At 42.1% G+C, this 533,856-nt stretch overlaps 2 protein-coding genes, 2 long non-coding RNA genes, 1 other non-coding gene and 2 gene segments (V, D, J or C); 2 read left to right on the top strand and 5 right to left on the bottom strand.

The window, feature by feature from the left end:
* The window catches only part of ABHD4 (abhydrolase domain containing 4, N-acyl phospholipase B), an 11,470-nt gene extending 5,574 nt beyond the window's left edge, over positions 1 to 5,896 (bottom strand). The window contains 3 exon segments of the mRNA XM_078053450.1: positions 23 to 505; positions 1,765 to 1,853; positions 5,764 to 5,896. Of these exon segments, the coding sequence (XP_077909576.1) occupies positions 23 to 505; positions 1,765 to 1,853; positions 5,764 to 5,825 (634 nt within the window). The 5' untranslated portion in view covers positions 5,826 to 5,896.
* Positions 5,897 to 8,915: 3,019 nt separating this feature from the next.
* On the bottom strand, positions 8,916 to 16,159 carry LOC144378837 (uncharacterized). The gene is made up of 3 exons (XR_013440622.1): positions 16,081 to 16,159; positions 15,368 to 15,448; positions 8,916 to 9,423 (listed from the first exon to the last, which is right to left on the bottom strand). It is a non-coding gene; the product is annotated as an uncharacterized LOC144378837 (long non-coding RNA).
* Positions 16,160 to 16,277: 118 nt separating this feature from the next.
* On the top strand, positions 16,278 to 36,449 carry DAD1 (defender against cell death 1). The gene is made up of 3 exons (XM_036114885.2): positions 16,278 to 16,583; positions 25,321 to 25,495; positions 36,217 to 36,449. Exons 1-2 carry the CDS (start codon positions 16,373 to 16,375, stop codon positions 25,449 to 25,451), a joined length of 342 nt encoding a protein of 113 aa, XP_035970778.1. The 5' UTR covers positions 16,278 to 16,372; the 3' UTR covers positions 25,452 to 25,495; positions 36,217 to 36,449.
* A 10,912-nt stretch (positions 36,450 to 47,361) lies between these two features.
* Positions 47,362 to 329,065, bottom strand: LOC118550108 (T-cell receptor alpha chain constant-like). The segment is given in 6 exon segments: positions 47,362 to 47,901; positions 48,556 to 48,663; positions 49,466 to 49,510; positions 51,047 to 51,301; positions 328,550 to 328,714; positions 328,920 to 329,065. Coding segments are annotated over 5 exon segments (624 nt in total).
* LOC118550113 (T cell receptor delta constant-like) lies at positions 131,101 to 139,029 on the bottom strand. The segment is given in 5 exon segments: positions 131,101 to 132,058; positions 133,217 to 133,348; positions 133,713 to 133,778; positions 134,372 to 134,650; positions 138,900 to 139,029. Coding segments are annotated over 4 exon segments (540 nt in total).
* Positions 201,475 to 211,675, bottom strand: LOC118550130 (uncharacterized). The gene is made up of 3 exons (XR_004924407.2): positions 211,563 to 211,675; positions 210,999 to 211,082; positions 201,475 to 202,171 (listed from the first exon to the last, which is right to left on the bottom strand). It is a non-coding gene; the product is annotated as an uncharacterized LOC118550130 (long non-coding RNA).
* Positions 329,066 to 516,390: 187,325 nt separating the features above from the next.
* On the top strand, positions 516,391 to 516,497 carry LOC118550140 (U6 spliceosomal RNA). The gene has a single exon (XR_004924411.1). It is a non-coding gene; the product is annotated as a U6 spliceosomal RNA (small nuclear RNA).
* Positions 516,498 to 533,856: the final 17,359 nt, after the last annotated feature.

Raw genomic sequence — 533,856 nt, 5'->3', positions numbered from 1 at the left:
AGTTGTATGTGCTTGGAAGAACCATAGCCCTTAACTTGCCCAGGAAGAAGAGAACCATCGGGAACTAATATTGCAAGGTTCCCGGTGGGACAAGGAATTAGGTCATGAGCAAGAGGGGTGACTCCTCCTTACCTTTCAGGGTACTTGATAGAGTAAGAGGTGGCCAGGAATCCTCCCAAACTATGCCCCAGGAGGATCATACTGGGGATCCCCATGGTCTCCCGCCATGTCTCTATGGATGTCACAAACTCGTCCTCGGCCCCCTCAGGGTCCCTGGGGAACGTTGGCCTCGAGCTTCGCCCAAAGCCAAGCAGATCAAAGGTGTGCAGAGTGCGACGGGCACTCAGTGAATCCATGTTGAGGATCCAGAGGCCCACGCCACCCCCGAAGCCGTGCACCATCACCAGGGGGGTACGATCCCTCAGCTCCGGGCTCACGGTGACCGTCCAGATCTTGTTCTGGTTTGGGAGGGACACATATCGGGCCAGGAACTTGTTCTGGAGGCCTGCGGAGAGGGGAACGCAGGGCAGAGCAAGAAGACTGTTTTCTGACAGCACTGTCATGTGTCCTTCAGCTTCCTCTCTCCATTGCCAAACCCGTCCCGATTGTCCTCACCTCCTTCCTTTCACAACCCTCTGACCACATGCCCTAAGAGATCAACTCCAAGCACGATCTGTAGGCCATCTAGTCTCTAGTCTCTAGGTCATTAGAGGGGCCACCTCACTCCTCCAGATTGTGTGTCCGGCTCCCTTTGGGCCCAGCGTGGCAGTGACCCCATTGGCCTCACAGAGTTCCTGCATCCATTGCTCTTGTACCGTGTGTGCTTGGGGCTCGGCAGAGGGACAGACGCATCCTCCCTGGGGGTGTCTGGGGGGGTAGCTTCTGACTGGAGGCTGACCCAGGTGGAGGGGGTGATGGCTAGGGGCTGAGCCACAGGCTTATTCCTCTTGGAGACAGACAGTAGGCAGTGCTTGCTCTGCTGGCCTAACAGTCACGTGACAGAGCGGCTGGGGGGGAAGTTGCCTGGATCCCGGGAGGAGGCTTGGAAGCTATGGCTGTTCTGCAGCTGCGCGTACACAGGCCCATAGGAAGACAGGGGGTCCAAGGCTGGGGCAGTGGGTGCAGGACGGGGAGGACTGTAAGGGAGATGGGGGCAGACCCGGCCCAAGGGTCTGGTTTGAGCCTGCGGCTGCTGCCAATCATAGGATGCCCTGCCCCAACATAATACTACCCAAGAAAGCTGGTCGTGGGAATCCCAAACTACTGTAGTAACCGGGTAAGTGGTGGGCCTAACTGGATGGAATATATGCATAGCCATATTAGAGAATATAGGACAGCTGCTGGGCCTAGGGTAGGAAGGTGGTAAATCTGAGAAGTGCTTATGTGTTTGGAAGAAGAGAGAGGGAGAGAAGGAAGAAAGGAGGAATGATGGAGAAGGAAGGAGGGAGAGAGAATGTGTAGATATGTGTGTGTGTGTGTGTGTGTGTGTTGTGTGTTGATAGTTGGTACCGGGTTTGAAGTGAAATTGTGGGGATGTGTCAGGAACTAGCATGATGGATAGGGCGGGAGCTGTCAAGAAACCACTATCGTACAATATGGTGCCCCCCGTGCAAATCTCTTCTCCCAAATCACTGACATCCTTTCTTTCCACCCCAAGCACTGCTGATCAGGAATTGGTGGGCTCAGTGTAGCAGGCTCTGGGGAGATCCTATATCCTCTTTGGGCCTCCTGATGGAGGTGGGATCAGCTATCCCTTCTACTTACACTGAAGGATCCTGGCTTCCACATTCTTCAGCTGAGACATGGAAGTGGGGCGCCAAGCAGGCAGCCAGCTGCTCAGCCAGCCTTGTGGCCTGGGACAAAGAAACACAGTGACACCCATTAGCAACATTGATGCTCCCAGCTTTGCTGACAGTTACAGGAGTTATCAGGGTGTTTCCCAGGCTCAGGAGACCTGCCACTATGGCAGTCAGCAATTCCCTGCTGCCTGATAGACTGTTACTCTTCCCCAGCAAATGGCTATTAACAACATGCCCTTTGTTTCAACAGATATTCAGGGCACCAAGTGAATCCCACTTTACAGTTTGCAAAGCTCTTTCACATGTATTATCTCATTTGGGCTTTATAACTCCCCTTTGTTACTGGTTATCATAATGTTCCAAGATCACAAGGGGAAAAAAAGCCAACTATTAACTAATGTTTCAGTTATCTTTCTCTTTTGCCATGCCCAGGCCTGTATGTTCCTTTAGGGTAGGACAAATTCCCATGCCACCTGCCCTCCTGGCAGGGCCTTTGGATTTGTGTGTGCCCTCTTCAAAGCCCCTGGAAGTACAGAGCGGGGTCAGTGCCCAGCTGGGCTCTCAGGCAATCAATCAGTCCAGCCTGGAACAATGAGATGGGACAGCAAGGGAGCAGGAGACAGGAGACCTGGGTTCGAGTCCTGTTGGGATTGCCTTGCCAGGCTGCCTCTGGCCTTGTTTTCCAGATTACAAAATCTGTACAGGGCGCCTGGGTGGCTCAGTTGGTTAAGGGTCTGCCTTCGGCTCAGGTCATGATCCCGGAGTCCTGGGATCGAGCCCCACATCGAGCCCCGCATCGGGCTGCCAGCTCAGCGGGAAGCCTGCTTCTCCCTCTGACCCTCTCCCCTCATGCTGTTTCTCTCTCTCTCTCTCTCTCTCTCGCTCTCTAATAAATAAATAAATAAATAAAATCTTTAAAAAAAAAATGTGTACAAAGCTCACATATGTCCTCACCTCCAATGGCACGCAGTAAAATGAGGATAACCCATCCTGCTGTCTCCTTTATTACCAAGAAAATCTAAGGTTACAGGGTAGAGGTTGAAAGCACCAGTTCTGGGGGGGTGGGGGGAGAGACCCTCTGGTTCTGCATCACACTATCATCATTTACAGGCAGAATGGCTGTGGCTTGATAAGTAACCGGGCTTCGAGCATCTAGATATGTAAGGCACCCCAAAAGGTGCCCGGGACAAATTAGATGCTGAAATGAGTTTATTATTCTTTTTCCATCGTATATGATATTTCTCTCTCTCTTTTTTTTTGATATTTCTCTTTTCTTGAACTCTGCCTGAATGAAGGGGATTACAGGATGGATACCACCAGCTACATGAAGGGTCTGTGAACATCAGCATAGTCAGGCAGAGGCATTCTGTGGGGGGAATGAGGAGAACCACTACTGATCCCTCCTGCCACACACTGGACATCCCGATACATCATTTGAAGCACAGGATTTTATAGATTAGGATGGTTCCTTAGGAATCATCTAGTCCAGCCTCTTTATTTCACAGATGAGAAAACTGATGCCCAAGGAGGTCATGTGGCTAGCTAGAAAAAGAAGCAGAGCTAGAGCCCACATCTCAAATCCAGGTTTCTCTGTACCCTTCCTCTGGAAGTTCCAGCCTCAGCTTTTTCTTTTTTTCTTTTTCGAAGGAGAATTATTTCAAAAGTTTATTTATTGATTTACTTATTTTTAGGTAATATCTACACCCAGCATGGGGCTCCAACTCACAACCCTGTGATCAAAAGTCACATGCCCAGGCGCCTGGGTAGCTCAGTTGGTTAAGCATCTGCCATGGGCTCAGGTCATGATCCCAGGGTCCTGGGATTGAGTCCCAGTCGGGCTCCCTGCTCATCAGGGAGTCTGCTTCTCCCTCTCTCTCTGCCTCTCCCTCCTGCTCATGCTCTCTCTCTCAAACAAATAAATAAAATCTTAAAAAAAAAAAGAATCACATGCTCTACCGACTGAGCTAGCCAGGTGCCCCCAGCCTCAGCTTTTCAAACTCCCCAGGTATAACCGCACTTTCACGCTGTTTTCTGAAAGGAAGTGCGAAATAAATCAGAAGGCCAGAGTTCTAATCCTGACACTGCCACTTACCAGCAATGTGACTCTGGGCACATTATTTAGCCTCTCTGTGTCAATTTCCTCAACTTTAAGAAAAAGATAATAACAGTATCTACTTCATAGGGTTTGTATAAAGATTAAATGAGTTTATGTCCCTAACTCACATAGAAAAATGCCTAGCATAAGATAAACTCCCAACAAATGTTCTTTTCCCCAGCTAAGGCATAAGCTGCCTACATTCATTCAACTCTTCAATGACTGCAAGAAATCCTGAGGTTGCAGCTGAGAGTGGTATATCAGTGACTTCAGCCAGATGAGAGTTGTGTCATAATCCAATTCTATGGAGACTCTCAAGCCTTTTAATACTCTACTGGAATTCCTAACTGTAGGCTTGAAGCATGGGCACCAAGACTGTAGAATTTTGCCAGTCTTAAGAGACAAACTTTCTCTCTACATCAGAGACTGTGACAAGTCAGACCACGACATGTGGACCCCACCTTGCCTTGTACTTGCCCAAAGCAGCACTTAGGAGAAATGTCCGATGCCAATAGCACCATGGGCTGCTCAGCAGATATTCTTCAGGGAGGAGTTTTACTTTGCCTCTCTTCACCGAAAACGTTACAGCTAAAGCACTGGAAATAGTCGCTGGCACACTGTATCTACTCAATACTGCTGGGGAGGTGAGGGCTAGGGTGGCAAATTGAGGCAAGAGGCAGAGAAGCCACTCAGCCATGAACTTAGGCTGGCCAAAGTGGTCTCTTCCCTCTAGAGGGCTTTTATCCTGGTGGAGGGTGAGGCAGAAGGGGTTCTGCGTTGGGTCAGAAGCCTGTTGTGGACTTCTGTGATTTGGGCAATCTCCTCTAACTTTTATGGGCGCTGGCTTCTTCATCTGTAAAAAGGAGCTGAAGTACCTGCATCTCTACCAGCTCTAATCTGTGTTTCCCTAAGTCATTGTAGCCATTGAAAATTTCCTTTTGGGAAGGTCATCTTTAGAAAGCAAAACTCTTCCTGAGCAGTTCCTTCAACCCCAGGAAGCGATTACGGTCATAAAGTTAGTGTTGCAAGCTGCCAGTTCTGCAGCTCTGAAGGGCAGGAACACAGGATCCAGGAAAGGCCCTGTTCTGGTGAAACCAAGGCTTGGCTGGTAGCTGAGTCATTCTTCTGGAAGCAACTTTTCCTTGCTTCTATCAGACTGCGAACTGCTAGTCACACCACCTACAGGTGGCATCCCAAACCTGATGCCCCTGAGACAGTGATAACAAATCCCAAAAACTGTAATTCTGAAACCACAGCATTAAGGATCTTGTGCTGATTAAAAACGTGAGCAACTAGGATTCCAAGCGGCTGGCTAAGTGTCTAGAGCTAAAGAAACTTGCGAGCCCATTACTCCAGACAATTCCAGTGCCGGAGCCCTCTCTCTTTTCTTCCCATGCCCTCTCCCTGCCTGGCTAGGAGAGGCCGTTCCCACTCCCCCCGCCCCGCCCCCCCCCCCCCCCCCCCGCCGTCCTGGGGAAATCTCGACGAGCAGACCTGACTGCTGACTGCTACCCCCGCGCCCGCATTCCACGAACTTCCTCGGGGGATCTGGGCCATCACCACTAAGTCTAACCTCTCTGTACGGCGACCAGAGGAGCGAGGAGCGATCGCGAGGACCACGGTGACAAGTCAAGAGTCACTCGGCAGAAGGCAAGCTTATCTACCATCGCTCCCCGAGCTCTGCTGCCTCCTCTTCTGGGCAAAAGCAAAGCAAGCAAAGCTAGCAAACGCAACCCCCGGCTCTCCCACGAAGCCGACCTGAAAAAGGAAAGGCGGGAAGGTGTCTACAACTGTCCCTCGGTCACCGACAGTCCCGGGATCATGGCCCAGAAAAAGAGAGAGAAAGAGAAAGACACAGGATTAACTCACTGTTGCTCCAGATCATCAGCCATAGTAAACAAGCCCTGCCGGGTCGAGCTGAACCAGCCCATCCCTCCGCCTGACGCCAGCACCAGCTGACCCAGAGAAGGGTCGGATAACAAAGTGGGGCGTGGCCAGGGCTTCGGGGCGGAGGCGGGCTCTGAACCCCGCTGGTGGTCCAGCCCGGATCTGCCTGCCGACCCAGGGAACTCTGGGGGCTCACCGAATAGGATGGTAATCCTGCTCACACGTTTGGGGGACAGTGAGGGAGACGGGCAGTTCTGAAAGAACCGGGTCTCTCACAGAACCTCCTTCAGCCCTCCATTCTGTCATAGTTAAAAAGTGACAGAACTACCCCTGCACGGTCACACACACTCTTTGGGCTTCCCCGTATAGCTCCCTCCCCTCTGATAGCCTCCTCCTGGTGTTTCTTGTAATGTGATGCTTATGATGCTTGTGGAAGACGATACTACTGGTTCAATGTTTCTTTCAAGGGGCTGGGGCCTGTACCCCAAGTAGATTGTCAGGTTTTGCAAATAAAAAACAAGATGCCTAAACTTCAGATAAACAACAAACTTTTTTATTTTTATTTTTATTATTATTATTTTTTTAAAGATTTTATTTATTTATTTGACAGAGAGATAGAGAGAGAGCACAAGTAGGCAGAGAGGCAGGCAGAGGGAGAGGGAGAAGCAGACTCTCCACTGAGCAGGGAGCCCGACGTGGGGCTCGATCCCAGCACCCTGGGATCATGACCTGAGCCGAAAGCAGCCGCTTAACCGACTGAGCCACCCAGGTGCCCCAACAACAAACTTTTTAGAATAAGCATATCCCGTGCAATATTTGGGACATAAGTGGGCATCCAATATTTTATCTGGCAACCCTAAACCTTAGCGACATCTCTCAAGATGCAGTTCCTCTGCTCTGGAAATTTCCCAACCTAGTTCCCAGGAAATATGTACTCAATCCCAGGTATCCCTGTTTGGAGGATCCCTGCCTCCACTGTCCTCAGGAGGGGCAACTGAAGGACTAACCTATAAGGCAGGGTCTCCTTTAGGTTGCTGGAGTGGGGTGTGGGGTGGCTGGCTTATCTCTTAGGTCCTGAGCATACTTCAGGCTTGCTCAGCAGAGGAGCCAAATCTTGAGGCTGGCACCAGAACTTACCTGAACTGGTAAACAAGTCATGACGTCCCTGGAGTTGTCGGGGTTCTGGTCATCCCCTTGGTTAGGTTAAAACCAAACTGTGGTAGAGGGTGGGTGGGAAAATCCTGGTAGGGAGGGGTTTGTCAAAGTGTTTTTCGTCAGCCCTCTTGCGGGTCTTAGATTCTGAATTTCTTCTGTTTTGTAACACAGTGTTAAATTGATCTCATTATCATTTTAAGGGCTCAAAGTTTAAGAGAATGGGCATTTATAGAGTTTAGGGGCCTACAAATTTGCAGGATGTGGGGTAGTGGAGTATAAATAGAGGATATGTCTCATTTCGTTCTTTCAACAGAGTACAGTGATTCTAAACTTCAGTGTGCATAAAAATCATCTGGACGGCTTGTTAAAAATTCAGGTTTCTAATCCCCAACCTCTGAGATTCTAATTTAGTTGGTTTGGCTTGATGCTAAAAACTGTATTTTTAAGAAGCTGGAGCTCAGTGAGACTCATTGGTTAATCAGAAGCATAGTTTCTGGGGTCAGAAGTCTGGCTTAAGGGTAATCGTGGTTTTGCCACATACCCACTACATGGCCCTGGGTCAGTTATTTAGTGTCTCTTAATTTTCTTCCCTTGACTTGTTTGTGTCTTGTTGTGAGGATTAACCAAGATAATTCCAATAAACAGTACATTTATGCTAAAATGTATTATTATTACTATATACCTATTCAAAGCCAAGCATTATGTTAGGCTCTAAGAATACCATTATCAAAAGGAAAGGGATTAGCCTGCTCTAATGGTAAACATAGACTTTCTATCTGCTGCTACTCTAGGCTATTTGTCCTTTTGCTGAGCTGGCAACTTTAGATTCCGAGCCCAGCTCAAACCTCCCCTCTTCTGAGGCCTCTCCTGACCACAGGGTCTAAAAGAGACCTCCAGTCACCCTATCATACGACTCTATTCTATTTTCTTCATAACACTTATCACCATCTGAAATTATTGTGCCTTTTTGTTTACTCATTTATGATCAGTTTCCCTCCACTAGATCTTAAGGTTCACAGGGGCCTTGTCTCTTTTGTTCTCTGCTCTGATGCCAGCATCTACAACAGGGTGTGGCTCAGAGTAGATACATGGGTCTACTTACTGTATGAATGCATGGATACAAGGTCTAGCTAGGGGGCAGATGTGTAAACAATGACCTATAAACTCATATGCTAAGTGTCAAGGGCTTTGGAGCTGTATTCTGAATTGTACCATATAGAAAATTCTGGGCTACATCATTCCAAGATAGCGCAATAAAATCTCTCCCTTTACTGAAAACCTGTAAGATGTAGAATTTTTTGAGGCCTGGCTGGAACTGGTTCTATCTGTCTAGACCTCATCTCAGGAGGTGGTGTATTTTGTTTCTATGTGCTAAACCATCTTTGCAAGAGAGGTTGCTTGGAAGTAGGAAATGTGTACGTATGGAAAGTCCTTTTACAACCAAAGTTAATAGATCCCTTAAGGTGTCCCCAGAGCTGGGATAATTTAGGATTGGGCTAGATCTGCTAGAATTAGAGTGGAGAAAACTCTCAGTGCCTGCTCTAGGCAGGCCTCTGTGGAGAAATTTAAGGTACTTTTTTCTCCTTATCTTTAAGACAAGACACACTATGTGTAAGTACAAAAGTATATTTTCCTTCTACTGCCATTATGTGTGATTTTATGGGTAATTAAAGTATTAATATGGCTTTTATTGATGGAAACTAATCTTGTCAAACCCTCTTTCCTGTACCTGTAAGTCACTTTAAATATTCTATAAGTAGGTGGAGCTGATAACCTGATACGTTAGGCCTGGCAGGAATAGATCATTCTTCAGTTTCAAATGAGTGTCACTGCCTTTTGAATGAACTTTGAATAAGATGTGACCTTTAAACATAGGAACTGAATGGAATAGTTCTAAAGTAGTTCTGTCCAACATGATAGCCACTAATTACACGTGGCTACTTAGGTTTGTTAGAAAACAAAATTTAACCAAGTAAACGTTGAAGATCTAATTGCCTTTATTAAACAATTCATGAATCAGGCAGCATCTCATCTAGAGGGCAACCCCTTCGGGTCCCCTCCCTCCTCCAGAGCTTTGTACTGTCACTCTGCTATCACGCAATAAACTTTGCTTTGCTGCCCACCACTCTGTCTGGTCTACCACTTTATTCTTCGAAGCGGTGTGACCCAGAACCGCAGGCACCCACCGAGGGAGAAAAAAATCCTGCAACAAGACCAAGGAGGAGGGATGCCTGAATCATCCTGAAGAGGGAGGAGTTAGGAGAGGAGCAAGCTGGATTTTCATATCTGCCTCAACATCCCACCTGTTGAAACACTACATGTCTGGGGTGCCTGGGTGGCTCAGTCGTTCAGCGTCTGCCTTCGGCTCAGGTCATGATCCCAGGGTCCTGGGATTGAGCCCCGCATCAGGCTCCCTGCTTGGCGGGAAGCCTGCTTCTCCCTCTTCCACTCCCCCTGCTTGTGTTCCCTCTCTTGCTGTGTCTCTCTCTGTCAAATAAATAAATAAAATCTTAAAAAAAAAACAACACTACATGTCTAGTAGCAGCTGGGAAACTCCACTCATGAAAGGAGAACAGTGATGAAGTAATCTCTACACCCAATGTGGGGCTCAAACTCACAACTCCGAGATCAAGAGTCATATGCTCTTTCCAGCTGAGCTGGCGAGGCGCCCCTATTGCATGAATTTAACTGGAATAAAGAACATAGAATTTGACTCCCTATTAAAAAATAATGAGACCAGAAAGAAGACAATCTCCTAAAAGTGGTAGAATTGCTTTAAGTGGTTAAAGTTTCTCAAGTTCTTGACTTCCATGGAACACTTGGTGAAATGTGTTACATAGATCATTCTTTAGGGCAGTTTGCAACAGTTTTATTTAACACAGTAAAAACCTCAGTCAATATCTGTTAAGAAAAATACAGGAAGGACTTGAGCTATGGAGGGAAGAAAAAAAGACTTCACTTTAAAAAAGAAAAAAACAAAACAAAACAAAATTTAACCAAGTAAATGTTGAAGATCTAATTGCCTTTATTAAACAAGTCATGAATCAGGCAGTATTTCATCTAGCAAAAAGAGGGGAATGCCAGGAGATTTATGAAATGGAAGGTTTTATAGAAAGAGGGTGAACAAGAAAGCTATTAGCAAAAGAACTGTTCAGGCCACTTTGCCTTAGTGGGGAAAGCAAGGGAGTCTTATCTTCTTTTGGGGGAAGGAGAGGGCCCATGTGGCAGACTCACTGGCACTGATGGAAAAATTCTTGCTTAACCCATTAAGACTACATTTTTGGGAGAAGTTGAAATTGCAATTAGAATAGGTATTAAGGCTTGAGTTTGGGAATTTGGTCTAAGTGAAGCCATTTTGGGCCTTTTTTTTTCTTAAACTGATTTAAATTAGTAAAAATCAAGTTTCTTAGTTACAACTGGCTATATTTGAAGTGCTCAATAGCCACATGTGTCTAGTGGCTGCCATACTGGACAGCACAGAGACATTTACATCATCACAGAAAATTCTATTGGATGATGTTGCTCAAGCGGTGATGAGTTCAGTCCCGTGTCGTGGAGGGTGTTCTGCCCTTGCAAAGGACAATATGGTAGATTTTTGGGTGCTAGGGAGGAAGACTGAAAGGTTCTCTTTATGGGACTCCCAAAGATTATGTCAGGGAGGAAGAATTTCCTTTGGCCTTCTAGGTGGACAAAGAATCAAATTAACAGGAGAAATTAACAGGAGAAAATCAAGTCCAGGTTTTCACCTGTGCTTCTACCAACTGGCTACAAATTGGAGGTTCCCATGACCCCCTCCTCAGGTTCAGTAATTTGCTAGAATGGCTCACAGAACCTAGAAAAATAGTTTACTATATTACTGGTGTTACAAAGAAACACAAGATCTAAAATGGAGTCACTTTTGCTAAAACCCCACCAAGACTTAATACCTAACCTAATTGCACTTGCTGCCTTTGTAACTTCCTGGTTAGCACTAGTGAGGTAATCTGCTTGAGACCCTGGGACTTCACCTATGGGAAGGTAAGCTTACCTGAAATAATCCTCTTTTAGTTTCCTGTCCCACTCTCCTCCTGCCTAAAAAACCTTCCATTTTTGTACAACTCCTTAGAGCTCACTTCTATTTGCTAGACGGGATGCTCCCTGATTCAAAAATTATTGTATAAAGTCAACTAGATCTTTAAATTTACTCAGTTGAGGGGTGCCTGACTGGCTCAGTCAGTGGAGTGCGACTCTTGATCTCAGAGTCATGAATTTAAGCCCCACGTCGGGCGTAGAGTTTACTTAATAAAAAAAAAAAAATATATATATATATATATATTTTAAATTCTCAGTTGAATTTTTTTTAACACTGATTTGTTATAAAAGGATACAGCTTAAGCATAGCGATATGGAAGAGATGCACAGGGCAAGGTATGGGGGGGAAGGGGCACAGAGCATCCATGTCCTCCCCAGTTGCACCACCCTCCCAGCACCTGGATGTGCTCAGCAACCCATAAATTCCCCAAACTCCTCTGGTTAGGTTTTCTTTCTTTCTTTTTTTTTTTAATGGAAGCTTCATTACATAGGTATGATTGATTAAATAATTGCCCATTAGTGATTGAACTTAATCTCCAGCACCTCTCTCCTCTTGCGGTGGGGCTTACAGTTCCTAGCCTGGAATCAGAGTTGGTTCCCCAGGCAACCAGTCCCTACCCTTAAGGGCTTTCCAAAAGTCACTTTAATAACTTAAATTCAAATGTGGTTGAAGGGGCTCGTTACGAATAACAAAAGACACTCCTTTCACCTTTATTGCTCTGGAGCTATTTCAGGAGCTGGGAACAAAACCAAATATTATAATAAAAAATGCTCCTAGTAATGAAGGATGGTTGGAAGAAAGGCAGGCAGTGACAAGTGGCACCCTCCCCCCACCAAGAGGAGACCACCCTTAAAAGGATTTTACACCACCCTGGAGGGAGCCCTCCACCCTTTCCCACCTGGTAGATAGATGACAAAAACCTTATTGGGTGACAGGTGCATGGATGGTTAATCAGATTAAAATAACCTGTCAACAAGCCCATAAAACCCTTCAGACTTAGAAACCTGGGGCAACCCTCTCAGGTCCCCTTCCTCTTCGGGAGCTTTGCACTATTGCCCAATAAACTTTACTATGGTTCAGTGAACTTTGCTCTGTTGCCCACCACTCTTTGTTGGTCTACCTCTTCATTCTTTGAAGCAGCCTGACTGAGAACTGCGGGCACTGAAGGAAAAGAAATCCTGTAACACCAGTGCTCTTATCATCACTTAGGAAATTCCTAGGGTTTTAGGGGCCCTGTGCCAGGAAAAGGGATGAAGACTAAATACACATTTCTTACATTAAAAGATACAAGGAAAGGGGGTTTCATTTCTTACTGTAGAGACACTGTAAAGTTGTGGCCTTTGCTTGTAAGGGGACCCTCTTGCCCCTCTACTTTCTTACTGTTTTATGATGTTGAGTGTTGAATAGCAGAACATGCCACCCCAAAATATGCCACTGTAGCATAAGCATTATTTTGAGCTGAAGGCAACTGAGAAGAAGCAGATACAAGAAAAGCTCTCTGCCCTCCTCCTATTTGCCTAAAAGTGGGACATAACTTTGTAAATGTGCCCCCCCCCCCTTATAAGGGAAGAACAGAAGAACTCTAGATTCTTATCAACCCAGAGAGGGCACCAGAAGAATCTACCTAACAAACTTTATTAACTAAACCTTATTTTTATTAATTCCCTCATACATTTTTACCTTCCCACAATTTGCTGCCCTAGAAACTCAAAGTCCTTTTTCTTTGTCTTGTCACTTCTCTAAAAGTGTATTCCTTTTTTGTAAAATGCTGTTGTTACAAACAAGGTAACAGGCCCCAAATGGAGTCACTTATATTAGGCCCCACATCACCAAACGTTACAGTTTTGGCTTTCCTAGAAATGGAATCAAACAGGAATTGCCTAATTAGCATTAGTCAGGTAATGTACCTGATAGATCCCTGTCATCCTCTAAAGGAAAATGACCTTGACATCACCAATCAGCTTTTTGTCTAGTATAACTTCCTAGTTCCTGCTCCCATCTGCCTATAAATGTCTTTCATTTTGTATAGCTTCTTGGAGCTCCTTTCTGTTAGACTGAATATACTTGATTCATGAATTATTAAATAAAACCAGTAAGATCTTTAAAATGTACTCAGTTGAATTTTGTTTCTTACCATGATATAAGCCCAAGTTCTAACCACCCCTTTGAGTTACTCATAACTGAGTACTCCCATGTGTCTATGTGAAGCATATGTTAATAAAGTTGTTTTCTCTTGTTAATCTGTCTTTTTTCAGTCTAATTTACAGGGTCAATAAAACTAAGATGGTTAGAAGGAAATTTTTCCTCTCCAACAGTATTTTTGTAATAAAAATCCTAAGGTCTATTCTGACTTCACCTTTAATTTCTAAATTTGTTTTGCCCCTTGAGAGCTATCTGAGTTGCAGTCTTTTAGTGCTATCTCTTCCATGTCCAAAATATTGGGGCTCTGTGGTTTGCCCAACTTTTAGTCAGAGATATAGAGGAAGCATAGTTAATTACCAGTATTAATGATTGTTAAGAGCAAATGTTTACAGAACATTTACTGTGTGTCAAATACTATGTTAAGTGCTTAATGTTGAAGTCTCATTTAATCCTCAAAACTGTTACAAAAATTCAACCAAATAAAATTTGAAGACCTAGTTTTTTTTTTTTTTAAAGATTTATTTATTGACAGAGAGAGCACAAGCAGAGGGAGCAGCAGGCAGAGGGAGAGGGAGAAGCAGGCTCCCCACTGAGCAAGGAGCCCGATGCGGCACTCAGTCCCAGGACCTTGGGATCATGACCTGAGCTGAAGGCAGCCGCTTAACTGACTGAGCCACCCAGGCGTCCCTAGTATTTTTTTTTTTTTTTTAAATGATTCATGAATTGGGCAGCATTTCATATCGCAAATAGAGAACTCTGAGGAGTTTTACAAAATGGAGGGTTTTTATAGAAAGAGGGTAGGGCAAGAAAGTTATTAGCCAAAGGAAAGGATTGTTTAGACCACTTTTCCTTAGTGGGGAAAGCAAGAGGTCTTATCTTCCTTAGGGGCATGGAGAGGGCCCATGTGGAAGACTCACTGGTGCTGACTGAAAAATTCTTAACTGATTGGTTAAGACTACATTTCCGGGAGAAGTTGAAACTGCAATTAGATTATGTATTAAGCCCTTTTTTGGGGACTCAGCCTAAGGCACCATTTTGGGCCTGTGCTTTTCTTTTTAACACAACATTCCAGCAATCCTGGTATTGTTATTTCTATTTCATAGAAAAGTAAAATGAGGCTGCATGACTAACCCTAGAACCTGCACTCTTATCCATTATTCTGGATGTGAATTTTTACATATATTCTGATTTAAACTATTGAAATAAATTAGGATTAGCAATTTCCTATTGACAGATCCGTCAAAAATATTTCAGTGATTATAGAATCATAAACAACCCAAAACAAGACCTTTTCTTGCTGTTTTAAGTAGTCCAGAAAAGCTTTAGTTTATTATATTGGTGTTTGACTTTGCAGGTCTCAGAAAAGGATGCACTCAGTAAGTGAATTTGATATTTTTCATCTCTTCTGCTTTCCCCCTTTGGGAGTTCCTGTGGAGATGCTAATGATGATAGTTGACATGGATCAAAGGCAGACAAAACATAAGGGAGAAACTGCTGGAAGGAGCCTGGCTGATGGAACAGAAACCCCCTGAGGAATCCACTCCTGAATGATTAAAAAGCATCAGCCTAGACTTTAAAGTTTGAAGTTGAATACTGGTGAGGAAGCTACCCTCCTACTTGCTGATGAAACAGGGGGAAAGGTTCAACTTGTGAGAAAAACTAAATCTTCCTGCCTTATTATATTGAAATAGGAACCAGCCTGGTTATTCACTTTTTCTCCCCTTTTCTTCTCAGCAACGTAAGAGAGTTTAGGCTGAACTTAAGTTCACATAGCAGCGCAAATCTCTATGGGTGTGAAAATGAATCTCTTTTTAAATAGATTGTAAAGCTTTCTGAAGACGTGAATTATTTCTCTTCTTTCTAGAACCTAAGCAAGGTTTTAATCACCACTGCTAATCAGTACGTTTGTTGACACTGATGTAGTTTCCAGTTTAACAAATAAAAAGTGAAAATGAAGGACCCTTGTCTTCACATGCGGCTTTCGGAATTTTGATTGCGCACCTAGGATAGCTCAAAGTTGTTAATAAGCTTAAAAAGCACCTGGTTACGTGGGACCTGCAACTGAGAGATGACAGAAGTAAGGCTGGAAGGTCAGATTAATGTGAAACTAAAAGGGCAGCGAAAGCCAGAAATTAAAGTGGATCTTATTTTTTTAAAAAAGTTAAAACGCTAAATATAAGCAGGTAATTCCATTTGTTGAAACACAAAACCACAAACCTTCAGTTTCCTCTGCAAAATGAGTTGGAGGGGTAGGGTTTGAACCAGGCAATGCTCTTATGGGCCTTCCAGCGCTGATACCTGGAATATTACACCGGGTTCAAGATGCCAGCTTGTTGAGTAGAAGGTTGCTAAACTTGATCATTTACTATATGCATGTTAATCGACTGTTTTCTCTCAGTCCCCGCCCCAACACTTGCCCTTTTAAGACCGTATGATTTCCCAGACGGTACCTACAATTTAGCACAACGTCCTGAGGAGGCGCCCAATAAATGTTTGCTGAATTAATACCTGTGGACTTACGTTCTACCGCGCTTATTCGGTAGCGCTCCCGGGGTCAGATCCCGAGTCCAATTCAGGGCCAGGTAGAGGTCAAGCTCCCTCCCTCCGTCCGTTCCGCACTTCCCTCCCCCCATAACCAAGTCTAAACTGGTGCCTGCATAGTGATTAGCAGCGGTGGTTTCCCTGCGGGAGAAGCTGCTCTAACGATCTGGGACAGGCATCTGCCCTTAACAGAGCTAGGGCTGCGTCTGTACTGAACCCCGAGAGCGCCGGGCATTGCCTCACAGCAGATCCAAACAGTTAATCTTTGAAGACGCGGGTGGGCCAAAGAAAGCCGGAACCCTCGGGTAGCTACGCTGTCCTTTGTAAAACCTGTCCCCCTCTTCCTCCCACAGTATCTCGTTGCTAGAGCAACTGTGGACGTCACCAACCTGACCGCGGAAGTAGGACAAAAAGAGTACACGTCTTCAACCCAAGGACAGATCCATTGCGCAGGCGCTTTAGTCTTCTCTGGCCGTAGCGCTCTTCTGTAGATGTACTCTGCGTCTGCGCATTAGTTGTTTCGCGCCCTGGCCTGCGTATACGCCTGCGCAAAGGACAAATCGGGGGCGGGGTGGGGGGAGCTGGGCTACAGCGGTGCGCAGGCGCCAAGGCTACATCCGGTGTGGTCGTTATTTCGCCAGGAGTTTGGGGATCGCAGGCCGGAGAACCGATTGTGTAGTCATGTCGGCGTCGGTAGTGTCGGTCATCTCGCGGTTCTTGGAAGAGTACTTGAGCTCCACTCCCCAGCGTCTGAAGTTGCTTGACGCGTACCTCCTGTACATACTGCTGACCGGGGCGCTGCAATTCGGTTATTGTCTCCTCGTGGGGACCTTCCCCTTCAACTCTTTTCTCTCGGGCTTCATCTCTTGTGTGGGGAGCTTCATCCTAGCGGGTAATGATTCTATACGTAATCGCAGTATATAACAATGTGTTTCCTTTGGTGCGCTGCTTTTATTCCCACAGCACTCTCTTTTATATCAGATCACCGCCTCGTGAAGTTATGAGAGGAGCCTGCATTGCCCTCTTTTGTGAGTGGGGAAATTGAGGCTCAGAAAGGTTGCAACAAGTCTAATACCAAACAGCCGCCTGGGAGATGGAATTCTGGAGAAACCCCCTTCATGCTGCTCAACTTGATGATCCACTTCACTTCATATTGGTCCAGGAAAACTCCATTTCAACTTTCACTTAGCTTTAACATACCTTTAAAGTTGGTAGACCTTTAAAATGGAAAACCCAACTCTGAAGCATCTCTGTCACCTCGGCCTAATCACTGCTAACCGCTAGTGAAACGGTTCAGTGAACAGTGTAAGAAATATATAGGTGGTTTGCTTGTTGAATCAGCCTTTACTTGACTTTGGCTTTTAGCTGCTCTTACTTCTTTCTTTCTTTCTTTTCTTTTTTTTTTTTTTAAGATTTTGTTTATTTATTTGACACAGAGAGAGAGCCAAGCGGGAGTGGCAGGCAGAGGGAGAGGGAAAAGCAGGCTCCCTGCTGAGCCGGATGTGGGGTTCGATCCCAGGACCCTAGGATCATGAGTTGAGCTGAAGGCAGATGCTGAACTGACTGAGCCACCCAGGCAACCCTCCTACTCATTTCTTGTGGATGAAGCTGTTACTTCATTGTCCTGAACTCAAGTTTTATTCACATAGCTCAATTTTAGCAGTATTATTCCGAATCCCAGCATTTGATACCTTGTAGACTGCCATATTTAACAAGAGCTTACTGTCCCATAAATTTTTGCCAAAATCTGACCTTTCTGGTCCAGTAGGAACTCAAGTGAATGCTAAGTTCAGGCCTGGCCCATGAGAGTTAGCCAGTCCACTTTATAGGTGGCCACCAGATGGCCCTGTCCAGTCAGTGGTATTGCCTTCTCTCTGACCTTGAGAACATGGCAGAACTCTTTTTTTTTTTTTCCAGTGTGATTATTATCAGTCAGACCATCAATTGTATTTTGAGTCTAATACAAGATACTCGCTTTGAGGGTGCATCACGTTTATGTTTCTTGTCCTCAGTGAGTTTACAGTCTAGTTGGGGCATAGACAAAATACAGCATTAGAATCATTTATAGTGCTTCTCTGCTTATAGATGTATGGGATGCTTTTTACACAAACGCTAGTTCAGACTCATACCAGGGTTACTCTACCTTCTCTTTCAGAACTTAAAATAAGCCTAAGGACTTAATGACATGTGCACTAGCCTGGTCTGGAGTTGTAGAGTTAATAGCCCGTTAACTGGATATTTCATATGATCTTTGAGTTTTGTCCTAGATGACCAAGACCCGGTTCTCTGTGGCAGCATCCTGGCTATCAGGAGTTCAAATGTTACCACCGCCATATACATGAGATAAGCTACCCTTTTTGTTCCAGATTCCTGACTTCCTACCCCGCACCCCCACGTCTCCACTGCTCCCTCCACCCCACCCCCACCCCCCCAATCTGGACTGTTCGTGACTAAGAATTTTATTATCCAGACTGGAGAAGGAATTTTGAGAACCTCTAGTGACTTTTGTTTGATAATTTTGTCTTCCAGGTCTGCGAGAGTAGGAATGGGGTGGGGTCTAAGTTGATTGAAAAGAAAGTTTCTTGCTGAAGTCACCCTGGCTTCATAAGCCTCTTAAGGTTAAGAATGCCTCCTCAGGGCTACATGGAAGAGTGTGATTTACTGAAGAGTGGGTGTGGACTACAGTTGTAGATTATTAGTGTGATAAAACCAGAAGATTTTTTTGAACAGATAATTTTTTCTTATGCCAAGTCCTGCTTTTGAGGCTGTTGTAGCTAAAAATGAGTTGGCAGACTCCCCTCCTCTCCAGTCTTTGAAGAGAATGTCTAGTGAAAGGGCACAATAATAGTGGAGTCAGTATGGGGGACTGGGATTTCCAGAGCTGTTAGATAACAGGTAATTGGGCCAGAGAAATGAAAGTCGCTTCAGGAAAAGGAAGGATTCATGACGATCCATAGTTACCATCAAAAGGTATCATTTGCATTTCTTTCGACAGCATTGCCCTTACTAGATCCTAACTTTTGGGCCATTTGTTAGCCCAGATCCTCAACAGGAGATGTTTTAATGGGAAATTTGAAATTTGGAATTTATCCTTTGTTGTGATTATTGGGAAGGGAAGCCTTGTACCTTATTTACTGTGCTGGGTTTCTCATTTTCCGGTGGTTGGTTTCCTGTTGGAAGAGAAGGGAGGAGGCCTGTTTAGCTGGAGAGTGGGAATTGTAGGAGATAACGATGAAGGTTTAGGTAGTGCTGGATGCTAGAGCTTTGACAGGGCCAGGCCAAGGATTTTATTCTGTAGGTAATAGGAAAGCATCTAAGGATTTTATTTTATTTTTAAATTCAATTTTATTTATTTTTAAAAGTTTATTTATTTATTTAGTTAAGCAATCTACACCAACGTGGGGCTCGAACTTACAACCCTGAGACCAAAAGTTGCATGCTCTTCCGACTGAGCCAGCCATGTGCTTACCCTGCCCACTTTTTTTTTTTTTTTAATTTGAGTAAGGGAGAGACTTAGAATCGTGTTAGCCTACACTAGATGAATTGGAGGGAAAAGTTGTTTAGTTTGGTTTCCTGATTTCTTTTTGGCAGTCTATTTTCTTCCATTCCTTCTGCATGTGTTAATTAAGCATATGCTCTTTGAAAATTGATCAGTATATTTTTAACCAATATAGAATGCTATCACACTTTTAAAAAAGCCTGGTGTTATTTGGTCTCAGTGGAAATGATCTGTTTACTTCTATTCCCTTATGGCTGGGAGACTTACCCATGGTTTTAAGAAGGAGCCAGAGATAGAAAATTGCCATTGAGAAATTTTTTTTTTTTTTTGGATCAACAGTGTAAAGTATAGTAAGCTTTAAAAGACAAATTTCAGATTTCCTTAGCAGCTGACTGTTTATCTTATGGTTAGATATCTCTAGCTGAGGACATCTGTCCCTTTGTTAGAGTATCATTCCCGTGTTGGCAGCCCTTCTAGTTTCCTTTTTTGCCTAAGTGAAATCCCTCTTTCTGCTCATTCAGAGTGCTATTTAGGAGCGATAAGTAGAAAACATGAAGACTGTTTTTTAAATAAGTCTTTGATCTTGAAATCAGTTAAGTCATTTTTACAACTTTTGTCTATTTTATTCTCTATATGAAACAATTTTGGATTTTTTAAAAAGATTTATTTGAGAGAGAGCGTGTGTGCTTGAGAGGAGGGGAGGGGCAGAGGGAGAGAGAGAGAATCTCGAGCAGACTCCCTGTTGAGCAGGGAGCCAGATGTGGGGCTGGATCTTACCACCCTGAAATCATGACCTGAGCTGAAATAAAGAGTTGGATGCTTAATCGACTGAGCCACCCAGCCTTTTTGGATTTAAAAAAAAAATAGTTTTGTTTCTTCCAGTTTACAAATCCAAAAGCAGTGTGAATTTGAAAGGCAAGGACACCTAATCCAGAGTATTTTCTATCTCATGGGAGCTATTGGGCCATGTGGACTGGGGTCCAGCATTTCTTTGGGCATTATCTGTCAGATTTATGGGCCCTAGTATTATCTACCATAATTGCTCTCCAAGAGATTGGAGGTTTGCTAACCTTGTGCCTGAGAGTCCTGTTTCTAAATCTTTCATTTCTAAATCTTTCATAGCTGTTGCTAGCTCTCCATCCTCGGTGACTCAGGCTCTCAGTACCTTTTATCTAGACCACTGTAATCTTCCTCACTAGTCTCCCAGGCTTGATGTGACTTGCAAATGTGATCATGCCACTCCCCGTGGAAATACCAGTCTTGTGGTTCCCAGTGAAAAGTTAAAAATCTTTTTTGTGGCACCAGGCTCTTTCATGATCTGGTCCCATCCATATCTCCAGCTTCATCTCTTACCTCTGCTTCCTCTGTACTTTATACCCCCGCATTACTGAGTTACTTGGTATTCTCTGAAGATGCTGTGATGTCTCAAGCTATTTTACCTTTGCTTGACTGCCTGGGAAATTCCTTCACTTCTTAGACAGCTTAGCTCAAGTACTGCTTCCCTTTGGAGCCCTTCCCTGACTCTTCCAGCAGATTTGGGCCTTTTTTTCTGTATTTCTGTTTCACCTGTCTGTGGGGGAGAAGGGGGTAGGGAGGAAGGGTGGAAGAGAGGGAAGTGATATTGTGCTGTATTTGTTTGCGTGTCTTTCTTCTGGAAGGTGAGCCCCTTGAGGATAGGGGCTGTCTTTTCATCTCTGCATTGTTACTGCTTAACACTGTATATGTTAAATTGTGAGTGCACCTATAATAAGTAAATGAATACTAAGCAATTATGTGCCAGATTCTCTGCCAAGGTACTGAGGATGAGCTGTGAGACACACAGACATGGTCTCTGCTGTCCCTGAGTTTATAACCTAGTGGGAGATACAGACAGATAATTGGATATAGTGCTGTGATGGAGAAGTCTTGGTGAAAATAAGAATACACATGGGCACTCAGCTTTGCTCAGTGGTCCTATAATACTTCCCTCATATGTTTGCTTTTCCAAAATATGCATCGTAACTTCTCTCTTAACTCTTCCGTATTTCCTGTTTTCCTTTGTTCTCAGTTGATGATCTTGTTTTATTTATTTTTTTTTACTAAAAAGGTAGACTGGAATCCTTTCGTCTTCCCAGCGAGGGATCATAGCAGCTCATCTGCACTGGTACCCCTTACTCTTTGACTTACTTCCCATGATAATGGTTGATGTGTTCCTTTCCTGTCCAATGCCAACTCCTTCACTTGGGCAGAAGAGCCGATGTTCTCTTGCTCCCTCAGGGACTCTCAACCTCTGCGATCATCTTTCCGTTCTGCATTATTAATATCTCTCTGCTGGATCATTCCCATCATAGGAGCATGCTCTAATATTGTCCAAATAAAAAAATGTTTATTTGGCCTGAGATACCCCTCCAGCTGCCATTCTATTTCTTCCCAATCATCAGAGAATGCCATGAAAGAATAGTCTAGTTGCTCGTTTTGCTTTCTCACTTTTCATTCATTCCTCACCCCACTCTTGTGGTCTATCTTCACCACTCCGGCTAAACTACTCTTGCCATCTTGCCAAATCTAATGGCCATTTCCCTCACCTTGCCTGAATGCACAGTGGCATTTAGCATTTAATATAGTTGGTTGCTGTCTCTTTGTGAAGGACTTTCTTCTTGAAGCTTTTATAGCACTACACTCTCCTGGTTGTTCCTTCTCACCTCATTGGTTTTTCCTTCCTACTCTTTGTGCTAGGTGCTTCTCAGTCTGAGGACATGGTGCTAGACCCCTTGTGTTCTCTAATTCTTTTCCATAGATGAATTTAAATAATGTCTATATAACTACAGTTTACCACATTTATGTTTTTAGTTCTTACCCATTTCCTGAATTCCAAATTAGTAAATCCAGTTGCCCACTTGACAACTTCACTTGATGTCTGATATGAAACTCCAGATTGAGGGGCGCCTGGGTGGCTCAGTCGTTGAATGTCTGCCTTCGGCTCGGGTCATGATCCCAGTGTCCTGGGATTGAGCCCCCCATTGGGCTCCCTGCTTGGCGGGGAGCCTGCTTCTCCCTCTCCCACTCCCCCTGCTTGTGTTGCCTCTCTAGCTGTGTCTCTCTCTCTCAAATAAATAAATAAAAAACCTTTAAAAAATAAAAGAAACTCCAAGTTGAACCTTTCCACCCAGCCATCTGCCTCTTCACCAGTCAGTCCGTTGGTTGAAGCCAAAACTTTAGGAGGTTGCCTTGATCCCTTATTTCTGTTATTTCCCACATCCATTTCATCAGCAAGCCCTGTCTTCTCCAAAATATAGCCTGTATCTCTTCAGTTCATTTTTACTACTATTACCTGACTCTTCAGCTCCTATGCAGTTCCTCTTTCTCTTTAACTCCATAAACCACTCTCTGCTGCAGTTCTAGCAACCTTAACAATTATAAATCAGATTATTTTACTCATCTGCTCAAAACTCTGAAATGCTCTGTTGCACTTAGAACTACATCCAGACTCTTTCCTGAAGCTTAACAGGATTTGGCCCTTGTCTCCCTCTTGCCCTTAATCACTGTAGTCTAGTTAGTCTGATCTGTTAAACCTAGAACATGCCAAGATTGTTCTTGCTACCTGGAATGCTCTGCCCCCAGATCTTTGCATGGTTGGCTCCTATCTTTCAAATTTTGGTCTTAAGTAGCACCTCTTAGAGAAATCTCCTGCGACTACCAAATAAAAATAGCTTCCCAGTCACTCTCTTATTACCTTTTATTTTCTTCATAGCACGTATCACTACGTGATATTTCCTTGTTTATTTGCTTACTTATATGTTTCTCTCTACTAAAGTGTAAGTTTCTTGGGAGCCAGACTCTTGTTCTGTGCCATGTTCCCAGCACCTGGGACAATGCATGGCACATAATAGATGTTCAGTAAATATTTTGCTGGATGAATGAACATTTAAGGAGATAGATTAGAACTACTTAAATGAAGCAAGCTCCCTTAGGAGGTAGTAAATTTCTTTCCATCTTTGGAAGTGTTTAGGGAGAGAATGAAGGATCATTAAGTGGAGGAGCTTTTTCAACAGACTTTGCCATTTTTGTATCCCATTGCATCTGAGGGATAGGACACCCCTGTCAGTAACACAGGCTCTGGAAGGTTTGTAATTCTCCACCTGGGGAAGGCTTGTCAGATTCTGGACATGGTGAGTATACTTTGGAAAACTTCCCAGGTGATCATGCAGCCTCCCCCAGTATGCCCACCCCCACCTCCTCCTGGGCATTATGAATCAAAATGGGTGTTGGTCTTTATAACTTGAAGGTCTTTTCCATCTCCATAGGACTCTTTTATTCTTATGTTGTCATTAAAATAAGCTGGGTGACTGTGACCACGGTAACCATACACATCAGTTCATTACCTTATTCACCCTCATGGGGAGCTTCTCTTGTCCCTCATACTTCCTGAAACACTACTCTATCTCTACCCTCCATCTCAATAGCCACTGTTAATAGTTTGGTGTCTCTTTCTCCAAATTTTTCCTAGGTTTCAACTAAAAGAAATGAGAAAATAATGATACCTATTTTTTTCTTAAGAGAAATATGGAATGGAATAATTTTTTGGCTTTTTTTCCACTAATATATCTTGGATATTTTTACTGTCAGCATGTAGAGAATTATCTCTTTTTTTTTGAATAATTGCATGGGATTTCATTGCATGTCTGTAGTGTAATTTATTGAAATAATCCCCTTGATGACATTTGGACTGTTTTCACTTTTTTTTCAACTTTATGAACATGCTGTTAGAAATTCTTTGTTCTGTAAGATGAATTCCTTATTCAAAAAGTAAAAACATTTTAAATATTAATGGATATTGCCAGCTCTCCCAAATGGATGAACCAGTCTGTACTCTCCACAGCAGGATTTTAATTGGTTGTCCTTGCTTCAATCAATGTCCTTCATGTTTTGAAGGGTCCAGGTGCTTGAAAAGATCAGTGGTGTTTCCACAGTGTTTACATGCTTAGACATAATGAAAACTGTTGCCGTGGTGATGGCCTCTGGAGAGCTAGTCTGGTAGTTTTCTGATCTTTGGGTTAGATGTCAGTTCAATTTTCTTTCTTGATTGTGATGGAATGGATGCTAGCCTGAAGCGAATTTGGGTTTTCTTAAGTAGCGTAATTATTTAACACAGGCATAAAGATATTTTGGGAAAGTGTACTCTTGGAGCTTCCTTTTCATGTCAGGTGGTGACCGTGGCTAATGTATCAGGTTGGCATCTTCAAGGATGTAGAATGTGGCAGGAGAAAGTTCTTTGTCAAGGTTATATAGTTTAGGTCTCTTGCATTTTTTGAGAGGAGCAGCTGCTAGAACTTTAAGATCACAGCTTATAATTATGAGGTCCTCATAGATTAGCATCTTGTATTTATACTGTGTGCTATCCAATATTATACACATTTTATTAGAAAATAATTCACAGTTTTACAACATTGTGTCATTCAGCCCAGCTTTGTTACTTTGTTACTGCCTCACCTGCATCCCAGTTGAGGTATAATTATAAACTTAAATCGGGAGATGAGAGAGTTCTGAAGATATTTTGGTTATATGTATCTTTTTCTGAGTAAGCTTTTGGTTTTTAGCCTGAGAAGTCATATTTTTTTCTTTTAACTTTAACAAGAGCGTAAAACATAAGTGTATAATCATGAATTCCTAAATTTGCCCATCTAGCCAGCACGCAGAGCAAGCTACAGAACATTCCCAGCACCCTAGAGGCCTCCTCCTTGTACTTTCCTAGTCATTCCTCCTCCTGTGAAAGATAAAAACCACTATCCTGGCCTGTATTACCATAGATTGGTAGGCCTCGTGTTAAGCTTTATATAAATGGAATCATACAGCATGTCTTTTTTGTGTCTGAGTTGTGTTGCTTAACATTGTATTTGTGGAATGCATCCATATTGTGAAGTTCGTTTTTACTGTTAAATAGTATTTTATTGTGTGCATATGGCATAATTTACTGTTGAGAGACATTTAGAGTGTTTCTAGTTTGGGGCTATCATGGGTATCATTCCTTTGGATACACTTATGTATCATTTCTGTTAGAATTATTGGGACATAGGGTATGGGTGTGTTCATTAGCGGTCATATTTGTTTTATATTTCTAGATAATCGTTTTCATGTTTTGCTTCTTGTGCAGTTTGCCTCAGGATACAGATCAACCCACAGAACAAAGCGGATTTCCAAGGCATCTCCCCAGAGCGAGCCTTTGCTGATTTTCTCTTTGCCAGCACCATCCTGCACCTTGTTGTAATGAACTTCGTTGGCTGAATTATTCCCATTTATTTAATTGGGGAGTAGGAGACTAGAAGAATGTAAGTACTGATCATATCCCTTGTCCCGTAATGTTGATTTTGGGAATAGAAATTGAGTGTGGCTGGTTTTGATTATGGATACCAAGGTTCCCATATTGCTGATAAGACACTTGAAGAATTTTCTATAAGAATGCGAAGTATGCATTAATATCATCATGATTCATCAGTGCTGCCTCTCTTGGTCATTGCCTTCCCTTTTCACTGTTTTGCAGATCATTAAGATAACAGAAAATAAGTTTGCCTGTAGCTAATACATTAATATCTACATCAATAACTCCATGAAAACAACTAAGATCTTGGGAGAGACGTAAATTGTAGCTTCTGCCTGTAGATTTGCTCTGTAATTTTTTTTTCTGATTTTGATCTCAGATAACTTTAAATGCGGGGCCATTGTCCCCCCTAGTGCCTAGTCTAGTGCTTATACCTGGTAGGCATCCAGTATATGCTGAATGAATGACTATGGCCATTTACTAATAATTTGTGTGCTGAAGTGGAAATAAATGAAGATATTGGATTAGCTTGGGAGAAGACTTTAAAATCTAGGATGAGATGTCATTTGGTTCATTTGCCATTTTCCCTTTATTCACAGTAGAGCTCCTTATTTTCTAAATAAACTTACGTAGAATCTCAGTGTATAAAACGGCAATGGTGCCAGAATTGTTCTGATTGACAGAGTTGAGAAGCCCTCTCTGCTTGGTCTCTCTTTCAGGGGTGATATGCCCTTCCCTGTATCCCCCCCTTCCAGGCAGAATCCTAAATCTCTAAGAAGTACATGAGTGTTTTCCAAACTGTATGTCGATGCTGTTATTTTGTATATGAGAAAACGGGGGCCTTCCGTGGCCACACAGCTAAGTGGTTTCAAAGTAGTACCTGAGCCAGTGGTGCTCTTGGCCTAGTGCTCTTCCAGTAGCCCACCTAGCTTCCTGATGAATGAATGTGCTCTTTTCTGTGCCTTTCCACTACAAAATTTAGTGTTGTTGCTGTTGGGTGGCAGACAAAAAAAGAACTTAGGAAATGTTATCTTTTTTGGGGGAAGAATTTCCCAGAATGGACCTCTTTCTGTCACTACTTAGAAATCTATCATTTTTATACTAATCAGCAATATAATGCATGAATTAGCAACCATGTACAAAGTATATGCAATAATGTGACAAGGGCTGTACATCAGTTTTGGCATAAATGAATCTGTTAACTGACAATGTTCTGTGAATTCTTTCCATTATTGATAATAGCCTCAAAAACAGTTCTGTTAATTCAGGTAAGGTTTCATTTTTGGTAGTGGTAAGTTCTGTGGTTTATTTCAGTGAAAAAGTTTGAGAAGTACTTCTTTCTACTATTCTTTAATTTTTTTAAATTTATTTATTTGACAGGGAGAGCACAAGCAGGGGGAGCAGCAGAGGGAGAGGGAGAAGCAGGCTGCCCACTGTTCAGGGAACCCAATATGGGGCTTGATCCCAGGGCACTGGGATCATGACCTGAGCTGAAAGCAGACGCTTAACCGACTGAGCCACCCAGGTGTCCCTCTTTCTACCTTCTGAGTTTGTATAAATATTGAGAACTCACTTGGAAACTATTTTAAGTGTTTTGGCACACTATACATAGAGCTGAGTTATATACAATTTAGCTCTTTGGACACCTGGTCAGGACTTGAGTTGTCCCCTGTCCCTCCCCTTACCACACCTTCTTTGTGCCAGTCAGTGCCTTGTTACCGGGATAGTAGGAGAGAAGGCGTATAAACACAGCAGTTAAAATTCACAGTTATGGGGCGCCTGAGTGGCTCAGTCGTTAAGCGTCTGCCTTTGGCTCAGGTCATGAGCCCAGGGTCCTGTGATCGAGTCCCACATCAGGCTCCCTGCTCGGTGGGAAGCCTGCTTCTCCCTCTCCCACTCCCTCTGCTTGTGTTCCTACTCTCACTATCTCTGTCTCTGTCAAATAAATAAATAATTAAAAAAAAAAATTCAGCACAGTTAAAGCCACACCAAAGATCCAAACACAGTGCTGTGGGAGTCCAGAGAAGGGAGCTATTTGCCATTTGGGAGTGGAGGCAGCAGACAAAGTGTCTGAGAATGATAACTCCTTGACCAAAGCTAGAAAACCAAACCACTAACATTGTCCTTCACTTGGCAAACCTCATGAGTCACTCATGGGCTCTCTGATAGTAACCTTGCTGGAAAGGTCCTAAGTCTTCTGACTGCCTTACTTTAGATTACTAAAATTATTTTTTCTAGATGAGTCATGTGTATGCTTAGGAAGGGAACAGAGCAAACAATTCAAGGATGTTCTGTAGGCTCAGGGAGATACCAAATCATGGAAAATGATTTCCTAGGGCTGTCGTGATTGGAGGAGGACTCTGCAGCTTAGTATTTCAAAATTATGACAAAAACAGAGACAAAAAAGCAGGCTCAGCAGGAACTGCATACTGCAGACCATATTAACAACTTATGGCCACCTGTTCAGCTGGGAATTACGGGCCCAAGGTACGGCAAAATCCTCCAGTGACCGATTACAGTGTTAAATCATTCTATAGACCGTGTGCTCATTGAAAAATCCTCTCTGGGACACTGCCCAAAAGGTTTTTCACAGAGATCTTTCATTTGACATAAGTTATACTGTCCTGCTTTTAATAATTTTTAAACATACATCTATTTGCCCTTCTTATGTGCTTCTAACTCAGCTCTATGTATAGTATGCCAAAACGCTTTTAAAATAGTTTCCAAGTGAGTTCTCAATATTTATACCAACTCAGAAGGTAGAACAAAACAGATTGAACATTCTCCATATCTGCCAAGTACATTGAGGGCTGGGTGTAAAAAGAATAAACATCTATAATGTACTGCTCTTGCATGAATTGGGGGATGACATTTAAAACCAGCAGCTCCTCTGAAAAAGGCAGATCAAAAGAAAATGGCATTGAGTTAAAAAGATAAATTTATTCAAGGAGAAGTAAATAAATTAACATAGAGCTCACCATGGGTCAGGCTTTAAATGCTTCTTGTTCTGTGTCTTTATTTTCAAAATAACCTCATGAGGATAGGTTTGCTAATTCCATTTATAGGTAAGAAATCCAGTCTGACTTCAGAAAAATTTTTTTATACCCTATTTTTCTTAAGTTTGTTTACTATAAAGTAGTTGACAGTTGCAGTGTTAAAGAAATGTGTTTAAAAAGTTAGTTATTACTGTTCTCCCCTTATCATTTTCCTTCTTTGCTCTTACTATGATAGTTTAAAAAATACGGAAAAGTACAGAGAATAATGTAACCAACCGCTAGGAGGAATTAAGATTTTGAACAGATTAGGGGCTCCTGGGTGGCTCAGTTGGTTAAGCTCAGGGTCCTGGGATCAAGCCCTGCCTCAGGCTCCCTGCTCAGCGGGAAGTCTGCTTCTCCCTTTCCCTTTGCCCCTCCTCCTTGCTCCTGCTTGCACTTTCTCTCTCTCTCCCCCAAATAAATAAATCTTAAAAAAAAAAAAAAAGATTTTGAACAGATTAGACATTGTTGATTGAGCTAAAGCTCCCTTTGAATCCCTGTCTAGTCCCTTTCCTTCCTTCTGCTATAAGACCTGAGCTTCATGACAGTTTCTTTCAGCCAGGACTAATGTAAAACCTAGGTCTATTAACATAGCTTTTTCCAACCTTCAGCCTTTGTGGTCTCTTGAAAACACATCCTATGGTTGCAAGCACTCAGTTGGCAGCACTGGTTTATATAGGTGGCTGTCCCAGGGGCCAAGAATCAACTCATATTTATTTTTTTATTTCTGTTTTTATTTTTTAAATGATACTTACTTTGAGATTGCTTTATTTTTAAGCCCCCAACATGGGGCTCGGACTCATGACCCTGGGATCAGGAGTTGTATGTTCTACCGACTGAGCCAGCCAGGTGCCCCACTCGTGGTATTTTTTTAGATTATCATAAAAATGAAAATGCAAAAGTAAAAAATGCTCCTCGTGAGCTTCGGAGTTGTTGATCAGTGTCTGTCACTTAGGTGGCTGTAAATCTGTTTTGAATGAATGTCTGACACGGAAGTTCAGTAGATTTGAATATATTAAAATTTACATAGTATCTAAATATTTCCTGTGTTGTTTCTTCATGTCTCTTTGTGAAAGTTTTTTCAAAAATTGTCAGCTTATCTAAGGGGTTTTGAAGGGAAGTGAAGAGAAGAGGGACATAGCTACATTGGGTCACAGTTTGGGAAGGAAAATTCCTGATGACATACATGGTCGCTGGATCTGAGGGAAAGTGAACCAGGCAGAAAGGGACAAGCCTGAGCTTGGAAATAAGCTCAGCCTAGAGGGAGGTTGTTTGCCAAATGCTCAAATGCTTGTGTTAAAATTTTGTTAGTGTTGCTTTGTTTTTATAATGGAGGCCACAGATCTTTAAAAATTCATAGTGTTTAGGGCGCCTGGGTGGCTCAGTCGTTAAGCGTCTGCCTTCGGCTCAGGTCATGATCCTGGGGTCCCAGGATCGAGTCCCACATCGGGCTCCCTGCTCGGCGGGAAGTCTGCTTCTCCCTCTCCCACTCCCCCTGCTTGTGTTCCTGCTCTCGCTATCTTTCTCTTTGTCAAATAAATAAAATCTTAAAAAAAAAAAAAAAAAAAAATTCATAGTGTTTAATCCTGGCTGGAACAAGGGGACTGACAGGGCTGGGCCGAACAGAACTCTGACAGGCAGTGCTATTTACAAACAATTGCTGTTGACTTTTCGAATTTATCAGTAAAGTACAATAGTCCCCTCTTATCTGTGGAGGAAACATTCCAAGACCCCCAGTGGATGTAGTACTGAACCCTACATATACTAGTGTTTTTCCTATATATATATTTATATATATATATATATATATATATATACCTGTGATAAAGTTCAGTTTGTCAGGCACAGGAAGAGATTAACAACAGTAACTACTAACAAAATAGAACAATTGTAATAATATACTGGAATTAAAGTTTTGTGAATGTGTGATCAGAATCTCTTACTGTCCTGTGTTCACCCGTCTTGTGATGATGTGAGATGAGAAAATGCCTACATGATGAGATAAAGCGAGGGGAATGATGTAGGCGCTGTGACCTAGCGTTTGGCTACGTTTACCTGACAGTATGTCAGAAGGTGGGTCATCTGCTTCTCCTGTGATTGACTGCAGTAACTTTAACTGTGAATACGGGGGTACTAGTGTGTAGTGTCCTAGAAAATTACCTCTGGAAGGGAATCTAAATATTATTCTTTAGGCTCTACTGCCACCTAGTGGGGTTGTACATTTCAAATGCTGAGAATGTACTACGAAGCAAAAGAAAAGTTGAGTTGTGGGGGGAAACCACTGATAGCTTTGTGATAAAATCTAGTTTCTTTCTAGTCACATGAGGGCAGCAGAGGTCCAAGTGGGCTTAGATGCTGGGTGGGGGTTGCTTTACATTCTGACCAGAGGTGGGCAGTGTGGAGTTAAGGCACAAAAGGTCATGCAATCCTAAAGTGGCTTAGGGATTTTGTTACCCAGGGAATACCTCAAGTACATGGAGACCCACAGATTTTCCCTTTGTTTCTTTTTCTTAACTTGTCAGTTCGAGAGCTCCTTTTTTTAGTTCATTCTAGGCCCGTTTTTCTCCCAGCATGACTTCCACTGGTAATAATCTTTAATTTTTTGTTTGGGGGGAGCTGTTTAGTTCTTATTCCACTTTCTCTTTGACATTTCATCTTATATTGAATTAGATCTAGCCACCAAGTAAGTTCCCAGAAAGGGAACTATTTTAAATTTGAGGAACGTATTTTGAGCTAAGCACATAGTATGATCTTTTTTTCCCCAACCCCCTTTTTCTCCAGTTGGAGAAGGAGATGAATTCTTTAACCATTATTCTTAAAACCCTGAATCTGCTTATTTTATTTACTAAAAAGCCACTAATTAATGACTAATTAGTGATTGAGCTCTATTTTGTATTTGGTCTGTTTAAAGCTACCCATAAAAAAAATAATCAAGTATTGTTATGTTTATGAAGTTCATTGCTGCCCTAATTCCTTGCGTTATTTCTCTGTCCTTGCAGCTCGGATGATTCCTTCTCCGTGTCATCCCTGCCCCCCCCAAGTCGTATAGGATTCTCTTCTGGGGCCCACTGTGTACACCGCTAATGCTGTACTTAACCAAGAGTTATGAAACTGTTCATTCGCTTTCCTGTCTCTCCCACTGAACTCTTGAATTCCCTGAAGGCTTAGCACAGGGCTAACAGTCACTGTGCATGTTTGTTGAATGAGTGTATGAATAAATAATTTCAACTCTAAGAAAATGCTATAAAAATAGCTAAATCATTAGTTATATGGTTGCTAAGACATGGGAAATGCTGTGGAAGAAAGAAGCCAAGGAAAAAATTCGTATGAAGGGCTGTAGGGTGGGGCGTAAGCATGAGACTAGAAGTTGGAAGACCTGCATTGTAGATTTTGCTCTGTTAACTAGTTGATTGGACACATAAGCTTGTTTCTGAGGCCCAGTTTCCCTGTCTGCACAATGAGGGAATTGGCCTGGATATTCATCAGTCTCTTAGAGCTGCTACAGCCTGTGATTATTAGAATTCATGATAGTTCTCATTGTATTTCAGGTGATTCGTGCCATTTGTGTGGATCATCAGTTGAACTTTGCTTTTTTTTTTCATCAGTTGTTGCTTTTTATCCATATTACCAGATTTCCGTCATCCATTCATAGGAGGTGGAAAGTTAGTGTGGCTGTATATAACAAAATGCACAATGTGTAAGACCTTTTACAAAATTAGATAACATTTATAAAATGTTTTATAGTTATCACACTATTAGGCTTGTGAGACTCACATACACTCCTAGAAACATTAACCCATGTGATCCTCATGGTCCACTCTATGATGGAGGTAGTTGAATAGTAGTATTTCCATTTTACACATGAGGTGATTAACCCTTGGTGAAGGGGTGCCTGGGTGGTGCAGTCGGTTAAGTGTCAAGTCTTGGTTTTGGTTCAGGTCCTGATCTCAGGGTTGTGGGATTGAGCCCCGCATTGGGTTCCATGCTCAGTGTGGAGTAGGTTAAAGCTTCTCTCTCCCTCTCCTCCTGCCCTTCCCTGCCTTGCTTGCATGCTCTCTCTCTCTCTCAAATAAATAAATCTTAAAAAAAAACCCCACAAAACCTTGGTGAAATTTACATTTATTTGTTTAAAGATTTTATTTGTTTATTTGACAGAGAGAGAGTGTACAAGCAGGGGGAGCGGGAGTGGGAGAGGGAGAAGCAGGCTCCCTGCTGAGCAGGGAGCCCAATGTGGGGCTTGATCCCAGGACCCTGGGATCATGACCTGAGCTGAAGGCAGATGCTTAACCCACTGAGCCACCTAGGCGCCCCTGAAATTTACATTTTTAAAAAGTAAAAGTAAAATCTATATCCAATGTGAGGCTCGAACTCATGACCCCAGGGTCAAGAGTCCCATGCTTCACCGACTGAGCCAGCCAGGCTTCCCAACCCTAGTGAAATTTAGATTAACTTGTCCAGGCTTTAGAGCTAATAAGTGACCGAGTGGGAACTTGATAACAGACATTTTGACTCTAAACTTTTATATTTCTTCTCCTTTATTAAATTCAGAGACTTTTGGATGATGAATATCTACATCTTCTTGTTAAAAGGTTTACATTAAAAATATTAAACTTATCTTTTCTCAATGGGAAAAACTTAGGAGAGATGATAAGAAAAGATGAAGGTAGGCTATCTAAAATGTTTCTGTGGGGCGCCTGGCTGGCTCAGTTGGAAGAGTGTGCAGCTCTTGATCTCAGGGTCATGAGTTCGAGCCCCATATTGGGTATAGAGATTATATACATACATACATACATTCATAAATTAAAAAAAAAAGATGTGTCTGCAAAGTCGGTCATCTTGGGTTCAGAAGACATGCAAGAGAATGCAGATCAGGAGACCTGACTTTATCCAGAGAGGATGATGTTAGGCTCAGTGCTCTCCAGTAGAACTCTGCAATGTGGAAGTGTTCTAAGTCTGCGCCATCCAGTATGGTAGCTACTAGTCATGTGGTTTTGTTTGTTTTGTTTATAAAAAGATTTTATTTTTAAGTAATCTCTACATTCAGCGTGGGGCTCGAATTGACAACCCTGAGATCAAGAGTTGCGTGCTCAAAAAAAAAAAGTCAAATACTCTACCAACTGAGGCACTGAATTTTTAATTTTATTTAATTTTAACTAAGTTTAAATAGCCACGTATGGCTGGTGGCTTCAGTGTTAGAAAGCACAGCCCTGGACAGATCTGTTAAACTATCAGGTTATCGCTTCCTCATCTATAAAAAGAGAGGATCAGACCAGTTGATCTGCAAAGCTCCTGCCATCTTTAGAAACACATGATTTGTGCCTTCTGAAATTGTGATTCAGATTGAGCTCGGAACCTAGAATTTCTGCAGAATGGTCTTGATTCACATTTTCTCTAATTTCATCATTAATTGGGTGACCAGGATATCCAGGATGAAATGGGTTTGAAGGAAAATCAGTATTTGAGTGTATCTGCCCAGTGCTGGTGTCTGAATAGAGACATTGCTGGAGAATACAGATCCCAAAGAGAAGTGACCCTGTCTGGCATTATCTTTTGTATCTATACAGAGAATAATTATTTTTAACTTTGTGTTGTGCCTGGCTTTCTTTTAAGATGATTAGAACAGACAGATCAGATGGCACGGTCTTTTCTGCATGGGTGAAATAGACTGACGAAGTCATGTGAACTTTTCTCAGTAGGTTCTTCCATTTTGCATGTCTCGATCTCATGGGAAGCAGTTTTGTTAGTTTCCTGAAACCTTTATTCCCCGGTTAGCAGTTGAAGCATTCTTCTGAGCTGTTGCATAGTCCAATTTTGTTGAGCTAACATTTCAAAGAATCCTAGATCCTCTGCTTTTAGAATAGTATCTGGTAAATGTACTTTTGTCTTAAAAGAAGGGAGCACATCTTTGTTAAGTAGAATTTTCTGAAAACCATTATCAAAGAGATTTAATCTCATGAGTCATTTTTGCCTTCTAAATGGACCAGCCACAGTATCTTGGATTTGTTTAACTGTTTTAATACCAGAGAAGCTCAGAACTTGACTTTTGTACTAGACTCGGATTTCTTTTATAATTCTGTGTCAAGGCTCCTCACTGAAATGGCCCTATGCTCTAGTCTGCTCTCACCTTGGCCATTAGAACTGATGCATTCATAGTTCATAGTCTGTAGCCAGAGAGTTTGCTTTAAGAAATTTGATGGAGTAGGGCGCCTGGCTGGCTCAGTCCATGGAGTATGCAACTCTTGATCTCTGGGTTGTGAGTTTGAGCCCCATGTTGGGTGTAGAGATTACTTATTTTAAAAAAAAACCACAATCTTAAAAAAAAAATTTGATGGAGTGAATAGGTGAGTTTTAATAGGTCTGTTTGTTCTTGGTTGGCCTGTGAATGCTTTTTGTTCCCTGTTTTTTGCCCTTTCTTTTTCTCACAATTCTGATGTAGGAATGTTCCTACAGTTTTATATCATTTCTCTAAGTACCATTGTTAGTGAAATAAAAGCACTCTGGCTAGAAGTCTAATAAGATCTTTCCTTTAAGCTCTGATGCTAGAATCTCCAGGTCACCAGAACCAGTACACAGATAAGGTGTGGTGCCTTATAACCTGCCAGGGTAGCCCAGCTCTTCTGAAAGGTAGTGTTTTCCAATCTTTTTCAAGTCATGACACCCAGAGAAGATTGCAGTATTTTAATGGCACAGTGCAGGAAAAATGGCTGCTGATAGCCAGAAATATTGGAGCCCCTAAGGCTAAGGGTCACTTTCTGGCCACACCCACCTTGCAGGGCATTAGGCGGGCCGCTCTCGCGGAGGGACCAGAAAGGAAGTCTGAGTTTGCTGGGGAGGGCTCTGTCCCACAGTGCACAGATCGCAGTCTTGGGCAGCCTGCAGCAACGGGGCTGCTTCTCCTAGAGTTCTCCTCCACCTTCTGGCCACAAAGAACCTGTCGTGCAATTAAAATGAAATTATTTCTTCTATTTTGGTCCTTGGTTAAATCTGAGATGGGGAATTTTTCTCTACTTTTTCTCTCTTGAATTCTTCCTTTTACCCCCTATTCTCCAACTGAAATTTAGTGCTTTGTATGCTTTCTCCATCCAGAAAAGCCCTTTAGGCTAAGTTGCAGCCCCCTCACCTCCCAAGAGTTTGTGAGCTAGAGAGGTCAGAGTGACTTGTATAAAGTCGTGCACCTTATTATTTTTTTTTTTTTTTGAAGATTTTATTTATTTATTTGACACAGAGAGACACAGCGAGAGAGGGAACACAAGCAGGGGGAGTGGGAGAGGGAGAAGCAGGCTTCCCGCCGAGCAGGGAGCCCGATCCCAGGACCCTGGGATCATGAACTGAGCCGAAGGCAGACGCTTAACGACTGAGCCACCCAGGCGCCCCAGTCGTGCACCTTATTAACTGCAGAGCTGGAGTTAGAACCCACGCCTGCAACTCCTAGTAAGTTTTGTCTTGGTGTGCTTGGGATTCAGATTGGAACATTCATTTTTATGGATACCTTTATAAAATGTTCTGTGAAAAATATTTGCTTTAATCTGGTTGTTCTAGCTGGCTTAAATACTGTTTGGAATTTGGAAACCCCATAATTATCTTTGTGGGTTCAGAATTTAGATTGAAGGATTTGGGGCCCTGTCTTGTAGTATCGTTTAAGACATTTTTAAAAAACCTTGAATGTCTCTCTTACCTTTCTGCTTCTTTCTTTTAGGTTCGCTTTTTGATTTCCTCTGCTTGAGAGCTTTTGAGATGGCAACTTGGACACGTGGATTTTCTTCAGATTTATAGTTACCGATTCTGATTTGGAATGTAGGTGGAGAACCCAGAGAAGCTCCCTTGCTTCTGTGTTAGAGCAGCTTTGTAATGAGCATTTATTACCATGACCTCTGCTTCCCATTAAGTGTAACCTTTTTGCCTTCCAAATTAAAATACTCCATGCCACTCCTTCCTGTGCCTCTGGCTCTTTTTTTTTTTTTTTAATTTCTTTATTGGTATTAAAATCCTTCTTTCCCTTCAGTCCCTCTGCAAAGCTCTTTAGGAGCTGATAACTTGCAACTGTGAATCTACTTCCCTGTTTTCATTAAGTGTATCTGAAGTTAATGACAAAAGGCAGTGCTGACAACCCCGGGAAATGACAGTCCTTTGTCTTTTCCTTGAGGCTGGTAATCCTTTACTAATCCTTCACTCGTTACAGGTGGTTCTGTGCTTACGACACAATGCATTCCTGGAACTGCATCATTAAGCACTTTGTTAGAAATTGAACTGAGCGGGTGCTTGCACATTTACATCTGTTTCAACTTGCTTTCGTGGTGAAAAGTGAAATATGTAATATGCAGTGTCAGCTGAGTGCAAAAGTGAGGGTTGTATATATGTTTGTTGATAGGAAATGGTACTCTCCAAACCACTTGCACAAATATTCTCTCCTTTTGTTCTTGCAACTGTCTCGGGGGTTCTAATCCTCATTAGATGTGGGAAGAAACTGAAGATCAGAAGTCCCGACACAGCTTGTGTAGGGCAGTGGATCTGCTGGCTGAAGTCTAGGCATGTTTATATGTATCGTGCTAGCAACGCTGTTTCCATCTTGGGTGCTATATATAGGACCTAAGTTATGCTGAGAATTCCACTATTTAAATTTAGCTGACTGCTGAGATGATGAGTTGTGCTCTAGAGGTTCTCCCAACTTGGCTGCACATTAAAATCGCTTGGGGAACTTAAAAGTGAGCTCTCAATGCCCAGGTCACATCCCAGACCCATTATCTCTGAGGGTGGCATCCGTACTTTGTACAGCTACCCAGCTGATTCTCGTGTGCAGCCAGACTGGAGGAGCCCTGCTCTGGATTCTGGCTACTCAAAGTGGAGTTCACCGATGAGCAGGATCACCTAGGGACTTCGTTGAGAAGGAGGCCCTCAAGCCCCACCCCAGACCCTATGGAAGCAGAATCTTTAACATGGTCCCGTGTGATTCATGTGCATATTAAAGTTTGAGAAGCACTGAGCTAGAGCAATGGTTCTCAAATTTTGGTGTATCTCATAATTCTTAGGAATTCTAGTTCACGAAAATTATGATTGAGCAATGTAATTTGCTTTAAATCATATACAGATAATAGCTTTATCAGGAGGTGTCTAGATTATTTTTGGTCTAGATTGATAAATGTATTTTGAATAAAAAAGTGAACTTCGAGGCAAATGGATTGTAAACTGGGAACAAGAATTTTATCAAGGAAGGGGCGCCTGGGTGGCTCTCAGTTGAGCATCTGACTCTGGGTTTCCCCTGAGGCCGTGATCTCAGGGTTGTGGGATCAATACCTGCATTCAGGCTCCGTGCTCAGTGGGGGTGGGGGGTCTCCTTGGCATTCTCCCTATCCCTCTCCCTCTGCCCCTCCCCCGCTCTCTCACTCAAATAAATCTTAAAAAAAGAATCTTATCAAGGAAGACATTACAATTTTCAGAGCCTTTAGTGTACAGGTTTTGTTAATGTCTTTTGATGATCTTGAGATATGTGGGGCAGATAGCAAGTTCCCATTTATCGGATTATCTATTGCCTCAGAGATAATTTACTCAAGCCAATGACCATCGACGGGAAACATTCATCTTTGATGTGTGTTTTCACTATTTGTGTAGGGCAAAAAGCCTATAGAATGCTTTTGGAGTTTTGAGTTTAAATTTAGTTAAAAGCTCATTACAAGTGACTCATTAGTTTTTAGGCTGCTGTTGACTTGCTCAGTGGTTCTCAACTCTGTGTATCCAGAAGAAATAGCTGTGGAACTGTTCCTTCAAGCTTAAAAGAATGTTATTACCCCCTACACCACTTCCCCTAATTGAGTTTCTGATTCTTTAGTGTTTTTTTTCTTTTTTTTTTTTTAGCTGAAGCAGCTAAAGACATGGTAGATGAGAGGCACTGAACCAGAATAGGTAATCTGTTCATTAGATGCCTCTTCCTATTTCTGGACCTTTCTTAATACCCACCAGCTGTGTTGTGACGATGCCTCTCCATGGACCTTCCACATGGGTGCTCAGTAGAGCATGTCCAACGAGTGGATTTTGAGTACTGCGGTATACAAAGTCGCAGCATTTCCTGCTGCCTCTAGCTCAACACCTTTTATGAGGTGGGTTTATTTTTATTTTCTGTGCTCTTTTGTGGGGCCGGAAGCCATTTGCCACAACCACTGTACACAGTCTGTTCCCCGCCATTCTCTGCAGTGGTGGGAAGCCCAGCCTGGAGCACCTCCTGCCCACACATTTCCTGGCCCCTATCACGTGGAAACCATCTCTGGTGTTTTCTTCTCTTTGCAGCCTATACCTTTGGCCTCTTTGATCATACCCTTTCATCTCGGGCTTCAAAATACTTTTGTTATGATGGTTGGAAAATACTCGACGAGGTCACAGAGGCCTGTTGCCTGGTTGTGGAGGCTCAGAGAGCTAGCACTGGCCAGTTACCAGAGGCTCAGAGTGTCTAGACTAAAGTTTGAGTGCTATATGACTTTGTAACTACACTTAATTTTTAAAAAAATTACCGAATATCAAAAATGGATCTCTCCTGTGAGGTTAGGCAGCACTTCCCAGAACAAGGCTTCTTAGATGAGGAAATGAGAAAAGAGTAGGAGGAAGCTTCTGAAGAGCAAAATAAAACATTTTATTTGCTTACATTGAATTAATAAGAGGGTCCAAGTTTATTGCAAAACTTCTGTCAATGGGATGAAAAAGAGGTATATTTCCCAGCCCCCCCCCCGCCGCCCCCCCCCCCCCCCGGCCCCAGGCAGCCTGGTGTTGTAGAAAGCATTTTGCAAAGCAGTTTGCTTGATTGGAAAGTGTTGATTTAAGAATCCGTTCTGCCATTTATTGTCTGTATTGACCTTTTGTGCTGTCTCTAAAATTTAGCAAATGGGGCACCTGGGTGGCTCAGTTGGATTAGCGTCTGCCTCTGAGCCTGGGGTCCTGGGATCGAACCCTGCCTGGGGCTCCCTGCTCAGACGGGGAGTCTGCTTCATCCTCTCCCTTCGCCCCTCCCCACCGCTAATGCTCTCTCTCTCAAATAAATCTTAAAAAAGAATTTAGCAAATAATTAGGCACCTAGGTACTGCATGGGGTTATAAAAGATAAGACAGAGCCCTCGCTGTCCAGGAGTGAGTGAGCTAGCATTCAGTGTCTACCATGTGTCTGGAATGGCATAAACAGCCCTCCTGCTATTTATGTTTCCCTATAAATCCCATGAGATGGGGAGGTGGTGTTCCTTTCCAGAGGAGGAAATGGAAATTCAGTTTGCAAGTGTTAGGGTCTGAATCTTATTGCTGTCTTATTCCAAAGCATTTGGATTAGGCTTTCACTGCGATAAATAATAAAATAATAAGCATGGGGATAATAATACTTCACACGTTGTCCCAACAAAATGTAAGTGAGAGTACCTTGTTAATGTAATTGCTCCACAGTACTCTCATGGCAGTAATCAGAAATGCTGAGAATCATTTCGCTCATACTGATTTTCTCCCTCAGAGGCACGTCCAGTTTTACCGGCTTTGGGACAGGACTATGGCGGCCATGGCGGGCCTTCCTCTTTCCCCAGAGGAACGAGACTTAGCTAGGAGTCCTCATTTAGGTCGGCTGTTCAGGCTTGCTCTGCTTTTTTAAATAACAGGGATGAACCACTTTGAACTTTTTATTATTGAAATGTTCTCTCTCTCACACACATGCACACGCGTGTGCACACACCAGACTAGTAAAATAAACTCCCAGATGCCCAACACTCAGCTTCAACAATTAGCAACATTTCCCCCCAATCTAGTTTCAGGCTGTTATTTAGTAAGACACATCTGGAGGGAGAGCACCGTCATTCTATGACTCCATTATTTAGTTAAAAAAGACCTGAATGCCTCCTCAGGGCCAGGTACGAGAGATACAGAGATGATGAGAACAGACCAGGCGCCTCCCCCTCTGCACCCTAAATCCTAGCTGGGAAGAGAGCCAGAGTAGCACATAAATAGAATCATGTTTTTCTGTGGGGAGTGGAGGAAACAAACAGTCTGAGGTGCTTGTAAATGGAGCTGGGGAGGGAGCTCCTCAGAAGCAGTGGTCAGGAAAGCCCTCTCCGAGATGGTGACCTTTAGGCTGAGATCTGACCGCTGGGAGAGCCGAGGGCCCGGCCAGCCTCGTTATCACTTTGCTAACTTATGTTGCCATATGAGTGAGTAGCGGAGTTTGTGTGTGCAGAAAAGTGTTACCTCAGGGGACTAACAACTAAAAGTGCAGGCCTCTGCTTTGCCTTCTAGTCTGATCCTGAAGGGGGGATCAAGTAGGTGCAAACAGTCACAGAAGAGGGAAGGGACATCCAGGCAGAATACAAGACAGTGGTCTTGGGTGAGCCCAGAGACCCCAGGCCTTTCTGGCTCTTTCATCTCTGATGGCAGCATCTGGAACCAGGTGGTACTGGGTGTCCACGGGGCTTTGTGCAAAACCAGGGGTTTTGAGTTTAGTGCTGCTGCGGGCCTCGTGCTCTGTGATCCCCAAGCAAAAGCCACTTCACCTGCTTCCTCATTTGTGAACGGGGAGATCCGGACTCTGCCTCCTGCTTAGGTTTACGGTGAAGATCAGAGGAGATAATGTTTGCTTTGGTGTCGAACAAGCCATTGGGCGGAAAAGATTCTAGATAAGGATGCTGCCCCACCATGTTGCTTGGTAAATCACTGGAATAACGGGTGAGCAAGGAGCAGTGAGGACACCCTAGAGTTTGCTAAAAATAGTGTCTTGAGGTCTCTGCTGGAGAGACGTCCTTTTTAAGGGTAACCCAGTTCTCCCTGATCAAGGCTAGAAGCATGAAATGGAGACCAGTTGCTCACCACTCTCTAAACCACATTCCTTCATCTGCTTAAACTCTCTTAAGTCCTGCCAGCCTTGTCTTATATTTGTAGGCTCCTCCCTTAATATTTTCTTTCCTCCTCCTTGGCTGAATTGTGTTTGGGTGGTTCCGGGAAAGGTGGACAGACACTCTCCGCTCCCTCAGTGGGATTTTTGAAAGGGGGGATCTCTCCCGTGGACTCTATCGCCTCTGGAATGGAAACATGCTCCCCTTTCCAGAGCAAACAGGAAGACTGGGCTCTTCCCAAAGGTGGTGAAAACCCCCTGGAGCCACTTAGGGTGTTCTGGCCTTCGAGAAGATGGGCGCCCAGAGAAGCTGGCCCACGGGAGGGTGCTGCCGAGGTCTGCCTTATGCTTTCAGACCTTGTGTCCTGCGGGGCCTCCTGGGGACCTTTCTGAGGGCAGAGAGGCCCCAGCGGGTGAGAGGGGAGATAAGAACCAGAAGTGTCCGGGGTTGGGGATCCGGGAGCCCTAGAGTGCTCTGGGGCCAGAAGTGGTGGCTGTTGTCAGAAACTGGGCCTGAGCCTTGCCATTGTCTCTGGCAGGCTCTCCATCAAGCTCTCCTGGAAGGGAGCAAAAAAACGTGGCTGCTGGTGTGGCGAGAAGCCCCCAGGGCCATGGTGAAGGGAGAGGGGTCACCTGCTGTGGGAAACAGCACACACTAGTGGGGCCTGGGAGCCTGGAGCTGGCCAGAGGCTGGCCTCGGTCAGTGTGGTGGGCCAGCCTGACAGCCTGTGGGCTCACCATCCCTCTTCCCATGTATTTCCCTGAACATGTGCGTTTCCTAAGCTTGGACACCTTTATCCCTTCGATGGCATCAAGAGGCAGGCAGACTACATTATATTTTATCCACAGGATTGATGAAAAATTGGGATTCAAATGTTGAAGACTAGTGAGGGGCGGTTCTCCTGACTCCTGCCGAGGACTCGTCCCCAAAATCTGATCATGGAAAATCTCCATCATGCTAGCACAGTAATTGACGCGTCTCTTTCATGCCCACGTACTCACTGGACTGAGGACCAAAACTGTATTTAATAGCAACAGTACTTTATTGAGATCAAATTGACATACACCAAAATGCACAAGTCTTAGGTGTCCATTTTGACACATTTTGAGAGGAGTCTACACCCACGTTAACCATCACCCACATCAAGATACAGATAATTTCCACCACCCTGAAACTCTCCTCATGCCCTTTTCCAGTCAATCCTTTTACCCCAGAGGCATCTACTGTTCTCATTTCTATCACTGGTGATTAGTTTTGTCTGTTCTTGAACTTCATCTGTGTGGAGTCCTACATTTGTACAGAGACCATCCCCAGAGTCTGACACAGGGTCTGGCAGGTGGCAGGAATGCAACGTGGAAGAAAGTCCTGGTTCTTAAACTACCCTACCAGAGAGCATTGCTCTCATTGGGAAACTGAGGCTGTGGGGCAGTTAGTGACCTGCCCAGGGCACAAGGCCAGGGCAGCGATGGACTCTAGATGCCAGTCCAGGCTCCCCATTCTGAATGCCCACCTCTCTCCTAAGGCTCCCATTAGCCCCCGCCCCCCCCCCCCCCCCCCCCCGCCTCCTTTAGCGCTTCATGTGAGCGAGCCTGATGATGCTGGGCAGGTAGTGTCCCCTGCCGCTTCCCTCTATGGGAGGTGCTAGGATCACCCAAGCTCTGGAGCCCCATGCAGCTCCTGGCAAAGGGCAGGGGCTCCGTTCGCGGAAGGAAAGTCATCCGCCCTTTTATTTTCATCTAAAGGAGATTTCCCCAAGTTTTGGGGGCTTTCCTTCCCCAGAATAAAACGGACTAAGGGAAAGAGGCCTTTTTGGTGGAGCGCTGCTGCCCCCAGCTGGGCGGCGGGGGACACTACCACCGAGCGGGACGTGCAAACCCGGCGCGTTTTCCGCGTCTCGGGTTCTGGTCTCAATTCTGCGGTTCCTTCTTCGCCTCTTGGTCTCCCGCGCCCTGGGCTACTGGTCTCCGAGAGGCAGATGTCTGTCAGGGCCATCACCCGGCACTTCAGCCTCGGCCTGGAGTAAGGGTCTTCCTCGGAGAACCAGCCAGCCCCAGCTGTGTGTGTGTGTGTGGGGGGCAGATGTGGCCCCCACACCTCGGGGGAGGGTGGGCTGGACGGAAGCTTTGAGGGCCTGCCCGGTATTAAGCAAGTGTTTAATCAGGTGTGGTCAAGGTTTGCTCTTAGGGCTCGGTTCAGAGGAGGGGCGGGGGCGGGGGCGGGGCGTGCAGCCCCTCCCAGCTCCCCATCTCCGTGTCGCACCTGCGGTCGGTGGCGGTGTAACGGCCCAGCCAGCCTGGCCCAGGCACGTGGCCTGGGGCGATGCTATCTCTAACTCGGTATTTTTAACTCCTCTTTGCAGAGGATGTGGCTTCTGCGGGAGAGCTTCAAAGGGTGCCCCCTTTGCCCCGCGGGGCCACCATGACGTCATGGAAATGGGGAGGGGAGGCCCTAAGCCCCCAAACACCTGGTGGGAAGTGGGAGACTTTTTCCACTTCCTGTCCTACTTCTGGCTACTGACTCAGTGTCTGACCTGTTTATTAATTTCAAAATATAGCTCTCCGGGTGATACTCAGAGGAAACCTTATGCATGTGTGTGTGTGTCTGGGTGAAATGAAGTCTGGAAACCAGGTGGCCTTCCACAAAGTCCTCCAGGGTCAGTGCAGGTCAGTGCGCTTCTTAACAGAGTGACCACCCCGGGCCCCACCTGGCTGCTCCCCAGGTCCGCCCTCAGTCAGGAGCTCTCTGTCCCACACACCACTCCAGGAAGTAGGCTGCAGAAGCGCTTTTAAGATAGGACATGTGGGGAATGTGATGTGACCTTTGGCCCCTGACCTTGGAATGGTTGTGCAGTGACCCGACGTCCGACTTCCTGGCGCCCTGGGTACCATCCTCCAGACTCTATTGGATGATTGCCCGCCTGGGGGCTTCATTGGCCAATGGGCCATCACTCAGGTTTTGCTTTCCCTGATAGTTCTTGACAGGTTACTCTTAGCTCTTGGCAAAACGGTGAAACAGTGTCTCGCCCAGCTGACTCCTCTATTCATCTCCATTTTCCTTTCTCTTATGCTCCCCCCACAGCCCCCACCAACTTGGCTTCCTTCCCAGTGCCTAATGGCGCTAAGTATTTATTTGTTCATTTGCTAGTTAAGTGTCTGTTAAGCATCAGTGGTGTGCCAGCCATGGGCTAGGTGTTCCAGACCCACGGATGAACCAGATACATTGCCCATCCTGAGGAGTGCAGAGTTGAGTGGACTTTCTTGCCAAGATATTACCTGATAACTAAGGTGGTATCTGTTAAGGCTTTCCATGTGACCCACGGGAGTGGGATTTTAATGGGCAAACCAAGAAGATAAATAACCCTTCAAGACTCAGATAACTGCCTCTCCAATGGTGGGTCATGGCAGAGGGGGTCACTCGGTTGGAGCTGAAGACCCCACCCCACTTCAGGGTGTTCCTGAAGCACAACTTGCTTAGCCCCCTTCTCTTGAGAGGACAGTGATTCCAATTACACTGAGGGGGCAGGTCTCTGGGTGAAGTGTCAGAGAATCTTCTAGAATCTTAGAACTGGGGTGTTGAGAAGTCATTTGGTTCATTCTTTTGCCCCCAGGGCTGGCCTGTGCTTAATTAAGCTCTTCAGGGCAGGAGGGTATCTATCCAGACAAATCCATTCTACAGCTGGCCTTGGTGACACATTCCCTAGTGGGACTTGTTTCCTTGAGGCTGGTCTCTGTTCATGAGGCCTGGGCCTCTCCAGGGCTGGGCCTTTGAATGGATGTGATGACTGTGTCTCAGGGTTTCCTCAGCAGCCTCTTCCTTCTGGGCTGAGCAGTGCTTGGTGCCTTACTGCCCTGAGGGGCTCTGCTGCTGTGACCCCAGGCCCAGGGCTGACCTCCTAGGGTGCACAGGAACCCTTTGTCTGGGCCTCCTCGTAAGGGTATTTTAATTCCCTCTGACACCCTGGGTGGTGGTGGGGGCAGAGGTGAGAACAGAGTGGATGAAGAGGAGGGGAGTCTCTGTATCACCCCCTCAGCACACCCACTTGCTCCCTGTCTGCCCTCTGACTCAACTCTGCCTTTAGGCTTAACCGCCTTAGCCTTGAGGGAAGGTTCTTGCTGGGATCGAGGAGCCCTGGTTTGAGATGGAAATGTCTCAGGGGGTGTGCTGACCCTGCTTTCCAGATGGCCTCCTATGTGCCTGAGGCCTTGTCACCCTTGGCTTGGGCTGGGCCCGGAAGGAGGAACCCTTGCCCCCTCTGTGGGTCTGGGTGGATCCCCAGCCACTGCCCATCACCTCATAGGTCCTTGGGTGGCGGCCTTTGAGGTCCATGACTTCAGGGCCCTGACCACTGAGGGCCCTGGGATGGCATGACTCCATAAGTTCCCCTGGCCTCCTCCCAGGTTCTTGGAGGGCTCTGTCTTTAGCCCCTTCACTGCCTCCCAGGGTCCTTGCTCCTGTCCCCTGCCCTCAGCCCCCATGTCCCCTTCAGCCTCAGCATCTTTGCCGCAAACTCTGAGGAGTAGAGCTGCCTCCCTGGCCACCCACACATCCCTTGCCTGGATCTTTTGTATACAGACCAAAGTGAATTACTACTTCAGGAGGAAAGAAAGATAAACTAATTTGCCTTAGGTTTTTGAGGGTTAATAAAGGCTTGCTCTATTAACCCTCCCAGGGGCATTTCCATTTAATAGGGGGAGGAGAATGCTTTAATTAAAAGAAATTCCCAATGGCAGGATCTCTGGCATCGTGTCATTGATGAGGAGGCAGTTTTTGGTTTTCCGCAGGGGGCAGAACCTCACCTTTGGGAAGGTGGTACCTGTCCTCCTGTGTGTGAGAGGGACCCGCAATGACGGGGTGTCCTCTGTGGCTGTCCCCTTTAGTGATTTTTAAAGGGACGTGCATATAGGCTACAGATGAGGGGGCTCAGTGAGAACTGAGGATTCCGTGACCGTCCCCCTCCACAGAGGCCACAGAACCCGAGGTGCATGCAGCCTCCCAGTCTTAGATGACATTTTATAGGCGGTGACCCTGGAGCTCATGGAAGGGAGGGACATGCCAGACCCCTATCGAGCTGGTGGCTCTATCCCTGTGAAAAGATGCAGGCCTGAATTGTAGCTGGGAGGATTTGCAGATTTCTGGCTGATTCGGTCGGAGACAGACACACGCGTGAACCATAGAGGTGTTTGGGGACAGGACCCTCCCTTCCCTCTGCAAATCGGTAAGCCCTGGGCTTGATGGCAGTAATTGTGAGGAGGGTGGCTGCCTCTCTGAGGGGTGTTCCCATCAGTGGCCATGACCTCAGGAAAGGCACTCAGGCTCAGAAGAATACCAGGGGCCCCAGGAGGCCCTACGTCCTGTCCGCTAGGTGAGAGCTTAAGACTCTCCTTGGCAGAGTCCCTGAGCTTGAGGGGAGAGGATTCATTTCTTATATCCAGGCTGGGGGGTGGGGAGTAGGAAGTCTGGCTAATCTTCAACCCCTTCCCCTGCTTAGACTGGGCACCCCGAAGTTGGGGCATTGGGTTGGGACCCAGGCAGAGGAGTGGTGGGTGGTCCCCAGCCATGAATCTGTGGGGGCAATGCACAGTTTCAGCGGGAATCTGGTCTGAGAGAAAAGGCAAAGGAAATGGTCCTGGAGGGCAGGAGACAGTGGGTGGCATTTTGGGGATACTTGCTGTGTGGTCCCTGTCTGCCAAATTTCCACCGCCAGTCCTGATCAGTCATGGGCATGGGCCTCCTGCTACGGGTGGCCCAGTGGTGTGGCAGGAAAACGGAAGAGCAGGGACCTTAACTTTTAAGTGGATTTGCCTGGCCCCCAGCAGAGCCTTCTAAGTGGAATTTTTTTAGAGGTCGTTCCAGGAAGAGGTTGACTTCAGCAGCTTGTTGAGTTAGCTTCCTGAGCGACATCAGGACAAAAGCCTTGGTTTCTTTCCGCCCAGCCAGGGATCAATAGCAAGGCGAACGTGACCCTGACCAAACCCAGTCAAACAGGAGCACTGTCCCGGCTCATTCATATTGCCTTTAATGAAGCCATGGGTAGCAGAATATACAACGTGGCTCAGACACACAGCACAGCAGGGACTCCATAATAATTTCCCCCACATCTTGGGGAAAAAGGGTGATACATATTTCCTGATGAACACTATTTAAAAAATATAAACTCCTCACAACGTTCTCCGGGAGCTAGAGGCCAAGAGGACCCACCGGGGATCTCTCACCCCGGGCACATAAGAGTTGATCTCGGGGGGGCGGGGGGCAGCGCGTCTCTCCATAGCAGCCCCCTGCCTTTGCTGGAGTGTCTGGCCTGTGACAAGCAGCAGTGTGGGAACGGAGGGGGTGGAGGCAGTGTTCGCAGCTCTTCAGCATCTTGATCATGACTATCTGGTGGGATCCGGTTGATGGCCGTTGCCAGTGGGGCCAGAGAGTCAGAGGGAGCCTTCTTGTCCACGGGGGCAGAGAGTCTGCCTCTCTGCTTGAAGAGGGGGGAGAGGTAGGGTGGGGAGTCGGGAGTGAGGGGGTGCCGGGCTCTCTCACGGTCTTGGTGACCTGGGATGAGGAAGAACAGTGGTTAGGCTGAATACCGAGGAGACAGTCAGGACAGTTGGGGACGTGGATGGAGATGCCTCTATTTATAGAGTTCTAGGAGCAAAGGGACACTGGAGTTCTTGTGGATGGTGGTGGGGCAGGATGCACCTGTCAGTAGGATGACCAGGGACACGGGGAGAGAAGGGTATGGAGATGCTAGCTGGGATTAGGGCATAATAGGAGCATAGTATCTTCGCGTCGTACTGGGGGCAGAGGACATGACGAAGGAAGCAGGGGTCCCTCTGGGTTTTGCAGTGAACAGGGCACGATAGAAGGCATGGGCCTAAATGAGTCTGGGTCCTGCGTTTCTCTTATGTTTCCACTCCTGTGTGGGTGACCCTTGCTGTGACTTGGCCTCAGCGTCTTTCTTTCCAAAACGAGGAGAAAAACAGCTGTTCTTCCTAATTCGTAGGGGAGACATGGCTCAACTGAGGTGCCTCTTGTCCCCTGAGGAGTCCTACCAATGTTCTAGGCCACTGTTATTAGCAATACAAACCCCTAACCAGAAAAAGTGGAGGAGTTTGGTGGGCCCCGCTTTAGGACATAAAAGCAAGAGCTTGGGGACCCACCTTGAGACCCTCGCAGCCCGCACTCCCACCTGAGACGCCTGCTCACCTCAGCGGGACCATAGCCGCAGTGTCATGAACAGGTTAAACCCGACCACTTTCAGGAGGAGGATGCGCAGCCCGATCACTAGCAGGTTGTGGAAGTTTAGGTTCATATCTGCAAAACCAAGAGGTTATTGCATGTACACCGGAGGTCTGCACAGCCCCTGTGACCCACCCATGGTTTTCCCCAAAAGGTGGCTGGAGGGTGGGCTTTAGCTCCTGGCCCACCTCTCCCTTTGAGCTTGGGTGCATAGCCATTCCTAAGCAGATTTGTATATTCCTCCAGGGTCAACAGTATTCCATTTCAAAGGAAAACACCAGCTGCACTCAGTCCTTATTTTATGCTGCATCCCTCAGGAGTGGGGATGGGGCAGGGCTCAGAACTCATTGTAATCCCTTGGGTCTGGGTCTCTGAGTGAGAAGCTGGTGCCTGGACCCCAAGAGGCACAATTCAGTGAAAACAGCTCAGATGGAAATGGACGGGCCCAGGGCAGGGGGCCGGGAGTGGTGGGGATCCTGAGAGACGAGACCCCCACCTACATGGATTCTGCTGCTTTTCTTGAAAGAAGGCAGGACCCCAGCTACTGCTACAGAGGGGACATGCCCTTGGGAGGAGCTGGTGAGTTCAGGGCTCTGCATAAGCCAGTCGGAAATATCACAGCTGGGTTATGGAGAAACTCTCTTTGGTTCTCCAGAGCCCTAGGAGTGATTCATGGGGTTGAGGGAAACTAGAGACTCATCCTGAAAGTCCTTAGAGGGGGAAAGAACATTAGAGATGGTGAGAGGAGCCTGGTTGATTCAAGAATGTTCTCGTTCTTCCTAACTTCATTCCAGATCCACATATCCCTTCCCCCCTCTCCTATCTAGTCAGGGTGATTGTGGGTACATCTTGAAGCTGGGATAGACCCCTCTCTTACCTGTTTCAAAGCTTTTCTCTATCAAAGTGGCATCACAGGAAAAATCTAAAAGGAGAAACAAAGACATTTTCTTAGAATTGAGTGTGCTGACTCTCTCACGTCAGACCTCCTAGGATTTGGGCAGATGAGCCTCTGTCTACAGGCTTTCCATGCTCTCTCCTTGAGAGGTCTGGAGGGGACTTGTCACCTGTGGACCCCTGCTGGGAGAGCCACTGGCTCTGGCTTCCAGGGACCACTCCATTCACTTCACGAACACTGGTTGTGCAAAGTACCTGTCACCCGACACAAGGCCACAAGGAACCATCAGACACACAGCCTGCCCTTGGGTAGGTTCCAGTCTGGAGTCTGAAAGAGGCAGTAAGACACCACACAGTGACAGGTGCCATGAGGGGTGTGGATGCTTTCTTGTGTCCCACAGAGTCTCCACCCCTGCACTCCAAATTTGTTCCTTTGTTGTCATCAGCTCAGTCAATGGCGCTGTCATTGACTCAGCGGCTGGGGCAGAAAATCCAGCCACCTTCCTTGATCTCCTCTTTCCTTCGCACCCCTGCACGGTTCTCCCTTTGAATCTGAAATCGTGTTGGCCACTCAACTGCCCTGCTCCCCGCTGTGCGGGCCGCCATCATCTGTCTGCCGCAACAGCTGGCCTTTCTGCTTGCACTCTTGGCCCCTACAATCCATTTTCCACTCAGCAGTCGGAGTGCTCTCTGAAAAAAGTAAAGTGGATGTCATTCTCCTACTTAAAAACCAATCGGTAGCTTCTCATTGGACTTAGGAGAGTGGCTGCCCTCTCACACCCTAGGAGGCCCTGTGATGTGGCCCTTCCCCACTTCGTCCATCTCCTGTCCTGCTACTCTTCCCCTTCTCGCCGTGCCCCTGAGTCAGGCCTCCACAGGCTCCCCCCCTACCCTCGGCCCGGCCGCTCCCTGCTTATCCTTTAACTCTCATCTCACCTAGCATTTCCCCAGAGAGCCCTTCCCAGACTCTCTGTCCCTAAGTTGGCTGTTTCCTCCACCCCCAAGTTAAAGCACATGTTACAGTCTGAAGTTCTCTAGATTTCTGCTTGCTGATGGACGGCCTCCCCCAGCTACACTGGAGCTTGCTCAGGGCAGACCCCTCATCTGATTTATTTACTCCTCCACTCCAGCACCTGGCACGTGGTATATGCACAATCAGTGTTTGTTGAATGAATGAACGACTGGGTAAGGCTGGATCTTTGGCAGAGAGGCAGAACCAAGGGGAGGTATCTCGGAGAAGGGCATTAGATGGGGGCCCGGCAGAGAAGCGAGGGGCAAACAGCCTGAGCAGAGGTAGGGAGGCAGGAACTCAGGGCGGGTGAGAAGCCAGTGCCCTTCCCGCCACCTTCTCCCCCTCTGCTCTTTGCCTAAGACATTCTGCGACCTGCCAGGATGGAGCGCACTGGTGCTCAGTAACGAGAGCAGAGGGACTTTGCTGACAGTGGAGGAGGCCGAGACCACCCATCAGAGCAGCTTTTAGATGCCATCCACCTGAGCTCCGGGAAGAACCGGGTGTCTCCGAGTGGGGAGACTCGGCTTGCACAGGCACCGAGGCCGCACTCACCGGAGCTGGAGTAGAATTCCTCGTTGAAGGTACCGTTACATTTAAAATCGGTGCTGCTGCCCCAGGCCAGGGCCCCATTGCTCTTGGAATTCATCACCTTCATGTCCAGCACCGTACTGTTCAAGCCGATCACCGTGGGCCCCTGCGGTTTTTGCACTTCGGTTTTAGAACCAAAATCGGTGAACAGGCAGACTGAGATATTACTGGACTTAGGGCCTCTCAGCTGGTACACAGCAGGGTCAGGGACCTTGACATCTGTGGGCCAAAAGAACCCAGGTTAGGAGATGCTCATTTCCCTCCTTGCCCCAACCCAGGCCTGAGTCCAGATGCCAGTGATGGGCAAGAGCAGGGCTCTGTGGGGCTGGCAAGTCACATTCTCAGGCTTTAGGTGGGAAAGAACATTCTGGAAACCAGTTGCTCTAAGTGGACTGGGAGTCAGGGCCAAGCATAAGCCACGAGTCCTGGCCAAGAGGCCAGGCTCTCAGGGAAGGCTCTCTGCCTGGCCCTGCCTGCCATTCAAGGAAACCAGAAATGCAGGGCTACTTAATGATACTGTTCATTCTTTTACTTAATAGGAACTTCTTCAAAAGCACAGCGGGACTAGTAAGCAACAACATTGGTCTGGCAGGACAATGCAAGCTTAGAATAGAGGCCCAGCAAAGCAAACCAGATGTCTTGGAATCAGGTGTGGCCTCCCCCAAATTAGGGTGGGTATGGACAGAAATTGGAGGTTTATTATTGGCTGGTATTAAGATGGAAGATCGGTCACATCACCAGGAGATTTCTCATTGATAAAAGTTTTAGACAATAAATCAGAACACCCGCATCCCAGTCCTGGCTTTACCATTCACTAGATACAAGGCCTTGAACAAGTCACATCAGCTCCCTAAGGGTCACGAATTTCATCTGTAAAATGGAGACATTGCCTCCTCCACCTTCCTAACCAAGTTATTCTGAAAATCAAAGGAGAAGTTTCTCTCTACAAAATTATGTTTAACAGTACTGAACAAATGAAAGTAATTGCAGCTCTTGATCATACCAGGATATTGCCATGATCATGTGCTACTGAGTTATATACAGTCCATTTCTACTCTTCACCCCCAGGAAGCAGGGGCTGCTGGAGGCTTTTCCTTTTGCTGAGAATCATTCTTCAGTATTTCTGTAGGATTTTGTGTTTTTAATGTAACTCTCATTGTTTATTCTTTCAGACCTCCTGCCTTTAGAAGAGGAAACAGAGGGTTGCTGGGAGGGTTAACACATTGGGGCCACCCAGAGAGTTTACAGCAGGGTTGGGACTAGAGTTTCCTGCCCCTGTGGTTCTCTGCTCCCACAGCTCCCCACCCTGCATGCAAAGTTTCTCAGACCAGGGGTGTACCTCACTTGTGAGGCCAGCCAGGGTGGCCTTGGCAAGGCAGACTTCCAGCTGGACCTGAAACCAGGGACATCAGCCTTTGGCATGGCCTTGAGTTGCTGAGTCAAGGCATCCCAAGGGTGTCAAGTCAAGGGTGTGGGGCTGTCTCTGGAGCAGAGTAGGGGTGGGTCCATGGTCCCATGTGAGGGACATCCAAAGCTCTGGCCCCGAGGGATTCTGCCTGTTCCTTTCCAATGTCCCCATATCTGGGGCTGGGGGTGGGGGTCTGATATCACTGTGGGTTAAGGCTCTAGGGCATAAATCTTTTACAGGGAAAGGAGAGACAGGAAGCCATTATGTGCCACCAGCATACCCCAATGGGTTTGTTAGTCCTCAGTGGGAGTCACAGGTGGGACTGGGAAGGGGGATGTGGAAGGGTATGAAAGTGGTGAGGGAATGTGGCCTTGAGGAGAAGGCAGAGGATAAGGTGCCACCAGTGCAGTTTGGGCTTACAGGGGAAAGGGGTTGTGGTGGGGGCCCGATGTCCAACTCTGAGTCCTGGTTAAACACTCACTCAAGTCCTAGAGCCAATAAGTGTCAGGCTGAAGAAGGTCTAGACCACGCTGTCCAATATGATAGTCTTTAGCTACATGTGGCTATTTAAATTAAAACTAACCAAAATGAAATCAAATTAAAATTCAATTAAAAATTAAAACTTCATATTAAGAGCATCGTAGCCGCCATATTGGACAGTGCAGGTTGATAGAACACTTCCATTGTCCCAGAAAGTTCTATTGGACAGCATTGGTCTGGAGAGAGCTATGCCACAGAACATGAGATTTTTGAGGAAAGGGCTGATTGTGGGCCTTAAAAGCCATCTTTAAGTCTGTGGGGTGGGGGGTGACTCCATCAGGGAAAGGCCAATTTTTGCTCAACTTCGCTAGTGAGAGATCAACATGAAATAACAATCAACGAAGTCAGAAGACTTGAGGTGATTTTCGCTGCTCTCAAGTTTTGTTTTTACCAAGACTTCATTCATTTTGGGCTTCCCTATCTGCATTTTTGCTGTTGTTTCTCCTGTCCAGCTTCCTTACCTCTGATTTCCTCTCTTGCTCCCCTCCCCTCCCCCTCGTCCCCCCATTCTCTTTTTCAAGCTCATCCGCCAAAGTACTTGTCTAAAACCTAGAGCTGATTGCACCGCTTTTTGTTCAGAATAATTCAGAGACTCCCTAGTGCCCATAGAATAATGCCCAAATTTCCTGGCATGAAATTCAGGGGCTGCCATGATCTGGAGAGCTTGAATTTTTTCTCTCAAGTCCTTTATGTGCCCTAGATGAATAGAGCTTCACCTGCTTGCCAACATGAAGAGTCTTCAGATGAAGGTCTCCTCATCTAGGGCACATAAAGGACTTGAGAGAAAAAATTCTAGCTCACCTAGTGTCTGCCGTATAGCAGGTGCTCAAGAAACGATTGTTGGATAAATAAATGGCCTAGTAACCATCAGATTTGCAAAATTCTTGCTTATCAGAACTTTTTGGTAAGAAAAGCTGGGTACTTATTCTTAAACTTGATTTTTTTTAACCGCTTTTACTTCCGCTCCCATGTACCTCTAGCACAACCATCTCTTTTTGTCTGAAGACAAGAAATGAGTCACTTTTAATTTGGAGGTCTTTAGGGGTCCATCTGTCAGAGCCCTGGCAGGAGAGGCATCCTGTCCCATCTTAGCAACACACATCCTACCACTGATGACATCTCAGAAGTTGGCCTTAGCAAGACGGGATCAAGTTTTCAATGCAGAAGTTCAGCTATGCTAGATCCTAACCTTTCATTTTAATTCAAAACTGACTACAGAAGCACATGTCCGAATGTTCTAGCGCTTTGGATGCATAGGGGCACAACAGTGATTGAAAGCTTCCTTCCCACAAAATCTGTGCTTTGTAAGTTAGGTACTAGGAACCCAGAAGTGTTCCTAGTTAGCAACACTGACTCTGGGTCCCACTGAGCCTCTGGTGAGCATCAGGAAGCAGTGAGCCTGGGCGGACTTACCAGGAGTTATGGAAACTCTGGTTCCTTTGCCAAATTGCAACTGAGAGGCAACACCTTCATACCACTGCTGAAGTCTTCATTACAGAAACCCTTAGGTTTCTCCTCCTCTGAGGGATAGGGTAACCTACCTTGTAGAGCCCATTGAAGAAGGAGAAGGGTGGTCCCTAGGACATGAGGTGTCCACAGAAGGAGCTGGCCCCCTTTCACATTCACATCTGGTCTACATTTCTAAATTGGATCCCCAGTTTCCTAGTGGCTGGCCTTGGCCCTAATTGTCTGTATTCTATTGAAGGCTTTAGGATTCCTTTTCTCTATTGTCTAAAAAGACATTTTGTTTGCTTTTCCCTGCATCCAATTTATTATCAGATGTGTTTACTTAGGCCAAAATGCACATACCTTGTTCACGTCCAAGATCATGCCTTCTTTCTTGTTGTTCCTTATGCCTGAAAGTCCCCTTCTCTCCAATCTTTGCCCATACAGATCTTACTCATCCTTCAGGCCCAACGAATCCTTTCTACTGCATAAAACCTTATCTGTCTAGGCCAACTTCCAGCCGTAAACCTATTCCTCTGAATCTCTATTGTACCTATTGATGTCATCAATTTGTTAATACTAAAATAGTTTTCAGCTTGCTAAATTTATAATAGTTATGTCCCTTTAGCTAGTTTTTATCCAATTTAGGAATAGGTCAGTCATCTTTCTTAGACTTCTTTGCAGTCAGTCTCTTTTAGAGTGATGGCCACATAGAAGGCATTAGAAAATATCCATTGAGCGATTAAAGTAAAATTTTAATGTGTTTGACCTAGAGAAACACAGATTTTCAAAACTGATAGTGATGCGTTTTCCTTTCACGGAGGCCTCTGTAAGACAATTCATTTTAACACCCACAGTTAGCCTCACCATAGTAAGACTGATATCCCCAAGGAAAGGAATAGAGACACTCACTGGCCCATGGGATTGCAAATGGTGCCACCTGGGATGACTCACCAGCTATTACAGACACTTGGGTTCCTTTTCCAAATATGAGTTTGCCCACAATTCCTCCAGTATTCACACTGCAGGTGACACCATTACAGAAACTCACTAAATCTACCTCCTGCTTCAATAGAAGTATTGATCTCCTCCAGGGGACAAGAGAATCACACTTTCTAGAGTTAGACCTTCTGCTCTTTTGTGTTGAGAATTTGGTTGTTCATCCCTTTTCCTTTTGCCCTATCCTGCTGTAGTATCCTGGGTTAGAGGTTGTGATTTCAATAAACCAAGAATTCAGTAGCACACAACTCTGTTCAGGGCAGCAGTGTCTTGGATCTTCTCATGGAGGGTCCAGGACTACAGGCTTATCACTGCCTCATGATTCCTCAAGTCTCAGTCTCAAGATGTTTCCCAAGCATTGAGTGCTGGATGGGAGAATTTTCTGGGGATGGGTGGAAAGACCCACTTGGGATCTTACAGAAGAAAATACTTGGGCTCAACTTAGCATCCTGGACGAAGAAGAATCAATCGTTAATGTTGACTGTTGCCCCACTTTACTTACTTGGCTGGACACTCAGTCTGGTCCCTGCTCCAAAGATTAGCCCAGTACCCTGCTGTATCCCCACTGCAGCTAAGACCTTTGTAATATCCTTCCTGACGTTAATCTACTAGAACCCACCAGGCGCTGAAAGCACCATCCTAAAAGTCTCCCTGAGTCTTCGTTTCTTAGATTTTCTATTTCCCAGGGAAGCTGTTCCCTCTCCCCGTTACAACAATGTAAACCTTTTATAGCAAGGCCTTGATGAAGACAAGGAGAATAATAATAATGATGAAATTATTATTAGAAAGGCTACCATTTATTAATTACTTGCTATCTGCTGGGCGTTGTCTTATATTATTATGATGTGGTTCTTGGCATTTTGCTATTGAGGAAGTAGAGACTTTATTAGTTAAGAGAGGGTAGAGCCAGAATTTTGCCCAGATCTGTCAGCCTCTCAAGTTTGCTATGAACCCCACACCATCCTGCCTCCGTGCCTTGATAGGTCACATCATATAATTGCCATTCAGATAGGGGTTGGGCTCATTTTTACCCTGGGAGAGGTTCAAAACTCTACTAAACTCCAGAGAGGAAGATTCTGGGAGCAGGTGTCCCCATACCACATCATTAGCCGAGACAAGGAATGCTGCCGTTACCTGCAGCAATAGGCAATAAGAGAGAATTTGGGTTCGCCATTAAGTCATTCCTTCCCCCCAAGGGCACGTCGCTAATTTCCTGAATGTTCAGATTATCTGGGGCTGATATTATTGGCTTTGCTTGAGAGCACCGAGTATCTGGAACTCTTTTAATGTTTCCGTATATTATTCTGCTCAGGCTTTCATTTACTCAGTTGGCTCTTGGCACTTCTGTCTTTAATATGAGAAATGGGAACATTTGAAGTCACCAAGAGAGCTTGTAGGAAATGGAAAACGTGTTCAATATTCCCCCGAGTTTGCCATAAATCATCGCCTGTTTTCTCATAGACAAGCCAACAGTTACCTTTGCCCTGGACACGTGCGTGGTCAATACTCACATGGGTGCACAGCCAGCCTAGTCCCAGCTCCAAAGGTCAGCTGACCGTAGCTACCAGACAACACACAATAGCGGGGTGCTTTACAAGAACTCTAACCTGAGCAGGGTCTGCCTTCCTGGGGCAGCAACATCTCCTATCCCTACTCCAAATCACTCCTTCTCTGACACAAGAGAAAAATCCGGCTCACCCAGTCCCAGGTCCTCAGCTTTCGGTGTAATTAGCCCACAGACCTTTCCCTCACAGCCAGCCTTGAGCTGGTCTGGCCTTCCTGGAAGGTGGACACTCTTTTGGGTTCCACACTGAAAGTGAAGGAGGAAAATTGGAAGAGTCTGAAGAAGAGCCAGGAATTAACTGAGAAATGAATCTGGAGGGGGACTTCAGAGCACTGGCAATAGATGGCAGACCTAGGGGAGGGCTAAATCCTGGAATGGCAGCCCGTGCGAGGCTCTTCTTTTCGAAAGTGGTTCTGTGATTCCTTGAGAAAGAGAGAGGCTAAAATTGCCATCAGAATATTCACATAAAAGGCACAGAGAGGATTGCTTAACTCTGATGGTTGTGAGAATTAGGAGTGAGTTATATACGGGGCCCCAGAATTTTTTTCTCCAGAAGTTTCTAAGATTAAGGTTGACATCCATATGGGGAAAAAAAATCTCCGAAGTTTGAGAGGGGTTTAGACAAGTACTTCTTGATAAGAGTTTCACAGAACTCTAGTCCTTCTAAATTTTTCTACAAAAAAGAATCTAAGCTCAAATTAGTTTGGAAAGTGCTGTTATACTGTATACTTGACAAGGCATATTAGCTAATTTTAAAGACTCTGAGAAGTCCTGCAGTAAAGAAATCCAGAGCTTCTCAAACTTATTTGATCTAGTAATCTTTTTTTCTTAAAATACTCATTAAGATCTGTGGAACATATGCAGGTTTATATATAAATATAAATCTATTCCTTGGAAGTCCGTTTTCTAGTTCCAAGAATTTAAAATTCCATCCAAATTTTAGCCTAATGTTAATCCTTAAGTTTTCTGTGTTCTGAATCTGTTCTCTTGCCTACTTCTGTGGACACGATTAGGGGTCTCATTGATTCTGATTATTTCTTTCTAATTATCACAAAACAGTTTCATTCTATTCGGGGAATTGCTCAACATGTAGTCAGCTGTAGAGTGAATTCTCCTGCCGCCATCCGGAACAGCTCGAGGGCAGGTACGGATGCAATCAACATACAGGAATCACAACGCTTCAATACTTTGCAAGGTTTACCTTCTAGAAACACTGGCAACTTTAAAACCTTTCCCAAACGTGAATTTATCAGCCTTCCTTCCACCCACCTTCCTACACACCTTGGAGCTGTGTACTTCAAAGAAGATTCTGATCCTAGAACAAATGGAGGGAAGTTTCCTGGGTGGTCTCTCAAGTGGAGACATAGACTTCCTATATTTATCAACAGACGTTTTTTCTTTTTCCTGTTAAAACCCATTTGTGCTGCTTTCCTATCACAGGCATTATAGTTCTTACATGCATCTGAACTTTGGTTCTTGAAAAATATGATGGGTTTCAGGCTTTCCAAATGCAGCCTGGACAGACGCATGGGAGGGAAGAGGCTTTGCTAAAGTGCCCAAATGAACAGGTAAATACAGAGGAAGTTTTCCCCAGAGAGATGGGCTTTCTCTCCCCCATGTGCCTTTGGATGGATTCTGTAATCTCCTGTTTTGAAGTCTTTGACAACTCTCTCTGTTGGGGAATACTTGCTACTGTCTAAAGCAACATGCTCTGAACAGTTACTAACCCTCCACTTAGGCCTTCCTTGACTCCCCTAGCCAGAAGGCATTTTTTCAACAATTGTATTTGGTGACACCTCTGTGCCAGGCATTGGGCTGGGCTGTGGAGGTGTAAGGATGAAGGAGAGAGGGTCCTGGTCTCACCGAGCTTATGGTGCGGTGCAGGATGCATGGAAGTACCAGGCAACTAAGCTAGGAGGTTGGGCATGCCTTCCTCTTTGTTCCCATCGCAACTTGTATGGATCTCCTCTACAACATGGTGACGCTGTGCTGAATTGTATGTTTATACGCATGTTTACCTGCTGGGAGATGCTGGATGGCAGAGAGTCTGCCATCTTTCCTTTTTTCCTTCCTTCCTTCCTTCCTTCCTTCCTTCCTTCCTTCCTTCCTTCCTTCCTTCCTCCTTTCCTCCTTCCCTCCCATCTAGCATAGTGCTTAGAATGTAATAGTTGCTTAGTAAATATTTGCTGAATAGAAAAGACTTCTAAATATTTTAATTCATTTTTGATGTAGTCCTGCTCTCTTTTACTAGGACTATCTCATTTTTCTTTTGAATTCTGTATGGTTCTATTTTCTAAAGTTTTTATTGCATTATTTAGGCTTTAAGCTCTTCCTATAGCTCTCAATTAGATACGGAGTTTTGTGAGAGTGTGTCCAATGGCCAGTGTCTTTGGGAAGTTTAATTTCCCACCTTTCATGAAAACTCGATAATAACAAAAATATATTTTTTGGCATAATCAGTCATAATTTCTTTTCTGATAAAGACCTTTCATCTCAAAAGAATCTAGAAACAGCAAAAGAGTCTGTCTCAGTAATGATGAAAAGGCCAATCCCCATGGGCAATTTCTAGCATTAGAAAATGAACCGCTATTGAGCCAGCGGCTGGAAATTAAAATTTCAAAACATTCAAGCCTCATGAAGAAACATGAGAAATTGGCTCAGGAAGTGCAGATTCATCATCTAAGAAAGCAGAGTAGGGACTTTCCACGTCTTTGGCTAGAGTCTCAGGTCAGGCACTTACTTGGATGCACCTGGAGTCTTGTTCCATGCCCAAAAGTGAGTGCTCTGCCACCCGTGTTCGCACCGTGGCATCATCCAGTACAAATACCTGCCCTCTGCCACCCAGGGTGGCTGCCCAGTCCCCTTACACGTTTACAGCATTCCCTCTTGGGAACAGAGCTTTTAAACAGCCTGTTCCTAGGGCACCTGGGTGGCTCAGTCAGCTGAACGTCTGACTCTTGATTTCGGCTCAGGTCAGGATCTCAGGTTTGTGGGATCGAGCCCCGCTGTGCATGGAATCTGCTTGGGATTCTCCCTTTCCCTCTGCCCCTCCCCTCGCTCCCCCTTGCTCTCTCTCGTTCTCTCTCTTTCCCTAAACAAATAAATACATAAAATCTTAAAACAAATTAAACAGTCTGTTCCATGGTTTTGATGATAAATTTCTCTTTCCAGTCACTTCGTGCCCAATAAACAGTCCTTCTAGGTTTCTACTTCCCTCCCTGCCATCCCTGCATCCTGCCAACCCAATTCAATGACTTTACTGATCTCTTCATTAATGCCAAGCCCTGCCTCAGGGCTGCCATGATCACCATGGCAAGAAGGCTCAGGATGGCCACAGCAAAGACCAAATAGTGGCCTCCGAGGTCTGGGGTCTTCCTTCTCAGAGTACGGGAGGGTGGCGCTAGCAGTGAGTGGCATGGATAACAAGAAGACAATAGTCAGATAGAAGTCAAATAGATTCGAGTTCCACTCTAACTCTCTCATTCCTAGCTGTGCGATTTTGGGCACATTACTTACGGGAAGCCTCTGTTTCCTTATCTGTAAAGTGGGCATGATGCCAGCTACCTAACAATAGGATGGAATTGAACATTGAGTGAGAACTTAGTGAAAGACAGAGAGTAGTCACTGGTACATGGCAGGCATTCAGTCAATAGTAGCTAATAATGAAATGATTCAGCAATGCTCTACACTAAGGGCAAGACAGGAGGCTTCTTACAGCTCAAGGAGACCCCTCCCTGCCCCATACCCCCCTCCAGCACCCCTGGGTGTCCCACCCTGGCTGGGGTGCTCTCACATAGGATAGGTATTTCATGGATTCGGGAGAAGGTGTGAGAGAGAGTCTCAGCCATAGGGTTGAGGGGCGGGGTAGACCCCTTAGTTGCCAAGGAGAAAGTTCTGCTTCCGAAACTGAACCAAGAGTGAATTGTTTTTTTCTCAAAACTTGAGGATTTGTCTTCTGAAAGCACTGTGCAAAACCCTTGTTCAGCAGAGTCTCGACCATTTCATTAGACCCAACACCCTGATAAGTTACTCCCAGACAACCAAGGATTCTTAACGACGGAGCAGACCACATCACAGACTCTCATTATTACCATATCCTTCCATAATCTATTCCTGTCTACAAAATTTCCCTTATCGAAATGATAATTTCTATAATACTCACAGGGATGAACAACAAGCCTGGTCCCTCTTCCAAATATAAGTCTGTAGTTCCCTCCTGATACACACAGTGAGGAAAGCCTTTGATAAAACCTGTCTTATGTGACCACCCTCTACCGACTGCCCCAGTGGTGTTGGAGGAAAAAGCCAGGGAAAAACCACTGGTGGAAGCTCTGAGAGTTGCAGGAAATCTCCCGTAGCCCCTGAGCCTTGGAGTTGAGGTGGGGGGCTGATGGGAGCCGGTGGTGGGGGCTGGAGAGTGCCTCACCCTCCTTTACCCAGAACACCCGCACTCCTGTCAGCAGAGCAGTGGGGAGCAACTTCCCAATACGACCACCACCCTGCCTGCCTCGCCAGCACTACGGGTCTGACCCTGTTACTCTCTTGTCAGATACAAAGGGCTTCGGACAGGCTCTGAGGCTGGAGGGCCCAGGAGGTTTGATGCTTTTTCTTGCTGAATGGAGCCTGTCTACCTCCTTTTCCTGAAATACTGCTGTTCTGTCTTCCCCCTTCCTTAGCTCTTTAGAACCACCCACTCCTAGGCTTCTTCCTGCGTGAGGCCCAGGGGTTTGGTCCCTGCATTTCCCTGGTTCCAGGACAGACTCCGAGCAGGATCCAGGCCCTTCCAGTGATTGGTGCTAGGCCAAAGCATCCAAAGCTCTTTGATTCCTTTTTTTTTTTTTTTTTTAAGTAATCTCTATGCCCAACGTGGGGCTTGAACTCATGACTCTCAGATCCAGAGTTGCATGCCCTACTGACTGAGTCAGCCAGGTGCCCCTGATTCCTTTATTTCTAATGACCTTCATTCAGACAGGGCCTGGCTTTTATGAAAACATAGGACAGGAAAAAAAATCACAAGAATTTCCATACAATTTTTGAAAGATGGGAGAACCAGAGACCATGCTCCCTACTTCAGAGATGCGAAAACTAAGCTCCTGGAAGGCATGGCCTGGGCCGAGGTCCTGAACTGAAGCGGGAGCTTGGCCCTCAGCTTCTGGCTGGCACGTGCTGCTGGCCTTCAGCTTACCGCACTCTGGGCTTGAGGGCCACGTTAGCAAAGAGCTGTGCGGCTCTGCTGAGCTCAGGGGTGGGAGTGAGGGGCTGGGCCTTGCCCCTGCCCTGCACTGCCTACCCCGTGTGGCCCGGGACAGATGCTTGGACCCTGGGCCTCTAGATTCCCCTCCAACAAGGGCAAGATGTCCTCAAGGGCCCTTCCAGCTCTCCCGGTCTGTGGGTCTTTGTTCAGTTTGAAACCCAGCCTCAGGGAAAAGCAGGGCAGGCTTTCACAGAGGATGGGAGCGGGGTCAGTGGAGATGCCGAGAGAAGCAGAGGGCAAAAGAAACAAGGGACAGGCAAAGGTTTGGGACAGTGACTGTCTAAGAACCTTAGGTGTGGCACTGATGAATGACATTGTGTCCACTCCCCGCCCCCCCATGGACAGAAGTTGTCTAGCACTCGGGGTAGGCCCAGTGGTGGGGGGGGCTGGAAGGGAGTCACTCGTACAGGAGGGCCCCAGCTCACTTACTTGGTATGACCATCACTTGGGTCCCCTTCCCAAAAGTGAGTCTGTCGTTCCCATAGCCACACTCTGGGTAAGTGCATTACAAAAAGGTCCTGGTGTTGTGCACCCTCTCATGGAGGACACACAGCCTTCTCTGGAGGTCTACAGGCTGGGGGCCTGGAAAGGCTGATCCTCACGTTTTCCCTGTAATGCCCACTCTGAGCCTACCTAACGGGTTTGGCAGCAACCCCCCCCCCCCACTTTTCCTAATCACAGCCATCAGCAAACACAGCCTCCAGCTATTTCTTCTCTGGGAAAAACAAAGCCTTTACAAAAGTTTGTGAAAACCTGCCTCCTACAGTGGCTGGTGGGTATATTTCTAAGGATACCAGGCCGGGGCTGGGGGGTGGGGGGAGCATTTTCTCACCTCAGCTACCACGCCTGAGAAGAAGGTACCAGTTTTTTGGGGGACATATGCAAAAATGTATTTTTCTCTTTGCCAGAAAGAGTATGAGCAAGAGCATTTCCTGCATGCCGTGCTGGGGCACATGCTAAACCACACCTCAGCGGGACTCAGTCACCTCTTCCTCTCCTGGGCTGAGCAAGAGTCCTGGTGACTCACGCCTCGCTCACTGCCATTTCTGTCCTCACCTCACTCGAGGATTCTGCCAAGGGGGCTTTTTGTCCTCAAGAAAGTCAAACATCTCAGCAGATAACAGACATAAATCCTTTTCCAGAAACACACGGGTGGAATCATGCTTGGTCTCTGTCAGGGCATGTGGACTGACCCTTGTCACCGCTGTCCTGTCCCCAGCCAGCGGGGTCCCTGCCAGGCCCCAGGGCGTGCGCGGGACCACGTACAGTAGCCATCTTAGCACACTCACATCTGCATTGTTATTGGACTTTTAATATGTAAGTGTTGTTTCTCTGATGAGACCAGAAGTTCTTGAGAGCAGGGGCCATAACTTATGCTTCTTTTTTTTAAAACCAACTATGGTCCCTGGCTTATTGATGATACCCAGTAATCATTTAATGAGTTGAACTGATTTTTACTGGGCATAATTATTGGGACAAGGAGGCCAATTTTGGGAGAGGCTAAAAGCAAAGTATACTCTGGGTAAACGTAAGCTTCAAAATCAAAGTGCTTAGGCAGGAAAAAAAAAATCAAGCAAGCATTTCTAAGACAGATAATAAGAAGGCAGTATAAAACCCCAAACATTGTGACGTTTGTATTGACCCTCAGCAGAGAGGGGGCAACTGAATGAACAAGCAAGTTACTTGATTCCAAAGGAAACACATTTTTCTCTTGGTATCTTGACACTGATTCTCCTTAAAGGTTAAAAAAAATAACATGGCAGAAAATATATATTCTGAGCTAGCAGCATTGTTATGATCAATAATAACAAAACAGTAGTAGTAATAATGATATTCTGTTATAGACCATGCTAAATGCTACATATAAAAATGTAAATCCAGTACTGGAGGTGGGTTTATACATTTCTGGAGATCTGACTTACTTGGGCTGATCAAAAGTTGGGTGCCAGTTCCAAATATGAGGTTCTTATAGCCTGTGCTCACGCTGACATAACTCTATACAAAATGGTACCCTGTAACTGAACCCTAGTCTGGGATTCCTATGCCACACAGAGATCAGGTACCAAGCATGTTCCTGCATCTGTGTGCATGCACCAGAGTGGGAGGAGGCATATAATTTTACTGTTTAACCTTCATTTTCCTAAGACCAGTGGAAGATGACAAGAAATAAGGCAGAACCCAATAGGAGATCCTACAGTAAAAATGTTATATATTATATATATTATTATATATATTATATAAAAAATGTTGTGAAAAAAATGTCATGAAATTTCAGGTTGAACAAAGTCATTCATATAATTACAGACTTTCAGTTCTAGCCAGGACCTAGGGTAGTTTTATCCATCCACACTTACTAAGTGTTCAGGACATGCTTCTTGCATTAATGATGCTCATGGATAATAATGCAACACTATCATTGCTAACTTATCTTCTTATTTAAATAGCAAACAAAACCATGCCCAACCCCTCAAATAAACAATGAAAACACATGTCCCTCAACTGTAATCCAAATCAAGATATTTCATAGAACTTACTTGCTTTAACAAATAGTCTTGTTCCTGTCCCAATTTTGAAGCCTGCAGTATTTCCCCACAGTGATTTGTGCTATGACAAAATGGGCCATTTCCTTCTCCTTCCATTTTTATACCACAGCTTAGGAAGCAGGCCCAGGGCGCCTATGGGAAGGTGCTAATAATAAGGAACACTTTTTTTAATACTTCCGTAGTAAAACCCATTTGTTTTTTTTTCTCCTTTGTTGAACATATCTCACACCTCCTACCAGGTTCACCAAACACTAGTCACTATTCTATGAAATCCGGGGACCGGAATCCCCAGGTTTTAGTCCCAGCCCTATTTTTCACTGACTTTATGATGTTGGACAATTCAACTAACCTCTCTGAGTCTTAATGTCCTTATTAGAAAAACAAAGAGCTCTGAATTAGATGATATCTAAGCTCCCTTTCAGAGCCGAAGTTCTGTGATCCAGCAATGTCCCAAAGTGCCCTTAATGTTGCATTTTCTATAACTCACACCTGTGTCAGGCACTTGTGGATCAGCTACACTGGTGACTGGTCTACCTGGGGAAAACACAAGATATGGCGAGACAAAGGGAGAGTCAGGACAAGGGAGTGGTTGCTGCCAGCTCCTCTGTCTTCATGGGGGTAAATACTGCCAGTAGCCCTTGTACTTTTTGTCTCTTCATGAAAAGGGGAAGAGAATCCTTTGGACATTTGGGGCATTCAAATCAAGATCTCCCAAAGCTCCATCTCTAAGTCATGGCAATATTTAAGAATAGAAAAGATAAATTCCATGTTTTTCCTTACTCACTGTGATTGGCATTGTCTCTCATTTCTAAGTGAGCCCTGGCGCAGGGTTTATGACAGAGTGTAGTACAAAGAGCAAGGCTTTGAGATCAGGCAGACAGACCCTGGTTTGAATCTAGATTTTTCTACTCACTAACACTGGGATCTTAGGCAATTACTTTTCTGGGCCTCAGTTTCCTCTTCTTTAAAATAGGGATACTGCCCCCTGCCCCACAGAATTGTTTGAGGATAAACAATACCACATGTCACATACCTAGCATGGCATCCACACATCCTGAGAAGGTAGTCACTCTTTCTATGTTAAGTTAGATTACTGATTTTTTTTTTTTTTTTTTAAGATTTTATTTTATTTATTTGACAGAGAGAGAGAGACAGCTAGAGAAGGAACACAAGCAGGGGGAGTGGGAGAGGGAGAAGCAGGCCCCTGGCCGAGCAGGGAGCCCGATGCGGGGCTCGATCCCAGGACCCCGGGATCATGACCCGAGCCGAAGGCAGACGCTTAACGACTGAGCCACCCAGGCGCCCCTAGATTACTGATTAACAAGATTATTTTCTTCAGGGTTATAGAATTTGTTTATGAAATAACCATAAGAGTCTGCACCCTTGAGTCATATAAACTCTCGGGTGGTATGGGAGTGAGGTCCCAGAACCACAGATTTTGAATGCTTTGTCCTACTCAACTCACACTGGAGGAGTCTAAGGCACACAGAGGGGCAATAACTCGCTCAATGTCACACCACCAGCTGGGGCCAAGTTAAGAACTCTAGACTGAAACCAGAAGCCCTGGGCTCCTTCCTCTGTACTCCATGGACTCTTCTCGAACAACGTGGGGTGTAAAGGGATACAATCTCTGGAGTGAATTTGGTATAGCTTATTTGGGGCATGGATAAAATGACCTTGAATATTCTCCCACTCCAGTTTGTCTCTGAATCAATGGCAGTGGAAGTAGAAAGGGTCCATTAGATCATGGCCATGCAATTTTCTGCTCTTCTAGCTTTTCCCCTCCATCAGGCTCCATTTAGCTCACTTCTAGTGCTAAAAATTCTGATGTTAGATGGAGCTTCTGCCAGCCTCCTATCTCGGGAAAAGTCTTAATGGTTGGCTAAATTCCACCCCAGAGAAAATATGCTTGTATAGTCTTGGAATACTTTCACTAATTTCTCTGGGTGCCACCATTCTTAATACATCAGCAGTAGATATAGCTCATTATAAATAAGACATAAATGATGCAAATGACATCTCCTTTTCACCCGATCACTGTCACCAGAAAACATTTTGTAGTTACTACTTACTCAGCTCTACCTTCAGCTAGGAGCCTGTCCCAAAGGCCAGTTTGTTGTTTCTCCCAGTCAGTACCGCAGTGTCTGATGCCTCACAATAAATTCTGTCCTGTCACCTCTTTTCCTGATTTACCCTAATGAGTTAGAAAGCACTCAAGATTTCATATAGCTATTTGACTTATTCGTAGGAGAGAAAAACACCCCCATCCCCCCCGCCCCCCCGTGAAATAAATTCATAGGCTGCTGGTGCTAGGGGGTTAGAGAGGTCATGCAGACCTGCTTCCCCATTTACAGGAGAGAAAACTGAGGCCCAGAGGCCAGAGATCTGTCTAAGTTCCTCTGTTAGTTGGTAGCAGAGACCAAACACGGGTCTATTTGATTCCCAATCTAGAGTTTTCCCCCTCTTCACCACGTCCTGAATGTAGTATGGTATTTACTTCATTTCTTCTTCCCTTGGCCTGGAAACTTGATTTCCTTAGGTGCTTGATTTCTATTAAACAAGAGTTTTGAAGCACCTACTTTGTAAAAGGACCGTATTAGATGCTTCCTGGGATAGAACGAGAGTCTCTGCTCTCAAGGATCTTTCAGTTTTAATGGGAAGATTTTCTCAGTAATGAAAGATTCCCATAGATGTGTGTGTACAAGATTCCACAGCTCAGTTTGGGGTATGGAGGCTAAGAGGCATGGGAGGGATGCCTGGGAAGAAACTACAGCCAGGCTTCAAACAGGAATCTGGGCTATTTCCGAAGATACCAGATTTGTCCTAATCATCTACGGTGTTCATCTCTGCTCCATTCTGATCTAGTGAATTGGTTCTACTGTTATTTCCAAGTTTGCTGTTGCCTATTTCATTTTTTTTGGCCTATTTTCATTTTTTAAAAAAGATTTTATTTATCTATTTGACAGAGAGAGAGACAGCGAGAGAGGGAACACAAGCAGGGGGAGTGGGAGAGGGAGAAGCAGGCTCCCCGTGGAGCAGGGAGCCCGATGCAGGGCTCGATCCCAGGACCCTGGGATCATGACCTGAGCCGAAGGCAGACACCTAACGACTGAGCCACCCAGGTGCCCCAGGGTTTTTTCATTTTTAAATATCCCCCACGAAGGCTCTGTCTTAAATTCATAGGTTGACTGATAAAACAAGGATGATGCATCCCTAAGGTAAAACACATGTAAATACCCGTAGAAGACTTAAACCAGAGAAGGGGAAAATAACGGCAGGATGGGGTCAACGTTTACCTGGAGAGACTAGAAGTGTGGTCCCCTTCCCAAAGGTGAATCTGCTGTATCCTGCATCCGCACCATAGCAAACACCCATACAAAAATGGCCTATCGTGTTGGGCTTTGCAACCTCTGATCTACTTAGGGAAGGGGAAAGAAAACCATCATTTATGGAGAACCTATTACATGCCAAGCAGGTTAACAACCTACATATATCACATTACCTCATTCAGGCCACAACTGTGCCATGGGCTCAGATATTATTTCTCTTATTTTAAAATTAAAGAACAGGTGATCTGAGGCTGAGCAGGTTGAACCAGCACTGCTATGAAAGACAGAAATAGCCCAGATGCACGAGACGTTTTAGCACAGGACAGGTAAATCTTAGAGGAGCTACAAGAGAAGAATCCTCCTCTTTGTCTCTTTTAGAGTGAAATTACAGCTGCATTGGGGTTAATTCTCCTGCTAGAACCAGATGTCAGGACTTTAGTAGCAGTGATCCCAAAAAACTCCAGCTCAACCTCCACGACACAATCATTTCTTGAGACATGAAGACATTTTGTCCTCAATCTTTCCCTTATCCTTCTGATACGCTACTCACCAGGCCTGACCAGCAGTCAAGTCGCATTCCCAAAGATCCATCTATAGCCTCCGTCCTTCCCACACTGTTTCTTAGTCAGCCAAAAACACCCACAAGTCCACATATTCTTCTCATACCCCAGACCCAGAGGTAGGGCCCTTTCATCTACAAAGAGGGCTCTATCTTCACTTTCTTTTTATATTCTACATAACACATAGGCCATTTGACTGAAATTTAGGCATTTATTGTGCAACACTTAAAATGAAGTCTCTCTCTACCACATCTCTGGGTCTATCACCGTCAAAGTCATGATTTTCAACTCTATTTATCTAACAGATAAATCTAGTCCTTCTATTGTCTCCATTACAGTTACCAATTTTTAGATTCCTGCCGTAGTGTCTCTCCTCATTTTAACTTCAATCAATCTGAAACTTCATGGACTAGCATCCAGATCATTATGAGTGACAAGCTTCCTGTTCCCTCTAGTCAACTTGTTTTGTGGGTTCAATGGCAGCCTTGTTACTTACTCAAGTCCTATTCTGCCTGCAAAGGCTGGTGTCCCTCTGATTAAAGGACACCCTGTCTGCTTCAGCTCTGGTAAAAAACACTTGTCTTCTCTTTAGTTCTTATCCTTTGCATACCTACTGTTTTCCACTGGCCTCACAAATAATATCTTGGCTTTCTCTTCTATTGAGAAAGAACCCAACTCAGATGGAGCAATACTATCAGAATGTTAGAGGACAGCTGTGGTTATCCTTCTCCCATCTCTGTATTTAAATATTCTGAAAACAGCCAGAAAAGGCCTATTCTAGCCCATCATGTGCTTTGAACGTTATGATCAGAAAGGAGGTGACATAAGGAAAGAGAAATGCTTGGTAATGTAGACTTACTTGGGGTGACTTGGAGCTTTGTTCCAGTTCCAAAGGTAAGCTTTTGGCTACCCACAGAATTCACTGTAATTCAGGCCTTTACAAAATCACTTCCTTTCTCCTGCCATTTACATTTGGGTAACATTCGAGTCACTGTACTTCAGGAGAAGAGAGAGTTGTTCTTACCAATGCCTGTGGCTATAGATCACACGAAAATGGCTTGAAAGAATTATACTAGCTGACCTAGCCTTTTCTTTTTGTTCTGAAAACAAGTATTATTTTACACGTGCATAGCATTTAATAATTTATAGAATACTTTCAAATACATTATCTTATTTTAGTTTTAAAGTTACTTATGAGGTGATACTAAATATTTTCATTGTACAGATGAAGACATTGTGGCCCAGAGGCTCTAATCAAACCAGATTTAGAAGAACTGGCTTGGCCAAACTTTCTGCCTTTTTCTTTAGGATCAACTCTCTGACTGGGCTGTTTCAGTCTGTTATTTTTGGTTCATCTACATAACTATTTTTCTCCACAGCTAGATCTTCCTATCCTCTGTGCCATTACTTTAACATTTCTTTCTACATCAGAATGCACTTAAGTCTGCATAAACCATTAATTTCTTGACACTTGGGCCCTACAAATACTGCAATAAGTTCAATGGGCCTCAGTAGCCACATTAAGCTTCCGACTTTAGTGACATATTGTCTACTTATTGGGTTTTACTGATAATCGTGTCCCACTCCCAAAGATGAATGTGTTCTAAACCACAGCACGTGCTGCCTGGCAATGCCTGAGCTACCTTGATAATAGATTAATGTGATTAGCATGCATCTACCCTCCCTCATGAGCGCTCTGGCTGGGATTCCCCCTCTTTTATCCCTGGAATAAAGACTAAGCTTTGGAATTAAGTCCGTGAAAGCCTCTTTTCGGGGCACAATAAGAGTGACGTAGGGAAAAGCCTGAGTAGAGTCCAAGTGATAGTCTCTAGACAATTCGGACACTCATTTCCTTCAAAAAGATCTGCAAAATTTCACCAAGTAATCTTGTTTTTTACCAGCCAAAGTTTATCAGCTCTGATCCCCATTTTTACTTTGGAACCAACACCTGCACACAATCTCATTTTACCAGTGGTTAGCAAATTGGTTCTATCCCTGCAGGTAATCTTTCTTTCTTTTATCATTTTAATTTATTTAAAAAGTTTTGTGAGCATGGAGTGGAACAGGGGATACGGCTGGAGTATTGGGGATGGGGACAGCATCCCTTTTTTCCTTTTGTTTTAATGGCTTTCATCACTAAACACCAATACTCATTGAGTTAAAGAATAAGGAGACATTTAGTCCCCTGTGTGATAGAAGACTGTAGGGTAAGCACAGGCATTGTAATCAGTAAAAACCAGGTACTTACTGGGGCTCACTGATATCGTGGTTCCCTTTCCAAAAGTCAACCCACGTCCTACCTGGTAGGTGTGGTAAAATGAGGCCCTGCAAATACCTCGGGTACCCACTCACCCTACCTTATCACCATAAACAACAGAATCTTGTATTCTGTCCTTACTCTCTGCAAGGAACTCAGTGGGCTTTCAGTGTTTGGATATGCAATAACAAAGCTCCCTTACTTTTCGAGAAGGAGGCTAGATGGTGGTAGGTTCTCCACTCGCTCAGTACCTAGTCACTGAATACCTTTGTGTGTCAGGCACGGGGGACACAGTGGAGGGCCACTTGGACACCATTCCCGTCCACCACCAGTAGGTGCTCACAGTCCATGGGGTGACACACATAAACAAATCCATAGATAATATCATGTCAAGTGATGGAAGTGCATGAATAAAATCAGGCTGGGCAATGGGATAGAGAACAACCAAGCGGCAGCTGTGTTAGGTGGCTTGTTAGACTGGCCGGGCAGGAAAGGTCTCTCTGAGGAGGTGATGTCTGAAGTGAGATCTAGGCATGGAGGAATTAATTCTCACCTCTCTTGACAGATAAGCAAACTGAGGGCTTGAAAGGTCAAAGCCTGGATCCAAATCACACAGCGTCAACCATGGGCACGAACGCTTAGATCACGCCTGCTCTCCGCTGAAATACTAGATCTAGTTCTGCCATGTGAATTCCGGGTTAGAAAAGATAAAGCAAGACAGGGCTTCTTCCAAAGTGGCTCTGGGATGTTATCTGGGTAACTGGATGCCAGCACGGGCCATCGAGGGCATCAAGGCTGTGAGAGGGTGCCAACCGGAAGAGAAGGCATTGGCATTTCACAGCAGGTTTTTCTGATGGAGCTGGCCACTGACATGATGAGACTTCCTTCATTTTAATTAAAGAGAGAGAGAGAGAGAGAGGGAGGCTCTCTCCATTCTGCATTCCTAGTAAGTTGGCAAAGAATGAAAACTATTACCTAGCAGAATGAGCTCTTATAGTTAGGATGGGAAAGGCTCAGAGAGTGCTCTGCTCACCAGTAAATCTGAATAAATTGAGGACATGTGGAAGTCCACTGAGATTTCCTAAAAAGCTCATGACATGTCTCATTAACTAATCAAATTCAGAATACATGGCGATACTCACTAAGATCCACCTTTACCGTGGTCCCCCTTCCGAACACCAACTTCTGGGCGCTTGAAACACCACAGTGATCTATGTCACCACAAAAACCAAAGGGTGCTTCACTTTCAAGCACAGCAATCTTCTCAGGGTTCTCTCACTTGGTTGAAACCCAACTCAACAAAAGCACATATTTAGGTAAACTCAAGAAAGGTCTTAAACTCACATACTTTTTGGAATGCTAGGAAACCTCAGAAACCATTGACTACAAGCTCCCAAACTCTCAAATTTGTCTCTTCAGTGATCTCAGGTTTTTGATGATCTCCAGGGACAATCCTGCTCACTAATTCCCATGTTCTATTTTCTCATAATTGGAAGGTTTGCCTAATAGGCCAGTTCAACCCTTTCTTTGCCATAGCTGAAGTCTGTTAAACTTGTTTACCCTCAGACTTACCCTCCAATGGAATTTTTCATAAAATCTGACTTTTTAAAAACTATGAAGCATCCAACCTCCCACACTTTTCAAAGGATTTCACATATATTATCTCATTTGAATCTCACAAAATCCTTTGAGCGAGGCAGAGCTGGAATTATGATCTCCGTGTTACAGATTAACTAGGCTTAGAGAGTTTGAATGGTCTTCCCATGGCCACAGAGTTGGTGAGTGGCTGGGTACACATTGTTTTTTGGCTCCTAGTTGAATGCCTTCATGATTTGTTTTGTACATATTCATGTATTGATCACATCACCTTGCCTTTCAAATATCCTTTCCTTTCTTATTCCCTTCCCCATTGAAAAAGACAGTATCATCAGCAACAAAAATACTTCTCTCCCTACCACCCCTTGTCTCCTGCAAAAACCCCAAGCAAAGCTCCAGCTCAACTCTTTCCCAGAGCAATGTTTTTTCAATCCTCATACGCTTTCTGTGAGCTGGGAGATAAGAGCTACCAATATTTCAGTTGCATTAATTGGGAAAAATGAGGGTCCGAAGAGATAAAACAGAATGCTGGTTATAGAGGTTGCAGCCTGTGCAGACAGCAATATATTGAACCTTAGAAAACATGGGTTCTTGCCCTGCTATTGTGTCCATGTTCAAATCACTTAACCACTCTGAAAAGAGAGAATCACACCTTTCCACCGTCCTCTGCCCCTTGAGACAATCAGATAAGAGATGGGAGGAAATAAGAAAAGTACCTTAATTGTTTTCCTTCTCTTAAGAAAATGGACTCTAGAAAATATCAGGGTAGCAATATCTTTTATCCACATTGAATTTTTGCATCCATATGTGCTTATGCATAAGAGCAAGACTAAACATTTTTTTTTTTTTTAAAGATTTATTTATTTGACAGAGAGAGATAGCGAGAGAAGGAACACAAGCAGGGGGAGTGGGAGAGGGAGAAGCAGGCTTCCCGCAGCGCAGGGAGCCCAATGTGGGGCTCGATCCAGGACCCTGGGATCATGACCTGAGCCGAAGGCAGACGCTTAACGACTGAGCCACCCAGGTGCCCCAAGACTAAACATTTTTAAGGCAAGTTTGAGACACATTAATTTGGGCCAACACAGCACATTAATGGCTAGGCTCTTGCTTCAATGTTAGAAGCAGAATTGTGGCTCAAGCCCCAGTATTCACTGGGTTTGACTAACACCCTGGTTTCTCCTCCAGAAATTAGCTTCTTTCCTGTGGTGTGGGTCACATGGTGATTTGAGGCCCATCAAAACCCACAGGGACCAAGGAAATCACACTCTTGACACACTTGACACATACACATACTTGACAAAGGATACTTCTTACAGCCTTGACAAAGTGTGTGTGTGGGGGTTGTGGTGTTTAGGGTAATCTTGCTAGTGCTGTACCTGCTTTATAGAGCTGGAATGCCCATAAGTGGGCACATATTTGAGTCTAACCCACTCATATATTTACTTACTTCTCTGCTTTGGCTGTTTGGACCTAGATCTATGAGTGAAGATAATAACTCTCAACCATAGCCTCGTTTGGGGGCCATTTGACCATTTTTAACCTACAAAGGAACCTGAGAACAGGAAGCCCTATAAGCCATGGAAACCTTTTGGATCAGGCTGTTCATGTTTCCAGAGTGGAAATGCTGATAAACACAATCACACACAGGCATGCACAGTAGGGTCTCTATATTCAATTTAGTGCCCAAAGAAGATGCCAAAGAGAGGAAGGGTACATTAGTGGGTCCATCTAGGCTCTGTGAGCTGCTCTGCACAGTAGATAAGCTCTACCTTCCTTGGTCCAAGTTTCAAACCCAGACTCCCTCTAGCTATTCTAGAGCCTCCACTGGTGAGGCTAGTGTTAAGGAAGAGGGTGAGGAGGCTTCTTGGGGAAAGTTCACAGAGTGTGATATAGAAGTCATTCTTGATAAGAAAGGAGTATAGTAGTCTACGGAACTTCTAACAGGGAGATGACCAAGAATCACAGGATGCAACGAAAATAAATCTTGCAAATCTATCTTCCAATATGACATGCCTGTTCTAGGCCAAGGGTCAAATCCTTCCCCAGTCATTGGGTATGAACCAGAGTGTGTGTTTTGAGAGGCATCACACTGTAGTGGGATTGCCCTCTTTTGCCTTTGGTGGTGATGAACACAGTCTGCTTTTAGATTCTCAAGTTCCTAAAAAGGACCCTAGGTCATCTTGACCTTCCTTCCGCCTCCCCATCCTAGTCTACCCAGGAAGGAGGGTCCTCCAGGAGGGGCAATACACGTGTTCCCTTAGTTTTAAGACTAAGGGAATTCATTCATCTTCTTTTCAATTTCTTCGCAGGAATGTTTCCCTGGAGTAGAAAACAATCCACTTACCAGGCCATACAGTTAGCTGAGTTCCTTTTCCAAAGTACAGCTTCCTCAAGGCTGAGCCTCTATCGACACAATGCTGGCCCCCTTTACATGAACCTGGTCCTAATGTGCCCCAACTATTCTCTCCTCTGCCCTGGGGATAGGGTTGAAAGTCCACCTCTATCCTCTTTAAGTGGCTATAAGTCTTTTCCTTGTGCAGCCAGCAGTCTTAGCTGGACAGTCAGTCATCAGAGGCTCTCTCTCAGGGGACAAATGCTCTGTGGTAACAATAGCCTTCTCACCTGCAGAGGCCCCTCCCATCAGAAAGCAATTACCTGTCCTTTTGAGAGTGTTTAAATTGGAAGGAACTTTGCTTCCTTGGCCCTATTTCCCAGTATAAAAGATGCTCACTTACTTAGATTGACATAATGTTTGGATCCCTTTCCAAAGCTGAACTCGCGAAAACTTTGATAGACTAGATCTGCCCTCTGCAAAATCACCTCATTTCCCTCATTCAACCTCTGGTCCTCCCTCCAGGCACTTCTTTTTTCTCCTCTTTCTTTTTTCCTTCCTGATATCCCCCTTTTACTTTCCCATTTACTGCACTGGGAAATCATACCCCACCATCTTCTAGGCTTAAAGAATCCCAAATAGCCTTTAGCTCATGAATAATTTGATGACTTTTTCTTCAGCTATCAAAATAATAAAAATAGAAGGAATGGGCCTGGCTCACCTTTTCATCCTCTAGGCTTCAATTCTGGGATCTTAGCACTTAAGAGTTGAAAGGGAGCACAGATGATTTGTTCCAATAGCTAAAATGGTATAGAAATCCCTTCTCTAACATCCAATGCTTAACCATTAGGATCCAGCATGAAGACCTCCAAGGAGAGGAGCTCTGCACTTCACAAAGCAGCCTTTCCACTGCAGGGAGGTTCTACTTGTTCAAAAAGATTCCATAAGAGGTTGAGACGCATCTCCTTTCAACCACTGGTTTTGATTTTGCCTTCTGTACTAACCCCTTCCTCGTCTATGTGGCAGTTCTTCAAATATTTGGAAAGAGTTCTATCTTGTCTTAATATAGTCCAGTGACATCCTCTCTCACTTTTTCTTTAGGGACCTGAGATAGTTTCAGAGAGTTAGCTTGATTTTTATCTGACTGTGAAGCCTGTGCCCTCAACAAATTTATCATCGTGAAGGTGTACCTGATGGGGAGAGCCATTCTGGGGTAGAAGAGGAGGTGAGGAAGACAAGTGAAGTGGAGAGCTTATGATCCTAATGCAAACCAGGGAAGCTTTTTGGAATTTAGTTACTGACTATTGAGTTTCCCAGGTAAAATTGCCCATGATCATAGCCACCATTTTATTTTAAAATTATTCTGATTTTTTCCTTCTTACTTACTTGCTCTTACAGTTACTGTGGTTCCTGCTCCAAAAATGTAGTTATCACGGCCACAGTGATAGGTGTTCTTATACAAACCTCATCAAGGCTGCCTCATGGTCTAGCTTTACCTCCATACGCCCTTGGTAACTATCTTAACCTCTTGCTTTGGCTTTCACTTTCACACAATTTCCTCATCTGTGAAAAGGGGGATGCTAGTATCTATCCTAGGGGATTGTTAGGAAGGTGAAATGGGTTCAAGTATGAGAGGCATTTACACAGCACTTTGCATATAGCAAGCATTCAATAAGAGTTTTTTAATGATCAAGATTATCTAATTCTTTTTATCTTAAAAAATACATATAATTTTAGTTTGTCACATCTCTCTGAGACCCGGGACATTCATAGATACTTTAAATTATATCCAAATGCTCTTTGTCAACTAGTAAAAGTAGCAATAGTTAAAATTTGGGAATGTTCTTTATATAGGATACCATCCCAAGAGTAGGGTCGGCAGCTTCAGAATGTTTACTGAATCACAGGATCTGTTTACTATGTTTTATATCTGTTTAAGAGATGTATGAACAAAGAATGATAAATTGTTATGGGTGGGAACCCAAAAAATAAAATAAAAGAACTCAAAACAAATACAAACTGGTAAGAGGAATTTAGGATAATATATTGGTGACTTTTACTTATAGACAATTGTAACTTACTTGGCTTTACACTGAGTTTGGTCCCAGATCCAAAGTAAAATCTGTTAGAGTTGTACACCCTGTTTGCTGTCATTACAAAAAGTCTGGGGCTTCCTAAAAGGGAGGCGTGCTGAATAGAGATAACTAACCAAGGTAGGTCAAGACTAACCCAACCCCACCAGCTTCTTGCTATTTTCCTAGAAAATTCAAGAACCAAAGTGAGGAATGAGCCAAGAAGACACATTCATTATCAGAGACAGGAAAGATAAGGGCAACTGATTTTCTTCAGTGGTTTTATCGATTTCTTTTCTTTAGTTTTCTGCTTAGGTTCATTCTTAAGTCTTCTGTGCTCCATACACACAATATTTGAAACAAGGACACTGCCAGTAAGTGCTTTTTACCTTTTTCTTTTCCTAATTACAACTGAAAATTCTCCTCAGGTGGACTGGATTGTGAGAAAAATCCTTACTCTGCCTTTAGTCCCAGGGTATCTGGAGGCTTTTCTCCTTGAGTCTGTACCGGGATCTGCATTGTGCTTGACAACTTGACCTGAGCTGCTTTTAATGATATCCTGAACCACACCAGCTAGTTAGCTGTCGTCTGTCTGCATGTATCATCTACCAAGATCCTTGTATCCTATTTGTCAAAGTACTTACATCATATAACCAAATGTACTTTACCATCCACACTGACACTCTCCTTCCAGCCCCCACAATGAAACTGTACATTTTGGCTCTTTTTTTTTTTTTCTTTCTGCCTGCATGTTCCCTTTCACAAGGGGGAAAGAAAAGAGGCCACAGTGCTGGCTGTCATTTGCAAGTCTAGAGGAAACATTATTTATGAGCAAAATATTTTGCTGACAATAAGAACAGAAAGGAAACCTCAGTGCCAACAGTTAGACAGCCACACAGTTTGGATTTAAACAAATTTCAACAAATGAACACAGTTAGGAGAAATAAAATAGAGGGGACTTCAGTCTAAGCCAAGTAATTATAATACTTATGCAGTTTTGGAGGGCAAGGGGCTTACTTGTTCTTACTTGTAGAAATGATAAGCAGTGTGTTACGGGAACACTTTGCTGGAAGGGCACCAGAGAGCTATAGAAATAGAGCTGCATTTAAATATCTTAAATGGGCACCTTTGTGATTAGCAACTTATGTAAAAATAAGCTAGGATAAGCTAGAAATAGAGCTGGCCAACTAGACTTGGTTTAAGATAGTTCCTAGTCAAACCGTCTTGCAGCATTTCCTCTGGTCCAAATGAAAATATTATGAGAAACAGAGACTCCCTTTATGGAATCTGTTTCTATTATTCAGCAATTCTTCTAGGTTAGGATAGCTTCTTCTCTATTCTCTTTCATCAACTCCCCTTCCAAACTTAGCAAAAAGGCTTCTTTTTCTCTTTGGCCTTTGATGAATAAATACCTCTCTTCTCACGTTACCCCTTTGAGCATGTGCTCTTGGTGTCTCTCCCGTACCCTCAGCCCCAGGCCCATCAGGTTCCATGTATGTACAGTATACATTTATAGATTAATAAATCAGCGCAAAGAGTATTTGATTGTGGTAGCCTACCAGGTACAACAGTCAGCTGGGTCCCAGATCCAAAGATCAGTTGCCAGCCTGAACCAGAAGAAACACTGTGATATGCCCAGCAACAAAAACCAGATCAAATGGACCAGGTTGGCAGAGCACAGAGTAAAGAGTTGGCAATTACTCTATGGGGTAGGCCTTACATCATTGTCAGCCTAGGTTTGTTGGAGTAACCATGCTGCCTATCTACAAATCATGAATAAATCCTTGTCTTTACAGTCCCACTGTCTCCTAGGGAATCTTTGTTTTCCACTTTCTACTACAGAGTTCTAAGCATAAAACATATGCTTGCAATATATATGTAGAGTAAGTGCTCTCTGATTTTAGATGTTAAATCAGGGTTCACATCTTTTATCTAAGAAGACTCACAAAGCTCGGGACAGAGACTCTTTCTCCTCCACTCTGGGCATTACTGAGTTGTGCAACCAGGGATAAATCCTTGAGTCCTCCTCAGACTGAGTCTATAGGATGGAAATGAGGTATAGAGCATTATCTAGTTACTTTGGCTGCTAGTTTGATACTGATAAAATAATTTTATAATGATTAAATTATTGGGGAAATTTCTAGTTTTCCACTTTACTTTTGGGTCATTTCTTTTTTCCTAAGGTGGTCCCTATGTTGATTTAGCTGCTAAAAGAGATAAAAAATGCAAGAAAAATGAACTTTAATATTCCCTAAAGTAGTGAGGATGGCACCAAAGGGTCATGCCCAGGAGGGATCAGAATATGGATTGTCATATTCGAGGGAACAAATGAGATCCACCTCCAGAAGGTCAGGGGATATTGTCCCCTGAGGGCAGTATCACGTTGAGTTTGTTCCCTGATGGGTCCCTGGTCTGAACACCAAGCCTGGCGTAGAGTAGGTGAACAAAAATATTTGTCAGATGAGTCCTGTGGGCTCCTCAAACTTCAGGCCAGGAGAATTAATTGTTGAGACAAGCTCAGCAAACTGGAGATTCAAGTTCTAGTTCCAGCTCAGGCACAGACAGCCTGTAGGACCATGATCGGTTTCCTCCACAGGCCTTAGTTCCATCATAAATGGAGGAGGTCAATAGGGATGATTTTAAGGGTTCTCTCTGCTCCACGAGGCTATGTTATACAAATTTTTGGCCCAAAGCTTTAGAAACAGGAGGTGTCCCACAGTACTTAGGAATAAACATTTAAAAAAAAAGTGATTTTCAGACTCTGGGAAAGGCTAATCACAGTTATTTGGGTCAATGATCATTATTTACAAGGTTCCTTCTATAAGTTGACATAATCTTAGCCAAAAAGAATAGTGCCTTAGGGGCTTATTGAGGAATTAGAAGTCTCGTCCACCAATGACTGTACAAATCTGGGGCAACAGGACCTAGCCAGTACCCCAAGTACACAGTCACACCTTGTTAGTCCCACCACATATATTCTGGGAGCAATTCCCAGGACTCCCCCACATGCCCATTTTGCACCAGGATGGCAGATCCTAGCCAGGGAGACTTTTGTCCTCCTTCTATTTGATGCTCATTCACCCTTTCTAAACATTCTTCACATAGTGTATAATTGGGTCTAAATCAGCCCCTAATCCACAGACATTGCTTAATCCAGGGATACACTTCTATACTTACTGGGCTTCACAGATAACTCAGTTCCTTGTCCGAAGATAAGCTTCTCTCCCTGGTTATAATTCACACTGTGTTACATATCCTGTCAAAAACACATCCAATCTTCTTGAACACATTTCTAATCCTCTTCCCAAAAATCCACAGCAGATCTCTCTCACACCATAGCATGAATTGTGGCTATACTTATTGTAACTATTTTTCTTATAAGGGGAATAAACTACTTACACAGGGGGCTGATAGAGAATAATGAGAATTCCTATTTATCCAAAAATGTTTCTATCCAAACCGATTCCTCGTTTTTGCTTAATGGCTCTGGGTATTGCTGCTCAGGGAAATGGCTTCCTTTCAAATCTGTTTCTCATGGTCTTGGCTAGAAATACGTGGCACCCGGGAGTTAAAATTAAGGGCAGGTGAGACTCCAGGGAATCAAGCCTGTCTGCAGTGACCACAACTTGGGTCCCGGCTCCAAAATTCAATTTCCACCAGCCATCAGTTGTCACACTAGTGACAAACACTGCTACAAAATGGCTTCCCCAGAGAAGACAGCTGCTAAATGAAGACAAACTGCTCGTGGGGAAACAATCTTGCTACAAAATGAGGTAACTGCATGATATGAGGTATAAGCTGTTCCCTCCCTTCTCCTCTAATTTCTCTTCTTTCAAGATGCTCAGGATGATGCTTGCCAAGAGCTGTACTTCCTGGGCAGTAGGGCCAGAGTGCAGTGCCTCTGTGGTTAAGGAAGCCCGCCGGGCCCTGGCTCTAGACTCTTTCGTGACAAAAACCCACCACATCTAGGAGTTCACCTCATGCCAGGCCCAGTCCTCAGCACTGCCGGAGTTCACATTACAGCTGATCACCACGGCTGCCCTCGCCTTTAAGTCACCTGGTGCTTTGAATTCATGAGTCTCCTGGAAAAACTGTTCTAGGATCTCTGAGCTCTGAGCCTCTTGGAACTGTATCCATCACTGGCCTCTACTTGCCTCAGTTTTTAAGTCCATGAAATAGGGAGAACTCTATTGGAATCTCCTTCTGAGGAAGACTTGCCATCAGATGGTTTTATTTACTGGAAGATTGGGAGAGTGGACAGACCCCAGGACTGGGTTATTGGTGGGGTCCTGGCGAGTTCCTTCCCCTCTACCCCTTCCAGAGCTCCTTCAAGGGTGAAGAAGATGACCAGGCACTGGGCCTTGGTCTGCTCAACCCTTTCAATGTTCTTCTGACCCAAGGAGGCCCCCACAGAAAAGAGAGCAGGTCTTCCTTTTGGAGATAATAGTGTTCAGCGCACAATTCAAATTATATGCCACTTACTTGGCTTGACAAGCAGCCTTGTCCCCTTCCCAAAGATAAAAGAGTAGCCTTGTCCTTGTGCACAGTGATTATCTCAGCATCAAAAACCTGCCAACTCAGCTTTCCTCCACACCAAGCCCTCCTGAGAAGGGAAACCTCCAATGCATTTCCTCCAGTGTTATCCACACAGACCTGTGATTTTCCTCCCGGAGTGAGTGATCCCTCCCCCTCCTTATTGTCCCTTTCTACTTCCCTCTCCATCCCTCCTCCTGAAGTCACTATGGGACCCCGGCCTCAAGACCCTCTGGCTCACTCCCACACTGAGCCCGGGCTCATCTCCTCTCCCACGTAACTGTACTTACAGGGCAGTACGGACAAGCTGGTTCCCTGACCGAAGCTCAAACCCTGGCCGTAGTTATTCCCACAGTGCCTCTGGGCTCTGCAAAAACCCCCTAGAGCTCCCCTGACTTCATCTCAACACCACAAACGGCCCAGAACTCGGGACCCTGGACCCAGGACCCAGAACCTGTGTTCTCAGCTTGAGGATGAAAAAGCCAGCCTGTTTGTCCTGTCCAGTCCTGAGAACAAAGGGAGTTTGGGACACATCAAGCAAAGGTTCCAAAACTTAACCCAGCGACCCTGGTGTCCTGAAGGATGCAGCTCTGCATTAATGAGCCAGAGTTTTGTTTTTTTTTTTTCCCCCCGGAGAGAGACTCCAGGGTCTAGAAAGAGGCTTAAAGAGGGTCTCTCATTTCTTCTTCTGCCTTGAGGCAGAGCTGCATGTCAATCACCCCTGATAGGAGGGTGTCTATCTCCTTTCCAAACCCTCTAGAGAAAGTGTTCTGGCAACTACTCCTGACAGCTCACTTTCACTGTTCAAAAACCTATTAGGAAGGTTTTACCACTAACCTCACTCCCTTCTTCTTGCGGTATTAGCTGCGTCCTGTGGCCTGAGTCCTGGTGGAGCTGGAGAACACGGCCCCTCTAGCTTCTGTCTGATGCCTCCTATCCCAGACTGCTTTCTGTGACTTGATTCCACTTTCCCCTCCACCTCTTATTTCCATATTCACTGCCCCGATTTGCCTCTATGGACTTTACTGATCCCCCATCTCCGGCTATTTGCAGGTGCCATATTTCATCATGAGCTTCATTACCCAGAGGAGCAGAAGGATAATTTGGGGACAGGTTGCTCTTTCCTGTGGGGCTTCCATTCTCTCTCTATCCCTGTCCCTCCACATGGGAAGCCTGTGTCTTGGGGCACTCTGGAGGAAGTCATACTGGGGTCCACATGGTGGGAGGTGTAAGGTTTCGGCTACTGTGAGTGCACCCCTGCTCCAAGGGCCTGTGAGCAGCCTCAGGAGCTCCGGCCATGCAGCTCCCAGCAGAAACCTCTCCCCTGCCTCTGACACTTGGATGATTTTGTATTTAAATGATCCAGGATTCTTTCTATTTCCACTTAGATACTTTCAAATCCCAGGTGAAGAATTTCATAGAACAGGCTGACACTTTCCACCCTCCCCCCATGGCAGCTCTTCTCCTGATGTATGACAGAGTCTTGACAGAAGAGCCCGAGGGGCAAAACAGAAGTTCTACTGTGCTTGGAGATGATGTTTATCATTATTATTAATAGCTAGGGTTTAATGAGCTCTTCTTATGTTTTGGGCACTATGCTAAATACTTTAGCTGTATTATTTTATCTGATCCTTACAATAACTCAGCATGGTAGATATTTTTTTTAATCCTTATTTTATGGTTGGGGCAATTGAGGCTCAGAGAGGTTAAGTAATTTGCCCAGGGTCACACAGCTAAACAAAGTAGTGGAGCCAGGACTTGAATTTTGGTTTTTCTATCTCTAAAGCTCATGCTGTATTGCCTAATCCATAAACACCCAGGTTCCAGATGTGCCCAGGGAACACATGGCCTCTCAGAGATGCTGCAGAAGTAGACTCAGTGCTGGGTGTCATGTTCTACAGAAGAAATTTTGCTCCCAAACGAGATGCCCAAAGCTCTAATGGTTCTTTTGAGAGATTTAAATTGCAGTGGTGGGTGGTGGTGGTCAAAGTTAGATGTAAAAAATACTTTCTGGCAGCAAGGCTTGCTAAATTTCAGAATTGATTACAGAGAGGCACTGAGGAATTCCTGCCCTAGAGCATCAGAAGGAGCCAGAGCATATCCCAAATGGCCAGGGTGCATGCAGGGAAGCCTAGTTAGGGGTGGTGTAGCGCTGGGTCCCCTCCGGAGATCCTTCCTGACATTCTCATTGGCTCAGTGATTGTTTATACCTCTATTTCTTTGAAAATGTTGTATATGCTCCTGAGAGTCCCTCATCATGAGCCACAGTACGAGATTGTGTGTGTGTGCATATGTGTGTGTGTGCATGCATGCGCATCTCATTTTAAAGCAGAGAAGGGAACCGACTCTCTTTGGCCTGGGGAAAGAACATTAATAAAGAGCCCAAGCAGATGCACAGGATTAAAGTATTTTTCAAACTAATGATTTGATTGATTGCCCCTAAAGGCCCCGCCAAAGAAGAACACAACTTACTTGGCTTCACAGTGAGCGTGGTCCCGTCCCCAAAGGTTAATTTGCCTGCATTGGTGTTACACAGTGCTCAGTGCTATTGCAATAACCTTGACTGGGGCCTCTAGGAAGACAGGTGGAGGTGGAGGAGGCAAGCAGGAAAACAGAACCTGAAATGACTGCCCATGGCCAAAACAATCTCTTTGTAATTAGGTTAGAACGTGGGATGAATACTAATAACTAGCAACTTCTGAGCCCGGTTGTACTTGCCGTAATTTTCCTTGAAAGAATGGGCCTTGGCAGGAGCACCTCCTGGGAAATTCATTCAACGCGGCTACTGCAGGTCTCCTGGGATCCCATCTTGTTTGTTATTCCTGCAGGCCTTTTGTCTATTTTCATCCAATTCCTGCCTTTTTCCTGCTTACTTTTCCTGGACCTTCCTCCTCGTGGAGGCTCACACATTTTCTCAGGGAGAGACTCCATGGATAGTAAAAGCCAAGCACAAGGCCCTAGGGAACTATGCATTAATAACCTTGTTTTCCAACTGGTATCACGAACCACCCAACACAAACCAAGCAAAGAAAACACCACCTGTGTTTTGACAGCTTCTGCATGATGGAGGACAGGCTTGTTGGGAAGAATAATTAGCCAGAAAGAAGAACTTACTTGGTGTGACCATGAGTTTGGTGCCCTTCCCGAACGTGAGTCTGTAACTCCCACCCGCAGAGTATGCACAGAGTTCCCTTTCTTTGCAAAAACCCCGTAGATGCTGAGAAAAATCAAAGCACTCACAGCACAGGAGCAGTGCTGACAAAAGACTGTAATGATAATCAGATGACAGACAGAAGAGCCTGTGACAGAGGCTGTCCACGGGGTGGACCATCCCTAGAGATCTGGCTGGATTTCACAGGCCATCTTGTCCATTCTCCTGTCTCCAGCCAAGGTGTTCTCTGACCAAAGACCCATCCAGTCTTTGAGAGCTCCTGGGAAGGTGGCTCTCCTTTGCCAACAGCCTTTGCATTCAAGCAACTGTGCCTTATCTAATTGAAATCTGCAAGTGGCAGTCAGAGTACTTTGTGTCTCCAGCCTCCTTCCTTGAAGACCCAAGACTTCATGTCAACAAACTCCAAATAGAAACTCATCATAACATACTACACCAGTCCCAGTGGTCGTTTCTCGGAGGGAGGGGGAGCGGGGAGAAAACTCATATCGAAGGAAGTGGGTCAAAGTGAATATTAGTTTTATCTGTAATTTGAATTGTTTTTACAATGAGAAATGTTCATGCATTTCTTAGACAAATTAAAAGTAATCACAACATTAAATATTTTAAATGGCTCCTGGATCTCAGACGAGCCTCCCTGTGCGCCTCAGGCCAAGGAGTCTCTAGTTTTCTGTCCCAAGGTTTTAGTCTCCTGGGACCAGAGGAGGGAACTGGACCAAACTGTGTGGTCAGAGTGAGCTGGAGGCGCCGAGGCCGGACTGAGGTACTTGTGTTTGCTTCTGATTATCTGGCGGGCTTCTGAATCATGCCAGTGTAACCTCTTTATCTTCCTGCTCAGAACTCACTTCCCAGCTCTTAACAGACCTTTTTTTTGGGGGGGAGGGGCGGCAAAAGCATTCCTAGGAACATTGAAAAATCATTAAGGGAAGAAGCCACGCTGATCAAAATTAGGGATGGCCGGGGACACTTACTTGGAATCACAGAAAGTCTTGTGCCCTTTCCAAAGACAGGCGGGCTGTTTCCTGAATTCCCACAGCGATTGCCTCCATAACAAAAACTCTGAATGCCTGGCCCTGGTTGTTCTGGATGTTTCCTCTTGTTAATCTTTTTCCTAGATCAAAATCTTCCCACTTAACGATAGTTTTTGTTTTCCCTTAGCATGTCTTTGGCTCCTTCTCCCTGATCCTCTACAAAATGTGGTATCGTGAAGATGGCTCTGGCTTTGACCGGCTACAAGAGCTTCCATACATGGAGCTGTGGCCCAAGAATGCATTTCTAAAACCTGCAAACTTCCAGTTTATTGTTAGCCTGTGAAAAATGTTCCAAAGGAAACCCCTGTCTCTGGCCTCATGATGAACTCTTCGCTGTGCTAGAAATAAAAAGGATTTGGAAAATGGCACAGCGCGAGAAGCCTCAACACAAGCTGTTGCTCTTGGCCGACACACCATCTTTGTTGCCTCTGGCATTTAAGTAGGTCTTTAAAAAGCTATCTCCCACCCCTCCCTGGAACAGGGGAAATGAGAAGGCACGGAGCATCAGAGCCAGGAATCTTAGCAGAGGCCAAACAGGAAAAAGTGGGTCTTTTATGAAGAGTGGAAGGAGAGGGTGATAGGTAGGCTGCGGTTATTTCCAAAACCACTTTGGTCGGAGCCAGAAATCACACTGGGTTTAACAATGTGTTCAAACAAAGTCCACTGGGGACAAGCCCTGGGGCAGGGGAGAGACTTGAAGATAGACTCTGGGCAAAGGGTCATGATTTTGTACTCTTGATAATATATAAACAATGAGAAAGATAATTGGTATGTAAGCAGCAGAACCCTGGCAGCAACTTTCCTAGTTCTGGGGGGGGGGAAGAATTGGTATTTGGCTAAGCTGCGGAAAGGCCAAGGACCTGGCCTCTGTGAGAGCGGAAGGGCCCAGGATCTAGAAGCTGCCCACACGTCTTTGAGCCTAAGAAACTGTTCACACCTGACACCAAAGCCACTTTGAACTCAGTGGGAGTTAATATCAGAAAATCACAAGAACAGTACTTACTGGGGAGAACATTAAGTTGAGTCCCCTTTCCAAAGCTGATTTTTTCAGTTTGTTCACACTGTGATTGGGTCCCCAACAAAAACTCTTGGTGATTCTTTTCAGGAAAGTTACACATCCCTTAATGGATATTTCATCTTCCTGGGACTTAACAGATCCCCATGCTGTCTCCTTCTACTATAATAAACAGGCCTCATTATCTCTTCAGCCATCTTTCTCTGTGTCTCCTGGTTATTTTGCTTGAATTTTATGTTGCTTATTGCAAATGTGCAGAGAGGAAATTGGATGACCTCATTTAACACAGAGGGCAAATTGTAAAAGCAACAATTCAGCTAACTCCTTTCCGATATCAAACACAATTCTATTACGGAAGTCAAAAACTGGCTGGCCAACCACCATTGGGCTAGAAATTCACCCTTCAGAGCCCAAAGAAAGATGGGGGCGGGTAAGGGCCACGTCAGCCACACATCTGAGATAGAGCTGCATTACAGAGCCCTCACCTCACCCTTGGCTCTGTTAGAGTGGCCTTTTATCACCAGACCCTGAAGATGCCTCATCCTAGGACAAGCACACGGTTTGCTGCACTCATGATAGACCTGAGCCAGCCAAGGACAGTAGGAATCATTCATTTTGGCCCAGAGGGATCCTAGTCTTTCGGGAAATGTTCTCCTTTCACAGTATGTGGACACAGTCTCTTACCACTAAGAGATGGACACCTGATGCCATCACCACCAGCCCTGATGGGTTCCTTGTTTGACTCATAAAGAACCAAGCCCTACTGTCTCCTTCTCATTGTCTTCCTGACCCTCAGATGCTGTTTACTGCAGTCATTTAAAAAGATTAATGTGGGTTGGTCATGTTCACTGGATTTAAGCAAACTTATGGAGTGATCTAGCTTGTCTCCTGGTCTTTTGGTGTTTCCCACAGCTAAACCATTCAGAAATAGGCTATCCTACTTTAAAGCTCCTTGGGTTGGTCATTTCATAGTCTCAGTTGTAACCTGTTGTAGGGTTTAATAACTCAGTCAGCCAACTTGACAACACATGACTCTTAAAAGTCACTTTTTCACTGACATTTGGATGGGCCGCATTGTCCCCAAAATGGCACTGTGGAGGAACCAACACCTCAGGTGCACCCCCAGGAATGCCGGCCTCCTGAATTCCTTATTTCCCTCCTTCCCAGTGAGGCATGTTTAAAAGTTTTTACTCCCTACGGAGGAACCGATCATTAAACAAAAACCTTGTCATCACACCTGCCATTTTATTTTACTCTGAATTTCCTCTCAGGTGTTTATAAAGCCATCTGGGATCGTCAATTCATCTCTGAATGGTTTTTATCCCCCATTGCATTTGAATAGGAAAGCTATGTTTTTAGCAAAATCTGACATGTATGGGACTAGATGTGGACATTTGTCTAAGCGGGGAAAATGTGTGGGTTTCAGATTGGATCTATTAGAATAAATACATATGCAGGCATGAGAGACAAAGAAGGTACCTTGTACATATTAGTGGCATTTAAAATGAGATACATTCTCATTTTTAATAGAACGAAAGACAAGTTTGGTGGGCAAAATCACAGTAAACACACAAATCATTGCTGAATGTAGTTTAAGAGATACTGTGGCTGTAAATAACTGGTGGCCCCAATATCTCTTCGGAAGAAGGAGAGCTAAGCTACCACATTAAAGGCAATTTGTGTGGTCTCGTTTTGCATCTCTTTATCATTATTGCTCTATTCCCAACAATCATGAATGTTTCATGCATTTGCCAAAGTCATTTTTCAAACAGTACATTTGTCTACATATTAAATTAAATCTTCACTAACTTCACAGGATTTATTGGTTTGGTCAAATATAAATAGAACATGGCCACTTACTGGGCTTTACCACCAGCTGGGTTCCTGTTCCAAAGAAGATTCTGGCATTGTTATTGCCACAGCATTTCCTGCCTTTACTGAAACCCCTAGTAAAACCTCGCCAAACATGGCATGGTGGTGAGAGGGCAGTTGGACTCCCTGTGCTTTCTTTTTTTCCCTATGTCTCTGGAAATTAGTCTTTGAGGATTGGAAGAAAAAAAAATTGGTTCTGCTACATAAAGCAATATATTTTTATTTTAAAAGACCAAACTTAACGAGATTTTTCAGATCTTTTTGCATTTCTAGGCTTAAATCTGCCAGAGCTGAATCAAATAATTTGTTAATTCTTGCTCTCACATGGGTGAGCTCAGCCTTAGACACACAGGTCTGAGGGGATGATGCAATCTTATTCCACAGGGATGGTTCCCAGCAACAGAGCCATCTGAACTCACAACCAGACTCCCCCCAAACTTCACGGTCCTGTCCCCTACTCACTGGCCAAGTTATTTTAAAGCTTTCTTACTGTGCAATAGTGTCTATGTGGTAGCCAAAGAAAATATTTCACCAGGGAAGAGTGATAAAAGGTAAACAGTCTTATCGTTTCCCAAAGAAGTTCCACCATGGACTCATGATATTTGAGACAGACAAGGGCAGGGTGTTATGACACACCATCTCCTATATTTTTAGAAAGCCCAGTCCTGAAATCAATGGAAGTGAACCTATCTTGTTATAAGGAAGTTCATATCCTAGAGGCAAGGATAAGAGCACATGGGAGCCCCTTTATCACAATGCTGAGCATTGGCTGGATGGTAATATATGTCAGGTATTGAAGAAAAGAGAGAAGGTGAGCATCTAAGACAGTTGTATCAGGTCTTGGTGAAAAGTAGAGCTTGAGTGACAGAATTGTAAACTTGGGGAGAGAAGGAGACCTGATCTTATCTCCAACATGACTGTGACTTGCTTATTCTTCAGATTTTTTTTTTTAAGATTTTTATTTATTTATTTGACAGAGAGAGAGATAGTGAGAGCAGGAACACAAACAGGGGGAGTGGGAGAGGGAGAAGCAGGCTTCCCACCGAGCGGGGAGCCCGATGCGGGGCTCGATTCCAGGACCCTGAGATCATGACCTGAGCCGAAGGCAGTCGCTTAACCAACTGAGCCACCCAGGCGCCCCTATTCTTCAGATCTGAAGAGAAAGAATTCAAAACTGATGTTTTGACCTCTCAGCCTGGAAGCAGTGGGTGTCCAGCACAAACCCAAGGGACTTATTCTAGAGAAAATGAAAGGGGAGGCAAATGTGGGAAATATGGGGAAGGTGTTACAAGGGTCCCTGTTTTAAAATCGAACTAACCTACCCTAAGCCTCCTCCTTGGGTCAGTTCTGCCTGACTTCTCAGCAATCTCCCCAACTGTAGCTCTGGAGTCTCTTTTAGAAGAAAAAGCAAAAAGAAGATGTGGCCGGTAGAAGAGTTGACACACAATTGTACACACAGGTTAGCAGAGGCTGTATCTACCCAGGTACAGGTATGACCCAAGCTGACATGCGGCCTGGAAATGGGGTTCACAGAGCAGAGAGCCTGCAGCTTCCACATGGGACCAACATTACCACAGTAGTTTTCCCTCCCGGGATTTATCTCAGCATTCGTACCATTTCCCTCTCTCTGCTGTATCATGGTAGGAAAGGGGTGACCGTGGGGGTACTAGGTCAACCCTCAGCCCTCCTTTTCATCAGAGTGGCTGTTACTTTGCTTGCCCTGGACACAGAACCCCATTACTCACGTACTTGGCTTCACGGAAAGCATGGTTCCGGTCCCAAAGATGAGCTTGTTTGTAGCACCCCCATAGTTCACACAGCCTTTCAGAGCCTTACAAGAACCCGCAGGAAGGGGCATGGTAGGATGGGGTGAGGATGGGCTTAGTCTCTCAGGCTCAGCACACCTCAGACCCACCACAGCAAAGGCTGACTTGCCAGCCATCCCTTGGGCCTCCATATTCCCTTGACCTGCCCTGATACTGCCTTTTAAGTTATATCCTTGTGGGACTTGCACTAAGGCTGGACCCCGAGGTGATGCACCAGCAAGTGACTGGAAGCTTTGTGGGCATCTGCTTCCCACACGAAACAGCGGCCAGAGGCCAGGACTGGGGACGGCCACAGGGACACTACTTTTCACCCGCTGGTCTTTGACTGTGGACCACTCTCTTTTCTCTGAATTTACTCTTCCAGCGGAATCAGGCTGGTTCTATCCTTGGGAAAGCATTCTAACCGTATCAGATACTCCCTAACAACCCAGCTCTCCTCTCTTGGAGGGCTAGTTAAATATTATTCATTCTGGAAGCAATTAGACCAAACAAGAGAGCTGGTGGCTGACGTTGCCTCTCACTGGGAGTGAAAACCCCATTTGGGTTGAGTGCATTGTCTCCAGCAAGCCGGATTGTTCTTAAAAATATAATTTGCATGCGATGCTTCGTGTATTATTCAACTCATGTCTCCCCTCCCTTACAGGCGCATCTCTGAGACTTACCTGGCTTTATAATTAGCTTGGTCCCAGAGCCCCAGATCAACTGATAGTTGCTATCCACACAGACACAAAAACCTTAACAAAAACCTTCACTGTCCTTCCGGGGAGCCTATTAGAGATAAATCCCAGATAAAAAGTCCAGAGCAAAGCACATAGAACAATGCAGGAATATTGACTACTGAAGATTATTTGCTCATTCAATTATATTTGATTCCCTTGCCCATTACAGATTCCACACACAGATGATGAAATTGAATGACTAAACATCCAAAGTCAATCTAGGTCTCTCTGCATATAAGAGGAGCATAATTCATAAAGTTTTCAGATTGGCAAAGTTGAACTTGCTTCACCTTCCCTGATGTTTTAAATAAAAACGCTAAAGAGAGAAACAGATCATTTGTTTGGAGTCGTAATGCATCTGATTCTCTAGTGTCTTGTTTTCACTGCTGGTAAGATTCTAGTCAGAACCATGGTATTCACATATAGATTAAGCTGATTTGGTTTACAGAGAGTTCTACCTGTGAGACAAGGAGTCCTGAGACCAGGGGCCCAGGCAGGCAGAGGCGTGGACGGCCCCACCGAGCGCCCTGTCCAGTGTGGCCTGCAGTACCGTGAGGATGTACCAAAGCAAGTTGGCTGTTGACAGAAAAACACCTTTTCAAAATCGCTGCTTGGTTTCCGGCACTTACTTGGAAACACTTGTAATCTGGTTCCAGCCCCAAAGAAGATCTGTCGTTGTTGGTAGACACTGTGATACCGAGGTCTACAAAAACCCCCCTGGGGCCCAGTAAGCACCGAATGACCGGCTCCAAATAACTACCAACTGCAAACATTTGGAGATACATTTAAGACACCAATGTGGTGACACTGTCCATTTTCGTTTTGGTTAAATTTCATCCCCTGCACATTCCTATGGCCTGTGCTTATTGTTTTCAATTCACAAAGATGACAGCTCAAAATAATTCACCCTAAGAAAACAGGGAATCTCAAGCTCTAATCTCAGTTCTGATTTTTTTTGGTTTGATTTAAATTATTTAACTTGTCTGTGCTTCGACTTTTGTGTCTGTGAAATATGTCTGATGACGTGTGACCCTGCGTATCTTATTAGAGAGCACTGGGGAGATAGAAGGGTGAGTGGGAGTGCAGTGGGTTACACCAGAGAAAGGCATTTGGAATAATCTGGGGGAAATGAGCTTGTTCAAGCCAAGATATTTACCAACACGAACAAGAAGGACTATGTTAGCTGAAGTTTATTGTCAAAATCACTAACAAAAAGATTTCTCAGTGAAAACTGAAGGAGAATCTATCTGTCTCATGTGTTCTTCCACAGGGAAGTTAGCAAACACGACCACTTAATCCGCCAGAAGGGAGAGGCTTGGAAAAGGTCAACTGAATGCTGAGGCCTCACCGCCCGGGGTGGGGGTGGGGGGATAGGAAAGAAATGCCAGTCCCTCCCCCACGGCCGTGAACGCACATCGATTAGCTTTCCAGGACACGCTCATTTCCCTTTGCTGTCCGCGGCCGCATTAAATGAAATCGGCCAAAGTTATTTTTTAAAACTGAATTTGACCATCTTAATGGTCAATGGTGGTGTAGCTAGATCCAGAAACTACGCTCAGTAACTCCCTGAGAAATGGGGGAATGAAACAGAACTCCTCGATGGGATTCGCAGACATCCTAGTGCACAGAGATGAAAAAAGACACTTACGTGGTATGACAATCACTTGAGTGCCGGACCCAAAATGCAGCACATTCCCCGAGCCTGTCCACAGTGGCTGACTTGACTACAAAAAGCCTGCCACCTCTTCAGAGACACGGGTCTCGGAGCCCAAGGTGGAAGCTACCGCTTCCAGATAGGAGAGGATTCAGACCCACGTCTCCTGAAAACCATGCTGTTCCTTGCTCCACGCAGACCTTCCTCCAGAGGCTCTTCCTCCTCCGGGGCCCCCAGCTCCCGCCTTCGTGTAGCCCAGGGCGGCCGCCTCCACCTCCGCGGGGACTCTGCTGGGGCCCTCCCTCAGGGAGGATGCCATCAGGTGCCCGAGCCATCGGAGGATCACTCGAGGCGCTAAGAAACTCCTCGGAAATACAACGGACAGGCTCAAGAGGCAGGCGGCGGCAGCATGTGGTGGGGTTGGTGCCGGGGTGGGCATGGCGGCCAGGAATCCAAGGAGAGGGAAAGGAGTTAGAGGTGGAAGGAACAGACCTGGAGTGATAGGGTCTGAAGAGACAAGTAGGAAGGGGTAGATACCCACCAACAGCTGATGTCAAAATCTGTCATGCTCTGCTTTGTGGGAACACGCGAGTTCTAGGGGAAAGAAATGTTCCTGGCTCTGTCGGTTGCCCTGACCTATTTAGTAGTGTTCTTACCTCCTGTAACATCTCTCACGTACAGCTGAGAAGGCCCGCACTACAAACAAGATCAGCCCCTTTCTTAGTCCTGTACCACAGAGCAATCTGACCAAATGTTCTACACCAGGGGGCAGGAATAGCAGCCACAAAAAGATACTTGGGATCTGCTTCTTGGAATGCCTGGGTGGCTCAGTGGGTTAAGCATCTGCCTTCGGCTCAGGTCATGATCCCGGGGTCCTGGGATCGAGTCCCGCATGGGGGGGGGGGTCCCGGCTCAGCAGGGAGCCTGCTTCTCCCCCTGCTTGTGTTCTCTCTCTCTCTGACAAATAAATGAATAAAATCTTTAAAGAAAAAAAAAAGAATCTGCTTCTCTCTAATTAGGCTGTCAATCTGTTTAGCTAATAAGTCCTATGAAGTGTCTTAATCTCTTCCAAGGAAAGGAGTCATATAAATGCAAAATAGCAGCGGCAATAAGTCAAATGGCTTGCTGGGTATCTCTTCTTTGTGTGAATAGAAGGAAACTTTCTGTGTGGAGAGGAGACAGACTGGGGGGAAAAACACAACAGCATTTGTTTTTATTAGGCTGAGTCTATACAGCACAAAGTAAAACAGATCTGGCAATTATTTAGGTAATGTGACAGTCAATTCAGGCAATTTTGAGCACAAAGAAGGTTTCTCAAGGAAGTGCCTAAATCTCTGGATCAGCTACTGACATTAATCAAATTAACTGGACAATTGTGCTGTTTAGACGCAAACTAATAAATGTGCCTTGGAAATGGTTCTTCTGAAAGGGTTGCATTTTATAAACTGAACCTTAAAACTGGTCCGGTGTTTATACCTCGCCATCGTTTTGGCACCACAATTGACATTTCCCATTTTTTTTCTTACAAAACATGCCTTACAGTGAGAGCCAGGAAAGTAAGGGTGACCTTCTCCCTGGAGAGTCTTATCAGGTTAACACACGGAAGCTCATTTAGAAATTCATTAGGTGTCTGGGATGTGAGAGCTGGTCATTCTAGATTAAGGGCTTTCTCTCAAGTGGTAAAGGACTTACGGGGAATAACGGTGAGTCTTGTTCCAGTCCCAAAGACAAGCCTGTTTACCCCAGAAATTGGCACAGTGTTTCTGCCCAGTACAAAAACACTGTACTCTGCTAAATTTCCTTCCTCTTCTTCCTCTATAAAGCTCACCAGGGGTATGCTATACACATTGCGACTTCTCCTTGGTGAAGTCTTTTTAAAACTTTTAAAAACCATCCTAATGGAAAATGCAGTCTTCCATGTTTCTTGACCAAAAAAATCCAAGTCACCAATGGTTTCTCTTCTGTCCTCCCCCATTTATTTTTATTTTTTTCAAACAAGAGCTTGCCATTTCTATGCTTGAAAGACAGTTTTCTCCCTGAACGACAGTTCTTAGAGAATTCTAGTGGCCACAGGGGTGGTTTCTTCTCTAGTAAACTATTAGGAAAATCACTTTTAGTTTTTGAATCTCTCACATTGGATGTTTTTATTTCTCCAAGGTCAGCCAGACTTATATTCTCTCAGTCTTAGCCTAGAATTTCCAGACCCAGTTCACCTCCAGTGTTGCCTTCTTTTCTGCCTCTAGCTGAAACCGAATGGGTTAGGGAAGGCCCTATTAGCCAGGCTTTACACACATCCTACTAAGTCGTACAAAAGGAAAACAGAACTAAACAGTAAGAGTCCTCGGTTAGAAGTTGAGAAAGCAGAGAAGATTTGCCAAAACATGAATGTAGTGGGCAGTTGTGCCTCAATAGGGAACATTCAGACCCACCTGGGTTTACTCGTAGAGTTGTCCCCTGCCCAAAGATGAGTTTTCCTGTGTTGCCAGAGCCACACTCAAGTGCTGCCCTTTACAAAAACTTTCAAAGGATATAATTTTTCCCTTTTCCTTCCCCCCAGCAACCTGGTGATAATAACTGATATTTGTAACACTTACTATGTACCAGCCACTAGGCAAAGCCCTTTATAGGTGTTAACTCTTTTAATCTCATAACAATTCAGCGAGTTAAGTAGTATTATTATCCCCATTTTACAGATGAGAAAAACGAGGCATAAAGAGATTAGGTAACCTGCCCCAGGTCACACATCCAGTAAACGGCAGAGTTTGGTTTGCCCAGGCAGTTAGATTCTAAAATTTATGTTCTTAAGCTCTATGCTATTAGCCATTTTTTTTCTATTTGGGGTTCTCCTTTGAAGTGTGTATGCCAGTAACATTGACAAAACAGTTAGCTCGCTGACCCTAATAAATGTACCCCGAGTGGGTTCTCCTGAAAGGCTTACATTTCATAAACTGAACATTAAAACTGATTCAGTATTTACACCCAGTCTCTTCATTTTGGCACCACAATTGACATTTCCCATTTTTTCTTGCAACGCAGGTCGTACATTTAGAGCTGCAAAGGTAAGGTGACCTTCTCCCTGGAGAGTCTTATCAGGTTAACACACAGAAGCTCATTTAGAAATTCATTAACACCTATATCAAAGATGCCTTTCCCGAAGCCCCTTGGCTCCACTGTAAACTCCTCTTCTCCCTGAGCTTTGCCAAGCCTAGAACCGCCCTGGGAGCTAGCCCCAGCCAAAGCCACAGCAAGCGCTGCTGGGAACATAGCCTAGTTGTGTGAAGCACAATTCCAAACAGGGTAGGTAGTCTCTAAGATGCTCCTGAAGATTCTCAGAGAGAAGAACTTCTCAGGGGAGGCCAGAATTAGGATGAAACCAACTCCTGTCCTGTTACTTCTAGCAAATCCACTACAAGCCTATAAGCCAAAGAGGACTGAGAGATGTAGTCATTCTACGGCAAGTCTGAGTCATTCTGGATTGCCCCTGGTGGGGAGGTGCTCTCCAGGGTGGCCACAGGGATGGCCCTGAGTCCTGGGAGTTCCCAGCAGCGCTTGACTTATCTTTGGCTGGGGGGCGGGGGGCAGGGCGGGGGAGACAGTATTTACAATGGCCCATGTGAGGTTGGCACCGTGTGGACAGAGGAGGCCAGGACATACGATGCATATTCCCACCTTCTCCAACTTTCAATGCTCCCTAGTGGCCCTTTTTTGGGAATGGGCCCTCCTGTTTGCTCTATGAGGAAACAATCAAATACTCCAACTGCCTTCCTACCATGCATTTCTGGCTCCCTCTATCTAGTTATTTTGATTGAAGGGTAAGCAAGGGCTCAGCTTGGGTGGACAGGAGAAAAACACTACCCGCGAGTGCACATTTTAAACATTAGGGCAAAACAGGGAGACAGTTTCTGAGATATTTCAAACTGCATAGACAGGTTTGAGAGAGTTAATTTGAAGACTCACTTGGATTTACTGCCAGACTCGTTCCCAATCCCCAAATCAGCTTACGGTTGTTGCCAATATTACACAGTCATAGGAAGCTTTGCAGAAACCGACCAGGCCAACGTGTATCAGGAAATCCCTTTCAATCCCCAAATCCAGCTAGCGTGCTCCTCCAGCTGGGACCCTGGCCAAAGAGGCAGTGGAGGAGACTGTTTATTATTGTGGTCAATTCGTAGCATGGTCGGGGTGGAAAGGCTCTTCTCAGATGAAATAGTTCATCCCTCCACCTTCAGCCCGAGCTGCCCCCTGACCAGCAAGGAGTCGTGCAATCCTGGCAAAGCCACTGGAGAAGGATTCTCCCACTCCAGTGCTCACCCATCCCTGCATTCAATACAGTCAGAACTTTCTGACCCAATGGTTAAGACAGAAAGGCAAGGAATCTGCTATTCTCCAGCCCGTTTATTCCTGTGCCAGGCGACCACACACGTGCCCATGTTCACATGTGCGTACGGCATGTGTATACCCTGGATCACCATTAGGATTCAGACTCAGAATTAACATAAAAAATAAAATTGGGTGGAGAAAACAGCCCCCAAATGAAGCTCAGTGCTACAGCTTCCTTTAGAAATTAGAGCATTCATTACGGATTCAGCAGAGATACTCACGGGGTTTGACCATTAACCTTGTTCCCCCTCCAAATGTGAGCTTGTTGCCTGCATTATTATTCACACAGTGATCTTCAGCTCAGCAAAAACCTCCTAGAAACTGTACTAAGTTTTCCCTAAAGATCTTCTGGAAGGAGCGATACCATGAGCACAGAGAATATTAAGTAATTGTCACAGTAATAACCTGGCACAGACTCCTAGTACCAGCTTGGATTTCAGGACTGTTTCCACATTGGATAAATGAAGGGTATTCTTTCTAAATATTCTAAAGAGGGAGTTTTCCTGCCCAAGCCCAGAATGCTGGCTGCCAGAATCCTAGCAGATCCTCTGGTGTTTTAGATAATAATTCTTCAGGGATTCTGAAGATCGTATTCCTCATTTGGACAAAGTAGGAATGGTTCATGTCCATGGCGCCAAGACCAAGCAGTCAAAGACACTGTCATCACTGTGGGAGAGACAGGGCCGCTGCCAGAGCCCACCTGGCAGGAGGGGTCAGCATGTTGGTCCACCCCTCAGGGTGCTGGAGCCAGACACCTCTGACTGAAGTCCAGCTTGTGGAACATCAAAGGAGATTCCCACCTTCATTCCAAAGAGCTAGAGACAGTCACAGGCACTGGCCAGCCCTGAATTCACCGACTCCAACTCCAGACCTTTTCACTCCCTGCTTAGATGGTCACTAGGAAAAGGACATTTTTCCTTTTTGTCTTGGGGTAGACTTTTCCATTCTTTCTGTCCCTTTCCCCAGGTAACACATCTCCACCACTAACCTGAAATCCTTCTCTTACGGGTAGCTTCTCATATTCTGTCTAGATCATCCTTTGGGGTCTCTCTTAATTTTGAGGGTAACTTGAAGGAGAATCTGAGAAGGGAGCTCCATGGGCACCACTGCTGAGGCTACAGCATGGTGTCCTCTCTTTCCTCCCGTTGGGCTGCCTGGAGGACCAGGGGCTTACCAAGCAACAATCAGGAATGGGCCATTCCTGAGGGAAAGCAAGAAATACGGAGGTAATATGGCAGTCCATAAATTTCCTACTTGGATTTAGTCAGTGTTGTTCCTCCTCCAGAGAATAAATTCCCGTGGATGGATCCCTCCCTCCCACATCCATTACAAAAGGATCTCCTTTCTTTCTACTTTGTTATTTGCTTGCTGGATCTCTTACCCAAGTCTGTTTAATTTTAAGAAAGGGATATAATTTCTCAAACTGTCCCTATGAAATTAAGTCTGGTGTCACCTATGCTGGGTGTCCTGGCTAAGACATTGTGAAACTCAATTTGTTTCATGTGTGCAAGTCTGTTTATCGTGGTGGGTCCATGATGACTGGCTTATGGACACGAAGTATAGGTGTGGGCTTGTGTAAACATTCAGGGGAAGTAGGTGTCCCGTTTGTCTAGAGCAGAGCATTTGTGGAAGGGAACAGCTGGGAATAAATTTAGAGAATGGAAATGGCCCAGTTTTAGAGAGTCTTAAGTGACAGGCTAAGAAGTGGACATAATGGTTTCTCACAATATGAATGCCCACATGAAATGTTAAGTTGGACAAGGGGAGAGGCCAAAAGAAGGGTAGGAAAAGCAAGTGAAAAGTGTGGAATGCGATTATACGCAAACAGTGAATCATGGAACACTACATCAAAAACTAATGATGTAATGTATGGTGATTAACATAACATAATAATAAAAAAAAATTAAAAAAAAAAGAAGAGAATGAGGAACAAAGAATTCCTACTGTGTTTAGAGGGGTCTCTCAGGCTCTTTAGCTAATAAACATTTTCCTAATGATTAATACAATTCTAATGAAAATGGTGGTAAGTCCATCATAGTGAGCCTCGGAACTCTCCTTTACCCCTCCTGTCTGGGGTAGAGAGACCCAGAATTTCCACTTCGGGTAGCAGTAATGCTTGCTTCTATAGTTTATAATGACTATTTCCCTTATTTTACGTTTTCTTGACCCTCCGATACCAACAACTTTAAAAATAAAGTCTTGTCTGTAATACTCACTCGGTAAAACCTTCAGCCTAGTGCCTTCTCCAAAGATGTATTTGTAGCCTCCTGAGGTAATCACAGTGTTATGTGGTTCTACATAAACCAACATAAGGTTACCATTTCTTGGAATAGCTTTGCTGTCAGTTAGTAGGACATCGTATGCACGTCTCCATTGGAAGGTACTGTCCTCATTTTTTTCTAAAAGGAATTTACTTGGGATAATATCCCCGTTTATACACAAAGTCTTCACTGCTTTAATGAGGTCTGAGTTTGCAAAACTTCCTCAATTTCATGTTATGTTTATCTTAAGTGTATTTATTAAGAGGCTGTTTTAACAAACATGTTAGGATTTAAACATCTAAATGATTGTTGACCCCTTTGAAGTAGTCCCTTTAAGACTCTTCAATGAGTATCAGTTTAAGAGCCAAACATACTCACCAATGACATGATTTTATATTCATACCTCATTTTGGAACCAAAATAGTACCAGTAACGAGTGTGAGTCCCTCCTTTCTTTATAAATCATAGCTCTGAAAGGCTTTTGATTATTCACAGAAATGAAATCCACCTTCAAAAGATAAAGCCATCTGGATGCTACAAAAAGAATGTGCCTTAAAAAAAAAAAAAAAAAGGATGTGCCTTGACCTTTAAGGGCAGAATCAAAAGCGGAAGGGAGCCACTAACCTGCGTGCCACTTTCAGCTGAGTGGCTTGCCTGGGCCACTCATTGAAATGTATCAACTCCCTTTGTTAACAAATCAGCCCCGTCACCTCAGTGTCACACCTGGTTCAGGCACAGAGGGTTGTTGATGAGAAATATTACGAATGTAAAGTGGCAGGTGTTGCTGCAAATAATTCTAACAGGAAAGAGAAAAATAACAACAACAAAAAACAAAACCACACAACACTGAACTCTGCAAGTGTGGGGACCGCCCATACCTCTTCGATACTGCTTTCTAGAATCCATCTTTATTATTCCCTCCATGACGGCTTCACAACTTGCTTTATCACAGAGAATCCCGAGGAGATGGGGAGCTTTCTAAGGTCCTGGGATTCTCTGCTTCTCCCACGGGGTCAACTCAGCTAGCCTTTGTCCTCGGGGTGAACAGGGGCTGTCCTGTCTCCAGAGGTTTTCTTCTGCTATTCTCCCAGAAAAGGAAAGCCACGAGAAGCTTGTAATCCTGCTGCCCAGCCTTCACCCAGTCCACTTGCCAGATTTTTTAGTTCTACCCGGGGACACGGGCATAAACTCAACTGGGTCCCCAGCACTTATCTGTTAAGGACACGCTTCCTTGGCTCCACACTCCCGATTGGGTCACCTCCCTTGCCATTGGTTTGTTTCTGTCTCTATCACAAAGCTTTTCTTCCTCTTATCTCTGCCTCTTTCCCAAAGCCTCAACGTGCTATGTGGACCTTCGAGAAACCGCTTGCGGTATTAATACAATTTATCAAACTGCCCATAGACCCGATAACCAAATCCAGCCTCTGGGGAAACGTGTCTTCATATCTGGCTCACACATCCGACATAGTTAACAACCACACGCTAAACGAAGCAATTAAATTCAGCTGTGTTTCAACAGGTCCCACTGGATATCTTTCCAGAAAGGATAATTAGTTAACCACAAGAACTCACCGGGTGTGACCAGCAGTGAGGTGCCTTTGCCAAAGTAGAGGTTATACCCGCTGCTGAGATCCACAATGTGTTTTCCCTAAACAAAAAGCCCCTTGCAGTAACCACTCTGCTGTCCCCCTCACGTGGCTCTCCATGGACTCTCATGTCTGAAAACCAACCACGCAGCAGTCACACAGACCGTGGCTCATCCACGAGACAGTTGCAGAGAAGGTCACCCACTCACCACAGTGAGGAGGGCGATCACTCCCGAGAACTGCCCTCCCGGAGCCGAGAACCTTGTTTCATGTCATGAAGCCCAGAGTTTTCCAGCAGAGGGAAGTGCCCATCTGGACTGAGGACAGCGGGGGCTCGGACCAGGAGCTGCTCTGAGGGCTCATGGGGGAAGGGTGGAAAGACACCACAGGGAAAGGGGTTGGTGAATTTCGCCTCCTTCACTCTGGGTTGTACTGGAGTCGCACTCACTGATTTAGTTTCTGAGACACCCCCCCAACTCCAACAACACTTACTTGGTTTAACAGCGAGTTGAGTGCCTTTTCCAAAGATGAGCCTTCCTTGGCTGTCTCCATAACTGACACAGTCATATGGGGCCTTACAATAACCAGTGGGAGGGAAGGACTGAGGAGGACTCTGAGCAAGGGAGGCCACTTTCCCCTTTGGTGGGAGCAGCCTCACCACCCCACGGCCTCAGCTCCCAGCTCCTTGGCAGGGTTAGGACATTCCTCTAAAAGTAACAGCCAGCTGTGCAGAGAGATCTGAGCTGGATCTTAAAGCACCCGTTTTGTTCCCAGAACACTGGGTTTTGGTATCCTGCTCATGCCTGAGGCACACAGGACAATCGCAAGGTCAGGCAGAGACATGCCACCTAGCATAGGTGGCCAACACTGGGGGCAGAGAGTGATTATTTTAGGGACCAGGAGCACCATTCCACTCTCAGAGCCATAGTTCTTATAAAGAATATTAATGAAAACAACAACGAAACCAACAAAACCCAAAAGGTACATTAAGAGAGCTGTTTGCACTCCTTTTGGATTGGAGGGATTCTTACTGAGGAAAACCCGATTTCTGAGTTGTTAGGTCTTTTTCTTTGTCTTATCACAGAATATGGGTGTTGCCTATTATCCTTAGCATTTCTATATATCCAGAGACAATGAACAAGCCCGTGAAAACTTCTATTTCTTCATGACCTGTCCTTAGGATTGCCTGAATTCACTAACTGGCAGACTTCCCATCAGCTCAGGCCCAAAGAAACGAGGTGCCTCGATCCAGGGGGGCAGTGGCAGTGTCTTAATCCCACTAAAACTGCACTGAAGAAGACCACCACTCACCCCAGCTTTTGAGATTGACCCGCTCCCCTCACTCACTTGGCTTTACTGTCAGTCTGGTCCCTGCTCCAAAGCGAAGGTCATTGTTATTATTGCCACAGCGATACACCCTTTAACAAAAACCTCCCGGAGCAGCCTGGCAGCCAGGCTCCCAGCGTCGTAGGCACAACGGGGAGAGGCACCGACCAATACCACACAACATGTCCTATTCTCCTTTTCCGAGAGGAACCCGGCCACTTTGTCATGCTTCGAGGCTGTAAAAGTGGGCACATCTCAGCTCACTGAGCACAGCTAATCTGGACCCTAAATTGGCACTCTGAGACATCTAATCAGCTTTCAAACAAGTTTCTGAGCTGTGTATAAACCCATGCCACAAACAAACCATGCCCAAACACACTGTTTGTCTTCAGGGACCGCTATGTATGAGGTACCGCCTGGTGGCACGCTCCAGAACTTCTATAATTTGCATCTTAATTATGGGTTCAAAATACTCAAACTACTCATCTATATAATTTCATGTTAATTATCATGTAGTCATCTCGTAATTGGCAAATAATGAAACACAGCAGAGCTTGGAGGGAGAGGGTTGGCATTTGACGACGTGTTCAGAGGGTCAAGGTTTTGCTTTTACTGCACCGAGGGTCCAACCAAATGACTCCTCTCAGAAGTGGAGTGTGTAGGACGTTCAGCAAGTTTCCTTAGAGTCTCTCCAAAACAGTCATTAGAAGGTCATCTAACCCACTTCCTCTCATTTACAATGTATCAGCCCTGAGGAGTTATCGGAACAAGCAGAACTCTCTATTCTCCATCTGAGAGCCCTTCTCATTCTGCTGCCCAGAGTGACAAAGTCCTGATGATGAATTAATTCCCAAACCCACTGTTCCAAAGGAAACACACAGAGTGTGAAGACCAAAGAAGCTTGGAGCAGGGAGAAGTCTGTTTTCACAGGTGGAAGGAAAGATTCAGTAATGGAAATGAAAAGAACACAAATTCTGATCGAATGCAGGTATCCCCAGTGAAATCAGCTCTACTGGAAGGGAGGAAGGACTACGTCCAGCCAGGACAGCCCCTCTGCAGCCCCCCTTGTTTTAAAGCAACACACAGTTAGGTTACCTCATGGCTCCCATCACCTACCCAGGGTGACCCGAAGCCTTGTTCCAGTCCCAAAGATGAATTTCCTGGCACTGCCGGTGGTCACACTGCGAGATGCTCCATAACAAAAACCTGCTGCTAGAGTTTCCATCTGGTCTCCGCCCTCCACTGGCTTACGCAGAGCTCTCTCCATGACCTCCTCCCAGATGCGCAGCCGGGTGGGCCCTCAGGGACCCGTTTCCATTTTCCAGACACTGCGGTTGTAGCCGCTATGAGGGCCGCAGAGCTCTGGTCAGACACCTGCTGGGCTAACCCTATCTGCCTGTGGCCCTCTTTGGCCTCAACTGATCATGGGGTGCTGGCTAGGTGATTAAGGCCAAAGAGTTGTCAAGTTAAACTCTGCAGACTCTGGGAATTAAACTCTTTGTCCTTTTCCTCTCTGGGTTTTACGTTAATGGATCCCTCTTGTCAGACTTGATGAGTGATGGGGCTCAGAAATCAAATGATGAATCACTGTTCTAATATAAGGTCGCGAAGTCAGGCAGAGAAGAGGGCATGAAGACAGAGAAAGAGAAACAATCAAACCTCTACATGCATAGCCATTTCCACAATTCCTGTGAAAGTCATTCTCATTGCAAAGGTGCTGCTAAGAAAGTGGCCCACAGATGTTCTGCCCCAGTCCTAAGTGGTACCCTTTGTCTGCCGGAGCCCGGAATTTCCAATGGCCTCTTAGTCAAATACAATCACAGAAGCACACAGGGGTCCCCAGAGCACAGACCGTACACCTCTCCCACTACACAGCTCACACCCCCGTGGGTGTGTCGGATGGTGCCAGTGAGGGCAGTGGTGCCAGAGACTCAGCAGCAGGGGTTGGAAATGTCCCCGTGCGGATTCTATTTAGATCCCTACGTCCTGGGCAGAAGCACTTACAGGGCTGGATGATGAGCTGGGTCCCTTTCCCAAAGGTAAGTCTGTTAGCACCTCCTCCTGTATTGGCACCCCGGGTCAACCCTTTACATAAATCTCTCTGCCAGAGACCCATGCCCCGAAGCTCTCAGAACCTCCACAGCAGCTCTGGAGCCCACGGACACCGAGGAGAGCTTGTAGTCCTGGCTGGTGCTGTTGGTCATTTCTTCCCCTCCCTCATTGCTGTCATAAAAGCTCAAAAGACACATGATCAAGGGAAGGGGCCCACGGGTGAGGACTGGGAGTGCCATCCCCCAGCTACCAATTATATTATGTGAATGGTCGTGGCCACAAAACTCTCCTCTGTCACGTAGGAGAAGGTGTCCACGATGGAGACCCTTTCTCACAGATATTTAAAGGGGCATGAAAAGACGTCATGGTTTGTCTATCTGGACTCTAAAACAGGACAACTCAAAGGTCAGGCTAGAACACATAATAGGAAAAGACATAAATACCTCACATCTGTTCAGACTTACTGGGCCTGACTGTTAAATGAGTCCCGGTCCCAAAAGTGAGCTTGTCCCTGCTGCTAGTCTTCTCACTATGGTTAGCAGCTTTACAGAAACAGGGCAGACACCTGTCATGAGGGTCGCCTGCCTGCCCACCTGCCCGGCTTTCCCCCGACACGACTCAGAAATGCCCTCCGAGCTCTCACACCGCCCTCAGTCACAGGCTTGGGAGAAGTCACTAGGCTGGACACTACACACTAAGCTTTCCATTTTGGGGTCTAGACAACAAACAGCGGGCAGTGTGGTCCATAGAGACACTGACATTAAAAAAAAAAAATTTTTTTTTTTTTTAATTCTATTTTAAAGCTGTGGGTCACACCAGTTAATTGGTGTGATTGACTCTCTCAGAGGCGATGCTCGACAATTCTTAAACAAATCACACTCGGGAGGTGCTTACGGTGCACCTGAAATCTCACTTTGTCTTGCTCTAGAATCGAATATTTCTAAACAAGAAAGTTGACTCAGTTTGGCATGAAATTCTGGTTGGGGATGGGGGGGCCAGAATGTGTTTTATACTCACAAGGCTTGACTCTCAAAATGGTTCCCGAGCCAAAGATGAGCCTGTTCTGCACAGCATGAGACGCCTCTACGAAAACCACGTGGGCGTGGGTGCACGTGGGCTGGGGTGGGGCCGGTGGCTTGGCCCTGGAAACAGAGGACTGTTCCACTTTGCTTTTAGGAACTGCTGGTATTTGGCCAAGAAACCAAGGACGTTGGGATAATGGCAGAAACTTTTAAATGTGGAAAGGTCGATTGTGTATGGAATTTGGCTTGTGTTTGCTCTCTGCTTCTTGGCCTAGATAAATGTTGCAACTCTTCGCTTGAAGGAACACTCCGAAGCGTTAGTGTATCTTTTCTTCCAGGGCCTTTCTAGCCCTCTAGCCAGAATTTTCTTTCATCTCATTAATCCTAATCATACTCCCCTGTTCCAAACCATTCTACTCTGCTGTGATGTCCTCTAATTTCAAAACCCATAGCAACTACCAACCACTAACAATTCCTGGAAGCATGGCTTGGAAACAAACTCGTTAGAGCTGGCTTCCACATCCAGTTTTCAACTAAATGGGGCTCTGAGTTGGTTTAGAGCCACTCTGACTGTCCCCTGCTGGGTAGAGCATTCTTACACTGAGTTGCTCTCCGTGGTGCAGGGGAGGGTGGTGTTCCCCCCCCCCCCCCCCCCCGGTGTGTTATGTTTTTGACCCAGGACGATACCCTGAAGGCTACTGTGGCTGGGAGCCGACTGACCGTCACTGGGTCCCCAGATCCCACTGCTCAGGTCTCGCTTTGTAACTCCGGGACACTCTCCGAGCTCCCTGTCCCTGGATACAGAATGAGGAGAATACCACTTTCCTATCTTATCTGGACAGGGGAGAAGAAAAATCTTGGATGTCTAAAGGTGCTCTATCCGACCTAGCTGGGAGGCGCTTTATCACGTAACTTGCACTGGAAGGGTCTGAAATAGCCAAATCCTCAATACTTGTGCCCGTAAGCTCTGATGTAGTAAAAAGAAAAAAAAAAAAAAAAAAAAAAAAAAAGAAGAGATTCCTCTAGGTAACTGAGTAGTTAAGACAGTTGGAAAACGCAGACTTGGAAAGGTTCTATACCTTCAGTTTTTGCTTTATGCAGTATGCTTTTCTTTCCTTTTTGTGAAGTTATCTTTGGTTACAAAGTGAACATATTCGAATTTTCCACAGCTTTTAATTTCAGGTGCAAGAAATGTATGTGCCCTGTGTTTTTCCCATTACACTGTGTATGTATATCCACTATCCCTCTCTCTCTTTCTCTCTCATCTATCAAGACATAGTTGTTTTTAACAGTTAATTCTGTGCCTTGCCCAAACTGTAATTTACTAAATGCAGGTGTACTGCCATACTGACAAACTACTAGAAAACAAAACAAACAACCCCAAACCCTTGAGTTTTCCAAGTTTAAACTCTCCCCTTGGAATCAGTGCTTACTTAGTCTTGCCATTGAGTAAGCCTGCCCCACCTAGAACATCAGCTCTTAGCACATTTCCAAATACCTTTGCCATCTGCAAAAGAGAGCCACACACTGGACTAATTTTGTAAAATTACACTGCCTGGCAGTCTGTCTGCCGGCCTCGCTGGCTCTCCTGGTTGCTTGTCTCTTTGACAGCCTATGTTTCTACCATTTCTTCCAAACATGATGCAGTACTCAAAGTGAAAATTATCATGCCAGATAAAAGGGAAGATGAAGTCATTCTCTCTGAATTCTCTTCACATGTCACATTAGCACATGATGGTAGCAGCAAAAACAGAATTGTGAATCATATTTTCTAGTTTGGAATTAAAGATTCAAGACTGAAGTTCCCCCAGAAAGCTCAGATATTTCGTTGACACCTAACTCTATCAGTTATGAGAAAGAACAGATAGAAATTCTCATGCCTGAGCCTGCATGGTCTAGTATGACCCCCCCCTACCCGTCTCCAGAGTCTTACACAGGTGACCTGGAAATTCAAGAATAACTGATTTCCTGACCAAGGACGACGTACTTACTGGGCGTAATAGTGATCCTAGTTCCTGTCCCGAAGATTAAGTTGTTGCTTCCATAATTAGACACACAGCGTTCTAAGTCATTACAAAAACCATTGCCCCCAACTCTTCACACTGTACTGTAACCCTCCACCCATTTCTTGTGCACCCCCTCCTTGCAATGCTTCTACAGCTCAAAGCCACCAGGGACTCTTTCGTACCATTTCCTGCTGCAGCAACTGAGAGAAACTGAGATAAAAAGCTGTAATTAGGAGAGGCTTGACATGTGAAATCTGGCTTGATTTTTCTGCCAAATTTTCCTTTGGAAGGAACAGAAATCCTCTTTCTCTCTATGGGTGCTGTCAGTGATCCCTTGAGTCCAAAGCCAGCGACGAGTCTGGACACCCCTGCTGTCTTGCTCATCCTTTTACACCACCCCATATTTCAGTTTTCTCCCAAATCATCTCATTTTCCTTCTCTAGCCTTCTGACCCATTTCCTCTCAGTTGACAGCTGTCCCCCCATTTGCTCCTCCTGTGGCCTGTGCCACAAAGGGCCAAACATCTCTGGTCAGTGCAGAAGTGAGGGGTGAGTGAGGGGACATCTTCCCGCCCCCTCCCCCCCAGGGATTTCAGGCTGGGGAAATAAAGACCCCTCAAGCCATAAATCATTCTTGGGGTGGAGGGGAGGGGCTCTTTGCTATGTTCTAGAGAAAGTTATCCCCAGAAGCACAGAAAGAGAGATTCTTTTGACATTCTTGCTGGAGTTTCAAGGCCTTGCTCAACACAATGGTGATGGAAAATTTTCTTTGACTTACTTGGAATGACAGTCAAACTTGTCCCTCTCCCAAAATAGAACTTCTGGTTACCGGTGTTCCACTGTGATAGGAAGCTCAACAAAAACCAGGCAGATGAGAGAGCCAGCACTCCCACCAGGGGCGCTCACACCGGGGAGGCCCCCCCCGCCCCCCCCTCCCCCCCACCCCCTCCCCTAACCGGGCTGGCCGGCCCTGGGAGCAGGCAGGCGGCAGGCAGGCGGGCGTCTGGGCGTTGGGCAGGCAGACCATCTCTCTCCCTGGGCAGGCGCGGGGAGCAAAGTGTTCCTGGAAAAGGAGCTTCAGGGCTTAGAACAGCTGTGACCATGTACCGCTGGAGGGACTGAGCCCTCCTGAGAGGGGATTAGAGGAAAGGCTAATGTGAATCTTGTGCTGCTTGCTGCCTAATTAAAGGCGTAGGCCCATTTGTTTTATGCCTGGGCATTTAAAAAATTCTTTTTCTTTTAAGATTTAATTTCTCTCCCGATGATCATATGATTTTGAAGTGCATTTTAATTAGGTCTCTTTATTACATCTTTTGAGTCTGGGAAGGATTTTATTTCTTGGTGAGATATCGGGAACAATCCATTGTCTCCAGATTAGCTCAGCCTGCGGCTCTGATCACCTTGCTCCCTTCCAACCCTGCCTGTTTCCCTGAACACCCCTGTTATGCACTGTCCATTGTCCATCCCTCCACCCCACCTTGTCCCCCATGAGCAGTGAGGTTGTGTGGGGAGGACACAGCTTGGTGACTTGTTTTTCAAATTGCCATTTGCAAGTCCCGAGCTCTGTATTGCTGACTTTTAAGGACTAAAGCTACATCTGCCACTCTTTGACCTTTTTTTGTCTGCCTAGAGTTAATATACCTCAATTGTCTCCGTGTGGTCCTCAACCACCATGCCACCTGCACAGCCCTTTGAGGCATGTGATGATTAGCCCCACCAAACTCCACAGGCAAAGTTGCAGGGAGACTTACTTGGAATGACCGATAAGCTTGTCCCCTGCCCAAATGTCAACTTGTTGGAAGAGCTTGTCACACAGCCACCCAACCCTTTGCAATAACTGGCAGGTGACTCTAACAGATCTCTGACCCCAATCTCGCTATGCCACTTCAAAAGGCATCTTGGGTGCCTATGGGATCTGTGAATGTGGGGCCGCAATTAGGCCATATTCTATAGGGAATGATAGGAAACTTGCTACAAATGTGTGCTTCTCCACCTCGGATTCCAATGTCTGACATGCTGCAGGTCTGAAAAAGCATCGGTGAGCTCTGGTCTCCTCCTCCCTTCTCTGTCATGCCCTCATCCACAAAACATCCCAGTCTGTATCTCATTTCCATCTCCAAGCTCTAGCGTGGTGACACCAGGTCCTCGGGCACCATTGATCCGCCTTCTCTGAGACAGCATATGTTCCCAGAGCGCTGTGATTAAAAGACTGGAAATGCCAGGCTCTCAGAGGCTGAGATGTGGGCTCCTTGCTCCTTATCTCTGGTCAATATGTTGTCCTCATTTGTCTGGCTAATGAAGAGCTGACCTTTCTAAGTGGATGCGTTTTGCTGAAATGATAAGGGCCCCGGGGGCTCACAACCATAGCAGAGCTCGGAAGGCAATTTGGGCCTTTCAGACCCTGTTGGCATAGTTCAGTCAAAAGGACCCCAGGCTCAAATGTCAACCTCTCAGCTTTGGCTCCCATATGCCTGGACTTGGAGAAACTCAACAAACCCTGGGCAACTGGTCCAACATGCTCCCTACTCATTGGAACCAGGCTTCCCTTGGAGGCATCTTGCACATTCAAGATGATCATAACAGCCCGACCTTCTGCCTTAGAGCAGCACCGGCACATCCTAGCTCCACACGACCTGGCATGAACGGATGCTGCCACTCAGTGGAGCAGACAGCCTCGGAGATGTCAGACGACCTCCCCTACACACACAAAGCAGGGGCAGTCCGCCTCATAGACTACGCCTGCACAGAAAAACATGGCCTCCACTCTCATCCCTTTGGCATGGGGGACCCTGCCCTGGATGGAGAGCCTGAGAAAACAGAACGCCCTGAACTAGCAATGGGAGTGCTGACATCCCGCTCTTGGACCCACGTCGCCATCCTCATCTTATCGGGCCACCGTGAAAGATACATTCCTACCTGGTTACCTTTCCCCCTTCCTGTCTCTCATGGCTTTCATTTCTCATTTCTGAGCACCCACGGGGCTCCAGACTCTCCTCGCTCCATTTCTATTTGACTCCATTAGAATCCCTGCAAGGAAGACCCAAAAGGCCTAAAGTGCAAAAATGCGCGAGGGACACGGAGTGTGTGTCTTTCTGGCTTGCTTGGCTTCCTGATTAGTCTCATCTCCCTCCTAAGTATTGGCTTCTCAGAGCTGTCACGCTTCTCCCTGCAGCAGGCAGTTTTACAACAACTGACAGAAGGAACTTTATGCATCTCAAAAAAAAACAAAAACAAAAACCACCACCAACCAAAAAAGCCCAACCAGTCAGAGTTTTTCCTCTCTTCCCAGCGGGGTGCGGCAGCAAATACACCAAAGCCAAATCTTTCTATCTGCTCTAATTATCAGCAAGGATACAAGTCACTATGAGGAAAAAGGTATTAAGCCTTGTATCTGAAACTCTTTGGAATTAATTGTAATCCTTTGCCTGGTGGTTTCAGCGATAGGAATGGACACAGTGGCTGTGCAATCCTTTCCATTCTGTGTTTCTCTCTCTCTCTCTTTTTGTAGTTTTGCATCTACAGAAGCAGTGGGAGACATTAAAAGAACATAGAGGGATTTGAAATAAGACCTCCGATTCCCAGTTTTCATTTTTTCCCTCTCTGCTTTCATTTAAAACCCATTCTAAACTGAATGCCACATACCTATTCACACTCTGCTCTCAATTATCCCTCTCCACTGTGGAAGATGCCGGTGGGAATGGCTTCAGCTGCACTAAGAAAAATTTAAGCTTGATACAAGGAAGAACTTCCTGACAGGAAATGGTACTAAATGTTAGAATGGGTTTCCCCGGGGGGAGTTGACTGGAAAGGGTGATCCCCCCATGCCCCCCAAACTAGACATCAATCTCCAGAGGAGGCTCTGAAAGCAGCGAAGATTCTTTTCTACCTTTTCTGGGTCAAGGTCAACTTCACTCAACAGCAGGGATCAGATAGACCTGAGAGCTCAGGGTCCAAAAGGGAATCTGTTAATATTGAGATTAAAGAAGGGACAGAAACTTGGAGGCCGCTAGCTGACTTCAAGCAAGATCTGGTTCCCAGGCAACATACATTTCTCTCAAACCTGATACCGGGGGTGAAGTTCCAGAATTTCCAGTATGCTGTTGTGTCCTGTTACACTTACTTGGATGGACAGTCAAGATGGTCCCTTTCCCAAAGGTTAGCTTTCCCGAGCCAGTGTTACCAGTACTAACACTGCAGGGGAGGCCTTTACAAAAACCCCAGGCAGGAGATCTGAGGCTCATAGACATCTTCCCCTTTAGCTCTGGGGAGAAGAGACTCACCTCCAGGGGCCTGGATCTGTGGGGCCCTTCCTTCTCTCCGAGGACCAGAGGAACATTTCCATGTCTGGTCCTGGGACACTGACCTACTGTATCCCCCGAGGGCCTGACTCCCTCTCTCTCTCCATTTTCTCTGGTTCCCATCCTGAGGCTTACTGATTTCTCATGTTCAGCATCTCTCTTTCTAAAGGTCTCATTTCCATTTTACAGCATCATTTTCAGGACAGTTTCTCTGATCAGTTTTCAAGACATGTCCTCCCTTCCCCTCAAAGTGTCACACATTTCTGATGACAATGAATTGATTATAAGGAGACAGGAGAGTGTACAGCGTTTTGGAGGCTGACTAGAATTAGATGAGATTTAGGCTCTGGCTCCGTGGAACGCTATCTCCCGAGCTCCTCTTCATGCCCCAGTGTAAGAAATGAAAATGACGGGCATATCTGAGCCTTTTTTCACACGTGCGGCTTCTCTTGAACCCGGTGAGATGTTAGTGGTGTCTCATAGAAAGTTTACACTGAGCTTTGTTATGGTGACTGACTCTCCTGGGGGCTGTTCTGGGGTTAGCAAAGAAGACCTTTGTCCCTGGAAGACCCTCAATCCCAGTCAAACTGGGATAGCTGGTCACCCTACTGTCTTACCTTAGGTGTCCCGACTTCACACAGAGCCCAGGGGCTGCAGTAGGGCCTCTGTCAGAGGCAGGCTCTTGCATATTGGAGTTGCTATAAATTTCATCCTTTGACCAAACACAGCTTCCACTGCTGACGGTCACAAGCACAGGAAGACTGGGGTCCCTGTGGCAGCGTCTGGTGGATGCCACAAAAGATGTAAGGAACCAAGTTGGGGCAGAGTCATTATTTGGTACGATGGTGACCAAACCCTATCCCCAAAGAAGATGGAAAACGAATGTTTTAGCTCTGTATCTGCTTTCTCCTCTTAAGCTCTTCGACTTTTGACTGAATTTGTGCGTCTGTCTAGTCATCTCTTGAGCGACTACTTATTAAAGCAAGGGGGCAAAGCTTTAGCTTGCTTAGCAACATGGAAAGGGGGAGAGAAAAAGCTACTCTTTAGCTAAAAAGTGTCCATCTGCTTTAAGGACAGCAGGCAGGAGTTCAAATGACCCTTGCTGTCTCTCCCCTACTTCACAGCCTCACAGAGCTCCCCGCACCCTACTTCAGCCGCCATGACGGCAGGACATAAGCCAAACAGATGCCTGCCCTCAGCTGAGTCCTTAGACGGCGCCTACGTGTTGCTGTGGCAGTAATCTCTGCCCTGCTGGTGGAAGGAAAACAGAACTTAATCCTGCGTCTTTGGGTGCAGCTTTGTTGCGTTGTAGCCCCAGCATATAAAGAGGGAGACACAAAAGATAAACCCTCCTGTCTGGTCTCCAGGCTCGACTGCCCACCCTCTGAAAAGGGACGTCCTTGAGTCTCCCGGGATGTTCATATGAATCCCCTCGAAGCCTTAATTAGATGGGACCTCAGAGACTCCTGAAGGCTTGGGATTTAACAATATCATGTATTATTCATCGTTTCTGTTGTTGCAGGCATGCGCTGGGTTTGTCCCGCTGAGCGAGGCACTTCTGCGCCTGACAACTTCGTGGCTAACCACACTGCGTGGGCTTTAGGCAGGGCCTATCCCAGAACATTCCATGCTGTCTGCGACCAGGGCTGCATTAACCCCTTCAGTGCTGTGCACACTGGATCACTTAATTATTTACACCTCCCTGAACCAGTCTTTTCGAGAGCTTTGACCAGGCTGGGTTTGGCAACATGTCTTTCCCAGCGCTGCATCCTCTCCTAACCCCAGAAAGCAGATCTGAATAAATGACACTCAGCAACCAGGACATTCAGCCTATGTCAAAAGGAGACTGGGGCCCTTCAACAGGTTTTCCCCATTTTCCCGTTGCCCCGATTTTATAATGAGTCAACCTCCCAGCGTTAGCACCACTGTCAGCCGCCCACCAGAAACGCAGATTTTCAAGAAGTGCCAGTAGCAACCATAGTTCCTTACCTTTATAGATAGCATTTGAAACTTTTCCAACTACTTACACACGCATTACTACCATTATGGAAGGGTGGGTGTATATTTGAAGGAGAGAATGTACTGCTCTATTCTCATGACTCAGAAGACAAATGAATTTTTCCCCTCTCCTCTGCTGAACTAAGCGAAGTGGCAGCTCCATCGGTGATTTTGGTAATGGAGGGAAAAGTGGGGTTAAATGCTCTGAGTTAACCAAATAGTTCCACCCACCGAGACCTCACTGACTGGACTGGGGATTGAGAACAGCTCCTTTATCGGAGGTAAAGAAGAGGTAAAAGAAGAAAAGAAATCTGTCTGTAGAATTTCCTGCATTTGTTAATGAAATCACAGGGTCCCATTATTTCAGGAGATAAATTTAAGGGTTTTAGTATCTACGTCAGGAAGATTTATATTTGGTCTACTGAATTTGCATTGTCTCAATATGCCAATTTCCTCTCTATTTTTTTGGCAAACATTTCCTGGCTTTAGCTGAATCCCTCAGGATCCTCTATTCAATTTTTCTCCCTGTACCAATAATCTCCTTTAGGATGGATGATAGGAATGCTTTTGGCTGAAGGTAATTTAGTCTTTGTACAATGGAGCGCTAATCTCTCTGATTGGAACCATATCCTCCCAACACAATGTGAGATGTAGAAGCTAATCTGGGATGTTTTTTTCTGGTGGGAGGGAGGTGGACAAGTAATTTAAATCCAAAGAAAGAAGTGTTTTGACCTCCCCACCACACCCCTCGCTCTACCAGTTCCTTCAAACTTACTTGGATTCACAGTTAAGAGAGTTCCTTTTCCAAAAGTGAGTTTGTAGGCGTTACTTCCTCACAGTCAGGGAAGGCTTTACAAAAACAGGAATAGGAGCAGCTCTTTGCAGAAGGGCCCTAGGGTACTCAATATGGTCTTGATCCCTCAACCCTGCACTAAAACTACAGGTTATTTGACAATAAGCCCAGAAGCAGGCTGCTGTAGGCAGAGCCGGCCTCCACGGGACAGTGAGCCCCGATAAATGTATGCATTGCTTATTTTTAAATTTTTTATTGCTTTTCTTTTTCTGACAAAGCTGCTGCCTTAGTTTGGGTAATCCATTTCCTTTCCTTCTTCCTTCATGGTCTCCCCCCTGGCTGGCACTCACATAGTTTCTACTTTATTGCACTCTGGGGCTATTTCTCTGCTTTTTATTGAAATTGCTCACATCAACTTATTAGATTCTGGTTTACTAGAAACTAATTGCAAAAGGGAAGGAGAGTCAGGGAGTTTTTACGGGGATATGTTTGAAGGAAGAAGTCTGAGGGTTTTCTGGTCCTTCCTGGCCTGCTTCCTGGGGATGGGCGAGGCAAAACGAGTAGATATGAGCTTCACCAGCCAGGAGCGCCACAGGCCTGGCCTGGAAAGGAGAGGGCCCCGCGTAGCTTCACCTTTCATACTCACGGGGATTGACAGTCAGCCTGGTTCCCTGCCCCAACACCAAGTTCCGGCCTCTGCTCCCAGTCACAGCACAGCAAATGGCTTTACATAAACTGTGCACGGGGCCCCTCTCTCCCCGTTGAGGAGGACGCCTGATCTGCTTTCCCTAGCACCCCAGCTGCTGCGGACAGTGGCCCGAATCTAACTAACAAACCACACAAGTTCAGGGCAGTGTCTCCTTGAGTCTGCCTATTTTTTCCTTGACAAAGTCTCCTTTAGGCTCCTTTGTAGACATGTACCAGATATTTAATCTCTTTGCCAGTCAAATATTGAACGTCTTTATTTCTACTTCATAGAATTTTAACATTTTTTTTTTTAACCTTTCCTTTTGCCTTTACAGAGCTCCCCCTAAAAACAGCTGGATTAAAAGAATCTTTGAAGACAGAATACGCTAGGTCTCCTGAGTGAAGTCAAGCTGGCTTCCTCCTTAAAATTTCTGGTTTGCATCCTAGGGCCCTCTCGCCTGGGACCTAATCCATCGGGCTAAAACAAGAAAGGTTAGGAGGTGAGGCAGGAAATCCAGGGGGAAATCCTGCCCTGTGAGTCCTTCTTGTCCCTGCACAATTATTTGGACTTCTTTCTGTGCTCATTCCCTTCCTCCCGAGCAGGACATGGCTAGCACTTTGTCACTGACAGGGAGCCTCCCTCAAGATGGGTTTTAGCAGAAACCCACCCACGTGCCCTTTAGTCGGAAGACAGACGGGGTTTCTTTCCTCTGCTCAGGGAAATTTGATTGAAAAACAAATTCCAATTTTGCAAAGCGAACAGGATTACCTCTTGTTTGCCTCTGTTCTCCTCCTCCTCCCCACTCTTCTTCAATAGTTTTAAACTATTTATAGAAACATCCCCTTTGGGGTTAGAGAAATGTGGCAAGTTTCTAATCTCTTCATCTTTTTTTCTTGCTATCTATTTACTGCAGTCATATATTTACAATCTAAATTTACATTTCATTTCCATTTGCAGGAGCATCTAATGCACTTGCCTATTACTTCCAGAACACTGTGTGTAATGATAAACTCTGTTGAAATAAACCAATTCACAAGGAGCTTTTAGGGCTGGAGGTTGACATTTCTCTCTTCCCAAGACAGTTATTATTACTTTTCCAGGAGAGCCTAAGATCGGGGCAGTCCAGCCAAGTGAGCAACTGGCCTTGCGGGGTTGATGTTCTTATGTCTAAATAACTGTCTACTGAGCATTGCTCCTTGGGATTAATTTGGATTTTCTTTTTAATCTAGTTCCAAAATGTCAGCTTCCAATCTTTTTAGCTCTGAGAATCTCTCTGACAGGCAAAGCTTAAGGTAAATCTCATGGATGTTTTTTGAATCTCAAACAATATTTCATCTCTGTACACATCACAAATAAAGGAACCAAAAGAAGGATGAGTGTAACACCTTCGGGAGAAAATTTATAACAGTTCTCTGGGAGAGATGAGAATTATAAATAAAAATGGAATTGCATATGCTTTTTCTGATTATCATTTCTAATATCTGGGGGTTCTAAATATCCAAACGAGTTTGGAAATATAGCTGCTATGCACCTGCTCTTTGAACTCTCATTAGTGACTGGACACATGGGTCAGCATGGAAACGCTTTCTTTTTTTTTTTTTAATCTTACGTTTGTTTGGGCATAAGGGACTTAAGGCAGGTCATCTGGAGCTAACGTAATACTCACTAGGACATCCTGATTCTAGCTTTTCTGTGGTGGATAGTAATTAGGCCACAAAAGTAGAGGTTTTGTTTTGTAGTATTCATTGGGCAGTTGGTTCCTCTTGGGAATTGTAAGTAAAAGTTAACCTCAAACAATTGTCTGGAATGAGCTTCTATTGTAGTAAATGGAGACTCTCTCATGAAAAAACATTTCAGCTACATTCAAGTTAATTGAAATGAGGTTTGTTTTGAGAATGGTGGGCAGCACTTAAAATATCCCAGTGGGTATTGCAAGCTGGAGAGAAGGGCCATTATGACATTTAGATTAGGGAGAGCTTCTCTCATACTTCCAAGCTCAGCTGCCACTTTTTCGCTAAGGGGCACAGAGATGAATGGGTATCAAAAGGGGCTCAACAAAGGCAGGGATGAAAATGTCCCAATTGGAAACACAGTGCCTAACAGCGCCTCGAGGCACGTTTCCAGAAGTTTATGATCTTTCTGACTAATTTGAATATTTGCTTTCAATCTTACCCTTTCCCTAAATATCAGCTTGTCATCAATGTCGACACCAGAAAATCTGACATGGCTTTACCCAAATAGCTGGGCTCCAACATTTTGAGAGTTACAGGGATTAGAAGATTCTTTTCCTCGTTGCATGGACAAAGAAGCCTTGCTTGGGAAGACGGGGCAGATAACTGGAGAGAGGTCGTTGCATTGGTTCTATCAGTAGGTCTATATCTCACTATCTCCTTTTGGATCAAGTTGCATTGCACAGCCTCCGCCATTGCTAGGTTCTTTAATCTGTTCTTTCTTTCTAGAGAATCTCCTCCCTTTCTTTCTAGACTCTTTCTTCCCCTTACACACTAAAACTTTAAGTCCAATTCCATTCATCAGACACGCACTTCCAACAAATAACGAAAGCAAGCTCAACATTTCCAAATGCTTAAAGGTGTGGAAGAAGAAAGGTCCTAAAGGGTCTTCATCTGAGGCTGTCCTCATCATCTCTTTCACCAGAAAGACACATGGCACCAAGCTCCTGAAGATGTTAAGAACTGGGTGAGTAATTCAGTGATCTTTCCCTGAATTTCTAAGGATGGTGGCTTATGTTTAAATACAAGTCATCTTTAAAACATACCTGGTCGAACACTCACAGTTGTTCCTTTTCCAAATATCAGCTTATTATTGCCTCCCATATCACACAATGACATGCAACTCTACAAAAACTCAGTTGTCCATCCAACCCTCACCATCTGCTTAAATGTTTACTTGTCACCCAAGACTCCCCCGATAAAGCCAGCTCTTTAGAAAGAAGGTCTGACGGTAGAGGCCAGGGACTACTGGGGCATTCTCGTCCCTTGCACTGCCCTCATTTTCCTGGAAGTGTGTGGACATCCCCGCAAGGCATGCCTGCTTTGGTAAAACAAGGGTAGAGATGGCCTCCCCCTATTTTACAGAGGAAGAAAATAGAAGCTCAGAGAGTTCACCGATTTTCTCTCAGTTCCTGGAAAATCCCACCCTTTCTAATAAGCAATGAAGCTTCTCACAGAATGACTCCACTGGCACCACTATGGCTAGCCATGAGCTGCAGCAGCACGGGCGGCAGGTGGCCCAGTCCCGCACCAGGGAGGTACACGTCGGCGGTAGTTTGAACTGGAATCCATCAACGGACTGCTGTGGTTTGGACTTAGGTTATAAAACAGAATGGAAAATTTAGGAAGCCGGGTTCCAGAGAGCAGTTTGGAAGCATTTGTTATTTGGACTTACATGGCTTTACTGTCAGTTTTATTTCTTTTCCAAAGAAGAGTTTTTCAGATCCACCCCCAGGAACACCCCCACAGATTGCCAAGGCCCTTCTACCAGGCGCTGGGAACCGGGGCTCCTCCTGCGCTCCCTGGGGAGGCACAAAGGCTGAAACCCAGTGTGGAGCGATTATACAATGGCATGGTTATGCCTGAAAAGGGAGAGGAACCATGGAAAAAAATGAATCACTCTTTACCTAGCAGCCAGTTAGATTGTTTGTCACTAATTAATTGCTTATTCTAGCTGGTTGACCGTTGCAGTTAATTTGAAATTGCTCTGGCTTAAGGGCCAGGGCAAGGTCCTTAACGTGCTGTGCCTCAGTTTCCCTGTCTGCAAAGTGGGGGAGAATAAGGACTCCTGGATGATATTGTTGTGAGGATTAGGATATGCAGGTGGGTGAAATACATGCTAAAGCCTATCATAAAATAACATTTTTGATTACCTCGTGTTTTAGATTTTCCACGCTGTTGTCAATCACTGGCTTTACTTGCCGAGAGCATGCTTCCCTGGGGATTATTTTAGCAATGTTAGAGACCAGACATCAGTAACTTCCCCCCCAAACAGCCCCTCCGCTCCCCAACTAGTAAAACATTTAGCGTTGGAATCTGAGTGCCAAGAATGACATCCTAGGCTCTCTTTCTCACTGAATCAGTTTAAGCGAATTATTCAACCTTTCTGTGTTTCTATAAAAACATAAGCTATAAAAATATAAAAAGTTCTCTTCTAGAAAATGAGGGTAATAAAAGCACGTAATGCACAGAGCTGGGGTAAGGATTGAATGTGTTAATGGGTGGAGAGCACGCAGCACATTGCTTAGCACATAGTAAGCAAGTATGAAATCATCATTATTTTTTCTCCCCAGAAGTCAAACACATGTCAAGAGCCTCCTTTCGCAATGACCTAAGAATGACCTGTCTTCCTCTAACTGATAGACCAGCAGGGCTTTGAGGGCAACAGAGGAGCTGCCGAGCAGTTTGATAAAGAGTTAAGTGAGTTTGTGAGAATTTAGGGAAAGCTGCACGCAGCTGCATGGGTGCACCTTCACGGTCGGACTGTTCCAGGGGGACGTGGAGAGGGCAGCCTTTAGCCAGGCAGGACTGGAACATGAGCAGAGATGGGCCAACAAGCCACATCTTCGTTAGTTGGAGTCAAAAGAATCTCAAAGCACATTCAAGAAGAGGATTCAATGCTCCTCCACTTACCGAGATTCACTGTGAGCTGAGTTCCCTTCCCAAATGTCATCTTAGAACCACTGGTTTGTTGAACACCCTGCTGAGGGGCTTTGCAGAAACCTGTGGCGTCAACTTAATGATGAACCCAGCTTTGCAGAGCTTCCCAAGAATTAACTGTTAACTAACATCTTCAACTTCAACTCTAAGACAGGGTAGGGTGATGGTATATTTCTTTCTGGTAGCCCAGGGCTTCAGGGCTGAGGGGTATATCCAGAGATCTGCTTGCCACTTTAAGACACCAGAAGGCTTAGCATGCCAATTCTGTATACATATTCTGTGGCCCAAAGCAATTGCGTTGCTGGGGGCAATCTATCATAGAATATAAACTCCCACTGGGAGAGGAATTAGCTCTGCAGTATTTTTAGGTAGTGTTTTATGGTCACAGTCATTGTCTGAAGACAAGACCAGCATTTTCATTTTGACTTTTTCTATCCGTGCCCCAGTCTGCAGATGGCTGAGCCTTTCCCCAAATATCAAGTTCGGCTATTGTTCTTACTTTACCTGCAATAGACATGTAATGATTTTTATCTCCTTTTGGCACTTTGGGGTTCTGTTTCAAGTTCATTAAGTCTTGGACAAAGAGTGTCTGGGGGTGCAAATGGAGCTGCTATGGCCAAAGACCAAGATGTTTTTTCTCCCTTGGGTCAGGCCGGGTCAGAGCTATGAGCTGTCTTGGCTTTGCCCTGGACTAGGCTCAGCTGTGTGACCCTGAGCAAGTTCACAACCTCTCTGAGTTTCCCTGTCCTCGTTTGCAACATTCAAGAAGTGAGTTAGGTGGTCTTTCAGGACTTTCTGAGCTAATAGTTTTTGATTTGATTCTCTAGATTTATCAAAAAATGCTGTGCAATCCCCTGCCCCGCCCCAAGGCTGTCTAGTCCTCCTCCTCGTTTCCTAAACAAAATAAATAAGCAAGGTAGGCATCTACTTATTACATAGGGAAATAGAGTTTTCCAGGCCTACCATCTGCCTTAACATTTAATCATTTTAGAAGTTTGAAGTCAGGAGTTTGGAACCGAATCCTCAGGGGAGAAGTGTTCTTTCTCTGGAGCTTCTCGATAATTCAGAAACCAAACCAAATAAACCGACACCTTTGGTGTAAAGCTAGTACTTACTAAGTTTCACTCTCACTGCAGTCCCGGTTCCAAATGTAAATTTCCAATTTCCTTCGTCCCACAGGAGCTAACGCCTTTACGTAAACTACAGGCTCCTGCCTCCCCACAGCAAAGGTGGTTTGATCTTTACAGCCGTTTCCCACAGGATAAGGGAATTCATCATCTAGCCAAGAGTTTCAGCTCTCTGGGTACTGAGGGGGTTCGATGCTAGCACTGGGTCTGAAAAGGAGGTACTTACCCACGCTGACAATGAACTGAACCCCCTTCCCCAAGTGGGGTTTCTTAGTGTTTTCACACAGTGCCCGGGCCCTTTTCCAGAAGTCCCTCCTAGTGCTAGGTTGCCACTTCCTGTTCTCAGACCGTCTCTAGTGTAATCAGGGGCACCATATATAATGAGGTCATTTAGGGTTGCCCTGTCCTAATGCAGCCGGGACTCAGGCTGTGAGAACAGGACTGGGCACGTTAGGATGGCCCAAAGCTGGGACCCCCCTATCCTGAACACCTAGCGGGCTGTTCTTTCTTGCCCACCCAGTTGTCCAGCTCATAAGAACCAGAACTGCCTGGTGGTTCGCTGCTGGTTCCGACCTGGAGCAGGGAAGGAGACCCCCGTGGCATCAGGAATTGGAGGGATGCCAGGCCCCTTTTTTCATTATTAGAAAGACAGAAAATTACCACTTCTCCTATGTTGACTGCTGGGAGCCTAATTTCAGAAATGTACAATTCTTGAAAAGCTTTTCCCCCATAGACTTTATAGATCAGCTCAAGATAACTTACAACTGGGAAAGTAAGCCTGCCCTAGAAAATATTGAAATACATGCTAAAGCCTATCATAAAATAACATTTTTGATTACCTCGTGTTTTAGATTTCCCACGCTGTTGTACACATTTTTTTTTTCTTCTGAAGCTCAGCTACTTACTCAGGGCCACATTGAGTGGGTCTCAAAGGTAAATCTGTTGTCGCTGTTCATCCAGTCTCTGACCCATTGATAAAACCCCCTCCTCCCTTAGGGCATTGATCACATCTTCTCAGAAACGGGCCCAGATGATCCCTGGGAAAAACTCTAGGCACTTAATAAATGTTTGTTAAATTGAATTGTATTAAACATTCATCTTTTGTTCCTAGTCCTCAAGGAACACTTGACTATCTCTCTGACAATATCCAGATGAAAAAAATTAATTCTGCCAGATATTACTTGCTGAGTTTCATGGTTCTTTTTAGTCTTGGTTCTAAATGTCAGTTTCCTATTAACCCCGTTCCCACGGGAGTGAGCACCTTTACAAAAACCAGAAGCGTCAGCACGGTTGAAAGGCATGTGGCGTCAACTTTGTTCTATTTCCTCACTAGACTGAGACACCTGTCTATCCCCTGCAGGTGTCCCATCTTCCCTGGGGAAGGTCTGCCCTGCTTCCCTCTTTCAGAGCAGAGACAGGAGGGGGCAGAGTAGATTTCAGGGATAAAGATGATAAATAAATATCAAAATGTTATCACACTATGCAGAGCTGCCTTCTTCTTCTTCTTCCTTTTTTTTTTTTTTTTTGCCAAATTGATATTTCTTCCAAAGGCTGTTTTCAGCACTTTCTCTCTCCCAGATGCAATAATAACTGGATTCCAAGTTGGCATCTGGGCCTGAACCTCCAGGCTCCAATGAATCACACATATTGAATCAAGAAATTATGCTACCCCCCAATGAAGAGGCATGTTTTGCTTTTTCCCCTCGCTGGGCAATAAGGAGCTGAAGCAACATGCACGGGGGGAGTATAAACTAGTAACTCTCCTAGGTCAGCTCTGTAGCTTCATCCATTAGTATCCTAGAATGTGAGACCTGGAAGGGAGCTTAGTGACCTCCTGGGCCAATGCCCTCATTTTAAAGATGAAGAAGTGGAAGTCCTGAGAGGTAAATTTGCTCAAGGTCATGGAGGTAGGTAGGGGCAGAACTAGGGCTAAAACTCAGGACTCCTGAGTCCCAGTCCTGCCTCTGCTGCTCCCTTCCTGTGACTCAGGAGAATAAGGATCTTCCCCAGGTGACCTCTGTCCCTCATGGCTCTGTGGCCAGCCCAGGTATGGTTATCCCTGTTAAACAGCGGGTAAGCCATGCAAAGAAGGTATTTGATTTTGGCGCATAGTTTATAATTTCAAGAGAGATAGAGAGCATCTTAACTCATTAAATTTATTTTTTTTTATTTTTTTTATTTCTTAGGCTGCAGGCACCAGCAATTGACAGTAGGGGAAATGGTCCATGAGATTCCAGAGAAGCCAAAGGGAAGATAGAGATTTAAAAATTTGCCCTTTACCAAAAAGATAATCCAACAGAAAGTTGGCTCTGATTATCCTTTCTCTGCGGGACTCATTACAGGAATGGCATCTAGAACAGGGGGGCAAATACAGGACCGTGTGACGTTGCCTCCTTTTCCTGCCCCCCGGCAGATATTGCTAATAGACCCATCACTCGTTTGCTCTGAGTCTGCATGTGGCCTCAAAATCCTTCTTAACAGAGTGTTCCAGACAGCCACTACCCGTGGCCAGAGAGAATCTGTTCACCCTCCTCACCCTGGGGAATGATTGCAAGGAGACCCTATAGAAGGCTTGAGAAATCTGGTTGGCAAGAGTCAGGTCCCACACCCCCCCATCCCAAAAGCTGTCACTGACCTGAATGGACCAAGACTGTTCTTCCCATAGGCTGCTCCAGACGTGGCAAGAGCAGCGCCACAGAGCTTCACTTCTTCCTTGCAGCTCTCCTTCAAACGCTGGCTTTGGGGTTCTTCATACCCGTTCTTGCCCAAAGGGCCTTCAGCAAGATCCTTCCCAAAACAGAGGTCCTGGGGGGTCCCCCTGCCTGCGGGCGAACGACATCTGCAGGACCTCAGTCCCTGCCTGGCCTGCTTCCTGTTCTCCATCAGCCCAGGTCTGTCCTGGGGGGCTTGGAATGGAATGTGGCACAGGGAGAAAGTGATGGAAAAACCCTTTCTCTAGACCATTCAACTCCCATCACCACACATTCAGATGCCTTTAAGCTCTTCCTTTGATCACGTTTCTATTCTTTCATAAAAAGAGAGACGTTTGTCCATATCCACCCAAGGAAATTTCCCCATGTCCTCTACTGCTGCATTAGGCTTTTTGTTGACAGGAAAATGCCCATCTACCTTCTTAGGGTGCCGTCTTATATCCTTATAGACGGTCCTCTTTGAGTGACTGGGGAGAATAGGCCAACAGAGAAGCAGCTGCAGCTCCGGGGGCTGAAAGGGGACGGGAACCGAGGCAGCAGCTCTGACTTAAGTTGTGAACAAAGACTATTTTCCTCCCCTGACCTGTTTTTTGTCACCATCCCGTATGACCTATTTATGGCGATGGGCTAATTAGAGCAGCAGAGGGCGCTGCAAGGCCAAAAACAGAGCCGCCCACCTCAGCGGATCCGGGAGAAGGCTTTTTTTGAATGATGGCAGTGACCAAGAGCCAAGCTGTGGGACAAGATTGGCCTTGTTTGCCAAATCCCGCCAGGGACCCCGCCAGGTCCGAGGGCCGCTCTGGAAAGGGGCAGTTTCAGGCTCATGAAAGGCAGTCCGGGGCACTCACGGCCTTGGGGAGCTGCTCAGGCTCCAGACATCAGGTTTAAAGGGGCTGCGATAGAGAAATCCAAGGGCGAGAAGTCTGTAATAGGTCATTACATCTTGAGAGTCTCTCTTATTCTGAAACGTTGGGAGTCACTTGACTGTACTCGGTTGCACATTGTGGCCTCTCATGAAGAAGCCTGTTGCAACTTTTAGAAACCAGGGTTTTCTAGAGCAGGGTTAGAAGGCTCATTTCTCATGTTCCCACTGCTCTTAAGGATTTGGGAAGAACACAGCGGGCTCAGGGCTCGGGAGGGCGTGAAGCTCTATGACATGCTTGCAAGATGGACAGAAAATTAAAGATGTGGGTCACTTTTTTGGGGCGCCTGGGTGGCTCAGTTGTTAGGTGTCTGCCTTCGGCTCGGGTCATGATCCCAGGGTCCTGGGATCGAGCCCCGCATCGGGCTCCCTGCTCTGCGGGAGGCCTGCTTCTCCCTCTCCCACTCCCCCTGCTTGTGTTCCCTCCCTCTCTGTGTCTCTCTCTGTCAAATAAATAAATAAAATCTTTAAAAAAAAAAAAGATGTGGGTCACTTTTTTTTTTGACCATTAATTGGTACAACATAAATTTTGCCAGATTTCACGACTTTCTATTTTTAGATTTACTCAGCATCTTTTCTCTAAATATCTTTGAGGCGAATAAAGCTCTCAGGAACTGTATTTATCAGTCTATTTAATAAACATTGTAAGAGTGACAACAAACTAATCCTACATCATTTGCCAGGCGTCTTGCATACGTTACTTCATTTAATATCCCAGCAGTCCTGTGAAAAAGCTAGTACTGTCACCTCCGTTTCACAGATGGAGAAACTGAGGCTTGGAAGGGTCAGGTCATGCCTAAGGTCATCAAGCAGAGAAATGCTGGAGCTGGGTGAACCCAGGCACCTGGCTCCAGAACCCCACTTATCTTTTCTTTTCATTAAAAATTAGAAAAAATTCTTTTCCAGCTTTGTTGAGAAATAATTGATATAGCATGGTGTACATTTAAGGTGTACAGCCTTTGAGTTGATGCACTTATATATTGCAAGATGGTTACCGCCATCGCGTGAGCTGGTACTTCTAGCACATGACATAATTACCAGGAATTTTTTGGTGAGAACATTTAAGATCTTTTTTTTTTCCTAAAGATTTTGTTTATTTGAGAGAGAGAGAGAGAGAGAGAGCGCAAGAGCAAGGGGGGAGGGGCAGAGGGAGAGAGAGAATCTTAAGCAGACTCCACGCTGAGAGAGGAGCCCAACTCGGGGCTCGATCCCAGGACCCTGAGACCATGACCTGAGCCGAAACCAAGAGTAGGATGCTTAACCGACTGCACCATTCTGGCACCTGAGAGAACATTAAAGCTCTACTTCCTTAGCAACTTTCAAGTATATAATACGGTGTTATCAACTATAATCACCAGGCTGTACATTAGATTCCCTCGACTTGTTCATCTTCTGACTGGCGGTTTGTACCCGTGGGCCACCATCTTGCCGTGTCTCCCGCCCCAGCCCCTGGTGACCACCACTCTACTCTGTTTCTGTGGCAGAACCTCATTCTTCATCATGACACCACACTGCTGTTCCGAGAAGTGCCCTTCCTGAAGGGATGTCTTTCAAGGACTGTTGGAAGGGCAGCCTAGTGGGGGAGAGTCATGACTACGCCACCCCAAGGAGGTCTCGGTGTCTGAACATTCTGGGTGAAGCATTAGGGTGTGGGGTGTCCCTCTGTGAGAGAGTGAAGCTGTCTTCTCTGTTCTTGGCTGTGGTCAGGGGGAATTGACGTTGGGCAGTCAGAAGACAAGTAGCAGCTAAATTTGAAAATTGCTACTGTCTAAATCAGGAAGGGAACACTCAGCTCTCTTATAAATGTCAAGGCTGCTGACGCCTTTAGGGCAGGGACAGACACTAGAAGCTGGGTGGGGACTGGCAGAGCTCAGGGATGTGGGAGACTTGGAGGTCCTGAGATCGTCTTCTGCTAGCAGAGGGCTGGATTCCAGGGAGGGGACCCCAGTCAGCAGGGGGCAGTGCTGGCCCGGGCAGCCAGGTCACCCAACCATCATCTTCTTCCCCTGTCCTGTGGCCTGAGGATGCTCATGGGGGGACTTGGGGCTGCCCGGTGTTCACTTTCTCCAGGCCTGGGGTTGCCAGATAGAATACAGGGTGCCCAGTGAAATGTGAATTTCAGATAAACAATGAACGCTTTTTTTAGTATAAATGCATCCCAAATATCTCTAAAAGTTTTTTATTGTTCTTTTGAAATACAAACTTAACTGGGTATCTTGTATTTTTGTTTGCTAAATCCAGCAAACTGATCCACGTCAATGGTGAGTTTTTAAGGGAAGAATGTTGCATTCTTTTATTCCACAAATATTTATTGATCATTGATTATGTGTCACACACAATCCTAGGCACTGGGGTATATCAGTGACCAGCTGAGCAAGGTCTTTGCCCTCATGGAACTGGCATTATGGCGCGCATGCGCGTACGTATGAGGGGGGTGAGGTCACACAGGAGGCAGCAAGCAGACCATCTGCTCAGTGTTACAGGCCCAGGAAAGGAGGTCCAGCTGCCATCATCTGATTTACGTTCCATAAAGATCTGGAGAAGAGATTGTGCAGGGAGAGGAGCAGAAGCAAGAGGACCAGTTAAGGGGTTCCTGCAGTGGTCCTGACGAGAGACGGTGATGTTTGCAGGAGGTGGTGAGAAGTAGAGATAGAGAGGCCGGACATAGACTTCATGGCAGAACTGGCAGGACTCACTGATGAGTTAGGCATCGGGAAAGGGAAAAAGGAACTCCTGCAAACCCTCCTACCAACACTCCTGGGTTTGGGGCAGTGGGGTTGTCAGTCTTCTCTTTCTCAGGGCGGTGCCTTCCCTCTGTTGTCATGTCCTGGCTTATACAGAACACGGTATTTGTCCGGCATGTGGCTGCAAGGGCGGGTTCTGGGGGCTCCGGCCCAACACTAGCCCAGCAAGCTTGTTACCCCCTCACAGCAGTCTCCCGTGGAAGCTCTGCTTCGGGGGAGAATCTGCCAGCTGGAGCCCCACGCGGGCTGCAAAGGGCCCTCTGAGAGATGGAAAGTCACGCTGTGTGACACGCAGGAAGCACTCTCAAGGGGCACGGTATGCCCCCCAAGCATCAGAGATAGAAGATTTCTAGCATTCAGGGCTGGGAGAGATTTTAGAATTGAACTTGTTCAACCCTCTTCCCTTCCTCTTTCCACGGAGCACTAAGAGATGAGCCGAATGGCATTTCTTGGGCACAAGTGCAGCTCTGCTAGGTGCTGGGTGACCGTGGCCTGGTACCCAGTCTGTGGCCTGAGGACACAGGAAGGGCGGGAAGGCTCTTGGGCGGGAGCCTTGGATGTCTAGGCATGTGATCATTGGGCTTGCAGGTTCTGTTTCTCCGTGTGTGTGTGTTTAAGTAATTCATTTTCTTTGTGTTTTACAGAAGGATTCCTTCAAGATGGATTGAGGACCAAAAGAACAATAACAACACGAGTTTCTTGGGCGGAAGCAGTTGTCTGGGAGAGTTACAGCTCATTCAGTCACATGACCGTCAGGGCGGCCTGCCTGCTCGCATTCCCTCCCACCTCCTCCCTCAGAAGCTCTAAGACGGTCTCAGAGACCTCAGGAACCCCAATTTATTCTCCAGCCTCTGTCCTGATAGGAAGAGAAGATGATTTTTCTTGTGGGCTTTAGCCTTTTGCTTTTCTGTGAGTACACTCATTGTGTACATTCCTCATGTCCTACCACCCTGTTTCCCTTTCTCTGACTTTAAACACTTGGCATGTTTCTCTCTACACTTGGTTTTCCAGTTATTCTCTGCCTTTGACTTTCATCTCTGTGTCCTCCTCCAGCCTCTGCCCACAGAGTTCCCTCTGGGTGGGCCTGTGTGGGACCCAGGACCTGTGGAGTGCGGGGCTTCACTATCTTCTATTTCTTCTCTTCGCAGACAAGGGCGTGCTGTGCGACCAAGTGACCCAGAGCCCCCCGGACCAGACCGTGGCCAGTGGCAGTACGGTGACGCTGCTCTGTACTTACTCCACTACGCAATCAAACCCAGATTTATACTGGTACCGAATACGGCCTGATCACTCCTTTCAGTTTATCCTTTACAGGGATAACACTGAATCCCAAAATGCAGATTTTACTCAGGGTCGGTTTTCTGTGCTGCATAATCAGTCCCGGAGAACCTTCCACTTGGTGATCTCCCCGGTTGAGCCTGAAGACAGTGCGTCTTACTACTGTTCCATGACCCCCACAGTGAGGCAGATGCTCAGGAAGTCTGAACATAAACCCCGGGCACAGCCTCCTCTGACTACCTCTTAGGGCAGCTCACGTCCCCAGACATGGGATCCTTCTTCCCAGTTGTTTTGTGTTCCGGCCTGGCCTTCAGAGGTGCCCTAAGGAGTCTGCTGACTAATAAAAAGCCAGCTCCCCCTGGCTTCAGATGGAGCAGAGCACATCCCCCCCTTCTGACTCAGTGGGCCCTGGTGGCGGCAGAGGGGGAGAGGGATGCCTGAAGAATTCTCATCTTTGTATCCCCAGTGCCCAGCTCACTCACGCGTGACAGAGCCGGGCTGACAAGTATGTGCTGTGAATCCTGTGAGGGTATCAGCATGGGGCAGGTGAAGGGCCAGGCTAGGGAGAGCTCATCAGGAGGGTCTTTATTTTAGTCTCCATCATTTATCCCTTATTGTGAATTGGTCTGTTTTCTTTTTAAGACTCAAAATTAGACACAGAGTTACTTCAAACATTTTTCACCGATTCACCTTTTTTTCTGCATCTTCTTGTACAGCCACCTTATTTTTCCTGAATGCTCTTTGACACCACCATTTTACTTACTCTATTTGGAGAACATTTTTCTTTCACTGGAGAGCATTGAGATACTCCCAGAAAGTTGTCTGTGATTGCCAGAACCCCAGCTTCAAAGTCCCTGAGTCTGGAGCTCAAGGTTGTCTCCAAGGAAGATAATCATCTCCAGGGGAAGCCACTTATGTGATGTCAAAACAGATACACCCTAAGCCCTGGGAACAGGTCCCTCTTTCCTTCATTTCCATTGAACTCTCTGCCTTAAAACAACGATTAGAGTTGTGAGAGGTAACCTGGGAGAGGGTAGAAGCCTTAGCACTAGAGCCCAGAGACGTGAGGGCATTCATTCCCAAGGTCAGAGAGCTGGTTAATGACCGAGCCAAGGGGGGATGCCACACTTTTAGGGCTCTCCCCGGCAGCGGCGACCTAGTAGGCTTTATCAGTAGGTGTTCTGGCAGGAGTTTACCTAGGCTTCAAAACAGGGGGGCAAAGGGCAGTCACTATAAAGAGGAATGTAGAGGACATGGGTGAGGGAGTCGAAGGCCGTGGGCAACTGACTCAGCCTTCGGGTGTCTCTGTTCTGCCCACGACTGAGTGTCTGCAGCAATCTTCTCAGGGTTGTTGTGGGCTTAAGTGAGGTGCTGTATGTGAAAGCTCTGGAAAACTAGAATCCACAAGATGATGCCCCCAAGACCTGAAGACAGCCATAATCCCCCCCTCAACCTCCGGCTCCTGCCATTAATTATTTCTGGAGACTCCTTTTGGTGGAGGAAATTCGAGATCTTGTGATAAGCTAGGATTTTTTTTTTTTTTTTGCCACCGAAGTGGACCAGAGAGGGTGGCTCATTTATATGCTAAATATAGGACAATCCTGAAGTCCAGTCCAGCTGAAATCAAATCAACACCTTGTCCTTGTCTTGTGGGTGCAGTATGCTTTTGTAGAAGCAACTTTGGGCTGCCGCTCTTGATAATGTGGTTCTGCTCACAGCCCTGCCCTTGCCTCGCTGAATGACTTTGGACAAGGTATATTACCTTTTCCGGGGGCATATTTTTTCCATCTGAAAAATCAGGATATGATCTTTTTGTTCTTAGCCACTCACAGAAACACGCTGATGTTGCCCAAGGTAACAGATGGGAATGTTTTGGAAAGAGGTGTTCTTTACACATATGAGGTGCAGTTGCGTGGAGTCTTTTTAATGGTTTTTCCCTGGCTGGACCTGCTTATCCACCTCGATGGTCCTAAACCCACTGACTCAGAGTGCTGCTGAGTCTTTGCTTTGGGCTGTGAAGACATAACATGGGAGTCTGCAGATGGCTATGGCAGGGGGAGTTAGTGAGGGTTGCTTTTTCACTTGTGGCCTCATAAACCCCCACTTGACACCCTACGTAGTGCCCTGGGCGCCGAAGAAACCACACTACTGGGGTGCAGGAGCTCTGCTACCTGAGCGGGTGCACTTGGAAGAAGCTATAGCCTTGCTGAGATGGGAGTAGCAGAGCTCATCAGCCGCAGAGGGGTCATTGCTGCGAAATAGCAGCGACAGCAGGAAACCCAGGCTAGGGTCCCCACGGCGGGACCCTGCAGGCTTGGGGCTCAGGAAGCCGCAGCGTGACCTACAGGCTCAGTTTGGCTTCTGTCTGCCTAACAGAGAGCTCACAGCACCCACTTTATCCCTGCGGTGGTGTGTTATGAGTAAAGCTAGAGGCAAGGAACACTCAATGCACTTTAATAAATGCAACAGAGAACAGCACTGGGAAGGGCAGAAAACCATCAACAACACGGGGCAGGCAAGAATCATCGTCCCCTGACCTCAAATTCCCTGTGCCCAGATTGGCAGGCAAAAAGATAATCTTTTTACAATCAAAATCGGAGGGGTTCTGTTCCTCTTCCCTCCCTCCAGAAACATTTGCACAGTTCATTGCTTGAAAGCAGGCCCACGTCTTACTCATCTTTGCACCCCTGGCACAGAACCTGGGACTTAGAGGGAGTCAATTCATGTTTGTTAAATTCACTAACAGAAAGAAGTGCATTTTCTCTGTATTTTACTCTGATCTTTGCTGATAGCTTGGAGAATATCTGGATGAGGTTTTAGAAACCCCACTGGCTGCATGAGAAGTCAAATGTAATTTTGTTTGTAAAGTACTAGGAAAAGCAGAAAGTGCTTTTGCGGCCGAGAATATGCCAGCTCAAGGCAAACCTAGTGCTGGGCTGAGCAGAGCCATTCATGTTAGGTAAGGCCCTCTGCTCTCCGTCCCCCAGGGTCTATTTTCCTAGGCGACCAAGGAGCTGGGAATCTGTTGGCTCTCACTTTCTACTTCTGAAGGCAAAGAAAGTCAAAGGAACAAAACACCTTTTTCAAAGTGTATCAGTTGTAGAAATGAAAAAGAAAATGAGTCCTATATCTCTTTATAAAGCAGCAAAAAGAGCAGTTAGGACCATAATAACCCCTGTACTCCCCAGGACTTTTGTCTTTCCACCAGGCTGGAAAATGAGCTGGGTTTGTTGCCTTCGAAGGAAAACTGGTTTGGGTAGCAGCCGTTTAAGCAAGGCTGGGATAGGTCAGCTTGAACCACCGAGTAGGCAGAAGCCTAGGAGACAGCTCCTCTGTAGGCTTTTGTGAAGACATGACGTGAGAGTCTCATAATGGAGCCTTCTCATGCCGGTCAGCCTGCAAGTGAAGGACAGTTGTCAGAGCGTCATAGATCACCCACCATCAGTGCTGGGAGGAATCATGGTCCTCGTGTCATCTGGGGCTGGTCAGCACTTGCCGTGCTGTTATCATTGCAGATGTCACTTATCTATTGTGGCCTGGGTCCCTTCTGCACACCGCCATATTCAGCTAGTCAGTATTAGCTTATCAATGTTGGGATAAGCCATGCAACCCATTTGCTCTCCTTAGTCATAGCTCCTTTGTTTTATGGATGCAAAAACTCAGGCCCAAAGAGGTAGAGCAACCAGGCTAGGGTAGCATAGTGTTAATGACAAGGTCAGGGTGAAAACCCACATCTTTTGACTCCTAGTGTAAGGCTCTTTTTAGATACCACACTGCCTGTGTCCTTGGGACTCCTGGAAACCAGTCACCCATTTGGAAGTGACTGGACATGTTTTCAGGCTAGGTTGGATCAGTCCCACACTCGAAATCCAGAGTTGTCCCCAGATTAGGAGTTGGGACTGAGGAGTCGTACTGGAGAAGGGGCTTTGTAGGCAAACCTAGGTCCCAGTTTGAACTTTGTGTCTGAGATTACCTGAAGAGGGAATGCACGTAGCAGGCAAATAATGTCTCAGCTGCAACTTTGTATGCATCTTGAGTAGCTAGCAGTGGGTAGGTCACTACAAATGTGGGTGTAGCTTCATCCCAGAGTTGGGCTGGTCTACACATTGGAGTCCTGTGATAAAGGAATGGGAGCTGGCATCCCTTTTGTCTAGGCTAAGGCAGGTTCTGGAAATTCTTTGGGTGAAGCTTTACTGATGGCCTTGCAAATAACCCATGGCCCCTTGGCCAGATAAACAAAATAGTAAATAAAGAAAACTATTTCTCCTTACTTAGCTCCACAATTTTTTTTAGCTCCTGGGTTGGAGGTGGGGATTATTGGCTGGTATTACATTATACAACATAATGCATTTTGAGTCTGGCTTGAAGTAAGAGGATAACAGGAGATGGGGTGTTATGCAGAGTATCTGAAGTGGCCCACCTTATTAAATCATAATGTCTCTATGTGTTTTTCCCTTCCCAAGGCTTTTTGGCCTCTTATATTCCTAAACTCCCTTTCTCCCTGTGTAGCATAGTTTGCATGGGGGGTAGGAATAAGAAGCAGCTAATTCTTACCTTAAAAGAAAAATAACTTGGCAGTCAAGAGAAGATTGATGGCCAGACTCTTGGCAAACACCATTCGGAGCCCCAGCACTGTGAGGGACAGCATGTTCACCTTCCCCGCTGTGAACTGTGAGCTGTGATGAACTGTGGTTGAACAAAAGTAAAGATGGTGGCTTTAGCAAGAGACTAAGTTTCCTTCCAGAAACTGGGCCCACAACGCTGACAACCAGCCTCCTCCGAATCACCAGCATTGTGCCTGGTCCGCAAGCCTAGCTCGCTGCCAGACAGCCCTCCGGGACCCCAGGCTGCTGCTCACTCCCAGCCAGGCAAGCTTTGGAAACCCTTGCTTGCAGCCAGGCAAGCTTTGCTGAGAGACTCAGAGGGAACCAACTGGGCTCAGGTATGGTTTTTGCTCTCTTTTGAAAGCTGGAGACTTTTGGCCCCGTCTGAGAATGACAGAGTTTGCTTTAACCCTCAGTTCTGAAGTCGACCCTTGGTTTCAACTAACCTTTGGGCCCATAGAGGCTCTCTGAAGTTTTCTCCATGTTCTCAGGTTCTGTTGGTTTTACGTTACCTAGAACAAACAGCAGTGGTCAGGGATTCACTGGCAACCAAGAGGCTCAAAGGATTTCAGGTTTTAAAAGTGGAGGAGACTCTAAGTAAGTAAACTGAGGACCAGGGGTATGACTTGGTTAAGGTCAGACAGCTATTCACATAGCCAACATTCTTCCCATTCTGGTTTTGTTTTGGTTATACTATGAGGCCCACATTCAGGTATGCCTCTAATTTGTAGGAAGAACTAGGGTTCTCAATCCTATGATAGGCCGGGCTGCCCTTTGTTTGGCATTCACACTGGATTAGACTGCACATGAATTTTTAACCCAAAGTCTAGTAGTAGGACAATCATTAGTATGAAGAAGACAGTGGTTGGTGAAGAAGAGATGCGGGGGGGGGGGGAATGAAATAAGATGGGCTTTATCTCAGATTCCAGCCCAGGGATGCAGAGTTCAATTCCAAATCAATGGTGGGCCATAGTCGGGCCTCAGTTTTGTTTCCAGCATGATACTGTATTAAGAGTGATCTGTCAAGAGTTTACATCTCCAACTTCCCTTTCCCTCAACTCTTCTTCCCTACAATTCCAGCCCCTTGAAACTAGATATGATCTACCTGAAGATTCTTTCTTTGGTTCAAAATCGGTGGAGCGCACGATTTCATTGTTGTGTTCGACTGAACAGGTCACTGAATTTGAATCTCCGTACCGACCAAGCTTGACAGCACTGTATTTCCCACTGGGAGAGACGACGATAGCAGGGTCAAATTCTATTAGTTTGTTGGATGATTCAAGATTTATGTTTACATTCTTAGGGTAGAAATCCTTCACCAGACAAGCAACAGTCGTCCCATTTTTCATGGTGAAAACGGATGGTTTGACAGGAGGCTGGCTTCCTGTAAATAGAATTAATTTATTTTGAAAGATGATTATCTGTAAGTGTGGGAGTTAAACAATGGTGGTTACCTCAATTCTGTGGGGCCAAACGTTATAATCCAGACTTTCCTGCATCCTGTGTGTGACCTGGGCTTCTTAGCACCCTCATGAAGGGGTAGCCAAGGGAAGTAGAAATGAAAGGCAGTCAGTTTGACTTCTAGTTAGGAGCTGCTAAGTGACATGGCTGAAGCAGGGATGGAAAAGAACAACTACAAATAAGTTTCTAGATCGTCTGAATTTCAATTATCTATATTTTATTAATCAGTCCTCTGGACAATTGCAGTCAGGCTGAGTAGCTTTATCAGTTGGTTTATTTTAAAATGCATCAGCCCTTGGAGTGAAAGCAGGGTGGGTGCTTGTTCTTGGCATTGTGTCAATCAAAAAATCAGGTCTGAGAAGGACTACATGACTGGTTCAAATACTCTGAGGATGGTAGTGCTGGGGTCACTTCAGAGTGTCATCCCCATTTTACAGACTAGAAAGGATAACCACTGAAGTTAAGGGGTACATCTCTCTGCCTTTAGGTGAATACTTATTCTTTTGTAAGGGACTATCCTGCAGTTTCTTTTGAGTCTTTAATCAGAAATAACAACTATCATTCCCAGGAAGTCCTAATAGACATAAAACCAGTTTAAACCCAGATCTTGTTTTATTCTAAGTGAAGCTATGGAATGTTGGTTTCAGTAATTGGGCCTCCCCCTGGCCTCTGCATTCATGCTTCACCCTGAGCTCTACCACCTGCCTGCCACTCTGTACCTGCATCTTCTTCTTTCCTTGGAACTGGGAGTTTTAAAGCTTTGAGGGAGGCAGTAATGATTCTTTCCCATCATGACTTATTCAAGTTTCTGAATTATGATAAATTTTGACCATGGAGACTTGGATTCTTAGTTTATCTTTAAATAACTGGGTTTTTGAAAAAAAGATTTTATTTATTTATTTGAGAGAGAGAGAGAGCCTGATTTACTTGTCGTGCGAGCATATGAGAGGGGGAGGGGCAGAAGGAGAAGCAGACTCCCTGCTGAGCAGGGAGCCTGATGCAGGGCTTGATCCCAGGACCCCCAAAATCCTGACCTGAGCCGAAGGGAGATGCTTAACTGATTGAGCCACCCAGGCGCCCTGATCTTCAAATAACTGTTAAAAAAGCGGGGCGGGGGGAGGCGAAAATGCCTGAAATCAGTAGAGACAACCAATCTCTGATGGTGCTCTGGATTTATTTCCATTCACAAGCTTAACTGCTGATTTTCCATATTAATTGCTTGTGTGAATATAGCTCTTATATTTATTTATTTATTTATTTATTTTTAAAGATTTTATTTATTTGATAGAGGGAGACACAGCGAGAGAGGGAACACAAGCAGGGGGAGTGGGAGAGGGAGAAGCAGGCTTCCCGACGAGCAGGGAGCCCGATGTGGGTCTCGATCCCAGGACCCTGGGATAATGACCTGAGCCGAAGGCAGACGCTTAACAACTGAACCACCCAGGCGCCCCTATAGCTCTTATATTTAAAACTTCGGTGAGTTTTGGGGCCCCTGAGTGGCTCAGTCCGTTAAGCGACCGACTCTTGATTTCGGCTCAGGTCATGATCTCATGGTGGTGAGATTGAGCCCTGCCTCAGGCTCCACACTTAGTACAGAGTCTGCTTAAAATTCTTTCCCTCTCCATCTTGTCCCCCTTTCCCCCCCACCGCTCGCACACTCTCTCTCTCTCTCTCTCAAACAAAACAAATCAAATCAAAACAAAACAAAATAAAAAAACCTTAGGTGAGTTTTAAAACTTGTGATATCAAATTAAGAATGTTTTGCATTCCAGTGTGCTTTTGTTTACTATGATTTACAATCAAGACACAAGGTAATGCTAAATGAAAAGTCTTGGTAATGAGTGAGTAAATGCAATGATTTTTCTAATGTTCTGTCCTGAATTTGGATCTGGGCTTTGCTGTGAAGCTCATGGCAGTAGAGCTATAACCAAACTAATTGGTTGTGTCTGGTTGAGACGGAGTGTTTGCTAGTCTGGAAGTTTCTGCTGATCACCATTTTGTAAGTGGACCATGGCCAATCATGGCTTTCCTAGGGAATCAGCTGTTCCGAGAAAGCCCCTCATCACTAGCATCGATTCTCCACTTCATTCTCTGCCCGGAAGCTCAGCTGAAAGACTGGATTCTGTTTCAGGCACTCAGGGCAAGGAACTCATTCCTAAGAATCTGGTTCCTTCCACTTTAGGCTTTAGCTCGAGACAAGAGGGCGGCTGGGGATTTTTTCAAGGGGCTCTCCTAGAACCTACTTTCAACCTATGTGAGAAAACCTTCTTTGTTTTGCTTTCCAGCGAAGCCACTGATAACAGACACTGATAACTCTCGCAGTAACGGCTTGAAAAACCACACGTTCTGCTCTTTCACCTGCCTTCAGACTTGCGACATTTCTTGCTCACTCTACTGACCTTGGTCTCATGTATTCTGGTTGATTTTCAAGGGAGTTATGTGGTACAGCGAAAGGAAACTAGCCCATTAAAAAATAAACAACAAAACAAAACAAAATAATCCTATCTCCTTGGTTACCTAAGAGTTTGACCCAATCCTAGTCTGATTTACTTGGATAATTAAGGCTTGCTTGGGATTTTAAGGCAGTTGTCAATGTTCACTCTGGGCTAGAGACCTGGTTTGAATAATTTGAACAATGTAATACAGCTGACAAGACAAATGTCTGCAGAAGGTAATACACTTGTGGGATTGAGCTCTTAATCTGTTAGCATTTCAGATAACTCATAATGCATTCATTTGGTAAAATGTTTTTCTCAGACCCTCTTTCTCATTGAATACCTATCTATTGAAAACAGTTGTTTGAAAGTAAAGTGTTTTTTTTTTTTTTAATTTTATTTATTTATTTGACAGAGAGAGAGATAGCGAGAGCAGGAACACAAGCAGGGGGAGTGGGAGAGGGAGAAGCAGGCTTCCCGCCGAGCAAGGAGCCCGATGTGGGACTCGATCCCAGGACCCTGGGATCATGACCTGAGCCGAAGGCAGACGCTTAACGACTGAGCCACCCAGGCGCCCCTGAAAGTAAAGTGTTTTATCTAATCCATTCTTTGGTATCACGGTAACCAAAGAAAAGGTTATCTGACTGAATTGAACCTTTAAAAAAAAAACGGAATGCATTTTATATCGTTGCCATACTCTATTTTATATTTAACTTAAACCAAATCTGAAGTTGGGTAAAATTTGCACTATTGTAGTCCAAAATTTAAAGATCTAATTGTTTATTTTTTGAGAATTTCCAGTCTTTCTTCTTGGCCCACCAATATAATTACATTTCAACATGGGTTCCAGAGGGCTATTTGTTTGAACAATTGTTTTATTTCAGACTTTCTCTTTTTATGAGTACCGATCCAATGCTAAGGTTATGTGCTGGTCAGCAATACCAGAAGTATGTACCTTTCCTGAACAGTCTTTCTTAAGTTATACACGTGGAAATCATCTATGTTTTAGATTCGCATAGAGAGTCCTACTGGCTCCCTAAGAATTGTACCATCTGTAACAAATGTCACTCACAATTTCAAGGCTCTTGGACAATATGAGATTTAACTTGAACACTGAAATACAAGTTTGCTCTACCTGATTACTCCGACCTGGTTAACCACCCCTCTCCTTTGAATCCAAACTACAGGACATTTGTTTTCAGGTTGCAATGAGGCATGTACACTAGTCAGCCTAGCCAAAGAGATGGGTAAGAATGAAACAGTCTTCTGGAGATTTTGGGCCAAAGCATCCCTGCATATCCCTCACTCCGCTCATATGCTCTGACAATTACTATAATTTTTCTGGTTTTCTTGGCCGCTCTGAAGATTTCAGAAATAAGTGGGGGCTATAGTTCCCCCCCCTTTTTTAAAGTAGGCTCCACACCTGGTGTGGAACCCAAAGCAGGGCTTGAACTCATGACCCTGAGATCAAGACCTGAGCTGAGATCAAGAGTTGGAGGTTTGACCGACCGAGCCACCCAGGCACCCCAGGGCTATAGTTTTAATATATGCTTTTTAAAAACAAAACTAGTTACAGAGCTATTTCAGTGACTCAGCCTGGTGACTTTGCTGGGGCCTACCCCCACATCTGGGCTGCTCCATCTAGTTCTACTTTCCCAAGTAATGCAAACTGGATGGCAGCCCCAGTGCCAGGACTCAGTTTATCTCTAGAAATATAGGGGAAAAAAGTCAACTCACGTGGCTCCACGACGAGTCTGGTGCCAGCTCCAAAAAACATCTGTCGAGTATCCCAGGAGCACATCGCAACACCGCCTCACAAGTAACCAGCCTGGGGCTGGCCCTGGGGCCTGCGCTAGAACATCTGTGCCCTGCCTCCCCTGCCTGGGTCCCAGCCTAGAGACCCCACAACTCAGAGCACTACAAAGCTGCCCTTGATGAGATCAAGGGGCACAGAGTCTCAGCTCCCTTTGAAGCTAATAATAGTTTGCTGGATGAGGTTGTGAGCACGAAATCCCAGCCAGGAGGCACTGGGACAGGGGACAGGGCTGACATAGAGGGAGAGAGGAAGGTGACAGGTGACTGGTAGCTGCCTTCAAGATGGAAAATTTAACTCCCAGTTTATTGGGAGGCCTCTCCAAGAAGAACACGATAGCTTGGGAACAGGGATGGGGCACTGACTGGCGACATTTCTTATAATGAGTGTCAGGCTGAAGAGGGTTTAGAGACAGGTCTTGTTCTCATATTCTGGTTCCTTCTCTTGGGTCACAAATTCTGCTTTTTTGATTAGAAACCTAATTTCTTCCCCATCACTCAGACTGAGTCTCACAATAATAAGGAATCTGTCTCCCAATTCCCTGAGCCCAGGGAAAGGCTTTCTAAGGATCTGAGGGTTGAACAAGAAGTTGGTAGCCGACGGGGAGCCCAGTGGTGCCGTGGGTCACGGATGCGGGTCAGAGAAGCTGGTGCTTGCTTTGAACTGTTTATTTTCGTTTTATAATTTCTCCTGTCTCTGGATCCAGATACAAGCTTCAGGAGGATATAGTAATCATATGAAATATAATTTAAAGACCATATGGATTACTCTGTCTCATCACCAGAAATCAAGAGTCTAAGGCTAGAGCCAAAGGGAATGACGGTTGTATAGGGCCATTATTTGCTGTCAAAACTTTAAGGATTGAGGGCTTGACTTGAAATTCTCACTTTCCCTACCTGAGCTTCACATAATCATATTACACTCCATTATGGAGAGAAAACTAAAGAAGTAAATGGAGTATCACTGGAGAGCACGGGTCAGCGTCCCAGCAGCTGGGCTAAGCATCACTTTCATCTCTTTCCTTCTTCCCTAAGGCTCCCAAAGGCATAGCCTCAGAGATTTGATTCCAACACTGCAGATAATTCTGAATTTCAAGTGGAAATGATTTAAAGGGAAAATGAAACACAATACTTTGTGCTCAGATGCAATTTGCCCAACATCGATCAGACTGCCATCAGCTACAACACGATTGTTTCCCTCCTTCTTTCTAGTCTCTCTCCTCTCAGAGACAACTCACCAAATTCTGCTATTTCCCTGGAAGCAACAGGCAATCAAGAACCCCTATGAGGTCATGTTTCCTTCTGAGAGGCAGACGCCGTGTTGACACTACCAGCTGGTTTCAGGACTGTTGACCTTGCATTCATGTACATTTCCCCATTTCTTTATTTCCTCTGAAATAAAATTTAACCAGGCAAGGGCAATGTCTGCATTTTGAAAAGCTTCTGAAAGATTACTGTTCTCTGGACGCATCCCAGTGACTGACTATTGGCAGCTATGCAACATCAACCCTGGATTTCCGAGCCCTGGAACAGATTACCAGTGGACAATATCCCTAGGAGAGCACCATTACTTCTCTATTGTCCTGAAGTTGGTGGCTGTGATTCTACATTGGATTCTACAGGCTCCTGAACCCTACATCCAGAGTAGAGTCTTCAGATTCAGGGCTAACAGAAGAGATGAGCACATTAACTGCTTTTGGCCAACCCAGACTAGGAGGGGGCTTTGGGGATCATTTAGTCTGAGCCAGGCACACTGACTTAAAGCAAGTTCTCAGCAAAAAGACACAAGGGAATATTGGCTTTTGTCATCTGAGGGAGAGAAGACTATCTTGATCTAACTCCTTCTTTAAAAACATTTTTCTTCTTTTTGACTGTTCCTCTTCCTACACTGTGGCCATGACTCTCTGTCCTCATAAACAGTGGAAGACTGTCCTCACCTAGAGCTTGCCTTTTCCCTGGTCCTAAACCCTGACAGAGGAAGGGACCAAAAGGCTGACTAAGGGCTTTATTTGGGCCGTTGTAGAAGGCTTATTGCTACAAATCTTCAGAACAGAGTTTCTATGCATGCACACACTATTTTCCTAAGGGAAACCTAATGAATTTGTCCTCGGATTTTACCTTGACTCTCTGCAACAACAAAACAATGGGTTTCCGGTTCGGAACCTCCTGACTTCCCAAGAAGCTCCATTCATTCAGGGCTAGGCTACAACAAGTCCAAAGGAATATATGCCCTGAAGTAACATGTATAACCTACTTGGTTCCACGATGAGTTGAGACCCTCTTCCAAAGACAAGTTGTGCTTCATTACACCACCTCAGACATCATTACAAAAAACCTCACTACCTATTTGCCCTCTGCATGGTCCATCTGTGTGGAACGGGTGGGTGGAGCAGAATGAGTGTAGCTGGAGACATAAAACTCTGCAACGGTGTCTGAGATCTAAGCATTATATTTTGGCAGCTTGTTTGATATGTGTTATCTTCTGAGCGCTGGCATTTAGGAAAGTCCCTGGGTTTTCTGCTATTACCTCCTCAACCTGCCATCACTTACCCCCTGATCTTGCTTCAGGGTCACATTTTCACAGAGAGAAAGGGATCATTTTGGCTTTGCCCAGAATTGACAAATGGCTACTATTAGTGGAAACATAACTATGAGGTTCAAGTCAATGATAAAGGACTATGCCTCAGTTAGAGGTGGAAGATCATGATGGCTGGAGCAAGAGCCATTGATGCAAAAGATTGGAGCCTACCCAAAGGGTCATAATAATCATAGATGCCTACCATTTGTATAAGTACTTTGCTACTTACAAATGTCTTGTGTTTATACTATCTCAGCAAACATTACTGTAACAAACTCCATGAGGTGAGATGATTAGATCCTTCTTACAGATGAAGTCCCTGAAGCTAAGTATGGTTAAGATAGTGAGTGGCTGGGCTGGGCCTTACTCCCAGGTCTCCAGACTCTAGTTTCCATGCATTTAACCAGAGTAATAGATGATAGGACTGGAAGGAGCCTCAACAGTCAATTGTCAAAACCTTTGTGATGACACAGTATTAATGGACACATAGGGACAGTTTGGACTCCTTTTCCAGTACCTTTAAAAAAATCAAATCATAGAGGTGCGCCTGGGTGGCTCAGTTGGTTAAGCATCTGCCTTCAGCTCAGGTCATGATCCCAGGGTGATCCCTGCTCAGTGGGGAGTCTGCTTCTCCTTTTGCCCCTACCCCTACTCGAGCGAGCGCACGTACGTGCTCTCTCTCTCTGTCTGTCTCTCAAATAAGTAATAAAATCTTAAAAAAAAATCAAATCGCAGAATTCTTACTGGGTCATAAGACACAGCATTGGACTTTCTTGGTTTCCTACTAAATCTTCCCTAAGAATTGGTCTGGATGATAATCAGAATCATCATGGGCTAAAGCTGGAAGACACCTTAGAAATCACTTGGCTTACCTAGAGGGAAACTAATGTTCAGTGAAGTCAAGTCAGAGAGCTAGTCAGTCAAAGATAAGGATTGGAGCTTGGTCTTTGAAATCTTGGTCTGACATGCTCACCATCACACCTCTCATTTACTAGATGTATTTAGTACAGGTCTGGTTATGACCTGGATCTGTAAATGGTGAATGCACAGGTGGTATGTTGGTTATCTAAAGTTAGTCAGGTGGAGGGAAGACAGCACATATTCTCCAGGAAAGATAGTGGGTCAAGAGGACCACTGCAGCACATACCTCATTCTGGACCTTATCAGAGACTCAGTCCCTGTTCCTCAAACCATCCCTTGCTAAATTACATGCTGGCTAGATCTTTTCAAGTGTTTCCCAAGCTGGTGACTTGGGAAAATATTTAACAAAGATAATTGCTAAAAATAGTGGTCATAAGAAGGAAAAATGAGTCACTTACATGGTTCTACCTCCAGATAGGTTCCTTTGCCAAAGATCAGTGGATCAGTTGTGCTGGAGAATGAGCAGCTGATAGACCTCATCTAAAAACTGCCTTGCTTTCTTTTTCTGGCAACCCTGGCGCCAGTTGCCAAGTCATGTGATAGATATTGGATGGTATTTGTGGCTCATCTGGACTAACCTCTTTGTTCTTCAGTCTTGGGGGCTATCCTTCAGGACCAAAGCAGGAGGTGATTCCTTTGTCAAATAGAAATCTGATCCTTTGCCTTGTTATGGTCTGAATTTGTGCTCTGAATGAGAGAGACTGGAAAAGAGCTTCTTAGTGTGAGCAGGAGAGAAGAAAGGTGGAACGTTGGTCCTAGAGTAGCGGTTCTCAGTCTTTGGGTTATACTTAAGTAGGGCAAAGATCTAGTGACTTATGTACCTCACTCATTCCTCATTTTAGGGGAATTCCATTTCATATCCAGTCAGAGCTTTGCATCATTGTCAAGCATTGTGCAACAGCTAGACTTCTTAGTATAAAATACTTAGAATCTTCAGTGCATTTAAATAACATATTCATGAATATCACATTGTAGCAAGCTTTCATGATCTACTCACACTTAAAAGTGACAGTTAAATTAGCCTCTGTCATATGGAAAAATCGGAGTCTGTAAGATTGCCCGTGTCACTTATAAAAACCAGGGAGAGAATATACATTTTCAGATCCATTACAGCCCATAAAGGACTGAAGATCGTGCTTTGAGAATCACTAAAATGGAAAGTGAGTCTCAGTTCTGGTGAAGTAGAAAGATGTCAGAAGACCTGAAATCTAGCTGGACTCTGTTCCTCACTGCGTATATAATCTTAGCCAATTTCAGGGAGCCTCATTTGCCTCTTTTATAAAATGAGGGTAATATCTTCTGTATTGGGGGTTCCTAAGATGAAATGATAGGGTGTATATAAAGCACTCTATAAACTAGAAAGCCTTGGTGGAATGATTGGAATGTTCATTAATGTTAGACTCAGAGAAAACACATTTTACTTGAAGCAAGGGGTGTAATTTCCCTAAGCACAGAGCTTCCCAGGGGTAGGATGGTAAGGAAACGTCACTAAGAGAAAATAGGATCCTATTTCTTTGGAATTTAAGAAGAGAGTGCTCACTTCTAAGGGCTGTGGGTGAGGCCAGGAATCCATGTTTCTGTCTCCCCTGGTCTTTTCTGGGGATCAGGTGTGACCTCCATTCCATTCTCCAGTCTTCCCTTTCCAGTCCCCACACTGGAGTCCTTATGGTGGCCCATGAGCTGCCTCATCCCCAGGCCCATTACCAACCTGACCTCATTTTCAAATTCTCTCCCCGTCACTTCCACTTCCCTCCAGCCACACGGGCCTCCTCACTCTCCTTCACACGCTCCAGGCAGCACTGCGTTCCCCCGGCCTGGAGGTGCTCTTCCTCCAGATATCTGCGCGTGGCTCACTCGGTCACCCCCTCAGGTCTTTGCTCAAATGTCACCTTTCCAGTGAGGCCTTCTGTGTGACTCCTCTGTTAAAAACTGCACACTGCTCCCTCTTCTCATCTTCTGCATTCCCTTTCCTGCTTTATTTTCCTTCACGGGGCTTATTACCACCTAAAATACTATATATTTTATTTATTTATTTGGATTACCATCTGTCTTTTGCCATTAGAGTGAAAGCTCCAATAAGGCATCAATTTTTGTCTGCTTTGTTCATGCTGATCACTCAGCAGTGAGAAGAGCGCCCAGCAGACAGGGACGGGGACTTGTCACAAGTTGGGGAGCTAGGACTTGGCTTTGCCTCTGCAGGTTCCTAGTTGGCTTTTATTTCTGTTTCCCTTTGCCTTACGCCACAACTGATTATCCTTTCACTCACTCATTCATTCAACAGACATTTATTTAGTGCCTTCACTGTATTTGTGGATACAGTGAGGAACAACTCAAAGTCTTTGCCCTTAGGGAGTAAAGGAGACAGATGATCAATGAGCATCCGAAAGTGTCGGGTGGAGATGAGGGTATAGAAATAAAGCAGGGTAAGAGGACTATAGGGGGTGATTGGAGAAGGTGTCACTAGAAGTGACATTGAGTAAAGACCTGGAGAAGGAAAGGGAGAGAGCTTTGTGAATCCCTGGGGAGGGAATTAAAATAGGGGAGAAAACAGTACGGGGCCAAAGGCACTGTAGGGCACAGGCTCCATTCTGAAACTGGTGGTTGCCAGAGGGGAGGGGTGGGGGAGGGGCAAATGGGGGAAGGGGAGCCGGAGATACAGGCTTCCAGGTACGGAATGAATAAGCCCTAGCATAGGATAAAGGCACAGTAGAGGGAATACAGTCAATGGCATTGTAATAGTGTTGTGCAAGAGCAGATGGTGGCTCTGCTTGTGGTGAGCGGAGCGTGATGTATAAACTTGTCGAATCACTATGTTGTACGCCTGAAACTAATGTAACATCGTGTGTCAGCTACACTGAAATTAAAAAAAAAAAACCACTCTGTTCTGGGAGTTGTTCATCGTGAGTGAGAGGGAATGCCAAAGGCAGGAATGAGAAGGTTATCTCTTGGAATTTTAGAAACACATTAATGATTCTGGGATTTTCTGGACTCCTTTTTTCTCAGGATCATCTGAGCATTATTTGGATCTTTCTGAGTATCTTGACCCTCGAGTCCAGGGGTGTAGTGTGAGGAATGGGCCTTGCCTGGAGAATAATACCTCTTTGGGTAACTGGTTTTGGTATGGCGGTGGGAGGAGCGCTTCCTTGGTGAAGGACTATGGTGGAGATGGTGGTTGGAAGGGAAACAGCCTAACGGTGGCTTGAGACTCTGACGGCGGCTTGGAAAGGAGCCCAGTAGAGGAGGAGGGGGAGGCTGGGCCATCGCAAGAAAGGCCTCCATGTGTGCCTCAATCAAACTGCAGTCTCCACAGAAAAGAAAAGTTCTGGAGTGCACAGATGCTGGAATCAGACAGATGTACACATTTTGACTTTGCTAAGCTCTGTGGTCTTGGAGAACCCGCCCTCCATCTGTAAACAGGCAGGTCATAGTTCCACATGGTCATTGTGAGAAGTGCATAAAATGACATTCATTAATAAAGTGCCTCGTCCAGTGGCCTGATACACAGTAGACACCGAGAAAGTGGTGGTTGATATAGTGATGACATATAATAATATATATTATTCTAAGTGTATCTCATGATCCACTTTCATGAAGATGCTCCTGATGCCCGTGCTTGTTTTCTAAGCTCCTATCATTGTCATGGTCAGTAGCACACATTTACATTGTGGCTTTTTATTCCATGCTCTCTTGTCCTGTTCTCTGGTTCTGTTTTATGAAGTTAAGAGGCATCCCCTGGTTTTCTCTATCCAGACGGCTAAAAGGTTGATGGATTTGGGGCTGTGGGTTTGTGGGCACAAAGCTAACAAATGGAGACTAGGAAAATCAGTCACTAACTTCACAGCGAATGTGGATAAATTATTATTTTAGTGAGAAATTTTAAAGCCAGTGAGGTGTAAGGGCAAGGGCCTGAACTAGTTGAATCTTCAAAATTTTGCTATGATTTTTTTCTTTTTCTTTTTTTTTTAAATCTGAATTTCTCTGCTCTGACTATGTTAACACAGCTTTGGATCTCTATCTCTTTCTGGATGCAAAGCCCTATCCCACTTCTCCCCATAGTGTGTGCAGTCTAGGAATGGCCAGCCGGCACTCCTTCCTTTGTTTTTTGTTTTTTTTTTAAGATTTATTTATTTATTTTTAGAGAGAGAGAGAGGAGAGTGAGAGAGAGTGTGAGAGCATGTGAGCAGGGGGAGGGGCAGATGGAGAAAGAATCCTGAAGTAGACTCTGTGCTGAGCGCACAGCCCGACACGGGGCTCGATTCCAGGACCCTGAGATCATGACCTGAGCTGAAATCAAGAGTGGGCTGCTTAGTCAACTTAGCCACCCAGGCGCCCCTTGCGCTCCTTATTTTCCCTTCTTCTGCCCTCAGTGGTATGCCTCTTGCGCATTATCCACCCAGGCATTCTCTGAGGGGAGCCCACCCCATCACATTCTCCCTCTGCACCTCTCTGGAACCTACTTTTACCTTGGAAAACACAAGCTGAATGCCAAGCACCAGGCCAGAGTGTGTTGTCTCTTGTCTAGTAGCCCCCTCAGCAGGTTTGGGACCACTGACCCCACTCTTAGACTTCCCTACGATCTTTGGAATGGGGTTTTGTATTTGTTTTTTACATTTGCTGGCTTAATATTAATATCCTCTATCTAACTGGAAGCTACTGCCAAAAAGAGACTGCCTTTTTTTTTTTTTCCCAACCGCAAGACACGGTTGGATTCAAATGTCACTTAAATGACACAGAAAGATACCTTCTGTGTTGAGTGCAATCTTTTGACAACTTTAGCATTGATTCTTTTATAACAGTTAATTAGTGAGTGGCACCAGATCCTCTTAGTGAGGGAGACGAACACCATGAGTCCTTAGGGAATTGCTCCTTCCTGTGTCCTATAGGCTTTAAAGCATTTCTTAGTTGGAAGCATTACACATTCACTTTGTTCTGCTTGGAATCTGGTCTCACTGGGAACCAGAACGTTCCCACTTCCTCACGAGTAACCTAGATTCCATTTGCAGCTCCAACAATTAGAAGCAGATGTCTGGTTCCCTTTTTTCTGAAGAGAAATGTAGCAACACCAGTGACCACCGTCTGGCCTTACGCTCTATGGTCAGCTCTCTCTCTCTCTCTCTCAGCCTAAAGTAGGCCAGAATTATTGATATCTGGAGAACTTTGATAGAATCACAGGCTCAGATCAACCTTTTTCCTGATTAGTTCTCTCCTGGGGAGTTAAGCCAATGACTCTGGTCTCTACAGCCTGACCTGAGTCCCACAGATCAGGCAGAATTTTCTGTTTCTTCAGAGCTCTGTGGTTCTTTCACAACCCGGATTCTAATTTTTTTTTTTTTTTAAGATTTTATTTATTTATTTGAGCGAGAGAGAGAGGGAGAGAGAGCGAGCACGAGTCCAGGGCAGAGGCAAAGGGAGAGGGAGAGGGAGAAGCAGGATCCCCACTGAGCAGGGAGCCCGATGCGGGGCTCGATCCCAGGACCCTGAGATCATGACCTGAGCTGAAGGCAGAGGCTTAACCGACTGAGCCACCCCGGTGACCCCAGACTCTATTTTTTTTTAAACCGACAAACCTCCTCCCAACTCCTATCGAGGGGACTGACCATAGTTCACATCTTCCCTACAGTCCTCCTTGACACTATTTGGGTGCTATTACTACCCATCACATATCCTGATATTTCTGCCCGCTTAAATGGAGGAGCCTCTAAACTCAACAAGCAGACAAATGAGTTACTTACGTGCTTCCACGGTCAGGCGAGTCCCTTCTCCAAAGAAGAGCTTAGTAACACAGCAGTTGAGGACATTCCAAAAACCTCAGCGGCCCTCCTCGGGAGCTCCTCTTCCTATTAGCTTTAGGACTGGAGGGTCTTTAGGGCTCAGCTCTTAGAAAGATGGCCCTCAGTGCTTATTCGACTGGTTTATGACGATTTAATCAATTGCAGGTGGGGTGGGCTTGCTTTGGGGAGGCTGTTGACTGAGGAGAAGGGAGGAGCATGTATTCCTACAGTGAACATTTCTAGTAGAGTATGTTTCATGATGTTCTCTGAATTGTTGCTTTCTCTTGTTTTAGATTGTTCTCACTCCTAGACCCACCCCTAACTCTCAGTCTTGGAAAACCGACATTGTCAAGAAGATGGATCTTGGATTCATGACTGTTCCAGAGTCAAGGCCTTCACATCCCCCAGTACTGCTTTAGACACAGACAGCGTTTGGCATAACAAGGGGTGATGGGGGTGGTGTGAAGCCCTGATGAGGTGCCGGGGATTTACGGTAGCATCAGAATGAACAACTATGGCTGGCGATTGCCTAAAAACAAATCAATCTCTCTTTGAATTTGTCTTCCCAAACTGCAAGGCCAAGCACTCAGGCAAATCTCTCTAGGGACTTGGATTCAGAAATTCCATATGAGATGGTTCATATAACTCTTCCCATAGAATCAACACGAACCAGGACAATAATAGTTTCTAAAGAGACACCTTTTTGTATTCTCCACATGTGGCTGTAGGAACATGTTGAAACGCCAGTTTCATCCGAGGGAATGAGAGGCCAGCAGCTGGGGGTCACTTCTCCTGGTCCAGTCAACTTCCTGGTGTCCCTCCTGAGTCCCTGAGCAAAGAGGGGTGGCTTCCTGCAGTGTTCATCCCCTGAGGCTTGGTAGCCAGGCTGAGGGTTTCCCAGGGAAATGCTCTGCAGTTTTTGTATAGGTCTCTGTGGCTTTTGTAGCACTGTGGGTATCCCCCCAATCACAGTGCTACAGAGCTTTACAAAAACCTCCCCTGGTTTCACTCTGTGTGGCCTCTGAGCGCCGCTGGGGCCTGATGTTTTCTCCAAGTCAAGCTCTGGCAAGCTGAAAGGGTTTTGGCTGCTAGGGCAGGGCAGGCTTGCCCAGTTGCTTCTGTCTGAGGCTTTTCTGCCTTGTTGGCCGGATCGGCCCTGGAGTTTGCGACTAGAATGGTCATTCAGAAGTCATCACATCCGTTCCCATGTGTGCTTTCTGGCCAGTCTCCTCTCAGATGGTTTCCCATAGAGGAGTTTGTTAGATTTCTGGATGTCTCAAGTGGATTCTGCATGCTGTGGGTTGGGCAGAAAATGTCTGTGGTCAGTGGAATTTCTCCTGTGACCTGCTAAGCCTCTGATTCACCTCTGCCTGCCCCACTTTATACCTGAATAGTGTTATACAGTTTACAAAGGGCTGTCATATAAATTTAAAATTTCATCCTCTCCATTGGCTCCCTGGTTGCTAAATCCAGGGCCAGTAGCCCATATGGTGCTTTGTGTGATGTTGAGAAGGCAACCGTGCTGGGCAAATGCAGAGGCAGCCCCTCGGGTTCAAGCTTGGCAAACAGATGGCACCTTTGTGTGCTTTATAAAAGCCGTCCCTTTCTCCAGCTGATGCAGCTCCGCACCGGGTCCTCGGCTTGGCTGGCAGAGCGCGAGCTGAATTTTAGCCCTGCTTGTCCCCTCAGCTGAGCACCCTTGTGTAAGGCATGGCCCATGGAACGAGACACGGCGACTCTGGCCCAATTCAGTGGATTCTTGTTATTTATATTCTTGTCTGACCTCTAGTTTTTGACAAGTTATTCCCTTTTCGAAAACTCCTCTGGGCCCTCCATACCACTGGTCCCGGTTTGCCTGTGAGTTCTGTGTCTATCACTGTGAAAACAAAGTGACATTATTAAATGATAACCATTTAAGGAGAGTGTGCATTTTACTGCTGTTGCTATCAAAAGGGACCAAGATTTTAAAAAGGTTTATCTTCACACTCTCTCTAGAAGATCTTATGCAAATCCACGGCTTGATTAAGTCATCACAATTTTACTTATAATCTTTGTGACAACTCCTTCCCACCCTACATACAACTGCATTCCTGTCCCATAAATTCCAAGCAACTGCATTTCCATATACAGAGTCTAACATTCTTTTGCTGAAGAAAAAAACAAAACCAAACAATGCCCCCCTCCCCCCAGAAAACCAAAGAGCAAATAGGAAAAAAGGAAAAGAAGAAATGTTATGCTCTCAGTATTAATGTAGTGGGATGGCCTTGGATAGAAAGCAAGGAAATGTGGGTCTCATGGGGAGGGCCAGAGGAGAACAAGGAATTGCAACCTGAACTCTTGAGTAGAACTGGTTTTAGGTGCTAAGGTTTGAAATGGCAGGAGGTGGGTGGTTACTGTGTTGGATCACGAATTAAGGTGCTGGTTAACCCCTGTGAGACTCACTGACCCCTTCCTAGTGCTGGTATAAAGCTTTCCCAAGCAGCCATTAGAAACTGGTTTGAATAGAACTAGTTATGGGAAACAAAAAGTTGGGGATGAAAAAGCAGCTGAACTCTGGAGTAATGCCAAAGCTTAAACCAGGCAACCTTATGGTTCTGGGGCAGTGAATTTTACAATCCCCTGGCTGTGGCAGAGAGATCTGGGGTGATGAATCCTGATGAGAATGTGCCTGTTGTGGCTTCCTAACTCTTCACTCCCTCCCAGCAACGGAAGTGTGTGCCCAGGTACTTTGCCCATGACTTTGCAAGGCCTACTACAAGCAGAGTATACATCCCACTCTATTGACTTTGGGGCTTGGCCGTGCTTGGACTGATCAAACATGGGTGGAAGTGACAGTGTGCGAGTCCAAGCTGGAGCTCCAAGAGACATCCCATCATGGATTTTCACCATTACTTTTAAACCTCTTTCTTCTGTGATGAGAGGAGTGTGCTCCAGCCTGGGTCTTAGAATGAAGACATGCAGAGAAGACCTGAATCCAACCCCCATCTTGAAGCCAAGTCCAGCTGGACTGCAGAACACTGAGCAAAAGCAATGTATGTTTGTTGTTGGAAGTAACCGGCAATTCGGGATTGTTACAGATCATAATCACAGCAGAAATAGCTAATTAATACAGATGCTAAGCCTTGGGGGGAATCTCAAATATGAAATTACATGCTTGAAATTATTGGTAGTTCCCCAATTACTTCAAGGTAAAATGATATGGAACACAGGCTTTTGTCTACCAACCAGGCCTACATCTTGTACTTTTCACTTGCTCCCTTGAACTCAGCTGCACTGAAATACTTGCTTCCTGAAAGTTCCATGTTCTTTCATACCTCTTTGCCTTTGCCATGTGATTGCTTTTGCCTGAAAAGCCCTTCCCTTCTTTGATTTCCTAGTTTGGCCCTTAACCCACTTCCTTAGATCCTATTCATTCTCTGGTCTTAGCTTTGCTGGTGAATTCCCTGGGAAGCCCCAGATGATAGCAGAAGACTGGACTGGGTTAGATACCCATCCTTTCCCTCCCTGCAACAGAAGTGTGCAGAAGAGAGTTCATGAAACCTATTTTTTTCTCTTTTTCATTAGGTAGAGACCCTACCTAATGAATCCCTAGAGAGAAGGGATTTGTCTGGTTCATCTCTACATTCTGTGCCGGGACAGTGCCTGCCTCAGTGAGTGCTCAGAAAGTGTCTTCTGAATCCATCCTAAGGATGAGATATCTCATGTTCAGAGAGGATAAGTGAGGAAGTGACACAGCCATGGCCAGAACACATACGTGCCCAATTCCAAGTCCCTAGCTCTCAGGCTGGCACCAGGCTGCCTTGTGGAATACCACCTACACTTGTGTAGTGGGCCATAGCAGCATTCGTTGTAAGCAAATTGATTTTTAACATTAGCCCGAACTCAGCATCATCAGGAAAATAAATTTGTTGTGATTTGCTGCACACCATGAAATATATTCTAACGTCACATAGAAATGAGTTTCACCTGGTCTACATTCAAATCACGTTCTTTTCCATTAATGTGAGTCATCAAGGATCACTCGTGTCTTTGGGGAGGAAGCCTGGAGTGTCATGGCTGGGGGAGACCTCAGCGATCATAATATTCAGTTCCTTGGTGTTCAGATGAAAGAGTCTAGAAAGATCTAGAGAGCTTTCACAACTTCGCCAAGACACCCAGTTTCAAAGAAGCATACAAGAAATCGAGTACCCCAGTTCCTAGTCCAGTGGTATTTTTTGGCACACCTAGGCAAATACCCGGTCTTTTTTGGTTTTTATTTTGGCATTTATCATTTGAAAGTGTTTCTGGCATTTATCATTTGAAAGTGTCTCAGTCTAGCTGACCTCCTTCCCTGAAGTGCCAGAGACTGGCCTGGACAACCTGCCATTTTCTTTTTCTCTGTGGTGTTACAGTGTCGTATGAGATGCTCTTCTGTGGGAAAGGGAAGGAGCAGACACAGAGCTGGTGTATCCTAAAGTTCAGCTCTTCCTGGAAGGAGGCTGGGCCTTGTTCTCAGTGCTGGGCAACCTCATTCTCTGGGTGGGGGGGGGGGAGGTTGGTGGTGTGTGCGACCGAGGAACAGAAACTGTGAAAACTGGGCTTCCATGGTATTGTCCAGTCCCAGCTAAGACCAGGCCCCGTGCGCAGAGGCTCCCAAGCACTTTGAGAAAACTCATGGGATACCAAGGCAAAAATGAAGTAGGGGTTGGTCAGGGGCATCCTCCAGGTTGGAAATATTTGGGATTGAGGACTTTAAACTAGCTTTATTTATTTCCACCTCTGGCTCCTTGACATGTATTCTGAAGGTTATAGACAAACTGCAGAATATTCAAAGGAGAATACCAACCTGTTGAAGATACTTCATATCCAGTACAGGAAGGAACAGCTAGAAAACATGAGTGAGTGTAGACCGAAGGAAGGGAGATACTGGGTGTGTTTGATCATATTTGAATATATGTCAGGGTAGAGCTGGCTTATTAGAAGGCAGCTGGATTCTCAGGTGTACTTAGGCATCCTACCTACTGCAATATGCTGGTTTGGTTAAAAAATATGAAGAAACTCTGGCCTTCCACAGATAATGTAGTTTGAAAAGAGATGTTAGTTGCCGTGTGGAATCTGAAACCATATTAATGAACTTTTCATATTCTCTTAGATTAAAATCCATTGGTCTCGGGGTGCCTGGGTGGCTCAGTCGTTAAGCGTCTGCCTTCGGCTCAGGTCATGATCCCAGGGACCTGGGATTGAGTCCCGCATCAGGCTCCCTGCTCAGCCGGAAGTCTACTTCTCCCTCTCCCACTCCCCCTGCTTGTGTTCCCTCTCTCGCTAAATCTCTCTCTGTCAAATAAATAAATAAATAAATAAAATCTTTAAAACAAAAATCCATTGGTCTAGCTTGCATTTTGGATGAAACTTTCACCAGGCATGGTTTTGTAACATTATCCATTGGTCATTTGGGAAATAATTGGTTCACTGATTTAGGCAACTTCCACATGTTGACATATTTCATTATACAGTATCAAACTATCACAGTTGTTAATATCACCATCAGTATCTTTAAATCAGAAAAGTATTTAAACATTGGGGGGCCATTCAGCTCATGGTGGCAGATACAAGTTTTCCTTAACTCCACCTTTTGCCTAAAAGCTTAGATTTTTATCATTAGCAACAACTTTCCAGTTGTTCTTCTTGATGTGACAGGCTTAGTTGATTCATTTTCAAGAAGATGTCCGCCAAATACTCAAGTCTGAATAACCATAGTTGATCAGTCATTTTTTCAAGCAAAGTGATGTTTCATGGAAAAAGTGGCTAGTTCAGCTTGCAATACAGTGGAAGTATTTTATATGTACTCCCTCTTTTGATGCAAGAGGTGAGATTTAATAAAATTAATAATTTTTACTGCTTTGTCAATGTTATAGACTGAATTGTGTGCACCCCTCCTAAATTCATACATTAAAGTCCTCTCTCCCAGAACCTCAGAATGTGACTGTATTTAGAGATAGGGTTTTTAAAGATATGATTAAGTTAAAATGAGGCTATTTGGATTGGATTAGGTTGGGTCCTTAGGGTGGACCTTAATTCAGTCTCACTGGTGTCCTTATAAGAAGAGGAAATTCGGACACACAAAGAGAAGAGACAGCAAGGCTATGTATACACAGAGGAAAGATCCTGTGAGGACACGGCGAGAAGGTATTCATCTACAAGCGAAGGGAAGAGGTCTCTGGAGGAACCAGCTCTGCGGGCACCTTGATCTTGGACTTTTCAGCCTCAGAATTATGAGAAAATAGATTTCTGTTGTTTAGATCATATTGTATGTGGTATTTTATTATGGCAGCCCCAGCAAACTAATACAGTCAATAATACTTTAAAGTAACACTGGCTTTCCGCCCCCTGCAAATATATGGTGGTAAAGAACAAAATGACGATTAATGCAGACGAGATCGGGCGCGTTCAGGGTGGTATGGCCGTAGACTGACGACTAATACAGAATTGATGCCCCTGCCTGGATCCATGCTAAACGGCCAGCAGTTTCACTATCATTGCTTTTGCACCATCAGGGCAAATAGCAACACTGAAAAAGGCAAGTAATGTTTTGGTATTACTGTGAAAATAGTTCTGATGTGATGGACTCCTTGAAAAGGTCTCGGGGACCCTAGAGGTCCATGGCCTGTACTTTGGAAGCTACTTACTGTTCTACATCTATATTTGTGCTGCCAAAGTTGCAGTGGCAGCTGGAAGGCCCGAGCTTTCTCTACGGTTCCAGCACTCTCGCCTTTTGTGCTAGTGGCTGGCAGATCAATTGTAGCAGATGCTTCGACTAATCAATGAATCTGACCATCACAATGGTCAGAAGCCGTTGTGAGTAGCAACCTCTAGTTCTATAAAAATGATAAACGTGACTCAGATACTGTGGTTGGATTCTCTAGAGTCAAGGACCATGGATCTGTTGGTCATCTGCTACTGGTTTCTTCTTCGTGACAGTACTCTGGGGATCAGATGCTGGATCCAGGATGATTGTGCTTCGGTGACAGTGGGAGGGATCAGTGAAGGTGTAGACATTATTTTCAGTACCCATTCAACATTTCTGTGGCCGTACTTCAGACTTTCCATTAAAAATAATTTTTACTTATTTAACCAGCAGGTAGTTGGGATGGTAACTTGAGTATTTGGCAAAACCGTAAAGAGGAGGAATAGAGCAACATGGCTTGCAACATTTATGGGTCAAATAATATACTTAGCAACTGGACAGAAATGTAAAGAGGCAAGGCTTTTGAACAGAGGGTCATATAAGGCCCCAGGTATGGATATATCTAGGCAAGTTCCCCTGTTTTAGGCACCCTGGCATACCCTGACTTTTGTCAAAACTTTTTCTTACCTCCTCTAGGATGTTCACCCAACTGAAAGAGAAGTGAGCTTGACAATCAATTGATTGGAGTTCATTGGTACATCTGTAGAAGTTGGGGAATGCCCCTCCCCCAAGAGGAAGACAATCTTGAGCTATTATCATTATCTTTGATCTGGAAAGGCAGTGATTTTTTTTTTTAGAGATTTATTTATTTATTTGAGAGAGAGAGAGAGTATAGTGGGGAGGGGCAGAGAGAGATGGAGAGAGAATCTCAAACAGACTCCTCGCTGAGAGCAGAGCCCAGCTCGGCGCTCGATCTCATGACCCCGAGATCATGACCTGAGCTGAAATCAAGAGTCACATGCCCAACCCACTGAAGAACCCCGGGGCACTGATTTTTGGTACCTCACTTGTGCCTATGTCTTGAATAAGAATAATCCAAAATGTGCAACTTCATCATTAAGTGTTTTCTTATTCATTTTACCTATGTAGTCAGCAACAGAGTTCTTTGTTGTCTTAAAAATGTTATATGAACACACCTTTTTTTTTTTTTAAGGATTTTATTTATTTGACAGAGAGAGACACAGCGGACACAGCGAGAGAGGGAACACAAGCAGGGGGAGTGGGAGAGGGAGAAGCAGGCTTCCCGCGGAGCAGGGAGCCTGATGTGGGGCTGGATCCCCAGACCCTGGGATCATGACCTGAACCAAAGGCAGACGCTTAATGACTGAGCCATTCAGACACCCCAGAACACATTTTAAAATGCCTCCAGCTTTAGGGAATTCTTTGAGCAGAGCAGTATTCCTTAAGAAGGTATGCTAATTATCAAGAAACATACTGCATTTCACTTTTTCCCTATTTAAACTTGCCACAGACTTCTCGGTCACTTAAAAAGAAAATCTTTAAAAAACATTTTATTATAAAGTTGAAATATTCCAAAAAAGAGATTAACAGAATCAATATCTATAGACTCAATCACCTAGATTCAACAATGGTTAATATTTGCCATATTTGCTATTTATTTTGATCAAGTATTTAAAAATAAATTATAAGCATCACAATTCATTTTTAAAAAGATTTTATATATATATATATATATATATTTATTTATTTATAGCTTTTGAGTGGGGAGGGGAAGAGGGAGCGGTCCCATGATCAAATTTTCCCAATTTTTCCCCAAATGTCTTTTACAGTTGGTTTTTAAAACAGGATTCCAGTTAAAGATTATGCATTTCATTTGGTGCTAAATCCTTTAAGTTTCTTTAATATGGGACAGTCCTCCTTCCACTGCTTTCCCTCCACTGTGCCTTTTTTTCTTCTTCTCATAACACTGAATATCTCACCTTCGGGATTTGTCTTGTTGTTTCTCTGCGGAATCCTTTAACTTGTTCTTCTAGCTCCCTCGTCCCCTTTTAGAACTAAAGGTTGGATTAGGTTTAGTGTATTTACTGATTTGGGGCAGGACTACTGTGTGGCGAGGTTGTGTCTTGTGAACTGCATCATGTCAAGATAATGACTGAATGAGGCTAAGATCGATTCCTAGGATAAGACGGTGACATAAAAATCTATCTTTGGTAGAGTTACATATTCCCATTGCAACCAGCAAGTAATCTGAGACTTTAAAGTGTTTTAGAACTTTTTTTTTTTGGTTTGAAATATTTTTTTCTGCGTGATTTCTTGCATGAAGCAGGAGGCTCGTCCTATTTCTTTCTGTGGCTGTGAATGTCTCCAGTCTGCTATACCAGAAAGAAATGTTAAAACTCATCACTATATGCTGAAAAATTAATATCTAGAAGAGTTTGCTCTTTTAGAAAATAAGTAAAAGCGAGAATTTCATGTAAGTGTTATCTTGGTGAATTGTTTATATTCCCTGAATATGGGCCCTTCTGACTTTATTTTGATTGAGTTGATGTATTCTATCCTTTAAGCCATAAGCCTCGTTATTTTGCACAACCTGAGAGGAAGCCTGGGTATAATTTTAGTCCCCTATGCATTGCTTTTGCTCTTCTAGACATAAAAAGAGCAATCGGACTTGGTGTGCTAACTGGTGATTGTAATCTCACGATGAAGAGATTAATCCCTGTGCTCTTGGATCAAACACATGCAGGGTCAAGAGAAGAGTGAAGGAGTAGTCCAGGACTCGTAAGCTCTCAGATCTGTGGTATTAACATTGACTGATCCTCTGAAGTGAACAGAAATATTGCTTAGTTCCCAGGAAATCTTTCAAAAACACACAGTTTAAGTGGGTAGGGATAAATTGTGCCTTTGCTCGGTGGTGAAGAAACTGCTTGGTGGCATTCCGTCACAGAAGGAGATTCCTTGACTCTGAAATAATATTCCCGGTTGTACTAGATCTTTCACTATCTTCAAAGACCAGTTTAGGATTCATCTCCAAGAGCATTTCCTAGCTAACTCTACCTGCAAAATTTCCCCTGCCACCATCTGTTTACTTACTTGTGTCTTTCTGATAATTCAGGTTTTATTCATAAAGAGTCCGTATTCTCCATCACATCACTGGGCCATTTGTCCAGGACAGCCTGATAATGACCTTCTTGCCATCTCTACTCTCTCATTTCACAGTTTTCTCATTTAAATAAGACATGTGAACTGTTAGGATTTGGGCATTTGGTGTCAGATGTTCATCTTGTGGATCCCCTTCGGGTTATTTTTTTAAAAAAAGGACTCTAGAAGCATGTCATATTAACGAGATGAAATTCAATTCACAACAATCACTTCCCAAGCACTTGTTTTGTTTTGTACTAGGCACTGAGTTGTTTGAAGGGAGGAATTTTGTAAATTAGACAGACATGGGTGCACCTGCGTTCATCATTTACAAGTGTGCGACCCAGTAGCCAGGCTCATGGCCATTGTTACTTCCATTCTCTTTACTCCTTCCACGATATTCTCTTTGACACTGCCACAAGGATATTTAATAAATGTTGTTAAAATGTGTGGTTGGGATTATAACTTTGGTGATTCTCGCCCACATTCTGGAACGATTGCAGTAGGTGATATGGAGTAAATCCCCAAAAAAGAGAGTCAGGGGGCAAGGGAGCAATAAAGCTCGTATATTAGTTTCTCCTGGAAACACTCAGAGGACTCCTCCTGATGCTGAGACATACATAGGGGATTACAACTGGGTGTTTTTGAATAAAGGCTTAATGCACTTCAACTTCTGTGGAAACGTGTCACGGTGAAACACAGCAATACAAAAACTCTCTTCTTCCTTTCTCCCTTTACTTGGCACTTTGCCACCCAGAATAGAAATTTCCTTTCACCAGTGCTGTTATTGTGGTTAATTGTTGTAAAACTCAGAGGCACAAAATTATTACAGTCACAAAAATCAACACGTAAAATACTAAGAACCTGGAAAAAAATGGACAAAGGACAAATAAAGAAAGTTAGTCACTGGCTAAGACACTTAGAAAAATGTTTTAACTTTCTAGTAATAGAAAATGCAAATAAAGCATTAACAAAACTTTTTTTTTTTCTGACAGATACTTAAACAATTTTGTTAGAAAAGGTGATGTTCCCAATGCTGGCAAGATGTTGGTAATGATATAAATTGTTATTTTTTATTGGAAGCAAATTGTTTAATATCAAGAGGGTGAAAATATGCAAACTAGTTTGAGGAAATATTTCTACTTTGAGGAATTCACTGTGGGAAAATGCTATGTATGTTTGAATATAAAGTGAGGTTTATTATCCTCAGAGAAGAGAGAGTCCCTTATATTTGATTCCTTACAACAATTATAAAAGGCAGTATTACGATGCTTTTACATAATTTTATTTTGTATGGTTGAGTACAGTTCAGAGAAGACACATTAACCTGGAACCATCTGAGTCAATGCTAGTTCATGGCTACTTACAAAAATCAATGGCTGAGATTAGCAAAAAAGATGAATAAGTAATTTAACAAGGATTTAGTAATTATTCTTGAGAGTGTGCCTTCAAAACTACAAGTGTTCAATATTGGTTAAATGTCTATTATTTCAGAGTCTTTTAAAGACTCTGAATGTTTTGTTGTGGAGATCATGAATATTCACTTATAGGATAAATGGCAAAACAGTTCTAATGTTTTGTGGATAGGTGTCGTGGTTCAAAAATGTTTCAGTGATAGTTTCATATATGGATTCATAATGTGCTATAATTCAAACAACTTAGATACAAGTGGGGTTGATATACTCTGGAAAAATGTTTGAAGATTAAAAGAAGCAGCTCTACTGAGGACAAATATATTGATTTGAGATGCTTGTGAAGAATTTGAATAAAATTTTTGAGTTATGAGGATGGAAAAAAGCAGTATTTCAAAATGAATATACTATTTCATATAATATGTGATTTTAAATATGTACATGTAACTAAATTAAAACGTTAAACATTTTGAAGTAGAATTTGACAATTTCAGCTGCAATCTTAAGGGTTTATGTATTCAAGTTGGCTAAAAACCTTGATTTTGAATCTTCTGAATGAGGAAAATGGAGACTACTTCAGATTTACATATAAACACATTTTTTATATGTATTTTACCTCATATACATATATGTTAATTTAAAATAATGAGAAAGTTATATACAGATATGGTCATTACACCATTTTAATAGTAGGAGAAATGTAGTAGCCCTCTAAATTCTCAATCATAAGAGAACTGATTAAGTAAACAGTAGTATGTTCCTAGACACAATATTAATGTGGTTCACTAAAAATGCTAATTAGGAAAAGGATCTAATAACATAAAGAATTGATTACATAATGTTAAAAAAGATACAAATGTGTATGTGGAGTATGATTACTTTTACAGAGTAATAATCTATACATTGAAGGAGAAAACTGGGAAGGAATATTCCAACATAATTGCTGCGTTGCTTTTTGATGGTGGTCCTGATTTTCTTTCAACATAAACTTCTGTCGGGAATTCTAGGGAGGAAAAAGAGCTCAGGTCATTGAGTTCTAACCTAACCGGATTGTAAACAACCTTCCCAGTGTAGGCATCCACCTGAACCTACTCTCTGACCAGGATATTTGTTTCCCTGCTGAATTGTTGTCAACTATTACAAAGCTATTCGCCCTATTGACATAATATATGTACTTTTCCTCTTTGCCCCAATTCTGCGCTCTGCTGCATGCTTTTCTGCATGGGCAGGTTGATGCTCACTTTGTGCTCCAGCTGGTTCTCTTCTTGGAATATGGGAAGGGACATGCCTGCTCTGGGAGACTCCAGACTCTCCTTGAATGATCCACACTAAGCCTCCCAATGGAGAACAAACTTCCATCTTTCATTTTGGGCAGTATTCTGAAGTTTGAAAATTTCACCATGGTTGTCTTAGTCTTTAGCTTACAACTATTATCCCCATTAACATACAATGCTTCCTCCCTCCCACTCCAACCTGAGAAAAACCAAAGCCTCCATCTATTTTTTGTCACTCACTAAATTAGTATGAATGGGTTTCAGGTCATTTCTTGATAGCAAGTTTTGATGGGACTAGAACGAAAGCATATGAGGGATGTGATGGGGAGGAGGGCCCAAGGAAAAGGCACAGAAAGATGAGAGTGGGGGAGCCATGGATGACCTACATTACAGTTTGCAGAGGGCTGCCAGGGGCAGTCTCCCATAGCTATCACCAAGACTTTGGATTATTCTGGCCACAGCTAAGCACTTTTTTGGAGGGTGGTGGATTCTGTAGGATTCAAGGCTTCTACACTTCTTGAATCTCATATTTTCTTTCAGCAACCCTAAAAAAAATACATATCCTAATACTGACCTTTATATTTTTGGGGAAAGATCAGGTTAATATCAATTCAAGTGATAAATACTCTTGAGTCAACAATAGTATATGTCTTTTGTTTTTTTCTTTGAACTTCGTCTCTGTCCTTCTTATTTTTCTTAGCTTTACTAAGTAGGCAGCACACAGTAGGGACCATTTTCTTGGTGTAAAAAAATAGTGAAAGAAATACACAGACTTAGGGAAATCCAGGGTACAATCTCTTAAAGACAGTGGCAGTACAAGGAAAAGATCTTGCAAGGCTTGGCACAAACTAGTAATGATATTCTGATCAGCAGAATCTCATTCCCATTGTCTTGCACGTGGACAGAGGAAAGGTCCTGCTGCTAATGGCTCTGAATACCTATATGGAGAGTGATCACCCCATGGGGGTCAGAGAGAGAGATCAGCAAGGTCAATGGTATAGGAAGGCATTATGTCAAAGTTTTGGATAGATTTGCAGGTTTTCCTTAAGTCCGTGTAAATTTGTAATGTCTACTTTCCAATGATTTCCTTAACTCTCAGCCTTCTTAAATCTTAGTAACCTCAGTCTTCTTAATACCCAACAGGAAACATTAAATCCCTAAAGATGCTCAGGAGAAAGTCTCCCAGTCTCTTTTTGAGCAGGTGCTAGATGATTGATGGGATCACGAGTATGGGAATTTCTAAGAAGCCGATTCTCATGCCCTGACCTGGGTAGTTGGCGGTTGCAACTCACATCTGTTGTGAACTGGCCCAAAGCCAGCGGCTTTTGTTCTTTGAATTGGAAAGGAACTCAAAAGTGGGGTGTTAGGGGTACAGGGAACCACAGGATGTGGATGTTCTGGGTCTCCAATGCCTCATAAGGAAGATGTATCTGTTGGATTAAACAGCTGGTAGAAGACTGAGTCAGCAGCGGACACGAGCGGTTTCCCAGCACCAGGTCCCACCCGTCCCGCTGTTTTCCACCTCTCTCCCTTAGAACATGGGCTTGTCTAGGTTTATTAGCCAATCTGTATAGTCAGTTCTGACTATTGGGATCAGTGTGATGGTATAAACAATGCTGAGCAAAGAGATCCTTCCTCCAGATGTGATGGAGACCAGATGGCTTGGGGTGTGGAAGCCAAAAAGCCACGGCAGAACCATCCTAACCCTTCCTGGCAAACAATCTATCCAGAGAGAAAGTCACTGTAGGAAGAAATTTTCTCTATTATTTTTCTCATTAAAATAGAGGTTAATGAATCTCAGTGCAAAATCATCTCCCCATCCCCTACAATCAATCTGCACTGATTGTTAATTAGTGTATGTAGGATAGATCTTCAGTTTTCATCACTGAATTCTCTATGTACAGAAACAATGTACAGGAACTAGGAGAAATACATCCAAATGGAATATAAGGTGATTAGAGCCCTGCTTTATACATAGCCTTTGGAGTCTTTGCATTGGAGAGAGGGGAAGATTTTACTCGGGAGTCAGAATCACTTACTTTGAGCCTCCAGACTAACATAAGAGTATGTTGACTTTTTCCAGGTTTCCTTGGGTGGACTACATCTGCTGTAAATACACAGTAGAATGAGGTATGGGATTAGGAAGACAAATGCAGGCCAGAGAGTTGGAGATGTCTAAGGCGACAATGCTTCTTTCCTCCAATGAAGGCAAATGATCTGGATAGCTCCTATTACAGTCCACAGAACTGGTGCATTCAAGTCTTTGCCTTGGAGCTTCATAGGTTCCATATATCCTGTAGAATCTAAGATTTAGTTCTGAGCCTTTATAGGAATGATATGCAGAGAGCCCACAATTTTCCTTTCAATTTGTGTGGCAAATTATAGTGATGAAGTAGCTGGGCCTGGATTTAGGTAGAAACTGCCAAGTCTTTCTGAGTTAGGCACCTTCAAGAGTCATAATATCAGTGGAGTTCAGGCTCAGTCCCCAAATGCTGCTCCAGGGACACATCTCTGAGAAAAATGCCTGCAAGTGGAGCAAGGTGGAGCTAACTTTCCAGAACTGCATGGCATGCACTGGGGAGGGGAAGGTAGGGCTGAGAAGCAAAAGAGGAATAGGAAGGGACATGGTTTGCATCATTTCCCCGTTGAGAGGCAAATGATCTGGGAACAATTATCGTGGGGGATGTAAGGCTTAGGGTGAGTGAGGCTAGAAGGAAAAAACAGGGGTGGAAAGTTTGTAGAGCATCAACACTTTTGTAAATAGATTTCAAAGAAGAAAGTATGATGTTATAAAGAGGAAGCCCGAGGATCAAGCTTAGAAAAAGATATTTAAAAATTGATGCTGCAGAAAACATTAAGTGAATGATTGGTATGGAACAAGAACCCTGAGAGCATTTTTATGAGAGACTAATGTTGTACTTTCTCAAGGTAATCCAAGCTTGAACTCTTTGCTCCCTGTAGCTGCCTGGGTTAACAGAGAAATGGGAGAGGAAATCTCTCCATAGAATTTCTGAAGAAATTCAAAAATTTAACTTGTACACTGACCTTCTGATGGAAATAAGGATGCACAGGAAAGCCCTTTGGGAGTTAGCTTTGGAACGGAAATACTAGAAAATACAAATAAGCCCAGAGCATTTACAGAAAAAGAGAAAATTCCATGCATAGAGAATGGTCAGATTTAACCTAGTTTGGAACATATAATCTTCCCTCAGAATACTGGTAACAACATTTCAGTGAACTTGGGTCTGGATGCCTTGTGTTGAATAAAAATGGCAGCTGGTATTTTGTGTGAGTTCAATCAGGGAGACACAGGGGATAATTCTCTGTTTAGCAGAACCTCTTGGCTCAGAAACACATTGAGATGTCTTGTGTTTTTCAGGTCTATTGTTTGTGACTGCTGTTCAGGGCTGTTATTCTATCTGAGGGGCTTGCCTTTTTCACCACGTGTATGTATGATGTGGGACACCCTGTGTTGGAGACACGGATGACTTATTTGCAAGCCTTGCCTAAGACCTAATTAATATCAGTACCTCAAGTAGCTTAGATTGGATTCCATGGCTATGATATAGGAATATAGACTTCCTGGTCTTTTTCTTACTGTCTCAAAATATAATCAGATAATCCTCTGTCTGGTTACTTGGGAACCAAGTTACTTTCTTGCAGAAACATTCTAAAGAGTTCCTTTAGAAAATCTAGGAAAGTGTAGGTCTTAAGACAAGCTATAGCCTGAAGCCCAGGCTGCTGACTTGAGCACAGATGGGAGAATGTTAACAGCCAAGAAATATGAGGTCTTTGGCTCCTTTCCCAGAACTGCCAGGCTAAGACCTTGGCAGAGACTCAACAGGAAACTGAACACTATTTGCATATCCTTTTATACATGGGAGATTAAAAGCTTCAACCTTGAGTGATCACAGTTTTTGAGAATCATGATGAGGCATTAAAGAGAAGGAGGAATGTCTCAAGGGAGGTGAGCTGGAGGCGAAGCAAGGTAGGTGTGAGGTTAGCAATGACTTTCAATCCCTTTTGATTAACCATGAGTGTATTTCATTTTGTTCTTTTTTAAAAATTTTATCCTTATCGGGTCACGTAAAGGAATTAGCTAGGCAGAAATCTGTGCTTCCCGATCTTGGGAATCTGTCAAATTTGATCTCTTTTGTCCTATGGCTTCTTCCTTCTCTCTCTTGCTGGGCAAGGACCTATAATTTGTTGTTGGTGGTGCTGAAAGGACTGTAGAGATCAAATATAAACTCTTGATTGTACAGATGAGAATCTGAGGCTTGAAGAGGTTAACTGACTTATCCACAGTTATACGAAAAGAGGTAAGAATTCTGACTCCCATTTTTTTTTTTTTAACAGACTGCAAGCTCTTCTTAGCAGGTGGAAGTTTCCCCGGATCTCAGATAGCTTCTTTCCAGCATGTGATTTGGCACAGATACCCTTCACTATCTTCTCCCGTCAGAACATACATTTCTGGCGAGACAACAACTTTGGTTCCCTAGCTTTTCTTTCCAGTTCCCCCTGAATAAGTTCCCTATAGTTCTTTAATGGAAGAAGCCAGAGCATGGAAATGGGGATAGGGGATATTTATCACTGGGATTCATTTAGGGGAACTGGGTTTTCTTGGCCAAGTACTATAGTGAAAACTAACCCCATGTAGACAGCATGGGCAGCATGATGATGGACAAATGTAATCCTTCACAGGTTAATTACCCCACTTTATAAGTTCCTTTGTAAGGGTGGGAAAAGATCTCTCAATACCTAAAAAGGTGCATTAAATGTACCCTAAGACTGGGGAGGCCCTGCAGGAGAATATCCTCAAAGCTGGATAAGGCAAAGCTTTCTGAAGACTAAGAATTTAGTGACCGGACCTCTGCAAAAGGGGCAGCACTGATAAGAATTGTCAGACACAGACCTCGTACTACCTCAGAAATGATGACTCATGCATTTACCAGAAAGGACCAGTACAAGGAAGGTCAGCCCAGGCAGATACCCCAAGCTGGAGACTGGCTTTCACACCACACACAGAGGCTATCAGTCCTGGAGGCAACATGTGAGGGTAGAATCGTGGGCCCCCAATAGGAAATAGTTCTGCCCTCCTGGTATAGCTTCCTTTTACAGAGGAAAGCCTACTGCAGTCAGAAAAGACTCTGGGAAGGTACTGGGCCCACTTTTTTGCCCACAGATGTTATTTAAGAAATCGCTTTTGATAAGCTCCAGGGAACGGAGACTCCTGAGTTGTGTGGCACATACTTTTGGAGGCAGGTTTCCTGGGCTTGTGTCCAAGTTCAGCCACTCACCAGCAGTCTGACCTTGAGCAAAGCCTTAACCTCTCCTTGCTTTAGTGCCTTCATTTGTAAAATAAGGATAATAAGGGCAATGGGTTGTTGCGAAGATTAAACAAATTAAAACCTGTACACTACATTGAACAGTGACTTGTATATAGAAAAGTACCCCATGACTGTAGACCATCAATTATTATTACTGGTGCCTCGTTACAGTTGTTGGTGATTTTCATTTCAAGGAGATCCTCATTTTTAACTTCTTTTTGCTCAGAATGTTTTCGCTTTTTCTCAGCTCCTAGGAAATGAGGACAACCGATCGTACAGTCATAGAGGGGAAGAACTGGAAGGGACCTCAGGCTGTACCATTTCCAGCTCCTTCACCTTCTAGAAGTGAGCCTGGGGAAGGGAAGAGATGGGGTCAAGTTCTTGAAGGGCAGAACCAGGTTTTGAACACAGGCTCCAGTCTAGCAGGTTTCTCTTCTGTTGTCTAATAACCCTTCACATACCACAATTCAACACTGTTTAATTTTCCTAAGACTTACTCGGGGTAACTCAGGAACATGGCAGGCCTGTGCCCCTGGGGGAGGCACTGACCAATGCTGGGTATAACATTGTCATTCTCACAATCCCACAGCACCTCACTGGTTTTCTCTTTCTTAACAACATTGTTGTATGGTTGGCTCTCATTTATTTTGGAAAAAAAAAAAGGAGGGGAGAATTTGTGTCTGAATGGAAGGCAGGCCCTGGCCATTGATTTATCAATTCCTCGGCAGAGGATCAGAGGTATTGCGTGGGGACAAAGGGCAGGGAGTAAGGAGCCAGGTCTCTAAGGAGTGGGGCTTACTTAGGTTGAGATGAGTGAGAGGGAGCCCAGGCTTTCTTCTTTATGCTGCACACTTGCTGTGCACTCAGTATGATGCTAGGCACCCATAGGAATGCAAAAGGACCCAGGGCAGAGTTTAAGATTTCAAGGAGTTTCTTTAGAAAGAGGTAGAGAGCAAAGGTAGAACTGTCGTCAAGCCCTTTGGGATTCTTTGATGGGTCTTTACTCCCACAATACCCAAGAGACTTCCTACTCTTCCGTCTGCAAGGGCACTATACAGGGCTCACCTTGGCTGGGAGGAGAAAGATTTTCCAGCTGACTGGAGGGGAGAATGGCACAGCAGGGATGTGGACTGGAAATACAGGGGTGGTAGGGTGCTTTCCTGTGGCAACCGGGGGTCAGAGTGTGGTGTAAGGAATATTGGACCCGGAGTTGGGATACCTGCACTCAGCTGGTTATGTGATGGTGGGAAAGTCACTTAATTTCTCCATTCCTCTGTTTCTACTTCTTCAACTGAAGAGGTTGAACCAGGAGGTAGGTAGAGTTTTGCACTGTTCTAACTGTGTGTGTGTGTGTGTGTGTGTGTGTGTGTGTGTGTTGCAGGGCCGGGGGTGGGGGGTGCGGGTAGCGGTAGGGCTATAGGGCTGAGGACATCCTTCACATGAACACTTGATGGTTTCTGGCTGTGAACTCAGAGATTGTCAAGTTGATTCTTCCTACAGAGGCATATAATTGCTGTGCCATCACTCTGATTTCAATTTATAGTGCCAGTTACACTGATCCCTTTGTGGTTCTTTGTGCCCTTATTTATAAACTCAGTGCATGAAAAAAAAAAAAAAACCTTCTTTGTTTTTTTAGACAACTGAGACAGTTAATCCTCTATCAATCCCTCATGATGATAATATGTCCTACGCAAACACAGTTAAGTCTTTATGCATGAGGAGCCTTCGATGTGACAGAACTTCCGACAGCGCAGACTTGGGCTGTGTTTCCTTGGTGTTGTCCCTGTGGGTGCTGATTTTCCTTCTCATTGCCTCTGAGTAATGTTGCTCACTTTTGTCAAGTGGCAAGTGAAGATGGAAACCAACTCCGGGGCCAATTCTGAGCCTTGTGGTCCCAGCAGACCCAGAAGCCCTGGAGGGTGAATCCCTAAAGCTTTGTGGGAAATTGTAAAGATACTCCAGCTTTCTCCACAATTACTCCAAATCCCCCAGGTTTACCTATGGCTGGCTTCCTGGCGATGAGGAAAAACCAAGAACCTCACTGAGATGAACACATGTTTTATTTAGCTTCTCTGTCTATTGGGACCGTTTTTTGGAAGGTGCATCGATCTGCAAGTGTAGATGAGGCTGCAGATCCTCTCCTGGGGATGCTGGCATAGGGTCCTCTTGGGTACCATCGAGAGAACTGCATCATCAGATTTGTATACTTTCCTTTTACGATTGGGAGGAGGAACTCATCAACCCAAGGAATGTGGTCACATAAGTAGGGAGAGAAAACAAACAGCTCGATGTTCCATGTCCCATATTCCATTTACCAATAATCCAGTTCTGCCATTTTCCTTTTCTAAGTTTTCTAAGTTTTGACCTTTTCAGGACTGCTTCCTCCCCATTTTGTGCTATTTAATGGAATTCCATCACTTGGTCTTGAAAAACGAAAGTCTGAACTGTTAGTGAGAAAACTAGCTCTCAGCAGGTAAGAAGGAAAGACTGTTGCTTATTCCCCCAGGCTACAGAAAAACTGGTACTATTACAGGTCACAAACCTGGACATGAAAATATCATTTCTAGCCAAAAAGTCTGGCAAACACTCAGACTCCAAATATTACTCTCCCGGCTCTCTCTAGGGCCTTTTTTGAAATGTGAGCTTCTCGTTGCAGCCTTTCCTGACCACCTGATTTAAAGTAGCTATCTACCCCCCAAACCCCTGGAAACACCCTCTCTTCCTGTGAGTCTTCTCCACGACAGCTGCTACCACCTAACATATCTCTTCTCTTCTTCTGTGTTTATTTTCACTGAAATAAATTCAAGAGCTTCTGAGTACTGTATTACCAGTGTATCTAGATGAGGCCCTGGCACGTAGTAGGCACTTAATAAATTGTTATTTAAGAAATAGATGAATGTCATCACATTCTATGAAAGCAACTTCAGTCTCCAAAACTCTAGACTTTGCATTGGTCTTCCTTCTTAATAATTTGTTACCCTAGTATTATATTTATACTGATATTTCTTTCTCCGAAAGTTATAAATACTCATGAGGCTTTGCCCTTAAGCCAGAAAAAGATAATTTAAACTTCCTTATTCTCCCACATGGATGCAGGTAAATAAAAAAGTATGGCCTTTAGATTTCTTATTTAAACACAGAGTTTGAGAAGCTGCCGTGTTGTTGAAATTAGTGCAAGCAATTGCGTTTTGGCTTGATTTCCTTTGTCCTGTCACTAGATCCTTTTCCTCTTGAGTCCCGCATGCTGGGTGGCACTTGCTCCCCCCGGCTGACTACTGCCTTGGGAGACCCTGAACATCCGGAGAATTCCTTCAGGAGTTGATACGCACTAATGTGCACCATTCACAATGTATGTGTTTGCGTATGTACGAATTGCTGAAAAAATAAGACCCCCGGGGATTCTGCATTCTTGCAGAATACCAAAATCATTTGGTGGGTAGTGGTTGTGGTGGAGGTAGGGGTACAGGGAGTTAGGAATTGCTCTTTTGTTTGGGAAAATTTGTTACTGTGGCTTTTGGTTACAAAATGGTGTGCCCCTGCAGGTCCGTTTGGAGAGAAAGTTTACAAAATTCCTTTGTGAAATAAAGTAGAAATGTTCAGTGTTTACCCATCAGGACTCAAGGCCTGTGGCCTTAGGATTAAAAGGGAAAAAAAGGTGGAAAGCTGGCCATTCTCTCCATTTATCCCTCTCATGGGGGATGTTCAAGGAACAGAGGAGCGTTAATGTCTACTCTCCAAAACTAAGTTATTTGCTGTTCCAGAGGACTCTATTATCAACCCCTCAGAAAATCTTGTTACAGTTTATAGCACTTTGTTAGTGGACAGAGGAGGCTGGGAGAAAGCATGTCAGGAAGCAGAGTTAGCAACAGGCCTGTGCGCGATTATACCCCTAGCATCCAGCACAGCACATAGCACCCACTCACCAAATCACTCGCTCACTCACTCGCTTACTCTGCATTTATTGAGTATCTCTTTTGTGCCAGACTTACTCTAAGTGCTGGAGTGAAGGCATTGAACAAAACAGACAACATCCCTGCCACCATGGAGCTTACATTCCAGTGGAGAGCGAAATTAGAAATAAATAAGCAAGTAAAATACACAGCCCCTCAAATGGTGATAAATGCTGCTGAGAACACGTAAGCAGGGAGGAGAGGTGGTCTTTGCAGGAGGAATGAATGAAGTGCTCTGACAAAAAAAATTACAGGTGTATAATCCTCCCACTTCCACTCATATTTGGGGGCAGTACTTTGAAAGGAAGAGTAGGCAAGAAGCGTCGAGTCTGGAGTCTCTTCAGTTTGCAGGCACGGAAGAGGAAGAGTTATCAGCCAAGAGATGCCACAGCAGCCTAAGACCCTACCTAAAGCCTGAATTCACTCAAGTGCTTTCTGGTGTCACTTTGCTCATTTTGAATGCAGAGAACCGGAAATGACAGATCTTGAGCCCTTTTGCTCTCTTCCTATGATGGATAATAAGTCAATAAAAATGGAAGAGACAAACTCATACTTTGCCACGCAGTAGAGATATCTGTGGATGGTAAATTTAGCCGTCCTGTGGATCTGCCAGAGACCCATAGAATTTCTCAGGTTCTCTTCACATTAGCCCCAGACCCCTGTAGCTGCCATTCCAGGCAGGCCTCCTGAGAAGGAAAGGAGAAGGCAGTGAGTATGTTAACACCCCAGAAACTCTAAGAGAGTCCAACAAGATATTACATTTGACAAACATCAGAGGGGAGGAATAAATATATGGGTTAATTTCCTGTGTTGTGGCCTGGGAGAAAAGCTGCTGACCTAGGGGTGGGGCTCAGGAGCACAAGTGTTATCTCCCCCGGGTAGTAGCTGTCTTCCTTCAGCTGGGCGGGGGTGGGGAGGAGGAGGTGCGAGGTATCTCAGGAGCTGAAGCTGGAAGCTGGAATTCAGCTGGAAGCTGAAATTGCAACTGGTGTTTTAAAGCAAGGGAGGGAGAGATGGGAGGTGGAAGGAGTTAGATACCCCGCCCCCACCCCCTCTTCTGGGGACTGGACAAGAAGTCAGAAACAAGGTCTGTAGCACCAGATGACTGGACATCACACACCTGTTCCCAGCCACTCTTTAACTCAAATATTGTTATAGGTGATGCATTTCCTCAGTAGATCCTCCAGCCCTTAGCCCAGTGCCAGCACCGTCAGCCTTCAACTCAGACCCAGATCCTGGCTCTGCTTCTGTGACCTTACTTAGGTCAGTCCCCCGGGCTCTCTGAGGTTCAGTATCTGTAAAACACAACTGACAGTAATGACCTCATGGGATCGGCAGAAGGATTGAGTCCACACCTGAAAAGTGGCTGCATGTTGTTGGCCCTCAGTAATTGAATTTGCTTTTCCCCTGATGATTGCATTTTATCATTTGCTCTTATGATACGTAACAACTACTGAAGAGCTACTATGTGTGGTGCCCTTTACTTTCTATTGTTAGCTTTTTACAACAACACAGCGAAGTTGGAACTCGTTATCCCCATTTCAAAGATGAAGAGATACAGATGATTTTAGAAGACAGTGTGAAGCTTATGTCAGGATCACAAAATCTCAGAATTAGAAAACATTGGAGAAGTCATGTGGGACCACTGCAGCATTGTCCCAGTTTCTTGACAGATGGTCACAGATCATCAGTTTGAATAGGTCTAGTGGTGAGGGTGAGGGCACAGCCCCTGCTGTTCCTTATTTCTGACACATCCTGGAGACTGCCTCCTCTATGGTACCTGCCCCACCCTGAATCACAGACAGTGTCCTCGAGAGGGCTCCAGAATCAGAAACCTGTCACCCTCCCTTACTAGATGTGGTACTTTGGGCAAGTGTTTTAGCTTTTCTGTCTCATTTGTACAATGGGAATAATAACAGAAAATGCATCATAGGGTTGTTGAGAGGATTACATCATAACACATGTAAAGTACTCAGTAGTACCTGATGTACAATAAGCACTCAATAGATGTTAGCTTTTAGTACAGCTAACCTGCAGTTTTATGGATTTGTCCACGTAGTTTTTCTCCTCCTCCTCCTCAAGACAGTCTTCCTAATGTCTGTCAGGAGGACCCACTGGGTCCTAGGAATCCATCTTGCAGGCCTTATAAAACCATGGTTCCAAAACTTGGACACCATCTATGTAACTAGCTTCCAAATGTCATTCTTTTCCAAAGTCATGATTTCAAACTGGGAGAAGAATTGGACCCCTTTAGTCTTGGAGATGCACTCCACCTTCCTACCTACCATTCATTCAAACAAAAATAACTGGATATGAGTAGCAGGCAGTGGGCTTGATGAGTTGTGACAGGGACTGTGTGGTAACTTGGATGCATGCTAGGAAGGTTGGATGCAACTCCTTTCCCAGAATGTGGGGCTCAGGGTGCCTGATCTAGATGGGGATCTGGGAACTTGATTTTATCCAAAGGCAGAGTCAATACTCAGACACTTGCCGACGGTTCAGCCAAAGATGCAACCCAACAGGGTGGGCAGAGAGGTGGATACCAGGCCCAGGCCTGTGTTGAAATCAGGACACTAGGACAGAATGAGTGGGTGTGGGGTGGAGAATAAAAAGGAGAGATTCCCTAAAGGGTTGGAATATAGCTGTTTAGGGAGACAAATGGTGAGAGCTCATGGGGAGTCATGGCTAAAATACACAGAATGATTATACTTTATTACTATATATAGTGTGTGTATATATATTTTGTATACATATATATGGGTTTATATCTATCTAATCATATCTCTCTGTGTCTCTCTCTGTCTCCCTGTCTGTCTGTCCCTCTCCTTCCCTCTCTCTCTCTCTACACACACACACACACACACACACACACACACACACACACACACATATATTTCAGGCAGAATCATGAGAGATGGGGGGATTGGGAAGACCCTTGGCGGAACAGTGAGAAGCCCTGACTGGAACTGACTGTGTGTGTCTAGCAAACACTTGTCAGCCTCTTTGTAATTCTGTGGAGGGCAGTATCTTTGATTAGTAGTGTTAGTTGGAGAAAGTTTTCCCTAGACATCGCCTGAAGTAGTCCAAGGAAGCTTTAAAAAATTGTATTTTAAATTAAAAAGTATTTTTTACAACTTTATCAAATTATACTTGATGTGCAACAAACCGTGCATATTTACAGTGCACAGTCTGATGAACTTTGAGACACCTATACATCCACGAGACCATCACCACAATCAAGTTGCCGAACATATCCATCATCACCCGAAGTTCCCATGGGGTGTTTCATAAGGTGAATTGTAGATTTTCTCAATGATGCCAGAAGGAAGGCCACAGGTTTAGCCTCAGCATAAGCTGTCCATCACCTAAATCTGGAAAAGTACATTGGTCAAGATTAAAGTGGAGTTTACATTGAGCTGTTCAAAGAAGGATGAGGAAGTGCCAGTGGAAGAAATTTGTCAATATTTTGTCTCTAGCACATAGAGAAGAGGAAGTGAAGAGATAGAGATGGAAGGGAGGGCAAACGACATATCCAGTGAGTAATCATGAAAACAGTGTAGATGCTAGAGATGGAGTCTTGTTCTTCACGTTGGGCAAGATGACTAGAAGTGCAAACTGCTGATGCTGGAGGAAGGGAGAGGTCTTCCCAACTTCCCAGCCTCCTCCTGTAGCACAGCTAGATTTCTGGTGACTCTGGTTAGGGAGAAACTGGACATCACCTATTATCATACTTTGGGAAGTACCAAGCCCTAAGCACTTTGGGTATGTGGCCAAATCTTTTATGAAGCTCAAAAAAAAACAAAAACAAAAACAAAAAAACCCCCCAAAACCATTAAGAGTACAGTGAAGGGCACCTGGGTGGCTCAGTTGGGTGAGTGTGCGACTCTTGATTTCAGCTCAGGTCATTTCAGGGTTGTGGGATCCAGCCCAGGGTCAGGCTCTGTGCTCAGTGGGGAGTCTGCTTCTCTCCCTCTCCCTCTGCCCCTCTTGTCGTGTGTGTGCACGCGCTCTCTCTCTCAAACAAATAAATAAATATTTTAAAAAAGAAGAGTGCACAGGGAATGTTACAATTCCTGCCTTTGGCTTTGTTTCTCCTCTCTCCTGCATGCCATCCCCTGGCCACACCCCACTGGGAGTGGTCTGTCTGAACACTGTGGGTGTACACGGGCAGGCCAAGAGTGACTGAGCCTGAAGGAAAGACAAGGAATGCTAGCCTTCTCTGGCCGCCATTTCTTCATTGATTTATTCAAGAGACAATCACAGTCTTGTTGGAGCTGCTGTTCTATGTAGATCTCCATGGTTTTGAACCACTCAGAAGTGGACCTGCAGCAAAGATGGGGTCACCGGCACAGTAGTAAGAGCCTTCATCTCTCTCTGACGCCTCAAGGATCTCAAGTAGAGCCTGGTTGTTGGAAGCATCAATTTTACTTTGGAACGTGTCCTGAAAACCAGGGCCATAGATGGTCCTTCTTGGCATCTGAAAGTCATTGTGTCACCCTGGGACTTCCCTGTGCCAGTTGATATGGTAGTCAGTGATTGTTTCTCCTTCCATGGAGCCCTGGAGGATGGCAGTTCCCTCTGCCTGCAGACACACACAGTCACTACTAGGTCTTGCACCAATGTAACAGCGGACATGACTCTTGAGAGAGAAGATATGAGAGGGGCTCTGTGAGGATGGGGGCTGAGATCCCTGTGGAAGGGGCACTGACCATGAGTGTGAGGGCCTGGCAGCCTCCATGCCTCATTGTTACTGAGTCTTGCTCAACTGAGGTCCCAGGATCTGCCTCACCTGTCCAGAAGAGGCTGAGATGGATGAGGGAGGACAGCCTCCGCAGGCTACCCTCAGGGGCAGCTCTGCCTCCCAGCTCACTCTCTGCCTGGTCCTTCCTCTGAGTCAACACTCTGGGATGCATTTTTGCCTGATGAAACCAGCCCCCGTGGGCAGCTGCTCTGTTCCCCAGGAGGGACTTTGTCAATCACAGGAGGCTTGCAGAGCCAGTTGCCTATTAATGGGATGAGGCCACCTTCCATGATGTGGTCCAGATAAGTGAGAGGAGGTGAAGGCAGCTTATTTGATTGATAACAAGGTTTCTGCTTCCCACCCTAGAAGTTAAGTTTGTTGTTGTTTCTCCATTTTCATGTTAGATGTACATGTTTGCTCTGCAGTGATGTTAATAGTTAATACCAAGAAGAATTATTGACATTTACAGCTGTAATCAAAAGAACCAAAAACTGAGCAGATCAATATGGGATGTGCACAAGGACTGCGGGTGTTGCAATGACCACTGTGTTTACTGCAAACTCCCTCCACGCAAAGTTGGATAAGGGTGATTCCCCAAGTGTAAAAGAGCAATCCAACGAAGCATGGTCTCCACATTTGAGCCAGAGTTTCCCTGATCTTTATTGAGCTCATCTATCTTCTTTTCTGAAGGGTTCTTAGGTCACCTAAGTCGAATTACACGAAGCAAAATATTGTAAAAAACTTAAAAACCACCACTCCATCCCAGTTTATGACAGCCTGCATTTATATGTCCTTCAGAGGAGAGGAGTGTTTGAATTCTTGGGACCTACACTTTTGAATTTCAAGACAAGTAATCTATGAAATTTTGAAATAAAACAGGTAAATTAATAATGGAAACTAGAGGGTGCAGCCGAAGGTGGGAAGAGGGTCACTTGGTATGCGAAGAGGTAAGAGCAAAGGTGGCGTCCAGCATCTAGGGTGTGGGATGTGGGACATATATTCTCATGCTAGTAGAAGAGAGACCCACCTAAGCTTTCTGTTTTCTCCAGTGTGACTGGAACCAGACTGGCCTGAGGAAATTCCGATAGAAACAAAAGCTCAGTTTGGCTTGACCTCATGGTAGTTGCTCTCCCCATCCTGTCCTCATCTCATTACCCAATGACCCGCCTTACCCAGAATTCCTAGAGGACAATTACCAAGTACTCAAGCTGGTCATATTCTTTGGAATTACACATTATACCATCACTACCTATCTGTAGGTGCCCATTCTCCTCAGTTCCTTGAAAGTTGCCAAGGAAGTCTCTGGACTTCCATACTTGATCTTTTTTATATCAGGTTGCCTAGCTCTTGGCACATCCTAAAAATCAGTCATTTTTACTATGTACCAGACTCTCAGGATTCACTGATGAATGGCAGATGTGGTTCTTCTCTCCTGAAGTTTGCATTCTAGCGTGGGAGCTGGTCATCACTTAATGATTTGCATAATAAATTCCTTCACTGCAGTTGTGATAAGCACTCTGTAGAAGCAGAGGGATTATGAGAGCATGTTACAGGGGCAAGGACCTGGTGAGGAGATCAGGGAAGTCTTCCCTGAAGAAGTGACTTTGCAGCTGAGATTCAAAAGCAGAAGTTATCCAGGCTTGCTAGGTAGTGTCTGTCCCTCTGGATCTACTCTACCTCATCCTTGAGGAGGCTGACCTGGACGGACAGCATCTGCCTGGTTCCTTTGCTCTCTGGCATTCCATTTAGTCTGACCAATGGGAGGCACCATCAGGAGATTGGAGAGAAGGAGGAGAGAGAGGCGGAGTGGTATCACCCCAGATCCCTTCCTGTCAGGCTGCGGATTGGCAGCGCCTTCCTCCCTCTGCAGGAGGCCATAGTTCCTCTCAGCCGCTCTCCTACAGCTGCAGGTCCCAGGAAAGGCTCCTCCGCTCCATGCTTTGGGCCTAGGGTGGTAGTGGCTTCTCTATTGCCAGACAGACCCAAGGGTGGTTCATCATCTGGTTTTGGTTTCCCATAACCCAGCTGTATTGGTTTCCTATGACTGCCTTAACAAAGTACCACCAACGGGATGGCTTAAAACAAGAGAAATTCATTGTCTAACAGTTCTGAAGGCTTGAGTTCTGAACTCAAGATGTCAGCGGGGCCAGGTTCCCTCTGAGACCTGTAGGGCCATCCTTCCTTGACTCTCCCTAGCTTCTGGGGGTTTGTTGGCATCTCTGGTGTTCCTTGGCTTGGCTTACAACTGCACGACTCCAGGCTCTGCCTTTGTGGTCGCATGGTGTTCTCTCTGTCTCTGTCTTCCCATGGCTGTCTTCTTACAAAGACATCAGTCATATTGGATTAGGGGGCTCGCCTTACTCCAGTATGACCTTATCTTAACTAATTACATTAATCTTAACTAATTATCTCCATTGCAATGATCTTATTTCCAAATAAGATCACTTTCTGGGTACTGGGAGTTAGGACTTCAACGTATCCCCCGCTTTTTTTTGAGAGATAAATGCAATCCATAACACCTGCTCACATCTTGTACATGTCCCTTTTGTTAGATTTTTTTTTTTCTAATCATGCCTTCAAGAGTACCGTCTGTCTCCTGCTTGGACTCTGCCTGATACACCAGGAATAGGGGCATTTGTAGGGAAAAAAACATTCAAAATAAGAAATAAGAACATGTTAAAAAAAAAGCCCTGAGGCAGGAGGAAGTGCTGTGGGCTTAAAGCTGCATTAATATCAAAACAATGGTTAACAGGGCTCAAATAAGCTTGTCTTCCTAGGTAATTATTGTAGAACTATCCCAAATCATGCAGGAAGTCGTTCTGAAAAATCTCCAGAATGTGCTTATGTTTATGACTGTGATTTATATCTGCCACAGCTTAGGAGTAATTTTAAATTTACTGTTAATGGACAAAAGCAACCTTCCTCTGGGCCTGGCTAGGAGAGAGTTAGTATAAATAATAAAATCAAAGCCAGAGGCAGAAGACAGTAGGGGCAGGGAAGAGGTGATGCTCTGGTGGAAGCTTGGCACAGAGCGTGGTTAGAAGGTGTGCCATACCCAGGCGAGGAGAGCTGGCACCTGCTGCCGCCAGCCGGGCCTGGGCGCAGGGCAGGAACGAGCTGGAACTTGAACACAGATAGAGCGTACTGTGGGGTGCCCAGGTGGAAGGTGGAAAATGTGTCGTGGCCCAGCCAGTGGACTCTGCCTTTCTCAGGCTCTGTGCAGCCCGTGCTCCCTGTGCTCAGTTATTCTTTCTGTGTCAAGACCACCAATTATGCCATAGCATCATGGGCCCTGGGGATCGTCTGTTCCTTCACCACTTACCACGGTGAAAAAAAATAAAAAGAGAAATAAAAACAAAAATTGAGATACCCGAGACTTGAACAGTTAGTAGGAGAGGCAAGAGTGCTTGGGGGGCCTTATCTATTCTCCCCCATAACCACCACCAGTCTTTTGTTCTTTAACATCTTTCTCAATCTTAGGTGCTATGAAAATACAGCCTCAAGGCAAGTTCCTGAGGCATCTTCCAACCAGACAGACACCCCTCAGCCCCTCATTTGTAGAAATTTTGAAGTTGTCATTGTATATTATGCTCTATGATGTATGAGTGCTGCCTTGCACTTGTTAATTGGTCTGTCTTTATCTTCTGTGTAATCTCTCCAAAGCACCTGTTGAGCCCATACCGGTTCTCAAAAATTCTGGTTGAAGTGAAATGATTTCTTCTGCCCACAGGATGTCTGACCTGAAAGTGAGTTGCTGTCTATAACATACAAGGAGAGCAAAGGAAGACCACTGAGGAGCTCATTCCCAACATGGCGGCCATAGGAAGGACCCCGGATCTTTGGGTTGTGGCTCTAAAGACAGGCCATATCATTATAGGAACTTCTACTCCCTTCAGCCTTACCAGATAGGGGAGGGTTGAAAAAGGCACTGATGACCCAACATATAAACTGCCACGGGCACTTCCTGCTTCCTTAGTAGTGTAAGATGGCTAGAAGTGGCTATAAGGCTGAGATCATTAATATTTCATGTTCAGGGCTGGGGTGCTGCTTGGGAGTCCCAGGCAAATCAACTGATGGATCACATGGCAACAGAAGAAGATGTGTCTATTGGTCTCATTGAGAAAGAAGGAAGAATGAAAGATTTGAGGGTGGTAGGGACCTTCACAAGCCTTTGAATCCAAGTGTCAGCCTTCACATCCCCATAACTTCAAGCAGAGAGCTGCTTTTCCTGTTCTTCAAGTGGGTTCCTTGAGCTTATAATCCATTTCTTCGAATTTGCAGCCCGTGGACTCTAGCCCGCTACCCAGGCAGCTGGGTAACCCTACCCTGCTCAGGCAAGATTCAGACAGAATATGACTTATAAGACTGGGCTGGACAGGGTCCTGGAACTTGGGGATCCTCTTTTTTCACTGCCTGCTCTGGTTCTCAAGAGGCAGCTGTACGTTCACAGAGAAACCACTGGATTTAGGGTTGGAAGATCTGGGTTTGCATCCGACACCACATCTTACTTGCAAGTCACTTAACCTCTCCAGGCCTTGGTTTTCTGGATAAAAAAAATGGGGATAATACTGCCTCATGCAGCGATGAAATAATGGACACGAATACACCTTGTGATTGATCTACAGTTAGACCTGCACTGGGGGTCAGCTGGCCAGTGCGGAAGGCCGAGGGGCAAGCTTTGGTTTGTGACCGACCCGGAGGCAGAGGGCAGTACCCTGGGTAGGGCAGCAAAATAATCCGTCCCCTCTTCTCTTACTGGGGCTTCAAGAATCTCCAGGGAGAACTGGCATCTATTAGTAAAGTCGCTCTGGAGATTGGGGCCACAGAATTCTTCTTGTTGGTATACAAATTTCAGGACACTATCTTGGTTCCTTTTATATCAGTAGATAGTATAATTATTCATTTTTACCCCCTGTGATTTTGCACTGCAAAATTTTGCTTCCTCTAAAAGGAACAAACATCTCTTGTTACTTCAATAAGGCATCTGGCTTGATTCCTGAAAAACAAAACTAAGGGAAAAGGAAGATAGGAGAAATTGAGGAACCATATCGGAATATCTAGAGACTAAGGTACCAGCGTGGGATTACAGAGCCACCTTCCAATTTCAGTCTTTCCACAAATTCTCCCAGGAGTAATTTCATCAGGGAGCCATTTATTTATTCACCCAATTATAGGGCAAACATCCATCGGCTTCTCTGGTGTGCTCAGGGCTGGGCTGGGCTCTGTGGGGGTGATGATGTTTCAGGCTCTCTGGGGCTCACCTGGCCCAGGAAGCTGCAGGCCTACTATTCTGAGGTTCCATGGCTGCTCTTGCAGCTGGGCAGCAGGAGGAGAAGGGGGCGGATCCACTGTGTGGCTTCTCCTGAGGACGGAAGTCCTCAGCTTCCAGAACCATCTCCTGGCCCTTTCTTCATCATCTCAGCCCCAAGTGGCTCAGTGACACTCCTGTGTGCTCTCGGGCTTGCCTGGGGACAATGAGGACATGAACCTGAATCAACAGACATTCTGCCCCCAGAGAACAGCCTCACCAGGTGTTCAGACCATCTAGGGACTTTTTCTTTCTGCTGAAAATGGCGGCATCTCTCTGCTAGAGTGAGGCCAAGCTTCTGGAAGGGGAGATGTTATTTAGCTTTGGACAGCTTTGAATCCTTCTTTCTCCCCTATTTGTGGATGTTCCTTTTATTTTTTGTGGCAATATATTTATTTTGGATCTTTTATATATATACCAAGGGAGCTGCTTCCTAGGAAGGGAGATAGACTTTGCCCCTGTGCCTGTCTTCCATGGGACAAGAGCCCATAACTGTGGCACAGAATTTAATAGAAAATAGTATTGCATTGGATTTAATTTTTAGTAAGAGTTAAGTGCCTACTGCCGTACTCTGCCCGTATCAATCACCCTCTAAATGTTGATGCTGGACTAAAGAAAACACAAAACAGACATAATGGGAAGATGGAATGAGTGGAGTGGGCAATGAAAATTAAATGGGAGAAAGCAGGGTTAAAGCATGAAAAAAAGTTTAATGGAGTATTATAGAATTATCTACTGAAATGACAAAGTAGAACAAACTAAAAATAAAAGAGAATATAACAGCTTGGGTGAGAGGAATGTAGAGGCAGGGAAAAGCTGGAGAAGTAATTAGGACAATTACTTCCACGCAGTGGTTCTCAATCTTGGCCACACATTGGGATCACCGGGGGTGGTTTAAAAAATACTGAAGCCTAGGTGCCACCCCCAGAGAGTCTGATTTAATTGATCTGGGGTGGGGTCTGGGCATCAGGATTTTGAAAACCTCCCTAGGCACTTCTGATGTGCAGCCAGGGTTGAAAACCATTGTGTAAGAGAATCATTTAGTCAAAGAATAAACCTTGTAGTGCAGTCAAGGCTTATTGCAGTGTGGTGTTCAGGGGACAAGGCAAAGCCTGTGACCAGGAGGGTCTACCAGTCTTCTCCTTGCCCTTTTTCCAGGACCAGCATAGACCCTCAACAGCCCTCTTCCCTGGTGATTCTTGCCACTGACCTCCTATGAATCAGAGACCATGAGGACCTGCTTAGGTCAGCATCAGCCATCTCCCTGCTCCCCTGAGCGCCCTACAGCAGTGCTGGGCACTTACTGGGTGTTTAGTAAATTTTTGCTAGGGACTGTGTTCCTTGTCCTTCCAGGTCCTATGCTGATTGAAATGGGTTAAGTCTGTGGTTCTTGCTCCTCCTCTTAATCCCGCCTTGACCTTTGAGATCCAAATTCTGCTCTACCCAACTCCCTTCTGAGAGGCAGAATTCAGCCAGGGGAACCCACTCGCTGTGATTCTTTACCCTGGACAACATATCACTATGTATGTGTGTGAGAGAGAAATGGAATGCAGCCTATTGCACACCAGATGTGGAGAGTAATGGGTTCTTGCTGTATTCCAACTTCGTGTTCTCTTTTTCTTCCTTCCCACCCTCCCTTCCTTGTTTTGCCCTGAAATTCCTAGGCTCACAGCAGATCATAGTCATAAGGAGCCCTGCCTTTAAGAGTGAAAATATGTCCAGTGCCCTGAAGTGGCCACCTGTGTTTGGAGGTGGTGAATTATCTTCTGCTTTCCTGGAATTGCTGATTTCACAGTGAAGATCTGCTGCCACACAGAGAGAGCTGTGGGCAGAATGTAAAGTTATTGCTGCCTCTGGAAATCCTCTTTGGTTTCCCCAGCTTGCTGGAAGAACTGGGTGGGTGGGGGCGCTGATGGTCCTCAGGTAGAACATGGAGAGGCCAGAACAGAGGCTTTCATGCTGATAAGAGACTAATCTTATGCCTTTGTTGGTAGAAGTCTCTTTATAAAAAAAAAAAAAGAAAGAAACAATGGTAATTTTGTCCTTCCATTCAACAATATCTCCCAAAAGAGGAAAAAGCAGGAAAAACTTGGATTGGGAGCAGATAGGCTATTAGTTTAAAAGAGGCTGAATTGAAGCCTCTTTTCCTTTTTAGTATTTCTCTGCACATTAGAAAAAGCACTCCCTGCTTTTCTCCTCTGAAATGGAGAAAAATATTTTGCTCAAGGTTCTTGGTTGGGAGTAGGGCTGAGGGACAGGGCAGGGATAGGGAGAAGATAAATGTTTTTTTTATTCCTTTGGTGATAGAAGCTTATGAAAAAGTAGAATGTAGTTATGTCAGCGCTTAGGGGGAGCTCAAACTCTGTGGTTCTGGAACTATACCGCTGTGGAATTAAGATCTTATCATACAGATCCTATATCTGCCAACCTGCCGGTTGTCCCCTAGAGCAGAGGGTGGTGACATAACTGGGCTCTCCCAGAACCCTAGGGAAATTCCCTGCTTCATCTCCCACAGGGAAGCAAATAAAGCCCCTTACCCTTCAATGAAAGGGAGAGGAGGGGCGTGAGACCCTCCCTATTCTACCTCCAGTGGGAGAGAGCGAGATGACCCCATCCTCTGGGTTGAGTCTTGCTGCCAGAGGAGGGCAAATGCCAAGATGGGGAGGCCTCGCTTTCTTTTCCTTGGGAGAGGCATGTGGCGGGCCCAGCTGCCCAAACACTTTGGCCCTCTGTGCCACCGGCTTCCACAGGCCCCAGTAGCAGCTGTGTATCCTCCATGCTTCTTCCAGTTGGACTTCCGGCCCAGACACCGTTCCAAAGGCACCACCCAGTTCTTGGGCTCTGAGTTAACACACTGCTTTGCTTTGTTTTATCACAGGTTGGGAGGAAAAAAAGAAATGAGCCTGAGAGAATGGCTAAAACATGGCCTCAGCTCTAAAGAGACAGAGCTCACTGAGGAGACAATGGATGAGGAACGTGACCCCATTCCCTGGTCCTCTGGGGAAGGCAGCTGTGTACATACAAAGACGTGGCCATGAGGTGGCTTTGGGGGCTAGAACAAGAGACTTCCTAAACCAACGAGGTGGGAAAGTTAGTATTTGAGCGGGTGGATGTTGGTACAGCAGCTTGGGTCGCCATAACCCGGTGCCCTCATCACGTCCCAGGACCCTCGCCCGCTCTGCACCTGCCGGCCCCCCATTGCCACACCCCGAGCAGCTCTAACTTTCTGGTTGCTTACTGGGGGTTTGTGGTGAGTCTGTGGTGGAAAGTGGGGATGGGTAGAGGGGCAAAGATGGAGGTAAATACAATATTGTTGATCATACTCACCTGGCTGACCACAGTTAGGGGTGGTTGTTTATGATCGCCGTGGCACGGTTGGGTGAGAGCCAGTTTGGAATGTAGGTGCTATTACACACGTCATGGAGGTGACAAGGGAAAGCATGGTGAACATGGAGCTGCGTGATGAATGCTTAGTATGAGTGAAAGCAAAGATTATGGAGTAGAAAAACAAGCTGTCCGGTTGGCAGGGCTTTAATTGCCAAGCAGTCTGTGAGTTTGCCTATGGGCGTGACTGAGCAGTGACTGTGTGAACTTGCGAAGTTACCAAAGAAGGGCACAATGGGGCTGCTCCGCGTGACGAACGACCGGCATCTATCAAATGGCTCTGGCATTACGAGTGACAGAGTGCACAGTATCAATCTAAACTGACCGCAGTGTCCAGGCTGTGGTGAGAAATCAGGAATGTAGGATAACAGAAGATGCATAGGGAATGGCACATGCCAAGAAGACAGACTCGAAGCGCACAGGGAAAGATGGTTTTTGCAAGGCTCAGCTCATAATGATCTCTCGCTGTCAGAATACTTTATTTTTAAAAGTATCAGCTCAAGTTCCAGATTGGTGACCCAGAGGCTGAGCGGAGGGTCACAGCTGCAGCATGCCAGGGAGGGAAATGCTGCCTCTACTCACAATCTGCTGTGTTTGCCTTGACTCCCAACACGGTTGGGGACCCAGCTGGACAGCACTCCAGACTCCCAGGGAAATCCTACCCACCCCTTGTTAGTAAATATGTGTTTATTCAGGGAAGTGTGATGGGGAAGGGACACTCCCAAAGAAAGAAGACCATTTAAAATGCTATGGAAAAAAAAAAATGCTATGGCTGTTGAAAAATGTTTATTTTTGCAGAAAAGATGTAATCCAGACAATTTTCCTCTTATTTTGAGAGATTAAATCCTAAGTTTCAAGCGTGTGAAGGCCACAGGCAAACTTTTCTTTAGGGCAGCCAAGACGAGAAATGGCAGCCTCTCTGGACACACACGAAGGAGGTGTGCCACGGGGACTGTGTCCCATAATCAGGGCCTCCCTGTGTGGCCATGGGGGACTCCCGACTCACTTGTGCAAATCATCGAGTACAAAAATGTTCTTAGCTTTTCTCTAGACAATGCTCAGTTTCCATCAGTCCTCTGTTCTTCTAAGGTGTATAAAACCGGGCTGCTTTCGACTGGTGGAAGTGGCCCTGGGAGAGAGGCTTGGAAAAAACAGGATCAAAACTCAGATGAAGCATCAGAGGTGCACGTGCCGCATGCTATTGTTAGAGCTGCTGGGGAGACACATTTCTGTAATGCAGGGGGTCTTCCTCTCTCTCTCTCTCTCTCTCTTTAAGGGCTGGTCCAATTGAGAGGGAGAGAGAGAATCTTAAGCAGGCTCCACACTCAGCACAGAGCCCGATGAGGGTCTTGATCTCATAACCCTGTGATCATGACCTGAGCCACTGAGCCAAAATCGAGCCAGATGCTTAACTCACTGAGCCACCCAGGTGCCTGCATGGGGGCATCTTCCTCTTTGACCTCCTCTTTGGGCCTGACTACTAAATTGAGGCATCAGCATTATGCAATTGAATCTCTGCTCTGGTTGGGTGGGAGAGTTTGGGACAAGCTCTTGCTGTTTTCTTTTACCTTTTCCTTTTGAAGTAGGAAGTAGATTCAGTTGGGGACTATTGTGAAGAGTTAGTCATCCGTGGCTATAAGATACCAGCATTGCCAGATGGGGTGCAGGAATGCAAGCAATTTATAAAACCTTTGTGGTGGTTTCTGTGACCACAAGGGATGATACTGGCTCGATTTAGCATTTTTGAATGTAAGTATTCACCTCATGCCAATATATGGAGCTGTGTTCTCTCATCTGAGGCTGTTCATTTGGAAATACCGAAGGGTGAGGCATTATTTCTTGAAATAAAATATTCCCTTTCATTACATGTGTGTCTCAGTGATCCCTAAAGCAGAAATTCCGTTCAAACATTAAATTCAATAATCAGATATTAAACACTTACTATGTGACATACTGTGGAAACCGAACATGAAACAGACCAAGGATCCCTGCCCTCGAGGAGTTTATAAATTAGGAGGAGCCTAAAGGAAGTATCCAAACAATCTTGGAAGAAGAGAGAGCGCATGAAATGACTCGAGAGAGGTAAGTGCTAAGGTGGTTCAACTGGGGGAGGTTATATCCTCAGAGGGGAATTCCGCATCGGAGATACAAATTTGGGAGTCAGGAGCACATATGTGGAGTTTAACGCCGTCAGGGTGAATGAGATCACTGGGGGGGAGGGGAGAGACGGAAGGCGAGAAGGACCCAAGCAAGGGCCCTGGGTGCTCTATGTTTAGAAGCTAGCCAGGGGAGGAAGAGCCCCAGCAAAGGAGACTGGGAGGGAGAGGCGAATGATGCAGAGGAAAATCAGCAAAATGTGGCATCTCGGAAGCTAAGTGCAGGAAGCATTGCAAGAAGAATGTGTGGACAACTGCGTTGTCCGCTGCGGAGAGGGTCTATGATCATCGGCTATCTATGACTGTGTGTGTTTTATGTTTGTCTCCTCTTAAACTGATAAATCCATGAGGGCAGGGCCCATGTTTATTTTGTTCACACTGTGTACTCAGTGTCTGGCAGAGTACTTGGCACAGAGGAGGACTCAAGATGTGTTTGTTGCATAAAGGAAGGAAGACATCAAAGCCAGTTAGCAGTACTTATACTTAATTCAGTAGGCAAAGGGTAATATCCAAATTAGCATTTTTGGATTTCTAACACAGAGTTTGATCTTGGCAGGAAACCCAAGCCTTCTTTTGGAGGTCAGGATACTGACTCTCAGCATCATTAGGTGTCCTTTGACCTGGGCGCACAAATAAAGAAACAAGAATCCATCTGGGTGGTTCTCCTGTATTCCTTTAGGGCAGTGTTAGTGACTAGAATCTCCTGAGATATTAGTGATAATGCTATCTTGGAGAGAAAGCTGTGATCTCAGTCTTGGGTTAAGTAGGTATCTTTATAGCCGGCGTTGCCAGAACATTTAATCTGATAATAAAGAATTGTGAATAGTAAGAGAGGGCAATTAATATAGAGCATTTCCCCAACTTATTTGACAATGGAATCCTTTTAAATTGCTTAACAACTGTTAACATATCAAGGGACAGTAATATTCTGAAGAACCATTTGGCAAATGTTGCCCTAGGGGTTTGTAACAATTCTCAGAGGAAGGAAAAAAATCATATCACATTTCTTTTTAGTTGACAGGGGGGAGACTCCCCATATTGGATATAAATTATGTGGGTGGAGTCCAAAGGAATGGTAGGTTGTATTATTGTTGTGAAGCGATCGATTCCCCCTTCCATGTGGGAGGATTGCCATTTCCTGCCTGTTGCTGTGTGTCTTGCAGTAGCTTCTGTGGGAAGGGTGCGAGTCCCTGCCCAGTTGATAATGGGCTTGGCCGTGGAAGGGCTTTGGGTGATGAATGTGAGTGGACATGATGATGATGACGATGACTGAGCAGAAGCTTTAAGGAGCATCTGGAGTTTCTGCCAGCTCTCTTGTTTTTTTTCCTCTGCCACAAGAACTGTGTGTCCCAAATAGTGAATTATCTTTAAGCCTGGATTCTGGAATGGGAAGACACAGGGAGAAGAGCTTAGCAGGCACCTCACAGCCACTGACTTATAGTAAAAGCAGAAGCAAGAAGTAAATATTCACAGGTTAAGCTACTGAGATATTGGTACTGTTTGTTACCATAGCGGAGTTGACTAATAATACAAAGAGGAAAATATGCCAGGCTGTCGTGAATGTGACAGCCGTTTCTTTCTAGAGCTTCCAGAAGAGAGAGACAACTCCGGAGGAGAAGCAGAAAAGAGGACCGTTTATAGCTAAATTTTTTTATTTTACAGAAGAAAAGTTGTACTCTTGTTCTGCCTAAAGACAACTCCATGAATTGAAACAACTCAATCAACCTAGATCAAGATTTATAGATTTAGGCGGGCATATCTGAGAAGAAGTCTCAGTGTTTCAAACTGACTGAAATCAAAGAACACACAGAAGGGGACATTCATGGCCAGTCCTGCTGGCATTATTTGCCTCCCTGGAGAGCACATTACTTTCTTAAGAGCCTCTCCAGATTTCCTCACAGTTGTCTTCAGGGGGATGAGGAGGCGGCCAGTTGCCCAAAATACCAAATTCTGGGAAATCCTGGGTTTGGGAGTACTCTTTGATAAGAACAAAAAGTGATCATTATCCAGGGAAACAGTGTTCCTCTTTCCCTCTCCCTTCCTCTTTGCTTACTTCTTATCTTAGCCCATACCACCACCCTTGAGCTGGTCTGTTGTGTGGTATGTACAATGGCAGCATTTTGGAAATCTCGAGGCTTTCCTAGGCAGGGAATTTGCTACATCTGTGGTTAAGGAGCCCCTGTGACATTAGCTTCCTCACAAAAGGGCTGATTGTGCCTAGTCCAGGTTCAGTATTTTTCCATTAGTTTGTTTATTTACTTACTTAAATTGAGAACATCGTTGATGAAGGGCTCTCTCTCTGTGTGTGTGTGTGACTGTTGAGAATGTTTGTCTTCCTTCCTGGGTCAACTTCAAAAATCTCCAAGAGTGCATTACCTCAGGGAAGCAAGTATTTTCTCCGTGATGAGCTCCTATCACCTCCTCTGAGAAGCCTTCCCCAGCTTCTGGCCATCACTCTCTTCTCTACGTCGTCGCAGGTGTTTGCTCCTTCCTGTTAACAAGGCTCTATTTGCATGTCTGTTTCTCCCACTGGAAAGAGCACCTTGAGGACAGGAATTGAGCTTTGGTGGTTTTTGTAACTCAGCATGTGGCACAGCACCAGGAATATTGTACGTGCTCAGTACATACTTGAGGGATGAGGATATGCATAATTATAGACTTGTGTATTTTAATAATATAGCTACTGAAAACATCCACACAAAATTCAAACACCAGAAGGGCTCATCATAAGCCCAGCCAGGAGTCACGGAGAAAATAATAATCATAGCGGCTCCTCTGATTTCCTCATAGCTGACCAGCCTCTCTGGGTGGGTTTTGCTTACCTGTTCCAAAACCCTATGCGGTAACTGGCTCAAAAATATGCAGGACCCTTTGACCTCTCAGCCCAAATGGGCTCCTTAGGATGTCAGACCACTAGAAAATGGGTGGAAATCCTTGGAACGCTTGGCCTCTAGCTCAGGGTCACTCTGGCGTCTCCAAGACCACTGAAAAGTGGAGAATATGGTAAGGGACCTTATTGCAGCCCAGAGTCAGTGATGAGCACCAAATTCTGGGAAATCTCAAGATCCCAGAGTCATTCATTTATTCATACAAATGCATTTATGCAATTTGTCAGGTTTAATGATAAGCAAAAGCAGATATAGTCCCAGATCTCTCAGAGCTTACAAACTAGAAAAATAGACATTAATTAAATTAATGAAATAATATTACAAACTGATATATGAAAGCATATTTTATTTTATTTTTCTTTCTTTTTTATTCTCCACCCCACCTTTCCCCCACCCCCGGAGGCATATTTTAAAAACCCCAAACAAACATCTGAACTTGCTGGGAGATCTCAAGATATCTCTGAGGAATTGATGTGTAAACTTTGATTCGGAGGCGAGTAGGAGTTAAACAGGTGATGAAGAGATAGGAGAAGTGTTCCACAAGGAGGGAGTAATATAATGTGCAAAAGTCTTGGGTTGGGAGGGCGCCTGTGCATTTCAGCAACTGGAAGAAGGTCTGTTTGACAGGGGCCTGGGAAATGAAGGAGGGGGGTAAGAAGTATTGGCAGTATAGGTGAGAAGGGGTCAGACTGTGCAGGGTTGTGGAGGCCTCTTCAGGGATTTTGTATGGCCTTTTGCCTGTAAGCAATGGGAAGTCATTGAAGGGTTTTTAAGCAGGGATGTAACATAAACATATTTGTATGTTGAAAATATCACTCTGGCTGCTGTGGAGAGGACCACTTGGAAGGTCCCAGAGGCCAGCTAGCTCATTCAAAAGACTAATGAAATATTTCAAAGGAGAAAATGGAAGTTTGGACCAAGGGTGTTGGTAGTGGAGGATGGAGAGGGGTGCCTTGGTTGGAGATGGCAATGTTATTCACTGAGATAGGCAACCTCAGGAAAGGACCATATTTGGAAGGAAGATTTTGATGTAAGTCTTGGAGTTGAGTTGAAGTGACTTTGAAACATCTAAGTGGACACATTGAACAGTCATTGGACACATAGGTATTCATGCATTCACTCATATTTATTGACTCCCCACCACCTGAGAATCACAGTATTGAGAATTGTGTGGAACAGAAAAATATACTGCACTTGGAGTCTCCTCTTGAGGACCTTAAAGCTTATGAGACAGCCATAAGGAATGGTTGAGAGTATTGGGTATAAGGAAATGAGGGCCTGGGAGGTTGGATATGATATCTGTCTTTAAATATTTGAAAATATATGGAATATTACTCAGCAGTCAGAAAGGATGAATACCCAACTTTTACATCAACATGGATGGGACTGGAGGAGATTATGCTAAGTGAAATAAGTCAAGCAGAGAAAGTCAATTATCATATGGTTTCACTTATTTGTGGAACATAAGGAATAGCATGGAGGACATTAGGAGAAGGAAGGGAAAAATGAAGGGAGGGAAATCGGAGGGAGAGATGAACCATGAGAGACTATGGACTCTGAGAAACAAACAGGGTTTTAGAGGGGAAGGGGGAGGGGGGATTGGTTAGCCCGGTGATGGGTATTAAGGAGGGCACGTACTGCACGGAGCACTGGGTGTTATACGAAAACAATGGATCTTGGATCACCACATCAAAAACTAATGATGTATTGTATGGTGACTAACATAACATAATAAAATTTAAAAAATAAAAAAAAAGAAAAAAGAAAAAAAAGAAAATATAAAGGTAGGACTTAGTTGGTGTTGTTTCAGAATGCACAACAAATACCAACATAAAAAGTTATAAAGAAGCATCTCCGTGATTTATTTCTTTTATAATTGAAAGTTTGTACCTCTTAACGTCCTTTATCTATTTCTCCCATCCCCCTACTCACCCACCTTTTGTGATAGGACCACACTTACCATGGTGAGCACTGAATAATGTATAGAATTGTCAAATCAGTAGGTTCTACACCGGAGACTAACATAACGTTGTATGTTAATTATACTTCAAAAAAAAGTTATAGGGAAGCAGACCTCAATTTCATATAAGAGGTGATTTTTAAAAATAAAAACTGTCATTGAAAATATTTTAATTGAGTTTGAATGGTCATTTATTCCATTATTATTTAATGAACATAAAAATTGAATGGAGGGATTCCTGCTTGGCCTTTAAGATCCTTTCTGGCTTTTAAATTCAATGGCTTTAGGGGAGCCTGGGTGGCTCAGTCGGTTAAGCGTCTGCCTTCGGCTGAGGTCATGATCCCAGGGTCCTGGGATCGAGCACTGCATCGGGCTCCCTGCTCAGCAGGAAGCTTGCTTCTCCCTCTCCCACTCCCCCTAGCTTGTGTTCCCTCTCTTGCTGTCTCTCTCTCTGTCAAATAAATAAATACAATCTTAAAAAAAAATAAATAAAAAAAAAATAAATTCAATGGCTCTAATTTTCTGTTTAAAGCCTTAATTGTTCAGAATGAAGGTCACAACTTGGATTTCCTTGAGTCCATTTCCTTACTTGGGCCCTAACTGTATGTTCCCTGGGCACTTTCAGGGTGCTGTAAAGAGTAACTTCTTCAAGGTTGTGACCCCATCAGAAAATACAATGTATGGTAGGAATCACATTCTCTTTCTTGGCTGACTGTGGCCTTCTCTGCTGCAGAGGAAGACATATACCCCGATTCTCTTCTTTTCTCTTGCCAGTCACTCCATACCATGGTTCCATGGTGCTGGATGGCCTGTTCATACGTGCAGCCAGTCCATGGCACTGTTTTTAGACATAAGCTACCACCTTCTTGCTGCCTTTGAGCAATCATATCTTCCATTGCTAGCCACTTGTCATGCTTAGGGACTTCTTTGCTGGGGAGCCCAGTGGAAGCACCATGCCTATTACAACGCCCTGACAATTGAACTCAGAGACCTTTCACAGTCTGGGCAGATACTCTCTGGGATTTCTCTTCACTGCTATGAACTCTTTCAAGTGAGCACTTTTTATGATGGATAAGAATCACAGAAAGCAGGATAATGGCGACAACAAAAATATGACTTTAGTCAACTCTCAGTTGGCTTTTTACCAGTGCAGTGGGGAAGAACACGGACAATACAAAAATATCAGCTGACTTTCCTGTCATTCATTTGGCTTTGGAATTTCTTTAGAAACTCTTGACCCATGTTTATATAATGCTAAGGGCCTTGATGGCCCTATCTCCACCTCAGTCTGGAGCCCCAGGTAAAATATAAAAGATTTTCTCAATTACCAGGTGGTAAGCTCAGGACATTTCTCCAGGTCTCTAATTTTATTTTATTTTTATTTATTTATAAAATAAAATTATAAAATAAATTTTATTATAAAATAAAATTATAAAATAAATTTTATTATAAAATAAAATTATAAAAATAAAATATTTATTTTATTTTATTTATTTATTTGACAGAGAGAGACACAGCGAGAGAGGGAACACAAGCAGGGGAAGTGGGAGAGGGAGAAGGAGGGTTCCCGCTGAGCAGGGAGCCCGATGTGGGGCTCTATCCCAGGACTCTGGGATCATGACCTGAGCCAAAGGCAGACGATTAACGACTGAGCCACCCAGGTACCCCCCAGGTCTCAAATTTTAATTTATGTTCGGTTTCCTTTTTCACTGTTTTGTGCTCAGACTCTCTCAGATCATTGTTGGGCAGGCTGCTTGTTTTCTCCCAAGATGTCCCTCTTCCTTGGCTACAGGCTCTGTTTTTCATCCTCACCCCATGCCTGTCTCAGGTTCTGAGATGCCCCACCCCAGCGTGAATCAGAACTTCATGTTCTCATCTGTCCTGAAGGAGGAACGGACAATTAGAGACACATGCTCTCACTCTTGTCCCTTTTCTTCCCAATCAGACTTAATCAGACCGTTATGATTCATGTTCTTTTTTCTGGTTTGATCTTGAGTTGAAGGTCTGTAGCACAAGGTTCTGGATTACAGTGGATAATCTATTATGGTCACATGGTGTGGTAAAAAGTACATTGACTCTATAAATATTAATTCATTTCCTAATCTGTTTGTGGATGAATGAGAAATGATCATACCTGGAATTTATGTAATGCTTTCTTCCAAAGAGCATACAAGGACACAATAGCACCTCAGTGACTCAATGAGAATATTTATTATATTGGTAACACGAATAATCTGTAACCTGATTTGGGGATGCCTGATTGCTTGTCGTGAGTCCCACACCTGGCTGCACATCAGCACCCCTTCAGGAGCTTCTTACAAATACGGATTTTTTGGGTGGCATTTGGGAAAAACAGATTTATATTTTTCCACCTCTATGAAATCTTTCAATAGTGATGGCTTCCCTAGACTGGTGCTTCTCGAACTTTGATATACATATAACTCACCTAGGGAATCTTGTTAAAATGCAGATTCTGATTCACTAGATCGAGGGTGGTGCATGAGATTCTGTATTCTGACAAAATTCCAAGTGATGCTGACGCTGTCTATCTGGAGACCACAATTGAAATAGCAAGATCTTAAACTGGAGAGGGGAAGAGGAGAGGGCAGGAGAGGGAGGTTGAATTACCTGGGAAACCAGAGCTCCATGCCTACACCAATTCAATCAGAATCTCTGGGGATATGTTCCAGACATTGGTATTTTTAAGGAATTTTCCCAGGCATTTAAAATATGCAATCGGAATTGAGAGCCATTGTTCAAGAGATGCCCTGACCACATCTAATATCCATTTCTTTGTAGTGAGGGCAGGAGAACCTGGGCACATCTCCCTTGTACTAAACTAAGAGTTTTGCTGCTTACAGCAGAATTTCTCAAAGCATGTCCTTGAACCCACTTGCATCAGGATCACTTGGGCACTTGTTATAAATGCACATTCCCAGGCCTACCCACAGATAGCCTGAATAAGAATTTTCGAACTGGGGCTCAAAAGTATAATTAGAAACAGTCTGTCCATGTGCTTCCCATGCACCATGAAGTTTGAGAAATACTGGCTTATAAAATCCAATCCAATCTCTTTATCCTTAGAGGTGAGAGGTCTCTAAACAAGTTGGTCTCAACCAGATTTTTGAACCCTCTCTTTTCCGGCTCTACTGTGTTAATCTCCTGTGGTAGGCAGCTTCTAAGATGATATTCATGAATACCAGCTTCCCTGGTATTCATGCTCTCGTATAATCACCTCCCTCTCTTGAGTGTGAGCTGTACTTATGGACTCACTTCTACTGAATAGAATATGGCAGAAACAATGAGATGTCACTTCCAAGATTAGGTTACAAAAAGACTATGCCTTCCATCTTGGAAGCCCTCTTTCCAAGTTCTTGCTCTAGGGAAGCAAGCTGCTATGTTATGATGAGCCCTCTGGAGATGCTCATGTGAGGATCACCAACATCCACTTGAGTGAGTTTGGAAATGGATCTTTTTCAGTCGGTGTTTGAGAGGACTGCCACCCCAGCTGACCTCTTGGTTACATCAAATGAGACACCCTGAGCCAAAGGACCCAGCTAAGCCACACCTGGCTTCTTGACTTACAGAAACTGTGAGATAATGAATGTTTGAGCCTCTAAATTTTGTGGTAATTTGTTACAGAACAATAAATAACTAGTACACCCACTTTGAAATACCCCTCATCTTCCTTCCCACTTATCCAAGTCCTGCGTCTTTCAAGCCTTAGCTGTTCTAAGAAATTTTTCTCACAGTGATTGTCCTTTTATGAGTTCCTAGAGCACTGCATATGAAATCAGTAACACTCATTGTTAGATAGTATGTGCTTTCTTGTATTTTTGTATTTGTTTGTAATCTTGAATTGTAATTCTAATGCTGTCTCTAAAATAAATTGTAGACACATTGATGAGGATAGAACTTAGGCTAGAACTTGACTTACAACTACTTCTATACCCATGACCTATCCCAATATCGTAAGTACAATAATTGCCCAATAAATAAATGTGTGATGAAGATGATAGTGCATTGGAAGGAATATTGAATAGAAGGTATCAGGAGAGCTGTTGTCCTCATGAATCAATGTCTACTTTGCATCCTAATGCCTGAGCTGTAACTTAATGTGGAGAGAGGGTTCCAGACCAGACACTTGAGCAGAAAAACAAAAAGTTGGTTACTAGAGCCAACAGGGTGAAAGCACTTCCTTGATGATTATCTAATGTTTGTATCTGTAAGCCCTTCTGCCTGTCAGTCTGCTCAGTGGGTTCCTTCAGGCCTTGGCTCCTTTATAGGCTCAGACACTTTTGGCTTACCCATTTCAACTTCAGATTTGGGATCTTTTTTTTTTTTTTTTTTGATTCAGTTGATTCATGACCAACTCAGAAATCCTACATTGCCATAAGTATTAGTTTCCAAGATCTCTCTCAGCGACCGACATGAAGGAGATGGTGTTACCCCAGCCTGGCCATCCCTGTGGGCCCCCAGGACTCCACTGTAGCTAAGGGATGAGCTAAAACATTATATACCTGAAATAGTTAGGGAGCATTTCAGAAAATGACTCTATTCATCCTTCTTCACAGAGTAAGAGTTAAAGCTATCTCTAATAGCTTTGGAAATTTTGATTAGGATGGTAATGGAATACCATCCTTGCTTTATCTAGTTTATGCACACGAATGCTTTCACAATAAAGACTCTGGGATGAGCTACAGCACTCATGATAGTAGAAATTCTGTTCATCGTAGCCTGCCTCCACAATAAGAAAATCTTTTCAGTGTTGAAGGTTGTTCATTTCAACCTTTTCTCAGAAGTCCCGGAGAGGCAGGTGCAGGGGCCCCTTGGTCTCTTCGCATAAACCCTAATGAACGTTCTTCCCTCTTCGACTGATAAATAAGCCCCCTCTCAACCAACCACAAAAATAAGGCCCTTGCCCCAACTTAGCTCTTATCTCTCTTATCAGGCTATCAGGTGGTCTCAGCTCAGGTATGGTTCTGAGGCGACCAGAAGCAGGATTGGAGCACTGTGGATATCACACGAGCAGTAGTAGGTCCCAGCGTCTTCTACTGTTGTTCTTTGAATGTCGAGTTGACTCTTTGAAGCACTGGTATTTCCTTTGAAATTACTCCTTAAATCGTCATTAGTATTGTTGCTTGGTCTGTATACTAAAGTCAGGGAGTTATCTTCTTTCTTCTTATACCAGCTCACCTGATAGTTCTTCAAGTCCCCTCCTGATACGCTGTAGCGCAAGGTGGCAGGCTCCCCGACTAGAACAGTCAGGGTTTTGGTGTCTGGTTCCAAAAGGATATCCAATGAGACCTCTGAAAGGGAAAGCCCAGGTAGAGAGGCTGGGGGGAGCTCCCTCCACCGCAAGGGGATGGATGTCAGAGCCCAGCTTGGCAATGTTTCCCCCCGCCGACCCCGCCGCTCCCCCCCGCAAACATGCCCTCCTGGCAGCAAATCATTCCTGCAGCACGTTTCTCTAAGAGTAAAAGGCCCTGCAGCTTGTCCTTACCAGCACAGAAGGTGGCGAGGTAGAGGAGGGGACAGGTCCACAGCATGGCTTCGTGGAGGCGGCAGCGCAGTATGCAGGTGCTCTCTAGCTGCTCCTGATCAGCCGCTGTCTGCCCATGAGAAGTTCTGTCTCTTATCAAAGGGGGTTGGGTGTTATAAGTCACTTCCTCAGAGAGGTGTGACAGGCCTGCAAGGTCACGGGTTGGGCTGTTTATTCCTCAAGCCCCGGCTAATTACCTATGGCAGGTCAGATTGTATTTGGGAGAAGAGGAGTTGAACAAGACATGGCTTCTGTCTTCAAAACACTCAGTTTCGAGGGGGGCGGTTCCCTGCCTGGGACGCAAAGAAGACTCCCCGCTGACCGGAGCAGAGCTGTGAGAGTTGAGTAGGGCTGCGTCAGCTGGCCTCTAGACCCCATTCCCTGGGGACAGCGCTGCATCGTCAAGGTGCAAGGGCTTGTGGGGAGCCGAGCAGCCTGCAGGGCCCCCTTGTAGTTCCTGTGCGGGTCCCTTTTCCTTTGGCCTCCGCCACCCCTGCTTCGGTCTGAGTGTTCCTTACCTGCTGCAAGCTATTGCCATACTATTCCAAGAGGTATCCCCGCTTCCAGACTCCCCCCACTTTCATCCATTCTCCAAGCAGCCATCATACCGATTTTTCTCCAGACCAGAGGGGATCAGGTCATGCCTCTGCTGAAACTCTTTTAGTAGCATCCCCTGGCCTTTAGGGGACTATGAAAGTCCTGTGTCATGGCCCTAATGATCTCCTGATCTGCTTTTTTCTCCAGTTCCACTTTTGACCACTTGCACTCAGTACTCCAGCTGCACAAAAGTACTTGCAGGTTCAAAGATGTATGATAGTCTTTATGTTTCCAGTTTTTGCACTAGCTGCTCCTTCTTCCTGGAAAAACCAGAACTTCCTCTCCCTTCCCCACCCCAACTTGAGGGAAGTGTCCCCTGGGTTCCCTGAACTTGTTGGGTCATGGCACTTATTACCTCTATTATAATTATCTGATAATGTGTTTGTTTTCTGCACTGGACTTCAAGATTCTTTAGAACAGTGGCTGTATCTTATTTATGTTTGCATTCTCAGTGCCCAGCATGGGGCTTGTCAATATTAGGAGCTTGGCAGAGATTTGCTAGTCTAAGCAGGCTTTCTGTTTGGAGTTTCCTGACTGTCAAGGAGCATTCTGGGTCGCTCATCTAGTGAAGGATGGGATTAGGAAAGGATTTGCCAAAACCTGGGAGGCTGGTCTTCTATCCATTGTTGTAGGTATAGGGAGAGGTGCCCCAGCAGGATAAATCCTACCTGGCTAGACCCTGTTGGTCATTGCAGTGGCCAACATTCTGATGTCACCCACACGTGGCTATGTGGTATCAATACCCATGTTATCTATAGACAAAAGGAAAACTGGTTTTGCAGGGCTAATGGCTTTGATTTTTGAATCTTCTTTTGCAACTTACCAGGAGCTGGGTAAGTTACATCTCCAAGTCTTGATTTCCTCATCTGCAGATAGGGTCATTGTAGTTACCTTGCAGGGATGTCCTGAGGTTGAAATGAGAGAACACGTGTGAAGCACTTATCCTGGTGCCTGGCACATGCTGGTCAGCCCACCGCAGATGTTGGTTCTTTGCCACATCCCTTCTGCTTTGCCATGGTTGGGGTAGGGGCCTTAGTCATAGCTCCCTACCTGAGCCATAGTCACCAAGGGAGACACAGAGCTTGTGATTTCAAGTGTGGCCAGAACATTCTGCTGAGGGAAGGAGGTGTTGGCTGAGCTATGTTAGGCTGTGTGTAGGACTTTGGGCAGGTACAGGAGCACCTGAATGGAGCTGTGTCACTCACTTTATGCCCTTAGGCAAAGGAGTCTTGGGCAGCTAAAGATAGAGGTCCGTAGGAGCTAGAGCCCTCATCATGGTGGGTTTTTGTTGTTGTTGTTGTTGTTGTTGTTGTTTGTTTTTTGGGTTTTTTTGTCCATCTGGGATGAAGAAAGAATAGGAAAACTTGAAGAAGCAAAAAGACCCCATGGTCAGATAAAATCAACCCACACGGGCTCCTACGTGCCCCAGCCCAGTGCCATTCTCTCTGATGGTCTCTGCCACTCTGGGTCCTTAGTATCACGCATCTATCCATAGGATCACTGGAATCTTAGTGGGAGAGCGTGCCAGAACTTCTGATTTTCTCTCTAATTGGAAGTTTCAGGAGCTCCTTTGCCTTTGATTTGAGAACACATCCACTCTTTCCCCACTCCCTTTGAGTTCTTTGGGAGAGAAAAAGAGAGAAATTGTACAGAAGGAAAGCTCTTTGCTTGTGTTATTTCACCCTCATTATCCCCAAACCTCTCCCATAAAGCTTCAGGGACAACAAAGTCAGACTCTGATGTGTGGCCACAATTGCTCTCTGTCCAGGCCCGGCAGTTATGGGCTGTCTGCCCCGTTTCCAGTTGCCGTCCTTGCTCTTGGGTTCCTCTGCTCTGGCACCAGCCGGTCGGGCAAGCAACTGAAGAACAGGGATGGAGGTGAATGAAGAGAGCAAACGCCATTCCAGTTTCCCTTGGCCAGGATCTCAGCCGCTTGGTGTCCCAGGACGGCCTTCAGTAAGTAAGTGGTTCTCCTGGGTCTGGCTGATTCGGGCTCGGAATGCTCAGGTGGCTGGGATTGCTTTGTTTCTCTGATGTGTTTTCAACTGAAATGTCTGAGCCCCACTGGTTGTTTTAAAGCAAGCATAAGATATTTTTGGAAATTAATGAGGAATTTCAATGGGTGTCAAGGATAATCATAGTGTCATTTGTCTCTAAAAAGATTTTGGCTGCCACTGTTCCATCTGTGGCTCGCTCCCCAGCTGTGTGGTGCTGAAAGAAGCAGCTGCCAAGCAGAGCGGTACAGAGGCCAGCTGGGACTTTGCTGAGTGGTAATTCTGCTTCTCTTACTGGCTTGGGACCTTGAGATGTAAACAAATAAACTTTTCCATATTTAGTCTCAGCTCAGTTCCTTGAAAATGTTTTCCTGGCTCCCATCTCCCAACGCATTCCGAAATCTCAAGGTCCTAATTCCAATCTGTGCTTTCTGGTCCTGGAACACTCCCGTCATCGCTCTACAACCAAGTACCTCTCTTGCTCCCACGTGTGTCTCCTCTGGTTCCTCAGTTGGGCTGTAAGCCCTACTAGAGTGTGAACTCCAGAATGGCAGAAAGCTTGTGTCACGTGCTTTGGTCACCTTGGCCCCTGGCATGGTGTCTTGTACATGGTAGACACTCAATACATACTTCTGAATAAAAAACGAACCAGGCCAATTCTATACTCTGAGGCTTATCCATACTTGATGAGCACTTGTTAACCTTCCTGCTCACCTTCTCTTCTCTGACTGTCCTTCAAGGATCATGTGGAGAGACTGGACATCTTACAGTTAGGTGATGAGGTGGTCGGGACAGATCACCACCTAGAAGCCTGCCCTTGGGAAGGACTTTCCGGTCCACACATAGTTCACTAATGACTTTGCTTTTCTTCCAAACTTTCTTTCATCTTTGGTAGTAGCACGTTTTGTAAAGCAAGGAAGATGATTCCTTTCACGGAGATTCAGCATGGCAGAATCAGAGACCTGGAATTACGGAGTAGGTTTTCCACTGGCAGAGAGCCCTGCAGGGTTACTAGAGTTGTAAGTGTCCTTTAGAAAATCTGAGTTCTCCAGTTTAACATTCAGCAATTCTGAAGATGTGTCATCAATAACCCCGAGGTGCCCTGGAGAAGGGCAAGCCCAGGAGGAAAGTGACTTTGTTCCCTCACCAGACACTGTTTGGGTCTGTGCCTATCCAGGCCGGGTGAAGACTTTGAAATCTGATCCCCAAAGCCAAATTGTGCAAAGAGTTTTCCTTCAGTTCTTTATCCCAAGAAAACCCTCCTGTTTTGTGTGATTCTGTGCCCTTAAAGGCTGCTCTTGGGGGGCACGGGGCAGTGCTGAGGAGCCCATATGTTGGCTGCAAATGAGAAAGCCAGCAAGACAGCAGGGGATTAGGGGTTTCCACTGATGAATAAATGCAACATCTGAAGCAGCAAGTGACGTGCATCTTCAGAAGAGAAAATACGGAAGACAGTCCTATTTACTCCCTATTCTCAGCTCTGCAGGTCACACCAAGGAGTTTTCCTGGATGGTTCCTTGAATAAGCAGAGGCCAATAGGGATGTGTCTTTGTAGAGCCTATGCCCTTTTGGAATCTTGGGATAATCTTCATTTGATAGTTTTTTAGGATGTCCTAAGGTCCGATGTGCTTTGACTTAATTTGTAATGTTCTCGTCGGTGGGAACTTTTTCAGGTCATGTAGTATGCTTATGATGTTGATGGAACCAATTCCTCATTTATAATGATGCTCATAAACAACTTTAATTTTACTTTGGGCTCTACATTTATAAATTATTCCACTATCCATTTAATAAGTGGAGGCTACGCTTGTATTTTAATATCTCATAAAGTCTCTATTTGCTTGTTTTATGAGGGTCAAGCAGAAATTACTTTCCTCTGGTTTTATTTTTTTCTATGTAAGAAGCCTTTAATAATTTATCAGCATCTAGTGAAAAAGGTCCTGAAGATCTTTTGAATTGTATTTCTCTCAATTTTCATTGATATTTCATTCCCACTACGTGGGATACTAATATATAAAAGAATGTTTAATTGCCCAAGAGATTGACTTCTCTTTTATCAACAAGCTCCTCAAGGCCTAACCCAGCACAGTGGTAGGGACATGACGATATCATCACCACCACCACCACCGAGGGAAGCTGGTGCTTACCGAGTGCTTCCTATGTGCCAAGCATAGTTCTAAGTGCATGATGTGTAATAGTTCACTTAATTCTTGTAACAATTCTCTACAGTAATTATGATTATTATCATTATTTTAATTAAAAAATTTTTTATTAAGTAATCTCTGTGTCCAACATGGGGCTCAAACTCACGACCCCAAGATCAAGAGTTGCATGCTCCACCGACTGAGCCAGCCAGGCAATGACTATTATCATTATTTCATAGATGAGGATAGCAAAGCATAAACTAACTTGCCCAAGGTCCTATAGCTAGTAAGTCAGTAAATGGAAGATCTGGGATTCAAAACGTAAGAAGTCTGGATTTCAAGTCTGAATTTGAGCTCAGTCCGTTGGTACTATGCCGCCTACTCTACATCTATCTATTTATCTAACCGATCTAGTTTCCCAGGGATGTATATATGTATATTTAATATATTTTTTTCAGCTTTTTAGAAATGATGATAGGTTTTCAAGGGTCTGTGATTAAGATGTTGATTGTTGGCTTTGAATTTGTATGTGTGTCCAATTCATTTGTCTCTCTGGGTACTGGGGACTATGCTGTTATTTGTCAGGTCAAAGATTCAAGTAATTCCACAGTATTTAATTTCACTGCTCATGGTTTAGCAAGATAGAAGTGAGGAGGCTCTATTCTCTGAATACATTTTATTATTATTATTATTATTATTATTATTTTAAAGATTTTATTTATGTATTTGACACAGAGAGAGACAGCGAGAGAGGGAACACAAGCAGGGGGAGTGGGAGAGGGAGAAGCAGGCTTCCTGCTGAGCAGGGAGCCCAATGCGGGGCTTGATCCCAATACCCTGGGAACATGACCTGAGCCGAAGGCAGACGCTTAACGACTGAGCCACCCAGGCGCCCCTACATTTTATTATTTGAGAAGTGCTTGTTTTCTATCTTTGTATCCCCATAGCACTTAGTATATTCATTTGTAAACCACAAGGGCCCCTTAGTTTTGAATGAATGAACCGAGGAATGAATGGGGCAAGTCCAAGATGACACTGAACACCTTCTCTCTTGTTGGATGACGCTTTGGATTTTCAGCATTGAACTTGCTTGAGGCTTACAGTTTTTGTTCTGTGTGATACACAGTCTGTATCATGGTGCCAGAGAGCACAGTAGTAAATGGCTTTGTCTCTTGGCCGCACATGCTTAATGGTTAAGGTGCTGGAGGACAGCTCTCTGTTCACAGACAACTGGTAATGCTCCGATTCCATGGTGCCTTGAGATGTATGGGTGATATAGGTGAGCCTTTGGTCAGCTCTTTGCAGATACCAGTACACAGAGTCATAATTCCCATCGAGAATATTATATTGGCATTGAAACGTCACATCTGTCCCGATCATGGCAGCTAGGTCGGAAGACTGTATAATTTCAGTCCTGCAGGAGCCATCTGACAAAGGAAAAAGGATAGGAAATGAGGACTGAGAAGTGGAGGGAAATCGCACGGACGTACCTGGGAGCCACTTACAGAGGAAGGGCAGCACAAGGCAGAGAAGCCGGGACATGGTGCGTCTGCGGTTCTTCTCCGTGCTGTTTACCACGAAGCCTACTTTGCATGCGCGATGCACTCGGGCCACCTTATCTGCAACAGCCATGTGGCTGCTTCATTGCTGCAGCAATAAAGGAAAGAGGTCCTTGGGGGTGGTTGGTGCTTGCGCTATCGAAACACACACTCGGATTCGTTCAAAGGCAGCAATCCAACAGGCCCCTTTAGATGAGGTTCTGGTGCCCCTCTGCCGCTCGGCACCTGTGTTTCCAGCAGATGGTGCCATTCTCTTATCAGCCCCAGGAGGCTGATCCTTTGAAAAGAAACAACCAGGGAGATAGTCTTTTGTTGAAAGACATCTGGGGGGTCACGATCTCTGGGGTCCTTGTTCCTGAGTTTTGGGGCTCTGACATGCACAGAAGGATGAGGAAAGGTACGAACAGTCCTTTTCCTGGACGTCCTGTGTCTTTTGTGGCCCACCTAGCAGCTTCTGCTTCTGAGACCCACTCCTCAGAAGCCAGACAGGGAGGAAGTAATCTGTTCATTTTTCATGAATTGATTAATCAAGCAAGTGTCCATTTATCAGATATTTATTGAGTGCCAATGGTATACAAGCTTTCCGCTGAATGCTGAGGATGCAGTGGAAGCAGAAACCAGCCCAAGTTTCTGCCACTGTGAAGTTAAAATTCTGATGATGATGTTTAACTTTAGGCAAGAGAAGCTTGGGCTTAACTTCAGGCAAGGAAGCTGGGCAGGGGCGGGGGAAGGGGCTTCTGAGGTCTTCCCGAATCCAGGCAGGGCTTTCTCCGGTCAACACAGCTGGTTGTGAGCTCACCGTGGAGGAGCGCAGACTGCCGTTTTCCCTGGCGACCCGCACCCCATCCAAGAATCAGAGGGTTCCATTTCTACCGACCTTCCCTTATCGCCATTTTCCTATCGAGAAATCATTCTATTTGTTAACGCTCCAAAGTCTTGGAGTTCCTGATTTAGCACTGTTACCGTTCTATTCTTGGAGCACAATCAGCTTGGCTGCGATTGTTCCCACTGTGAGGATAACTGCATCTTTTGTGTGATGGCTTCCTTTTCTTTGTGTACACAATGACTGCAGAGCCAGGAAATTTTAATTTGGGATAAATAATAAGCTCTCTTTAGGGCTGATCTTATTTTGAGAGTCAGGGCTGATGGAGGTCAAGAATTCTTTTTTTCTTTTATCGCCTTTATCAAAGCTTTTCCTCCCACCTCTGCTCCCATCTTACTTACCTCATCTTTTTCCTTGTCTCTTTCCCAAGACTACTCATCTTTCTGCAAGATATTCTCATGAGCAAATTTAAAGGCATAACAGGACGGTGGACAAAGAAACAAGGAGACACTCATCCCAGAATGCCTGGACTCAGGATGACACAGAAGAGAGTTGGGGACAGCTGAGGCCACACAGACTCACACCCAGGGATGTGGAGGTGGGGGCTGGTGGCATGGCAGGGGGTGTGCCTGTGGAGCCGTGTGACGGGGTGGCCGGGGGTCCTCCAGAGGCATGGCCATAGCAGCGTGAATGATGTTTGGGAGCTGGTTGGGAAGATAGATGTGTGCTCCTGGTGACTGCAGAAAGGCTCACCAAAGATTCCTAGGGAGAAGGCTGTCCCTGGTGGCGGGGGAAACGTCATACCCAAAGCCATTTTACAGGAAAGGGGCTCTAACTTTTTAGGAGGATTGACACCTTAAGCCTTCATGTATTAAAAAACAAGTAGGAATTAATTTCTGACAGAAAGGCCATGGAACATGGGAATGAGAGAATATTCCAGCATATCTTTCCAGGATGCCAGGAAGAGGCCATCTCTCCCTTCTCCTTCGGCTCCCGCATATCATTCATCTACATGTGAAGTGTCTCCCGAATCTCTTTCCTCTTTCCAGGTCCTTATTTCGGATCCTTCTCATTGTCTACCTCACTTTTTCCATTAACTTGTTATCTGATCTCACTGCCACGGCAGCACGAAAAATAAAACCCACCAGTTACGAATCAGGGCTGCGTGGCCCTGGAATTGTAAGAAAGCCCTGTGGTTTCAAGGGAAACCATCTCAGACACTTCTCCCCGAGGACAAGGTGTCAGAAGGTTGAGAATTTGGGAAAGAAAGATTATGGGTTTTTCAAAATCACAAGCCCATCATCAGTGTGAAACCTGGACATCGGACCTAGTATCAAGGCCTTGGGCATTATCCACCCACCACAGACCAGGACCTGGCAACCGGAGCCCGAGACAGGGCTGTATTTGAATGCAGGAGCTAACCCTGGGGACCATCCTTCTCTTATGTATTCACTGTCAATCTCCTCTCTTCCGGAAATTTCCTTACGTTGTTTCTTCCAGGTACAGAACTGAGACACTACCCTGGAGGCCTGTCCCTTAATCACAGTGAAGGCATCTTGAGAAAGTACATAGGCTAGGACATGCTGAACATATGATCAACTCAACTCCCATGGACAGTGATAGAAAAATGCTGTGTTGGAATGAATTGTTTTTTTCAATTTCTGTTTGCTCTCAGGAAAGGTATCTTTTGATTTACAGTATTTTTATGAGAAGGATGAGGACCAGCCATGTCCTCTGAGGACCTAGCTTTGAACTGGATAGTGAAATTTCAGTTAGAAATTTTCACAAAAGGGACAACTTACAAAGGGAGGACTTTTCTTTCTTTCCGCCCCCCTTTGGCTGGAGAACTGCTCCTTGAAGGCTCTTGGGGGATGTTGGGGTTCCGTTGGTAGAGTAGAGCCTCTAGGTGAAGTTTAGAGCACTCTTCTTTTGTGGATAAAACTAGAGTGAGGTTGAGAATGTGTTTATTCACATCCGAAACAAATATCCACTCGTTGCTGTGGAGATGATGAAGTTGTCATAGAACTAAATGCAGATGTTATACACTAAGATGGTAAATGTTTGATTAAAAACTAATTGGTGTCTTTCTAATTAGAATTAGGGGCAGATTCCACCCCCCCCCCAGTATGAATTTAATCAGGGCCATTGGTGTCCCGTATGTGATATTCTAGGATCTAATAACACCGTGTTTGCCCTGTAGGGCCACGAAGGCCAGACTCCATCTGAGAGAGTGGGGGGTGCGGGGAGAGCCTCCCAGCAGGAAATGACTTTTGCCACCGTCCCTCGACTCAGGGCAGGAAAGGAGCTAGTCTTAGACTCTGAACTTGGAGACGTGGGGACATCTGCAGACTTTTATTGAGGCACAGACTGGTCCCTGCTTTGTGAAAGCCCGTGGGGAGACAGAGAGGGCCTCATGTGGTTTTGGGGTCTCAAAACGTGTACTTCTTTCTCTCCTCCTGCGTATAGCTGTGCTCTAAATGATCGCGGGAGCAGGCTGTGTCCACACTGACATGGGATCTGTGGGGGGCGGGTAGAGGCGAGAGTAACCTGGAGATGAGCCTCAGCAGATGACTCAAGGTGGCCTGAGGAGCAGTTCTGGCTGAGGGGAATTGTCAAGCCCCACGGGGCCCCAGCATGGGACAAAATTACCACAAATCCCCCGGGGAGTGAAAGGCCGCTCAGTATTCTCACATTAGAGGCTGCCGTCTCTGTGAGCTGGATGTTAAGGAAACAATGCCTGTATTTTTTTAATCCACAGGCTGGTGAGGCCTGAGGACACATGGTTGACATAATGAAGGCCTTCTTAAAAGTAAGAGATTGAAAATCTTGAGGTGGCTTTTGAAATAACATCTGTGCCACAACCACCACTGTGCTAATCAATACTGCGGATCTCCTTAGCGGTCTCCAGGACTAAGAATGCTCAGCAGCTAGTTGAAAACAGCAGCAAATCTGGTCACGGCCCATTTCGATTATGCGCATGTATATATGCTTGCATCCACTCGTTCAACAAACGTTATTGCCAAGGCCCAGGGGTACTGCCAAGAGCTTACATCTGAGTGGGTGGAGAAAGGTAGGATTCTGCAACCCCTGGTCAGAGACACAGAGTGTTCCCGGTTAATGACACGATGAGGCAAGTTTTCCTTTCAGTCTCTTTCCCAGGGGATTGTGCCACTTAGGGAGCCAAATCCGCTTTCCGTTGAACTGCCTTTTGTTCCTATGATGCCAGGTGCAGGGAGCTGTTGTAACAGGTCTGGCTGTGCTGGTGCTTCTCTCGGGGTGCTCCTGTGGTCCTCGGTTTTGGCTTCCAACCAAAGGCTGCATCCCGCTCTGCCCCGGCCTGGTGGGCACAAAGATGGAGCAGGCTCTTAAAGAGCTTTGGCTGGTCCAGCACTGCCCTCCAGTGGTCAAATGTGGGCATTTGGGGGAATGACGGATTCCTAGAGTGAGGTGGGTGTCTGTGGATTAATGAAGGGACACAGGACCGGCTCCCCCCAGATGAGCTTGGCCAAGTAGGAACCGGAAGCTGTAGCTGAGAAACTAAAGTGAGGATTAAGATTCATCAATGACCGGGTCCCTGGAGTGGTATGCGTAGAGAGAACCAGAAACGAAGATCACGTCTGTTTCTCCGTTTGGGTTTTGTCAGGAGAAGTAATTACTGGCTGACAAGATGACGGGGCTGCCTTGGGGTTTAGTAAGTGTGGTGGTGGTGATGGTGGGGTGGTGGCCTAGAGCTGTACCCCCTGTCCTCTCGGTCCACCCTTATCAAGGTTCTAGGAAGACTTTGATCTACAATAAATATCTTCAGATTGATGGGCAGTGCAAGAATGAACACGAATCTCCTGAAAGGAAATCAGATGCAAATTTGTGTGTGATGAACTTTTAAAAAATTCAGTTTGCGAAGGGGTCTAGTCCGTAGACCTACCTGGAGTCTGCTCTCAGCACCCCTCCTGGCTCCATCTTCTCACGTCGGTCAGGTAGGTGGTGCAGGAACTCGACTTTGGAGGCAAGTTTCTCGTTCTTAGCATCAGGAAGTCTTCCCCTCAACCCCCCATTGGGTCAATGCCACTGGAAGATGTCCAGCACAGCAGGACACCGTGCTGTCTCCCAGATCATGGATCTACGAGTCAAGGCTGAAGTAGCCTTGGCAGCCAAGCTGCTCTTGGCAAAATCTGCAATTAGTGCAACATTCACTTCCTTCTTTCTGCTTCATCCTGGTGTCCTTCACATATATCATCACTTCCCTTGGGAGGTCGTGGAAGCAATGGAGTTTCACCCTGCTCTGCTTTATTTCTTCTGGTTGATCTATCGCCTGGCTTCCTGGACCTCCAAGCTTGAAATCTCCCCTGTCCCTGTCCTATTGCTCCTCTGCCCAGCTCCTCTGCAAATATAGAGGAATGGGTTAGAGAAACTTCCCGATCAAATTAAAAAATGATATAAAACAAACAGTGGTTGGTTCAGGAGCTTAGTAACTGTAGCATAATGCCTCAGTGGTCCAATCACTCTCATTGTTGCCTGTAAAATCCAAGCATCGGCAGCTCTAAGGGAGAAGCCCCTGGTCTTTGTGGTATACACGCTATTCACACTGTGAATCGAGGGCAGGAGGTCTGAGAGCAGTGTGACGGGCAAAGACGGAACGTGGGCTCCGGGGTTGTTGGAGTCTTGGAGGATACAAGCCACAATTCCTCTGTGTGCACTGGTGACTGGTTAAACCGAAGCTTTCTGAGTTCAGGAAATGCGCCTTTCCTGCTCTCTCTCCGAACTCCAATGCCTTGGACACAGTAAGCACCCGATGATAAACAGATTGCCCCACAGCACAGGGGGTTAAGAGACGATGCTTTAAAATCCAACAATCCTGAATCCAAGCTCTTTTATTTCAGTTTTTCCTTTTCTTTTCCTTTTCCTTTCCTTTCCTTTCTTTTTTTTTAAAGTAGGCTCCCTGCCTAGTGTGGATCCCAACTTGGGGCTTGAACTCATGACCCTGAGATCAAGACGAGCTGAGATCAAGAGTCAGATGCTTCATCCACTGAGTCACCCAGGTGCCCCCAGTTTTTTTTTTTAGGCAAGCGTCCTAGCCTTTCTGAGCCTTGGGCACCTCATCTGTAAAGCAGGGATAATAATATCTGCCCCCTCCCCCCTCCCCCCGCCCCGGGCATCTGTGAGGCTCCGAGGAGCTGGTCCATGGGAAGCCCTGGGCATTGTGCCTGGCACATGTCAGTGCTCAGTTAGACGAGGTCTTTTATTCCTCCCACGTGTGCATGTGCAGGTCTCTGTGGGTGCGTGAGGGTTTTCTAGTCAAAGCCCAACTTAACGAGCAAATAAAATCAGCTCCATTTCAGAAAACAACCATGTGCAGGCGTGGGGTTGAGCAGATTCCCTCCCTAGACACCCTAGGCCCCTTCCTTCTATAACTGGAAAGACTTTGCCCAAATTTTCAGGAACCAACAGACTCTTGAACCCTGTCCAGAATGGGAGGACCCTCTGCACCCATAGAAGCTCTCGGTTGCAAGAGGCCTGAGGTGGCCACGGCGGACCCTCCCCTTTTGCTTTGAGCCCGAGCACTCACTACACAGTTGGCATGGCTGGCTCTTCTGCTCTGCACGGTTGTGACTGACCCGGTCTCAGGAGCTGCCAACACAAGAGAGACTCCGAGGCTTTGTATTCAATCATCATTGAGAGCCTATTAGGAGAACAAGGTGCCATGCGGCCACTTGAAACGCTGAGTGTCTAGAAATGGCCATTACAGAGGACAATCCTTCCGCTTGGCTGACTAGGGCCAGGTCTATGGCTTTAGAGCAATTGTCGCAGATGCTGAGTGAGGGGGCGCATTCATTTTTGTGCTCAATAAAACCAGTTTTATTCAGGGAAGTGAATTGTTATCCCCTTGGGAAGAGTGAAGGTATAAAAACAGGTTGTAATTCTTGGAGAATCAAATTCCTCTGTAGCTGGAGACGGAGCGAGAAAGAGGGAGAGGGCTGGATGAAAGGGAGCTCTGTGGTCCTGGGAAGGCCTGGGGTAATTAGGCAGCTTGGATTTCTCCTGGAGCTTCAGGACGGTGCCAGATCTGTCCAGGCCCTCTGTGCACCACCCCGCAGAGCTCACATCCAGAGTCCACCTCCTCCCCGCTGTGGCTGTTCCTCATGTCTGGGAATACATCAAAAGAGGCTTGATATTCATAACTGCTGTGAGTCATTTTCACATGGAGCTGTGGGGAGCTGCCTTCACCACGGCGTGCTCTATTCAGCCCTTTGTAGGAGCAGCTGAGCTGAACCAATCCCCCATTATGGGCGAGAGTAGATTCCTCCCGGGAGACCTGGATTTGGCCCCAGACCCCCGTGCAGAATAAAATGGGTCTTTTTTATTGAGAAATAGTTATTAAAACATCCTCCAGTCTTGCCTATGCATCTCCACTGCCCGCAGAGACAGCTCAGTGTGATCTCTTCCAAGAGAGTGTGGCCACCTCCAGGCCCTGCTGTGAGTGTCAGTAACATCGGAAACTCCCCTGTTTCTCTTGCTCTGAGGACAGAGAACACCAACAAGACTCCAACCACGACCACATTTCTTCCCAACCAGAGGAGGAAATTCTGCTTTCTCCTGCTGAGTGTGGCTATCGTTGGAAAAAGCATCGTGTGTGACACTCTTGGAGGGCTGGCGGAGACTGGTGAAATTAAAGCCACAGGATCATAGAGCTGGAAGGGGCTTAGTCATCATCCAATTCTAGCTCCTCAAATTACAGATGAAAAAATGAGGCACAGAGAGGTTAAGGGACTTGTCTGAGGTCACACAGACAAGTGAGGATTTCTAGCATAGAGCCTCGTTTTCCAAAACAGGGAGGGAAATAGTGGCAGGTGAATCTTGCTATTACTTCTCCACTGGAGACAGTGTCAGAGGTTCGAACCTGTCGGAAAGGGATGGGGACCCGGAGACACGAAGTTGTATCTCAGCTTTGCACCTCAGTTTCTCTGTACGAAAAATGGCTGTATACAACCTTGGGTTGAGAGGGTGGGAGAATTAACTAACGAATGGTCAGGCTGAGCGGCTGGGGCTGGGGCAAAGTGTGGGGAGTGGGAAAATGTGTGGAATATGGAAATCAAATAGAGTAGTATCTCCTCGCTCTCTGCCCTGGTCACAGTCTGTCAGGAGAAACTGCTCTCCAAGTGAAAATATTTCATGGTCCAGCAGGACTGGACTGCTCACCTTTGCTTGGGGCAGCATGTTCCCCTATCTCTGTGCATTTGAATGCATTTTCATTATACCATACGTCTTCAATTCAGCCGGAAAAGCAGGCAGGCCTTGCTCTTTAAAATGTCCGGAGCTCCCATTCCCATTTGGGGTTTGTGGTGAAAGGTCAGACTCCAGTGCTGTTTGGTGGTAATTGGGTTCTGAATAAATGAGGCCTCAGGGACTGCCAGGGAGACCAGCAAGCTGCCAAGCCGGGCCTGGAATGAGTCTGGAGGCCACACAACGTCCCTTGGCAAGGTGGCCCTGGTGGGCTGGGCTGCTGGCGTTTACTGGAAACCTGCCCGGCAGCCCCCAAGGGCTGATGCTGCGAGCCCAGAGGCCCACGTCCCTACATCAGTCTTCTCAACTGCTTTCTCCTGTTATTACCTTGTCAACAGTGGCATCCAAGACACAAAGGACAACTCTGCATGATGATGCACGGAATGGCTAGTTAGGTGCCTCCTGTTTAATAACCGGAGAAATATTGCTGTGCGGCATCTCTCCATACGCTCTGGCATCTGTGTCTGGCATGTAAGGGACTCATTTTCTTCACATATCTCATTAAAGATGTAAAGCAAAATGGAGGGGCTGCAAACCTCACCCTCCCACCCCCCCACCAAAACGCCCCAGCCGCCTGGAACTCACTTTTCTTACCCTCTGCTGCCATCTAGTGGCCACTGGCCCCTTCTCCGCATTGTCGTCTCCCACGTCTCTGTCGTGGGGCTGAAGCTCCCGCGCCTGGGAAGCAGGAGTGAGGCGGTTACATAAACCACACAGCCAAAGGATCTCTTTGGCTCCTTGTTGTCGCAGAACGTCCCCTTTCCCAACATCCGTCCGGACCACCCTGGTGCTGCCTCCTGGAGCCTGAGAGGGTCCTTTCCCCTCTGTTGATTTTTTTTTTTTTTTTTTTTTACAAATATCTTCTAGACTCTAAATGTTAAATCTGGAAAATCTGGCACACTGAATGTGTCTTGCCAAAAGCCTTCGTGAATTCTGTGACTCGGGGCAGACGGAGTCCCACCCCGCACGCTGACATTTCCCCCAGCATCTTGAGGAATCCCCAGAGGCTGGGATGGAGAAAGTCACAGTGCCCCAGGGGAATTCCACGGGTCTTTTCAGCTGCCTGTCACCTACTTCTATTCTGTCCTTGCAGGTGGAAGCTCGCTTCTGTCCGGGTCCCACTCTCTCAACTCAGGGTCCCAGGTTCCCAAGACTGACCTTATTTGACATTGGCTGTCTTGCCTGTGATGGCACCGGAGTGGGTTTTTAGCCCTTGTTCATCAGCTTGGGTCTTGGGCGGCTCTGCTGGGATGTGTGGGTCGCTGTGAATCACTCCCCCAGGTGGAGGACCCAGTGCAACACACCACAGCTCACAAGAAGAGTGAGCGGAGAGCAGATAGGGCCCGCGCCAGCTGCAGGGTTTTGGAACGGGCTGCAGGTGCCTGTGCATCACCGTGGGCTCCCCACTCGAGAGGAGGGTGACTGCATCTCTGGGCTGGGGACTGAAACACAAAGAGTGATGTCGCTCTTTGTCGTCAGGCCAAGCGGTTAATGCCCTTCTCTTTCAGCCTTGGCATGTGTTCGTTAATTTCATTAATTGATTCATTCTTCCATACGTACTCAGCTCTAGAATATGCAGTGAAGTAGACACAAAAAGCAGCGTATGACACAGTCTCAACCTTTAAGGATCTTATTATCTAGAGAAGGAAGGAAGGAGCACAACAGTTAGAACAGTACTGATGGATTCTCTAAATGAGGACATCACTTACATAGGAAGTAGGGATTCCGAGAAAAGAGGGATCGCCGGCAGTTAGAACAGCTGGGGAGCACATCATGGAGGTAAATGATTCAAACTGCCCAAGGAATTGGGGGTGATGGTGACATGCTCTCTCAGGTGTGGTCCGCCTAGGTCCCCATAGCTAGAGATTCTGCTCCGGTGGCTGGCCGCTCTCCCGGGGTCAGAAGACACAGGGAGACAAAGGGTGAATCTCCCAGGACCCCCCCATTTATTGATCTGTAACAGATTTCTTCCCTTTCTCGACACTGCTGTTCATTCATTGGGTTGGCGTGTCCTTCATTTATTCATTCAAGAAACACATACTGCTCTAGCCTGAGGGTTCTAGAAGTAAATCCACAAAAAGTTCTAAGTTTTCACACTGGCTTGCCCCTGAACCAGAGATGAGCTAAAATCATTGTCACTTTTGTCCCCATCTTAGGTCACCTCATTGAAGTACCGGTTGGTTCCTTATTGCTTTTAGAAAGCTGCCCATGTGGTCATCCGCCCCTGTTCTGCTCCCCCAGGAACACTCCGGGCAGAGATGCAGCCGAGCTCTGCTGCTGTCTGCTCTCACAATCCTCCATACTCTCGTCTCTGGGGCTGCCTCTGGGCCGGTTCGCAGGGTTTCCGGTCGGCAGGATGGACAGAGAGGACATTTCATGGGTCGTGGGGAAACAGAAAGTCTAAAAATAAACAAAGAAAAGACCCTTTGATTTAGTCTTGGTTAAGAGTAAAATAGACTTTAGTTTGCAATGGTGTTTGATATGCCTTGTGAGGAAGAAATCCTATTATGTCACATTTTCAAAAGTCTGTGCTGCTCAGATAAAGATATTTACATTCTGCGACCACGGAGCTTGGTGAGAAGCAGCTGTTAAGAGACCAGGCAGTTGGGGGAAAGGTTTTATGTAATTTAAATTTACACAGGTTTGGCCTCTTCTTATGTTTACTGACGAGGAGCAAGAAGCTCTGATATCAACTCTCCAGGAATAGAACTTGTACTGCAAAGCGTTTGATCACAAAGAGCTCAAACAAGTATTGTGTTGTTCATTTAATCCTCAGAATGTTTGTGTAGGAAATATAAGTTGTTGAACTGAGTTGTAAAGGAACTCACAAAACTTTCAGTACTTTAACTTTCTCTCCTTCCCTCTCTTTCTCTCTGTGTGTGTCTTTTCTTTAGTCGGAAAACTGTAGACATCCCTTTCTGTCCCTCTTCCCTCCCCTGGAGCCTCGTTTTTCTTTTAGCAAACCACACGAGATAAGGGGCTCTAGGAGATGTACCCTGGAGCCTCGTTTCTTTGCCAGTTGTGTGGTTGGGGCTTTATATTCTGGAGACAGAGACTGCCGGGAGAGAGGAGGCAGCAGGTAATTCATGCCTCCCTGCAGGTGAGGAGCATGGCGCTCTTTGGCTTCACTGAGTCCTGGAGGTGGGCTGAGTCACCTTGGTGGTATCCCCACAGCCCAGCACAGGCAAACGGCCCTCCAAATGCCATCAGCTCCTGGCTTTGGAACCAAAGTAAAACCAATGATCGGAGTCCCCATGCCTCAGTTCCCTCTTTTTTCCTTTCTGAAAATATCACAAATCAGAAGAAAAATTCTTTTCAGTTTCATGGAGTTGTGAGGGTAGCGTGTCACGTGACGCCTGGTGTGGATTAGTGGGGCCCACGACCCCTGCGCTGTCCTCTTCCCTTTAGCCCCCATCAGGTCTTCTCTGGGATTATGTGAGTTTAACTCCAAACTTGCAGGCAAGCAAGTGGGCAAGGGAGTTTTTCCCTGAGTGTTTTCAACTTTCCTACAACACTGACTCCCTTAACTCTCACAACCAAGCGAGGTATGTGTGATATTCCTATTTGAGAGTGAGGGGGCCCTGGGCTGTTCAAGGAGTTCCCTATAGTCTTAGAGCTAATAAGAGCGATTTCTAGAACCAGAGGCAGTGAAGAAGAGAGGGTAGGTCCATTCTCCTCCCACTGCTCTGCCCACCACTGTCTGTCAGGTAGGAGTGGTGTGGACGTGGACGATGTCTCAGCTGTGTCCCGTGGCCTTGGAGCCCTGCTCCTGCGACCTCAGGCCCCCCAGCTGGGCAGGGCAGGATGCCGGGGACAGCCTAGTCACTAGCATAGTCCTCAGCAGCCCGCTGTCGCTTAGGGTCCTTAGGGCCAGAACCAGCCAGTGTCAGCAGTTCCTTTACCCTGAGGAGGAGGGCAGGGGGCGAAGCAGATACCTAGTCTGACTGCAGCGCTCTATCCTCCAGCAGCCTAGGCCCGAGTGAGAACATCAGCGGCGGGGTGAACTCCACGCAGATCCCTTCTTCCCTTCTCTTTCCCGCAGGGGGCTGGGCGGCTCCAGTCTCTCATGGGCTCCTCTGAAGTAGATGTAGGAATCCCCACAATCACAGGGGACCATAAAGGGTAGGGGACTTCCACCTTTTTGCAGGAGGGAAGTGACAAAGTTCGCTGTGACCCCAGATTCCTCGGCCTTGGCTACACCCCAGGGGCTCAGCAGGGGGCTTGTCCATCGACAACAGACTCTGTTTGGTTTTGGAACACGTCAGAAGAATTGACACGGATGTTTGGGAAGCAGGAAGAGGCCACAGAAGTCACACTACAGAGCAAGGCATCAGCAGGTAGAGCTAGGACAAGGGTGAAACCACCAAGCACAGAGGTGCAGCGGGCTTCTGGCCAGGAGACAGGTTTAAACCTTGCCCAAGGGGCGAAGACCACCTATGCAGCTGATCAAAGCTGTTTGCTTCTCTTTCTTCTGGAAGCTGGCTGCAGTCTCTCACCCTAATTTGATTTCCCTTGTGTAAAAATTTCCCTGGTGTAAACACCTCACAGAGAGGTTTCCTCCCAGGCTCTGAAACTTCCGGAATCACCCTGGCTGACAAAGAGTATTTAGTCAATTAGCCAACACCCTCAGGTTCCTTTGTGGTGGTGGTGTTTGTGGTTTTGTTTTTTTTTACAGGATATGGGGATTACTGATTCAGTGAGAGAGGCGGCTGTCTCTTTGGTGAGACATCTCCTTTAATATCATGGTGTCACAAGCTCGTTATTGACGATTTAGCCCCTGTTCAAGTGTGGTTCTCTATTGGGCATCATCTTCCATCCACTCAATGGCAAGAAATCCTGCCTTCTTGACATTTCCAGTCTGAATCAACGAGATGGTTCTCATATGCAAGGCAGACAGACATACAGACTAGTGCAAAAGCACCAAAAAGTTATCCCTTCCTACCCAGGAAGTAACCTTATCACCAACATTGTAAACAAGCACCTTTTGGACAGGTGAGCAAGAAATTAAGCACGGGAGTGATGTGCCTGTTCCAATTTAGAGGCAACAAAGGCTCAGGGAGAGGTCTGCTGAGGGTCGTGGTCGGCACCACCAGCCTACTCCTCTCCCTGATGGGTGTGAATGGAGAAAGGGAGAGATTCTTTAATAGAGAATAACTGAACAAAAATTAGATTTATTTACAATGCATTTTCTTTTCCATATCCAGATTTATAGATCAGGAAACTGAGGCTCACATAGCTTAGGTGGCTTGATTAGGGTCACTCACACACCTTATAAACAGTAGAGACAGAGTCAAAACCAGATTCTTCTGCTCTGTCATATACCCTGCTTACCCTGAATTACAAACTAAATCTAATCTGGGGGTATCTACTAATGTTCTGCTTCTGACATGGGCAACAGGGGAATTAGCTCTTCTAATCTCAAAGGTTAAACTGTAACTCCAAACTAATTCCCCTGAATAGAGTATCAAGGATCTGTCATGAATTCATTGATACAAAATGCTCTTGAATCTATTTATCTTTTGGTACCACCTTTTAGTGTTACCACTTTCACAAATTAAATATATATTTATATGGCCAGACCTCATTTATTGGTATGTTGATTTTAACCCAAACTTCCTAGTCTGACATTCCAGCAATACTGGGGCATTATTAATTGAGAAAGGTTCTGTAAGATACTTCTTCAAGTAAAAAATTTGCATTTTAACCTGCACTTTCAATGGCTAAACTCCACAGGGTGACTGATGGAGAGATTTCAGATGTGACAGTGAGGTGGTGGGGACATAATCCTTTTAGTGGAGGGATTTTTTTGCGTGTGCCAAATCCTGCCGCATAACTAACTTATAGGTAAGGCCAGTCGTGACCTAAAATAAGGCATTCTAGAAAATTTGAAATGCAAATCACGCTCAGGTTTTGATGTTAGAGAAAACATCAAACTGGCACAGCCCTGTTGTCCCTCTAGCCATTTCCTGGAACTACAGAGAAGCAGCCGAGGTGGGTGATGCTCACCCTCAGCCGCAGGCCCTGTGGAGGGCACGACTGTCAGAGTTCAGCATCATCCCTTGGAGGAGAATTCCCTTCTGTGTAAGAAGTTCTTACAGAATTAATCTGTAAACCTTTGCTGGGCTTGACCTGGTTGTTCTCTGGTAGATATTTCAGAAGGACCCAGAGGCCTCCAATGGAACAGGACACACCAGCAGAGATGAAGAGCCCCCAGTGCAGGAAGGTGTCCGTTCAGTGACATCACTTACTTCAGGCGCAATGACTAGGTGCGCTCCTGGCCTTCCATTACGTCATGGCTGCTCGGGGGGAGGTGAGAGCTCACTCCCTCTACTGAAGGGAAATGTGCCCCTGGGCAGATTCTAAGCGGAACCATGACCTCCTCCACTGGAAATGAAATGGAAGATATCATATATACCCACGGGGGCTGTTCCTTTTTGGGATACTCATCACAGTTTAGCGTAGGTCACTAAGAAAATGCAGTCTTAAGGGGGCCTGGACTTCTGAGGAAGTAGAAGCATGGAAGAGATGTTTGTTCTTATTGTTTACCCGCCCCTCCCTGCCATCACCCCCCATTCTCTGTGGGCATCTCTAGGATGAACCAGGGCAGGCATGCTGGAAGTCACTTACTTGGACCTCGCTCTCTCTCTGGAGGTCAGGTGCAAGGACACATTTCTTGAAGTGTCCTTGGCTCATGCTTTTCAACCGTCTTTCTGTCTGAGATCCACTTTGGCTAGGCAAATACCCCCTGCGCCTCTAGCTCTCCAACTTTTTCTTGCTAATGTAAAATAGGCTCATTGGAATGAATAAAGAGAATGGTACTGCTTTGGCTCAACCACTAATGAGCACTTTCCTTTTGTCATAAAGTAAATATTAAAGTTTTAAGAGACAGCCCAGGGACCAACTAATTATTTTAAACTCCTTGCAGAAGGTCCAAAATTCCACACTGAGGAGCTATGTCCTCATTCAGGGCTGGGACTCCTGGATTTTCTAAACCCCGTCTCCAGATGCCTCCGGGGACCAACCAGGAGGGAGCTCCTCATAGACCCATAAGATGTTAGAGCTAGAAAATTTAGTCTTTGAGTCCCTTCCCTCCTCTTATGGATGGGAGACAGATCAGAGAGTACCAAGGTCTCATGATGAGCTTGGGGGTGTCATGATTAGAATGCAGGTTTGCTGCTGGGGGCGGTCAGGGGGTGACTTCTCACTCTCCCTCTTGCTGGGGAAAGGGCAGTGATTCTTCGATTGTCTGCACAGGAGGTTGTGTGTGTGTGTGTGTGTGTGTGTGTGTGTGTGTGTGTGTGTGTGTGTGTTTGTTTGTTTGTTTTACAGTTTTTTCTGGATGATTTTGTTTCCCAAAGAGCATCTTTGTCCTTTCTGCTCTTAGGGAGTATACAGTGTTTACCCATCACTAGATTTGTTCCAGTGAAGATTTCCTTATAGAAACATCTGTAATTGTCCCATTTAGTTCTGAAATAACTGGTAGAGCAGTTCTTCTCTTTTACTGGTCAGTTTTTAGGGAGGCAGGAACCCAAGGTGAACCTTCATGGTTCTACGTTTTGCTCATCTTTGAATCCCCCTCATTCCAGGCTTCATGACCTAGCAGGGTGCTTGGTATAAACTGGTGTTCAGAATTACTGAATTCAGTTGAATGTTTTGAGGACCGTGGTCAGACTTGATGCTGTGGTCAATTTAGATGGCTCCCTCTGTCCCCAGTGCTAGGCATCCTCTTCCTCCTGGCCCTTCATTTAGCAACAAAGCATTATTTTACTTTTGGATAAAAATGGGTCACCAAACAAACTATGTGTTTAGCTTGTATTGTTAAACAAAAATAATAGAGAGCTTTAGTTGAAGTTCGATAACAATTAAATTTAGGGGGGGGGGAAGGCAATTCTAATTTACATAGTAGGCAGTTGATTTTAGGAACTCCTTACTCCAGGGATAGAGTATATTAATGTGTGCTCTAGTGAGATCTAGACAATATTATTTACGTTAGACCACCAACTTTAAGGGACACTAGGAATATTTTAAAAACATGTAATCTAGTACTTAAAAGGTGCTTTTATTAGATCATTTTTCTCACTACATGTGTCCACTGAAGAAAAAATTGTGAATTACATATCATTTTAAAGAAGAGAAGAGAGGCTCCTGGGTGGCTCAGTTGTTAAGCGTCTGCCTTCGGCTTAGGTCGATCCCTCCTGGGATCAAGCCCTGCATCTAGCTCCCCGTTCTGCGGGAAGCCTGCTTCTCCTTCTCCCACTCCCCTGCTTGTGTTCCTCTCTCGCTGTCAAATAAATGAATAAAATTAAAAAAAATAAAGAAGAGAAGAACATCATGCCTGATTCTACTATCCAGAGATATATACTGTATCATTTTGTTATATTTCTTTTTAGTCTTTAGTCTTCAGTGTTATTTTCTTACATTGTTGAAGCCATATTATATATTCAGTTTTCTGTTTTCCACTTATATTAGAGCAAGATATTTAGGTTATTTCCAATTATTGGAAGTGCAAATAACCTTTAATGGGCCTCTTTGTTTATAAAAAAATCTGCTCAGACAATTTTTTTAAAGACTGATTACCAATTATTGGGCCAAGAGGGATGACCGTCTTAAAAGGTCCTGATATCTATGTTATATTGTATCAGTTTGTAATCATAACAGCAATAGATGTAAGTGCCGTTAATGTGCCCAATTTCACCAGCACTGAGGTGCAATTGTTTTTTTTTTTTTTTTTAAAGATTTTATTTATTTATTTGAGAGAGAGAGAATGAGAGACAGAGAGCATGAGAGGGAGGAGGGTCAGAGGGAGAAGCAGACTCCCTGCCGAGCAGGGAGCCCGATGCGGGACTCGATCCCTGGACTCCAGGATCATGACCTGAGCCGAAGGCAGTTGCTTAACCAACTGAGCCACCCAGGCACCCACTGAGGTGCAATTGTTAAAAAGATCCATATTATTTGGTATGAACAATAGTTGTTTTCATTTGAATTTTTTGGTTTTAAATGTGGTTGATTTTTTCAAATATTCATTAGCGATTTATATATAATTTTTGTGCCTAGTTTTTCCCTCCATAGTTATCAGGCTAGTGTTTTCCTTATCCACTTATAGGAACTCTTTATTTTATATATTAAGCATATTAGCATTTGACTGTTATACAACTAATTTTTTTAAAAAAAACTAATTTATTATTAATCTTTTAATTACAAAATTTTTGGACATTTAGAAATCTTTTGACTTTATGCACTAAAATTTCTGTATTTGTATATATCCTGATAATTTTGTTTACTGCCTTTACTCTAGAAATTCCTTTTTCTGAGGGAGGGGACAAAATTTGGATGGAGGAAGTATAGCCTGAGTTGGGAGGAAGACTTGGTTGGGACTTCGATCAGAGATTGATCGTATTAGTAAACTTCAGAGCCAGGTGTCCCCTTGCTGCTAACGTGCTCAGGAACTCCCTTTAAGTGCAATATATGGTACCATTTTTCTCAGTGTGATGAGGCTTCTGCCAGGATTGGGAAGACAGAGAGACTGTAGGCTGATAATGAGAGACTGAAAGTTTGCCTAATTAAATTAATGTATAAAGAGAGGAGACACAATGCCTCCCATCTTTGCAAGGAAAGTGATTGAGGTTCCCACTTGACTCTGGCGTTATATCTCTAAGGAAATAATAATCCACAGGAGGACAGTTGTCTGCACTGTCCAGAGGACAGGGATGTTAAGATTGTGGATGGCTGTGGAATCCAGTTAGAGATGTTTTTGTTAGGAGATAGATTCTTCATCGTGGTTTGTTAGAACTTTGGGGAAAGTAAACATACCTTCTCCCAAGCCACTGAACCTCCCATGTTCTCAGCAAGTGAATTTATGATCAATAATTTGGTTTCCAAGGTATCATAATAAGCAAAGGAAGAAGTGCCTTACACAGGGACTAAAAGTGCAAATCCATTGGCATTTGGGTTTAAGTCTGAATCTCATCCCAATTTAGGTAGCTTAAGTTTGCCACTGGCAGACTAATCACCTCTGGGTTTAAAAGAACATTCACTTTCTTTTTTTTTTTTTTAAGATTTTATTTATTTATATGACAGATAGAGACACAGCGAGATAGGGAACATAAGCAGGGGGAGTGGGAGAGGGAGAAGCAGGCTTCCTGCCGAGCAGGGAGCCCGATGTGGGGCTCGATCCCAGGACCCTGAGATCATGACCTGAGCCAAAGGCAGACACTTAACGACTGAGCCACCCAGGCGCCCCGAACATTCACTTTCTTAATCATATAGACTAAAAACCAGTTTCTCAACCGCCGTTCTGCCACAGAGAGTTTCCTCTAGCCAGCAGCAAACCTCATCACTACCCCAAAGCCATTTAGAAAACAAGTGTTTTTTTTTTTTAAACAAATATGTTATGTAACAAAATATGTTAATTGATTGGGAAAAGATTCAGTAGAATTTTCTAGTTCTAATAAAGTTACCAAAAGGAACAGATGTGGATGAAATGGATCTGGGTGCCACCTTGCAAACCTATAATGTTCTTTTACTGTGCGATATTCAGGGTTTGCATTACGCAAGTATTTTTATTAACATAAATGACATCTTAAGATGTTCTGCAACTTCTTTCCCCACTCAATAATGCATTTTGAAGATCTTTTCTTGCTATATGTATAGATTCACTTCATTATTTTTAACTGTATGAAATATAGACTTATCATAATTTATTATACCACTTTTTGTTATACAATTATGTCGTGTCCAGCTTGTTATAGCCCCAAATTGCTGCACCAGACTTTTTCATTTTTCAACATAAAATTAATATATACTTATTATATTAAAAATTTGGAAAATATAAAAGAGTGAAAAGAAAACAGGTAATCACCCAATCCTCATGAGCTCAGATATTGAATACTCAGTAATGAGATACTTTCCTAGAGATTAAAAAAAATCATAATTCGGTAACAACTAGTTTTAACAATCAGGTTACATTATGCTGTTTTAAAATAAACAAGTTAATAAATTATGCCTTAAATATATCAAGAATTTAGGTTATTTAAATTTCAGATTAAAGGATTTAGTAAGCAAAGTACTTACGAATTTTATATGTTAGTGATAGACAGTATTCTATATTTTGTTAAGTTTTTATCCCTTTTTTGAATAGTGCTCTTTTTATAGAGACAAAATTATCATTACTTTTAAGTCATTTCCAAGACCCATATGGAAATCATAATAGTAATAGGGATTATTTTAAAATTGGACCTAGAAAGTTATTTATACTTTGTATTTATCATATTTGTAATGGCGTATCTTGGAAGTTTTATGGGTCATCATGTTTTTATGAGAATTAACAATGTGTTTTCAATAGTGATAGTCTAAAACAGTTGTATAGCATAAATCATGTGTAATTTAAGTGGCATGATATAAAAATTAATAATCCCATATTTTATGAACAAAATTTGTAATATTGTGGTTTTCACCAAATTTAATTAAGATTTGCGTAATTTCAATGGGCAAAACAAAAGAATTGTAAATTATTTTTACTCCTGCCACATGGTGGCGTCACTTCAGCTTGTAAAGGAAACAACTGGACATTCTTTGTTAGCCTTTTGCTTCATGAGAATATCTATAAGAGATATTGGTTACTTTTTTGCTGTTATTTTTAAGTCACTGAAAAATTTTCAAATTATTTTATGCCTCATTATATTAGCGTCAGTTAAGAGTTGGTACCAAAGCTCATGCTGCAAAACGTGCCTCTAAATACATAACTTTTTTTTTTTGGTGGGGGGAGGGGCAGAGGAAGAGGCAGAATCTTAAGCAGGCTCCATGCCCACTGACGTGGGGCTCCATCTCACGACGCTGAGATCATGACCTGAGCCAAAATCAAGAGTTGGTCACTTAACCAACTGAGCCACCCAGGCACCCAATAAGTTTTTTTCATCCGTAACTTGTAAACAGACATTAGCTATAATTTGATGCCATGAAGAAGGCCAAACGACTGCTTTGGTATGTTTTATTATTAACTTAAAGAAGAGCAATTGCTAAATATTATAGATAATGCTAAGAAAATAAAGAGCAGCATCAACACAGAAATGTGTTACGAATTTGTATATATAAAGGCTCTGTAAACCAATTCCTCATTTTCCCCCATTGGGAAATCAATCCTGTGTTATGCCAGACTGTAAGGAATATATATTTCTTATAAAATGCAACTGACTCACGTTGGGGCTTATCTCAATAATGATCTTATAAGCAAATACTGCCACAAGACTCCAATGCCCTCCTTTGCTTTTTTACTAATATTAGCACTAAATGAAGGTCAAATGATGTCAGGTGATTTCAATAGAAAACAATTACAAGAAAATGGGATCATCACAAGTTGGATGCCATAAACATGTAAAACTCAATGTATGATCAATAGTGCGTTCACCATTCATGTGGCTATGCTGTGTGGAACTCATCTTTCATGTAAGCCTTTTAGCTACAATTGATTAGCAATAAGTATGGTAGTAATAATTTAGTAAAGAATGTTTCATTAAAAGTTAAAAATATTTCTTTCAATATTGTCTGTTGGTGCATAGTAAATTAATTGGACCATCAAGCGAATGGATTAACGATTCAATATGAATTTATTTTTGAACAAAGGAAAAACAATGATGAAAATCATGCACAAAATCAGAAGAATCAAGTTGATAAGTAAAACCCAATACCACATATGTATTTTTTATCTATTCAATTCAAAATTGATGATTTAGTTTTAGTAAAACTTCATGTATTATATTAAATGAAAATCTAAAGTTTTATTGGTTTTGAAGTTTCATGCATGTTTAACTCGTATTTTTTTATTGTTGGCATAAGAGCGATGAGTGCATGGAGTTTAAACACCATTTTATGTTTCTACATGTTTAAATAACATTATGTTCAAAGTAGTGTGGTTAACACTGGGGTCTGTGAAAACGATTTGTCCGTTAAGGGAGATATATCTGACTCCGGTTGAGAAACATCGCTGGTAATTTGGGAACTCTGAGGTTCCTTTTGCAGATATTTTCGCCTCTGTTCTCTGGTGCTACCACTGTGGCCAGAGTGCCCGGCAGGGAATGTGGCTGGAACCCGCATCATAGCACTTAGTTGCAGGAGGCAGGTGCTGGGGAGCATTGTGTAACAGTTGCACACAGGTAGGTGGCCAACACTCTGAGCTGGGGAATCATGATGTGCAAGAAGAGATCAGCGTCTTTACTGAGCTGTGTTAAGAATCTTCCACTTCATTTCTCGCTTTCTGTCATTTGACGAGGTCCTGCCCGAATCACCGACAGCCAGGCACTGCTGGGGAAACAGTTCAGAACAAAGTTCTCTATGTTGTAGAATTTACGGGACACAAGGACTCTGTTCTTGGTGTTCACCTCCATTTGGCAGACTGAGTCTGAGACAAGAAATGAGCCTTTTGTTCATCATATCCTATAGTGTACCTTTTAGTTTCACTGGCTCCAAAAAGAATCCCAATAGATCCAGATTGACGTTCTCATCTTTGAGAGGAAAGCTCCTGTGTGCCTTGACTGTGTGTCTCCAGCATCTCCCAAATCACACAGGTCAGCTGCAGGCAGAAGATGACCAATGAGCCCCAGGGTCTTCTCTACTCTCCTTTCTGCCCATATTCCCTGTCTTCTGAGATCTGGGATAAGGACCCGCACTTTAGGACTGCTGGACTGTGCTGCTGGTCAACTTGGTTAAGCAGACAACTCTGTTTCCCAGAATCCCTTTCTGCGTGTAGTCCTGCAGTAGAGATGCCCAAAAGATGAAATCGCACGTGATTTGGAAGGCAGAAGTGAAACAGTTACAATTCCCCTTAGTGGTCAGGTATGGGGATAGATGCAGAGGTACTAGGCAGGTCCCATGTTGTCTTTGTTTTCCTCCATTCTGTGTCCAGCTAATCTTTCTGACTCTTGGCTCAGTGGACCAACAGTGACCCCAGGCCCATCACCGGAGGCTGGCAATGGGTCCACAGAAGAGGTAGCTACACAGTGGTAACCGACTCCATCTTGGAGTTATCGTGGTTCCACTAACCTGGCTGACTCCTAAGTGATAACAATTATTGGCCCTCAAACTGATTTGGAGGAACAGAACCTTAAAGATGGGAAGTTAGCATGGATTCTCTGATTTGACTAGGATTAGCGATCCCACTGCCAATGGTAAATGGGACACTAGTCATCCCTGACATCAGACGCCTATAGAAAAAAGGAGTAGGGTTACCAGGTAGCTGTCGCCATAGAACAGTTTAGTGCAAATAAAGAGTATAAGGACAGTTGGTTGCTTCTAAGTGCCATAGAGAAATTGGAGGAAAAAAAAATGAACTTAGGGCAATACCTTTTCAACTCAAAGTCCAGGCAAGGAACTGGAAAGTTTCTGTGACCACCCTGATGGAAATCCTTATTTCTTATAGCTGCAGGGTCTGATATTTCTGAAAACCAAACCCAAAGGCTAATCTTGTGGGTAGCTGGATAATACCAATTTAATTCAAGGCCTCTTGTGGTTAAAATTAGGGCATTGATTGGGATTGACTTAGGCTCCTGAAAACTGAGATAGCAACATGTGGGCAGACTCTGATGAAACTCAGGCCTTGTAGCCCCTCAGTCTCCTTTCTGCAGAAGCCGACTTCTTCCCTCGCCTGAGGAGTTTAGTCCCTCTTTGCTTGAGGAATCTCTGATGACCCATCATCTGGATAAATGCTGAGACTCCTCGGGACACACCCTCAACATCTTTCGTTGTTACTATATCTATAGCCAGACATGGGGCAGGCCCCAGGGGGACAAATACAAAAAAATGAGGTGTCGTAAGTGCCAATAGAATTGTAAGATTTTTCTAATTTATATTTATATGGTCAAAAGTTTATACAATTTAAAATTTTAAGTTTATATAATTTAAAAATTTTTATATAATCATAAATTTTCCTTCTTCCCTTCTCCCAAAAGACCTGCAGCCATTTACCAAGGTGATAGTGTATTGGGGAAGGGAAAATAACTAGACTTTTTGGGGATTTCTGGACACTGGCTCTGAAATGATACTAAGTCTTGGAAACCCAATATGCCACTCTATTTATCAGAGTAGGGCGTTATTAAAGCTGAATGATTAATGGTATTTTGGCTCAGGTCCATCTGACAGTGTATCCAGCTGGGCTCTGAACTCACCTAATGGTTATTTCCCAAGTTCTAGAATACCTAATTGAAAGAGACACACTCAACAAATAGCAGAATCACTATAACTGTTATCTGATCTGTGGAATGAGGACAAGTAGAAGACATTAGAACTGCCTCTGTGTTCCAAAACAGTAGATCCAAAGTAATACTGCATCCTGGAGAAACTGTAGAGATTAATGTCTCCATAAAGGACTTAAAAGATGTAGGGCCAGCACATCCCCTTCACCTCATCTATTTGGCCAGAGTAGAGGGTAGGTGGCTCTTGAAGAATGACAAAAGGTTTCTGTAAATTTAATCAGATGGTGAATAGAATTGCAGCTGCTGTTCCAGATGTGGTTTCATTGTTGGATTAAATCAACAAATCCCTTGATTTGGGACTTGATAGAAAAATAATTTTGTTCCTCTATATACATATTAGCAGAGACTACTGGAAGCATTTTTTTTTTCAACCAGAAGGGCCAGCAGTATACCTTCACTGTTTCACTTTAAGGATATACCAATCCTCCCCACCTTGTCCTGTTCTATTCCACAGGGAATTGATTGCCTCTCCACTCCACAAGACATCACATGGATCCACTACCCTCATGGACCAACTACTTTAGACACCTTGGTAAGACACATATATGCCAAAGGGTAGGACATACATCCCAGAAAAATTTAGGGTCTTGCTCACTCAATGAACTTTTTTGGGTTTCCATGGTCTGGGACAAGTTGAGATACCTCTTGCTGGGTCAAGGTCAAGCTGCTACATCTGGTCTCTCCTACCATTAAGAAAGAGTCACAATACCTCGTGTGCTGCACCGGATTTTGGAGGCAACATATGCCTTATTTGACTGTGTTGTTATCGCCTAGACCTATCTACTGGGTGATTTGAAAGGCTTCCAATTTTGAAAGGGGCCTAGAAAAAGAGAGCTGCAGGATTGGTGGTCCTGGTCCCCCAAATATATGCTCTCTCACCGGGAGACACAACGAGGGTTCTGTAAAATGGTAAGTTACAACTGCTGTGTAACAAACTGCTCCAAGCTTAGGTGCTTTAAAAGCACCCTTTATTATCATCTCTTAGAGTCTGTAGGCTGAGTGGGCTCAGCTGTGTGGCTCTTGCTCAAGGTCTCTCATGTTCACTGTCAGGTGTTGGCTGGAGTGCAGTCATCTGATGGCTCACCTGGGTATGGTGTCTTCCATGACTTCTTTGCTTACATGGTGGAGCTTGGGATGGGGCTGTTGTCCCAAAAACAGTGAGGGCTGACGAGGCATCTTTCTCTCATTTGGCTTCCTCACAGCACGGTGGTATTTGAGTAGCAGAACAGCTTACGTGATGGCTGCCTTCCCCCAGAGTGAGTGTTCCAAGAAACCAAGACAGAAACTGCAAAGCTGCTTCTGACAGAGCCTCAGTATTACATAACATCATTTCTACCACATTCTACTGGTTACAGTTGAGTCCAGATTTCAAGGTGAGGGGACGACACAGAGTCTGACAACTGAGAGGCACGGCTCGTTGGAGGACCATCTTTAGAGACTAGCTGTCACAGTTGCCTTGAAAACTTTCTGAATAGACAAATTCTTACCTTAATAACTATTCTCTTTACTAACAAATATTTATGGGCAACACACAGTGTGTGAGAGCCTTAAAGTAAGTAGAAGAAACAGAGAAGGCATTGCACTTACCCTCAAAGTTTATACACTCTACCGTGAAATATTCATATTAACACCGAGGCTTAGAGCAAGCTGGGAATCCCAGAAGTGGGAATTAATGGACTGGTACTGATGGACAATGTGTATTATAGCTCTCTGAGGTGAAATAAATAAATTGATAATGGGTTTCTGTACATAGTTGTATCAACAATAAAATGATGGAATACTTTCCTAGCTGAAAATTTTTACAACCCAGTGATTCTTAATCTGGTAACCAACTCATTCCTCATAAGACCTGCTTACCTCAAAAAATTGTTTATGAGGATACATTGGAGTAAGTGTCAGAAAGGACCTTGTAAACTATAAACAGTGATACAAATGTATGAGACACCTTTTAACTTTTCAAAAAGAATGACTGATAGATGTGATATAAATATTTGTTGAATACATGAATTAGAAGGTAAAACACATTCTTGAAACAAATTTAATAAATGGTTAGCTGAACGTTGCCCCTTTGCAAGTTATAATATTATTGCTTACTCAGCCTTATTATACTTGACAATTCTTGGAGTCTTGTGTCTTAATCCTTCATTTGTCCTAGATTTATGGCTTGATGAGAATAAAAGCAGATGAAGGGGAAATGCAAGAGAGACAATGTCATGTCTCGGTGATAAATAACATCATTTATTTTTTTATACATGCATCAGATCTTTATTTATTTGTTTAATAAATCAGACAAAGTCCTGGGCTTCCTGATGCTTATATTCTGGTGGATAGACAGATAAAAAATATGCCAACAAATATATAATATGATGTCTGCTAATGACGATTCCCATGCAAAAATGTGAGACAGGGTAAGGGGAAAGAGGGATGGGTTGGGTGAGTACTATCTCATATGGGATCAAAGGAAGACCTCTCTGATGAGGTGGTGTTTGAGCAGTGATCTGAATGATGGGAGGAAGGGAACCATTTGAAGCAAGAATATTCAAATAAAAAAAAACCCAGAGGTGGAAGCTTGCTTGGGACATTCAAGGAACTATTCTGGGGGGTAAAACTGACCACAGTAGAGTAAGAAAGGTGAAGGAAGATGGGAAATAGTCAGTAAACTTGAAAGTCTTCTACTTGTCATGTTCTGTGTAATGTTGGGGATATCAAGGTGAAAGAGACATAATTCTTGCTCTCGAGGAATCGAGCATCCTAGAGGAGGCAGGCAATAAATATATAAATATATAAGGAGATGAATGCTATTCTGGAGCTATGTGCATATTTCAAAGGGAGCCGGAAAGATCAAGGAAGGTTTCAGAGAGATGTCAGGGGACCATGACAGGGAGGTGATGATGAGGTTGGAAACTCCAAACAAAGGGAAGGGTAGAGGGAAGGATGGAGATAAGAGAAGTGTTCACTCATGATATTTCCTGAATTTAGTATTTTGGTATTTTTAGGTCAATGTTGGTGAGAGATGTGTCAGGCAATGAGGTTGAATTGGTAGCTAAAAGCAAATCATATGTGGGCTTGTGCCAGGCTAAGTCTAAAAAATTTTGAGAAGCGAAGTAAAATCATTAAATTTGCCATTTACACAGAGCTGGGAGGCAAGAGAGTATCATTAACTAAGACAAGAAAATGCAGAGGTAGAAGAGCTTGGAGTAGGGGAGGTGAAAACATTATGAGTTTTAGGCTTGTACAGTTTATATTGCTCAAGCGTCATCTCACCAAAAGGTTGTTGGAGGAATACATAGGTCTAGAGCCAAAGCAAGGTTCGAGGTATAGTCATTAGGACATAGGTATTAGTTGCAATCAAGGAATGGACAAAGAATTAGACTAAGGTCAGAGCCAGAAAAACAGCAGCATTTAAAACAGGAAATAGAGGAGAATTGACTATAGGAATCACCACAGTATCACTGACCATACAGTGTTCTCATATTTTATTTACAAGCTTAATTTCCCAAGTGGACTGTGAACGTGAAGGAAATAATTATAGCCCACCTTTTTGTGTGTGTGTATTTGTATTCTCAGCAACTGTCCCAGTGCCTTGTACATGGGATATTTAATATATGTATATTCAAATAAATGAGTGAATAATTAATTAATGAAGGACTCTACGGCTTGACATTTCTGCTCGGTGCTTCCGTCTTTTAGTGTGACATTTCATAGCAATAGTTCTTTGTGTCTTTTTATTTTTATTACTTTTTTTTACGGTATAAGGAACACACATTTACTGATGAAAAATTAGAAAAAGGAAAGCTAAAAAAAATCACCCTGAATTCCACTACCAGGAATAGCTATTGTCAACATTTCATGTCTTTCCTTTTAGACCACTGTTATCAATAGAAATACAATGTGAGCTACATACATAATTTAAATTTTTTTAGTATCCACATTAGAAGAAACTATAAATAAATATATACAATTAATTGTAAAAATATATTTTATTTAACCCAATAAACCCAAAATATCATTTCAACGTTAGTCAATAAAAAGATACCAATGAGATTGTTTACATTCTTTTCTTCATACTAAGTCTTTGAGACTTGGTGTATATTTTACACTCAGCACATCTCAGTTTGGACTAGTCACAATCCAAGTGTTCAAGAGCCACATGTAGTTAATGGCTATGTCTTGGACAGCACAGTTCAAGACTCTTTTTGGTGTGTATATAATGATATGGCTCTACATGAAATTGTGATTCTCCCTCCACAAAATGCAGGCCCTATGAAACCTACAGTTTTTTTTTTTTTTAAAGATTTTATTTATTTATTTGACAGAGAGAGACACAGCGAGAGAGGGAACACAAGCAGGAGGAGTGGGAGAGGGAGAAGCAGGCTTCCCACTGAGCAGGGAGCCTGATGTGGGGCTCGATCCCAGGACCCTGGGACCATGACCCGAGCCGAAGGCAGACGCTTAATGACTGAGCCACCCAGGCGCCCCGAAACCTACAGTTTTGCAAGTTTTTATAATAAATGTTTAATTTTAGAACAGTTTTGGATTTACGGAAAAGTTGTGAGGATAGTACACATAGTTTCCTTACACTGTACACCAAGTGTCTCTTATTATTAACACCTGACAATGGTACAGTTGCCACAATTAATAAGCTAATACTAATACATTAATTATTAGCTAAAATTCATACTGTAGGAGATTTACTTTGATTTTACCTAATGTCTTTTATCTCCTGCAGAATCCCACTAGGAGACCACATTACATTTAGTTATGTCTCCTTAGGCTCCTCTTGGCTATGACAATTTCTCAGATTTTTCGTATTTTTGATGATCTGGACAATTTTGAGGAGTATTAGTTAGATATTTTGTAGAATGTCCCTCAATTGGGAATTTTCTGATGATTTCCTCATGATTAGACTGGGGTTATGGGTTTTGGGGAGGAAGACCACGGAAGTAAAGTGCCATTTCTCGTCACATCATATCAAGGGGACATGTTACCAACATGACTTATCTCTGTTGATATTGACTTGTATTCACTGGGGTAAGGTAGTGTTTGTCAGGTTTTTCCACTGTAAAGTTGCTCTTTGTCACCCTTTCCATACTGTCTCTTTTGGAAGAAAGTCCCTGTGTGCAGCACACACTTAAGGAGTGGGAAGTGTGGAGTGTCTACATATTTAGAATTCTTCAGCATGGGAGATTGGTCTGTTCTCCCTCATTTATTTATTCCATGATTTATATCAGTGACTCTTGGAACTCATTGTAAACTTTGGGTTATTACTCAATACTACTTTATTTATTTTTTGCTCCAATTGTTCCAGCTTTGGCCACAGTGAGCTTTCTCAGTTGATTCCCATGTCCCTTTAACATAACCCCATCATTCATGGTGGTGGTTGTTTTCTTCTTTTGAACACTCTAAGATGCTTCAGCCTCGTCTTGCCTCAGCCCTAGAATCAGCCATTTCTCTAAGGAGCTCTGGTTCCTTTTATTGAAAAATGGTGTTAGAAACCAAGACACGAGGGGGTGCGTGCGTGGCTCAGTCAGTTGAGCATCTGACTCTTTTTTTTCCCCCATTTTCTTTTTAATTTTATTTTATTATGTTATGTCAGTCACCATACATTACATCATTAGTTTTTGATGTAGTGTTCCATGATTCATTGTTTGTGTATAACATCCAGTGCTCCATTCAATACGTGCCCTCCTTAATACCCATCACCAGGCTAACCCATCCCCCCACAGCCGTCCCCTCTAGAACCCTCAGTTTGTTTCTCAGAGTCCATAGTCTCTCATGGTTCGTCTCCTCCTCCAATTCCCCCCCTTCATTTTTCCCTTCCTACGATCTTCTTTTTTTAACATATAATGTATTATTTGTTTCAGAGGTACAGGTCTGTGATTCATCAGTCTTACACAATTTACAGCGCTCATCATAGCACATACCCACCCCAATGTCCATCACCCAGCCACCCATCCCTCCCACCCCCCACCACTCCAGCAACCCTCAGTTTGTTTCCTGAGATTAAGAATTTCTCATATCAGTGAGATCATATGATACTTGTCTTTCTCTGATTGACTTATTTCGCTTAGTATAATACCCTCTAGTTCCATCCACGTCGTTGCAAATGTCAAGATTTCGTTTTTTTGATGGCTGCATAATATTCCATTGTATATATATACACCACATCTTCTTCATCCATTCATCTGTTGAAGGACATTTGGGCTCTTTCCATAGTTTGGCTATTGTGGACTTTGCTGCTCTAAACAATGGGGTGCATGTACCCCTTCAGATCACTACATTTGTATCTTTGGGGTAAATACCCAGTAGTGCAATTGCTGGGTCATAGGGTAGCTCTATTTTCAACTTTTTGAGGAACCTCCATACTGTTTTCCACAGTGGCTGCACCAGCTTGCATTCCCACCAACAGTGTAGGAGGGTTCCCCTTTCTCCACAACCCCGCCAACATCTGTCATTTCCTGACTTGTTAATTTTAGCCATTCTGGCTGGTGTGAGGTGGTATCTCATTGATGTTTTGATTTGGATTTCTCTGGAGCATCTGACTCTTGATTTCGGCTCAGGTCATGATCTCTGGGTGGTGGGATGGAGCCCCCTGTCAGGCTCTGCACTTCTGAGGGTCTGCTTTTCCCTCTGCCCCTCCCCCCTGCTCATGCTCTCTCTCTTTCTCTCTCACATAAATAAATAAAATCTTAAAAAAAAAGAAACTAAGATATGAGATCTAGGCATGCTCATTGCTAACGGGCTATCCTCAGAAACATCAAAGATGTGAACTGGATTTTGAGAGATAGTGAGTTCAAAAGGTAGAAATGGGAGGAAACATATTGCAGGAGAAGCAAACAGCAGAATTTTGGATTTGGGAAAAGCACAGTCTCACAGGGAATCCAAAAGTTTTAAGCAAGCAAGATTCTTTAGATGGACGCTACAGGGCCATTCATCTAGCAGCACTAAGCAAGGTGACCCCGAGGAAGAAGAGTCTGAAAGGGGAGGGAACAGTTAAATATCCAGGGCAATAATAGGTACAGGTGTTAGATTTGTCCCTCCTCCTTGCTACCCTGGATCATGTGGGAGGAAAGAGCTGAACAACTCATCTAATCTGAACAGTTTGAGGAGTTGTAACCTTTCTCAACTGTAGCAAGCCAAAAGCTTAAAAAAGTAATTTTAAAGTATTTTGTTTGGTTTATTTTTTTTACCCAATGTTGTCTTTATTAAGTTACCTTTTTTAGTCAGGTCTCTTTTGATTGCAAGTGATAGAAAACCCAACCCAAAATAATTTATAAAAAAAGAGAAAATAATTGTGTTGCATTTTTGGTCTCTTCCCTTTATCACTTTGTATTTATGACTTGGGTGCACACTGTCCCCTTCCTCCTGCTAGAACTTGAGTTTCTTGGCCTACGGGCTCTCTTATTGCCCAGCCTCCTTGGCAGACCTAAGTGCTGGGGAATCAGCACTCATATCCCTGGGAGCCGTCCTCCACCCACGACACCTGGGATTTGGGGTATTGATACCTTAGCTCCTTTGGCCCTCAGGTGGGACAAGTTGAGGCAAGTGTCTCACACTGGTTCTCAGAGATTCCCTGGTAGGATGAGACTCTGGGTGCCCACAGTGGTAGCTGGCTTGAGAACACACATGTTCTTTACTGGCTGACTTCCCTTCCTGTCACTCTTCCCAGTGCCCCTGGGATCACCTCCCAACTAAACCACTTGCACTTGAATCCTTGTCTTCTTCTGAAGGAACATAAGCTAAGGCAGCTGGGGTGTACAACTGAAAAATCCCAAGTAGATCTCTAATCACTACAGGGTCCGAGGCCTCAAACAATGTTATGGGAGCTCAGTTTCATCCTCTCTTTTCAGGATCATGCTCTTCCTTTGTGGTGGGAAGAGGGCTGCTGGCAGCTCTAGGTTTCCATCCTGGCCTCTTACATCCCCAGCACGATTCCCAAGAATTTCATATTAAGTTTTGGGATGGGGGCTTGGATCAGGGACCCATTCTTGAACCAATCGTGGTTAGAGAGGTGAAATATGTTAATTGGCCAGGAAGTGTAGGGTGGGGTCAGCTTCATCTACACCCAAACATGGGGTAGGAGGAGGCGGGGTTTGATTATCCAGGGGAAATCCAGGTGTTGTTACTGGAAAGGGGGGAATGGATGTTTAGCAGGTGGAAAAGACAGATGCGTATCTCCATCAGCTATGTGATCCACCGAGATTCTGAGATGAAAATGCTCTTGAGGCTGGGATCTTCTAACCACAGCTCTTTTTTTGATACCAGATGTGGGAAGAGTGTTGCTAGAACATTCATCAACTTCCTCTCTGGACCCACCAGTGCCACCCATCGTGCCTTCTGTCTACCCTTTTCCTGTCCTGCGGGTTGTTTTCTCCTAAGCTCCTGGAGCAGGTGGCTGTTTCATGCTAAGCCCAGGGGGTTTTTGTAAGGCTCTCCCTGTCACTCCTCTCACCGTGTAACTTTCTCCAATAGCACAGAAATAGATGCCTGTGTCTTCAGGCATCAAGCCTGTGATGGTGAGCTTTAGGAGTTTGTTTCCTTTCTGAAACGACAGTTCATATCGTCCTTTCCTATCGCTGCTCCTATCAGAAAACATACTAATGATTTGAGTCATCTTTCCATGGGGAGGCTGGTGATACCATTTCATCACATAGTAGTTAAAGTTGAGTGTGAAGCTGCAGTCCAAGGTCACAGACTGTCCCTCCTGTTTAGTCATAGTACTCGGAGATTGACGGACCTTGTCCGTATTGCTGGAACCTGTAGAAAAGAAGAAAATAGGACTTAGCTGCTGCCATTGCTCCCAAGAAAGCTGTCACAAAAAGCCAGGTTTTGACCCAGAAAACAAAGTGGGGAAAGGCACAGTCCCGTTCTCTTCTAACTTCTTTCCCAAACCTCCTTCCTCAGGTTGGTGGGCTCCCTACCAAGGTGGATGAAGGCCACCACAGTGCACAACACAGCCGGCAGTCTGGACGGCATCCTCGGGGTCCTTCCCGCTGGTGAAATGGCTCTTATTCTGTCTGCCACCTGCCAGGCCCTTTGCAGTGTCACTGGAATTGGGAGGCCCTGTGGCCTTGCTTCTATAGAGCTGGAAGTGGAGTTTCTGCCTACGCAAGCTGAGTCACACTTCCTGCCGTCTGTGTTTGCCTCTCTTCCTCCAGGCCTCTCTTCTCTAACTGATCTATAACATGGTGCATATTGTTTATCATGAAAGAAAACTCGCCCAATGTAGACATAACCAAAAAGGAGAAAGTAGACATTAAAATCCAACCATAATCTCATTACCCAGAGATAAATACTGTTAACATTTCGCTGTATTTCTTTCAGTATTTTTTAATGCAAATATGCATACTTTCATGGAATTGGGATCAAAGTAAAACATTTTTTTGTTTACCATTATGTATATGAATATGTCATATGTCATTCAACTGTATGTGAAAATGTGATTTTTGTAACTCACACTTTTCTGTTGTATAAGTGTATCTGAATTTGTTTAAGCATCATTGTTTGACAACATTTTGTTTCCTCTTTTGACTGGTTTAAATAAGATTCAGTGGACATTGTAAATATAAGTCTTTGCCTTTCTGACAATTTATTTGTATGTTAGCTATGTTATTTTAAAGTTTTTAATTCTGGAAAATTCAAACATCTACAAAAGGGAAAATAGTGTAATGAAGCCACGGGTACTCATTGTCCAGGTTCTACAATTACCAACTCATGGCCAATCTTGTTAGTCTACACCCTCATCATCCTACTCATCTATACCTCTCCCAGTTCTGTTTAGTTGAAAGCAAATCCCAGACATCTTGGGGTTGTGTACTTTACTGAGGAGACACATAATGTCAGATTGTCTTTTGGTGTATGTGTGTGTGTGTGTGTGTGTGTTTTGTTAGTGACTGTTGATAAGCAATGACTAGATCTATTGTTTAATTAGGAGTTGGTTTGCAAAATGATGATATTTTAAAGATATCATTTCTACCTCATTTATTAACTGAAGTATTTCTATAAAGGTATTTTTTCTTTGTCACTTATTTGATCATTCTTTGAGGTTAAGTGCGTGATTCTTTCTATTCATTTATCAGTTTTCACAGTAATGAGCTGGTGACCTTTAGGGTGACCAACCATTCCTGTTTGCCTGAGATGGAGGGGCTCCTTAGAACATGAGGTTTTCAGTATTAACACCGAAATAGTGCCAAGCAAATCCCAGGCAACCAGGATAAATCCCCAAAAGTAACTGAGGAGGATTCTTTTATGAACTCATGGATTTAAACATACTTGGTGTGTTTCAGTCTATTGGATTCATGATCTTATTGATGTGGGAATTGTCCCATCTTTACCAGCAGAAATCTTTTCAGGCTGGCTCCTGGTCTTTTTGACATGGCCTCTGTGGTCTGTGATAGCTTCCTAGTTTTCTGGGAGAAAGAGATATTCTAGGCTCATTTGTACACTTTCTCCCCCAGAAATGGAATCAGCCATGTGTGATTAATGGTAGGTGTGTTTTCTCTTTCCAGTTCTAATGTTTTTATTATTTTACCGCACTCATTAAGACATTTAGTGAAATGTAGAATAAAAAGAATAAAATTGGAAATCTTTGTCTTTTTCAAATGTTTAAGGGCATGCTTTTCACATCTCCCTTTGAAAACAAATTCAAAGATTCCCTTTGCCAGGTTAAGGAAGCTCCCTTTCCTTCCTAGTGAAAAGACTTTATAAATACTATGTTAAACTTGACCAAATCACTTTCCTGCATTTAGTGAGAGAATTTTATAGTTAATGTCTTTATGTGCAGTATGTTGCATGATATTAAACACTCTTCATACTCCTGAAATAAATCCTAATGGATCATGGTGCACTGGTAATACTTTTTAATATCCAATGCTGGTTTGGTAATATTTTTAGGAGTAGTCATTGCTTTTCGTATGTAATATTGGTCTATAATTTTCATGTATCATTCATCTGTTTATTTTTGTCTTTGTGGTTCTCTTGGTCTCATAAAATGTGTTGAGTAGTAGTCTTCCTGTTTTCATTTTTCTCAGTACTCATGTATGGAAATTATTGGTCTTGGGTTTGATGTAACTTGCCTGTGAAACCATATGTATGTATAGAGTTTTGAATTTCTTTAATTTACATATAAATTCAAGTTTTCAATTTTTTCTTGTCAGTTTTGCTAGACTATAATTTTTAGAAAGTTTTACATTTTGTTCAAGTTTTCAAATTTATTTGTATGACTTTATTCCTTGCATTGTCTTATAATTATTTAAATTTTTACTATGTAGTTATAATCTTCCTTTACACAACATTTTTCTGTCTTGTTTATTTCCTTGACAAATCTTATCAGAGAATTGTCCATTTTCTGATTCTTTTCAAAGAACCATTTAAAATTGATTCTTTCTTTTGCTTTGTTGTCTTTATTTCCTTAATTTCAGCTCTTATTATTACTGTTTTCTTCCTCCTCTTATTCTCTTTTAAAACTTTCTGATTGAACGTTTCACTCATTACGTTCAGTCTTTTTGTTTTGATCTATTTTTTAAGGCTATAAAGTTTTCTCTATGTACTGCTTAGGTTCATCGCACAAGTTTTAAAATGTGGACCTTTCATGATTGTTCAGTTGTAAATATTTTAACAATTTAATTGTAATTTCTTTTTTGGTTCATAAATTATTTAGGAGTGTATTTCTTTTTATTTGAAGTTGGCTTTTTATTAATAGTATCTAACTTTGTTCACTGTAGTGAAAGAACCTGATCTGTATGATATTGATTCTTTAATACTTACTGAGATTTGCTTTTTTTGTGGTCAATTATTCTATTTCTTAAGGATAAATTTCTGGATGTAGAGTTGTTGAGTAAAATAATTTTATAGGCATTAACAAATTACCCTTACAATGACTGTACAGATTGACATTTCTATAGCGTTTTCTAAGAGTTTTGTTTCATGACATTAGCATCTAATGCTTAACAGAATTATTTAACAATTTGTAGAGAAAAAATATTATTTCCTTGTTGTTTTCATGTACATTTGTTTATCACTGAAGTTGGATTCTTTTTTTATTTGTATTTGTTATTTTTTTAATTTGGAAATTATTTGTGCATATCCATTGCCATGGTATATTATGGTATTTAAATTAGTATAATTTTTCTCTAATTTCTTTGTAATACTTTATTTTTTAAGGATATTAAACAGCTTTGTTCATAAAAGATCAATGTCCCAGAGTCCACTACTGATGCTTACCCAGATAGGTACGTGGCTGAATGTTTATTACGACAGTTCCTGAGCTCCTTGAGCTAATCGTGTACCTGGGCCCTCCCAACCCCACAACTCACCATTACTTTGATATATCTTTACATTTAAACCACAAAACCTCTGTGGCCTTTATCCAGGTCATTTCTGAGAAATGTTTCAGAAGACCTTGAGATCCTGGCTGCTGCAATTGTCATTCCAGAAGAGTCAAGGATGACATGAGTACTAATGGGCACATGTAAAGATTAGGGTGTCCTCCTCAAGACAAGGAACAACTTCTTCTGACCAAGTTATTCTTCTGAGTGGGGTTGTAATAAAGGATTGACCTGTTATTAAGTGAACTGTATCCAAAGAAATGATAATGAAATGGGGGAGGTTCTCACAACGAAGAGGTTTATAAGCCTAGGATTGGGTATAAGACAGACTTTGGGAAAATTGCACTTGTAGGAGAAGGAAAGCATTGCTCACAGAATTTCCTAAGGTTTAGGAGAATTTTAAAGAAATTCTGCCTTCAATGACCTCAATATTATTCAGGCTTCTAATTTTCAGTCCTAGCCTTTTTTTGCCCTAAGTTTGGCCTCACTGGTCCCCAGAGAGTGTCAACATGTTCCCATAGTTCTGAGAGTTGTGTTAGTGGACAGGACTGCCCCCTAGAGGCCAGAGGGAGGAGCAGCCTCTTTAAAATGTTCTAGGCCAGTGCTTCTCAAGGTTGGCTTCACATTAGAATAAATGGAGGAGTTTTAAAAAAAAGTGCTCAGTCCTGAGCCCTCAACCACTGGGACTGTGGGCTCATTCCAGTATCACCATATTAAAGTTTACACTTGAGTGAAAAAATTAGACGGCAATGAAAGCTACCTCTCTGAAATAAATCTAAACATAAACAAAAGCAGAATTACTAGTGGTAGGAGGGTAAATAAAAGATGTTGGGGGGATGGAAAAAAGAGATATTTTACCTGTAGATTTACCTTACCTCCAGCCGGGGGAGGTAATTCATTTTATAAAATCTAACACTGAGACTTGGAATTTGAGTGTGACAGATTTTTGGTGTGTTATTTGTGATGTTCCCAGGAAGGTGCTCATTTTCATATATAAACTGACTGCTGATTACCCAATTTGGCCGCCTAATTCTTAGAATTTACTTTTCACTCAGCTTTCTCTGAGTTCTGGGTGGCTGGAATAGGGGCCAACAACTCCAAGCTATCAACTGAACCTTCACAAGGGCTTGGCCTCAGTGCCAAGACTAGCATTTTGAGAGTTACACTTCAACACCAGCATTAATTTAAATTGTATCTTTTCAAATCATAGACTCACACACACACAAATTAGGATTAAAGGGCCTCTGAGGCTCCCCAGCCTAACTTCCTTATTTTAATGATATGGAAAAAGCTATTAGAGCATTTTAGTTTTGACAAACAAACAAATAAAGGTAAAATGTAACTACCATACTTTAATATCTTCTTCTCTATGCTGATTTCCTGACCCTCTCATAGTCTGAACTAATGGGATACAAAAACTCTGAAAATTCTCAACCTGCACTACCTGGGAATTCTTTCTATTTCTAGTCATATCCGTAAAATTTCGCACCCCCCCCCCCCCCCCGAAAGAAGCAAAACACTGCTAGTGGTCCTATGGACTTTCTCTAAGTTGTTTCTCGGAGTTTCTATCTCTGGAGAAACATGGTGGATGCTGAAGTGTTGGGAAAAGATGGAAGGAGGAGAGAAACAGTCCTTGAAATACCTCTCAGGTCTGACCCCTCATGGGCTTTAAGTTATGAACTGACTTTCTGCACGGTCCTGGCTTCCTGATATGCATCAGAGAGGGAAACCAGGCCATGTTTTTCAAGATACAGCTCTATCTGCCCTATATTAAGGGTTAGCAGAAATCTGGGCTTCAAGGATATGGCTAGTGAAGTCTTAGAAGGAAGTGAAGAATATATTATTGGGAACTGGGGGAGGGAAATCCTGTTAAGTAGTGGTAGAAAACTGTTTGAAATCGCCTCCTATAGTTATGCGGAGGGCTGAACGTGGCTGTAGAGCTGGGGAGATTTCAAAGCCAAATATGGAAGTGCCACTGGGTTTCTTCTTGCTGCTTATAATGAAATGAGGAGAAGAGAGATCAGTTGAGGAAAGAATTGTTAAGCAAAAAGGAACCAGGACTGGATGAATCTGAAAATTCTCAATCTCTTTAAATGGAAAAAGAGGCTAAAATTAAGATAGTGTGGTATGAAGAAGAAAACAGAGAGTGTGAATATATAACCTTTTGTTAAAACCTCAGAAAGATTGAAAAGCAGGAGTATTCAGTCACGCAAGGAGCTCTTTCAAGAGGTTTGGATGTGCCTTTGGACCAAACCATGGGACTTCTAGGAAGCTTAAGAGGATGGTCCCTCAGCTGTCTGAGCAGGAGCCACAGGTATAGGTTATCTGGAGAGGATCTGTGGGTGTGGCTTTTTTCCTAAAGGAGTAAACTTCATTGAAATTCACAGGAGACCCATGAAGTTTTTGAGAAAATTATTTCAGCGGAAACACTACCAGCTTGGATCAAGAGGGACAGAGTACAACATAAAAGGGGGCTGTTGGACCCCTAAGACTCTACTGGCAGGAAGCAGGTTGATAAAACTTCTCAACTGCAAACATGCGTTACCTTTCGTGAAGGAAGAGAGATGACTCTGAGGGTGGAACTAAAAGCCAAGAGGGCACAGTTGAGAATTATTTCCAGGCCTCAAATCTAATCAAGGAACTCTTAACGTTTGCCCAGCTGGACTTCAGTGAGTCCTTTTTACCTTTCGCTTCGCCTCCGTTTGGACCCAAATGTCTACAGCTCTTATCCTATGCCTTCCTGGCCGTGTCTGTTCTAACATTGTTATCTGAGTGTGTTGGGAGAAGATCACTTGTTTCACAGCTTGACAGATGGAGAGGAATTGTGCCCCAAGAGCTGTACTTAACAGATCACACCCAGGAGTTGCATTTGAACTTGGACATAATTTAGATGATGAGATTTTGTCTATGAGCTAATGGGTTATGGGATGAGACTCTTGAGATCTTTGGGGGTGTATTGAATGTATTTTGCAAGTAGGAGGGTTGTGAATCTATCAGATGGTGGACTGTGGTAGAGAGATAAATCCCTGTCTCCTAGTGTCTACGCCCTTGGACAATCCCCTCTCTTGAGTGTAGGAGGGACCTGTGACTAGCTTCTAACCGACACAGTATGCAAAGGTGATAGGCCGTCCCTCTGTTTTTATGTTATATTAGAAAAGATTCTGTCTCAGCAGACTAGAATGAGAGAATCCCCTTGCTGGCTTGATGACATAAGCAGCCATGTTGGAAAAGCCCAAAGGAACTTCAGGAGACTGCTAGGAACTCTGGGCAGCCTCTGGGGAATAAGGGTGGGGGGGACCTCCAGGTGACAGCTGGCAAAAAAAGCTGGCTCCTCAGTCATGCAGCTGCAAGGAAATGAATTGTGCCCCAAACCTGAATGAGCATGGCAGTGGATTCTTCCTTAGTCAAGTCTTTAGATGAAAAATGCATCCCAGCCAACACCTTGACTGCAGCCTTCTGACACGCCATGCAGAGGACCAGCGAGGCTATGCCTGGACTCCTTACCCACGAGATTGTGAGATAATAAATGTGTGCTATTCTGGTTTGGATATGGTATCATACTGATTTCCAAAAAAGTTGCTTAAAAAAAGTTGCAAATGCAATCTAACTTCAGATCATGTCACACCACATTAATTGCTGTCCTCAGATTGACTTCCATCAACCCTCCTGGAAAAATTAGAGAAAATGCCCTGGGATTTTCAGATTTGCACTCTTAAGGTCCAATGGGTTTTGCTTAAAAAAGTGGCAATTGCAGATGCAGATGATATCTTTTATGTTTGGGTTCTAACTCCAGGAACACAATAATGAACTGCTGAGCTGAACAGAAATTTAGAACCTGGTTGGACACGAGAAGTTCAGTTTCTAACTAGATATCCACCCATATGTATTCTGATCTCTGGCCAATTAGCACAGCTCTCTAGAATACCATTATAAAGAGAACCCTGTGGCCATGAAAATCAACTAATTTTGCTCTATTCTTCTGAGAATACAATTTTCCTGGACAGATACAGTGCAAATGCACACCGTCTTATCTCGGGGAGAGTGACATTGGAGGTGTGGTGGATTGGCACAGATCCGAGTTACATTCCCCGTGGAGTAGTGTCATTCACTGGACCGTGTGATCGATGTGTTCATACGCCTCTGTTGGGTGGAAACTCCTTTCCCCTTGTTCTGTGTTTGCCAGAGTAGAATGTTCATTAGTGTAAAAATTCTGACTTTTCTCCACCCCCTCACTCACTGCTTCCCGAGGAGGGAAAAGCGTTTCCTGATTATCCTATGTAAATTGTACTCTTCAATCTCCTCTCAGCTTCCTGTTTATTGCTTTCATAACACTCATCCCAATTTGCATATATATTTGTTTATGTATCTGTTTATCCTATCTTTCCCGTTAGACAATATGGGACCTGTAGTTGGGTATATTTTTCCCCTAGCATTATATCTTTGCCATCTGACACAGTGCCTGTGACCTGTTCACTAATAAATGCAATCTACAGCAACACGATTGTTCTGAGGTTTTAGAATGGGCAAGGATGAGGGAAATGGTCTTCAGATACGTATGCATCAGGGGGTCAGTACTAAAAAATGGGGAGTAGAGAGTCCTTGAGGCAAATGGAATGGCCTGAGTGTGGAAGTGGGAATGCGCACTGTGTTATCAGGGAAAGCGTACTCTCAGGAGGAGTCCTGGGACAGTTCTGAGGAGAGAGACAGTGTGGAAGACTGGTCTGGCTGTCCTGGGCAGAACCTCAGGGTTCCAGGCCTGTGTGAGGGGCCTGGGGGACTGCAGTAAAGCCAGCGGAGGGGAATAGCTGTCTTTAACTGCTTGTCCTGGCCCACTCTCCTTCCTGTGTGAGGGGGGAGAGAGGGAGGGGTGAAGTCAGAATATTCCATTTGAGACATGCAGCCAGTGTGTCAGCTAGAGGGCTTGGCTTGGTTTCTGAGTTCCACAGGGAGAAAAAGCTCAGACAGCTGGCCATTTTCTAGAAAATGACTTGCTTTGTTTTGAGCAAATACTATTTTCATCTGCTGCCCAGTTACCTCGGGTACTAGATTCAGGGAGGAGAATGCTGCCCAGAAGGAGGTCAAGGCACCATGACTGTCTCTATTCTCTGGGCCCCACTGTGGGAATGTTTTCCAAATATAATCAGCAGTTTCCTCCCCAGACCCCAGAGGACCAACCACTCACAATTCCTCTTTCCCAGTGTCTTCCTGTGTGTGTGTGTGTGTGTGTGTGTGTGTTGGCATCTCCAGGCTCCTGCACCCCGGGGCTTTTTTTTTTTGCCACCACTCTGTTCTTTGACCCTCTCTGGAAGCACAGTTATATGGGTCCCTGGCCAGGACTGTGAGCTGATGAGGTTGATGAATTTCGCCTCTTCTTGGAAGTTCACTGAATAGCATCCATTTGTCGAATAATTATTCTAATTACACGGAAGAATAAGATAAATCTTCCACCTACCTAGAAGCTGTTTGTAACATTCGAATCTTAATCAATAACACAGATAGTGTTCTTCCAGACTAGAATCTCAGCTCCTCTCCTGCGCAGACATTGTTGTTGGAGTTGATGGCCCCTGGAGCCTTTCTAGGACCTATGGGTCAGAGAAGAGAGCAGAGGACTCTCCTGATGGGCTTCCTAGGGACTACAGGTAGGTGTCAGGTAACATTGGTTCAATTTTCCATGCTTCCCTCAGAATAGTCCTCCAATAAATTCTGGTACCAGCTACTTGGAGGTAGGGCAAGCTTCCCAGGGTAAAGGCATAGGCCTCTCTGTAAGACTGCCCTCACCTCAGACACCAATTGCTAATTCCGGGTCCCCAGGCTGCCCTCATTTCTGACCAGCTGGCTACAGATTTGGAGAGGCCCATACTCCCTAAGTATGATAGTCCTAAAGAATGACTCACAGAACTCAGGAAAATGCTAAACTTCTGATTAGTTTTGTTATAGCAAAAGGATAAGAATCAGAATAAGCCAATGGAAGAGATGCATAGGGTGACATCTGGGAGGGTTCTAAACATGAAACTTCTAGTCATCTTCCCCCTGTGCAGACCTGGATTGTGTTATTTCCTCCTGACCATGATATGCACAGGGAAGCCTTTAGTGTCCAGAGGTTCAGAGTTTTTATTAGGACTTGATCACACATATTTCTCATGTGGCTGACCCTTAGCATTATAGCCCCTCCTGAAAGTTCTGGATAATACCTTCCGTCTTTGGTTCCTCTGGAGGTGGAGAAGCTCAAAAGGTGTTGTTCCAAAGCCCTCATCATAAATCACTTTGTTAGACAGATGGTGGCCAAAGCCCTCAGGCAAACAAGGATACTCTCTATGAGGCAAAACATTCCAGGGCCTTGAAATCACCTCCCAGGGGCTGAGGATAAAGACCAGACTTCTCTTTGGGAAAGTTAATTCTTCATTATAGAGGCCCCAAACTACTGGCAAATATAACCTCCCTGCATTCCCAAGGCTGCTGAGCCTGAGACGTGACCGGGTCCCAGGCTGGAGCTGTCCCTGACTGGGAAATGAACAGCATCAGGTCCAGACTGGAGCAACCGGGTGGGCCTTCCACTGTTGACAGTCTCCCCTCTGCTGAGGATATTGACTGGCCATATTCAGAGTCCCTGGAGCTATTTGGCGCTACTGTCCCAGAAGAGGAAGTAAGGTTTCTGGAAGGACAGGCTAACAGCGTATCTGTTGATCTTGTTTCCACTTTCACCTCCAGACCAGTCTCTAAAATGACAGTCGCACATTCTCCAGGCCAAGGTTTGACTGTGCTGCAGGGTGAATGAGAACTGAGGTTCACTGATTCCACAAGGATGGGGTTCCCATCATGTGCAGGTATTTGTACTAAGTGCAGGAGGTACTGTAAATAAGACACATGATTGCTGATCTCACACAGCTTAGATTTGGTCTGGTGGGTGGAGAGCCACCTAAGAGGATCCCCACCAGAAGTGATGTCTACGTTAGGATCTAACGATGGTTTTGATTATGTGGTGTGTGTGCATTTGGTTGGAGGCGGGGCGTGGCAGGTGCTGGTTAGAGAGGGAAGGCACCAGGCAGAGGAAATAAATGTGAAAGTGTCAGGGATCATCTGTGGGCTTCTGGACTTACCTGTGTTTTGAGCTGCCCAAGCACGGGCTCTGCCAGCACCCTGAAGGCCTGTTCCTTTCTAACAGGGATCTTGCTGCAGCAGGCCCTTGAGGTGTGACCTGGCTCTTTCCTCACAGGCTGACTTCAGGCTACTTTCTGTTTCCACATATGGCATCACTCCACCATCCTTCTTTTAACTTCCTGCACCCCGGCTCTGAGCCCGCACCCACTCCGACTTAATTCTTTATCTACATAAACCCCTTTTAGAGGTTCTCCCACACTGGCTTTCAGAAGGATAACTATAGACAATAGAAATACGTCCACTACGTGAAGGTACTGTCATTGGTACTGTAAATGGTGCATCATTTTTATTTCGTAAGTGTCTTGATTGAAAAGGATTTTCTCGTTGGCTGAATTATTTCCTTATTATCTCGTAGGTGTTGTATTTCATCCACAAACATGAGAGCTCAGCATGGTCCAGAACCTTGTTCTACCACCCCATTTCTTCTCTTTTTTTAAGAAGCAGATAGATAACCATTAAGAGTGCTTAGAAAATGTTTCTTGAACATGGGGTTTTCTGCTACATTACAAATGGAGGTTTGAAAGAGGGAAAGCAGGAAGGGCATAAACTCTTCTCACACCTCCCCTACCACTCTTCACATTCAACTAATAAACGCACTTCCCATTTCTCTAAGAGAATAGAAGCGACCAGAGCGTAACTTCTTCACCCGCTTGCTCCAAGTCTGCCGACCCCACTGCGGGTGAAGCCGTGGTCTCTGCCTCACCTTCTGTTTAATGAATGAATCCTTCCTGCTCATCTTGAGGCCGACTCCTCCATTTATGCGCTGGACCCTGTCACCTTTGCCAACTAAAGGACTTTATAATGTTAAGTTCTCCCTCTGCATTATCAATTTCTCCCTGATGGATCATTCCAGTTGGTATATATAAATATTCAATACTACCATTGATGTTGTCTCATACCCCCCCATAAAATATCTCCTATTTGGCAGTTTTTAATTTGGTATCACGGGGAGGTAAAAAAAAAAAAAAAAGTGGGTGTTCTTATATTTTCTCACCTATTTCTCTGTTATGTCCCTCTTCTCCCTATCCCAAGATTCTTTAAAAATATTTATACTATGTTTTTTTTATTCTGACTTCAAAGGAATGCATATTCATTCTATATATTGGGAAAACACAGGAAAAAATATGAAGAAAATAAAAATCACCTTCTAAATCAAACATGCAGAGATAAGCTTTGTTGACTTGTGTATTAGCTTTATATATGTGCATTTACAGAATTGTAACAATGTGGCTTATTCAGTTGTATTTTTTTTTTCTTAATAGCTAGAGTATTTTCAGATTATTAATATGGCTTTAATGGCTGCATTTGGAGACAAATTGCCATGATTTATTTAACCATTCCACAACTGGTAGATATTTATATTTTTCCAATTTTTGACATAATAAAAATGAAATACTTCTGTATAACTATTTATGCACATTTAGATTAATTCCTATGAATTAAATTTGCAGGAGTAGAATTAATGAGACAAGCACATAAACTAACTCTCTCTCTCTTTCTCTCTCTCTGTCCCTTGCAGCAAAGCACAGAATCCAAAGTACATGTTCTTTCCACTGCTGGACCTCTGTGTCTTCAATCAGAAGCCTTCAGGTTTTCCAAGGCACTCCTTAGCCCTTCACTTCAACGTTGGCCACTATAACTTTTCTTAAAGATCTAAATCCCTAAATAACAACAATGATTCATGCTGGCTGTTACCATCATATAATACAGAGATGGGTGAGGGAAAAAGTCGGCCTCTCCCACTCCTCTGCTCCCTCCCCCATGCTCCTCCTTTTCTGCCAAGCCCACCCTCCGGAGGCAACCAGGGGTGCATGGCCACACGTGCCTTACTTATATAGGCTTTTATGTGTATAGGTTTTCTTTTGTTTTGTTCTTGCAGAAAATTGAATCTTACTATAAGCAATATTTGTCAGCATTTCTTCTCCAATAAATATATCATAAACATCCTCCCAGGCCAATGCATATTATTATAACATATTCTTTCTAATGGTGACATAATAATCATGATATTCTAGATTAGTTGCTATTTCTGGGTCAGCAATGCAAGTGGGACTCAGCTGGGTATTTCTTCTAGTCTTAGTTGGGCTCCCTTATACATCTGAAATCCACTGTGATTGGCTGCAGGTCAACTTTGCTGATCTTGGCTGGGCTCTCTCACGTGTCCAGGGCCTGAGCTGCAACTGGGTTGACGTGGCTGTGGTCCACATGGTCTCTCATCCTGCAGGAGGTTAGCCTGAGCTTATTCACATAGTAAAAGCAGAGGCCTCAAGAGAGCAGGCAGGAGAGTCTCATGCAGGCAAGGTCTCATGAGGTGTAGGCTCAGAACTTGTACACTGTCACTTCTGCCACATTCTGTTGGCCAAAGCAAATCATAAGTCCAGCCCAGATTCAAGGGATGGAGAAATAGCATCTACCTCCTCAAGGAAGAGCAGCTAAGTTGCAAAGGGCATGGATTCAGGGCACTTGTGCCCCTTTATGCAATCTACCATATGTGCACATTCCATTATTTAGCCCGCCAATCTACTACTGATGAGTATTCAGGTCACTAATATTAATCTTCTTAAGGATTTTGGTAATTATTGCATCTAAGAAGTTTGTACTAGTTTACATGTTAATCAGCAGTGTATGACAGTGTGTCTTACCACACCCTCATTATTCTAGGAAGGACCCATTCCCCCCAAACCTCATCAATTTGTAGTAAAAATATGCTACATCTCGTTAGCTGATTTGGTATTTTGTTAATTATCTGTGGGGTTGAATTTATTTTCAAAAGCTTATTAACCATTTTTATTGTTTCTTTTGTGAAATGCCTTTTCATGGCTTTCATCCATGTTTCTATTGAGGTGTGAGATTTTCTTATTTGTTCATAAATATTTTTTATTTTTTAGGACATAAGCCAATCAGTTTTAAAAGGACGAGAACTCAGATTGTTCAGCAGCTTTAAGGTAAGCTTTAAGGTAACCAGAAGCTGAGTCCTTCTTAGACAGCGCCCTGGCTCTTTGAGTAGAATTATGCTCAGGTTATGCTGAGAACAAATTCCAACAGAACTCTGCCATACCCGTTCTTCTCCAGGAAGACTTTCCTTTAGTTTTCACGAATAACATTCAGATCAATTTTCTTCTTCATCTTCTTTTTTAGGAAGTAGAAACCTATAAATTTTTTTTAAAACAATGGAGAAATTTAAAAATGCCAAGGTGCAGAGCCAAGATATTTCATCTCTTCATGACATTTGAGGGAAGTAGATTCAATTCAATTAATTTATCAAGAATTGTCTATAAGCAAGACACAGTGTTCGATGCTGCTGGTGTCCAAATATGAATCAGACAAAGTTACTGCCATGGGAAAATTGGAGCCTAGTATATATATAGCTCATAAGTTACTGAGGAACGGTAAAGACTCTGAGAATCCACATGTACACCAGGCATTAACTAGGGACTGAATAAACTTTGACAACAGCACTGTCATTCATTAACAGCATTCATTAGTAGCTACCCTTTATTGAGTGCTTTCACTGTGTCAGGCACTGTGATGAGTTCATTTTATTTTTATTTTATTTTTTTAAAAAAGATTATTTATTTATTTATTTATTAGAGAGAGAGAGAGCATGAGTGGGGTAAAGGGAGAAGCAGACTCCCGCTGAGCAGGGAGCCCCATGTAGGACTTGATCCAGGACCCTGAGATCATGACCTGAGCCGAAGGCAGACGCTTAACCGACTGAGCCACCCAGGTGCCCCTATTTATTTTTTTAAAGACTTATTTATTTGTTTGAGAGAGAGAGAGAGGAGGGGCCAAGGGAGAGAATCTCAAGCAGGCTCCACGCTCAGCGGGGCTCGATCCCACAACCTATGAGATCATGACCTGAGCTGAAATCACAAGTTGGACGCTTAACGTATTAAGCCACCCAGTTGCTCCGATAAGGTTGTTTTATACATATTTGTCCTTCTAGGTTAAAAATTCACATGGATGTATTGTGATTAGTAAAAAACAAACACAATTTAAAAGTATTACTGTATTCATAATATTATTTTTCAATCAGTGGATATTACTATCTGCAAAATTTTTGGACGTAAAAAAGAGGTCTCCATGTTTAAAAAGGTGGAGACTCGCCCAGCAATAAGTGGGGCTTGGGACAGAACCTCTCTTACTGAGGACGGACACAAGAATAAAAGTGTGATCGGAGGGTAAGTTTCAGGAATTCAGATACTGAAACATCAAGCTTATTCTCTGTTTCTGGCCCAGAACCTGAACCTATCTCATAGTCCTCATTTTTGCGCCCAGTTTTAATTCCCAGGCCTGGTAGGAGGAGCAGGGTTCCACTGGGGGACCATAGGTCTTTTCTGCAGGCTGCTTTGGGGTATCTGGTGGCTCACTCAGTCTGTGTGGGCTCTTCTGGACATATATTATCAGGGTTTAGTGAGGGTTGGATAGGAGTTAAGAGCCAGCCAAAAGTGAGTGTGGGAGGAAGGAGCACATCTGGATGTCTGCTAATCACCTAGTCCCAGTGGGAAAAAAAGGCCTGGTCATCAGTATTGGCCCTCCCTCTTTTCCTCCTTCCCCTTTGCTCGCCCAAGCGTGGGACTCCAGGCCACAGGAAACCAATCAAGCCGTCCTGGGCCTGGGAGCTACTGATTCCTTAGTCCTCAGCCACATCCTCCATGTCTCCTCATCCTGGGAGAGTCAGAGAATTTAGGAAAAGGACACATTACATTGTTCCACACAGTGAAAGACAAGAAGGGAACAACGTTGACTTTTCTTCCTCATCACTATCACACTCTCGGAGTACTGTAAGAGTTCTTTGCGGAAGACACGATAATACTTTTGGAAAGTATTCTTCATGTAACTATTGAAAATAAACAAAGATATTTTTTCCCTCCCTTATGCGTTTTCAAGTGCATTTGAAGTTGAGAAAACACTGAATAAATCTGAAAGCAAGTTAAATGCTGTCAGGCAGAAGATATTGTTGTCATCCCCCAAAAAGAAATTGCAATGTGATTTAAAGTAAATCTGTTAGAATCATCTTATTTTTTTAAATTTATTTTTAGAGTGAGAAATGCCTTTAGCTATGTTACAAAATTTAAGTGAATCTGCTCAGTCCTTCTATATTGATTGAATAAATTAGACCTAAATCAGCAATGCTACATTTAGTGCTTACTAATCACTGGCGGGTGAGTCAGAACAGCCTCCCATGGTAAACATAGTTTACAATTACAATAATTAGTGTTTTCTAACATCTCACAAGTGAGGTTTCTGTAACATTCCTAGTTAACAGTTCTTGGAAACATTAGGATAATATTTTCAATATGATAGGAAAAGCTCTTTGTTCTTTATAGGGAAGTTCTTTGCTCTTTTCGGTGAACAGATAAACAAAACACTTTGTTATCAATATAAAGTACAAAGCATGGATTTCGCTTACATTTTATAGTAACTGGCATATAGCTATATATTAACTGCTTCTCTTATCTACCTATATGCAAATAATAATTAGCATTAATTGAACACTTATTATGTGCCAGGCTCTAGGAACCCTATGAGGTACCTATTATTTACTATCCCAATTCTTCCAAAAGACTGAAGCAAGAAGTGGAGTAATTTGCTCAAAGTCAGAACTGAAATAGGAAAGATGTGAATGCAGATAGTCTGTACCTGGAGCCTGTGTTTTTCTCTCTCTCCTACACTATGAATTTGTTTCACTAAACAAAGGCTTATTGTTAACCCAGGGTTTTTCAGTCTCAAAAGTCTTGGTGTCAATAACTTCTTGACATTTATGTCAAATTTCTTTCTTTCTTTTTTTTTTTTTAAGTGTTTAATTTTAACTTGACTTTTAATCAGCGTCGAATCAGGGATGTTTTGGGCTCATAAAAATTCATTCCCACAAAGAGCTTTTGAGAGAAAGTATACATCTGTTCACTGAGACATTATTTCAAAACTTCCAGAATATGTGCAGGCTGGGTCTTTTCAACACTTCGCTAAAACATAACTCAGTGTGATGAGATCAACAAGGAACTTACATTTTAGTAGGTGACAACAGGGAATAAAAAAGACACCATTTTCCTATCAAGCCATTCTGTACTTGGGCTTGGCGACACCTGCTGATTGATGATCTCCTGCTGGCGTGGCCTATTCAACAAAAGGACTGACACAGATGTGTACAAACAACGTGGGGAATGGGGGCGTCCATTCTCTTTCTGAAATAATGCAGTTTTGGGGTTAGATTTATGATGTTTTCAATTGACAATGGTGGCTCCTATGAGGTTTCTAAGAAGGTGGAGATTGAGTGTTTGCTAGGCCTTGAAAGTCAATTGTTCAGAAATTCCAAAACATATGCAGGTCAATGGGTTTGCTGTCAAAACAGAGAAGATGGATAGAGAGGAGGACATTTCTTTAGAGAGCAGCATGCAGTCCTAGCCTTTGAGTGCCCTTACGGGAGACCAATTTGCAAGGCTGGTATTTACTCTTTCATTTGGCTTAGTTGTGGCATTTACATAGTAATGTTTTCAGTTTAACTTGGGAATGTTATTTTAAATCCTATACATGCTGCATATAAAAGTGTCCAAATGAATTATCTTATGTGTTTACTGTTTTTCAATGTTTGTTTATGTGCCTCTTTGAAACGACTGCTTGCCAATCACCACCTTCATTCTTTTCATTGTCACCAGGGTCCCCTAACAGGGACTTTGTCTTTACCCCGTGCCTCTAGTAACAAATTCTCATATTTCAGGGTGATACCAAATTCCATACTAACCCAAACTATTTCTTTTAGTAAGTATTCAGGATACTGGTTTTTCGGCTGCAGTGTTTTGGTTTCCTGGTCTTAGAAAGAGCACATAACGTTTGGTAGGCCCGAGGGGGAAGGTAATACACTCAAAAGCCATTTGTCATTTGTGTAGGAGTAGAGAAGACATTGAATATGGCTGATCTGATGAATAGAGATGTCGTGGCTGAACATTTTGCCATCAACTCAGATGTACAAAATAAGACAGCTTTATTTTCTATAACAACTGAATTTCTATTTTTTTTTTTTTTAAAGATTTTATTTATTTATTTATTTATTTTAGAGAGTGAGCGAGAGAGAAACAGCATGAGAGGGGAGAGGGTCAGAGGGAGAAGCAGGCTCCCCGCTGAGCCAGGAGCCCGATGCGGGACTCGATCCCAGGACCCTGGGATCATGACCTGAGCCGAAGGCAGACGCTTAACCATCTGAGCCACCCAGGCGCCCACAACTGAATTTCTAATTCCAGCAACCATTTGCCTGGTATCAGAAAACCTTCATTAAGCAAATAGAAGGTTTTCACAATTAAATCATAATTTTTGAAATCTGTTCAGGATTTTCTCCACCAGTTCCAGTCGCCCCCAGCTCCCACCATCTTGGAATGACATAAGTTCTAGAGGGCTTAAATGTTTCCGGCACTGCTTGGGGGCACCTGGCCCCCACTGGCATGTGCTAGGGTGCAGTGCGTTGGGTCATCTGTCCAGAGGTTTGAGTCCCTGTAGGTTTCTGGTTGTTGATCCATATGTTCTGTGTCCTTTTTTATCATAAAATTGAGGTTAACCCAGATTCATTGAGGCTCTCTCAGTTAATTTCCATGCTTTTTGTGTACGTGTGAGAATTCCTCGGCTGTGACATCAGTCTGGCAGAAGCAGGCTGTCTTGGGCTCTCTGAGGCCATTGACACTACTGCCCAGGCATCTGTGGAAACTTGCAAGGATATTGTCACCGAGGCTTTCTGACAAGAATTAGTTTTAAGTCTTCTACTCTCAGATTCCTACAAACCGCTTTGGGGCTCCATGATTGCCCCTTTTACCCCATTGCCGGGCGGCGGGTAAGGAGGTAGGGCACAGAGATTGTCACCAATGTCTTACTTTCTTGCTTTTGTCTTCATCACCCCTAGCAATTTCCACAGACCAAAAAGTTTACATTAAATCTAGGGCTGCATTAATTGGTCTTTGTACCAACCCAGATTCTCAGCGATTGTTCTAAGGCATAGATTTTTTTTTTAAAACTCAAAATACATAACCCTAACTCAAACCTCTTTCTTTCATTGTACTGTTTCTAGAGAAAGTTTCCAAATTTTATTTTGATGTCTGAAAGCAAAGAATTTATTTATTCTTTTTTCTTTTGTGCTCATTATGTTCTCCCTTCTCCAGTACGAGAAGTCAGGACTTCCTGCCTAACATGAGAGGGATCACAGGGCAAAAGGGGATTATCAGAAATAAAATACACATCTGCTCATATAAAAATCTTACTTTGTCACAGAGACGATTAAGATTGGGAATTAAAATAACCAGTTTACTAACACCTTTCTACAAGATCAGAGAAAATGTAAGTGATTACCTACTGAGAAACCATATAGGGGCACTGGTTAGAGAATGAACTAAGGATTCAGATGGTTTGGATTCAAATCCTAGGAGTATGTAAACTAGGGCAAATTATTTAGCCTCCTTGTGCCTCCCTTTTTATAAACTGCGCTGATAACTCGGGTGTTCAGAGAATTAAATTAGTTAATGTATGTAGAACACTCAGAACAGAAACTTTCAATAGTAAGCACTTAACAAATACTAATTATTATTTTTAGATGTTGCCAGCACATGTGTTGAGAACATTTAAAAGTAATTATCTCGTATACACATGTGTCCCAAACAACACACGTAGACATTTACTTCCCTTTCCCGTTGCTTTGCCTATATTGTCAACTTTCAACTTTGTTTTCCCCCCCACTCCCTTGATATAATTGATTAGTTGCTTAGGAATCACACAGATACACCCTATTTTATCCACATGGAATTGCTCCATGCAAAATGTAGCCACTCAGAGTTGGTCACACTGTGAGGTTGAGGGCATAGACCTCTGGACTTTCAAGTCTACCCAGAACTTGTGACCCCAACTGCAAGGAGTTAGGATTCAACTATAAAGCTAAAGGAAAACCTCTACACAAGTCTGTCCTTACTTCTGACAACTACAAATTTAGGAGTTTCCAAAATCCACCTTAGGTTGAACTCACAGAACTCTTTGAAATATATTATACTCATGGTTACTTTTATTACCAAAAAAGAATATGTTGAAACATCCAAGGTAAAAGATGCATAGGAAAATCTGGGACAGTTCCAAATTCGAAGTTTCTGTTGTCCTCAGAGGCAGGTTACCCTCTCAACATTGGTATGTGACAAATATTCGGAGCGTATTGCCAACTCAGGAGGCTTACCTGAGTTCTGGTGTCCCAAATTTTTATTGGGACCTCATTATGCAGGTGGGATTGATTGATTGCCTCCATGGTTGAACTCAGTCTCAGGATTAATTGATACTGGGTAACCTAAAGCCTCCACCGTAAATGATATGGTCAGTCTTTTTGGTGCATGGTCAACCCCCTACCCTGAGACTATTGGGTGTCACCAGTTCCATGCTGAGTCGTCCTGTTAGCAGAAACTATCAGGTGTGATCCGAGAGGCCCACCAACTACAACAAGGATACTCCTATGATTCAGGAAAATCCAAGGATTTATGAGTTATGTCCCAGGAGCTGGGAGAAAGTCATGTCTTCAGGCAAAGCTAAATCCCTTACTGCACTTAGTGAAACAGTAAGCATATCTCACTGTCAGTGATCCAAGTTTTCCCACCGTCTTTCAGGGGCTGGCCCACTGGGGCCTCTCACCTCAGCCTGGTTCAAGTTTGGAGATGGGTAGTCTAACATTGTTACTGTGTCCTCTCTCCATACAAACACACTCTCCGTGGTTTTCCATGTTGATATTTACTTGTGTGTGAATTCTCCTTAAAGTCCTTATTTTTTGTCTTCACTCATATTGAACTATAGCCTCACTCCCAGAAACACTGTTTTGTGTGCTCCTAATCCTCTTTGGGCGTTTGAGTATTCGAGTTAACGGATGTGTCGCTGGGAGCATCTATACTTACGCAACAGCCCAGGGCAGAGTAAGATAGATGCCTGATGGTTCAGATTCATTCATTCATCAGCCATCCCATTCCTTTGTGGCAGGCACTATTCTGAACATGGGGCATTCAGTGGAACTGAGAGGTTAATGGGAAAGACAGATATTTATTACACAGATAATCACACAGAAATACATAGAAATTGTGATAAAGCCTGTAAAGTCAACCTGTGTTACTACTTCATAGAAATTACAGGGTTCTTTGAAACAATAAAACAGAGGGAACAAATTTAGATTGGGGGCAGGAAAGTGCTTACCGAGGAAGTGACATTTAATCCAAGATTTAAAGAATGGGTACGGATTAGCTAAGTGACTGGAAACTGATTTGATAGGAGCTGGTAAGAAAGGCATGAGGTAAGCTTTAAATTTAGTCTTGGAACTGCCTCCCCACTCCCACCAAATGAGGAAAATGTTCCTTAATTAAACTTGAAATTCAAAGATCCTTTGTATCCGAGGTTCTCACTGACTCTGGGGGGTCAGAAGGAAATCGAGTGACGATATTTAGTGAAGTTGTGAAGAAACACTGCAAGAAGAGAAGGCTTTGGAAAGTTTTCCGTTTGTCTCATTCCCATGTCTGTAGCATTGAAGGCTCTTTGTAATGTTCAGGAGGTTGGTTCCTGTGGAATCTAGATTCTGAGATCTACTGTGCATTCATTCCACGACATGCCCTGGGGCCAGTCATCAGAATCGACTTTGTTCTCATGCACAGGCACAGTTCTACCCAGGAAAGGAACCGGAAATCCTTGTAAAGCATTGTGAACTGTTCCTTGTTGGGATGAGCCGAGGGCGCCCCGGTGACACAGTGAAGCAGCTCTCATAGTCAGCTTGAAGTATATTGGAATGAAAGCGATGATGGGCCTTAGACTAAACGCTGTGAGAGGTCTGTGTGGTAAATGACAAGAAAGAAAGAGTAATTGGCTTTACTCTGTCTGAGCAGCTAGGGATTTGGTGAGGGATATTAGATGACTCACAGAATCATCATGCAAGCTGGAGAAACACTCCAGGTCTGACTTCTAAGAGCAATGACCAGAGCCACTCATCCAACTGGCCTGGTAAAGAGGTCACTCCCCCCTCCACCACCACCACCAAAAAAAGGGATGTCCCTGCCTAGACTCTTTTTCATGTGGCTCATCTCCCAATTAAAGGCTCAGGTCCGCACCCCGGCTGCAAGGGATCCTGGAAAATCTAGTTATTAAAAACATTTCTACCTTGGGAGGCAGAATTCACAGCATGAGGAACTGCCAATGTGGGGATCATGTTTGAATCTTTTTTGGAAGCCATTAGTGGTAGCTGTTCTTTAAAGTAAAAAAGAATGCCCAAAGTGATATAACAACAAAGATGATTATAGGAATAAAAGAAAGATCTAAAGACTTAGAAATTCTCAGTCTAACAAGATAAAGAATGAGAGAAATTATAGAAAGTGTTTAATAATTTAATAATGTCACAATAGATAGTATAATGAACTTGATCATGAAAAACTGAGTAAAGCTGAGGTTTGAAGTTGATTTAAGTTTAAGGGCTTTACGTCATACAAAACCACATTCTTACAAATATCAGCATGGTTCAAATTTATCCTAACCTGACACTAAGTGTAAATGAATTCAGGGGTTAGAAATAAAAACTAGTTTTTAAAGACAATTGTACTATTGATATCAGAAAAAAACAGTTAGGCTTACTAGTAACTGTTTTTGCCAATGCCGTCCCTGGGTATCATTTATTTTTTATTTATTTACTTTTTTAAGATGTTATTTATTTATTTGAGAGAGACAGCATGAGCAGAGAGAGGGAGAAGCAGACTCCCTGCTGAGCAGGGAGCCCAATTGCGGGACTCTATCCCAGGACCCTGGGATCATGACCTGAGTGGAAGGCAGATGCTTAACCGACTGAGCCCCCAGGCGCCCGGGGTATCATTTATTTTTGTTTTCACTCTTTATCTCAAGCAGACAGGGCTGTTTTCTAAATATTCATATGAAATGATTTTTTTTGTTGTTTGAAATGGCCAACAATCATTAGTGACTAGAGCCAGAGAAAATGAAATTCTTAATCAAAGAATTGAGAGATTCATGGTCAAACAATTACCTCCTTTCTAAATTCTAGATATACTCGAAGAGGCATTGTTCCCCCTAATCCTTTTGGATGGCTCTTTCTCGGGCCTCAGGTAATTTCCACCTGTCTGATGAGCACCCTGCTGAATACTTGAGGGGACCCTCTGTGGCTCATCAGGGACTTTTCTCTGCACACCTCTTTTCTCTGGTGTTCTGTCCTAGGAACTGTAGCTCCTCCTATCTCAGCTCTGTTTCCTCAACTCAGGGAATCACTGCATTCTGCCTCACTTTCTTCTCCCTGTGCCATGGTCTGGAGACTCTCTCAAGGCAATAATCTGGGGCAACAGTAGGGCTTACCTCATTTGTTCTCATCTCTCAGGATCACTCTCATTCATTGCCTGGTAGATGGTGTCTTGCAAACTGCTGTTTCGTCAAATTTGTCTGGGGCATTTTGTGGTCGTTTCAGATGGAAGGGTAAATCTGGTCTCTGTCATTATGTTTTGGCTAGAAGCAGAAGTCCAGGTAACATGATTTTTAGAGGTTGTATCCATTATGCAGATGTGCCAAAAAATTAAATCAGTTCTTCTATTGTTAGACATTTGGGTTTCTCCTTCTCTTTCTCCTTTCTTTTAAATGAAGTTCTCATAATCATTTTAGAAACATATATCTTTGTACCTGATCTAACTTATTACTGCTAATATCTTTTGATAAAAGTAGAGTGTTTATTATTATCCTAGTTTTCCAAGTGAGGAAAGAGCTGGAAGTGATGATGTGGTTTCTCTAAAGTTATGCTCCTAGGTCCCTTGGGACCAGCATTCAGGGGCTTTGCCTACTAAACCCTGCAAAGAGTTGTTTTTTCAATAGGAGCCTAGAAATAACTATTCTATTCCCTTATTCCTAAAACCACTAACTGGGCTCTTTCTAGATATCAGACGGCTAGTTACAGGAGAAACATCAGTGAGCAAGAAACTCAAGGCTCTGTCCTTAAATTCTCCCTGGGGCAAAAAGACAATCAGCAAGATAGCAAACAAAGAGGCAACACAGGGCGGCAGAGAAAGAAAATCAGGAGGAACAAGTCAGTCACTTGAAAGCAATGTAATGTGATTCCACACAACTGTTTTCTTCAGTTTCTACTTTTGGCAAAGTAAAGTGCTAATCACTCTGTGGACACGAAAATGAACAAAACATACCCCTGCCATGAAGAAACTTTCATTATCGAAACAGATGACAAACTTGGGTGGATCAAGGAGAACTTTCCTCGCTCTGGGCACTGTGCTAAGCACTTGGGACAGAGTGATGACCAAGACATGTGGTTCCTGCCCTCATGGAGCTTGTAATTTTTCAATTCCAGGAACAGCCTGATTCATGGAAATAAGGCTTAAGGTAAGACACACTGCGCTAGACTGAGTTCCTTTGAAGAGAGTTCTAATATACCCTTGTAGTTCCCACACCTACAAGTACCTACTGATTTAGTGACTGAGGACCAGATACAGGAGAGAAAAAGTTAACCAAGCCAGCTTGTTGATGGACCAGTTTCCACCAGTTCATTCATTTGACTACAAGAGGATATTGATTTCTATCAGAAATTATTGGATACGACTGTTAGTTCCACATCTTTACACCTGAGACTCTTTCTGTGCTCTTATCTTCCACACAGTAATCACTGAGGATACTGAGGAAGTTGAGACCCAGGAGTCTGTCTCTGTGGATGATCTTGTCAACTCCATGAGGCAACTTCCATCCATGTTTGTGTTTTCTCTTTATTGTTACTTATGGGTTTATTAGATGGAAAAAAATCTTTTGGCTCTTGAGAAGGACCAATGGGCCGTCAAACAGGTAAGAATAGTTTTTTTGCTTTATCTTTCCATTAGGGCCAGCATCTTCCGTTGTCTCACTGTGTAATTCCAGTCAGAACTTCTGACTTCAACACTCTACTTTCTTTCAGCAAGGTGACTTAGGTGTGTCCAGTCCTTAAAGCTGGGAACATGTATCATGACATGGAGGCTGCTGTTGGTCGTCACTGGGGCAGGTACACAGGTCAGTTTCTCTGGCTTTTGAAGGGGAAGAGGCACTCCTGAGAGCAGATATCTTCCTGCTCTCTGTCCTGTCTCTTCAGTGGGATAAAAAACCCTGTCTTAGTCTTTGTTTTCTTAAGAGCAGAGCTGGAGACCAAGGTTTATGTGCAGGGCATCTTTTTGGGAAGTGATCCCTGGGAACAGGAGTGAAGGATAAAGGAAGTGGAACTGGACAGTGGGGAAAGACCACACCTTCAATGGAGCTGGCCACCATTGTTACACCAGCGCTTGATCCTGCCGGGACCTTCTGAAGAGCCTTACGGAATGTGCCACAGGCTTTTCCATCTGTGGATGTGGGGGTTGGGGTGAAGGTGAAACCATGTATTTGTTGGTTTGTCCCCATTGTTCCAAAGTAGTCCCGAGAGCATTTGTTCCCCTGCACTTCTAGGTTGTGTGATAAGAGTACCCCTCAAGTTCCTAAGGTATCCTACACCTTGATGTCAGAGAAGCCCACAGTCAGGAAATAAGAGATACACCTCTCTGGCCAGCTGAGGTGAGGCACTGTCATGCTGTGCATGCATCTAGCTGCCAGAAGCTTGCAGAAACCTGGCTGTCACAATAATGACAACAGAAAAGGTGGGGCTGTTGGGCTATGAAGTTATGTACAAGAGGATATGATTTAAGCCACTTTCTCCTTTTTCCAAATTATTTGCTCCTATTTGGTCCCAAACCATGGGTCCTAGCTGTTACTTATTTTCCTGCAGTCTAGTTCTAGGAACCATTTTTGGTTCTTCAACTTCAGCTTCAATTACCCACTCCCCAAGACATCATTGACAAAACCTCACTGCTTTTGCTTTCTACCATTTCAATTGTCAATAAAACCAAAGGTGTTCTAAAAGTTTGTTCACACCTCATGGAATTTCAACATTGGTTCCTCACCAGGAAATGGGGACTTGAAATTAGAATTGACTTGATATGGTTATATAATAAAGCTTTGGAAATTTGGAGCCGGGCCTGAGGCTAGTAGAGATTGTTGGGTTTTTGGAGAACTCTGTTGGGTCTCAAGAAGAAATAGAAGAGAAGGAAAGAGGGAAGAAAAAAGAGAAAGAAGAGAGAAAGCATTGTTAGGGTCTGGTGGTGCGTGGTAAAAGGCCTTTGATGGATTCCTCCAGGCTGCCATTAATACTCTTGCTCCTACTGGGGTCCTATTTTGGAAGTTGCCCGCTTGTTTAAAGTTGATCTTTTTTTGTACCTTTTCCCCCAGTTGGCATCCCCGGAGCATGGTCTCAGGGCCATCTTTGTGATTTACTGCCTTTGTCTAAACAACCTGCTATTAAACTCCCTCTTCCTCAGCAGAAATATGTGTAAGATTCATTACCTTAAGACTTCACTGAAGAGATTCAAACATTTTATTGGTAGTTGAAATAGTGGAAGACTTAAACAAATGAAATGAAAATATGTCTGATGGATGATGGTTGAATATCTGTCCTTGACATGGAAACGCAGTTTAGAAGATGAGTCTTGCGTCTTCCTTTAACAGGAGAAGGGAGCAATGTTTCACAACTCAAGAAGACCTGCCAAGTTTGAAAAGGAAGTGGAATCAGTTAATGTCAATTAATGTGCCAGGGCAGAACAAGAGCGATAGCTAAAACCATTTCTAGAAGCAAAAAAATAATATTGCACCTGGAAGCCAAATGGCCTCTGTAAGTAGTATGTGAGGCAGGATAAGAAACCTTTAGAGCTGAAGATCCAGCCTTGCTCCCATTGACTAGCCTGTGCCCATGGATGGAGTTGTGCTTTGGTCAATGGACTTTAACCTCTAATTCTTCTGGTGTCCAGTCCTTTGAAATACAAAGGTTTTGTGCTCTCATGATTGAGTTCAGAGCAGCCAGGGAAGAATTAGGGACACCTGGAATCATGTAATTCGTAGGATTGCTGGATAGGAGGGTCTTTTTTTCTGATCCTTCTGACCTTGGCCGATTGTCCCTTTTCTCCCTCACTGATCCATATGCTCCTTCTGGGATAGATCTCCACAAAGAAAGGACCATAAAACTAAGAAAATATGTATTGTCCTTCCCAGTAGCAGAAAATGTCCATGATCTCTAGGACGCTAGTATGGAATAGTGTCCTGTGACTTTTTTTTCCAATACCATAAGCCTCTTTGGAAGATGCTTTTATTTATTGCCTGACAGGACCCATTTATCTCAGGTATAGTCTGAATAAATGGAGTTGCAATATTTGTTCATTCTTTTTCCTTGTTTCCTGAGTTTAGATCTTTACCAAATAACTTCTTCATCTTCCTTTTTCTTTAAGGGAATAATGCTATCTATATGCTTTCACAAACTCCACAACCATCCTGCCTAAATGAAAACCATTGCTTGTTCATTTGTGCTTTGAGTTTTTTTCCAAGTCCCAGGGATCACAGAATCTTTGGTCTCATCCTTTATTGATTTATTTTTAAGTGCTTCACCCTTGAGGCCAAATGTAGGATCTCAGGCTGGGAGAAGTTGTTAGGGATCATCTAGAATTTCCCAGCATATCACGGACTGTGGTGTTGGGGTGTGTGTGTAATGTATGAAGTCTCTGACTCATGACTAACAGACAAATTTAAGGGTCATCCTGTCCATTCTGCAGCTTCCAAGCAGTGATGTTCCTAAACTTTATAATGACAAGACAATCCTATAAATGAATTTTTATATTCTCTGATAGCTTGATTTTTCCACATGAGAGTACATTGTGACTTCTAGGAGAGGGACAAAATAAAGATACTTCATTCATAAAACTTATTTCCTGATCAGAACCTTTTCAAGAATTAGAACAGAGAGGGAATTTAATGGTCATAAAATATCATCGAATCTCACATATACATGCACACAAACACGCTGCAAGTCATCACAAATTTCTGTTTTGAAGGAACACTTTTAAAAAAATATAAGCATACCTATCATTTGCATTGACATGGATGTAACTGGAGGGGATTATGCTGAGTGAAATAAGTCAAGCAGAGAAAGCCAATTATCATATGGTTTCACTTATATGTGGAACATAAGGAATAGCATGGAGGACATTAGGAGAAGGAAAGGAAAAATGAAGGGGGGGAAATTGGAGGGGAGATGAACCATGAGAGACTATGGACCATGGGAAACAGACTGACGGTTTCAGAAGGGAGGGGGGTGGGGGCATGGGTTGGCCAGGTGATGGGTATTAAGGAGGGCCCATAATGCAATGAGCACTGGGTGTTATACGCAAACAGTGAATCATGGAACACTACATCAAAAACCAATGAAGTACTGTATGGTGACTCCATAACATAATAAAAAAATAAATTAATTAAAATTAAATTAAAAAAATAAGCATCTAAATTAACAGTAATCTAATCAAAACATGGACAGGAGTCAGTGGGAAGGAAAACACAAATTGAAATTGGTGGGTACACACCCATGCTACAGATTTTAAGGGTATTTTTCAGGCTTGTGGGCTATGCTCTTAGGGTAAAGAGTGGCTGGCTGACTCGGCCTTTGTATTGCAAAATTCTAGAAGGTACCATCACATAGAATAAAGCATGAGTGGTGCCCTCCAGAGCAATGCAATGGGGAGGTCCTGCGGGTAGATTCTTGGGACTCTGGGGTTCTTGTGTCACCTGGGTGACAGACACCAAGGTAGCTATCATTGCTTAGGTCATGATTTCTTTACAGATCTTTCCTTCTAACTGCAGGGATTTCGAAGAGGGTAAATATAATTCTGAAGTGCTACCTTGAATTCAGTTAGACAAAGAGAGGGATGTCATGAGATTTTTGGAAAGTGATTGAAAATTCTCCTTTCCCCTCAGTATTTCACTTTGGCTGACACAATGTTAGGCTTTGCATAGTCATCATGTAGTTTTTTTTTATACATTTGTTACCCTACCAGAGATTCAGGTACTGCCTTAATAAAGAATGTAACCAGGCCAGATGCTAATTCAACTCAAAAGTCTTAAACCTGAGTTGCTCAAACCTCAGGGCTGATGCAGAAAAATGCATTTAAATTGGAAGGAAGAATGTTAGGCAGTCCTCCAGAGGTCACTTTTCTGCAAGTGAATCATTTGTATTTATTTAGTGATTTAATCCTGAATATCCACAGTTCTCTAAATTTAAGATCAGTTTCTATCACTAGTAACAATAAAATAGCACCTTAAAATAGCTCTGTCTTCTGAAAGCATACTCTGTTGTCTACTGTTTTAAAAACCAAACAACACACAGAACAACAAATTCCTCCTTCGCTGGTTCTTCCTCAGTTAGTATTCCACTTCTCTGTTCCTTTCCCAGCAAAACTTCTGAAATGAACTATTTTTTCCTGCTTCTATTTCTTTGCCTTCCATTAGCTCCTCAACCAATTTCAGTTCATCTTCCATTCCCACCACTCACTGAAACTGTTCTTGTTAAATGCACTAGAAGTTCCTCGCAGCAAAGCCGATGGTCACCTCTCTGTAATCGTCTTATTCAACCTTTTGGCAGACCAGCACCTTCTCACAGTTAGATGTTCCCCTCTCTTAACTCTCCTGGCTTTCTTCTGCCTTATGGCCACTCCTTCTAGGCCCCTGTGCTGCTCTTCTCTCTTCTCTGCTCACCTTCTTCTGGAGTGCCCAAGTTTGACCTAAGCTTTCATCCCTTTACTCTTTTTTTTCCCTAGCAAACCTACCTCACCATGCCCTTTGGCCTTAAATACACTCACATGTCAAGGCCATCCGCGGCTTTGTCTCTATCCCTAACCTTTTTACTACGTTCCAAACTAATTTATTTAACTTCTCTAGGACATCTTTACTTGGGTTTCTTTTTTCTTTTCTTTTCTTTTTTTTTTTTTAAGATTTTATTTATTTATTTGACAGAGAAAGAGAGAGAGACAGCGAGAGAGGGAACACAAGCAGGGGGAGTGGGAGAGGGAGAAGCAGGCTTCCCGACGAGCAGGGAGCCCGATGCGGGTCTCGATCCCAGGACCCTGGGATCATGACCTGAGCCGAAGGCAGACGCTCAAAGGCTGAGCCACCCAGGTGCCCCTTGGGTTTCTAATGGGCATCGTAAACCCAGCATGGCTAAAACACAAATCTTGATTTCTCTTGGAACCTGTTCCTATTCCAGTCTTTTCAAGAACTCATATCAAGATGTACTCAGTTGTTTAAGTCACATAGCAAGAAGTCATCTTAGTTCTGGTCCTTTTCCTCTGCCCTACCCCTCATTTAATCCATGAGCAAAACCTGTTAATTTCACTGTCAACTATATCTTATATTTGAATGTTTCTCTTCATCTCCACTGTTCCCATTCTAGTCTAAACCACCATCATTTTTTTGCATGGATTACTTCAACAATCTACTAAATGTTCTTGTTTTTTGTTTTCCTTTTCTTTTTCCTCCTCTCCTCTCTCCTTTTCTACTTTCCAGAGTGGAGACAAGTAATGTTGTTTAAAAAAGTAAATCAAAGGTAAATGTCACAGGTCTATTTGTAATTCCCCAGTGGCTTCTCAGTATACTTGGTGTAAATCCCAAATCCAACTCACCATGGTTTTTGTAAGGCTCCACACAACGTCTCCAGGAGTCATCTTGTACTTGTCTCATTCACTATGCTCTGACTTCTCCCTTCTTATTCCTGTTCCTGGAATATACTGACCCTTTCTGCATTTTAAGGCTTTTGTATTTTCTTTCCCTGTGCCTAGAACACTTTCTCCCCATTTCTTAGTGTAACCTGGCCTTTATTTTCCTTTGAGTTTCAGCCTAAATATCAGCTCAGAGGATTTTTCCCTGACCACTTGATGCAAGTGTTCCCCATTCTCAGTCCATCATATCAGCCTCTTTTATCTTCCTCTGAATATTTATACTATCTGGTTTACCTTGTTCATTTATTCACTAGAATATTGATTCCATGTGAGTAGATTTTTTTCATTTATTTTGTTCACTGCTGTACCCTCAAGACTTAGGACATACCTGGTAAATAGGAGGTGTTCAATAAATATTTGTGGAATTATTGAACTAATTTGTTTATTTCTGCATTTTTACGCCACTGTGTACCCTATTGATATAAGCTTCATGGTCAGAGGGACTTTGCTTGTCTTGTTCATTGGTGTATACCTAATGTCTTGAATAATGTCTGGCCCTTCATAGTCCCTAGTCCCTCAATAAATATTTATTAAGTTAACAAATGAATAAAACAGTATGATTAATGTACCCAGCATCTTTTAGAAAACAGTACGTTCCCACTCCCATTCGGGGAAGATGGTTCAACATCACTTTTCTTGGCTTTTTAATGAAGAGAACTCTCCTTTAATGTTGAGGAAATATTTTATTCTTATCAATTTTTTATAGATGCGATAGACTCAGAAAAGCAAGTTGTGCCTGTCTCCTGCCCTTGGCGACAGTCTCATCCAGGACAAGGAATGTAGACATATTTGAAGTGAACATAACTACGGGATGAGCAGCAGATAGTACCAGTTTATAAACTCCTCTGAGACAACCACAGCGTCTCAGGCATATTATATGCATGGAGCCTAGAAATGCTTTCTACCTAGTTACTCATATATATTTGCTAAATTGGAATTTTAGACTAGCAGGGGGAAAAGACAGAATCCTAAACCTGTCCAGAGAGAATAAAAAGGTCATAAAAGAGAATGATTCAAAATGGCATTACCCTTCTTTTTTTTTTTACTTTTTTATTGTTATGTTAATCACCATACAGTACATCATTAGTTTTCGATGTAGTGTTCCATGATTCATCGTTTGCATATAACACCCAGTGCTCCATGCAGAACGTGCCCTCTTTAATACCCATCACCAGGCTAACCCATCCTCCCCTCTAGAACCCTCAGTTTGTTTTTCAGAGTCCATAGTCTCTCATGGTTCGTCTCCCCCTCTGATTTCCCCCCCTTCATTCTTCCCCTCCTACTATCTTCTTCTTTTTTTTTCTTAACATATATTGCATTATTTGTTTCAGAGGTACAGATCTGTGATTCAACAGTCTTGCACAATTACCCTTCTTAGCAGCAATCCTGGATATTAGGAAATCAGGGAATGGTATCTTCAAAATACTGAGGGAGAACTGAGTGCTCTCCACACTTTTTCTCAAAAAAAAAAAAAAAGCCAATAAAAATACTTTTGCTGCCCCAATACTGGAAATGTTGAGGGCATTTCAACCTATAATTTTATATTCAGTGAAAATAGCAGTCAAGCATGAGGGTAGAATAAAGATATTTTCAAACATGCAAAGATTGAAAAAAAATCTCATGCATGCTTTATTACAGAGGTTTTGGAGAATGTGTTTTAGTAAAACAAAGGACTAAACCAAGAAATGAAGATATTTGAGATTCAAGATGTAAGACAGCAAAAAAGGAGAAAGGTCCTAGAATAACATTTGTGCACCAGGCCTGAAGAACAATCAATTCACACAGGCCAAAGCATAGAGGTCTGGGGACAGGGAATCTCTAGGGCAGAAAGAAAAAATGGATAATCATCTTGATGTGCTTGGGGGAAATAATTAACAAGTTTTTAGAACTCTGCTACAGAACTCAGAAAAAACAAAAACAAAAACGAGGATATGGATATAAAATAAATGAAAAAAATGAGACAATTATTAACTAAAAACAAATGGTACCAGAAAGGAAATGTAATCATACTCATTTTGGCTGGAGAGTGACAATATTTACATGGTCATAATTATATGCGTCCTGACTATTGATTTAACTCCATTCCGTGATATAACTATGTTCGGAAGGTGAGAGTGTAGTGTGTTACCGTAAAAGGGAGTAAATAGATAATTTCTAATATTGATAAATCAAGGGGAAAGCATATAATTTAGAACTTGCTAAAACGGAGTTGGATTGGAAAGTGGAAGTAGAGCATGGCATTGCTGTTTTTGGGGGGCCTGGGGGAACAGACATTTGTAACACTAATGGCCTTTTAGATACGTGCAGGTAGTTCTTGAACAAAAAAACCCTTTGATTTTAAAAGAAAAAGACCTCATTATAAGTTAATATGTACAATTCCTTTTGCTGAGTAACAAGAACCATGTGAACAGTAATACTTACGTTTCAACATAAGAATTCCAGTGGGGAGGGGAATAATAATGGAAGGAATCCTTGGTGAAAGAAAAGAAGAGACCCAGTGATCGAGACCCACTGAGTTGGATATTTTGTTTCATGAATTTCTAGAAATGCAAGTTTCCATGAGGGATCTCCAGGTGAGAAAATTAGAACTGTATTTTCTCCAAAGGAAGTCCCTGAGCTTCCCTGGGAGTACTCTTACCCGTCTAGCTCCACACACAAACCAGACCCTAGTGTCATCTTTCTACCAGGTTTTCTAAAGCCCCTCTCTGTTTTTCCTAATACAATTTTAAAAGGCTGATGACTACTGGGCATTAATGAGAAGATAATTTGGAAACTAAAATTACTATTAGGTGCTTATTATTTATATCCCATTTATTTCTCCAAAGACTTAAAGTATTAACCCATCAGTGAGTACTAGCAAACTCATGGTACAGCCAAACCTAATATTAATGATAGTTACCACTTATGTAATGCTAGCTCTGTGCTGGGACTTTTGCAAGCACTTTGCATGTATTACTTCACGTAATTCCCACACATAGGAGTTAGGCACATGGTTTTCTCTTTTTTATAGTTGAGGAAAAACTAAGGCACAGAGAAAGAGTAACTTGGTCAAGATCATCCAGTTAGTTAAGTGGCAGAATCCGTGTTTTCCTACCTTGGCAATTTAGCGCCAGAGGCTGTATATTCTACCTCCAATATAATAGATCATGCGTTGTTCTGGTTAAAGTACTTGGAGATGTGGCTTTGCAGGTTAGAGACGGTCAAGAGGGGCAAAAATATTACGTTTTCACAACTTAAGAAAACTAACATCATCTGTCCAATGAGAGAGACAGACAAGTTTAGGAAGACGAGAATGAGGGGAAATGATGTCTGAGCTGCAGAGTTTGGGTACGGGCTCCGGATGACTGTGGAGCACTGTGTCCCCACAGCACAGAGGTAGGCGGCAGAGTCTCTGGGCTGGGAGGCTGTGATGTACAGAGAGCTGTGGAGCTCCTCTGTGTTTACTGTGGCCCTCACTCTTCCCTTCGTCTTCGTCTCTAGGCTCAGTATAAACAAGGAGACAATACCTCCCCCAGGATTCTGTTGCAACCAGTGTAAAGTGGTCATTCCTCTAGAGTAACTGCAGTTGATTGTGACAGAGTCTCCTTCCTGGGCAGTCAGGTACTGAGGACGGTGCTCCACTCCAGTTTTGCCACTTACCCCTATTCTCAAAGACATCGTCAAACGCAGAAAATCACTATTATTGCAACATTTCTACAAAATCCTTTCCTTTACACAATTCCCAGAGAGTACTCCAGGTTAGCCACTTGGAGCCCCTTATCTCCCTTCCTCAGAATTTTGAAAAAATAGGGGCGCCTGGGTGGCTCAGTCAGTTAAGTGTCTGCCTTCGGCTCAGGTCATGATCCCAAAGTCCTCAGGGGAACCCCCGCATCGGGCTCCCTGCTCAGCGGGGAGCCTGCTTCTCCCTCTGCCCCTCCCCCACCCCCCTCCCCGCTTGTACTCTCTCTCTGTCAAAATAAATAAATAAAATCTTAAAAAAAAAAAAGGAATTTTGAAAAAATATCCACTTACTCTTCCTGTTCCCATACCCCCAAACTCCCCAACTTACAGCTTAACTGAAGCCACAGAGTAGCCAACAAAATTTGCTGGGTCTTCACCATTATTCCCGCAGCTAAGTCTCACACGGTATCTCTCTTACAGGGTTTGGAATATATGTTAGTTGGTCAAAGGAGTGTTTTATTATTATAACTTCTGTACATTTACTTTAGAAATCAAATAGGAGTCCCAGCCCGTCAGAGACAGCACAAATGCATGTTTGTACCATTTATAGGGCTACCTGCACAATGAACGGGTCCTGATCTTTTAAATAAAATGCCCACATTGCCACCTAGTGGCAAAATGTGCAGCAATTTGTTACGTAGGTCAAATACCAGGAAGAAACCAAGACAAATCTAAGAACCAAAGTTAGCATCACCCAACTAGGAGTCCTGGGGGTGGGGTAGGGTGGGGAAGAGATATCTGATGATTCTTTGGCTTCAGCTGGCAGTTCCAGATCAAATAGAGTAGATGACAAGCTGTCCATGCCACATTATACTGTTCTAAAAACCCAAGGACGGTTTTGTTCTGTTTTTTAAAGGTATTCCTTATAAATATCTCAGGTTTCTTCACATGACATCCCTGTTTCTCCATATCATATGATTGCAGACTTCTTTCCTAGTCTTTTCTTTCTTTTCTGTCCATGCCTCTCCAAAGATGTTTCAAATGTTGTTGCCCTGCCAGAGTTATTACTTTATTCATCTGGGTTCCACTCACCTATGAGTGTTCCCTATGATCGTTTCAGTGGTTTTATCACACTGTTGAATTATTTTGAGCTTACAGTCATTTTCTAATTTTGGGGCTCCTTTCCAGCTCCATCCATTGGAGGTGCCCCTTAAGGAACAGCTGTAGCTTATTGGATCTGGGTAAATACGGGGCATATTAATTTGGACTAGGTATACAAACAGTTGTTAGGTAGCGTTAGTCATTAGGGCTGTAAAACCTCATGGAGTCTGAACCAGAGTCATCCCTTGGCAAAGCTGGGTATGTTCAAACTCAGGTTGTTGTGGAGTAGAAACCAACAGGCTTACCGTGGAATCTGGTCTCCTAAGAGGAGAACTGATTATATATTCAGGGAGAAGTAGGTTCAGAAAGAATAGTCCCTGACGATGCTCTTCTTGTGAGGCTCAGCTGTATTTTTCACAAATAGATTTTATAAGACTCCTCTGTATCCTTTCAGCAAATCTCTTTTTTCCTCAAGCTAGTTTGAGTGAGTTACACGCCCACATCATTTTCACAAAGAATACTGTAAAACCATGGTCTCTCGTAGTATCTATCAGAATTAATTTTTATAAAACTACATCCAGAAATATATAGTTATCACCATTAAATTTCATTTTGGCTGTTTCAGTTTGTCTAATATGACCTAACATACTAACTACCTACCTCAATATTGTGCTATTTGCAAATTTGATGGGCATACCTTATATGAATTCATATAAGATGAATATGAACAGATCAAAATAAAAGATAAAATCATGTGATATAACAATAGAGATGGTTCTTTCCATTGAATCTTTATCTAGGCCATTCTTTCAGCCGAGGACCACAGACTGTAGCATTACTCAGAGGGGCAATGCGAAAGGTGAATATGATTTGGAGAGCCAAATAGACCTCAGTTTGAGTCTCAGCCCTGCCATTTACTAGATACTGGGTCTTGAGAAGTTATCCCAATGCTCCAGTCCTCGGTTTCCTGTAAAATGGGGATAACAACACACAGACTTGTGGTTTGTGGTGAGGATCGCAGATAACACTGGGAGTTAACAAAGTCCAGCAGTTAACAGTGCAGGCTTTGGGCTAATCTCCCTGTACTGGTATGCTCGCTCTCCTCTCACTAACTGTTCGTGGGCAAGTTAGGTCATTTCTCTGTACCTCAGTTTCCTTGGGACTAATAATTGTACCTGCTTCATGGGTTGTAGTGAAGATGAAATGGATGAATGTATGTGATGCATTTAAAACAAAACTTCATACCTATTAGGCACTTGATAAATGCTAGCTATTATTATTACTGATAGTACAATAGGGCCTGTGATAAATACATCACTCAACAAGTGATATATGATATTACTTATTTTCCTATTGATATAATGAGAAACAAACTAATCAAGTGTCTTGCAAACATTTGAGGCAATTTTAGTCTAGAGAAGTAACTTGGATTTAGCAGGCTTGTTTAAAAAATATCTGTAGTGAACTCATTCTAGCTCATACTGATTTTACTGCATTATTTTCTAAGAACACACACATTATCTGTTAATAATATGCTTGAAAGTGCTGCTGGATATCAACCCATTTCTTCCATGTTTATGCATTTGGGATTTCCTTCATTCCCCTTAGGCTTTCAAAGATATGGCCCAATATCTCTCAAATTATGCCTGAAAATTCTTTTGTGTTTGGAAATTAATTTAAATGATCCAGAAGACTTGATTATATCGAAAGCATCTATGTCTTAGTATCTTTTCACTTATACTTTCCGATTTGTTCTTTCCAGTTCAAAAATTATTCTGCTTGATGGAATAATTTCCCTTTCCCTTCGCCTCCTTTTTCAGTGAAAGAACCTCTGTGCCCCTGGAATTAGAGGGAGTTACAGCTGATTTTGCTTTTCTTTTGACTGTCTAAGAGAGAGAACAAGGCTCCTCAGCTTGGGGTTCCCAGCCCCACTACCTCCCTCAGCCAGGCCTCTGAGATTTTTGTACAGTTCCCCCCAGTGCCCTTGGCACTGTGCGTATCTCTCAGAAGACAGTAGTACACGGCTGAGTCGGACATCTGGACTGTGGATTTCGTAATAGGGGAGTTTTTGTCTTTAATATTTCTGGCTCCAAAGTTCTTGCTGTTTTCCATCGTCTCTCTCTGAAGAAATTGCAGAGCTTTGTTGGGGTATTGGACATACCAGAAAAGAGTAGAGTACCGTGTGGATGTGTATATGCAATTCATAGTCCCAGATGCTCCTTCCAAGACAGTAATTTGGTCTGTCTGTTGGACTGAATTGCCACTGGTTCCTCCTGCAAGGAAAAGAAAAAAAAATTGTTTCATGAATTTGACCAGAGTTTTATCTTTTGGAGAAAGTTTTCATTATTTTGAAGTAATAAAAAAAAATTCAGTAAAATGTACTTACCAAACATTAAGATCAGAATTAGAGAGCCCAGAGAAGAGTTCATGTTAGTGTGTCTGGTCTACTGGAGGGAAGGATCACTGTTGAAGAAACAAAGAGATCGCAGCTGTGCTCAGAATTCATGCAGAAGTGATGACTGTCTTAGCGAACAGCGCCCCCATGTGACAAGTTAATGAACAGGTTATAAGATAATCTTCCTGATTCAAAAATCTGCTGTCCTCACTACTTTTTTTTGTGTGTGTGAAGATTTTATTTATTTATTTGAGAAAGAGGGAGAGAGGACAAGTGGGGGGAGGAGCAGAGGGAGAGGGAGAAGCAGACTCCCCGCTGAGCAGGGAATCCTGACCGGGGCTGCATCCCAGGATGCTGAGATCATGACCCGAGCGGAAGGCAGACGCAGAACCAACTGAGCCACCCAGGCACCCCGCTATCCTCATTCTTAAGGAACATGTTGGGTATAAATTGGTTCTTTGGTGCAAAGGGGAGTTACTGCATCCCTAATAAATCTGTTGTTTCTAGGACACAAATTCTATGGGAGAATAACCTCCACTAGAACTTAGATAAAATTAGACATCACAACTATTTCAGTATTTTAGATAAAGTGGTTTCCATTTTTTCCCAGTTTTTATAAACAATGCTGTGATAAATATATGCTTACATAAACTTCGCTCATACATCCCATTATTCCCTTAAAATATGGTGTACTGGAAACACATTTTGACCAGATGCTCAACGTTGAGGTGTTAAAGTCACTATTTGGCCAAAGCTAAAGGTGAACCTGAATATCAATAAAGTAGAATTAACTTCAGTAATACAAGAATAAATGCAAAATTTTATTCAAAATTTAATTATTATTTTAATTGTATTATTAAAGGTTTTAGCATTCAAATTTTTAAAATTTAGCACTACAGTACAGGAAGAATATCTTTTCAGGACTGTCTATTGTTTGCTCCTGTTATCATTCTATTTCACATTTGCAAAACTTTGTATTGAAAATGTGGTAATGCAAGATATTTTTTGGCTCGCTCTTTTAGGAGAGAGTTATGCCAATGGTACATTCATCCCCTTTGCACCTGGACTTGAAGATTGGTGCAACTTCATTGAAGTTGTCCTTTCTACAAAGTGGTTTGTACACTTGACATTGTTCTGTTTTTCTTGCTTGTTTTCTCCCCATTTTTTCTTCCTCAGCCCTGGCATCATTTAATCTAGTTTTTCAGAACTGGAAAAATAGTTCTTTGGGTATGCAAGCCTGCACTGAGACTAGATGTGATTGGGCTGAAGAACTGAGTATTTGTAGTCTTTATTTCTGGTTATAGAGTGGGTGGCTCAAGGCGAGTGGTGACAGTTTGGGGAGAGGTTGGGGAGGCTCTTAGAATAACAGAGAAGGAATGAGAAGAAATTCCACGATCGTGTGTGTGTGTGTGTGTGTGTGTGTGTGTGTGTGTGTGTGTGTGTTGTGTGTGTGTGTGTAATCTTCACTATTTTGATAGGTGGAAAAATGAATCACATTGTAATTTTTTTGTTTCTTTGATGGCTAAGGAATTTGTATACCTCTTTATAAATTGACTGGCCATTTATACTTCTTTTTGTGAAGTACATTTCTACCCCCCAGGGATATTAATTGTTTTTTTTTTAATTATTGAAGTATAGTTGACATACAATGTTATATTAGTTTCAGGTGTACAACATAGCGACGTCACCATAACACATTATTACAATATTATTGATTATATTCCCTACGCTGTACTTTTCATCTTAATGTTTTCATTATTGATTTATAAGGACATTTTAATTACAAGGATATTACCAGAAAATCACATGGTACATATTTTAAAATAACCAATGGCAAAGAAACTTCCTTCACTGCATTGCTATGCTTATAGATTCGATCAATGAGCTAACATTAAACAACAATTTGTTTCCTGCCTGGCCTGGGCAGGATTTTGAAAGTCTTTCCTTTCCCCATTCCCAAAAAGCAGTCTTATAATGGTTCTTACCCAGGATAGCCAATCATGAGGTTTGTCCACCTTCCTGGAAACGACCCCACACTACTGGGCTCTGTCCCAAGGGAAAAGGAAACTGCTCACCCATGACTGTGCACACCCAGCCTCCACCATACCCCCTTGGGATTTATACTTGGCTGCTCCTTTGGTCCCTCTCACTGTGTCTTTAGGAACAAAAGGAAACAGTTCTATCTGTTGATTGGATGCAGGATTTCTGTAGCTAGAAGGTTTTACTCCTAACCTGATGGCCCCAAAAACCTTTGTGATCTTTCTCTTCATTTTCCCTGGTGCATCAGAGAAGGTATTGTAAACCTCTTTGGGATATTGGACATGCCAAAAGAGGAAGGGATAATCACTGGCTTTGTGTGTGCGGTTCAATGTCAGGTGTACCCCTTAAGAGAGGGTCACATGGCCCCTTGTCTGGGTCACTGAGTCTCCAATGGTTCTTGCTGAAAGAACCAAGGCTTTTTTTTTTTCTTTTTAAACAAAGCTTTTATGAGACTGAGTAGAAACAGCATTGAATTCAATTAATAGAATAAGACGTAAGAGAAATGACAGAACCAACCAGAGTTTTAAACTGTCATTTTGCTCAACAGAGAGTAATAAACTCTCAGGCATCAAGGTGGAAGCACGGATCTGGCTGCTCCAAGTGAGCCCGCAGTTTCTCCTTGGACAAAGAATCGTGGATTGGTTGGATCCCAAGACCTGCCTTGTCCTGGTCGTGCCACAGAGCGCAGGTGAGGGTGAAGGCTGCTAACCTGTAGCACGGATGTTGTGCATCCCTCTTTTTGACCTTGGGGACTGGTTCTTTTGAGCAGTGATTTCTTTTTTAGATGTGAGACCCACTGCATCTCCTGGGTCCTTAGAGGCATGAGTATAGAAGTATTTGTGATGCCATGTAGGAATCTTCCTTATCTTAGACATGCCAAGGCACGCAAGTGTTTCTGCACTGGAGGAAGAAACAAAACAAAATAAAATAGAGTGGCACCCTACCATGGGCAAGAAGTGAACGTTGGGCAGTTCTCATAATTCTTATTCAATTAGTTACTAGAAGAGGGATGTTCTGGTTTGTGAGACACATGCTCTGTCTAGTTAAATCAATAGAAATGAATAATAATGATGATAGCTAGTGTTTTCTGAAGCATACTAAGGGCTGGGCATTGAACCAGAGGCTTTGCATACATTAATCTATATGGCTATAAAAGTAGATGTTGGTACTATTGTCATTCCCGCTTTACAGATGAGAGAACTGACGATCAGAGAGGCTAAATAAATTGTCCAATGTCACACACTACTCAACTCTAGGTCTGCCTCTCCATTCCCTGATCCCACGGACCTTGTGTATCTGTTCACAGTTCATTTAATAGATATTCACTAGGCTTCAGATACTATACAAGTCTGTCAAATAGAAGTTCAATATTGGCCAAATAAATGAACGATTCAGTCAATGAGGAATGGATGAATATTTGCTTTCAGAGTCTGGGTGTTTAACTAGAATATATACCCTTTCTAAGTGTTACTTGTTTACATTTTTGCTCCTTGCCCTAGGAGAGAAGACAACCAAGACTTTCAGCAAAAAGCTGCAGGTTGGCTATGTTAAATGATTTTTAATATGATGCAGTTTCTCCTGTGAGGGGAGAACTCTGAAATGTTATCAGGAGAGACAAAGTTGGGGAGTCTGCTGTTGGTTCAAAAACTGGTCCCCATATGCAGAGGGAAGGGAAAGACTGAAGAAAGAAGCAGACCACTCCAGGTTGGTGGGTGGCAGGTAATGAAGCAAGGGAATTTACATATGAAGCTGGTCTTGGGTGGCCACAGGGTGACTAGATCTCCATCTCCACCTGCCAGAATCTTAACATTTATAAAGGCCTTACCAGGATCCAGTCAAGTATACCATCCAGACTGTCTCAACAACCCATTGCTCTCTCAAGGCTGCGTCCTTGAAAATGGCTCCCACTGTGGGAACAGCAGGCAGAACACACATTCCAAGGACAAAGGAGGGAGTGAGGAGCCTCCGATTGCCCAGGTCCACCAGTCATGTTCTCTCGATGACCTCCTCCAACACTGGCCTAGACAGCACCTATGGGGAAGAGCAACAGATGCTTCTCACTTTGAAGTTGTAAAAAAGCTCATGGTAAAACTCAGCCTCTTGTTTGTTTGGACTAATAATCCCTTTACTGTACTATTTTCCTTTGCAGATAGGTTTCTCTGACTACCTAGGTCTCTGCGACTGGGGTCCTAGTTAAACGGATTGTATTCAGTCTTCAGATGCCAAGAGAACTGGGCATCTCACCAGCTCAGAAGTTTCTGGAAGAGGCAATGTTCCACACCAAATGGCACAGTTAATTTGCCTTCACTGTGTCTTCCATGGGGCTGAACTATTACCAAATTAATGCAAAGTCTTCCCCATGCTCCTGTCCGTATCATCTGTATCCGGACAATTTGTTTGGCTAATAGAAATTCAAGCTAAAACCCAGGACCAGCTTCCTGGGTGTGAAAACTGTGCAGCCTCGTGGGACCCCGCGCTCAGCAGGCCCCATGCTTACTTAGTCTAACTCTCTGCTGCTGCCGTCTTGAAATTCTTAATAAGTTTGAACAGGGGGCCCTGCATTTTCACTTTGCACTGGGCCCTACCAATTTCTCAGACAGTCCTTCTAGAGATCTGTATCTCCTGGGAGCTCCGGACTGAGCATTTTCCTCCATTGTGGGTCACTCGCCCCTGCTCAGAGTAACGAGACTGCAGAGATGCTTATTCCCAGGCATTTTTACTCTCCCCCTGCTTCGTAATAACTGCTGTTTCATATCACCCTCATCATCACAGGACAATTTCCTAAGGTCCTTAACATGCCTGACTTTGAGGAGGGGGTCTGACACAACAGAAGAAAACTCCAATATGTGTCCTCTGGGAGATGTCTTAGCAACAAGCCTTCTGGTGTCTGGAATCAGGTCTCCTTCTCATCCTTTTCCCTCAAGCTCACAGGTCGTCCACTGTTGAGGACTCCTAGCAAGGCTATCAAATGTGTCTCCACCTCTCTATCAGCAGGAGCAGAAACGACAGCTGCTCCTGAAGCAGCTTTTCCTGTGGAAGAAGCCTCCGAGAAGCCTCTGAGCTCAAGGGCACGCAGACACCATGGTTCTGATATTTACACAGCAATCTTCCCTGCTTTCATCTGGCCGGCCTGTAGTTTGTTCTCCACGTAACAGCCACACTGAGACTGCTAAATGCAAGTCAGATCGCAGTGTTCCTTTCTCAAAACTCTCCTGTGGCTCCTCATTTTGCCCAGTCCTTGAACACACTGGGCACTTCTGACTTAAAATTGGACTCTTTCCTCTCCCTGGAAAGCTCTTGCCCAGATATCCTTAAGGCCCCGTCCCTTATCTTCTCTACGTGTTTACTCAAATATTATCCTCTCAGTGAGCCTACTCTGACCACCTTATCTACAGTTACAAAGGGAGCCGCCCTCCCGAGCCCCCACCGCCTGCACTCACTCTCCCCTTTACCATGCTTGATGCTTGTCTCCACAGACTTATCTTTTAATATACTATAGAACTTACTTTTTATGTTTAATGCATATTAGAATGAAATTTCCAGGGGCACCTGAGTGACTCAGTCGGTTAAGCGTTGGACTCTTGATTTTGGCTCAGGTCATGAGATCGAGCCCCGCATCAGGCTCTGTGCTCAGTGAGGCGTCTACTTGTCCCTCTCCCTCTGCTCCTCCCCCCACCCCGCTCTCTCTCTCTCAAACAAATAAATAAAATCTTAAAAAAAAGAATGAAATCTCCATAAATTTGATATTGAGCGTTTCGCTAACAGGTATATTGTAAGTGCTTAGAAGAAAGCCTGGTATAGAGTGGACATTTCATAAAACACTTGCTGAACACATTATTTAATCTGAGAACAAACATACTTCCTATATTACAAAGGGAGCGGACACATTGCCCCCGTGGCCACACGTATTCTTTCTACATTGATACCAACTCTAGGCCAGGCACTGTGCAGATTTCACAGACTGAGAGGTAAAGATAACTGATTCCCTGCAGGTTGGCCTTCCAGAGGGAAAGTTGGCTGGAAGAGCTCCAGCCCCGTGCTTAAGTTAATCGATTTAGGAAGAGTGTTGGGGTGATAGATCAGGACTGAAGGCCAGTTTCCATCACTTTCTCTTGCTGTAATTACAGAGTTTGGAGCCCAACCCCCATGCTAGGGTAAGGCCTGGTGCTTCCGGATAAAGCAGCTTGAAATCTGCCTGCCTCAAGACTGGGATCTTTTTCTTTTTTTTTTTTTTAAACTAATGGGTTTTTTAAAAAGATTTTATTTATTTATTTGAGAGAGAGAGAGAGAGAGAGAGAGAGCACATGAAAGGGGGAAGGGTCAGAGGGAGAAGCAGATTCTCTGCTGAGCAGGGAGCCTGATGCGGGACTTGATCCAGGGACTCCAGGATCATGACCTGAGCCAAAGGCAATCGCTTAACCAACTGAGCCACCCAGGCGCCCTGGGATCTTATTCTTAGAGTCTGGCCCTGCTAGAGTGCCATGTGGTGCCCCAGGATGTGGGGGCGTGTCCTGCCCCTGGGGAAACCACAGACCTGCCCCTCCTCCTATCTTTGTGACTTTCCTTCAATAAACACTGTTCTAGAAGGTCTGGTATTTGTACTGTTTACTTGACATATATTCCATCTCATTTTAAATGTCATAAAAACTTTGGCAAGTGGTTATTATTTTTCCACATATTTTGATGAGAAAAATGAGGCTTAGGTATATTATGTAACCTGCCTAAAGGCACTGAGGTCCTAGTGTAAGAGTCTGAATACCAACAAATTCCTCCTGACATCAAGTCTGGTGTTCATGCTATTGTATTATTAGAATCTCCAATTCCATTTGCAGTGGGATAAGAGTTTCAAATATCATCTGACATGTTTTCCTTCTTTAAAATTCATTTTTTCCCCTGTAACCCTTTTGCCATAAATTCTGGGGATGAATTTTATTGATCCAGGAAAGGGAGATTGCAAAAGAATCCAATGAGACCAAAGATTCAAATTCTTGACTTTGGTTTTTCAAAATAGACTTTAAAAGTCTTAAGAAGAAAAGATATCCTAAAAATGAAAGCATTTTTGAGTTGCAAGAGCCAGGCACCTGATCATTTTTTGTTTTGAAAACTTACATGTCAAGGGCAAAGCCTGATGTTTCAGGGCACATTTTTTTTTTTTTTTTTTTTTAGAAAGGGAGAGAGAGAGAGAGAGAGGAGGGGGTGGAGGGGCAGAGGGAGAGAGAGAATCTTAAGCAGGCTCCATGCCTAGCACTGAGCCCTATATGGGGTTGGATCTCAACCCTGAGATCATGACCAGGGCTGAAATCAAGAGTCAGATGCTTAATCAATGGAGCCACCCAGGTGCCTCTGGGGCAATTTTTATCATGAATCCGGAGTCTAAAACCCTGAGCTAGTAATGCTGGTGATAAAAAACACACGGCAGTGGCTATCCCATGCAAAGGGAACACTTTCTGCTTTCTGTCTGGAATTCTGAGAGGACCCAGCTCTGTAAAATGATGCACTCGAAAACATTTCAGTCACAGTAGAGTAGAAATAGTACTATGGTCTATTTAAATACTGGTTTTCAAAAATATCTGAAAATATTTTGCTTGCCTGAAGGAGTTCATGGAAGGTAGTTGGGAATTGAGAATTGCTGTGTTCAGCCAAGGGGACCTCATTAAGGAAGGTACATGGTGCACAGACCAAGTGAAGGACATGGTTGAATCTCAGAGGATCAAAAACTCCAGTAAGAAGGGAGTTGGGAGTCAAGATAGCTGGAGAGACTGAAGAGCTTGCACACGGAGTCTTAGAGAAATTCCTAGAAGCTGCCACATGACATTTACACTTACATTTCATTGACCAGAACTTCATTTATGGTCATATCTAGCTTCAAGGAAGTCTGGGCAACACAGATTTTATTCTAAGGCAGAATAAAGGAGGGAAAGGGAGCAGAATGGATACTGAGGGGAAAGTAGCAGATTGTATTTATTACACAAGATGAAGAAGAAATAGATGATTTTCTGGGCATTATGCTAAACAGACAGACTTTATGGATATAACTCATAAACCATATTCACCAAAAACACGGAAGCTCAATAAATGAAATAAAAGCAGTTTGCAAGAAGTTGATAAAATAAGTAGATTTCAACAGCTCTCTTTAGGAACGTGACAGATTCAATAGAAAACAAAACAAGGGCATAGAAGAATTTAATGATACAATCAAAAAAGTGGAGTACATAGCTATCCATGCATATATAAATTCATAGCTTTCAAATAAAATTAATTATGGCTATGTACTTGGCCTCAAAGTAAATTTAAAATTTTTTGAAAAGTAGAGTTTTTATAGGCATATTCTCTGATCATAACCCAATTAACATAAAAATATAAAAAGGTAAAAAATATTAACTCTTGAAATGAAGAAATGAATTTCTGGATAAACCTTGGAGCAGAGTCAAAATTAAAATTAACCGAGGATGCTAAAAACAAAGAAAAAGGATAGTTCATACCAAAACCTATGAGACAGAGTGGAAGAAGATAAGGCATAAATAGCATAATTGAGAAAAGTTTCTCCTTTCCTAATCCTTAGAATAAGCAGATTTGGTAACTGGGTGCATACGATCAGGACAAAGCTCTGAGTGTTTTCTGGATCTTGTAAGTAAAAGCTCCGGTCATTGGCAGCAACTGCTGGAAGTTAGGATTAACATCACCCGAAACCTTTATGGAGATCCTTCAAGGGTGAACATACTGGGTTTTGCATGCTCTGGTGTGCTCGTGATGTTTTCAGCTATGATAATATTTTCTTATTACACCATCACACCCTTGAAGTCAACTGGTTCGGTTTTGACCACCTGGATTTGTATCTTTTAGGATAACGTGTAATGATATATTTTTAGTGAAACTAGGTGATCTGAGGAAAAGAAAATAACAACCTGTGTATTCATAAATTGTGAACAGTCAGTAAGGGCAGTGAGAAGAGCTTAGTTTTTTATGTTTTAAATGTCAAATTAATGGCTATCTTTAAAATGTCTGAGTCATATTCATCTGTTTTGGGGTTTGCTTATATTCTTGGCCCTAAAAAGACTCACAAGTTAATTTCGGAATCTGATTCCTCTATATTAAGGAGGAGATTTAAGGATTCAAGTGAATATTTGTTCCTTCAGTAAACTCAGTTGGATTGAGCAATGATTTTTTTTTTCTTTCTGTCACGAATGGCTTCCTTGTGAAACTGTTTTCAACATCAAAATCAACATGTGGTGACAATGCTAAATGTTACAGAAAGGTTATAGGAACTCTGAGAGAAAACAGTTGTCTGGTTATGTAATGATGCAGAGAGTGAGTTCATAAATGCAAAATAAAAGTTTCCTCACAAGGAGTCACCAATAAGGAAGCTCGCTTTGATAGCAGTTCAGGAAACTTGAAATTCAAGACACATTATGAATATTTATACATACAAGGTCAACGTTCTTTCAGCCTAATCCGTAAGAGTGGAGCCTCTCCTTGACTCAGAGGAAGATGGAACTAAGTCAGTTCTTCCAGTCAAATTTCATTTTGTCTAAATATGGAAGTTATTATAGTCAGTGCTGTAGGCTCTGGGCAGTGTGAGGAGCTTTTGTCTGTACAGTGATGGAGCTGACCTTTCTTATCCTGCCAGGTGCTGTGGGTGCTGATTAGCTTGTGAAGATCCTGGGGCTATTTGGAGAAGTAAGATTTTTCTTTTCTTTTCTTTTAAATGTGCTGTTGCTTAAGAGATTCCGAATAGTGAAATGTTAAGGTCAGCTTTTACATTGTACTGTTATTTCTGGAATATTTTCACTTAAACGCCTGACCGAATCAAGATTACTATTTTTCTAGGGGTTTTGGAGGAAAATCTGATGAAACGGGTATCTGAGGGTATTGATTATGCCCTTTCCATTTCTCTGGTAGATCAGGAAAACTTGTTTTCAATTATTTCTATACAAAGCTCATTTTTAAAAAAAAGATTTTATTTATTTATTTTAGAGAGAGAGAGAAAATCTGAAGCAGACTCCACGCTGAGTAGGGAGCCCGATGTGGGGCTCGATCTTACGACCCTGAGATCATGACCTGAGCCAAAACCAAGAGTCGGACGCTTAACTGACTGAGACACCTAGGCACCCCTAAAGCTCATTCTTATAGGATGATTTTCCTGACAGTGAAATTTGTTCTCATCTAGACAGAAAAGAGCAAAGTTTAAGTAGATTTCACAATTTAGCAAAATAAAAAACAAACAAAAATGGGGGGAGAAGGAGAGGGAACTGGCAGGTAATTAAAAAAAGTAGGTTCTTCTGACTGACAAGGATATGCTCAGTCTCGAGGCAAATCCAGGTAAGATCCCCAAATTAGGTTTTTCCGAGATTCCACCCTGCAACTCTGTAGGAGGCGTTGTATGCAGTAGAGAGCTTGGGACCGTGGGAAAAGTGGGTCATAATTGCTGGTGGCCGAGTGGCAAATAAACAGCCACATTTAGATAGAATTTTTTAAGTAGAGTTTTGTTGACTGGTGGCTTCAGGGAGCATCTTATTTTTCCAAAATCACTCCTGGGACTGAGAAAGCTGCTCAATTATTGACCCCATCTTATAGATGTGGAAACAGTGGAGGACAGAAAACAATAAATTCCCCCTTCAGAGATGGTCAGTGCTGGTGTTTACAGAGAACTCCGCTGTCTTCCTCAGCTGCGGCTGGTCTGAGGCGAGACACCATTGTGCTCAGGGCTCTCATGCCCCTTCTATTCTCAGTCCCCCGCCCCTTCCCCAATGAAAAAGGTGAAAAGTTTTTAAAAATCTGATTTGCTTTAATAAGAGAAGCTTCGTTATGGATGACTCTCTTACTCAATCCCTTCCTTTAAAAAATTACCAAATTAGCTGGTAGGGGTCTCTCCTGACTTTATTTCACAGAAGTCTATTTAAAATGCTGCTGGAGTAATTTTGGCAGATAATAGTGTTTTTTCTGTTTCATGTTCACTTTTGCTCCAAGAACCACAGTGACTCATGAGCGATAAGTGATTTGTGCATCAGTCTCTGACTTTATTCCTTTTCTCACAGCATCTGTAAGATCCTTGAGCTGAATGGGACTGATCCCTATATCTTTGCAACTCACAGCACAATTGAAGCCCCTGTGTCATTTCTGGGGCTTTCATATTTATGAATTTGGGATGATCAGGGAAGTTTTTAGTCAAAAGTTCCTTTTCTTGTAGCTCTAAGAAGTATAAGCTATACTGGGTGTACCTATTCACCCAGTAAATAAGCTGGGTCTCCTACTCAGAATTTATCAACCAGGTGGGGTCTCTCATTCACACAAAAAAAATCATGTTCTTTTGCTATAAAACTCCAATGAGAATAGGAAAAAGAATAGAAGAAAGGATGCACTGATGTCTTTGGACCAAGCAGTCTTGTTGTGTTGTCTTACAATTTTTATTCAAGGACTATAACTCCAAAGCCAATGTACAATATAAATAAATCTATATTTTTATATATGTGGCCATACATTGCTCCTTATACATTCCTGAATGATGAAGAAAATGGATCCCAAGTTACAGATGCAAACACTATTGCATCTACAACGACCAAGAAGTAACATCCTTGACTTTTATGGCCTGTGAGGATTTTACTGATGTTCACCTAAGTGTCATGGGATCTATCTTTCTACATAGTGGAGGAATCTGATTTGAGCTCAGGTTTTAGATAGCAACTAACCCAGCCCGCTAACAAGCGTTACCCAACAGAGAAGAGGGGGCAGAACAAACCACCAGACTCAGGACATAGACTCTGCAAAGGAAGGAGCAGAGCAGGGGAACAGTGCCACCATTCCTGGGTGGCAAGAAAGGTAAGCATGGACATTTTGCAAAATAGTTAGAGGGAAGCAAAGCCTAGAAAACAATAAAGAATTGATATTATGACTTTGAGAAAGTGGGTAAGTAAATACTAGAAACATTCTGAAATTTCATAAGGGTGACCTCTCATTGCAAACTATTTTGGGACAAGAGTATTATAAGACAAGTAGAGGCACAACAGGACCTTGAAAAAGATAAACCTGGGTTCTATCAAAATAGATACTACTTACTTTGCCAATAAACTAATGTGTTTTCACCAATCCCTTAGCCATGAGATTAGAATTTAATGTGTAATTTTATGTCATTGTATTAAATTGTGCTCAATTCACTTCACAAAAGCACATAGTAGGGTGCCTACCAGTGATAATGTTTGGGTTAGTTCTATTATTTAGTAAGAAAGTCCCAGAAAACTAGTGTATATTCCCTGAAGCTAGCATCCCTTAGAAAAGGAAGTATCAATACTATGGAATCATTATGGGTGGCCCTCTGAGAAAACTGGCATAGTTCACCTTGGAAAATCTCATTTGGGGGATAAATCACCCTTGAGTCACTCAGAGTAGCCTTGGTTGGAGAGGGGCTGCAGAATCCTCAGGGGTTATTAAGAGTACCTTTTCCTTAAGAGGGTCAGCGCATAACCCTGCAGTCACTCTAGAGAAAGTGAGTGGAATCAGACCCGCAGGGGCTGAGACGTGCAAAACAAAAAATACTATCACTTAGCTATGGTTCTCCATGGAAGATGGAAAAGGGGATGTTGTTTGAACCCGCCATATGAATGCCAGGATTACTCTGAACCAAGCATTCTTTGGTTTTCCATGGCTTGGGTGATGGTCATGTGTCTATGAAGATGAGTGCAAGGCTCTGCAACCAAGGCATGAGGCCTCCTTTGGCCAAGCTGACACTGAAGGAGTGGGGTCACCCTTCTTGCTGGGTGCCAGCAAGAGACAAGGCACGAGTCCACGGGGAGGGGGCCACTGCATGGGCATGGGAGTGGGACTAGTCCTTTCTGCACTGCCCAAGTCTGTCCATTCTGACAGGTCATGGGCGGGCGTGGGGAAGGCCTCAACAGGGAGATAATGAACTTGCTGTCGCTGCTTATTTGTCAGGCTGTTGTTCTAACAATTAGCTGGAAAAATAAAAGAGACCTGAGGGTATTTGTACCCTGGGTTTATAGACTATGTATATGCATAACATTTTCATTAAATAGCATGGGGTCTGCTTTTTCAATTAGCCTTTTTCTTTTCTTTTAGGGTCCTACAATAAGAATCTCTCCACACTTTGGGATAAATAAATATTTGAATCACATGGATATTACCTGATGACTGTAGTCAGTACTTTGGGAGAAAAAACTCGGTAAGGACCTTCTTATAGAATATTCTTTTATAAAGCATTTATTTATTTTCTCCATCCATTGGTAAATGTTATATGTTGCATTCACATCTGAAGCAAATAATGGGTCCATGTCTCGTAGGAATTATATGTGATAGTTGCATAATGTGAACTCATTCTGTATGGAAGGCTGGCAGATTTTGACTATGAGGCAGCAAAGGATGAGACCTCCTATTCTCAAAAAAGACATATTTAGGATTTTTCCTCCTTATTTTCTTTTCAAGAAAATTTTCACAGTAAAGAAATAAGAGTGAAAACCACCATCTTTTCTCATTCATTTTAGAATTTCCTTTCAGGAAGAGATAGAGTGACCATTAAGTAAGCCTCATAACTGTGGTCCCTGCACAGGGTTGGCCAGAGCTGCAGCTCAGGTTTGGGTACAGACTGAAAGCCTTAGGGACACTGAGCATCCATGGCACCAAAGTAGGTGACATAGAGGCCACCTGGGAAGCTAAGGTGTGCAGGGTGCTGCCATGGGCTTTGGTATCAAGTGAAGCTGGGAATCATCCTCCTGCGTCATTGCTCCTCTTGATACCAATAAAAACAATTCCAGGCTCTTCTCCAGATCTTGTCTTCTCCAGATCTTCTCCTGCAGTCTGTCTAAAGGAGCACTTGAGTAATTGCACCAGATGGTACAGTCTTTTCCCTTCTGGGTATTCAGGGACAGAACTTTCTGTCTTTCTGCTTTCACCTCTGCATTTAACCCTGTCCAAAGAGAACATTTCAAGAAGAGGAGTATAATTATCCCTATAATCCAGTTCCTTCCCGGGAAACCTCAGATGAGTCACACTGAACCTTGTCTCCATTCCTGAACACTGTATGACAATTCCTTTATCCCCATGGTTCCCTCTCCAGTAAACCCTCAGCTCACAGTCTAGATGAAGCCACAGAGTCACTGCTAGTAGCTTTTTCTTTTTTTTCTGTTCTGTTCACTGAAGACTCAGATGTAGGTGCCTTGAAAGTTAGCTAGAGATCTCCAAATAGGGCAGTTTTTTCTTTCTCCCCAGAAGCACGATTTCAGCAGATGTTCCAACCACCTAGAATCACCTCATGCAATTCACTCAGTTCCTCCTTAAAAAAAAGATACTTTGGAGTTGATTGTGTGTGTGTGTGTGTGTGTGTGTGTGTGTGTTGGTACATGCGCGTATGGAATAGTGTCCCTTTCAGGATGTTAAGAGAAATTACTGAAAAAGTAACCCACAGAATTATTGTGTACACAAGTAGAATTTGCTTTTTTGTAAGCCAGCAAGGTGTTTCTCAAAATTTCTTATCAAATTGGCTCCCTGCTCAGCAGGGAGTCTGCTTCTCCCTCTGACCCTCCTCCCTCTCATGCTCTCTGTCTCTCATTCTCTCTCTCGCAAATAAATAAAATCTTAAAAAAAAAAAAAAATTTCTTATCAAATTAAGCCTTAAAAATCTTGTTGATTTAGTCAAGTGACAGAAATGTAACACCAGTAAGCTTAGGCTCTTGTAACCTTGGCACTGCAGCGGTACATACGGGTTTCACGTGTCTAGGGTGCCAGGGAACTGAATCCTGCAAAGATTCCTCTTTCATTCCACTGCTTTCTGTATATCAGCTTTATTCACTCAGACCACACTGCAAACATTCTCTAGCTAGAGTTCATCTCACAGTGTAGCCACTAAGGAAGGACCGGGGATCCCTCTTTCCCATCCCAAATTAAAAAATTCTGGGGTGGGGTTTTGCTTATGTTAGTCTGAGTCAAATTTTGCTCCAGGGGGTCAATCTGTGACTGCAGCGGAGTGTATGGTGATGTGATTGGTTCAGCTGGATCATGTGGCCACCTCTGGGTCATTGGGGGGTGTAAGTAAGGTGGCAGCCTCTATTCAGACCACGTGGTTAGGGTTTATCTTTTACCAGGAGGGAGCTGCTGTTCTAAGTGAACAAAATAGTAGATGCCCACCACAGCAGTGTTGTCTCAACTGTGTGGATTCAGTTGGGGGAGGGGATGGAGACTGGGAGGGTGGGAAGCTTTCATTTCTTTAGGACTACCCTAAATGTGAGTGGCTACTTCTGGTGCACTGGATTAGTTTCTGGATCATTTTGCCCTCTTACGAACAGTGTACATTTTCTGACTCACGTTAACTCTTGGAGAACACCATCACAGCCTCTTTAAGTCCTCAAATACCTCTTACACACGTTGTGGGAAAAAGACAACATGTGATAATAATAATAATAACTAATGTATACTGAGCTGCACTATACTCCAAGCACTGTGCTAAGTGAATGAACAATCTCATTTACTCCTCAGAACATCTATATTTTACAGAAGAGGAAAGCGGGAATTAACAGGCATAAATGTTAAGCTTAAGATCATGCAGCTGGTGCGGTGATGGAGTGGGATTCCAGCCCAGTTATCTAACTACTGAGCTAATGCCTCGTCTTGTGCTTTTTTGTGAAACAGCCTTCTGTTTAGGGTTTGGGGGGCAGTGATTTTTCACCCTCACAGCAGTCGATGCGGGACAGCTTCATACATATACTTCCTCTATCTTTTAAAAATCCTAAACTCAATCCTCTACTGTCTCAGGCAAGTTCCCACTGAAATTCCTTTTCCTGAATGAACTCTCCATAACTGATAGAACCATTCAATACTGATTTTCTTCTTGAGGAGGACACTTGAGGAAAAAATAAAAAACATTAGAAGAAATAAAACACATTATAGTCAAGGGTATAGACCAAGCACCCACCAAGGGTTAGGTAATGTGATAAATGATGGGATGGGAGTATTAAATAATTTCACAAGATCTAGTCCTGGTCTTAATGGAGTTGTAAGTTAGGAAGATTAAAATAACATGCATAGAACAAAAGTTAAAAGTGAAAGGGATGAATTTCTTTTGGGGAGGCATGGGAATATAGACTCTAAATTCAGAAAGAAAAGAGAGATTATAGAAGGCTGTAGGAACATGGTGCAGCCATTTTGGAGGAGTTGAGACTGGAAGAATACATAATGTTTGACAGAGAGAAAGGCGGGCATTGCAGGGAATGTGGGGAGGTAGGGGTGAGGAGGATGAGTTTGTGAGAAAGTGACAAGAATGGTCTGACTAACATAGAAAACAGGCTGGGAAGTGGGAATGAGGGTGGGTTGGTAAAATGAGGAGCGCTGATGGAGGTAGCTGAAAGCTAGTCAAAGGGGCTCATGTTTGTGTAAAAAAATAGGAACTATTATGAGATTTTGAATAGTGAAGTGATATAATAAAAAAGATATTTTTAAAAGAAGGGGTGGCAGTGGTACAGAGGGTGGTTGGGAGTTGGCAGGATGGGTGAAGGGCAAGAAAGACTTCAATAAAGGAGAACGTTCCCTTCAACTTGGTGGGAGGAATTATATGTGCAGTAATTGTGTGCTGAGTGTGTGGGGAACATAGAAGAGACAGAATTCAGGATTTTTTCCTTATGATTCAATGCAGACTTTGGAATTATAAAATAATATAAATTTTTAGAAAGTTAGAAGTTCAAATGAAAAAGTTATATATTTCTAAAAATTATCCATTTCATCAAGATCTATTTACACAAAATACTGATGATTTTAAAAATTCCTTCCTGAGATAGTGTTCTATCACCTTTCTCATTCTTAATGTGTACTTGTGTTTTCTCTCTTTTTCTTAACAAATTTTCTAGAACTCTTGGCTTAATAAATGCTAATTTTTGTTTTACTTTTCAATTAATTCCTACTTTTTTTTTTTTTTTTAAAGATTTTATTTATTTATTTATTTGAGAGAGAGAGAATGAGAGGGAGAGAGCACATGAGAGGGGGGAGGGTCAGAGGGCGAAGCAGACTCCCTGCCGAGCAGGGAGCCCGATGTGGGACTCGATCCAGGGACTCCAGGATCATGACCTGAGCCGAAGGCAGTCGCTTAACCAACTGAGCCACCCAGGCGCCCCCTACTTTTATTATTAGACTTTTCCCTTCTTCATTTTGGTTTATTTTGCTTATTATCTTTTTCTAATGGAAGATTTGGTTCCATTCTTTGTTTATTAATAAATGTATTCAAGGCTGCACATTTTCTTATGGGTTTTGCTTTGAACAAATCCACAGATTTTTATATGTAGTGTTATCATTAGTGTTAATTTTTAATGACCTATAGCTTTAACTTCTAGTTCTTTGAACTGGAAATTATTTGTAATACCATAAGTGGTTAATTCCCTTCCCAGTCATTTATTGACTATCTTTTAATTATTAATTTCTAGCTTTATTGCATTGTGTTCAGAGGATGTAGCTTTTATGAATCTTTCCTATTGCTTCTTTGAGTCATAATACATGCTCATGTTTTGGTAAATGTTCCCTAGCTATATATATATATATATATATATATATATATATATATACACATTAATAATAAAAATAGCTGATTCCATGAGTGCTTACAAGAAGAAAGATATAAATGTACAAACAGCAAAATAAAGTATTGGTAGAGTTGATACAACAATTTGAGAAAGGTGATAGAACACTATCTCAGGAAGGAATTTTTAAAATCGTCAGTATTTTGTGTAAATAGATCTTGATGAAATGGATAATTTCAATTATCAATTATCAATTTAATTTTTCTTCCAGGCTATGAACTCATAACACCTCTTCTATTTCTGTGGGTTAACCTCAATACACAGGAGTATAAACCATATGAGCCTTTTTCAGTTATGGATTGCTAGGTAAATACGCTGTGACAACAAAGTTCCATTCCCCAAGAGTGTCAGGTAAGTTCTTACTGGAAAATGCTCTTTCATGATAGAGAAAAAGAGATCTAGCAATTATCATTTTTCCCACCCAAGAGGGGACAACTTCCTCTTTCACAATGTTATTAATCAATGACCATGGCAATTAAAACTGCTTTTCCCAAGATAAAGATACATGTGTGTTTTGTTTTGAGGAGGCAAATTATGCTCAGAGACTGATTTGTCTTTGCCAACAATGTATGTAGTACAGGTCTGCTGTGGGAATTTCACAAGCCAATAGCGTGCAGGAAAATATTTCTTAAGAAGCCAATAAATAATATACTCCAAACCAATGATTGATTAATCACACTATTGTTCCGGGCAAGGGGAGATGAAAGGAATAAAGTCCTTATTTAGTTAAGAGTACCTTTATAGGAGTTGGTACTTGGGAGTCACGGTTTAGCCAGCCAAGAGCCGATGTCCAGCTGCAAGCCCCAAAGTAAAAGTTCCCCCCTGTTGCTAGAGCATGTTGCTAGGGAATGATGGAGTTGGTGTTGAAGGACAAGATATTCTTCCTGGGGCCACTGTATGGCTTTCCCCACTGCTGGTAAATGAGTCTTTACCTTGGCAGAAGCTAATTGCCCCAGGATTTTCAGAGACCTCTTTAGAACAGCAGAGTCCTCTTGCCCAGACTGAACACTCTTAGAGACTCCTCACAAACTCTTGGTAATTATATATATGTTTTTAAAGATTCTATCTATTATTTATTTGAGAGAGAGAGGGCATGAGCAGGCAGAGGGAGAGGGAGAAGCAGACTCCCCACTGAGCAGGGAGCGCAGTGTGGAGCTGGATCCCAGGACCCTGAGATTATGAGTTTGTCATAAACTAGTAGAGTAAAACTACTTCATTTAAGTAATGAATAAGTGGATTTGAAATCATATCAAACAGTGTCAGTGTACAGAATGATCTGCGTCATGCAAGAGCTCAGTCCCCATTGTTTTCCGACTCATCAGTATCTATTCTTCCAATCCGGAAATGTCAAACATATTTTAGGAAATTTATCAGGTTTATTGAACCTTAAGACTCTTTCCTTCAAATTTCCTGTGGATTTTCCTCAAACCTCATTACTAAACGAAGGCTTACTGAGAATGAGTCAGTGATACTGAGAGCAGTCTCATGCAGTGATCTTCAAACTAAGGAACAGAGATGTATCTTAAGGGAATCAACTTCTAGACCCTCAACTTCTCTATGTATGCTTTCCTAAAAACGATCCGCCTGAGAACTTGACTGTGGCTTTTATTTCACAACGGTGCTTCTCCAACTTTACACAAGAAGGAATCTTTCTTTGCAACGTTGTTCTGCAGTTTGAGAAGCTCGGGGGCATTAAGGAAAGGAGTACTTCTTTTTGTGTGTGTAGGGGAAACCTCCTTCAATCAAATAATTCTAGATCCCTGTCATTTTATTAAGAAATGCATTTCCAAAGAAGTTTTTGTCTTTTATGTTCAAAATCTTTTTAAAATTGTAGTATATTTAAGTAGTTTTCATCAAACGTGCATTATTAATCATTATATTTACAATTCAACCCAGAAAAAAAAAAAGAGCAATTAGAGCATTATGGTCTAATGCTACCATCTATGCCTAGAACATTAAATTAAAAAAAAATTTCAATCTCATACATGTTTTTGTTGCAGAAATTTTGAGTCAATAAAAGACTTAATGAAAAATATGTTGTATTCAATCTGCAGAAGTTGAATGGAAATATGATTTTGAGGAAAGAAAAGAGCAATATAAAATCTTCAATTGTTAATGAAGAGTTTGTTCATAAATTTTAATTGGATGTTTATGGGTAGCAAATCACTTCAGTATTAAGATTTCATCGCATATATTTAAAAGCTATTATATAATTTTATTTGAAAATGTCAATATTTATAATAGAGGGAAATTTATAACTTCCATGGCTATTTAAACATTTAAAGTAGTGCTAAAATATTTTAGAAGTTATCTTAAAAATGTGTGGTCGCATAGTTTCCCAAAGTTTGACTGCCATTAATCTAATGTGCAGGTTGGCCTACAAACAAGAACAAGCTTTGATGGCATGCAAAATTACTGTCACTGGATACTGATATAGGAAAAATGTTAGGGTTCGAAGCCGATGGCCAAGATAGATTTCTTGAGAGGTCTTTGGTGCAAAAAGATGATTTTATTAAAGCATGGGGACAGGACCTGTGGGCAGAAAGAGCTGCACCATGGTCATGAGGAGTGCCCCATTATATACTTTCAAGTTGGGAGGGGGTTAGGGATAGGGTAAGTCTCTAAGGAATTTTGGAAGCAAGGTTTCCAGGACCTTGAGGGGACCAGCTATTGTTAGGAAAAGGTCATTTATTACCATCTAATAAAACCTTAGTCATGAGACCCTTCAGATGTATATCGGTGGGCCATATGCTTGGGGGATGACTGCCAACATGTATCTTGGAGGATTTAGAGATAAAGGAAATTTCTAAAGGAATTTTTATATGTTAAAGTAGACTTATAGGATCCTGGGGTGGGGAGGGGTTGGGCTAGGATAGTCATTTGCCCTTAACAAAGTATTAACATTGAGGCAGTTGAGTCCCTGGAGGACTGTCACTCGGCCTGTTTCAAGGACCTGTCAGTGGGCTGTAGGTGGTAAGGAAATTTAATAATTTCTCTTCTGCCTTTGTTTCTCACATCAGATATGTATATGTAACCCATTAGCCGTTCCTTAAATTTGTATCTTCTACAGACTGGTGGAAAATACCACGGAAATTCAGGCAACTTCTTGCATGTTTCTCCTTAAATGTGAATCTGAACAAAATAAGGCAGAACAGGGGACTTTTAGAGCTGACAACACTCATCCTTCTCAATTTGCAGATGTTCTGTGCAAGAGATGATCAAGCTGTCATCCTGAGATACTGTCTCTACAGTACCTAAGGTTATCTGCCTTAGCCTCCCCATGAAGCAGAAAGTGTTTCCTCCAGCCAAGAGATTGAAACTTCTGTTTAAATTGACTGATTCCTGGTGTTGCAGAGAATAAAGTGGCCGAAGAGAGGTGTAGACCTAAGAACAAGAGCCCAAGTTTAGAGGCGAGTGCATTAAAGCTCCGCGCTGCCGGTTTTCATTTACCACCAATGCCAGCTACAAGTGGTAGCAAAGCACATTAGTAAGAAGCAAAATACCCACCGGGATTAACTAACGCAGTCTCCATACCTAAAGGTTCTACTCTGGCCAGGTTCTTAAGCAAAGACTAAGATTAATATAGGCACATGTTATAGTTGTGATTTATAATAAGAAATACATATTTGGTCTTTGTCCCCATTTTTTGGCACAGAGCACCTAAAACTCTTGGAATTTCATTTGGTGGAAGAGATAGAGGTGTCTTTGGTTACGTTAATGAGGCAACTTTGGGAAAGCACCTAAGGATGGGGGCTGGTGGCTGAGGAGTCGACAACCGGAAGGACCTTTCAATTCAAAAAGTAAATGCCTGGCAGAGTAAGGGGTCCCCATCAGGACTCTGTTCTAACACTATGACCGTCTCTTTCCAACCTGTGTCCTTTCCGATATTCATACCAAATCCAAACAGGGTACTAGATATTAGGCTAAAAGTTTTTAATATCATCCCTGCCTGGAAGGAAACACTGATGTGGGAAATGAAGGCAAAAGAAAAATTATTAAATTTCCTTACGACTTACAGCCCTCTGACAAGTCCTTGAAACAGGCCGAGGGACCTTCCTCTAGGGACTCAGCTGCCTCAATGTTAATACTTTGCTAAGGGCAAAAGGCAGTCTTAGCTGAACATTATTTCAACCCCCCAGGATCCTGTAAGTCTATCCCTTCAGTGGATAGTTGTTTTTTTTTTAAGATTTTATTTTTAAGTAACTTCTACACCCAACTTGGGGCTTGAACTTACCCCAAGATCAAGGGTTGCATGCTCTACCAACTGAGCCAGCCAGGCGCCCCGATAGTTCTTGGACCATGTACCTTGTCAGGCATGGTAGGTGCTGGGGATATAGTGGTGGTCTCTGCTTTGATGGCACTTACATGCTGACTGATCACAGGCTCCTTCTGTGGGAAATGGGGCTTTCATTGAACGGGGAACGGACATGATGTGATTCTTATTGCAGGAAGGTCACCTTGGTGGCTGTGTGAAGCAGTGTGTGAAGGGGACCACACCTGAAGACAGAGAGACTAGCTAGATGACTATTAATTAATTCAACTGAGAGGAGCTCTCTGAAGGCACTAGCAGCAAGGATGGAAAGAAGAAACAAACTTTCGGATGCCTGGGTGGCTCAGTCGGTTAAGTGTCTGCCTTCGGCTCAGGTCATGATCCTGCGGTCCTGGGATCAAGCCCCACATCCCCTTTGCCCCACACCCTGTTTGTGCTCTCTCTCACTATCTCTGTCACTATTTGTCTCTCTCTCTCAAATAAATAAATAAAATCTTAAAAAAAAAAAGAAGAACTTCGATGTGAAACTTGACAACTAGCCTGAATCTGTAAGTTTTGGTGACTACTTGGACCTGAGGGATATAGAAGAGGGTAAAGCTTGAATGGCCCAGAGTTATCTGACTTGTGTAAGACATGATACTCTCACTGAGTTTCAGACAGGTGAGAGCCTGGCATGTGAGCCGGGGCTGGGTTGTGGTGTTCTGGGAGTTGAGGCCGGAAGGAGTGTGATTAGAATGAGTGGTCAGAATGGATGGAAGTTGGGGAACATAGGAGGTGTGACTTGCCCTCGTGCTCCAGCATGTGGAACTAAAGGGGGGTGTTCCAGACAACTTCAAGGTGTTCAACGGGACTATGAGTGGGGCCCTGAGCTATGGGGCCCTGGCCTAAGGCAGCCAGTAGAGAAACTCTTGAAGACTGTGGAGAAGGCAAAAGAAATCCCAAAGGTCCTCTGCATGTCACCAGCTCTGGCTTCGGTTTCAGTCTGGGTACTGAGTCCCTCCTGATAGTACTGATAACCAAGAGGTGACAAGGTGTTCCTGTGAATGCTTGGTGCTAGTTGTTATTTAGCAATCTGGCTTTGGCTCCCCTTGCTCTCCCAACTCTAGTAACTTCCACTGCTCCTTCTAAATACACCTCCATCCTCAGCTCCAGAACCCACTCAGCAGACTGAATATTTCAGCCATGGAGTATCTTATCCAGCTCTCTCCCATTCACTCAAGGTGGGCAGATGGAATTAAATACTCTGCAAATGGTCTCAACAGCAAACGCTATGTATTGAGGGAATTATGGATGTAAAAAGAAATGCTGGCATTACTTTTTCCATCCTACTGTTTTTTTGTTTTTCTTTAGCATAAGGAAGATGGACTCCTCTTCAGGTCCAGATATCCGCCACGTCTCAGGGCATGTGGGGTGGTGACTCTGGTGATTTTGGATTTGGTTCTTCTAAATGGTCCATTTCCTCCCATGTTGCCTCATCAGAAGCAGTGATACCATTACCAGAAGTTAACTTTTTCTTTTTCTTTTTTTAAGCATTTGCTGATGAGTGTTAGCAGCATGTGAAATTCTTTTGACAGTTGTTTGTTCTCTTTCCTCATTTTCTTAGGTAGGACCAGTGGTGCATTAAAGACATTTAAGAAATACAGGGTGAAATTAGTCTCAAGTCAGGGAGAATGGCTGATAGAGCAGTTGGGAAACAATGAGATAGACATGATGTAGTTTTTCGCAGTTTTGTAATTAGAAAGAAATAACTTGTTACACATGCAAAAAAATCAGATAGCCTAGGCTGGGAGGTGGAGGGTGGAGAAATTAGGATAGCAAAACAAGTAACATACACTGTGAAAAGATTAAGGCACAATTCTAGAACGTAGCTGTGGTTCTAGCTACGAGAGTCACTGGATAGAATGGCTGACCTATGCTGTATGACACAAGGGGCCATCAGGGTTAAATGAAGCAAATGCATGTGAAGGTACTCTATGAACCCGTAACACATTGTGTACATTCATTATTTCCATTACTATTTTGAGAACTACTTTATGTGTTTCCTTCAGTCCTATAGAATAGTATTTTTTGCTCCAGAGAAGTCAATGATTTCTTCTCTATGTTCCTGGTACCCCACCCACTCCCCCTTCACCTGCCCCCCCACCCCTCCACACCTACACTGAGGTCTGAGGTTTCTGTAAACCTCTCCCTGCTGCTCATGTCACTGTGCCTTCAATGAGAGCACAGAAATACATCGCAGCATCCTCCAGCCGGGAGTCTGAGATCCTGAGACTGAAGGATTTTTTTGGTTTCTGGAAGTTCACAGAGAAGCGATCCTTTGTTGCATTCTCTTGCTTATAAGCTTCTTGGCGAATAATGAGAATCATCTCCCCGCTGGGAGGCTGTTTGTACCAGAACAAATAATAATCACTGTCGCTGGTGTCATACGTGCAGTGCAGGGTCGCAGTCTCTGTCTCCCGCACACGCATATCTGGTTGAGTCTGAGTGACCGTCTGGGCTGTGCTGGATCCTGTGGGAAAGCGGAGAGGGTATCTCACACCAGGCAGATAAGGCAGGCAGACTCACAAGCTGATCCCATCCTCCAACCACCTTTCCTTTTCTTGATCAAACTTCAGGCAATATCCATCAGCTTCTTTGCCCCCAATAGCCAGAACCAACGAGGAGGTAAGATGCTTGTGTTCCTAATCTTTATCCCTAATTCCCAGTCCTGTTGGATAATAGTAAAAGCAAAAAGGTGTGCCTTCCTTACCGAGATGGGTGGAGACCACGAGTGCCCACAGCAAACCGGGGCAAGCCATGCCGGCAGCTCTCTCCTGAAAAAGGCTCCTGTTCTGATCTGAATCTGGAGTATCAGCTGTGTCCGCTGACAGCACTGCTCCACCACGGGAAACGGCATGTCAGGTGTGCTGTTGGTTACGTCTGGCTCAAAGTTTATCAGTGCTGTTTGTCTTTTGCTTCAGAGAATAAAAGTTCGGTTATAGGGCCTCATGAAAAGAGAGGTCAGAATTGTAATTTATTCAGAGATAAAAATCAAGAAGAGAAGGAGCTGCTAAATTGTTTTTGTCATGACTTAATCTAGGAGAGGAGGATGGAGTGGTTGGGGAAAAGACAGGCAAAGCTAATGTAATGACTTCAGCTTTCTCTGTCAGCTTGCTTTCTCTCTCTCTTTTCTTTTTTAAAGTCTTGAAGCCAATATCATAATGGTCTCTGGGATGCCATAACTCAGGTCTTGGTTATATTATTCTTTGACCAATCCTGTATTTTAGCGATTCCTCCAAACTTCCAAATAGTGATAAAGACAACAGCAACGTTCAGATGGTCTAGAGAAAATTGGAACCAGGACTTTGATACCTAACTGCACTGTTATTTGCTTGAAGACTTCTTCTTCTTCTTTTTTAAGAGTACCTGGCTTAGGGGGCTCCTGAGTGGCGCAGTCAGTTGAGCAGCTGACTCTTGGTTTCAGGTCATGATCTCAAGGTCCTGGGATCGAGCCCCAGGTTGAGCTCCATGCTCAGCGGGGAATCTGCTTGGGATTCTCTCTCCCTCTCCCTCTGCCCCTCCCCGCTGCGTTCCCCCCCCCCACACTCTTTCTTTCTCTCTCTGTAAAATAAATAAATAAAAGATCTTAAAAAAAAATGAATACCTCGCTTAGGCGGTGTCAAGGAGCTCCACAACTCTGCAATACCGGCGGCAAATGTTCCTGTAAGGACTTCCATGTACATGGCTTGTGTGAATGAAGAATCAGAATAGTTGGTATACGATTTATTTGGGAACACTCTGTGTTGCACACCTGACAGTGTTTCACTGCCATGTCATTTTTCCTCACGCATGCATTCTCCTATGAGGAGGCAATTGAGCAAAAACGAAAACTCACGATGCAAGGAGCCATTCATTTGCATTAATTTTTACTTCCTATTGAGTTTTTATAATCCAGTCTTAGAAAAGGCCATCTCTGTGGTCCAGCTTTATGTAAACTTTTCCTCTGCATAAAAGAAGGGAGAAAAAAGAGAAGGCAAAAGCTGTCTTGCTGTCTAGGGAATGGTAGCTTTAACTCCCCCAACCTATTTATTATTTCCACTCGGGGAATGTGATAAACAGTAGGCATTTGGCCACAGACGCCACTCTTGACTTCAGAAAACTTTTTTTTAAAAAAAAGTTTTATTTATTTATTTGAGAGAGAGAGAGCACGGGTGGGGGGTGGGCAGAGGCAGAGTGAGAAGCAGACTCCCCACTGAGCAGGGAGCCCAACGCAGGGCTCGATCCCAGGACTCTGGGATTATGACCTGAGCCGAAGGCAGACACTTAACTGACTGAGCCACCCAGGTGCCCCCAGAAAACTTCTTAAAGTACAGTCTGGTGAATTATTGTAGATGGCCCCGTTCTTCTTTCTTTTTAGTGATTAAATTTCTGCCATGCCTACCATTTTCTGGTCAGGGTCCCACAACATTGGTAAAAATGTGATTATTTTACAATTTCTCCCTTCTTCAGTCTTTTTAGAAAACTCTAGATGATGGACTGTCTTTTCTCTCCATGTCAGTCCCATTGAAGCTATGAATTCACAAATGAGGCTCTCAGGAGGGAATGTTTCCTGCCTCTTGCCCCCATTTACTGTGCACATAATAATGTTTGGGGATCCCAAGCCAGAGGGCCTCTCTTGCTGTGTTTTAGATCCTTTCCTATTCCTCTGGGCCCCGCCAATAAGAATTTTAGTATCTTCTATCCGTCATCCGATCAATCGCTAGCTGCCACAGCTGATCTGGCTGTTGAACTCTGAGGATTGAACAAGATAATGCATAAGCAAGAACTTTCCAGTGGGCAAATATGGGGCTGGGCAGAAAGCTGCCTTTTCCTTTCTCTTCCTTTTTATTTTTTTAAATAGATATTATGTCCTAATGATCCTTGTTTTTGTTTTTGGGGTTTCTGCTTGTGTGAAGTAAGAACAATTATTAGGTTGGGTCATTTAGGAAATCTATAGAAGGTGGTGAGCAAAACCAGACTATAGTATTTAAACAGAAAGGAAGGGCAAAGAGAATAGAAGAAGAGGTTAAAAAACAAAAAGCGGTGCCCCATGTGGGGCAGTCTGAGAAGGTCTACTGTACTCCCTTGGGATATCAACAGTATTTGGTAACTACTGTCATTGATTTCTCAAAAGAGTTAGCTAGTTAGACTACATGAGAGTCAGCTAGTTAGACTATATGAGAGTCAGCCAGTTAGACTATAAAAAGTAAGAGGTAGGAGAAAAGTATGGGGACATCACACGCCTACTCCCATGTTGTCATGGGGTAACTTTTACAGAGGCAGAAACTAAGGCACATCAACAATTAATGGCCCAAGTGGGAGAAGCTGCTCCAGACGTCAAGACATTCCCTCTTGCTTGGTGGGTCTTGACTGAAGAACACTGAGGGTCTCAGCCCCAATCACCTCCAACATCTCATGTTTAGTGTTCCCATGACTTCACTTACTTATTTAAAAATACAATGAACAAAAAACTTGTAAAAAATATTTTTATAAGTTTTATGTGTAGTCATTATATTCATTTACAATTTTATTTTGTCAGAGATGATGATGGGGACAGCTGACTAGCTCCCAGGTGGTGGTCCCAATGCAGGGACGAGTTCCAGTGCACTTGGGTGCCGTCTGGGGACCGTGGGCTTCCTTCGGCACAGAGGCAGGTGGCTGAGTCTCTCAAGTGGGCAGTCTGGATGTGCAGGGAGCGGTAGAGCTGGGACTAATACGGGAGGAGACTGCTAATCATCCCTTGTGCTCCAAAGCCCTTTTTCACCACAACAAAAACCAAGGCACCAGATTTATTATAGATGATTTCCACACTATACCTGTGAATCTAAAATACTATGCAGGTAATTATGTAGATATTAAAATTCTTTCCTTCCTGGATAATCTGTTTTAGGAAGGACTTTTTTTTTTTTTTTTAATTTGATGGTTAATTTTCTTAAAAAGAAAACGTTGAGGAGTGGATTACAAAAATTCATTTGTTCTTTGAGTGCTTTCTATGAAAGACAGAGACTAGTTCTTGGAAACTTCTGGGTCCTCTGGGGTTCCTGATGACATAAATTCTCCCAGTGCACATCCCATCTGAAGCCACCAGATCATAAATGTAGCTTCTAGAAGCTTTTTTATGCTTTGGCCTTTGTAAGCCCATGGAGGATTTGATTCCAGGATGTGGAAATCTGACTCAGACTCTTTAGATAAAGAAGGGTTTGTTCCAGTTTTTTGGTATGTGTGAGGGACGTAGATGCTGGAACGCGAGACAGGTTTTTGCAAAAAACTGCTGTGAACAAATGCAAGCAGTGCCCTCTTCAGGCCAAAGTAATAATAACTGAGGCAATTTCTATGATTTACTCCTCTCTACACAGAAAGAACTTGGTTTGTTTAGTCAAGAAATCTGTTCTGGAAGTAATAAATTTCAGAATTCTGTTTACATTCAATGAAGAGAACTTAAAAAGAAATTCAAAAAATTCAAGGAATTCAAGAGCTTGAAGTGTTTCTGGGTCAGTAAGGACGATAGGTGGACTGGAGTAGAGCTGTATTTGGGGAAGAAGTAAGAATGAGGTTTAAATAGTAGAGGGTGAGCAGACACAGGGAAAGGGATAATGATACGAAAGTTTGGATTTGGTATGTAAAGTTTTTGTGCAATGAAAAGACATGATCACACATCTTCAGAGACTGGAGTTTCATGAATGTGATCTGCTTCACCAACTTTTGAAAAAATAAGGTGACATCTTCTATGTTTCTAATTAATCACTCAAGTATCCACCTGCTGTTATTAGCAATCAGCCCAGGAAAATTCGCTTTGAACTCTCTTCTGTTCTTTCTCTATTAAATTTTCAAAGAATATGTTAATTCTGTCTTCTCCCAAAATAGAGCCTAAAGCAAGGACTTGGGTGATGGTAATTTACTTAGGAAGAAATCCGAGGCAGCAGGAGTGAGAAAATTGATAGCATGAGACTGGGGCTTGGTTTCAGCAGGTTCTCCTGGGAAGCGTACAGGATGCCTCTTGGGGACTGTCTGCTGGAAGGCAGGAAGCTAGGCCTGCCTAGGTCCTCTCTCCGGACTGGCTGGGGGCCTTGCCAGCAGGAGTGGTAATTCTCCTATACTTACAGGCTGTGCTTGCCTGTGGCCTGAGTGAGCTCCTGAGGAGTCAGAGAAGGCTCTGGGGTAGGAAGTAAAAAAATACACAGTGCATGTGTCATGTTGGGTGTTATCAACTTGAGATGAGTCCGAGTATCCCGAGAATTATCTCCATACTTATTGATAAAATCAGAGCTGGGCATTTGGACGTGACCACAAAGCACATGAGATCTTTGTTACGAAGCTCTCTTTGCACTATTCGGATGGGTGCTTGCCCTGTATTATTTTCACTGTGTCACTGAGTCTTTAAGGTTGTGGCTGGCTGAAATCCATCTAAAACACTTAATACAGGGGGTTTGCACGACATGACCTTCAAGACCCAGTTCTTTAACTGGTACCAAGGCTATAATTGAAAGTCTCTTCCTTCTTCCACCACATTCTCAAGATTTCCCTGCCTTTGGATAGCACTTTAGTGGACCTAGATTGTTGGCCTGATAGGGTGAGCCAGATCTTCATTGCAGAGGGGTCTCAGTTCTTGATCACTCTGTCCTTTTCAGGCTGTAACTGCCACCTGCTGTTTTTATTAGGCATGAAATACCCACTGCGAAACACTTAGATTCCAGACATATCCCTCCTTGCCCTCACCGGGTAATAACAACCCGATGCTTCATGATAATCAGAGTCAATTACCCCTCCTTTCTTTGCCTGCTGGAGCATTGGCACAGGGAGTTCAAAGTGGCCTTGGCAGCAGCCATAGCCTCAAGTTCAGTGGAACCCATGCTGAATCCTCTGGTGGAAGCCTTCTTCCCCTGGGTCCTGGGAACTCTAATCCAGCAGAGCCTAGGGCTGTGGGAAAGCAAAACACAAATTCTGGAAATGAGTTACAGGGTGTGATAGTAGAAGAGTCTAGTCTACTTCTATTTCTTCATTTCTAAGTTTGTGTATTTTAGGTAAGGTGCCACAGAACCGTATATCAGTCACCAGTTTAAAGAATATTATCGCTTCCAGGAATATAGCATTCCAACCACTAAGGGTGATGCTGCTGAGCTGGCTTCTTAACTGAGCCTTTAATAGGCCATTCTATCATCCTCTAAGGTCATCTGACCCAGGTACTATGGGTCTATGTCGTCTTTTAGGTCCATGGTAGGACCAGTGGATCCCTTCCCTGGTTATGCCTTCAACTGTCACACCCTTCGTGTTCTCTCTCTCTCTCTTTTTAAAAATTTTATTTATTTACTTGAAAGAGGGAGAGAAGGAGCACAAGCAGGGTTTGGGGCAGAGGGAGAAGCAGACTCCCCACTGAGCAGGGAGCCCGATGTGGGGCTCAATCCCTGGACTCCAAAGGCAGATGCTTAACTGACTGAGCCACCCAGGTGCCTCCACCCTTCGTGTTCTAGAATGGGTACCTTGTTCAGAGACCTCCAGTTTTGGACATGGAAGGGCAATTAAAAGAACACGCACCAACTAGCAAAATGGAAAAGATTAAGAATTTTGGAGGTATGAGCTCCCAGGCAAATTATAAAGATTTGCTGGACAGAGAACATGCTCAGGAAGTCTGATCTGTCAGACTTCCATACAAAGTGATGAGGGTTACACGTGACAGAATGTATGAAGATACTTCGTAAAACTGGAAAGCACTACCCATATTATTATTTTTACTGTTATTTTAAGGATTATAGTTTACAGACATCCATCTCTTTGTGTTTCTTCTATTCAGAAAGAAGGAGCTTTTATTTCAAGAGAAGTCAATGATTTTCTATATTGCTAGTACCCTAGCCATCCCATTCCCCCCCCCCCCCGACCTCCGCACCTACACTTGAGGTCTGAGGTTTCTGTAAGCCTCTCCCTGCTGCTCATGTCACTGTGCCTTCAATGAGAGCACAGAAATACATCGCAGCATCCTCCAGCCGGGAGTCTGAGATCCTGAGACTGAAGGATTTTTTTGGTTTCTGGAAGTCCACAGAGAAGCGATCCTTTGTTGCATTCTCTTGCTTATAAGCTTCTTGGCGAATAATGAGAATCATCTCCCCGCTGGGAGGCTGTTTGTACCAGAACAAATAATAATTACTCTCGCTGGTGTCATACGTGCAGTGCAGGGTCGCAGTCTCTGTCTCCCGCACACGCATATCTGGTTCAGTCTGAGTGACCGTCTGGGCTGTGCTGGATCCTGTGGGAAAGCGGAGAGGGTATCTCACACCAGGCAGATAAGGCAGGCCGACTCACAAGCTGATCCCATCCTCCAACCACCTTTCCTCTTGATCCAAACCCCAGGCAGCACATACCAGCTTTCTGCCTCTCCATAGCTGGGCTCTGAGATGATGCAGTTCCTGCGCTAGGACTCTCTCCTTCCCGGCCCCGTTAGATAACACTACACAGGAAGACCTACACCTTCCTTACCAAGACAGGTGGACACCACGACTGCCCACAGCAGGCTGACAAGCGGCATGCTGACTGCTCTCCCCTGCGGGGTGAAGAAGAGTCTTGCGCTCTGATCTGGGTTCTCCCTTGTGCCCCGCGGCACTTCTGCTTCAGAGCCGGAAATGATCTGACAGGTGGGGGGCTGATTTTATCTCACTGAAGAAAGTTTGCCTAATACTTTTTTTGGTCTCCCTTTCAGAAAATAGGCCTTTGGTTATATGATTTCAAGTGAAAATGTAAAATGATTCCTGAGTTGTTCTATTTCTGGGATGAAAATAAAGGAGAAGGGAGCCGGCAAATTTATTTCCGATATGCCCCAATCTTGGAAAGGAGAGTGGGACCTGGGGTGGGTTTCCTTGGTAACAGTGGCAAACTCTGTAATTTTTCTTTCTTTTCTTCAAAAATAAAAATGACAGAATAAGTATGATAAATATGAACAATTAGTTATGAGTGATGTGAATACCCCTGTTATATGAAGGTATTCAATTTTTTATATTTCTACAATTTATTCACAGAAAGAATGAGAAAAAGATTGATTTCTGTAACTGAAAAGATCAGTGACTAGACTCAGAAGCGGAACATGTCATGTCTGAGTGTGCTGCTATTTGCCACGGATTCTTAAAAAATAAGCCCGTTTGTGCCGCACCAGGAAACTCCACAACAATGATTGTGGGAGTTCTCACAGTACTGAGTCAGTCGCCTCACACAACTCACATAAAGACTTGTCCTCCTCACTCTCATTCCATCTTGAGGAAATGTTGTGAACAAAGAACATTTAAAAGGCTAAACTATGATCCCTTTTTCAAAGGGAGTGACAGAGATACTCATGTAATTCAGGAGCTAGAGTCCCCAAGCCGGAGCATCCATGGGGTCCTGTCACAGAGGAGGCAGTATCTGAGGAGCACGGGTTCTCTGTGACACAGAGGTAGGCGGCTGAGTCTCTCCACTTAGAGGGATTTGCAGGGAGTCATGACAGTTGGGACCAGCCCTGAATGAGGTTGTGAAAATCTCTTGTTTGAGAGCAATGCAAGTATTTCTTCTAGATCATCTCCATCCTTGTCCCCTGATTTGAATTGTTGTATTTTGGTTTTGGATCCCTGAAAGTCAGCTCCAATTCAAGGATTTGTGTATAAGCAGTTTATGTGCAGGTCATTCCGGGAAACATTGGTAGGAAGTGAATCAGGGAAGGGAAGGAAGCCAATACAGGATGTTGTCAACAAGCCAAATATTACTATTGCCAGTTGGAGCTTAATCTAGCTGGTAACTCTGGAAGACAGCATAGCACACCCTTTGGAGTTGTTCCAAGTGAGGCATGAAGGACCTGGAGAATTCATCCGTAAACCCATTGTCCATCACTGAGTGAGGGCTGTGGGGGCATTAACTCTCCAGCACATCTGGCTAGCCCTGCACATTGGCCACATGTGTTCCCATGGCCAGAAAATAGTACTCAGAGTTGCTGGGTTTTTCAGTATGTAGAGGTGACTGTCAAGGGGCTGTGAATAGAACACCAACAGCATCTGTACTTGCACTGTTGAGATCCACTTATGCTCTATGTCAAATCCACTGGATCACCAGTTCTTTAAAAAAAAGATTAACAGGATTAATGAGACAAATTGTAATTGCAATAGTTGATTTCATGGCTGTAATTCGTATTTATTGTCTCTCTCAGTCTACCTTCTATACCACTCATTCTTGATCCTTCCAAATTTGGCTAATACATCTATTGGTCTAAGTTTCTATCTCAATGGGATAACCAAGATCTTTATCCCCGAAGGGTCTAAGCCCCTCATTATTCTTCCCTTGTCAGGTCATAGTTGCTACAATTGCTTATTTATAGTAACCACTGTCATGAAAGCACTATAAGTCATCCCAGTGAATACCCTGAGATTTAGCCATATTTTCCCAGCTCCCATTGGGTAGCAACCACCCTATATCCTCATGATAATCAAAATTGATTGCCCCTGCCAGTGTAGTAATTCCTTTCTTGGCCTTCTGGTGTTCTGGCATGAGGACCTCCAAATGACCAAGTGGTATATGTAACTTTAGATGAGGTGAAAACTTCTCTGTGTTTCCCTGGTAGCAGTATCCCCCTTTCCTTTCCCTTCAAAGGGAAACAGATCCTCTAGTCCAGAACAGTGTGAGAACAGGAAGCATCAACATCCAAGTGAGTCATTGAAAGTAAGAGTTGGTGGGGAGATAGTCCTACTTCTACCCCTTGGCTCCCAGGCCCATGTGTTTTATCTAATAGGAACATAGCATCATAGGGAATAGCTCTCCAAGATCTCAGAGCACTGTCCTTAACTGGGGCTTTACCTGACCTTTAAGTGATCATTCCAGTGTGGTTTGTTGATAATACTGTAGGAGTGTCAGTATCCCCAATGGTCACATGCCCATTGTCACACCTCCTTGCTATTAAGTGAATTTGTTGATGCAAAGGGATGTGAAATCCTATAATCATCATGATAATCAACCAGCCACTCTGAGCCCTCAGTTCATGCTGCTATGTGTGGCAGTGTGGAGGGAAGGCAGATCATGCCCAGAGTATGTATTAACCCTGATAAGAAAAGATTTCTGCTACCTCCAGAGTGGAAGTGGTCCAGTGTAATCAATTTGACAACCAGTGGCTGGTTGGTCTCCTTGAGAGGTGATTGCATATTGAAACCTCAATGTTGTGTCTGCTGTTGACAGGTTGGATATTTGGCAGCAAAGGAGCTAAATCCAACGTAGTGAGAGAAAACCCATGCTTCTGGGCTCATGGAGAACTTCTGTCAACTTGGTTAATCTGTTCATAATCTTACTTAAGCATTGAAATAGACTAGAGACAGGCTGGTGACGTCCTCTGGAGGGATCACCTTGTCCGCGTGGTTGTTGGGCACTTCCTTGTAGTGGATGTTCTGTGGTGGGTATTGATGTGAGACCCAACGATCCAAACACTGCGCTTACACTCACTGCTCCTCGGTTCATGGTCACCCCAAGTGTGACTTGCCCTCCTCCCATTCACCTGCTCAGGGTTCTGACCCTAGAGAAGAGCAGATGTGGGGCACTTTTCAAAGACAGCTGGCTTATAACTTCTGGCTATACCTCCTTTGACTCTCCCCTAGCCAGCCAGTTGGACTTTTATCCTCTTTTCGGGAGGAACCAGATTTTCAACCATACTGTGCTATCTTTACACTCTGCCCTTTATAAACTTTAAACCGTTTTCCCTCAGCTTTTGGTACTTGATCTTCTAAGCCAGTCTTTTCAGAATGTCAAAATCTATTTTCTTTCACTACTGAATTTGACAGTCATGGCTTTTAAGATTTTGTATTTTCAGTATATTTGTAAAAGTCTACAAAGGAGCTCAAGGGCAAAAATTTTATTCTGTTCTCTCTTTGCTCTTTAGTTCTCTCTCCTTTCTGATATTGAGCCTCAGGATTTTGGACTAGTTTTAACAGAGTAAAGACTTCACACTGAGAAACAAAATACATTAGATGGTGTTTGAAAACATCATCCCTCTGCCCATGATCTTCAAATGAAATATTTGACATCAGGTTATAAAAAGCCCCTCGTGTTTCCCTTTGCTCAAAGTTAAAGTCAGTGCCCTGGAGCCCTTGTAGAAGAGGGTGCAGCGCTGAGCAGAGCTTGGGTGCAGGGCACAGGTGCGTGAGCAGCACAGTGCTACTCGCTGCGCACAGGAACGTGGTTGAGTCATGGAGGTGAGAATCGTTCACGTGCAGGGAAAAGTACTGATCCTCTCTGTTAAGACTGGCTGTGAATCTTCCACTGAACTTCTCCTTCTCGTTTGATTGCATTTCTATCAGAATGCGGAGGCTTTCCCCAGGATCCTGCCTCAACCATTGCAAGAAACCCAAAATATTTTCTCTGTAACTGCAGTTCACTGTGAAGCTCTTTCTTTCCTGAACTTTCAGGTCGGGAGGGCCCTGTTGCATTGGTGGCTGTCCATTTGACCCTGTTCAGGAGGAGTGAGAAGATTTTCATAGATGAGAAACTTTTGTTGTTGTTGTTATTGTTGTTTTGTTTTTTAAAGAATTCTCCTTATTTATTTTACATTCCTTAGAATAAACCCCGGAGGGATCCCTGGGGTCCCTGTAGATTTCATTTCCAGAGCCGCACCATATCCCTCCCTTGGCCCTTCCCCTCTCCCTCACTCACAGTTTAGCTGGACACACAGGAGCATCAGTGAAGCTCTCAGGGGAATCTCCATTCTTACTTCTTCCTGGAGTCTCTGAGGATTCAGTTTGGAGGCCTGGAACCGACGATGTTCAGTGGGAGTGGTTCACTGCTCTAGATTCTTCTGCTCCTTTTGGTTTGGAAGCTTGGGTGGTCTTCATTCTGTTTTCACAACCAATCAAAATCTGACCTGTCACATCAAACTCGTCATTGAATATCTTCTTTCCTGCTTCTCCCATCACACAGTTCTAGTTCCCAGCCAGTCACTTCTACCCATGGAAGCATTGCCCCCATGTGGTCTCAAATTTTTAATTAAAAATTTTTTTTTCATTTTTTCCTTAATACAATGTAACTTGTTCTGGTAGATCAAAGGAACATAGACCGTACAGAGAGGGAAAAGCAAACGAAAAGGAAAGAAAACAAAACATAGTGTTAAAATGTTCTCCAGTGATGACCTTCCGAATATTCTTCGTGCCTGGAACTCTCTTCCTCCCACTCCTCACATTTAATGGAAATCTACGAAGTTCTTTGCCTGTGTGACTCCTGACTACATTCTGAGGGGTATAAATCAAAGGTTGAGAAAAGATCTGATCCTTTCCCTCAGTTGGTTAGAGTCTGCCATGGCTTTGTTATATCTTTCAATCTGGACAGGTTTAAATTAGTTGAAAAAGTTAGACCTTCTCTAAATTCCCTCTGAAAATATAAAGGAGGGAAATATAGTATCTTTTCTTGTAATATGTTCTCAGATGTGAGAAAACAGCCTGGTATCTGGCTCACATTGAAAAGGCTCTTGTGTGTCCAGCTAACCTGTGAGTGAGGGAGAGGGGAAGGGCCAAGAGAGGGATATGATGTAGCCCTGGAAATGAAATCTACAGGGACCCCAGGGGTCCCTCTGGGGTTTATTCCAAGGAATGTAAAATAAATAAGGAAAATTCTTTTTGTTTTTAAAGATTTTATTCATTCATTTGAGAAAGAGAAGGCATGAGCAGGGTGAGGGGAGGAGGTAGAGGGAGAAGCAGACTCCCTGCTGAGCAGGGAGCCTGACTTGGGGCTTGGTCCCAGGACCCTGAGATCATGACCTGAGCCAAAGGCAGGCACTTAACTGACTGAGCCACCCAGGTGCTCAATAAGGAAAATTCTTTAAAAAATGTGGTTTTGCAAAAATCTGAGTGTTTCTTATATTTCAGTCTGGGCACCTGAGCAAATCCCAGTAATTTCTCACATTAGCTTTTACATATTAGCTATCTGAAACTCTGTTTTCTGGTTTCCTATATTTACAGAAAGGATTAGGGACTGGAAGAAGAGAGATTAAGGAAGAAGTTCTCTTCTGTTCTTTGCCTCCAGTCCTCACTCTGATGATTCTAAGTACTTACCACTTAAACACATTTCCTCAGCTCTATTCCTTGGACAAAGTGCTGGTCCTGGCGCACCTACCGCCATCCTTCCCTCCTTCACTTCTTACTGTGGGTCTGAGGTAAGTGGCCGAGAGTTGGTGATGAGTAAAGAGCTGTGATCTTCTCTGATGTTAATTATGGGTATTAGTTCCATTCTTCATGTATGAAATTACGTACAATGGGGATACTGCTCCTTCCAGCACTTTTCTTGAAGCGCAGTGTAATTGTAACTCAGATTGGAGTTAGCTCCCTCTCAGAGATGCAAAGTCAGAGGTGAACTGTGCTCTGCCTTCCTCTGTCCTCTGATTTCGGCTAGTGAAGAAACCAACAGAAACGTGGGGTGGTCGCTGGAGGATCTGGTTATTTGTAAGTTGGTACACTTTCTTGAGAACATGATTTCTAATCAGAGCACTGTCAAATCTCATCAAATCTGTAACCACAGAAATGCTAGCAAAACTTCTAGGTGTCTTTCTTAAGATTTTCTCTCTACTGATAAGGATACTTACAGGAATGCTCTTAAAGGTGGGAATTTAGTCTGGGAAGAATAGAAGGAATTGTTTTAGTTTTTTGGAAGAAGTAACACTTATATGAGAGTTTCCCTTGGAATTTTTTTTTTCTTTCCTGTCTCAGGTATGATGATTTCAAAATTCCAGGTAGGTACCAACAGGAATGTGTCTAGTTAAAGGGGATTGACAATTTTTCCGAGCAGTGATAGACAGGGGTTGTAGTAGGTCAACTGTTGAGTGCCTGCTACCAGAAGTTCATGCAACTTAACGGTGTAGGAATGTTTAATAAAATGTTGCAAAATAGAATATTCCAATTATACAGTTGGGGAGACTGGAAAAACACATATAAAGTTAATGAACTCTAGGGGGCAGTGTGTGATAGGCATCAGCACTTAAAACAATATAAGCAAAGTACAGGAGCCAAGTATTTGCATTTATGAATGAGTAGCTTCATAACTGGCATAAGAGCTAGGAAGAAAGATCATATGAACATCTCCAATGATGCAGAAAAGGCATTGATAAAATACAACACGCATTCATGTTAAAAACACTAAAAAAAAAAAAAGGAATTACTAATGAATTCCTTAACAACAACAAAAAAATGCATATGTCCAAACCAGCACCTCCTTATGGGGAAATGCTAGAAACTTCCCTATGAAAGTTAAGAGAAAGACAGAGTTCGCTATCTTTCCCACTACTTAACATTGTGTTGGAGCTACTAGATAATGTGGTCAGCTCAGAGAAAAAGAATTAGAAGCATAAAAATTGTAAAGAAAGTAGTAAAATATCACCTGCATGTTTACAGATGAAATGATTATATGCCAGAATACCTAAAAGAGAAGAAAAAAACCACTACCAAAAGACAGGTTATAATATAAACAACAACTTAAATACAGCATTTATACACAAAACCAAAAGAACATGTGGAAGAAAAGAGCACATCTTCTATTGCATAAAAGTAAAAAGAAAGAGAAAAGAAGGAAAACTCTTAAGTGCAAACTAAGAGGAGCAGACGGGTCAATTCAATGGAATGGCAGGTCAATAAAGAGGTCCAACTGCATATGGATATTTAGTATATGGTAGAAAGTATCTCAAATCAGTGTGTGTGTGTGTGTGTGTGTGTGTGGTGGGGAAAATAACTCCTCCGTTTGTTGTAATAACTTGTATCTCTTCTAGATACTTCTGCTAGATTGTGATAGTGTCCCATTTTAGACCAGTAGTCTTCAAACTGGGGTTCATGTACTCTCAGAGTTGTATGAAGACTTCCCATGGGTTATGTAGGCATAGATAATTCTAGAGGAATCCAATTGTGTATATGATTTTCTTAAAACTGGTCTGCTCTAGAGCATGCTTGAGATCCCGATGTCATGCTGCTGTGCTTTCCCATTTCCCTTTCCACTCTACCCTTCCCTTAAAAAAAAAAAGTATATGTTTCAACCATCCTGAATCTTATTACTATGGTGTATTACTCCAGTGTGCCAAAATCTCCAAAGTACCACACAAGGAGATAATTTATTGGTTTCTTCAGAGGGAGAGTTCTTAACAGCTAAGCAAGAACTATAACAAGACAGGGATATGCTTCAATTAGGCAGCAACCTCAAGACAAGATTCCTTGCATCTATCTATCTATCTATCTATCTATCTATCTATCTATCTATCATCTATCTATCTATCATCTATCATCTATCATCTATCTATCTATCTATCATCTATCTATCTATCTATCTATCATCTATCTATCTATCATCTATCATCTTAGAATTAGCATTTAGAAATGAATTGGTTGTTGCAGGGAAAAGAGAAATTTTCCCCTCTCTTTCCTTCTAGGTTTTTTGGCTGGTCTAATAATTACATTGACATAAGACAGATTAACAGAAGAAAAATATTTATTTGTACACAGAGGAGCTCAAAGATATATGAGTCTCAAAGAAGTGAACAAAGCAGGTGGCTTTTCTATCTTTTATCCAAAGAAACAATACATTTGTCAAGAATTGACAAGACAAAGGGGTTTGGGCTTGAAGTAGTAAATTAGTAATGAAGTAGCAAGTTTTGTTTAAGCAACCTTCTCGGCCTTACATTCCCTATCTCCAGCAATAAGGATAGCTTTTACCTCCAGGGGCAGGAAGGGTACCCCTTCACACGGGGAACTTATTTCCAGCTTTCAGGGGGACAGAGGAGGGTCAGAGTGTCCTTCTTGCCCCAGCTGTTTTCTAAGTGACTTTAATTCAAAGTAATCAATATGCCACAGTGGCATAATTTGGGGTGGCCTGTCCCTGAACCCCATTATTGTCACTGAAATCCAGCATGTAACATTATTTGAATTGAAAAATGAAATCAGACTTTTTCTGATAGGCAATAAGTCTTGTGTGGCCGGTTTGTTTGACAGTGTGGGGCATGAAGAAAGAGAGGAGTTCAAGAAGACTCCAAGGTGTTTGGCTCTAATCACTAGATACATTATACTGCCTTTTTTTTTTTTGAGATGGAGAAGAGCAAAGGAAGGGCCTCTGGGAGGGAATCAGGCATTATGTTTTGGATATGTTAAATATTAGGTAGATGTCAATTAGACATGCAGCGTAGATGTTATAAAGATTACAGTATGTATGAGCCTGGCTTTCGACAGAGAGGGCTGGGTTGGAGATGTAAATTTGTGAATCATCCATCAGTGGATAAGTCAGTGGTAATTAAAGCCATGTTTCTAGATGAGATCGTAGGGGAGGTAGAGCTTTACCTTCTCCCTTTTAGGGTCTCCAGCTGGGCATGAAAATTAAGTTGAAATAAGCAGATTAACAGGGGAAAAGCATGTGGATTTTACTTAATAATTTGTACATGTACAGGGAAGCCTTTGTGGAAAAATGGGGACCCCCAAGGAGTAGCCAGGACTAAGTGCTTATATGCTGAGTTGAACCAAGCGTGGCCAACTGTGCACAAGGAACTAGAACAAGGTCTGTTTGCACAACTTCCAGCTCTGGTGTTAGGAATGCTTCTTTTCTGGGATATCGAGGGCGTCTTTCATACAGGAGTCTCACCTCCTGCTATCGGGAAGAAAAAGAGTTGCGTGTGTGTGTGTGTGGGGGGGGGATTTGTCAGAGAGCCCTTCTTGCTCCTGCTGTTTTCTAAGTGCCTTCAGCTCAAAATACCAATATGTTAAAGTGGCACATTTTTGGGTGGTATGTCTTGAACCCCTTCAAGATTATTTAAAAAGAGGATGAATGTTGGGGCACCTGGGTGGCTCAGTCGGTTAAGCATCTGCCTTCGGCTCAGGTCATGATCTCAGGGTCCTGGGATGGAGCAGCACGTTGGGCTCCCTGCTCAGGGGGGAGTCTGCTTCTCCTCTTCCTCTATCCCTCCCCCTACTCATGCTCTTTCTGGCTTACTCTCTCTCAAATAAATAAATAAAATCTTTGAAAAAAAAAGACGATAAATGTAGGTAGAGAATATGTTTTAGAATTGAACCCTGAGATAATGCAATGTGTAGAGGCCAGTGAGAAGGGGGGAAGTCTAGAGAAGGAGACTGGGCCACAGTGGTTTGTGAGGTGGAAGGCGAACCAGGGGAACACAGAGTCCCAGAATTTGGGCAAAGATGGGGTTCAGGGAGAGTGTAGCCACAATGTCACATTTTTCTGAGATTCAGTAAGATAAGGAATTGTAATGGATCATTGGATTTGTTGATCGGAAACTCATTTGGGACCTTAGCAAGAGTAATTTCAGTGAAATGGTGGGAATGAAATCTGACTGGAGTGGCTTCAAGTATAAGGGGGGGAGGGTGTAGAGATCATAAATTTAGAAAACTTTTTAAAGGAGTTTGTTATTAAGAAAGACGAGGAACAAAAAGGGTGTTAACTGTTTTTAACCCATTGAACCACTAAGTCCAGTTCCAGGATGCTGTCCTAATGAAATGATGTAAATTTTAAATTAAAATGTAGATTTAAGGGGCACTCAGCTGTGGTGACTCTTGATCTCGGGGTTGTGAGTTTGATCCCCACGTTAGGTGTACAGATTGCTTAACAAATGAGCGAGTGAATGAATGAATGAATAAATAAATAAAATTTAGATTTAAGATGGTTACCATAATGCTATTTTAAATGATTTAAAATTGGAAATAAAGAACCAAAATATCCCCAAACAGGAAAATTATAAAGTTAAGTGTGGCATGCCTATGGTGTAGAGTAGTAGATCATCATCAGCTTAAACTATGAATGCCAGGTTTTAAATGACAAAAATGAGACTGTTAATAAAAGAACATAAAGTTATTCCTACCATATGATGTAATAATGTGCAAAAAAGTGAAAGAGAAACAATAAAAATGAGTGCTTATGTGTGGCAGAGTTGTGAATGTTTTCAGTATTTTTCCAAATTTTTCCAATCAGAAATTTGTAAACATACTTAGGATTAACATGACTCATATTCACTATAATGGAGGTAAGCTGATAATTACCTGCCTTTATATAATTCTAATTATTTTGACTAGAAAATGCTTCCATATACTATAAATTCAGCTCATAAAATAGTGCAAAAGTTTCTCCCCTCCCTTTGGCTGTATTAATTATGGATCTTTTGGTTGTAAATGACAGAATCTTGACTCATGCTGGCTTGTTCCCCAAAGACAGTATTTTGACTTTTGCAGCTCCACGCAGAGCTGGATCTACAGGCTCAGATGCTGCTCTCAGAAATCTGTCTTTCTCCATATCTCAGCGCTGTCTTTCTCTGTCTCTTAGATTAAGATGTGAATGATGCTCCCACATGTACAGTGAATAACTTGCACAACTCACAAAAATATGGAGGCTCTACCGGGCAGAAAATCATGAAAGTCACGGATGTCCACTTAAAGAAATCTGTCTGCAAAGCAGTTATATTAATTTATTTCTTGCATCTTTTTATGTACCCTCTTTTCCACACTGGTTTCTAGTTTTGAGATGCTGGAAGCCTATTCTGATAACAAATCTTGAGTGTGCCTTTTTGGACCAATCTTCTCTGTCCATGGCCCATGCCTGTTTCTCCTCTCTTTCCTCCAAATTGTCCTTGTTCTTTTTCACCATTCAGGATCCAAAACGGGTCCGTTGTGGCATCGCCCAACGTTCTGCACCAAGAAAATCTTCCCTTGACAGGAACAGAGGTTCCTGAGTGAGTGCGATTATTCTGACTCTATTGATTGCTTTTCCAGGATGGATTGTAGATATTGATGAAAATAAATGGTGCAAACTTTGACTGAAAACTTCCTTCATCCATCACTGAATAATATTATAGAAAGCCTTCTATTTGATAACATAGATTTCTCTTTCTCACTGTTGTCAGTTTCTAGTTTTTTGGTTTTTTGTTTTTAAGATTTTATTTATTTATTTATTTGAGAGAGAGAATGAGATAGAGAGAGCATGAGGGGGGTGGTCAGAGGGAAAAGCAGACTCCCTGCTCAGCATGGAGCCCGATGCGGGACTCAGTCCTGGGACTCCAGAATCATGACCTGAGCTGAAGGCAGTCGCTTAACTGACTGAGCCACCCAGGCGCCCGTCAGTCTCTAGTTTTAAAGAATGCCTTTCTCTTCTGAATGATGTGGAAATAAAAGAATCACCAAAAGGCAGAACAGCCATATCAGTTTTAGTATAGTGTTAATGTCTACTTTTTAAAGTGTTTACTTGATTCTCAAAACCTGCACCAATTAGTAGAAAAACAGAGCTACAAGATCCCTAAAAACTCAGCACATTGCTGCCTGAAGAACCATTCTGTTTTATGTACACCAAACCATATTTTTCTAAGAGTAAACCAAATTAGGCACCAAACATGTTCGGGATGATAAAAGGAAGACACAGGGGGGTAAATTAGAATTTAGCCCTAACATCTAAGGACTTTCTGCCTGGTTTATCCTTACGGCAATTTAATCCCCTGAACAGCAAGAAAGTAGACGGGAATATAGCTGAACCGCACTGGTGCAGGTTCAAAGGAGGGTAAAACCTCGCGTGAATTCAGGAGTTATTTTCAATGAAAATCATGCAAGGGTTTTTGCAGCCAGACAAGGAAGAGAACAAAGTATAAAGCGAAGCAGAATGTAGCTATGTTTTATGTGCTTGGTCTGTATCATTTGATTTAAAATTTGTTCTTTATGAGGTTAATGAATGGGGAGAAGTGGTTAATCTCCCCCTTCCCACAAATGAAACTCAGGCTGGAAAGTGATCATAAAATTGAAACACATTTGGGAAAGTGTTTAGATTTTTCCTTTTCTCCAATACGGGCTATTAGTTGCTGGTTGAATAGCTCAGGGAAAAAGAAATTTGTCTGTTCCTCGAATGGATTATTATGGAAATCCAGTATTTCCATACATTTAGAAATATGCTTATAAAAGTAAATCTTTGATGTTATTTAACAGTTTAAATGTAAATGAGCAGCTCATTCTGAAAGACAATTTTAAGTTATTCCTTAATTTTGATTATGGTAAAGATGGATAATCTCATGACTTCTCTTTGTCTGAAAGGAAACCCCGTTCTGTGTGGTCTCCTGGACTAACAGTTGCCTCAAGCTAGCATTTCATATTATCTCACAGTACTACCCAATAAAAATGGTCCTTTTTAGTAATATTAAAAACTTTTAATTTCCTAAACTCTTCTTGCTTATTATTTCTTGACTTTTGCCCTTAATAAGTTTACCCTGCCTAGAATGCCCCTCATTTAAATTACTACACATGCTTCAAGTACAAACTCTAATTCCAGTTTCCATGAATCTGGACGTGCTTTTTTTTATTGGTGGTGAATTTTACAAGCATTTTAGTCATTTGGTTCTTTTATGGCATTTCCCCCATTCAAAACTTAAAATTCTTAATTTTGCACAAAATCATATCAGATTGTAATTCTTTCTATAACATCACTGGAAAGAGAACATTCCACTTTTCTTTGAATATTTTTGGTAATGAGGCATATTTTACACTTCAAAGTTTTCTATTTTGTTTAGAAAAAACTCTAGCTGAAATTTGTCTCCATATAAATTCTACCCATTGGCTATAAATATGCCTTGTATTACACATGGGTCATTTGTTCATTCAACTCTCATTAGGTGAATGCTTATTGGTAAGAAAAAAATTGATGTCTTCACAAAGCTTACATCGAGTGAGATATTCTCATGTCTATTAGATAGTAAGCTCTCTGTGTATAGGCCTTATGCCTAAAATATTTTATATTGCCTAACAAAGTATGTAGAGAGAAGGAAACAGAAAAGCCTCAGATATGAACATGAACAACATTATTTTGTGCTGATTAGTAGCGGAAGTCAGTGGCCTACTTGTGGGGTCACGTACAGACTGAAGGTGCCGGGGTCCTCATGATCATAGGGCAGAACTTGGTACCTGCTCTCTGTGTCCCGCAGAGAGCCATGTTCTTCTTACCGGTTGGGGCTCTTACTCTTGTTTTCTGCTTGAGCTCTGGAATAAGGAAAGCTCTAAGGACAAGGTCTTTCCCAGCATTGTGTCTGGAACAGAAAAACCAACAGTCTTCTGTCACAGCCATTAAAAATAGGATCCTCTCCCTCCTAGGTACTTGTGGGCTGGGGATGCTGCTCCACTTTCTTTTGGCCATCTGCTCTGCTCAGAGAGAGAAACAAACACAGAAGATGAGACATTCGCTCTCCACTTATTCGGTGATTCATTTCATTTTCCCAACTTTTCTGGAAACAAACGAGCAAAACTTACTTTTAAAGGGCTAAAATAAGATCTAAATAAATGAACGGGCAGAAAACATTTCTGCATAAGAAAACATAATGTCCTAAAATGTCAAAATTTCCCACGTGATTCCAATCAGAATCCCATTGTTTGAACCAGGCAAAATGAATAAGATAGAACAAATATCCTGGAATTGTGAACTACATTTTGAAAAAGAATATTAAAATTGGATTTTCTTGTTTATTACAAAAATAAAGCTTACTCTAAACAAAACAATATGATCTAGGCACTGGATTAAGCCAGTAAGCAGAACATGGTAAAGTCCAGAAGAGATCCAAATGTAACTGGTTTGATGAGAGTATTTCAAGTCATAGGATAAAAACAGGAATTGGCTTTAATTTCTCTTGATATTTGCTAATAGTTTGCTTTATCAATCTTCTCTTTTCCACGAGGAAACCGGTTATCCTTCCTTTTTCTCTCACTTATTACACCAGCTTTGCTCCAACTATTCATGTATCCATCTTAAGGTTTTAAGGTTCATCTTAAACCTTAATTACCATGTAGACTCAAAGCTGTGCCCTCCTCCTCCAGTGGAAGGCTCCAGTAGCTCCAATGACAGGTGGACTGTGCTGTCCTTCCACACTTGATCCCTTGTCACCCCTCAGAGGCTGGACAGAGAATAAGGGACTCTCATTCTCTCCTGGGCTGAGCAGCCTTATTTCCCTGGTTGTTCAGACTGCTCTTCTTCTATGCGAACAGCCCCAGGTTGGGAAGGAGAGGTTCCTGCCTCTTCTTGTTGGTTATCTCTGCCTGGCTAGAGATTACATCTCAGCAGCAGATATTCAAATGCTTGCTTTCTCATGATGGTGTGTTGGTGGTTTCTTCAGGGGCTGCAGAGCCTTCCACCTACAGTTTCCTGGAAGCCTTGGGTCTTCCTCCTCACCGAGCCCACACTTGGACCACTCCACAGCCTCTTGCTGCTAGGAACCCCTCCCAGGTGGCAGCTCTTTGGAGGCAGGTGTAGGTTCAGACAAGTTGGTTCAGAATCTAGACAGATTCATTACACTCACAGGAAATTCGTGGAAAATGGTGTCAATAAACAGTGGGATGGAGGCTACTGCACCTTCTTTTAGCTCTGGCTATCTTTCTCTTGTATTTTCTCTTTGTGCCACAAGAACCTGACATGTTCAGCCAGTTAAGAAGCTCATTACTATCTAGACACATGACTGTAGGCAGACCTAAACTTAGGGAGGAGTCAGGTGGGACAAGTTAAACATCTTCCTCCTTTCTGCACAAGATGTGCATTTTCCAGAAGGGTCACCTCTTGACGTTCCCAGTCTCCCCTCTAATATCTCTTTTGCTAACATCAAATGAGTTTTGCCTCTCACCCCAGTGGAATGGCCAAGAATTTCTTCTTTCGTGTTGTTGCTGTGGAATTTAGCAATTATCCTCACCAGCACCCAATTCTGCTGTGATTCTTACACTCTTCTGTAATGTTTGGAAGCAAGTAAGTGTCTTAATGAGGACATATACCATTTGATTACACATACATACATATAGGAAAGTAAAATATGACAAGGACATTGCAGTTGTGGAAAATAGACTGTATAAATAAAGATAATTTCCAGATAGCCAAAAGATTTTATGGTAAAAATCAAAATAAGACTATTGGCTAAATATCTAAGAGTATTTGTATATATATGGATTATGGGAGATATTCTAAGTCAGGTGATGTTGGTTTGAAACCTCGGGAGTTTCCTAAGTGAAATCTGAAACTCGGCCTGATACACAGGGGTGAGGAAAGACAGAAGGAAGAGGCAGAATACTCCAGATTGGTAGGTGGCAGGTTTAATAAGCAAAGAGACTTAGATATGAGGTCTGTCTTGGGTGGCCTCAGGACGAGTAGATCTCTGCCCCTGCCGCCCTGAATCTTAAGTTTATATAGAGGCCTTAGCTGGGTTCTGTCATGTATTCCAGTCCAGATGGTCTCAACAACACAGTGCTCTCTCAAGGCTGCATCCTTGAAGTGGCTGCTAGTGTGGGAATGGTGCGTAGGATGTACACTTCAAAGATAAGGAAGGGGGTGAGGAGTGTCCGATTGCTGGGGTCCAGCTTGAAGGTCAACCAGTGGTCATATTGCTCGATGGCTTCCTCCAACAGGTGGAAATCAGAAGCTACAGAAAAAACAGACATATCTGACTATATGAAATTTGGAATATATTCAAAGGCAAAATGTACCATGCCATGTACTATAGACAAAGTCAGAAAACAAATAGACTGAGGAAATGACAGAAAATTTTGACATCTCTAGTTATATCTTATTAATGAGAATTAAATAACCTAAAAGAAGAATGGACAAAGACACAAAAGGCTATTTACAGGAGAGAAAACTCAATTGGCCATAAACTTTGATCTCACTGGAAATCAGAGAAATGCAAATTAGAGCAACGAGTTCATTTTTAGCCTATCATATTTGTAAAATTGAAACACTCCATATTGTCTAAAACTTGCAAGAATAAAGGGAAAATGCACACAAATTGCTGGTTAGAGTGTGACATGCTACAACTTTACTTGAAAGTAATCTAAAAAGCCTGTTAAAAACAAAGATAATGATATCCTTTGATCCAGTAATCAAATTTTTAGAATTCTATTCCAAAGATACAAACTGCAAATATAGATACAGTTCTTTATCACAGCAGTAGTCCTAAACAGACAAAACTGAGTATCTATCAATAAAGAAATGCTTGAGTAGACTATGGTACATCCATGCTATGGACTGTTAGACATTAGTTAAAATGATGAGCACTGAGTAATGCATGAAATTGTTGAACCATTGTATTGTACACCTGAAACTAATATAACACTGCACATTAAATACACTTCAATAAAAAAAATAAAAATAAATTTTTAAAAAATGAATGAGTTAGAATAATATCTACTGATCTGTAGGGATGCCTATGATTATACTATGTGAAAACGATGATATTATATATTTATATATATATTATATATATAATACCCACATACACATCTATCAATAAAAACAAACCAACAAAACAATAAGCATACAAACCAAACAACCAACCCTATATATATGTTTGTCTATATTTATATGAACAGGGAGAATGGTGGGGAGGACACTCAGCAGGTTGTTGAAATTATTTACCTCCTAGGAATGAGAGAGAATGGGTGAGTGAGGGTTAACTTTTTCTTTATCATATTCATATTGTTTCATTTATTACAGTAAGCAGGATTGCTTTTATAATTTGAAATATATCAAAAGTTTAAAGAAAAAAGAAAATGATTAAAATTTAAAGAAAATACTGCCTGTTTTTTCAATCAGCTAGGGTTTGAAGATGAGTCCATTTTAGGACTGCAGAATGAAGCCATTGTGGACTGAATGCAGTAACAGGTGGTTTTTCCTGCAACACAGCCACCCATTTCCTTCCCACGCTACAGTTAAGCTGCCCACAGTTTTTGATCTTCTTTTCAGTTTAGGGTCTGTGGGTCTCTGGGTCCTGGCAGCAGGTGAGTCTGGGGTACAAGCTCTGAGGTTTTGGCCTTCCAGTTTTTACTGTTCTTCCTGCCGTGGGCATCCTAAGTGCACAGAAATACTCCCCGAGTCTCCTGGCCTCACAGCCGAGATGGTGAGAATGATGGTCTTGGCTGCTTTCTACCAGCTCCCAGAAAACTGTCCATTTCTGGAGGAGCCTGAACTTTGAAAAAAATCACTTGAAATATCTCCCCACCGGGGTGGCGGCCAAACCAAGAAAGAACGTAAGTGGGATCACTTGCAAAGTATTTGCAGGTCAGAGCCACAAACTCCCCTTCTTGTGTGAATATCTCGGGTTGAGACTGAATGACTCTCTGCATCCTGCAGAGGAAGTGACAACGACCAAGATCTGTGAGACACAGTGAGATGGTCCTGAACAGACCATTTAGAACACCCTCATCTGAAGAAGATCACCAGGACAGCAGGAGAGAGCACAGCCTGGCTTCGGTCACTCCCCTCTCTCCCTGGCCCCAAAGCATCGGTATGTGTTGCCAGGGGACCATCCTCCCACCTCCAGCCCTTAGGGTGGCTCAGTCCCTGCCGAAGAGGGAGGATGGAGCCATAAGTGCCCACGGCAGGCTGGGCGGCACAGGCGGGCAGGTCTGCTCGTGGCTGTGAGCTCGGGAATGAATGCCTCAGGGTCCTTTTATCCTCTAATGGTTGCATTTGCTGAGCATGCCCTGCAACGCCTACCACGGTGACCAGGGATGGGATGGGTCCTGGATGTGTGCTTTAGGATTATTATTGTTATTAATATTATTTTGCCAGTATGGTATAAAAGAGATCCTCAGATGTTGATAGAAAGGTCTTTGAGGCCAAAGTTAGTTATTGAGAAAGAGCAAAACGGTATCCACCATTTGTTGAGCATCCAGGACATGCCAGGCACTTAACCCACGTGTTGAAGCCATGTCTTTTAACAGCTTATAAAATAATTATCTCTGATTTCAGGAAACAGAAGTTCCAAAGGCTTAAGCTCTTTGCCTACAATTAAATAGCCATTAGATCATTAGAACTGACCTTTCCGGATCCAGTATCTCCTAATTACTACCTTAGAAAAACCGTCGGTGTGCCTAGCTGTGCCCTGACCTCCCTCCTCCCAAGCAGGGGTGTTCTTGTACGTGACGTTCTCCTTGTGCATCTCTCTCAGAGCACAGTGATGCAGGCCAGTGTCTGTAGGTACCAGATTTCTGATGTACAAATGTGTTGCACTTGCCGTATGCTTTGAATAAAACCTTCCTATGGCAAAACTGGCATCTCCTTTTCCAGAGCATCCCCACCCTCTGTAGTGAATATATTCCGGTGCCTGGTTTGGATACTGTCAAAACCAGTAGAGATCAACAAGGTGTGGAGACGAGGTACCATATTTACAAAAGAGGTCCACAGTCTTCCCCTCTGTTCCAGTCACTTCTGCCTCTTGGGGTCTGATCCAGCCTGCTGTCCCGGGCCCTGAAACATAAAACACACATCAGCCAAGTGCCATTCCAGCTGGCTTATCCAGGAGTGCAGCCCAGGGTGCAGGACGGGGCTTAGTTACCTGGGAGGGGCCAGTGCTAGCAATGATGTGAAAGTAAACTTGATATCCATTGCTTCTCTTGGATGGCTCATTAGTGAATGTACATTATCCAGGGAATGCACACTATCCACTGATAGTGTCTTGTCATCAACTCACTGGGAAGGGATTTCTGGAGGGTTCTTACCGGGACTCACAGGTCAGAAATGGGAGGTTATATTTAACTATATAAAGAGATTATTTTGAAGAAACAGAAGTACCTTCTTGCAGCGACTTTGAGAAACACCTGTTCTTTGAAATAATGTGAATTCCCCACATCTCTCTAGACATATTTTTTTTTTATATACACTAACACAGGTGAAGTGGAAAGTATAAACGCTAAGCAGTTAACAGTGGTAATTTCTGTAGGTTGAAGTTATAAACGTTCCCTTAATTTGTTGTTTTTCTTTTGCAATAAATACATTTTACTCTTGAAATTAGAATTAAAGTGTTATTTTGGTGAGAGTTTCCTCTTTCGAGAGGTAAATTCTGTTTGGTTCTTGTTAACAGCATGGAACAGGAAAGAGTGAGATAGAAACTGTTCCCCTTCCAGCTGCACCGACTCCCTCCAGAACAGCTAAGTCTCTGGCGTCTGACTTGTAAATTCGCCATATCCCTGAGCCAGATTGGACCAACTGCAGGAGGACTAATGGCTTCTTTGTATCTTAGGGGTCTTCTTGTAAAAACAGACAAACAAGCAAGCAAACAAAAAAGTCAACCACCCGTGTTTTCTTTTGAAAGTATAAACAGACCCATCAAAGTGGAAACAGAAAAAACCAGAGGAGGTCATAGTTTGGAATAGTACATTAGCTTCCTTGAGTCCGGAAGGGAGAGCCGGACACTTTTGGTCTGACTGGGCTGAAGTGGGAGGATCTGTTGCTCATGGAGACTTGTGTTTTAAGTGATGTCAATGCCTGGAATAGCATTTGTGGAAAGAGCCCATTAGCTAACAATGTAGTTACTGTAATAAGACAAACTGATACTAAGTATACTCAGTGAACACCTACTATGTGCAGGATGGCTGGGAATGGGTGTCCGGAGGCTTTCCTTTCAGTGTCGTCACTTGGGAGTCTTGGCCCAGATCCCCTTCCGGCATCTCTGGAATTGGCTCCTCATCCGCCTGAATTAGGCGGTATTGGGATTTGTAAGTGTCCTCCTTGTGCAGCTCTGAACCAGTGCAGGGAAAAGTGCTCACATCCTCCAAAGAAAGTTTTGGTCATAAGGGATGCCATTCCATCAAGATGCCAGACACGTGGTTTTTTTGTTTTTGAGAGAGAGCGAGAGAGAGCACGCATGAGCATGGGAGAGGGGCAGAGGGAGAAGCAGACTCCCTGCTGAGCAGGGAGCCCGATGCGGGGCTCTATCCCAGGACCCTGGGATCATGACCTGAGCCGAAGGCAGACGTCCAACTGACTGAGCCACCCAGGCGCTCCTAGACACATGGGTTTTGTGGTATAAGCTCAAGGCCTTAGAAGCTTATACAAATACGCACTTTCACTTATTTTTTGAGTATATCTCTTGAGTACTTTCAGGTGATATTGTGAAGAGATATAGGCTCTTCTGGATCCAAGTGTGCCAGGCAAGGACAAAAAGAGGAAGGTGGTGAGGAGAGCCTTAAAAACCCTGTTGAATAAGAAACATAATTATTGAGACAGAAGCTTAAAGAAAACAAAAGGATTTAGTGGGGCAACAATAAGAATGCTTGAAGAATGGGGTGATGGAATTGTCTGTTTCTTTAACTTAGTATTACCCTATAAATACTTCCTATTTCACTTTATAATCTTTGTATTTTAGAGGTTTTCTTTTCTTAGAACATTAACAAATTGACGGCTCAATCCCTATGGCTGAATATTTACTTTGTTGTAAAAATTGGGAGACAATATCTCAAATTTCATGTTTTTTGTTGTTGTGGTGGTTGTTCTCTTAGCAGATTTTCTCCTTAGAAAAAATGGGGTGGGATTCATGGGTCAAAACTCCTGGCCATTTACACAGCCATCACTAAGGGAGAAAAGGACCCACTTTCACCCTTGTGAGGTGTAGCCAAGAATGATGATGAACTTGGCCCACCTCCCAGTGTGTCATGCATTCAGCCATATGTGGGAAGTCTCCTAAGACCCCTCCCTACCATGTATGAAACAAACATCTAACATTATGAACTATTTTAAACAGATTGAGAATTGGATAAAATAATTTAATAGACTTCCTTTACATGCTATATGAATCTCATAAATGTTAAAATTTTGTCATAATTTATAACAAGCCTTAAGGGATGCCCTTATATCTGTCTTAAATACACTGGAGACTGAATCTCTAACAAGTACCATGTACGGAAGAGCTTGAGGGCATGCACACTATTAACTGCTAAGGGTAGGATGATTTTTGCAGTGAATAATTAGGGTTGATATTGTGATTTTTTATTTTTCAATTCTGTCCCCATACAAATCTTGAGGATGAAGGGGGGGTGATAAGATAATAAATACAGTTTATACACCACTTTTAAGGAACATACCTAGTGTATTAAGGATGGCCATCTATGCAGTGATTAGTTATTTGGTCTTCTAAATCTTTTCTTCTTGGGTCTTCAAATGAAAAAAACAAAAAAACCAAATACATTCTTCTTCCTGTTGTTTTCACTTTCCAATATTTGGCTTAGAAATACTGGGGAGACTTACACAGGATTTCCCACTTCTATCTTGTAACCTTACATAAAAAAAAGCTGGATTCTCCCCCCATCTCTACTTCCTGGTTTCTGGCTTTTGGTGTAGACAGAAAAGGAGGGAAGCAAAGAAAACAGGCAGAGGCATGTGCAGGCTGAAAAATTGGCAGGTACATTGCAGGAATTTGTATCCGATTTCTTCCTCTCCTCCTTGAATAATTACCTGCCCTTTCCCTGCATTATCTCCTCATTTCCTGGACAGTGAACTTTAAACTGCACTCAACTGCAATGCATTTCCTAACAAACTCATGAGCCCCAGCTGCCTTTGCTGTCTTCATTTGCCTATGGTGATAGGGCATTAAGCACTCTACATATAGGAATAGTTATTAAAATCAATTATCAGGAAAGGTAGGTCTTTTTGTAATTTTTGCACCTTTCCAACTTAAGGGAGCATTAGTCCACAGTGATTTGAAGGGCTAGCAATAAAAAAATCTTGTTTTAGTGCTGTGTCATTTGGTCACATATAATTAATCATTGTAATCCAGTTAATGCGAGTGTCAAATAATAACCACAAAATGCAGTTTCACCTTGCTTGGATTTTGGCATTCTAAAATAGAGTGTATTGCTCTGGAAAACAGTATGGAGTTTCCTCACATAGTTAAAAATAGAACTACCCTATGATCCAGCAATTGCACTACTAGGTATTTACCCAAGACACAAAAATACAGATTTGAAGGGGCACATACACCACAGTGTTTATAACAGCATTATCAACAATAGCCAAACAATGGAAAGAGCCCAAATGTCCATTGACTGATGAATTGATAAAGAAGATGTGATATATATTTGCAATGGAATATTACTCAGCCATCAAAAAGAATGAGAAAACGAATGAACATAGGGGAGGGGAAAAAAAAGAGAGAGGGAAACAAACCATAGGAGACTCTTAACAATAGAGAACAAGCTGATGGAGGGAGGTAGGTGGGGGATGGGCTAGATGGGTGATGGGTATTAAGGAGGGCACCTGTTGTGATGAGCACTAGGTGTTGTATGTAAGTGTTGAATCACTAAATTCTGCTCCTGAAACCAACATTACACTCTATGTTAACTAGTTAGAACTTAAATAGAAATTTGAAAAAGAAAAAGAAAAGATTATTCAAGGGCAAAATAAAACAAAAAATTATAAATTAATTTATTTAACAAATATAATATTGATCCAAAATCTGAAAAACCTACAACAAAAAAAGAAAATCAATGAACAATCTTACTAAAATAATCAATGCAAAACACCAAAATATTAGCAAAAATAATTGTAAGAGAATATTGAGAAATAATATGTTATAATCACTTGAATTTTATTCCAGGAATTCAAGAGAATTAAATTTTAGAAATCATAATATATTACGTAATAGTAATAGAGCTAAGAAGATGAATTATATGAAAATGTACATAGATGCAGAAAAGACAGTTAAAAGCTGTTTAGATTTGATATTTTACTTTGCACTTCATATCATTCATTTTTACTTTTATTTATTAATCCAATCCTGCTTAATTTTGATTTGTTGTATTTTTCCTTCACTAGCATTATAGTCATTTGATAATTATACATATGTATTTTTTAAAGATTTTATTTATTTATTCGAGAAGGGGCAGAGAGAGAGAGAGAGCTCAAGCTGGAGGAGGAGCAGAGGGAGAGGGACAAGCAGATTCCATGCCAAGCATGGAGCTTGACCAATGTGCGGGGCTTGATCCCAGGACCCTGAGATCATGACCTGAGCAGAAACCAAGACTCGAGGCTTAACCCACTGAGCCACACAGGCATCTTGGTAATTATGTTGATATAAATGTCTTATGCTACAAATATTCCTCTGGTACATGATTTTTCTGAATTACTTAGCATGTCCCTTATTATTTTTATGTTAACACTATATTTAAGAAATTTTAAAATTTTACCTGATTTTGTCTTTGAAGCAAAGTTTGCTTGAAGAACATTTTTATTGTTATCTATTTGTTTTTGAATTTTTTGCATAAAGTGGCTTTTTGGTTAATTCCTCCTCCTATTTCCTTTTCATCCCCATTTTTTAAGATTTTTTAAGGTATCATGGACAAATAAAAACTGTATAGGGGCACCTGAGTGGCTCAGTCAGTTAAAGCCTCCTACTCTTGATTTTGGCCCAAGTCATGATCTGGGGCATAAGACTGAGCCCCAAGCTGGGCTCCACGCTGAGCATGGAGCCTGCTTGAGATTCTTTCTCTCCCTCCACCTCGTGCGTGCTCTCTCTAAAAAATCCAAACCAAACCAAATACTGTATATATTTACTGTGTACAAAAAATTAAATAAATAAAATAAAATAAAGGGGATTGTATTTTTTTCTATTTGTGAAATAATGCTCAGTATTGAGCTCCTGCTAAGTAGTTTGAAAAATAAAGAATATTATAAAACAGAAAATAAAAAGTGTTAAGCCCAGTCCTCAAAAAGCACTAATACTGTTGCAAACGTCTTGGGGTCGATGTGAACATGTTATTTTATTCACACGGCAAACACATCTTATTCCAGTGTTTCATGTACTGTTTTGGTATATAACTGTGGTTGTCCTGTGGGTAATTTTTTTTCTCCTGTGATATTTAACACGGGGCATGTAATGGAGAAAGCATAGCCTTTGGAGTCAGATAGACTTGATTTTGAATTCTATCAGTTGTTTTTCGGAAAGGCGGAGGCAACTTTGATCTTTTCTGAATTTGCATTTCCTAATCCGTTAACTGAGAATAAGAACAATGATCCATCAGAGTTGTTTTGAAAATTTAATGAGGTAATATTTGCAAAGTACAGGGCCTATTGTATTTACTCTCAAAAAACAGTAGTTTCCATTGCAAACTCTGTAAATACAGTATATGTGAGTACAGAATATTTCACCGAAAAAAATATACTGTAACAGAACTAAGCTAAGTTTATGTTAGCTTTACATTACTTAGTTTAGCTAGTCCCTTTCGTTGGGGAGACTGCTTCAAGTACTAACTGTTCACAGTAATGTGTAACATCTTGAGAAAGCCCGACCACTACTTTCATGAAGCACCTAGCATAAGCAACAACCCAAAGATGAAGGGAGTAAATAAGAATACAGCAAGTGCCAAAGAAAAGCTTTTGTTTGAATCAAATCATGATGCTTTCTGGTTCCCACTCTTTGTTCTTTGCTAATAGGTCCAGCAAGGAAAAAGTTGCAAGCAGAACTCTACCTATAATTGTGTCTGTTCTAGGTGGGAAGATCAGACCAAAAATAAACTGGATTTTCCATCCATGACGCTGTCAGGCAGAGTCCATGATGGCTGGTGCACATACCAGTTGTTGGTGCTTTCTTTCTGAAAAGGTTTTCTTTCTCCCACGGGGCGTAATGGGGTGGTCGTGGAGTTGGTATCATCTGAGTGACCTCTAAAAATATTAACTATGTTGACTCCCATAGAAAAGCACAGAGAAGGTGGTGAATGCAGTGATATGACTCCGTGAACCACACCAGTAATTGTCAACACGGGCACAAGGGTCTTGACTAATAGTTGCTTTTCCTTAAAGCTTCTTTTCGAGGTCGTGCCTAATTTGGCAAGTTCCCCACCTAACAGTTGCAGGAGCCTCAGCTGGAGCATTTAGTACGGGCTGCAGCTGACAAGACGACACTGTGCCTCCGCTGCACACAAGTAGGTAGCTGAGTCTCCGAGCTGGGTGGTTGTGATGTGCAGGGTGCTGAGAAGTTCTTTCTTATCTAATGTGCCTTTTAACCTTCCTGACTTCTCAGTCTCACCTGAAATTAGTCTGAGCAAAAAGGTAGGGGTTTTCTCTTCTTGCTTAAACCAAAATAGGCTCTGAAAGCTGGTCACTTTGTAGCTGCAGCTGAGAGTTGAATTGTCTCCCTCATGGACAACCAGAGATGGGGGGCTCTGGATCACCTTGTCTTCACTGCTCACCCCTGTTCAGAAAAAAGTAACAAATCACTCAGAGAAAGAGTGATGTCAGATCAAGTCTTCTCAGAGATCATAATTATTCTCCATTGGAACAATAGATGCTCCCCGCTAAGTCAGAATGCATTCTACTTCCCCCCACCCTTAGTTTTCTGAGGATCAGTCCTCAGGTTTTCCTGGCTGTCCCTGACCCTTTGTAATAATGCTACTCACAGCTCAGTTGAAGCCAAAAGATGGCTAGTGAAGCTCGTGGCCACTTCTCCATCCTTCAACTCTTTCGTTTGTTTTCCTGGGCAAAATGTGATTCAGTGCCCTGAGTATTTCTTTTTCTTTTTTGAACCAACACTCTTTTCCCCCAGGACAGACAGACAGACAGACACACAAACACACAGAGACACATATACACCCTGAAAGGGAAATGGCAATTTGGCTCATCAGCCAACCAGAAAATAAGTATCATTTGGCCCTAATTCAAATTCAAATCCTTCCCACTCAGTCACTCAGGGAAATCATTCAGAGCACTGCCATCTTGTGAGCTGGTGCAGAATAGCTGAAAACTTGTATCCACATGTTTTACCAATGATAATAGAGTCTTCCAAAATTGTCTCACGGGGGAAGGACAGGCTATCCAAAGCTACCCACAGCTCTAATAGTCTGGGGTTCTATGGCTCAGTGCAGGCCGAGAGGAAGAGTACACTGGGAAGTAGGAAAATGCTGAACTAACATTCAAGTAGGAGCATACCCTGTGAGGTGAAGGACCACAGCACTCTGGGGATTGGAGGAAAAGGTGGGGAAAGAGGCAAAGGTCCTTCCAAAAGCTCTTTGAAGATTCACTATTGATCTCATTATCCTGGAACACAAATTTAGAAAGCAGTATTTCTGATAAACAGCAGGGTCTTGGATAATTCACAGGTGTATTTGGGTGATATGCAGATGTCAAAGTGCTCTTTCCTATTTCATCATTATTTGGTCAAAACAAATATCAAGACATCACCCCAAAAGCCTCATTTCTAAATCCAGTGAGACCCTTCCCTCCTACAAATATTGTTTTCTGCCCAGAAATCCATTGTTTATTCCATTCATCCATTCTATAGCCTTCTGTTTTCTTTAAATTCCTCCACTAAACACATTTTCTTTCCAGATGGTGACAACGCAATGCTGGGAACACATTCTGTACCATATTTACTTAGGTGTATCTGTCCATGTATTTTTGGGTAAGTATCCCTACATAAAATTGTGATGTGAGTCTCTCCTCTTTTTTTTTTTTTTTTTTTTTTTTTTGAGAGGGGGAGAGGGGCAGAGGGAGAAAGAGAATCTTAAGCAGGCTCCATGCCCAGAGTGGACTCGATCTCACAACCCTGAGATCATGACCTGAGCCAAAATCAAGATTCAGACTCTTAACTGAACCCCCTCAGGCACAACTATCTCCTCTTTTTAAGCTAAGAAAGAATCAAATTCTACTTATTTTTTGCAAATACATTTTTTTGATTATTAAAGAGATATATGGACATTGCAGAACATTTGGAAACTACAGGGAAGTGCCAGGAAGAAAATATAAATCCCCTGCAATTCTAACCTCTACCTTCAACATGTCTCCATCCAGAACTTTTTTCTTTTTTGTTGATAAAATATATCATATATTTGTTCAAAATAAAGTTACTTTCTTTTCTCATTTTCTAAAATTTTCTAAAGCATTGTAGACTTTAAGCTGTGGTGAGGGGGACAGCTAGATAGAACATCTGCTCAACATTTGGAAATATAGTGGGCCCTCCCCTAACTGTCCCAGCTCACGATAATCTAAGGTATTCAATTCGGGTGTCCACCCTGCCTTTCCACCCAAGTGTATGGTTGCTAGAGAATCTCCTAACCATCCTGCTAAGTGTCCAAGACACCATTTGGCCTTGAGTTGTTTAAAGGCACTGCAAAGTGATGTATTCAACCTAGGCTGAGGGTTCAAAAGGGTTCTTGCTACAGAGAGAGAGAAGTGGTCACTTGCATGAAGTGTGGAAATTTACCTGGAACAGACTTTATGGGCCACCAACCTTCTGGAGAGTCACCTGGAGATAGGGCTAGTGGGTGGCAAAGGCCAAGAACTAGCATGGCTCTTGGGCACTTAAACTGTGTCCTTAGTAGCTGCTTCTTGCCTATTGCCCATTCTTAATTCCTTTCTTGCATCAAGGGCTTGACATTGCATGTCCCCCTCCTCCTGACTCTCCAGTCTCTCCTAGCTTCCCTTAAAAATCCCCTTTATCCCTTCACATCAAAAGTCTCATTATCTTCTTTTTTATTCATTTGTTTCTCCTGGAAGAGTCTCTGTGCTTCAGTCAAGCAGAACTTTATGCTTTAGGAACAGAAAATATGGAGTCTATTTTCTTTAGTTCTGGGGAAGATGAGATATTTACAATCTCTATCAGGCAAAGTGACTTGTCACGACCCAACCCATAATGGGCTGAATGAGAGCAAAAGAAGGTAAAATGGCTAGATTTTCAGATCAAGGGAACATGAATTTTAAAGAAAATAAAATTTTATTTTATATTATTCTGTAACTTATTTGTTTTTCACTTGAATAGTCTATCTTAAATGTATTTCCACATCATTACATGAAGGTCTACTTCATTTTTTTTCTTTAATGACTGGATAGTATTCTGTAGTATAGATATATAATTATATATTTAGATATATATATATATTTAGTCATTTACTGAGTGCTGAATACATAACTCCTAGTTTCTCTGCCATCATATTTATTGTGAATTTTTAGTTGATAATTTTATTAGATTTAGGGCTTTTCTAATCTTCTTCTTTTTCTTTTGTAATGAATTATGACTGTGAGGGCAGGATTCTTAGCACAGCATTACCATTTAGTTTGGGATTCTTTTAATTCTTACATCTCTTTGGATACTTAGCTAGATGGGCTGCATGACTAATTTCCATTCTTCAGCCAGCCACATCTATAAATTCTTAAATTTCAGGCTTCGTTACACTAAAAACCCCAACCAATTCTAACGTAACATGGCAGAGTAAGTTCGTAGCAGCCCCTAAAACAGTCTCATTTATATTCTAGTAAATTGAATTGGGATGTTTGCCAGGAGTATATTTGCAATCAACACCAGTTTAGATGTCATGAAAAAGAGAGAAGGAATGAACTATCTTCACCTGTTCTTAATCCTTTACTTCTGAATGGATGACTACACAGGTTATATGTATAAACCACCAAGTTTTAGAAATACTGCCAAGTAAAGATTTTTAAAAGCAGTAAGAAAATAAAAGAGGTTATTGACAAAGAAATGGCAATAACATCGAGAGCAGACCTCTCAAAATCAGCAACAGAAGCGTGATGCACTGGAAAATACCTTCAAAATGCTGACGGAAGATAGCTACTAAAATAGAGATAGAATTGTAAGTAAATTATCTTTCAAGGATGAAGTTGAAACTAAGGCTACAGAAGTTTATCCCCAATAGACCTTCAAGTCTGTTTTTTGAGTTTATCTTCGTGTATGGTGTAAGAGCATGGTCCAGTTTCATTCTTCTGCATGTGACTGTCCAATTTTCCCAGCACCATTTGTCAAAGAGACTGTCTTTTTTCCATTGGATATTCTTTCCTGATTTGTCGAAGATTAGTTGGCCATAGAGTTGAGGGTCCATTTCTGGGCTCTCTATTCTGTCCCATTGATCTATGTGTCTGTTTTTGTGCCAATACCATACTGTCTTGATGATCACAGTTTTGTAATAGAGCTTGAAGTCAGGCAATATGATGCCCCCAGCGTTGGTTTTCTTTTTCAACAATCCCCTGGCAATTCAGGGTCTTTTCTGGTTCCATATATCAAAATCCTAGAGGAGAACATAGGCAGTAACCTCTTTGACATTGACCACAGTGACTTCTTTCAAGACATGTCTCTAAAGGCAAGGGAAACAAAAGCAAAAATGAACTTTTAGGACTTCATCAAGATAAAAACTTTTGCACAGCAAAGGAAACAGTCAACAAAACTAAGAGGCAACCCACAGAATGGGAGAAGATATTTGCAAATGACATTACAGATAAAGGGCTGGTATCCAAGATCTATAAAGAACTTCTCAAACTCCACACCCAAAAAACAAATAATCTAGTCAATAAATGGGCAGAAAACATGAACACTTCTCCAAAGAATACATACAAATGGCTAGCAGACACATGAAAAAAATGTTCAACATCACTAGCCATCAGGGAAATCCAAATCAAAACCACAATGAGATACCACCTTACACCAGTTAGAATGGCAAAAATTAACAAGACAGGAAACAACAAGTGCTGACGAGGATGTGGATAAAGGGGAACCCTCTTACACTGTAGGAATGCAAGTTGGTACAGCCACTCTGGAAAACAGTATGGAGGTTCCTCAAGACGTTAAAAATAGAGCTACCCCACAACCCAGGAATTGCACTACTAGGTATTTACCCCAAAGATACAGATGTAGTGAAAAGAAGGGGCACATGCACCCCAATGTTCATAGCAGCAATGTCCACAATAGTCAAATTGTGGAAGGAGCCGAGATGCCTTTCAACAGATGAATGGATAAAGAAGATGTGGTTCATACATACAATAGAATATTACTCAGCCATCAGAAAGGATGAATACCCACCATTTGCACTGACATGGATGGAACTTGAGGGGATTATGCTAAATGAAATAAGTCAAGCAGAGAAAGACAATTATCATATGGTTTCACTCATATGTGGAACATAAGGAATAGCATGGAGGACCACAGGGGAAGGGAGGAAAACTGAACAGGAAGAAATCAGAGGGGGAGACAAACCATGAGAGACTCTGGACTCCAGGAACCAAACTGAGGGTTACAGAAGGGAGGGGGGTGGGAGGATGGGGTAATCAGGTGATGAGTATTAGGAGGGCACATGTGGTGATGGACACTGGGTGTTATATGCAACTAATGAATCGTTGGACACTACATCAAAAACTAATGACGTACTATATGTTGGCTAATTAAACATATTAAAAAAAAAGAACTAAAAAAAAGAGTCTGTTTTTTGGTTTGTCTCTTGTTTTCTTTTTTGTTTGTTTTGTTTCTTAAATTCCACATATGAGTGAAATGATAGGGTATTTGTCTTTCCCTGACTGACTTATTTCATTTAGCATTATACCCTCTAAATCCATCTATGTTGTTGCAAATGGCAATATTTCATTCCTTTTTTATGGCTGAGCAATATTCCATTATGTGCACATCCCTTGCCCATTTTTATTTTTTATTTTATATTATTTTATTTTTATTTTATTTTTTTTTTAAGATTTTATTTATTTATTTGACAGAGAGAGACACAGCGAGAGAGGGAACACAAGCAGGGGGAGTGGGAGAGGGAGAAGCAGGCTTCCCGCAGAGCAGGGAGCCTGATGCGGGGCTCAATCCCAGGACCCTGGGACCATGACCTGAGCCGAAGGCAGACGCTTAACGACTGAGCCACCCAGGCGCCCCTCCCTTGCCCATTTTTAAATTGGTATTTGTCTTTTTATTTTTGAGTTGTAAGTTATTTTTTATATATTCTCAATACTATCTTCTTTTCAGATATATGACTGGCAAATACAGTCTTCCATTCTGTGGGTTGTCTTTTCACTTTCATTTGTGGAAAACTTTGTGGTCTTTGAAAAAGTTCTTGGTATCGATAAAGTCCAATTTATTTTTTTATTTGGTTGCTGTGCTTTTGGTATCATATCTAAGAAGCAGTTGCATAGTCCAAGAGCACCGAAATTTTGCCTATATTTTCTTCTAAGAGTTTATAGTTTTAGCTCTTACATTTAGGTCTTTGATTCATTTGAGTTAATATTTGAATATGTGTATATCCTTTTGCATGCAGCTATCCAGCAGTCCCAGCACCATGTTCCCATTGAATGGTCTTAGCACCCTTGTTGAAAATCAATTGCCCATGGATGTCTGGGCTTATTCCTGAACTCTCAATTCTATTCCTTTGATATCTATCCATTTTTAAAGAGAGCTGTATTAAATCTACTCTGCTTTTTGTACTGATCATTTCTCCTTATATACTGACAAAATAAGTAAGTAATATATATTAAAATGGGATTGTGTTCTTTAAGCAAAGAGCACAATCTTTGGAAGATAAAGCCTTGAATGCATGAGAGTTTGCAGTAATGGGAGAGCAGGGTACATAGGTTGTGTGCACGATCGTATTTCATGCCAAGAGGAGCAGCTGCTGGAGGCAGCATGGTGCCTGGGGTTCCAGCCGCACGTCTGAGTGCAGGCTGCAGGTGCTCGGGGGGCACTGTGCTGCCCACTGCAGAGTAGGTGCCTGAATGTTTCGTCTCAGAGCCCAAAATGGTCAAGAAGCTGTCCATTCTTGTTCCACCGAACTGAGCTGTCAGTTTTCCATTTCTGGTCAATTCACCAACCTTATATAAGGCTATCAAGAGGACAAGGCCTTCCCCGGGATCCTACTTGAACCAGAGAAAGGTGTTGAATATGCTCGAGGAATTGCAGTTCATGGAGACATCCTCTCCTTCCTGAAGGAACACAGACTAAGGATTCTGACTCAGCTGCTGGCCACTCACCCCTGTTTAGAAAGACAAAAGAAGGTATTCAAAATCATTTTTAGATCACCTTTGTTGGAGCTACGATGGACACTCTTCCCTAACTCCCAGCCGTACTGCTGTGCTTTTTCCTTTCCTCCCTCCCTCTCTAGCTTTTCTCCTGTGTCTTTCTTTTCATGGACCTGGATAAAACCTCACCTCTTGCCTTCACAGAATTTGCATCCCTTTAGAATTCTCTGTGTGAAACTCAGAAACCCCCAAGACTCACATGTCAGCTGCATCCACAGGAATATTAATAAACTTTCAAAGAGCATGGTCATCACACATCCTTCAAAGAATTATTTTCTAAAAGGGTTTTTGCTTCAGGAAACTCCTCTGAGCTTAGAGTAACACTATAAATACTCTCGTCATGTGAAAATATCTGTTCTGTGTATCAGCCAATCTGATCTCTAACTGGAGGTTTCTCTGAGTTTTGAGACAATCTTGAAAGTGAACTATGAATGGGTGCCTGGGTGGCTCAGATGGTTAAGCGTCCGCCTTTGGCTCAGGTCACGATCTCAGGGTCCTGAGATCGAGTCCCGCATCGGGTTCCCTGCTCAGTGCAGAGCCTGCTTCTCCCTCTCCCTCTGCCATTCCCTCTGCTTGTGCTCTTCTGTCTATCTCTCTGTCAAATAAATAAATAAAATCTTTAAAAAAAAAAAAGGAAGTGAACTATGAATGGAGACACTGCCCCCTTATGACTAGTCACTAGATTGCTTTCCTTCATGCCACTCTTGGAGAGTTGTAAAAGTAATCCACATACTGAATGGAGCACTGGGTGTTATACGCAAACAATGAATCAAGGAACACTACATTAAAAACTAATGATGTAGGGGCGCCTGGGTGGCTCAGTCATTAAGCGTCTGCCTTCGGCTCAGGTCATGATCCCAGGGTCCTGGGACCGAGCCCCGCATCGGGCTCCCTCTTCTGCTGGAAGCCTGCTTCTCCCACTCCCACTCCCCCTGCTTGTGTTCTCTCTCTGTGTGTGTCTCTCTCTGTCAAATAAATAAATAAAATCTTTATTTATTATTAATGATGTAATGTATGGTGATTAACATAACATAATAAAATTTTTAAAAAAAATCCAATTTCCCCCATTCATTTGATGAACCCTTATTGAGTACCCGCATCTGCTAGGGAAATATAAAGACATGAACAAGACAGATTTAGGATTAAGACAGATTTAGGATTAAGCATGGTGAATCAAAGACATATTTTTTCCTCTATGCCCTTCTCAGAACCCACTGAAATGAGAGTAAACTTTTCTTTTTAAAGTTATGAACCCCAAAGGACATAAAGAACAGGCAAGGGATGACAGCCGTAAGATGTTTTGGGAACTGAGAGTGAATGGACAAGTGGTAACTGGTTTAGCCGACTGAAGCAAGTTGAATCCTAGGGGCCCACAGAGGGGAATGCCAACAAAAATACAGGTGCTCTGAGAGTCTCAAGAATTTGGACTCTTGATACCTCAGAAGATCAGAGTGAGGAGTGTGGGGTAAGGGGACTTTAAACAGAATGTATCAGGTCTAAAGTAAAATAGTATAAAGTACAGTTATACTCTCAGATCTCACATCCTGACCTGGAAAAGTCAGGTGTCCACTCCTTCCCACCTGCTTTCATGGGGGGGAACCCTATTTTTCTGAAGATATTAAATAAAGAGGCGTATAAGAGTCTGGGATACCAGGCTCGGTTGAGAGTGAGATGAGGCAAACACTTAAAAACAGAGGAACCAGGGCCATCCTCCCTTCGTGCAAATCCCAGATTTATATCCCACTAAGTATGAATGAGCATCTAGGATTACTAGGCATTTGAAAAGATTACCTTAACATGAAATGCAGAGACAAAAACAAAAAGAGAAAAGGACTCTGACAGAGACAATGCAAGAAAAAGGTTACTGTTGCTTAAGAAACAGATAAAACTCTGAATAATAGCAGACCCTATTTTTACAGAATGGAAATCTCAGAGGGGAAGTTTCATCTTTAAGAAAAAAACTGAGATGGCAACTTGGAGTTTCAAATGCCTAGGATCTGGGCTGAGTGCCTGAGGAATGCCTTGAAGTTTCTGTCCTGATTTACATAAATGAGCTTCTTTTTTTTTTTTTTTAAAGATTTTATTTATTTATTTGAGACAGAGAGAATGAGAGAGAGAGAGAGAGCTCATGAGAGGGGGGAGGGTCAGAGGGAGAAGCAGGCTCCTTGCTGAGCAGGGAGCCCGATGCAGGACTCGATCCAGGGACTCCAGGATCATGACCTGAGCCGAAGGCAGTCGCTTAACCAACTGAGCCACCCAGGCGCCCCATATAAATGAGCTTCTACCACGTACTGACCATCATGTTCTATCCTATTGGTCTTCTCAGACTTGGAAGAGCAGGGAGATCTTTTTCTGTTTTCCTGAGTTTCCTTTTCTTCTTCTAAGGTCAATGCTAATTTTAGGTCTAGGTTTGCCAGAGAGTAACTTCTGTGTGTATATTTACCTTGCTTCTTCTGTATTTCTACCGAGTGAGTATGTTTCCTAAAGCAAAACTACTGATAACCTGACATTCTCTTCTTTCTTTCCCTTTCTTTCTTTCTTTCCCTTTCTTTCTTTCTTTCTTTTTCTTTCTTTCTTTCTTTCTTTCTTTCTCTTTCTTTCTTTCTTTCTTTCTTTCTTTCTTTCTTTCTTTCTTTCTTTGTTTCTTCCTTCCTTCCTTCCTTCCTTCCTTCCTTCCTTCCTTCCTTCCTTCCTAGCAAGCTCTATACCCAACATGGAACTTGAACTCACAAGCCTGAGATCAGGAGTTACATGCTCTACCAACTGAGCCAACCAGGGGCCTCTTCTTTCTTTTTTAATGACCCTGCAACATTTTACTGAAGTAACACATTAAAAAAAAAAGCAAAGAGAATAAACAAAAAACCAAGACATTTCCTTTTAGATAAAAACAAATTTGCATTAATCTGATACTCTCTTTATGGCATGCAGGAGGCACAGAGATAACAGGTCAAGTTTATCACTAGATCTCCTGCCCCCTTGAGATCCTCATGGCTGCTGCCGCCGTGTCCCTGATGCTGAGCAGCTGTTCCAGTCTCCATGAAGACCTGCTGTCTCAGCCTGGAGAGTGTCCCTATTTTCTTGAGAATTCTGGCAGTCTATTTCTGTCCCCTAACAGAGCATAGGCCAGGTAGTAGGTATGAAGGATGACAGTAAGCATCCAGGATAAACACGGCATATATTTCTGGATCATGAATTTAAAGCTTTGTGTGTGTGTGTGTGTGTGTGTGTGTGTGTGTGTTGAAACAAATGAAAGCATATTACAGAACACAACACATGAATTTTAAAGATAGAACCTGAGATTTCAAAGAGATATCATATATATAAGAGACCACATCTCACAGGCCTGCAAGAATACAGCCTCACTTTCCTGGCTGTTAGGAGGAATTTGTAGGGAAATTTTTAAAAACACTGAGCTTAATCAGTAGACTCATATATGCCTTAAGTGCACAAACTATAGCAACCTAAGAAATACAATTGCTATGTATTCTAACTTAATTGTTCAGATGATCTTCTAATTAGAATTACTATGCCGGAAAATCAAGGGTAGCAAACGGCTTTAGTGAGCTTGTGCAGAAAGATAACTCTGCCATAAAAGGATGGGTTATTACTATTTAAAGTTGGAGAAGAAGGAAGACACCAATCAGGAACCCCAACAAAACAAAATGAAGTAAATATGAGGGGACACCACTTTGAAGTACAGGAAACTGACACAGCTCTAGGACTGCATCCATTGTCCCAGGGGAGAGATTTGAAACTCAACAAAGGTCTAGTTCAGTTCTCTGGTAGGGCCAGGAGCAGAGTGACCCAGTTCCATCATTTTCTGATATGCATTTTGCAGAAATGAGTGCAAAGCACGACCTGCTTCCTGGCTTCAGGTCGCTGGGCAGTGACCATGAGAAAATGGGTTCAGTGGCACGACTGAAAGGAAGTGGGCAAGGTGAGGATGCACCACGTGATAGGCGAGTGGTCTCTGTGTCTCTGGAGTGGCTGTGGCCTCCAGTGTGCTTCCCCAGGATTCAAGTTCTCAAAAGCATTCCTTGATGGGAATTTCTTCTCACTCCCAGTTTTCTCATAAGTAAAATGCAGATAATCATATCTGCCATTCTATGCCTTTTATTGTATTAACTCTAAGTGGGCGTGGTGCTTTCAATGTTGTGTATCGCACACACCTATCACAATGATTGTGCAGAGATGCTGTCTATCTTAGATAACAGATGTTACAAATTATTATGTGTAGTGTCAAGCAATAGAATCTCTGTCCTTGTTCTTTGCTGGATTGTATTATTCTTCGAAACAAATTTGAGTAATAATGTATTTTTAACAAATGCTTGCAGTGTGGTGCCTGCACCCTTGCCCACAGGAACTGCCCTGCACGTGGGCAGGTGGCCTACACCATGGTTTAGTGGCGTGGGAAACAGCATTTGCCGTGAAACATCCTTCCTCTGAGCTGTCACCGTAAGTGAAAGCCCACCAGTTGGTTGAGGTGACTTCCTTTGAATCTCCTCCAACATTCCCTTTTCAAACAGAAGCAATCCAAGGACAGCTAATCTAGAACGTTGCATCGAGATGTGACTTAGGTTACGAACCACTCCATTTTGGAGAGTAAGCTGGGAAATGGATATGGGATCAATAAAGTGGGAGGAGATTTTGGAAAGGAATTCGGTGACTAGAAACATTAGGCTTTGGGTGGGCAAAAGGGTATTAAAAGGTTACAGAGTACCATTAGGAGTTGGGGGGATGCGGAAGCAGGAGCAGCCTACAGGAGGAAGGCAAATAAAGGTGCCGGAATGGGGAAGAACTGAGGACAAAATCTTTTGCATGTTCCATCTGGCTCCAAGTGCACATCTTTTATCAAGGACAGTGGACAAGACAACTGAAAAAAAATTCCGCAAGATGAGCTCTGCCACAAGGACTGAATATAATTTGTTTCTTTTTGAAGCTACATCAGAGGTGAGGGGCCAACTGGGTGGGGCTGCAGCCAGTGGGCAGTGCGAACAGGTGAAGCCACGTTGTTGGAGAAGTGAGGGGCAGTCTGAGACTGGAATAGATCCCCCCCCCTCTTATCTATCTATCCATCCATTTGTCTATTTCTATACTTACAATATAGACTTGGGAAAAAGTATTGCCCCTGACTCCTCCCAGTGTGACAATATTGCTGACCCAGTACTCATGGTACAGTCCTAAAATGCCACAAGGAATCTACTAAATGACTCAGAATTTCTTTCTATTAACAAGCTCAGTGAGTAGCAGAAGGGAAAGAGTTTCCTTGGGACAATAAAGGCACAAGATCTGTGCACAGTGGTTGCAAAAGTCACTGAAATTCATGCCACCCTTATCCCAGGTTGAGAGTCTACCCACTAGAAAGTAGTAATTACCCAGACAAAAAGTTTCAACTGAAACTTGGGACTAAAGGTAGAGCTTCCCCTACTCTCACTCCAGAACCTTCTTCTTCTTGTTCTGTTTTTCGTTTTCATTTTTGTTTTTTTTTGCAATGAGACTACTGCATCTTCCTCAAGCTTCTCATCTTGGCAAGTGTCCCAGCACCACCCAGGAGCCCTGTGTCAGCAGAGCATCTGCGGCCCAGCGGCGTGTTTGGGGACAGCCTGCAGAGGCCTGGAGGTCACAGCGCATCTGCTGCACAGAGGCCGGTGCCCGAGTGGCTGGACTGGGAGGCTGTGATACGCACAGAACTTGGCTGCTTGTTCTCATCCAACATGGCAGTGATTTCTTCATGACTCTTTTCTTCCCCATTTTTCCATAATATCGTCAAGGAGATTAGACCTTCACTGTTCTTTTGCCTGTTACCAGTGTAGGGCATACACAGGCTTTGATGAACTGCAGTTTATGGTGAAATCTTCTCCTTCTTGGATGATCAGGAACTGTGGACTCTGCTCCAGTTCTTGGCTACTGACCCCTGTTCAAAAAGACAATGTAAAGAAAACGCAGGTGACCACATAAGATCTTCATGCTCATTATAGGGATGCTTTTTCTCCGCCCCCCTCTTCACTTCACAGCAACGTTATCACATCCACACAGAATATTGTCTATCTTTTCAGCATGTATCTGGCTCTCAAATGGACAACCCCAGGACAGAAGATGACTCAGTCCTTGCCCTCAGGGAGCTGTCAGCATCTCCTGACTCTCCTAGACTAACCCCATACTTACAGGCTGCCTGCAACTCTAACATCCCTATGAGTACTTGCAGGAGAGTCTCCGTCCTCTGGTTCCTCAGAAGACAGCCTAATCCGGCGTTCTTGAATGAGTTTCCCCAGCACAGGTTACCTGAACTCAGTGGGGTCTCACCGGTGCAGGACATTGCACCAATCAGAGAGACCAGACCTGGTTTCCTGTTCCTCCGGCACTGCAAACCTAAACTCAAATACTTTTGAACACTGCCACCTTTCGGCCAGGCTGAGAAATCCTGAATAATGGATGACGTCTAGAATTAATTTATATACATGAGGTACATTTATTTATTGCAACGAGTATGGTATTTATTATCGGATATCAAAAATACCTTGTTACTTTTGCATGCTTGAAACAGTTTCCCCTTGGGGCGCCTGGGTGGCTCAGTCGTTAAGCGTCTGCCTTCGGCTCAGGTCATGATCCCAGGGTCCTGGGATCGAGCCCCGCATCGGGCTCCCTGCTCCGCGGGAAGCCTGCTTCTCCCTCTCTCACTCCCCCTGCTGGTGTTCCCTCTCTCGCTGTGTCTCTCTCTGTCAAATAAATAAATAAAATCTTTATTAAAAAAAAAACAAAAACAGTTTCCCCTTTGTAGTTAAAAGAAAGTGAAAAATTCTGTTCTCTAGAATACTGAGTAATTGTTTTTCAACATGCAGTTCTGCCAACTTTTGATTTCAGTCTTATAAAAAACTGCTTTACTGAGGCATCCTCAATATGACATATAATAAACTGCACATATTTAAAATGTACAATTTGATCATTTTTGACATGGACATACAAATGTGAAATCATGATCACAATCTAGATAGTGAGCGTATGCACTACCTCCCTAGGCCCTTTGTGGCCCTATTCATTGTGCTCCTTTTGAACTCCTCTTGTATACTTTCCCGGCACATCCCTCCAACCCCCATTCAGCCCAAGTGATCACTGGTCTGTCTTCTCTTACTATAGATGAATTTGCATTTTCTAGAGTTTTATGTAAATAAAATCATAGAGTATAAACTCTCTCTTGTTTTGTTTATTTTGACATATTTATTTTGAGATTCATCCATGTCACATTTATCGGTAATTCATTCCTTTTAATTGTTGACTAGTATTCCGTTGTGTAGTTATACCACAACGTATTTAACCATTCACCTGTTCATGGACTTCTGGGTTATTTCTAATTACTGTTTTTGAAGCTATTATGAAGATTCACTTATAACTGTAGAGACATAAACTTTTGTTTCTTTTGGGTTAATATCCAGAAGTGTAATTGGTAGGCTCTATTGTAGGTTCGTGTTTAACATTTTAATAAACGGTGAAACTGTGAGAGTTCCAGTTGCTTCAAAACTTCACCAATACTTGGTGTGTCAGTTAGTTATATTTTAGCCATTCTAGTAGGTAGATAGTGGTATCTTGTCATTTTAATTTGCATTTTCCTTAAGAATAATATGCTGAACATTTCTTCATGCTTATTTACTATACATAGGGTTTTTTGTGGTGAAATGTCTGTTCAGATCTTTGGCCCATTAAAAAAAATTGAGTGTTTGTCTATTAAGTTGTAAGAGTTTTAAAAATATATATTCTAGATACAGGTCTTTTTAAATTTTATTTATTTATTTATTTATTTTAAATTTTATTTTATTATGTTATGTTAATCACCATACATTACATCATTAGTTTTTGATGTAGTGTTCCATGATTCATTGTTTGCGTATAACACCCAGTGCTCCATTCAATATGTGCCCTCTTTAATACCCATTTTGCAAAGATTTTCTCCTAGTCTCTGGCTTTTGTTTTCTATTTTCCTAACAGTGTTTTTTAAAGAGCAAACATTTTTAATATTGTGAAGTTCTAAGTACTGATTTTTTTAAAATTTTATTTTATTATGTTATGTTAGTCACCATAGATCACATCATTAGTTTTTTTCTCTTTTTTTTTTATTATGTTATGTTAATCACCATACATTACATCATTAGTTTTGATGTAGTGTTCCATGATTCATTATCTGCATATAACATCCAATGCTCCATTCAATACGTGCCCTTCTTAATACCCATCACTGGGCTAACCCATCCCCCCATCCCCCTCACCTCTAAAACTCTCAGTTTGTTTCTCAGAGTCCATAGTCTCTCATGTTCGTCTCCCCCTCCGATTTCCTCCCCTTCATTTTTCCCTTCCTACTATCTTCTTCTTCTTCTTCTCTTTTTTTTTTTTTTTAACATATAATGTATTATTTGTTTCAGAGGTACAGGTCTGTGATTCATCAGTCTTACACAATTCACAGCACTCACCACAGCACAAACCCTCCCCAGTGTCTATCACCCAGCCACCCCATCCCTCCCATCCCCACCACTCCAGCAACCCTCGGTTTGTTTCCTGAGATTAAGAATTCCTGAGTACTGATTTTTTTAAAACGCACTTTATTGAGATATGATTGACATACAAAATGCTGTATATATTTAATGTATATAACTAGATGAGTTTGGAGACAAGTCTATTTTTGTGAAACTATCATCACAATTAATGCCATTTTCCTCCAAAAGTTTCCTCCTACTATCTATTTTTAAATTTTATTTTTTTGTGATAGGAACCCTTAACACAGGATCTACACCCTTAGCAAATTTTATTTTAAAGATTTTATTTTTTTTTTAAGTAATCTCTATACCCGACGTGGGACTCAAAACCTACAACCACAAGGTCAAGAGTTGCATGCTTTACTGAACTGAGCCAGCCAGGTGCCCCTGCAAATTTTAAAGTATACAATGCAATATTGTTAACTGGGGCGCCTGGGTGGCTCAGTCGTTAAGCGTCTGCCTTCGGCTCAGGTCATGGTCCCAGGGTCCTGGGATCGAGGCCCGCATCGGGCTCCCTGCTCAGCCGGAAGCCTGCTTCTCCCTCTCCCACTCCCCCTGCTTGTGTTCCCTCTCTTGCTGTCTCTCTCTGTCAAATAAATAAATAAAATCTTTAAATAAAAAAATAATATTGTTAACTATCGGCACTGTGCTGTACAGTAGATCTCTAGCATATATTCATCTTGCATAATTGAAACTTTATACCCTTTGACCAACACCTCCCCATTTCTCCTCCCGCCAACCCCAGTAACCACCATTCTATCCTTTGCTACTATGAATTTGACTATTTTAGATTCGTCATATAAGGGGATCATGTAGTATTTGCTCTTCTGTGTTTGGCTTACTTCATTTAGCATGTTTTCTAGGTTCATCCATGTTGTCACAAATGGCAGGATTTTCTTCTTTTTTTAAAGGCTGAGTCATATTCTACTGTATGTAAACACTACATTTTCCTTATCCATTCATCTGTCAGTGGACATTTAGGTTGCTTCCATGTCTTGGCTATTGTGAATAATGCTGCAATGAATATGGGAATACAGGTATCTTTGACATCTTGATTTCCATTCCTTTGTTTATATACCCAGAAATGGGGTTGCTAGATCATATGGTAGTTCCATTTTTAATTTGTGTAGATTTTTGAAATCTTATGTCATGTATTTTTTGTGTCATAATTAATTAATCTTTGCCAAACCCATGGTATCTAAGATTTTCCCCAATGTTTTATTCTAGAAGCTCATAGTTTTAGCCCTCTCATTTAGATCTCTGATCTATTTGGAGTCAAATTTTTATACAATGTGAGCTAAGGGTTAAAGTTTATATTTTTGAATATGGCTGTCAACTGTTCAAGCATGATTTGTTAAAAAGATTATTTTTCCCTCATTGAATTGTTATGGTACTTTTATTGAAAATCAACTGATTTTATATGTGTGGGTCTATTTCTGAACCTTTTATTCTGTTCCAATGTTATATTTGTCTATCTTTACATCAATCCTATAATTTCTCAATTATATCTTCATAAAAACAATTTAGTATCAGTAGCGTTAGTCCTTTCAAAATGTTTTTACTAACATAGTCCTCTTTACTTTTCATGCATATCTGACAATCATTTTGTCAATTTCTGCAGAACTTTCTGCTGGGATTTTTATTGGTATTACATTGAATATATAAATCAATGTGGAGAGAATTAACATTTTGTTTCATTTTTTTTAAAGATTTATTTATTTATTTGAGGGAGAGAAAGAGAGAGAATGAGCAGGAGGCGCAGAGGGAGAAGGAGGGAGAATCTCAAGCAGACTCCGTGCTGAGCGCGGAGCTGGAGGTGGGGCTTGATCTCATGATCCTGAGATCATAACCTGAGCTGAAACCAAGAGTCAGATGCTCAACTTACTACACCACTCAGGTGCCCCAAGAACTAACATTTTAATACGGGTCTTCTTCTTCTTTTTCTTTTTTTTTTTAAAGATTTTATTTATTTATTTGACAGAGAGAGAGATAGCGAGAGAGGGAACACAAGCAGGGGGAGTGGGAGAGGGAGAAGCAGGCTTCCCGCCGAACAGGGAGCCCGATGTGGGACTCGATCCCAGGACCCTGGGATCATGACCTGAGCCGAAGGCAGACGCTTAACGACTGAGCCACCCAGGCGCCCTAATACGGGTCTTCTAATCCGTGAACACAACGGGTAAAGAAACGTCTCACAATCTTGGAGTCTAGAAGTCCAAAATCAAGATGTCAGTGGATTATTTCCTTCTGAGGGCTATGAGGGAAGGATCTGTTCCAGGTCTCTCTCCTGGGATTGTAGACTTATTACTCTGATCTCAGCCTTCATGTTTATAAGGCGTTCGCCTTGTGTGTGTCTGTCTCCAATTTTTTCTCTTTTTTAAGGATAGAAGTCATGTTGGATGGGGGCCCACCATAATGATCTGATTTTAACTTGATTACCTCTGTAAAGACCCTATTTCCAAATAAGGTCATATTCTGAAGTTCTGGAGGTTAGGATTGCAACGTGTGTGTGTGTGTGTGTGTGTGTGTGTATGTGTGTGTGTGTGTGGTATGTCTGTGTTGGGGGGGGCACAATTTAACCCATAACAAACAGTAGGGTTTTCTTTAATCACTAAGTCTGTTACTCTTTGATTTTTAAATTCAACTTGTACATTGTCCCTTCTACAGTAAAGTGCAGAATTGTGGAGTCTATCATTTTGATCGAGAGTCCTGGTTCCCCTTGTCAAATATCTAAACCTAGCAGAGCTCCCAAGTCTCTCTCTCAGGCTGATTAAAAGAATGTCCTTGATTAGAAGACAATGTAAGAATTTCGATTTATCAACTTGGAATAGGTAAAGTCTTCCTAGAAGGCTTAGATTTGACAATATAAAAGTAAAAATATCCCTGATAATTGTTGAATAAACAAACTTAAAAGACATAGTATATTTGGAATAAGTATGTGTAATATATGTAACAGGCAAAGTAATGCTCATTTTATTAAAATAATTTTTACAAATAAACAAGAAAAAGACAATCTTTAAAAGTGCAAACATACAGGGTAAGTTGTTCAACTGCCCTCATAATTAGGAAAATGCAAACGAAACCAACAAAATACTTTCAAGTTGCCTAAAATCTAAAAAAGACTGATAATAGTGTTAACCAAGATTCAGGGAAATCGGTTTCCCATACGTTGTGTTTTGCAGTGTAGATTGTTAAGAGCCATTTTGGAAGGCAACTTGTCAATACCTGTAAAAATATAACATTAGGCATATCCTTTGACCCAGTGATTTCACCTCTAAGAATTCATCCATATATAAATATATATATATATAAATCATATGTCTATATATATTTGTTGATTTGTGATTCTGATTATGTGAACTAAGAGAAGTAAAAAATTTAAATATTATTAGGAAGTGTGCAAGTTAATGAAATTTTTATACAAGCATATGATAAAGTCCATATGTACATGTGTATGTATATGAACACGTCTCAAAAATACATTTTTAGAGGTGCCGGGGCAGCTCAGTTGGCTGAGCATTAGACTTTTGATTTCGGCTCAGGTCATGATCTCTGGGTTATGAGATCGAGCTCCATGTGAGGCTCCAGCCTCAGCAGGGAGCCTGCTCGAGATGTTCTCTCTCCCTCTCCCTCAGCCCCTCTCGCGGCTTGCATGCTCTTTCTCTCTCTTCCTAAATAAATAAAATCTTAAAAAAAATACATTTTTAAATAAAAAATGAAAACAAGCTGCAGAAAAATACATCTGATATGATCCAATTTCATGTAAGAAAATTGGGTGTTTATATGAGCACCCTTATAAATGAAAAAGAATGTGATTGCCAAGACACACTCCAAACTGTCAAAGTGGATTATCATAGGAATAGAAAAGGAAATGGAGAGGAGGCGGGGAGAGTCAGATTGGGCTTTCAGGCTTTATTCTACATCCTTACGTAATAACTTGAGTCTTTTACAATGAGAAAAGATTTGCGTGGGTTTTTTTGTGTGTGTGTGTAATAATAATATTTCAACATCAATTCTAAAAGTGAAATGAATATCCACATATTTGTCCCTTATTTATCCCATCCCCCAAATTGTCTGTAACTCAATGATGTGTGTGCTACAGTAAGCAAATTTTTTTCAAGGGCAAACAAATCAGTTTCTGAAATTCATCCCCAATTTTGAGGAGTTGGAAAGACTAATATGATGCAATATCCAGAGCCTGGGCACCTCTTCGGGTCTGAATGAAGAAAGTCTTTGGGACAACCCCGTGGTTGTTCTCACCTATTTTAGGGAGACCTATAGAGAAAGCAACATTTGACAAAGAGCTAAGGCAAATTCTCATTTCCTTTTCCCTTTATTGCAGGTTTACAATTGTGTCTCCTAGTTTCCTTGCTAGCTTTTTAGTCCCTCCTTATAATAACGTAAGCTCTTCTTCTTCCTCCTCTTTGTTCCTTTTATTCTTTCCTCTTTGACTCCCTCACTGTCTTCTCTTTACTTCTTTCCCCTTTTCTCCTTTACTTCTCTTCTATGGGCTCCTGCTCATTCTTGTGCAGTGGCCTCTGGAGTTGGCAGGTGCTGCTTCCCTTCCCCCACCAGGCAGATCTTGTACGGGGGCGGCGCCATCTGTCCCAGGGTGCGTCTGTCACCACGCAGTAGTACACAGCAGTATCTCCCAGGGTAACCCGGGGCAGAATCAAGGTACTGGACTCTCTAGCTGTTGTGATGATCAGAGTGGCCATTCCATTAGTCACATTGCCTTTTAGACCATGAATCATGTACTCCGGACCCTGGTTGGGAATCTGTCGATACCAGTATATGTACTCATTTCCACTGATTGTGGAGTGGTTACAAGGCAGGTGGACAGGTTTTTCTTCAGTACTCTCCATTGCATTTGTCTGTGTGGTCTTAGCATCACTCATAATACCTGAGGGGTTGAGAAACAATAGATGAGCTCTGGTTGGTCAAATGTGGGTACCTCTAAGGTCAAGGTTCACAATCACTCCCAAAACTCTCCTTTCTGGCCTTACCCCAAAACTTGAGCATTTTTGTGTGTGTTACACAGGGCAAGAGAAATATTACTGATATTTATTATTGAGCCATCCAGAGCCACAAGGCCAAAGATAAATTTCTGTGTTCCATGGCCATCGGGCTCAATGAACTCAAACCTCCTTACCAAGCCTGAGAGCTGTGAGACTCAGGAGATCTTCTGTGAATAGTGGATATGATCAGCCCCTCACAATGATACTCAGACTCTCTAGAGAAACACATAGACACACAGAAAAGTATAGATGCATTTTTTTCCCAGCAGTTTAGTAAGTACAGTGGAAGAAGGAGAAGCAGCAGATACCTGCTTTTTGTCTCTAGCTATGAAAGTCATCCTTATTAGACCCAGATCACTTACCTAAAGTTAGGAGAATAGTGATTCCTGTTAGTGATCTCATAGTTCCAGTGCACACTGGGGCCCCAGGTTTTCAGAGCTCAGAGTTTGCATCTTAATCCAGGTTGGGGGAGGTCCCAGCAACAGCACAGTAGCCACTAACACAGCTCTTTATCAGGCAGCTTTCAATCTGGGTGTTCCCCAGCCAAGCAATGGCGAAGGACGGAGCAATCTCTTGAGTGGGTCTACTCCCACCTGTAGGGTTAAACAAAAAATTTGAAAAGAGAGCTAAGAACGTTTTCGCAGTGTCTAGCCCTAATTCAGAGGGTTTATACTGAGACCCTTTTCAAGGTTCAAACTCAAATAGGCTACGTCTGAGTGAATCTGAATGAGCAAAATCATCCCCAAGGAGATTATCATCTCTCATTTGTGATACAAGTCAAAACCCACCACTAATTGGTGGCTTGATGTTCCATTGAGTTGGTATGAAATGTCCTTTAATCCAAGAAACCTATGTTGAGCCCTGGACTGCAAAGGGAAGTAAAGAAATCCTATCCATATTCCCACCCACAGCAAGTACATCTCAAGAGCAGTAATAGACAATTTAACTTCAAAAGTTAGAGACTTCTTTTTGTTAAAAAAAAAAAAGATCATATTGGATGAGTTAAACATCCAATAAGAAGAAAATATTTGCAACTCTGTGACAAAAAAACTTTGTAGCTGAATGATACTACCGTGTTCAGTTTAATAGGAAAAGGTAAAACTGAAATCCTTTCTAAGAGCCAGGGTGCCTGGTATTCAGGTCTCCCATGTTGGCTCCGGGAACGATGTTTTAAGCATCTTCCAGATAGCCATTGTTGGATGCCTCTGGTCTTGATACAGGAACCAATGACTTGAGTGGTACTTATTCCTATCCGACCTGAGCCCCTCTTTAACACATCATCTCCATGCCCATGCCTAGTGGTGGCATACATTAAGGCCACTAAAAAGAAAGACGAAATGAGAAGAGATTATTTGAAATGAAGCCATTTTCCAAGAGAGGTGGAAATAGACATAAAAAAGTTTACCTGTTTATTCTTAAAAATGGTTGTTATTAAGGAAATGGGATAGAACAAAATTAAAATTACTCATCCTTGGGTATTATGCTGAGTGAAATAAGTCAATCAGAGAAAAACATGTATCATATGATCTCACTGATATGAGGAATTCTTAATCTCAGGAAACAAACTGAGGGTGGCTGGAGTGGTGGGGGGTGGGAGGGATGGGGTGGCTGGGTGATAGACATTGGGGAGGGTATGGGCTATGGTGAGTGCTGTGAATTGTGTAAGACTGTTGATTCACAGACCTGTACCTCTGAAACAAATAATACATTATATGTTAAAAAGAAAAAGATAGCAGGAAGGGAAAAATGAAGGGGGGAAATCGGAGGGGGAGACGAACATGAGAGACTATGGACTCTGAGTAATACAAACTGAGGGTTCTGGGGGGGTGGGGGGATGGGTTAGCCTAGTGATGGGTATTAAAGAGGGCATGTACTGAATGGAGCACTGGGTGTTATATGCAAACAATGAATCATGGAACACTACATCAAAAACTAATGATGTAATGTATGGTGATTAACCTAACATAATAAAATAAAATTTAAAAAAATTACTCATCCTTCTCTGCTATAATAACTAAGCTTATCACTCTACTATAGGAACCAATGTTTGGCCATTAAAAATTAAACTATTAATCACTTCTATCTTTTCTTCTTATAAGTGGTCAGGTCTTTGCATTGGGGAAGAAGTTTGCCTACATCCTTGAAGCTGTGCACATACTCCATGTGAGATTATATGAAGTAAAAGATGACAAAGAGGAGGAAAATAAAATTTTTGCACAACTTAGTGATAACCTCCCCCTCACTCTGGAAGGAGCACTGGTTTGCAGGTGTAACAGCTCCCTCTTGTGACTGTATATATGAACTCCTTTACTTAGAGCTAGGAACCAAGTCAGTCTAGTCTTTTTTTTTTTTCTTCTTCAAGGTTTGTGTGTTAGGTCTAAAGATAAATACCTTATAAATACTACCTCCCTCTAGTGGCAAGGCTCAGTGAAGAGCTTTCTACCACAATATTCTGAGATTAAAGACTGAATTATTTTTAGTCAGTTGGGGATTTTAGAACTATTTCTGTGATATTTTTTTCTCCTAGTAGTTCTAAAAATCCCTCTCAACCAAATTCCTTTTACTTTCCTTAGTACTTTGTTCTTCCCGTGTTTGAAGGCAGTTGCCAAAGCCCACATTGTTCGTTGTTTAGTATAAGATTTGGTGGAAAGGGGGCAGAAAAAGGAAATTATTAGCAAAGAATGCATTGTTTTATTTTATTTTTTTGATTTAATTTATTTTAATTAAAAATCAAGAACAGAAAGATCTTTGGGAAATCTCCATATACAATTGGCCCTTGGATAACATGGGCGGTAGGGATGCTGACCCACCACACAGTCAAAAATCCACATATAACTTTTGACTCCCCCAAAACTTAATTACTAATAGCCTACCATTGACTGGAAACCTTACCGATAGCATAAACAGTCAATTAACACATATTTTGTATGTTATAAGGAATGCATTGTTTTAGGCAAGGTCACCTTCTTAAGAGGAACAGAGGGAACTCTATCTGGCAGGTTATCTCACTAGTGCTGACCAGGTAATTCCATGTTGACTCGTTAATGGTCACATTCCTGGGAGGTTGGAACTACAGTTAGGGTAGGGATTAAGTTTTGGTTTACTGATGTGGGCGTTAGCACAAATGACTCCATTTTGAGCTTCCTGTTTCTCTCGCTCTCTCTCTCTCTTTTTTTTTTTTAACAAATCTAACTGTTAAGGGATCATTTGAGAAACCACTTTGTGGTTTATTTTAACCCAAGATACAAACATAGTATCTGGGAATCTCAGGAAACTGTGCTGTATTATACATTGAGCTCAATTATGAGAACATTTTTTATAGAAGGGAAGTTTATATTAGGAGGGCTCAACTGGGCTACCACACTCCTGCCTTCTTCCTGTCAGTGGTTCACGGGTTTTCCCTAAGCTCCTGAGCAGGTGGCTGCCTTTATGGAGCTAAGGTTTTTGTTCATCTTCCACTATTACTTTTATTACTGTGGGTCTACCAAGAGCACAGAAATACACCGCCGAGTCTGTCAGTTGTAAGGGAGAGATGGTGAGACTGATGGATTTTGCTGCCTTTCGAAAGTTCACAGAGAAGCGACCCTGCTTTACATTTGGCTTGTTTTCATCCTGGTAGATGAGGAAAACCATCTCTCTGCTGGGAAGTTGTTTATACCAATATAAAGTATAATAATTACTCCAACTGGTTTCATACTTGCAGTAAATGGTGGCCGCTTGTCCTTCTTCCATTATTACTGTTTTCTGAGTCTGGATGACTTTCTGAGCCATGCTGGATCCTATGGAGAAAGAAGACAAGGTTGGTTCTCTGAAATGTCTCAGATGGGTCATGGGGAATAGATTAATTTATGACACAAGGACAAAGAAAAGAATCACACAGCATTTCATTACCCCATCTCTCTTCCCTCTTAATACCCCTGTCAGTTACAACTTTCATAGTCCCATTCTTGAACTCCAAGAGGAAGCTGAGGCCCCATGTTTAGGGCCACACTTACTGAAGCCAAAGGAGGCTATGAATGCCCACAGTAGGCCAGGGAAGAGCATGATAGAAATTCTTCTTCTGATTGAAATTTATCTTGTTCTCACTCCAGTCCAGAGACTGGCTCTTATCTGAGTGACTGAGTGACTGAGTGTAGAATTCCTGGGGCTATAAGATGTTTCTGCCCCCAAACAGGAAGTAAGGTTCTCAAATAGGGTGTTATACTGCTCTATTCAGAGACTGAAAATCTATCCCACCACAAACCTCTGTTTTGCCTCGATGTTCTTATGTAGCAATACATTCGAAAAATGGCTATTATATCCAGCAAGGTACAAAAATGAAGTTTAAGTATCTTTTTGTTATTGAATTCTCACTTAATACCATTGTGATAAAAGACTATATTCTGAATGATTTAAATCCTTTGCAATTAAGTCTTGCTTTAAGATCCAGAATATAGTCAACTTTGATAAATATTCTGTGTACATTTGAAAGAATATATATTCTGTTGGTGGGGGTTAAGGTGTTCTATATATGTAAATTAGGTAAAGAATCTTAATTGTGTTGGTCGTATTTTCTCAACATTTCTACTAAGAGATGTGTGTTAATGCCTGCCACTACAGTTGTATATTTGTTTATTGATTTTTTAAATCAACAAATTCTACTAGTTTAATTCTACTGATTTATGTTTGATATATTTTGAAGTCATGCTATTAGGTGCGAATAAAAATAGAATTGTTCTATCTTCCTGGTAGATTGTGTACTTAATCATTTTGAAGTGTTGCTCTGTATCTCTAGTAATAATTCCTGGTTTAATGTCTACTTCATTTGATATCGGTATAGCTACTCAGCATTCTTTTGGTTAGGGACTCCAACTGTCTTGCTATCCATATGCAACAGAATGAAATTGTATCTCTACCTCCCACTGTATTAAAAAATTAACTTGAAATGGATCCATGACCTCAACATACAAACTCAAACTCTAAAACTCTTAGAAGAAAACATTGATGTGAATCTTTGTGACCTTGAATCGGGCAATGGTTTTAAAATATGACATCAAAGCACAAGTAACTAAAGAAAAAAATAGATAAGTTAGACTTCATCAAAATTAAAAGCTCTTCTGCTTCAAAAGATACTCTCAAGAAAGTGAAAAAGACAACGCCCAGAATGCGAGAAACTATTTGGAAATCATATACCTGCTAAGGGTTGAGTATCCAAAATATATAAAGAACTCATACAACTTAAGGATAAAAAAACAAATAACGCAAGTAAAATTTTAATTTTAACGGTGGTTTTCCTAGCCTGCTAAGGAACAGTGGGGGTTAAGGTGACAGGGAATGTTACTTTCCTAGATATACTATATTTCCTTTTTTAAAAGTTTTATTTAAAGATTTTTATTTATTTATTTGAGAGAAAGAGAGAGGGCAAGGGTGAGTGGGGAGAAGGGCAGAGGGAGAGGGAGAGAGAGAATCCCAAGCAGATTCCCCATTGAGCACAGAGCAAACATGGGGCTCCATCCCAGGACCCATGAGATCATGACTGAGCCGAAATCACAAGCCAGATGCTTAACTAACTGAGCCACCCAGGCGCCCCTCATTATATTTCTTTTATATAGTTTTTATTTTCTACGTTGTGTTTTTATTACCTATTCAAAAATCCAAAATTAATTTGTATTACAATTATTTTCACTACTCTTAGCTGTCCTTTATAAATATTAATTACTTTTTTGGCCTTATGGAGGAGTTGGTTAGGTTTCTTCCCCTCTCATTTAAATCAGTTGTTTACAATAGTTATTATTTTCCTTTCACGAGGGAACATTGGGAAAAACTGAAAAATTTCGTACTGTTGCTGATGTATATACAGACCTACGAGGTATGAAAGGATTGGTGGTATGTTTGGGCAAAATCTCAAAGCTCTTGAGTAGAATCCATTGAACCACTTCAGTCAAAAACTTTCCAGGTGATTTCTGGTGAGTAGACATTCATCAGAGGAGAGAGGCAGGACAGTGTTAAATGTTGTTATCCCTTTCCGTTCATCCTGCTCAATCTTTAGCACCAAAACCAGTGTCTGACACATAGTAGACAGTAAATATTTGTTGAATATAGAACAGTTGCAATGTGAAAAGCTTTGCAGGAATTCCTCTGATTGTTACTTGAATTATATCTTTTATAACCAAGCACCCCATATTTTGAAGATGAATTGTACAAAGGAGAATGGACATAAATGTTACATGAAAAGTATATTTTAGGGGCACCTGGGTGGCTCAGTTGGTAAAGTGTCTGCCTTCGGCTCAGGTCATGATCTTTGGGTCCTGGGATTGAGCCCCGAGTGGAGCCCCAGTGTGGAGCCCCATGTCAGGCTCCCTGCTCAGCAGGAAGTCTGCTTCTTCCTCTCCCTCTGCTCCCTCCACCCCCCTTGTGATCTCTCTCTCTCAAAGAAATAAATAAATAAAATCTTTAAGAAGAAAAGTATATTTTAAATGTTAAATTGATAGGAAGGCACATGCAGACCACCTAGAATAAAAATATTTTTGGTAAATGTTTATCATTGGGCAGCAGAATTTTAAATGACTTTAATTTTTCTGTTACATTTTTTATACTCTCAAAAGTATCCATAATGAGCATGTGTTGATTTTATAATAATTTTTAAGGCAATATATATATACATATACATGTATATATATACATATATATAAACATATGTATATATATATATAATTTTTTTTTTTTTACTGAAAGCCACCCATGTTGGCCACCCAGAAGACTTTAGATCTCTTTGGCACATTATGAAACATGTAGGACTTCAATCAGAGAACCTTAAATACCCCAATAAGGTATTTACAATCTACACATCTACTTAAAACACCGCCATTTCTCCTCTAGAATATATTGGAGTTAGTACAAATTGTAGTAGCTCATCTTGAGTCATTGGAAACTGAATTTTTTATAATCACAATAATTAGAGCTCTGCATTCATTTCAAGTTGGAAACAAACACATTATGGCAAGTCTTTCAACCCCAAACCAGTTCAAGGACAGAGAATGTGACTGGGTCCCTCGCTGTAGGCTGCAGGTGCCTGGGGAGCTCTGTGTGATCGCTGCACAGAAATCCAAGGTTGAGTCTCCTGGCTGGGTGGCTGTGATATGCAAGAAGCACGTTTAACTTTTTTATTCAACAGTACCGTGAATCTCCCGTTCTGTTTTCTCCCCGTATTCGGGGGAATCTCTGTTAGAAGAGTAGGGTTTTTCTCTGCTTCCTTCCTGTACCAAGGAAATAACTCAAAGACTTCTCTGTATGACTGTAGATGATAACAGCCATTTTTCTCTCCCAGACATTCAGGATTGAAGGACTCTGCACCACATCCTTTTTTTGGCTACTCGTCCCTGTTGAGACAATGAAGATGGGTTACTGGATAATTTTTGAATTTACATTTTATTTCTAGAGTCTATAGGAAACTTGAGAACCAGAATGACCCTCTTCTTTCCCAGACTTGTGATGGATCCTTTCCAGAAGCCCCTGGACTTAGTGTCAGCATCTATGACAAATCTTGGCAGATAAAAATATTAATAAGAAACATCCTTTTTTTAAAAAAAAAACAGCTTCCTCAGAATGATACCTAGTGAATAAAAGTGTATGAATTAACATCTCTGACAGGAGTGTCCAGTCATGTCATCTCTAGGAACAGAAAGTAGAAGCCCTAAAAATATAGAGTTCTACAATAAGGCTACCCTGACTTAAGGATCAAAGTTTTCTTGAAACAATCTTACTGCTTCATGAGCCATTGAAAATCTAGCTTCTTGAATTATAGTTAATGCATATAAATTTAATAACACTATTGTGGTTATGTTAAAAAGGAATCTCTTTCTCTTAGAGTACTCCACTTTAAGCTTTTAGCTCCACCTTCAACTTGAAGCTGTCCCTGAATTCCTGCAGCAGTGAGATCTCTCTCTACTTGCCCTTGCTCCTCCTCCAACAACAGATGGCTGTTGGTTATTCAGAGCTTGCTAGGCTTACTGTGTGGGTAGGTAGACTTTGTTCTCTTGATCCAGTGTCAATTTAGACTGATCCATGTACCTGGATCTTGGATGTAGGATTTTATCAGCATTCGTGCCTCCCCTTCCTGTGGTAGCCAAACACCACCATGTTTCTCTGTGCGTCTTGTACAAGAAGATTTTCTGCCTCTTCCTCACTGTAAGCAGAAAGAGTTAGGAGTCCTCAGAAAAAGAGAGATGAGGCACAGCTTTCAGGACACAAGAGAAATCATTTTAGTCCCCCATCTATTTTTGTGAGTTATGCCCAATGGGTACTGCTTGCCCAAGCACACTGCTTGCAGAGCTTCGCAAGAGGTGTTGGAATTAGAAAAGAATGCAAAAAACCTCCGTAGTTAAGGATTTTAAGGAAACAAAGGGAACGCAAAAACCAGCAGTCTACTAAGCCAGGAGAGAGCCTAACATATCAGAGATGGTAAGTCAGTGGTAAAACTCCCACTGCTTTTTCAAAAGTAAGGATTGACCTAACACATATTCTCGAGTTGTTTCTGCAGGATTTAAACCCCTTTGAGCCTCAAAACACCAGAATGACTGGAGCAGAGAATTGAAGATACTGACCCTTGCTGGCCCTCATGACCAATCAACCAGGACCTGGACTCTGTCAACTTGAGGATGGCTTCTGCCACAATTCTGTGCTGAACTCTCTCTTTTGTCAAGCCCTTCATGAATACGCATGCGCCCTTAGGTTAAAACCTCCCCAGTTTTGTTGTTTGGGGCTTCATGACTTTGGAAATTATTCTCCATGATCTCCCTATTTGCTGCAAATAAAGATTACTTTGTGTCACAACTCCCCCCTCCATGTAGTCTCTTTCTGTAACTCACCAGGGAGAGAACTCATGCTAGTTCAGTTACGATTAACCGTACTATTATAGGGTTTTCAGCTCAGAATGTTTTCCTGCCCCTCTACCTTAACCAAAGGTAATGGGCTTTTCCCTTGACTACTCACTCTGTTGCAGTGGATCTTAACTGTGCCCTAGGAGTGTGTGTGTGTGTTTGTGCATGTGTGTGTGTTTGCCCATGCACACGCATGCATGCATACAAAGAATTTGCTCTTTATCCCCATGCCCAACAGCCTCAGGCTTTTCCTTCATGTGAGAGACTGACCTGGGCAAGGTCCCTAGGAAAGGAACTTGTGCCTCCTGCAGTCACAGCCAATCATGTTGTGCAGACCAACATCTCTGATGGGGCTCCTTCTGTCACCCTCTCTGCTCCCAGTCATTTTTGTGAGCACATGGTGGAAGTCTGTGAAAATGTTCCCACTAGTGAATGCAGACTCCTCTTGAGTCTGTGACTTCCTGCAGTTTTACACTGTCATGAGAGCCCTCACTCAGTCTTTTGGCTGATTCCTTCTTGCTTATATGGCAGCCAGCACCTGTTTTACCTATGCTCTGCTAATGTGGTGTCAGTCCATATGCCTACCTGTCTTTGAGAAGCCTGTTCCTCATTGGAATCCAGCCTACTTGGCTTCCCTGTGACTTCAGGTCTCTGATAGTAAAAGCTAAGTTATGATTTTGCTGTTTATCTAGTTTTACAAGGTAGGGAGAAGTGACACTTTCATGCTTTATCTATCCTATGACAAATTGGAACTCTGTCCATCTTCCAGTGAAATATTGGTATCAGGAATGCAGCACTGCAACACATATTACATTGTAAATCACAGTTTATAACTGAAATACCCCCACCTATTCAATCAAAAAAATATGGCACTGTTTTACCTTCTGCTAGTTGTATTTTGAGCCTATTTATATTTTATTTTTAATAATCTCATAGAAATGAGAATCTTTATGGGATCTTTGCTGGGGGAGGAATAGGTAAGTTACAGAATGCATCATTGCTGATTCTGTGGCTTCAGCTAGGTAGGGAATCATAGTATTAAATCAGGACCCAACAAGAATAAATCCCAAGGAACACTGCAAGGTTGAGGAATCAGGTAATGGTAGTTTATTCTGGCCCTGATGGGTTCTTTCTGGGATCTTTAAAAATAAGTCTTGAAGATGAGCTTATGGATAGTATAGATATCCAAAGAACATCCTCTGTCTTATTATTCACCTTGGTCTTGATCCAAAGATCATGAGGAGGAACAGTTTGTAATATATACAAGGGAACTTGGACATAGACATTTCCCTTAAAGCAATTAGAAGCAACTGAAGATTCCATGTAGGACCTGATTTCTTTCCCCCTGAACGAACAAGTGACTGACTAAACCAATGGGAATAAGTATTTAACAAGTGTAGCGATCTTACTTTAAGTACACACAGGTACAATTTCAGGGGAGGAATGTCCAAATTGTCCAGCAATAGGTAACAACCACAAAAGAGTTGACACTTCATGTATTTCCTTTTTGGTTCTGATAATCTGTCAAAGCTTTAGTTCAGGGCAGAAGATTAAGAAGAAAGGAGGTTAAGGATTTGGCACTGTGTCAGACCTGCAGACACGTGAGATAGGGTCCATTCACTATCCTTAACAGAGGATTCCTAGGAGGGATTTTAGGGAATTCCTAAGGCAAGGAAAATGACTCATCAGAATTGAAAGACTAGTTCTGTGGACTTGACCAAAACAATTGGGAAGTAGGCATCTGAATTAAAAAAAACACTTGGTTTAGAAGCCCTGGTCTCATTTCTTGTTTCCCATGAACAAGTCAGGTGGCTACGAGATCAACTGCAGGCTCCAGTGTCTGTAGTAGTGCCTCATCACATTCATCCTTTCTCTGTCATGATTAAAGCTTGTGATGGGCATGGGACTGTAGGGGGACTCCAATAAACAAACCCAGCTCAGGGAGCATGAGAATCAAAGGGCTTGGTAAGCCAAGCTGGAGTTGGCAAGAATTGGAGTGAAATGTGGCCAAGGAGATAAGAAAAAGTGGTCCAAAAAAAAAAAAAAAAAAAGAAAAAAGAAAAGAAAAGAAAAAGTGGTCCAGAACAGGTTACTCTACTACATTGTGTGATATAGTTCTGTCTATAATCTCAGCTGAGGTTCCATTTCTCTGGTCAGTCTTTAGGCATCCCAGCAAATAAATTTCTGTTTTGTGTGCTTACTTTTCCCTAGTGTCTTTCGTGATTTATAATAAGAAATACGTATTTTGTCTTTAACCCCATTTGTGGCACAGAGCTCCTAAAATCCTTGGAGTTTCTGTAATAAGAGCAATGAAGGTATCTTTTATGTTAATGATGTGACATTTGCAAAGCCCTTAGGCAACCTAAGGGTGGGGGCTGTTGCTGGGGAACCAACCATGTGATTCTCTTGGAACTCTCAGTAGCCACCCCCACCCTCCAGGGAGAGGAGGAGGGCTGGAGGTTGAATCAATTGCCAATGGCCAGTGATTTAATCAATCATGGCTAAGTAATGAAGCCTCGATAAAAAACCAGAAGGACAGGGTTCAGAGATCTTCTGGTTTGGTGACTACAGGGAGGTGCTGGGAGAGTGGTGCTCTCAGAGAGAATGGAAGCTCCTCACTCTTTCCCTATACTTTGCCTGATGCAACTCTCCCATCTGGCTGTTCCTGAATTCCTTACATCCTTTTATAATAAACAGTAATCTAGTAAGTAAAATGTCTCTTTGAGTTCTGTGAACCACTCTGGCAAATTAATTGGACCTGAGGACGGGGCCATGGGAGCTTCTGATATATAGCCAGCCTGTCAGAAGTACAGATAGCAACCTGTATTTGCACCTGGCATCAGAAGTCTAAGGAAGGTGTTGTTGGAGCCTCACATCTATAGTAAGTTGGTCAGAAGTACGGGTAATAACCTGGGCTTGTGATTGGCATCCTGAGTTGGAGGGGGTCATTGGCACCTCCACTATGTAACCAGTGTGTCAGAAGTACAAGTAACAACTTGGGCTTTCAACTGGCATCTGAAGTGGGGGGAGCATTGTTGTGGGACTGAGTCCTCAACCAGTGGGATCTATCTCCAGATAGACGGTGTCAGAATTAAGTCGAGTTGTAGGACACCCAGCTAGTGTCTGGAGAATTGCTTGGTGTTGTGGGAAGCCTCTTCCGCCCACCACCACATTGGAATTTGGTCCAGGAACCCAGAAAGAACTATCTGTCCCAAAAGATTGAGTTGAGCAGGTATAAAATCTGCAGTAATCAAGTATAATTTTAAAATACTGTCCTTCATATGCTGATTTTTTTTTTAAATAACATACTCCATGGGAAAAAATAAGAAATAGGATGATATCTGAAGAGTATGACTTTTGCAAATGGTTCTGAGTGGTCCCCAAGCCAGCTGTGAAGGAGTGCTTCCTGGAATGAATTCAACAACTTCCTTTCTAGATCTTATCTTACACACTTTAACCACCAGCTGCTAACAAATGTCTGGGTAAGGTTTGAGGCTTCCCTGAGAATATGGGAAGAGGCAATTTGTCTCAGGTTGAGTTCTGGGCTTTTTGTAAGGCCCTCTCTGAGACAAGAGAAATATGTTGCAGTCTTCCAAATGTGATAGTGATATGATGAGCCTGATAGTTTTAGCTGCTTTCTGGAAATTCACAAAATATTGACACTGCATTGCATTGGTTTCTGTATCTGTGTGCTGGGAAATGAGGAAAATCATCTCCCCTCTGGGAGGCCTTTTGTACCAATATAACACATAATATACAACCCTGGCATCATATGAACAGGCCAATTTCACAATCTTGCCCTCCTGCCTTGATGTTGTTGGTTGAGATTGAATGATCTTTTTGGACATGTTAGATCCTGTAGACAGAAAAAAATAACAAGACTGATCCGCTGAACTGATCTACTAGGGCATGAGTTAAATCTTCAGTCAAGGCAAAAGGAATAAAAAAATCTGGTTCATTTCTCCTTCCCTTTTTTCTCCCCGAGAGTGTCTGTCATAATTAGCCATTGTTTATCCCCCTGCCCTCTTCCCACATTCTCCCCTCAATCCTAGACCATTCACTATCTGCAACTGTTCCTACCAGGGAAGACAGAGGCCATCAGTTCCTATAACATGTTGAGAAGAGTCATGTTGGCATCTCTGTCTCTAGGAAAATCATCTCCTGCTCTGAGCCTGGGATCTTCAGTCCTATTCAGTTTTGTGTAAATCTCTGCAGCTGTCTCAAAATAGGTTGGTAGGGAAATGTTGTAAGACCATATCCTGCTCATACTTGCATAGACAAAGTTGAGCCATTAGATATGTTTAGGATAGCCACTTTCCTCCTGAAAAAGTTGTTCAATTATTCTCCAGAAATTTGGGGACCGGGTAAATTTATTCTCAGATTTAGTTTGACATTAAAAAAAATACAATACCAGTGTTTTCTTTCCCAAATAGAGAAAAGATATTTTAAACTGAAATGCAGCTAAGGCTCTATATCCCTGTATGGGGATAGATAAGATACTTTTCCACACAGAATTTCATGAATACTGGTGGTCATGCATTCTTTTCTGTTTCCTTTCCCTCTTGTTCATGTTTTCAAACACTTTGCTTTGAAGTCCACTCTCTTTTCGGATTATCTTGGGCTTCTGGTTGTGATCTAAGTAACTACATTTCATTAGACAAAAGAAAATTTCCATTCCATTCAATGTTATTTGCCCTGGGCCCAGCTATAACAGAAGATCACTTCTATGATGAGATGTTATTTCCATGATTCCAGGTCGCTAGCCAGTCTGTGAGATTAGGCAAAAATTACCTTTTTTTCTCTATTCTCACCTCCAGCCCCTCACACGGCCAACTAAAAACAAGAAATCTTGGAGCCACCACACCATGTTGATCATCTCCCACAATTTTATTTGAAGAAGCTAGACTCACTTGAAATGATCATTTTTGATTAACAATAAAAATAGTAAATAAAAGGCTCAATAAAAACAGTAGGTAAAATTTACTGAACACTTAGCAGGTTCTAGGAACTTCATGTACATAATCTTACTTCATCCTCACTTTGTGGGAGAGGTGAACTTCTTGAGAGGTTATTATTCCCCCCACCCCTGCTATTTTATAGCGGGGAGACACAGACCCAGACACTCGCTCAAGATCACAGAGCTAGTAAATAGTAGACGTGGGACCTAAAAGCTTTTTAAGAGACTGAAATTTTTCTTTTAAAGATTTATTTATTTATTTATTTGACAGAGAGAGAGAGACAGTGAGAGAGGGAATAAAATCAGGGGGAGTGGGAGAGGGAGAAACAGGCTTCCTGCTGAGCATGAAGCCTGACACAAGGCTTTATCCCAGGACCCCAGGATCATGACCTGAGCTGAAGGCAGACAATTAACAACTGAGCCACCAGGCACCCCAAGAAACTGAACTTGAATTATTACATGCTACTTCTAGTTATCTTCTTCCACCTTCTGCTTCTCTTTCTTTCATGTTTTCTTCCAAATTAAAACAGAAAAATTACTTAACTACTGAGTTGAAAGAACTGTTACTGATGTCGAGAGATCTAGAACCTAAACAGCTTTTAACCACTTTATTTTTTAACTCCATTTTGTTGTATATAAGTTACATGAAGTAATATGTCACATTTCAAGTGTAACATTTAGGGTGTTTTGACAAATGTACACTCCCGTGTAACCACGACCCCAATTAAGGCATAGATTATTTTTATCAGCCTACTGGTTTCCTTCTGATCCTCTGTAGTCGGTGTCTTCTTCCATCCCCAGCTCCTGGCAATGACTGACTTGATTTTTGTCACCATAGATTAGATGTGCCTTTTTCTGGAATTTCGTATAAATGAAATAATGGACGAGTATTCTTTTGTGTCTAGCTTCTTTCTTTCAGGATAATGTTTGAAACATTCATCCACATGAATGAATGAATTAGCCATTTACGTTTGCTGCTGAGTAGTATTCAACTTTGTGAATATATTAGTTTCTTTATTCATGTATGTGTTCTTTCTTCTGCCACCTCCAATCTGTTGTTGAGCCCATCCCATGAATTTTTCAGTTGTTACCGTCCTAAATTCTGAGATTTCCATTTGTTTCCTCTTTTGTGGTTCGCATTTCTCTGCCGAGATTTTATTTCTGTTCACTTATTAAGAACATATTTTGATTCAATTTTTGGAATACATATTCTTTTAGTTCTTTGTACATATTAATTTAGCACTTTATATTTGTCTGCTAAATTCAATAACTTGTGCCAACTCAGAGTTACTTTCTATTCGCTTTTCTCTTGACTGTGAATCATATCATATGCGTGGCTGGGCTGGGAGGCCATGATGTACCAGGAGCTTTGCTGCTTTTTTCCATTCAACGTGGCACCTATTTTGTTATGACCCTTTTTATCACCACCTTTCAGTAACATCATCAAGAAGATGGGACCTTCACCACGCTTCTGCCCATACTCATGTAAGGAATATAAGGCCTTTGAGCAATTGCAAGTCTTTGAGTCTTGCACCTCTTGGATGATCAAGGGTTGAGGACTCTACTCCACTTCTTGGCTTCTCATGACTGATCAGAACATAGAAAACCCTCATGATATCTCAATCTCATAAAAGAAAGGGTGATTTTCTCCCCTCCTTCCTTACTCCAAATAAACATCATCACATAATTACAGAACATGGTCCACACTTCCTCTTGTGTCTGCTTCTCAAAAAGATCCTTCCAGGACAGAAGTTCCTGCCCTCAGGGTGCCGTTACAATTATAGGCCTCTCCCAGACTGAACCATGTACTCATAAGCCAACTGCCACAACAACAGCCCTTTCAGGAGAGTGGGCCAAATCAGCTTCTGAATGGGCTTCCTCAGCAGCAGTTACTTTCAAGCTCAGAGTGAAGCCCATTGCAATTGTTTCCAGAATGCTGCAACTTAGGAGGACAACCAATTAGAGAGACATCACAACACTTTCGCTCTTCCCACAGAATTATATACATCTAGCTAGAATACTTTTAAAGCAATGCTCCCCTGTGGCCAGGCTGAGAAATATTGATTAGAATGTGGATTTGGGCTTTTCTTTAGCAAGTTTACATCCAAGATATGTCCTTTTCTTGCTATAAGGAAAAGCCTAGCAATGTACTGTGTTAGAGAATTACTCCAGCATTAAGAAGAAAAATCAAGGTAAAATATATATACAAATATATATAAACATACATCTGCATATATGAAAACAAAATAATATTTTAAATAGTATAACATTTCATTGTACCATTTGCTTGTTCAGATCCCTTTTAGTGCTCATTAATGCCTTCAGGGTAATGTACAGTCATCTATAATGGCTTATAATTATTTACACAAAGTGATTTCTGCTTATTACTTTAGTTTTATATTTACTGTTGCCCGTTTTGATTTGTATGCTCCAGTCATTCTGAATTCCTTTAATGTAATTCTCCTAAACTAATTTTGTCTTTATACTTTTGCACATTCTGTTTCTCTTTTTCTGTAATATTCTTTGCCTGACTCCCTTTTTGACAAATGCTTTTATAAGTCTTAACTTAGATATCACCTCTCCCAGGTAGCTTTCTGTTATATTCTGTTTCTAATTTAGATGTCTCCGTTAGGTGGTCTTATTTTACTTGCCTCCTATGATAGCTTTTTTTAAAAGGTTTTATTTATTTATTTGACAGAGAGAGACACAGCGAGAGAGGGAACACAAGCAGGGGGAGTGGGAGAGGGAGAAGCAGGCTTCCCACGGAGCAGGGAGCTGGATGCGGGGCTCGATCCCAGGACCCTGGGATCATGACCTGAGCTGAAGGCTGATGCTTAACGACTGAGCCACCCAGGCGCCCCTCCTATGATAGCTTTGACCATACTATTTTGTAATACACTCTACAATATTACATGTTTCCTGAAGGCAGACACAATGCCTATTTCTTTTTGATTGCATCTCCTGTGTTCAAGTCTAAGGCACATATCAGGTGTCCAGTATATGAACTATTAGAAGAATCTCAAGTAAATAGAGAACACAATTGGCAACTTCACAAAAAATATGATTGCTCATTTGTAAAATTGTAAAATTGAGAGTATGGCTACTTTGCAGTGTTAGTTTGAGAAATATAAATAAATAAATATATACTTTTATTCATGAAATAACCTTGGCTTTCAGTCCTAAGATTCACTATGATCTTTACTGTCTTGTATGCAGGTAAGGGGGAGCAGGGAGCAGAGGGAGGGGGACAAGCAGACTCCCCACTGGGTGGGGAGTGCACAGGGCTTGATCCCAGGACCCCAGGACCCTGGCATTGATCATGACCTGAGCCGAAGGCAGACACTTAACTGACTGAGCCACCCAGGCGCTCCTGTGCTGTTCCTACTTTTAAGATCACTTCCCCGACCTCTTCTGTCCTTCAACCTGATTAACTCCTACTAAACTTCAGGTCTCAGCTTAGGCATCACATCACAGACTCTACACTGTCTTTGACTCACTACTAAGGCTGGGTGGGGGTGGGACTCTATGTGCCTTCAGATCACCCTTTGCTTTTCTAAGCTTGGTCCTTGACTCATTTCAGAGTACAAATTCAGTGAGAGAAGATTCTATGTGTTTTCTCATAGCTCTTTTTTTCCCAGCATGTAACATGTATACAGAATTTAGCAGGTACTCAATGAGCAATTGTTGATTGACTGAATGAATAAAATCTGAGAGCCATGTTAGCTGGAAATTATTGACCTTGCATTACACATGAAGTCCTGATATAAGATGCTAAGAAGTTGATCACTTGTTCAAGATGACCTGGCACGCTCATGGCTAGGTCAATGGTAGAAAGTAACTCTTTATCAATGTCACTTCTCATGCATATCAAATAAGAAAAGCATATAGATTGATGAGTGTGGGAATGAATAAAATGTGAACATTGTAGTATAAAGAACTTGAACAAAAATAATAGGGATGAGATTGTATATAGCATTCCCTTTCTGGTATGACGTTTTGTGTAGTCTCAAGAATGTAGAAAAGGCATCAATCCATTCCCACATTATAGCCTCCCTCATACATAGACATGAAATAGGGTAAATATAAATGGCAAGCAGAGTGAAAAATGTCCATTGTAATGGAACTTTATAACTAAGTTTGAATAATTTATAAATCATGTTAAATCTAACTAAAGATAAGAAAAGGTATTTGATTTATTGACTTAGGATGTTAGAAATAGTTTTGTTGAGAAAAGAAATATACAATAACTAGACTGATTATCCATATTTCCATATTTTTTGAAATTTAAATGAACTGCACAGTATCACTTATATGTGAAATCTTTTTTAAAAAGTTGAACTTATAGAAAGGTGTAGAAAAGTGGTTGTGAGGAGCTGAGCAGTAAGAGAAATAGGGAGAGGTTGGGAAAAAAATAAAAAATAAATGATAAAAAATTGAATTAATAATAATATACAGCATATAATAAATATTAAAATACATATATAGATAAATAGTATGTGCTATGTAAAATAATATATAATATTCTATCATGTTATATATATATATATATCCCCAGCCAGCCCCTGCTGTTGTAGAATATACATATGCACAATATATATGTACAATATATAGTGATATAGTATGGTGGGAATCTGAGACTTGCTTTGCCCAAATTGGTATTGCAAGTTGTGATGGAAATAAAGGTTTAAAAGATGCTTTCATATTTCAAGTCTTGCTCCCCCATGACTGTCATGGAAATATGCCTGACCTAGGCTGCTGGAGGATAAGGCAGGTGGAAAAGAGTTGAATAGTCTTAGTTATCCTAGACAAGACCGTTCTAGACCAGCCAACAGCCAGTTGATCTTCAGACGTAACAGTGAGCTTAGCCAAGCCCAGAAGTGTTCATCTGTGCCCAGTTTAAATTGTCAATTCACAAATTAATGAGTGAAATATTTTGCTTTTTTAAGCCTTTGAGTTTTAGAATTATGCACCATTATTGTAATAATCACTTACAGATATAGCAGGAGATGTATTTATTTATTTTATTTTTTTTAAAGATTTTATTTATTTATTTGACAGAGAGAGAGAGAGCGCGAGAGCAGGAACACAAGCAGGGGGAGCGGGAGAGGGAGAAGCAGGCTTCCCGCCGAGCAAGGAGCTCGATGTGGGGCTCGATGTGGGCTCGATCCCAGAACCCTGGGATCATGACCTGAGCCGAAGACAGACGCTTAACGACTGAGCCACCCAGGTGCCCGAGTTGTGAGTATTTAATTGAAGAGTCTGTGGTGTGGCTTTGAGAAGATAAGTATATGTTGCATTACAATAGAGTAGGTAAGCTCTCTAGTGAGCTCTGTATTGACTCCATGGTTAGATGTCTCATGGTTCCAGAGATCTGGAATCTCTGAGCCCATCCAAAATGGAATGACTATTGAAATTGTCTCCTGTGTAATATAGCTTCCTAACTCAGGGACCACTTTGGATGGCCACAGGATTTTATTCTTAGAAAGATATTTCAAGAATGCCTTTAGCTTTTTGGTAAAGAAGAATCAGGAGAAAGTTCCTTGGCAAATATTACCACACACAGACACACACACACATACACACACACATACACACACTACACTACACATACATTATGTACACAAGTAATCTCTTGTTTTCTCAAGAGAGCCATGGGTGTCTCAGCCTATTTCTCTTTTTCTTTCTAATAGTTGGCATCTTTTTTCTCTTTTCAGCTTGAAATTCTACATTTAAGGAATTGAGAATTCAAGGCATGAAGAAGAAAATTTTTTCATAGAAATTCAGGTTGACTAACTTCCTTCTATTCATCACATAAGTGAAAAGCATAAAACCAGTGGTCAGGAAACATTTGAGGTGAGTGGAATCATATACTCATTGGGCTGCAAGGAAGTAGTATCATCTAGTTCTAACCTGTATTTCACAGGAAACTGAGTGATTAATAAAATTGCCAAGGTCATACAAATCGACAATGGGGAAGTTAGAATATAAAACATCAGGATATTTTTTATTAGCTATGACGCTCATTTCATTACCACTTATTTGTCAGAAAGGGGAATCCCAGGTAAATAACTTGGGCCATTTAGATCACTTAAGTCTGAAGCTGCAAACTGCTTGTATTTTTGATTAACTGACAACCTACTGGAGACTCCTGATTAATAAACATTTGGGATATTTCTTACATCTTCTAAGTTCTTAGAGTGACCTTTGGGATGCCTGTGTGGCTCAATCGGTTTAGTGTCTGCCTTCGGCTCAGGTCATGATTCCAGGTCCCGGGATCAAGCCCTGCATCAGGCTCCTTGCTCAGCGGGGAACCTACTTCTCCCTCTGCCTGCTCTGCCTGCCGCTCCCCTTGCTTGTGCTCTCTTCTCTGACAAATAAATAAATAAAATCTTAAAAAAAAAACACGAATGATTTTGGTCTGGTTCTTCACACTTTGAACTGCATCCTAAATGCTCAAATGTGATGTATCCATCTCATCTGGGAATTAGGATGGCTACCCAAAACAAAATCCTTGCAGCTGACAACTTCATGACATGCCTGTATTTATTATTATGATCCACAGGGCAGCACCTTTTACTGATGGACAATGTGTCAAATAGTTCAATGTCTTCCTTGGGAAAAGAAAGCACAGTAAGTGACTTACTGAAGCAATGCCTGTAAGTATCTTGTGAGTGATGAAACAAATAAATGACTATGACTTATAACATGTACATCCTCAAATGCATTTAATGTAAAGGTACAATTATCCAGAAGTGATGATTAGGGGTTATTTTGTTCATTTGACACAAAAATGAAGTACATAATTGCTAGTACTTAAAGGCACACAAACATTCACTGGGAGAACTTGCAGTAGGACCCTGGTTTCCCCATATCAAATGTATCTTTTCCCCTAAGATACAGGGGAAACAGTATCTTCATTCCAGGATCTAGTGGGATCAAAACATGCTTTAGCTAAACAGTACCCTCTCTCTGAAAGCAAAAAAGGAGAATGATTAGACTTTTTGACAACCTAAAAACCCAAGGAACGTCCTTAACTCACTTGTAAGACTTGCTATGTATCTAGTCTTCCTTAAAGCTCATCCTACTCACCTACTTTAAAGCACTCCCTCTCTTACTGCTGTGTGTAAATGGAAGCAAGTACGTGCCTCCCAGTAGAGACCCCAAAGAGGCAAGGACCCAGCTGCAGGTTGGGGTATAGGCTGCAGGTTCCTGGAGAGCACTGTGCACTTGCTGCACAGAGGTACAAGGCTGAGTCTCCAGGCTGGGAGCCTGCAATGTGCAGGGACAGGCGTTTGGCACTTTTGTTGAGGAAGACTGTGAATCTTCCATCTTCGTTTTTATCCATAACTGAGAGTATTGATATCAGGAATTCGGGACTTTTAGCGGGATATTTTTTATACCATGGGAAGTAATCAAATAAATCATTATTGTAGTCACAGTTCAGAATAGAAGTTTTTCCTTCTTGCACATTCAGGGATGGAGTTTGCTTGACCTGTTGCTGGTCACCCTTCTGTTGACTCTTTACCCCTGTTAGGAAAGAGAATAACAGATTTAAAATTTTATTCTTAAAGTACCCATAGAAAAACATCATGAGCCAGAACACAAAACAAAATAAAACACAACTTCCCAATTATCCCATCTCCCAGCCTTGTGGTGCCTTGTGGAGGTTTTCTACTATATTCTGACCTCCTACCCAGAACTCACAGTCTGGCTGAAGCCACAGAATCAACAGCAATGCCCCCAGGAGCGTGTCCATTTCTCCTGTGGACTCAGGTTGTCTTCTCTTCTGCCCAAGCAGCCATAAATCTGACTTCAACTTCCTGCACTTCATTCATTTCCTCCCATGGCCTTCTATTTCTCGTGTGAGCAGCCTTGTTTTTAGCTGTTTGTCTTTATGAAAGGAAACACTGCCCCCTTTAGTCCTCATGTAGAAAAATTCTGAAAATGCACTGTGTTTCCTAAAGATTAATTTGCAATCTCTGCACCATAAAAATGTTAAAATAAGAGAGTGGTGGTGTTTTGGGAGAACACAGGGTACGATGTTGTTTTTACCACGGTTACAGATTTAGGACACAGGGAGTTGACAGCTTAGCCTTTAATGTAATTGCGTTCTAACATGCTCTTCAGAGGTGTCCATATTTGCTCTGAGTCAATAAATGCCAAAGGCAATTAATGCTGTTATAAATTCTGGACACTTCTCTTAAAAACACAAATCAACACAACAAAATTTATCTTCTGTATTAAATCATCCTCTGCATTGGATTGTCTCTCTTAGAACTTAGCTGTGATCATTTTGTCAAATCTCATTTGTCAAATGAGAAAACATTACATAATCCTGTAAAGTTTATAAATAGCATGAAGCCATAAACTTGAAAGGCACCAGAAGATGCCAAAAGGCAATGTGTTTGTTTGCCTTCACTCTTGGTCTTTATCGAGTGTATGTCTCCCCAGCTGAATCCAATGGAAGAGGCAAGAAGAATCTACTGTGCTTTCAATGTTTAATCAGTAGGGCGACTAATGATTGCAGCTAATGATAAATCTCAAAATAATTTTTTGGAATTGATTTGAGCAAAGACACAGAACACAAAATAAAATACTTTTCAATGCATTGGGAGGAAACATTTTAAAATTGTATTTGAATAATAATGAAACTAACATTCCGGGAAGTCACACTAACTATCCAGTTCAGGCCAATCTGATAAGTTGTCCGTGTTTCATATTATATAGTTAAACCCATATAATTCAAACTTTCTAGTGAAGGAATGTTCTCTGATTCATTCATTTATTTATGTATTTTATCAACATTTATTTCATTTCAATGAGGTATCTGTAGCACTGTGCTCAGTTTAAGGTTTCAAAGATGATTATGGAACAATCTTCGATCTTAAACACCTGGCGGTCTAAATTGAAAGACTAATGTGCAGCTACATCCTTACAACATGGCATGATACGTAAGAGTTCTTACTGAGGAAAACATAGTGGTTATTTTGTTATGGTGTCTCTAGCAAGCACACATACTAGGTTTCTAATTATTATTTCTTCCAATCAGTATCTGGACACACATTTCTTAAAAACGAAAAAGATTCTCATTCTATTCATTTATATTCTTGCCTAGGATATCAGGGTATGGTCAGTGAAGCAGAGTTACCATAAGTGCTGTGGCATAAGGGCTAATTACAGGAACTTGATCTTACACAATTGTGACACGAGCTGGGGAAGTGAAGGTCTAAGAGCAGTTGGATAGTCAGAGAAGGAATCCTTAACCAGTCAATCTAAGAACGAAGCACGTCTAGCTGTGGAAGTGTCACTTGAGGGGAAGTTTATGGAGAATCTAGGGAAGCTACTGCCCCATGAAGCTACCATCTCCATGGGTCCATTGCCAGATAGATGGTAGTGGTTGGTCAACAGAGTCAGCAACAGGAGAAAGTGCTGGACAATATATTCATATTTATTTTGAAATCTTTGTGTATGAACTCCAAATGTGAATCAATTTGGGTCTGCATCTATTCATTATGTAACCCTTGTTCCTGCTTCATGACATTTTTAGTATTTTTTTTATTGTATGCTACATAATGTGGGTAATAATGTGCAGAAACCCTGGATTATTTTGCCTCCCTGTAAAAAATGTTAACTTTGTTAAATTACTAGCAGATCACTTAGATTCTGTCGAGGTTGACTTTAATCTCTGTTAGGGCAGAGATATTTTTCTTCAATTTTCTTTTTGTTTTAGGTCACAGCCCTTACTCCTAGTGTTCAGTCCTTATTCTGGTGACTCAATTGAAAGTTTAAGGTGTTGAGCAAGATCTCTTCGCTCTGGAAAGGCCAGAGTTCCAATGTCTTCCCAGCATAACGCAACCTCTGAAATCTCCTTGGAGCTTTTAGACCTTCAGATGCTGTTTCCATGTTTATCAGATATGAGAGAGTGGATCAGTCTATAGGCTTTCCGATGTCTCTCTCTGTGCCTGCACAGTTTATGTGTAGGCTCAGAAAAGCCCCTGTACCGATGTCACAGTCCTATTATATGAGGCTCATTTCTCTCCAATACTGGTTTCCCGCTGATCCCAGTTATATTAACAACCCTGATTCTCATCTCTGTTTTCGCCATTCAGCAAGGCTCCTGCTCTCCGCTGGGGCTCCAAGTCCTTGTGCTGAGGTATAGAAAACACCCCCAGGAGAGAAATGTTGAGTGCACCTGCGAATCCCTTTGCAGGCTTGTTTTCTCCCAAGGATTGCAAGTGTTCACTGTCTGCACTCCTCGAAAACACTTCTTTCGTATGTTTTCCAATTTTATACTAGTTTACAGTTGGAAGATAATTCCACTATCAGCTCTACTGCAAGAACCAGAAGTTCTTTTTTCTCTTAAGATAACACTCTCACATATTTCCTCTCTTTTAAAGGCTATTGTCCATTTTATTCAATAGTCAAAATGTATCATATTTATGTATCATATTTATCATATCCTGTGCAGCTTATTTAGAAATGCTTTTTGCATTTAAAAAGGAATCAGGGTCTCTAGAAAAGTAATGTTTCTTATCATTAATTAGTTTCACAATTCTTTTTATTAGTCCTCAATGCAGTTATCCCTGTCCGGGCTCTATGAGTATGTAGGCGTGCTGAGTGCTCCCCATATCCTTCACCTTACTGTCTTATAATATACAGACAACTCATTTCTAGGATCTGGTTTATTTTAAGTCTCTAATAGCATGAGAGTCATCCATGCACCGTGTCTTATCATTTGCAAATTATATTTTAGGACTTAAATTTGCCATGATCTACCTTGCATCACACACACACACACACACACACACACACACACACACACACACATACACACACACACTCCCGCCTGCACTTTTCCTTGACCTGGAGCACTTTTCCCCTACCCGCTTCCATCTTTCAGCCTGATGAACTCCTATTAAACTGTTAGGTTTCAGGCTGGCGTGTCACATACTCCAGAAATCTATCTCTGACTGACATCTATTTGTTTTCATAATGTCCTTTTCTCTCCCAATTCAGTTCTTCTCCTAGTTTACAGGAACTTTATGATAACAAAAATGTGCTCCTCACTAAACTGTATGTTCAGTGAGGAAAGGAACTCTTCATTTAGTCAAAGCTCCCTATGCAGGATCTCACAGGTATTCAATAAATATTTGCTGAATGATTGAATATATGGAAGTATGAGTAATGGCGGTGGGAAACACGTCCTCACATAGATGAGGATTCTGAGGTACAAAAAGGATGACTCACTTGCCCACGATGATATAGCATACTTGTCATTGGAAATTAGCTTTTTTTCAATGGCTTTCCAAATAATAACAGAGAGGGAAATGGTATAAATAGGTACTCTTGAATGTGAACAGAATGAACAATTAAATGCACTGTAAGAAGTTGGAACAAAAAACAAGAGAAGGATTACAGAGCATAGCATTACTCTTTCTTTGATGCTTTCTTATGTCTTAGGTTTGACTTTCTTATGATTTCTCTTCATACATGAGCATAATATAGGGTGGGAAAAAAACAGCTTTCAGGGTGAAAATACCCATTTAACATAAGCCTTATAACTGGGTTTGAGGCATCTTCTAACTGGATTTGTTAATTCACTGGTTCCCTGATTTAGGGATTAGGATGTTAGGCATGGTTTAGTTTAGGACAGAGATGGTCACTACATTGAATTTCATCAGCATTTCCAAGTGTTTTGAAAGGGGAATCACTTTGATTAATCAAGTATGCACTTCTCCACACCATGTTAGAAGTGAGGGAAAGCATGCAAACATCTCTCCCATGTTGCTGGGTGCGGGGACTGCAGCCACACACCTGGGTTCAGGCTTCAGGTGGGAAGCTCTGTGTGTCCACTGCATGGAAGTAGGTGGCTGAATCTCTGGTCTGGGATGCAGAAAGCTCTGCCCATCCTTCATACTTATAGTGGTCCTTTGTTTTTTTCTCCTCTTTTTATTCCCCATTTAAATATATTAGAAAAAGGATCATGGAGCTTTTTCCAGGGTTGTATGCTAGAAAGATGTAAGCTAGAAGGATGCAGAAGAGATATAGACTAGATCGGTGCTTTCTTGCTCATAGAGATGCAGCGGGAGGCTCTGCTCCACATTGAAGTTGACTGCTCATTCTTGTCCAGAAAGAGAATCAGATATGAGAGAGTGGATCAATCTGTAGTATTTACCCAGTCACACGAGCCCCGCAGAGATCTCAGGATGAACCATGCAGCTACCTGCACTGTAGTGTCAAGTTGTGGTGCATTTAGAGATGCTTTCTGCATGAATCAGGAGATGCAAGGCAATGCAATTCGAATCATACTGGGCCCTTGCTCCTGCTCTGTGGGGTGGGTTAGGTCTTCAGCTACGGCTTCATGTACAGGCTGCAGGTGTCTGGAGAGCACTGTGCCGCCACAGCGCAGAAAGAAGTGACGGAGTCCCCAGGCTGGGAGTCCGTGATATACAAGCGGCTGTTACGTTCCTTGATATTGACGGTGAATTTTAGTCTTCCTTTTTGCTGCGTTCCAGAAGCAATGTATGACAAGGATGTGAAGCGTCCTTCAGGGCTTTGTTGGAACCACTGCACACTGGTCATGAAGATAGAATAATTGCATATCATAGAGGCATTTCTGCCTTCTTGGAGGATCAGGACCCTAGGACTCTGCTCCACCTTCATCTGTACTCTTACCCCTGTTGAGAAAGAGAAAAATAGGCACGGGTGAGGGTCACCACAAATGACTAGCTGTTTCCAAGTGTAGGAAAATTTTCCTAGCTTCCATCCTCATGGTAGAAGACACAGCCCAAGAGACTGGTATTCTCTCTCTTCCTCCACTTCTCCTTCCCTCCCTTGCTTCTTCCCAAATTCTGTTGCGAAATTTCTTCAGGTTCCCTTTGGGATGTTCTTAACTCACAGTAAACCTGTATCCACAGGAGGCCCACAAGACTCCCATTTGTGTCTGCATGTTTCTTGACTCTTCTGTTGTATGGACACTCTTTGAGGTCAAGTCCCTTTAAATCTATACCTTGAATTGGAAGCTAACTTGTTTCTGGAACCCATCAGTTTCATGATATAGATTTGGCAGCAGCCACTCCTAAGCACTGTTACTCAGCTTTGTAGTGGGAAGCTCCGCCTACTTGTGGCTTAGGGACCTTCCCCACACTGCAGGGTATTCGCATGTGTGCGCATAACTGTGTATGTGTGTGTGTGTGTGCACGCGCTGAGGATTATAGAGGAATTGTCTTCTTAGCATTTAAGAATACTTTTTCTTTAAACTCTGAGTATATGTAGAATAATTTGTGTGAAAAATGGGGAAATGTTAGTTTAGCGGAGGCACAGAGAAATAGTTTATATATTATGAGTAAGAGATATTGACCAAACTGAAACCTGAGACATGATCAGACTGAGAAACTTTTCTCAGTTGTGAATGACTTGTTATATATATATATTTACATATAAATTATATATACATTACATATAAGTACACATAAATATTACAATATATATAACCAATTTCCATTTTTTACATTCCATGTATCTTATTTGTTGAATTTATTAAAGTCAAATGATATAATAATAGTTCAGGACATATGAACACTATAGAAATAAGAAATTCATCATAATAGTAGAAAGAAAAATATTTACCTCCTCAGTCTTTTTCATATACATATATATATGTACTTCATATATATTTTATTTTATATATATATATATGAGAAGGACTGAGGAAGTGAATGTTAAATAGTCTGTAAGTTAAATTGATAGAGCAAAAACTTTCAGGGCACATATATATAATACCTGAAATATCTATCATCTCTCTCTCTATCCATCATCTATCTCCTAAAAATTTCCACTTTATCAATTTAACATATAGATCATTAGTTTGTTTTTTTTTAATTTTTTTATTGTTATGTTAATCCCCATACATTACATCATTAGTTTTAGATATAGTGTTCCATGATCCATTGTTTGTGCATAACACCCAGTGCTCCATGCAGAACGTGCCCTCCTCAATACCCATCACCAGGCTAACCCATCCCCCCACCTCCCCTCCCCTCTAGAACCCTCAGTTTGTTTTTCAGAGTCCATCGTCTCTCATGGTTCTTCTCCCCCTCCGATTTCCCCCCTTCATTCTTCCCCTCCTGCTACATTCTTCTTCTTCTTTTTTTCTTTCTTAACATATATTGCATTATTTGTTTCAGAGGTACAGATCTGAGATTCAACAGTCTTGCACAGTTCACAGCGCTTACCAGAGCACATACCCTCCCCAGTGTCCATCACCCAGTCACCCCATCCCTCCCACCCCACCCCCCACTCCAGCAACCCTCAGTTTGTTTCCTGAGATTAAGAATTCCTCATATCAGTGAGGTCATATGATACATAGATCATTAGTTTTTAATCAGGACTATTGACCCCCAGGGGCTATCTGGCAAAGCCTGGAGACATTTCTGATTGCCACAACTGGGGAAGGGAGAAGGTTGCCCCTGGCATCTAATTAGTAGAAGCCAAGGATGTTATTAACTATCTAGGATGCACAGAATAGCCCCTCGTCCCAAATTCCCTGGCCCCAAATGTTACTGATGCTGCTGCTGAGAGACTCATGTAGACAATAGTTTTCAGTTCAAACAATCCTCTGCCATTTTCTTTTACCCTTTATTTCTCCGCCTGCTTCTGCTTGTAGGTACTTCACCTCTTCTTTCTTGGCCTCTTTCTTTGCTTTTATTTTTCTGATCCTTGAGTTTCTGATCTTGTATGAGGTATAGGCATGGCTTAGAGAAGAACAACAATTTCTAGATGAATAAATGAAATCTCATAGTGGTCCTTGATGCTAAAAAATATGGATTCGTGAAACCCCAAAGTTACAGAAATATGAAACGAATTGTCTTGCTTTAATCTCCAGCTTCATTCTGGCTTTTGGAGATAAAAAGAAAATGGGTGATAAGAAAGCAGGATCATGTGTGTTATTAACAAGTCTCTGGCTCATCTACTCCCTCCTCTGCCCTGGCCTAAATTAATAGCCCTCTTTCTGTTTGAGGGATTTTCATTCTTCATTCAGCAATGGATCCTGAAAGCTGAAATATACTTTTCTCAGGTTCGAGTGTTCCTTCGTGGACTAACCTAGTGCTGACACCACATTATCAACAGCGATGCAGCCCCGACCCAGGGTTTCCGAGTGTGGCCTTTGGCATCAACGGCATGTTTCAGAAAGCTCCCAGAGCATGGTGTGTGGCCAACGTGCTCTTAGAAATGATTGCTCTGACATCAAAAACTAATGATGTAATGTATGGTGATTAACATAACATAATAAAATTTAAAAAAAGAAAGAAATGATTGTTCCGAATGGCGGTGGTAGGGCAGAGGATTCTTCAGCTCACAGGCCTTGCAAGCATGATGGCTGGGGCAAATGGCCCTCCTTCCCCATGAGAGGGGGTTCCTTGAAAGCAGGAACAGCCCTTTCCATATTCTCTGCACAGAGAATATCCCGGGACACAAAAGAAGTTTTGAGTGTACCTGATCCGAGCTGTGGTCCCTACTCTCGAGTTTTTTCATTTTTAATCCATTGTGCTAGGCAATTCACAAAACATTGTTAATCCTCATGAAGACACTGTAAGTACCGTGCTTACTTCCAAGATACTTGTGAGGAAATTGATCCTCACACAGCTAATGTAAAATGTTGTGAGAAGCTTTGCACTTTTCATAGTGTCGGGTCACTTTTCAGGGAGAGAGCCAGCGAAGAACAGTGATTATGGAAAGGCACGGGGGCCATCTTCTGGGGCAATAAAAACAAAATCTCCTGCCAGTCCAAAACACTTCTCCACAAAGGAAGAGAGGAAAGAAAACAGTTTTATTATTGAAGAATCATTAAGCCAGAACCTAAAGGGCACCACAGGCAATCTGTTAAAGAGATTGCAAAAAAACAGAAAGAAATTTTACCCCTTTATGTAGCCCCACAGAAACAACCCATTACAAGGGTTTTTTCAACATAAACAATAACTAGTCCTCAGGTAAGAGGACTTGATAGGGCCATTTGTCACAGTTCTTCCTTAATTTACCTAGTAATTGGGGTAGCCACCTGTGTTGGCTAATTGCTTTTATCCAAAAGAAAAACTTCTCATATCTTTATGACAGAAGGCAACTTAGAGCAAGGCGCCTGTGGAGTTCAGGCTCCTATCCTCCCACAGAAACCGGGAGAGAGGAGTGCCATCCTTCTTGATGATTCCATTTCAAAGAGATGGCTTCCCCAGGTGTTTGAGAAAAACATTCCTGGATTATAAAATTGGCAAGAGATTTATTCAGCTTTTTAAAAGATTTATACATCTCAAAGGGACAGAGAAAGAATCCATAACTACAAGTTTTCTAAAGTAAATATTTTAAGAAAAGGGAGGGAGTGTTTTTCCCTTTTATAGTGGGAGAATTAGAATTTATTTTTTTTTAGCTTTAATTTATAATTGCCCTTACAATCTTCAAAATAAAGGAGTTCCATGTGATAAAACTTTCAGGGATGCCTTTGGAATAGGTTACTGGAGTAACATGGAATTAAAAACAACAAAAAAATAACCTTTGGAATCTGAAAGTGACAAAAATGTAAGATTACTGTTATTAATTATTTGCATGGAAATTGATATTGTCTGTGGTTGAAAGACCAGATGAGAAACTGAATTCCATAGTCTCCCGTGAGTGTAAGAAATTGATGGAAATTTTTAAATGAGGCCTCTTGGCATGGAAGATGAAAGCTTTTTTCTTAATAAAAAATTATAAGAACATTAATACTTCAAGAAGTACATATAATCAATATAAATGCAGGTGCCTTCTTTGTATAAACACAGCACTTTGTTCACATCTTTTTTTCTGGACTTACACATGAACCCAGAAAATCACAGAGCCATTTTATGTCAATCCTACTACAGTTTAGCTGCAAGTAACAAAAAATTTAAACAAATAATGGTTTATTAAAAATTTTCAAATTTATGCACAAATACACCTGGGGGAGGGATTTGACTTGGCATCTAAAGGAGGAACATGGGACTGGGGAGGGGACTGATGCCTTTCGGATAAAGTTATCATTTCTGTATTGCAGGAAAAAAATAGTTGGGAAGGGGGACAAGAAAAGGTGGTCCCGTACCAGGACAGCAAAAACATTACAGGAAACCCTTAGCAGGTTTCTGATTATATCTCATTGGTCAGAACTGTGCTATGTGCAACCCTTAGTTGTAAGAAAGAATGTGAAACATAGTGTGGGTTTGTTTGTTTGTTTATTTGTTTTTAAAGATTTAGATATTTATTTGAGAGAGAGAGAGAGAGAGCACGTGAGAGCATGAAAGTGTGGGGGAGGAGCAGAGGGAGAAGCTGACTCCCTGCTGAGTGTGGAGTCTGACGTGGGGTGATCCCACAAACCTGAGATCATGACCTGAGCTAAACCAAGCATCCAATGCTTAAATGACTAAGCGTGCCCCTTGTTGTTGTTGTTGTTTTTTTAAAGTGATGGGATGATAGTTGCCCAAATCAACATTGATGGTTTTGTTAATAAGGAGGCAGAGGAGAATGGTGATTAGGTTGGCAACTTGCAGTGTCTGCCTTCCTGACCACTAAGGTGGGGATTCAGAATATTAGGCAGAGATGAAGTCTTTCCTCCTTGAGAAGTCAGTAAAAATTTCACAGTAGTGATAACATTTCCTTAGAGGCATTAAGAATCATATTTATAGGGCATTTGTTCAGTACATATGTTGCCCCTGGGACTTCATATAATTTTGTATATTTTATCTCATTTAATTCACAGCAGCTCAGCAAGATAAGTAGTTCATATATTAACAGGAAGCTTAGATGAAGATGAAGAACTTGCCTAAGGATACAGAGCTAGGAAATTGCACACAGGAATTGAACCTGGTTTTTGTGACTCCAAAACCCATGTGTTTTGTATTATATCATCTTGCTTTAGAGACAAATAGGAGTTCTTCAAGTATAAAAGTGGGCCAGTGGGAGGATTGCCAGGTGGAGGGAACTGTCAACTTCTAGCTTCTTCAGAACAAACTGGTGGTTTCCAGAGGGGAGAGGGTGGGGGATGGACAACAAAGGGGAAGGGGAGGGGGAGATACAGGCATGGCACAAGAATAAAAGGCATAGTAGAGAGTATTGTCAATGATATTTTAATAGCATTGTATGGTGACACATGGTACGTAGTTACACTTGTGGTGATCATAGCATAACCTATAAACTTGTAGAATCACTATGTTTTACAGCTGAAAATAATGTGACATTGTGTGTCATCTATATTCAAAGAAAACATTTTTTTTAAAAACCAAAAATATGCTATCTTCTTCAGCCTTGAGAACTTGAAGTTATTGCTATCTGCCATTCAAAGTCTAATAATCGCCAAGCAAATCCTGTGTAAATACAGGCAATTGTAGTTAATGTAGAAACAGTTCAGAGCCACCAAATGGGGATTTTGCTTTGGAATCACAGCTGGATGTTACTGGAGTACATGTTAGGCATTTTTCTGCCAAAAAAGTACCAACTTTCTTCTAATTATTTTTTACTGTCCTTCTGTCTTTTATTCTAGTTTAATAGACTGGGGAGGTGGCAATTTCATCAATTCTACTAGAGTAAAGTTTCAAAATCATTCACTTCTGTCCCCTTGTACTCACCATACCTGGCTTGGTCTGTAGGAAAATGGAATGACTCCTCAGAACTATGATGCACTCTGGCTGAGATCTTCCATTTGTTCCTCTATATCGACTTCCTTCTTTCCTCCCACTGCCTACCCCAGGGAGCTGTAGACCTATATTCTTACTGGTTCAAATAGTGAGCAGCATTTCTAGAAGTTCATCTTATAACAGAGGAATCTTGTTCTCCAGTGTATGTGGGAAATACCTGGAAAGGCAGGAGAGATGCTTCCAGGAGAGGCTGAGATTGCTATCACTGTTCATGCCAAGAGAGGTGGGAGGAGGAGTCAGGGAACACAGTGTGACAGAGCCTGCAGCAGGGTTCAGGTGCAGGTGGCAGCTGCCCTGAGAGCACTGTGGCCCTGCACAGAGGTAGACGGCGGCATCTCCAGGCTGGGCAGCAATGATGAGCAGGGAGCTGTCTTTTCTTGCCTCACCAAACCGAGTTGTTAGACTCTTGTTCTTCTTCATTTCTCCTCCCTTAGATAATGTCATCAAGTGCACTGGACCTTCCCCAGGCTTCTGTCTGTACCACTGAAAGCTGGAGAAAGTGCTCGTGGAGTTGCAGTAGGTAGTAAAATTTTCTCCCTCCTGGATACTTAGAAAGTGAGGACTCTGTTCCAGTTGCTGGGTGCTCTCCCCTGTTTAAAACCAAAGCAGTGGGCACTGGAGAAGGGCACTGGGGCCTCTTTCCCAGCTTGATATGATTTTTCCTCACTTCTATCCCCCTCCTCCTTCCCTCACTCTTTCCCTTTCTTCCTTTAATTTTCCCTTGGATTTTCAGTTAATGTAATTGGGAATTTCTCAAACTCACATGCCAAAAGAATCCAAAGGATCAACACTGAGAATTTCAGGAGCATCTCTTTTTCCTGTCCCAGGATGGCCCTGGTCACTGACTTTAGCTCCCTGTGAAAGATCCCCTTCTGAAGGAGGCTTTTTGAGCTAGAGTACCACTTGCCACCCACTCTGATCTGGATAAAAAGGCAGAGGTCTCTGTGTGGCAGCCAAATGAATCATTCACCCTCCACCCTCCCCTTCCTCCAGCCTCATACTCTGCTTTGACTCTGGGAAGGATTTTGCCTTTTGAAATAGTACCCTCCTGTGGAGAGATAGGAAACTGATTTACTTTCAATAATGTTTCTGTTTCTCCCAGTTTCATTAGGTATGCACAAAAATCAAGATTTAAGTAGAGTCTAATGACCTTTTTCAGAAATGGACAATGCATCCTTTTAAAAATTAGACAGAATAACAGCAGATAAAGGAAATATCATCTTATAATTTCTGGTATCTTCAACAAGCATGATGAACAGTACTGTGTTTGTAACTGTTATTTGTAGGTGTATGTATGTGTGTGTGTCATGTTGTGTTTGAAACTATAGCATATTTTCTGGGTCAATATGGCATGTGTAAGCACCTGGTCATAAATCTATTTTTGCCAAATTAAAGATGAATAACCCTGTTGTATATTACTTTTTTTAAAAGATTTTATTTATTTACTGGAGAGAGAAAGAGAGAGATAGTGATAGAGAGCAGGAACAGGGAGGAGAGGAAGAAGCAGACTTCCGGCTGAGCAGGGAGCCAGCCAGATGTGGGGCTTGATCCCAGGACCCTGAGATCATGACCCGAGCTAAAGGCAGACACTTAACCGATTGAGCCACCTAGGAACCCAACTTAAGTTGTATATAACTTAAGAATACTTTCCTGGGGGGCGCCTGGGTGGCTCAGTTGGTTAAGCAACTGCCTTCGGCTCAGGTCATGATCCTGGAGTCCCTGGATTGAGTCCCGCATCGGGCTCCCTGCTCGGCAGGGAGTCTGCTTCTCCCTCTGACCCTCCTCCCTCTCATGCTCTCTGTCTCTCATTCTCTCTCTCTCAAATAAATAAATAAAATCTTTAAAAAAAAAAAAAAAAAAGAATACTTTCCTGGGGCACCTGGGTGGCTCAGTCGCTAAGTGTCTGCCTTTGGCTCAGGTCGTGGTCCCGGGTCCTGGGATCGAGCCGGCATCGGGCTTCCTGCTCAGCGGGAAGCCTGCTTCTCCCTCTCCCACTCCCCCTGCTTGTGTTCCCTATCTCGCTGTCTCTCTCTCTGTCAAATAAATAAAATCTTTTAAAAAAAATCTTTAAATAAAAAGAATACTTTTCTGATATCCTATTGCATTACTCTGCCATTAGGTCCCTGGTTTATGACCAGCAAAGTCTTCAACACATTATATTGTGAATGCATTTGTTGGATTCCCCCACAAGTTCCTTGGCAAAAAGATTGTGCCTTTTTCACCTTTGTGGCCCTAGCAATTACTAAGCAGAAAAATGTCAATACATAGTTAACAAATTATTGAATGCATGTGTAAGAGTGTGTGTGTACATTAATCTAATGATTCAAGTATGTAGATATTGTGATGTGGATGTATTATGTATTCAAATCTCATAAAATCTTGAGTAAATAGAATCATGGTCGTTTTAGCTACTGCTCACACTCATTAGTAAAGATCTTTGGTGTTGGCCATGTGACTATTTGTATCCAAGTATAATGAGATTGGCTTGAAGGCTGTCCGGGTGAATGTTTTTGCTCCTTCTCTGCCATCTTATGCTCCATCAAATACTATTGAGTTTTAAGTACTGTATCGTCCTTTTGTTATGAGCTATATTATTCATAATATCTGACAGAATTAAGTCACACCATTTAACAGCTCATTTTCTGAAGTAAAATGGAATCACAATCAACTTTAGTCAGTTGTTGAAGAAATGTTTCTTTCATGTGCCCATTATAAATGGATCTGTTTGTAATCATCCATTAAAAAGAAAATAAAAACTAGTTATGCTCAAACAACACAATGATCTGTCTCAGTGTATAATTGTTACCAAACTTCAAGTTCAGCTGCCCATTGCTCAAAAGGCCAATACTCAAGAGATGAGTTTGGATCGGAAAGGAATATGAACTTATTCAGGAGGCTAGCCACCTGGGGAGAAGGCAGACTTTTGTCCAAGAGATTTTATTCAAGGTCTAAAGAGGCAGCCCAACAAAGATATGTTTGTGGGGAACTTGTCCACTTGCCTTTACACACAGACAGAGAGTTAAGTGAGAAGCAAGAGAAATAAAATAGTGCTCTGGAGCTAGAGATGAAAGGGCTGAGATCAACTGTTGACCCGTGGGATATTGCCCCCATTTCTCAGAACTTAAAAAGAACCACGAACCACAACACTGAGTCCCTCAAAGGCATGCAACAGTGACAGCCTCTGGCCCATATGGTCCTCCCCTGGGTAGCCACTAGTGCTGACGAGGGGTGCTAGAGGGAAACAGAGTTCACGGTGCCAGTTCTATGCTCTTTTCAGTGCCATAAAATTCCTCAAGGGAGCTTAGAACTCATCAGAACAGATAGAATGTTGAATATAAAGAAATTTAATACAAAATCTTTCGGTGGAAGAGATTTGATGTTAGAGTCAGACATACTTAGATTGATACTGCACCCCTGCCATTTACCATGAGGTCACATCAATTTCCTTGACCCACTCATCTAATAGCTTCCATGCAGTGGAACGGGGGCTTACGTTACTTGTTCCATGTGTATGTCTTGAGGATGCACTGACATTATGTACATAAATCAGATTGTGTTTCAATCAACCTATTTAGAGGATTCCATATAACACATTTCTACTCCTCATATTCCTCTGCAACAGGACTTAGCTAAAGGTCCAGCTGGGTCCTTTTTCAGAAAAATCCAAGAGCACGTCACCATCATTAGTCACAATCATCCTAAGTGAAAATGCCCAGACCGTGTGAGTGTCCTGCCCTGTGACAAGGGTCATGTGAAGAGGTAGGACAAACACATAAGATCCAATTTGTCACCCTTCCCTTTTTAATCAACTGGTATACAAAGTATCCAGGTAGGTCAAAACAAAGGTATCTTTGATTTGGTAAACTTGATGAACTATGTATACAACTAGCAGTGCTATCGACTCCTCTAAACACTTTATATAAATCAACTCATTTAATCCCACTCACAACACTGGGAGGTAGCTAATATTAATCTCATTTTTACTGAGGAGCAAATTGAGGTAGAGAGAGGTTAATTAAGCTCCCCAAGATCATATAGCAGTCAGGCTTCAAATCTAGGTAGTGCAGCTGAACAAAGCATAAACTTGACCGTCTTAGAATACTGCCTCGCAGATTGTGTAAACCTTGCCATGAGGGGTCAGCAGACCAGCAGCATCACCTGGGAGTTCATTAGAAATGCAGATTTACAGGTCCTACTGAATCATAGTCTGTAGTTTTACAAGATTCCCACATGATCAAAGTTTGAACAACTCTGATGAAGAAGTGGTAGAGTAACCACCCCAGATCATTGTGTTCATTGTGGAAAATAAATAAGCATCCAAGCAAGGTGGTGGATTCAAGAAAAAAAAAAAAAACTACATATACTTACCTATTGAAGCTACCTTGAACTTTATGAATATTCTAATGTATATTTCCTCTTAAAGCAGCTGTGGATATTCATATCCTTGATGTGCTTCCTCAACTCAACCACTGATATTTTTACTCCCTTAACTTAAGTCTGTAACGTGGATGCTGGAGATATCTTGTGTTTTTATCTCCTAAATCTCTGCCTAGGGAAATCTTTTCTATCCAAGACTGAGATTGCATCTTCTCTTTCCAAGAAAAACACCTCATATCTTACTCAATTTATTCAAGTCAACTACAATTCTGAAGATGGCTTCTGTGCAAAGAGCTAGAGCTTCATTTTGCAGTCTAGGGTTTAGTGCCTTTGGATGTTCACAGGTGCTATCAGTTAATTAACTGGCTTGTGTTCCTAGTTGACGCATCAACAGCACTCTCTCTAACTCTGTTTTATATGAATAACTGTACATTTTTAGCAATTCACCCCCCCACCAGATTGCAATTTAGTATCCAATCCATTTCAGAAATAGTGTACTTTTTACTTCATCCACACAATGAGGCTCATCCCATCATTTATATAATTCTTTATGAGTTTCTTATTAGTTATCAATGGACATCTTCATTTTAGAAGATATTTTAGAACAAGCCTGTGAGAGGTAAGGTAGGTGAAATTGTCCTTTCAGAATAGAGGAGGAAGCCTGTCTAAGATCGCAGATTAGGGATGGATAGACAAGAGCCAAAGTCAGTTTCCTCTTGCCTCCTCCTTTTAGGGTACCACAGAGAGGCAGAAAAGGGAAATGGTGAGGTGGGACAAAGAAAGAAATGTCCACGTAGATATGGAAGAAACTAGAGCAAAAGTAAAATACTCACGCGGCACCTGGGTGGTGCAGTTGGTTAAGTGGCTGACTCTTGGTTTCCGCTCAGGTCGTGATCTCAAGGGTATGAGATCCAGCCCTGTGTCAGGCTCTGCTCAGCAGAGTCTGCTTCAGATACTCCCTCCCTCTGCCCCTTCAGCTCATGCTCTCTCTCTAAGATAAATAAATAAATCTTAAAGTAAAATACTCACATTGTAGACCCCATTCATGCAAGGATGGGAAATCAGTTAATATAACCAACATTTAGGAGATAGGAAACTATGAAAAACCATAGTTGTAACTCACTGTGTAGGCCTGACTGGGTCTAGAGTGTCACATTATATAATGTCAAAAAATGAGAGGATAGACTGAGTTACTGACATGGTTGATGCAGAGGAAGAGAAGTTGACAAAGCTCATATTAAGGCATAGATAGCTACATTATCAAATGTATATATTTGCATTTTGAGATAATTTTTTCAGACTCAAAAATATTTGATTCACTGGGGCTGCTTCTCCAAAACACCTGTTGAAGACAAGTTTGCTGCTTCAACACTGGGCAACCCCAGGAGCAGGATGGAGGGACAGGTTGCAGGTGCCCAGAGAACACAAACCACAGAGTCTGGAAGGCTGAAGTGTGCAGGAAGCTCTGAATCTCCTTATTAGTAAGGGTAGCTCTTAGTTTCTTTCTTCTTTTCCATCCCAATTTGAATTTATTACAAGCAGGATATTGGCCATCCTTCCTAGGATTCTGCTTATACCTATGAAACATACAAAGAAACAGGAATTCAACCTCTCCCTGCTTTGACATGCAGGGCTCAAGAACTCAGCTCCCTGTTGATTGGCAAGGCAGCATAAGCATCTAAGTTTAATCTCAACATAGAATTTACACCCTTTTTATACCCTTCTTGCAAGGAACCCTGGATGATCCCAAGAGCATGACTGTGTTACATCCCTTAGCCTGTTGGGAAGGTCTTTGACAGCTTCGGGCCCACATCCAAGGCAAAGCCACAAGATGCATACCCCAGGGTCTTCTCCATTTGCCCCGGCTGAGTATCCAAAACCAAGACGCTTTAAGTTCAGAGCTGTCAAGATCTTCAACTTCAAGAAATAGAATGGTGTGTGTGGTTATGAAGACAATCAGAGACAAGCTCCACTCTTTGCCAATAATCATTCACACAAATTATAAATGGTTTCACTCAGATCTGTGAGTGGAAACACAAACATGACCCTCTTGGGGAGGATTCATAAATATTAAAAATATTATCCAATGTACTGTAAACTATTTTTCTTAAGTGGGGTATTCCAAGTAGAAGCCTTCTGCTTTCAGGCTTATGGAGACCCAAGAATCTCTTGCAAGGCTGAGAACTCTTCCTAAAGTCACCAAATAACCTTCCCACTCTAGGTCTTACTAATTCTAAGAGAAATGTCAAGAAACAATGACCTGCCCCCTACTGCTCTGGGACCTGGAGACCCTGCTCTTCTCTTCTGGCCACTTTCTCTTTTCTATTTCCTACCACAAACTCTCTTCAACCTCTACCACTTCCATAAACTGTATACATTCCTGAGTAAATTTAGGTTTTTCAAAACAAGCCAGAAGATACATAGCTTTCTTGCCAGACATCATCATTTACATGTTGAGGCAGAGACACACCACTTGCAAATACAAATGAGAAGGAAGGAGAAACACACAAGGAGAAATAAAATATAAACAAATACAGCAAAATAATGTCAAATTATATTTATGTGTACATATAAATATATATATGTAAACCCCCACCCACATAAGTGTGTGTATACACTTTTCTGTCATATCAAGGTATTAAAATTTATTAATACCCCAGTGTTCAACAGGTATCAGAGTATATCTATGTGTGATTGGGTAGCTGAACAGATTATATGTGCTGTGTTGTTTCAAAGTATTTCTCCCAGTTGTCTCTTTTTTCCCCCTACCCTTCTTCCACCCTGCCCATCCTTTATCCTTGATATGGGTATATGGGAGAATACACCCATGATATCATAAATTAAAAATACTTGGCTTAAATTTACAGCCAGGAATAGTCAGAACTTACTCTCCATAACGTACTAGGTGTGTGATTATAGAAAAAGTTATTTATGTTTTCTGGGCCTGACAGTTAAATGAGATGTGAGCACGTTGTTTAATTGTTATATTGGGATGCACTCCGTGTAAAGTAAAGGAAAAGGGCTGTATACTCTCCCATCCACCCCATTCTGAGCTTATGGGCTCCTGGTATGCTGGTCCTGGCTAATCTGTGGTTACTCTGAGTTGTGGTTTACTGTTCAGTCTTATCATTTGTTCCTAGGTTTGACCTGCTACATGACTTGAAAATTTTTGTGCTTGATCTTCGAAGGCTAAGCGAAAGCACAGTGGCAGAGTTCCACTTAATAATTAGTGATGTTCCGCCTTGTATGAAAACATGTAAGTGTTTACCAGTTACCTTAGATTGTCCTAGTGTAGTTCAGCATGTGTTTATCGCATTCATTTTGTGGCAGATAATCATAACTGGTAAATTTTTTTTTTTAAAGATTTTATTTATTTATTTGACAGAGAGAGAGCGAGAGCAGGAACACAAGCAGGGGGAGTGGGAGAGGGAGAAGCAGGCCTCCTGCTGAGCAGGGAGCCCGATGTGGGACTCGATCCCAGGACCCTGGCATCATGACCTGAGCCGAAGGCAGACGCTTAACGACTGAGCCACCCAGGCACCCCATAACTGGTAATTTTTTTAAAAGATTTTATTTTTATTTTAGTTGAGAGAGAGTGAGAGAGAGCATGAACAGGGGGAGGGGCAAAGGGAGAAGCAGACTCCCCTCTGAGCAGGGAGCCCGACTTGGGGCTCCATCCCAGGACCCTGGGATCATGACCTGAGCCGAAGGCAGACGCTTAACCGACTGAGCCACCCAGGTGCCCCCATAACTGGGAATTTTTTGAGATGAAAGAATAAAGTTGTTTCTTCTAAGCAAATCTTTACATGTTTTCTGTTGTTTAGCAGAGTGTTCTATAAACATGTATCAATAAGATCAAATCGGTAGATAGTGTTGTGCAAGTCTACTATATTCTTGCTGATTTCTGACTACATATTGAGCACAAAGGGTAAAGGTCTCCAAGTGTAATTGTAGATTTGCCTATTTTTCCTTTCAGTTCTAACAGTTTTAGCTTCCAGTGTTCTGAAGCTCTATTGTTAGGAGAACACACATTAACATTGTTATGTCTTCTTAGTAAATTGACCTTTTATAAGTATATAATATCTCTCTTTATTTCTGTAATAATTCTTTTTCTGAAGTCTAATTTGTCTGACATTAATATAGTCTTTCCAGATTAGTTTTTGCCTGGATGTCTCCTTCCATACTTTTATTTTTAATCTATCTATGTCATTATATTTAATGTGGGTTTCATGGAGACAGTACATAGGTGGGTTAAAAAAATTCATACTGGCAATCTCTGTCTTTGAACTTCTTTAAATTTGTGTATTTAGATTGTTTGTGTTTAATGTAATTATTGATGTGGTTAGATTAGGTCTATCATCTTATTGTTCATTTTCTGTTTGCATCCTCTGTTTTTGTTCCTCGACATCCTATTATCTATTTGTTATTTGACTTTTTCTTTTTGCAGTATGTTTTTAGTGTCTTTCTAAGTATTGTAGTAGCATGCCTACTCTCTCATCTTTCACAGTCTATTTAGAATTATTTCAGTGCTTTAAGCAAAATATAGGAAATCTTACAATTGGGTATGTTATTTTACCCCCCGCCCTTTATTTTAGATGTCCTCCATTTTCAGACTTTGAAAACCCCACCAGTCAATGTTATAATGACTTGATTTCAATAGCCACACATATTTTAAGTAAGGAAATAAATTTCTTACATTTTACCATATTTTACTATTTCCATTGCTCTTACTTCATTCTTAAAGTTCCAGATTTTCCTCTGGTATCACTTCCCTTCAGCCTGAAGAACTTCTTTCAGGATTTCTTTTAGAGCAGGTCTGCTTACAGCGAATTCTGTTCTCCTTCATTGGAGAATGTCTTTATTTTACTATCATTTCTGTGGGAAATTTTCACTGGCTGTGGTTTTCAGGATTGAAAACTATTTTTTTTCCCATCAGCATTTGAAAATTGTAATGGGAGAAGAGCATGTAGAGTCTTTTTTTGTGTGTGTGATATTCTTTTTTTATTTTTTATTTTTTAATTTTTAATTTTTTAAATTTATTTTTATTTATTTATTAACATATAATGTATTATTTGTTTCAGGGGTACAGGTCTGTGATTCATCAATTTTACACAATTCACAGTGCTCACCATAGCACATACCCTCTCCAATGTCCATCACCCAGCCACCCCATCCCTCCACCCCCCTCCACTCCAACAATCCTGAGTTTGTTTCCTGAGATTCAGAGTCTCTTGTGGTTTGTCTCCCTCTCCGGTTTAGTCTTGTTTCATTTTTCCCTCCCTTCCCCTATGATCCTCTGTCTTGTTTCTCAAATTCCTCATATCAGTGAGATCATATGATACTAGTCTTTCTCTGATTGACTTATTTCGCTTAGCATAATACAAGGGACACGTGCACCCCAATGTTTATAGCAGCAATGTCCACAATAACCAAACTATGGAAAGAACCTAGATGTTTATCAACAGATGAATGGATAAAGAAGATGTTATATATATATATATACATACACACACACACACACACACACACACAATGGAATATTATGCAGCCATCAAAAAATGAAATCTTGCCATTTGCAACAACATGGTTGGAACTAGAGCATGTAGAGTCTTATAGGCCATTGTAAGGACTTTGACATTTTACTCTGAGAGAAATGGGTTTGCAAAGGTTTGGGTGTTATAATCTGATCTATGTTTTAAAGAATCACATTGGCTGCTTGTTATGGACTAATATGTGCCCCCCCCCCCCCCGCCAATTCACTTGTTGAAACTCCACCCCCTAATGTGATGATAGTAGGAGGTGGGGTTTGGGGAGGTAATTAGGATTAGGTGAGATCATGAGAGTGGAGCCCTCATGAATGGGATTAGTGACCTTATGGTCGTCCTGACAGAGCTTGTTCCTCTCTGCTGTCTGCCACATGAAGATGCACAGAGAAATGCAGCTGCAGTCTGGGAAAGAATCCTCACCAGAGCCCAACCATGCCGGCACCCTGATCTCAGACTTCCAGCAATCCAGAATTAAAAGAGACATTCCTGAATCTGATAAAAGATATCTATGAAAATGCCCAAAGTCAGTATTATTCCCCTTAAAATGAGGAATAAGATAAAGAGATACACTATCACTACTTCTATTTATTATCATACTGGAGATCCTGGCATCAAGTCAGGAAAAGGAGATAAAATGTACAAAGTTTGGAAAGGGAGAAGTAAAAGACACTTTTATTCATAGATGATGCATTTGTGTATGTAGAAAATACAAAAGAATCTATAAACACACCGTAAGAACTAGGACCAGGAGGTGAATTAAAGAAAGTCACTAAACACAAAAATCAATTTTATTTCTGGATTCCAGCTAAAAGTGTTGGAAAATAAAGTTAAAATGCCATTCAACAAATACCTGGGAATGAATTTAATGAAGGTTTGCAAATGCCCAAGAATAAAAACTACAACCCATTATAATAAAGAGAATTAGAGAGAACCTACCTAAATGAAGAGGATATCAAACAAATCTGAAGACTCCATGCTAAGATGTCAATTGTCCCATATTTACTCATAAATTCAACACAATCCCAATCAAATTACCAGGAACCCTTTTGGTGGAAGTTGAGAGGCTAATTCTAAAACTTATGTGGAAGCACAAGGATCTAGAATAAGCTTTGATTTAAAAAAAGAGAGAGGGAGAGAAATTTGACTTGCATTTCCAGATTTCAAAACTTATATGAAGCCTTAGTAATTAAGCAGAATGGTCAATTGGTATGAGGATAAAATAAATAGGTTGGGAAACAGAATTAAGTTCAAAAATAACCCCATACACATATACTGTCAATTGATTTTCTCCAAAGACGACTATTGTGAAAATTAATAAAAGTAACCTCACTAAAATAGAGTTAGGAATGTTGGCAGTAGAGGCCCAACTACTTGTAGTCAATTGCGCCTAGATACTATTTACTATCCCAGCAGGAGGAAGAGAGACTTTCCTTTCCACCCAGAATAGCCCAGCCAATTGGAGACAGTCACAACTCAGCCAATGAGAAGCTGTTATACTTCAAATTCCCATTTCCTCCAAAAGGCTTTTTTTTTTTTTTTTTTAATAACAACCTTCCCACTTTCCTCTATAAAAGAATTCCTCTCCTTTGTTTTGCAGACTTGCCTATGGTTTTTACCATAGATTGCTTGTCCCAGATTGCAATTCTCTGCTATTCCCGAATTAAACCCATTTTTGCTGGTAAAATAACTAGCAGTTTCATTTTTAAGTTTAGCACTATATAATTTAGTGGAGGAAAGGACGGTTTATGTAGGATAAGTGCTGGAGCAATTGGCTACTTGTGTGGGGTTTTTTTGCCCATTTTTTTTTATTATGTTATGTTAATCACCATACATAACATCATTAGTTTTTGATGTAGCGTTCCATGATTCATTGTTTGTGTATAACACCCAGTGCTCCATGCAGAATGTGCCCTCTTTAATACCCATCGCCAGGCTAACCCATCCTCCCACCCCCCTCCCCTCTAGAACCCTCAGTTTGTTTCTCAGAGTCCATAGTCTCTCATGGTTTGTCTCCCCTCCGATTCCTCCCCCCTTCATTTTTCCCTTCCTGTTATCTTCTTCTTCTTCTTTTTTTAAACATATAATGTATTATTTGTTTCAGAGGTACAGGGCTAGTTGTATTTTTTAAAAGTCTCCTGACCTCTCCTTCACCAATACAAAAAGTTAATTCTAAATGAATAAGAGATCTAAATGTGATACGTGAAACTATAAAGCTTCTAAAAGAAAACAGAATTTCTTTATGACCTGAGGGTGGGCAGAGGTTTCTTTGAAAGTGCACACACAAAAAAACACTAACCATAAAAGAAAAAATAATAAATTCCACTCCTTAAAAATTATGCTTGTGGTGCCTGGGTGGTTCAGTCCTTAAGCATCTGCCTTTGGCTCAGGTCATGATCCCAGGGTCCTGGGATGGAGCCCCTGCCCTGCGGGAAGCCTGCTTCTCCCTCTCCCACTCCCTCCGCTTGTGTTCCCTTTCTTGCTGTGACTCTCTGTCAAGTAAATAAATAAAATCTTTAAAAAAAAATATGCTTATGTTCCCCAAATACACCAATGAAGGAGTGAAAAAGCATGTTACAGACTAGGCTAAAATATTTGTGCTATATGTATCTGATAAAGAACTTGAATACAACTAACCTTGCTTACAATTTTTTAAATAATAGAAATAAAATAAATAACCTACAATCCAAGAAACATGGCAAATGATGCAAAGTGACGCTTATCAAAAGAAATAATCCAAATGGCCAATAAGCTGAGGAAAATGTGCTCAACATCATTACTCATCAACAAACTATAAATTAAATACACAATGCCATACCACTGCACACACACTAATATGGCAAAAGAATTTAAAAGAATGACAAGAACTTTTGCTTCTGGAAAGATGGAGTTGTCACGAATTTTATTTTAGCCATTCTGATGGGTGTGTAGTGATATCTCCTTGTGATTTCAATTTGCATTTCTCTAATTGGATAACGATGTTGAATATATTTTCTTGTGCATATTTGTCATCTGTATATCTTTTTTAGTAAAATATTTTTTTGTCCATATTCTGATGAGATTGTTAGTTTTATTTACTGTTTAGCTTTGAGAATTCTTTATATATTCTAGATACTAGTCTATTGAGGGATATATGGTTTGCAAATAGTTTTTCTCAGTCTGGAGCTTCTTGTCTCTCTAGCCTTTTAAAAGGATCTTTTGCAGGGCAAAGGATCTTAATTTTGAATTTACCTCTCTTCCTCTCTCTCTCTTTTTAAACTTGTATGGACTGTGTTTTTGGTGTCAAGTCTAAGAACTCTTGGCCCAGATTTACGTATCAAAAATTTTGTCTTATGCTTTTTCTAAGAGTTTTACAATTTAACATTTTACATTTGTCTGTGATCACTTCAAGTTGATTTTATTAACTTAGTTTTTATGAAGTGTGAAGCTTAAATCAAGTTACATTTTTCTTGCCTACGGAGGTCCACTTGCTCCAACACCATAGATTGAAGAGCTTATCTTTCTTCCAATGAATTTCTTTGGCACTTTTGGAGAAGAAAAAAAAAATCCAGTTGGGTATATTTGTGTGGATCTATTCATGGGTTCTCTAGTTTTTACACTGATCTATATATCTCTCTCTGTACCAATAACACATCATCTTGATTACTGTAGCTATAGCTTGAAGCCACATAGACTGATTGCTCCCACTTTATTCTTCTTTTCTCAAGATTGTTCTAGTTATTCTAGTATTCTACATTTTCATATAAATTCTAGAATAATCTTGCATATACGTATAAAAACCCTGCATGGATTTCAACAGGAACTATGTAAAATGTATATATCATTTTGGGGAGAATTGACCTATCTACCATTTTGAGTCTTTTAATTTACAAACACAGGATGTGTCTTCATTTGTCTTCTTTGATATCCTTCATCAGCATTTTGGAGTTTTCAGCACAAAATTTTGATATATGTTTTGTTAGGTTTACACCTAGGAGTCTAGGGTCCTTTTGAAGCATTGTAAATGGCACTATATTTTTAATTTATGTGTCCACATGTTCACTGCTAGTATATAGAAATTCATTTGATTTTTGTATGTTTATCTTGTATCCCATGACCTTGTTGAACCCATTGAATAGTTTTAGGATATTTTTTGTATATACATTGGGATTTTCTACACAGACAATTACGTTATCTACAAAGAGTGGAAGTTTTACTTCTTTTCTGATCTATATGATTGTCTTTACTTGTACTTGTTTTATTGCACTGGTTTGAGCATCTAGCATTATGTTAAATGAAACTGACAAGTGTGACTATCCTTGTCTTTTTCCCGATATCAGGGCAAAAATATATAGTATTTTACTGGTGAGCACACTATTAGCTGTTGAGGAAGTTCACCACTACTCCTATGTTTCTCAGAGTTTTTACCATGAATGACTGTTGAATTTTGGCAAAAAAAATTTGTCTGCATAGATTAACATGATCATGTGATTTTTCTTTTTTAGCCTGTTAATGTGGTGGATTCCATCAATTAATTTCCAAGCATTGAAGCAGACTTGAGTCCCTGAAAACAATCCATTTGCATTTGGTATTATTCTATTTATATATTGATGAATTCTACTTTCTAATATTTTGTGAAGAAATTTTGTGCCTATATTCACAAGGGAAATTTCTCTGCAGTTTTCTTTTCTATATGGTCTTCGCCTGATTTTGGTATTGGGGAAATACTAGCTTCTTAAAATGAGTTAGGAATTACTTTCTATTTTCTGGAAGAAACTGTGTAAAATTCATGCTAACTCTTCAAATTTTTAATAGAATTCTCCAATTAAGCCATTTGAGCCTGGAGATTTATTATTATTATTATTTAACATTTAATTTTTCACATTGTGACCAGTTTTTTTTTTTTTTTAAGATTTTATCTATTCATTTGAGAGAGAGAGAGAGATAGCAAAAGAGAGCAGAGCAGGAGGGAGGGACAGAGGGAAAAGCAGGCCCCCGAGGAGCAGGGAGCCAGATGTGGAAGTCCATCCCAGGACCCTGGGATCATGATCTGAGCTGAAGGCAGAGAGCCTAACCAACTGAGCCACCCAAGCACCCTATGACTTCAGCTTTCTCTGACTCCTTCCTAAGGAGAGATAAAGAGGGGCTGCTCCTGGAGCTCTACAGCAAGGTTTGGGGAGAGGTCGCAGGTGCTCTGAGAGCACTGTGCCCTGCGCAGAAATAGGTTCCTGCATCTGCAGTCTGGGAGGCCTCCATGTGCAGGGAACTGTCCTTTCTAGTCTCTCCAAACCGAGCTGTCAGTCTTTCTTGCTTCACTTCACCCTTAAGTAATGTGATCAGGAGAACAGGACCACCCCCAGGCTTCTGCTTATACCACTGTAAGCTGTTTAAAGTGATTGAGGAATTGCAGTAAATGGTGAAGCCCTCTCCTTCTTGTAGAAGCAGAAATTGAGGATTTTGCTTTATCTCTTGTCCATTTATTTCTGTTAAAAAAAAAAAAGGGAGGCATCAGAGAAAATCAGATTAAATCCCTATTCTCTGAGCTACAATGGCCTCTCTCTTTTGTCTAATTTTCTCCTTCTTTCCTTGTCTCCCTTCTCCAAGTCCTGCTATCTTTCTCCTTTTTCAGCCCCCCCAATTTTTTTGCTATTAATCAGAAAACCTCATTCCTGCAGATGCCGGCAGATAATATTCCACTGTGTTGGATTCTCGGGAAGCAATCAGGGAAATCTCAAACTCACGTGATATTTGCATCCATAAGATCAACATTAGTACTGTCAGTAACACCTCTTTCCTTCCTCTTCAGAAAGAGTGGCTGAATCTGAGTGCTCCTAAATGCGTTCCCTTGTACAAGCGTCTTCCAGACCCAAAGAAATGTGGTCTGCCACTACCTTTTGAAAAGGAAGGGGAAAGAAGTGACTGCAATTTTAGACAGCCAATCCGATTGTTTTTCTCAGCCGCTTTCAGAGGAGGGTCTATGTTTACAGATATTGCCTCCCTGTGGCCAGACTAAAAAATTGCTGATTTTATAACTGATTCCTTTATACACGGTTTTCTAATTCAAATGGTATAAATATTTGTCAAGGCTTGGGGAAACAAGAGTTTACTGATATTGATATTGTTTAGGGAGGAATACTTTGTCTTTTAAAAATATATTCTGTGATTTAAAACTGGGGTGTCAAAAGGAAATAAAAAGTTCCATTTGTCATTTCCAGTTTCATCCAGAATCATGTGTGTGTGCTAACAGAACATACAAGGTAACAGGTATTTTAATAAATGTGGAAAAGATCCATAATTTTTGTTAGATCACCCATGATCTCAAAGTAGAAGATAAAAAGTACCCAATTCTCTGTCATCATACAGATTATCCTGGTTGTTAATTATCTAATTTAGAGGTCATCTCTACTGTCCCACTGTGTTACTTTCCCACATCTCAGGGATTTTAAAAAAATCAATATAATTTGAAAAAAAGGTCTTATACACCAGACATGAATTTCTCTAAGAATGCTTCCATAAAGCACAACACTTGGGTAGAATAGCTCCATATGGTTCCACAGAGTTTCACTCTCACTTACCACAGCACTTAGTGCCCTATCGTATAATGATCTGTTCATTTTCTGAGCTGCCTTGTATATCTTGAGGGTAGGTACTGTATCATCCTCAACAACTTTGCCGTCCTAACTGGTAGCTATTAGCCACATGAGCCTACTTAAAGTAATTAAAATTAAATAAAATTTAAAATTTAGTTTCTCAGTTGTATGAGCCACATTTTAAGGGCTCAGTAACCACATAGGGCTAGTGGCTAGTGGACAGCACAGGTATAGAACATTTCTACCATCTCAGAAGGTTCTGTTGGACAGTGCCCCTCCAGAGTGTGGGGTCTATGAAAGCAAGGAATTTTGTCTGTTTTGTTCACTGATGGATCATGAGTAAAGTCCCTGACATGTGGTAGTCACTCAATCAATATTTGTCTTTGTTCATCGCCATGTTCCCAGAAACTATTCTAACACCTGGTAAAGAGTGGATACTGAAATATTTGTTAAATGATAAGTAAATGTGTATGTTTGCATATATAATAATTGAAAGTTTAACTCAAAATTTTCCAAAGACCAATCTAAATGTACGCTTCCATGAAGGTAAACAATCAAGGGTTGGTTGTAGCTATTTAAAAATGTTAGTTTGGGGGATGCCTAGCTGGTTCAGTCGGTTAAGCATCTGCCTTCAGCTCAGGTCCTGATCCTGGGGTCCTGGGATCAAGCCCCAGGTCGGGCTCCCTGCTCAGCGGGGGGTCTGTTTTTCCCTCTGCCCCTCCCCTTGCTTGTGCTCTCTTTCTCTCTCTCTCCCAAATAAATAAAAGAAATCTTTAAAAAAAGGAAATGTTACTTTGGGGAGAAACTGTGTTCTTTTCCTAGGTCTACCATAACAAACTACCACAAATGTGGTGGCTCAAAAGAACAAAATCTTATTTACTAAGAGTGCTGGAGGCCAGGAGTATGAAATCAAGGTGTCAGCAGGGCAGTGCTCCCTCTGAATGCTCCAGGGAAGGATCTTTCCCTGCCTCCTCCAGCTTCTGGTGTCTCTAGGCATTCCTTGGCTTGTGGCTGCGTCACTCTAAACTCTACCTCCAGCAAGAATGTGTCACAAGGCCTCCTCATCTGTGTGTCTCTTAAAAGGACACTTGTCATTTATGATTTATAACCCACCTGGATAATCCAGGATGATCTTATGTTGCTATTCTTAACTTAATTACATTTGCAAAGGCTCTTTGTCAGGTAAGGTCACATTCACAGTTTCCGTGGATTAAGATGTGGACTTATCTTTTGGGGACTCATCGGTTTACCCACTATAGGAGCTCTAATGTCTTTGAAGTATTGCCATGTAAATGTTTTCACAGTAGAAATCTCAACACTTCATTTAGAGTCACAGGTGGATCTGAATTTGAATCGAAGCATAATACAGAAACAGAACAAGAAGCAGTTTCAGGATGTGCCAGAAATGAAAATCCCATGGGTTAAGATAAACCTTTTGGACATACACACTATTGGGATATTTTTCCTTCATAGGAGTGTTGGACTTGGGTCTCAAAATGAAGACAAAACTATCAGTGCTATGGTAGTGAAGACTCCTTCCCATCTCCAAAGAGCAGAGAGTTTGGAAGGGGCACCTGTGGGTGTTTTCATCATTCTGTCACAGAATGTTACAGAAGTGTAAGCTGGCACAGGGAAATCTGGCGCAGGAGAAATCTGCTCTTCCCCAACACACACCATGGTCTCTGGTGTAACCTTTCTCTGGGTCCTACAGCCTGACGTAGAAATTTGCTAAGTTAAGAGAAGAGGACCTGACCATGCATTGGCTTAAGGAGTAGAAAGAATCTCTACATTCCTGGTAGGAAATGCTTGCACTGAATATAAATATAAAGTAGCAAATATTCTTGTTAAAACTATCAGAAGGGAGGACAAATTCAAGAATATTTATACTAAAATGTTATGTGTTATCCCATGAGAGGACATCCTTCAGATAAGAAATCAATAATGCTGTCTGAACTTGGACGTGTTGGATGAGTAGACTTGTGTGCATTTGACAATGGGGAAAGTATAATTTGGGCAAAGGGGGCAGCATCTGCAAAGGCACAGATTTAAGAAAGAGTTCAGTGTGCATAAATAGTTAGACTTTTTAAATGGCTGATATGCATCAGGAGTACATAGTGAAAAAGTGGGGGAAGGCAAAATTAGAAAATAACTAGAGGGAGTCTCTGGGTGGCTCAGTCATTTAAGTGGCTTCTTTCGGCTCAGGTCATGATCCCAGAGTCCTGGGATCGAGCACACACTGCCCACCCCCCCCCCCCCCCGGCCCTGTTGGGCTTTTTCTCACTCTCTCCCTTTCTCTCTCTCTCTCAAATAAATAAATAAAATCTTTTAAAAAATAAATTTAAAAAGAAGATAACTTAGGGGAAAACCGTAAATGGCCTCATATCTTTTAGTATAGAATTGATCTTTGCAACTTCTAATGGTTCCTCATTACCCAAAGATTAGCAAGAAGTGATCTAATCAAATATATATCTTATAATAATTCTAGTGGCTGCTTAAAAGAAGTAGAGAATAGAGGCATCAGATGATTAAGAGGCCGTAGCAATCATCCAAGTGAGAGGTGCTGAATGCCTGAATTAGGACAGTAGCAGGAGTATAGAAATAAGGAAATTGCTCTGTGTGCTACTTGAGAGGTCAAACTGACATGACCTTGAAAATTACTGGATATGTGTTGTGCTTCATTAGCACTCTGGTACCTATCTGTCATAAAGAATGTGTTTATTCCATTAGCTTTTTGGTAAGATGCCCCCAATGTCCATGCTTCCTGAATTCCATGCTCCACTTCCACAGTGAATCTGGGCAAGCTTTGTGACTCACTTTGAGTCACAGCTGAACCTGGCCTTCAAGGCATTCTTTAAGGCTCCAGACATGTCAGTGAGCAATTTGGGGTATTCCAGTCCAGTCGAGCCCCAGATGTCACATGGAGCAGAAGTATTATGAGATAGTAAGATGGTAGCTGTTTAAAACCATTGAGTTTCACTGCAGCAAACTACAGTGTCACCAAAGTGCAGATTCTTGTTGAGGACTTGGGGGCAATTGGCAAGAATTAAAATGTGTTTTTCAACTATCTGATTCCTGATGGTCTCTAATAGCTCAACTTGGAATAGCTGCCTATTTCACCAAACTTCTTTTTGAATATGGTCCTTGTGCTCCTGCTCTGGCACAGAAGATGTGTTCGGGTGTAATGTGAGTTCTGGGTCTCCACAGCACAAGAGCCGGTGGCTGATTGCTCATGTTGGGGCCCTACAATAAACAGGGAGACATAAGGTTTTCTTGTTCCATGTCATTTTTATACTTCATTTGTTCTTCTCATTCCATTTACTAAACCCTAAAAAACAAACAACCCCCCCAAAACTGTGGGGCTATTTACAAGAGCATGCCAGTATTTCTGTGAATAATAAAAATTTAACAGACTATTTTCAATTTCAGAGCAATTTTAGAACCCAGAGACTGAGAATTTTGGTTCATATTTCCTTGGTTATACATGACTTTTGTAAAGACATGGATATTTTTTGTAAGGACTCTGCATTCCGGATTTACATTTTTCCCCATACTTATAACAGTAGATTTTCCAAATTATGTGCCACTGTATCCAGGAATTGACCACATGTGTGGAAAGAGCTGTCTCGCCTCACATCCAAAGACAAGCAAGGGGCCCAAGTAAGTTGGAGTCAGGGGCCGGTTTCAAGTGGCATTCTATTTGGAAGCGTTGTGTAAACATAATCAATTTCTCTATGTTCTATGACATAGAAAAGCCTGTGAAGTCTTGTGTTGCAGCAAAGCACAAATGAACCAAACTCTGTCCTGGACGACTTTCTGTGCCTTTTGTTTCTACCAGTTCAGTTAGCTAAAGCCACAGGATAATTACTGAAAATATGAGAAATTCCTACCATTGATTTTTATGCCAATAATGATGGAGATCTAGTCTGGGAAGCTGACCCGCAGCTGGAACAGTGATTGATCTCCTTCTGTGTTGTTTTACTCCACCAACACTAGTGTGCAAAGGACTGTCGGTTTTCCTCACTCGGTGTTGTGCTACGCACTTCTCATTCTACTACACACACGCCAATAACATAAGAGATTCAACCATTCCCAGTCAGCTGGTCAAATAGATTTATTACTACCTTGTAAATGATTTTTGGAAAAACAATCTTTCCATATGTATGTCTCTTAACTAAGGGTACAGTCTGAGGGATTTCTATGTATGCAATTCAAAACCGTTTACAGAATATGTAGTATTTTTGTTACACATGTGATAATGACAGTAATGAGATTTCAAAAAAAAATCTACAAAAAGAAATAGAGAGAGAGAGCAATAGCAGCATAATTTGAGAAGCTGGACCAGAGCTGGATAGGCTGTTATTAACGTGGATGTCAAGAGAAAGCTGACAAGTAGATGAAGAGGCCCAGAAACAAGTTAATTCATGTTAACAAAACCCAAAAAGGTTCCAGAATTAGAGGCCTCTAGAGTACCAACGGAGTATTAAACTGGTGGATTGTTTGGAAATCTGCAAAATAAGCAAGCACCAGATATTTTACCCATCTCATGTGCCTGGAAATTACAAATGAAGAAACTTAGATCATCATAGAGTTCAGGTACTTATCACAATCACAGTATAGGCTGGAGGATAGACCAAGAGCCTTAGTGAACGTCCCTTATCAGTGCTCCTTTCAGATTTCACAAGTGATTTTTAAAAAGTGGAAATAGCCAGGGGGCCTGGGTGGCTCAGTGGTTAAGCAACCAACTCTTGATCTCAGCTCAGGTCTTGATCTCAGGGTCGTGAGTTCAAGCCCCGCATGGAGCCTACTTAAAAATAAATAAATAAATAAATAAATAAATAAAAATGCAAATGGCCAAAAATGCAAATAGCCACATATGAGAAGGAATGAAATCCAGATGTTCACGTAGGGAGAAGGTTGAACTGACCCAAAACCAAAACCCTCCGTGGGTTAACAGAGGCAGCATTGCCTGTTCTGGTATGAACCATGCAGATCTCCATGCCAGGAATGAGAAGAGGGCATATTCACACTCTCCATTCATACATGTGAAGAGATGAAGTGATATGACTGATATATTGGTGGGAGTTGAGGTTAGTGGTGCTTAGTAACAGTCTAGTTAGGTGAGGGAGCTACAATGACTAGAAGGCTTGTTTGTCTATGTCTGCAATTTCCCCTGATTATTGAAAACACTGTAATTCAGTGAATTTGCCTTTTCCACCTACACATGGCTCTTTAAAAAAAAAAAAAAAGACTTATTTTATTATTTATTTAAGAAAGAGAGAGAGGGCACGAGTGGGAGGGGCAGAGGGAGAGGGAGAGAGAATCTCAAGCAGACTCTGCTCTGAGCACGGAGCTGGACCTGGGTCTCGATCTCATGACCATGAGATCAGGACCTGAGCCGAAACCAAGAGTCAGTGCTTAACCAAGTGCACCACTCAGGTGCCCCACTCATGCTCTTGTCAACGCTGGTGCCAGAGCAGCCCCAGCCGTGGGTTTTGACATGGGCTGCAGGTGCCTGAAGAGCACCGTGTCATAGCACAGAGCTATATGACTGCATCTTCGGGCTGGGATCCTTCCATGTACAAGGAGCTATAACCCTCCTGGGTATTAAGAGTGGTTTTTACTCGTCCTTTCTTCTTTTCATCCCCATTTAAAGTAACTGAAAACAGGAACGTGGGGCTTTTTGCAGGTTCCCACCTGTACCAGTGTAAAGAGTAAAAACTGCTGGAAGGAAAACGGCAGGTGAAATTGGTGTTCTCTCCTTCCTGAACATGAAGCCATGGGGGATTCTGTTCCACATTCAATACGCTGCCCACTCCTGTTGAGAAAGACAGGGTCAGACATAGAAATTGGTCTCTCTACAGTTTCCATTTTCTTCACACATTCCCAAGTAAAACCTAGGGGCGCCTGACCGCATCTCCCCCCTTCTCCGTCACCACCCACGACTGTTCAGAATGTGTTCGGCAATCCAAGGACTTACCGCGAAGGTGAAGCCACAGGATTAGCAGTGAGGGTACCAAAGGACTCCTCTCCATTAATCCCGTACAAGGATCTCAGTAGAGGAACGTTCTGCAGCCTAGATCTGTGGAATATTCTGCTTCAGAAAAGAGAATTCTGCATCTGGTTGCCCAGCCAATCAGAGACAAGGTCATATAAATGTCTTGGAACACACCAACCAACTCTGCCCTAGATTCAGTTTCCTGTGGTTCAAACACTGTTTTCTTGATGCCAGCTTCACAAAGGGTGAGGAAATCCCCCATAGGTTTGTAACATAAAGAGAGCTGACAACCTTTCGGAAGGCTGCTTCATCAGGGACTGCCATTATCCAGCTGCCGAGACAGCTGCAGGTGGCATAACAATCTGGGGTACGAAAAGCACTTTGGTTAGAAATCTTTCTATAAATTTTCAAAAAAATTTTTAGAACTTGCAAATCACCCCAAATTGAGGATGTGCATCCATACTAGGTGCTAAATTACCTTTTTGCTTCATCACCTTATTCTAATACAAAAGTCATGCAAGAGATATTATTACTCCCAATGTACAAACAAGGAAACTAAAGTTCAAAGAGATTAAGTAATTAACTCAAGGTCAAACACCTAGTAAGTGGCATAATAAGAATGAGAACATATATCTATCTACCTATCTGGAGTCTGTGATGTTTGGAATCTGTCATGCCACCTACATTTGTGATGCCCAGTAAATGGTTTAGATGTTAGAGAATATATGTTCTAAAAATAATGGGAATCAGTATTGTGATTATTTTTCCTAATAGCCAAAAATGTGGGAACAATTCAAATATCCATCAGCTGGTAAATGGATAAATGAAATGTGGCATATTCATCAAAGGAATACTATTCAGCAATAAAAATGAGTTAAATAAATAAATAAAAATACAAATAAATGAAGTTAAATACTACTATATGCTTCAACATAGATGAATCTAAAAATATGTTAAGGAAAAGAGCCAGACAGAAGAGCGAACATATTGAATCGTTCATTATATTAAATGATCAGAAGAGGAACCCAGAAAGAGATAAAGGAGATCAGTGTTTGACTGGGGCCAGGGGTGGAAATAAGGATTCAATGTAATTGGATATGAAGGAGCTTTGAGGGGTGATAAAATGTTTAAAATGTTTAAAAATGGACTGTTGTAATGGTTTCACAAACCACTTATGGTATCGATAAATACAGTATAGTACTGTGAATGTATTTTTTTCTTCCTTATGATTTTTTTCCTGATAACATTTTCTTTTCTCTAGCTTACTTTTATAATGATACAGTATATAATACATACAATATGCAAAAATCTAGGTTAATTGACTGTTATCAGTAAGGCTTCTGGTCAACAGCAGGCTATTAGCGGTTTTTTGGTGAGTCAAAATTTAAAAGCACGATTTTCAGTTGTGCAAGGCTCAGTGTCCCCAACGTTCGCCTTGTTCAAGGGTCAACTGTAATTTCATCTTTTGCACATTTATTCAACAAATGTATACTTATTGTACCTCCTCTGGGCTAGGCATTGTTCAGGCAGGGAAGATGCAGTAGATAGGATAGAAAAGGCCCATGGTGCAGTGGGAAAAGAAAAAAATTAAATAGACTTTTAATAATAAGATAATTTTAAAGAGTGATGCACACTATAAAGAATATACAATACTGTACTGAAATAGAGCATTACTTTTGGGATGAGGAAAAGTATCTGCTCTAAATAAGATATGGAGGGAGGGCTCCACTCTGTAACTTACCCAGTGAGGTATTTAACTTCTCTTGCACTCAACTTTCTTTTCTGTAAGTAACCAATGTCTATTGGGCAGTGGGCTGAGCTTGGCATGCATCATCTCATTTACTTCCCATCAGCACCCATGGTGTAGGGATGAGGAAACTGAAGCATAAAAATTATTAAGTAATTTGCCTCAGATCTTAACTGATGAATGGTAGATTTAGAAATCCAACCCAAGTTTACGGTCTCAAGCACATAGTTACACTGCCTCCTGAAAGGATGATGCAGCCAACCTTGACGTGTTCCAATAAGAATTAAATGAGAACACACATGCAAATCACCTAGTGTAATAACCTCCTGATCTTAGGCACTCAACCAGATGTGTGTAATGTATAAAATATTGAGGGGTTGGGAGATACCTCCTAACCTCAATCTGAAACTGCAGGGGAATTTATTGACAAGATAAAGCTCAATATTTTCTGAGGTGTGTTTGTAATCTAACAGCATATTTCACATGTTATCATAAGTATCCATGGTCTATCATGTTTCTTACTGTTAATGGGAAGTCAGGGCATTATGATGTCATATTGGGAGGTTGGGCGGCATGTTATAACATGAAAAGAGTAAACCATGCATGGTTCCTTACAATGCAATTATTATTTTTTTCCATCATTGACTCTTGCTCCTGCTTCTCAGCATATTTCTATACCACAATAAAGGACAGAGCAGTAAACACAATTTCACTTAACAGAGAAAAACCTCCCAACCTCTGCAACAGTGCCAAGCTTTATTTCCATGATATCTTATTACTCTCCAGCCCAAATCATCCCATGTATTATATTTATCATTTGAAGTCGATCCCTTTCACTTCTGGCTAGGCAAAAGATTAAAAACAAGCCAGCTCTCCCGAATCTTCTCTCGCATGATTACCACAATGGGAAGTTTACTGGCTTGATTCAGCAATGGTAGCTCCCACTGGGACTAGTCTTCGTCACTATTTAACTTGTCTGTCATCCCTGGAGGGCAGTCACAGAATATTATAGTTTGTCCATGACTTTGTTTACATCCAAATTTCCTTCACAAATGTTACTCTAGCTGACTTCCAGTAAATTCAGGCTCAACACTAGGTGCATAGACAACAGCTGTGCATAGACGTCTCCACCAGCTATTGCAACTGCATGAGGTCAGATCCTTATAACTACTCTCTGATTCTACACTGCTCGTGGTGGTTGGTGGTTCTGCATCTCTGATTGTACCCTGACACAAAGCCTAAAAGGAAAAGGCTAAGGAATCACAGACCTGTACCTCTGAAACAAATAATACATTATATGTTAAAAAAAAAAAAGAAGAAGAAGAAGAAGAAGAAGATAGCAGGAAGGGAAAAATGAAGGCGGGGAATCGGAGGGGGAGATGAACCATGAGAGACTATGGACTCTGAGAAACAAACTGAGGGTTCTAGAGGGGAGGGGGGTGGGGGGATGGGTTAGCCTGGTGATGGGTATTGAGGAGGGTACATATTGCATGGAGCACTGGGTGTTATACGCAAACAATGAATCATGGAACACTACATCAAAAACTAATGATGTAATGTATGGTGATTAACATAACATAATAAAAAATAATTTAAAAAAAGGAAAAGGCTAAGGAGATAATTTTCATGATGATTCCAGATAATTGGACCCAGATTTGTGATGTGAGCATCTTTAAGTGACACTGCCCCTTTAAATCATTATGGGGCAAATTTATTCAACTTCAGCAACTTTGCACATATTCTTTATGATTGATTTTAAGTAAAAATTTCAAGACTGAAAATGAATTAGAAAAAAGTTACTCTGGACACCTGCTTCCAAATGACATAGAAAAAGGTTTAACTTAGAACTAAATCTGATTCAGACCACAGACTAAGCAACCACACTCACTAACATTTCTTGTCTGGGATCTGCAGGTACGCATTTTGGCTTGGCTCCGGCAGCAGGGGGCTCTCTCTTATTTCGCTCTGGGGTTTTTGTTCAGCTTTATTATCACTTCAAACACTCTGTTCCTGGAGAGCACAGAAATACTTTGCTGAGTCTTCCAGCTATAAGGTTGAAATGGTGAAGCTGATGGATTTAGCTGCCTTCTGGAAGTTTATAGAATAGCAACCATTCTTTGCACTCTGGGCAAAAGAACTCTGATGAACAAGGAAAGTGATCTCTCCACTGGGAAGCTGTGGATACCAAAAAGTATAGTATGTGCTCTGCCTTGTTTCACACAGACAGTTCAGGGTACCGGATGGCTGCCCCCTCTCTCATGGATGGGGCTGGCTGGACTTGAGTCACTTTCTGGGCCACACTGGATCCTGAAGGGAAAATCAGACAACAGAGCTGATGTAGTAAATAAAATATGGTTAAGAATTAGACTAATTTGGGGTGCCTGGGTGGCTCCATCGGTTAAGCCTCTGACTGTTGATTTTAGCTCAGGTCATGATCTCAGGGTCGTGAGATTGAGCCCTGTGTCAGGCTCCGTGCTGGGTGTGGAGCCTGCTTGGGATTCTCCCTTTCCCTCTCCCACTGCCCACCCCCCCTCTAAAAAAAAAAAAAAAAAAAAAAAGTATTAGACTAATTTCGGGCCCAAAGACAAACCAAACTGAAATCATAACATGTAATATGCTTATTTTTCTCCAGTCTTCCTTCCTCAAATGCACGTGAAGTACCATACGCCTGCACGCAGTCCTTTCATCCTTAACATTCTGACCCTTGTCTGGAACCATCCCCACCAGAGTAGATGGAGGCCACCAATACCCTTGGCAGGTCGGGGAGCAGCATGTGGGCTGTGTTCCCTGGCACAGATGTGTTTAGCTTTGCTCAAGCTCTGAGTTCCCAGCAGCACATACACAGAGTTCCTGAGTTCTGATGCTGCTCCCCCAAACAGGAAAGAGGGTTTCTTATGTTCATTGACCACATGGTCCATGCACAGACAAGAGTCTGGCTCACCCCAAACCTTTACTTAGTCTACTGGTCTTTCCCTGATAGTTAAGTCAGGTAGTACCTGAAAAGGGACGTGGAAAAAGCGATCAGCATTAGTTTTGAGCTGAGGGGAAATGAAGATTGAATTAGTTGACATACATTGATAATTTGCAGAGGAAATAATTTTAGGGGCCCATTGGAAATAGAACTTATTATGGGCCGTGGACTTTCCTTGTAAATCTACTTACTGGTCATTAACTTAACCGATACATACTTTTCTCCACCCAGAATCTAATGACTGAAAAAAAACACCACCACTACCTCACAGATCTTTGGTTTCTCAGTGAAAGCCAATCCTATCCGAAGCAATGAGTGCATCTCTTTTTCTTCTTCCTTACTGACTTTTGGGCTTGACTTAACTTTTAGAATAAATAAAGCTACTTCAAAATCAAATGACAAAAAATCAGTCCTTCTGACTTTCCGAATCCATTCAGTTTATATTTTCATGAAATTATAACAGAAATAAAATACTATTCTTTTGAAATCTGACATTGAGCTTTACTTATTAGACTCAGAAAAGGATCAGTATATTCAATCCTATTGCCTCCACAAGTAGAATTGTACTTATTAGATCATGTGTCCTAGAATTATCCTTATGTCCAATTTTCTCTCTTTGGTCCAGAGAGTTTGGTCTCACTTATTAAATTCTGTGGCTGGGGGCGCCTGGGTGGCTCAGTTGGTTAGACGACTGCCTTCGGCTCAGGTCATGATCCTGGAGTCCCTGGATCGAGTCCCGCATCGGGCTCCCTGCTCGGTGGGGAGTCTGCTTCTCCCTCTGACCCTCCCCCCTCTCATGTGCTCTCTCTCTCATTCTCTCTCTCTCAAATAAAAAAAATAAATAAATAAATAAATAAATAAATAAATAAATAAATTCTGTGGCTGGGTAAATTTTTTTTTTTTTGTAAAATAAATTCAAGATAAGCATGCTAGATCTCTCGGTGACACAAAGCTCCTACAGATGTGACATCTATATGCTGCACATACTTAGGACATGTCAACACCAGATGATGGCTGAAGTTTTGTATCCTGTTACTGATCATGTGGAAGGTAGCTGTCATTCTTCTATTTGGTTTCATTGTTTCAATGGATGAATTAATCTGAAAGGACCAAAAGGCAAATAATTAGATAAGAGAGTACAGACAAGGTCTCTAAAACAATGACAGTTCTTTGATTCGAAGGTCAAAGTAATTTATCAATGAATGGTGCAGGGAAGAGAGTTTATAATTAGTTCTGTCCCACTGCACCTCGGAATGCTGACAGGTAACTGATGCCTTGGTGAGCAATTATTTGTAACTAAGCAAAGGAGACCACGTGCTGTGGGCACAGCAGTCTGGGGAGCAACATGATGGCAAGATTTCCCTCTTGTTGAAACAGACCTGCTGTATTTCTGATGGTAGAGGTGAAGGTCCCTCAGCGGCATATAGCAGTGGCCTCTGAAGTGTGGTTTCTGGCTAGATCAAGTTTGAATGTGCTATGACACCTACCTGGTCCATCCCAAATGTTTCATCTTTCCTTGTGATTTAATGATTATATCTGGTAAAGGACAAGCCTCAAGCTTAATACGAAAGGAATAATGAAAAGGAAATTTATTACTTAAAATTTCCAAGTTTAGTAAATTAATCTGTGATAAGATCTGACAGGCTTATCCGAAACAAATTTACTATGAATCATGGCTGTGATTGCAAATACTTATTCATGTTTTGACTCTTCTCTTGCCTTCAACCTGATTCTAAGGTGAAATGTGCTCACTGACCTTTGGCTTCCCTACATGAGACAAATGAGAAATCATGACCTCCTTTCCTTCCTGCTTACCACCAAACCCCGAGAACTGGTAGCTTCACAACAGCAAACATTGCTCAGACAAATGATATCAAAATATGCTTCTGACTTCTGTGACCTCTCCAGATGTGTACTGGAATACTAAATGTAACAGCAGTAAAATCATATTCATTTATGATGTAATGCTATGCTTAATTTATTAGAAGTTACAGAAAGGAAAAAAAAGAAACAAAACAAAACAAAAAACAACAAAAAAAGAAATTATAGGAAGGGAGAATCTGTGAGTCCTCTAAATTCAAATAAATTTGGCCATGTTGTTGCCATGAGTGCACACATAATGTTTGGTGCAATTCTACCATTCTTATTATAGTTATCATGAAAACAAAACCTCTCCCAAAATGCTGTTTTATCAGTGAAAATCTTCCAAATTTTTAATAGTATAAATATTTTTCAAAATGAAAGTATTCCATTCTGTATGTATTTTAGGTATTAACTCATCAAATATATGATTTGCAAATATTTACTCCCATTCTGTGAGTTGTGTTTTCATTTTCTTGATGATTTCCTTTGCTGTACAGAAGCTTTTTGGTTTGATGTAGTCCTGCTTATTTATTTTTGGCTTTTGTTGACTTTGCTTTGGGTATCAAATCCAAAAAGTCACTGCCAAGACTGATGTCAAGGAGCTTACCCTCTATGTTTTCTTCAGGAGTTCTATGGTTTCAAGTCTTAACATTCAAGTCTTTAATCCATTTTAAGTAGAACTTTTGTTTATGGGGTAAGATGTAGGTCCAGTGTCATTCTTTTGCTTGTGACTGTCCAATTTTCCTAGTACCATTTAGTGAGGAGACTATCCTTCCTCATTGTATATTCTTGGCTCCTTTATCATAAATAAATTGATCAAATATGTGTGGATTTACTTCAGGGCTCTCTGTTTTGTTCCATTTATATTTGTGTCTGTTTTATGCCAATATCATACTGTTCTGATTACTACAACTTTGTAATATAGTTTGATATTAGGATGTGTGATGCCTCCAGCTTTGTTCTTCTTTCTGAAGATTGCTTTGGCTATTTAGGGTCTTCTGTGGTTCCATACAAATTTAGGTTTATTCGTTCTATTCTGTGAAAAATGTCATTGGAATTTTCAGAGATTGTATTGATTCCAAAGATTACTTTGGCTAGTACGAACATACTAACAATGTCAATTTTTCCAATCCATGAGTATGGAATATCTTTTCATTTATTTGTGTCTTCTTCAATTTTTTTCATCAATGTCTTATAGTTTTCATCGTACAGGTCTTTCACCTCCTTGGTTAAATTTATTCCTAGACATTTTATTCTTTTTGATGCAATCATAAATGGGATTCTTTTCTTAATTTCTCTTTCTGATAGTTTGTTATTAGTATATAGAAACACAACTGATTTCTGTAGATTGATTTTGTATCCCACAACTTTATTGAAATCATATATTGGTTCTAACATATACTGACATCTTGTGGCATATCTCTAATTCTGAGCCAATTGATTTTTTTCCCACTTTCCTTTCTTGTGTATTGAAAACATGTACAGTGTGACTAGGGAAGGAAGTCTCTGTGTTGTTTATTTTAAGTTGAAGACACTGTAATTCACAAGCCAACTGAAAGATTTTTCTAGTGGGATTTTTATTGGCATTTATTTAGCCTATTGGGAACACATCTGGCAAAGTAGTAGGTAATAAGCATTGCATTCTCCATTCTATGAACTGGTAGAGCTAGAAAAAAATTATTAAATAATTTTCACATGGAAAGGTATAAAAATTATCTAGCAGACACCTTTGCTTCCAGCAATGAGAATAAACAGATATTTAATTTTGCTATGTTTTCTGCAGATCTCTCTCTCTCTTTCTCTCTCTCAAACATTACAGACAGAACCAAAAGAGTAACCCCTATTCCTTCTCTTGTTTCTAAAGTAGTAACCACTATTAGGAATATTCCATGCATGTCTTTTAAAATTTTAGCCTTATAGATATGTATCACAAAACTATATATTATACTTTGTTTGTATTTTGACATTTCTCATAAATAAGTGTGATGCAGTACATATCATTATGGTACTTTTTACACTTAGCACTTTTTTTTAAAAGATATATCTAAGAAAATCTGCATGGAACTACTTTTTTTTGCTTTTAATAGGGTTATATTTCCATTGTGCGAATACTCCACTATTTGTCCATTCCGTTACTGATTGATTATTCTTATGTTAAAACAGTGCTGCAGTGAGTACCCTGTAGATGTCTCCTTGCTCAAATATTGAATTTCTTTAATGTAGATATCAGGAATTGGAACTGCTGGGTTTTTTAGATAAGTATATCTTCTTTATTAGGTTAGGCAAATTGTTCTCCTAAGTGTTTGAATAAATTGTTCTCTGTGTGGTTGTTTTTCTTCAACTGAACAGGTCTAATAGTCCTCATCTCCCTGTATTCTTGTCAACATACTTTTATCAGATTTTTAATTCTTTGCTGACCTGATAGAAATGAAATAGTAATTTCTTTTAATTTAATTTCCTCTGATTACTATAGAAGTTGATGTTTTATATGTTCACTGGCCATGCCTAGTTCCTCTCCTTTATAGTGTCTTTAATATTCTTATCTATTTTATAGTGGATGTTTGCCTTATTTATTTGTAGGAGTTCCCTATGTACCCATAATTCCTAATATTTTCTTGGTTATATGGTTTACAAATACATCCTTCATCTCATTTTTAATTTTGTAGTGAGGTTCTCATGCAGGCTAAAATTCCCCTTCTTTTACTAATGCTTTAGGAATTTTTATTTCTAATTATCAAATTACTTTAATGACTCTAGATCTATTTAGTTTTTCTATTTCTTCTTGAGTTATTTTTGATAATTTATTTTGTCTATTAAGTTGTTCCTTTTTCTCAGAGTTTTAAAACTTACTGGCTCAGCATAACTTTTTCTTAATAAAATTTTAATTTCTACTGTATTTCTAGATACGTCTGCTTTTTAATCTTTCATTTAATTGTTTTTATTGTTTCCTAAAAAATTACCACAAACTTGGTGGCTTAAAACAATAAAAATGTATTCTCTTACAACTCTGAAGTTTGGAAGTCTAAAATCATTTCCACTGGGCTAAAATCAAGGTGCCAACTGCTCTAAGTTCTTCTGGAGGCTACAGGGAATAACTGTTTTCTTGCCTTGTCCAGCTTCTAGAAGCTGTCCTAAGTTCCACATCACACCGCCTCATCTCCCTCTGGTTCTGTCCTCACATCACTTCTCCTCTAACTCTACTGCCTTCATCTTATAAGGACCCTTCTGATACATTGGGCCCACCTGGATAACCCAGAATAAACTCCCCAGCACAAGGTCCTTTTTTTTTTTTTTAATTTTTATTGTTATGTTAATCACCATACATTACATCATTAGTTTTTGATGTAGTGTTCCATGATTCATTGTTTGCATATAACACCCAGTGCTCCATGCAGAATGTGCCCTCTTTAATACCCATCACCAGGCTAACCCATCCTCCCACCCCCCTCCCCTCTAGAACCTTCAGTTTGTTTTTCAGAGTCCATCGTCTCTCATGGTTCGTCTCCCCCTCCGATTTCCCCCCCTTCATTTTTCCCAGCACAAGGTCCTTAAATAACCATATCTGCAAAGGTGTTTTTCTTTTCTTTTGTTTTTTGTTTTTTGTTTTTTTGCCTCTGTAGGGACCCAGGGCAGGTGCCCCAAAATGTACCACAATGACATATTGATTATTTTGAACTGAAACTCTTTGGGAAACAGCAGGTGCAAGAACACTCAGCCCCTTCTCTTTCCCCCTGAAAACAGGAAATAAATCTCTGATGTGAAAAATACCCTCCCCGTACTAAGAAGTAAAAAGACAGCCTTATCACCAAAGATAGGGACTTTAAAGCTGGGAAAGCTATAGAAACAAACCTTGTGACTGTCAGCTCAAATTCTGCTTAGAATTCCATATTAATAAAGTTCCCAAACATCTGGGGTTTTTGTCTTCTAAATTCCTCACAAACCTATGTTCTCCTTGTTTAAATTGTATTAAAACTGCCTGCTTTGGTCATTTCTTTGGGTCTCAATTTCATTATTGGGCCTCCATGTGCATATAATAAAACTTGATATTTTTTTTTTTCTCCTGTTGCTCTGTCTTGTCTCAATTTAATTTCTAAACTAGCTGGAAGAAGCCTGGGAGTAAAGAAGGAAACTTCTTCCCCTACATCATGTAAGATAATATATTCACAGATTCCAGGGAATATGACATGAACATCTTTGAGGGTCATTACTCAGCCTACTACATTGTTTAAGTATTTTTTAATTTTTCTATTATTAATATTATCAATATTTTTTAGTTCATTAAAAATATTCAGCACTGGATTTCCCCATTTATTGTTTTGGTTTTGTTGCTGTTTGATTAATTTTTATACTTTATTTTTAATTAAAGTACAATTTATACAATGTAATAAATGGGTCATAAGTATAAAGTTAGAGGCATTTGAAAAATTGCAGACTTATAAATCACACCCCCATCAAACTGTGGAGTATTTTCTTCACTCCATCAAGATCCCTTGTGCCCCACCCAAACAGTTCCCAACCCACACAGGAAACCATTGCTCTGCTTTATTTCACTATGGATTGGTTTGCCTATTTTAGAATTTCATATAAATGGAGTCAAACTATATGCACCATTTTGCATCTGGAAATTTTTGCTAGGCATTATGTCACTGACGTTTATTCATGTTGTTATGGGTATCAGTGGTTCTGTCCATTTCATAGCTGAGCTAATATTCCATCGTATATATACAGCACAGTTTAATTTGTTTATGTATATTTTCCCTAGTTTATCACTATTATGAATAAAGCTGCTGTGAATATTTCTTTTTTTTTCTAAAGATTTTTTATTTATTTATTTGACAGAGAGAGACACAGTGAGAGAGGGAACACAAGCAGGGGGAGTAGGAGAGGGAGAAGTAGGCTTCTCGCCGAGCAGGGAGCCCGATGTGGGGCTCGATCCCAGGATCCTGGGACCATGACCTGAGCCGAACGCAGACGCTTAAGGACTGAGCCACCCAGGCGCCCCTGCTGTGAATATTTCTACACCTAGCTCTAAGTCATGAAGATTTTCTCTTATATTTTCTTCTAAAAGAATTACAGTGTTTCATTTTACACTTGGGTGTATTAACCATTTGGAGACTATCCTCAAATTTTTGTGTAAAGGTGTGATATTTAGGTCAAGTTTCAATTATTTGCTTATGAATATCTGATTATCCCAACACCATTTGTGGCTAAGACTAACTTTCCTCCATTGAGTTGCCTTGAAACTTTTCTCAAAAAATCAGTTGTCCCCACTTGTGTGGGTTTACTTCTACACTTTCACTCAGCAGCACAAAGTTGTTAATAATACTCTTTTATTTCCTTTTAGTGTAGAATCTAGGGTGTGGTTTTCTTTTTCATTCCTTATATTTGTAATTTGTGTCTTCTCTCTACTTTGATAATTCTCACTAGGGATACACCAATTTTATTAATCATTTTAATAAAATAAACTTTTAAATTTTTTATCTTTATTGTTTGTTTTGTAGTTTACTAGTTTGACTTTCTAATTATTTTTTTTTCTTTTAGCTCATGTTGGGTTTAATTTATTCTTCTTTTTCTATCTTCTTTTGTTGAAAGCTTAGAGCTGTGTTTTTCAACTTTTCTTCTTTAGGAATATAAGTATCTAAAATATTAAATTTCCTAAGTGAAGGGGATTAAGAGTACACTTATCATGATGAACACTGAGTCATGTGTAGAATTGTTGAATCAGTGTATTGCGCATCTGAAACTAATATAATACTCTATGTTAGCTACATTGGAATTAAAATAAAATAAAATGAAATGTTAAATTTCCTTCTATGTACTATTTTAGCTATATCCCATATATATTTATATTTTTATATACTGTAATAAAAGTTATGTGAATGTGGTTTCTCAATATCTTATTGTGCTGCACCCCCCTTTTCTTTCTTATGATGATGTAACATGAAAAAATGTCTACATGATGAGATGAAGTGAGGTGAATAATGTAGGCGTTGTGACATAGCGTTAGTTTACTACTGACCTTCTGACAATATGCCAGAAGGGGGATCATCTGGCTTCCAGACTACGGTTGATCACGGGTAACTAATACCACAGAAGGTAAAACTGAGGTTAAGAGGAGGCTACTGTATTTTAAAGTTTAGTGCTTACATTCCAAGTACTTGGACGTTTCTAGAGACATTTTTTTGCAATTGATTTTCTCAATCAATTTCACTTTGGTCAGAGAATAAATTCTATTTAATTGCAGTCCTTTTAAATGTATCAAGAATTTTTTTGTGGCCAAACAGATTCTGTGTGTGTGTATGTGTGTGTTTGTATTTCCTCTACACAGTAGGATTTGGCTGGAGCCTCAGCTTCAGGTTTGGGGCCAGGCTGCAGGTGCCTGGGGAGCACTGTGCTTTTGCTGCACAGAAGTAGGTGGCTGAGTCTCCAGGCTGGGGAGCCGTGACGTGCAATGAAAATTGTTTGGCACTTACATTGAGGGAAACTGTGAATCTTCCATCCTCCTTTGTACTCGCAACCAAGAGCATGGCCAGCAGTAATTCGGGGCCTTTACCAGGGTATTGTCGGTACCATAGGAAGTAGTCAAATGCACTGTTCTCGTAAGTACAGTTCAGAGTAGAAATCTCTCCTTCCCGGACTGTCAGAGATTGAGGGACCTGTTTTACCTGCTGCTGGCCACTCTTATTATTCTGTTGGCCACTCACCCCTGCTTAAAAAGATAATAAAAGTCATTAGGCCCCCAAATTTATATTTCCCTACCTGCATGAGGTTTTCTGTATCCCAATGTCTTCATCCCCCCCAAATTAATGACATATCCTGGAGTTTCTCCTCCACAACTCACAGCCTAGTTGAAGCCATAGAATTAAAATGGATGTTCTCAGGATCCTGGCCATTCCTCCTGATACCAAAGCTCAGTGACAATTCAGCTGGTCCTCTGGTCTTCCTAGCCTGCTAGGACTCTAACTTAAAGTTCACACCTGCTTTTAATTCCTTCAACAGGCCCCGCCCCTTCACAAGTGCATTTACTTGAAGCTATTTCTGTCAAAGGGTCAAAGGAAGCACTTCCTCATTTTGCCCTAACTTAGAATGGCTGAAAATATTTTCACTGGGAATCAGAGATTTCCTTCTTACACACAGATTAGGATGAGTTTAGAATATCTTTCCTACAAAACCCCTCTTCCTTTTCCTCACACCTCCTAAAATGTTAAAAATCATATATTAAGTCGGCTTAATATGTCAATAAATATTACATTTATGGTGGGGAAGAGAGGGACTCCTATGAAGCCACAAGATCAGCATGTATAGAGGCATTTCTTTTTTTTATTACAAGTACTAATTAAAGCCTCTTAAAAACACACAAAATGCACAATATCCCATTACAAGCTAGGGTAATGGGGCAGAGCATAAAGAATATATGGTCTCTTTCCCCTCAGGGAACTTAAATTTTATTACAGTCTTTCAGATATGTCCATATTTTACATGATCCTAAGAAATGATAGAAAGTAATTAAATCAATTTCAATTTCTGTAAAATATTTCTTATTTAAAATATTTCTTCTAGAATATAAATCAGGTAAATTAAATATTTCTAAGAATATACCTGGGGAAAAGAAGTTAGGAAGTACTGGAATTATCTGTCCTCCAGGAGATTTGATCTCCAAATGGGTACAAGAGAATGGAAAGATTCTGCAGATTTCGGAAGACTTGGAGCCTTGACCATCCAGTGTGTAGCACTTTTGGTAGCACTCAACCTGAGTTTGAGTACATGTTGAACCTTTTCTTCACGTTTTGTCCTTATGGGTGAAATATGAAAATACGAAGAATCCATTTGGCTTTAGATGTTAACACAGCAGGACACAGAGACAGAAATTGAGGATAAATTCCAAAACAACCCTAAAAAAAGGTGATCTGCATTATAAATAATAGAAATTAGAAGAAATAAGGAGCACATATTTTTTCTGAGGCACAGAGAAAATTTTGTACCTGTATTTGATATCACCTCAAATCTAATAAAAAAATAAACATATCACAGTCCAACAGGAGCCAATGTTAAGAGTCCCCATTCCTCATTCTACAATCTAATCTCATTCTAGTCCAGTACCGTAAAGAGATTTTTTATTGTTTGCTGAATTTGTGATGTGTTTTTTCTTTTTCATTTATTCATTCATTAATGCATACCTTCAAAATATATTAACTGAGTGCCTACTAAGTGCCTACTACATCGGCAACACTTGGGTCTCATTCATCAAAGAGACATAGTCCTGATCTTCAGTCAACGTAGTCAGTACTCAAGTATAGCCAGATAAAGGTTTACGAAAGAGAACTGTGTACCTATACGATGTGACTAAAAAAAGAGTAACGAACTCTTGTTTCTGGGCCCAGAAAGAGAAGAGTTCCGATGGAGGAGATGCTTGAACTGGGACTTATACATCGTCAATAGGGTTCCTAGTATAAATTATGGGATAAGAGAATTCTAGACACACATTAACTCAGTGATTGGAAGTTGGCTGTGTATGGTGAAAACAACATAAATTCATATTAAAGAAGCTAATATGGCCCTGACTTTGAAGAACAAGGTGTATTATTTTAAAAAGTGTTGCTTTTCAAAGTCTTTTTCAAACTATTAGACTGGAATAAACACAGATACTCTTAAGGTAGATGGATGGATATGTAGGTAGATAGATAGATACATAGATAGACGATTGATAGATACAAATTTAAGCAAAGTAGGAGATAATAGCCTATTAAATTTTTTAAAATATTAGTTCTGCCTAGCTGATGATCCTGTGTGTGTGAGACCAATGTTAATCTTCTCTGAAGCAGCACTGCCTCTTGGTGGCCATATAGAAAAGTTACACTGACCAATTTTACACAGCTTCTTAAAACTTTGTGTTCAGAAATCCCTGGATCAATCAGAGCCCTGAAGTAAGAGGCTGAGGCTTCTTGAGCCAGTGATCTCTTCAGATGGAGTAGATTTTGTTCTTGTTGAGTTTCCCTATGAAACCTTTATGGCTATTTACTGAGGTTTATCTCAGATGGATCTGGGGGTCCTGGTTGCGATGCTGGACCTACCAAGAGGCAACAGGGCGCCTGTCAATCTCACTTGCCCTAGGGGCTTTTCAGATGCAGAAATTGGTCCTCAGGCTGAGTCACTGCTTGGGCTGTCCTTCTTCCAGTAATACCAACATCAGATCAGGGAGAGCCCTTCATACTGAAGAGAACATGTCCTTAAATAAATTCTAATGTAGACAGTTGTTTTATATCCTTGCCAAAATGTGATATAGTCATCTATTTTTTTTTTTCAGCTAACATAATAGTTGTGTAATGATCTCATTGTGGTATTACCCTGCGTTTCTCTGATGACTAATGATGTAGGAAGTTTGGCAAACTTTTTCCCTGAAGAGCCAAATAGTAAATATTTCAGGCTTTGCAGGCCATTCGGTCTCTGCCACAACTACTCAACTCTGCCATTGTAGCAGGAAAGAAGCCACTGATAATACATAAATACATGAGCATTGCTATGTTCTAATAAAACTTTATTTGCAAACATAAATGGCTCGCTAGATTTGGTTTGTGGGCCATATTGTGTTGACTCCTGATGTAGAGCATCTTTTTATGTGCTTATTGGTTCTTCCTATATCTTTTATGAGAAGTCTGCTCAAATATTTTACCCATTTTCAAAGTGGGTAATTTATCTTTTATGGATTTTTTTTTAATGGCGTGTTCGTGATTCAGTGAAGAATCTTACTGCTATGTGGACACAATCACCTATCACTACACGGTCCACAATTGCTTTGAAAATTCTGACTTTGGAACCAGTGACTTAGCAGACATACAGAGCAATAAACATCATGATTCAGACTAGAATGAGCTACAAAGAGAAATTCATTTTCCCATAATCACAAATGTTGATGATTTTATGAGTTCTGATATCATGTCAACTAATGCTGATGTTGAGTTTCAAACAAGAACAGATGTCCTTGATGTTAGGTTTGTTGTGGGTATAGGGGAAAATAGTAAAAAACTTAAAATTTTTAAATTTTTCACAAGAAAATATGCACTAACTGCCGTCAAAGGATAAAGCAAACTGTGGTGGGATTTATGCTCTAGAGCTTCCCACAAAATCAGGTCATCTGAAATCTGACCCTTGTTAGGCCTTTTCCCTTTCCTTTTCAGGTGCACAAATCCTTATCTCAAGGTGTGCCTCTGGGGAACAGGACCTAAGACAATGGGTATTTAAGTTGTTCATTATTTTCTATTGGTGGAAAAATAGTCATACTCTTATAATTGTGATATCTTCAGTAGACGTGATGTGCCCAGTGTGGGAAGCAAAGACAAGAGAAAAAATTAAATTTCCTTACCTCCTACAGCCCACTGACAAGTCCTTAAAACAGGCAGAGTGACCCTCTGGTAGCTCAGCTGTCTTGATGAGGGAAAAGGCAATCTTAGCTTAACATTAGCCCAACCCCCCTGGATCCTGTGAGCCTACTTTAACATACAAAAATTCCTTTGGAAAATTCCTTTATCTCTACCCCACAAGACACATGTTGGCAATCATCCTCCAAGGATATGACTCACCGATATACATCTGAAGGGTCTCATGACTAGGATTTTACTAGACAGTAATAAATGACCTTTTCCTAATGATAGCTAGCCCCCTCAAGTTCCTGGAAACCTTGCTTCCAAAATTCCTTAGTGACTTGTGCTATTCCCTAACTCCCTCCCAACTTGAAAATATATAATGGGTCACTCCTCATGACCACGGTGCAGCTCTTTCTGCCCACGGGTCCTGTCCCCGTGCTTTAATAAAACCACCTTTTTGCACCAAAGACGTCTCAAGAATTCTTTCTTGGCCATCAGCTTTGAACCCCAACCCTTTCCTACCTCAAAACTACACTGTTGGACTTTGTAAAAATCAACACTAATGGTGTTTCTGTTAAAGAGTCAGAAACTTAGAGATGAAACTTAGTCTTCATTTATTTTGGATAATAACTCTAAGAACAACTAGTGTTTGATTTGAGAGAAGATACGGTATTCCTGTTTCTAATCATTAATCCTCTCCAGAATACACGGTTATTTTATGATGACGATGCATGGTGTGTTTGATTAATTGTACCTGGGGCAGGGTTAGGCTAAAAGCAAGATGATGGCTTTCTTTCTTGATGGAGAAAATCAATGTATCTCAAAGAAAAGTTGAACTTTCGACTATTCTCTGTGTAGGCCTATTCTATGTGCTAGTACCATGAATAGGAGGCTGTAAATTCCAGAATGGCAGTGTGAGTAGATCTGATGTAGTTTTGGAATGTTGGTGAGGTGAGATCCAGAGCCAACAGCCAAGGAAGAATTTTTGACATGTCTTTGATGCAAAAAGGTGGTTTTATAAAAGCGCGGGGACAGGACCTGTGGACAGGAAGAGCTGCTGCCCTGGGATTGTGAGGAGCATCTGATTATATACTTTGGGGTTGGGGGAAGTAAAGGTAAGGGAGGTTCCAAAAGGATCTTCATATGCTAAAGAAGACTCTCAGGATCCTGGGGGCCTTGCTATTGTCAAACTAAGATTGTTTTTGCCTTTAGCAAGGAGGCAACATAAAGACAGTTGGAAGCTTCCTGGAGGAACATTTACTCTGCCTGCCTCAAGTATTTGTCAATGGGCTGCAGGTTATAAAGACATTTTTATCTACATTTCTTTCTACTTGTTTCCCACATCAGATCCACGGATACAGTCCCCAACAAAACAATCATAACTGGTGGAAATTATTTTTTAAAAATTAAAGTCTCTGGACATTGTCCTACGGGTATACAGCAAATAAAAAGGGCACGTAGAGAAATATTTATTCAGGAAAATCTACTAAATCTCTAAGAACAGAAGGAGTCTGTGGCAATGGAGCCATGACCCACTCCCCACCCCCCCTGACCCCAGCTCAGGATGATGGAAGCTCTATGCTGGGTGAGTATAACCGAGATCACAGGGATCCTTGTCCCCCCAACTCCTGATATAGGGCTACACTATCTCCCTGGGAGAAGCTGACTGCCAACACCTCTTATCTCCCCCAGCTTTTTGTTACAGAGGCTCCATTGCAAGCAAGAGAAGCCACAGAGTGCCTACTTTTCACCCCACTCACAGGGCAGAAAAACGGTACCCCAAGCATGACAGACTGAGAATACTGGGTCCCTGTTGCACTCACCCCAGCTCACTCATAGAGTGGTGGTTCCATGCTGGGAAAAGCAAGCCAAGAAGACCAGAAGCTACTGCCTCCACCCAGCACACTGCTCATAAAGCAAGAATACCACTCGGAGAAATGCAAACCACTGTCCCTTCTCACAGCTCCAGAGTAGTGGCACAGAGGTTATGCCCAGGGAGACAAGCAGCTGTAAGAACAGAGCTCTCCCATAGAGAAGACTTAATCTGGAACAGAGCATTAGGAAGTTCAAGTTTAAGGGTACTTTTGAAAACAGCAGAGGTTTTTGGTTATAAGCAATTAATAGAAGTCAGGTAGCTCAAGGACAGCAATAAGCTAAATCATGAACTAGCTAGAAATTTAACAGGAAAGAGAGCTAGGAAGAATCCTCCAGGGGTCAGAACAAGCCTCAATGATGAATCTCAAAGACTACCTCGGCAAGGGGGCTTGGAGCAATTGATGCCAACTGAGATATTGTTGAAAATGACAGAACAGTCAACCAACACTTAATTGAGGCTAGTGGCAAGGTGTCATACAAACAGGGCAGAGACCTTACTTACCACAGATCAGGGAAAAGGACCACCGAAGAGTGTCTTGCTAAAACCACTATCATATCTGCATGTCTGGGCACATCCCCAAGACAGTGTCCTTCTAGGACCCATGTCAGAGGCTGTGCAACGTGGGGAAAATGGACTTAACTGAAAGAGTCAAGGCACTAAACAAATAAACAAGCAAACAACAAGCCCTAAAAGGGGTGGGGAATGGAGATCCAGAATTGCTATAATATATACGGCCTGAATAATGGCCCCCAATGATATTCAGGTCTTAATATGCTGGGTATCTGAATATGTGAACGAATATGGCAAAAGGGATTTTAGATATGTGATTAATATAAGGATTTGATATGAATTATCCTGGATTATCTGGGTAGGCCCAAAACAGAATTACAAGTGTCTTTATAAAAATGAAGTAGGAGATTTGACTCCAGAAGAGGAAAGAGATGTGGTAGTAGAAGCAAGAGGCTGGAATGATTCAAGGACATGTCATGGGCCAAGGAATCCAGGTGGCCTTCAGAAGCTAGAAAAGGCAAGGGAATGGATTCTCCTCCAGACCCTCTAGAAGGACTCAACCCTGCTGAGAACTTTTACTGGACAGAGAAAATGAGTTCAGACTTGTTGAGTCCAAAACGATGAAAGAATAAATTTGTTTTGTGTTCAGTGACCAAGTTCATATATGAACATTCAGCAGAAAATTTTTTTGTTTGCTTTGCTGCACTAGTAGGATGGGATGCAACTATTTGCAATTGTCTGTTGGGACACATCGTGCTAAGAGAGATCTGAACACTCCTGAGACACCCAGCTAAGCTGGATCATTGTCTAGTAACATCTTTATTGGAGTGATTTTTTTTTCTTTTTATTCCTTTGACTTTTTGCCCTTTTGGAGTTCAGCCTACTGTGGCTTAAATATTTATTTTAATTCTGTCTTCTTATTAGCTACTCTGAGTGTTCCAAGTTAGAGGTTTATAGTGCAGAAAAAGAGACACCAGATTGAGAAGGGAAGATGAAGACCAAATCCCAAATCTGTAGGACCAACAAGCGTCTGGTTCCAACTCTACTGACACAGTAAGGAGTGGTAAGCTGTACAAATGCTGTGTGGTGGGCTCCTGATCCGACGGCAGCTGGAGGAGGAGCCCAGCCCAGCTGAGGGTTTGTGCACAGGCTGCAGGCGCCTGGGGAGCACTGTGGCTCCACGGCACAGAAATAAGTGGCTGAGTCTGTGGTCTGGGAAGAGGAAATGTACAGCGAGCTGCGGCGTTCCTTAGCGACTGTCGTAGAGTTTAATCTTCCATTCTGCTTTGTCCCTGAAGGAACGTAAAACAGGTGGATGAGGCGGCCCCCAGGATCTTGGCGATACCAGTGCACGTTAGCCGCAGAGGTGGAAAAATTGCACTGCAGCGTGGAACTGGCTCCCTCCTGGAGACTCAGGGCCGGGGGCCTCAGCTCCACCTCTGCGCCTGTCACACCTGATGAGAAACGGAGACACGGTCAAGGTGATGGTCACTGTAACACCTGCAAAACCTTGGCTGGAAAACGTCCCCGCAGATTATGCACATAGAAAGTCTGCAAGGCTTGTGAGCCCCTTCTCTCCCCCTTCTTTCCTTCCTTCCTTCCTTCCTTCCCTCCTCCCTCAATAATACTGCAGCTACCAAATCCTTTCAGATTCCCACGGGGAACAATCCCAACTCACAGCAAACCTGGGTGCACAGAAGTCCCAGCACAGTGACCAATAGCCTCTTCATGATGCTTTGCCTTGTTGACCAGGACATTTTTCACCACAAGATCTGTTTAACTAAACCCTAGGGCATGTGTGTTACCACTAGGATCTGGAACTGTTCCTGTTTCTGCAACAGATCAGCCTCACCCAACACACACTGCTCTGGCCCCGACCTCTGCCACACGAAGCCCCACCCTCAGCCCACTGAGGAGGGGCTGGATGGGGGTTATGACTTCAGGAACACTTGCTGGTAATCCTGGAAGTCACAGCATGGGAGAAGGAAAGGGGGAGGCCCCCCTGGGGAGGGAACCAGGCTTCATCTCAGCTAATGGGGGAGGGAGATCACAGAAAGAATTTCCACATTTTAAAATCTAAAAAACAAGCAAGCATTCTGACAAAAAGATGTTTACTCACCTATGAATTAATTATGTGAGAGTCATTTCAGTTGTGCCAAATAATAAAAACATAAATGTTATGTATTACATACTTAATGAGTTCCTATTATTGGAATATGTGAAATATTTATGGCTTGAGACTCTCCTGGAATTACCAAGACTGGTGGTAAATATTATTATGGAAAATGAACCTAATAAGACTGTAAATTGTGAGAAAAAAAATAGGATCAACTTGGACATTATTTCTACATATTCACTTTGCTGCTTAATATTTTGTTTTTCTAATTCTTGGCTGTAAAGTTTCCTGGGATTCACACTTGCAGTTCAGTGAATCTTTTTTCTAATTTCTCTATCTTCCTCTTTTCCTTCCATCTTCCTCCTCAGTGTGCTTCTACTTCCTCATATTCTCCTTTTTTTTCCCCCTTAGCTTCTCTGTCTTCCCTCTTTTTAGTTTTCTAGTTATAGGAAAGAGACAGAAGGGATACTAAAGAAAAGGTGGCATGCAATGATTTAGAAATAATTTTGGATCTGTGACCAGAAGTTTCTATTTCTCCCGATCCAGAAAATTCTTAGGCAGGAAAAAACGAAACTAATCAGAAAAATCTGATTTCTGAACTTGGGAATTCATCTTCCCTTTTGCTTTATAGGACTCTTTGTTTGATCTAGAAGTCTTTTCTGATAGAAGCAGATTAAGGTAATGATACAGATAAAAATCATAACAATGTAAACACAGATATATGTATTACAGCTAGAAACTTCCAGTACTTGAATCAGGGAATAAGGCAGAGCTACTAATTGAAATGAATATTCAGTGGGCGCCTGGGTGGCTCAGTCGTTAAGTGTCTGCCTTCAGCTCAGGTCATGATCCCAGGGTCCTGAGATGGAGCCCCACATCGGGCTCCCTGCTCAGCGGGAAGCCTCCTTCTCCCTCTCCCACTCCCCCTGCTTGTGTTCCTGCTCTTGCTGTCTCTCTCTCTGTCAAATAAATAAATAAAATCTTTAAAAAAAAAAGAAAAAAAAGAAATGAATATTCAGCAAGAAGCATGTTTCTTATATGCTGATAATGATTTAGTTTTTCCTTATACACAATTATTCTGCCTTCTTTTACTACTTATTACTAGTACTATTCACAACTAGGTCCTTCAGCATAGTCCTGGTTTAAGAAAAGCCTATAGTGCCTCCTAATGGGCTAGAACCTTAAGAAACAGCTCTTACTTAGCAGGTGTACATAGCTCAGCCCAGCCATCCTTGTCAGGGGTATACCTGTGGATTGACTTGAAACCACAGAAGTGTCCACAAGAATGGAGAGAACCATGGATTGGACCATGATTCCCCCACGGTCCTTTTTTATGAAAATAAATACTTTCATGTAATATATTTTTAGGTAATGATATGAAAATAATCTATTTAATTCTTAGCTAGGAACTTATAAAAAATGAAGCTCCAATGTGATTTTTTCCCCAATGTGATTCAATACAGTTTAGCCAATGTATTTAAGAGTGTTCCAGACCTGGGAAAACACAAAAATGAATTAGCCACTAGATCTCCCTTCCGAGAGCTTGTGATAATAGTGAGGGAGACAAACATCTCTCAAATGTAATAAAGGCCTAGAGGATGCAGCAATAAATCATGCCATAAATACTACACGAACACCAAGACAGCAACAATTACTTTAAGCCTCTATTATGGGAGGCAGCTCAGTGGAGGATATGATACTGTATGCCTTCTATGCAGGTGACAAGAGTGGAGAGTGACAAAAGCCAAGATGGGCGATCTTTGAAGGGTGGCCCGTTATTTTAAATGCAAAGAACAGAGAAGATGAGCAAGTATGTGGACAGGACCACTGATCACACACACACACACACACACACAAGCACACACACACACACACACATGAATAAGTGTATTAAAGCATTCAGGTGTCTCTGTAACTTGGCTCTGGGCACAATCTGTAACCTTAAGTAACTAAGATACCGTTTAGGCTCAGGGAAAAGGGCTTATTCACCTACCTTAACAGTTGCCTCTGAAACTGTATTTGACTATCAGAAAAATTTGTGAGCTGTGTTGCTATAGATTTTGATTTGGAATTTGGGGGCATCTGAGGTAAAAGAAAAGAAAAATCAATGAACTAACCTGTTCTTTCCTTTCAGATGGCATGGATACAATAGGTTCTTGCATAATGAAATATTACTTCCCAGGAGTGCTAAGGATCCATGTACTTGCTTCTCTATGTACTCATCGTGGCTCTGAAGGCTGATCACATCAGCATGGGACTCCCAACAGTTGCTCATGGTGGTTGGAACACTTTGCAGAATTTACCAATACTACTTTAAAACGATGCATATTTATTCTAGACCAACCTGCATAAAACTGGTGTTATTTACTTTAGCAACTAGATGGACATTGACACCAAAACTGTGAATAACCTTATTTTTATAAAAAACATCTATAACTAAGCTTAAAATTTTTAAATAAAATTTCAGTTTTAAATACATTTTATTAAGACTGTAGATTATGTTTTTTGTATTTTGTTTTTTCGCTTTGATAATTTTAAAAGAAAAATAACTGTTTGAAAACATATAAATATAATTTCAGTTTGTGCTCTTGTCTCAGACTCTATAAATAACAAGAATCCTCTGCAGATGGATTTGGAGTTTCAAGGAATGGAAAACGAGGACCTCCATATTTTTACTGAAGTCAAGTGACCTGCAGACACTGAAGATCAGATGACTTGCTCAAGAATATTGCAAATGTTTACTAACGGCACGGTGAGAAAAAGTGTAGGAAAAAAAGATGATGAAGGATTCACTAATTATTATTGGGCATTCAACTGGTATTAGAGAAATTGAATTAGAGGAGAGGAAAAGAGGGGAGCAGTAACCTGGGTGTGTCTGATAAAGAAAAAGGCTGGGGGCGCCTGGGTGGCTCAGTCGTTAAGCGTCTGCCTTCGGCTCGGGTCATGATCCCAGGGTCCTGGGATCGAGCCCCGCATTGGGCTCCCTGCTCCGCGGGGAAGCCTGCTTCTCCCTCTCCCACTCCCCCTGCTTGTGTTCCCTCTCTCGCTGTCTCTCTCTCTGTCAAATAAATAAATAAAATCTTTAAAAAAAAAAAAAAAAGAAAGAAAAAGGCTGGTCACTCATAGAACAAACTAGCCCAAGATTTCACATGGAACTCCAGCATGACAGTGTGTTTGATTTAGGGTGTCTGTTACCAAGGACCACTGGATAAAGAAGGCCCTTTTCCCTTCGTTCTAAATGTCACCTGTATGTATTTTTATAATGTCAGCTTTAATTAGGTCCATTCTCAAATATTTTAGTCATAGTGTTGAAGTTCTTTGAGCAAAGAAGCCTCTCAGGATCCTGGTAAAATATTCTGGAGATAAGCAGGTTGACATAAGCAAGTGTCCTGGGTTTCTGCAAAGCAATTCTCTGATCTGCATTATGCAGACTCACATGGCCATCCCCAAACTATCTTCGCCCATCACTATTTCAAGGGTTTTTTTTTATTTTTTAAAGATTTTTATTTATTTATTTCAGAGAGAGAGAGGGAGAGAGCATGAGTGGGGAGGAGGGTAGAGAGAGAGGGAGAAGCAGACTCCCCACTGAGCATGGAGTCCAACGTATGAGCCGAAGGCAAACGCTTAACTGACTGAGCCACCCAGGCGCCCTCAAATGACATGAGAGCAAGTAACTTCTTCCAGCTTGTTGAAAATCCTATGGCTTCATTCCCTCTAGAATCTTGACTCTAGAGGATAAAAATGCTGCACTTCAGAAAACAGCGGTCTTGCCTTTGCAAAATGGGGGAAAAAAAAAAGGAAAAATATCTAAGATGTCCATAGAAACCAAACACCTCCCAGGATTCTGTATTCTCTGCATTGTTTATCTTCACAGAACATGTCAACTTCCTGAAAATAGTTCAGGCTGAGACCCTGGGTCTTTTAAGTTACAATGTTTCAGGAGGTTTGTGTTCAGCTCCCCCTGCAGTCCCAGGCACTGTGTCACTCACAGCGCAGAAGTACACAGCTGAGTCGTTCCAATGGGCTGAGGGTTTCTTCAGGTGGAAAGAGGTTTCACTGTCCTTAAATTCAGCCTTGAAACCTTTGGGACCTTGAACCTTGGTGTTCCCTGATAGATACTGGAGGAGAAGCTGGAGGCCTTGGTTGGGGTACTGCACGTACCAGTAGAGATAGGGCCGAAGAGAAGATGAGTAGTTGCACCTCAGCTCCAGAGGGGATTCTTCAGGGACAGTGACGTGGGCATCAGGCTGGGTCACCGCCTGGGCTCTGGTTCCTCCTGAAACATCAATGCTGAGTCAGTGAACTCCGCTAAAAGAAAAAGTCTATGTTCTGAGTCAAACCAGACGATGTTTTATTTGTGGACAAGGAAGTTAAATGCAATGTTACTCACTTAGGAACAGAAGCACCCCAAGCGTCAGGATGAACACGAAGGTCATGGCTGAGCGCTGAAGAAGCAGGGAGTTTCTTCTGGGAAATTCCTCACAAATGAAATAAATAAAATAAAATCTGATGACTGGGGTACTTGAATCCAGATGGCTCTGAGGTTGAGGAGGAATGATAGGGGATTTAGATTCCTTCTTCTTAGGGGCTGTTAGGAAGAGATGCTTTCTGGGCAAAACTGTCTGCCCCTGGTGTCTGAGATTCTTTACATGTCATTGTCTAAAATTGCCACCAGAACACCTCTTTAAGCTGCAGGGAAAGAGGTTTTTGTGGGCGTATTCTGAGCTTTTACAGAAAAACTATTTCCAATTTAGGCAACAGCGCCCTCTAGGGCCCAAACAGAGCTAAGGACACATTAATGTTTTTTGTGAACCTTCCCCACATGTTCCTGACCTTCTATGGTTGAATTTCAAAGCATTATGATTATGTACAGAGAAGGATCTATGTTTCATAGGCCCTGAAACTTACAAAATGGGGCATTTTATTTTTTTATGTTTTACTTCAAGTTTTTATTTAAATTCTAGTTAGTTTACATATATAGTAAAATTGGTTTCAGGTGTAGAATTTAGTGATTCATCACTTACATATAACACGCAATGCTCATCGTATAACAAGTGCCCTCCTTAAAACCCATCACCTAAAATGGGGGCTTTTTAAAAAAACACAAAATTTTTAATAAAAATTGGGTATAAAATATGTGTTATGGTGATCGCTATGAATTGTGTAAGACTGATGAATCACAGACCTGTACCTCTGAAACAATACATTATATGTTAAAAAAAAAAAAAAAGAAGATAGTAGGAAGGGAAAAATGAAGGGGGGGAATCGGAGGGGGAGATGAACCATGAGAAACTATGGACTCTGAGAAATAAACTGAGGGTTTTGGGGGGGTGGGGGGATGGGTTAGCCTGGTGATGGGTATTAAGGAGGGCACGTATTGAATGGAGCACTGGGTGTTATACGCAAACAATGAATCATGGAACACTACATCAAAAACTAATGATGTAATATAGGGTGACTAACATAATAAAATAAAATTTGAAAAACATAAAAAATAAAAAAATAAAAATAATTTTTAGAATGAAAAAATCACAAAAACTTACAAATTTTATAAAACAAATACCACCATCATAAAATCTAGAAAAATACACATTTTATTATGTAATTTATGTAATAAATAAATACACAAACCCTTTTATGTAATACTTTTTGTATTTATGTAATAGTTTTTGTTCCTTTGGGTTTTGGCTCCATACTTTTTAGTTTTCTCTTCATTTGACAATAAATTTGTAATACTTCCTAGATAGAAAAAAAAAATGATAATTCAGTCTTTACTCCTAGCATGATTGATCACAAAATTTTTTTAATTCACAGCGCATTATGATAATGCTACATAAGTTTTTAGGATTATAGTCAAATTTTGGAAAACATCTATTAAGTTACTATGTACTGTAAGATTTCATTACATTTCAAGTTTTCTTATGCTATAACAAACCTTAAATATTATGAACTGATGATACTCATCAACCAGTTTATTAAGTCTGTATAGCGTCTTATTGCTGTGTAGCAAATTACCACAGGCTTTGTGACCTAGAGCAATACCCATTTATTATCTCACAGTTTCTGTAGGTCAGAAGTCTGGGAACAGTTAAGCAAGAACTCACAAGCCTACAGTCAAGAAGTCAACTAAGACCACTGTCTTGTCTGAAGTGTGGGGGTCCTCTTCTAAGCTCATGTGGGTTTTGGCAGAATTCATTTCCTTGTATTTGTAGAACTCATGGCAACTTGCTTCTTCAAGCCTAGCAGGAGAATCTCTCTGATCTCAGGAAAAGCCTAAGCCCTCTTGTAAAGAGCATACCTGATTAGATCAGGCCCACCAAAGATAATCTGCCTTTTGATTAACTCACAATCAAGCTTATTAGGGGCTTTGATTATGTCTGCAAAATCTCTTTACTTTTGCCATATAATGTAATTTACTTGCAGAAGTGGCATCCATGATATTCTAGGTCCTGCCCACACTCGAGGGGAGGAGATTGTACGGGGCATATACACCAGAGGGCAGGCATCTTAGGTATCATCCTAGAATTTGCCTACCACAGTTGTTAATGTCTTCACCGTACTGGTGTATTATGAGTTTTACATTATCCCCATAAATGTAAAAAGTTTATGACCAATCAGCAAGAAATTAATAAAAACCTTAATAGATACAACTGGGCAAGGCCATTTTACATCAAAGGAAAACATAAGCAAAGGCATCCTCCAGCAGAAGGTAAGGAATCAGGTTTGTATAGAGTGGAATGCACAGATACAGTAACAGGAGGCAGTAACACTATGAAAGTGGATTGGAACCAGCTAGGAAAGTAGGATATAGTTTCAAACACTGGAAAGTTGCCAACGTAGACGATCAGGCCTTTAAGGAAACAAAGACTTGTTAATGGACATTAGCAAAGGAACCGCAACATAGTGTAATATAAGATAATTAATATTAGTGTCAAATAAAATTTTGTTTGAAACTTGTCTCTGACGTTTAGCCTGTGAGATTTTGCTAGCAAACACTTAAAAATATACTGATATGACCCTGAGCCACATATATAAGCCCCACTAAATCCAAATTAAATGTATCCTTAATTCAAGTTCACCTTAGCCAGTTCCCAGTATGCTTGTGGCCACTTTATCAGCACCTGATAGGAGTAGAATTGCAATGAGAGGAAGTTGGAATGTAACAGCAGGGGTTTTAACTGACTGTGGTTATAATATCTTATTTTTTGAAAAATTTACAAAATGTATGACCACATGAGCACGTTGCTAGGGCCCTTCCCAGGGTCTTGGAAAGAATCAAGTAAGGGGCCCTGAAGTTTAAACTTGATTAACCTCACATTAAATCTGCCTCTAATCACAAAAACAATTGTTTAGGAATTATTTGTTACTATATACTTCATAAGGAATATCTTAATATAACAACCTGCTGGGTTACTAATTTTATTCTTCATTTTAATATGAATAAACTTAGCTTCAGAGAAGTTAAATGAAATTGTATAAGATCACAATACTTTTAAGTGGCAGAGCAGGAATTACAATCTAGATCTAACTCCAGAGCCCAGTCTTATCTCTAGTCTCCTCAGTCTGCTGAAAGCCTAATTGAAGCCAGAAAAGTAGATGGAATTTCCAAAGTACAGTGTACGGATTGAGAAGAAAAGAGCGCCTACAGCAGGAGGAAGGCTCACGATGTGGAATAATCAAAGTTGATTAGTATAAAAGGACACTGCAGAAGATCTCCCAGATCTTAAATTTTTTTTTTTAAAGATTTTTTATTTATTTATTTGACAGAGAGAGAGACAGCGAGAGAGGGAACACAAGTATGGCTATGTAACCTTCTGTATGGCTATGTATGGGGAGTGGGAGAGGGAGAAGCAGGCTTCCCGCCAAGCAGGGAGCCCAATGCGGGGCTCGATCCCAGGACCCTGGGATCATGATCTGAGCCGAAGGCAGACGCTTAACGACTGAGCCACCCAGGCGCCCCTTGAATTTTTTTAAAGATTTTATTTATTTATTTGTCAGAGAGGGAGAGCACAAGCAGGGGGAGCAACAGGCAAAGGGAGAAGCCGGCAGAGGGAGGGGCAGACTCCCTGCTGTGCAAGGAGCCGGACTCTGACTCGGGGCTCAATCCCAGGACCCTGAGATCATGACCTGAGCAAAGGCAGATGCTTAACCAACTGAGCCACCCAGGTGTCCCCAGATCTTGAATTTTCAAATGGGAGTGCAGAGTGCCAGAGAGAGAAAGTTTTCAAAAAATGAAAGAGTGGATAACACTGTAGGAAGTGACTGGTCTAAATGTGTCAAGTAGCATGGGCATCATTGGGGGCTACTCCGAAATGCGCCGTCTCAGACACTACCGAGACTTCCCGAATCAGAATTTGCATTTTAGTAAGATTCATGTGCATGAATTTTGAGTTTTGAAAAACACTCACCTGGTGTTTTAATGCAACTTAAAAATAGCTTTTGGATTTAACAACGAAGAGGTCATTGATAACTTCTGAGAAAACAGATCTGACGAAAGACTAGGGCAAAAGCCAAAATGCGTGGAAGTGTGGAATGAAATACAGGTGACAAGATGGGAGCAGTTATGACTTGTGGACAGGGAACCAAGAAAGGGGACAGGGAGCCAAGTAAAGGGACAGGGAGCCAAATAAAGGGACAGGGAGCCAAAAAATGGATTGGAGGCAGGAGAGGCATGTATGGGTTTGGGGAGGAGTGTTAGATGATTTTTTAAGATGAGAAAACTTGAATATTTTAAATGATGAAAGGGAATCAGTGACAAAAAAATAAGACTATAAAGTTTGGGTAATCAGAGTGGGCTGAGGTGCCCAAGAAGTGAGACAGAATGGTATGGATGAAGAGTTTGGGCACAGGATACTGCTTAAAAGAGGGATGCCTTTTACATTATTATGGGAGGGAAGGTAAATTATATGTATAAAAAGCAGCAAAGTTTTAGTTGTGATGTAGAAAGTTGAAGACGATTCATTTAATGATACCAATTGTCTTTATGGTCATCTACAATGACTAATCAAAAGGTGGTGGATACATCATTTTGGCAGCATAGAGGTTCAAGGGAGATATTGTGGAGTATGGGATGATAGCAGATTACAGAAACATAAAATATTTTCATGCACCATTTCATGTACAATTGATATTAAAAACCACGACTATATGGAGACAACCTTCTGTATGGCTATGTAACTTTTACCAGCTATGCTCATCAATCAAGCAATATGACTAAGAAGGATGATTGGTCCAGAAGGGGAATTTACCAGATGTGTTGTGGTGGTTAATTTTGTGTCAACTTCACTGGCCTGAGGGATGCCCAGATAGCTGGTAAAGTGTTCTTTCTGCGTTTGTCTCTGAGGGTGTTTCCAGGAGAGATTAGCATTTGATTGAGTAGAATGAGCAGCTATCTGCTCTCACTGGTGTGGGCAAGTATCGTCCAGTCCACTGGGAGTCTGAATGGAACAAGAAGATGGAGGAAGAGCAAATTCTCTCCTTCTTACCCCTTCTCTCTCTTTGCGAGCTGGAACATCCATCTTTTCTGCTGTCATACAACAGAGCTCCTGGTTCTCAGGCCTTTGGACATGGACTCAATTATACCACTGGCTTTCCTGGGTCTACAGCTTGCAGATGGCAGACTGTGGGACTTCTCGGCCTCTATAATGGGTGAGCCAATTCCTATAATAAATCTCCTTTTATATATATCTGTATATATCCTATTAACTTTGTTTCTCTGAAGAACTAGTACAAGTGTCATAGGATAACAAGTGGATGAAGTGAGATGAGAATACGAGCATGAAGCAGTTGAAGAAATATGCCATGGAGAATGCTGGATGGGAAGGAAGGGAACATAGAAGATGAGACAGAAGACAGGAAGAAGCTGGAGGATCAGATGTTATTAAAGAACAGATTTGGTGGGAGTAACTAAATGAAAGAAATCAAAACAGATAATTGCCATCTGAGAAAGTAGGACTTCAGAGATGGAAAAGTTCTGGTCATGTAGTGGCATGACTAGCTTATTTGACATCTGGATCAAATAATGTTTAAGACTCTTCTCCACTCTACACAAAAATGTTTCATAATTATCATGGTATATTTAGGAGAAGGCTTATTTTCTTGATGCATTCTTTAGTTTTAATGTAAATAATTAACAATTTAATAAAGAAGATATTTCAATTTTTAAAATATTACTCAAATTTAATAAATTATTTATTTGTGACTTAAATTCACACTTAAAAAATTACCCCTTATAGTGTTCACTCTCTGTTTTATGTTTTAAACACAAATAGAAACTACAAATCGTCTCATGAATAACAAAACCGAGTAACTCAATACTATGTTTCTCTCTGCAGCCATTGTACTATTATTGTTTGTTTCAAATCTGTTTAAATGCAGAACTATGTAACAGCCATAAGGTTTAGAAATATGAACTGCAGGGAAAGCAAGCTTAAACAATTACACAATGTTATGAACTTGTTCTGAAAATTAAATGAATGAACTTTCACTACTGGGAACATGGAGTAGATGTACTTTTCTCTAAATCCTGTATGATTAAAATTCCTGGACATTATGTATAAAACAAAAAAAGGTGAAGAGAAGAAGACTGACCAGCGAGGGACTTTGAGACCTGAGAAAGAGCAACATGGTGAATTTCCTGGGTTTTTCTTTTTGTCTCATTCCAGATATGGAGCTGAGGAAGCTGACAATCAGGAAACACCCATGGGCTCAGTCAGGAAGCCCCGCAGCACAGCCCTCTCTGGAGCTCACCCACTCTTCTATCTTGAGAATGTACTTGTAGCTTTAATAAACTTCCCCGCTTGGGGCGCCTGGGTGGCTCAGCCAGTTAAGTGTCTTCCTTTGGCTCAGGTCATGATCCCAAGGTCCTGGGATTGACCCCATGTGGGGCTTCCCACTCACTGGGGAGTCTGCTTCTCCCTCTCCCTCCGCCCACGCCCCCCCCCCCCCCCCGCTTATGCTTTCTCTCTCTCAAATAAATAGATAATTAAAAATCTTAAAAAAAAACAACTTTCCCACTTGTGTTACTCAAGAAAAACAAAACAAACAAAAAACAAAAACAAAAACAAAAAACAAATAAAAAAAAAAACCCTCAAAGCAGATCTTATCCTTGAATCAGTCACTGTACATATGGAATTGTGCTAATTATCAAGACTTGAGCCACCAACCCTCCACCGACACCAGTAACTGTATCTGGATCCAGCTGTCATCATTGTTGCACATTAGAATCAGGTACAACTGGGAAAAAAAAAAAAAGAGAGAGAGAGAGAGAAACACAATGCTTCAGTGTTTGGGAACCACCCAAGGAGGCCTGATTTAATTGCCTGAGATGGACCCAGGTATCAATGCTCTTTTAAGCCCCAAGGTTGTTCCAATGGGCTCACAAGGTTGAGAATCCTGGTCAAGAGGGACTCAGTCCACTGATCAGCCTGGACTCCATCACTAGAGCCAACATCAGAACGTCACCTAAACCACATATACTGAAAGTGGAAGAGGAGCTGTGCCTCAAAGCAAATATGAGATATGATTACTAAAAAAAGGAGGGGTGAATCCTACCTGGCAAAACAGATGTCTTCCACTATATAGGCCACACACCTTATCTTCACACTTGCTGCCAATCATTCTGTTGCAAACCTTGCTAAATTCTCAACACCCTAAAGGGAACATCATGGTTCTTCCAGGTGAAAAGGTCTAAATATTATAGAGAATATTACTTTTAAAAGACCCTTCAAAAAAGCCTGCTTTCTCTAGTCAAAGGACCAGAAAAGGGTCTTGTTTAGCAAGACAGAAAATGTTTAGACAATTACCACTGTATTCCAGACAAGCACCACAGAAAAAACTGTGACCCCATGCACACCAACACAAGCAAATACCAAGTGGGGAGCCCAGACTTTTGCTTTGCAAACATAAAGAGGCACCTTTAGTACCTCCACTGATGAAGTGTCAGAAAAGAACAAATAGAGAATGAGAACTTTAATTCCTGCCTTCTGGTAATGAGCTTTACTCTGTTCCTTAGGTGTGAGTGGAGACTCTGTGGGAAGCCTGGATATCCACCATCACTGGGAGCAATGAAGTACCTTTCCCTTTCCCCATGGGAGTGGTCTAGTGGAGACCTAGAAAGACCTAGGCCAGGACTTTCACCATTGCCCAGTACAGTGTCACCTCCACAATGTCAGTGGAGACTGGAGACCATGTGGGGAGCTGGATGTTCAACTCTTACCCAGCAGTAATGAGGTGCACTGTCTTCCTTGGGTGTCAAGAAGGCTGAATGGTGAACCTAAATTTCTACTTCCACCTGGAGATAATGAGGTAGCAACTCCTCTTCCCCTGACAGATTGATGTCAGAAAAATCCATCTAAAACAAAAGGTTTCTTTCTTTTATTAATGTATTGTATCAAATTGATTGATTTGCAGATGTTGAACCAACTTGCAGCCCAGGGATAAATCCCACTTGGTCATGGTGAAGAATCCTTTTAATGGACTGTTGGATCCTATTGGCTAGTATTTTGGTGAGAATTTTTGCATCCATGTTCATCAAGGATATTGGTCTGTAATTCTCCTTTTTGATGGGGTCTTTGGTTTCGGGATCAAGGTAATGGTGGCCTCATAAGACGAGTTTGGAAGTTTTCCTTCCATTTCTGTTTTTTGGAAGAGTTTCAGAAGAATAGGTATTAATTCTTCTTTAAATGTTTGGTAGAATTCCCCTGGGAAGCCATCTGGCCCTGGGCTCTTGTTTGTTGGGAGATTTTTGATTACTGCTTCAATTTCCTTAGTGGTTATAGGTCTGTTCAGGTTTTCTATTTCTTCCTGGTTCAGTTTTGGTAGTTGATACATCTCTAGGAATGCATCCATTTCTTCCAGATTATCTAATTTGCTAGCATATAATTGCTCATAATACGTTCTTATAATTGTTTGTATTTCTTTGGTGTTGATTGTGATCTCTCCTCTTCATTCATGATTTTATTTATTTGGGTCATTTCTCTTTTCTTTTTGATAAGTCTGGGGTTTCTCAATCTTGTTAATTCTTTCAAAGAACCAGCTCCTAGTTTCATTGATCTGTTCTACTGTTCTTTTGGTTTCTATTTCATTGATTTCTGCTGTGATCTTATTATTTCTCTTCTCCTGCTGGGTTTAGGCTTTATTTGCTGTTCTTTCTCCAGCTCCTTTAGGTGTATTTGAGACCTTTCTTGTTTCTTGAGAAAGGCTTATATTGCTATATACTTTCCTCTTAGGACCGCCTTTGCTGCATCCCAAAGATTTTGAACAGTTGTGTTTTCATTTTCATTTGTTTCTATGAATTTTTTTAATTCTTCTTTAATTTTCTGGTTGACCCATTCATTCTTTAGTAGGATGCTCTTTAGCCTCCATGTATTTGAGTTCTTTCCGACCTTCCTCTTGTGTTTGAGTTCTAGTTTTAAAGCATTGTGGTCCAAAAATATGCAGGGAATGATCCCAATCTTTTGGTACCAGTTGAGACCTGATTTGTGACCTAGGATGTGATCTATTCTGGAGAATGTTCCATGGGCACTAGAGAAGAATATGTATTCTGTTGCTTTGGGATGGAATGTTCTGAATATACCTGTGAAGTCCATTTGGTCCAATGAAAAAAGACAGTCTCTTCAACAAATGGTGTTGGGAAAATTGGACAGCCACATGCAGAAGAATGAAACTGGACCATTTCCTTACACCACACAAAAATAGACTCAAAATGGTTGAAAGACCTAAATGTGAGACAAGAGTCCATCAAAATCCTAGACGAGAACACAGGCAGCAACATCTTTGACCTCAGCCGCAGCAACTTCTTCCTAGAAACATCACCAAAGGCAAGGGAAGCAAGGGCAAAAATGAACTATTGGGACTTCATCAAGATAAAAAACTTTTGCACAACAAAAGAAACAGTCAACAAAACCAAAAGACAACTGACAAAATGGGAGAAGATATTTGCAAATGACATATCAGATAAAGGACTAGTACCCAAAATCTATAAAGAACTTATCAAACTCAACACCCAAAGAACAAATGATCCAATCAAGAAATGGGCAGAAGACATGAACAGACATTTTTCCAAAGAAGACAGCCAAATGGCCGACAGACACATGAAAAAATGCTCAACATCGCTCGGCATCAGGGAAATCCAAATCAAAACCTCAATGAGATACCACCTCACACTAGTCAGAATAGCTAAAATTAACAAGTCAGGAAACAACAGATGTTGGCGGGGATGTGGAGAAAGGGGAACCCTCCTACACTGTTGGTGAGAATGCAAGCTGGTGCAGCCACTCTGGAAAACAGTATGGAGGTTCCTCAAAAAGTTGAAAATAGAGCTACCCTACAACCCAGCAATTGCACTACTGGGTATTTACCCCAAAGATACAAATGTAGGGATCTGAAGGGGTACGTGCACCCAGATGTTTATAGCAGCAATGTCCACAATAGCCAAATGGAAAGAGCCAAGATGTCCATCAAAAGATGAATGGATAAAGAAGAAGTGGTATATATATACAATGGAATATTATGCAGCCATCAAAAGGAATGAGATCTTGCCATTTGCAATGACATGGATGGAACTGGAGGGTATTATACTGAGCAAAATAAGTCAATCAGAGAAAGACATATATCATATGATCCCACTGCTATGAGGAATTCTCAATCTCAGGAACAAACTGAGGGTTGCTGGAGTGGTGGGGGGTGGGAAGGATGGGGTGGCCGGGTGATAGACATTGGGGAGAGTATGGGCTATGGTGAGCGCTGTGAATTGTGTAAGACTGTTGAATCACAGACCTGTACCTCTGAAACAAATAATACATTATTTGTTAAAAAAAAAGAAAAAAGAAAAAGATAGCAGGAAGGGAAAAATGAAGGGGGCAGGAATCGGAGGGGGAGACGAACCATGAGAGACTATGGACTCTGAGAAACAAACTGAGGGTTCTAGAGGGGAGGTGGGTGAGGGGATGGGTTAGCCTGGTGATGGGTATTAAAGAGGGCACGTACTGAATGGAGCACTGGGTGTTATACGCAAACAATGAATCATGGAACACTACATCAAAAACTAATGATGTTATGTATGGTGATTAACATAACATTAAAAAAAAAAAAGGTTTCAATAAGCTCCACAGTCTCTCAACATAATACTCAAAATATCCTGGCTGCAACTAAACATCACTCATCATAGAAGGAACAAGGAAAATTTCAACCTGAATGAGAAATGCAACCACACCAACACCTTGCTGATGCAGATGTTAGAATTATCTGACAAGGTTTTAAAACAGCCATCATAAGAAGTGCTTCAACAAGCAACTATAAACATGTTCAAAATTAATTTTAAAAAAGAGAAAGACTGAGCAAAGAAATATAAGGAGGAACTAAATGGAAATTTTAGAACTGAAAATAAAAAAACAAAAAAACTCAGCGATGAGTACAGCAGAGAGGAGAGAATCAATGAACAAGAAGATAAAACCATAGAAACTGCCCATTTGAGCAACAGAGAAAAACAGACTGAAAAAAGCGATCAGAGCCTCAGAGACCTGTAGGACTATGCCAAAAGGCCCAATATCTGAATTATTAGAATCCCAGGAGGAGAGAAAAGAGAGTAGGGCTGAAAAAGTCTCAAGGAAGTAATGGTCGAAAACTTACAAATTTATTAGGAGACACAAAGCTACAGATTCAAGAAGCTAAAGCACAGTAATCAGAAAACAGCAAAGAAATTCATGCTCAAACACATCACAGTAAAATCTGACAACAAACAAAGAAAGAAACCAAGAAAGAAAGGAATTTTGAAGGCAGCTAGAAAAATGACACCTTACCCAAGGGAAAAACAATTCCAAGGACAGTGTATTTCTCAACAGAAACCAAGGAAGCCAGAAGAAAGTAAACCCAATATTTTTCAATTGCTGAAAGAGAAGAGCTGTCAATACAGAAGAGAAAAAAAATGATAAAGGAGGGAATCTTGGAACACCAGGAAGAAAGAATGAACACAGTAAACAAAAATATGGATAAATTCATTAGGCTTTCCTTTTCCTCTTGAGTTTCCTAAATTACGTTTAATGGATTAAGCAAAAATTATAACACTGTCTAATGATGTTCTAAGTGTATATAGAAGAAATATTAAATAAAATTATATTATGAATAATGGAGGATAAATGGGTGTAAAAAGGAGACAGTGTTTTTAGACTTCATTCAAATTGGTGAAATGACATCACTAGTAGACTCTGTTAGTACTTAGAGCAACCATTAAAAAAAGCTATACAGGAAGATACATCTAAAACACTGTAGATAAATTAAAATTGAATTCTAGAAAATGCCAAATAACTCACAGAAATTCAAAGGAAAGAACACAGGAAAACAAAAAACAATGAGAATAAGAAAATAAATAAATAAAATGCAGATTAAGCCACAAAATATCAATGTAATTAAAATCAAATTATATAAATACATCAATTAAGATACAGAGACTGCTCTGCATATTCCAATGAAAAGACAGTTAAAATAAAAAGTGGATTAAAAAAACATAACCCAATTATAACTGTCTACAGGAAATTCATTTTAAATGACACAGGTATGTTGAAAGTAAAAGGATGGAAAAAGATGTATCATGTGATCATTAATCAAAGGAGAGGAGTAATGGCTTTATTAATAGATAAGTGGATAGACTTCTGAACAAAGAAAATTACCAGGAACAGAGAGGAACCTTCCATACTGATAAAAAAGATAAACTGCCAAGAAGACATAGCAATCCTAAATGTGTATGCACCCACCAACAGAGCTAAAAAATAAGTGGAACAAAAACTGACTGGACTAAAGAGAGAAATAGACAAATCTAGAATTACTGTTGGAGACTTTAATACCCCTCTCTCCACAAGAAAGAACAACTAGCCATAAAATCAGGAAGGATATAGAAGAACTCAACAACACCACAAACCAGCAGGTTCTAATAGCCGGCTCTACCCATCAACACCCTACCCAATAATAGCAGAACACACACTGATTTCAAGTGTCCATGAAATACATACCAAGAAAGACCATATCTTGAGCCATAAAGCAAACTTCAGCAAGTGTAATGTAAAAGAATTAAAATCATCAAGCTTGTGTTCTCTGACCACAATAGAATAAAACCATAAATAAGTAACAGAAAGATAACAGGAAAATCTCCAAATGCTTAACAACTAAACAACACACTTCTCAATCTAAGGGTCACAAAGAATGTCTCAAAGGAAATCAATGTATATTGAACTGAATGGAAATGAAAATATAACATATCCAAATTTGTGGGACTTAGCCAAAGTAGTGCTGAGAAGGAAATTTATAGCACTAAACACAAATATTAGAAGAGAATAAAAGTCTCAAGTCAATCATCTAAGGGCTCACCTCAAAAACCCAGAAAAAGAGGAGAACAATCAACCCAAAACAAGTGTAAGGAAGGAAATAATAAAGGCGGAAATCAATGAAATGGAAAATGGAAAAGCAGTAGAGAAAATTAATAAAACAAAGAGCTGGTTCTTTAAAAAGATCAGTAAAACTGACAAACTTCTAGCAAAACAAGGGAAAAATGGAGAAGATGTAACCAGCTAACTAGAAGTAGGGCATCCTACATGATTGGGTAGTGGTGAATATCCATCTTTCTCCAGCTGGTCCTAAGTCGGATGGACCTCCAAAAGAGTATGCTAAATGAAAGAAGCCATACCCAAAAGGCAGCATGATTCCATTTATATGAAATGAACAGAATAGGTAAACCCATAGAGACAGAAAGCAGGCTACCAGAGGCTGGGGGGAGGGGAGAATGGTGAGTAACGCTTAATGGGTATGTGGTTTCCTTTCCGGGTGATGACAAAGTTTTGAAACTAGGTAGAGGTGGTGGTTACACAACACTGTGAATGTACTAGATGCCATTTAATGGTTCATTTTAAAAGAGTGAATTGTATGGCATGTGAATTGATCTCAGTAAAGCTATTATTTAAATTGAAGTTGATAAAAAACTGAAGGCCAAATTTAACTTCAGATACACATGTGTATGTACTTATATATGGATGTGTGTGTACACATACATATATGTGTGTGTATATATGTATAGATCCATATATAGATGAGGTTTTGCATACTTAATTGCTTCTCTCTGGGGAGAGAATCAATTTAGAAAACCCTTGGATGGAGAAAGGTTCCTCAGCTTCAAGACAGAACACGTGATCGGAGCCCCAGCTGCAGAGTTTGGGTATTGGTAACAGGAGCCCGTTGCGTGCTGTGCCCCACCACACAGAGGTAGGTGGCTGAGTCACTGGGCTCAGAAGCTGCAATGTATAAAGCGCTCTGTCTTGCCGATGTATCCAACGAGACTTTAATTCTTCCACTTGTTAGTTCTCTCTGATTTGACTGAATTAACACCAGGAATGTGAGCCCTTTCCTGGGGTCCTGCCTAAACCACTGAAGGGAATAAAGAGCGCCATCCGTGTAATTGCAGTTGAGAACCACACTGTCCCGTTCGCAGATATTCAGAGCTTCAGGAACCTGCTTCACCTCCTGTTTACTGCTCACCCCTGTCCAGAAAGAGAACACAGACAGAGGGACTGGTTAGTGGTTAACTCTTCTTTGGAAATTACTTTTGATTTTGCTTTTTCAATCTACGCAAAACATCACACCGGTACAACTCCTTATCTTTCTTTTTCTTCCCCGAGGAGAAATGCCCTGGGGTCTGTCTGTTCTTTGCCCATTTCCAAATCCCTTTAACTCACAGTCTAGTTGTAACCAAAGGATGAGCAAGCCCAGGGATTTGTCCATTCTTTCTGCCACTTAGAGTCACTAAGAACTTGTTCTTGTCTCTGGAATATTGACAAGGGCTCACAAGATAAAGAATCTGCTTTGCTACCTCCTATGTTCAAATATCTATGGGAAACAGCGTCAGCCCAGCTAATCAGAGAAAGGTCACACGCTCACACCCACACACACACGCACTCACCCCCCACCCCCCACCAAACACACACACATACTGATCTGCACAGAGTAGGAGGTAGAAATGGAAACACTGCCATCTGAGGACCCACCCCAGCATTGCCAGGGAAATGCTTCTCTCTCCTCCTCCTCCTGAATGACAACAAAGTTTTAAATACCAAATGTGTAGACTGTAAAATATCCATGCATAGAGAAAAATGCAGAGTACAAATGCTTATGTCAGAAAAGAAATCAAAATTTTTACTATCCAGTTGCAGTTGCTTTCTTTAGGTTCCTAGAACTGCTCCCTCCTCTTGCCACTTCAGCCCTAAAGTGCTGGCTTCCCTCAGCTCACACCTTCTTGGAAAGTCCCTTTATATCATTTCTCACCCATCAGGTAAGAGGTAAGAGAACAGACACTCAGCTGAGTCACTGCAGCCCCTCACTTGGCGGCTGTCACGCTGGGGAATTCCAAGCCTCTAGTCAGCTGTGAGATGGTAGCTTCTTGGCTGGCACATCTCCCCGGTTTAGTGATGTCCCTGGAGCCAGGGTAAAAACATGACAAACTCTTAACCCAGGGGTTCTCTCAAGAGCATTTATGAATTTTAAACTCTAAGAGGATGAGTCTGAAAGAGGAAAATAAGAACCTTAAGGACAACATCCACCCAGAATCCTTTTCTTACTGCTTTTTCACAACCCAAGAGAAAGAATATATCTTATCAGTAACTGATGGTCTGGGGAGCTCAGAGGATTTTTCTTTAGTTCAGGAAAACCACCAAGTAATATACATGAGAGGACCAAGAAAGCCCATCTAAATGACAAGAACGAGCAAAAGAGACTCAGTTGCGGAAAGCGAAGTGTTCAAAGTGACTGGGAAGGTGAAGGTCAGAGCCTGATCTAGAAGCCAAGTTTTCTGAGTCTCTGGTCTCCTAAAATGCCTTCAGGGATCATGTATCTCTAGGAGGGCATTTAGAGACTTCATGTGTCGGTATAAAGAAAACAAGAGACCTGGAATGGCACCCCCTTTTATATTCCACAAACCCTGCTCAAAACCCGCCTTCCCCATTCTCTGTGTGTGTGTTTCATGGTCACACACAGCTGACCTACAGAGGAGTCCAGAAAGGAGGGAGGAGAGGAAAGCTCTGCAAGAAGGAGAGAGTGAGGGGCACCTGGGTGGCTCAGTCGGTTAGGTGGCTGCCTTCGGCTCAGGTCATGATCCCGGGGTCCTGGGATCAAGCCCCACGTCAGGCTCCCTGCTCAGCAGAGAGCCTGCTTCTCCCTCTCCCTCTGTCTGCCGCTCTGCCTACTTACGTGCTCTCTCTCTATCTCTGTTAAATAAATAAATAAATAAATAAATAAATAAATAAATAAATAAATAAATCTTTTAAAAAAAAAAAAAGGAGAATGACCTTGAAAACTTTTTCCTGTTACCTTCCCAAATTTAAGAGAACTGGAATAGATTGAGTAAAATAATTTCCTTCCCACCCCCACAAAATTCTACTTTTCTCTATCACTACAAAAAATTGACAAAAATAGATTATTTATGCTTTAAAACCTTCCATCTTACACTTCCCGTCTTCTTCTGTCATCCTATTTTAAGTGGAAAGAAAACCTTTCCTAATGGATTGGGACAAGGCCAGGAATCACTGAATGCTGTGCACAGACCGTTCTGCTTACAATGAAGAGAATAAAATAAATCATTTGTCACAGTTCTGCATAACCTCGACATTGAATGCTAGCCAAACACTCTCTCCCCCAACTGATCAGGGATGCTGTTGACAATAGAGCATCCATCCCCCTCTTGTGACTAAACACAGGAAGGCCTTCTTTCCCACCCCGGGTGAGTCCACCAACCTGCTTTAGTAAAGTTGCTTTATAGACATGGGGGAGAATTGCTGAGATGTGTTTATGATGTTGAAGAAAGGACTTCAATTTTGGTCATTTGTGGTTTCAGAATGATCGCCATGTGGGACAGGACAATTTTTGCAATATTAAGAGTTTTCGCTTTTTTTTTTTCATTGTTAAAAAAACCACATGATCTTTCTTTCTTTCAGGCAGCGGGGTAATTGTCAGCTCATCACTTCAAGGACAAGACATACAACTGGAAAAAGAAAATACAGATGCCTTTCTTGCCATTTTATTTCAAAAGTTTCAACCCTATAGGCAAATGAAAGGATCTGAAATCAACTGTAGACTTAGGGGATGATACGATGATATAATGCAAGTTTACTTACCAAGACAAAATCAACATTTTCTAGGTGAAGCAAACATTTTCTCAGGGGAGAGGAAAGAGTATCAAAGACAAGCAAAGAGGCTTAAAGTATTAATGGGTGCTTTGGATGGTTGCTGGACCTTATTCTCTTAAAGACATCCTGGAAAGAAAACGGCAAAACCTCTGGGCCATTTTCAGTTATAAATCTCATTGCAGCCCTGTTTATATCTTCCATTGATTGCCATCTCTCCTTTGCTCTCTGAACTTGAGTCTTGACTCCTGGCTACAGTGAGGCCAGCTTGGCTGCTCTGTTCACTTCCATCTCCTTTTTTCTAGATGGCCTCCGAGGGGCGGGCATCCCCATGAGAGAACAACAGGGGACCGGAGGGGCCTCCTCAAATCTGGGTTCTTCCCTCCCCAATGGCCCCCTCCCAGAGGGTCCCCACTCAGGGGCGTTCTCCTCAGCTTCTCGCTCTCTCTTTTCTTCTGCCTGGAGCACTGGAAGGACAGTGCAGGTCCTGCTGCCTTCAGAGGCGCCACTTGCCCAGGAGAACACTTGCTCTTCTTCACCATGCCTAACAGAGAAACCCAGGCAGCCCTGTTGCCACCCCTCCCCACGCCACCATTTTTCCCCAATTTCCTTATCTTCTGTTAAGCAGGTGTAAAAATAGATCACAATCAGAAGCAGATATCCAAAAACAGAATGCCATGCAATTTTCCTTTTATTCAGGTGACTCTTGATTTCAGCTCAGGTCATGATCTCAGGCCGTGAGTTGGGCCCTGTGCTCAGTGCAGATTCTGCTGGAGATTCTCTCTCTCCCTCTCCCTCTGCCGCCCCACTCAAATAAATAAATAAATCTTAAAAAAAAAATAAAGAATGAGTAGACTTTTATACACGTTGGAGAGTGAAATAAGTTGTTTTGGCTTTTTTTTCTGGTTAAGTCTATAACCAAAAGGCTTGTCTATCTCTTACTCCTCTCTGCTTCTTTTCAAACCATGGATACATTTCTTTTTGTTGTTGAAAAAAGATTACTACCTTTTTATCATTAAAAAGGAAATTTTCTAACTAAAATAGGATATGGCTTAACCAGAAATACTGCATTCAGGCATGCCAAGGTGGGATTTGAGGGTTCCTCAGCACCTCTCATCTACGTTAACCCCCAATGCTTGCAGGTCTGCATCACCCATCCTCCTGAAAGACAGCAGCCTCCCAACGGCAGTGGTTTTCAAAGTAAGATCTCCCAGTCACTTGAGCCCAAATCATCAATAACTCACAAAAAAAGCGGCCCCTGATCTCATGCCAGACCTACTCACTCAGAATCTATTGATCAGAATTGGAGCTGCACTTTTGAAATAAATCTTCATGTGATTCTTAAACGTCCAGAACATCTGAGAAGTACTGTCCAGCTTGTTAGCTCAGGAATTCTTATTTTTTAATCTCATGTTATGGTGCTTGCAACATTTTACTTTCAGAAATTCCTTCATCTTTCAACCCACTTATGCCTCAGTTTCCTTATCTGAGGATGTGTTAATATTACTTCACAGTTTTTGGATTATGAAATGAGTAAGTAGAGTGCTGGGCAATGCACTTGGCATGTGCTAAGGGTTCAATAAATGATAATAAAGGCAATAATGGTCACAATGGGAATGGCAAAATGAGGGCAGGTCAAAACAAGAATCCCAGGGTTATTTTCTGATCTCTTGACCTGAATACGTTGGTCAAACTGTAAAGCTATAAACCCAATGGGCTAAAACTGAACAAAACCAGGTGATGTGGATAAAAGAATACTTCTGTCTCTCTCCCTAGATCAGGAAGCTTCCACTTCTGCTTCCCTTATTTCTAGGCCTTCCCCCACCCCCTTCCCACAAGGGAGGGATGGGACAGCTGATTCTGTTGTTCAGAGCCCATTTATGAGGAGGAGATTAGTCATTGGTCTAACTTAAAAGGCAGGCCTCCAGACTCCACTCATTCTGTTTATATCCTTTGCATTTTTCAATCTTTGCCGACCTGTAATAATAAGCAGATCTCAGTATTCCCAGGAAGCTAGCCCTGCCATAAAGTCTGGCAAATAAGGCAAGGGAAATAAATAATAAAGACTGTAAACAAAGAAATAAAACTTTCTTCATTTGCAGGTAGCATGGTTATGGAGGTAGAAAATCCAAACAAATTCCCAAGTGATTAGAATTAACTACTAAATTTAGCAAGTTCAGTGAATATAAGGTCAATATATAAAAACCAGTTGTATTTCTATACACTAGCAACAACTGGAAAATAACATTTTAAAAATTGCATGGGATTTCTATACTGACATAGGAAGTGCAGATCACTACATTAAAAATTGAAACCATTGCTTAGAGAAATGGAAGGTGACCTAAATAAATTGATAGTCTATATTTATGACATGAAACTCAAAATGGCTAAGATACCGATTCTCCCCAAAATGATCTCATAGATTTAATGAAAAACCAATAAAAATTGCAACAGAAATTTTGTGGAAATTGAAAAGGATTTAGAATTTAGGAATCGGTTCTAAAGTTTGTGTGGAATTGCAAAGGGACCTAGAGTAGATAAAATAATATGGAGAAGAACAAAGATGAAGGAAAAACACAGTGAGTTTCAAATCTTACTATAAAACACACAAAGGAGACTGTCCAGGATACCAGGACAGAAGGAACAGTAATCTGTGCCATCTAGCTGTGTCACAAGACTTTGTTCTCCATAGACCACTTGGAAAGAGGCTCTGAATGCTAAGTAAGTACTTCTTTGAGGAGGAGAAACAGCAGAGATGCCCTTACTCCAGAGTGCACCTGCAGGGTTTTGGTACATGCTGGGGCTGCCTGGGAGCACTGTGTCTCCACAGCGCAGAGGTAAGTGGCTGAGTCTTCAGGTTTAGAGGCTTCGATGTGCAGAGAACTTCCCTCCTTTAATAGTGTGGCTTTTAGTCTTTCTCTCTGTTTCTTATCACCAACTGAGTACAGGAGGAAGAGGACTTCCGGGCCTTGCCCGGGATGCTGCCCTATACCACGGTAGCCCTTCAAAGTAGCTGACCGTGTAACTGCAATTGAGGCTGACGCTGTCTCCCTCCTGAAGGCTCAGGGTCTGAGGACTCTGCTCCACATGGTCTTCTCCACTCAACCCTGTTGAGGAAAACAAAATCAGAAATGATACAAAGCCTTTGGTACAGCAGTTCTGAAAAATTTCCACAAGAGAAAACCCCGGGGTGAGCTGACACAGAAGCCCTATCTCTTCTCCCCAGCTTTGGATAAATGTGTCTTTGGTGGTTCTCCTCTCTTAATCTCCAACTTACAGCCAAGCTGAAGCCACAAAACTATGAACACACATTCCAGCATGTTCTCCATCCTGACGTCTGAGTCTTGGTACAATTTGTAAGGATTCCAGATCTTCTCTGAGGCGCTGTCTCTGGGTCTTGGCTCTTGTTCTCTGACGCAGGAGAGAGCCTTTCTGTTAGTGTCTCAGTCAATCAAAAGTAAATTTCATGCTTTTGATGTTTAAAGAATTCAAGGAAGGAGAGGAATAGAACCACTGCCATCTCCTGGTCAAGGACACAATCTCACAGCACCCACTTCATGCAGCCTACAAAGAAAAGATTGATGGGTGGACATTTTGCTTTTGGTGAGCATAGTATCCATGAGGTTCAAAGTCATAGTCGGAAAAGCCTTTTCTGGGGCACCTGGGTGGCTCAGTCGGTTAAGCGTCTGCCTTCGGCTCAGGTCATGATCCCAGGGTCTTGGGATCGAGCCCCGCATTGGGCTCTCTGCTCAGCGGGAAGCCTGCTTCTCTCTCTCCCACTCCCCATGCTTGTATCCCCTCTCTCGCTGTCTCTCTCTCTGTCAAATAAATAAAATATTAAAAAAAAAAAGCCTTCTCTTACTTATACTTTTGTTTCATTGTTCCTTGAATGGCCTTTAAACTCCTACCAGAGGTTATAAAAGAGTTGGACCCAAGTATAGGTGTAATGGATTGTGTTTCTCTGTATAGTATATAAGAATCTCAGCAGGTGACATCTTAAAAGGACTAGAGCTCAAAAAGAGGGAAATCAAATAGGGTGTGGCTATGTCTGGAAACCTCATTGATTGGAAATAGGGAATACAAGAAATCCATTTCTTCAAATAATTTTATGCCTGGCTACAGGGACCAAGTGTGACCAAAATTCAGGGTCACAAACTTGACAGTTATAGGAGGGAGGGAAGAACACAACAGAAGGGAAAAAAGACCTCTCCATTTCTAGACCTCAAAGGAATCAGAAAGTCACTGTGTGTGTGTTGGGGGAGGGTAACTATTACCCATGCAAATCACAAATACTTTACATAAATAAATGACATACAGTAAAAGTAAGTGTTCTTGGGGTGCCTGGGTGGCTCAGTAGGTTGGGCATCCGCCTTCAGCTCAAGTCATGATCCCAGAGTCCTGCGATTGAACCCAGTGTTGGACTCCCTGCTCAGCGGAGAGCCTGCTTTTCCCTGATTTTCTAAATAGTAGAGAAAGAATAGTACATACCGTCTAGAATTGCTGTATCATTTGAAATATGTATTGACATAGATAGATTACATATATATATAGTTATATACAATTAGAATAATGGCTAGGACATAGCAAATATACTTGATTAATATTAGCTATTATAGGTGCAATATTTTTGGAGAGTTAATCTACTTACTGATTTTAAAAAGCTCTTTATATAGTAAAATTACATTTTCCCTGTTTTTTAATCTTTTTATTCCATTTTGGTATTTGATTTTGGCTTTTTGATGATGTTTTTGCCATGTAGCAATGTTTGCTTTGATGTGCTCTTATTTATTGTTTATTTTGCCTGAAATTTGAAATCTGAGGCATGCTTAGAAAGTCTTGATTCACACCAAGATTGTTTTTAAAAAATTCTGAAATTTCCTATTATGTTTAAAATTTAGTATCTTCAGTCTACCACATGGAATTACTTTGACCTAAGAGTAAGTTTAGGGGCCAATTTTTTTCAGGTGGCTAGACAACTGCCCCAACATTATCCACTGCTCCATTGTTTTCTCCCTGATAAGCATTACCTGTGTGGTATAGTAATTTCCTATTTGTAATTTGTTTCTATTTTTGTCTCCTCTTTTCTCATCCATAGTCTCTCTGGTTCTACATTTGCTAGTATTATTTTTAATTATTCCAGCTTTATAATATTATTTGATGTATGACAAAGTTTTGGGTCCACCCAATCCCCATTATTCTTCTGTTGCAAACTTGATTCTGATTTTCTGCATATTTCATCTTCACTTGAGTTTTAGAAGCAGCATGTCTGGTTTTAAATAAATATGTAAAAATTTCAAAGTAATCATGTTCTAGACAGTGTTCACATTACTACAAAAAAATAAGAGCTATTGAATTTAGAGGGTAACTAATAATATTTCAATACTAATACTAATATTGAAATACTAATCAATACTAATATTGAGATTAGGCTAGGATATCTATGGCAAAACTAGTATTGCCTAATTGTTTGATTCTATGACACTCCATTGGATTTTGTCATTGAAGATGCATTATCTTGTTAAGTTAACCACCATTTGTATAGTTCTCTTCAGACTTGTCCAAATAGCATGCTTTGCACCCCAGAAGAAAAAATCAACTCTCAAATGCATTGCTTTGATGTCACTCCATCTGTCCTCTCACTCAGTAACCAGAAAATATGAGCTACACAGAATTTGTAGTACTAACAGTACAATGTTCTTTTTTTTTTTTGCTTTTTCTTTGAGAGTTGGATAATTTCTTAGTGATCTAAAAATCATTGCACTAACTTGTATACAATTTACCATTTACTGATATAATTTATTCTAGCTACACTTAGCAAACTCTGACTCTTACAAATCATATATAAAAGGCAGTTTTTCTCTGTCACTGAATATGTGTGCCTCAGAAAGAAAGTGAAAAGATAACTGCAAGATTAGTGCATGAGCTCTGTGCAGGATTGGAACTACAAGAACTGGGGAGCTGAATATGTGATGTGTAACAGAGCCAAAGGAGATGATTCACAGTTGTTCAGTTTGATTTTTTTTTTTAATTTTGTTTTTCTAGTAATTCATTTTTTTTATTGTGTTATGTTAGCCACCATACAGTACATCATTAGTTTTTGATATAGTGGTCCTAGATTCATTATTTGTGTATATCACCCAGTGCTCCATGTTTGATGGGAATTTTGTTAAATTTTTAAAAATATTTTAAATTTTGGGGGACACCTGGGTGGTTCAGTTGGCTAAGCGTCCAACTCTTGGTTTCAGCTCAGGTCATGATCTCAGGGTCATGGGATGGAGCCCCGCATCGGGCTCTGCACTCAACAGGGAGTCTGCTTGAGAGTCTCTCTCTCCCTCTGCCCTTCCCCCCACTTGCGTGAGAGTGTGGTCTCTAAATAAATAAATAAATAAATAAATAAAATCTTTAAAAAATATTTGAAATTTTAAATGATTATAGATTCTTGGAAGCTTCAAAAAACATACAGGGAGGTCACATGTACTCTTCACCCAGTCTGGTCCAGTGATATCTAAACCAAGAAATTAACATTGGTACAATCCACAGAGCTTATTTAGATTTCCACAGTGTTGCATGCACTCATTTGAGGGTGTGTGTGTGTGTGTGTATAGTTCTATGCAATTTTATATATTTACAGATACATGAATTCATGTGTATTATATGTATAGATCCTCTGCCACAATCAAGATGCACAACGATTTCCTACCCCAAGGCTTCCTTATGCTACCCCCTTTGTAGCATGACATCATTAAGCTCTGACAATCACTAATCTGTTCTTCATCCCTACCATTTTATTTCAATAATGCTCTATAAATAGATTTGTATAGTCATAACTTTTTGAGTTTTTTTTCACCCCACATAAGTAATAAAAGCATGAGATCTATTCAAGTTATTGTTTATTTCCAACGGGTTGGTTCCTTTTTATTTCTGAGTAGTATTCTATGGTATGGATGTGCCAGTTTGCTTAATCAGTCACCCATCAAAGGACATTTGGGTTTTTCCAAATTTTGGTTGTTATGAATAAAGCGCTGTGAATATCCATGTACAGGTTTTTGTGTGAATATAAGCTTTCATTTCTCTAAGATAAGTGCCCAAGTGTGCAATCGCTGGATTATACAGTAAGGCATATTTAGTTTTTATGAAACTACCAAACTATTTTCCAGAGGGCCTTACCATTTTACATCCCCACTAGCAATTTATAAATGATCCAGTTTCCCCACATGTTTGCCAGTATTTGGTGTTATCACTATTTTTTTTATTTTAGCCACTGTGGTATGTAATGATATTTCATTGTGGTTATAATTTGCATTTGTCTGGTGGATAATCATGTTGAACATCTTTTCATGTGCTTATTTGCAATCTGTACATTCTCTTTGGTGAAATATCTATTCAACCCTTTTCCCCTTTTTCTATTTTTCTTTTTACCGTTGAGATATAAGGGTTCATTATATATTCTAGATATAAGCCCTGTGCCAGATACATGGTGTGTAAATGTTTACTCCCAGTCTGTAGTTTATCTTTTCATATTCTTTACAGGGTCTTTTGCAGAGGAAAAGTTTTTAATTTTGATGTAGTTCAGTATGTGTGTGTGTGTGTCTGTGTGATACTTTTAGTGTCAAATCTAGCCCCAGGTCTTAAAGATTTTCTCCTATGTTTTCTTCTAAAAGTTTCATATTTTACATTTTGCATTTAAGTCCATGATCCATTTTGAGTTAACTTTTATAATTTTTTAAAGATTCTTTTAAAAAGAGGAATGTGTCCTTATCTTTGTCTTAAGCTTTACCTATTCACTTTGATCATGTAACTAGCTCAAAGCAGCATAACCAAAATGTACGTTGAAGACTTCTCACAGAGAAGTGACCCTGCAAATTTATTTTTTTATACTTACCATGATTTCTCTACCTAAAAGGTAAATTTAAAAATATGATTCCCAAACCAATCCCTTCTCAACTCATCAGCCTCTGAAATGTTTTCTAGTATAAATTTGCTAAGTGGTTACACCTATGTTATGACAAAGGATAACTGTAATATTTCCTAACATTCACATTCTTTTAAATTTTAAAATTCTCTGAGAAAAATGCCCATCTATCCTCTTTAAAGCCAAACTTTAAGCTGAACTAAAAGTGAGATTCTCCTTCCTGTGTTTAACTTCTTTCCTGGTAATTGGACACATGTTCCTTGAAGAAAAGAATATTCTCTACAAATTGTCCCAAGAATGAAAAACCCTCTTCTTTATTATTACTTTTAGCTAAACTCCATGCTTTTATCATCTTTTTCCACAGACACATTTCCAAGGCCAAATAGCTCAGTTCCTCCAGGATGTAGTGATGCTTTTTTCTACCATCCCAGGGACAGGGGTGATTTTGCTCTCATGAGAGGATTTTTAAAAGACCAATATTACAACTGAGGATAATAGTTTCTTAAAAGTTTTCTTAAGGGCTAAGAATCCAGGAGCTTTAAAGTATTCTTGATTGAAATAATTCAGCCCTTGGAACTGGAATCAGGAAATTAGAAGAACAGGCTCATTTTCCTTAAGTCTTAGGTTAGGACTTCCAATGGTAGGAATGTCTACCCAAAAGCTAAGTAAATCAACTAGGTCATTAGACTTGAGAGAAAAAATATACAGTGAAGCAGAGCATGCCATGGCGATGGTAAAGACAATTGGCAATAGATCGTTTGACCCGATCCAATTATACACAAGGGCAGTATCTAGTGTATGGAGAACACCTATTGTATAAATGTCATTTCATTTGTGTTCCAGAAATTAGGATGAAATTGAAAAGTATGGGGACACAGAGAGAACTGAGTTAACTGTGATTTTCTTTCAGCCTGGACCACTCACCCCCTGCCATCACCACCCATAGTATTACAGGACTCATATCTCCAGCCACAGTAAAGATTTGAGACTCAAATCCCTTGGAGATCAAACCAGAGAAGCAATAAATCAGAGGGATGTCATCACTAGCCTAAACCAAGAGGAATCAGCATACATATATGAGAGACATCCAGATATCCTTTCTACATCCTCACTCAGGTGATGAAGATGCCTCCATCTAGCCAACAAGATAGAGACCATCTAAATTGCAAACCTGGAAATAGTGTCATATGAGAAAAATCTGTAGAAACAGAAAGGAAATTTACGGCACATGCAAACAGAAGGAGTGTTCTCATCGTCATAGAAATGTGCAAATACAAGAAATAATTAATCCATACTTATGTAATGGCATCCAAATGATAGAAGCTCAGTATCTGTTGATGTTGTCAATTTATTCTTCTTCAACCGATAAATATTTAATATGCAACCACTATGTGCCAAGTACTGTGTAATGTGTAATACATACAGGTTTCCTTACTCTATGGAGCTCACAGTTATAGGTATAAGAGGAATTTTTAAAAATCTATACATAGGGGCACCTGGGTGGCTCAGTCGTTAAGCGTCTGCCTTCAGCTCAGGTCATGATCCCAGGGTCCTGGGATCGAGCCCCGCATCAGGCTCCCTGCTCCGTGGGAAGCCTGCTTCTCCCTCTCCCACTCCCCCTGCTTGTGTTCCCTCTCTCGCTGTGTCTCTCTCTGTCAAATAAATAAATAAAATCTTTAAAAAAAATCTATACATAAATATAGATATAGACATATGTCTATATTAATTACAATGTTTCTTTTTGTCTTGGTCTTTGGAGAAAGCTCACAATACATGAGAACACGTTTAGAGAGACCACAACACAGGCTTGAAGATGCTTGCAAAACATATACAAAACCCAACTGTTAAACTTTCCTTAGCCTATTATCCAGACATATGAGATATATGAGAAAACTGAGAATTCCCTAAGGGGTTGGAGAGAATAGGAGTGAATCTGTGGTGTTGTGCTATTTCCAATCTTCCTCCGGCCACATTAGGGGAGAATCAAGAGATTGCTCAGAAAGCCTGAAATGAATGTCATGGAGTTTGGAGGACTTAGAGGGTCACGCTAGGTTGCAACAACAGTGTCTCTCACTTTACTATGTTTATGTCCAGGGTGCTGACTATTCTGTTATTTTTACCTGTGTATATACATGACATCCAGTGACATACTTTTTTTAACTGAGTGTAAAGTAAGAGAAAGTAGATGGTGAGGCCTGGTACAGAGAAATACATATGTGAGTCATAGAGGCATGAATAAAATGTCATATATAGAGAGAGAGAATAACATAAGGAGAGGAGGTGGCCCAGGGCTAACCCTTGAGGACTTCCAACAGCTAGTGATTGGAAGGGAGATGAGAGTGTGCACAGGAGTCAAAGTGGTTCATCAGAGAAAAGGAAGAGAAAGTTTTAAGAGTAAGTGGTCACAAGAGTAAGTGGTCACAACTCATGTGTCAAAAGTTTCTGAGAGGCCAGCTATGATGAGTACTGAAAATTTCTGTTGATCTACAACAGAGAGGTCATTCGTACTCTTTCTGATGGCTTAACTAGTGGAGGAATTAAAGCCAGATGTATCTAGACCCTTTAATCCAGAAATTCCAACATATATGCCAAAAGCAGTATGTAATTATGTTCACCAAAGAACACTATAAAAATATTCATACAACACTGTTGGTAATAGCCAAGGACTAGAAAAATCCAAATAACCATTTAGTCGGAGATGGTTAACCTGTGGTGTACTAACACAGCAATGAAAAGAAACGAAACTGTACACAACATGGCTGAATCTCAGAAACAGAATATTAAGAGAAGAATCCAGATAGGATAGAAAAAATACAAACTTTAGTCTTTTATTTATATAAAGTGCAAAACCGGGCAAAACGAATCTATCTATGGGATTGTGGTTTCCCTGGAAGAGCATGTAGTGACCAGAAGAGGACATAAGGAGGGGGGCGCTCTGCAGAGCAAAAGTGCATCCATATGACGGAGCAGCAGACTCAGCTTCAGGCTGTGGAAAACACTAAATCCTCCAAATGAAGCTTCCTAGAGTCCTTTTTACAACACCAGGACAGATTTGGGCACCATATGACCACCTTTGGCACTACGGATCGAAACAGGGAAGCCATTTAGATTTGGGGTCTTCCATTTTAATGTAATCATCACCACCAAGTTTTTAAAAAAATCTTTTGCTAAATGATCTACTGCAAGGTAAAGAATTGAAGATAAAGATGCTTTTGTTGAATGACACTGTTCGATATGTTCTCTGAGCCAGAGAAATCGCATTTTCCTTCGAGTGAAGCATTCGCCTCAGAACCCCCACCACCCCAGGCGCAGCCCCTGCTTCTTCCTTCCGCTCTGCCACTCTCGCAGGTGTTCAGAGGTGGGGGCTGCCTCCTGTGGAGATCTGAGGTTTTTGTGGGGCTCCCACCAGTGCTGCATCACTGTGGTGTCTCTCAGAGCACAGAAGTACACTGCTGAGTCCACAGGTTGTAATGCTGTGATGGTGAGGCTGATGGAACGGTCTGATTTCTGGAAGTTCAGAGAATACCGACCCTCTGTTGCATTCTGCTCGCTGTATGACTCCTGATGAATAAGGAAAATCATTTCCCCACTTGGTGGTTGTTTGTACCAGAATAAATAATAAGTAGAACCACTAACTTCGTATACACAATCCAAGGTCACAGCCTCATTCTCCAGCATAGAAATGGCAGGCTGGACTTGAGTTACCTTCTGTGTCATGCTGGATCCTGCAAAAAGAAAAAAGAGATAATTGGGGCTGTTTCTTTTGGTAGTATCCCTAGGGTTTTAAGGAACTCATGTAGGACTGAGAGTTCTGATTCCCCTGCCCATTATTCCCTCTGCTAAACCCCACCAGACAGTAATAACCCCCCCGGTCTCTACTCCTGGACTCAGGACTCAGAGGAGCTTGAGTCTGTGTCTATGGCCATCCTTCCTAGCCTTACCAAGGCAGATGGAGGCTATGACTACTCTCAGCAGGCTGGGGAGCAGCATGTTGGAAGTGCTTCCTCTGAGTGAAATGTGCTGTGCTCTGTCTCAGATTCAGGTCTAAATGCCTGCCCTGCGCCCTGTGGCGCACACACCATTACTGAGCTGTAAGAAGCTTCTGTGCCACAACAGGAAATGCAGTTTGGTATCCGTGGGCTTGTGTCATGCTGGGGCTTGTTTACATGGTGGGAGAGTCTAACTTGTTTATTTAGTCTTTTTGTAATTTAATTCGCAACCATTATATCTGGACATGTGTATGAGTGAAATGGAATTGTAGAACATTAATATTCAACCATTTGCCATCTTCAACCAGTGCATCCACGAGGGACTGGTAAGTTTCAAAAGAAATACAATTTCTTGTGATTATGGTGACTTCTGAGGACAAATAGTCAACCATCTTTTTGTACAGTGTATGCTTTTTTTTGTCTCCAGCCAAAATCTGCAATAAAATATACTCACAGATTTTTCTTCCAGACAAGAAAATAAAACTATTCACTCTCAATTGTCATAACTTTTCTTCCTATACTCCAAGGCATTGGGTTCTAAGGAAATTTCCACTGGATAAAGTTCCTTGTCTGTTTAATGCTACAACAGTAAGTTTCCTGATTGACAAAAATTGTCCAGCATCACGTGTCTAAGAGCAGTCAATAGTAAGTGTGTTAGAAAAATCTTGCTTTCGAATATTGCACCCTCCAGTCGAAATAAGGTCAAATTCACCAGACCATGAATTCTTATTTTCTTATATCAAAAATGTAGCCATTCAAAAATTGCAAATATCTCTTCAGCTCTCTGCTGCAGCTCAGAGGATTTCACTGGAAACAGTAGCTCATTAGCTTTGTATTTTCACAGCATGGAAGTTGGTGACTGATTTGCTTGGCATCAGTGTGCTGATTTATGACTGTGATTCAGTCAACTGCAGCTTTTAATCACCTATTTATTTTCTCTTCCCTAAGTGAATGTATCAATTTAGTGACATCTAACATCCATGTTATATTATGAGAAAATAGAATTTTTTAGGAGTCCAGGATGGTCCAACTATCAGAAAATGGTTGTCTCTAGGAGGAGGGGTTTGACTGGAAGGAGGCATAAGGGGACTTCTGAGGTGAAGGAAATGTTTTATATATTGTTTTTTTCCTTAGATATATATAACTATCAAGACACACTGGACTGATCTATGTATTTCATTGTAGAAAAAAATTATACCTCTATAAAAAATAGTGAGCCACAGTAAAATAAAATGTGTACAGAGAAAATTAATTTGTCCAGCTTTCTGTAAGTGCTGCAGAAATTTATTTATATTTTTTAGTTGTTACAGAACAGTTGTGGTCTGTCTGCTGTGATTACAGTACACTCCCAACCCTTCCGACAACCGCCTGAGACTAGGAAGCAACGAAGACTAGCGGGACGTTAAAGTGCCGAGAGGCTAAATATATACAAATGAGATGATTATACAAAATACAGTTCTCAGAATAAATATCTCCACAGCTACACATAATTATAGGAATAAATCTCACAAAGGTAAGATTGTATAAAAGAAGCCAGCTACGAGACTACATGCTAAATGATTCTGTTTACATAGAATACAAAAGCAGAGGGCGCCTGGGTGGCTCAGTCGTTAAGTGTCTGCCTTCGGCTCAGGTCATGATCTCAGGGTCCTGGGATCGAGCCCCCCATTGGGCTCCCTGCTCCGCGGGAAGCCTGCTTCTCCCTCTCCCACTCCCCCTGCTTGTGTTCTCTCTCTCGCTGTATCTCTCTCTGTCAAATAAATAAACAAAATCTTTAAAAAAAAAAAAAGAATACAAAAGCAGAGAAAACTATTCTGTGCAGTCAATGTCAGGATAGTGGTTCCCGAGGGTGGTAGAGACAGGGGGCAGGTAGAGACAGGGGGCCTGACACATGGATAATGCCCTGTTTTTCCATACTGGTGCTGGTTACCTGGGTGTTTCCAGTAAGTGATGATTCATCTAGCTCTGTAATTATTCAGGTGCACATTTCTCCATGTATGGGTTATTTTATTTATTTTGGTTATTTTTTATTGAAGTATAACTTATTTACAAAACAATGCACAGTCCCTATACGTGCATTTCAATGCGTATGAGTATTTTATATACCCATGTAATCACCACCCAAACAAAATCGAGAACATTTACTTCACCCTAGAAAGTCCCCTTGTGACCCTCTCTAGTCAAAGTCGTTTTTTCTGTTCTTGAATTTCATATAAATGGAATCATATGTGGTTTGGGAGGAAGGGTCTGGCTTCTGTCAGTTACTGTAGATTTTAGAGATCCATCCTATTGTTGTGTGTATCAGTCAGTGGTTCATTCTTTTCTATTGTAGAGTAAGATTCCTTACATACCATTAATTGTTACCTATTCTCCTGTTGATGGACGTTTGGGTCATTTCCAGTTTGTGGCAAATATGAATAAGCCCACAACAAACATTTTTGTATGGGTCATTTGTTGGTCTGTGTTTTCACTTCTCTTCAGTAAATATCTATTTCTGGACTTGTTGGGCCATAGCTGTTCCCCAAAGTGATGGTACCAATTTCCCTTCTACTAGCAGTGCGTGGAAGGTCCAGTTGCTCCATGTATCTGCCAGTATTTGAGGTTGTCGCATGGTTTGTTTTTAGGTCTTCTAGTGGGAGTAAATAGCATCTGCATGTGAATTGAATTAGAATCTCCATAATGATTAATAACATGAAACATATTTTATGTACTTATTAGTCATCCTATTTATGTATTTTATTATTGTGTTATCTTTTTATTGTTGATTTGTGAGAGTTCTTTATATATTCTGGAAATAAGTCTTTTCCAAATAATTCTTTCTGGAATTCTTCTGTCTAGACTTTAGATGGCTTATTGATTTTCTTACTATTGTTGTTTGATGAGTAGAAATTTTAAATTTTGGTCATGTCCTACTTTTCAAATTTTAAATTTTGGTCATGTCCTACTTTTCAAACTTTCTGTTATGGTTAGTATATTTTGTACCATGCCAAGAAATCTCTGCCTGCTCTGAGGTCTCAAAGATATTCTCTGCTGTTTTGTGCTATTTTTAAGAGTAGCATTTGAGATTAAAATAAGCATCTTAATTTATCCTAGCCTGCTTTTAAATAATATTATTTCCCTTTATGAAGAAAATGTGTTCTTGTTGCACCTGAATATGCTATAAGACCACAACACATTGTTTTTATGTTGCTTTAGAGAAACAGCTCTTTTTTTTTTTTTTTGAGAGAGAGAGAGCTGGGGATAGGGAGAGGTGGAAAGAAAGGGAGAGAGAGAATCTTAAGCAGGGTACATGCCCAGCGTGGAGCCCCACATGGGGCTTGATCTCACAACCCTGAGATCATGACCTGAACCAAAATCAAGAGTCAAATGCTTAACCGACTGAGTTACTGAAGCACCCCAGAAATAGTAGCTTTTTAAAGTAAGTGAAGTTATTAAAATTACCAACAAAACTTTAAAAAATTTACTTAGGTATCTACCCTTTCTATATTGTTTCTTTTTGTGAATCTGCGTTCTATGTGATATTATTTCCCTATAACATGAAGAACTTCAACATCTCCTGGACTGCAGGTCAGCTGGAGACAAATAATCTTTGGTTTTGTCTCTCTGAAAATATATTTATTTTGCCTTTATTTTTAAAGGATATTTTTGCAAGTGAGAGAATCTTAGGTGATCATATTTTGATTCTTTTAGCACTTTGAAAATGTTTTGTTGTCTTCTTATTTCTACTGTTTTTGGTAGTCAGTTATTATTTGTATCTTTGTTCCTGTATGAGTGTAATGTGTCTGTCTTTCTCCCTTTGACTGCTTTTTAAGATCTGATCTTTATTTAATATTTTTTCCAGAACTTTGGCTGTGATATACCTAGATGGGACCTCCTTTGTATTTATTACACTTGGGATTCTCTGATCTTCTTTAATCTGTCCATTAATAACTTTCTTCACATGTGAAAGTTCTCAGCCATTATCTCTTTAAATACATCTTTTTTTGCTTCATTCTTCTCCTTCCTTGTGGTATTTTTTTGTTATACACATATTAGACCATTTGTTATGTCCCTCAGATCTCAAAAGTTTGTTCTACTTATTTATTATTACCATTTTACCTCTTTTATTCCAGTTGAGATAATTCTATTGACCTGTCTTCAAGTTCACTGATCTTTTCCTCTATTATCACCAAGTTTCTCTTTAGCTCATTTTAATTACTTCATTTTTTAATACATATTTCTAATTTCTCCTAAACTTCTACATCTTTGCATGTGTATAGTTTACATTTTCTATTAAATACTTTGGCATTTTTATCATAATTATTTTATTTTATTTTACTTATTTGCTTTTTGAGAGAGAACAAGCACGAGTTGGGGGAGGGACAGAGGGAGAGAGAGAATCTTTTTTTTTTTTTTTTAGATTTTATTTATTTATTTGAGAGAGAGAGAGCACATGAGAGAGCACAAGTGGTAGAGAGGGAGAAGCAGGCTGCCTATCCATCAGGGAGCCCAATGCAGAGCTTGATCCCAGGACCCTGGGATCATGACCTGAGCGGAAATTGACTTGAACCACTTAACCAACTAAGCCACCCAGGCACCCCTACCAAAATTATTTTAAAGTACGTGTCTGATCATTCTAATACCTGCATCATCTTTTTGGGTTGGATGCTTAACCGACTGAGCCACCCAGACGTCCCAGTATTTTCTTTTAGAAAGCCGGGTTTAGACGTTTAATATTCTTAGCCAGGTTCTCTTCATTCCAGAGGATGTATATGGTATTTAGCTGCCTCCTGCTATGTTGTTTTATTAGAGAATTCACGAATGTCAATTAAGGGCTCAATGTCTGTTGGTTTGTTTGTCTAGTTTCCTTTGTAATTATTTGTGCTAGTGAAACAAACCCAGCAGATTTAAAAGGGTCATTTCCATAGCTTGTTATTTCTCTATTTCTCTAGATTAGGTTTGCTTTATGTAGAGTATGATTGTATTATAGTAAGAAGTCAAAACAGTGTTCCCTGCTTACATAATTTTAAGGCATGGGGACTTTGTTATTGCAGACAGACAGCTGTGATATCTTCTTACATAGGCTCTGAGGGATAGTGTCTTTGATATAATAACAATTACGATGACCAAATCAGTGAACACAAGAATGATTATTCTTCTTCAGACAATAAATATTCACTTTGAGTAGATTTTGTCACCAATTAAAATTAACTTTGTTTTAACTCTTCCTAAAATTAGAGTCTTGAGTAGAGTTATGCTGGCAAGGTTCTCTAGTTAAGCATGTCACCTAGCTTCTCTTCAACCATTCTGCTTGTTCAGGAATCCCTAAGCTCAAGCATTCATTCTGGAAATTTACAGTTATCTATGATGTGCAAAACTCCATAAAAAGCATATAAACCAAAACAAGATATGATTCCTATCTCAAATTGCTTTCAGTTGGTGAGGATCAGATAAGTAGAGCAAATTCTATTTCCTGCCTGTTCTCCCTGTAGCCCAGGCCCAGGCAGGTGGAATGAGGGATCAGACAGGAAATAGATAGCTGATGCATTTTTCACTGGGTGAGTAAAACCTGTTTGAATATCTTATTTCTAGTGTTTAGATTTATTTTTGCTTTTCCATCTCCCTCTTCCTTTCTTAGGCCTGTTTATCAAGATGTTTAACCTTCGCTGCTCAGGTGTCTGATACTCAGTGTGAAGGAGTCCAGAATGTTAGGGAAGAAGGCAGTATTTACCTTCAGGGTTGGGTGCGTAAACATGCCTAGATCCTTTGCCCTTCTCATTTCATCACATTAGTTCTCTGACTTGCTTCCAGAAAGATTTAGTATTGTCTAGCCTTGGCATAAATAAAATTAAATTTTATAAAACCAAGTTTCAAAATCAAAAAATTCTCCATTTTGACTGAAAGTGGAATTATTTGAGAAATGATCTCTGGAATGTGATCAATTTGAAATTTATTTTATTGTGATTAAATTGAGGTTCTTGACGCTCATTGCCACTACTTCTGCTGGCTTCCTTTGAAACTTTTGGTTTTTTTCAATTTACAGCCTAGGATACAGAGGTAAAATTAAGATTGCCTGGCCTTACAAGGGCTATTCCCTTCTCCCTACTCCCTAAAGCTAAGTATTTTGAAGATGAAGTGATGTGTTTCTTTAGATTTTGCTACAGAAGTCTCATAGAGCCGAAGTAGTATGTTTTTATCAGTCCTTGAGCTGAGTGGGGACAATGTGGAGAACTTAGCTTTGCAGAGGCCCCTAAATGCCTTGTCCAGTGCTTGAAGGATACAAAAGTATAAGCACGTTTCAAAAAACGTGTAATATTTCTGGGATGATAACATATAAACTGACAGCTAAGTTATTTGGTATAGAGAGCTTGGATGAGCCTGGGCAGTACCCTTGGCTGACTACACTGGTTTAAGTCACCTCACCTCTCTGAACCTTAGGGTTTTTAAATTGTAAAATGAGATTAACTCTCTGTTCCTTGGTTTGCTCACAACATTATTATCAGGAGTAAATGAGATAATGCTTATGAAAGTGCATTGTAAAGTGAAGTGTGCAATTGAAATATTTAAAAAATATTAGGTAATTTATCAGAGGCAATAATTAGTGGCAGGCTTTTCACAGGAAAGGAGAAGTCACTGTAGGCTGGAATGACCAGGAAATTCTTCATGAGGCAGGAATGGTCTGAGAAAGTCTCTGGGATTGGGAGGAGTCAAAATGGCAAGCACTCAGGTAAAGGTGATTATGGGAGCAACAGGCTGTAGGGCTATTTAAGGAGTACAGTGAGTGTTCCCCAATTTCATTCTTGAGTCAGACCTAATCTGCTGAAGCAGAAAGTTCCTGACAAAACTGTAGAAGCCATTGAGAGCCACATCAAAAGTTTTAACCTTAACTAATGCAAGCAAAGGACGGTCACTGAAGGTTGTTAAACAGTGGACTGATGTGATTGATGCTGTGTTTTTTATTTTTTAATTTTTAAAAAAGATTTTATTTATTTATTTGACAGAGAGAGAGAGCACACGTGAGCACACAAGCAGGGGGAGCAGCAGACTCCCCGCTGAGCAGGGAGCCCACGCCGGGCTCAATCCCAGGACCCTGGAACCATGACCTGAGCCAAAGGCAGATGCTTAACAGACTGACCCACCCAGGCACCCCTCGATGCTGTTTTTTTTTTTTTTAAAGATTAATTATTCTGTGAGATAAGGAGTAGGATCCAGGGAGGAGACCTTGCTAGGAAGGAGGCTAGTTCAAAGGCTATTACAGAAAACCAGATGTGAGATGCTGAGGGTCTCAACTTGGGCAGTTCTAGAGAGAAGCAAACATTAGGGGGGAAGTTCAAGTCCACCTGGCATGTTGTATTTCTAGAACTGGGAGCTGAGAATTTTTGCAAATATGTATCCGAAGTAGCTAAGTCTTACTGAGCAAACGTTTATTAAGCATCTGTTAAACGAGGGCACAGTGTGAGGGGCAACAGGGATATGAAAATAGATTGACTATGAATTGTGTTCTCAGAACTCAGTTAATGGAGTAAATAATGTATACTTTAAAAAACTTTATTAAAGTGTGATATACATACATAAACAAAACTTAAGTGTAGAGCTTGGTGAATTCTCACAGAGTGAACTCACCCATATTACTAGCATCCAGACTGAAACGGATGTTATCAACATCGCAGAAACCTCCCTTGTTCAATCTCTCAGTCACTATCTCCCTATAAAGATAACCACTACCTCTACTCTCCTGGCTTATAATTTTATAGATTAGTCTGACCGATTTTTGAGCTTCTTTTGTGTCTGACATTTTTCACTCAGTCATATTTGTGGGATTCGTTCCATATTGAGCATATAGCAAGTTTATTCATTCTCTTGCTGGATAGTCTGTTCTCAGAATTTACTTATCCTTGAAATTGCCGATAGACATTTAGGTTGTTTTCTAGCTTAAGGGTATTACAATTATTGAGGCTATGTGTGTTCTTATTCTTGTACATCATTCCTGGATGAGCAGGGGTCACGTTTTTTGTTGGGTATACACCTACAAGTATAATTGCTGGGTCACAGGGTATGTATATGTTCAGCTTTAGTAAGTATTGTCAATGGTTTGCAAGGTTACACCAGTTCACATTGCCTCCAGTGGCATCTGAGAACTCCCATTGCCCCATGCTCTTGTAGACACTTGGTGTTGTCTGTCTTCTTCACTTGATCCACTCTGTTCGTAGTGTTGTTTTAGATATGAATTTTCAGGACCACAAGACAAGGTATCAAGTGGCAAGTATCAAGAAGGTTTAAGTGATTGGAAAGTTTATTTTTAAAAAATATTTTATTTATTTATTTGAGAGAGAGAGAGAGGGAGAGAGAGAGAGAGAGAGAAAGCACAAGCAGGGGGAGCAGCAGAGGGAGAGGGAGAAGTAGGCTCCCCGCCGAGCAGGGACCCTCATGCGGGGCTCCATCCCAGGTCCCCGGGATCTCGACTTGAGCCGAAGGCAGATGCTTAACCAACTGAGCCACCCAGGCGTCCCATGATTGGAAAGTTTAGAGGAGGGATTACACCTATCGTGTTTGGTAGGAGACCTAGTCTTTGTAAGGTAAGGATGGTGACTATCCATTCTCCAGGACCACTCTCATTTTAAGAATCATGCTTAGAAATTATGAAATGGCAGTGATTCAGTGCCAAGCCATACCTCCGAGCAGCAAAACAGATCTTTTCTCACCTGCTGTGCTCCCCATTTTCCTTCCAGAAAGTATGATCACAGGAGGTATAGACAGGTTGTCAGCTACAGAGAGGCAGAGAGGATGTCTGCTGCAATGAGAGCAATTTTAGTAGAGATACAGGTCAGTGACCAAAATAGCATCCATATTTCTGTTGATGAGCAGAGGAGGAGAAGCTGTGTCATGCTCGAAGAGTGGATGATACTTCGTCCTAGTTTCTTGGGGCAGGTTAGAAAGCTTACCCCACTCCCAAGACAGCTTGCATTTTAACTGGATACAGGGTGAGAGTATCCTCTTTGCCACTATGACCTCATCTCAGGAAAAATTCATCTATGTATATAGACTCTTGTGATTGCCATCAGTCAAATTTCAGATGTATTGAAAAAGTATTTACATACTCTTAAAATAAGAGGGGAAAAAACCCACCATAACCGATAAAGATTTAGTACCTCACAACTTATCCGTTATTTGAATATTTCCTCAGGAGAAAAATGCCATTTCCTTGTTAGCTTTTATCTTGACATGTGTTACTTTGCTGGATGTTTATTCTGGTAGCGCTCAAGGTTTAAACCAATACAGTTTGAAGGCTGGCGTGATTATTGCTCACGTCTTAGAGCATTTCTTCTTTGGACTGTCAGCAAATATGAGGAAATATACCTTAAATTATTTAGTTAGGGAAAATAAAGCGGTCCTGTCTACCTCTGAGTAGACACAGGAACTACTGTCCAGAAAATTCTACTCAGTGCCTAAGCTTAGGAATTTCTGATATAACTCAATACACATATTTCTGAAAATACTCCCTCCTCTTGCAAACTACACACATTAATTATGGTGGAAAATGGGAGAGGGGGAAAATCCTAAAAATATACAACTTTGTAGCCACAGCATTATAAAAAACAGTAGAAATCCTGTAAAAAATACCAGCAGAGTTCAATACCTATTTGGCATTTGCCCCTTGCATTATAATCAGTAAGCTCTTTGTAGCCTTAAATGTTGGGACTTGTGTTTTGCCTCTCTAGATATAGGTCCATGAGAACATGTGTGTCTCTTGTAAGAGCTGATTCATCAAAATTTTTAATGTTATTATTCTTCATAAATCAGTATTGTTAACATGAGAGTGAGAATAGCCCCATGGTCTTTTTATCCTCATTCTCAGCTTCATCAGGTAGCTTTACCTTGAAAACCCTAGAAATTCTTGAAGCCACTAAAACAAACTCGGCTAACACTAGATTTGAAGATTGTTTTTTATAGTGAGAAACTTGTCCCTGATAGTTTTTTGATTTGAAACAATTATTAATGTGCTTGGAAAAATCTATGAGAATCAATAAAACTTTCACAGGATATTGACATTATACCTGCATTTACTAATTATTTGAAAAGGAATTTGTTTTAATGAGATATATGCTGTAGCAAAACCAAAAGTATCGTGTCCTGCAGTCTCAGTGAGTAGACATATTTGCATATCCAGTATTTTTGTTTGTATTTGGAAAATATACCCCCATTTCCATGGCAAATACCTGTATGTCTCCTGATAACAGCTACTGGGGCTCAGTGATGACTCCTAGAATAGTCAGGCTATTCAATCAGAGAGTGTATGAGCAACCTTATGGTTCAAGAACATAAAAGATGGTGACTGTGTTTTTGGCTTCAATAAGCAGATATGTATATAGACTCTTGTGATTGCCAGTTGAGTAAACTGCAGCTTTTACTATTGCATTGGGTTCTTCTCCACCAAATGAAAACATCAACAATTATGAAATCTAAGATTACAATTACATTCTGGGGAAAAAAGAAGACAGGTTTCTAGAAGGCTCAACCAATTAGCTGTTAAGAATATTGGTCACTCATCGAATTTGGGCCTGGCCCAACTTCTGCTCCCAGCTGGTTATGTAACCTGGTTATGTAAGTCACTTAATATCTCTAAACCTCAATTTTGTCATCTGCAAAATGAGAATTTGGTAGTATCTAGAGAGGGGTGGGGAGGAATTTAAAGTGCTTAGTCCAATGCCCATAAAACTATAAGCACCATAAATATTTGGGAACAAATAGAAATCAGTGTGTGAATAAAATGATTTGTGAAAAAAACATTATTTTAAGACTTATATGGTATTTTAATGCGCTGTGTTGTAAAATTCTAAGGCAGGAAACTCTGTTACCTGAACTGTATTCCCACTACTTATTAAAACGACTGGCACATATGAGTAGGTGCTCAGAAATTTTCTTGAATGACTGTAGATATAACTTAGAATAATAATATGTTACTTTGGTATAAATCATTATTTGTAAGGAGCATTTTCTCATATATTTATTCATTTTATGTCCAAAAGAAATGTTAGTACCAAAAAAAGCAAAATCAAAAAACAAAAATACCCAGAAACCTCTAACTCACTATATATTAGGGTTTAAAAGAGCAGAGCTCTGTACATGAATGCTCACAGCAGCATTATTCATAATAGCCAAAAAGTGGAAACAACCAAAATGCCCATCAATGGATGAATGGATAAAGTATGGGGTGTCCATACAATGGATTATTGTGCAGCCATAGAAGGAAGTAAGTGCTGATCTATGGATATACCTTGAGAAGATGATGCTATGTGAAGAAGCCAGACACAAAAAGCCATGTACTATAGGATTCTCTTTATAGACATATCTATAATCTAAGTTTTCACCTAGATCGCTTCTTTCCATTCCTAGCTCAAAGTAGCACCAGGGTTCCTGAGTGCAGAGCCATCCGAGCTGGATTTTTTTCCTTCCCTCTAGTTGTGCCCAGCCCAGGACACTGACTGGAGAGAACTAAATCATCATTCTGCCCTCCAGGCTGCCCACTTCCAGGTGCCTGCTGTGCCGCTCTGGGTTTGCGCTCAGCTCTCCTTCCTGTTGTTCTCACTGTGCCTCCCAGCACGCAGTAGTACACGGCCGAGTCGGACATTTGCACCGAGCGTTTCTCCAGGTGGAAGGACTTGTCACTCTTCAGATCGGCCTGAAAACCGTGATGCTCCACCCTCTGGTTTTCTGATGAGCTCTTCAGGAGGACCTCAGGCCCTTTGTTCGGGTACTGGACATACCAGAAAGCAACAACTGAGTAGCTGCTCTGGTAGGTGCAGTTCAGGGTCAGCGGTGTCCCCTCACGGAGGGTAACAGAACCTTCTGTCTGGGTCACTGTGTCTCCACCGGCCCCTCCTAGGAGAAAAAGAAAAGTAAAGACTTTGTTATAGTGATAATATAAGAAGGATAGTTTCCAGTTTAGTAAGGGTAAAAAGTCATCCTAAAACCAAGGAAGAGAACATCTTGGGAATTTTGAGTAAATGTTACTTACTCAGTATCAGCAGGATTACAAGTCCTGAGCAGGAAGCAGACAGCATGGCTTGTGGAGAAGCAGAGGAAGGTTTCATCTGGGGATACACTCAAAGCTGAGAGGGCCGTTCCTCTAGTTTCTTGATCCTTTGGTAGAATCTTTTAGAAAATCTGGGTTCATGTGTTTAGCAAGACAAACTGCCCTGCAAATCATCTCACAGGCTCTAAAAAAGGAGACATGTGCTCGGAAATGGAAGATGAATTTATGTCAAACCACCAACTGAAGGGAGCAGCGCCTTCTTGTGGTTTCCCCTCTGACCCTGCAGGCCGCTTTCCAACTGAACTGGTATTTACCCTGGCACGGAGCTTAAGTTGTAGACGTAGAAGGGAAATAGGTATCTGGGGTGAGGGGTAGGGCTCCAGGAAGGAAGCACCAAAACTTTTTGCAGACTTCAAGGTGGTGCCTGAGGCTGAGATAGTAGGTAATCATCTGTCACCCTCTTTAAGATGCAGGGCACTGTGGCTCCCTAAATCCCCCTAATCCCAGTATCTAGTGTCTGTTCATGCTGGGTATTAAGCTAGTTTGAGGCTCTCGCGGTATACTTAGGGTATACTGAGAGTGTGAAAAAGGCATGATCTGAGACCTTTTCTTGCCATATTCCTCCACGGTTCCCCTTCAAACCAAGGGATGAGCCCCTCTCCTGACAATGTGCTCCCTTCTCTCCCCTGCCTTTGCCTAAGTAACTTCTATTCATTCTTTAAGAACCAATTTATACAGCATCTCCTTGTGAAAGGACGTCCCCAGGTCTTCAAGGGCACCCCTCTCTTTTCCCACTCTACATACATATCTACACTGTCATTACTACCTCATAGTAGAATCACTTGTATTCTGTTTTTCAAACTAGACTTGGTGCTCCTGAGATCAGGAACTGAATCTTATTAGTCTCAGCGGCCAGTTTCTCAAAATATATAGGCCGTGAGGAGATGCTCAAAAAATATCTGAAGAATGAGTGAATAAATGAATGAGTGGCTATGTCTGGTAGGTACAATTATCTTATTATGAAGCATAGTCTCTATGAGAGCATATGTCTCAGGCCTCTGGTGTGACCAGCTTCTTCCAGAGTCAGATCACAGACCTCAATAACAGGTGCATACAGTGTTTCTCAAAATTGAGTAAGGTACAGATCTTCATATAAGGAACCACTCTTATACTATTTTTTAAAAATATTATGATGCCGTATTATACACCAAAATGAAGTTCGGTATAAATGTTTTAGGCTCATAGGTCTTACACAGTTATCACGCCAAACAAAAAATGCAAACAAAATATAAAATCAATCAAAATCGAATTCAAATTCAAATAACGTGAAGGATGATCTTTTGCTGAAACTAAAGGGTTGGTGTAGTATCATTAGAAGAATACTAAAGATGTGTGTAGTTCAATAACTCACTGGATTGAAATGATTTGGAGCTTCAAGTACTATTGTCTGAATTATTATAATTAGTTGTTCCGATTACATTGACTTTTCCTATTCAAAAATATCCATTTAACTTGCCACTTTACAAAAGTAAAATAAATAAAATGTAATAAAGTACCCAAAAATCAGCACTGAAAAAAAATACATATTATGCATTTACTGCTCCTCTTACATCTACTGAATTGCATGTTGATACATCCAAACAATGAACGTGAGTGACTCACCCTCTTCCAATGGAAACATTGTGGTGACCATGGCAACATAGGTTCTTGGGAGTTTGGCCTGTGTGTAGTACCATGTGCCATATCGTAACCAAAATTTCCTAAGCCATTTTCTCCATTTAAACAACCGTGATGCTTTTATTTGTAGAATGCCATTATTCCATTTGTCTTTAGTAAAAGTGACAAGAACACAAAAGTATCAAAACCAAGGCGAGTATTCTAAGTTGGCCATACAGATTATTAGAAAATGCTGTTATTGTTTTATTTTGTTGTCATCAAACAGAAAATTCCAAATCTAAAAATTCTCACGTAATTCCTACCTCCCAGGGGTTGGCAAAAATTTTTCTGTAAAGGGTCAAAGAGTAAATACGTTAGGTTTTGAAGTCATCTCTCTGAGCAACTACCCAACTCTGCTGTTACAGTACAAACAGCCACAGTCAATGCACAAATAAATGGGCATGGCTGTTTTTCCAGTAAAACTTCATTGACAAAGACAGGTGGTAGCCAGCTTTGACCTGCGGGCTGTAGTTTGCCAACCCCTGCTAAGCTCCAGGAATTTCCCCATAAACCTCCAAAGTCCCACAGATTATAGTCTGAGAGACTCAGCCACGTGTTCCTTTTTCTCCTGTCACTGCGATATTATCAATATTACTTTTGAGGGTGCTTAAAATAAAGGAAGGATATTAAATAAGTAAATGATAGAAAGGAGGAAGAAAGAGATTTGATGATCTTAATGCCTAAGATATTTTGGTGCTGAGGATTCAGGAGTAAAAACACAGATATGGTCCCTGCCAGAGAGTAGTAGTGGAAAATAGCTTTTAATCAAATAATCAAAGAAATAAAGGAAAAATTGCAAGTTTGAAAAGGCAGGGGTCTGTGATTCTAAGAGTACACACTGAGCTTTCTTCAGTTATGCTTAGAACAAGAAAGAGCAGGCATTTGGTAATTTTTACTCTTTTGAAGGGAGGGAAAATAATTTTAAGAAAGGAAAAAAGTGAGAAAATCACCTACAGTTGCTATGAAAGGGTCATATAGGAGGAACAAAGTGTTTCTAAGGGACTTAAATAACACCAGTATTCGTGAAGACAGAGACAGGAAGGCAGAGAGTGGGAAGAAGGGAGAGACATTAGAGCATATTGTGGAATGAGGCTGGCAAGGTAGCAAGATCCTAAATTATGCAAGGTTTTGTAGGTCATTAAGAAGTTTTTCTCTATTCTAAGAGCAAATGGGGATCTAGGTGATTGACTCTATCAAATTTTCACTCTGACAAGAGACTACGAAGGACTACGTTGAGGAGTCATGAGGTCAAATGTTAAAGGTACTAGGAGTGGGGAACCAAGCGATTAAGGTGGATTTTTAATTAGGATTGTGGAGTTGAACTGGGTTGTGGGGGTTATGATGTCTTCTGGAAGACTTTTAGGAGGCAAATTCAACAGAACTGGGAGATAGATTGGATTTGGTAGTTCAAAAATAAATAATTATGAATAAGTAAAAAGCATACGAGTCCTAATACACCTGAACCTAATACACCTCACATCAGCACTGAAAAAAAATACATATTATGCATTTACTGCTCCTCTTACATCTACTGAATTGCATGTTGATACATCCAAACAATCAATGTGAGTGACTGGTGTGAGGTTGTGGCAGAAACTGCTCGTTCCCTCTACGATGCCCATTGTCTCCTTTTCCTGACTAACAGAATCCCAATTTTAATGTGGGTGGCAACATGTTAAGATAAAAAATAGCCCTGATATCTCAGCCTTCCTTGCAGATGGGAGAGAGGTGGAGACATTAAATAACACTCAAGTAAATGAAATGGAAATAGAAGCCACTGGGTGTAGTTTCTGGAAAAGATTGACTCGGCCATCATGTGCCTATTTGCCCTCTGACTTTCTCTTTCTTTCTGCCTGGAGGGTGTATAAAGTGGACAGATCTCTAGCAGTTTCTTTAAAGTATAAAACCAACAGTGACATCTTAAGGATGAGAGACAGTGAGCTAGAAAGACCCTCGATCCTTCCTAAAATGATGAAGCTAGCATACCAGCCCTGCATATGATAGAGCTTCTTTATATGAGAGGAAAATAAATTTCACCCTGTTAAAAATATTATCATTTGAGTTTTATGTAATATGAGGCTGAACCAATCTCTAAACTGATACAGATGATGTTCATTAAGAACACAAATTCAGTGTTTCCATCAGAGACTGAGTGAGTAAGCTGGGATAGAGGCTAATAATCCAGATCTTCAGAGGTGCTCTAGGTGATGTTGATGGCTGAAGTCTGGCATTTGGGAACCACTGCCCTGTATAATGTTTCCTCTACCTTCCCCCACCTTTTTCACCAAACATGTACATAAATACAAATGCCCAATTTTCTCCACAAACACATTTTCAGTAGTATCAAAACTTAATTAAGAAAACTACATTCAAACCATACGATCCAGTAATTCTATTACTGGATATTTACCCAAAGAAAAGGAAAACACTAATTTGAAAAGATATGTGTACCTCTATGTTTATAGCAACATTATATACAATAGCCAAGATATTGAAGCAGCCCAAGTATCCATCGATGATGAATGGATAAAGAAGATGTCAGATACATATAGATATAGATATAATGGAATATTACTCAGCCACAAAAAAGAATAAAATCTTGCTATTTGCAACAACATGGATGGATCTGGAGGGTATAATGCTAAGCAAAATAAATCAAAGAAAGACAAATACAATATGATTTCATTTATATTTGGAACTTACAAAACAAAACAAGTGAACACAGAAAAAAATAGATAAGCAAAAAAACAAAACAAAACAAAACAAAACCAGACTTAACTATAGAGAACAAACTGATGGTCACCAGAGGGGAGGTAGGTGGGGAGATGGGTGAAATAGGGTATGGAATTGTTGAATCACTATATTGTACACCTGAAACTAATATAGCACTGTATGTTAATTATACTTGAAAACTAAATTCAACTGCTATGTATTTGATAATAGAAGTGCCCACTTTTTATTTATTTTTTATTTATTTTTATTTTTTTTAAGATTTTATTTATTTATTTGAGAGAGAGAATGAGAGACAGAGAGCACAAGAGGGAAGGGGGTCAGAGGGAGAAGCAGACCCCCCCGCCAAGCAGGGAGCCCGACGCGGGACTCGATCCCGAGACTCCAGGATCATGACCTGAGCCGAAGGCAGTCGCTTAACCAACTGAGCCACCCAGGCGCCCAGTGCCCACTTTTTAAAAACCAAATTTCAGGGTCTGACGGTGGAGAACATGCATCTCTCAGCCGGATGGGGAGAAGTTATGACTTCATCTCATAAATTCTCATTTGATTCATGGGGAGATTGAGGCTTGGAAATCACATGACTAGTAAATGCAGAAAGAGATTTGGAGCTTTGTCTCTATTTGTACACAATGTTGCCACTCCTCAGCTTTAAAATGATAAATTTGTCTGAAAGAGTTCTAAGATCCTTTCTAATTCTTTTTCCTAGACAGGAATTGGAGGGAGGTAAAAATCATCTCATGCATCTCAAGGAGCCATCTGGGTTACCAGGGGTTTGCACCCATGAGACCTCCTAATACTGAGAAGTCCTTCCTTATCCTCCAGAAGTGTCCAGTGCTTAGCTTTTTCCCTGATTAAATTAGAGCTTGAAGGGTCTTTTGGGCTCATCAACCCAAACCCTTCATTTCCAGGGAGGAAATGGGAGACTGCTACACTGACGCTCTGCCCAAAGCCATAGGGACGGGATTGGCAGATCCGAACCCGACGTTGCAGTTTCTTGTTCTAGACTTCATACCCTTTGCACTGGTACAAGGTGCTTCCAAAGAAACCGTGAATTTGAGAGGGTCCATCTCTCATCTTGCCTGCTCTTTGTCGACTCTTCCTTCGTGGGAAGACATAACCACGAACGCTACCCACTGTGGGGCTTCAAAGGGGCAGCTCGGGCCAAGTGTGTGCGGAAGCTGCAGGTGCCGGTGAATAACGGGTTCCGCCGCACAGGTGTAGGTAGCACTGTCCGCAGTCTGGGAGGCCGTGATGGGCAAAGAACTGCTTTTGATGGAACTGTTCAGTGTGACTTGTAGCCTTCCGCTGTGTTTCTCTCTTCCATTTGAACGGATTAAAATCAGCCGGACAAAGCCTCGACCCGAGTCTTGTCTGTACCACCGTTAAGTTGCTTATAGAAGTTTTATCACTGCAGTTCATAGTGGCATTTTCACCCTCCTGGATGCTCAGGACCTGATGACGCTGTTCCTGCTGGCTCTTCACCCCTGAGCAAAAACAGAAGCCCAGACACCGAGAGTCAGTCATTGTATTTTCACTCTTTAGTATTTACATTTCCTTTCCATAATTTTCTGGTACATTTTCAACTTAAAAAGTTTGCCCAAACTCAGTCTTGTGGGCTCTGAACTTAGGTCGCCCTGTTCTCATAAATTTGGTCACACTGTTTCTATTACCAAGAGCCCCAACTCACTGGCCAGTTGAAGCCATAGTATCAGCAAAGACATTTCCAGGAGTTTCTCCATTCTTCTTCCTTTTGGGGATCACAGAAGACTCCGCTCTGGGGCCTGAAATGCAGCCAGGATACTCAGTTGAAAGAGTTGGCTCTCTCTATGGGGTATATTTATCTGTTCTCTCTGGGCGCCAGTCTCACCTGGCCAATCAGAAGCAACCCCAATCCTCTGCTTTCAATACACACAATTTCAAACCTATTGAGTCTGAGGAGAGACACTGCCATCTTGTGGTAGCAACATCATATTGCTGATAGACGGTACTCTGGAAAGGTAAAACGGCCGATTCAGAAACAATTATAAAGCAGGGATGCCCACCTTCCCGCCATGTCTTCACTGTCCTTCCTCTGTGCCTGTGGTCCAATCCTAATCTCTTCTCATAAGGACACCAGTCATACTGGAGGAGGGCCCAGCCTAACGATCCCGTTTTAACTTAATTACCTCTTTAATAACCCTACACCCAATACAGTCACATTTTGAGGTATTGGGGGTTAGGAACATACAGATTTGGGTGGGGAGACAATTCATCTCATAACAATGAGTATCTGATATTTCTGTTTCTATGACAGGAAGCGGTAGGGTACAAGAAGAGAAGCAGCTTGGCAATCAGGTCAGGGAGGTCAAGTTTAGATCTAACCATTCAGTAGCCATTTATATCATTTATATCTGTATTCTCTTGACTATAAAATGTGGATGATGAGTAATAATAATATTGCTTTTTTAGAGTTTTGTAAATGATTGATGAGATAATAAAATGTTATTTAGAGCAGATCCTGACACTTACTAATGACTCAAAAATTATTGTTGTTAAAAGAAAAGGGGTCCTGATGTTGAGCAGTCAAAAGGAATGGCAACATCCCCTAGAGTATTTTCTAAATAGTTTCAAAAACCGACTTTAAGATATTCTGTGTGTAAAATAGAGAGATGGGGATGAGGGGAGGGAAGAAAAATAAGGAAAGCAGGAAAGAAAGGAAGAAGGGGAGAGGTTGTTGGCTGGAAATTGGAGAGGGCTAGGAGGTACTTCTAGAAGGTTTGTGTTGGGTGACTACCACAGCAAACCTGGGTGTCTATCAGTATGAGACAAAGAAATAGTATAGCTTTCTGAGGAAGAAACTGATGTTATTTAAGGAGTTTACATTTTAATCTCTCTGCTCTCTGCTACATACTTTTGAAAAAATTTGTGAGGAAATTTTTGACTAGCGGTTAAAAGGTGACCCCAGCTCTAAGAAATTAAGGGACTTGTCTACTGCCTCACAAGAATCTAGTTCCCTTACTATTTGTATCTATTTGGCTGTATACACAAAAAGTATATTGAGAAGCAGAAAAAGGAAACCGAGGGGCGCCTGGGTGGCTCAGTCGGTTAAGCATCTGCCTTTGGCTCAGGTCATGATTCCAGGGTCCTGGGATTTTAAGCCTTACATTGGGGTCCCTGCTCAGGGGCGGAGTCTGCTTCTCCCTCTCCCGTTGCCCCTCCCCCAACTCATGATCTCTCTCTCTCTCTCTCTCTCTCTCTCTCTTTCTCAAATAAATAAATAAAATCTTTAAAAAAAAAATAAAAGGAAACAGAGACATTGCTGACCTCTGGGGAGAACTGGGAGGTGAGCTAGCTGGGATGAAAGGGAAACTTTTCATTGTAAATGTTAATGGAATACCAGAGCAATAAATGAAAAAGCAGGATCATTAAGGACTCAGACGGTTCTTTCTTCCTCCTTCTCACCATTATATATAAAATGTCAAAAATTAACTTTGTGATTTAGTCTGTATATAACAGCATTTTCAATGGGATTTCCTCTGAATTTTTAGAAATGATTAATATAGCAAGAAATGTACAGTGACTGTTGGGACTATAGGTCTCATTTTGGGGAAAGGGTAAGAACTTCTTTTGTTCAAAGGACGGCTTTAGCTTGCTAGATGGTAACATAGAGTCATTTCATTGTTGTTTAGAAGTTCAAATGTGTGTGCAGAGATGCATATGAAAGATAAGTAACCACAGGGATAAAGTGTGTCAGTTACTGATTTATTGCCTTTCTTTCTAATTGCCAAATCCACCCTTCAGTGCCCCCTTTGTGATATTGGACCCGTTCCATGGGAAGATCTCTCCTTTACCAGCTGGCATGATATCAAGCTATGCCAATAAGAGGAATGTGGAAGGGCACTGCAGGAGGGAGAAACTTCTCTTCTTGGTTCTGGTATGTCTTCACATTTCCTGTTCCTGCAGTTTTGGGCCAGCCTGTGGGACACGCAGTGACATTCACCTGCAGCAAGGTTCAGTGACAGACGCCCATCAGCTTCTTGGCAAGTCATGAGTGCCCCAAGCAACTTCAGCAGCACTCCTTTGCTAGCTTCCTATAGACTTTGTTGGAACCCGGGTAGGGGTTTTTCTGCTTGCCAAACTTTTTCTCTGGCACCTCGGCACGCTTCTCCACCATTCCGCAGGCTACGGCCACACACTCCCCAGTGAGATCTGAATCCTCGGAGAGTACGGTATTACAATACGTCACTTACTTGGGAACTCTGGTTTAGTCTTAAGATAAGAGCTTCTCCCTACATATGCTATTTCTACGTTCTTTAGAGTTCTTTTTATTCATTAGTGGCTCTCTATTATCAGTTAATAATTAACCTGTATTAAACTTTCCTTGTTCGGATTATTGTAGGGGTTTTTTTCCTCCTGATTGGGTTAGTAGGAGTCCACGAAGTGCATGACAGGGAAGACATTATGCAGAGGGGCCAGCGATCCCATGCCATGAAAGAGTACAGTAGTTTTAAGGAACTGTGCTTAGGTATAGGGTGATGAACACATGTGAGGTGGGGTGGGGTGGCAGGGGAGTTGGAGAGGTGAGACCCAACCACTGGAGAGTTGCCCTGGGCCAAGAGAAAAAATGTTTTTTATGCTGTGCTATATAGTTTATTTCAAAAGTACATTTTCCAGGTACTGCTGGACAGAATAAACACACTTATATCTTTAAAACTAATTAAACAGAGTAGGTAAGGAGAATTTCCTTGGACAAATTTTTGAGATTAACCTATGGCTAACTGACAACCAATGATATTATATCTAAGAGGTAAACTCAGGGTCAATCTCCCGAGAAAGAATGCCCCACCATGGCCATACAGAAAACTTATGAAGAGGGGCAACAGGGTGGCTCAGTCGGTTAAGTGTCAGAGTCTTGGTTTCGGCTCAGGTTATGATCTAATGAGCCTTGAGTTCGAGCCCCATGTTGAGCTCCATACTCAGCGTGGAGTCTGCTTGGTATTCTCTCTCTCTCCCTCTGCTCCTCTCCCAGCTCACGTGCACTCTCTCATTTCTTCTCTGTAAAATAGATAAATCTTTAAAAAAAAAAAAAAAGAACTTATGAGGAAATACTTTCTGTAACTCCTAAAAGGGTTTGTGCTCTGCTTCCCTTATGAAACCAGTTACTGTGTCCCTCAGAGCACAGTAATACGTGGCTGAGTCTTCCTCTTGAGCTGATTGTTTCTTCAGATGGAAAGATGTCTCATCCCTGTTAAGGCTGGCCGTGAAACCTTTGATACTCTCTCCTGAGATGTGTTTCAGGAGTAACTGGAGGCCTTGTTTGGGGTACTGGACATACCAGAAGAGCACAGGACTCCCAGAATATGAGTAGTTACACTTGACCTGCACGAAGTTCCCTTCAAAGACAGAGATGCGGTCCTCAGGCTGGGTCACTGTCTGAGCTCCTGTTCCTCCTGTAACACCAATTTAGCATCAGGGAGAGTCTTGCAGACTGAGGAGAATATTCCTTTCAACTAATCTAAATCAGAAGACCACAGAAAGAGAATAAAAAGGGACTATACTCACTGAGTGTGAATATCGTCCCCAGCATTGAGAGGAGGGTGGCCTTCATGTCAGAGCTGCAGAGGAAACAAGAGGCTCTTTTCTGCAAACAGTTCAGCCACATGGACACTGACAGAGTGGTAAGTGAGTTTACCGGTGTGTAAAGCAAAAGCTCTTCCTCAAAGAGCTGGTTGGTTTCTGGCTTTCTGCCAAGTTCAATTTGTGTAACATCTTCCTCTAGAGGCAAAATCGATACTGCAGATAATCTTGGTCTTCAAGGAAGCCTTGAAATTCTCAGAATGAAGAGTGTTTTTCCTCCACAGTTAATAAGACAAAGTGTAATGCTTTACTAATTGAAAAAGCATGCTACTATAAAGGTCCAGATAGAGAGGTCAATGGGATGGAATTGAAAGTTCAAACATACAAATTACTGATGGAAATTTAGTTATAACAAAAAAGGGGAAAAGATAAGTTAAAAAAATTAAATGTGCCTTCATAAATGGAGAATTACTTAGAAATTAACAAACAAATGTGGACATCTACCTTAATATGTTACAAAATAAATTCCAAGTGAAATAATATTTAATATTTTAAAATAAAATGAAAGATAAGTTATTTTTTAATAAATTTAAGATGGCCATAGTTTGTTTAAGCATGTCAGTCAGAAAGCATTACAGAAAATATCGATAGATCACATTTCATAGAAATTTAAACTTCTGTACAGGTATGCTAATGAAATGTTTAAACATTACCAGATCAAGTGATTTTCCATCCATCATCATTGATTCTGACCTCCCCTACACCAGGAAGTGGCCCTTTAGAATTTAAGTTCTACAAGTTTTTTTAAATACAGGTCATAAAGAAAGAACCAACCATTCGGCTTAGAAAGAAGGCAATTCTAGATAGATGATAGATAGAAAATGTCCTTCCCTGTGCTTTGCCAAGGAGCCTCTGTGGTGACCAGCCAGGTTATGCCAAGAGAGCTCAAGTGAGGAATCCTATGTGGAGTCACATATAAATCTGAGTTCAGGTATCAGGGAACTCGAGGATGGAGAGCAGAAAACTATGGATCATTGAGAGGGCTTGGCCTGCAGAGATCACTGGACCTCTAAGAAGGGACCTATTCTTTTGAGAAAGCCTCTCCTCTAGCCCCCAAATAGCCGAAAAGGAAGTAACAAGTAGGCTGAATCCCATCTGTCCTTAATGAAGAGTATAAGGAGATCAGAGAGCGAGAAGCTTTCCTTCTAGTTTTTCAGCAGGGTACTGACATTGTTGCTTTATCAGTGCTCTGTCAACAGCTACCCTGCTGACCAGGGGCACAGAAACATCTAGGTTCTTCATTCTCATAGAATCGCCTCCACATAGACTGCCCCCAGTAATCAGACATGTCAGGAGGGGAGCAAAGAAAGGGAAAAGAAACTTCAGAGAGAAATAAAGGCCTCATCTGGGTCAAGTATAGCCTGAAAAAATGATGAGGGTCAGTGACCCAATTTCCTTAGCCAAAAATCAGGACACATAGTCTGAAAAGTGATTGAGAATTCACTTATAAGAAAGCCGTGTCAAAGAAAGAATACATCATTGAATGCATTGTTAATTTATTCATTCCCTTAAAGGAGTCAATATAATTAAATGAAATTAGAGAATTCTGTAAATCTCAGACTTATGGTCATCATGAACGAATACAATGTCTCCAAGAAGACTTTGATTGATGGAAAGAAATAGAACGTGTATATGATGGTCACCCTGACCTCATTTCTATCGCCCTTCTTCTGTTGTCCAATATTTTCCCCGTATACCTTGCAGGTATACTTGGCTGATTCTGTTCTGTGACTATGAAGTATAGGCCACATATTGAAATTCAAGTAACTATGCCCTATTTCTTTCTCTCCAATCTCTCTTCTCTTTACTCTCTTGTCTCCTCTCTCTGTAAATATGCCCATTATTTTTCTCCCATTTCATCTTCTCACCTCCTTTTTTCCCTGTTTTTCTAATCTCAGAAGAGGTATAACAGAAGGTAGAAATCATTGGAATAATTTTGAAGTGAGAGTAAAGGCTCATATTTTATAATTTTTAGTCATAAACACCAAAACGGTAAATTAGTAATGTAAATGTTTTCTCCTGGAGTTTCCAGCTTTCCCTTTGCTCTAGATGATGCTCAATTCTGCTTCGAGTCCTCTCTGTCACACCCATCAGAGCAGCAGACCGTCCTCACAGATGAATATATGGCGATCTCCCTGTCCTGACAGGGTATGACTAGTCCAGATGCTCTTCTAACTGCCGCTAGCCCTCATTCAAATTTTCACTAACTTTCAACGATCTCAGAGCTAGAGGAAAAAGGTTGCTCATTTAGAGTAATGCCTAGAGTGCCCCCTACTGGTCGAAAACCAGGCTGGGTTTTGTTTTTCTTTTTTTTTTTTTTTAGTAAACTGGTTTCTTCGTCAAAATGCCATTTAATAAAGGTTACTATCTTTTTTTTCTTAAAGATTTTTATTTCTTTATTTGACAGAGAGAAAGAGCACAAGCAGGGGGAGTGGCAGGCAAAGGCAGAGAGAGAAGCAGGCTTCCCGCTGAGCAGGGAGCCCGATGCGGGGCTGGATCCCACGACTCTGGGATCATGACCTGAGCCGAAGGCAGTCGCTTAACCAACTGAGCTACCCAGGCGCCCTAAAGGTTACTATCTTAAAATATTTTGTCAAATTGCACCTTCAGGGTTGCATGTAATTTCTCTAATCTAGTTAAAAATAAGTCCACAGCAATTTATTGAAGGTCTTCTTAAACTAGATCTTGTGCTAGGTCTTAAGAAATCAAAAACTGAGTGAAACATTGTCACTACTCTTAAGACACTGACGTACAGCAGGAAAGACAAACACGTGAGTGTGTGTGTATTCATATCCCAAATAGCATCCCAGAAAAGTACAAAATGAATCCAGAAATAAGCAGACATTTCTTAGAGGACAGTTAGACAAAGATTTAAGAACGTGATCATTTTGTCCTTTTCCCAAAAAAGATAGAAAGGAATGTTATCAATAGATTAAGTAGAAATATTATTTTGGGAGTGTACTAGAGATGTTTCCCAGATGAAAATAAAAGAGGGCGAGATAGGGGTGCCTGGCTGGTTTGGCTGGTGGAGCATGTGACTCATAATCTCTGGGTTGTAACTTTGAGCCCCATGTTGGGTGTGGAGGTTACTTAAAAATAATCTTTGAAAAAAAGAGGAGATGAACAGAGATGTAGAAAGAATTTGGGGGACATGAAGTATAATTGCTTACTTTATTGCTAATTTCAAAATTAATTTCTGCTCTGTGAGGTTTAATTTCTGTGTGTATAAACTTTTATAACATTTTGGGGGCAATTTTTTTAATCACATAAATCACAAATAATAATTTAGAGTCATAATCATGTACATAAAGTATCTTAAACATGTGAGCTCTTTGATACAGTTGTTTCAGAGGAAATAAAAATATTCCCTGGTTTTGGATATCCTTATTAGAATTAATGTAATCTTTGATACCGTGCACTTTGGTCGTGGAGATCGATTTTCCTATGAACTTTGTTCATGTGTTTTGAAAGATTAGAAATCTTTGTTGAGTATGCGATTTTATATTACATCATGAATTAGTGTGACTTCTTACAAAATACCTAAGAGTTTTTCAGCAGATATTATATTTGATCCCTTTGTATGGGTTAGGAGCCTCAAATTTTTAATTTGGAAATCACTGGGATAACTATTTCAAAAAACAATTATGATTGGGTGGCTTTTAGATTCTCAATAGTGCTTTAAGAATCATGTAGAATAGGTTCACTGGTTTTGTGTTACACAAGATTGGAAATCTAGATATCGTGATGTCTATTTTACTTTAAAATATGTTAGTGTCACACAGTTGGATATTATGTATGTGCTAGAAGTTAAGCTTCAAATCTAGGTCGAGACTCTATATTGAACTGATTAAGAATCTATGCTGTACATGTTGCCTTCGTTGAGAATGTACGTGGCACAACTTGTCAGCTAACATTATAACCAAGTACTTCAGTTTTCCACGTGTAGATCAACACCTGGGGCAGTGCTAATTACCTTAACGAATGCTAGAAAATTTTTTTTTTTTAATAAAAATGCTCTTGCCTTTTTCATTTCAGAACTCTGACACTTAATGATATACTCAGAGTGGGAATGGGGTGGGGAATTGGTGGGGTGCCTCTCTCCTGGAGAAACTCATCAGAAGACCTCCACCTGGAACAATGTCTATCTGAATGTAGCACAGCATTGCTGTTGAAGCAACTCTTCAGGAGGTAAGTGTTCCCCAGGGCCCAGCCTGTCCTGCCCTATTTTCCTTCACTGAAAAGGAGATCTTGGAAAACTCTCTCTTGAGTTCTTGAGTCACAAGAAGTCCCAGTGTCTCAGGAGGTTTGTGTTCAGCTCCCCCTGCAGTCCCAGGCACTGTGTCACTCACAGCGCAGAAGTACACAGCTGAGTCGTTCCAATGGGCTGAGGGTTTCTTCAGGTGGAAAGAGGTTTCACTGTCCTTAAATTCAGCCTCGAAACCTTTGGGACCTTGAACCTTGGTGTTCCCTGATAGGTACTGGAGGAGAAGCTGGAGGCCTTGGTTGGGGTGCTGCACGTACCAGTAGAGATAAGGAGTTCCACTATAAGAATAGTTGCATCTCAGCTCCAGAAAAGCTTCTTCAGAGACAGTGACATGGGCATCAGGCTGGGTCACCGACTGGGCTACAGTTCCTCCTGAAACATCAATCCTGAGTCAGTGAGTCCAAGACAGACTTACCTATTAAGAGAAGGTGTCTTTATTCTGCATCCGATTAGAACACAGTCACTTTTGTTTAGGAAGGAAAGGAAAGGGAGTGTTACTCACTTGGGGCAAAAATCCCCTCAAGCACTGAGATGAGCAGCAGGAGCATGGCTGAGCAGTGGAGACACTGTGCGCTCCTGAGGAGGTGGGACAGTAGCCGAGGTCGCTGAGCCTTCAGAGTTACAGGAAGAGTGGGGAGGTTGGGCTGGACAAGTCCCGTGCTTTGACGAGTTTCAGACTGTGAGAAGGAGTCTTCCTCTTCGGGCCTCTTCTTGTCACAGTTTCCTCTCTTCACAGATGTCAGCACCGCAGGGAGGAGGGGCTGAGTGTCTGGTGATGACCTGCAACCAGAACAAACGTTTCATCTGTGCAGCATCACCCTCTGCCTCCAGAGGCAGGGCCAAAGATCTAAGAGAGCGAGCTGTCTTCTGTTCTCATTTCAGAGAGGTGATCATCAGAACTTCAACCAAAGTGTTTCTGCCTCCCTGAATCTGTGATGATGTCACCTTCTGTATGACATTAATCCTAAAATAAGGGAGAAATGGGAGCTTTGTAAAAATAGAAGAGTAATTTACTTCACTGAGAAATTAGTCACAGAAGACAATATTCTAGACTTTGGTGTACCACTGAGAGGCTCTGTATTACCTTTTAAAGCCATTCATCAGGCAGAATGACTAAAATCAATTGCCTCGGCTGAGCTGAGCTTCGTATGGCCTTGTGCTGCTGAATGACGCTTAAAATTAGCCTGGAAGATGTGACATTATCTAATCGGTGCAAACTTACTAAGGCAATAATTTTTTTTGTCAGGCAGAAAGTCTGAAGAAGATTCCTTGGTTTCAGGTGAACACGTCTGATGTGTGTTTAGGCTATGGGAGAGTAACTTGGGCACCCCATGTTTAAGTAGAGAAAGGGAGAGTCCTGTTCTAATTGTCGATGGTCAGAACAGACTGATATATTTTGGCAAATGATGGGGACCTCACACTAAAAAGAACATTGACAGAGGAGCATTTGCAGAAAAGTGAGCAGAATTATAATTGTAAGGAAAATATGACCTATAAATAAGTGATTCTAGAAGGAATTAAGGAAAGAGAAAAAATAGTGAAACTATATGAACTCAAGGCTGGACGGAGTGCAGCCGGCATAACGGAAATGAGAGGAACTTCCAGGGGCAGGTGTAGAAGCCATGGAAGTGGCTTCCCTACATCGTCAGGGACACTCAGTGTAGTGAAGCAACACAGTCTACGCAGCAGGCACAGGGCCTACTGACCAGGGGGAGTCTGCTCTGTGCTCTAAGAGTAAGATGGAACCCTGACGGGAGAAGACTTCCCTCCTCGGCTTATTTTAGAGACCACTGAAACCTTAAAATTGAAATAACTAAAGAGAGAAATCTCAGGTGAAATGAGAATCTGGTCAACAGGAGTCCTTTTCAGAAGGACAGAACAGCTCAATCCTTTCTGCATCCTTTGTTGACTTGCACCAGCCTGAAATCAGTTCTCCCTCTGGCTTCTGATTTATTTCTTGACCCTGCCTATAGATTTCTTTCACACATGGAACCAAATCCCACAGCCAGTTTGAAATTTTAAATGTACCGGGATATGTTTCTGATTCAAAATATCTGACTAAGCGTATGTACTCACCTCCTTTGTCCCCAAAATTGCCACTGAAATAAAATTTGGAAGCATAAACGGGATGAACTTAAATCCATAATGGCAAAATAATAAAAATATAAAAGATATCAACAATCCCATAAGAGGGAAAGTAGATGTGAGCCCAGTGATGAGTGAGAGAGGGGAAAAGCATAGCCCAGAATGAAGCATGAGAAGATGTCAGTAGAAATGTGAGTGAAGAAAATTTACTTCTTAGGACCCTGAAGAGGTTCTGGGCTGAGAAAGAGTATGATGGAGAGCAGGAGGGACAGAACACAGGGGACAAATTGAAGGTCCATGTGTGGATTAGCTATGCTAGTCTCCCTCCATATGCTCTATCCAGCTACTGTACTAACATGTGAAAAGCATAGTAAAATATAGAGAGAATCGCATTTATTCCAGAAATCAATCCTGAAATATATATGATAGAAATATATAGAATATGGGCTGGAGGAGCCTGGGTGGCTCAGTTGGTTAAGTGTCCAACTCTTGATTTCAGTTCAGGTCATGATTGCAGGGTCATGAGATCGAGCCCCAGGTCAGGCTTCCAGCTCAGTGAGGAGTCTGCTTGCAATTCCTTCCTCTCCCTCTTCTTATGCCCCTCCCCCCTCTTGTACATACTCAATACATAAATAAATAAATAAATAAAATCTTTTTTAAAAAAGAGAAATATATATAATATGGGCCTAAGATCAAATGGCCCATCCATAACATAAAAGACATTCAAACTGGCACCACAGACCAAATTCTTTCCAGTGCACCATGACACCAGAAGACACACAACACAAGTAGAACTAGAATTCAAGTGTCTTGATCCACCACAACTTCCTGCTCTTTCTCACTGCCTTTCAGATCTGTCTTCCATGATTCAGAAATGTTTGTGAAGAGTCTTCAGTCCACAGATTGAGAATTTGAAGCAAGTCCCGACTGGGTTGCATCCTTTTAATCAGTGACTATGGGAACAAAATTGAACAGAAATCTTAACTCCCCATTTCCAGGTTTTCCCACTCTTTGGTCTACATGAACAATGTCTTGTCTAACAGCCCACATCTTCAACTTTACAATAAATGTGACTTTTACATTTTCCCCCTGTAATTGTAACATCCATTACAAGGCCTTATTTCTATCAGGCCACAAACACTCTTCACTCTTCCTGGACTTGGACGTAAGTTGCGGGGCAATTCCAAAGTGCCAAGGAGTCAGGGGAGGGGGGCCTTCATATAAACTTTGGTGTTATCAACTTCCCTCACCAGTATTTTCTAAGACATCTTCAATACCATATGGTTTGTTTTTTTTTTATCTTTTTTTTTTTTAATTTTTTTTTTTTTTTTTTTTTTAAGATTTTATTTATTTGCGAGAGAGAGAATGAGAGACAGAGAGCATGAGAAGGAGGAGGGTCAGAGGGAGAAGCAGACTCCCTGCCGAGCAGGGAGCCCGATGTGGGACTCGATCCCGGGACTCCAGGATCATGACCTGAGCCGAAGGCAGTCGCTTAACCAACTGAGCCACCCAGGCGCCCCCCATATGGTTTTGATAATTGATCCAATCAGGTCTTTAATCACCATAACAAAGCTCCGCTGTGTCTGGAATTCTTTTAGGCCCTTATTTGGAGATTCTTCTCAGGAAATCTGAAGTCATTCTGTGCTCCCATGCTCTGCCTGTGGGTATAAGGCATTCTATGGCTATGGGTAATGCTCTTAATTCCCGTGTGCGTCTCGGGAGCAAACAGAACTTCTCTACCCTGACGCCTAGGTTCTATATCGGGCATTGCTGGGGCCCCAGTGGGTTTGGGTACAGACAGCAGGTGCCAGGAGAGAACTGTGTGCTCACTGCACAGAGGTAGGTGGCTGAGTCGCTGGGCTGGGAGTCTCTGATGAGCAGGGAGACGTACTGTTTTGCTCTATCGACCTGCCCCCAAAATCTTCCTTCCTTTTTGTCACCTTTGGAGTACATGTACATCAGCAGCTCGGGACCCTTCCCGGAATACTGTCTGTACCACATGAAGTACTGGGAAGCACCGTCACTATAATTGCAGCTGAGAGAAGCAGTGGCTCCCTCCAGAACGCTCAGAGATCCAGGACTCTGCTCCACTCCCTTCTGTTGACTCCTCATCCCTATGCAAAAGACAGTGGTCTGTCAAAGGATATTCATTGGGTAGTGAATCCTTACTCCCCAGAGTTTAAATGAATTTTCATAGGCCTCCTACCCCAACCCTCCCTTAGTGGGGGAAAAATATTCATGTTTCTACCCACAGGTCCAGAATAGATAAAACTCCAAATATTGTACTTTATATTCCCAGAGAGATTCCCAAAACTCACAGGTTAACTGAAGCCACAGGATCACTAGCAAAACTCTTGAGGACTTCATCGTTCTTTCCTTCCCTGCTTCACTGTGGATTCAGATTTTAAGCCCTAAAAAAAAAAAAAAAAAATGAGTCTAGCTCAGACATTTCAAATTCTTCTGCTTTCCTACCAATTAGGAAAAAACAGACTTTTTCACCACCCCTGCTACACCACCAAGCCCCTCCTCTCCTCTTCTTCTCTCTCTCTCTCTCTCTCTCTCACACACACACACTTGAGAGCTTTCTTCACTCCCTGAGAAAACATTGCCATCTTGTGGACTCATGATAGTGATCAAAGAAATGTTCAAAATGTAGACCCTTATTATATGAACCGATAGCAGTAAAAATCTGCCACTTTAGTAAAATTAAAAATTTAAGAAGCAGATGGTCCAAGTCAATGTGTGTGGAGAGAGGGAGATGTGTATGTGTTTTACATTAAGTGGCAATGCTTGTCTGAGCAAAAGCAATTATAGAAAACAGCCACTTTCCCGCACTGAAAAAGCAGTCATAGAGTATTCTATTTTAGAAGCCCAGTGAAGTTCTTGCAATCCAAGGAGCATTTCATATTGTGTAACTCTTCTCCACATCAGGCCAGACACTTCCTATCTCGTTCCCTCACTTCCAATTTTTAAAGGAATTTATTCTAACTCAAAAGAATCTTTCAAGACAGGTGGCTTAAAATCTGACCAAATAAACATATTTCCAGCTCAAAACTTGGGCAATATTTTTTTAGCAAGACCAAGGACTATAGGAACTTGGGATTCTTCATACCATTTTGCACCAATGACACATCTCTGTCAAAATAGTGCTTACTAGAGCTATTATTATTATTATTATTATTATTATTATTATAAAGATGGACCTGACTTCAATATCTAGACTATAAATAAAACCTAGTGTACCTATTCGTTTGTCTAACTCCTCTTATTTCCTTTTCTTGCATAACGCCCCAGTATTTAGAGATTCATTTCCAAAAGTTACAGATCTGGTCTTGCACTCTCTGCATCGCCATCCGACCGCAGCCAGCAAACCGGATTTATCAGAGGGCAATGTATGCCAGAAGCTTCACTGGGGCTACAGAGAAATGAGCACAGACAACAGCTGTCCTTCCTATTCCACAACCTGCCTCGTGTCCTCGCAGAAGCTGGTGGCTACGGATCAGCTGTGGCGCGGCCCTCTTCTGTTCAGGAGCCATGTAATCAGTCTCCAGACAAGAGGGACCAGTAAGGCCCTTCCCTTTCCCACTGAAAACTGTGTCAGAAACAGAATGAGGGAAAAGATGCTAATATTGGAATCCCTTTTTCTAAGAGTACATTCCGTTTGACAGAAACCACGTAGCCATTTCTCAGTAAAGGTAAAAACCAAAGGAGATGGGACAGCCACAGAAGAAGGCAACCACCACGGTCTTAGGAAATTTATGAACACCAAATACAAAGCTTTAAAAATAGAATGTGGACCTGAAGCGCAGTCTTTATATGGAGCACCCCACCTTTTTTAAGATTTGTCACAAAAATTAATATAAATGGCTAATAGACCTAATACTGTGGTGGATGCAAAACCATATCCATGCTGGCAAAATGACAGAATTCACATAGCATCAACGCTGTCCTGCCTGCAGAAGCTTCCATGCCTAATGCTGTCTAAAGAATATATGCAACTGCTTCCGATGATGGAAGGACAGTGCTGAGACAATCAATCAAAAAGAAAATCCGCAGTCCCCTCTCTCATTTGATTTAAGTAGTCTTCATTTTCTACACTAGTACATTTTTTTAGCTATGTCTTGTTAACCTCAAAGTACCGCAGAGCAGGCTCCCATTCAAAGGGAATTTATCTCATGATATTGCAGATGTTAGTAATTTTGTGTCCATTTGAGCTCACATATTTCAAACACGCTTCAGGTCCACGTTCTGGGTACTGATGACATGGCTGAGCCAGACATTGTTTTTTTCTCCTCTTTTTTCCTGTAGGATGTAAAAATCAAGTGCATAAACAATACAGTGATGTTAATGAGCACACGGTGGGTAAAGATGTGTATGTTTTCACGTATATAAAAATCTCCAATTTTGTGGTAGTGGAGAAAGAGCAACAACCCTGGCACCCGAGAAAGGAAAACCTTAGACCCTGAGAGGCAAGGAAGGGTGAGGGATGAGTGCTGTCTTTGTGCGCTAGCTCAGAGTGTCCAACACTGTCGCCCAGCAAAACAACCATATGGTCTGCTGGGGCCAAGCAACAGCTGCGGTTGGCAATTTGACCTCCTCTGGTTTGTCATCCTCTTCCACATTCTATGAAAACAGAAAAACTGATATGAATATGGCCTGTCCTGAACTATTCTGCTGTGCCTGACACCATCAATGGAAGCTTCCCAACGTGGATTCCCATCCCCATATGTACACAAACATATCAGCACAGCCTTTTTTCAATCGACTGGTACCAATGTATATGCTTCCGACGTCCAAGCAGTCTTGAGTTATGCTTCATGAATTGCTATAGAGTTTGCAAATACTCAGTAACAATGCTCATACAGCTTAACCAAAGTGATGTAACACTGACTCTAATCAAGTTTAACAATAAATTCCAAACTGGATTAACTTGTGCCCCTTTGGGTTATACGTTTATGTCTGGGGAGGAAAGGGGCCACAAAACATCCTTTTATCGGGAATGTGGTTGCTTCTTGGTCTTTTTTTTTTTTTTTTTTTTTGACAATTAAACCAAAGATCAGTGTGTCAGTCTAAACTCCTTCGCATGGATCATAATGGATATTACCCTATATCCTAGCTGTCTGTATTCTGGGACTTATTCACAGTTGACTGAATCTGGGATCCTAGGAGGCATGGTTGAGGTTAATGCTGCAAATTGGTGTCATCCTGCTGCTTAGAGTTCTGCAGCTTTAATTAATTGCTGTTTAAGATAAATTGAATGGATTTAGTCTTGGTCTCTGTCAGTCCGATTAATCAGGATGGCTGATGGACTGACATATTCATGAAACATTTCTAGAAACTCACAGTGTAAGACCTGTGAAGTGGATATTGTTGAAAGACAATCCACTATGAATCTTTCATACTTCTACACATCTTGCTGGGTGTGCTAGTAATGTAAGGCCATGACCACTCAACCTGAAACATTTTTTAGGGTTGTGCTTGCCGCAAGCAACCTTGAGCAATGAGGTAATGTCTTCTTGGAGACAAAGAGCAAGCTTGCTTGCTGCTTGCTAAAAAACAGTAAATTCCCCGAGCTCAGTGTTCCTTAGCTATGACACAATCCCACTGCATGCATAGCATCCCTGTGCACCCATTATATCACCTATGAGAATTCTAAGAGCAAATGCAACTGAAGCAAATATGCTAATGTTCTTTCTTTGCAAAGATAAAATGCTTTGTCTCTGACCTAGGAGTCCTGTGTCATCAATAACAGCATCAAAGAAACAATAAAAAGCTAATAAGCTTGTAAGAAGGTTAAGATCCAAGTTCCTGCCCACATTTATAAATACTATAGTTAAGATCTGAATGCCTTTGAGAAAGGTAAGTTTCCCCAAACTGGTCTAGAACGGACTTTCTTTGAAGGATGTAATGTATAGCCCCATATGGGACTTATCACTTCTGATAAAATGCTAGAGCAATTTTCTGATATACTTTAAAGAAATAAAAACTCCTTCTGGGAAATTAGTGTTACACACTCAAATGATTATTAATAATCTGAGGAACTTAATATCCAATGCACAAACATTCAAGAGCAGAATAATTATGAAACAGTCCTCTGACCATACTAATGATCTTTAATCAGACTTTTAAAAAAAATCTAGTCTCCTATGAAATGTCTCTAACAAGGCTAATTATTTGAATTTGTTTCCCGAAGAGCTTTTCTCTTGCAATAATTTGAAATAAAACTTTGACATGTGCTCATGATTATTTCACTTGAGGTCACGTTTCTACTTTCCAAAGCCTTTAGGATATGTCTTTTTTCTTTTTTCTTTTAGATATTTCATGATGGGGTTACTAGCCTTTGAGTTGGCCCAGCTCATTCAGATTATACCTGCTAAAGTGAGGTCAGTTGAGTGGAGACAGGCTGAGACCCTAGTGGATATAATTATTTGACAGACCCCACTGAACAAAGAAAGGCCAGGATCTGAGTCTGGAGAATAAGGGCCAGAGAGAACTAAATTGTACCACATACTTAAGCAAAGAGAATATACACAACATTGAGAATTGCTAGGGTGGGGATGAGAAGAATGAAAAAGGGAGACAGAAAGGAGGGCCAAAACATTCATTCATTCCTCCATTCCTTCATGCATTCAACCAGTAGAATGATAGAGCAGTAAGTTCCCTGAGTTTTCTTTTGAATCATATAACTGACTACTGTGGGTCAGTCACTATTCTGTGCACTTAGGACAAAGCCATGAACAAAATAAATAATAACCCTGGCCTCAGAGTGCTTGTGTTCTAATCAGAGGTATAGACAATGAACAGATGACGCGTAAGTCAACAATATAACTGCATGCTGTGATTACTACCATCAGGGAAATAACCAGGGTGTTATGACAGAGAGTTAGGAGGAGGTCTGTGGGTGGCCGCATTAGTCAGAGAGACCAACAGAAGTCAGAAGGCTTTTTCTGCAGTAATGATATTTGAGCTGAAAGCTGAAAGCCGAAAATGAGTCGGGTTGCTGAGATTTAGGGGAAGAGTGTATCAGATAGATGGAAGAGTAAGACCGAATGTGGGAAAGGGTATGGCAAGTTCAGCAAACTGAGAGGAGATCAGTGTGGTTGTGGCACAGAGAGCCAGGGAAAGAGAGTGAAGAGCTGAGACTGAGGGGTCAGGAGAGATTCAAATTATGGGGAACCTTGATATCACAACCTGGAGTTTGTATTTTACTGTAGGAGCAGGAGAAAACCAATGAAGCATTTTAGGCGAGGAGAGACAGCTTTTGACTTATGCTTTAAACAATCACTCTGGCTACCAATCAGGCTGCTGCTTCTGAAACTTTTAAGTGATAGAATCACCTGGGGATCTTGGTAAAATGCAGACTTAAATTCAGTCGATCCAAGGTGGAGCCTGAGATTCTGCACAAGTTCCAACACTGCTGGTCCACATTTTGAGTAGCGGAGATGTGGGAAATACACTGCTTTTAGAGAAGAGAGACCAGTTAGAAGGGAGCCTGGACCAGAAGAGTGCTTTTCAAACTCTGTGTCTTATTCTATGAAAGGATATTTATTCTAACTCTGTGTAGTGTACCCTGGCGTTTTCCAATCTTATTTTGTTTATTTTTTAATGACAAAATGCATAAACCCACAGGTTAAAAGAAAAGAAAATTAAAACACGGAAAATGTTCACTTAGTAAAATGGAAACCACTTTAAAATAATAATATCCATATCTGGTAAAGTGTTGGAAAATCAGCAGCCTCATACGCTCCTATTGAAGTCATAGCTCGGTTACAAAATTCTTCAGGGAAATCAGATATTCAGTGTCATGTCTTTTCCTTTATCCAAGCAATTTCATTTCCATTAAAGCTACAGCTTTAATGATGTTCATAAAAGCAATGTCTGTGATACTGGATAGTTGGAAATAATACCAAGAAGTGGTTAATTTAGGGTGAAATAAGTGATGGGGATTAAGGAATGCACTTGTGATGAGCACTGGGTGTTGTATGGAACTATTGAATCACTATATTGTACACCTGAAACTAATATAACACTGAATGTTAACTAAAACTAGAATTATAATTAAATTAAGTTAAATTTTTAAAAGAGGAAACAAAGTGATTAATTTTAAAAATACATCTATATAATGGAAACCCGGCAGTCACTTAAAATTATGCCCTTAATATATGTTTCCTGTGTTTCCTGGGGGTGCCTGTCTGGCTCAGTCAGTGGAGCATGCCCCACATTGGGCATAGAGATAACTTATAAATATTAATATAAATATATCTATATCTATATCTATATATCACATACATATATGTTTCCTGGCATGGAAATACCTACGTTATAATGTTGAGAGAAAGAAGTATACTAATAAATACCAGGTACATTGTAAGTCCCTTTCATAGAAAAATATAGCTGTGTGTGCGCACTCACAAAAAATTGAAAAATCATAATAGTCATCATTTCTATATCATGAAATTACGGAACTGTTCTATTTTGGAAGGAGTGTTTATATCTCCTAACTAATCTAAAGTTAACATGTAAATTCAGTAATAAAATTTTAAATTTAATTTAAATTTGAAACACATAACTCATTCCTTCAAATTCTGGATGCTACTTTGCATCTTTAGTGGAAGAAGCAATTGATAAGGGGTCAAAATGTCTGGGTTTCTACTCTAGTTTCCATTTTGCTGTAAGTCATGCTTTGAGTAAGTCATGCAATGCATGTAGATCCTAATTCTTCCATCTGTTAAATAAAGGTCATGGCTGAATCAGTATTTCTTTTTTTTTTAAATTTTTTTATTGTTATGTTAATCCCCATACATTACATCATTAGTTTTAGATATAGTGTTCCATGATTGATTGTTTGTGCATAACACCCAGTGCTCCATGCAGAACGTGCCCTCCTCAATACCCATCACCAGGCTAACCCATCCTCCCAACCCCCTCCCCTCTAGAACCCTCAGTTTGTTTTTCAGAGTCCATCGTCTCTCATGGTTCTTCTCCCCCTCCGATTTCCCCCTCTTCATTCTTCCCCTCCTGCTACATTCTTCTTCTTCTTTTTTTCTTTCTTAACATATATTGCATTATTTGTTTCAGAGGTACAGATCTGAGATTCAACAGTCCTGCACAATTCACAGCGCTTACCAGAACACATACCCTCCCCAGTGTCCATCACCCAGTCACCCCATCCCTCCCACCCCACCCCCCACTCCAGCAACCCTCAGTTTGTTTCCTGAGATTAAGAATTCCTCATATCAGTGAGGTCATATGATACATGTCTTTCTCTGTTTGACTTATTTCGCTCAGCATAATACCCTCCAGTTCCATCCACGTCGTTGCAAATGGCAAGATCTTATTCCTTTTGATGGCTGCATAATATTCCATTGTATATATATACCACATCTTCTTTATCCATTCATCTGTTGATGGACATCTTGGCTCTTTCCACAGTTTGGCTATTGTGGACATTGCTGCTATAAACATCGGGGTGCACGTAGCCTTTCGGGTCCCTACTTTTGTATCTTTGGGGTAAATACCCAGGAGTGCAATTGCTGGATCATATGGTAGCTCTATTTTCAACTTTTTGAGGAACCTCCATACTGTTTTCCAGAGTGGCTGATACTAGAAGTTTGTTAGGCAGTACATTTTTATTTGTTATATATATCATGTTGTTTTAATTTGTAATAGAAAAAATACAACCAGCATATCAAATATACAGTTTCACAGATGGTGTCAGTTAAAACAAGCATAATTTTTATGTAGTTATTTTTAAAGTCTATTTAATATAAAAGTCCATTTAATATTAGATTATTAAATAATGGTATAAACGTACATGGATACATGGATATAGAAAGTATCATGAAGATTATAAACAAATGAGTAAAATGCTGTTAGTGGGGGTACCACTTGCTGAAAAATTGCTTCAAGGACTGACAGCCTGAGCCACAAAGGAGTCTGCCCTCTTCCAGTGACTGCAGTGGAGCACTCTGTGGGTACATAGGTCCAGGATCAGTACAATCCGCAGTGAGCAATGAAATTTCAATAGAAACCAAAGGAAACTGAAGTCAATATAAATTCAGATTCATCACATAAGGGAGATGGTATATTATCCTTCACTTCTGTTTGGAGACAAAAATTATACAGGAAATTTCCTCTATAAATAAAGAAAACAGGTTCACTCCCACCCACCTGTGTCAAGAGGCCCAGCTGTTGGATTGTGGTATGACTGCAGGTGCTCAGAGAACACGGGGCCACGAAACACAGAAGTAGATGGTCAAATTTCCAGGATGACAGGCTGGAATATGCAAAACTCTATACAACTTCTCTTTTCCAAGCAATTCTTTAAAATTTTTGTCTGCATACTCTTTCCAGCTTGATTGAATTGAAGTTAAAGATACAAATCCTTTCCCAGAATCCTGCTTGAACCAATGGAAGTTGTACGATTAAGAATGGTGTGTGTTCTCTCCTAGATACTCAGGAATGAAGGACTCTGCTCAAATGTATATGGGCTGCTCAACTGTGTTTAAACAGAACCACAGACAAAGATTTATTAATGGCTGATTATTTTTTGCAAGAATAGAGTGTCTTTTCACAAGCTCCCCCAGCTGAACATGGTCGCTCTAACCACCCTTCTATAACTTTCAGATTTATGGCAAAGATGACTAGGATCAGCTCTTTTTGTTCAAATCTCTAAAGCCCAAAAACTTACAGCACACCTGCCAAAGAAAGTAACAAATGAAACTCCCGAGCACTTCTCCATTCTCCTATCGTTGGACTCTTGAGAAGTCAGCTTGGAGTCTGAGAGCTCTCAGACACTACAAGCCTATTTATCCTTCTGTTGTCACAGGAAGCTGAGAGATTCTTCAGGCAACCAGGAATTAGATCCATTCCCCTGTGCACATATTCACTCAGCTACTCCTGACCTCTGAAGAGATCACATGGAAAGAGCAACATGTCAAGACCAAGTGCAGATTAGTTGGAGAGCTACACCCTAGATTGTTTTCTTTCCTTTTTTCTTTTATAAAATTCTTCAGCATCTATCATGTACAAGTTATAAATTGAGTAATGAAAAAGCATCCCTCCGCCAAGGAAGACCTAGAGAGGTTCTTTTCTCTCTTTTCAGTGCAGAAATCTACTAAATGAGCCCTTACGTAAAAATCTAGCTAGTGACACTGTAGCTCAGTACAATGATCTTATTTACATCTGAGCCCTGCTCCATAAAGCTTGTGTGCATCCAACTTACAATTTACATTAAAATACACTAGCAGTGGGGTGCCTGGGTGGCTCAGTCAGTTGAGCATGCAACTTGATCTCAGCTCAGATCTTGATCTCAGTGTTGTGAGTTCAAGCCCCACTTTGGGTTCCACATTGGACTTGGAACCTACTTTAAAAAAATACACTAGAATCAAGTAATTGTGATTTTGTGTGCATAACACCTATGAGATAAAAAATAAACAAACAAACAAACAAACAAGCCATTACAGTCTCTTCAGATAATTGGATGGGATAAGTCCAATGTGAAATAAAGGGAGACTCCCAGCCATCACCATAGTAAAATAACATAATCAATAGTGGAATGATGGAGACCTAAGCCTTAATCTATATTTGATATTTTTTTGTTATTTTTTTCTTAAATTATCTTCACTGCCTCATCCCATCTATGTCCAAGAATAACCACCATTAGTTGAAAAATCATTTTCTGCTAATGCCATTCATTTAATTCAATTAATTGTATTGAATTGAATTGAACTGAATCCTTACAACTATGTGATGAGATATATGTTATTATAGATAATGAAATATAGGTGCTCTAAGTTTAGTAATTTTGTCATCACATCATTTAGTAAGTGCAAGATTTCAATGTCTATGCCTTTCATCACCACATGAAACATGCCAGTCACTGAAAGCAAGCAAGGAAAATGCCTACCATGGAAAATAAATTTAATAGTATATTCCTTTAAAAGAAAGGGAACACCATAGACCAATCTAAATTCACACGTCATTAGGGAAGGTCTTTTGGTGTCTGCATTTGTCTGTTTTGTTTGGTACTCTACATTATAAATCTACAAAAATATCTGTCACTGTGTGCTCAATAAATAATTGTATAACGAATAAACTCAATGTGTGTCTGTTAGATCAATTAAGACTAAAAAAAATGAGTTTCTATTTTACCTTCACTTACTCTTTTTTTGATGTTTTTCCTTGCTTTATGTCAATCTCAGTTTCTGACCTATATTCTTTTCCTTCTCTCTAAAGAACTTTTAATGTCTGTTGCAAGGCAGGTCTAGCAAAAAAAATTCCCTCAATTTTTGTTTGTCTGAGAAGTGTTTATTTCTCTTTCACTTTTGAAAGATGATTTCACAGCGTACAGAATTCTAGGTTGGTGGGGTTTTTTTCCTTTCAAGACTTTAAACATTTCACTTCCCTCTCTTCTTGCTTGTATGGTTTCTGAAAGAAGTCAGTTGTAATTTCTATCTTTGTTCCTCCATAGGTAGGGCGTTTTTTTGCCTTGGCTTCTTTCGGGATTTTTTGTTGTTGTTGTTATCTTCGATTTTCTATGTATGACAATGATATGCCTAAGTGTAGTTTTTTTTATTTGTTTGTTTGTTTTTTGGCATTTATCCTGCTTGGTGTTCTCTGAGTTCCCTGAATCTGTGTCTGACATTAAATTAGGAAAATAAGCAGCCATTATTGTTTCAATTATTTCTTCTGTTCCTCTCTCTGTTTCTTCTCCTTCCGATATTTCCATTAGGCATATGTTACAAATTTTGTAGCTGTTACATGTCTTTAGGATATTCTGTTCTGGGGTTTGTTTGGTTGGTTTTTTTCCAATCTTTGTTTTCTTTGCTTTTCAGTTTTAGAGGTTTCTGTTGAGATACCATCATGTTCAGAGATTTTTTTCTTCAGTTGCTTCTGGTCTAAGTGCTTTTGATCTCTCACATTTCTTTTTGATTCTGTCTTGGGATTCCATCTCTCTGCTGAAATGGCTCGTTTTTGTTCTTGCGTGCTGTCTGCTTTATCCATTAGAGGGCTTAGCATATTAATTGTGGTTGTTTTGAACTCCTGGTCTTATAATTCCAACATCTCTGCCACATCTGGTTGATGCTTGCTATGTCTCTCCAAAGTATGCTTTTAGTTTTTTGGTCTGCCCTGTCATTTTTTTCTTAATAGCCAGACAGGATGTACTGGGCAAAAGGAGTTGCTGAAATAAGCCGTTGGGAATGTGGTGGTGAGACGTGGGAAGAGGGGAGGTGTCCATGGTTCTTTTAAAGGGCTCAGTCTTGCACTGAGCCTGTGCTTCTGGATTTTGAATTTCTCTAGTTTTCTTTTTCTATTTGCTTCAAGGCATCTTCTCCAGGTGAACTTTACACTGAAAAGTTTACACTTTACACTTTACACTTGCATCTTCTCCAGGTGAACTTTACACTGAAAAGAGCAAAACAAATATGAAAAACAGACAATTTCAAAATAGAGAACACAGGAGATTACCTTGGTACTTAGTTTATAGATCTATGCCATAATTACTTATAAAACAGAGAACTGGGGGGAAAAAGTGTTATCATTGCAAAATCACTGTTCACTACATTTTGGGTCTAATACAAAATAGAAAATGTATAAGACAGACCAATGTCTGGAGTTGGGTATTTCCTTTCCCCTAGGTTAGTTAGGCTCTGATAGAACTGTAGCAGGTTAAGTGCTGGTTAATTATTCCCCTGAGGGCAAGCCTTGTTAAGGAAGAACAGATTGCTGTGGTGCATTTCAAAGTAGTTCTTCCCCCACGCCTCCTTGCCAGAGCATTAGGGGATTTTTCTCCAGTATTTACTGTGCTTGAGCTCCTAGACGTAATCTCACAATATTGTGGGGTTCCCCTATGACTGTGTGCCCTGGAGTTTTTAACTCTCAGACTTGTCCACACTAAACCTCCAGCAATTCATCAATTACAGTTTGGGTTTTCCTGTCCAGCACTGATTCCCATTGTAGTTTGTGCTCATGAGTCTTTGCTCCAGTAAGCTGCAACTCCCTGTTTTCACTGTCTGTCTCTCCAATCGTGGGGTCAGCAATCTGTTCTGTGTTCTCCTCCTCTACAGATCCAAGAACAGTTGTTGATTTTTCAGCCTGCTCAGCTCTTTACTTGTTAGGACAAGTGGTAACTTTAAAGCTCCTCACATGCAGGGGTGTCTGGGTGGTGCAGTCAGTTAAACATCTAACTCTTGGTTTCAGCTCAGGTCCTGATCTCAGGGTCCAGAGATCGAGCCCTACATCGGGCTCTGCACTCATTGTGAAATCTGCTTGAGATTCTTTCTCCCTCTCCCTCAGCCCCTCCTGCTTGTTGTGCTCTCTCTCTCTCTCTCTCTCTCAAATAAATAAATAAATAAATAAATCTTAGAACCTGTGAACTATAGAAAGTTAGAAATATAGACAAGGAAAGATACAAAAATAAAATTAAAGTATTCCTGCGACTCAGAGATTACCTTTTTAAATACCTTATTATATATCCTTCTTGTTTTTCTCAGTTAATATCTACCATTCAAATAAAATATATATTTATCTCATCTAACTCTCAAACCATATTTAAATTTCTCGAAGTGTCTCAAAAAAGAACATCATTGCTAATTAGTGCAATCTAAGACTACCCATAGCATGAAGACATTCTGTCCCTTAAGTTTCTTTTCTAGAATACTATTAGTTGAAGAGCCTGGGACAGCTGCCCTGCTGCCTCAGAGTGACTGTGCCTGCCACTATCATGCTGGCATAATTGTATGAGCAGTGATATTCTCCAAAGGAACAGCTGTGGAAGGCAATAAATGAGTCGGTGCCGCATCTGGAAAGGTGGCTTGATGTGGAGCATGGATAAATTGGTAAAGCGGATCTCTCCCCACAGAACGCTTCCTAAGAACTTGAATGGCCATTAAGTGAGGAATAAAAATCTGTCAGGGGGAAAGAAGGCTTATCAGATACTGTCCTCAGCCCCATCAACTTGTTGCTTTTCCACTTGGTTGACATTCTCTAGTCGCTGGACCCCAGACAGAGCTGACCTCTCCCTTTAAAACAAAATTATTATTTACTTCAACAGCAGTGATGCAACATGACAGTCTTACCTTTGGGAATAGTCAGATGTGGCAGCTAACTTTATGTGCTGAATGAAGATAACCTTATGCTGTGCAGACTTCCCGGCTTAAGTTCAAACTCAATCATATGCAAGAAAGAGGTACCAGCTCACTTGGGAAATTATATACGACATAAAAAAACAATGCTCTACTTCACCTCCGAAGCCTCCTTGACAACCTGCAGGTGCAGGTTTAGGTACTGGCTGCAAGTGCCCAGGGAACACAGTGCGCTCACCGCACAGATGTAGAAGACTGAATCACTGAGCTGAGCGGCTGTGATGTGCAGGGAGCTGTGCTTGGAGGTGGTATCCAGAGTCGTTGTGTACCTTCCATCTGACGTTTTGCTGTCACTGTAAACCACGATTATCAGAGCAGCAGGACCTCTCTCAGTGCCCTGTTTGTACCACCTTAAGTTGCTAAAAGGGTTCACTGTATAGTTGCATTGAATTGTGCAGTTCTCCCCCTCCAGGATGACCAGGGATGGAGGATTCTGTTCCACTTGGGTTTTGCCACTCACCCCTATTCAGAAAGCAAAGTGAGATTTAAGAAATAGATCATCCATTTGAATGCTTCCTAATCTGCAGCCCTTCCTTTTCTCCACAATGAATCCCAGGTAAACTATACAATGGCCCCATTTTCTTCCCTTCTCCTATCTCAGTGCAATAAGCTTTTGCTGAAAATCCTAAGAAAATGTTCCCTGACTTCCTGCATCAACCTGGCTAAAACTCGGCATTAACTTACAACAAAAATGAAGCCACAAAACCACCAAGGAGGTTCTCAGATGCTGCTCCATCCTTCTGCACAGGGCTGCCCCAAAAGCTGACTTGTCTATTCAACATTTTTTTAACACTAAACAAAGGGATTCTGAGGGTGTGTGATCAGCCAATCAAAGACCACATGCCCCTCCTATACACAATCTTTCTATAGGCAAGGCCGTTGAAAACACTGCCATCTTGGGGCTGTAGCTACAGTTGCTCAAAAGCTCTGATTCGTGCTGGGTTTTGTCCTTGCCGTTTGCAGTATGGTCTAGGATATAAGCCCTGATATGCCTGTATAAGCGCAGTAGCCTAGTACTTAAAACATGTTTGAACACTTCAGTCTGAATTCTGGCTCTAAGTGATATTGGATCGAAGACTTAAGCCTCAGCTTTCTCATCTGAGAATAAGTGTAGTAACACTTATCTGACAATTTTGGAAAGATTTAGAAGACATGATGCAAGCCGTCTCTTCCTATACAGAACCACTACACTGATTTAACAATGATATTAGTACCTTGAAGACAAATTCAGAATCCAGCTAAGAATTAAAAGCACCCCAGAGGAGCACAAACTGAGAACAGTTACATTGATATAGGTAAGAAGAGCAATTTCACTTTACCCATATTTGTCCCTCCACCACGTCAAGTTAGCTCAGTACCGAAAAGATTGCCTAGGCCATGATTTCTGCCACAGAGAGGTAGGTGTTTGGAGGGTAGGGAGTGAGAATGGAGCACCAACCTGGTTTCCTAGCCTCTCAGGGCCCCCTCCACGGGGCTGAGTTCTATCTTGCTTATCCAGGGCTGAACGACAGGCAGAGCCCAATCCCTTGGGACAGCTAGAAACAAAAGTAAAGAAGGGTATCATTCTACAACTGGTACTGTTTGCAAGATTGGGAATAGGTGCAGAACTGAGGTTTTACCCCCACAAAGAAGGGAAGGAAGGGAAGGAGGCCTTATGGCCAATAATTCAAACCACCCTCCCTGAGCCAGTTTCTATCTCACCTCATACAGAGCACTGAACAATGGACAGAGCTTGATCCTCTCAGCTAATTTTTTTAGATATGACCCCAAAGGCACAGACAACAAAAACAAAAATAAACAAGTGGGATTGCATCGGACTAAAAAGCTTCTGCATGGCAAAGGAAATAGTCAACTGAATGAAAAGACAATGTATGGGAATGTATATTTGTCAACCACGCATCTGATAAGAGACTAACATCCAAAATATATAAGGAACTCAAACAACTCAACAGCACGAAAACAAATAACACAATTTTAAAATGGGCAAAGAACCTAAATAGAAATTTCTCCAAAGAAGACATGCAAATGGCCAGCAGGTATATAGAAAGGTGTTCAGCATAACTAATCATCAGGGAAATGCAAATAACACCCACAATGAGATATCACCTCACATCTGTTAGAATGGCTATTGTCAAAAAGGCAAGAGATAACAAACTTTGGTGAGGATGTAGGAAACAGGGAGCCAGGTGTCTGGGTGACTCAGTTGGTTAAGCGTCTGCCTTCAGCTCAGGTCGTCGTATTGAGCCCCACGTCGGGCTCCCTGGCTTCTCGCTCTCCCTCTGTTTCTCCCCCCTGCTTGTGCTCTCTCTCTCTCTCTGTCAAATAAATAAAATCTGAAAGAAAGAAAGAAAGGAAGAAAGAAAGAAAGAAAGAAAGAAAGAAAGAAAGAAAGAAAGAAAGAAAGAAAGAAGGAAAGAAAGAAAGAAGAAAGGAAGGAAGGAAGGAATAAAGGAAGGAAGGAAGGAAAGAAAACAGGGAGCCCTTGGGCACTGTTGGTGGGAATATAAATTGGTACAGTCACTATGGAAAACGGTATGGAAGTCCCACAAAAAATTAAAAATAGAACTACCATACAATCCAGCAGTCCCACTTCTGGGTATAAATCCAAAACAAATGAAATCAGAAACTCAAAAAGATATCTGTGCTCCCACGTTCATTGCAGCATTATTCACAATGGCCAAGGTATGGAGAACAACATACATGTCCACCAATAGTTGAAATCCTGCCATTTGTGACAACGTGGATGCACCTAAAGGACACATAGTAAATGAAATAAGCAAAACACAGAAAGACAAATATTGCATGAATCAAATTGTATGAGGAATCTTAAAAAGTTAAACTCACAGAAGCAGAGAGTAGAATGATGGTGTTAAGGTGGCTTGGGTGTGGGGGAAAATGGGGAGATGTATGTCAAAGGATGCAAAGTTCCAGTCATGCCAGATGAGTAAGTTCTGAAGATCTAATATACAAGATGGTGACTATAGTTAATAGTATTGCATACCTGAAATTTGCTAAGAGAGTAGGTTGTAAGCATTCTCATCACACACACACCCATACACACACAAAATAGTAACTATGTGAGGTAGTGGATATGTTAATTAGCTTTGTTGTGGTAATCGTTTCATAATGTATACATATATCAAAACATTATGTGGTATACCCTAAATGTAGACAATTTTTATTTGGCAATTTTACATCAATAAAGCTGGAAAAAATTTTAAACAAAAGAGAGGATGCATATAAAGTGCCTACAGCGGGGAATAGTTTGGATTTAGCCCTCAACTAAAATATAAACTCCTTAGGCTATCTGTTCTATTCTCTACTATACCCTCAGTTTGTGGAAGTGGGCACATAACAAAGTTTTACTGAATGAATTAATGATAATTTTTTGCTCTAATACTGATAGTGGTATTTTTTTTTTACTCATTTGTAATTCAACAACTTTTTTGTAGGCCTACTGTTCGTCAGGTATGCTTGTATGTGTTGAGAATAAGCAAAGTCTCTGCGCTCATGGAATTACAATCTAGTAGGGGTAAGGGCAGGCTATTTGAGCACAGACCCTGGTAAGTAGTAAGTTTAGAAGCTTTTGAAAATTCTCTTCTTATTGCTTCTCTTTTCTCAATGAATAGTTGAGGGTGTAGATACATGAGGCTTATTGCAAGTTTGAGATAAGGTACACAGAGTGGCTGAATGCAAAAGATGGAAAGAGATATACCATGCAAACACTTATCAAGAGAAACCTGGTGTACTGTATGCACAGAAAACAAACTGGGCTTTAGGAATAGAGTTATTGGAGGTAAAGAAGGTGCAATGGTTAATTTTATGTGTCTACTTGACTAGGTCATGGTACCCAGATATTTGGTCAAACATCAGTTTAGAAGTCACTGTGAAGGTTTTTTTCATTTTTGTTTTGTTTTGAGAGACAGAGGCAGAGGAAGAGGGAGAAAGAGAATCCCAAGCAGGCTCCACATCACATGGGGCTCCATCCTATGATCCTGAGATCATGACCCAAGCTGAAAGCAAGAGTCATATGCTTAACCGACTAAGCCACCGAGGCACCCCTGTGAAGATATTTTTTAGATGAGATTAACGTTTAAGTCAATAGACAGAGTAAGGCAGATTACTCTCTATAACGTGAGTGGGCCTCATCCCATCAGTTGAAGATCTTAAGAGAAAAATATGGAGGTCCTGGAGGTAGAAGGAATTCTGCTTTCAGACTGCCTTTGGACACAAGCTGCAACACCAGCTCTTCCCTGGGTCTCCGGCCTGCCCACCTGCCCTATAGAATTTGGACTTGCCAGTCTCCACAATCACATGAGCCAATTCCTAAAATCAACATCTCTCTGTGTCTGTCTCTCTCTTTACAAACACAGACACACACACAGACAGACACACACCCTGCTGATCTTATTGATTCTGTATCTCTGGAGAACCCTGACTAATATGGAGCGTATTTTTAGAAATTAATGAAGAAATTTCATATTAAAAAAAATCAGTCTTAAATTTGATTACACCTAAATAATACAGATGGTTTGTTTGTGTTGTGTACTTTTGTGAACATCTGTTGGATTTCACAATAAAAGGGTTTTTTAACTATTGATGGTGAAGATATTGTAGCCCCAAGAAATGGTTGATCCCTCAGAGACACCCACTTCAGGGAAGAACTAAAACACAGAATCGGCCCAGCAAACTCAGGAGGGAGAAGGCTGAGGGAAGAGAGGAGAGGATAGAGGGAGAAAGAATCTCAGACAACAAAACAGTCCATACCCATTCTGCTTAAAATAAGGGTACTATGTTTGAAATAGAGTCCATTTTGAACAGCACTCTCAAGAGAGGCCATGATAGTTACTACAATGGATTTTCATAAACTTCATCGAGAAGCATATGCAGTAATGGAAGAAAAGTCAGGAAATTTCCTGCAAAACAATGACAGGATCCAAAACACTGAGGCAGCAGCAGATTTCAAGGCATTTCAAGTAGCTGGGACTCTTCTGAACTCCAAACCCAAGTCTTGGTTATTTAATTCCTCCTCTTGAAGAAGAACACAAAAGATACAAAGTTGCACTTATTCTTCAAACTTAGCTGTCCACTTCCCATTCTTGGATGAATCATTTGCGAACATGGCATCAGCTATTTGGGTCTTCTCAATCCAAAACAACTGACAGAGTCAGAAAAACAGGCAGATTTTTCACATGGCCTGAAATGACCTCTCACTACACATCTTGGTCAAGTCATGGGCTGGGTTTACCTCTCCTTCCTTCTCTAATGGAATTTCTTCCGTTCACATCATTTTCTCTGCATTAAATTCTAGAATGGGATCCAGGCTGAGTGGACATATATATTCTTTACATACCCAGTAAGCTATTAAATATTAAAGTATAGATTTTGGATGAAAACACAGTGGCTAGGTTGAAAACCTTAATAAGGAAAAATATTAAAGTGAGAAAAAAACCCAAAGAGAATATTTAAAATCAATGAAGAATAATTAGTCATTCAAGAATGGATGTTGAGCCTGATTAGTTGCTTCAAAATAAACAAACAAAATCAAGGAAAATAGACAGGCTTGAAACAAGCTCACTTCTTACATGGATACACATCCAAATGAAGGATTTAAAGATAAAAATAATTTGGGAGAAACTAAAGAAAATATGAGATAAAAGTTTACCATTTTAGAGTGCTATGGATTGTTAAACAGGACACACGACTCAGAATCGATAAAAAAGAATTCGTTAAATTTACTATATAATATTTTTAAAAATTCTGGGTGGCAAGAAAACTCCAGAAATTCAAAATGACGATAATAAACATTTTAAAAAGGCACATATATATGACAGACACATTACAATTTTCTAAACACAGACAATGTTCCTCAAAATCTGTATAGTTAAAAGACAGTAACATAGTAGGAAATGGGCAGATATATGTGCAGACAATTTATAGAGAAAACACGTAAACAGCTTTTAAATATATGAAATGAAGTTCCATCACATTCATAATTAAAGAAACTATTAATAATAAGGGAAGCCTAACTGACAAGCAAAAGTCAAAAACCTCAGTAATCCACAAGGTGTGGGGAAATAGGTTTTCTGCCCAGTCACCACTATTAACAGTACATATTATTCTTTTCCTGAATAATATTTTATTTTCCCTGAAGTGAATAATTAATGATTATATTTTTCTGTTTTAATTGTTTTGGCTTTCTCACTTTTTTAAAAAAGATTTTACTTATTTATTTGAGAGAGACAGAGCAGGCATGCCCAAGTGCAGGAGCACGAGCAGGGGGGAGGGGCAGACGGAGAGGGAGAAGCAGACTCCCCACTGAGCAGGGAACCCCATGCCTGGCTCCATCCCAGGACCCTGAGATCATGATCTGAGCCAAAGGCAGATGCTCACCAACTGAGCCACCCAGGTGCTCCTTGGCTTTCGGACTTTTTGATGTGATGCTCCTCAGTTCATAATGACTACCCTCCATTCTTCTGCAGGGTTTGCAAAGTGATCACTGCTTCTTATATAGGCTCTATAAAGAACATGGGGTGTCCGTAACTTATGTATTTTCTCTTCAGTCCTCTTATGATCTTCCAAATGTCCCCAAAATACACACACACACACACACACACACACACACTACTTACCATAATTATTAAAATGTAATTGGTGCCTCTTTTTCCTAACCCTTACCAGAGGGGACAGCACACACTGAGACGCTTCTCTCCTAAGTACTCCTCGGTTTCTTCTTTATTTGGTCTGCTGAGCAAGTTTGCATTGCTCCATATACAGCTCACCCTCTAAAATTTTTCTAACATCACTGTCCACTGTCACTTTTTTTCTGTTCTCTTTGTAGGTTTATGCCCTTTATAATTTCTTTACCATCTTTTTAACAGGGCTTCAGGGGATATAGAAAGGAATATGTATGGCGCAGCTTTCCTCAGCACTGCAAAACCACCTCACTCGAAGCCTAGTTATTAGATACCCACTTGGATATCCATATCCAAGATATGGATGATGATCCATATACTTGCCAAGAATAAAAGGAGGGGCACAGTGGGTGATTTAGATATGAGCCAATTCCTCCATTCTGTCTCTACCCCCACCCCTTGGTGTTGAATATCAGCCTAAGTCTGTTACCTGATTTACTAGAAAAGAAAGCAGGGCAGAGGTCCCTGGCCTCTCTTTTCCTAGCTCAGGTTCATGTGTTTGTCCTCCTTTCCTCCCTTCCCTTCTTTCTCTAATAAACCCTGGTTTGGGGCTGAAGCTCTCCCATCACCTCTCCTGCCATACCCAGTCAGGAAGACACTGGGCAGAGGCCACCTCCTCAGGCACACCGTGTGTCTCTGAAAGTGTCATAGACACAGCAATACCCACCAGGGTGCCCTGAACAACTTGTGGGGCTGGATGTTCACTGCAAGGATGAGCAAGAGACCACTTCACTGTTACATGGTTTTATCTTGAAATTACTTATGCCCTGGCTGAGGAACTCTTGGCATCAAACTGTTCTCAGTGTCACTAAGGAACAGCTGGGGTTGGGGGATGTTACTTCTGGTTCCTATGCTCTGATCGTTTGTATGATTTTGTATCAAGCAGACACTGAGGGACAAACAACCACAGACTGTGCTGGAACTAGAGTGGATCAGGCAGAGACGCTCAGCACCCAGGCCCCTGCTCTGCTCAGGGTTTGTGCTCAGCTCCCCCTGCAGTCCCCGTCACTGTGTCACCCATGACACAGTAGTAAACAGCTGAATCTGACGCTTGCACTGAGCCTTTCTCCAGGTGGAAGGATTTGGATTTGCTGTCGAGGGTGGCTTCAAATCCTTTGTTGTGTTTCGTCTCCTTGTCCCTCGAGGCTTTCAGGAGGAGTTCTAGACCTTCCCCTGTATACTGGACATACCAGAAAAGAGTGGGATACCCTGTTGTTGAATAGGTACAGTTTATAGTCAGGGAATCCTCTTCTGAGAGGGTCACTGGGCCTTCCATCTGGGTCACTGAGTCTCCATGGGTTCGTCCTGAGGAAAAAGAAAAGAGACCTTGTCACCTTGGGCATAAAGCTCTTGGATAAAATTATGGTCAAAGGTTTTGCTGACACAACGCAAGAAAGAATCGAAATTTTAAGAGGCATTTACTTACCAAGCATTAAGAGAACCACAGTCACGAAGGCTGGAGAACACTTCATCTCTGGAGTGTCACCTAAATAATGTTCTTCATTCTTACCATGAAGAAAGGTTGGAGTGACAGAGAAATGATCAGTGCAAGCCCACATTTCACACAGGAAATGTGATTGTGGTAGGAAGCTGCACCCCCTGGTGGACAGGGACTGAAATGCGTGCATGTCGGCCAGAGGCCTCCCAAAGTCAGCCATCCGTGTCATCCCTGATTTCATGAGGCACATGTCAGTCTTCATATGGCCCCATGGAAGTCTGAACAACAGCAGTCCTCACCTCTCAGGCCTATTTGTTCTTAAGACACTACCTGATATGGAAGTTCTTTAACACAGCATCCCAGGGCATTTCTGTAGCTGGGAGGATAGCAATCTTCACAAGTATTTTACTATATTACTTTATATTCTCATGTATCCATTGTGGGCCGGCCTATAACCTACTAACTGACAGAAAAGGAGTAGGGGTTGAATATGCAAAAAGTAATAGGAAGGCAGGTCATTGCTGAGTGAATCTGTGTTTTTGGCATCATGCCCCAATATTTAGAACTGTGACTGTCAGTTTTTAAGCAGTCACTAAATATTTGTTAAATTTAACAAAAATAATGGACAAATGGGCTTTACTTGAAATACAGTATTTATGTGGTCCTAAAATCATATCAATCATAAGGAATGCTATCTTTTTAATACAGTTTTTCAGAAGAAAAGTCACAGTATTTTATAGTCAAATATTTTAAGAGTCAACTATTCCTAAATTTCAGAATCATTAAAAAGTGAAAAATAAGAATTCTAGACAGAAGAAACATCATACATGAAGTTGTCAGATCCCTATGGAATGATCTGAGATTCTTATGTTCTCACTGTTTTATTAACTTCAATATAAAGTGGCTAGTGTATGTGAATCAGGCAGCAAATACTAATGCTATACTCTTAACAGATTTTAGCCTCAAGGATGCCTTCCATTACCATGCCTCTGTCACATTTTGTTGCCAAGATTTAGTTTAAAAAAAGTATTTCCCCACAAGGTAAGAAATCAGGATTATCAGGGTAAAGTTCTGGAGAGGGACACATCTTCTGTAAATCTCCATAACAGTTATCTCTAGACACATAGATGGAAGCTTGGCTCAGGCTGTTTCCTGGAGGCCACTCTCCAGAGATTCAGATCAAGGAGTTCATGAGTCCAGAGCCAATATGGGAAAGGTTTTCCAGATGCAGAGTGAAGTAAGAAACACAGGCCTGGAAACACTTTAGGTTCATGTATCCCTTCCTTTCCCCTCCACCTTCTAAATCACAGTGTCAGAGCCTGCCACAAAACTATGCTAGAAAGGAATTTGGGACAAGATCCTACAAACCTATACTCAGATATGCAGGGAGAATCCCAAAGAGGTTGGGATGATGCTGGTTGAAAATAAACAGGGGGCAACTGGGTGACTCAGTCAGTTGAGCTTCAGGCTCTTGGTTTCGACTGGGGTCATGATCTCCGGGTCTTGGGATGGGAGTCACCAGAAGTCTGCTCAAGATTCTCTCCCTCCACGTCTTCCTCCCTCTCTGCCCCTCCCCCCACCCATGCTTGCACTCTCTCTCTCTCCCTCTCTAAAATAAATAAATGAAATCTTTTAAAAAAAAAATGAACAGTATAGCACATGGATGCAGAAAGACATTATAACTTTAAGAAAAAGCATAGTTTCAGGCCAATGAAAGCCTACCCGAGAAATATTTTGCTTTTTGGGTCACACAAGAAGCCTTGGACAACATTGACGGAAGATACTGCATAGTGAATTTGGATATTTAATGGCTTTTATTCGTGTGTAATTTATGTAACAATAAACTGCACCAAATTAAATAATTCTGTATGATTTGACTCATGTATATACTTGTCAAACCATCACCACAATCGAGATAATGAACATATGCATCACCCCAAATGTTCCTTCATGTCTCTTTGTAATCCTTCTCACAACCCTCTCCTGCCCCATTTCCAGGAAACACTTTGGTCATGAATTAGTCTACATATTTCATAATTTTGTATAAATTTTATACAGATTGCACTCTTTTGTCTGGCCTCTTCTCAACATAATTATTTTGAAATTCTTCATTGGTCATAATTATCAAGACAGTTTCTTTCTGTTGCTGTGTAGTATCCTGTCACATGCATATAAAACAATTTGTCTATTCATCTGTTGATGACCGTATCAATTGGTCCACACGGGGCTGTTAAAAATAAAGCTGCTGTGAACACTTGTGTTTAAGATATTCTATAGTCAGGGGGCGCCTGGGTGGCTCAGTCATTGGGCATCTGCCTTCGGCTCAGGTCATGATCCCAGGGTCCTGGGATCGAGCCCCGCTTCGGGCTCCCTGCTCAGTGGGGAGCCTGCTTCTCCCTCTCCCACTCCCCCTGCTTGCATTACCTCTCTCGCTGTGTCTCTCTCTGTCAAATAAATAAATAAAATCTTTAAAATATATATATATATAAATATATATATATATATTCTATAGTCATATGCTTTCATTTCTCTTGGGTCCATATCTGGGAGTAGAATGGTTGGATCATACGGTAGGTGTACATTTGACTTTGTTAAACCAATTTGTTCTAGTAGCTGTTTTTGTAGATTCCCTAACATTTTCTGCTCAATTATGCTGCTGTTAATAAAGATAAGTTCACTTCTTCCTTTCCAAACTGTATGGCTTTTATTTCTTCCGTGTGCCTTGTTGCATTGGCTAGAACCTCTACTTCAATATTAAATACAAGTGGTAAGAGCCAAAAGTCTTCCCTCGTTTCTGAAACCAAGGAGAAAGCATTTCAGCTTTCACCATCAACTAGGACATTTGATATAGGTCTTTTGTTAGCCCTTTTTTAAGTTGAGGAAATTCCCTTCAATTCTATCTAATTTGCTGGAAGTTTTCATCAGGAATGAACTTGGATTTTGTCAAATGCTTTCTCTGTACCTATTGAGATACCCTCCTAAACTGTTCATCTCCTACTTGTCAATCTCTTTGGACATATTATTGATAAATTGTCACAACAAAATAAATACTAAAGAAGACATCACTTCCCATTTTACAAATAATGAAACAAAGCTCAGAAGTATCCAGAAAGTTCATGGCAGAGCTAATAGTTTAGAACACAAAGCTGGATGATAGTAAAAGCCTGTTCCCTGTTTTTGCCAATATAGATTGTCGTCAGAGAAAGATTGAGAGAGAGACTAGGCAGTAATAAAATGACTTCTTCCCAAGCCTTTGAAATATTTTAAGACAATCTTTTCTAGGTTCTTTATTTATGCAAATGCAACTAATAAAAAATAATTAAATAATTGCAGGGTTGGCTCTTTTACCAAAAGAGGAAAGAAAACATATTATAATGGATGCCCAAACTGCTCTTCAGGAGCTGACCACTGGGTAGTGGCTTCACCTTCCATTCAGAGCAATTATTAGACACTTGTTTTAAGCAATGCACTGTAGCAAGAGTGACAAACTCTCCTAGGGTTCTGTGATGCACCGATATATTGGAGCTCCATCCATGACTAGTGATCACTCTCTTTCTCTGTTCCTTGAAACTTGCTTGTGATAATGCAGTCCAGAACATAGTTATTCCAATTACCTACTATAAACATTTCCCCAAAATTTTGAAATAGAATGGCCTTATGATCCAGAAATTCAACATCAGGAATCTACTCAAAAATTGAAAGAATTTGGCTAAATCCCTATAATATTGAGGTGATTGTAGATTCCTATTTCCACCAAATGGTGGAAGAAACCCAAAAGTCCATCAAGAGATATAGATAAACAAAATGTGCTATGTACATACACTGGAACATTATCCAACCTTAAAAAGGAAAGAAATGTGGGCATGCGGTGCAACATGGATGAACCCTGAGGACATTATGTCAAACGAAATGTCACAAAATGACCAATACTGCATAATTCCACCTCTATGAGGTATCTAAAGTAGTCAAACTCATGGAAAGAGAAAGCAGAATGGTAGTTCCCAAAGACTGGAGGGATGGAATAATGGAGAGTTATTGTTTAATGAGTATAAATACTCAGTTTTTCAAGGTGAAAAGAATTTTAGAAATGGATGGTGGTGCTGGTTGAACAACAGTGTAAATGTATTTAATACCACTGATTTGTGCAATCAAAAAAAATTTTAAATGGTAAAAGTGTATGATAAAATGGTAAAAGTTTGTAATTAAAAACATTTCAAGAGATTCTTAAGATTTCTTCTCTACATATCTGTCTTCCTAACAAATATAAGAGGGTGTTACAATGCAAGACCAATTATCAACCATCCATTATCATTCAAATTTTAAGGCACTGAGCAAATGGAGTTAGAGGTGGAAGGAGGAAAAATGGAGAGAACGAGGATTTTGGAGTATGGAACATTTTTTAAAAGATTTTATTTGTTTATTTATTTATTTGAGAGAGAGAGAGAGAGAGAGAGAGAGAGCATGAGTAGGGGGAGGGGCAGAGGACACAAGGAGAAGCAGACTCCCCGCTGACCTGGGAGGCCGAACTGGGGCTAGATCCCAGGGTCCTGGGATCCTGACCTGAGCCAAAGGCAGACACTTAACCAACTGAGCCACCCAGGTGCCCCTGGAGTGTGGAACATTGATCAAACAGGAGAGCTTGGAAGTGTGCAAACTAAACCATATGTTTGCAAAAAATACTTTTGAAGGAGTGTTGAAATCAAGAGCAGGAACAGACAAAGGGGAAAGTTCATACTCTGCTCTTTCATAGTGTCCCCCTAAGAATCCCTAACTATGATCATTTGTTAATGAGACTGGTGGGAAGCAGGTAAGCCTTCTGTATGCAGACTGAGCACACCTTTGCTAGAGGTGTTAATAAGATGGAATGAACACTAATATGAACTTGTCGCAGAGCAGGACCCTTAAAAATTAAATGCAAGTACAACGACTCACAGTAAACAAACCAAATTAAATTAAATCATTACATGGTATAAAATGGCATGATATAAAACAAAAACACAAAAAGCACAGAGGCATTTCACAGCTTTCCTTAGTCTAACAATGCCTGTAACATAATATATGCTCAATAAATATTTACTGAACAAATTGATCTGAAAATCCAACTATTCACACACATTATTACTGATTTTTAAGTCAAATGTTTCTAAATTTCCTTAGCCAATTCTTCTGGCTAAATCTAATTGCAAAATGGCAATTTGTTTACTGTGGCTATTCTAGTCTTAAATAAACAATTTCAACACAAATTTATAGGGATAAGGATGTTTTTGATGCATGATAACTCTTATCCAGCGAGGTATTTTCTTAGAGTGAGTTTTTCCCTTTAAGCCTATACCTGTTCCACTTCTTGTCTGGGATGGCAATCCCCCGCCTTGGGCCCTACAGCAGGGAGATGCATCAAGAAGAGCCCTGGGGTTTGGGTACACCCCCCTCCATCACGCATTTTACTGTAGACTCCCTCAGTGCACAGAAATACACTGCAGAGTCCTCCAGCTCTGAATCAAAGGTGACAAGTTGGATAGGTTTTCTTGTCTTCGGGAAATCCAATGAGTAGCAACCTTCTGTAGCATTTTGCTGGCTGTAAGAATCTTGATGAATAAGGAATATCATCACTCCACTACTGGGCTACTTGTACCACATAGACTATAACTTAGATCACTGGTGTTACATGTGCATTCCAGAGTGACAGCCCCCTTCTCCTGCACCAACTTTGCTGGTTGGGCTTGAGTTACCTTCTGGCAATTATGGATCCTAAAGGAAAAAAACATGGAATCAGGGGTGTCAGAATAAGTGATGTGGCACAAAGAAATTCTGTATTACATGCTACAATCCCTCCTTCCCATAAGACCCACAGGAGACTGCCTATCTCCCTTGTTTTAGGTCATAAGGCAGGCACATTCCCACTGGGACTCTCCCTACCTAGCCACATGGAAGCCATGACCACCTTCAGGAGCCTGGAGAGCAACAGGTTTGAGTTCTCCCACTAGATGGAAAATGTCTTCTTCTTCAATTTCAGGGCTTGGCACCATGAGGGGAGTCTGACAGGGTGAGGGAAGGACTGCTGAGTATGTGTTGCTGTGGCCCAAGAACAGGAAACAGGGCTTTCCTGGTGTGGCAAATGTGTGGGTCATGTCACCCTTCTCTATGAAAGAGCTGAGATTCCCACTACCCAAAATTCTTTTGCATTAAGCCACTTTAATTGAGAACCTTACATCTGAAAATAAATATGAGTAAAATTTATATTGAAATGAGGATTTGAGGATTGATGGTTTAACTAACTGTGATGTTCATTCATTATATCTGCGATAAAGTGGGTGGGTGGCACTTAACGAAAATATGACAGATAGGGCTCACTTTGGGAGCACATATACTAAAATTAGAATGGTACAGAGAAAATCAACATGGCCCGTGTGCAAGAATGACATGCAAATTCATGAAGCATTCCATAATCTTTAAATACCACATGTAATGAATTATGGAAGCAACATAAGATGTAAGAATCATGAAAAAAGAATGTAAGAATCATGTATGCCTGCCCTATGTGATTTCACCCAAGGCAGAGAGAAATCACCTATGATAAGAAGACAAAGCGTTTAGACTAATCACTGTAGCTCTTTCAATGTACCTACTGTTATGCCAGTGTTCCTCCTCACTGTCAGTGTCTATACAGATGCCTGTGTTGGGGCCAAATTCAGAAAATTCTTAAATCACTTTCTGCTAAAGAGTGTAGACTGAAGACCTCAGACAATAGGTCCTGTCACCGAGGTCTCCTCACTGTTTCATTTCCACAGCTCAGCTCAGTTCTGTTCAGAAAGGCCAGAATAGATGCCAGAGTTTGGTCATTAAGTTATCAATCCTTTGAATTTATACGTTTCCTCTTACCTCAGCTGAACCACAGTAAGCTTCCATGCTTCGTACGCTCAGTTCTGAGGACCCGAGGTAACCACTCAGTCTTCTTATACTCCTTCTCTCCCCCCAGTACCCTCAACACACACACACACACGCACACTCATGCACACGCACGCACATACCAACGTGGGCAACGCCATCTTCCTCAATTATCCAAAAATATGTGGTGCTTCTTTTCCCTGACCCTTTCCGGAGGGCACGGCACACACTGAGGTGCTTCTACAATAGGTCCGGGTTTCTCCTTGTCTAGTCTTTCATGCAAGTTTGCCTTTCTCCATATACAGCTCATTTTCTAAAATCGGTTGGTGTCACTGTCTGCTTTTTTCGTGTTTCTGTTTGTGCCTATGGCTTTCTGCCCTTTGGGATGTCTTTACTAAATTTTTTAAAGAGTATTAGACAGGCACCTGGGTGGCTCAGTCAGTTAAGCTTCTGAGTTCAGCTCAGGTCATGGCCTCAGGGTCCTGAGATTGAGCCCTGCCTCCTACTCCTTGCTCAGCGGGGAGTCTGCCTCTCCCTCTCCACCTGCCCCTCCCCCTGTTTGGGTTCATGCACTCTCTCTCAAATAAATAAATAAATAAATAAATAAATAAATAAATAAATAAAATCCTTTAAAAAAAGAGTATTAGAGAAATCAAGAGATAAACGTGTATTATTAATCTACCATGGGTGGTTTTTTTTTTAGAGATTTTATTTTTAAGTAATCTTTACACCCAACATGGCCTCGAACTTAAAACCTCGAGATCCAGAGTCCCAGCTCTACCCACAGAGCCAGCCAGGCACCCCAAATCTACCATGTTTATCCAAATGTCTGAGAAAACTCTTATTATATATCCCTCAAATTGTTTAAAGTATATTTTCACATGCATTTATATTTACACAGGTTGGAAAATAAAAATTACATTTTAAAACAATTAAATAAAAAAATCACTTTAAACTAAAAATATATAAATAAGATAATAGGGAATGTATTAATATTCTGATCATAGCTCATTCATAAAATCTGCAGATAAGGAGATGATAATTAAAGAAGATTGCAACAATATTGACAAAGTCTTGCACTGCAACACAGACATTGCTTTTCTATTATTCTTTACACAACTTCACTGACTCCCATACATTCTCCAGTCCCATGATTTGTGGCTCTCTGTGAGAGGTTGTAAAACAGGAGTTAGAAAAATCTATAGGATTTCCCTCCCAGTGTCACCTATTGATCTATATTGTTAGGAAACATCAGTGCAAGAGCATTTTCTCTCACCGTATTTCCTGGGTACTGAGAACAATCTCATTTGAGTTCCTACTGTCAGAAAGCCAACTGATCTATTTAACTGGCCAGGACATGAGCCACTTCCTCCATTCTGTTTCTGCCCACACCCCTTCATGTTGAATATCAGCCTGAGTTGCCACCTGATTCACTAGAAAAGAAAGCAGGGCAGAGGTCGCTGTCCTCTCTTTCCCTTGTTCGGGTTCATGTGTTCACCCTCCTTTCCTCCCTTCCCTTCTTTCTCTAATAAACCCTGGTTTGGGGCTGAAGCTCTCCCATCACCTCTCCTGTCATACTCTGTTGGAAAGACATTGGGCATCACCACCTTCTCAGGCACACTGTGTGTCTCTAAAACTGTCATAAGACACAGCAACACCCACCAGGAGTCCCTGAACAACTTGTGGGGCAGGACGTTCACTGCAAGGATGAGCAAGAGACCACTTCATTGTCATGTGATTTTACCTTGAAATTACTTATGCCCTGGCTGAGGAACTCTTGGCATCAAACTGTTCTCAGTGTCACTAAGGAACAGCTGGGGTTGGGGGATGTTACTTCTGGTTCCTATGCTCTGGTCGTTTGTATGATTTTGTATCAAGCAGACACTGAGGGACAAACAACCACAGACTGTGCTGGAACCAGAGTGGATCAGGCAGAGACGCTCAGCATCCAGGCCCCTGCTCTGCTCAGGGTTTGTGCTCAGCTCCCCCTGCAGTCCCCGTCACTGTGTCACTCATGACACAGTAGTAAACAGCTGAATCTGACGCTTGCACTGAGCCTTTCTCCAGGTGGAAGGATTTGGAATCTCTGTCATAGGTGGCTTCAAATCCTTTCTTGCTTGCCTTCTCCTTGTCCCTCGAGGCTTTCAGGAGGAGCTGTAGACCTTCTCCCAGATACTGGACATACCAGAAAAGAGTGGGATACCCAGTTGTTGAATAGGTACAGTTTATAGTCAGGAAAGCCTCTTCTGAGAGGGTCATTTGGCCCTCTGTCTGAGTCACTGAGTCTCCATGGGTTTGTCCTGAGGAAAAAGAAAAGAGACCTGTGTCACGTTGGGCATAAAGCTCTTGGATAAAATGATAGTCAAAGGTTTTGCTGACACAACGCGAGAATGAATCCAATTTTTAAGAGGCATTTACTTACCAAGCATTAAGAGTACCACAGTCACGAAGCCTGGAGAACACTTCATCTCTGGAGTGTCACCTAAATAATGTTCTTCAATCTTACCATGAAGAAACATTGGAGTGACAGAGAAATGATCAGTGGAAGCCCACATTTCACACAGGAAATGTGATTGTGGTAGGAAGCTGCCCCCCCTGGTGGACAGGGACTGAAATGCGTGCATGTCGGCCAGAGTCCTTAAACACTGAAAAAGACAATACCAGACTGGTCATGCAATTACAACTCCAGACCCCTTTATAAAATCCAAACCTTGGAGAAGCAACATTAATTCAAGTTGCTGAATTAATGAAAATCTCATATATATGTCATTTTACAAAAATCATGTGGTCAATGTCAGTCAATATGTTTTTAATGTTGGTCACAACTTTCAAATACTATAAAGACAATGAGGTTTCTTAACTTTCTAACTTTTCTTAACCCTTTCATGTATCTCCTGCATCCTATTAGAAATGCACAGCAAATACATGAATATTTTTTGTATTCATGTAATTCAAAAATTTTTGTCAGAAAGACAAAGTCTCACAGCAAAAAAGACAATGTAGGAACTAAGAAAAAATGCTTGAGCAGGTCATCTGAATATACATTTCCAACTAAGAGCCTTATGTAACCACTTCTTTAAAAACATAAAACAGAACCATGGAAAAGTTCAATAATCCCATCTTGGTTACAGAAAATTTGGCACAAATTTTGTAAAGAATCACTAGGAATGATTGATTTGATGATCCACTAGAACAAGATATATCAAAGCCAAGACAGCTGCCTGGTGCAGCCAAATGATCTCTACTGAGCACTTGCTACAATCTCCCAGAGCAACGCATCACACTGAGAATATACTGGATGCAACATTAAACAAACACCAGTGGGGAGACTTTTCTAGGATGGCAGACAATGGGGCTATTCATGTCTTTCTGGAAGTCAACAAAATCCCATGAAGTTGGAAAGGTGAAATATGCTCTGAAATACTGTCCTAAGGAAACATTTGAGTATCTCCAAAGGGATCTTACACAATTGCATTCCTTACATGAGCTATGAGTATGGACGGGTAATAGTATTTTATTTTCTACATGGATGGAACCACTCTCTTGCCTGAAAATCACAGCAATCACAAGAGTCAAATATCAACTGGATTTTGTGTTTACTGCCTATTCCATTTCAATTACTCTCTAGATAGCAGAGGAAATTTCTCTGGGACAGTTAGGTAAGGTCAGGCCTCACACAGAAACTTCACTTCTCCTATCACACCCCAATCCTGTGGAAAAGTGGAAACAACAAATGGAATATTAAAACTGAAATGAATTATTATAGCAGTTATCCTTGAACTACTGTGGCCTGGTACAGCCTTAGCCCTCGTGGCCCTGCATCCTTCCCTTACAAAGTCCTAGGCTGTCTCATTATGAACTGTTCACTGTGGCCCACATAACTCAGATGTCCCAACCCATACATATTCCAACCTTCACAAACTGAACTAGGTAAGTGAACCCTTGACACTCTTTCTTTCATCCCAGGTACAGGCTGCTCTGTGGCCATTCATTTAATCACCATTACATGACCTAAATCCTTGGTGTTCTGAACAAAAGCTCAGAAAAAAATTGCCATTGAGATGCATGAAATGACCTTATATATACAATTTATTACCAGTTTGGCAGATAAAGTACAAAAATGGACCCTTGGTTACATGTTTATCAACTAGTATGACATTATGCATATTTCACTGACAAGAATTGAAAAAGTTACTCATATTAGAGGTCTTAAACTGAGGTTTTCCAGAAAATCAACAGGAGACAGTCCACAGGTGAGTGCATATGGAAGATCCTTGAAATAAACATGTAACTGCATGAAGCAGACAGATCCACCAAGGTCATTAGAAGAGAATTCTCCTAGATGTTTGGAGCCACCAATTTTAATACTTTGCATTCTTTTGTGGTTCTTTTTATTCATTTTAGAGGTATTTTTCCATTTTAATGGTAAAGTATTACATATTTCTGATTATCTTGACTTTGTTCTCTTACTAATATAATAACTTGCATGCGTATAGCTTTTATTTGAGACAATACCCGCCCTAGCACTATAGTTCAGCTCTGCACAGACTTTGCTAGTGTAACAAAGATTAAAAATTATTGCAGGGGCGCCTGGGTGGTGCAGTTGGTTAAGCATTGGATTCTTGGTTTCAGCACAGGTCTCGATCTCAGGATCGTGAGATTGAGCCCTGTGCTTGGCTCTGTGCTCTGCGGGCAGCCCGCTTGAGATTCTCTCTCCCTCTTCTTGTGCTCTTCCCACTTGAGCTCTCTCTAAAATAAATCAATTAATTAAAAAAAAAGAATCACTGGATGTGTTATTTCATATGAACTCCTGGAAAAAAGAAGTAATAACCATACCCTAATTGGTACTGCTAGAGTGAATCTTCATAAATTAAATTACCCCTAAAATGTGAAAAAGTATCTATTGATAAAAATTTAGGATGGAGTTCATTCAACTAAACTTGTGTACAGAACGTGACTTATCTTGATTAGATGAGTTTACCCAAACTTCAACACAATCTCTGTATTATCAATGGCCAAATATATTTTGTAGAACTATAAGTCAAGTCTGTAAAGGAATTCAAACACTTGAAATGATGAATTATTCCTATGAAAATAACTTCAAAGTTCAAAACCTCAGGGGTAGGAAACACTGAGAGTGGAGACAGAGGTAGGGTCATGCATGTGCCCTGTGGCATGTGCTTCCACCTGCCAAGACACATGGTTCTCAAAAGTTTATGGATTGTATGCTCCCATCAATATGACATTTTTAAAACACAAAAATAAGAATAGACCAATGTTTGCAAGGAGTGGGGAATAGGGAAGCGTGTAATGGCAAAAGAATAGCACAAGGGAGTTTTGGAGAGCAAAGGAACTATTCTGTATAGTGATTGTATGATGGTTACATGATCTATACAAAGTATTAAATTTCAGAATTCACAGAAGCGTACACCAAAAATAGTGAATTTTCTATATAATTATTTTAAAATAAAAAATTTAGGGGGACCTGGATTGCTCAGTGGGCTAAGGGTCTGCCTAGAGGTCGGATCATAATCTTGGGGTCCCGGGATCTAGCTCTGCATCTGGCTCCCAGCTCAGCCAGGAGTCTGCTTCTCCCTCTCCCATTGCCCCTCCTTCCTGCACAAGCCCTCTGTCTCTCTCTCTCTCTCAAATAAATAAATAAAATCTTAAAAAAAACTCAATTGGGGTATTATAAATAAATAAATAAATAAATAATTTCAACACTGACATCAAAATGGCAAAATAGGAATTTTCTACCATGTCCACCTCCCCTTCCCAAAAAAAACCCCACTGATTTTCACAGTCATACACTAAACTAAAGAGAGTGCCTATGAAGAAGTTGAGCAGGGAAGACACAGCACATCATGGAACAAAACAAATCTGAGATTGGACAGATTGAGGAGGGCATGAAGAACAAATTCACTTTGCCTTCATCACCCCTGCCCGTGTGGCACAACTCCGAGCCAAGAGAAACCTTCCAGCCTTGATTTCCCCATGGAGGGAAGTGAGAACATGTGAGTGAACACATAGCCCTCCAGCTCTGGAGGATGCTGCCAAAGAGAACCTTCTTTCTAGCCCCATCCAGGATACTGAGGTGTACTGCTCACTGGGGACTGGGGTTCACCTAGTAGAACAGCACCCAGGGCTCTTGGAGGGCAATAAACCAACAAGGACCCTACAAACCATGGCACAGCCTCCATTAGGAATCTGCCCATGAGCCACTGGAGATGGCCTGCATGCAGACCCCCACAAATGGTCCCTGTGCACACACAACACTCAGTTCATCATCCATACATCACCCAACCTACGGCCTGACACCAGCGCACACAGGGCGGCAACAAGAGTGAGCTTTTGTAAGTGGCTAGTGAGCATGTGCTGAAAGCAGCCCCACTCTCCCAGATTGGGAGAAATCACACATAGGCAGTCAGCACCATCCTAGAGAAAGCAAACAAAAGGGAGACTCTCAGCACCCAGTCTGGCTTCACAGGATCAAGAGAAGGCCTTAAAGTTTGTACCACATTGTCCCAGGAGGTAGGAAACAAATAGCTAACCATGCTGAAGGTTGAAAGCTTGAATGTGTCTGGATCAGAGCTATGTACTCACTGCACACTCTGGCTAAAACACTTGTTTTCTTCCACTGTATCAATTCTCACCAAAATATGATCAAGCATATAGAAATTGCACGTTCTCTCTCACTTCTAATTGATTTAAGAAGAAATAAACTAATAATAGGGAAGCATGCTTCCTTCTGACTCCATCATCAGGCCTGGAGGAAATGGACCAATCAAGAGTCATCTTCCTTCTACGGTACAGGAGCTGGTGGTTCAAGGAGGGAAAGAATCGCCCATTGACATGTTGGGCTACGGTTCTAACCTCCTTTGGTCAGATGTGATAAACTGAATTTAATCTGAGGACTTCCCCGGTAAGAGAAAGCCAGTTACCAAATACCCAGCAATCATAACTCAGCTGAGAGGAAGCACTGTCACCCTACCAATTGCCAATTATATCCATCGTTAGTTACGAAGACTTGGAGGGACCTTGAAAGGAGCCTATGCTTGAGTAGGGGTGGGAGAATGAGGGAATTAAATATTTACTCACTTTGTTTCATTCCATTGATTTCTCTGCAGCACTAGAGAAATAACTTTTTTTAAAAAAAGAAGGTTGTAGTTAGTAATGTTTAATTCAGTCAAACGTGAACACATGGCAGGGAGGTTGGTAGCACATCATCTCTACATTAGCCATCAGTCTAAATGCCTTCATGCAATCTACTAATAATGGTAAGGTGGCTGATACATGCATATAAAATTTTCCCATATAGCTCAGAAGGAAGGTTTTCATTATAATAATGATAAAAAATTACAAGTCCAAGAATAAATTGAATTATCTTCAAACAACTGAGCATTATTAAGAAAGAGACACATATAAGTGGAAAGAAACAGTATGTTGCAAAGCAATCAAATAATCAGATATACAGAATAAGGACATTTCTTTTCACAAATCAATTTATAAATTTAATTCAATCAGAAAGCTTAAATTAAAATTATGAATAAGTAACAGAATTCTCCTTCCTTCTTTCTTTAACATCTACTGATAATTAATTATGTGAAAAAGTTTGTGCTATTTACTGAAAATATAGCAGTGAATGAAATACAAAATTCTGTCTCCTAAATTCTATTAGTGGGTAATTGTGAACAGAGACTTACAAAATTTTGTAAACGAGAATAGATTTCTGAGTTTTATCTGAAGCTCACATTGTCAAATCACTATCTATAAATTTCCCTCAAACACACAAATAGTACATACCATCCCTGGGCTCTAAAGGAAAACTTGTGACACAATTTCTGAACAAGAAAGTGATCAAAGCACATAGAAATTTGGGGCAGTCAAGTTTTGCCCCAAATAGAGAGGAACAAAATTAATATGAAACCATAATTAATGAAAATACCTCACAGAGCTATTTTAAAACACATGTTAAATGAAAACTTAAAAAATAAAATTAAAAAAAGCAGATCTTTGAGGGAAAGAATTGATGAAGTGGGGAATGCTCAAATCAAAATCCATAAAGTGAAAAAATCATGAATGTAATTCTAATAAGTATTTGTAGAGACTAAAAGGAATATTAGCAATATTATCTGATTACAGAGTTACCACTTTCATATTTCTACTTTCCATATTTTTATATTTTGCACGTGATGTTTTAGAATCAGAAAAATCATAAATGCTACCTTTGAAACACAATATTAAGTGCCCATCCATAATAAAGACTATATTACTGGTTATTTACAGCAAAGGACTCTGAATAGCAAATGTAAAGTCATCTTAAAACCTGAATTTCAGGGACGTCTGGGTGGCTCATCGGTTAAGCATCTGCCTTCGGCCCAGGTCATGATCCCAGGGTCCTGGGATCGAGCCCCGCATCGGGCTCCTTGCTCAGCGAGGAGCCTGCTTCTCCCTCTGCCTGCCACTCCCCCTGCTTGTGCTTGCTCTCTAACACTCTCTCTTTCTGACAAATAAATAAAATCTTTTAAAAAAGAATCCTACCTGAATTTCAAAATAAAACATAATAAAACATTACTAACTCCATTCAAGAATCCATTAAAAAACAGTCATCCAACAAAAGGTTCTAACCCTGTCTGGGTCATCTCCATCTTAATAGTTTTATTATATGCTTTTAACGTCTAACACATTAGCTTCCACCTACAGACAAACAATAGGACAAATGTATACTTGAAGGTCTGTGTCAGAGGACAGGGGGCTGCCCCAGACCCAGGTTTGAGTGCAGGCAGCAGGTGCCTGAGAAGCAATGTGTGCTTGCTGCGCAGAAGTACACAGCTGAGTCTTCAGGTTGGGTGTCTTTGATGTGCAGGGAGAGATGTTTGGCCTTCTTATTCAATAAAACAGTGAGTCTTTGGTCTTCTTTTTTGGCCATGTTTGAACGAATATATATAAGGAGCTGGGGACCTTTTCCAAAGTCTTGCTTATACCAAGGGAAGTACTCTGAGGCACTGTCTGAATAACTGCAGTTGATAACAGAGCTGCTTCCCTGCTGGACACTCAGGGTAGGAGGATGCTGCTCCACCTTCTCTCCTTGGCTGAACCCTGTGCAGAAAGAAAAGGTCGGAGAAAGGAGAAGAGATTCCAGGTTATTCTGCTTCAGAATTCTCTTCTTCTACACTAACTGAAGGAAACCTGAGTAAAGGCAGTCTTGACTTCTGAAGAATATCCACTAATATACTCTGTTTCCCGTACTTGCTCAACTCACAGTTCAGCTGCAGCCACGAGAATATGATTAAAGCTCCCGTGGATGTCTTCATGGTTCCTCCCAATTAAGATCAGCTTCAGAATTGCAGCCTCCAGCCAGCTCAGCTGCTTCTCTTGTCAGGCACTCCTTCTTTCCTCTAACAGAGTACTTTCCCACATTGTCTACCAGCCAATAAGAAAAAGACCCTGCTTCTGCCGTAGCCTAGTCAATCAGATGCACTAAAATGAACCTTCCACATGTTCTGCATCAGCACAGGTGCACTGCCGTCTTGTGGTCACATCTCTACTGAACTCACTGGGGAAATGCTCTTCTCTTAGCCTGTGTCTCTGAGGGACTCACATGCAACAAGGCAGCAATTGGTCAAGCAAATTATATCTTAGATCAGAGTGAGGTGTAAAGTGAGAATGTGGAGATCAAGAGTTATACCTCTGTGCACTACTGAGTCACTGTTAATAAGTTGGAAAGACAAAAATAATCATAATTATAATACAGTCGAAGAGTAGGACCATAAGAGGAGTGGAAACTAAAAACTATCTGATCCAAGAGGAGGGAGAAATACATATACGTTAAGTCCTTGGACAAAATCTTACGAAAAGGTAGTCATGCTCTCCTTTCCCCTTTTTGCTCTCAAGGATAGAAGAGAAAAGCCTTTATGATGGCTTTTATGATTTTTACTACTTTTAATAATAGGAGGAACTTGTGTATATATGAATTATTAAAAGTAATAAAACATTACCTATAGACTAAAATTTTGACTACCATTCCCAATTCTGACCCTTAGATCATTTATTACCCTAATACCTTCTTCATCTTGACAATTTGGAGTTGATTTTCCAGATGTTTTACTAGATTAGAATCACCCCAAAATATATAGTATTTTATTTATACTTTATTATAATACAAATATACACTCTGAGTATACATTTCTGTAACTTTATAATCTCAATTGTAAATCCTGTAGGTCTTATTATATTAACCCATATACATCCTTCTGTTCCATTATATTCCATATTGTGGGTATACTTCCATTTATACATCTTTTTCTCTATTGATTAAAAGTTAAGATTATTTTTTAATCGCTGAAATATTCCACTACAATAAAGGTTATTAAGTATTCATCACATGAGCACATGTTTTGCTAGGAACAAAGACTAGGGAGAAATGAAGGAATAAGCCATGAGGCTAGCAGGTGAAAATTATTCCAGGTGGAGGATAGTAAAGAACAAAGGGTTTGAGGAAGAATGAAGAGAATTCACGTTCTGATTATTGTGTTGGAAGGTTTTCTTTTTCTTTGTTTTTCTTAATGTGCATTGCAATGGTAGTTTATCAGCTCATTTGATATACTCTTTCTGAAATTCTGATATAGAGATAGTGTATAGTTTGCTCCAACCAGCCACTGAGGTTTTCTAAATATAGTAAATCAGCAAGAGAAAAAACATCCCCAAGCAGAAGCAGTGGTATATACAAGGAAAAAATAGTATGGAATAAAACTAGACAGAAAAAATGTACACACAATTTGAGAATATTGTCAATAATACAGAAGGACATTTTACTTTTCCCAAATCAGCAGAGAAAAAGAGAAAATTCTATCAGTGTAACAGAAGAGAAAAGAAAGAAGCAAAAGCATATGGACAAAACCAAAATATTAGAAATAAGTTCAAATATTCAGTAATCAAAACATAGATTAAAAAGAAATTATTGGGGGCGTTTGGGTGGCTCAGTCATTAAGTGTCTGCCTTTGGCTCAGGTCATGATCCCAGGGTCCTGGGATAGAGCCCCGCATCATGCTCCCTGCTCAGCGGAAGCCTGCTTCTCCCTCTTCCACTCCCCCTGCTTGTGTTCCTTCTCTTGCTTTGTCTCTCTCTGTCAAATAAATAAATAAAATCTTAAAAAAAAGAAATTATTGAATTGAATCAAAATTTAAAACTATTTCTCCATATTGCTTAAGATACAAACCTAAAAGAAGACAACCAACAAACGTGAGCAGATAGGACAGTATTTTCCTGCTGCCCCAGTGTGCAAAGTCTAAAGCCCCCTCCTCACCTGTTAAACCCACACCCAAAGAGAAAACCCAAAGGAATGTCAGTTCTGCCAAAGACACAGTCAAAATGTGTCTAAGAGAACACCTAGCTAGCAAACTAGTTAACTCTTACAAAGGGAAGCTCTAAGAAAAAAAGACAAAGGCTAAAAAAAACAAATGAAACTAAAAAACTCAGCATAGCAAGGAAAACAATCAACAGCATCAAAAGTCATCCTACAGAGTGGGAGAAAATATTTGCAAACCACATATATAATAAGGGGTTAATATCCAAACAATAAAATAACTCCTACAATAAGTTTTTAAAAAAAATTAGTAAGCCAATTAATAATGGTCTAAGAACTAGAATAGCCATTTCTTTAAAGAAGACATTCAAATGGCCAACAAATTATGTGAGCAAACACTCAATGTCACTGATTATCAGGAAAATGCAATCAAAGCCCCAAAGAATTATCATCTCGCACAGTCATGCAATATGTGAAAAAGGACCATCCTATTAAGTACTTCAGTATTTAAAATGTTGGTACTAGCCACAACTTAATGGTGGGAGAAAAAAGCACATATTATAAACATGTGTGATTTTCTTGTTCCTTTTTAATGATGACTATCTCAATGTATTTGCCTCTACATTTACAGTAAATTCTTTGATATCGTCCATATTTTATATTTTTAAAAAAATGATGACCATTATCAAAACAAAAAATGCAGGTGTTGTCGAGGATGTGAAGAGATTGGAACACTTGCACACTGTTGGTGGGAATGCACAAGGCTGCAACCATGGAAAACAATATAGAGGTTCTTCAAAAAGTTAAAAAGAGAACTACTATATAATTCAGTAATCCCACTTCTGAGTACATATCAAAAAGAATTTGAATCAGGATCTTAAAGAGATAATAAGCACTCTTTTGTTCATTGCAGCACTGTTCACAATAGCCAAGATGGGGAAACAACTTGAATGCCCAACAACAGATGAATGGGTAAAGAAAATGTGCTATATACATAAGCGGAGTACTATTCAGCCTTAAGAAGAAAAAGAAAAAGGAAATCCGACAATATGAAACCACACGGATGAATCTTGAGGACATTATGGTAACTGAAATAAGCCAGTCAGAGTAAAACAAATAATGCATGATTCCACTTAAATGTGGTATCTATGATAGTCAACTTCATAGAATCAAAGAGTGAATCAAAATAGAGGTTGCCATGGGCTCTGGCTATTGGGTCATGGGGAGTTACTAATCCAGCATACGAAAGAATACAGAGTTGCTGTAAACATTGTACCCATACCAACAATCATGTATTGTACACCTAAATTTTAAGAGGCTAAATCTCATGGTAAGTGTTCTTTACACTAATACAAATTAAATTAAAAAAAAAAAAAAAGACACCACAGTCTCACCTGTCAGAATGGCCAAAATCCAAAACACTAAAACCACCAAATGCTGGTGTCAAAAACTCAGAAATAGCCCAGGTCAATCCAGTGAATTTCACCAAAGTGGGAATTAGTAAAAGTGTCATGTTGCACACATCAAAAAGGGAGCTCATGAACTGGGAGCACTCACCAAAACATGGAATGAGGCTCAGGGGTATATTGTTAGAAAGCAGTTTGTATAGTGAGGAGACTGGCAGTGTATCTTCTTCACAGTGATTGGTTATAATATCAGAGTTGCTGTAAATGATATCAGAAATTGCTTAGTGGGTACCTCTGATCAAACTTGAGAAACAGTTCAAGTTTTGCTTATAATTTCCAGAGGCAGAGCAAAAAATTATGCAGGTCAAGTTGGTCTGACAAAATAAACTAAATTAAGCTTTATTTGTAGGACTAAACTGATTTTGGAAATGATCTTTGCCCAGGGAATTTTCAAGGCTGCTCTGTATGGTTTTTATTTTAACACCAGCAAGGATGTCCAGCAACAAGAAACCTCATTCGTGGCTGACAGGAATACACGATGGTACCGCCACATTAGAAGACAAGAGCAGCAGGTTCTCACACAGCTAAACAGACTCCTACCGTATGATGTAGCAATGACAATCTTTAATGTTTACCCAAATGGCTGGAAAACTTCTGCTTACACAAAAACTTGCACACAAATGTTTATAGCAGCTTTATTCATAATTGCCAAAACAAGAAAGCAACCAAGATGTCCTCAGTAGAAGAAAGGGTAAGTAAACTATGGTACAGCCAGACAAGGGAATCTTATTCAGTGCTAAAAAGAAATGAGCTATTAAGCCATGGGAAGATGTGGAGGAAAATTACATGCATATTTCTAAGTGAAAGAAGCCAATCTGAAAAGGCTGCATTCTGTTTGGTACCCAAGATATGACATTCTGGAAAAGGTAAAACTATGGAGACAGTAAAAACATCAGTGGTTGCCAGGGGTTATAGGGAGGAAAGAAAGAACTTCTTTAAGTAAAGGAAAGTTGAACTGGTGAGCAAAAATCAAAAAGCTTAGTAATACACAAGATGCGGGGAAAGTTTTTATGTGCTCTTCTCAATTCCTCAAAGACCAACTTGCAGTCCTGTGCTGGGTTTAGAAGTGATCACTGTTTCTTATAAAGGGCGATGGAGTGCATGGTTGTTCTGTGACTTAAAATTTTCTCACATGGCCCACATCGTTTATTCCCTCCACCCCAATACCTTCAACACACACACACACACACACACACACACACACACACGTACACACCCACCAACATAGGCAACACCATCTTCCTCAATTATCCAAAAATATGTGGTTCTTTTCCCTGACCCTTTCCGGAGGGCACGGCACACACTGAGGTGCTTCCGCACTAGGCCTGGGTTTCTGCTTATCTAGTCTTTCCTGCAAGTTTGCCTTTCTCCATATACAGCTCATTTTCCAAAGTTGGTTAACGTCACTGTCTGCTGATAGTTTCTTTCCTATTTCTCTCTGTTTTTGCAGCTTTCTGCCCTTTCGGATGTCTTTACTATCTTCTTAATAGAGTTTTAGAAAAATCAAGAGGTAAACATGCATTATTAATCTACCATGGGTTTTTTTTTTTAGTATTTTATTTTTAAGTAGTCTCAACACCCAACATGGGGCTCCAACTTATAACCATGAGACGCAGAGTAGCAGTTCTACCTTCTGAGCCAGCCAGCACCCCAGTCTACAATTTTATCCAAATGTCAGGGAAAAATTTTTATTATATATCCCTTTGAATTGTTTGAAGTACATTTTGACATGCGTTTATATTTATAGAGGTTTCAAGAAAGTTTATATTTTAAACCAATTAAACAAAAAATTCATTTAAACCAAGAACATATACTAATATATAAGGAAATGTAATAATATTCTGATCATAGCTCATTCATAAAACCTACTAAAGTGGATAATAATTTAAAAAGATCACGGGGCACCTGGGTGGCTCAGTTGGTTAAGCGACTGACTCTCGCTTTCGGCTCAGGTCATGATCTCAGGATTGTGAGATCAAACGCCATGTCGGGCTCCCTGCTCAATGAGGAGTCTGCTTGAGATTTTCTCTCCCCCTCCCGCACCCCCTACCTCCTACCCCCTTCCCCCACATGCTCTGGCTATCTCTCACTCTAAAATAAATAAATAAATCTTTAAAAATGTTTTTAAAAATAAAGAAGATTGCAACTTTTTTGGCAAAGTCTTGCACTGCAATTTAGACACTGCTTTTCTATTATTCATTACACAACTTCACTGACTCCCATGCATTCTCCCAATCTCATGATTTGTGGCTCTCTGTGAGAGGTTGCAAAACAGGAGTTAGAGAAATCTATAGGATTTCCCTCCCAGTGTCACCTATCGATCTATATTGTGAGGAAACATCAGTGCAAGAGCATTTTCTCTCACCGTATTTCCTGGGCACAGAGAACGATCTCACTTGAGTTCCTACTGTCAGAAAGCCAACTGATCTATTTAACTGGCCAGGACATGAGCCACTTCCTCCATTCTGTTTCTGCCCACACCCTTTCATGTTGAATATCAGCCTGAGTTGCCACCTGATTCACTAGAAAAGAAAGCAGGGCAGAGGTCGCCGGCCTCTCCTTTCCTTGTTCGGGTATATGTGTTCATCCTCCTTTCTTCCCTTCCCTTCTTTCTCTAATAAATCCTGGTTTGGGGCTGAAGCTCTCCTATCACCTTTCCTGCCATACTCTGTCAGGAAGACACTGGGCATCACCACCTTCTCAGACACACTGTGTGTCCCTAAAGATGTCATAAGACACAGCAATACCCACCAGGGGTCCCTGAACAACTTGGGGGGCTGGACGTTCACTGCAAGGATGAGCAAGAGACCACTTCACTGTTACGTGCTTTTATCTTGAAATTACTTATGCCCTGGCTGAGGAACTCTTGGCATCAAACTGTTCTCAGTGTCACTAAGGAACAGCTGGGGTTGGGGGATGTTACTTCTGGTTCCTATGCTCTGATCGTTTGTATGATTTTGTATCAAGCAGACACTGAGGGACAAACAACCATAGACTGTGATGGAACCAGAGTGGATCAGGCAGAGACGCTCAGCACCCAGGCCCCTGCTCTGCTCAGGGTTTGTGCTCAGCTCCCCCTGCAGTCCCCGTCACTGTGTCACTCATGACACAGTAGTAAACAGCTGAGTCTGACGCTTGCACTGAGCCTTTCTCCAGGTGGAAGGATTTGGATTTGCTGTCGAGGGTGGCTTCAAATCCTTTGTTGTGTTTCGTCTCCTTGTCCCTCGAGGAGCTCAGGAGGAGCTCTGGACCTTCCCCTGTATACTGGACATACCAAAAAAGAGTGGGGGACCATGTCGTTGAAAAAGTACAGTTCACCATCAGGGAAGCCTTTTCTGAGAGGGTCACTTGACCTGTCTGGGTCACTGAGTCTCCATGGGTTTGTCCTGAGGAAAAAGAAAACAGACCTTGTCACCCTGGCCATAAAGTTCTTGGATAAAATTATAGTCAAATGTTTTGCTGACACAATGCAAAAAAAGAATCCAAGTTTTAAGAGGCATTTTACTTACCAAGCATTAAGAGAAACACAGTCACGAAGCCTGGAGAACACTTCATCTCTGGAGTGTCACCTAAATAATGTTCTTCAATCTTACCATGAAGAAACATTGGAGTGACAGAGAAATGATCAGTGCAAGCCCACATTTCACACAGGAAATGTGATTGTGGTAGGAAGCTGCACCCCCTGGTGGACAGGGACTGAAATGCGTGCATGTTGGCCAGAGGCCTCCCAAAGTCAGCCATCCGTGTCATCCCTGACTTCGTGAGGCACATGTCAGTCTGCAGGTGGCCCTTGGAAGTCTGAACAACAGCAATCCTGGCCTCTCAGGTCTATTTGTTCTTAAGACACTACCTGATATGGAAGTTCTTTAACACAGCATCCCAGGGCATTTCCGTAGCTGGGAAGATAACAATCTTCTAAAGCATTTTATTACAGTACTTCATATTCTCATGTATCCTTGTGGGCCAACCTATAACCCACTGACTGCCAGAAAAGGGCCTGGGGTTGAACACGGAAAAAGTAATAGGAAGCCAGGTCTTTGCTAAGTGATTCTGTGTTTTTGGTACTGTGCCCCATTATTTAGAACTCTGACTGTAATTTTTTAAGCACTCACTAAATATTTAAATTTAACAAAAATAATGAACAAATGGCCTT

Source organism: Halichoerus grypus, chromosome 8 (genome assembly GCF_964656455.1).
Source record: "Halichoerus grypus chromosome 8, mHalGry1.hap1.1, whole genome shotgun sequence".
NCBI classification, from domain to species: Eukaryota; Metazoa; Chordata; class Mammalia; order Carnivora; family Phocidae; genus Halichoerus; species Halichoerus grypus.
This window is presented reverse-complemented; position numbering and strand designations above follow the sequence as displayed.

What these genes read in the sequence shown, in the direction of transcription:
- DAD1 (XM_036114885.2), top strand. Translation starts at nt 16,373, where the DNA reads ATGTCGGCGTCGGTAGTGTCGGTCATCTCGCGGTTCTTGGAAGAGTAC. An exon ending in GGGGAGCTTCATCCTAGCGG is followed by an intron (nt 16,584 to 25,320) that starts GTAATGATTCTA and finishes CTTCTTGTGCAG; the next exon opens with TTTGCCTCAGGATACAGATC.